At 54.2% G+C, this 547,095-nt stretch overlaps 36 protein-coding genes and 5 long non-coding RNA genes across 87 annotated transcripts in view; 18 read left to right on the top strand and 23 right to left on the bottom strand.

Annotated features, from left to right (window-relative positions):
* Positions 1-3,666: 3,666 nt before the first annotated feature.
* On the bottom strand, positions 3,667-24,055 carry RPRD1B (regulation of nuclear pre-mRNA domain containing 1B). 3 transcript variants are annotated; one of them, XM_068700444.1, is made up of 8 exons: positions 23,743-24,055; positions 22,519-22,648; positions 21,322-21,455; positions 14,669-14,781; positions 12,796-12,922; positions 11,646-11,821; positions 7,393-7,448; positions 5,243-5,380 (listed from the first exon to the last, which is right to left on the bottom strand). In XM_068700444.1, the coding sequence occupies exons 1-7, from the start codon at positions 23,891-23,893 to the stop codon at positions 7,416-7,418; spliced, it is 864 nt and encodes a 287-aa protein (XP_068556545.1). In that variant the 5' UTR covers positions 23,894-24,055; the 3' UTR covers positions 5,243-5,380; positions 7,393-7,415. The 3 variants fall into 3 exon arrangements, with proteins under 3 accessions (XP_068556544.1, XP_068556543.1, XP_068556545.1); XM_068700443.1 differs by lacking the exon at positions 7,393-7,448 and having other exon boundaries at positions 3,667-5,380; positions 14,669-14,775; positions 23,743-24,054; XM_068700442.1 differs by lacking the exon at positions 7,393-7,448 and having other exon boundaries at positions 3,667-5,380; positions 23,743-24,052.
* A 178-nt stretch (positions 24,056-24,233) lies between these two features.
* On the top strand, positions 24,234-37,493 carry TTI1 (TELO2 interacting protein 1). Its single transcript, XM_068700445.1, has 7 exons — positions 24,234-26,658; positions 27,085-27,276; positions 28,103-28,251; positions 29,083-29,223; positions 30,651-30,855; positions 31,597-31,684; positions 35,978-37,493. Exons 1-7 carry the CDS (start codon positions 24,360-24,362, stop codon positions 36,210-36,212), a joined length of 3,309 nt encoding a protein of 1,102 aa, XP_068556546.1. The 5' UTR covers positions 24,234-24,359; the 3' UTR covers positions 36,213-37,493.
* Positions 33,844-40,648, bottom strand: LOC137865396 (uncharacterized). The gene is made up of 3 exons (XR_011101880.1): positions 40,634-40,648; positions 35,516-38,295; positions 33,844-35,090 (listed from the first exon to the last, which is right to left on the bottom strand). It is a non-coding gene; the product is annotated as an uncharacterized lncRNA (long non-coding RNA).
* A 182-nt stretch (positions 40,649-40,830) lies between these two features.
* VSTM2L (V-set and transmembrane domain containing 2 like) lies at positions 40,831-55,987 on the bottom strand. 2 transcript variants are annotated; one of them, XM_068700494.1, is made up of 4 exons: positions 55,708-55,987; positions 46,174-46,343; positions 45,046-45,096; positions 40,831-42,156 (listed from the first exon to the last, which is right to left on the bottom strand). In XM_068700494.1, exons 1-4 carry the CDS (start codon positions 55,814-55,816, stop codon positions 41,845-41,847), a joined length of 642 nt encoding a protein of 213 aa, XP_068556595.1. In that variant the 5' UTR covers positions 55,817-55,987; the 3' UTR covers positions 40,831-41,844. The 2 variants fall into 2 exon arrangements, with proteins under 2 accessions (XP_068556595.1, XP_068556594.1); XM_068700493.1 differs by having other exon boundaries at positions 45,046-45,099; positions 55,708-55,986.
* A 4,138-nt stretch (positions 55,988-60,125) lies between these two features.
* Positions 60,126-63,778, top strand: LOC137865316 (uncharacterized). The gene is made up of 2 exons (XR_011101862.1): positions 60,126-61,163; positions 62,163-63,778. It is a non-coding gene; the product is annotated as an uncharacterized lncRNA (long non-coding RNA).
* CTNNBL1 (catenin beta like 1) lies at positions 63,503-109,523 on the bottom strand. The gene is made up of 16 exons (XM_068700294.1): positions 109,365-109,523; positions 103,514-103,702; positions 101,102-101,208; positions 99,603-99,744; positions 96,352-96,447; positions 94,014-94,107; positions 93,021-93,112; positions 90,036-90,108; positions 89,697-89,755; positions 88,768-88,916; positions 84,171-84,352; positions 76,859-76,956; positions 75,702-75,782; positions 69,760-69,897; positions 69,088-69,160; positions 63,503-63,756 (listed from the first exon to the last, which is right to left on the bottom strand). Exons 1-16 carry the CDS (start codon positions 109,392-109,394, stop codon positions 63,668-63,670), a joined length of 1,692 nt encoding a protein of 563 aa, XP_068556395.1. The 5' UTR covers positions 109,395-109,523; the 3' UTR covers positions 63,503-63,667.
* Positions 109,524-118,994: 9,471 nt separating this feature from the next.
* LOC137865477 (uncharacterized) lies at positions 118,995-122,181 on the bottom strand. The gene is made up of 5 exons (XM_068700573.1): positions 121,743-122,181; positions 121,137-121,277; positions 120,652-120,792; positions 120,166-120,567; positions 118,995-119,109 (listed from the first exon to the last, which is right to left on the bottom strand). The coding sequence occupies exons 1-5, from the start codon at positions 121,996-121,998 to the stop codon at positions 119,093-119,095; spliced, it is 957 nt and encodes a 318-aa protein (XP_068556674.1). The 5' UTR covers positions 121,999-122,181; the 3' UTR covers positions 118,995-119,092.
* Positions 122,182-124,592: 2,411 nt separating this feature from the next.
* Positions 124,593-129,831, top strand: LOC137865479 (WAP four-disulfide core domain protein 2-like). The gene is made up of 4 exons (XM_068700574.1): positions 124,593-127,807; positions 128,055-128,189; positions 129,388-129,540; positions 129,629-129,831. Exons 1-3 carry the CDS (start codon positions 127,612-127,614, stop codon positions 129,537-129,539), a joined length of 483 nt encoding a protein of 160 aa, XP_068556675.1. The 5' UTR covers positions 124,593-127,611; the 3' UTR covers position 129,540; positions 129,629-129,831.
* A 3,971-nt stretch (positions 129,832-133,802) lies between these two features.
* LOC137865512 (uncharacterized) lies at positions 133,803-138,286 on the top strand. Of its 5 annotated transcripts, none has more exons than XM_068700626.1 (11): positions 133,803-133,962; positions 134,645-134,860; positions 135,238-135,387; positions 135,660-135,842; positions 136,019-136,168; positions 136,427-136,570; positions 136,650-136,799; positions 137,018-137,167; positions 137,275-137,427; positions 137,513-137,632; positions 138,155-138,286. In XM_068700626.1, exons 1-11 carry the CDS (start codon positions 133,884-133,886, stop codon positions 138,163-138,165), a joined length of 1,506 nt encoding a protein of 501 aa, XP_068556727.1. In that variant the 5' UTR covers positions 133,803-133,883; the 3' UTR covers positions 138,166-138,286. The 5 variants fall into 5 exon arrangements, with proteins under 5 accessions (XP_068556727.1, XP_068556728.1, XP_068556726.1 ...); XM_068700627.1 differs by lacking the exon at positions 138,155-138,286 and adding an exon at positions 137,854-137,987; XM_068700625.1 differs by having other exon boundaries at positions 137,275-137,632.
* Positions 138,287-138,421: 135 nt separating this feature from the next.
* LOC137865513 (eppin-like) lies at positions 138,422-140,689 on the bottom strand. Its single transcript, XM_068700628.1, has 3 exons — positions 139,950-140,689; positions 139,607-139,780; positions 138,422-139,292 (listed from the first exon to the last, which is right to left on the bottom strand). The coding sequence occupies exons 1-3, from the start codon at positions 140,065-140,067 to the stop codon at positions 139,006-139,008; spliced, it is 579 nt and encodes a 192-aa protein (XP_068556729.1). The 5' UTR covers positions 140,068-140,689; the 3' UTR covers positions 138,422-139,005.
* Positions 140,690-140,881: 192 nt separating this feature from the next.
* LOC137865514 (uncharacterized) lies at positions 140,882-142,897 on the top strand. The gene is made up of 2 exons (XR_011101952.1): positions 140,882-142,509; positions 142,663-142,897. It is a non-coding gene; the product is annotated as an uncharacterized lncRNA (long non-coding RNA).
* Positions 142,898-143,614: 717 nt separating this feature from the next.
* LOC137865563 (uncharacterized) lies at positions 143,615-146,191 on the bottom strand. Its single transcript, XM_068700699.1, has 2 exons — positions 146,053-146,191; positions 143,615-144,514 (listed from the first exon to the last, which is right to left on the bottom strand). The coding sequence occupies exons 1-2, from the start codon at positions 146,123-146,125 to the stop codon at positions 143,766-143,768; spliced, it is 822 nt and encodes a 273-aa protein (XP_068556800.1). The 5' UTR covers positions 146,126-146,191; the 3' UTR covers positions 143,615-143,765.
* A 2,077-nt stretch (positions 146,192-148,268) lies between these two features.
* Positions 148,269-152,477, top strand: DNTTIP1 (deoxynucleotidyltransferase terminal interacting protein 1). 2 transcript variants are annotated; one of them, XM_068700116.1, is made up of 13 exons: positions 148,269-148,428; positions 148,513-148,583; positions 148,704-148,800; positions 148,887-148,985; positions 149,245-149,313; positions 149,624-149,680; positions 149,905-149,966; positions 150,394-150,439; positions 150,900-150,958; positions 151,141-151,201; positions 151,510-151,581; positions 151,795-151,850; positions 152,291-152,477. In XM_068700116.1, the coding sequence occupies exons 1-13, from the start codon at positions 148,342-148,344 to the stop codon at positions 152,433-152,435; spliced, it is 981 nt and encodes a 326-aa protein (XP_068556217.1). In that variant the 5' UTR covers positions 148,269-148,341; the 3' UTR covers positions 152,436-152,477. The 2 variants fall into 2 exon arrangements, with proteins under 2 accessions (XP_068556217.1, XP_068556218.1); XM_068700117.1 differs by lacking the exon at positions 151,510-151,581.
* A 190-nt stretch (positions 152,478-152,667) lies between these two features.
* UBE2C (ubiquitin conjugating enzyme E2 C) lies at positions 152,668-153,927 on the top strand. The gene is made up of 6 exons (XM_068700120.1): positions 152,668-152,840; positions 152,965-152,992; positions 153,064-153,150; positions 153,304-153,508; positions 153,595-153,654; positions 153,746-153,927. The coding sequence occupies exons 1-6, from the start codon at positions 152,740-152,742 to the stop codon at positions 153,802-153,804; spliced, it is 540 nt and encodes a 179-aa protein (XP_068556221.1). The 5' UTR covers positions 152,668-152,739; the 3' UTR covers positions 153,805-153,927.
* A 164-nt stretch (positions 153,928-154,091) lies between these two features.
* On the bottom strand, positions 154,092-155,497 carry LOC137865239 (regulator of G-protein signaling 9-binding protein-like). Its single transcript, XM_068700112.1, has 2 exons — positions 154,690-155,497; positions 154,092-154,601 (listed from the first exon to the last, which is right to left on the bottom strand). Exons 1-2 carry the CDS (start codon positions 155,384-155,386, stop codon positions 154,189-154,191), a joined length of 1,110 nt encoding a protein of 369 aa, XP_068556213.1. The 5' UTR covers positions 155,387-155,497; the 3' UTR covers positions 154,092-154,188.
* Positions 155,498-155,638: 141 nt separating this feature from the next.
* TNNC2 (troponin C2, fast skeletal type) lies at positions 155,639-157,606 on the bottom strand. Its single transcript, XM_068700122.1, has 6 exons — positions 157,462-157,606; positions 156,614-156,665; positions 156,363-156,506; positions 156,172-156,286; positions 155,958-156,094; positions 155,639-155,884 (listed from the first exon to the last, which is right to left on the bottom strand). The coding sequence occupies exons 1-6, from the start codon at positions 157,471-157,473 to the stop codon at positions 155,853-155,855; spliced, it is 492 nt and encodes a 163-aa protein (XP_068556223.1). The 5' UTR covers positions 157,474-157,606; the 3' UTR covers positions 155,639-155,852.
* Positions 157,607-158,695: 1,089 nt separating this feature from the next.
* SNX21 (sorting nexin family member 21) lies at positions 158,696-161,318 on the top strand. Of its 4 annotated transcripts, none has more exons than XM_068700107.1 (3): positions 158,696-159,672; positions 159,746-159,893; positions 160,400-161,069. In XM_068700107.1, the coding sequence occupies exons 1-3, from the start codon at positions 158,727-158,729 to the stop codon at positions 160,926-160,928; spliced, it is 1,623 nt and encodes a 540-aa protein (XP_068556208.1). In that variant the 5' UTR covers positions 158,696-158,726; the 3' UTR covers positions 160,929-161,069. The 4 variants fall into 4 exon arrangements, with proteins under 4 accessions (XP_068556208.1, XP_068556206.1, XP_068556209.1 ...); XM_068700105.1 differs by having other exon boundaries at positions 158,703-159,672; positions 159,746-159,900; positions 160,400-161,318; XM_068700108.1 differs by having other exon boundaries at positions 158,744-159,664; positions 159,696-159,900; positions 160,257-161,069.
* A 401-nt stretch (positions 161,319-161,719) lies between these two features.
* ACOT8 (acyl-CoA thioesterase 8) lies at positions 161,720-164,385 on the bottom strand. The gene is made up of 6 exons (XM_068700118.1): positions 164,226-164,385; positions 163,999-164,135; positions 163,135-163,360; positions 162,735-162,892; positions 162,216-162,407; positions 161,720-162,119 (listed from the first exon to the last, which is right to left on the bottom strand). The coding sequence occupies exons 1-6, from the start codon at positions 164,306-164,308 to the stop codon at positions 162,001-162,003; spliced, it is 915 nt and encodes a 304-aa protein (XP_068556219.1). The 5' UTR covers positions 164,309-164,385; the 3' UTR covers positions 161,720-162,000.
* Positions 164,386-164,531: 146 nt separating this feature from the next.
* LOC137865247 (uncharacterized) lies at positions 164,532-165,765 on the top strand. Its single transcript, XR_011101843.1, has 2 exons — positions 164,532-165,281; positions 165,520-165,765. It is a non-coding gene; the product is annotated as an uncharacterized lncRNA (long non-coding RNA).
* Positions 165,766-166,836: 1,071 nt separating this feature from the next.
* On the bottom strand, positions 166,837-169,961 carry NEURL2 (neuralized E3 ubiquitin protein ligase 2). The gene is made up of 2 exons (XM_068700119.1): positions 168,847-169,961; positions 166,837-167,052 (listed from the first exon to the last, which is right to left on the bottom strand). Exons 1-2 carry the CDS (start codon positions 169,532-169,534, stop codon positions 166,937-166,939), a joined length of 804 nt encoding a protein of 267 aa, XP_068556220.1. The 5' UTR covers positions 169,535-169,961; the 3' UTR covers positions 166,837-166,936.
* A 155-nt stretch (positions 169,962-170,116) lies between these two features.
* On the top strand, positions 170,117-174,401 carry CTSA (cathepsin A). The gene is made up of 15 exons (XM_068700111.1): positions 170,117-170,216; positions 170,355-170,527; positions 170,645-170,756; positions 170,844-170,894; positions 171,180-171,266; positions 171,344-171,499; positions 171,823-171,914; positions 172,224-172,308; positions 172,417-172,508; positions 172,709-172,787; positions 172,939-173,087; positions 173,159-173,234; positions 173,326-173,415; positions 173,543-173,644; positions 173,779-174,401. Exons 2-15 carry the CDS (start codon positions 170,355-170,357, stop codon positions 173,860-173,862), a joined length of 1,428 nt encoding a protein of 475 aa, XP_068556212.1. The 5' UTR covers positions 170,117-170,216; the 3' UTR covers positions 173,863-174,401.
* A 326-nt stretch (positions 174,402-174,727) lies between these two features.
* On the bottom strand, positions 174,728-179,053 carry PLTP (phospholipid transfer protein). 2 transcript variants are annotated; one of them, XM_068700109.1, is made up of 16 exons: positions 178,827-179,053; positions 178,000-178,118; positions 177,760-177,859; positions 177,566-177,694; positions 177,319-177,474; positions 177,083-177,146; positions 176,851-176,914; positions 176,668-176,759; positions 176,378-176,554; positions 176,179-176,238; positions 175,919-176,083; positions 175,715-175,782; positions 175,590-175,632; positions 175,320-175,383; positions 175,171-175,247; positions 174,728-175,062 (listed from the first exon to the last, which is right to left on the bottom strand). In XM_068700109.1, the coding sequence occupies exons 2-16, from the start codon at positions 178,109-178,111 to the stop codon at positions 174,922-174,924; spliced, it is 1,512 nt and encodes a 503-aa protein (XP_068556210.1). In that variant the 5' UTR covers positions 178,112-178,118; positions 178,827-179,053; the 3' UTR covers positions 174,728-174,921. The 2 variants fall into 2 exon arrangements, with proteins under 2 accessions (XP_068556210.1, XP_068556211.1); XM_068700110.1 differs by lacking the exon at positions 178,827-179,053.
* A 1,375-nt stretch (positions 179,054-180,428) lies between these two features.
* Positions 180,429-192,718, top strand: PCIF1 (phosphorylated CTD interacting factor 1). The gene is made up of 17 exons (XM_068700103.1): positions 180,429-180,585; positions 180,865-180,973; positions 183,582-183,720; positions 183,917-184,041; positions 184,500-184,637; positions 185,606-185,736; positions 185,975-186,129; positions 186,369-186,516; positions 186,718-186,801; positions 187,298-187,397; positions 187,595-187,757; positions 188,441-188,613; positions 189,112-189,198; positions 189,703-189,887; positions 190,402-190,495; positions 190,703-190,878; positions 191,717-192,718. The coding sequence occupies exons 3-17, from the start codon at positions 183,597-183,599 to the stop codon at positions 191,946-191,948; spliced, it is 2,115 nt and encodes a 704-aa protein (XP_068556204.1). The 5' UTR covers positions 180,429-180,585; positions 180,865-180,973; positions 183,582-183,596; the 3' UTR covers positions 191,949-192,718.
* Positions 192,719-192,854: 136 nt separating this feature from the next.
* LOC137865241 (E3 ubiquitin-protein ligase RNF182-like) lies at positions 192,855-197,271 on the top strand. The gene is made up of 2 exons (XM_068700115.1): positions 192,855-195,903; positions 196,336-197,271. The coding sequence occupies exon 2, from the start codon at positions 196,359-196,361 to the stop codon at positions 197,088-197,090; it is 732 nt and encodes a 243-aa protein (XP_068556216.1). The 5' UTR covers positions 192,855-195,903; positions 196,336-196,358; the 3' UTR covers positions 197,091-197,271.
* A 2,770-nt stretch (positions 197,272-200,041) lies between these two features.
* Positions 200,042-214,964, bottom strand: ZNF335 (zinc finger protein 335). 8 transcript variants are annotated; one of them, XM_068700088.1, is made up of 35 exons: positions 214,824-214,964; positions 214,136-214,358; positions 213,644-213,917; positions 213,191-213,268; positions 212,628-212,948; positions 212,359-212,493; positions 212,118-212,276; positions 211,747-212,005; positions 211,464-211,641; positions 211,271-211,383; positions 211,047-211,065; positions 210,730-210,846; positions 210,572-210,648; positions 210,293-210,453; positions 209,948-210,177; positions 209,754-209,862; positions 209,575-209,669; positions 209,167-209,447; positions 208,917-209,055; positions 208,456-208,845; positions 208,228-208,370; positions 207,740-207,879; positions 207,107-207,210; positions 206,919-206,996; positions 206,640-206,723; positions 206,392-206,457; positions 206,123-206,204; positions 203,834-205,708; positions 203,181-203,334; positions 202,929-203,088; positions 202,612-202,731; positions 202,437-202,544; positions 200,902-201,533; positions 200,671-200,763; positions 200,042-200,336 (listed from the first exon to the last, which is right to left on the bottom strand). In XM_068700088.1, exons 2-28 carry the CDS (start codon positions 214,334-214,336, stop codon positions 205,590-205,592), a joined length of 4,152 nt encoding a protein of 1,383 aa, XP_068556189.1. In that variant the 5' UTR covers positions 214,337-214,358; positions 214,824-214,964; the 3' UTR covers positions 200,042-200,336; positions 200,671-200,763; positions 200,902-201,533; positions 202,437-202,544; positions 202,612-202,731; positions 202,929-203,088; positions 203,181-203,334; positions 203,834-205,589. The 8 variants fall into 8 exon arrangements, with proteins under 8 accessions (XP_068556189.1, XP_068556188.1, XP_068556187.1 ...); XM_068700087.1 differs by lacking the exon at positions 214,824-214,964 and adding an exon at positions 214,714-214,811; XM_068700086.1 differs by lacking the exon at positions 214,824-214,964 and having other exon boundaries at positions 200,902-201,333; positions 201,447-201,533; positions 214,136-214,555.
* A 9,032-nt stretch (positions 214,965-223,996) lies between these two features.
* On the top strand, positions 223,997-228,397 carry MMP9 (matrix metallopeptidase 9). The gene is made up of 13 exons (XM_068700104.1): positions 223,997-224,205; positions 224,430-224,668; positions 224,987-225,135; positions 225,392-225,520; positions 225,611-225,784; positions 225,861-226,034; positions 226,146-226,319; positions 226,444-226,599; positions 226,715-226,937; positions 227,060-227,199; positions 227,297-227,447; positions 227,540-227,643; positions 227,895-228,397. Exons 1-13 carry the CDS (start codon positions 224,062-224,064, stop codon positions 228,002-228,004), a joined length of 2,067 nt encoding a protein of 688 aa, XP_068556205.1. The 5' UTR covers positions 223,997-224,061; the 3' UTR covers positions 228,005-228,397.
* Positions 228,398-228,900: 503 nt separating this feature from the next.
* SLC12A5 (solute carrier family 12 member 5) lies at positions 228,901-258,617 on the top strand. 2 transcript variants are annotated; one of them, XM_068700095.1, is made up of 27 exons: positions 228,901-229,070; positions 240,998-241,092; positions 241,459-241,590; positions 241,895-242,041; positions 242,467-242,521; positions 243,386-243,516; positions 243,692-243,933; positions 244,004-244,215; positions 245,664-245,831; positions 246,662-246,760; positions 246,952-247,009; positions 247,803-247,977; positions 248,913-249,031; positions 249,378-249,476; positions 249,556-249,675; positions 249,910-250,014; positions 250,099-250,267; positions 251,067-251,262; positions 251,587-251,756; positions 251,845-251,976; positions 252,252-252,359; positions 252,505-252,627; positions 252,712-252,899; positions 253,152-253,166; positions 253,467-253,600; positions 254,047-254,155; positions 254,294-258,617. In XM_068700095.1, exons 1-26 carry the CDS (start codon positions 228,956-228,958, stop codon positions 254,136-254,138), a joined length of 3,399 nt encoding a protein of 1,132 aa, XP_068556196.1. In that variant the 5' UTR covers positions 228,901-228,955; the 3' UTR covers positions 254,139-254,155; positions 254,294-258,617. The 2 variants fall into 2 exon arrangements, with proteins under 2 accessions (XP_068556196.1, XP_068556197.1); XM_068700096.1 differs by lacking the exon at positions 228,901-229,070 and adding an exon at positions 233,777-234,310.
* A 1,372-nt stretch (positions 258,618-259,989) lies between these two features.
* On the bottom strand, positions 259,990-279,182 carry NCOA5 (nuclear receptor coactivator 5). Of its 5 annotated transcripts, XM_068700097.1 has the most exons (10): positions 279,011-279,145; positions 276,266-276,452; positions 275,608-275,715; positions 271,707-271,773; positions 267,910-268,296; positions 267,535-267,650; positions 267,180-267,306; positions 264,655-264,854; positions 262,422-262,745; positions 259,990-261,992 (listed from the first exon to the last, which is right to left on the bottom strand). In XM_068700097.1, the coding sequence occupies exons 2-10, from the start codon at positions 276,426-276,428 to the stop codon at positions 261,343-261,345; spliced, it is 2,142 nt and encodes a 713-aa protein (XP_068556198.1). In that variant the 5' UTR covers positions 276,429-276,452; positions 279,011-279,145; the 3' UTR covers positions 259,990-261,342. The 5 variants fall into 5 exon arrangements, with proteins under 5 accessions (XP_068556198.1, XP_068556199.1, XP_068556200.1 ...); XM_068700098.1 differs by lacking the exon at positions 275,608-275,715; XM_068700099.1 differs by lacking the exons at positions 275,608-275,715; positions 276,266-276,452 and having other exon boundaries at positions 279,011-279,182.
* A 386-nt stretch (positions 279,183-279,568) lies between these two features.
* CD40 (CD40 molecule) lies at positions 279,569-287,701 on the top strand. 2 transcript variants are annotated; one of them, XM_068700114.1, is made up of 9 exons: positions 281,011-281,198; positions 282,845-282,926; positions 283,499-283,624; positions 283,727-283,870; positions 284,091-284,190; positions 285,061-285,122; positions 285,210-285,308; positions 285,702-285,727; positions 285,977-287,701. In XM_068700114.1, the coding sequence occupies exons 1-9, from the start codon at positions 281,151-281,153 to the stop codon at positions 286,127-286,129; spliced, it is 840 nt and encodes a 279-aa protein (XP_068556215.1). In that variant the 5' UTR covers positions 281,011-281,150; the 3' UTR covers positions 286,130-287,701. The 2 variants fall into 2 exon arrangements, 1 of the variants encoding a protein (XP_068556215.1); XR_011101842.1 differs by lacking the exons at positions 283,727-283,870; positions 284,091-284,190; positions 285,061-285,122; ... (1 more) ...; positions 285,702-285,727; positions 285,977-287,701 and having other exon boundaries at positions 279,569-281,198; positions 283,499-283,556.
* A 30,836-nt stretch (positions 287,702-318,537) lies between these two features.
* Positions 318,538-393,923, bottom strand: CDH22 (cadherin 22). 4 transcript variants are annotated; one of them, XM_068700504.1, is made up of 12 exons: positions 393,592-393,921; positions 368,543-369,468; positions 363,150-363,444; positions 354,810-354,929; positions 347,352-347,519; positions 346,130-346,317; positions 345,044-345,297; positions 338,266-338,402; positions 330,760-330,881; positions 330,340-330,457; positions 322,410-322,661; positions 318,538-321,101 (listed from the first exon to the last, which is right to left on the bottom strand). In XM_068700504.1, exons 2-12 carry the CDS (start codon positions 368,765-368,767, stop codon positions 320,563-320,565), a joined length of 2,418 nt encoding a protein of 805 aa, XP_068556605.1. In that variant the 5' UTR covers positions 368,768-369,468; positions 393,592-393,921; the 3' UTR covers positions 318,538-320,562. The 4 variants fall into 4 exon arrangements, with proteins under 4 accessions (XP_068556605.1, XP_068556606.1, XP_068556607.1 ...); XM_068700505.1 differs by lacking the exon at positions 354,810-354,929 and having other exon boundaries at positions 393,592-393,923; XM_068700507.1 differs by lacking the exons at positions 318,538-321,101; positions 322,410-322,661 and adding an exon at positions 329,972-330,255 and having other exon boundaries at positions 393,592-393,922.
* A 3,546-nt stretch (positions 393,924-397,469) lies between these two features.
* LOC137865593 (uncharacterized) lies at positions 397,470-408,598 on the bottom strand. Its single transcript, XR_011102009.1, has 3 exons — positions 402,967-408,598; positions 400,772-402,853; positions 397,470-399,867 (listed from the first exon to the last, which is right to left on the bottom strand). It is a non-coding gene; the product is annotated as an uncharacterized lncRNA (long non-coding RNA).
* Positions 408,599-429,497: 20,899 nt separating this feature from the next.
* On the bottom strand, positions 429,498-436,297 carry SLC35C2 (solute carrier family 35 member C2). Of its 5 annotated transcripts, none has more exons than XM_068700763.1 (9): positions 436,040-436,297; positions 435,809-435,959; positions 432,899-432,962; positions 432,602-432,674; positions 432,253-432,421; positions 431,885-431,968; positions 431,477-431,541; positions 430,546-430,675; positions 429,498-430,399 (listed from the first exon to the last, which is right to left on the bottom strand). In XM_068700763.1, exons 1-9 carry the CDS (start codon positions 436,148-436,150, stop codon positions 430,281-430,283), a joined length of 966 nt encoding a protein of 321 aa, XP_068556864.1. In that variant the 5' UTR covers positions 436,151-436,297; the 3' UTR covers positions 429,498-430,280. The 5 variants fall into 5 exon arrangements, with proteins under 5 accessions (XP_068556864.1, XP_068556862.1, XP_068556865.1 ...); XM_068700761.1 differs by having other exon boundaries at positions 431,366-431,541; XM_068700764.1 differs by lacking the exon at positions 431,885-431,968.
* Positions 436,298-436,385: 88 nt separating this feature from the next.
* ELMO2 (engulfment and cell motility 2) lies at positions 436,386-460,854 on the bottom strand. 9 transcript variants are annotated; one of them, XM_068700751.1, is made up of 25 exons: positions 460,377-460,854; positions 459,640-459,717; positions 458,991-459,146; positions 454,070-454,167; positions 453,356-453,481; positions 453,173-453,213; positions 452,629-452,701; positions 452,260-452,310; positions 451,312-451,493; positions 448,773-448,872; positions 448,394-448,545; positions 445,704-445,782; positions 445,023-445,058; positions 441,978-442,028; positions 441,523-441,645; positions 440,746-440,880; positions 440,257-440,361; positions 440,065-440,173; positions 439,313-439,449; positions 438,820-438,983; positions 438,625-438,737; positions 438,201-438,308; positions 437,776-437,858; positions 437,366-437,443; positions 436,386-436,808 (listed from the first exon to the last, which is right to left on the bottom strand). In XM_068700751.1, exons 5-25 carry the CDS (start codon positions 453,431-453,433, stop codon positions 436,608-436,610), a joined length of 2,199 nt encoding a protein of 732 aa, XP_068556852.1. In that variant the 5' UTR covers positions 453,434-453,481; positions 454,070-454,167; positions 458,991-459,146; positions 459,640-459,717; positions 460,377-460,854; the 3' UTR covers positions 436,386-436,607. The 9 variants fall into 9 exon arrangements, with proteins under 9 accessions (XP_068556852.1, XP_068556854.1, XP_068556858.1 ...); XM_068700753.1 differs by lacking the exon at positions 458,991-459,146; XM_068700757.1 differs by lacking the exon at positions 454,070-454,167.
* Positions 460,855-460,921: 67 nt separating this feature from the next.
* Positions 460,922-463,930, top strand: SNRPB (small nuclear ribonucleoprotein polypeptides B and B1). Its single transcript, XM_068700766.1, has 7 exons — positions 460,922-461,081; positions 461,179-461,330; positions 461,886-461,997; positions 462,254-462,406; positions 462,840-462,978; positions 463,134-463,259; positions 463,500-463,930. Exons 1-7 carry the CDS (start codon positions 461,079-461,081, stop codon positions 463,535-463,537), a joined length of 723 nt encoding a protein of 240 aa, XP_068556867.1. The 5' UTR covers positions 460,922-461,078; the 3' UTR covers positions 463,538-463,930.
* Positions 463,931-464,473: 543 nt separating this feature from the next.
* On the bottom strand, positions 464,474-471,095 carry DDX27 (DEAD-box helicase 27). 2 transcript variants are annotated; one of them, XM_068700749.1, is made up of 21 exons: positions 470,935-471,095; positions 470,645-470,779; positions 470,481-470,540; positions 470,014-470,167; positions 469,589-469,638; positions 469,341-469,427; positions 468,458-468,563; positions 468,189-468,362; positions 467,716-467,866; positions 467,478-467,577; positions 467,224-467,365; positions 466,996-467,149; positions 466,804-466,885; positions 466,553-466,730; positions 466,309-466,415; positions 466,054-466,159; positions 465,859-465,953; positions 465,629-465,755; positions 465,268-465,352; positions 464,982-465,056; positions 464,474-464,725 (listed from the first exon to the last, which is right to left on the bottom strand). In XM_068700749.1, exons 1-21 carry the CDS (start codon positions 471,022-471,024, stop codon positions 464,710-464,712), a joined length of 2,274 nt encoding a protein of 757 aa, XP_068556850.1. In that variant the 5' UTR covers positions 471,025-471,095; the 3' UTR covers positions 464,474-464,709. The 2 variants fall into 2 exon arrangements, with proteins under 2 accessions (XP_068556850.1, XP_068556851.1); XM_068700750.1 differs by lacking the exon at positions 468,189-468,362.
* Positions 471,096-471,178: 83 nt separating this feature from the next.
* ZNFX1 (zinc finger NFX1-type containing 1) lies at positions 471,179-484,041 on the top strand. Of its 3 annotated transcripts, none has more exons than XM_068700595.1 (14): positions 471,179-471,311; positions 471,935-472,027; positions 472,723-474,834; positions 475,358-475,489; positions 475,743-475,891; positions 476,095-476,238; positions 476,655-476,772; positions 476,997-477,241; positions 477,380-477,519; positions 477,844-477,998; positions 478,662-478,807; positions 479,174-479,284; positions 479,990-480,085; positions 481,516-484,041. In XM_068700595.1, exons 2-14 carry the CDS (start codon positions 471,973-471,975, stop codon positions 483,946-483,948), a joined length of 6,036 nt encoding a protein of 2,011 aa, XP_068556696.1. In that variant the 5' UTR covers positions 471,179-471,311; positions 471,935-471,972; the 3' UTR covers positions 483,949-484,041. The 3 variants fall into 3 exon arrangements, with proteins under 3 accessions (XP_068556696.1, XP_068556693.1, XP_068556695.1); XM_068700592.1 differs by having other exon boundaries at positions 471,183-471,292; XM_068700594.1 differs by having other exon boundaries at positions 471,193-471,254.
* Positions 484,042-484,137: 96 nt separating this feature from the next.
* CCNDBP1 (cyclin D1 binding protein 1) lies at positions 484,138-493,077 on the top strand. 2 transcript variants are annotated; one of them, XM_068700601.1, is made up of 11 exons: positions 484,138-484,287; positions 484,407-484,466; positions 485,046-485,125; positions 485,790-485,871; positions 486,308-486,404; positions 489,049-489,122; positions 489,430-489,506; positions 489,945-490,198; positions 491,135-491,195; positions 492,242-492,288; positions 492,677-493,077. In XM_068700601.1, exons 1-11 carry the CDS (start codon positions 484,221-484,223, stop codon positions 492,783-492,785), a joined length of 1,008 nt encoding a protein of 335 aa, XP_068556702.1. In that variant the 5' UTR covers positions 484,138-484,220; the 3' UTR covers positions 492,786-493,077. The 2 variants fall into 2 exon arrangements, with proteins under 2 accessions (XP_068556702.1, XP_068556705.1); XM_068700604.1 differs by lacking the exon at positions 484,407-484,466 and having other exon boundaries at positions 484,169-484,287.
* Positions 493,078-493,225: 148 nt separating this feature from the next.
* LOC137865495 (protein 4.2-like) lies at positions 493,226-503,220 on the bottom strand. Its single transcript, XM_068700596.1, has 13 exons — positions 503,145-503,220; positions 501,152-501,337; positions 500,244-500,474; positions 499,544-499,662; positions 498,772-498,894; positions 498,198-498,375; positions 497,678-497,816; positions 497,205-497,308; positions 496,741-496,983; positions 495,426-495,743; positions 494,932-495,089; positions 494,366-494,499; positions 493,226-493,798 (listed from the first exon to the last, which is right to left on the bottom strand). The coding sequence occupies exons 1-13, from the start codon at positions 503,152-503,154 to the stop codon at positions 493,648-493,650; spliced, it is 2,094 nt and encodes a 697-aa protein (XP_068556697.1). The 5' UTR covers positions 503,155-503,220; the 3' UTR covers positions 493,226-493,647.
* Positions 503,221-509,618: 6,398 nt separating this feature from the next.
* LOC137865679 (protein-glutamine gamma-glutamyltransferase 6-like) lies at positions 509,619-521,737 on the bottom strand (the record flags this gene model as incomplete). Its single annotated transcript, XM_068700941.1, has 12 exons — positions 509,619-509,772; positions 510,591-510,724; positions 511,568-511,725; positions 512,722-513,066; positions 513,740-513,982; positions 515,806-515,909; positions 516,520-516,655; positions 517,465-517,642; positions 518,456-518,584; positions 519,899-520,017; positions 520,492-520,731; positions 521,482-521,737. Coding segments are annotated over 12 exons (2,196 nt in total), but the record flags the coding sequence as incomplete, so codon positions are not given.
* A 5,493-nt stretch (positions 521,738-527,230) lies between these two features.
* LOC137865496 (protein-glutamine gamma-glutamyltransferase 6-like) lies at positions 527,231-544,316 on the bottom strand. Of its 2 annotated transcripts, XM_068700598.1 has the most exons (15): positions 544,186-544,316; positions 543,811-544,010; positions 542,813-542,927; positions 540,630-540,803; positions 540,168-540,407; positions 535,748-535,866; positions 534,984-535,112; positions 534,642-534,822; positions 534,298-534,433; positions 532,301-532,404; positions 531,979-532,221; positions 530,582-530,899; positions 529,752-529,915; positions 528,892-529,016; positions 527,231-527,878 (listed from the first exon to the last, which is right to left on the bottom strand). In XM_068700598.1, exons 3-15 carry the CDS (start codon positions 542,817-542,819, stop codon positions 527,728-527,730), a joined length of 2,091 nt encoding a protein of 696 aa, XP_068556699.1. In that variant the 5' UTR covers positions 542,820-542,927; positions 543,811-544,010; positions 544,186-544,316; the 3' UTR covers positions 527,231-527,727. The 2 variants fall into 2 exon arrangements, with proteins under 2 accessions (XP_068556699.1, XP_068556698.1); XM_068700597.1 differs by having other exon boundaries at positions 543,811-544,311.
* Positions 544,317-546,364: 2,048 nt separating this feature from the next.
* LOC137865497 (protein-glutamine gamma-glutamyltransferase E-like) overlaps positions 546,365-547,095 on the bottom strand; it is a 19,618-nt gene continuing 18,887 nt past the window's right edge. For both annotated transcript variants that reach the window (XM_068700600.1, XM_068700599.1), the window contains exon 13: positions 546,365-546,747. In XM_068700600.1, the coding sequence (XP_068556701.1) occupies positions 546,600-546,747 (148 nt within the window). In that variant the 3' untranslated portion in view covers positions 546,365-546,599. The remainder of the gene's footprint in view (positions 546,748-547,095) is intronic.

The raw sequence follows: 547,095 nt of genomic DNA on the forward strand, positions 1-547,095 counted from the left end.
GCACGGCCTCGATGTTTCGTCTGCTCCGGCATACGCCGAGGAGAGGCTGGGTGTGGTGTCAGCCTTCATTAAGCCTGTCACTTAGCGGTGCTGTGCAAAGCTCCGGCTGAAAATGCAAATAAAGAAACAATTTGCTGCCTGCAGCAGCCGCTTCACATGAAGTGGAAAGAGAGGAAAGGAGCAGGGAACTGGGAACTGCAGCAGCTCTCAACAAGACACAGGAGCGTGTATGTTATAATTTGCACCCCTTTCCTTTCAATCCTCTTTCCACAGATGATCGCTCTTCACAGAATAATCCCTGCAAGAAGCTTTCTTGCTTCTTGAACACCCTCGAGGGGCCCTGAGCTGGCCAACTCACCGTGGCTCAGCCCACGGGCAGGCACAGCGGCTCTCCCCGCAGCACAGAAAATCCCCCAAATGCAGGCCTGCAGGTATGCAGAAGCTCAGACCGTGATTGTTCCATCCCAGATCAGGTGCCACTCATCAGAGCCAGATTCCTTCGCTCCCAGCCATCCATCAAACTGCCTTCTGCATTGTGAAACCACCTCTGGTATTTCCTGCACCGCAAAGCTGGCAATCTGGAACTCTTTACTTGCCGTATTTGAGGAGGAACATTCTAATCCTTCTCTGTGAAGATCTGATTCCATTTTATTCGGCTATTCAGACAAGAACTTGCTTTCTAAGATGATACAAAGATAACATACTCAGTGCTAACACGAATTCGTATATCTTTGTGTTGCAGTGAAACAGCCTCCTGTTCTTCCAGCTTCCCTGTTCTGCTGGATACAGCTCGCTCTCCTTCCTTGTTTATCCAAAAATTGCCAGCTAACGAGCCCCAAGAAATTAGGTGGGTCCCAAACTTGCAGGTGATAGCAAAGTTCAGGTAGGAAGAAAGCAGCTGATGGCTCTGGCACTTCCCCAAAGGCAGGTGGAATTACTGGAAAATGCTTATCCCGGCCCCACTCCTCTTAAGAGGCCGTCAAAACACTCATGTGATGTTTCACTCAAGTGGTTCATGAGGTTTTTATATTTTTTTTTTGATGGCATGAGGTACATTTTATACTTTTTGCATCTAGTCTTAAAGACCAACATCCACAGGCTGCAGAACTGACCAGCGACCATCAGCAGCCAGCCCAAGCGAGGGGCTGGGAGGAGGCTGCAGCCCTGATGCCCGGGGCAGGCAGCGCACGGCTTGGCCCCACGAGGGGACAGGGAGCACACGGTGACAGGCACAGGCACGGCGTGCCTCGCCACCTCTCACCGGCTTTCTTCTGAAGCTATTTCTACAGCTCTGGACAGGCTCTGACCTATAAAACATTGCCTGAGGTATGAGACCTGTTGATACGTACCAACCTTGTGAAGTATTTAGGGCATTTTCTTGGCCTCCAGCTTCCAGAGAACTGCCTGTCTCCGTGATTCTCCCCTTGCAGACACCTGGCAGCAGCACTCACCTTCCTTTTGGTGTCACAGCATTCATTTCTCTCAGCACAGATTGTTGATTTACCCCACGCTGCTGTTCATAACGAGATTAATTTCAACCCTTTAATACACAAGGGTCAAAGCTTGCAGTTATCCCCAGGAGTTGTTTTGGTTGTTTTTAATGCAATCTAAAATTACAACTTCCATTCCCTCTGATGATTGCTTTATTTTTTCACCTCTGTTTCATGTTAGTCTTTCCTTCATCCCCTGAAAACTAAGATGTTGCTTCAGCTGTATTGCAGACAAGCCCAAATCCGAAGATCTTCCCTCACACTCTCTGCAGTCAGTTTTCACAGAAGGCTGGTTTGCAGAGTGGCACGGGCTCTGCCAGCCTTGCTTTGTCCTCATTATAACCTGTCATCCCACAGACTTGAGCATTAGTTAACTAGGATCAAGTTTTCACCTTCTACAGATGTGTAAGCTGCCATTAATTCATTGTACAGAAATGCCTCGTGAGTATGCAGAGTGAAGGGAATACCTCAATGCACTGAAGTAGGGAACTGCATAGAAAGCTGGAAAATAGGCAGATCATTTTGGAGGAATTTGTTTCGGTTCTGGGAAAAAAAAATCTCAAAGGCAGGAAAGGACATCCAGTAACTTGTCAGATTCTAGGTCATCAGAAAACCTACAAAACCCATACAAAAGTTTTTCACTGGAAGGCATTGCATCAGACGCCCTCCTACTCACAGAACGCTGTAGGTCAAACTTCCCGCAAGCTTCTTGCAAAAGTAGCACTAAATATAGCCGCTGTAATGGAGGATTTGTAAATTGCTATGAAAATGTACACAGCTTTACTGACACTCTCCAGGGCATAAGAAACAATTACCAAGTTCGCCCAGAGACTATTGTGTAGCAGTTAATTGCAGCAAAGAACTCATAAGCCCTGCCCTCCCTCCCCACCCCCCCAAAAAAAACTCTAGTAGAATTAATACACAAGATGCAAAGATCCTTGTACACCAAAGCAGAAACACTTTGATTATACAGTGTCAGAAATGCTGCTGTAAAAGCAGCCCTTGATGCTTGCACAGGAAAGCCAGCTTCCTGGCTTCTAGGTTTGGCATCTGTTTGACCATTTCAAGACTAATTATTTACTTGTCCTCCATACAACCTAAATTCATTTACAAAAAAAGCAAACACAAGAAACTAGTCTTCTATATCTTGTGCCCCTCACATCTGAGGTTAGTCCAGGGGAACATTTTATTTTTGTTGCAGAAATGACCTGAGGAAGTTGTACATTGATTTGGTTTATATGCTGTTAGAAAATGCAACTACTCATTTGACAAATTTAAACAATAATCTACAGCTACAAATATTAATAAGGTCTGTTCAGCAGTCACTACCCTCTTTATTGTTAAAAAAACAAAAAAAAAAACAGCAAAACCCAGTGTGCCAGAGCAACACCTGCATCGTGAATAAAAAAAGTAAAACCACTACTATTCAACGACACCCTCTTTATTCAAAAATATATATCTATGAGACATTTCAGAATATACTGCTGTCACAAATAGCAGCCTATATGTCTAAATTCCTAAATCAATTAATATACAGATTTAATCTTTTGTTAAAAAAGGACGCACCTCAGGGAAATCTGTTTTAACCTTGAGAGAATGTTAACCCACTTCACCAGAGGCCCTTTGCCCCAAAAGTAAAACAAATAAAATTAAAAACCATGAGACTTCTTTTAAATTAAGCAAAATAAAACACACACATATATTTGGAAAAAAAAAATCAAAACATTTCAATTAAAAAAGAAAAAAGACATACAACTTTCTCACACGAGATCTGCCCAGAACAACAGCATGAGATGTCAACACATCCACATTTTTTATAACAGCTTTTTTTTTTCTGTCTTATGGATACACATTCAATCCATAGTCAAAACAATAACTGGTTAAAACCACCTCAGGGTAACTCCATGAGTTGATACAGGACAGAAATTAATCTTTTTGTTTGGGTTTGATTTTGGGGGGGGGGGGGGGGGGAGGGGGGTTGTTTTTTGGCAAAAGCAAAAAGAATGTACAGTGCTTCATCTAAATATCGTTTGGACCATAAATGGTTGTATGATCAAACCAATTCATGGAAAAAATAGTTTTGCCACTAGAAAATTTCCTGTAAACTAAAAAGAAAAGAAAAGCACGTTTCTTGGCTGGGCAGTAAGGATGCAAGAAGTTTCTTTAAAAAAAAAAAAAAAAAAAAAAAAAAAAAGGGACAGTGAAGTGTCAGTAAGAAAAAGCACATGAGCTTTTTAACAATTAAATGATCAAAAATGTATGATTTGCTTTAACTGAATGCTGAATAGGCTACTGAATACCCTGTAAAATAAATTAATGCGAACACAGAACAAGATTTGCATTTCTGTAGGTTTCCTCTCATGTCTTTGAGAACAGCAGCTTAAGACTATAGGGAGGCACAAGCACAGCACAGCACTTTGACTAATTTCAGCCTCTGTGTTACGGAGCCTGTGTTGTCAGATCAAGTGTTTCCAGAAACTTAAGGTGTTTTAGAGTGACAGATAAATTTAAGCAAAATTGTTATCCAAATTGGAATGCTTTTCAGTGATCAGAATCCAGCTTGATAGACCTAACACACAAACCGAAATTTAACTACATCCACGGCAGCTAAAACATTAGCTAGCAAATTAATGGAATTAAGAGTATTTTAAATTTTCTTTTCCCCCTAATATTTAAATCAACTCACAATAATCTGTGACACAAAATTAAGTACATCCTAATATCTACATGCATGGACATGGCACATGTGCATGCAGGGTATGTGCATACATGTGGGTCTGTCTTCTATATAAATATTTATAACACATTTAACTTCTGCTCATCAAATAAAATCACTAAAGCTACAGAGAGCAGACAGTGCCTGGCACTGGGATAGCACCAGTTGCAGTCCACCATTCCAAGCTCTCAGGTAAACCAAAGCTTCTGTGACCATTTACGTTTGTATAATGAAGAAGAAAAATGTGGTATAAATCTAAGGTAGCGAGAACAAAATTTACTTCCACTCTTGTTTAGGTAATATCCAGTTCTGCATTGCTCAGCAGAGTATAAATTACGGAGCTCTCTAATTCACAAAGAAAAGCTGTTTATTTTTATTGCCTGTGGTGAGTTTCAATTTATGTTCATGCCAAATAGGAACTATCTTTTATGTCAGGCCTAAAACAGTATGAGGAACTGTAGATTTAAGAAAAAATATTTGTGCTATTGTTCAGTAGATGCCTTCATCTTTCACTGACACGGTACAGTACCTGCATACACACACACACGCACCCCTATGAAGCCCACTAGCCACTCTACTGCTTTCAGATATGAGGTTCAGAAACCCAACTAAAACAGACAAGACATTCAGAAATAATACAATACTTTTACAGAGGAAAATGTTATATGGTCAACATTTCTTTGAAAACTTTCCAGATACATACGTACATGATTCCCATGACTTTTGTGGGGGTAACAAGTGCTAAGAGCAAACAAACTAAAGAGTATGGAAAAATATGAAAAAAAAGTTTGCCTATTACATGGACTATCCCCACTCCCTTCAGAGCTCACAAAAGCTCACTCTTCATCCTCCCCTCAGTGTGAGCCAGTGTACACAGAGAGAGTGTGAGCATGAGCAGCCAAGAGGTTCAAAGCAGGGTCTGCAAGTTCCTTCCTACGGTAGATCTTGGAAGACTGGATTTCAAGCCAACACCAGTCTTCTTACTTTTGCTGGTAATAATGGAAACTGGGGGACATCATTTGTTCTAGTCTGTTGAAAACAGGTCACCAGCAGATGGCAGAGGTGCCAGACCTCCTGTGACATTGGGCAGCAGTGACAGATCTGGAAGGCTCTGGATGTGGGACTTCAGCTCCTTGCGGACCTGGGTTACCCGAGCAAGCTTCTGTTTATATTCCTAAGGAAAAGAAGAGAGAAGAGACCAAAAATTAAAAACAAGTTAATTTACAGTGCTTTTAGCTAAGATTATTTTCTAGGAGAGAATTCTGAGAAAACGTGGCAAGGTACTGGCTTCCTCTGAGCCACTGCTGGCATGGCACACCTGGCATCTGCACCCAAATTCATAACCTGGTATCAGTGGGAGGTCCACAAGCTTTGGCATCCCAGAACCCTTATTCTCAATGAGAAAGCATGTAAAGGCTCAAAAATTTGCACCCTCTGGGGCCTGGTATAATATTTGATAAAACTGTCACTATATAGCTGCTCTATTCTTATGTTCTTCCCTGACAACTGACTTTTGCCCACAGCCAACGGAGGAACACTGACACACCGCCATTCAGATCCATCCCACTGACGAAGGCAGCAGGATGAGGAATACCAGAGGTATTACTACTTTGCTGAAATGCTCCCCCCTCCAACTTGAGGAATTCTGAATATTCAGATAACCAGATATTCCCTTTTCAGTCATTAAATCTAAAACAAATGTTTGTTGCGAAATACGGTCTCTTCTTGCCATCAGACAGAAGACTCACGTTAGCACCCACAATGGCTCTAGCATTAGGCTGGCACGTTAGCAAACAAAGCAATAAGTGTGTGATCACTAAACGTAAATCAGAGAAAGGTATGTGCACACTAGGTTAAAACCAAGCAAAATACACTCAATGTTTTCAGAATTCTACTACAAAGAGAGAAAAGCAGTAAGTTAAAGACCCCTAACGAAACTTGCAATTATTTTTTTCCCACAAATGACATTTGGATTGAACACTCAAACTCCCGTTATACATCCAGTTCTCCTCACTGTTTTTTATAAACAATCTGGACCCAGGACCCAAATGCACACTAAGCAAGTTTGCAGATGATGCTAAATGAGGAGGAGCTGTTGACTCCCTTGAGAGTAGAAAGGCCTTGCAGAGAGATCTTGACAGATTAGAATGCCGGGCAATCACCAGCTGCAGTTCAACCAGAGCAGGTGGTGGATTCTGCACCTGGGACGGGACAGCCCTGGGTCTGTGCTCACACTGGGGAACAAGAGGCTGGAGAGCAGCCCCATGGAAAGGGATTTGGGGCTCCATCGGGCAGCGAGCTGCAGGAGTGGCACCCCGGGACAAAGACAAAGCTGTCGGAGAGTGACAGGACCCGAGGGAACAGCATGGAACTGCGGCAGGGGAGGGTCAGGCGGGTGTTAGGGGAAGGTTCTGCACCCGGAGGTGGTTGGGCACTGAACAAGCTCCCCAGGTCACAGCACCGAGCTGCTGGAGTTCAAGGAGCGTTGGGACAGCACCCAGACCCCGTGTCTGAGTTTGGGTGGTCCTGTGCAGAGCCAGGAGTGGGACCTGGTTTCCTGGCGTGTCTGTTCCAACTCCAGATAATTCTATGGTTCTATGACATTTCTACCCCTTCTCAGAAGCCTCTACAATCTAAAAGAAACCAGGTAACAGTGATCTGTGCTTCATAATGAGAAGATAGAAGAAGAGTTTGGACCCTGAAAATGAAAGAATGTTACCTCGTTAAATTATGTTTAAAGGCAGTTTAAGAACAGGCAAACACGTACTCAAGTTATCTAATACAGAATCTCAATTAAAGATTTAAATTTGTATCATTTTCAACGTTCTGAAATATTTTGAGTTATGTAAGTGTTTGGAATCACAAAACCAGCTGTTTAAATCATTATAAAAACAGTATTACATCATTTCTTCTCAAATGCACCACCTTTTATTTAATTAGGCATGTCATTTGGCAGGGGGCATCCGCAGAATGCAGTAAACAATGAAACTAAGAAAAAAAAGTACATAAAATGTTTCCATAAAGCCAGTTGTAGCATTAACATACTTTATTTCTTAGTTATCTGGCAAAGAGAAGACCGTTTACCAGAGAACAGAATTTCATCTTTGAAGATCAAATAAAACTGGGTGCACATTTAATCAAAATGTCTTTCTGAAGGGTTTACAACTTTAATCCAATCTTTCTAACCTTCTCAGTGATGGAAATTCTCTTCACCTTCTCCCAAATATCAAAGCGAGCAGATCCTGCAGGGTTACAAGCAATGAGTTTACATTCTCTTTGTTTCATTACTTTGAATTAGAATAGTGAGAAGCAAAACTGATTGCAACAACTCAGAATACACCTGGAACGGCTATGTAAATGCATGCTGTAAATTCCCAGCTAGCCCCAGATAAGAATATCCTTTAATGGCCTATTTCAAACTTATGTCCTACCAGAAATACCTTCATACTTTGAACAGTCTTTTGTACGCATGATGACAAAAAATTCAAGTCACCGTGAAAACCACATCTGTGCAATTCTAAGCAATTCTGCCTTACTAGTTGGTTAATGAAGGCATTAACTACTCTACATAAAAGTTTTGGTTAAAGCAGGAAGGCCTAAATCAAGAAAAAAAAAAGCAAACTCACAACAAAGTAGCACCAGCCTCCAATACATTAAACACTGGCTCAGAAAAAGGTCACTATATTCAGGAATGGAAACAATGTTCTAAGGGAGTAATCCAGGAATCAAGATTTCCTAGAAGAGATGAATGCTTGCTGGACAGATCTGATACACAACCCAGACTGTGGTGGAGAGCTGTCTCCTTTGTGCTTAACACTTTCCACCTGCTCTGGTGCTGAAATGTGCTGACAACCGCAGAGCGGCGAAGGAGAGGCTGGGCAGCACCACTGGGCCAGGGGCTGCTGGCGGAGCTGAAGCCCCTGGGGGGCACAGAGCGGGCACAAGGCAGAGAGCTGAAGGCTGGGTGTCAGCCACAGAGCCCAGACACAGCCACTGCCGTCAGGCTGCTGCCCACTGAGGTCCCTCTGCGACATGGAAGAAATGCTACCAGCAAGGCGTTCCCCTGGATCCTGTTACCTGCGCAGGCACAGCAAGGCACGCTCATCTGGATTTGCCATTTGTCATCTTCAGGAGCATGCGTAAGGAGCAGGGACACGCAACCTCCTTTCAGGCTCAGGGGCTTTTCTTTTTCCACAACCCAAGCTGTGGCCAATTCTGCAACACAGACTCTGGAAGCAAGTTTGTCATTAACTGCCTTAGGTGACAGGCTGTGAAACTGCACACTGCAGATTTTGCAGATTTCTGCATGAAGTCCACCTAGCCTATAAACCCCACCCAAAAATGAAGCGCACTTAGAAGAAATCACTGCTTTCTGAGGTCTTAGTTTGTCCTCCATGAGTCTAGCTAATTGCCTTGCTGCATAGTAGGCTTTTATTAAGATTAATGGTATTTGGATGCTATTTGCCTTTTTTAGGCAAAATAATGAGATCTTTGCTGTAAGCAGGACTTTGATACAGAAAAACTGGCACTGTGCCACATGAATGCCTTCACTAATCAACGTTCCCTCTCAGTCTGCTGGATTCTACATACCCACTGTCCAAGTGAATTAGATGCTCAGTCCTTGAAACAAACAAAATCAGAATTAAACACCCCTGAATGAACCTGATGGAAGCGTTTCATTGAAAAGCCACCTCACTAGAACGCTATAAAACTGGCTGATGTCAACATGACAGGAAAAAAAAAAACCACCAGCATTCTCCACGTCAGTTATAACCAACCAAACCTCATAGAATGCAAGTTTTAAAGGGCTTGTCTGCAAAGAGAGGAGACACCACTTTGCCTTGTAAGGAAACCCTACAATCCTAGGGGCAGGAGCAGTCTCAGTCAAAAGAAGGCAGCTGACAAGCATTTACACAAAAATCAAGAGAAGAGAACAGGAAACAAAACATGAATTACCCACAAACTTGCTGATTTCTATCCAAACCCAACCGCACAGAAGTGAAAGATGAGACACATCTGAGGTCTGATCCAGAGCCCAAGGTCCTCAGGCAGAGTTTGGATGCTAGGAAACCGCCTGCCTTCCTCCTCACCCCACGCCCACAGGCATGACTGAGGCTCCCAGCTGGGAGTACAGCTATACCCTGAGTCACTCCTCACCACCTTAATCAGGCAGTGCAGTCCCACGAACTGCAGCACACCACTGTCTGGGTGTTCCTCTGCACACTTGCAGTCGATAGCACCAAAGATTCAGGGAAAGATATCTTGAGAGAGCAAGCCACTCAGTAGGAAGATATTTAAAATTAGAATGTTTAAAATTATTTCCTTAAAAAAATGCTTGGGGTTTTAATACACTCCCTAATTGCTGCAAGAATTTTGATACCTCTATTAAAATGCTTATTAGTGCTACAAAGAAAAATCCAGGCCCTTATCAATTGCGTTTCCATGAGAACATCAAACAAAACTGATAAGTAGATACGGCCTGCCCCATCGGTAACCAACACTTCCTGTTATTTACTAACCCTCCACCACTCAAGAACAACGGAGTGCTTTACTCAGGCAATATCCCTCAGCTAAGGTGTGAGATTTGACACGAATATGAGTTGTGCCTTCATGCTGAATAAATACTGGAGTTGCATTTCCTGCAAATGATTTTAGACTTCTACAGTACTAAGACCACCTTGTTTCAGCAGAATGACAGACTATCTTAACGATTTAATAAAATCATTCTTTAGTTTCCAACATTTTTTCATGTTTTTACTCAGAAGGGTACAAGCAACCCATCCCGTTAGCACCCACAGGGTTATTCCTATCAACAAAGCAGCTTGCTCAGGGAACTGCTAAATTTTCAGGATTCCATTTCTGCCTCTGCCAGAGTTACAGTTTTCAAGTAACAACAGTACCAACTTACCAACAGCACGTTTTCAAAAACAAACAAAAAACAGTTTCAGGTTGTGCACTAGAGAGTTTAACGTTGTACCAAGCCGACTCAAATGTATAGATGGATTGTTTAGGACTTTTGAAAACATTGCTGTGCATTAGGTTGCCATTAGCCTCTAAAAAATAAACAGCACTACGTATCACATTTTCATTTATGTATATAGAAATAAAAAAGTTTCTATTAGCCAGGTGTCCTCCTTTCAGCAAGGAAATAAAACTGACCCAAGATTTCCACTAGTCTTCAGTGAATCTGTGCCAAAAAGTATGTTTTTATGGCATCCTTCTCATCCGTGTCTGAAAGTGCCTTTTAATGTCTCAATCATAAGACAGATGCTACAGTCAAAGAAATTCAAGCTAACCAAGCTAACAGAATTATTAACCATCAACTCTAATTCTGAATACAGCATCAGCACTTGTTTGGCTGATTTGGAAAAAATGTTGCTCTGGAAAAGCAATGTTCACAGTCAGAAGACATTCAGAAACTCCAGTATAACCACACATGACAAAGAATACATTCAAAATGAAGTTTGCCTCGGAACAATGTTGCCTAGCTGTTGGAGAATTAGGTTTGTCATGACAGTAAACAGAACTTGCAATTGCTACACACAGTCTCCTTCCAGAAGACTTTGTCCTCTACAGCAACTCATGTCCCACCCAGCAACAGCTGTTCATAATAATCAGCAGCCGACAGTGTAGAGGAAGCCCTTAATGTGTCGCCAAGGGGCAGTTTAACAGATGGCAGAGTGACATACAACCAAAATCATTAATTAAACTTCCATACTAGTCCCAGGGCGCAGTGCTGAAAGAACTTCCTCTGAGAAAGACCGTTCAGATAAATGTCTGTCAGCTGCAGCCTGTGCACGCTCACTCTAGGGCTTGTAGCTGATGGTCAGCTCCAGCCATTTTTAGTCCCATTTTTAGTTTCATGCCCTCTTTACTCAAGGGAGCTATGGCAGGAAATGCAAGTCATCATCCTTCGGTATCAGCCCAATTTATATTCTACCATTGAAGCTGTAGGTAAAAGTGTGTTAAAGGCTGGGAGAGCTTGCTTAAACTGCATTGCTTTTATCAAGTAGAGGCTAGGAAGGCAGATGAAGAGGATGCAGTCATAAGGAAAAAAAAACAACACACCAACCAAAAAAACAGCTGATTACGGCAAAGATCTTGGCTTCTTGGGAATGGGGGTTTCATTTGGAAATGGGGATTTCATTAAAAAATTAGTAGATCTGAAAGAAAAGCATCGTTAAATGAGCCTATTTTTCTTTATAGGTTTTTAAAGTTCTGGGCCTTCCAAAGTCGATGTGTAGTAAAACATTAATAGTGTGAACATCAGAACCAACGTTTTCTTCAAAGCTTTTACACCACTTTCCTCCCAGTTTTACTCCAAATTGAAACATAACACCTACAATTATCGTCTTTTAGATACACACATGCATTTGGAGTCAACTGGGAGTATCTGGTGAGACAATCGGCTTGCTGGCACTGGTGTCATCAGTACTCACTTCTAGTTTCTTCTCCTTCTCCGTCAACACATCCTTCTGATTCTGCGTGTACTCAATCAGCATGCGTGCCAGCTGGCGCCGGTCCTCCAGCTCTGCTGCCAGCCGGCCATTGTACTCCGCTAGCAACAGGCATGCTTCATCCACAGTCTTCGAAAGACGTTCGGCTGCCTCTTTGTCTACATGAAAAAGTAGTCGGTAATTTAGAGGACAAAGTTTAAAGCCTTCTATCTTTGGAAGAAAGGCCACAATTCACCAACAACGCGCGCATTAAGATTGCATTCAAATACACTTCTGGCTTGATAGGAAAATAAGAGTTCTAATCACAGGGGATATAAAGGAAATGGGCAGGACCAGAAACTCAAGAATGGTGGGTTTCAGACACTGACGCAATCAGGTGTGTCTTTTTCTTACAGAGATGTCAATGGTATGGGGTGGGGAAAAGCTATGAAGTTATTCTCTATAACCAGGTTAATTAAACACTTCAGACTGTACTTCTGGAAATTACATCAGATGGTATGCACATCCTAATTCCCCTTTTCTCTGAATAACTCAGAATGAATCAATACAAGCAAACATATGAATTGCACACCACTCTTCACAGTTGGACACAGTAAGATTATAATATAAAGGACTGAAAAAAGTGACACATCATAATGTGTTCTGAATTAAACTACTTCTAGGAATAGAAGTCAAATCAGTTCAAGATTACTTTTCAAACAAAATTGCAAAACTCAGTTTAAATAAAGACTGACTAAATAAAGACTTATGGGAGTAGTGAGTTTCCTTTTCCATAACAATCAACGAGTATGTGTGCACTAGGATAGTCTGATAACAGTCAAGAATATTTAACAGTCAAGGTGTTCAAAATCAAACACATCCATTTGAGAACTCTGGCCATATTGCCCTTACATTCTTGCAAAATGCTGTTGACATTATCTGAGCACAAAAATCTTGGTACATGCAGGAAAAAAAAATGTAGATAAGCTTAATTTAAAATCCTATGAAGTAAAATCAATATCTATTAATTGGCCAAGAACTACAAAGCAAGGACATAAAAGCAGAAGTTTGCTCCCTGTATACTGTAGTTCTTTAGAAATCAAGGATTGTCTTATGGTTATTCTTTGGACCCATTTCTCTTCCAGTTTCATACCTGTAATTTTCTCCAGTAATGAAACGTCTTGAACTTCCTGAGGCAGGGAAGCAATTTTTTGCCGCACTGTTGCATCTCCTGATGCTGCATTTTCCAAGTCTTGTAGGGCTTTGATCAAATCCTCAGTCTACAAGGCAAGTTAGCTAACATTAAAACCAGGTTAACTGCTCTGCCATTTCCTGTGGATGCAGCCACTCCATGTGAAGTCACCTATTTTTAAAACCAACCACTTTCAGAATATTTTTTTGCAAGTGACTTTTCAACAGGTGCTTCCTTACACGGAGGACATTCACTTAGTTGACAATATTCTAGTGTTTGGTGACTTATGCATAACTGGAGTAGGACCACCTTTTTCAAGAACCTGCAGTGAAAAACCTCTCATTCTACTGAAGTGACCATTCAAGACAAAGCCTAGAAGTACACTACACCACCAGGCCAGTCTGAGGCACAACCACCTGATTTTCGTGTAGCACAAAATGGGGACTTTTTCTGTTAGCCAGTCATCTTTTTACAGAAATGCACCCTGTTGTCAGTTCCCACAGGTGCATTACAACTTGGAAAAAAACAGCTTTGTATCAGTCCAAAGTAAAACTGTGTCAAATGTCTACTGCTACAAGTTTTAGAATTTCGTAACTGGTTACCAACCAGAACTACGGCTACAGTGAAAGATGTCGCTGTTAAAGCACACTTTATGCTGCCCTGGTTTTGCAGAGACATCACTATCCTCTTTTAGCAGAGCTGGGTCATTGGAAGCACACTACAATTAAACTACACTCCACTGTATCCCCTCAATTTCAGTTCTCAAATGTTTTAATGCATTGTCAGCTTAAATGAATACACTCAAAAAATATCCTAGTTTAAAAGAACATGGATGAGGACAGCATTAAGAGCACCTCCCCTGACCCAATACATTTCCTCTATGCTCTGGATTTGTGAGGGGAGACTCCATAAGCAGAAATAAAAAGCACTCCATTTCTTCATTTAACAGAAGGTTTTTGTATTTGGAATGCTTGCCCTGTAAACAACACTGTCGTTTAAACAGCATTTCAGTAGTTAGTTTGAAAAACTAATAAAAACGCTGAAAAAAATCAAATAAATATTTACAGGAGTCTTAGTTTTATCTGAACATTAGGGCCCATTGCCTAATAGTTGCTACTAATTTGCAAACTACTAATGCTTTCCAGCGGTAACAAATACAATGTTTATCATCGAAAGAAACCATAAGCTGTAATGCATCTGGAAGTACAAAACAACAAAAAACTTGCTCATTTCTTTGACAACCATGATTTATTTTTATTTTTCAAAGTTCACAGTCTACCAGATGGATTGTGTAATTTCTTGCATCCTTCTCAAATAGACAATGATTTAACATATGTTCATTTTGCAGCCTTAAATGGTCAGAATAATCCTCTCATTCCTATTATTTCTACACCACTCAGCCTCAAAAAAGTCTTCAAAACTGATTTTCCTAACCAACCTCCATAAAAATCTATCAAAGGTTGAGCTCTGAGCTCTCACCTGGAGAGATATGTTCTACCCACCCCTCACAAAAAAAAAATGTTCTGTATTACAGCTTTGGCTTTGAGAGATTACACTCTGATCTTAGAAATAATTAAAAATAAAGTTTGCTCTTCTAGCAGTCCTTTGAGATTCTTTACTGGTAGCAATATTGAGACCTTAGTTGGGACTACATGAAATCACTCAGAATTGGCAGTTTCAACATGAAAAAAGAATCTGTTCCATGTCACACTGTTGCCTTAACCCCCAACTGAACTTCTCCATTAAACATTTCACTTGTTGGCAGCTCCACCTTGTGGTGGTACCACACAGGAGGTGGCTTTCAGAACTCCCACTCTCCACCCACCCCACATACCAGCAGTGGCCCAGCACTAGGGTCTTGGGGTGAGTAGCTCCCAGGGTAATCGTCATCTTCCTCCTCTTGTATTTGCTGAAAAGTCCGCTTTAAAGACTTCTTCTCCTCTGCAACTGAAGACACACATAAGCAACTCATTTGGATACCAGATCTGCCCACCATAACCATCCCTGCTTCCAACAAAATGTACCAGGTGCTCTGATGATAAGGCTTCTCTAAAGTGAAAGATGACCACAGACGGACTCTAACATTGGCATCATACTCCCAATAATCAAATAAAAAACTGCAAGAAAAGGTTGATTTTGCCCACACGGGTATCTCTGTGCATGCATGTACTCTAACTACAAGGATACAGTCTTTGTATCCGTATGCACTGTACACAGCTTTGTGTCTTCTACAGTGGAAGTAGGGAAGCCAAGGAAATGCCCTAGCTTGTCAGTAAATGGCAGGCCTTCAACGCTGCTCGGATTCCCTGGTTAATACCATGCATGCAGGAAAGGATTTTCTACCAGTAGAAATAAAGCAAGGACCTAGGATACATATGGACAGAAGAATTTCAGGTTGTTTTTTGCATCAAGCATATGCTCACTGTAGTCCCACAATCAACTGAATAGCTGCTGGTTATTCACCCTTTTGCTCTTCCATCAAAACAGACTTCAGAAGAGCTTTGTCAAACTAAAGCTCTGTAGCACGGTGTGACAGCAACAGCAGTTATGGGCTGAGCATGAACCAATCTCCAAGGCAACCTCTAACACTTCAGAAATAAATTCCATAAAGCAAGACAAAGTATGAATGAACCCTGGTATACCATATCTTAGCTTGAAAGAGAAGACAGTTCATTTAATGAGTCAGAAGTCTTAACACAGCCCTTGATCCAGTTACAGAGCCTGCAGAAGACAAACCATTCTCCAGACTTGCCACCACAATTCGTAAGAGTTGGGATAAATTGAAAAAAAGCTGAGGACAGAGTCCTGAGAACATCACTCGAATGGAATCAGATCTCACCAGGATAATCGTGGAGTTAAAGAGAAACAATCTGTATACACTTTGAACCACAGAAAAATCTAAGATCACTTAATTCGACACAAAATCAGTCTGCCTAGATAATAAGGAAGCATAAGGTGTCTTTAATGCCAAATTTTGTGTGCCTTGTCAGGTGGGACACATATCTGAAAAACATTATTTTAATGGAGGGAAAGTCAAAGGAAATCCTGCTCACATGTGAAAAAGGTGAATGACCTTCATGAGACAAATATAAATGCATCCATGAGAGAACGTATTAACTCATTGGAAGGCAAAGAACCACAGAAAACAGTTATCTTCAACCAAAATATTTTTTAATGTACACTAGAGCAAAGCTGCCTAGGCTAGGAAAACCAACAGTCTAACTACTGCATGCATCCAGCTGATGAGGAGTGCTTCGTAACGTGGCCAACAAGCAGCACATCGGATTAACAAGAGAAATGGCCGTTGGACAGAGGTACAGAGCTGGAAGGAAGATGTGCAGGCAGCAAAATGGGCAAACAGAGCGCATGAAGTTCCACAACCCAGTGCCATGTGCCATCAGTGCTTACACACACTTATAAGTGCACTTGTATGCACTTAGCACAGAGTAATTAACCAACAGAAGATAAACACACAGTAACCAATATAGGAACGCATGACCACAGAGAGCACAGAAGAGAAAACATGAATGAGAATTGGGATTCAAATTGCTGAAGAACTGTTCCTGCTGTGCTGCCAGCTGTCCTACCACGAGACACAACTCGATGCTCGCTTATGACTAACAGAGGATCAGGCAGTCTGCTGAATTCCCCGTCTCAATGAGATCCAACGAGTGGGATTGGAAAGGCCTTGCAGCAGAAGGGAGGTGCACGAGCACCTGCACTCCTATGCGCCAGCAGCCAGAGTGCCCAAAAATCAGCCTGGCCCCAAGCATGCTAAGGGCAGCCAAGGGACTCGGCGGCCAGAGGAACAAGGAGCACAGAGCAAGCAGGCAGCTCTGGGGCACGAGTCGAATGAGGCCAACGTGGACTGTGTCACCCTGGCACTGGTAAACATGGGCAGCAGAAGACCTCACTGAAGAATCCTGCGAACACCATCTCTATCTCATAAAAATGAGGGAAAAAAAAAATCTATTTTCAAACTCAAGAGCACACGACAGAAAGGCACCACTGAAATATAATTTACACCGGCATCCTGTTCTAACGCACCCTGCCTGGGTGGCAGTCAAAAGTCTACTAGCCAGAAGTAATTTAACTGCTGCTACACATCTGAAAGAGCCTGTCAAATCCAGCAAGAGAAGAGGAAAGAAACATTAAGAGCATCTAAAACTGATCAGAATTCAGTGGTATGTAACAGCTTTTGAAACAATCAAAACACCCTTGGAGAAGACAGACAGCTTCTTCCAGGAAAATCAAGAGAACACTCCTGACACAAAGAAGATAAAGAAGCCACTGCTGGAGTAGATGTCAGCTCTCCTGCTTCCTTTGGGGTCTTCTTCACAGCTCAGAAACTGAACTGCTCCCTAAAAGCCTTCAAAGAGTGAAGCACCTTTTTTCTCCACAGTAACTGACAAGTGCTGACATAACAGCTCTGCAGTGCAATGCCAGGTTGTTGTTGATCTTGTTGCTGCTATGGTGTCAGGAGCATCCAGAGAGAATCGTACAGGAATTTCTCCACCAACTCATTTTTCAGTCTTCAAACTGTATCTGGTGGCTTGAGAAAGCTTATAGTGTCAAATACTTTAGTGACAAAGTGAGTTTTCCTGTAAGCTGCAAAGGGGGAGATCTTCCCACCTAGGGTCTTCACCGCACTTTCATTTCTTGCCACTACTTTTAGTTGTAAAGAAGCTGCTTTGATTTGACTGCAGGATCAAATTCACGGTAAAGAGGAACTGACTGTGCAATCTGTGTACACGTATTCAAAAGGAGAACTAGGAAGTTGAAACTTTGTTCTAATAAAAACATTAACATTACGTTTGTTTGGGCTTTTTTTTAATCTCAAGGTAATATAAAAGGAACACACTGTCTTTACTCATGAGCACTTGGTTAAGTTCATTTCCTCATTCAAGAAGCAGCCAAACCACCTGTAAGGAACTCCTGATGCAAGCTGTGCATTTCACTGGAGAGAACTACACAAGGGGTTCTAAAAAAAGTCAAGCAGCCCTTAATTTACATGACTTATCCGCCTCAGTTACACCGTGTGACTTTTCTGACAGTGATGCATAGAGCTATGCGGCGAGCTGCATGAGCAGAAAATTGTCTACAGGCAAACGCAGTGACCCCACTACATCAGACACGCTGTTCCTAGAACAGGCAAACCTGTAAGACGGGAGGGCTCTAGGGCTCTACCTCCAAAGTTCTGTAGGTAACTTTACTTCAATTCAGCCCTTCTGCCTTTCAACAGCTTTGTTTGTGTGTTTTGCAGAGCCATCATCCTCAACCTGCATAACCAAAAAAACCCTCCTAAAACTGTAACTAAAACAAAACTTTTGTAGTCTTTAGGTTCTAAATTCCAGGAATTTGGAAACTCAGGCAAGATCCAAGAAACCTTACATGTATATGAAAGACACGCTTTTGGAAAGCAATTTAGGACAGAACGTCAAATACAACTGCAGAAAACAGCAGACCATCACAGAACACCAGAAGATACAAAAGAAACCTAATGGTCCACTATACCTTCCAACTATTCTAACCCATTTTTTTTTCCTTGCAGACATCACTGCTGGCTCCCCTCTGATGTTCCTCTCCATATTTTAGCATGGCTCTTACTTCCTATGCCTGAATTTGCAATACAGGATTAATGAGAAAGCAAATTCAAGCTTGATGAACACGCTCAATTGAAAACAAGATATCAATATTCAGAAAGTTCATCTCCATGTCTATGCACATTTCCTTAAGTAACCTGAAGGACTGCAGAATGGTAGTAAGCTGTACCAATGAAAAATTAAAAACTGGGGAATAAAATGATTAGAAAGAGCCAATACTCTCAGCTCTCCACCTCTCTTAACGGCCAGCTTCATCATTCATTAAATCAATTCTGTTCTGCGGCAGGTATCCAGCAAGTGCCTCCAACTGACACCAGACACACATTTATCTGCTACTACTCAAGCAAGCAGTGGGTTGCACCATCCAAACATGCACCAACAAGCGTTAAGGATGTCTTTCCTCACTGATTCAGGACTCTGCTTTAGTTTGGCAAGTTATAACCCCATGTGTAACTGGTGCTCTGGAAGCAAAGCAGAGCCATCCTCGTCCGAAAACAGCAGCTGGCGACCCAGTCACGTAAGACACTGCAGCATGAAACAAAAACACAGAACTAGCTGCACACGCTTGTTGCCACGCGTCAGGCTGGAGAAGAGAATGCTCCCTCATAACACCAGATACTCTTAAGATGCTTCAAAATTTTAACAGCATAGCCTTGCACCAATCTAAAATTACTAATGCTACATATTTCTAAGCAACATCTCCTTGGACGAACATAAAAAGACGAAGTAAGAAGGGTTTTGGAGGAGTGGTACACCACCATTTTCCACTTTTATGACACACATTATGTCCGTAAAACAAGATGTTATTGTCCATCTCACTCACGTTCACCTGTTTGAAAACAGAATAGAGTAACCACAAAGCCTTTTGCAACACAGGCAGCTGACCACCAGACAAAAAACAGTTCATCGTAGAAAGCCATAAAAATCCCTTATGAAAATAGATCTTACGATTATGAAGCTAACTTGAAAACACGTCAGTCAAAGCAAAGAAAAAGTCAGGAGAACCCCAAGCTTTTAAATTAAGAAAAAATTTGAAGGTTTGTTTTTTTTAAACAATGAATTGACAAGAAGACTGCAATATTCACACTGCTGAGAAGCCTGAGCTGGTCTCTCAAGTAGAACACAGTACATTAATGTCTCCAATTACCCAGACAAAAACCTAAGATCCTTGCCAAGTCTAAGTGTGCACAAAGCAGTTATGCATTTTCATTGTTTCCCCCAAAGTTCCGTTACACTCGGTGTGAGCCTGATTTTGCATAAACAGCTTTAAGTTCTGAAGCTAACAGTGCAGGGCTGACTGATGCCATCAGCCCAGCAGCCGATGACACTGAGCAGCAGCTCATTGCCAACTCACCCGGCGGTCGCAGCTGTGCTTCTTGGACACATATCATGTTATTTAAATAAAAAAAGTGCAATTTACCTAGGTACCTTAATAAATCAAGGGTTTCAAACCCTCACAATCAGTTTAAAAAGAATTCTGGAACCTGAGCTCTGTCCTTCCACAACAACCAGCTGTCTTATGCATTGCACTCAGACAACAGCAAAAAGACACAACTTGACCTACCTCACTCACAGCCCAGGCACGTCCCAGCCCTCCAGAACACGCTGCCCCGCTCCCACCACCAGGACAGCCCCGCTGTCCTGACACCAAAGGGACAACCCCTTCGATCGGGTCAGCCAGTCCTCCCAGCACGTGAGAAGAAGGCAACGCTTTCTGAACGCAATACTTAAATTACATTAAGTTGGCAGGTCTGTGTTGTAAGCTGCTAAAGCACCCATTCAGTAATTTTGCCTCAAGAAACATGCTAAAAAAAAAAAAGACACAACTGCAGACTGAATATGGAGACATACATCTAAGGCTGCATTATTACCAACCTCAGCAGAAGGCTCACACTCATCTTCCTCGTTTTCACCAAGAACAGCCTAGGAGTACTTCACCAATAACTGTCTCACCAAGTACAGTACCCTACGTGGAGCTGAGCGGAGTTTGGTCAAAGCAACAGTCTGATTCTGGCTAACGTGAAGACACTGACACCATCTTTAGCTGCAGAGTAGACAAATACTCTCTTGACCAGAACACTTAGCTTTTAATGACCCTCACCTTCCACAGTTTAGGCACCACGCTGCTGCTCCCTGCTTGCCCTTAGGGTACTACCCATTAAATATCGTCAGTGCTATAGAAGTATGAAAGTATAGTAACCACAAGAAGTTTGCATTGCAGGAGACAGATATGAGAACCTGAATAATAAGGGTATAACCACAATGTTCTAACGATGTTAAATGATGAAAAAATATTACGTTTCCTCCAAATGACTTCAGCTCGTAAAAGAAAGAGACCTGACAAGCTTCTGGGCATATATTCCAGCTTTCATGTATTTTATTATAATTCAGCAAGGGCTTTTTAATAAAACTACGTGAAATTAAAAATTAATATAAGAATGAAAGCACTAACAATATTGAATAAGCCAGTATAATAACCCCGCTGACTACTCTCAGACACTTAGAACAGAACATTAACTCTCAGGGTAGACACAACAGTTCTGCACAACCTACCTACTTCTTTTCACATCAAAAGACAGCCCTGGCGTATTCTGTCTGTCATACGCTTGTACACGTGCAGAGGCAGAAGTTACCTGGTGTTAATTAAGCTTGCTGCCAGTCACCAGCCAACACACCTGCAAGCTGGAACAACGAGCCTGACAAAACCAGGCTTCTCTCAGACAATCCTGAAGGATCTCCATGACCAGCTCTGCCAATAACTCAACTACAGCAGCCCAGAGCTTAACACCTCACTGCTACTCTTTCAGTAAAGCATATACCAATTAAAGAAAAAATAAAAATATAATAAACAGTAAAATACTCAACAAAAACAGTACATGTTTACCTTTAGTTTGGGGGCTATTGGAGTCTTCCATAGAAAGCTTCAGTTGTTGTATGAACTCGCTGCCATACACACTCCTTTCTTGCCAAATGTTAAGCAATCGTTCCAAGGGCTTTTTGCAGCCCTCATCTGCTTCTCTGTTCAAAAATTTAAGAAGTAATTATAGTTCAGCTGAAAAACATACAGAGTATTTTTAAGAGAGCATCTTCCAAGCTAGCATCTGCATCCACCGCAGTGTTTGCAGTATGAGAGATTCTCTCATTGTCCAAGACAAACTGTGTAAAACACACTTGTGACCAGCTTCCCCCTTACTGGAACCAAAGGCAGCCTGAACGTGCCTCACCTTCCCTCCCCAACGTGTGGGCAGAAGTTTTAAAGGAAGAAATTTGCTATCTTTCAGGCCTGCAAGAAGAGTTATAAAACATCTCCAAGTTGGCACGTTTACGATTCAGAGTATTAAACTTTAAACAGTTGTTTCAGTCAGTAACATCCCAATTAAAAGGCAGGTTGTTTGGATCATTAGGCACCTAAATGCACACCAAACGTCAGCCATCCAGAGCAGGGTACCACTACATACACAGAACAGCAAAGTTGTTTAGTTGGGATAATAAGAATTATCATGCTATTTAGAGAACATCTTAACTGATGTTTGACAGGTTAGCTGCGTCCCTGCTTCCCTTTTAGGGATAAAATTCTTCCTTCCCCTAACAAGGAGGCCAGTGATCAGATAACCATTAAAACAAGTCATACAAAAACGAAACTATGCTCGAGCCCAAATACTGAGGAGGATGCTGTGACCTAAAATACCAGCTCTGTTTTAAAGTCTTCTAACAACGGGGCATTCATTCATCGAGGGGCTTCAAAAAACAGATGCAACCATTCAGCTTCACTACCCATGCACAGAGCTGCTAGATCTTTTGGCAACAATTAAAATAAAGTGCACAGAAGTTGCATGCAAAGAATGTCTGCATGTCAATCAGTGCCTCACAGCTTGACAAGTTTCCCCAAAGAGAAATATTACCGCCACACAGCCCTAGGTGCAAAGCAGCCTGAACCTCGTCTCTACTAGAGACAAGGTTTAATCACCCCTGATATTTAAGAACACCCCTGATATTTAAGACAGTTGCATTAAACTTTGCGTAACAAGAATGCAAACCTCTAGAGAAAAAAGCTGAATAAATACGTAACACAACCACATACCTGGCAACGTGAGAAAAAGCATCCACAAGAACAGATTCAAATTCCCTTGTAAATTCAGGACCCTTCCTCTTACTGTTCTGGATGACATCATTTGCTAGATATAGGAAAGTAAGTTTCCTACTTGATTTTGCTGGAAAAAAAAAAAAAGAGATTCCTTTTACTTCTCACTTTTACCTGAAGTCATTAACATGATTTTCAAAGCTGCTTATAGGGTTTTAGCCTAAAAAACAAAGGTCAAAATATTTCCATTTTACTATGGCAGGTCAGAGGTTTTCAAGTAGCTGTTGATCTCTTAACTTCTGCTGCCTTTTTTCCCTAAAAAATTTATAAAATAAAGATGAGCTTAACGCTTTTCGTATGCAACACCTCAACTCCAAAGAAAACTGCAAGAACTAAACTTTAAACACATAAAGATTAAAATGAGCTGTTCTAACCTACCAACAATTACTTTGCTCCAGGGGGGGGGGAAAAAAGGTATAGAATTGCTTAATTCAGAACAAAATGAAATTGCATGAGAACGCTATTGCAGAGACTCAAGTTGTTTTTTCCAGACAGTGCTGTGCAGCTCCACCATCCCGCCTCTCCTCATTCCCTAACTTCCCTCCCTCACCTTCCCCCCACCAGACCCTATTTCCCCACGGGCAGAAGCCCCAGGAGACCCCCTTCTCACACCCTTCTCCAGAGCACAACGGCCAGGAACATGCACACCTGAGAGCAAATACGAGCCCTTAACTCCACAGCAGGCCCCACCGAGACCCTTCAAAAAAGTGACTTAAGTGGCCCCAATTAACAAACGCATGGAAACGAGCCCGACCTGAGCCTCGCACAGCACCGTGAGCAGCTGTAGGCACAGGGTTAACGCTGCCGGCTGCCATGAGCGGTGCCCGGGCTCGTGTCACAGCCCCCCCGGGGAGCCCCCAGCCCTGAGGGGGGGCACGGGGCAAGCCTCGGAGCGCTCCTGGGCGGCACCACCAGCCCTGAGCGCTCCCCACGGACCGCGTTTACTTGGCTTAACCCAGACCTGGTTGACAGAGCTCTCCAGTGGCTAAATAATGTAAATTTAAAGAAAAATGGATCCAAAGGCTGACCCACCACCCAAACACGGGGCTGTTTTACCCGAGGGCACCGCGCAGCCCTCGGGGCAGGCCCCAGCCTCAGCCCCGGTTCCCCTCGCGCTGCCCGGCCGGGCCCAGCCCCGCTCCCCGCTCCCCGCTCCCCGCCCACCTTTGCGGAGCTCCCGGTGCCAGACGGAGACGATGGGCCCGGCGTGCTTGCGGTGGTGGATGAGCCACAGCGACAGCGTCTGCACGCTCTGCTGCGAGTTGCTCAGCTCCGACAGCTTCTTCTCCAGCGCCGACTCGGAGAAGGACGACATGGTGCTGGTGGTGGCGGTGGTGCTGGTGGCGGTGGTGGCGGCGGCGGCCGGCCCCGCGCGGGGCTGCTGGGCCCGGGGGGCGCGACGCGGCCTCACCGAGCCCCTCAGCGCCGCCACAAGATGGCGGCGCGGCCCCTCCCCGCCGGGTCGGAGGGCGCGGGGCTACGGCGCGCCGCGAGGGCAGGGGGGAGAAGCACGGCGCATGCGCGGCCTCTCCGGCTAGCCGCTGAATCCCGCTGACACGCGGCGCATGCGCAGTGCGAGCGGCCGCGACTTTTCTGGCGGCCCTGTGGCCGCAAGGCCCCTTCGGGCGCTTTGTGGCGCTGCGGGCCCGGGGCTTCCCTGCGTCACTTCCGGCAGCGGGAGGCGCCCGGCGGGGCCCGGGGCAGCGGCGGCGGCGGCACCCGCGGGCCTGGGCCTGGGCCTGGGCCTGGACCCGGGGCCTGGCCCCGCTGCCGGCCCCGCCATGGCCGTGTTCGACACCCCCCGCGAGGCCTTCGGCGCCCTGCGGCCCGCCTGCGTGCGGCTGACCCAGGCTCAGACGGCCGAGAACGTGGCGCTGCTGCGGGCCCGGCTGGCGGCGGTGGGCGCGGCGGCGCTGCAGGAGCTGCAGGAGTACGTCCTGTACCCGCTGCGCCTCGCCCTCACCTCCCCGGGGCCCCGCCGGGAGCGGCTGGTGCAGAGCGCGGCGCGGGGCCTGGCCGCCGTGCTGGGAGCCACCCGGCTGCGGGGCCCCGAGCTGCTGAGGGAGCTCCTGGCCGAGCTCTGCGCCTGCCTCGGCACCCCCCCGGCACCGGGACCCGCACCGGGAGCAGGACCCGCCTCGGAGGAGCTGAAGCTGGCCGTGGTGGAGGCGCTGCACGCCCTGATCCATTCGGCTGACGGGGACGTTATCTTGTCACTGTACCAGCCGCCGGCCCTGCACCTCCTGGGCTTCACCGTGTCGCTGCTGCTGGGCCTGGCGGAGCGGGAAAGAGCGAGGCAGCTGAAGATCTCCGCGCTGAAGTGCCTGCAGGCCCTCGTCCTGCGGTGTGAGTGTCAGCAGCACAGGCAGCTCCGTGAGGACGAGGAGCAGCAATGTGGGGATACGTTCGCCTCGTTTCTGCCTGGCGTGGTTCTGGCGCTGTCTCGAGTTATTACTGCGGACATCAAACAAGGGCACGCAACCACCGTGGCTGCCCTCAGAGTGTTCTACCAGGTTGTTGGCTTGGTTATGGCTGATGAGCAGCTAGCCAGGATCCCAGAGAATAAAGAGAAGCCGTCAGGGGAACAAAGTGGAGTATCAAAACTGGTGGTCCACAGAGGACCTGACTGGAGTAAAAATACCGCAGAAAAACTCTCTCTCCTCTTGCATAAAATTGTTGAACGATCTTCAGTTCACTCGCACTGGAAAGTGAGACTGGAGCTGGTGGAACTCGTCCATCACTTAGTGAGGAACTGCAGGCAGTCACTGGTGGACTCCTTCACTCATCTTCTAAAGGCCGTGGTCGGGCTGGTTAACGATGAAAACAGCGAAGTCCAGAGCAGATGTAACGAGGTTCTGCAGCACATTGCGGAGCAGCAGCTGGTAGCACACAACAGGGCTCTTGCTGATGTTCTCTCGGAGAACCTCCATTCCCTCGCCACAGCTCTGCCTCGCCTGATGAACTCTCAGGACGACACGGGCAAGTTTGCCACTCTGAGCTTATTGCTTGGCTACCTGAAGCTGCTGGGCCCCAAAGTTAACATTGTCCTCAACTCCGCATCCCACCTCCACCGGCTGTCCAAAGCGCTGATGCAAGTTCTGGAGCTGGACGTGACGGATGTGAAGATAGTGGAAGACAGGCGCTGGGGCTCTGGGAGCGGGTTCGAGGGCTCCTTGCAGCATGGTGTGCAGAAGGGCAGGTGCCAGAAGAAATATTTCCGCTTCTTCACGGAGGAAAAAGTTTTCCAGCTCCTTCAGCAAGTTTGCCGTGTTCTTGGCTACTATGGAAACCTCTACCTGCTGGTGGATCATTTCCTGGGGCTGTACAGTGAGTCTGCCCTGTACCGAAAGCAGGCTGCGATGGTCCTCAACGAGCTGATTGCAGGAGCTGCTGGCGTGGGGGTGGATGTACTTCAGCAAAGGGAAGTTCCACTGGACGGGGATGATATCAAAGGGGCCATAACGTCCGTTCTTGATGAGTACACAGACCAGGCAAACTGGTACTTAGTCACCAGCATTGATGCGGAAGAAGCCAGCCAGGAGCTCTCTGTGAATCACTCAGGACTTGTTGCCCTCCCAGGGGCTGTGTGTGGCAGCGTTTTGCCACCCCCAGACCCGTGTGTAACGACCCGCACCATGAACAGCAACATCTGGCAGATCTGCATCCAGCTGGAAGGGGTCGGCTGCTTCGCCACAGTCCTCAGGAAAGAATTCCGGTTGCTTCTGCTGTCTGCTCTCTACCCAGTGCTGGAAAAGGCCGGAGACAAGACTCTGCTCATCAGTGAGACGGCGATGGGAACGCTGGTGGACATCTGCGAGGCCTGCAGTTACGACTCCGTGCAGTGTTTGATTAACGAGAACTCTGACTACCTGGTGAATGGGATTTCCCTGAATTTGCGCCACGTGGCACATCGGCCGCACGCGTCCCAGGTGCTGGACACCATGCTGAGGCACTCGGATGCCAGCTTGCTGCCGCTGGTAGAAGACGTCATCCAAGACGTCCTGTCGACGCTAGATCAGTCGTACAATCACCAGGCTTCCACCTTCCTGGGGGTCCTCCACTCGCTCATGGCAGCTCTAGGTACCCGAGCGATGCTTGCTTTGCACAGCTCAGTGTCAGTGTGGCAGAGGGTACAGCAGGATGTCAGCTTGGCCTTGCTTGTGGCCAGTGCTAATGCAAAGCTTGCCAGTAGCATCAGCTCTCCGCAGCCAGGCTGTGTTTGGCCTGCAGAGCTGCAGGGACGTGGCCTGTAGGCTCAGACAGGACGGGTGTGCTCATCCCACACACACCCCATAGAAGCGCTCGGGGCGTTTGGCTGCATCCTTCAGGGCTGTCAGAGGCGTGCACCATCAGGGAGGGCACGGTGATGTGCCAGCTGGTGCCTGCTCTGTAGCTCAATGCCACGAGGCTCAACAGTCGTTCTTCTCCCAAGGAACCCGTGGTAGCTTGCTGACCTGCAGGAAGGGCCCGCGAATGCTCGGTGACATCTCAGTTCCTCTTTTGCAGTCAAGTGGTTCGGGCCGTCCCGCAGCGAGGAGCCCCAACGGAGGCAGGCTGCTGAGAGGCAGAGCGGGACTTTGGGCCAGGTGCAGGCGGCGATAACAGGGCAAGAAGTGGAGCAATTCTTCCTCGACTATGTCAGACAGAAGCAGGTTGCAGAGGGCAACCTTTCTGACTCTGGTGGTGAGGAGGAGGCAGGTCAGTACTGTGCGTGACTGACTGACTGTCTGCAGCTTAGAGGACGGTGACCTGGGAGGCTTCCTTGTGGCGGATGCTGGGGGTAGAACTGGGTTGAAAGACTGACATGCTCACGATAGTCTCAGATCTGCTTTGAGCTGACTGTAGCTCATGTGAGGTGCTGCTTGGTGTTCTTGCTTTGTTCTGTGCTCAGGGGGCAAAAAAAAAAAAAAAGGGGGGGGGGGAAATGTTTGCAGATCGGGGCTTGGTCTAGCTCGAAGCCATAAAACCACTGGGTATTTTCTCTCTCAAGAGGCACGTGGGGTTCAGGACCCAAACTGCCTCTTTCCAGACTCCTACTGCATCTTCCTCAGCCTCTCTTGGGAATCTCTGTACCCTTTTCTCCTGGCTAATAACGCTGCTGCTTCCTTCCTACCTTGCCTTGAAAGGCCCTGCAGGCATTCATACAGGGAACTTTTTAGCCTTTACTGGGCTGTGCCGAAATCCTGACCTTTAAATACCTCATCTCTAAATATCCTGGCTTTTCACTTTCAGTAAAAATCAATGGGAGATAAAGAACTCCGGGGTGAAGAGAGACTGCAAATGTCACACCAATTGCATTGTCCAGTACAGAAAGCAAAACTTCCCCAGTCCCACAATCTGAATCTGCCACTGAACTCACAGAGCTCAGGCATATTTATATCTAATATATCTATTTATATCTAAGCATGCTCAAAAATGCCAAAGGTCTCAACTGGGAATTTGCGGAGCAGTTTTGTGTGCATGTTGTGATCTCCCAGAATCTCCAAGTCCTTTTCATGGCTTCAGTAACAGTTTTGTCTTCCAGATGAGGTTCCCCCTGTTGCTAAACTTGAGCCAAGCAACTCTGACACAGAAGGAGAAACTCCTCTGCCAAGCCATGCTCAGCTGGCCAAAGATGTGATGGGAAGGTGCATCCACTTGCTGTCTGACAGGAGCCTCCGTGTGCGGCTGAAGGTGAGTAACCGCCGGCTTTGAGGGGACAGGTGGTGCCCGTGGAGGGGGCTGGTAGCTCCTCAACGTGTACATGGTGCACGTCGGGCCTCCTGCTGCAGCGAGGGCAGTGCTGCCATATGCCTGATCAGGACAGCCCCGCCAAGTGTTGGCAAGAAGAAGGGAGGCAGCTTCCTGCAGGCAGTGTCAGGAACGGCAGCCAGGCTGATCCTGAGGATGGCTTCACAGTGGGCACCTTTCCTTGGCACACACAGCCATCAGGTCTTGTGCCTCAGCCTGAGGTGAGGGAAGGAGAGGCATCTTCCTCCCATCCTCCTTCCTCACTCAGACTGTAGTGCACAGAGTAACGAACGTTTGAGAAGTGCTGGGCTTATGATAAGCATGGCTAAAAGCCTGTCTCTTTTTTTTTTTTTTTTTTTTTCAAATTATGAAAATCCTTTGAAGGTGTCCTCCTTTTAAACTGCAAAGCAAGACAGAAAATGCAGCAGTGATGCATAACCCAGATTCTCAGCACAGCAGCCCCAGTCCTACAAGGTGATCTTGCTGCTGTGCAACAGGAACAGTGGGGTCCTAGTGCAGAGCCTGCCTGGAAATTGTGTCCTGGCTCCAGCCTGGCCCCATAGCACAGCCGGGTTATGTCCCTGGGATGCTCGGTGCTTTCAGAGCTCCGTGCTCTGTTCAGTTATCCCAGCTCATGCTGAGGTGAAACTGGACCCTCTTGGATCAGATCCCTTCTTTTTCCTTGCTCCATGCTGTGATGCTGGGCCCCCACATGAATGCCTGCTGCTGGCACTGCAGCACTCTGAAAGTCTGTCCTCTGCCCCTCGTACGCAGGTCCTGGACGTGTTGGAGCTCTGTGTAACCGTGCTACATCCTCACAGAAACCATCTGCTTCCCATGGCTCATCGTGTCTGGCCAGCTCTTGTCACCCGGCTGATCAGTGACGACCCTCTGGCAGTGCTGAGAGCCTTCAAGGTACAGAAGTGAGTTTGCCAGCAGCCTTCAAGCTGCTGCTTCGAAGGCAAGCAGCTCAGGCACTGCGGTGGCCAGTGAGAGGAGTGCTGAGTTTGGGGAGTGTTTTTTTTTTTATGTTGTTCAGATCACAGGGTCACCACCCTGCACTGGGTGGGCTTGTACTGCTCTTAACCACGGTGTGTCCACAGATAAAACCTTGACACTGTTCTTGGGGGAAACAGCAGTGTTTGTAGTTACTGCAGGGAAGAGCAAAGTGGTTCTTTTACCACCTAAGCAGCTGACTGTCAGCGGCAGTGCGTAGTACAGCTTGCCCTTGCTGGAGCTCCAGTCTCAGTAACCCCCTTTGGAAGGCTTAGACTGAAGGGAGGGGAACGTTTAGCAATTGAGGCATTGGCAGGGGAGGGGAGAGGTTAAGCAAAGACTTAGCCTCATAATAGCACTTTAAAAGAGTTCCTGGCCATGTCTTCTGACAGCATTCTCGTCCTGAATCACAAGTTAAACAATAAAACGTGATGCCTGAGGTTGACAGCCCCAGAGTTTCACAGGGCTTCCTGTGCTGTGCAGAATGAAATTCATTTTCAAATCCTTCAGTGTGAATAAAAGGAAAGTTTTGATTCCCCAAATTCAAGAAGCCAGGCACTAGAATTTCAGTGTGCCTGCCCTAAAAAGGACAAGATCACTGCATTAAAAACTAAGTACTGGAAAGTTCAAAGGATAATTATAGTTAACATTGCATTTGGGTTTTGTTGTGAGAAGTCCCATGTGAGTGTTACCTTTCTACATCTGAGGACAGTAAATTTAGTGTCAGTATAAGCCAAACACAACATAACCAGTATCTCAGTCCAGCCCACTAAGACCACTTAGTGGAACTTTAGTGAAATTCCAAGAGAGAGCCATGTTCTGGCCACTTGGGTGAGCCCTGTAGATCCCCCCCTTCATTTTCATACCGGTTTAAGGCCATTCTCTCGGCCTGTTTGGATTTTATCCTGGGTGCACACCAATAGTGCTGGGTGCCCCATGCTGTAGTGTATTGGCCTTCCTGTTACATGGCCTGGTACTGATGGGCTGTTGCCACCACACAGGTGATTTATATGTTAACAGCATCTTCCATCAGGCTCCTTCAGCACTTCTAAATAGGCCTTCACAAGTCAGTTGTACTTTTACCGTGCTGAGGAAAGAAAGGCAGTCTCAGGGGGTCAGCAAGGTAAAACAGAAGAGCAAGGAGCAGCTCGGTCAGCCTCGCCATCAAGCATTTGCCTTCTGCTTGCTGTGGGAAGTGGAGGCAGTGAGATCACATCGCTTTCGACTGTAAGAAATTATCAAAGGAGCTGCTTTATCCCCCAGCGTTGCTGAGAACAATATTCTGGAGGAGCCTGCTCACAGACCTGTAGGCACACATCCTCCAGTAACTGATGTTTCTCCCCCAGGTGCTGTGTACCCTGGCTCAAAAGTGTGGGGACTTCTTGAGACAGAGATTCTCCAAAGACGTCCTGCCTAAGCTGACCAGTTCCCTCCTCAGCCAGGCCCCAGCAAGTGCCAGAGCCGGGCCTGTGTACAGCCACACGCTTGCCTTCAAGTTACAGCTGGCTGTGCTGCAGGGACTGGGGTCTCTGTGCGAGAAGCTGGACATGGGTGAGTACCAGGGGAAGTGCAGGCTGGACGAGATCTCTGCCCAAAATGACTTCTCTCTTCATCTTGGCTGACCAGGCCTGTCCTGGTTTCTCATCCTGCTGCTGCCCCATGGGACTGGTTTCCAGATCTTCTCCAGCCTCATCCCACTCAGGCCCTGCTCGGCTTTAATCTGTCCTCTCTCAGAGCTCTGTAAAGAGAGGCTACTCACTCCTTACTCCCCAAGACACAAATGGGGAGAGAGCTTCCCAGTACCGTGCAGAACCTGACTGCTCATCTCATTTGTGCATGAGAAGTGGGTACAAAGTCGAGTGCTTGAGTTGCTGCAGCCAGATCCGTTGGGTCATGCTTTGTTCGTAATTAATGAAAGAACTGGAAACCAGATGAGACTGCTGGCTAAGCTGCCTGGTTCCATGCTGGAGCGTCTCTCTGGATGACCTTTTACATGCAGCATGTCCTGCTCTTCTATGGAATGAAACTCTCTGAAATTCTTCTAGGTTAAATTTCTGGAGCTGACTTTGATGAGGAAGAGGGTTTGCTGGCTAGTTGCTGTTTTCCTCTCTCAAGGCTCTTGATTGCTTTCCTAGCTCTACTGCAAGATTTTCCAGAGGGGAGATCAGTAGAGCTCTGGGTCAGGCGGTTCAAAGGCTCAGAAGCCACTTGCTGCCAATTTAGAGCAGATTCAATTAGGTGGCAGCAGCTGAGTAGGTTACCTCCTACCCTTCTTTTCTGTTCCGTCTGCAGGTGAGAGCGACCTGAATAAAGTGGCAGATGCTTGTCTGATTTACCTCAGTGCCAAGCAACCCATGAAGTTGCAAGAAGCTGCCCAAAGGTAATGTCTTTTAAATGCAGGTCTATCTGGTGTACAAGTACTGTGGGAAGAGGGGGAGAAAGATAACCCCTTTCCTTTTGCCCCTTTCTCATTCCTTCCTCCAGCACATCTGTGTCCTGTAGAACAGGGTCTCTCATAGAGGTTAGCCCTTGCTCTGAGAAGGCTGCAGGAGGTTAAAAGAGCATAAACAGTTCAGGTGAGCATGCATTTGCCCTGTGAGGTGTTGACAGACATACTTGACTAGTTGGTGTTCGAAATCCTGCTCAACATGTTCCTGCTGTCAGGATAAGAGATCGCTGCTGCCATACGTTGTCACCTGGAAACAAGGGCAGACATTTCACCAGACAAAATGAGTCCAGTTACAGAATGCAGAAAATGAATAGGAAAGCCACGCATCTCCGTTTCTGCTGAAGGACAAGGAAGAGCCACTCTCTCCCTGTGGCCCACCGTCCCTCCCTAATGGGAGAGGCAGCCAGCTGTGAGCAGGTTCAGCAGGCACCGCGGATTTCAGAGGGCAGAATGTTAAAAAGGGAAAAGCTGTCAGCTCCCTTTCACCTGAGTGCAGGCCTCCCAGGGGTGTGCGAGGTGTGAGGAGCTTTTGTGTGGCTGGGCAGCAGCTTAAACAGAGGGAGCTCTCAGAAGCTGTAGCTGTACCTTTGTTTGTATTCCTGAGTTGGTGAGAGTCGGTTTATTTTTACCTTAGTGGCTTTTATTGCATCGCTGCAGGCTTCAGCAGCATTTGTTCTGCAAAGGGGTTCTTTGCTGTAGGCTTGCATACCCTTGATAGAATATAACGTGCATCTGTGTAAGCAATGCTGGCGTGGGAAACAGAACACCGGGATTTATCTATTTGGAAACTTAAGCTTTTAAATCATTAACAAAGCAGGCTGAAGAGCTGTGTAATTTCCACCCCCCACACGACGGGTGGGGAGTGAATACGGAATTGGCCCTGCGATGCAGTAGGGTTATTAGAAGGTGTGTTATGAAGCAAGCTCACTGCTGGTGGAGAAAGGGGAGCAAAGCTGTCAGCAAAGACGGGTTTCTGATATATAGATATGTTTTTAAGAGAAAAATGCCATGTTACATTGCTCCCCCCATGCCTTTGAGGCACCATACATGACGTATTTTACTGAGTGGAACAGGGTCTTATGTGATTATCTTTGTTGGCCAGACACATGCATGCATCATGTCTGGCCTGATATTAACCATGCATATGGCAACAATTGCAGTTTTTACAATTTCCCTACAGTCCTTGACACCCTTTTTTTTATTTATTATTATTTTAGTCCTATCTAACCCCTGGTCTTGGAACCAGGCTGGATCAGCGTTAAACATGTCGCAGTCACTTTTACCTACAGTGTGCATGACTGATAGGAGGTTTCAGTTTGGAAAAGTCAAAATTAGTTTGCACTGTAACAGTCAACTAGCAGCAGGATAAGAATCACTTCTCAGCCATGCTTCAGCTTCCTTTCTTAGGCTGCTTAACCTCCAGGTTCCTGTAAGCTCCAGTCCTTTTCTTTGCTCTCCGTGTGTCTGAAAGTGATCCTGCAAACTGACTTAGACTGTCACATGTAGGGCCCTTTGCATTGAGGCAAGGGCAAATTATCAGCCTGCTCCATGAAATTTTCTGCATTTTAAATGCTTCTAAAAGCAGATAGAACAGAACTAATCTTAGCCACAGCCTGAGTGCCAACATACATCACATAACTCAGCTTTATCACTACAGAAATCACACAAAGTAAAAGGATGCTTGGAATCAGCTTGCCATATTGATTTATACTGAGTGGCCTTTGCTCACCTTTTTGGATTCTTACACAACTCACGAGTTGTGACCTGCCAGGAGGAAGGTTGGCTCTTACAAAGTCAGTTATAGCTGCAGTAACTCCCTGCGTTGACTTTGATTTTAAAGTGAAGATTCTCTGGGTATGCAAAGGACCGAGCAGGAATTTTGGGCCAAGGTGCTGGTGTCACAAAAAAGAAAAAAAAAACACAGGGTGTGGAGGGTTGTCTGTCTTCCAGGAATGTTCTCGTGCTCCAGGGAGGCTATTTAATCCCATTTATGGGATCCTGTAGTTTTATTAGGTGAAGCAGTGGGAATAAGTGAATTTGGTAAATGCAGCTTTGTGCAATACTCAAGAGGCAAAAATAGATGATGGGAATAAAAAATGAACCCCAGCATCTCTGAGAAAGAGAAAATGGAACGGGACAGTAGGCTTTACTGTGACTGCTGGTAGTATTCCAGAAGAGAAATATTACCAAAATATTGTTTAAATTTAAAAAATAAAAATGAGGAGTTTGGGAATGCCAGGGAACACTAGATACATCTTTGCTTTTATTGAAAATAAACCAATATACCCCTGGGTAAAGTGACCAGAAACACTTGAGCAGCTAAGGGGTTGTGTTGTAGGGACACAGCCTGGGAACCAAGTTACGGAAATGGTGTTAACTGGAAGTCACATTGTGTAAAACTGAGCTTCTGATCAATTTATTAAGTGGCAACATCTCTGACAAGCTTCTCACGTTAGGGGAAGGAAAAAAAAAACTTTGAAGGAAAAGAGATTAAGAAATTGTCATTGGCCTATGTCAACACTTTACAAATAGCTCTACATTTTTTCCAGTTTGAAGTGACTGTTTTGAAATTTACACTCCTTTTCAATAAATGTTTACAGTCTGTGAAATTTACCATTTGACCTTTCAGTCAGTGTTCTGAATAGGAATGTTTTTTCTAGGATGCAGAAATAATTTCTTCACTTCTTACTGAAGTCTGTGGTGAGCTGTATTTAGTTAAATATCCAACATAGCTGCAGAAGCCAGAAAGAGTTGTCCTTTTGCCAGCCTGTTCACACTGTGCCGTGGCTTTACTTAGAGCTTGGGAAAATACAAGGCACCAGAATAGCCTAACTCTGCTTTGTGCCAGTAGAACAAGTTGTTTAGCACAACTGGAACAAATATGAGCTATTCTGGGATCTTTTTAGATACCAAATTTGATTACACAGCATTAGACCTCTTTTGGTTTGACTGTGTAGCTTATTGGATACTTATTGACAGCTGTCATTTGCAAGCTGGGCTGAGGTACACTAAAACAGCCACCTGCACAAGGCAAAACTCAATAAAATTATATTTAAGTAAAAAAAAAAAAAAAAGCCAAAACAGAAAACAAACCTGGATTAACCCCAGGTTTCTTTGCCATGGAAACAGGTTGCTTAGGAACTGTCCAAGAGTTAGTTTGGAAATGTTAAAGTCAAGTTGCTCTCTAAGCTGCATAGCTCTCCGGGTTAGCGGGAGATAATCACACACCTCAGGCCGTTATGGGCACAAGGGGCCGTGGGGTTCTCCAGCGAGCAGCTAACGTCTCGAGGGTTGCTCTCTCCAGACCGAGATGAGGCTGAAGACCAGGGCGTTTCCGCTGTGAATGTAAGAGTTAAAGCTGTGTATGTGCTATGTATGTGCTGGAAAAGCCAACGCCAGCTGAATGCCATTCCCCATTCCCTTCCCATTCATCTGTCTTGCCCAGGACTATCCCCAGCCCTAAGGAGCGAGGCTGATCCCTGTGCCCATCACAAGCCAGGGGACACCACCAGGGACCTGCTGCTCCCACCACCACGGCCAAACGAGCACCGGGAGAGCGCTGGCAGCTGCCGAGGCTTGGAGAGCAGCACAGAGCTCTCAGCAGGTGGCAGCTCCAGAGCCTGCCCTGGCAAGGCTGCCCATGCTCCTGCTCAGCCTGGCAGCCCCGGGAGGCTGGCACTGGGGGCAGGCCAGTTCTCCCTGCCCAGGCAGCGTAGCTGCAGTATCAGAGAGCTAGGGGAATAGAGAGACCCTTCAGCTCACCTGGGCCTGGCTGTGCACCACAAAGAAGGCATTTTGTGCTGTTGCCAAACACAGCAATCACATTGGAGCATGTTCAGGTTGTATTCCTCTGGAAATGACAGGCAGGCTCTGCAAGCACAAGTCTCACCCACAGAAGATGTGACCCTCTGAGTTTAGCACCCCCTCGCGTGATGCTGAGACCAAAGCCCGGGTCAGTTATTCACCAGCTTTGTATTGAAGCCAATAATGTGCTGTGCAGCATAAGAACTATTTCCTGTCACTCAGTGGTGGATTGAAACCACTGAGCTGTCTCTTGGGCACAGGAACCATCTTAATGACTGTCTAATGAGCCTCCAAATCTATCAATTGTCAGAGGCTGCAGACAATGCCAAAGCTTTGCGTAGCTGCCTATAATGACCCTCTTGGGTGCAAATCAAAAGGCCTTCTCCTTACTCTTTCCTTTCTTCCCCTTGTTTTCTGAAGTGTTTTCCTCCACTTAATGCATGTGGACCCTGACAGCACCTGGCTCCTCCTGAACGAGGTCTGCTGCCCTCAGCTGTACGAGCCTCCCCACACCAGCTTGCAGCCTGTGAAGCTTCGTGGGATGGGGAGGCCACGGAATGAGTTCACTGACAACATCCTGCTCCTGCTGGAGAAGCTGCAGCACCAGGAGAGCAGAGTGCTGCAGGCTGGCACACAAGAGGCATCTCCTGCTTGACAGACCTGCACAGCAGCTGGTGGAGGAAAGAGAACCACCAGGATAGTTCTCACTTACAGAAATCCTGACATTTAGGCCCTGATTAATTCCAGGGAAAACCATTGTGTGGGCTGGGGTACTGGCTGGGACACCTTGCCCTTGGGCAAAAGGTTTTTTTTTTTTTTGTTTTTTGTTTTTTTTTTTTTAAGTGTATCAAAATGAGGTGGGTACCTTACCCTTACCCTGATTCCTTCAGGCTTGTACTTCTCTGCACATGGCGTTGGAGGAAATCCAAGGGTCACAGCACATTTGTTTCTTCCATACAAAGTGTTTTTCCAGAAATTCCTTCCCAGCACTTGCTTGTTGGGTGATGCCCTTTCAGCACCTGACACGCACACTTCTGACTCCCCACACAACTGCAGTGCTCTGTCCAGTTCACACCTGGAAAGTCATCTCCCAGCCTGAAATGAAAGTTCTTCTCTGGCCTTAACCTTCCAGGAGAGGCATTAGTTTTGGGTACATCAGAAATCTTTGTCCGATACTAACTGATACTAAAAACAAGAGTTAAATGCATTTCCAGTAATTCCTCACCAGTATTGCTGACAAGAATGGCATCCCCATATCCCCATAGAAATACCAAGGCTCTTCCCTTACAGTTTGCAAAAACTGGCCAAATGAATTGTGCCACTAATTCTCACTGTTGAGCCGTGAGAGTGTTTTTAAGAAAACAGCCAGCCTTGGTTTAGTTATTTAAGTGATTTAAGAATCTGGGAATAAGCCCAGATTGCAGCTATTCTGTGCAGGCTGTTTCCAGACTTGCCAGATTTTTAACACCCGCCCCAAGGACTAGAAGCGTCTGCCCCTGCCCCAGGACAGCTTACCTGCTGGGTGCCTACCAGGTCAGATGGCGACACTTGGTGTGAGCACCTTGGTGCTGTGCAGCCAGTGGGGGCGCAGATGAATCTGCAAGTCCTGCTTTGCCCCTGCCAAGACTTCCAGAACCACAGCACAGCCTCACCGCTCGCTCACCTGGAAGCTGCACTGGGGCACCCCCCAGCCCCACATCCTTGGGGCTCCTTCCCACGAGGCTGTCTGCAAGTGCTTTGTTTGCTCTCAGACCACGCCGTGCGCTGGATTCGTCAGCCTCACCCAGGGCCAACTGGCTACTTTCAGACAGATGCTTGTGGAAGTTTTATGCTAGTGAAGTGAAAGGATCTTAACAATGAATTTGGAAGCAAGCTGAGAAATATAAAAAAAATAAATTGAATAAAAACAGTGCAATAAACTGATTGTTAAAGGGAACAGGCTGTGTGTGTTTCTGTTGGGGATCCAGAAGGCATCTCAGCTGTTGGGCGCGAGGGGACTGCTGCTGATGCCTGTGCACACCCCTCACTGGAGATGGTTTCCCCTCATCTTCCTGTTCTTATTTAGACTTTATTCCTGGTTGTTTTTCCCAGGAAGACACAGCCTGGTGGCTTCGTTCCAAGTAGGACAAGGCTGCGGTTCAGCTTTCACCCCTTATGCTTTTGAAAATAGATACTCAGTGCTTCACATTGGGCTGCATTTCGTAGGAGCCACTCAGAGCTGATCTGACGGGAAGATGGGAGAAGCAGGCAGGTGAAATATTACCTTTGGTCTCCGAAGCACTCCCGGGGTTGCTGCAGAAATTTCTAGATCGTTGCAGCACTTTATAAAATTCCTCTGTCAGGTGCAGGCGTTGCATCAGCCCGGCATCAGACGAATCAGCAGCACGGCGGTGGCACTCGCTGCTCCTGCCCGAGCCATCTGTTCGGTCTCTCCACCCACTGCTTCTCCCTGCCCTCGCTGTAGCCAGCAGTATGGGGCTGTCACGGGCTTGTCACGGGCTGTGGCTCTTGCCAGAGAGGTACAAGTTAAACATTGCTGTGGGGAACCCGTGCCATTCTGCAGCCCCCAGCCAGCCTGGTGAGGAGCACCCTGCCCATTACCGGCCTTCACCAGCTCGTCTCAGGCTGCAGTTGAATGATCCATCAGCACATGCTTGGCCACATTTGGATTTGTCACCTCTGGGAAGCAGAAGTACCCCAGCCTTGCTGGAGTCACCTCAGCTGAGGCACAAGGCAAGCTGAAAAGAAAAACCAATACCCTTTCTTCGAGCTTTTTTGTAGCATAAAAGCCCGGGCCTCACACCAGCTGCTCCGCATTCCCCTATGGCCACAAGCATGCCAGTTCCCATTCCTGGATATCAGCACCTTCAGATCCTGCCGTTTCCCTCACACAAGTGACCTGGAGCATCTCCGAGTCTCCCCACCAGGCCCACCGCCAGGTGCTGGAGGGACCCAGCTCGGGGACGAGCACCCATGGAGGGGACGCCAGGGGAGGGCTGAGGCTCAGGCCCTGGCTGTGGAAGGGAACGGTCCCACAGCACCGCTGCTGCTCAGGACCCAGCACAGATGACTGCAGGAGCAGAGGGGCAGTGGCACCACAGCTTCCACACACAGCGTCCCAGGAGGTGTTCCTGCTCCTCAGGAAGCCACCACACCTCCTGTGGTGCTCCGAGCCCCCCCCAAGGCAGGCCCTGGGCCCTGCAGCCATCCCCGAGCTCCTCACCCAGTGGGAAACCACTGCTCAAGGCTACCAGAAGGACCGGGCCATCAGCCCCCGATCCCGGGGTCCCACCACCCCGACATCCCTCCCCGACCGTGGGCTGGGTGAGGGAGGCGGCGGCTGCCTTTTCTCGGCAGGATGGCACAACCGGCAGGAGGGCTGCAGCAATGGGGGAGGAACGAGCGAAGTTCTAATTACAAACTTCCCCATGTGGCAGAGCTGGTGGCAGGGGAACAACTGGAAGCGGCTGCATCAATCAGGAAGGGGCCCTCGGGCTGTCATTTCATCCCGGGCTTCCTGCTGGCCCAGTAAAGCAGCTGCCCGGTTCCTGGGCTGGGTACGCTCACAGAGAGCCCACCGAGCTGGGGGGGCCAGGCTGGGCTCACCGCTGCTGCCTCCCCACCCCATGGCCAGAGGCAGGGGCGTCACCCCAAAAGGCAGGGGGCATGTGGTGGGGCCTGGGCTCCATGCTGTCGAGCCGGTTGGGGTGCTGGGTCACCACGCTGTGTGTCCTGGGGCCCGGCCGTGTCCCAGCCATGTCCCATCCTGCCGGCCAGCCTCTGGCACAAGTGGTGGTGCCGAGACCCCCAGCGCTGCCATCCCCAGGCGTCCTGGCCATCCTGCAGGCCGGCAGGGAGAGGGGCTGGCCCGCTCCGCCACACGGCCGCCTGTCACAGCTCTTCCCAGCTTCGTTATCACCCCTGCTTTATTACAGGCAGAGTAAATTGCTTTTGTCTGAAGCAGGATAATGGTCAGAAGAGTGCCTGTGTGGAGATGGCATTTCCACCAGGCTCGGCTCCTCCCCGGCAGTGACTTGCATACTAAGCTCAGCCCGCCTGGCCCTGTCGGACTGAGGGCTGCACGGCTCCAGCAGGGCCAGGGGGGGCACAACAGCACCCATGGGTGGGGGGGGACAGGGCCAGCTCCGTCCCAGCCACCTCCATTGGGAGCAACTGACTGGGAGCAGCTCCGCACCCCGGGGCTGGTGGAGGGGGGGCACAGCCCCGGGCAGGCACGCAGCCCCCCAGGGGCCCGTTCCGCTCCTGCTCCCAACATCTCCCATAAACTCAGCAAAATGAATCTCTTCCAATAAAACCTGTTATTTTTAAAAGCTTGCCTCTAGGTTTTGCAAATTACTACACCAAACAGCAATTTGTTTGCTCGCCATTTGAGGTGATTTGCAGCCTTTCACCCTCCTCAAAGCAGCTCCAGCTCTTCCTTTTCCTCCCCTGTAGACTGTTTTTATTGCGGTGGTGGCTGATTCCTCCCATCCCTTCTCCTCCCACCCCAGAGATACATTTCCCTGACAAGAAGCATCAGAGTGCAACACGAGCACGAGCAGCTCCGTCAGGGAGAGATCTACAGAGCCGCCACTGTTATTGCTTGTGGCAAAGCAGAATTTCCAACAAAAGCCCCCTTTCCCTGGAGCCGGTTAATATTTCTCTCCTGACAAAGTATCCGGTGTATTTATAGGCTCCTGTGCAGTTTCCTCCCGTGTGATCATGGCTCCTGCAAATGAAACCCGCAGCAGGCGGCGAAGGCGAGAGCAGCTCTCGTGGCCGCCCCCGGCCGTGCCCTTCCTCTGCCTCCGGCACTGGCTGACACCAGGCCAGCAGCTTTTGCTTTTGTTACTCTAATGCATGACAAATTGCTTAATATCAGCACACCGAGAGGCAAGCGCAATGGAGCTCCACAGCTCCATAAACCAGAGGAGCCGGGGGATGGCACGGCACAGGAGCTTGCCCGGTGGGCAGCAGGGCTGAGCTGGGCGCTGCCGAAGCCCCGGGAGCTCCTCTCCAACTGATGGGGCAGAGCCTGGCCCCGCTGCACCCACCCCGAGCATGGCCCCCACTCACCAGAGCCACATCCCGCACGCAGCCCAGCACCACCCTGCTGCAGCTCAGCCTCCCTTTAACACCGAGCCCCAGCTGCGTGCCTGATGCTCGGCTCCACCTGGGCGCAGCACGAGGGCAGCCCCAGCTGGGCTCCTTTTTTTTCCCCAAGACAGTGCCAGAACCACCGCCCCCTGCCCCCCCAAGGACAGAGACCCAGGCAGGGTTTGTTAAGGAGCTTTATTAGCTGCAGGGAGCTGGGGGTGCAGGCTGGGGGCGAGGGCAGCAGGGAGCCCCCAGCCCTCTCCCCTCCACGGCCCCCTCCCCAGTGGCAGAACTTGCCCATGGGGGCCGGACTCTGCCACCTGCCCCCGAGCCGGGTGAGGGGCACGGGGCAGTGTGGTGGGAGGGGAGCATGGACAGGAATTGGGGGCACAGGCGGCAGCAGCCCTGGGGATGGAGCAGCGGCAGCCAGGGCTGGCTGTGAGCCCCCGCTTCCCCCGGGAAATGCGGAGGGCAGGGGGCAGCAATGCACGGGGGTGGGCCAGCTCCGGCCCCAGGACTCCCCAAGCCCCACGGCCAACGGCTGAGCATGCCGGGAGCGTGCCGGGAGCGTGCCGGGAACGTGCCGGGAGCGTGCCGGGAGCGTGCCGTGCCGTCCTTCCTCCGCTGAGCTCAGGCCTCGACGTGCTGGGGCAGCTTTGGGACAGGCAGGGGAGGGAGAGGCGCTATATACAGTCCCTAAGAATGGATGCCCTAACTTATAGATGTGCTGTGGGGCTGGAAAAGAGCAACTAAACTGGGCCTCCTACGGGGAAACGGATGGGGTTCGCTCTGCAAAGCACAAGGGGGTGAGTGGAGGATTCCTGCGGGCAGGGACAGAAAGCCGGGGCGCGCAGTGCAGCGGGCGGCAGCAAGCAGCAGGGGGGCTGCCCCACGTGGGGCCAGCGGGGACAGGGACTGCCATGTGTGGGCACACGGCCCTGGCACTGGTCCCAGCCCCGGTGGTGAGCTGGGGGCCCCAGTGTGCCCGTCCTGCTCCCGTGCTCCAGCCCCGGCACCGCCACGCCACGGGGTGGGGGAAGAAACCGTGGTGGCGATGGGAGGAGGGGGCCCGGGGGGCAGCGGGCGATGCGGGGCGGTGGGGCCAGTCTCTGGTAGCGGCACAGGACCCTCGACGGCTCCGCTGAGTCCGGGGGCTGGGGGGCTCCGGCGTCCCCCCCGGCACCGCCTGCCTACAGCACGCAGGAGGCGTCCACCGAGCGCTTCTTCAGCTCCTTCCCGGCTTTGTGGTGGTGGTGGTGGTGGTGCGCGTGGGCCGAGCCTGGCACAGCGGGGTCCGGGAGCGGGGCGCCCCGCAGCTGGGTGTCCTGGGGGTGCCCCAGGCCCCCCGCCTCCTCCACCCGCAGGTACGCCTTCACCTTGTGGTGCCGCGCCTTGCCGTCGCTGGAGTCGATCACCCGGCACTCGTATGTCCCCTCGTCCGCCGGCTTCACCCGGGACAGCCGCAGCTTGTGGGAGATGTTGCTGCCGACCACCTTCACCACCTGCGGCGGAGCAGACGGGGGTCAGGCAGCCCCTGTGCCCCTGGGTGCCCCCGCAGTGCCAGCCCCCACCCGTGCCGTGACGCCGTGTGCTGGGTCCCTCTGGGTGAGCACAGACGGCCGAAGGGGCCCCCCCCAGCCCCAGCCCTCGGTCACAATAGGATGAAATCCCCAGCGTGCGCCCGGGTGAGCGGGGCTCGAAGATCGATGCGGAACCACGCCGGCTAATTAGCTTTTCTACCAAATTGATTCGCTCTCAGTATTTATCACCCAATGAAATTTAAGACTTACTCACTAGCCAGAGCTGCGGCTGCTCTTGGGTTAGGTCAATAAATCAGATTTATAACCCGCCCTGAGGCCCCTGGCTCTGTTCCCTATAATCACACTGGATGGCAAAGGCCATTTTTCTACTTGCCACCGCATTTGTTAGCTGAAGATTTTATGGTGTTTAGAAATTGGGCTGGGAGACGCAACCAAAGAGTCACAAACTCCTGGCTGAGGAGGCGGGGGGGGGGGAGCACCAGGGCAGGAGCAGCAGCACCAGCCCCACGAGGGCACTGGGGTGACAAGGCCGTGGTACAGAGCATGTGAGAGAACCAAGGACGTAATGCGAGAGGACCTTCAAGAAAAACCTTTGTGTTAGTGGAACAAGGAGTCACTGAGAAGTTAATGGCTGGGAAACCTGGAACTAATAAAAGAGCCCCCCCATTCGCTGGCACTGCAGTCGGCCAGCGCAACCAGTGCCCTGGCAGGTCAGCGAGCCTCGTCCTGTGGCTGAATCATAACGGGCTGGGTAATTTTATGGCTGCCTGTAATGTTCCCAGCTCCACCAGCTGTGAGCAGAGCAACACAACCCGTGCTCCACAGCAGGGCCAGGACGGACACACGGCCGCTCCCTGCAGCCCCAGTGAATGACTGGCCAAACATCAGGCTGTTCTGTAAAGGACTGAAAGGGAGAAAAACGACAAAGCCAGGACTGTGTGTTCACTACTGCGCAGCAAACGGCTGCTCCAGCCCCTCAAAATGCCACTGGGGCAGCAGAACCTCGGGCTCTGGAGCTCCACAGCAGGGTGGGCTAGCTTCAAACCCCGCAGGGATGTCCCACGGCACCATCCTGCAGGGCAGCACGTGCTGTCCCATATCTGTTGCTGTGAGGTGAGCTGGTAACGGGCTGTCTGATACCCCACTGAGTATGTTTTGTTGGGTAAAATATGGCCAAGGGGTGCCTAGTGTGATGGTTTCTGCATGGGATCTACATTGTTTTGCATTGTTTTACTACGCTGCTGTTTGTTTTCAGTCAATTGCCTCTTTGTCTGTCGTGTGCATTTTATCAGAACCAGTTGTGGTGTTGTCTTGCCTTTGTTCATTTATCTTCCTTATTCTGTAAACATTTAATAATCAAGGACTTTTAAAATAACCAAAAGAATAGTTTAAATCTCAAGCCTCTCCCTGGTGGCTTGATCTGGAAGCAAACAGCAGAAGCATCACACCCATTGCGCTTCGAAATAAATCATAGCTGCACACGCACATGCATTGATTACATTCCCGCATGTAATTAACTGCCTAATTATGCTGAAAAAATGCGACGGCGGAGTTGAGCAGGAGCCCTGGCCCTGTTCCCCTCCCATGCCCGGACAGGTCATTCTGCCCATGGCTGCTCTGCCCGGGATGTGTGGGGTGGCCAAGCTATGGGGCGGCCCGAAATTCTCACCCGGAGGAGCAGAAGGACCCACGTGGGAGCAGGGCAGCACGTGCGGGAGGACTAAGAGCTGCTCTCCCATGTGGTGCAGACGTTTTTAGCAAAGCTTTCTGCTCCCAACACCTGCTGGGGATGCTCAGGGCAGCGGGCAGCCCCGGCACCCCACGGCACAAGGGGTCGGTGTGCGCAGCTCCACGGCGGGGCCAGATCCAGCCCAGGAGCTGGGCGGCCACCTCGGGTCTGGCTGGAAGATTTTCATTTCAAAAAGGGGCTGAACTACTGCTCCTGGTCGCAATCAGCACTCAGCTGCGCACGAGAGCAAGCCAGAGAATCCCAGGGAGGGATTTTGAAGGCACCTGCTGGGCTTTAGACATTAATTCTGGGAGCGTTACATTGCCCATCATGAGAAAAGTGACAAATGGGGGCTCAAACCTCGGGAAGCAATGAAGAAAATAGATCAAAGGGGATATTGTCTCCCTGGGGAATTCATTACCGGCAATAGAATTTACATGTGCTAATCCCCACAGATGAGAAATGAGAGGCAATGCCCTAAATCACGAAGCTTTTTGGCATTCTACTTGCCCTGGCACTTTCTGTCCTTGCCCTGGGACGAGCACCGGGGCAGAGGGGCTGATGCTGGCCGTGGGGTGCCTGCTGCAGCCACCCCTCCTCGCCCATGGGGCAGGGGCAGAGGGGAACCAGCAGGACACCGGCCACGAGCTCTGTCCCTGTCCCTGCCCCTGCCCCGTGGCGAGGACGGCACCGTGCCACCCAGCCAGGGCAGCCACGGCCGGCGAGGGCGCATGTGCGACAGCAAAGGGGCCGAGAGCATTTATTTTATTTAACTAATTAGTGTCTTCTCATTCTGTTCACATGAGCCTAAATGGCTTTGGAATGCTAATCCGGGGAGTAAATCAGATTATTTTCTCCTGAGTGTAAACCTGCTCCTCGGATGCCTACAGGAATCGCATCCGAAGGACGCCCCAGGACCCAGCCCAGGCTGTGCCAGTGCCCCCAGCACACCGTTCTGGCAGCTTGGCCCTTGCAAAGAGAGAGACAAAACCCCCAAAGAAAGCAGCCCCCGCCCCCCCACCCCCAGCAGGTCTGTGCAATTCTGAGCACCAGCATTCTGGGGAAAAGTTACAGCTGTGCCCTCGATTAAAGTCCTTGCAAGAATCATTATCAAAACTCACGCTTATTTTTGTCGCGTCCTTCCCAGCCTCCTCCTGCTGCGATGCTTTTAGCTGCTGGGAAGAGAGGGATGGGGGAGGGAGACCGGAGAGGGGGAGAAAAAGCATTAGTTGAGCTGGAAGGAGGGAGAAAAGCCATCAGAGCAATTCCCACCTCCGCCAGGAGCCCAGCTTCAAAGGCTGGGCCGGGAAGGGGCCGAGGTGGGCGAACGGCGGCTGCACAGCCCCGAGCGAGGAGGAGGAGGGCGAGGGGTGTCTGGGCAGAACCCGGGCAGATGGAGCCGTGTGGGCAGCACGGGGCAAGCGGGGAGGGCAGGGGTGTGGGGGCACAGGGAGGCCGGGCTGCTCGCCCCCACCACAGCCCAGCTCCAGCAGTGGCCATGAGCCCACCCGAGGCTGGGGCTGGAGCCCTGCCTGCTGCAGCATCACCACTGCGGGGGGGCCTCTCCCCAAAATCCCCCTCCTGCACAGCCCAGCGCCTGCCCCGATCGCCGTGAGTGCTCCCAGGGGAGCCCCGAGCTGGCAGCAGCGAGCAGGGTGCAGGAGTTGGGGTCCCACCACGCTGCCCCCCCCCGCCCCATGCCCGCTGCCCCTGCCCCGTGCCTCTCGATTTATGGTAATGCCGGCAGCAGCTCTGCCAAAGACACAATAATAAAGGCTCATTAAAATACCTAAAGCTGCCTTTCCATTATTTGGCCCTTATCTCTGTGTGAACAGAAAGAGAAATAAAGAGACAGCTGTTTGCCAAGACCGATATACATGGAAATGGGGGAAAACAAGGCGGGTGGGGGATGATGCAGGGACGGATACGACAGAACAAGTTTGTGATGAGATGGGCGAAGGCAGAAGCACAAAGACCACCCCTCTACCCCCCACCCCATGTCAGATCCCCGGGGATGTGCCATCTGGCCCCATGGCTGCTGGGGCAGGACACCAGGACAGCCCTGCCCCGCTCCCACTGCGGAGCACCCTCGGCATGGGGGCTGCACACCCCCTGCAGGAGGTGCCCCGGTGCTGTGCAGACTGGGGAGGCACTGGGGACACCAGTACAGGACACTGGGCAACCCCTGCGGACAGGGTGGGGAAGGGCTGTGGTGCGCAGCGGGAGGGAGAGGCAGGCTGGGGGATTACCTGGCTGGAAGCCCACGTCTGTTTGTCCGTCCAGTCCTTGTGGTTGCGGACGTACCACCACTGGATCTCAAGGGAGTAGGACGGGGAGCCGCTGCCTCGGAAGGAGCACGCCATCTCCACGTCCTCGCCGGCCTGGGCCGTCATGTCGTGCGGGGTCTCGGTGAACAGGGCTGCAGGGGGCACAGCGGGGGGGTGGGTGCCTGCGGGCACGGTGCCACCGAGTGGCGAGGGGACGGCCCCACCAAGCTCCTCGCTGGACCCGTCCCTGCCACGCAGGGGTGGCTGCTGCCATCCCCATCTCCCCCCCCACGAGCAGCCCAGCCCCACAGCACTGCACGAAGCAGCCCAGGGCAGCCCAGGGCAGTGGGAGCCCCCCCGGGTGACCCCATGCCCACGGTGCCCTCCTGCCATGGAGCGGGCGCGGGACCCCACGCGCCTGCAAGAGGTAGTAAATAAATAAAGCGTGAGCGCATCTCCGCTTAAATCAGAGCATAAATGAAAAACAAATCCTTGTTTAATGCGGCCCCCAAACAGTCTCCCACATGCCATATGGTTTGCTTTCCTCTCTCAAAACAAATATTGTTTGGAGATGTAATTAGAATTCTTTTCATCTTCTCTGGAGAGATTATTGTTCCTCTGTAAAGGCGGCCCCAGCGTGCAGGTCACTGGGAAATGTTATTGTCACAATCTGCGGCGCCTCTCACGGCGTCTTCTCCCCGGCACGGCGTGGGGATGGGGGCTGAGCCCCCAGAGCTGGCACAGCTGGACCCGGGGCTGCCAGCCCCCCCACACACTGCCCTGGGATGGCCCTGGTCCTGCTGGAAACGGCTCCGGAGCGGGGCTGGGCGCAAGGAGGACCCAGGCGCCCACGTCCCCAGGATCCCTGTGGGCAAGTGCACGTGGAGGGGGCAGCACCGTGCCCCCACCCAGCCCCAAGCAGGATCTGTCCCTCCCCGTGCCACGTGCTGCCGGTGCTGCCAGCTCCCAGCTGCCGCACGGGTCCCTTGGGTGTGCCCAGAGGGCACCCACCCCTCGGGGAGCGGCGCACAGCTCCCCAGGGCTTCTCACCGAGTCCCGATCCCGCCTGAAAACGAATTATTATCAGCCTAGACAGAAAAGTTAATACCTTTAATATCTCTCCGTCCCCCTGGACGCATGGAAATCCCTTACACTTATCGCTTTCCTTTAATCCATCTTAGCGGGGGAACGGAGGAAAATACACAGCATAAGGGGCTTAACGAGCGTCCCGCTCTCCCAGCTGAATTCCCGGCACTGCTCCCGCTGCCCCCGCTCGCACAGGACCTGGTCCCAGGGGACGCACGGGCGCCGTGCAGGAGGGCCTGCAGGAGGAAGGAGCTGGGGACGCGGTCCCGGGGTCTGGGGTCGCACACAGAGCACGAGTGCCCGGCGCTGGCTGCAGAGCGACACGTGGCACGGCCGGCACGAGGCAAGGAACCCGCCTCGGAACAGAGCCCACCAGGACCAGAGCCCCCCATGGGACCCCTCCCCTGGGCCAGGCCCCACCGCTGGCTGTGGCTGTGCCGTGGTCACCCCATGGTTGTGCCATGGTCACCCCATGGTCACCCCGTGGTTGTGCTGTGGTCACCCCGTGGTCACATCGTCCCTGCACAGTGGTGGCAGAGGCTTTCCCTGACCCCCAGCTATGGCTTTATTTAAACACTGCGCGGCACAGCAAGGAGCTGACCCCACAGGTGCTGCATCCGCCTGACCCCCAGCCCCCTCCCCAGCGCCGGGGTCCCACAGACACCCCCTGACCCCCACGGCAGCCCCAACAGGCACCACGCGCCCTCGTCCCCCCCCTGCATCTCCCCGGCTGCGCATGGAGGCAGCCTGCAGGGCATTAATTGCAGGCTGAGGGGCTGGCTTTGTGCTGGGCGGCCCCAGGTCTGCAGCCCACGGCTGAATTACTCGGAACACAATTAAAATCAGCTCCCACGGACGGGAATTTGGCAGCGAGCGGAGAAAAGGCTTGATGGAATCATGCACCTTCCTTCTTTCAGATTTTAATTGGGAAGCTACGTATTAATTAACTTCAGGGCTCGGCCTCCCCGAAGCGCATCCACACCCAGGTGGGCGCTGCCAGGGCCCCCTGCCCGAGGTGTTTGCCCCCACCCCAGGGCTGCAGCCCCTGCCCCAGGACCCCTCCTGCTGCCACCAGGAGGGGTCGGGGCCCTGCTTTGCCAGGGCAGAGCTGGGCTCCAGCAGGCCCCATGCAGCGGGCAGGCTGGCTGCACCCCTCGGCCAGCCCCGCGTCTCTGCCCTAACCCTAAAAACCCACAGAGCAGAATGGACTGGAGTGGGTTTGGGACCAAAGCTGAGACCGAGCATGGCCCCATCCTCACTGAGTGCCGGGGGTCCCCTGGGTCCTGCAGGGATGTCCCTGGTCCATGAGCAGGAGGAGCACCAGCCGGGGGATGGAGCCTTCCCCCCCCCCCACCCCATGCACCCCATGAGCAGCAGCTGGGGGCTCGCAGCACACAGCTCACAAAGCACCCAGCGACGGCAGCGGGAGCAGAAGCAGGACACAAATAATGTCTGACAGCACGAGGGGAGGTGAGGACACCTCCCCGCACATCCCAGCCCCTCATCCCCCCCTGCAGTGCCACAGCAAAGCCCCGTGAAGCAGGCAGAGCCCACGGGGGTCTCCCATCTCCGGGGACACCCCAGGGGAGCAGAGGTAGCGCTGGGGGCTCAGGCCAGAAAGTCGCAGCCCTGCTTGGGATCAGGCATCTCCTCGGATCCACTGCTCTGGGGGTTTTTGAGCCTCACCATGGGGCCTTCTGATCAGGCAGTGAATTGGCAGCTGGCTCCTGCGCTTCTCAATGGCCTCTGAAAGTGATGAACAGTTTGGGGACCCTCCGAGGCGAGCAGTGACGGGGCTGTCACGGTGGAGCTGGTGGCAGGGAGCGGATGGAGCAGGGTGGCCACGGCGGCACAGAGCCTCCCCCAGCCCGTGCCATGCCCCTGCAAGGAGCAGGGCTCCTGCATCTCAGCACACCCGGTGCCCGAGTGCCCCCACAGAGCACTGTGGCCAAAACCACCCCCTGTGGTGGTGGGGGCACCAAGGGCACCGTGAGGGCAGCGGGGACGCAACTCCGTGGGGCTCGCACCGGCCCCAGCGCTGCCCCCCTGCAGGGGGCCAGGCAGAGGAGCCCCCGGCACCAGGGGGCTGTGCAATGGGGCAGCCCCACACCGAACCCTCCTTCCTTCCCCTTGGCCCCACAGCCCCAGCACGGCAGGGACAAGCAGAGATCTGCTCCACGCACACAGGGCTGTGAGCGCTGCGGCCCCCGCCAGCCCCCTGCCCCCTCCCCAGCCCCCAGCCCCCAGCCCCGTCCCTCTCCCCTCCGCTGGCGCTGGCGCCGCGTCCTCCCAGACAAAGGGAGGGGGACTGCAATGGGCTCACGGCTCCGCGTGGTTTATGGCCTGCTACCTGTCATAAACTGAGAAAATCAGGATCGATAAATCTTCCAGGAAACAAAAATCAGGGGAAATAAAATGAACTCAATGGGGAAACACAGATAAACGGAATTGAAAACGCCTGCTGGGACAGCTTGGTGCTCTCATAAACTGGAGCTATGGCAGCTGCCCGGCTCCCTCCCCACGGGGGCAGGATCCGGCCCCGTGGCCGCCTCCACAGGAGGGGGGGTTGAGGACGGGGCCCCTGCTGCGAGGCCATGACCACATTGGGTGCCTGGAAGCGACCGCGGGACCCTGCGCCCCCCTCACCCTGGTGCTCTCTGCTCCATGGGGACCCCCCAGATGCCCATGGGTTTTGTGGCTTTCCCAGCCCCGGGCACCCACAGCCCACTCCTGGCTTTGGGGCTGGGTGGGGGCTGCCGGGGGACAGAGCCCCCGGGGGCAGTGGGAGCATCGCAGAGATAAGGGAGGACAATGGAGGGAGGGGGGGGAATAACCTGGGGGCACCTGCAGGTTGGCAAGCACTGCAGGAGCCTGCCAGGGTCACTTCGTAACGCCTCGCCGAACACACGGGTGCGGAGCAGGCAGGGGCATCCCTGGGCGAGGGGGGCACGAGCAGAAAGGGAGAAAGACCTGGGGGGAGCAGCTCTGCAGGAGCCAAGGAAAAGGGCAGGGGGGGGGACCAGGAGGCACAGAGACCCCAGGGCCGGTCCCAGCAGCCACCGACACGGCAGGGACCGGGGACAGGAGGGACACACCGCGGTCAGGTCCTGTGGGGACCCGGCTGGGGCAGCCCCGTGGGCATGCAGGAGGGTGATATTTGTGTACACACGCACCCACGGGTGGTTAAATAGGTATCGGGTACCTGCAAATGCGTATTAATTACCTGGTTAGTGCCCTGTGAATGAGTTACCCCCCTGAACCACACAGCCCCCGGCAGCAGGGGAGCAGCAGGGGAGCAGCAGGAGCAGTGGCCCCAGGGGCAGGACGGCTCCAGCGCCCGCTCCCCTCCATGGGGGCCGACCCCCCCCTACCAGCCCCGCACCACTCCCTGCCCACCCCGAGCTCCCAGGGCTCAGCCCACGGGGCTGGGGCCACCCTAAACTCTGCAGGAACCAACTCAGGGGCAAGCGATGAAGATTTGGGGCCAAGGGCTTGAGCAAGAGCTGGGCTGAGGCTGCGGGCAGGGGGGGCACAACCAGCACCAGCAGCCGGCCCCATCCCGCAGCCACCCCCGCTCAGCACCCGAGCCCCCCACCTCTGGGGGTCTGGGCAGCATCGCCCCCAAATCCTGCCATGGCACAGCAGGCGTGGGAGGGAGAAGCAGAGGGAAAGGGGCTGGGGGATGAGGCTGGGGAACCACAGCCCCCAGGGAGGGGAGGATGCGGGAGGTGCGGGGGGCGCGGGACCGGGTGCGGGGGGCGCGGGACCACTGCGAGAGCCGCTGCTGCTGCCCCCGCCCCCTCCCCCAGACTGCCGCTATTGTGTTTTGGGCTGCGATCAAGTGTGGCTTATTCTTTCTCTTCACAAAGCTCCGAGTCATAATTCATGGTTTATTATGGTTCGGTGAGTCAAGACACTCGGAGCACTAATTGCCAGCTCAGCCGCGCTCTCCCGATAATCCTCGCCCCCCACCGCCCCCTCCTCGCGCCCCTGCAGCAGGAGCGCCCTGAGGGGCCAGGACTGGGAGGAACTGGGAGGAAACCGGCCCCAGGCTTGGCCACAGCAACCCTGGGCACTCAGCCCTCCCCAGGGATGCTGCCCGCTGGCACGCCAGTGGCAAACCCCACCCTGAGCCCAGCCGGCTCCCCAGATCCGCTCCAGGGGCTGGCTTTGCCCCATGCCCCATTTGCTGCAGGAGGAGCGGCTGCACAGAGCCAACAGCAGCCCACGGGCACTGCCCGGTCCCCAGGTCACCGCGTCCCTCCTGGCCCACATCGTGTCACTGTCACCGACAGCCACCACGCGGTGCCAGGGGGCCTCCCGACCCCCGCTGCAGGCTGCCTGTGCAGGGGTCACGGGGGACCAGGACGTCCCCGCACGCTGCCCTGCAGGAGGACAGATGCTGCTCCATGCCCTGCTCCATGCCCTGCTCCATGCCCTGCTCCATGCCCTCGCCGCGCCGTGCCCCCAGGGACACCCGGTTTCTGGCTTGTTCTATGCAGATCGGACCGAAAATCGCCCTCCTGTTCCCATCTGCCCATTCAGATCTATGAATGAATCTCCTCCTAATAAGCCCGCGCGCAGGGATGCTGGCCCCTGGTCAAAAACCAGATCACAGAAAAAAAAAACAACAGTGCACAAACAGCGGTGTGATGGCCGGTGACAGCGAGCGCAGGGCCAGCAGCTCCGGCTGCAGCCAGCACGGACGCCCCCCCCCCCTTCCTGCAGACCCCCGGAGCTCCCCCCCAGCCTTGGCTCTGGCTGCAGATCTGAAACCTGCCCCGAGGCTGCAGGGAGAGCAACACCGACCCCCAGCCCGGGGCCAGCTTTCCCCCCCCAAGCACAAAGGACGCAGCCGTGGCTCGGGCGGTTCTGCACCTGCCCCTCTGCCAAGGGAGCTCAGGTTGGAGCCCCACGGACACTGCCTGGGGACAGGGAGGGCTCGTGCTCGTGGGCACAGCAGAGCCATTTCTCTGCCGCTATTTACTGTCATATTAGCAGCAGAATTACCTCAATTTTGCAGCGTAAATTAAAAACAACAAAAAAAATCCAACTAATTTTGTGATTGTGATCAGGCCAGAGCTCACCTTGCCAGGGAGTTTGAATTAACCTTGAAACCTGCGAGTATTTCTAATATTTGACAACCGGGGGCTGGGCTGCAGCCCGCAGCCCCCATTCCTGCAGCACAGGAGGGGCCGACAGCGAGAGCCCCGCTCGCCCCGGCGCTGGGCAAGCGCCGTGTGCAGGCAGGGGACTTTCTGCGCTCGGATTGCTGAGTGGAGTAATGTTTCTCAGACAATTCGCTCCCAAAGGGAATGAGGAGGAGCAGTTATTTGATAGCATAAGTGGCAAAAAAAAAAAAAAAAAAAAAAGGCTTGGCCTGTTACTATGGCTCCCCGAGGGACCCCAGGCGGCGTTTGGCAGCCTGTCCTTCAGACATCACCTGCCTGCGGTGCTCATCTGCCGGGGGGAGATCTCCAGCGGGGCAAGGCACCGGCTGCTGTGCGCTAACTGGGAGCAGGCGGGCAGAGCCGGGCGCAGCTGGAGCCCCAGCCCACGAGGCCTCACGCCCGGCACCCCCAGACACGTGGCAGAGCCACCCGTGTCCCACCGCATGTGGGCAGCCAGGCGGGAGCCAAACCTGAGCCGAGGCAAACGGCCACAGAGAAGGGTGCAGGACACAGCCAGGGCCCTGCACCCATGGGCTGGGGAACAGCGACCGCCCCCAAGCCCTTGTGCCACCAACCGTAACCCCACACAGGCGCTACGGAGAGCACCCAAAGCAGTGCCCAAGGTGGTCCCCAGGTGGGAGAGCCCCAACCCCAGCAGGTGCCGGGAGGGGGCCAAAGCGGAGCCTCCAGCTCCGTGCCCCCACCCCTGCGCCCCGGCCCCGCTGCCCTGCCCACGGCCCCAGCGCTGCTGCCGAACGCACCGGCTGCTCGCTCTGGTGTGCTGCCTCGCTCCCGGGGAGCGTTATGATTAAAATTGGCTGTCACCGTCCTAACGTAATAATTCCCAGTGTCTGGCCCATCGTCTGTCAGCCTTCTTCAAGGGAAAAGAAAGCGCAGACATTTGATGAGGAGAGGTGTCAGAAGTAATTGCGTTGAATGACTGCACGAACAGCAGCAGGAAAAACACAGCGGATGGAGTATTCCCACCAGGAAGCATGAAAAAATCCAGCACAATGCAAAGTGTTTATGAAAGTAATTGATAGAATAATCATTGGTGTGTGAGACAAAGGAGAAGGGCAGCACCCCGGGGAGTCGGGGCACGGCTCCCTCCAGCCTTCAGCCATTCAACTAGCAGCGTTATTGATGGTGAGACGCTCGCACTTGCAAACGATGCGAGGAAGGAGACAGGATCCTCCTCCCCGGCAATGCAAGCTGCTTACCAAGCGGCTCCCTGCCCGCTCCAGGAGCAGACAGGCTGGGAAGGAGGCTGGCGCTTCCCAGCCGGCGCAGGTTTGAAAGCCGATGGCGCCAGCCCAGCGCGCACACACTGTCTGCGCCGGGGTGCATGAATAATTGAAGGAGCCAGCCCGAGGAGAGGAGCGCGGCTCGCGGGGGCGGCGGGGAGCTGCGCTGCTGCCCGCTGCTCTCCTGGGGGCCGTGGGGCTGGCTGCGGGCAGAGCCCTTGCCGTGGGGACGGGGAAAGGACTTTCTTTGACGGAGACTTCCTTTCCCTCCCAGGGCAGCTCTCGCTGCCATGTGAGCTGGAAACGCATCGCTCGTGCTTGCGGGGACGTCGGGTGGAGGAGTCGGCCTCACCCACTGGGCGCAGGTCTCCGTAGCGGCCCCTGATGCCCGCCGAGTGTCCGTTCGGTTCCCTCCCCGCATCTGGGGCCAAGGGAAAGGTAACAGCGAGCGCACCCCCAGCCGGGCCGCACACGGGAGAGGCTCCGTGAGATGGTGGCAGGCAGCTGGGGCGGCTGCAGCAGAGCCCAGCAGGAGCTGCCCGGCCCCGGCAGCCCCGCTCTGCCCGGCCCCATGCAGCCCCTCCGCACCCCGGCCCCGCCGCCAGGGAAAGCTGCACCAGCGAGCAACGCGATGATCAATCTGCAATCTGCTAAACAGCAATTTATACAGGTTTTCAGCACACAGCTTTTATCAAATTGGTATTCACCTACTGAACACAAATGGCTTATTATACATGACCCACTTACTCACTGCTTTTCAGTATCGTTAATAAAGGTTTCTGTTGTGATTAAGTGAGTTGCTGCAGAACTGCTCGTAGTTGAAAGCTGTAATGTGGCTCCAAAGTGCACTTACCCTACCAGAATATTTTTCTCCTTTGCTCCCTTCTTCCTCGCAGCGACCATTTCACTATTTATTCGCCTATTGCTGAATTTCTGAGGGGAGCAGCAGAGGATAATGGAGGCTGTTCGCCCACATCTCCTTCCGGCATGCCGGGCTGGTGGGTCCGGAAATCCTCCTGCCTTTACCCCACCGGTGCAAAGGCAAACGGCAAACCTCCCGCACGGCGCAGGCAGGTGACTGCCGGCCCACGTACCGCACTGCTGCAGGACGCGGCGTCCCCGCAGCCCCGGCACGGCGCAGCCACCGCGGGGCAGGGGCTGCCTGGAGGCTCCTCGGGGCAGGGAGCAGCTCCCGTGCGCCTCCTGCTCCAGAGCCGCGCCGTGGGGCTGGCGGCGACCCCGCAGCGGAGCTCCCGCAGAGAGCCCACGGTCACAGCGCCGGGGCTCGGGTTAAACCCTCCTGTGTCAGCACGGCGGGAGGAAGGCAGGTCCCGGCACCGTCCTCAGAGGTGTCCCCGTCACCTGCTCCGCACCCCGGAGCTGGGGGTGCCCCCGCGCTAGAGCAGACTTCGGGGGCTGCAGGAAGGGGCTCCCCCCGGCCAGAGCCAGCAGCGGAGCCGCTCCTGCTGTGAGGGGCGCACGAGGCCGAGCGGGAGGTGCACGGAGCCGTGCACGAGGATGCACGGAGCTGAGCACAGGGATGTGCACGAGGATGCCCGGGGGTGCGCACTTACCCGGCGCCGTGCGCGGGGCCGCGCCGTGCCGAGCCCCCGGGCTCCGCCGCCCAGCGCCAGGGGCAGGGGCAGGGGCAGGGGCCGGGGCCGCCCCCGGGTGCCGGGGAGCGGAGCAGCGGAGCCCAGCCCCGGCTCGGCCGGGCCGCCCGCAGCTCCCGGCTCCGCGGAGCCGCCGGCGCGACGGAGCGCGACGCGGCGCTGCCCGCGGTGGCGGAGCGCGGCACCGGCGCGGCCCCCGGCCCCCGGCCCCGTCCCGCAGCCCGGGCAGGACCCGCCCCGCCCCGCCACCGGCCCCGGGCCGACACCGCGGGGACCGAGCCCCGGGGACCGGCACCGCCGGGCACCGACCCCGGGAGCGCTCCGTGCCCGCCGGCCCCCCCCACGGGCAGCCGCCACCCGGTGCCCACCACCCGGTGCCCGGTGCCCGCCGCCCGCGCTCACCGCTGCCCGCCGCCGGGGCGTCCCACGGGGGGTGCCGGGAGGCGGCGCCGAGCTGCAGGTAGAGCCCCAGGTAGTGGAAAATCCCCAGGGCCAGCGCCAGGGCCCCCATCTTGCCGCGGGCGCGTCCGTCCCGGGGGCGGCGGCGCCGCCGGGCCGAGCCCTGTCCCCGGGGCTGCGCCGCGGTCCCGGCGCCGCCGCGCTGCGGAGCTCTTCCCTCGCGCGGAGGGCGCCGCGCGGCGAGGCGGTGCCGCGGCTCGCCCGGAGCCTCCCCCGCCCGGCGGAGGGATCCCGGCCCCGCGCACACCCCCAAAGTTTTTTCCCACGCTCCATTCTTAAAGTGCGCGGGGCGGGGCCGGGCCCCACGCGCCCCACGCGCGGCCCCGCGGGGGCTTCCCCGCGCCCCCCCCGCACCCCCCCCACCGCGGGCGGCTCCCGGCACAGAGCAGGAGCGGGGCCCGGCCCGGAGCCCCCCCCCCCGGCACGGAGCTGCCCCCACGCGCTGGGTGGGGGTCGCGTCCCGCAGCCCGGCCTCCCCCCCCCCTCGCGGAGCCGCCCCCGGGTGGGGAATGGGGCCGGGGGCGCAGCCACGCTCCCGGGGTGCCCCCGGCAGCCTCGCCCCCACCAGGCACGACCCCAAACTTCTCAGCCCTGCAGACCTGAGGCCAAACCCCCCCCAACCCGAGCCCACGGGCGCCGCCCCCCGCCTGTGGCAGATCCGATTCAGGCCCAGGCCGGGGGGGCCGCGCCCCCTGCAATGCCCCCCCCTGGGGCAAACAGCACGGAACGCGAGGAGGAGCCCGCAGGCAGCGCCCCTCTGCCTGGGCACGGAGCTGCACCGCCGGCAGGGAGGCAGAGCCGCAGCCCCCCCCCGCACGATGTTATCTGCGCACCGCACGGCCATGGGAGGGGGATTTGCTGTCCAGATAAACAGCCAAAATCAGATTATTTCAGGTGTTTCCTGCCACAAGGAGACAGACGCTGGCTACAAAGAGATTCTTCAAATTGGACCTGAAAACCCCGACGGTTTTTCTTCCCCCTGCCCCCAGCGGGGTTCCTCCAGCAGCGTTTTGCACATCGGGGCCCCGCCAGGCGGGGGCTGCGGGGTCGGCGTGGGCAGAGGTGGGCGCCCCGCGGCGGGGGCTGCGCTGCCGGGGGCTGGCTGCAAATCAATAGTTTTAAAGGAGTTCTACGTGTGCAGCGTTTTCCGCATGTCAAAATCCAACCCACATAAGAGCAGACCAGAGAGCATTGATCTCTGCTCAAGTTCATTACTCCCTCTAGAGTTAAAAGCGGGGGGAAGGAGAGCGCGGTGCTGGATGAGCCGGGGCTGCTGGCACCACGCAGCCGGCGGCTCCGAGGGTCCCAGCTGGTGACACCCCAAGTGCAGGGGCACCAGGGGGCTCGGGGCTTCCCCCCAGAAAAGCTCCAGACAGCCCCTGCCGTGCTGGGAGGGGGCTGCGGCCGATGGCAGGAGGGGCTGGGAGGCCACTTGTCCCCTCCAAGGCCACGTTCAGGGGGAGAGCAGCCAAGCCCCACCGCCAGCCCCATCTCCCTGGGGGGGGTGGGCAGCAGCAGGGTCCCTCAGGCCCAGAGTCGAGTGCAGGAGGACGAAGCAGCAAAGGCCAAGCAGGCAGCAAGTCCCTGCGGGTCAGACAACACAAGCCCAGGGTCCCTGCTCACCTTCCCACCTTCCTTCCCATCAGCAGCCCACTAGGGGACCCCAACAGAACCCTGCCAGGATTCTTCCCTCGTATAATCAAATACATTTAAATCACACCACGAGGAAGCAAGGAGAACATAAATTTCTCTCGGAGCTGGGAACATCTCCAGCTGCAGAGCCGGAATTAAGTTCCATTTCCAGCTGATTTTCTGCCGCCACAGCAGGATGATGAACTGACAATAAGTCTTCTGTGCACTGGCCCAGCAGAAGGAGGAAAGGGGAGAGCCAAGCGTCCTCGCATCTTGTGCACACTTGGAAGATTTCATTTTCCTCCTCAATTTTAATTCATCAGTGAGAAGGACCAGACCAGCTGCTGTCTGCTATTGCAGCCACACAGCCCTGATGAGCCCGAGTGTCTGAAACGGAGAGGAGGGAAGGGCGCTCACAGGCTGAACGAGAGCAGAGCCAGCGGCTCCCCGGCTATCTGGATGCTGGCGCTCGCTGCATGAATCGGTGTTATCTGCATGTCTGCTGTTTCTCTAAAATAGCTCACAACTCCCTTGCAGGGTTCCTGTTCCAGGGGAACACGCCCAGGGACTTGCTCTCAAGGATGAAGCATTCCTTATCTCCATTCATGCCAGGTTTGCTGCCTGCTATTTAATTTTACATACGCCACCCATCCTGCTCGGTGGGCACCTGCAACAGGAGATGCAGTGACCGCTTCCAGAGCAGCGGGGTGCAGACCCACTGGGGAACACGGCTCCTGCACCCCTGGGACAGGCGTGTGTGTTTCCCCTGGCCACGCGTGCTCAGGTTGAAATGAAGCTGCACCTTCTGCTTACAGCATCCAAAATATAACGAATCAGCTGCTGGGGTGCTGGGAGTCACCTCGTGAATTATGCTGAAGTCCAGACTCAGACTCAGAGCTGGCCGAGAGGAAGAGGACAGAGAGGTGCCATTAGTGGGAACTGGGTGGCACCCGATGGGCACTAAGCAAGGCAGGGATCCTGGAGGCAGGGGGCAGCCGCCCCTGCCCCTCGGCACCCTCTCACTTTGCTCCTTGTGCCAGGGGTCCTGCGAGCACCCGGCACGTCCAGGAGAGCTGGGGGTGAAGGCAGGCACAGCCCTGCGGGGGGAATCAAGCCTGGGTGCCAGCGGCTGCCTCGCACCCTGCACTCCGGGGAGCGCAGCGGGCTGCTCGTCTCTCTGACGGGCAGAGTAAATGCCCTGCACACTGAGAGCCAGCTCCGTCCTGATACCTGCTTAGAGACTTGACAATCCCTGTATAAAAGGATTTCCTTCCACAGCTGAAGTTTGACATTCCTGCATTATTAGATTATTTGCAAAGGTCTGCCTGCGCTGCAGGAAAACAATGCTACCAACATCCAAAATTACAACCTGCTCCTCCACAAATCATCCAAGAGGCAATAAGCCAGGGAGACAGCGCGCGTTTGGAGCGGGCAGATGTTAAAAAGGAGCGAGGGGAGGAGGGCAGGGCAGGGCCAGAGCTCGGATGGGCGAGCAGCACTGCAGCGCCTGTAAGCAGCAGCCCCAGGGGGTCAGGGGGGGGCACCCAGGAAGGTGAGGGGGGGGCTGGGGTCCGGTGCTGCCGCTGCCCCCGTGCCCTGCCCCACAGCGGGAGAGCGTCCCCGCAGCACGGAGCCAGCAGCACCAGCACCAAGCAAGGGCTGCGGGGAGTCACAGGTCTCTGCCCAGAGCTGCCCCCACGCTAGGCAGGATTACCCAAAGTATAAAATTCAGGAGAAAATTACTTGGAAAGAATTATTACTTTAGAGAACAATTCATGCTCGTTTCCAGTCCATTAACTCCTTCCTCCTCTGCAAAACCCACCATCAGTTTCCCAATGGAGAGGAGCGCTGTCACAGCTGCCAATCATTTCTGCAATGGTTCCCTGTCCCCAAACCATTGTTTAAAGGACCAAAAAAAAAAAAAAAAAAGTGAAGGGAAAAACAAAACACCCTTTTCCCCTCCTTATTATTGACTGTTATAAGAGAAAAGCAGTTCCTGAAATCCAGGTCTCATAAAAAAAATTTAAAAAATCAATAACTTTAGTGACTTATTTGTGCTGCGGAAGGTTTGTTTCCCAATTCTGACAGTGTCTCTTCCTATTTAGTGTCACCTGGGTCTCTCCACCAGGATGTCAAGAGAGATTCCTCAGCCGTGATTTGCGCTCGTCTCTCCCCGTTTAGAGCGGCTCAGGTGGGAGCGGGGCTGAAGATGGATCCAGCCGCGCCGCGGGGCCCCTGCCAGCTCCTGCTGCCCCCCCCCAGGGAAGCCACGGGCTCTGCAGCTGGGGCTTGGACCCCCCCGGTGCCACCATCAGGGGCTGCAGCCCCATCATGGCCATGGAGCCGGCACCCAGGGGCTCTTCCCAGCCAGCTGCCCCCCGTTGCCTCCTGCTCGCCCACCCCCAGCCCCAGCCCCTGCCCCCTGCCCACGCAGCGCTGGGCGCTCAGCACCCCTCCCGCAGGGGCTGCGGGGATGGGGGGTGCGGAGCTGCTGCCGCAGAGCGCCCACCCTCCCCTTCCATTTGGGCTGCGAGTTTCCTGCCTCCCCATCACCAGAGTGCCTCATCAATCACGTTCCTTCTAATTAACTTCTAATTTACCTCTTTAGTCAAATCTGTTTACAATCAGAGACAAGAAACCCCAGCCCAGCGCCGTGCCATGCGGATCGCTTCCTCCCCCCTCGCGCTCGGCTGCCCCCGCACCGCGACCCCGCATCGCCCAGCGGGGTCCAGCTCAGGGCCCGAGCCCATCCCCAACCAAGCTGCCCACCGCAGCGTCCCTGTGTCAGGGGACCCCAGCAAAACGCAAGCCCCAGTGCCCAGCCCCAGGCCCCAAGGGGGACACGGGGGGCTCCATGCGCCTGCCTGGGGCTCGGAGGTGCAGATGAAGCCGCCTGGTGGGGACACATTTGGGGCCACCTCCTGTCACTGCAGTGGGGACGTGCTCGGGGCCGTCTCCAGCAGCTCAGGGGCTGCTCAGCCTCCCCCCCTCCCTGTAAGCGCATCCAACCCCAAAGCCAACAACCACGATGCTGCCCCCGAACTTCAACCCCTGGTCAAAAATATCAGAAGCTAAGCCAGGGAACAAACCCGACGTTGTACAACCCACCGATAAGAAAACCTGTTATTAGCTCAACCCTTTAATCCTCCCCCAATTCCAATAACCACATTTTTCACAGCTGCTCAGGCTCCCGGGGCCGGTCTTCATACCTCCGAGGCATTTCTGTACCGCTCAACATGGCAGCAAAAATGAGCTGGCCTGCAGCAGCAGCAGCAGCACATTTAGCTGAATAATTATCTTAATTAATAACAGAGGGCCCAGGTGGGCACCCAGCCCATCCGAACACCAAGCCAGAGGACCCGGCTCCTCGCAGCAGGGCTGTGCCCAGGGCACGTGCGTGGCAGCCCCAGCCCCTGCCACTGCCCTGCAGCAGGGGATGGGGGCGAGCTCCCTGCCCCAGGCACTGCGCAGGGGGCACTGCGAGGCTGCCCTGCTTTGCTGGGGGGGTTTTAGGAGATTGGGGGTTTCACACGTCCCGGGCAGGGCGCTGCCTCCAGACCCTGTGGCACGCAGAGATCACCAGGATCCTAACGTGTGTGCAGCGGGGCTCCTGGCTTCTGAAATCCTTAGGAGATTAGGAGGAGAGAATTCATCATCTGTCTTGTAAAAGCCTGACTTGTAATAACAAGCTCTGTGCTAATTCCTCAGCAACATCTGGAACATCCTTATCTATCAGGAGAGAGACACAAAGACTGCGTCGTGCTCAGGTAAGCGCTGGCATTTTGGCTTTTCATAATCCCCTCCAACGTCTCTCCGGCAGCTCAGGGAGAAAAAGAGCTACAGAAAGCACCCTGACAGCGGGCCCGTGCTGCTGGGAGCCGGCTGTGCCAACCCCAGGGAAGGGACAAGGGCACTGCTGGGCCAGCAGGACAGGGCTGCCAGGGCAGGGGGAGCCTCCCCGCACACCCAGCGCCATCGTCTCGGAGCACCAGGGCGCTGCTGAGCCCCTGCACCTGCAGGCAGCTCCCCCGAGGTGCCAAGCGAACCCATCACAGCTCCAGCACCGATCCTTTCAGTGAACTACCCAGAGACTTACAGGCTTTGGGGAAGCACTTTGAAGAGCTCACAAATTACAAAAGGGGGAAAAAAAAAAAACACAATCAAAGAAAAGCTGCCTCCTAAAGCAGGAACATTCATTACAAGCAGCCCAAGCTTCCTCCGGCAGCGCTGCTCCTGGGAAGCTGGCGGCCCAGCCACTGGAGCAGGGAATTATTTTCAGCCCAGTCTCTGTATTTAGTAACTCAGCTACGACATCTAGAATGGAAAATATTAAAGGAAGAGAAATTTACTTCCAGAAAGCAAAACTCCAGCCAGAGCAGTACAAGGGAGGCGTTTTCACTCCTGCCAGAGCCACGGCTGGAGAGCCCCCGGCCGCCGGGAGCAGAGCCCAGCGCTGAGCGTGCACAGCACCAGGACTGCCAGCACCTCACAGTGTGCAGCAGCCGGGCACACACACACACAGCAAACTGGGTGAGGTCACGTTAAAGGTGGCATCTTTAGATTTAAAACAAAAAGCATAACGCAAAACCTTAGCTTGTACTCAAGTAGATTCTATTACTATTTTCAAGAACCTCCCCTACCTCCCCCCTCCAATGTGCTCCCCTGCTTTGCAAAATTGCTTCATGTTCATTAAGTTCCTCCTCCTGTTCTGCCTCAAAACACCTTGTTTGTGTCACCTCCCTTTCTCCTCTGCTTTTCAAATGCAGGTGTGCAGTGGGACAAGGAACTTGCCTGGAGGAAGATCCAACGACCAGCTTTGATCCCAAGTGCACTGCCCGTGGTGTGGAAGGGAAGAAGTCCAAGATTCGTGTAAAGTCAAAAACTAAAAGTGGGGGGGGGGGGGGGGGGGGGAAATGGAGAAGGGGGGTAGGTGGTGAAAATAATTTAAGAAAAGAAATGAGGAATTCAAACAAAGCTTGAAAAAGTGTTTTTGCACGTTCCTTTAGCTGCTGAAACCACGACTTCCACGCCGATCCCCCAAACTGCATTTGATGCCACCCAGGCCAGCAGCGCCTGCTGCAGTCATGATTGAAGGCAGCCTTTAAGCTTCCCTGACAATGCATTTTTCTTGGAGATAAAAAATGAATGCTGCCAGCATGCAAATCTCTCTAAATTAGGCAGGGCCCAGCTTACTGGAGCTGTGATGTTTTGTGATGACAATCATTAACTTTAGCAGAAGAAAAAAGGATGCAGGAAAATCATCTGAGCCACCTCCCGTCCCAGCTGGGAGTCCCTGCTCGGGGAAGCTGTGAGATTCGGCAGGCTGGCATCTGAAATTACACTGCAAGTGCAGAAGGGCAACAGAAAAATGAGCTGTGGCCTGTTTCATTGCGATCAATAAGTCAGCCAGAGGCAAATCACTTGGTCTTTCTGCAGCTTTCTGCACCTGGAAGAGCTGGCATTAGTGGGGCTCTCCCCTTTCTATTGGTGGACTTAGTGCTGCTATAAAAGCCAGACTCCCAGTTCAAGACTCAGAATACTGATTTTCTGCAGAACATGCGCAGCCAAGTCCTGAAGCAGACTGTGAAAAGAAAAGTTGATGGCATTTGGGCGTTTTATTGACCACTTACCTTCCCCACTCATTTTGAGTGGAACCCGGACAGAACCTCCCCGATGTCCCCTTCAGGAGGGGTGAGAGCTGACCAACCTGTGCCAAAACTTGCCTTTGCTTCTGACTCACCCTGGGGAAGATTTAGCAGGAATGGTTAAAGTGGTTGTAGTTCCTGGTTTGTGCTCTGGCAGAGACCAGCAACCCGCTGAAGAACAGCTGAACTGGACACACCCCAACCCAACTCCTCAACCTCCCCACGAAGTGGGCTGCATGTTCTCCTTAGTGCACTGGGCTGGAGTAACATGCTACAGTTGTCTTGAGCTATCTGTGCTTCCTCTTTACCCTGCTCCTAAGCATCATACTGTCATATTGTTTTGTGCTCTGATCACTGCTGTTGGACTTTGGGAAAAAAATTGAAACATCTTTGAGATACCCTACTGCAAGGTAAGCACCTACAGTCACACTCATAGTAGGACTTAAATAACAAACAAAGAATTAAAAAAAAAAGCAAACTATATTTAATATCTCCAAAATCCCATTTAGAATAGTTTCATAGAAACATTGTTTTTATCGTGCAATCAGGGCTGGAAGAGGGCAGCAAAAGAAGAGAGCCAGACGCTGCATCCTCCTAGGGAAATACAGAATTCAGCCGCCAGGTCCTCAGAAATTCTCCAGCAGGTCCATGATCCGCTTCTGCTCACTCTCCCGGAACTCCTGGTTCTTCCCATCCCCGATGTTCTCTGCATACTCTGTGGGAAAGAAAGCAGACAGGCAGAAAAACAGATGTTGAGTAAGACACTAATGACCAATGTCCAACTTCTCTTACAGAGGTACCACAGCAGAATCTAAATCTGTGTCCACTGCCAACAACTGCATGGGAATTTATGTAAGGAGCACTGATGGATTTTTCCCCCCAATCTCCGGGGTTAAAGCTTTGCATAATAAACACCTACTGACCCCTCATTAACATTTTGTAGCAAACAGACTACAGCAAAAACATGCTGCTCTCATCATGAAGCTCCACGAGAAGCAAGCAGACGCTCACCAACGTTACCCTTTCCCCAGGGTCTGACCACGACGAGAGCTGACGGCGTTCTTCCCAACCCCTGCACAGGAGGAGCCCCCTGGCAGCTGTTTAGACTGGAGAGCTGGAGTGCTCACCACTTTCAGACCAAGAAACTCGGAACAGCTCTGGACATCAGTAGCTTTCCAGGTCTCCTCTAACACCATGCATCATCCAGGAAGGTCAGGCAGGAGCCCATACACAGCTGTTACACTTCCCTAACTTTAGGTTTAACGTGTCTGTTTCCCAAGCACCCTGAATTGGGATTTTTGTAAAACTAGTAAAGTGGAGATCATTCCTGAATCTACAAGTGCTTTTAAATCATATGGAAGGAAACACACCAATTAAGAATTCACTACAAAGCAAACTCCCTGTCTTCAACTAGACCCCAATCAAGGTCTTGCTTATCCAAGCACATGGCCAAACACTGCACAGCAGAGATTCCCTCTGCAGCTCTCCTTCCTGACATTCTTTTCAAGCCAGCAGCTCTCATTCCCTTGCAACCCTGCTCCTTCCTGCTAACAGAACCTACATATTCAAAGATGGCTTAAAAAGAAAAACTAAAAAGCAGATTCTGAGCTGCAAAAGCAAGGACCTGAACAAATCTTAGTAAATCAGGAGCAGACTGCTTGGTTAGACACTGCTTTCCAGCCTCCGCCTTCTCTCATTCTTTCCCTTCTTCCTAAACAAACAGAACAGCTTGTATTCAGCATCTGAATAGTAACTTGCTGTAGAAAGTTTGCTTTAATATTTATACGTTCAGCACTGCTACATGCCTCTGAGCTCCATCAAAGCCTTTATTATAAGAGCACTGAAAGGAGTGAGGACAGGGAGAAGTTAGCTGATGTGGGAGTCTCCCCCCATGTGTGTACTCTCTCTCTCTCTCTCCATGTACAAAAAGCAGAATTCTTTGCCAAGGCCTCTGGGAGAAATCCTTTTAATATTTATGAACTGCTACAGTACCTGTAACAAGAGCAGGTGGAAAACACCAAGGTTTGCTGCAAGTCAACCTGTCTGCCTCTCAGTCCTGGAGAAGGGGGACGAGCGCAGGGAATTCTGCCTTCAGAGGGCGGAAAAGCTTCTCCCCCACACGGATCGCAGGCGGTGAGCTCGTGGAGCTGCTCGTTGCAGCTGCTGGAGCACTCGGTGAGCCACCTGCACAGCAGCTAGCTGCAGAAGGGCAGGGCCCCGGGGGCAAAGGGCTGCATGGCAGGGACCGTAACCTGTGTCCTCCTGTGCTGGAGGGGAATCGCAGCGCGGCAGACACAGGGTTATTCCCAGGAGAACAAGCTGCAGAGCCCAGGCGTTTAGCTCAGGTTCTCCTGTCCCCTTCGGGCACTATCAGAGCGCTTTCTGTCGAACAGCCTTGGCCCCCCCGGGGAGCACAGCGAGGAGCAGGCTCTGTCCCCAAACGAGACCTTTCCTGTGCTTTGTCAGACTAAGTGCCTCTGAAACAGATGCAGCCACTGCAACTGCCTTTGTTTATTGCAGCCCAAGGGCAACGCTTTCCTGGCTGCCGCTACATCCTGACAGCTCCGAGGAGCACCCAAGCGAAAGGAAAGGAAAGGAGAGGAGAGGAGAGGAGGGACTCCTCCAGCTGGCTGCCTGCTGGCACAGCCCCGAGGGCCCCGGGGGTGCACCCGGCGGGCAGGGCTCTGCAGGGCTCTGCAGGGTGGCCGCAGGCAGGGGGCTGGTGGCCCGGCCGGGCCATTTGCCCACCAGGCACTGAACCACAGCACAAGCGGTGGAGCTGCCACTAATGCCACTGCCCCTCTATTGTCCCAGTAAGACAGCAAAAACAAGCCACGAGGAATTCCTCTCGTCTTTTGCAAAAGCTCAGCATTTTTCCTCCTAAATATTTAGGTTTCTTAAGACTAAAAACCCCACGACTCCCACGGCAGACTGTTTACTGGGCTACCAACAGTTGGTAATTTGAAAAGACCACATAAAGCCCCCAGAACCAGGTTTAAGAAAAAATCATCCAATGAGATTTTATGTATTTACTTTCTTATTTAAAATTCTACCGCTTCAGTGAGACAGCAAAAATCAAACGTAGGCTCCCTCTGCCAACAGTTAAACAGAGCTTACACGTCTCTGTAGCTACACAAAGGGAAGGGACCTAAGATTGGTTTCTGCTTCATTAGACAAAATACAATGGTTACAGAACAGTAAAAATCAATAGGGAAATATTGAAGCTTGTAATGGATATTGGAAGCCATAAAGCCTGCACATACCGAGGGACCACAAATGCCAAATTTAGCATCGTCCTTAAAACACACTTACCTTCCCTCTGTGATTACACACGCTAACGGGTTTGGGTCGGATTTCGGTGGGTATCCCACCCAGCACCTCCCTGACATGCCCACTACCTGACCTAAGCCCAAGGCTTAACCAGGCCTTGGGTGCCTGTGCCAGGCAAGGAGCCTCAGGGCCACCCAGCACCCACACAGCTCCATGGCCTGCGCCGAGCAGCGCTGCCTGGGGAGGTGTGTGCCTCGCTCCTTCGGCTGGGGGAGACGCAGACCAAACGTCCCCGACGCAGGCACGGCCCCCTGATGGGAGCAGCCTCCCTGCAAAGCGCCCTCCCAGCCAGCACACAGCTCTCAGCTGTGTTCTTCCTAAAAACAAGCCAACCGTCCCACTGCAAGCAACGCCTGATCTGCAAGGAAGAGGAACTGGGGGAGGACTGGTCAGCCTGCAGAAATGCGTTTAATGAGCCTTTGGTTATTCCCTGCCCACTCCTCCCCCCCGAAAGTCCTGCCGTAAGGAAGCAGTCCTGCTTCCGCACTTGCATCAGAAATGATTCTGAGCAACCCCAAGGGATCCATCAGCTGTCAGGTTGCCAGAGAAACATGGAGAATATGTAGGCCATAAAAATCTAACTAAAAAACCAAGCACCTAATTAGTATGCGAAAATAGAAAATAAAAACTGAACAAGAGCAAAACACTGAAAAAAAAAGTAAAAATCAAGCAGCCCTCAACTGTCCTGAGAGCAGCCGGAAGCTGGATTAGGAATGGTTCAGTGCTGAAGGCTCCCAACATCTCAGTCACTCTGAATATAATCTCCTACGCTCCTCATGCCAGGTAATTTCAGAAATCCCCCAGTGGCCTACAGCCTGCAGGCAGGCTTCCAGGGTCCAACACCAAACCAGTACTTCAGACAGGCAATGGAACAGCTCTTCTGGAGAGGCAAATGCTTACCTGCGGTGTAACTTGATAAAAGCTGGTGGATCCACACTGAGGAGATACTGGAACATAAGGGTGTAAGTCCTAACCAAGACTAAATGTCAGCAGCACAGGCTGCAGGTGAGCTCTGTACTAGTCCTACCTGCCAGGAATCTTTTGGTTCCCCGTTCCAGTGCTTCACAAGGGCCCACCAACAAATTCATTTCTGAAGCTATTGACAACCGTGAAGGCACAAGTCCCTAAAACTGACAAGTGTGACAGCCGGAGAAGAGCTGAAAGACAGCCCCAAATACTGTATCCATCACCTGTATTATTAACATGCCATTGAAGGTCTCCTTAGGAAGTGCACGTATCCCTGCTGGGACTCCTGAAATTGCTGTACAATCTGCACTTTCCATAAGCAGCTTGCAAGACATGATAAAGCCATAGAAAAAGTTTCACAATGCAAGTCACTGCCTGTGACAAAAAAATCAGATGAAATTTTAATGCAGCTGCCCTTCAGTTCAGGAAGGGAAGCTCAGTATGTAAATCAACACGCCACGGGAGCGAACATGAGGCGTGCGTGCAGACAAATCTCCCGGGTACCTGGGGCCCAGGTCAGGTGTGGGAATCTGAACATGGTCGCGTGTCACATCCGAAGCTGCAAGTGGGCAGTTTGGAGGCAGGAATTGTTAAGTATCATAATTGAAAGCAGAAAAGGCATCCTATCCAGTCCCACTCCCCTCCCCGTTCATCAGCAGGCATCAGCTTGAACTTGCTGGGGAAGGACAAGGGCCAAAGATCGCCGATAGCCGCAGGTTGTCTCAGTGTCAGAAAATCACTCCTATTTTTTATACCAGCTATCTTTCTCATCTCCTCTCTTTCCTGCATATGTGAAGGGAGAAAAACAACAGGATCTGCAAGGAAAAAAAGGCTGCCTCTACCTCCCACTGCTGAAGGGAAAAAAGAAAAGGCCAGGAGCACATCATTGTTATTCCCTAGGAAAGCAGAAACATCAAAACAACGCAACCCAGAGCCCAGCACCCCAGAGATGCAGCTGACTTTCCTTCCTCTTCAGAAGAGAGAGCTCCTTACTCTTCACCGACAGCAGCACAGCCTCTCAAGAGCAGACACGGCCCCACACAACCCTCTGCTAAAACAGGAGAGGCTTCTCCCGGGGCAGCAGATCAGCGCTGCTCCAGCCACATCTCACAGCTCAGGGGGGCTGAGGGGGGAGTCCTGAGCCCTGTCCTCCCCTTCCCCTGTCCAATGGCTGCTTCTGCTGAAGGACAGCAGGCTCCAGATGAGAGCCACAGCTCAAATAAGCACTGCTCTAATTCAACATAAGCATTCAAAATAACAAGCAGTACTTTAGAACCAGGATTGCAAATCACAACAGCTACGTTTTAAAGCTACAGAGGATACTTTAATGCTATAATCCATATTAATCTGACACTAAGAGCAAGACAAATACACCGTGGATACTAATACGGTGCAGATGGTAAAGTACAGGACCATGTTAATGAAAGATGAGACTCCACTGTTCCTCCCTCTAGCATGCACATACACTTCCCTTAAATATTTACTCTAGTGTTAAAGTCAGCAGCAAGTCCCAGCCAGTCTGCAGCTGATGGTGTTACGTGACAGCAGCCAACAGCGAGCATCCTCACCCCAAGGTGAGGCACAACTCTTATCCCAGCGATTCCAGCCCTGCCCAGACCTCAGAACGTAACTGCTGCATGAGGCTGCTCATGAACTCAAGGAGAATTACATGCAAAGGCTCATCCTACCAAGTGATGACCATGCTGATCCTGGTAAAGAACGAGACGCGCGTAGGAATAGCTGAACTCACCCTTCAGAATATGTCGAACAATTTTAATGGAGCTGCCCCTCATGTTCAGAATCTGATGAACTCTTTGACGAATCTGATCAGGGACAGGAAACAGAAGAAAGTAATCTTCAACAACAGAAAACCATGCACAACTCTACTTTTTGCAACTTTCTTTGAGGTGCAAGCAGAAACCCCAAGTACCACAAAACCCAACTCAGCCTTGCTAGCCCACAGTCCCAGAGCACCCACTTAAAAGCCTTCAGGAAGACGTGGCACAGGTACAAGTCACCACATGAAGTCACAAATGCGTTGGTGACAGCAGAGGAGCAGTATTTTGCTTAGTTCAGGAAAAGTCACCTGCTGCAGCCTGTGCTTTCAAGAGGCCTTCTGAGAGAACATCCTCTTCTGCTGCTCTCAGCAGTGGTACAAATTGGGCCTTTCCATTTCAAGCTGTGACCTTGCTTATGGCAGGCTGTGTGAGCTCAGTGTTAAACGTCAGCTTCTGTACCTACCGTTGCCCTCCCAACTGCTGTAAGTTCACAAAGTTGCATGGACACAAGCACAGTAAGTTTCCTCCCAGAAAAGGAATTACAGAAAGAGAGGATTAAGAGGTAATATCTGCAAGGATTTATTGCCTTGTTTGTATCATGGATGGAAACACAGGTGATCTGCCAACCTTGGATATAGCTTTACCTGGGGAACATTGGCATTACAGATCTCTGCCATGATGTAACAAATGAGCTGTAGAACAAAGAGACCAGCATCCAGGCGACGAAGATAGAATTCATCTTCCATGTCATCATCTATTATCTCTCCGCGACGTACCATGTCCTGTAAAGCAGTGCAAAGAAAAGGGTGTCGAGACTGGCTCTCAAAGTACTTTCCATTAGTAAAGGCAAAACACTGGTGATAATTGTGGTTTCTTAAACGCTTTGCTCCCCCAAGATATGAACATCCATCCATTTCTCACCAAAGAAATACTACTTTTAATAATTCATTTAAATTCACAAAACATTTCAGTCAATTTTGAGCAAGGTTTTGCCGTTGCTGGTTGTGAAGTGTGTCCACCTGCAAATGTAAATATTAATGTAAACATACGAACTGCACTCCTAAACCGAGTGATTACAGCCCGTGAATGTGAAACAAACCAGTGTTTTACTACTTGCAAGTTTTGTCAAAACGGAACAAAACCCATGTTCTCCTACTGGCCATCTGAGGGTGCTGGTAAGCAGTGCAGAACATGACTCCAGCCAGCTCAAAGACCTACCAGGCTTCCAACTCCATCACCAGCTGATGAATGAGAAACCAGGTCTCAAAATTCTGCACAAGTGAAATTTTACCATTCCCAGCCCTGATCTTCCAACAGCGTTTGGCAGGAAGCCTGAGAGGGCCAAGCCTCCAGCTGCAGCACGCTGCCAGGAGAGCTCTGGTTCCTGGGGCAATGGCCGAGGGCTCTCGCTGCTTCTCCAAACACTGCCAGAACTTTCTCAGAACGGTGTTTCACCAGACAGACCCGCCCAAACGGAGCCCAAAGGCAGAATGCAAGAGGCCACTCCACCCTTCTGGTTCGGACAGAGCATTTTGTTCACAGCACTGGCAAGAACAGCCTGGCAAGAAATTCTGATCAGTTTTGTCTGGGGAAAGGCCCACTCCATCCAGAGTGAACCCAGCGTTACTCTTCACGGAGACCAACAGACCAGAGTAACTGATGTCATGCATGACCTTTTGTGTTTTGGGGGTTTGTTTTTTGGTTTTGTTTTTAAATCAAGGAAACAGCTTGTCAGACGCTGCTAGCTTGCTGCAGCTCGGGTTACTCATTATGCAGCAGTGTGGCAGGTGGGCACACACCAGCAGAGCAATATTTTCTCATTAGAGCCATCACCAGCGAGCACGGTACCCATAACGCTCACCGAGCACTTTCTCCACATGCACATGCTCTAAGTGAACACACGCAAGGTGACCAGCACCAAAGCTGATTTAAGCTACCACATTTTCCTGTTTTATCAAGCCAAAGCCTTTCATCTAATTATAGGTGGAGTATTTTAGGCACAAGAAGGAAAACTAATCCTGTACACTTCTCACTGGAGAGTGCAATAAATGCTCACTATACGGAAATCTGATTAAGTGACTTAGAAATGCAGCTGTTTATTGCTGCCTCCCAAAAGTCAGAGAAGAAAGCACATGTAATGAAATATTTTTCCTTTCCTCCTAGGAATCTAGCTTGCCAATGAAAGAACAAGTTTAAAAAGCAATGCCTAATTACCAATGTCATAAGACAACCACATTGGCTACCCTGCAGGGTGCTTTAGCATCAGATCCTTTAGGCTCCAGTATTTGCAAACTGTGATTTACTCCATGCTTCCAAAATCATGGGCACAGGCATGACTGCACAAAGCTTGCGTGCAAGCTCCTGCCAGTAAAAAGAAATCCAATTTTATGCAAGGAGCAACATTCCCCACCTACATCAATGCCAAATTAAATGAATCTGGTCAAATCTGGTCTCTAAAACTAACCATTGCACCTGGCAAGCCAGAGATCGGCAGCTACTCACTGAAATAGCCAAAAACCCCATGAGAAAAAAAGAGAAGTCACTCAATTCTCAAAACTCAGTGCTAAATTCCTGAACAGAAAAATATCAACAGGCAAGGATTTTGAATCACCAGAGCAGGAAACAAAGCCCATTCCTGTTCTGTATTCTGATCCAAGCACGGTGATCACAGGAGCAGGATCCAGGCAACTGTCGCCTTGATTACACAGCGAAGGCAGCAGTTACAACAGCCCCTCTCGGCACAGAAGCGAGATTATTTTGCACCAGTGAATTAAGCAGATACAAATTAGAAGACAAATACAGTCTGAGGTACCTTTTCACAGCCCTTTTTTTTTTTTTTCAAAAAACAAACAAAAAAAAAAAAACAAAAAACCCAAACTTTAAATGCTAATCTGCCTCCCAGTACAGTACCAAGCAGCCACCTTTCCACTTTGTCTCTCTTTCAAAGCTGTCAAGTTGCTAACCTCCAAATGAGCACTCAGATGCCATTTCTAATCTGCCAACAATATGTGCTGAGATGCCCCTTGCTGATGGGAGAAGACAGCAATGAGATGGGCTTCTGTGAAGCTAAAATGAGCTTCTCTCGCACTAATGAGGCAGGACTGACAGGCCTCAAGGTGTCAAGCAAAGACCCAAACCTAGAGATACAACGGATCTGCCGATCTGTGCCAGAGACCACATCTGCTCCACAGCCACCGGACTGGGGCCCAGAAGATTCCCTGCATCCTCCTTCCTTACATCTTATTCACCTCTCCCAGCAAAGCCCAGCGAGGCAGTGCTTCTAGCAGGAAAGTTGGAAGCTCACCCCAGCCTGCTGGCCATTTCCCAGGAAACCTCCCAGCACAGGCAGCCTCAACTCGGCCACACTGAAAAATCCGCACACGCTCCCGTGACCTCCGGTGTGCTCTTTCCACAGGGCACTGACACCTCCCCGGCCACCACCACCTCCTGCTTTCAGCACAGGTCCAGGCAATTTATCTGTCACTCTGACCTGGACTTGAACACTGGGCTAATACCAGCCAGGAGCCGCTAGGAGTTCCACCTCTCCCTTTCAAGGATGGAATCACTTAACTGTAGCACAATTAGCATGTAATTTGTAAGTCATTATAGCGCAAAGTATCTGCTGAGAATATTTTACTGAATAAACCCGTGAGCATCATTTTCCACTGAACTATAAAAATATTAAACCATCCTCGTCTGCTCCTGCCATTTTTAGGGATCGCTGAGGCTATTGCTGCCGCCTATAATTATGCCTCATTTTAGAGGGAGTTGAAAGCCACAGTTTTGCACCTTTTCCTACAGAAAGGATTAAAGAATTTGAGACAGGGACAAGATCCTTACTGGGTTTCATTACCTAAAAACTCTGAGAAGAGTGCTAAGACAGGCACCAGGTGTTAGAGACAAATGCTTACGGACTTTGCTCCTGGGTTTCAGGTAGCAATCAGGGTAATCATGAAGTTATCACCTCTGATCACTTCTGAACAGATCCCACAGCAGCAAATGTCTGGTTAACACTGAGACGAAGGGAGGCTCTCCCTCTGGACCGTACCCTCTTTCATTGTCCAGATTCATGGTGCAGCTTCATAATAATTGTTCTTCTTCAGAAACAGCTGGCTTAAGAAATTCCTCCCTTCCCTTCTGTTCTCAACTATTTCCACGCCTTCACTGCCACAGTCTGAAGGGCTGAGCTATAAACCAGATCACAAAAATAAGCTAAGCTAAAAGAAAAAAAAAAAAAAAAGGAAAAGAACAGCAAGAGCAGGAGCTTCTTATGCCAGCTGCACTACTAAAGATAAAACTTCAGGTATGATACCTTCAATCATTCTTTGTGTAATCATGTTTCCACTTCTTGTAATGCCAGACTTACACCAGGATACTCTGTCCATCAGACTTGAATCTCTCTTTTCAGTATAGGCTGAACGTGTAAAAATTCATCAGGCATCTTTTTTTCCTTTGGGGCAGGGAGAAAGGAAAGGATTCGTATTCCAGATTTTTTTGGGTACCGTGCCCTCCACTGCAAGAGGAAGGTCAAAACCCCCCGGGTGACAAAGCGCAGCTTCTAAAGGACCAAGCGTTCAAACCATCCACTTCAATGATTCATGTGCAACAACTACAAACGTTAAAGCAGCCATAGATCCTGTCAAAGCTAGATAATTCCCTGACCTGACAGGCACAATGATGGCTTTTGCCTACTTCTCCGTGAGGAAACCGCTTGAGCCACTTCAGATCTCAGCAGACCGTTTCCCATTGACCATTTTAGGATGCTAAAAAGCAAAGCAATCAGTAACTCCAGAAGTGTTGAGGCTTGTTCCTTGCTTGGAATGTCGTATTTCATACACTGTGCCCAATGCTCTAACCTGCTGGGAGATACAGCAAGAAGTAGTAGCACGGTGACACGCTTAATATCATCTGTGCTGCCTCGAGATGATCGGGATTGCAAATGGACAAATTTCTAGTCCAGCCCTGTCCAGATTTCTAACCTCCTAATCTTTACTACCAGGCTCGGAACAGCTCTGCTTTGAAAAACCAATGTCCTTCACATGCAAAGTACAAATCTGCTTCTCAGAGGTGACATGAGCAAATCTCAGAGAAATGCTTTGATATTTTCTGTTGAAATATATTGCAGAAGGTCAAAGCACATATGGGATGCTTCTGCCAAATCCTATTATTAGCACTAATAGGAGGAAGAACTGAGATCCGTTTATTCCAGCCATTCCAGCCTACAGAGCACTGCACTGGGGCAAAAGCACACCGGCCTTCTGGAGGCAGGAGGAAAGTCTGAGTTCTTGTGCTTTCTCTTCTCGTTTATCAGTAAACATGAATGGGTTGTAATTAATTAAATTGCTTCTACACAAGCTTCTTCACACTCCAACTCCCTTCACCCCTGCTCTGTTGGCTGTTTGCTACAGGTGTTAATAATATTTAGAGCCAACTTCAAGACCTTTTTGATAAGGGGTAAATACATACACTAGTTCCGCTCATTTCAGGTAAGGGCTCTATACAGAAGCTGCCCATACACCGAGATTTCAGCCAGAAAAATCAGCTCTGCTTTTTGATTTCTAACACCCACACACCAACACCGAAACCTAGAGAATAAATAATTTCTTGTTCTGTTTCGAGGTGGATGAATGGAGCGTGGAGGGATAGCAGGAAAGGGTAAAGGCTGTTTTTCTTCGGGCCACTGTTCATTTGTGAAGCTGCAGCTGTCCATATGGAGTCTGGATGCTGGCAGCAAAAGCAGCTCCATTCATCACTCAGCCTTTTGCCTTTTTGAGCAGCAGCATCACCGCTGAGCTCTGATGCCCCCAAAATGTTTGGCAGCGCCTGGAGAAACAGCCTTGGCAGCAAGGGGACAGCTGTTTGTCGGAGCCCGGCAGGGGGCTGCAGCCCGGGCACGCTGAGCTCACCCGCGTGCAGGGACGGCGGCTGCAGCGATTACTCTCCGTCAGTGCTAATCAATCTCAGCCCCTCTTCAGCGCTGATACAGATAATCTTGTGGGAAGCGGGCCAAGCTCGCTAACAGCTCTGCAAGCTGCTTCCTGACTCCGACAGCTCATTCTCTTTCAAGAAGTCTGTTCCAGCTTCAGTTCCAAGAAAGTACTAGGTGGTACCCATGCTCATGTCATTCGAAACGTTCACTGCTGGTGTGCAGAACGCACACAGACTTGGGCTGCAGCCTCATCTGTCTAATCAAAATAGAAGTTTTCTCATGGGTAATCAGAACTCTACAGACCAGGGCAGGAGGCCTCACACATTACCATGTAATTATCTGCATTTCGCTTCTCTCCATCCACCAAACCAAGCAAAATTTCAGACAAGTAAAAATGAAGGTAACCCGACTGAGGCCCTCTTCGTAGGATTCACTAAGAGATGTCCAGAAGCACTTGCTGTAAATAAGTTCTCATCCCATCTTATCTAAGGTACCAGAAGATGTAGAGTGGGGCAACAAAAGCTGAGGGAGAAGTCAGCACAGGTACGAAGGCTTGGCTCAGAACAGCGACCTGGCTGAGCCAGAAGCTTTGTGCAGATGCCATGCCTGTGCAGAAGCACCACAGACACGGGCTAGTACAACTTCAGCAATACATACATGTTTCTCTCCATCGATCTTCTTATCAGCTGCCTGCATTGCATCCAGATACTTAAAATACAGTTCCATCAGCCTATCAACCTGCAAGGACAGAAGAGAGAGACCTAAGCAAGAGAAAACGAACAATGCCGTCATCTTTAATCCTTCATGTTATGCTGTTTTTCTTCCAGCTGCAGTCTATGCAAAATACCAGGCAGTTCTGTCACTCCCAGGAAGGAATGCATTAGAACGATGGTACAAGTGTTGGACAGATGAGCATGCTCAGTCTGTGAGCATCCGAATGTAATCCCATGTCACAAGATGGTCTCATCAGCTCCAGCTAAAAGGAAGCAGAGACGTGTCCCCAGCCCACTCGTTCTCGTGTTGTGGCTCTCCAGTTCTCCTGGTTTCTTAAATGGACTTTTCTGTGCTGAATGTAGCCAAGCTTCTGCTACATTTAACAGACAGGTCTAATATAGAGTGGAGAGCAGGAGAACCCTGACAACTTAAACCCTTTCTAGTAATGGGAAATTTTATCCAATTCTTAGATCAAGTTATGAAAAACACCTTTAAAACATACTAATGAGAAATACTGGTTCCTCTGTATTTCTCAAGTGGTGGAATTTAAAAATCCCCTGGGAATTATTGGTTTGCAAAAGCTGCTGCTTCTTTTTCACAGCTGTTTGATCTACCCACCACCATGTAAATATTTTGTTAAGAACTTCCCAGACTAAGCACCATTGAAGTGACGCATTGTAGGGGAGGAATGGGGAACGTTGAGTGTGTACTAATCCAACTCCTACAATTTCTGCAAAAGAGCTTCACTAGAACAGACTGGCACCTTTCCATGCTTCCCTGGTCCCGCAGAGCCAGCAATATGTGGTACACGATCAGCCCTCAGCACAAGGCACAACCCAGGACTACCAGCTGTGCGAGAGCACCAGAAAACAAGAGTGCATACGACGGAGGAGGCCAAGCACTAAAGGCACCAGCAGCCCTCCAGTGTGTAGACAACAACAGGAATGAGAGAAGGATGGTGTGAGTGTGCAGGTCCCTACAGACAGGCACAGGAGCTGCTTTTTAGGAACTCAGTAAATGCACGCAGGCACCCTGCCATCATCAAGCGTCCTCTGAGTCCAGCAGCCCAGAGACTGCAGACACACGTTCCGCACACTCACCTTCTCACTGTCATTCTCTGTGAATTTATTCAGCAACCGTGTCCTCTGCTGCCCTCTCAGGTTTCGCAGAAGGGAGGCCAGGATGGAACAGACATGTTCTAGAGAAACAAAATGAAAATTGCACGCTGAGATCAGAAACAGCAGCTTATACTCTCTGTAACATGCCATTAAATTTACTACCACCACTCCGGCACGTAGCTGCCGATAGCAGAACCCAGGTTCCTGCCAGCACCAGCGAGTGCAGGCAGAACAGCAGCAGAAGCAGCAAGCTGTGGCTGCAGGGAGCACAGGCAGCTCCTCTGCCACCACAACCAGGCCAGGGAGGCATCCCCAGACCTCCTGCACTACTCCTGCTACCCTGACCCTGCTTTTTGTCAGTGAACCTGACAAAAAGCAACTTACATAAAGCACAAATTCTGCTTTAGTTCAACTCGCCGTGCTTGCAGGCGCCCCAGCAGCACGCTGCTCTGTGTGGTCTCAAGCAGAGGCCAGCCCCGCGGAGCACCCAGCACACCCAAGTGGAGTTCAGGCTGTTCTGTAACAGGGCCCAAGCTCTCTGCTCCCCGAGGCAAAGGAAACAAACCGATCTTCTCTAAAACTCCCCTTTTACACACGGAGGGTGCAATGTGCTTCCTTAAGCACAAATATTTGGCTTTCCTGGGCTGCGATGAAGTACAGAAGAAAGTGCTTCTCCTTAGGTCATTTCCTCAGGAGGATTCTCCAGTTTTATGTGCATCTTATACAAAATACACCCTTGGTTTTGAAACATTTCTCATCAAGTTCTCCAGTTACAACTCCCACACATTGGCTCCGTTTCGTTTTGCCAGCGAGCAACTTCCCGGGCAGGAGAAGGAACCGAGCACTTCTGGAAACCAGAGGAGTCCAGGAAGGAGCCCAGAGAAGGGCGTCCGCCTGCCTCCTGCCCTCCGGAAGCAGGAAGAGCCACAACCAGCACTCACCTGCACCCCACATCGCTCCTGCACGGGCATAGGAGACGCAGAGCTGTGAACCATTTGCAAAATGAACGCCAACATCAGAAACAATGCAGAGCATCAAGGAGTATACGGCTCTACTAATGAGAAATAAAACCCAGCAGCAAAGCGTGAGGCAATGACAGAAGCACGGGTTTCTCTCCCTTGCCGAATCTTTTGGTGTTGCTTCCTGCCTGCAGGTCTGCGTTAAATATAGACCTTACATTATAGATATTGAAATATATTTTAAATTGTAACTTCTCTCCTTTCCCTCGCTTTAATCTTGATGATTAAGACTGATGAAGAATAATGGACATAAAAATTTCCTCACCTACAGTGACGGGGAGGGGAGAGCAGTGTCAGGATTTTATGTTTTTGAGAGGAAAATACAACGCACGGAGGAAAGGGATCATCCCTGCCATCAAACCATTTAGCGTGCATTTCCACAGTGCTGCCTAGCCCGGAGCCACGAGAAGCCTAGATCAATTGCATCAGCCTACAAGAACAAGTGACATCTACGCGTTCGTATGGATCTGTTGCACTAACAGCCAGCAAACACTTCCACTGAAGGGCTGAAGGCACAGGGGCTGCTTGTCCAAGCCGTGGGTCTGCCCTCCCGGCAGCACAGGTTATCTGCACACTACAGAAGGGCAGCGACAGAAGAGGAGAGACACACGTCCACACGCGCCCACCCCCCCATTTCATTAGCTACTTACAAACGCAGCTTCCTTAGAAACAGATTTCTGCCTGAGGTGGTGTCAATTTTTCATGTACCAAAGAGATTGGGAGAGCTGCTGGCAGGAGGAGCAGGGGAGATAACAGGTTTATCTGGTGGCCGGCACCGCTCGGCTGCTCTGTCATTTCGACAGGCTAACATGGAGGTGAAGGATGGCTCCGGCTCCGGCACTGCATGCTCTTGCTGCAGAGAAACAGTTATTCCACACAAACAGCTCTGAATTAAGTGTCTTCATTAAAAAACACTGCGAGAGCCTCCAAAGTACTTGCTGGCTCCTATTTCCTTAAGTATTAAAAAAAGATATAATGAAGACTTTTTAAAATAAATCCCAACAGATACTCTGCTGTTACAGAAAGAAGGCAGAATCCTGTATTTCACACTGTTTAGCCTTTTTTTTTTTTTTGAAGTGTTTAGAAGTGTTGACAGTATTTATATATATATAAATATAATATATATTTCAATATTCCTGCACTAGGAAATGCATTTCAGCCATTGTTTTTGCTTTGGTGCCCACGTGCAGAAGGTTATTTATTATACTGATAAAATCTTAGAAGCTACTGAGAAATCTAAACAAAGCGATGCAGGTTTTCTAAGAATGAGGTTATTCTTTACACACAGCATCACACAAAGCCCAGAAAACATCTATTTCCTGGTCAAAATGTTCCAAAAACGTTGCGCAGAAATATTCCTCAGCTGACTGATCAGGAAAATGCCTTTTTCTCGATCAGCTTCTTGAAAACTCCCCGGTGTGGTTCCGTGCCGACCCCCAAATCGCAGTTGTGCTGCACACAGCTGGCCCAGTGAGCACTGGCATCCACCTGCAGGAGCCAAAACCAGGGCAAGGCCTGCGGTAAGAGAAGTGCTACGGGAGAAGCGGCTGAGCCCATTTTCAGGGGATTAAACGTCCAGCTGCACTGCAGAAAGGAGAGGCGTTCGCTGGAAACACGTCTGTAGGCACGGGGACCTTGCCACGCTCCCATGGATTGCACTGCTGCTCACCACGCATCTGCAAATTTGTAGGAGTGCATAATCTGCGTGTGCTCTCAGTAGGATCTTCTCTGGAAGGGGATTAGTGGCTGGTGCTGCTCCGAGCCCTCAGAAAGCCAAGCCCGCAGCTCCCTGCTGGGATCTCAGCTAAGGACAGGCCCCGAGCACAGCTCCCAAGGCAGCGCCTCGGCCCCACGGACTCTGTGTTTGGGCAACTTCCAAACAGTCAAACACACAGCACCCAGCCCCAGTCCACAGCACACACACAAACGGAGTCTCTTTGGAGGGGAACAGACAAGGCCAGAGGAAAATGTTGCTGTCCAGCCCCAATTTCTAAGAACTAAACACATTTCTCCTGTAAGCACCACCAAAAAGTCCCGCTCAGCACCACCACCGACTCCTCCACCAGCACTAACTTACCACTGGCAGCCAGCAAACATTACGAACAACGCTTACCAAAAAAAAGTTGCTTTTTTATTAGCAGGCAAGGTCGTCATCTTCCCCCCTCTGCACCAGTTCGGCTGCGTGTAGCCGAACTCTCTGCGGTGCCGTTCTCTTGGTGCAGCGTGCACGCGGCCACCGCCTGCTCTCAGCTCTCAACCCGTGTGTGCTCACCCGTCTGTGCCAGCTCTCCTTACACCAGCAGCACCCCGGGCTCTCAGGAGCCTTTCCCTCTCCAGACAGGCACGAAGACTTCAGAATGCAAGCAGTGTTTAAAACACCCTAATTAGATCGATCTTGACTTCAGCTGCAGCGTGCTGGAATACAGATTAATCTATTCCATGGCTGGCACTGGCAGCTGCAGCAGCAGGAGGTCCTGTCAAATCAAGCCGTAACATTACACTCCTCTGCCTTTACCACCCCCAAAGCTCCCTGTGTTTTTTGGTTTTCACACCCCGTTCGGAGGGATGCCTCCCTCCGCTCCCCAGCGCAGGATCCTGGGGCAGGAGCAGCGCTCGGGGCTGCAGGGCAGCAGCAGTCTCTGGGTGGACAAGATGTGTGACCCTGGTGTTCTGATGACCCCACCAGGATCTCTCTAAGAACCTTCTGTCTTGTGAAGGCCTCCTGAGATAAACTGAGGTTCCTCACTCGAAGCAGAAAAGCACAAGAATAAAGCAGCCGCCTCCTTCCGAAGCTCCCAGCCTGCACGCACTGCGCAGAGGCTGTGGCTCTGGGTGGGTTTGCAGGGAAAAGCTGCAGGAAGAACCTGGAGCACGCCAGGGCCAGCCCCACGCCGCCAACAGCTCTGCCGGGCACAGAGCCACAGCCCGCGGCCAACGCTTGTGCCAACAGTGAGATGGGGGCAGCCCCAGCAGTGAGGAGCTCGGGTCTGTCTGCAGGAGGGTTGCCTGCCCGCCGCGCTGCCCCAAAGGGCCTGGCTTTGCTGGTAATTACACCAAGGGCTGACCTTCGCTTCCAGTTCAGCAGCCCGCTCCTTCCCTGGCCGTCCGAATGCAGCTGAGCAGTTCTGTTCAAGCAGAGCGATGCCTCTGCTAGGCATTCATTTCGGCTGCCCACCAGATGAAAGAACAGCGCCTGCTGGCTGCCAGAAGGTCTCTCAATAAAGACACTCGCTCTCGGGTCATTTGTCTGTGCTGCCTTTTCACTTCTTCATGTCAGGGGAACTTATTTCTGCAGCAAGTATTCATTCCAAGGGGCTTTGCTACCTTTCAGCGCGGGTCACAGAGGAGTAAAATCGTATTTACTAAGAAACAGATTTTGCTGCTGTTGTTTTTTAACGCGTACAGCTGACGAGCTCCAAAGAAGGCTTCCTTTTTGCTGGAGGGTGAACAGGCAAAAAAAAACCCCAGAGATAGGAATTCTCATTTGGAAATTGGCTGAACTAATTCTCAGGTTATCAAATTAAGCATTCCTAAGTAAAACTGACATCTAGGACAAGAGAAGGCATTTAAATGAAGATGAATTGAACAAACATCCTTTTATAGTTCATTAGACTCTCCAAGTGAGCACAACTAGCTGGCAAATGGCTGTACGAGGAGCAGGACACGCAGCCTATCACACCAGTTCTGATGGCTGCACCACAGCCCCGCTAACTCGGGAGGAATTTGTGCCCTCTCCATTTTCAGCTGGCTGAGCCCTTTCAGGAATTTCGGGTTAGTACCCAACACTTTGGTTCGACTGCTGCTGAGGAAGTCCAGGGCTGCAGATCCTGGTACCTTTATGGCCAGCTAAGACACGGCGCTGGGATGGGGGCTTTGGAACACAGCCATCCATACAGCACCAGCTGCATTTCCAGACGTGCAACACAGAAGCATTACTTCAAATCTTGCCCCAGATTTACGCAGTTACCCAGAGCCAGAAGCACTTTTATCCTTGCACTCGCCCGTGCTAAGCACTCACCTCCTTGCTGGCTCTGCCTTCACAGCTTGGCCAGGAGCGTGCCAGGCTGCTCTGCTTGGTAGGGCAGGACCCCCTGTGGGGCGCAGTGCTGCCCACCTCACACCCACCTTGGGCAAACTCCTCGCCACAGCTGGGTCCCTGCCTTCCAACCGCTGCTCTCTACAGGCAGGCGATGTTACACCATCGTTACACCATCGCAGAGACAACCACCACCAAAAGCCTGCTAAAGACCGTTAGAAAAATTTCCCTTTCTTCTTTCTTAATTACGTCATGTACATAGAAGCATAAATACCTGCAGTTTGGATTTAAACCATCCAGAGTTTCCCTAGAGTAAAATGATTTTTCAACACCAGCAGTGTTTGAGATGTGGTTATCCAGCACTGGCATCTTTATGCTAGCTTTAAAAAATAGAAACATGTTACAGAAAAGTTATTTTTTTAATCAAATTTAATTTGGATTATAAATTTTCATAATAAACAAAAGCTCAGCAAGCCACACTGAGGTTTTTTTGGTAGGGTATATATTATTTTCACACATCTGAAACACCACCTTCAAGACAATAAAGGAAGCATCATTTCTGACACGATCTCCAATGTAAAAAGCAACATTACTACAGAATAAAAACAAGGGGAATGTTTTCCTCCCATCATCAGACACAATCCCTAAGCGTCTATCCTGACGCTCTCGACAGCATTACAGCGAGCACAAATTCCTTGGAATTTCTTTTTAATAAATACTGAAGCCTTTGCTACAAAGCTATTGTAGCCAAACCTTTAACGGAATACATTCCTCCGTTTGATGTAGACTTGAAAACTCTCCTAGAAAACGAGCATTGGTCATTTTTCTTCTTTTTCCAACAGTCAGGACACAGGCTGAAGTTTTTATGGGAAACGGTAACAAGAACAGACTGACTACCCGCATCCTTTTTGCTAAGGAGATATGCAGAGGGAAATGTGTCCCCAGGGCCACCCCAGCCCAGAAGGCAACAACTCCCAGTCACGCGAGGCTTGTACAATTTCCTCTAAACCCAGCGGGCACCACCAGTTCTTTCCAGCGTTGCTGTTCAGTAGTGGCTCGCAACATCCAACTGCCAAGCAGCAGTGCCCCCAAGCACAGAGAAATTATTGCATTGCGAGTGGCAAAGTAAAAACATATAGTATGCTGCTTACACGCGACAGGACGACGCCCGTGACAGGCTCCAGGGGAGCCCTGTTACACGTCTCAATTAACTCCCACCGTCGGAAAGCCAGTAACTCACCTGCCCAGTGATGCAAAGCACAGAAAATTGGACCTACTACCACAGCATCTGAGTTTACTTTAATAAAACAGATTTCTGGACTCATGTTAATGTCCTCCATTTCTTCTGAATATTAATGAGATGGAGATATCACATGAAGACCGTTTGCACAGATAGCTCCATTGTGCTGAGGGCAGATTTGCCTTCCCCCCGTCCCCAAAACAGGTCGGAAGCTGACCCTTTGCTGGCTTTTCAAACAGCCAGCTAACCCTCACAGGAGCCAGGACCATGCACGATGCCCTCAAGCATCACATGTGCATGGTCCACGATGCCCACAAGCTCACACCTCTTCAGCTTTTCAACGTATTCATCCCTTATAGAACTGAGATGAGTAATGAACAAGATCTCAAGCATCACTGGCAGTATTTAAAGTTTCTTCCAAGTAGTCAAGTATTAACAAAACGAAAAAGGAAATGGACTAGGCATGGACTGACCCTAGATTCAGTTCAGCATAGGGTCCTGCAATAACACTCCACCACAGATTTCTATTAAAACGGAGTTTTCCAGGGGAGAGGGGAAGAAAATAGAAAAAAACAACTTCAAAAGTGTGCAGTTATTTCTGTAATGCCTGATGTTCATTGAGTCACACTTCAGTGCCCAGAGCCATGAAAACACTGCTTTTGAGGTGACATTTGTAGTTGCCTCATTACTCTTTTCAAAAGAGTTTTGCATCAAAGAGTCAGAGCTTCAAACAACAAACCCTACAGGAGTAAAATAACTTATTAACAGCACATGAAATGGAATCGCCAGGAACTGCTGATACCAAAACAAGCAGGGCAAGTGTGTCATCACCAGCCAGCGCTGCAGCACTGAACGGCAGGCTGCTCTGGGCTTGAAAGCTGCAGGAAGAGCAATGGGAAGGGAAGACCAGCGAGCGCTCCTTGCCTCCTCCCTAGCAGGCACGGACACCTGCCTTCATCCACCTCCTCCACGAGGAGAAGGATCCACGAACAGGCCTACCTTCGTGCTCTTTTTCAGTCGTTCCAACTTTCTTTATTTTCTTGGGCGATTTCATGAAGAGCGGGAAGATGGTCCTCAGGCCAAGGATGTCAACAAATTTGTGACAGTTGTCTGTGCCCTCGGGTCCAATCATGGCATGATCCAGCACCTTCAGGGCACTGCTGCGGGAAATCTTCTTCTCTCTGTGAAGAGAAAGCTGCAACTTAAACTTTTCAGGGACAGAAGGAGCTTTGAACTACACTACTTCAAAGACACAGCATGAAAAGGGAAACTGAAGTGACGAGGGAAGTCACAAAGAGCCTGAGTGCAAGCTCTAAGCAAGATTTTCTTCAAGGAGCCAAAATAATATATTGACAAATACTCTTTTCAAGACCGTGGTTGAAGACAAACTATTAGCTTTGCTATTTCTTATTATTTTTATTTCTTTTTATTTTCCATTTTATTATTTATATATGTGTTTTTATTTCTCAGTTATTAAGGAAGTTCTCAGCTCTTCACCTCCTTACAAACATCAGCACAAAGAGGCAGAGGAGACTGGGTTGGGTACACAAGACAAATACTGTCAGACCAGAAGGATCATGGCTTAGATTTAACAATAATTCACTGTAATACAGGAGTGTGTTTGGTAAGCACAGATTGGAGGTCAGCTGCACTGAAGAAAACCCTTCTCCCAAACGCGTGTTCGGAGGGAGGCAGACAGACCTCAGCTGTTCTGTTCAATGTGTATCAGAGCGCTGACGCTGGTAACTGGGGCTGATAACACACAAGCTAAAAATTCTGTACCTCCCAAACCAGAAACAAAAGAACTTATAAAGTTTTTATAACAAAACACAAAACCTTGACCTGAGGCAGCAGGTGCCGATGTGCTGCACACTGCGGGCCAGGCGGATGCCAGGAGCCCAGCGCAGACCAGCAGAGCCTGCCTGCAGCCTGCGAGCCCACAGCTGCACAGCAACCCCTTCCTTTTCTCTTTGGAAGAGAATTTGTTCTCTAACAGCTATATAACTGTGCACATTTACAAATAAATCCCCACAGAAACAAGCCATGCTCTGCCCCAAGATAGACAGAAGCACAGCCACCCCCCTGCCTCACACAGCCGGCCGCCAGCACATCTCCTCCAGTGCTGCGAGGCCCAAGCTCAGCGAGCTGCAGAAGATGCCTTTCCTTTAGAGACCTAGCTGCCCGAACCCGTAACAACATGCAGACTAAACCAAAGATGTATCAACACGCTAGCCCAAAAGCAATTTCCTTTGCTCAGCACAACCACGGCCGCGCTCAGCACACGCCGGGCAGTGGTTCCGCAGCGGCGCAGCAGCGAGCGCGACCCTGCAGCAAGGAGCGGTGCGAGCAGGAGGCTCAGCACCACCTCCTTCCCTGTAGAGGAAGCTAAAAATAAAGTACTTCTCAGGCTAGACAATATAAGAAATGTTTTCAGGGGAAGTAATTGCATATTGATCAGCATTTAGGAAGGTTGCACAGAGCTGATCTCTGGAATATTCATTGGGTTTAAGTTCAGGCTTTTAGGGATCAATAGCTGCTTGACTGGACTGTCTAGAGTTGATTTTATTTGAAATATTTATTCTGCTGGAGGCCAAGTAGTTTATCTTAGTCTTATCTGGGTTTATTGAAGAAACTTTTAGCTGAACACTAATTCAAAGACAAGCATACGCGAGTATCACCAAACGGAGTGACCTCAGTCTTAATGGAGAACTCCGAATCACAACTTTATTTACTAACCATTGTTTCCTCCTTTTAATACCCTTGTGCCTCATAAAACTCTTCTGGTACATTTATCATTCTAAAAAGAAAGGTGCAAACATTATTTGGACTTCCCACACTAGCATAACACCACCTTTACTTTTCCAAATACTAGCAAAACAAAAAATACAGCGCTTCAAGGAAAGCGCTGCATAAAATGGTTCTGTTTAATTAACCAGAAGATTTAGTAAAGAGATAGTCTAAGTTTCCACGGGGTCATTAGGAACAGCAGGACAAGAAACCATAAAAGGATTTTAATAATCATAAAAAACAAACCCTGACATAGCTGGAGTCAAGCTTTGGGGAACAGCACAGAGTTGTCCATCTTCAAGTCATTTTTTCTATACAGGAGCAAATGTTTTTGTGAGGGCCAGGAAAAGCGACTGAACAGCTTCAGAGCAGAAGGTCACGCTGCCCAAGCAATGCACTTTTCCATGAGCTCCCTTTGCTGCATTTATCTATGTGCATACAGATGCACTTTCGGTTAATAACTGGGAAAGCCACACATCATTTTTCCTATGCAAGAGAGAATGTTCTTGACACATCCCCTGGGAAACCAGTGGCTGCATCCCCTCCAAACCCTAACACAATTTTACAGTGAAAGCAATAAGCTTCCTGTCAGCACTTGCAGGAGAACTGACATTAAAAGCCTGCTCTTCTCTCTTTGGGCTTTATAAGGCAAGCTGCATTTAGGTTACTAAGGCAAGGCTGAGGGCCTGTGTGCTGCAAAGTGCTTCCTGACCTAAAAAAAAAAATTGAATTTAATTCTTTATGACATTGATAAACTTTCTACTGGTGGCTACCAACCTGCTGAACTATCTTATTTTTGATAAAAACAATACATAAAATCCATACGCCCCCACTGCTGCAGAGATGCAAGTCAAATAATTGTATATATCGTTGCTCCCATCCTAATCCCAAACTGACAGCTTCATTCCTGCTGCCACACGCTCTGTCCTTCAGGACTGCTCTTCTCCCAGCCCCCTCTGCTGAAGCTCCATGCTCAATCGCCCACCCAAATTCCCCTCAACACTGAAAGTCCAAGTCCTGTGCACCGCATCCAGCACACGGCCTGCTACAGTCATCGGTGTGAAGAGCATCAGGCACCCCACGCTCATTTCAGACACTGCCACTTCCATCCAGAAACGAGGAGCTCACGCGCGGCAGCAGCATCTTTTGCTGATGGCCACACATCTCAAATCTCAGCAAAACGGGAAGGAGGCTGTTTGCATTACTGTCCGTAGGAATCTCCCGAGCATGCTAAATGTTCAGCTGAAAGATGCTGTGCTTCCCCGCAGCCCTGGGTGTGCCACCATTAAAAGAACAACTTGGCTGGATGCGTTTGGTAGCACTAGATACAGAATCCTATGTTCCCTAAGACAGTACTGGAGATTCAAGCCTGATATCTTTATTCTTGCACAGCTTATCTATCTCGCACGTCAATAAACTTTCAACTTTGCTTATTCGTCCTTTCATCTCCACAGACGATGGTGCAATGATTAACCACCTTCAAAGTAAATACAGAAACCTGCAGATCTCTCCCCCCGGTTTTCAGAGGACACGGACAGGAGAGAAAAATAATCTGTCCTGTTTGTGGGTAAGGAGGTCAATCACGACTGAGTGACGTTTCTATTCGTTGTTGTTTACCATCAAGGTATAAAGATACAAAAGCGTAATGCTCCTGTGCTGTTCTCTAGATACCAGTCAGACTGCACGTCTTACTTGCAATGCCAGCCTGCAGGTACTACGGCTGTGCTGTTCAAGAGCAAGGAGCAAGAAGTTTACTCTGTCCAACTAGGCACTGATCTCTCTAGATCGGATTTGCAGCGTGGGACAATTCAGTTGTTTTTTTTAATAATTAAAAAAAAAAAACACAAAAAAACACACACTCAGGAAGAAATTTTCCAGCTGGGATCCTGATACAGAGAACAGTAAACATTAGCTTTTCCCTCATTTTTGGACTCTATTAAAAACCACAAATGCTAAGTCCCACCCACATGGCACAAGAATTCCAAGTAATTAGTTCTGCAAGGATAGCTTAGCAGCTTAGTTCTCGAGGCAGAGGGAGGCTTCCCCTCTCGTCCTTAGTTTTGGAGCTTTTCTTTAATTAGCTTCAAGAAAACCCAGTGTTCCTATTTGAATAATCCACATTCAGTTATTTATTCAGTTCCCTGCTGCTGCACATTACCCAGCCATGCGCTGCAGGAATACATCATTTCTTGTTGGTGTTTGCTAAGCAGCCACCGCATGCAGCTTAGCACACCAGGGAAAGCAAGACAGAGCCCCACTGTGCCGGGTCCTGAGGAAGTCTCCTCTCAGAAGCTGCAATCCAGTACCCGTCTAGGAAGCAAAAGGGAACACAGCAGAGAAGCCCTGGAGATTCGTGGTGTGACAAAAGATGTCACAAGTAGAAATGCATACTTATGCCTATTTCACAAAAGGAAATTTTGTACTAACATCCACAAAAACTCACAGCTCAGAAGACACAACACAGTGAAACCTGAATGCGAGAACCAAAGGAAAAAAACATTCTCCTTGCGGAGATCCAGAAGTTCTCTCTTACCTTCATAGGGGTCTTTTCAATCCTTAGAGAATTAGTGGCCTGACTTATTGGCGTTATTATATATTGGCCTGACCCTATAATGGGGTTATTACAGTAACACCATTTCTTAGGAAAATGAGAGAAGTGGAGTTTGTATGTCTGAAAACATCAAAGTAGCATGCTGAAAAGAGAAAAACATGCTAGCATATGAATTGTATAAACAGAAAAATACAAACATATTGCTAGAACGTGTGCTGGTAGCTGAAAAGCATGCAAGAAAGTCACAGTTATGAGTACCTAAGCATCAGATTCATCAGCTGTAGGCCCTCGCCTTTCAAGAAACGATCGCGATTGGAGCTGAGCATCAGGCAGGAGCAAAGAGAGTCAAACAGGTTCTCCATCATTTCCTGTTCTTCTGCTGTACTAGGGTTGTGTCGTTTAAACACCTGCAGGACAAAGAACATAAAATTTCCCCCAAATGGAGGGCCCGGTTTGGTCCACACTGTTGCAGAATATGTATGAACGTTTTGCATCACAACCTTCAACACCTGACACGTGGAAGCCTGCAGCCATCAGAGCAGCAATCACACATCACCGATGCATTCTGTCTTGTAGCTGTGCTGCCCTTTTTGCTGTCCTGACCGTATCCCAACAGCTGTGCAGCAGCCTAACGCATGACTAGAAAGACAATGCAGGGCCTCCAAAGGGAAAGGTAAATTCACTGATTACACAATTCACAGAACTATGCGGATAAGCTTGCTACAAGAGAACACCCAGGCGTAATGCACACCTGAATGATCTGCTCTGCAGCACCCTAATGTACGGACGCTGCTATCACCTATTCAAGAAATGTAAGTGAACAAAGAACATTTTACCTTCAGCCAGCTCAATAGCAGAAGCAATACTGCACAGTGCTTGGAGTGGAAAATACTAAAGATGGACAAATTCTAACCTTCTCTCCAACCCTCCACACAAGTATAACAAAATAATTTAACTTTTGTGTACCTCGATGTTAACATCTGTTAAAAAGGGAATAAAATCACTTAGCACAGACAATACATGTGAGTGGAAGTTACTGGGGGCCTATGCCACCACTAAACGTTAAGCATTATCACATTTCGGTATCTGCAGATTCCTAGGACAGCACTACACCCAGGATCTGTTCCACTTGCTCACAACCAGCCTGCGAGTCTCCCGACGGTTGAGGATGTATGTGAATTACTCACAGATAACTGCTGAAGCAGCACATCGATCCCATCCAGCTCCCCGAGCAATTCTCTGTTGTCTAGACGGGAGTGGGGGGAAGGGGGAAAACAGAGAGAAAAATGAAGCTAACTGTCAGATTTTACTGCCATCTAACACTGATACATCAGCAAGCAAAATCAATATGGCTTGACAGAGTACAAAAGCTGCAGAAAAAAAGAGGGTGCATGCGTACAGGAGAGAGCATACACAGGAGAGCGAGCACAGGCAAAGGGGAGCCAAAGGCAAAAGAGTGCAGTCATGATCTGAAACAAGCCTGGGGCCTATCCTAACAGAATATCAATACCAGAGGCACGTCTCACCATCATTATTCTGAAGCAAAATAGCCAGCACCTCACTGCAGTACAGCTTGTTGGCATCAAACGGCATCTTAGCCTGTTGGTAGAAGGAACAAAACAAAGACCCATCAGGGCACTGCTCCGTGTTTCACTGAATCTGAAGAATGCACTGATCAAATCACTGAACATATAAGCTACACTTTAAGCAAAACACAGCAGCAGCAATTCTGCAGTATGACTCAATGACCAAATAATAATTCTTCCTGATTCAGGGGTGAGAGTGTGTACGCGTGTCCACATGCATATGCCAAAAACCAACTCTGCTCCTTTGCGTTATCCTATGTAATTACAATTGCCCAAGTTGACTCAAAAAACCTCACAACAGACTCCAGCTGTCGCCTTCCGAGAAGTTTTCCATGATATTGTATGTAGTATGCATATGCATCGGCTCATCCCTATTCTGAAAGGCCGCACCTGCCACCAAAAATGGAATTTCAGAAAACACAGCACAGTAACATTGAACAGTAGCAAAGTTTGATGAGGACCAAACGCTGCAATTGGCTTTAGCCTGCACAGTCACACAACATTCCTTTCATACATTCCCTCTCAGATAACAGAAACTGGTTTGCAGTTACTATAAAAAAAATAAAAATCTTAAAAATCATCAGTACCTAGCCATTCGTATTCCACTCTTCAAGAAAAAAAAAAAAGTACAAAGTAGTTAAGTGCTGGGCTTACCACATCCTATTTGTCACCCCCATTTTTTCCCTCTAATACACAAGTACCTGCAGCTTGATTGAGCAAACCTGGCTGCGCCAGGCTATGTGTGGGCCAATTATCTCAGCCAGCTACCCAAAGGTCACAGTACACAAGTATCCTGCAACAAAAACATGAAAAGCAGGAAGATCCCAAATGCCACGAGTATTGACTTTAAATAAAGCTTTGCATTGAGAACAATCCCCAAGCACTCTGTAGATGATGGTGTTTATAGCAACCACGTCTCACTGGCATGAAAGGGGGATGTAGGCAGGTGCCTGGTGCTACACAACCCTACCTGCTACCATCACAGCACATACCGACTGCTGTTGTACAAGCGTTAGGAAATAACGTCCTGTTCTTTCAAGGCTGCACAAAACACCAAACCCTGCTTGTGTTTGGAGAAAGGAGCTATTAAGCTTCCCCATCTGAGCTTTCTCAGGCAATTCTGACAGTCAGAATACAATTATGCAACCTGAAATGCAGTCAGAGAACAGAAATTCACACCGTGCCATGTGCCAGATGTCCTCACCAACTCCTAGACAGAAACCTGATTTTAAAAATCATCCTAAAGATGGTCTTCAGCAGCAGAGCACTCTACGCAGATGCTGAGATACCGCTTTAATCCTAAACACATCTGTCAGGGCGAGAGATTCCAGACCAAGTGCTGCCAATAGCAAAAGCTCCTGGGCAAGGATTTTATTAGCGTGCATCTCCCCACCATGACAGCTTGTAAGCAAAAAAAAAAAAGCACTGCCTGATCACACTTCCCCAAACCCAGAGGGAGTTAACACATGCCAGAGCAAAGGCAGCACACACATTCACAAGCCTTTAACATTCATGTTCTGCTGCACCAAGCGGGGCAATCCAAGTTGTGATTATTTTGCTTTCCCAAGTTTCTAAGTCTTTCAGCTGCAAGAGTAATTATAAAGCAGACAGCAGACCTACACTCAGTACATACCTGCCTGGAATGAAATTAACTTCACTTTTTGTATTTAAGCGGAAGGAATATAATTATGTTACTACCTGTAGTGAGAAATTATAGGTTATTTCTGCTAACAAGTATGTGAGGGGCACAGAGGAGTATCTGCATGATTACAAAGCTGTTAGAGTATTTTTGTGACTCAGAGGTCACAGTAACTGTACAGACATTTAAATGTGGAGGTGCTAATGCCTTACTAAACAAGTCAGGAGAAAGAAAGCCCAGGATCCGTTCTCTAAATTTCCTTCACTAGCTCTGTAAGCAAGCTGCACTATCAATTCATTCCCTAGAATATTTTTCCAGGGAATGTTTAGGCATCTTTACACAAAAGACAGAGTTAAACAGTGCAACTCACTGCCACAGCTGCTCAAAATATTAACAAGGAAATGTGCAATCAAAAGGCAATTACATGAGCTCCAAGAAAAAGCCACCACCAGTTAGAGACACCTCTAGAAATCAAAAATGTATTTGAGATGTAGCAAACAAATCCATAAAATACGTAAGCTTCCCTGCTTACTGATCAGCTTTTTACATTCCTGCTGGTTTTAGCCATGGACCAGAAATCCACTCTACAGGAATCATACAAACAGAGAACAGACACGCTCTGCTGTACGAAGCTTACAATATAATGACAAGACACAAGTACATCCATTTAAACTAAAAATGCAGAAAACGCAAGCCCTGAATTCTAACTTGATTTTTGTGCCTAACAGCTTCCCCACCACACACACAAGCGCACGTGCAAACTTGGCTCATTTTAAGCAATGTTTAAAGTTCGCACTAAGTGGCTTACAGAAGGCAGGCACTGGCAGTACTCTGCTGATGCCTGAGCTAGGAATGCTAAGGTAATACAGCTACTCGGGTAGCCAGATCGGTGGTTGTAGCCCACATACTGTTTTGTGCTGCTGTGAAGTCTCTGACACTGCAATAAATGGAAGACCATAGCTCTCGTGGCAGGATCAAGGACATGTTAACAAAGAACTCCCCAGAAACAAACAAAACCCAAAGATGTTCAAGAGGACACATTACAGGTAATTTCCCAGGCAAACACTACAAAAATGAGACAACTTCTGCTCAGGGACACACCACAACACGTAGAGCTCCTTACACATAAAGCCAGCTCTTCCAATTTTGCTAGCTTACAACAAGTTAGATGGAATATACAGCAAGTTAGATGGAATGCTACCTCAAGCACAGCAGCTTCCAGACCAGTGGTTTGTCAGTTTTTATTGTGCTAACTCCCAAACGTTAACAGGAAAAAAAAAGCTCACCTTCAGCCTCTTGAGCAACCACTGCATGAGGCCCTGCTGCGCAGCTTCTGTGCACATCTCTGGTCGGAACTCTGCCATGTTCTCCACGATTGCTGAGAAGAAAGGCACAGAAAGCATGCATTGCCCCCATCCACAGTTCAGCTTGCACCTGTATCAACACAGCTTTGCCAGGTCCTTTCTAGGGCTGCACTGTTCTTGTTAAAGTTGCATCCTATTTGCAACGCTCTGTTTTTTGAATGAGACTTCAGCTGGGGTGTGTGACACTGTCTCACTGTTTTGGGCAGCGTGACACCAGCTCTTGCTGGAAGCAGCCTAGGATACCTGCCATTTAATGAAGTAATAATGCTCACTGCACAAAAAACTAACACAAGATTTTACTGCTGCTGTGCAGGAACAGAAGTCCAAAACTAGTTTCCAGTCTGCCTCATTCTTCCAGTCCCTGGGAAGGACAAAGATTCATAGGGATTACTGTCCCGAATGACTGAAAGGTGGGGATGATGGTCTCAGTGTTAATAAACGAAACACATTGCAAAACAGTTACTGTGCTGTGCAAAGATTGAGGAACAGAGGGGTAATAATGATGTAACTGTATGAAATGCAACTGTTTTACTACCTGAAAGTTAAATATATTGGTAAGAAACAGCACACACAACCGAGCAGAGCTCACAGAGAAGTACACAGAAAATACGTGGTCAGTAGAGCATCCATTCTAGTCCAGTACACAGAATTTCATCTGTGTATGTGCACACTAACATAACGGCTCTGGGAAGAGGCACCTCACCAGTGCTCGTGCAACAAATGCTAGCTGAAGAGGTTAGACTTCACCCTGAGTTACAACTGTGCTTGAATGAATCCTGCACTAGGGTCTCTACCTCAGTGTTGGCAGCTCAAGGGCAGGGCAGGTAAGAAGGAAAGGAGGGGGTGGGATAGCCCTCCCTCCCCACTTCGTACAAGAGGGGCAAAGAAGCGAGAGGCAGTGCAGCAGCCACTTACCTAGCGTGTTGTGGACACCATCAGCTTCCTCCTTCACACTTTCATCCAGGCGCTCTAAATTCTGGACCAGCAACGCTACAACTTGGCCCTCCACCTAAATCACCATGGTCATGGGAGAGAAAAACATGAGAGAAGACTGAAAAAAGGAAAAGAGAGGAAAAAGTGGAGGGAGGAAGGTCTAAAACAAAAAACAATCAATAAGCCCTACTGGAACATCCTGCTAGACATGATTCTGGTCAGGAGACACTAACAACCTTGCTCTAAAATCTCAGAAGTAGCAAAGGATTCACCAAACAAATCTGCCACTATGCTGGTCTTAATTAAACAACTTTTAGGTTTCAGATTGAACAGAAAAACATCTGGAGGAAAAAACAAACCTTGTCGCAGACTTATTTCCCACATCAACCCTGATTGATTTATAATCCCACAGAGTTCTGAAATGCCAGGCACCACAAAGCACCTCACTCCAGCTAGCTCTCAGCTCTGCGAGCAGTTCCACTTTCAACGTCTTACCACTGGCCTGTCTACATGTTTGTTATACCCTCCACCTTAATAGGTACAAAAAGCTGAAGGCACAATGCTCACGCATGCAGATTCAAAGCTTAGGAAAATGAAGGCGCCACGTTGCCTCCAGAGAGCTAACAAAACCCCGACAGCAAAGCAAGAGCAAGAGCAGGAATCTACACGGGCAGCGGAGGTTGCAGCCCTCTCGCCACAAGAAGTCTGCTCTTAAAGCTGGAATTGGACAGAGTCCAGCTTGACTTCAGCTCACCCCCTATTGTGGAGCTAAGCTTGGAAGAGTTGAACAAAATAAGATTTGCAATTCAAAACTCTTAACTAGTTCTGCGCTCAGTGAAGCCAGGGAAAAAAATACAAACCTCAGCTTCTGGGAAAGGCAGCGCAACAATCTTGTCAGATAAGCTCACACATTACACTGACTTTTTTTTAAAGTAATCTAAAAAGCAGATATCCAAACTTGTCTCCCAGGATATGCCAGACTTGTTTCTTCCAGAGAGAACAATAAAACATCTAAAACTTGGCTATTATCAGTGAGTTGGTGACAAGGCAAACAGAGAAAGAACTTCGCTTGATTTACCACAGAAAACATCTTCCCTACCAGTCCTCTCTGCCATTCATTCATCCAGCAAGCCTTCCGTGAAGGCAGAGTAATTAAGAGCAGCCAAGAGGCCAGCTGGAGGAACCGAGCTCCCGGCCACTGTCATTAACCTTTGGAGGTAACAGCGGCTGGACGAGAGGGATTGCAGGAGAAAGCACGGCAGCCAAACAACAGGAAAACAATAATTCTCCCTCGTTCAATTTCAACACAGCAGTTACAGGACAAGACAGCCACAATGTTTCACAAGCGCAGCAATTCACCAACAGAAGCTGCCTGGAGGTAGAACAGACTTTGAGACCTAAGTTCTGCTGGACATCCCTTCTCTGAAGAGTGTTTCTGCTCAGTTTGGCACCCTCCTGCAGCCAAGGAGCAGGAGGCATGCAGCACAAATGCCAAGACACCAGGAACTACACCGACACAGAAGATGAGAGGCACCCAAGGGAGTTAATCAGGTAGAGAGCATTTAAAACCAAGCGACGTATCTGCTGCTGCACATAGATCAGTGTATAGGGTCGCTTCATCTCTGTGGCACAAAGATCATTAAATGTAAACTCTCCACCACCCTTAAAATGCATGAGCTCTGTTACATGAAAACTTCCAAGCTTTCAAAAAAAAAAAAAAGCATAACCTCACTATAGGGACATTCTACGTTTCAAAAACAAATCATCGGGCTTGAAACAGAAGTTACTGGGTCGTAGTACACCGGTCTAAGCAAGAGGTCAGACTGAAGGGTCACACTGGCCCTGCTGTCCTTCATACAACAATCTGAAGTCATAAATTCCCGGGTAAACAGAGATCACCCTTCCCGCAAGAAGGAAGAAAAACACAGATCAAGCCCCAGATTTCAGTAAGAGGCTGTCCAAGTCACAAACATTTCAGTAAAAGCTGCCCAAGTCACTCCATTCTTCCTCCCTGCACAAAAAAATCTCCCAGCCTACACAAGTTTTGAAATAAGAGCGTGTGCCTTCCCCAAACGAAGAGGTCTAACAGCATGCAGCATCCTGCTCCTTACACTCCGGCATTCTGTTCCAAAGGCCTGCTGTGGGCCTCAGTACAGCACTTCAGCTACAACGAGCATACAGCAGAAGCAGCTAACTGCATCACGGCGTTGGCAACATAAATAAGCACAGCTGCAGAAAACAGGGGAGCTCAGAGCATCCAGTGCTGTGCTGTATACGGCAGGTGTTCAGCCAGGAAAATCACGTGGAGCTTACTACTCACCAGAGCATCGATGAGGACTTCAGCTCCTTCTTCACTCTCATGGAGAGTATCTATATCGGTCAGTTCTTGAAGCAAGTCTACCACAGCTATGGAAACATGTGCTGGATGTTAAGGACAACCAGGACAGCAGCAGACACGCAGTAGCAAAAGAGCATTGCTCCTAGGCTAGTGAGCTCCTGACCAGATCCAGAACTGGCAGCTCGTTAGGGCACAGGAACACTGGACCCAAGGGTACAGAGACTACTTCAGCAGTCTTCATCAACACCAGATTCAGGGAATCCTGACAGCTGGGAACGACAGAAACAATCACCACCGTGTGCCTCCTGTGCTAGGCAATTTCACTGTGGCTTGATGACACTTTTAATTTTTAAATCAAAACTTCTATAGTTGGCATAAGTAGGCATCATCTTTCATTGTCAGGATTGAACACAACAAAAGAGAAATGCATTATAATAATCTGATTTGGGTGTTATTCTCTCAGTGATCCCCCTGCTAACCTGACAGCACACGCCTAACGAGGCCAAGGCCACCGCGTGGAGCAGCAGCAATAACCCCCTCCTGCCTGGCCCAATTAAGGCAGCGTGCTCCTCTAACCACGTCCCTCACAGGAGCAGCATCGTTTCTGCCAGCCCAATTTTCACTCATTAACACTGGGCTGCATAACACACGGTTCCCCTGACTGCTACACAGCTCTCTGGTACAACGAGACGTATTCCACCTCATTAGAGCCACTTCCCTATTCTCTCAGACACTCTGATCAATCTTGCCCAATTCCCACCGGGGTAGAACAGGGTATGCAGCTTCCTGCATGTCCTATATAACAACTTTGTGATGAATCTCTTTAAAATTCACAGGCTAACAAACCAGCCTCCCAGCTCTCCTATTTGTGCGTTTGCTCAGGCACACACGGAGCAGTAGGAAAAGGATTTGTATACATCTGTCCTTAGCAGGGTGATAGTTGCAACTTATCTAGTCTCAGGAAAGACTGTCAGAGAGCTGCGTGCTCCAGTCCCAAGTTAACCTATGTACAGCTCTGCTGACGATGTTTATTAGTATGACTGCTGCTTTCATCACACTTTACAGCAATCCTTAACCGAGCCAAAGCTACCTGTACATTTTCAGGACAGGTAGATGTCACTTACAGTTGCAAATGCCATCAGGAACTCAACCAGAAGGGTGTCACGCCGTACTGGGCAGGCAGCCACTCGTGCTTGTATAAAAACATTGTCAGGGGAGCCAGGGCACAAGTTTGGAAGGCAGTGTGGAGCACAACTCAATAAGCAGGTTAAGAGAAAATAACCTGCCTTGCTTTTATGCTGCAAGGAATCAATTATTAAGCAACAAAAGCTGGAGGAACAGGCCAGTAGGAACCTCGTGAAGTAGGACAAATCCAAGCCCTGACTCTGGGATGGAGCAAAGCCATGCACTGGGGCTGTCCATGGGGGTGACAGCTCTGCAGAAAAGAATCTGGAAATTCTGGAGAAGATGAGCCAGCAGCAGCACGCCACTGCAGCAGCAACGGCTAATCGCAGGCTGCACTGCATCCTCATGAACAAAAGCAGCAGGCCAAGAGAAGGACCTTCTCTTACCTGCTGCTTGGCACTCATGGAGCAACATCCTGAATGTTTTGTTCAGCTGTGGGCGCCCCCAGTACAGTACTGGGCTCATTAGAGCACAGGACCCCCTACAATGGTCAGGGGATTAGCATATGACCCACGAGGCAACCGAGGGAATGGGGTTTGTTCAACCCATGTCAGAGATAAGGTAGGATCTAACTGAATCATAAAGGCTACTGCTTCCTATTAGGTGCTACACGGAAGACTGAGCCAGATTTTTCTGATGGTGAGCAGCAAAGAATCAAAGTTATAGCAAAAGAAATTCAAACTAGATTTTCGAAGTCTTCCGAAGAAGCATATCCAGAGATGCAGTGGAATCTCCATCTTTAGAGAGAATTAAAATTCAACTTAACAAGAACCTGATCTAGCTTAAAAGTTGGTCCTGCTAAAAGAGGATTGGGCCAGAAACCTCCTATTGCCCCTTCCAGTTTACATTACTCCACAATTCTACCATGTTTCAAACAGATGTACCCACACCTCAGAGGGCATTCCCATCTAGGGAGCTTCTGTGGAGGCTTCCCATGAGAACATCGGCTGTCCTATGTAATTTAGGAGACAGAAAAACAACTTTGTTTCAAGCTTTCCTGTCTTTAATTAAATCTTGTCAGCGACCACCTTCCATTCACACGCTTTGCGTGAAACTAGCTGAATCTCTGATTCAGCAGGTTGTTTCTACTCTCCCTTGGACACTGTTTTTCTCTTTGCATTAGTTCCTCTAGACACTACATTTAAATCACGTCTGAAGAGCCATTTGCTTAGAGCTCTCCTGAAGAATCTTTTTCAATTTGTTTTAACCAAGTCATTAGAAAACTTGAGCTGTACCAATTTCATTACACATCTAGATGCTTCAATTTAAGTGTTTCTCTTCTCTATACAGGCAGCAGCACAGGGAAGAGACATTACTACAGCCTGTGTCCTGCTTCCTACAGATCTGAAAACACTTCAGCAGCTTTATAAGAACTCAGTTTTCTCCCAAAATTGCAATCCACAGGCCCTAACCTAACAGACAGACAAGTTGCAAACCAAGTTTAAAAAAAAGTTTTGGTGGAAAAACAGACAAGTCCACACCTCCAGCTGTGACTCTAGGACACAACTTCTCTTAAAAAAAGGACGAAGTTGTATTCCTGTGCACTCCAGATACAAATCAGCCCAGCTAGCACAGGCAAAAATCACTTCCTTGTGAATGAGAAATTCAAAGCTAACCTGTTAAAACCGTGCACATAGTTCACAAAAAGCCTGCGGTGTCCAGCAAAAAAATAAGAGTAATGAAACTCTGGTGCCCACGGAACTGGTTACGCATCACAGGCATTTCCCATGTACAAGAGTAAATTGTTAACAACCGTTTACTTGAGAGTGATTTTCATTACAGATCACAGATAAAGAAAGCAGTGGCATTTGCTGTTTTGCATGGACAATATACTACCACATCAAGGTTAAGCTAAATACAAGTTAAAATAGCCAAGCACAAGGATTTTTAAAACTAACGGTGCTTTTTCACTTAAAAAAAGGCACAAACTCGGTGCAGCGGGGGAAAAAAAAAGAGAAAAACACATAGTCTGTGAAAGCAGGATATGAGATGACAGAAAAGTCTGCTGAAAGCCTCTCATGAGAGAGCTGCTGTAACCACTGAAGGATATCTGTGTTGTCGTGTCCAAGCAGCCCGAGAAGAGACTGCACAGCATTCAGCTCCACCAGCAGGTGGTACAGGTCTGGCATCGTCGCGATCACATGCATTTCCTGAATGATGTCATTTAAATCCAATTCCGATTCCATGAACCTGAGGCAAGACAAAAAATAAAAAGCACACGAATTGTGGTCAGCGGACACAGCCCTTCACCGGGGAGAACAACGCCTTCCCCAAGGCCCCAGGTAAGACTGAGTCACCCCAGCTGCACATGGCCCCAGCATCTGATGCTCCATCATCGCATCAAATGACTGAATCCAGGCTTCCTACAAGCAGTTTGTGCCCCACCCTGTCCTACATCCGCCCCTTTAGTTTAATCAGGGAGCAGGATAAACCTTGCTACTATATCATTTACATAGTAAAACGAGAAGATTTGTTCCAATTCTATAAATGAGTTACAGAACCATAGAGATTATAACTACACATAAAGAAAACCTTGCATATGACATAAATACTCCAGCGATGCACCTCCCCTACCTACTCCATACTGACACGTGCGTTGTCTTATTCTTAAGTGAAGACCATAAAAAGAATTTAGACAAAGGAAAGAACACTACACTGGACAAAAAAATACTGGCATTCAAGTGTAGGCAGAAATTCATTTAGCATGAATAACAAAAGAGGCTCGCTGGCAGTGCAGGTGTGGCAAGGAGCATCCTGAAGAGCCTCTGGCTTTCAGAGCCCACCCAGCCGCCTGGCCCACGGCATCAGAGAGCTCCATCAGTACAAACCAGTCCCCTCTGCACACGGAGCGCTGCCTGCACACAGAAGCACCGCACCTTCCCAGCCAAATCAGCACACGAAATGATGACGTGACACCCTGCTTAATTTGGAAAGCAGAACTCACAGCCCCGGGATCAAGCTTTCAGCCCAGCCCCCGGTATCTACCACCTGCCTGCCAGCAAGAAAAAGCAGCACTGCTCAAAGCAGCGTGAAGAAGGAAGCCCCCTGAAAAAGGAGAGACTTGGAGCACGGTCGATGATTCTCTGATGCCAACTGCTAAAAAGACTGGCGTCAGCTTACACTTTTGAAAACAAAGCAACTTATTCAGATACGTAAAATCACAAAACCTTATTTAACGTTTGTACTCCCAAAACAAAACCAGCATAACCTACAATTTTAGGACTGAAATTTCACAGTCTTTCATATTAACAATTAGAGTTTAATAAGCTAAATCTTCTCCCTTTATTGCTATTTATTTTCTTTATGCCACAACTGCAAGTGATTTTTTTAAACCATATACCTGTCTCTACCAGAAGCCTCAATAATGTCATTTTTAATTAACAAAGTTAGTTTCAAATATAATTTATAAGAACAACATGGCAATAACAGCTATTACGTAAGTCATATGGAACTGAAAACATCTGTATTTTCAATAAATTGATTTAGGGCTGAAACGTAAAAGCAAAGGCAACAAATGGTAACACAGAGGGGCCAAGCATGATCTTACTTCTCTGGATTGTCCGGAAACTTGATCCGCAGCTCCTGGTTTTTGTAAGATCGCTTCTCAAAGGTGAGAATCATCTTTTTCACTGAACTCTCATCCAAAGGTTCCTCCTAACAAAATTGAAAGGCAGAAACCAGAGCTTAACACTTGGATGGAAGGAACAATTACCTGGCGTGCTGCAAACGGGAGCGCAGCAGCTGCGGTGGGACCGCAGTCAGGCCCCGATGCTTTGGGTGCAGCGAGAAACAAACCCCAAGCGCTGGCCACCTCGCTGCAGAAAGCTGGCAGAACTCTCACCATCGCTATTCATTTATCGACTCGCTGCAGCTTTGACCTAAGCAAGCTCTGCAGAGCAAACCCTTGTAAATTGGGGTTTAATAAACCAGAGGTTTACCAGGAGGCTTTTCTGCCAGAAGAACCAGAAGAGCTTCCCGACATGTTCTGAATCCAAGTATCAGTGAACAAAAACAGTGTTTTGCTGTGACCTTACGCGGCGCCACCAGTGCCTCGTGAAGCTTTCTGCTTCTGACATATTACAGTAAATTTCCATTAACAGCTTAAGCCCACAGGTAGTTTCCTTTCAGAAGTCCATTGTGCCTTTTCTTTTTGTACGTCTACATTTAACTGTCCGGAATTTATGATCTTTTGTATTTTTCTCACTCGGATAAGCTTTCACTTCTATTTTAAAGTCTTTTTCTAAAGAAAAAAAAAATCAATATTTTACTCTAGTACTTTCTTTTTATTTTGGAAAATCTTCTAAAGCATTTCTCAGCTGGCATTATACATTTACTGTACGTTAGTAGCACACCCTTAGCTACCTCCCTGTTACTTTCTTTCCTGCTTTTAATGTCCTACTTCTAATTAAATATTGCTATCCTGGATTTTCTTGTGTAAGCTCTTCCTTCTTCTCTTTTCAACTATTTTATAACCACTACCACAGAGAATTTCTCAAAACAGAAAACAAACCAGGCCTATTCACACCTTATGCCAAGCTGCGTGCCCTGCTCGCTGTTACATCGAGTTGTTCCTGGTATTAAGGATTCTTTACACAGCGGCTTGAAGCAGCAATCTTCTCTGAGATCAAAAAAGTACCAACTTCTTTAGCAAACTGCATTCCAATAATAACAGCAGTCCATGCAAAGATCATTAAAGACTTCCATCATTATTGGGATTTCCTACTTCCTCACGTTCAGCCTGCCTCAGCACTTCACAGCTCACCTCACCATCCCATTCAAGTAATCAGTGCTACAGCACCCAACACATATTCCTCCTTCAGGGGTATTTCAATCCTCCAAGGGACTGTTGCAGACACTGACATTGCTTCTCTCTATTTTATTTGACTCTTTTTTTTTTTAATATATATCACTGTAACATCTCCATTAGGATCTGCTTTTTAAGCATTCCATGTCACAGTGTCCTACAGATTAGCCTCCTTCCATCAATTTTACTGAAGGAGAATATTCTGATGGCACATGGATTAACGGTGTTCCAAGATAGTAAGCAAGAGATTCGGGTTCCAAAGAAACCTCGGACCCCAGCCCTTCAGATGCCTGGATGGGAGAACTTCACTTGACAAAGACTTGCACACAGCAGGACACCAGAAGACTCTAGCCAGGCAGCAGGACTCTTGGCTGCATCCGTTCATCCTGCAGCTCAAACGCTACAGAAATCCTGCGTTATCTTTCTCAAGTAGCAGCAGCAACTGTAATGGCAATAGCTCACCAGAACAAAAACAAACAAGGGAGATTTTCAGAGATGAACGCTAGCAATGCTGTACGCAAAGGACAGGGATATTTTACAGAGCTACATGATTCTGCAGTGGTGAATACACTTTTTTATTTTTAAATCAAACAGGACACAGGCAGCAGGAAACAAATATCTCCTAGATTTATACCAATCCATGTGTCACATTTATAAAGTGATCTTTTCCCTGGCCCTTGGCAGAAAGGCCAGTGCTGCATTGGATTTCTGTCTCCAAGGCTTGAAATCATTTACCCTTGACAGCTGCTACCCCCCTCCTCTGACCCAAGACCTTTCTCGTGTAGGAGAACGTTTATTTGCTGCTGCAGCATAGCTGGAAAGAAGGGGAGAGGGAGAGAAGCTATGTGGCTAGGGGTACTGATAAAAAATAACGGAGTTAGAAAACTATTTAGAATTTAGAAACTATTTCCTAAATATATAATTTAAAAGGTGAATTGTGTATTCCTAACCTAAAACAGAAAAGAATTGAAAGCTTTTTTTTTTATTATTATTATTATTATCCCCCCCAGTCACCTTCTTTAGACCTTCAGAGGCTATCTGTGAAAGCAAAACCACCTCCTTCAGTTACACATGGCATGCGCCATGGCATGAAGCGGAGGTCACGGCGAAGGGTCACAGCTTCTGCCTATTTCCCGTAGGACTCTAGCGCTTTACCTCCTCCTCTTCCTCTTCCCCATCCCTCTCGATTATCTGAAGAAGCTTCTTCTTCTCATCATCTGTTTCTTCCAGCGCCACGGACTCCTCCTCCCTGTGACGGCCGTGCTCTCGTGCGCTAGCCTGTTTCCGACGTGCTTTGATTTCTTCCTCCTCCTCATCGCGGGGCCTTTTTGTCCCTCGGTTAGGCTGAAGGCAGAGAAACGAGAAATGAGGTGAATGAATACAAGCCTCCTGCGACCCTGACAAACCAGAACAGCAGCACTACCAGAATAATGAGGAAATTCTAACAAGTTATTTGAAACATTTGCTTACACAATGCTTAACTCCGAAAAGTGGAGAGGAAATTAATTTAGCGAGGTGTAACAGCACATGATGAGGTGAATCTCTGCCAGCAGCTACGTCAACATCCTCCCGTGTTTGCTCCATGGACACGATTCGTGGGAAGGTGTCGGCATGGAACAGGTCAGTACCCCACAGACAAGAAGTGGTCAGACTGAACTGCTCAGTGGTGGCACAGGGACAGCCCTAAGGGTCCAGAATCAATCAGCTGAGACAATCTCGTGTTGTACATGCTCAGGCATACGGCAGTGAAAGAGGATTTTTCTCCCCGATAGTACATGAGCTTATGCTGAACTCATGCACGCCTCCTAATTCCCCTTGGCTTTCCCCATCCCCGTGTCTAAGGGTTGCCAACAGTGAATGCAGAATCAGAGCCCGTTGTAACGCACGCAAGTCAGGAGTGTTGTTGCTGCTGCAGTTCTGCAGGGGTTTGGCACCAGATAAAGCAGCGATTTGCTTGGAACAACCTATTATTTTATCCTATAATTTCCACTTAATAGACAAAATTAAACATAATTCCCCAGGGACAAGAAAAAGTCCATTAACTCTAGTCCCATGTTTTAATTCAGCCAAAAGGGGATGAAAGCATTTGAAATAGCAGGAAAAACTTCAAAATCAACAAAATGATTAAATTTGGTCTTGCTCACATTTTTTTGAAGGACAACCAGGCAGGAATAGCAGCATTCTATGCTCTGTAGCTACAGGAAAGGAGAGCTTAATTATTGTTTAACAAGTTTGTGTTAAACACGGAAAACAGAAAGTAAAAACATTCGCGCTTCCTATCAGCCGCTCGAGTTGCCTGGAAGATGATTTCCCGTTTTATTAGCTCTAACACTTGTCGAGCCCATTTCAGCATGCATTGTCTGGCACAAAGAGCCAGCTCCTCTGCTTCAGGGCCCCCTTTGCCTAAAATCACACGAGTCACACCATGTTTGATGACCACAGGGTCTGCTTTCCACTGAGACTGACCCCAAGTCAGGAAGAATCCAAGAGAACCTAAGAACAAAGCGCAGAGGGAACAGGCGAGCCAGACAGCAGACAGAGCACGGCGTGTTCTGGGGGTGTCCCTGCTGTCACCTTTGGGCAAGGTGCCGAACCAGCGCTCCCCAAAGTCGGGCTCACAGAAGCTCAGGGGGCAGTGTACAGCCGGAGCCAGGTGCCTGCTCCCAGCCAGACCTCCCCAAACCTAGCGGTTCTCTGCTTTCTCCCTGCAGCTGCTCTGCTGTTTCCATCACAGACGAGACGCTCCTGACTTAAGCTCTCCTGCAGCGCTCCCGTGCACTCTTAAAGCAGTTACCGAGCTCATAATTCAATAGCTGTGAAGCAGCAGCACGCCTGGAGATCCTTCAAAATGAAAAAGTTATTTGCTTGGAGTGTGGGTTTTTTTTTCCTTAAGCAGATTCCCGTTACTTATCTTCCGGGCACATTAAAATATAATTTCACATAGATCAATTTCGAAACAAATACATCACTGCCAAAACCCAATACTTTAAACCATTCCCAAGCAATTAGCAACCCCATTAAAGGAAAGAAAAAAAGAAAGAGATGCTTCTAAATGACATCATCTAAGGAAAAATCTTCAGTAAACAGCTATTCCTTACTCCGTGCCCTCAGCAGCACACAGGTTTCTGTCCTTCTGCTTCCTGCTCAGTAGCACCCAATTCATTCTGAACTTGCTCTGACAGATTAACATTACAACCACCCACAGAAATTAGCGACCTAAGTCCTGGCATTTACAGGAAGAAACCTTGCAACGTTTGCCTTGGATGTTCCTCATTTAAAGTCTCAGAAAATCATTCCTTGCTCTCATTTCTGAGCATTAAAAAAGAACCAAAAAAAAAAACACAGATAAGATAAGACTGTGACTGCAGTGAAGGCCCACAGGAGCTGGTGGTTCGTCAGACACAAAGCAATGTAGCATGGCCAGGGACTCTATCACCAGAACAAAACCTAAATTAAAACTCCATCATGAAACCAAGCCCATTTCCTCTCAGTACACAAGCCCACAGCAGCAGCAGTTACGTCCTGTCTCCGTCTCAATTATTTTATCCTTTTTTGTATTTATGCGTTGGTGGGGAGAGGGATCTTCCGTAGCACGCCCCAGCAGTCGTTAGGATGCGTTATGGCAGCGCCCAGCACGCAGCCATTAGCGCTGCCGACGGATTGGCAAGAGGCAGTAATTGAATTCCCAGGCAAGCGTTATTAAGGCATTAAGGTTCTTCCTTTTGTTATTGATGTTTTGCTAAACCTTGCTGAGAATATTGCAGCTTCCACCCCGCACGGGTAAAACCAAGAAATCACGGCTCAGTGACACACCGGTGGTCCTGCTCCCGTCACAGGAGAGCTCAGCCACCCGCCGCTGATTTAGGACAAGCATCACACTTCTGCTCCTTGCATTCGTACCCCGCAGGACTGTCAGCAACCACAGCCATCCACAGCTGGGCTCCGACGGGCGCGCGTTGTTAAGCAGTCCCGTTCTTGGTGTCTGAACACATTTAAATAATTTCATAGCTTCGCACACATCTACTTCAGTTTTAGCTTTGTGGCAGAGCAGGGCAAGATAATTGTTTAATAAATAAAAGGAGGGCTTGTGTTACTGCGCTGTGCTAAGGTGCATTTGGCAAGAAGCTGGAATTCATTACGAAGCGCACAAGGAAAGCATTTTTAAATTGCATTATTAGTTAAGCTTAATTTTGTTCTTATTGAATGTAGCCCATCCACAGAAATTTCTTCAGGAGACATTTCCAGTTAAATCTGACTCTGCTCCCACCACACACACACCAAAAAAAAATAGGAAAGGTTTTAAAAAAACAACAACTAATATTCATAAAATGCAATAAATTAAAATCTGTTGATTTGTAAAGAAGAAATCTGTCCCTCCGCTGTCCCCCAGCTGCAGTTGTTCTGGGGATTAAGCGAGGTGTCCCAACCCTCCGTCACAGCTCAGGGTTGGGAGCCCCAGGTGGCAGAGCCCTCGTCCCCACCAGTACGGGGCTCGAGCAGCAGGAACATGAGTGCTCCCCTGGCGGGCTGAGCAGGGGACAAGAATCGTGCCCTAAACCAGTTCAGGGCCCTGCCTCGTCTTCCCCACAGCAGCGATAACGCAGCAGCACCAAGACAAAATGCCCTTGGGAAGGTGGAGGCATTGTTCAGACCCAGCCTTCATCATCAGGAAGCTTCAGAGAAGTCTCACAAAAGGAGCCTCACGTTACTGGGACATCTGTTTTGTAAGTAACCTCGTTACTGCGGAGCTCTGAAATTATTTTTAATGAAATCTGGAATCAATCTTCAGTGATGCAGCTCCTCCTGAGGCCGTGCCTCAGCCAGCTGCAAGCTGCCCAGCAGAGCCACTGCAGAAAACCGCCCGCTAGCTGCCAGTTCAGGGGCCCAAAAACAAGCCCCAAATCTCCAGAGGGACCCTCACAGACTGCTTGATTTTGTTTGCAGCACTTGTGACAAATCCCATCAAGTCTTACTCCTGGTCTCTGCTCCTGGAGCACGGCACCTGCCCGGCCCACTGCCAGCTGCAGGAGCAGCTGGAGGAACAGCCAGGGGCCTTCGGGAGCCCGAGCACACCCCATCACACCTCTGAGGGCAACGGCAACGAGAGCCTGCGCAGGCTGCACCTACATGGTACGGGTTATTCCTGGAGGAGAACTAATCCCTTTCCTCCCCCCAGGCTGTGGGCACACAGCTCCTCGAGGCAGCCTGCCACTGTGAAAAGGCACAAAAGCAAAGCCTGAAGCTTCCTCTCCCCATCCCACATCAGAGCTACCACACCAAAATCAGAACCAAAGCCGTACATAACGGCAAGGAGAGCTGAAATCGTTCCCCTTACTCCCTCCCCAGACAGAAAGGGAGAGGTCTGAAAGCAGCCGGAGCTGGCTTTGTCCCGAGCCACCCGCTGGAATCAGAAACCAGGCCCGGGGATCTGGGCACGGTCTCTCTGGGCAGAGCAGCAGCAGGATTTAACCAGCAGTTTAGGCCATCTGCGAGTGTTTTGCAGCTCCACATAAAGTTTATGGGTTCCTGAGCTTTGCACAAGCTGCCAGGTGCAGGACCCTGCTGCTCTGTAGCTCCTCACCACGGGAGGCTCCTTCCCCGCTCCGACAGCCGCTTGGTGCCAGCCCACGGCACGGTGCCCGAGGTCTCCCGGGGTTGGCACCAGGGCAGAACAGCTTTTTGACCAGGCAAGAGCACAGATTGGGCATTCAGAGGACACAGACTTGAAGCAATACAAGATAAAGGAGGGGTTTGGGTTGCTTTTTGTTGAGGGAAGCCGAGAAGGCCAACTCATTGCAGCAAGAGATCAAACTCAGGCAGCGCCCAGCGCCCAGCCCCTCTGCCAGCCGCTGCCTCCCCGCAGCAAGGACGGATGCAGACGTCCCGAACCCTCATGGCTCTCCAGCTGAGGGGAGAGAACCAGAGCTCGGCTGCAGCTAACCTTAGAACAGACAAAACTGGAGCAGTCAGGAGCTGGCTCATAAGCCCCCAGGCCACTCACTGCGCAGGCGCTGATGAAACCTGTGGTGCCCACCTCCTGCTTCTACCTTTCAGCTCCACAGAAAGGGGTCGCATTATTGCAGGATCAGAGATCCTGACAGACAGATTCGCCTGCCTCCTGTCTCTCCCCCCCCCTTTCACCATTCTGCCTGACTCTGGAAGCCTGAACCCTGCGGCGCCTGACGTCTGACGTTTAACCTGCAGCATTTTCCCCTCTGCTGATGTGAAACGATCTCTGTTCGCTGTCAGGTGGGAGCGCACACAGCCAGGACAACATCTTCAATACTCAGCTGAAACCCACACAATGTTTTGGACAACAGCTCCTGAACAAGCTCAGCAGCAAGAAAAGGCAGCACTGCAGTACCTGGCAGCAGATCTCTACCTGCACCTTCTGCAGGGCACAGCCCCGTGGTGCCACGAGCAGCTCCCCTGGCAGAGGGCTGCACAGGAACCAGCATGACCGAAGCATGACAGCGTGCCTCCCTTCTCAGCAAAGGGAATCCTGCAGGCTTCACATTTGCAGAACAAGAGAAAAACAAGCAGAAACCCAACCTGGAACCTGACTGCAAATTAAAACACCAACAGTTCAACAGAGATTTACCTTTACAGGGCTGAGGTATAAATTGTGCTGCAAAGCAAGTAAGTGACAGCACCATTAACAACAACTCTTCAGTGTTCTTCACCTCAGGTAAAGGAACACGAAAAGCGATTATTCTAATTTCATAATGAAAAGCCCACAGGAAAATCGCGTGTGGAGAGCTGTGAAGGCAGAGCCGAGCTGCGGGCAGCAGGGCCGCGCTGTGCTGCCAGTGCCACGCAGCCAGGCCCGGTGTGAGGGGCCCCGTCCTGAGGCCCAGCCCGCGCCTCCCCCGCCTCAGCCCGGCCCCGTTCCCTCGGCCCCGCCGCTGGGCACCGCGCACAGGCCGGAGCCTGCCCGTACTGAGGGAGCTGCACCCACAGGAGCCCCCGCAGCCCGGTGCCGGTTCCCGGTGCCCGGTGCCGGTACCTGGTAGCTGAGCAGCTCCCCCACGTCCATGGCTCCGGCCGGGCCCCGCCGCCGCCGCCGCCGCCCAACTGTCGCCAAGCCCCGGGGCCGCGCGACACCGCGCCGGAAAGCGAGCGGCGCAGGCGCGCTGCCGAGGTGCCGCTCCGCCGGAAAGCGAGGCGGGAAGGGCGCTGCCGCAAAGCGGCGCCACACTGCCGCAAAGTGGTGCCACACTGCCGCAAAGCGAGCGTGGAGCCACACTGCCGGAAAGCGAGGGCGGTGCCACACTGCCGTAAAGCGGTGCCACACTGCCGCAAAACAGAGCCACACTGTCGCAAAGCGGCGCCCCCCACCCCTAGCACGGGCAGGTCCCGGTGCTGTGCCCCCCGCCCCGGCCCCGCTCCATGTCCCCGCGGTCTCGGTGCGGCTGCCCCGTGCCCGCAGGGCTTAGGGCAGGGCGCGGGGGCTCGGTGCTGCCCGGTACCACAGCCCCGGAGCCGTGTCAGGGCGCCTGGTCCTGCGGGGGGGGCAAACGGCGAAATAAAAACACGAAACCGAGCCCGGGGCCGGGGGGCGGCAGCAGCTGCCCCACAGGCTCCGGGGGTGCGGGCACGGGGCACGGGGACACCCCCCAGAGCCCCAGGACACCCCCCCAGAGCCCCGACCCCTCAGTGAAGCAGCCCCCCCCCAGCCCTAATTCCGAATAAATCCATGTGCCCCCGGTCCCCCGGTGATTAACTAAACACACTGCGGCCCGCCGAAATTGAATTAGTGCTGTGCGCTCAGCCGTTAGGGCCCTCCCCGCACCCTGCATATTAATGAGGGGTTATTAAGAAATGTAAATGATGCCTCAGGGGGCTGGCAGCGCGGGGGGGGGCGCGGGGCGGCGGGGGCTGCCGTGACAAACCATTAGGAAAACAGCCTGATTGAAGCCACTTTTTAATTATGTCAGATCTTGCTCTTTCGTGGGTGCAGCGGTGTTTCCGGATGCTTTTCGGTTTTATTAAAATGAGAAAAAGGGAACAAGTTATAACTGGAATGTTAAATTAGCATTTCCCAAGCAGAAAATCCGCAGCCCTTGAGCAACCCCTGGGTGGTGGCGGTGGGGCCAGGGGCTCTGTGGGGCCGGGGGCTCTGTAGGGCCGGGCCCCTGCCCTGAGGGGGGTCCCGCTGCCCCCGGCTCCGCTCGCAGCACCACGGCCGGGTGTGGGGAGCAGGGACTCGGCCCTCGAGCTTTTGCCCCCCGGCACCGGCTTCATCCAGGCCTGAGCACAGCCCCACCGCAGCCCCCCCCCAGCCGCCGGTTCAGCATCGCTGGCCAGGGAGGAGTGAATGTGATAAAACTCATGCATTTTAACAGGGCCTCGCAAGCGCTCCCCGCGCCGCAGAATAAAAGCTGACAGGTGCAGCTGAGTTAATCAGAGTGGATAATGGAGGGAAAGAAAGAAATCTCACACCAAATTGCTGCAGAAATCATGAGCCTGGGCTCAAAAGTATCCAATTAAATGGGGATGAAGCTTAAAGGGGAAGGCCGCGGGGCTCCGAGCCCGCCGCTGTGCACAGCCGGGAGGAGGCCCCGGGTTTCGGCAGGGGCCGTGTCCCACAGGCAGGGGGGTGTGGGGGGACCACGGCAAAGCTGCCCCCTGCCCCGGGCTGTGCTGCCACAGGAGATGGAGCCTCTCATTTCAGTGAGAGGAACGGTCCCATCCCGGTGCCATTCCTCCAAAAGTCAAAACTGGACCAAAACTTCTTGATTTGGTGCCCATGGGCCCAGCACAGCTGGAGCTGCTGCGGCCCCTGAGGAGCACTAAGCCCATCGCGCCGACGGCTTCGGGAGGGCTGGGCTCTCCGACAAGCTAAAAGATGTGCCTTTAATGTAGTCAAGGCCCATTACTGCGGCCGGTGGAAATCTGCTGGCACTATAGCAGCTTTATCACGGATAAATCAGCCGGCCCGGGATGGTGAGCGCGTACAGGAGTTTGTTAGTATTCAGGTCTCTCCGCACTGATAGCTTCATAACTCCAGACTTGCCTCTTAATTGCACCCGTAAGTGTTGAAATTACTGAAGGGTAAAATGCAAATGGGCTGTAACCTTTCCGGAGCTCACCCCAGCACCACCGCGCGCGGCTCTGTGCCGAAAGGGAGGCGCTTGTGTTTTTTTCCCTTTCTCTTAATTGCCCGTAGAGCTGTGCGAGTCCTTTCCAAGGCCTCGTTACGGGAGAGGAAAAACCCTGCCTGTGGCCGCCAGCAGCTTTCACCCACACAGAGAGAGGAGAGGGGCTGTGGGGGGCTCCTCGCAGCCCCCTCGGGCCGGCCCCACCACGATGGGGCTGGGGCAGCCCCGGGGAGCAGCGGCACACGGAGCCAGGCTGGGAAGCAGCCTTTGCACGTACTCACTGCCCTGTGCCCGCACCACGTCTGGTTTGTAGGATCCGGCTGTGCCTCTCACAGAGAGCCACGGCCCCACCACACACACTGCAGCAAATGGAGAGACCCCGCTGTGCCCGGCGTGCCGGCCTCAGAGCCCGGTGGCACGGTGCGGGCACACAGTGTGGCACAGCACAGCCGGGCACCGTGCCCGTGGGGTGCCGGGCACCGGGCAGAGCATGCCCCAGGCCCAGCAGCACCGCAGGGCGATGTGGATGTGCCGGTGCAGGCGGGAGAAGCCAGCTGTGGAATTGAGGCTAATGAGAAATTCATCAACCTGCGGTTTTGCAGGCGGTGTGGGGGGGAACAGGGCCCAGCTAATTAAGGGGCAGCGACCTGTGAAATCAGGCTGGGGTGTGCGGGGCTGGCCAGCGGGCAGGGGGCCGGGGGCGAGGTGCCGGGGAGGGGTGCTGGGGACGCCGGTACCACGGCCGGGCTGCCTGCCCTGCCCGCGGCTGCTGCCTGCCCACACCGGTGCCGCTCGCTGTCCCGGCACAGCTGGAGCCTGGCGCCGAAGTGGCACCTTATTTATGGCTCTGCTTCCCCGAGTTAAACTCCAGAAAGTGTGACAATCAAAATTAAAGATTTCTCCAGAAAGCCAGCCTGGGGGGAAATCACTGGTGAGGCCGACGGAGATTTCCCAACGGTGACTTTTAAATTAAAGGGGAAAAAAAAATTCTTTAATTTGGCGGCGTGCTTGGGATGCAGCTCACTGGGCACGTTATTATCCAGCTCAGCAAACGCTCCCAGAATTCGCTCACGCTCCAAATTGCCGATCTCTCGGCGAGGCAGCGCCTGCCTGGGCTGCGCCTGCGTGCACCTGGCTGTGCCCCCAGCCCCTCCCGGCTCCCCCCGCAGCACAGCGGCCGAATCTCGCTCCTGCCCAGGGCCAGCCCTGCCCAGGTGCTGCAGCCGAGCCCCAGCCCTGCCCGCGGCCCCTCCTGGCATTTAGTGCTGCAAAATAAAATGGACCGGGGGGGCCACGTGTGGCAGCCTGGTCGGGCATGTGTGCGTCTGCCTGCCCGTGCTCGCTGCTAACAACTGTTAGCCCCTAATGAGGGGCTGGGAGGGAGCAGGGTGCAGACAGACACACTTTCTGTGCCAGCAAAGCACACGGACTCTAACACTGGCTGCAGCTCAGGCACTGGCTGTGCCACGGCCTCCTGCACCCCGTGGTGGGGACGGTGCTGCCCGGGGGCCCCATGACGCTGCCGTGCATGGTTCACCCTCCTGCTGGGGCCAACATGTGCCCTGCATGGACAGATCAGAGGCACCCGCATGCCCGGGACTTGGCCTCCCCACACTGCTCCGCAGCCCTGCAGCACGGTGAGCCCTGCGGCACAGCCAGGCACCGCGGCTCTGCACCACCTCCATGCCACGCCGGGGACGTGCCCCCTCCTGTGTCCCCACAGGGCAGCCCCAGGGCCTCCCCCACGCCCCATCGGCAGGGACACGACCCCTGCAGCCCCTTGCCCGGGGGTGCCAGCAGTTCCCAGGCCGAGGCGGGGGCTCGCAGGGGGCTTCACTGCCGCAGCCCACGCAGCTGCTGCTCCTCCCGGTGCTGGGGGCTCGTGGCACGGGGCCAAACCGGAGCGCAGGGCGTGGGAGCCAAGCCACGAGCACAGAGAAGCCGGCCCGGGCCAGCCAGCCCCGGCACAACACTTCTGCCTTCCCCCCGCCCCTCCGAGATGAAGCAATGAAATTATTTTTCTACTTGAGTAGTTTTCAATTTAGATTAAGAAAAATCTGTGCTCCGTTAGCGACGCTGCAGTAAATCACAAGCGAGCAGCACTCCGCAGCTGACAGCCCGATCGCTTATCGGATGCAAACCTTTTTTCACGTTGACAGGCTCCAAGTGTGACATTGAGCGAGGGCAGTGGCACCCGATGGGGCGATGCCGCGCGGGAGGCGCCCCCCGCACGCACCTCGGCGGCTGTGCTGCAGCCGGCAAAAATGCCCCGGGCATGGGGGCTCCAGCAGCACGGGGCCACCACCACCCCCCAGCGGGGCTCCAGCAGCTTGCTGCAAAACTGCCAGCAGCCAAAAAGAGCAGGGTGGGGGAAACCCAGCGCCAGGCTGTGTTTAGAGACCCCACCTTGGCTCTCCTGGGGTCCCAGCTTGCAGACCTTGGGGTTCCACCTCACCACGTTCCCACCCATCTGTGGGGCAGGGGGCTCAGCCATCACGGGGCAGGGGGGCTCAGCCAAAACGACCACACGCTCACCTGCCCATCACACGGCAGCGACACGGCCGCACTGTGATGGTCCTCATCGCTGGGAGTGGGTCCCCATTGTGGGTCCCCATCGTGGGTCCCCATCCCTGTGCACAGCTCCGCACTGCCGCCAGCCCTGTGCCAGCACCCTGCAGGAGAGTGCCCGGGCTGGCACCATCAAAAGGAGCATTTGACAGCACACAAACCTTTTTTTTTTTCCCCTCTGGTTCTTCCAGCTCGTTTATCGCCTCTGCAGGGCAAGCAGAGCTGTCATTGCCTGAACCTCACTCATCCGTTTAACCTTGGGGGAAGGAACGCATTTGTGCCAGATAACATGCATCAGATGGTGGCACGGGGAGCGCCTGTAGCTGCTGGGCCTGATGGATGGGCTACACGGGCCTCGCCTGACCTGTGCTTGTATGTTATCTGCATTGCTGCAGGAGGCTTTTCATCACGCCGACAGCTCCAGCATCACCTGCCTGGCAGCGGCTCCTCGCCAGGCGCCGGCAGCAGCGGCCAGGAGGGGCCCGGCCACGTGGCTGGGGCCGGCACCGCGGCACCACGGCCCCCACGGGAGGCGGCGAGCTGGAGTGAGGGGCTGAGACGCTGCGGGGCCCGGGGCAGGGCTGGCAGGCTGTGCCTGCACCGTGTGCCCGGCTGCGGCAGGGCTGGAGCAGCCGGCGAGGGACGGCGCTGCCTGACTCCATCTCCATCCCTCCGGGCGAGGACCTGGCTCCTGCCGGGGAGCCCACGCCGCAGGGAGCAGTCACGGCTCTCACCCACGGTGTCGGCAAGCCCCGGCTGTGCTGCTCCGGGGGCCGTGTGCTGTGCCCCACGAGGAGCTGGCTCCAGCACGGCACCGGGGCTGCAGACACTGCCCGAGCAGAGGCGAGCGCAGCTCCCGGTGCCGGAGGCGGTGGAGCAAAGGCTGGGAATAAACGACTGTGTTTATGAAGCCCGTAATGTAGCCAGCAAAATCAGTCACTCAGCACAGCGCCGCCGCGCTAATGGGAGGTTATTTATGGCACTTCCCTGCTGCTGCAGGAGCTCGGCAGCCCCGGCTGCCAGACCTCGCGCCCTGGCTCAGGACCCCCCCCCCCTGCATCCTGCACCCTGCGCTGGAGCTGCCCGGCCTGGGGGGCCCAGGGAGGCGGCGGGAGCTGGGGACAGACGGGGGCTCTGCCACAGCCCCCCCCCGAGCTGGGGCAGCAGCAGGAGCAGCTCCAGACACTCACGGAGGGGCCGTCCAGGGGGGGCACCACCCGTGCCGGGGAGCCTGGAGCCTGAGGCAGCCCTGCCAGGCGGCCGCGGTGATGGGCACGGAGGAGCAGAGGGGCGGGGGGAGAGGCCAAGCTGTGGCACTTGTCCTTTGGGTGACATTTTGCCAATGAGGGGTCCTGTGACAGTGACGGAGAGGGTACGGAGCTGGGCAGCGCAGAGCCCAGTGACAGATTAGTGCTGCCAAGCGCCGACACAGAAGCCATTTGGTGTGGGGAAATGATAGATGCTAACACTAATTTTAAACACAGGCAACCGAATTCCTCCAGACAGTCGCGGCGCTGAGGATTTAGGGCACAGCTGCTGGGTTCAGATAAGGTGTGAAATCAGCCCGGCGTGCAGGGTGTTACTTAATAATGAGCGCCTCGTGATGGATGGGGGTGTCGCAGCGATATAACCTCCGCGTTTGGAGCCTTCCAGATCTCTCGCCATCAATCCCGGGCCCTGCCGTGGGGAGCTGGCCCCACTGGGAAGGCCGGGTGGGCACCAGCCCTGGGGGCACAGCGGGCAGGGCCCCCCCCAGCACCTACAGGTGACCCCACTCTCCACATCCCTGGGGGTGCAGCCCCCCAGCCCCAGCTCTCACCGGTGCCTCCAGCTCCTCACCAGAGCCAGGCACAGAAGCGCTTTGTGCTCTCCCTCCTCGGGCCGGCTGTGCCTCGTCTCAGGACGTGCCCACGGGGATGTCAGCATGGTGAGGGCTGCCATCGCATCACTCACTGCCTGCACTGTGTCCCCCCGCTGTCCCAGGATGGCCCCATCTGGGGCAGGGGGCTCTGAGCCATGCGGGCAGCGTGGGGACACGGCGCCAGCCCCAAATATTTATGGTGAAAGCAATGCTTGAAGTGGCAGGCGCCGTGCTTGTCTGTAGCATTTAATCTCTCTTCTGACCTTATAAAAAAATCTCTTTGTGTTGAGATTTTAAATTCAGTTCTTAAATCACCCACCACAGGCTTCACACTGTATTAATTTCTCCCGGAGCAAACGGGTTTGGTGCCTGCTCTGTTCCAGTGCCACCAGCACCAGAGCGGGGGGGACGCGTGGCGCTTCCAGCCGTGGCAGGAGGAAGGGACGCGCTGGGGACGCCGGGCACAGCTGCGGCTGCAGCCCGCGAGCCTCCAAATGAGCTCGGCAGCACGCTGCCACTGATTTGGAGGTGATTGCTGCAGAGGTGAAGCATGGTCAGCTCGCCTCATTATTGTGCAAATTGCTAGAAATGCAAATCTTCGGGTGCACCTGGGGGAAAATGTATTAATAATATTACTCCTGATTAAGGTCACAGGGCACTTCTTGCTTGTACAGCGAAGCCTGGGCTCCCTTTCCTCTTCTGAATCTAATCGCTGGTTTATTTTTATAGCAGTGACTTTGGAGTCCTTAGGAGATACTTTATATTTGAAAATCCTCTCTTGCAATCACTTGACAAAGCCCAGGCTGAAGCACGGGGCTCCCCTGCTCGCTGCCTCGGGATCCTGCCAGAGGCATCAGCGGGACCCCTGCGGCACGGCCCAGCCTGGGGGGCTCTGGGTGACGCTGCAGGGGGACGGCAGCTCCGCCTGAGCATGGCACAGCTTGGCACAGCTCGGCATGGCGTGGTGTGGCACGGCTCAGCATGGCACGGCTCAGCATGGCTCAGCTCAGAACCACCAAGCACAGCCCCTGGTCACTGCAGGGTCCGAGCCCTGGCACGCAGGGGCCATGGGGCCAGTATGGACCTGGGGCGAGCCTGCGATCTGCTGAGTGTGCACGAGCAGAATGCCAAAGCTCCGCTGATTTATTGCTGAGGAAATGCTTAATTTAGGCAATGTATTTAAAGGAACTAATTAGAATTGTATTAATATTTATGGGCCTTATGGAGAAGCTGATAGTCACTATTTGCGGGTATTAACTGTTATCTTATGCCAGGCAGGACCGTGGTGTTTGGAGGCGACTTTAATTGTGGTGAGGGCAATCAAGATCTCACCCAAAGCCTGTGACAACAGCCAGCCCGGGGCTGCACATCAAAGCCACGTCTGCAGTGATAATGAACGTCCGCTGGAATTAATAACCCTGCCCGCCCGTCCCCCCCAGACACCTCCCTGCACGCGATGGGGCCGGGGACGTTGGGGTCCCGGTCGCCCTCCAGCCCCCAGCGGTGGGGAGGAGCCACCCCCTGGGCTGGGGGCTCAACGGTGGAGCCTCTCCCGCACACCCCGCACGTGTGGATGGAACGAGCACGGTGCCCAGGCTGGACATGGTGCCTCCGGGTCCTGCCGGTGCTCCCGTCCGTCTGTCCTGCAGGCAGAGCCACTGAGCTGGGGGGGGGGCTGGCAAGTGGCCCCCGCAGCCCCCAGCCCGAGCGCCGCCAGCTCCCTGCCCGCAGAGCCGACCTCTCGCTATAGCAAAGTTCACATCAATTTTCCTTCCCCTCATTTGTCTGTAAACCATGAAGAAAAATCACCGCCGTCTGCCCACATCAGGCCGCCGCGGTGATGTATGGCTGTAATAAAAACCCCATTTTGGGAGGCCGCCTTCCCCGCACCGCCAGCCGGCACGCCACGCGTGGCCACACCGCTGGCCGGGACCGCGCCGCGTGGCACGGGGCCAGGGCTGCCGCCAGCCCGCGGGCAGCCAGCCCCCGCCGCAGCCCCCCCTGCCCAGCCCCGGCCCCCGTTATGGATGGCAGCTATTAGAGCTGCTATCGAGCACCGCGCTGCGCAGGCGGCCGGGCAGCCGCTGCCGCCAGCCCCCCTGGAGCCGCACTGAGGGGGGCGCCGAGCGCGGGGCGGCAGCAGGCAGCAGCCCCCCCACAGCCCCCTGGCACCACGCGGGGCTCAATGACAGCGCCGAGATGATTCGGCCCTGGAGACCCAGGAGTTCCCTCCTCATTTTCCTTCCCTGTGCCTTGGAAGCGCAGCGCCAAGTGTGCGGGCTGGGCTCCCTGCGCTGCGCCCGCAGCCTGGGGCTGGCACCGGGACACTGGGAGCTGGCACTGGGACACTGGGGGCTGGCACTGGGACACTGGGAGCTGGCACTGGGACACTGGGGGCTGGCACCAGGACACTGGGAGCTGGCACTGGGATACTGGGGGCTGGCACCAGGACACTGGGAGCTGGCACTGGGACACTGGGGGCTGGCACCAGGACACTGGGAGCTGGCACTGGGACACCAGGAGCTGTCCCCGGGCTACCAGTCCCGTACCAAGGAGCAACCACAGCCCAGGCTGGGGCTGAGCCAAGAGAGAGGAAGCTGGGTAATGAATGGGCACTTCCAGGAGGTTTTCGTCTTTTCCGTTTCGAGTTCCTCACCATCTCTGTGTGCAGAGCTTGCCGGTGGTCAGAGCTGGCGTGGCGTGGGGAGGGCACAGGCCCGGCCGTGTCTGTGTGCTGCGGGGCTGACACAGCACAAGCCCACCCCCTGCACCCCCAAATGCACCTCCCCGACACAATCCCTGTGCCCAGCCCTGGGCATCGCCCCCCCGTTTGGCACCAGCCCCTGGTGTCCGTGAGCAATGCTCGTCCCTCCCACGCCACTCCATGGCCGTGGCCCCCCACCCCAGCAGCTCGCCTGCCTGGAGAGCAGCCTCTGTGCCAGCACAGCACCGCCAGCCCTGCTCTGTGGTGGGCTCGGGGGGCTCAGCCCCCTCCCCACAGCCTCCCCAGGGTGTAGGGGGAGCAGGACGGTGCTGGGGAGCATGAGGACACGTGGTGCCACTGGTGGCCCCTGGACGCAGTGGGAAGGCAAGAGAGAGATGGCAATGATGCTGCAAGCCAGGAGTCCTGGCGGCTTTATTGAGAGGGCAGGGGGCAGGGGCTGACCCCGCTGCAGACCCGGCCGGGCTGTGTGTCCCTCGGGGTCACTCGTTGGTTCTCCCTGGGAAGAAAGGAAGGGCAGTGAGCAGGGCGTGCGGGCAGGGCTGAGGAGCTGTGGGGGCTGCTGCCAGCCCCATGCTGCAGCACAGCTCCCCCCCAGCACCGAGGGCTGCCCCTTCTCCAGCCCCCGGCCCACCAGGGACATGGAGCGGGTGCCCCGAGGAGGCAGCAGCATCTCCTGGTCCCGCTGTTGTGCCACAGCCTCCCCGGAACCCCACGGTGCCAGGGGAAGGGAGCGGCCACGGCTGCCGTTCAACCACCAACAGCCCCAACCGCCCGTGGCTGTGCTAGGAAACAAGTGTCACAACCCAGCGAGCACCCACAGGGTGCTGCCTCCCCCTCCAAGCCCCCCCCGGTGCCCGCCTCGCGCCAGAAGCGTTGGGCACAGAAAGGGGAAGGCAACCTGCAAGGAGCGCGCCTTTTTTCCGCCCCTCCTGTGCAGGCTGAGAGCCGTGGATTGGCTGGTTTAATTTTGATAATCAGGCTGCGAAATTATTATTACTAACAGTATCGCCCAGTTCTCACCAGAGACAAGCCCAGCTCCCAGGACGGGGCTGCGTGCTGATGGAAATCACCCAGCAGAAAGGCACAGGGGTCCCTGAGTGCGCAGCCACTGCCTCCCTGCTGCGGGCAGGGGGGGTCCCACCACGGCACAGCCCGGCTGCAGCAGGCGGGTGGGGGGTGGGAAGGGGCTCGGGGCTGCCCAGCGCCCACAGGCTCGAGGCCGAGACCCCCGGGGAGAGCCAACCCCAGGCACCAGCAGCCCAGAGAGCAGCAGGGCACGGGGAGGGGTGAGTGGCCCCAGGACCACCACGGCACCGGGACCTGTGGGGGTGCTTTCAGTGGGTTCGTGCAGGGCAGCTCTCAGCAGCAGCCGCCTGCACGCTCCGTTGCCCTTCACATCCTTCAGGACTGCTGCTCGGCCCCCACCCACACCTCCCCGGAGCTGGCTGCGCAGCAACACGGCTCCACGCTCCCACCCTGCCACCAGCCCCTGGGCAGGGGCAGCCCAGTCCAGCCCAGTCCAGCCCAGTCCAGCCCAGCGCCCTCCTCTCACCCCGCTGGCAGACCCGCTGGCACTCCCCCAGGGTCTCGAAGTTGTTGGCGTTCCCCCTGCAGCCCCCGTAGAGGAACAGCCGGCACGTCCCCGTGGCAGGGCTGTAGGCGTAACGATAGAAGAGGCCCAAGCACGGGCCGCGCTCCGGGGGCAAGTGGCAGATGTCACTTCGGAGCATGGGGCTGGAGATGAGAGCAGGACACTGGCGGCAGCCCCAGCCCCAGCCCAGCAGGGAGGCAGCGGGGCTGTAGCCCCTCCGTCTGGCCGGGGCCATGCAGCCGAGGCTGCAGCCCGTGAAGCAGCACTTGTCTCTGCCGGGACAGTCGCTGTCGTCGCTGCAGGTGCTGTTGCAAGGGAGTAAGGTGTACCGCAACCTTCTCTTGGGGCAGACTCCTGGTTTGGCTGCGGGGAAGGAGAAAGACTTTTGTGTCCACGGGGTCTGTCCGGGCCACGGACCCCTCCCGCGAGGCTCCTGGCCACCCTTACCTGGCACCGGGCTTGTGCAGTGGACGTGGCAGGCCATGCTGCAGCACTTGCCGTTGCCCTCGCAGTCGCTGTCGCTGCTGCACTGCACCAGGCAGATGCTCATCATGTCGGAGTTCACCCGTGGGCAGAAACCTGCCTTGGCTGGGGGTGCCCGGTGGGGTCAGGGCCCTGCCAGCCCCTCCCCGCCCGCACCCACACCCAGCCCAAGCCAGCCCCAGGTTCTGCAGGCAGGGAGCAGTGGGCACCCCTGGGTCCCCCCACCAGAGGGGCTGAGAGTGGGGGAGATGGGGTGCAGGGGCCGCACACCAGCCCTTGTGGGGGATGCCCCCGCAGGCAGAGCTCGGAGGAGCCCAGACCAGCGCATCCCAGCCCCGTGCCAGGACGGGGTGCAGGGGCTGGCAGCACCCAGCTCACCCCCACCCAGAGAGCAGAGCACGGGCTCCCTCAGGGCCACAGGGGGCTGCAAGGGGACGGGACCCCCTCACCTCCAATGGGCATCCTGCACTCCATTCCACAGCCGTTGCTGCAGCAGAGTTCGCTGCCCGGGCAGTTCTCATTCGTAGAGCAGAAGTTGCCGCACTTGGTGCTGGAGGTCCTCCTGGGCGCAGGGCACTCGCCAAACTTCCCTGGGAGGGTGAGGGGGGGCGGTTACAGCAGGCAGGCAGAGCCCCCAGCCCAGGCACAGCCCCCCAGGCCGGCCCCTGCAGCCAGCAGGTCTCGTGCTGCCCTTGGCACCCTGTGCCCAGCAGCGGTGCGGGTACACGAGGTGATGCAAGGCGCCTGCTGGAAACGCCGCTGCTCTGGGAGCCACTGGAGGTGCTCCAAACCCGCCACCCCCCCGTATTCCAGCACTGCAGCATCTGCCCTACGAACTGGCTTTGGGGTCTAGAGCAGGTTTTCCCCTTGTGCCAGCAGTGGGGACAGCCCGGGCTGGACGCAGTGACCCCAGCTCTGACCCCATGGCCTTGCCCTGAGCGGGGGGCGAGGGGCAGAGGGGCCACACGATGACCGAGTCGTTGGGGTTGGAGAAGACCTCGGGGACCGCCTGCTCCTTGTGGCCATGTCCCCACCGCACGGCCCCGCGGCCTCACCTGCCAGGACGAGCTCCGGGTCCAGCCGGCACTCGGCCGGCGGGGCCAGGAGGGCCACCAGCAGCACCAGCGACAGCAGCGACAGCAGCGACCCCGGCTTCATGGTGCTACCCTCGCAACACCCGCGCCCCGCGGAGCTTTTGTAGAGCCCCGAGCCCTGCCCCGGGCCTTGCGCAACGCGCACCGGGTCCTGCCCCTCCCCGGCACGGGACAGCACCGGGCACGGCACGGACCGGCACGGGACGGCACGGGGCATAGCACGACACGGGATGTGTCACGACACGGGATGTGGGACACGGGGCACGGCCCGGCACGGGCACAGCACGACACGGGACACGGCACGACACGGGATGTGGCACGACACGGGACACGGAACAAGGGACACGGGGCACGGCCGGGCACGGGGCACGGCGCGACACGGGACATGGGACATGGGACATGGACACGGGGCACGCCTCGTCCCAGCCCGGCCCGGGACACAGCCCGTGGCACGGCCCAGCACGGGCGGGCAGAGCCGAGCAGCGCCCCCGCCGCCCCCGCGCCCGCTTTGGCGGAGCAACAGCCTCACCTGGCGGCTGCACAGCGGGGCGCGGGCGAGCAGCACCGGGGCACGGCAATGCACGGCTCGGCACGGCTTGGCACGGGGCAGGGCAGCGGGGGGGGCCCCACGGCCCGGGGGACCCGCAGGAGCCTCCCGGAACCGCGAGCTGCGGGGCTCGGGCACGCTGCGAAGCGCCCCCGGTAGCCGCACGCCCCGGGAACGGCGGCCCCGGCCCCGCAGCCCCCGGAGGCAGCGCGGTGCGGAGCGGGGCTGTGCGCAGGGACGGGGCTGGGGCTGCGCTGCCGGCCGCGGGGTCCTTGCTCCGGGGTCCCTTTGTGCCAGACCCAGTCCCTCCAGCAACGAGCGCATTTGGCTGCTCGGAGCCTGAGGACAGGAATTTCCCAGCAGGGAAATCCGATCGGGAAGCGGTAACCCTCCCGGGAGACAGCAGAGATCGTCTCGGCCCCAGCACAAAGATGCCTCTTTTCAGCTGGGCTGCGAAGAGCCCAGGCAGGGAGCGCTTCCCCCCCACCCCACGCACCTGGTCCCCAACCGAGGCCTCGCTCCCCGTGCCCAGCACCGCTCCCCTGGCACACCTGGGGCAGGGAACAAGCCCCTTCCACCAGAGCCCTGTGCACCTGGCCATAGCCGGGTCCTGCCCCTCTCCATCCACTGCAGCCTCAGGCTGCCCCCCCAGTGCCTCGTTACAGCCTCACCCGCCCAGCTGCGCCCCCAAACCTGCACCCAGCCCTGCAGCCAGAGGTGCCACCTGCAGCCCCGTGCACTGCCATGCTGGGGGCACTGCTCTCGGTGCATGCACCTCGTTTCCCAGCCCCTGTGTGGCTCCTGCTTGCCAAGCCCAGTGAGCCGAGTGCCTCTGCCCACGGACAAGCCCTGCCACCATCAGCAAGAGGAGCCTGGGGGCGGATCGGCCGTGGCACCATGTGCAGCGCCTGGCAGGGACACGAAGATTGCAGGCAGGGACGTGGGGTTCCTGCGTGGGTCTGCGCACCCTCGGCAGCATCTCCCATCAGAGACAGCAGCCGCAGTGCCGCAGGGCCCAGCAGGCACGGAGCACACCTCGTCCTCGGTGCTGCTCACCCTTTGCACGCTTGGCTGCGCCGGGCTCCCTGTAATCTCCCTGCGCCGTTACCCTCGGGCGTCCCCTCCCTGTCGCAGGTGTCTGGAGGCAGCAGTACGCGCCCTGGGGCAGCCCCTGCAGCCGGCATCCGCCTTGGCACCCGCGAGCCTCCCTGCCTGCCCCACTCCTCTCGTCCCCAAGCACGGCCGGGTGAGCGGCAGCCCCGGTGGTGACCCCGCCGCAGCACCCAGCCGTGCTGTCTGCCGGGACGTGGCCCTGCCGCTGCCCGCGCCCAGCCCGCCAGCGTGACGGCACCCAGCTGCCTGTCCCCGCGCAGGAATGGTGCACAGGGTGCATGGCACAGGGTGAGTGGGTGCTCCCAGCCTCGCACGTCACACCGGCTTCCCACGCTGTCCTCCCCCTGGGGCCATGCTCAGCGATGAGGAGCCGGTCACCTGTGGCTCTGCAGGTGGATGCGGCTGGATGGGGGAAAAGGACCGGGTTGGGGCACGCAGGCACTGGTTCTGCAGGGTGGGCACAGCCCGGGGCAGGCCCCCAGCCGCTCTGTCCCAAAACGTCCCTGTGCCGTGCAGCCAGCATGGCCACCACCTCGGGGTGCGTGTCCTACAGTCCCACACCAGGTCCCTGCCCCATCAACTTGTCTCAGCTCTTTCCAGACCTGGGCAACATTTGACATCTGCAGTGATGAGTCCCACAGCTCTAGCAAGGAGACTGCTCTTTGTTGGCTGCCCTCCTGTCCCCTCTGTCACCTCTTCTCCAAGCTGGAGAGCTCCAGCCCCTTCATCCCGGCTTCCCAGGGCCCTGGCTCATGGCCCATGTTTCCCCCCCCAGGGCAGGATGCCTGTTGGGTGCTTGTGTCCCCACCCTGGCTGCAGCCTGGCTGCTGGGGCTGGGATGGGGCCATAGTAAATGATTTCTCAGGTAATAGCACGACGCAGAGCTGCTGCTGCCTCGGGCACAGCTGCAGAACGTGCTGAGAGGTTCAGTACCCAAAGGTTATGTGCGTGGCAGCCCCTCCCCAACCCCACACAGATATAAACCCCTGCTGACCCGCGCCAGCCGTCGGCGTCCTCAGGGAGCACCATGAAAGCCACCAGCATCTTGCTCGTGGGTATCCTTGCCCTGTGCGCGCAGCTGCAGCCGGCTGCCACAGCCACCGAGTACAAGGGTGAGTGCGGGGGTCCTCGGGGTGCCGCAGAGCGGGGCTGGCACAGGCTGGGCTCCCCCGCCAGGCTGAGGGCTGGGTGAGCAGGTAGCACCATCGTGGCGGTGCAGACCCCGCGACAGGCTGGGGCCAGGCACTGCCTGCGGGCTCCGCAGCCCTGAGGGGGCCACCAAGGTCTGTGCCATGCGGGCAGCGCAGGGGCGAGGAGGGCTTGGTGACCGTGGGAGCACCGAGGGAGCCCTCCTGCCCGTGGCTGCACCTCGATGGTGGGACAGGAGGCCCTGGAGGGACAGAGAATTCCCCAGGCATCCCCATGAATGCAGCTGTCCTCCACTAAGGAAGCTCCAGGCCAGAGCCCAGAGGAAGGGGTGTCTGCGTTTCGCCCTGTCCCTCTGTGTTGGTGTGGGGAAGCCAAGCAGCTGCCGTGCAGCCACGCCGTGCCCCTGCCCACCCTGGGGCACCTTGCTTGGTGCAGCAACGCTCCCCTTTAATCGTTCACCGTGCTCCCACAAGGGAGGAGACGGGACCTGGGCACCTTCCCTGCCACCCGCAGAGTGGCTGCGGTCACCCAGGGGCTTGGGCACGGCGTGTGGTGGGGTCTGCACCGAGGGCGCTGCCACCCGCTGCTGTGGGAAACGCCGTGTGCTGGTCGGGGCGCAGGGCTGCTGCCTCTGAGCCCTCTGCCAGGATCCTGCCCGGGACGTGCCTCGGCACAGGGCTCACTGCCAGAGCCTCAGGAGCCCCCTGAACCATCGGGGCTGTCCTCAGCCTCTGTCGAGGAAGCTCCTGGCAGAGCGGGGGCAAGGACGGCAGCATCCCGAATGCGCTGCGTGGGTGGTGGGAGCCAAAGTATTTCTATCTCCCGGAACACGATGCCGACTGCGTGGGCTGGAGCCAGCGCAGCTGCTGGCCCTGCCGCCCAGCCCGGCAGCAGCACGCTCAGCCCCCCCCCAGCTGCTGCTGCTGGCTGCAGGCAGATCCAGCCGGAGCGGGCGCTCCGCAGAGTCCCGCGGGGGTCAAGGTATCGCCTCCAGGCAGCCCTGCAGGCACCTCGCCCTGCTCCCCACGGCTCCCTCCACGGTTTCTTCCTTGTCCCCTGCCACAAGCGCATTTCTGGGCTCCCGCCTGCTCCTGTCCTCCACGGTGGTGGCTGCTGTGCTGCAGTTTGTCTGCTGGCATCTGCACGTTCGCAGCCCTCCAGCTCCACCTCGCTCACCACCAGTACCCGGGAAATCCTGCGCTCCGCAGACTTTACGAGCCAAAGGGAACGATAAGAGCAATTATAGGATCAGCCAACTGAACAGGGTGATAAACCTCAAAGGCAGGCGCTGCTGGCAGCTCCAGCACAGGTGCAGCAGCGTGGATAGCGGTGGGGCCCTGGAGCTGCTGGGTGGGCAGCACTGGACCTGCAGCACCGCACTGCCCCTGCCCGGCCCCGCTGTGCCCAGCCCCAGGAGGGCCTGGAGGGTGCAGGTGATGGACACAGGCTGGTGGCTGTGGCCCTGTCCCTGCTGTGCCCCAGGGCTGCCCCCGCTGCAAGCATCCCGCAGGCAGCGTGGCTCTGGTGTCAGCACCGGCTCCTGTTACTGCATAAACACCCACGCTGGGGAGGGGACCGCAGGCAAACGCAAACAGTTACTGATTTACTGTAGCTCCACACCTTGCCGCATTGTTGACTGTGGGGTTAAATTACTTGGAAACAGACACTGGTCGAGACAAACAGCTCGTGACCTTGCAGCAGGGACCACCTGAGCCCTCACGGCCCTGCGCCTGCACGGGGCTCCAGGATGCTCCAGCCCAGAGCTGGGGCTGCCCGCGGTGCAGATGCGGTGCTGAGGGCACGTCCCTGCAGGAGGACCCCACTCACCCCCCACCCTGTGGAGGAGAGGCTGGGGCTGTGCCCAGGACAGGGCTGGGAGGCTCTGGGTGCCCCCCCGGCAGAGCAGCACAGCCCCGGCCCTGCAGCCAGGCAGCACCGGCACCGTGCAGGGACCTTCACGTCGTACCCGTGACTGAGCCAAACGCGCTGAGCCCAAACTGGAAGCTGTGAGCAAAGGGTCTGAGGGTCCCTGGGGCCCCCAGCACAGTGCCGGACCCCGAGGGAATTAAACCCACTGCTCTTGGAGATGACCATGAAGTGGCTGAGCAGCAAACGCTGATGAGGGCCGGGCAGCCACGCGGGGTGATTTCGATTGCTTGGCTCGCTGGGCCTGCTCAGATAGAGCCTGGCTTGGTGCTGCCCGGCACTGCCAGCCAACAGCCGGCGTGTGGGCTGCAGGAGGTGGGCGGCAGGGGGGCCTGGGGCTGCTCAGCCCCTGCAGCACTGTGCCTGCAGCACCGTGCACATGGGGGGCTCGCTCCCTGCCACCCCCAGCGGTGCTGCCTCCAGGCCAGGCTGACTCCTCGGGGCTGCAGGAGGCCGTGGGCACAGCGGGGAGCTGCAGGACAGGGCTGCATTGGGGTGGGACGGAGCTGCAGGAGGGGCACGAGCGAGCCCCACGTGCCAGGCGCCTTCCCGAGGAGGTGCAGGGCAGCCTGAAGGGCTCTTCAGTCAAGTAGCGAAAAGCTGTGCAAAAACAAGAGGCTGGAGCAGCAGCCAGGGGGGCTGCAGGGGCAGCAGAGCCGCAGCCCCGAGCACGCTGCCAGCTCCCCTGTGCCGCAGGGCAGCCGCAGCCCAGCCGGGGGCTGCACCCGAGCGTGCGGCTGCTGCTGGGGCACTGATGGGAAGGGTCGGAGCGTGGGCACCGCGTGCCCCACGCCTGCTGCCGCTACCAGCACAGCCCGGCCATGTGCCATGGGACCAGCAGCACCCCGGAGTGGGGTCACCACCGCTCAGCACCCCCCAGGACCGGGGCTGGGGGCGGCCGGGGGCTCCCCGTGTGCCGCAGCGGGCGATGCAGCGGTGGCGCTTGGCGGCTGTTCCTGCCGGGCAAGTTTTCGGCCAGACGCCTGCTCTGCTCGAGGCTTCCACTTCCTGGTCGGCAGCCAGGAGCGAGCAGATACCTGATACTTGGGGATTGTGCAACGGCTCGAAGGGGGAGCCTGGCCAGGCCAGTTCCTTATGAGCCACCCGGAAGGCAGTCCCCTCCCGCCTGGCCGGCCCCACCTGGAGAGGAGCTTAAAGCCCAGCGGGGTGGCCCTGCACGCGCAGAGCCGGCTCCCCTGCACCATGCCCAAGGCCAGCAGCGTGCTCGTCCTCGCAGGGCTCCTGGTTCTCTGGGCAGAGCTGCCGCCAGCATCCGCCCAGAATGTCACGAGTGAGTATGAGCGCCCGGCCCGGCCCCGTGCGAGCAGCCGGCATCGCTCCCAGCCCCAGGGCCTTGCTGGAGATGGGGGCCAGGGCCGGAGACCCCAGCCAGCGCCCGGCAGGGCCGTGCTCAGCAGCATCCCTGGCGCCAGCCCAGGGGCTGGAAGCAGCATCTCCCTCCTCCAGCCGGCAGCCCTTGCCCCGCTGCAGGGCCAGCAGCCCGGTGCCCACCCACACCGTGTGCCTTTGCCTTTCAGCGAAAGCCGGCGTGTGCCCGGACCCAGCGACAGAGGAAGCCAACTGCACAGTGGGGTGCCAGTCCGATGGCGACTGCGAGAGCACCCTCAAGTGCTGCCCGGCGGCCTGTGGCACGGCCTGCCTGGAGCCCGACGGTAACGGTCCCCCGCCCCGGCCCCGGGGCTGCTGCAAGCCCTGCTCCCGGCAGCTGACAGCACCGGGGCTCCCGGGGCTTGGCAGCAGCGTGGGGCCTGGGCTCCCGTTGTGTCTGGCTGCAGCACAGCTGCGGGGCCCTGCGGGGTCAGGGTGTGCTCCGGCGGGGCGGCCGCCTGGCACAGCGCACCCCCTGCCCCGGCTGGAGCTGGCCACGCTCGCCCCTTCCTCCTCCCGGCAGCACGGGGGGTTCTGAGCAGCCTCCCCAGGCACTGCTGGGTTGGTGCAGAGGGCAGGGGAGCCTGTGCCCGCTGCCCCTCGCACCCCTCGGGGACTGCTGGCTGCTCAGCCACGTCAGCCCAGGACGTTGCACTATTCCACCTCCCGACCCTCAGCCTGGGGAGCGTCTCCCAGCAGCACCATCCCCAGCCCTGCAGCCACCTGCTGGGGTGCGCTCACCGTGCCCGAGAGCAGCCCGGGCAGACGGACACAGGAGCTGGGGTGTGATAACGATATGATGTGATGTGATGTGATGTGATGTGATGCGATGATGATGTGATGTGATGTGATGTGATGTGATGTGATGTGATGTGATGTGATGTGATGATGATGATGATGATGATGATGATGTGATGCGAGCGCTCGGACATGAACCAGGGGCTGTGGCACCTCCATCGCCTCCTGCAGGGACGGAGCTGGCTGAGCCGTGCCGCAGCACAGGACAGCGCCGTGCGGAGCTGGGAGCCTGCAGCAGGCAGCAGCGGGCAGGGGGCGGCACAGCAGGAGCCCCACACGGGGCAGGCTGCCCGTGGGACACGTGCCCCTGCTGAGGCCATGCACCACAAGAGCCTGGCCGGGGCTCTCTGTGGCAAAAGCAGGGGACAGTGGGGCTGAGGCACCGCCAGGGCCCCGTGCCATGGCTCCATGCTCTGTGCCAGCCGTGCGCCCCTGAGGACAGGGCTGAGCGTGGGGCCCGCCACACCGGGGGGCGACTCTGTGCGTCCCCAGGGGTCCCAGGCTGGCGGCAGCACCAAGGGGCAGAGCTGCGGGCTGGGAGAGCCCTCAGCCCGTGCTGGGGTCCCCCTGCTGCAGGTGCCAGCGGGCAGGGTCGGGGCCGTGCCCGTGGCTCCTGGAGCTGCAGCGCCCAGCCCTGCCCCTGCTGCGGCCGCTGGGTCTCACGCTGCGCCCTTCCCGTTGCAGAGAAGCCCGGCACCTGCCCGCCCGTGAAGCCAGGGATCCCCATGCTGGGGCTCTGCGCTAACCAGTGCAAGACGGACTCCAACTGCCCCGGGAGCCTGAAGTGCTGCAGGAACGGCTGCGGCAAGGTCTCCTGCGTGACTCCCCACTACTGAGGTCAGTCGGGCACCCGCCCAGCCCCGGGGCTCCTGTGGCACGGGACCCGCTCCCCCAGCCCCCTGACAGCCCTCTGCTCCCTTTGCAGGCACAGCCTCCTGCTGCCAGCCCAGCCACAGGGAAGCTGCTGCCCGACGCGATGCCCGCACGTCCAGGCCCCCCGCGCCCTCCTGCCCCCTGGCTGGGCTCCCAGCTCAGAGCCTTCAGCCTCAGCTTCCTCCCTGGGGCCCGGCTCGGGGCGCGCCGCAGCCCCCCGTGCCCTGACCAATAAAGCAGCCTCTCCCTGCTGCACTCGTGGCCGCGTCTCCATCCCGCTGCGCCCCTGGCCAGGCAGCAGCTCCACTGCTCCTGGCCTCATCCTGCCCAAATGTGCCCGAATCAGCACAGCTGCTGCTGGCTCCTGGCAGAGGTGGCCTCTGGAGGGGTCTCAGCAGCCAGTCGCCCACCCCAGGCCAGCACTGTTCCTGCAGCCCAGGGCTCTGGGCCAGCCCAGGCCCCATTTCTCCAAGGGTCCCCAGCCTGTGCCCCTGCCCAGGGCTGCCCCCAGCCCCAGCCCCTCTGACATCCCCCCCGGCTGTTAGCAGACGTGCTCAGACAGGGCCATGAGGTGCAGCGGAGCAGAGCTAATCTCTGCTCTGCGGTGGCTCAGGGAGGTGGGAATGTGTGGCAGGGGGTCCCGGGTGCTGCTGGTGCTCACAATGGCACGAGCATCCCCCAGGCCTGCTCCACGCGCTCCCAGCCCTGCAGCAGGACTCTGCCCATGGCAGGAGCCTGAAGGAGCCACGGACAGGGAACCCCACACGTCCCTGCCCCATCCCTGCCCGACCCTGCCCTTGTGCTGCCCCTGCCCCTGCCCCATCCGCCCCCAGCCTGCTCAGACCTGGTCCCTTCTGCTCCTGCCCAGCTCTCCCATGCACCTCGCAGCTCCCCGCAGGAGCCCTGGCTCCCTGCCCCTCTCACGGCCACCCTGCTCCAGCTCCCAGAGCCAGCAGGAGCTGAGGAGCCCCCAGACCAGCCCAAACGGCCCCCCAGGATCAGGTGGGCACGGCGGGGACAGCAGGCACAGCCTCCCCCAGCTCTCCCATGTCCCGTTCCCACGCTGGGGCTCTGCAGGGAGCAGGGTTTGGGGAGCGCCTCCCACACCCCCCAGCCCGGCTGCTCGCGGGTCACCAGTGACCTGGAAAGGGCGCACGGAGGATGCGCCGGCTGCAGGCCAGGAGCCCGGCACTACCCTGGGATCTCCCCCAGGCCAGGTTGTTCCCACCCGGCGCTCCCACGGGACGGAGCAGCTCGGCCAGCCCCCACCCAGCAGGGTTTAAATCCCGGCTGCCGGGGCGCAGCGGCACAGCTCCCCGCAGCAGCATGATGCCAGGCGCTGGCACCCTGGTGCTGGTGCTCCTGGCCCTGTGCGTGGGGCTTCCCCCGTCCCCAGCCCAGCAGCCCCGAGCAGGGGACCATGGCGCTGCCCCCACTGCCGGCCCCCTGCTGCGCCGTGCCCCGCGGGGCCGCAGGCTGCCAGCCACCCCACCGGCCCCGGGCAAAGCAGGCGAGTGCCCGGCAGCGGGGAGCAGCCCCCCGCGCCCCAGCAGGCTGTACTGCCTCTCCGACCACAGCTGCCCCGGGGCCGAGAAGTGCTGCCGCCGCGGGGACGTCCGCGCCTGCCTCCTCCCTGCCACAGGTACAGCCAGACACGAGGGATGGGGTGCGGGGGGCTGCCGGCCGCAGGAGCCAGTGGGGTGCCCAGGGGACCCCCACTCCCCGGCACGCCGTGCACCGAGCGTCTCCCCCCGCAGAGAGCCCAGGCTACTGCCCCCGTGCCGGCCCCAGCGGGGCGAGCTGTGGGGTGAGCTGCAGCAACGACACCGCCTGCGGCCCTGCAGAGAAGTGCTGCACCCACAGCTGCTGCGCACGCTGCCTGCCCGCACAGCCAGGTGAGGCACCGGCCCCTCGCCCCCCGGGACACCGCGGGCACCCTGCGGGGCAGGGGGATGGATGGTGGCCACCGGAGCCGTCCCTGCCCGAGCCTGGGCTGCAAACCCACGGGTCCACAGCCCCCCATCGCTGTGTGGGGACACAGGGGTGCTGGGGGGGCAGCGGGCTCCAAGCCGCTCCCTGAGCCCCTGCCCCCCTGCAGCCAAACCCGGCCTCTGCCCTCGGAAGCGAGCGCGGCGCGGCACAGCAGCGTGCCCCAGCCGCTGCGCTGACGACAGGGACTGCCCCGGGGACCACAAGTGCTGCTTCTCCGGCTGCGGCCTGGCCTGCACCTCCCCGCACACAGGTACCCCCCCAGACCCTCTGCTAGGTGTGAATGCTCCGTGCACTCCTGTGCACCCCCCTGCAGACCCTGCAGCCCCCTGGTTGTGGGCAGGGGGTGCGCGGCTCCTCCCCAGCACCGCAGCGTACCCAGGCGGTGCCTCTGCCCGGGTACGGCCCTGACCCTCCGTGCCCCCCAGGAGCAGACCCACGGGACAGCAGAGGGCAGGGCTGGCACCGGGCTGGGATGGGGGGCAGGATGGGGGGGCTGGATGGACCCCGAGGCCATGACCCAATCATGGGCATGGCTGGGCACGGTGCTCGGGGCCGCTGTCTTGCAGCAAAGCCCGGTGCGTGCCCCGTGGTGCTGCGGGGCTCCCTGGGGCCCTGCCAGGAGCTGTGTGACACCGACGGAGACTGCCCGGGGGCGAGGAAATGCTGCTCCACCGGCTGCGGACACATCTGCAAAGCGCCCACTGAGGGTAAAGCCGCCAGTGCCGCCGGGGGGGCAAGACCCCGCCACGTCCCCATCCTGTCCCCCTCCACACTGACCCCCTTCCTGCTCCCCTTTCGCCCTCCCGGCGTTCTGGGAGCTGCCCCTCACCCTGCCCCTCCTGGGGGGCGAGGGGCTCACCCCGTTGGGCAGTGCAGCTCCCTCACCCGCTCCCTCTGCGTGCCCCCAGCCCGGCCGGGGCTCTGCCCCCCCGCAGCCGCCGGTGTCGGAGCAGGCGAGTGCCTCACGCTGTGCCTGCAGGACGAGGACTGCCCCCCCAGCCTCAAGTGCTGCCTGCGGGACTGCGGCCGGGCGTGCGTCCCCCCGCTGCAGGGTAAGGCCAGCCCCAAACCCTGCCCGCAGGGGAAGGCACGGTGTGGCCCCAGCAGCCCGGCACCGTGCGGGGGGCCAGGCTGCAGAGATCCAGCCTGGGGGGGCAGAGGGGAGGCAGCGTGCTCCCCCTGCACTGACCGCTGCGTGCGTCCCTTCCAGGCACAGCCTAGCCCTGGCTGGGGAGGGTGTCACCAGGATCTGTCATTTTGGGGCCATTCCCAGCCCGTGCCATCGCGTCTCCGTGACGAGCCCGAGGTGCGAGGCGAAGCCCCACGTCCTGCTCCCGCTGCGCCTGCCCGGCCCGTGCCAGGCGCAGGTGCCCCCGCTCCGCTTGGAAGCACCAAGACCGAATAAAGCAGCTCCTGGCAGCCCGGCTGCGGGCAGTCCCCGTGGTTTGCTGGGGGGACGTGGTGCAGGCAGGGGGTGCAGGCAGGGGGTGCAGGCAGGGGGGTGCAGGCAGGGGGTGCAGGCAGGGGGGTGCAGGCAGGGGGGTGCAGGCAGGTGCCATGCTGGGTGCCCAGCTCCAGCAGCCGCGGGGCAGGGAGAGGCTCCGCTCCCACGTGGGTGCCTCCTGGGCACCCCCACCCCCGGTGACCGTCCCGGCGGGTCCCAGGACACATCGCAGCCGTCCCGGCAGTCAGGGACAGGAGTGCCAGAAACCTGTTGACTCAGATTCCTTGCACCGAGGTTCATTTGCATCCCGGAGTGTGAAACCTGGTTGGAAATGCAGGCAGGGCAGACGAAGCGCCCGGCATGGAGAGGGGCAGGGAGCAGCCCCCACGTGCCGGGGCCCCGCAGGCCCTGCTGCCCCCCTGGTCCCAGCCCAGCCCATCACCCTGACACCTCCCTGGGCTCCCCAGGGCTCCCCTGGCCCCAAGCAGCACTGTGTAGGGAGGCAGAGCCAGGCTGCGGGGCAGCACCGCAGGGGCTGAGCAGGGGCCGAGCCCTGGGGTCTGCCCGCAGCCCCCACCCTCAGGGGGTGAGGGGCAAGGGGGGGCTGCAGGACCCCCGGGCAGGGCTGCGGCAGGACAGGGCACTGCGCCGTGGGGCAACACCCGCACGACCTCAGCCACCCGGGTCCTGTCCCTGTCCTGTCCCTCGGGTCATCCCGACCCCAAAGCGCGGCGCGGCTGGAGATAAGCGTCCCGGCTGGCGGGGCGCCCGGCTTCTGGGAGCCTCCCTCCTCCCCGGGGCAGCCACCCTGCACCCCAGCACCGCGGCCACAGACGTTAAACCCAGCCTGGTGCCAGCGCCCGGCGGCACCATGAGCCCGGGGCTCTGCCTCCTCCTGGGCCTCCTCATCCTCGGGGCAGAGCCGGGCACCGCAGCAGGGCAGGAGGGAGGTGAGTACCCGCGGGCAAACCCAGCAGCAGCCGGGCAGGGGCAGCCCGGGGCTGGCTCCTCGCACCCCGACTCCCCTTGCCCCCTGCCCCCTGGGTCCCTCCTCGCCTCGTGCTGCCGTGAGCCCTCATCCTGACAGCGTGGGGAGGGGGTCCCTGTGCCCAGGTGGCTGCAGAGCCCACCCCACGGCCCCGCTGCCTCGGGGAGCCCTGCAGGTAGCTCGTGGTGGACGCAGCCCCCCCCGGGTGCCCCCGTCCTGCCCTGCGTGGGATGAAGCAGGGGCAGAGCAGCCCAGTGCAGTGCTCTCCTGACGCCTCCTGACATCGGGAGGTTTCCTTTGTTTGTGCCCAGCAGCTGCTGTTTGCAGTGAAACCTCCCAGCAGCGTCTCTGTTTGCAGCCCAAACAGCGCAGCGCTGCCAGGAGCAGCCGAGGGATGTTTGCAAAAACTGCTGCCCCCCAGGCAGCCCCCGCACAACGGGCAGGAGCCCCGCACAGGCGTGGGCAGCCGTGGCCAAGGGCAGGGGCTTTCCCGGCACAGCCAAGGGGAGCGCAGGGTGCCCCGAGCCCGTGGCCGTGCCCCAGCACCCGGCACCCAGCACCCAGGCACGGTGCCCGGCTCCACAGCTGGCCAGGGGGGTCGGCATCACCCGGAACCCCCCCGCTGAGGCTTCCCCTCTCCCCAGCCCACCCCGGTGTCTGCCCCCGGTTCCTGGCCAGCCCCCACCACGTGCGGTGCCCCAACGCCTGCAGCGATGACAGAGGGTGCCCCCCGGAGCAGAAATGCTGCTTCACCGGCTGCGGCCTCGGCTGCGTGATGCCGCTGGGGAGCAGCAGCAGCGACTTCCCCCCCCCCGGGGAGGTGGACTGGAGCCTCAGCCAGGCGGAGGAAACGCACCGAGGTGACAAGGGGGGAGTGCTGGGGGTCCCCGGCCCCATGTGCAGCGTGGGCGGCTCAGAGCCCCTCTGATGGGGGCTGTCCCGTGGGAAGGAGAGGCGGCAGGGGAGGGGGTGCACGTGGCGGTTGGGGTGCTCAGGGATGTCCCTCACCGTCACCTGGAGGGGCCCCACTGCATGGAGCCCATGCAGAGCCTCCCCTGAGCTCGGCTGCCACCCCCTGAGAGGCTGAGCTGCAGCAGCGCCCTTGCAGCCCCCCCCCGGGCTGTGCTCCCCTCCCCAGTCCCCCATGGAGGGGACCCAGCGCCCACCCCGCAGCAGAGCGGGGTTGAGGGGGCTGCAGCCAGCTGGTGCTGCCCCGACACCCCCTGTCCTGCCGCAGGGGAGCCACAGAAGCCGGGGACGTGCCCCCAGGACTTCGGGCACTGCCTCCACCTGGAGCCCCCCCTGTGCACCAACGACTCGCTGTGTCCCGGCTGGCACAAGTGCTGCCCCCATGGGTGCCGGCTCCGCTGCACCCCTCCTGCAGAAGGTACATCCCTGGCACAGCCCCCAGCGTCCTGCTGATGAAGTTTTGGCCCCTTTTGGCCCCCAGCCCCATCCCCATCCCTGTCCCTGCCCCATCCCCGCAGCTCCCCACACCCCGCAGGCAGCCCCCTGCCCATGGCCCCAGCACCAGGAGGGAGCAGCTTGGGGGGGGGGGGGCTGGGATGAGGCACGAGGAGGGGTCCAGGGCACAGCCCGGGGGGGTTCTGGCCCAGGCAGGTTTCCCAGCACTGCCCGGGGGTCCCGGGCATGGCTCAGGGCGCGGTGCCGCAGACACGTGCCACCTCCCCGCCGCACCGGGACCCTGCGGTGGCCGCGAGCTGCGCTTCTTCTACAACGTCACCTCCGGGCGCTGCGGGACGTTCCCCTACGGCGGCTGCGGGGGCAACCCCAACAACTTCGGGACGCGGGCAGCGTGCCACCGGGCGTGCCTGGGACACGGTGAGGGGCTGGGGAGCCCTGGGATGCGTGGGGCACAGCGGGGCTGGGGGCTGCAGGATGGGACAGGGGGGGATGGAGGTGTGTGGCTGGAGAACCCCGGGGCAGGGCAGGGCAGCGGGTTGTGTCCTGCCAGCACCCAGGGGTGCCGAAGCCTCACACCCGCTCTGCTCTGCCAGAGAAACCCAAACCTGGGGAGTGCCCAGCGGGGCTGCCGGGGCTGCCAGGGCCATGCCAGGAGGAGTGCGGAGGTGACAGCGACTGCCCCGGCTCACAGAAGTGCTGCAACAGCAGCTGCGGGAACCAGTGCCTGCCCCCAGCCCCGGCCAGTGAGACGGGATGGGATGGGATGGGATGGGATGGGATGGGATGGGATGGGACGGGACGGGACGGGACGGGACGGGACGGGACGGGACGGGACGGGACGGGATGGGATGGGACGGGACAGGATGGGATGGGATGGGATGGGATGGGATGGGATGGGGATGGGGTGGGGTGGGGTGGGATGGGATGGGACAGGACGGGATGGGATGGGATGGAACGGGACAGGACCCCGTGCCGCTGCCAACCCGTTCTTTGCCCTGCAGGGAAGGCCGGCTTCTGCCCGGCCAGCGCGGGGCTGTTCCCCAGCTATGACTGCAGGGAGTGGTGCCAGCGAGACGCCGACTGCCCCGGCGCGGAGAAGTGCTGCCTGCGCGGCTGTGACTCCGTGTGCCTGCGCCCGGCCCGAGGTTGGAGCCGCCAGGCACCCTGCTGGGCCCCCATCACGGCCCCCAGGCCCCCCCAGCCGCACTGCCCCCTGCCTTGCAGAGAAGCCGGGGATCTGCCCCCTGACGGAGGCGGCACCGTGGACCCAGGCCCCGTGCCAGGCGTCCTGTGCAGAGGACGGGCAGTGCCCGGGGGACGAGAAGTGCTGCAGCAGCCGCCGATGTGGCCGGGTCTGCCTGGCTCCTGAACGAGGTGAGGGGACGGCCACGGGGCCGGGTGCGGGGCCCAGGCTCTGCCCAGCCCCTGCAGCACGCGGGGAGCCTGGGCCCAGCTCCGACCTCTTCAGGGCACGGTGCGCGGGGCTGCGGCCATCAGAGGGGCCCCACGGGGCCGGGACAGCGACATCCAAGCCCGCTCCCCATGGGAGAGCTTCCTGTGGCTCCGCTGCCCCCTTCCCACCTCTCTTTCAGACAAACCCGGCCAGTGCCCAAAGGTGAGGCCACGGCAGGCACCGGAGCCGTGCGCGGAGGAGGACGCCTGTGGCCACGACAGGGACTGTCCCCGGCAGGAGAAATGCTGCTTCGGCGGCTGCGCCATGCGCTGCACACGCCCTGCCAGGGGTAACCGCCAGCAGCCCCCGGCTCCGCACCGGGCACAGGGCACGGAGCAGCAGCGTGAGCAACGCTGGAGCCGGGGGGGCTGCCCTCACCCTGCCCCCCTCCTGCAGAGCACCCCGGGGAGTGCCCCCGGGCTGAGCCGTGCTGGGACCCTCGGCGCAGGCACAGGAGCCAGTGCCTGGACGACAGCGCCTGCCGGCGGGACCAGAAGTGCTGCAGCTCCGGCTGCGCCTGGGTGTGCGTGGCCGTGGCCGTGCCTGGAGGTAGCGGGGAGCATTGTGCCTGCTGGGCAGCGACACACCGGCCCTGCAGCCAGCTGGGGCTGACCGCAGGCGGCTGTGCCCGCAGAGAGCCAGGACGGAGCCCCCGGGCAGTGCGTGCAGGAGTGTGCCACCGACCTGCAGTGCCCCCAGGGACAGAGGTGCACCAGCACCGGCTGCGGCCGTGTCTGCGGGGACGTCCCTGGAGGTGGGTGCTAGCTGGCAGCCCTGGGGGCCGCAGTGCCGTGCCCCACAGATGGGTGCCCCAACATTGAGGGGTGCCCCACGGCAGGCACTCTGCCCTGCAGGGAGGGTGGGAGCGTGCCCCATCCCCAGGGGAGGTGGGACGTGCTGGGACCTGTGCAGCTTCCATGAGGAGTGTCCCTGGGGCCACAAGTGCTGCAGCGAGGGCTGCAGCTGTGTCTGCAGCGGGTTCCTGACAGTGAGGAGGCTGCGGTGCAGGTGCCATCACCAGGAGGCACAGCGGGACATCGGCCCTGGGGGGAGGCAGAAAGGGCCACAGCCCTGGGGGGCCCAGCTCAGTGTCACCATGGGGGCAGCAAGAGCCAGCTCCGGGCAGCAGCGCTCCTTTGGGGCCTGGGGACCCAGAGGGACGTGGAGCAGGAGGGAGCTCTCTTGGCCATGCCCAGACCCCATGGGGCTATGACCCTGGCTGCTGATTCTCACCCCTGCAGCCTCAGGGCTCCCCAAAACACATCCTCCCCTCCAGGTGCTGCGTGATGGGAGAGCAGCAGCTCCGTGGCAGGAAGGTGCCGTTGTTCCGGGACACTGGGTGGCCACAGCCCCAAACTGGCCTGTCCCCTTCTTGCCACTGCCAGCAATAAAGCACGTGCTCACCATCTCCGGCTGCTTCCACGTCTCCGCGTTGCCGGCCTGGCCCGGGGCAGCCCCCAGCACAGCCCCCACATTGCCACAGAGGGGCACGGGCTGGGGCTCTCCCCCCCTGGTGCTGGGGCGCACCCAGGGCAGGGGACACTGTGTGACCCCCTGGGGCCACAGGAGCTCGGTGATGCACCGTGGGCACAGCCCTGCCCGGCCAGCCCCGGAGCTGGGGGCAGCACGGGGACCACCCCGCAGCGAGGTGGGGAGGTTTCTCCACCATTTGCTTGCTGTAGGGCCCAGCCGGGTCACATCTGCAGCTTGAGGGCACAACTGGGAGCGGAAACCAATTTAGATGCAAGCAGGAGCTGTGCTGGGGTAGCTGGGTCCGAGACCTGCGGCAGGAAGGACAAGAGCCAGACCTGCTCATCAAAGGACCTGTCCTTGTATTGACAGCTCCACAGCCCCGGGCGACGGGCTGGGCTCCAGGCAGGACACGATGATGACGACGACGATGACGGTGGCACAGGAGGGGACAGCCAGGCTGCTGCACGCACCACGGCCCTGCCCTCGGGCAGGCAGCTGTCCCCGGGCAGGCCACGGTCCCCAGCACGGCCACCACGGGCAGCAGCACCCGCTGCCACCAGCCCCGCGGGGAACAGCTCCCTGCGGGGATGGGGACGGGGATGGGGACGGGGCCGTGCCCGCAGGCAGCAGGGGCCAGGCGCGGGCGAGGAGGTGCTACCGGGCACCGGGGGCTGAAAGGCGCGGGGTCAGCAGCGGGGCCGGGCCCAGCACCGCCCTGGGGGGCAGCAGCGGCCCCGCAGCCCGGGGGGGGCTCTGCCGGTGCGGCCGGTTCCCGATGTGGGAGCAGGCCTGGAAGCACTCCCGCTTGGTCTCAAAGTTGTTCCTGTTGCCGCCGCAGCCGCCGTAGATGAACTCCTCGCAGCGCTGGCTGGAGGCGTTGTAGAAGAAGCGGATGAAGAGCGCCTTGCAGTTCCCGCAGACGGAGGGCAGGTAGCAGAAATCTGCGTGGTCGCAGGGGCCGAGGTGAGGCGAGGACGGGGACCCCGCCAGGCTCAGCGCTGCCCAGCGGGGCAGGGTCTGCTCTGAGCCCCCAGGAGCCCGGCACAGCGATCTGTGCGGGGGTCTCACCCCACCCGGCACCAATCCCCTCCCAGAGCCAGGTCCGCGCCCACCCTCCCCAGGGATCCGCATCCCCCAACCCGCTCAGGGGCAGCCTTCGGGGAGGGCTGTGTGAGCCCCGCTCACCGGGGAGCCCTTCCCACCCTGCTGGGCTCAGCACCAGCCCCCCGCCCGCCCCGCGCCGCTGAGCCCTCACCGAGCACCGGCTCCTGGCAGGTGTAGCCGCACTTGCTGGGGCAGCACTTGGTGGCACCGGGGCAGTCGGCGTCACCGGCACAGTGGGAGCACGAGGTGTCCTGGCGGCAGGAGCTGCAGTCCTTGTCCAGAAGGTCCTCCACCTCGGGGATGTGGTAGCAGTACCCAGGCTTTTCTGCGGGACACAGCGGCCGGGATGCTGGGGAGGGGCAGGGAGCAGGGGCTGAGCAGCCCCCCGGGACCCCAGCAGGACCCCAATGGCCCCAGCCCCGTGGTCGCCCTGGGCAGCGGGGAGCAGCAGCACCCCGAGCATCCCTGCCCCCGGGACGTGCCCCAGCACTCACCCATCCCCATCGCCGGCTCCGATCTTCCAGGCACACGCGGGGTCGGGCCGGCCCGTGCCATCAGGGGGATGAGGGCCGCGAGGAGGAGGAGGAGGAGGAGGCAGGCTCGCCGCGCCATGGTGCCCTGCGTGGCCGGCTCTGGGCCCCGGCTGCGTCAGGCTGGGATTTAAGGTGTGCCGGCAGGGTGGAGGGAGCAGGGCAGGCGCCCGAGCCCTGCTAATTCCTGCCCTGGGTAACGAGCCGCACCCAGGCAGGGCCCGGCCTCCCCAGCAGCATCCCGGCCGCAGCCCTGGAGCCGGGGGGACCGGTAGGACGGGAAGGCTGCAGCCCGCCGGGCACCCGGCCCCGGGGCGCCAGGGCCAGGCTGGGGACACGCGGTGCCCGCACGCAGCCCCTCGCGGCCCTGGCGCAGCCGTCAGCCGGGGACGGGTCCCTCCGGGCCTCGGGTCCCCTCCTTCTCCCCCGGCCCCACAGCCGGGTGTGGTGCTGGCAGTGGGGTGGCCGCTGCCCAGGGCACCGGGCTCATGGGGCACGGGGCAGGCGGGCCCCCAGCACCCAGCGCACGTGGGCGGGCGTGGGGTGAAACCAGCAAAGTGAGAGAGAAGCAGATTAAGCTCTTCCCATTCAGCAGGAATAATTGTCTTCCTAATTGCTGCTCTAATTACTGTCCCACGGGGAAGCAGAGAGAGAGGAAAGCTCTGCAGGGAGAGGCAGGAAAGTTGGAGCCGGGTGGGGTGCGGAGGGAGGTGCCCCCGACCTGCCCTCACCCCCCCGCAGCTTTTCAGTAACATCCCCCCAGACCCCAGGGACAGAGACCCCCCCACAGCGTCCCAGGCTTCAGACACCAGAGATGTGGCAAAGCCCAAGCGGGGCTGGAGCCCAGCCCAGCCTCACCACGGCCACATCCCGGGGATGGGGGACACGAGTGGGGACGTGCCGGCCCCCACCTTGGTGCTGGCAGGGCTGCAGCTCGGTGCTGCCCTCCCCACGTCTCTCAGCCCCGAGCTGCCCAGGAAATGCCCCGGCTGCACAGAAACCCCCAGCCCCACGCCCAGCAGGGCAGGGTCACGAAGCCAAAATCCACCAGGCTACATTTTTCCTGCTGCTATCTCCCCGCGGTATCTCCTCTACCCAGGTGATGACTGCTCCGGCTGGGATCGTGCTGCACTGCAGCCCCTGGGGGGTGATGGAGCCGGGGCCGAGCAGCGGTGATGCTCGGAGGATCTGGGGCACACGGCGGGGGTCAGCCTGGGGGAGACGGGGGGGAACCACGCAGCCAAAAGCCCGGCACCACGGAGCCGCGTGGAGGGCCCCGTCCTGCCCTGGCCCTGGGGACGCACAGCCTGAGTCACGGGCGGCAGCGCGGGGTGAGCGTGGCCGGACCTCCGCCCCGGCAGCAACAGCGACCGGGCGGCACGGGGAGCACCCAGGAATGCGGCACCTCCCGGGGAGGGCCTGGGGCTGGGGCTGTGCCACCCGGTGGTGCTGGGGCTGTGCCACCTGGTGGTGCTGGGGCTGGGACCGTGCCACCCAGTGGTGCTGGGGCTGGGGCTGTGCCACCCGGTGGTGCTGCCGCTGCCTGGCCCGGGCACGAGGCAGGATGGGGCTGGCAGAGCCGAGGGCAGAGCCCCAGCGCGGCACTTCCCGGACAGCCTCGGTTTTGGGCACGTGGGCACGCACACGGTGAGGGCTGCTCCACCAGGCCGCTCGCAGCCCCACGCTCACTGGGGCCCCAGGGACAGCAGCACCGGGTGGCCGAGCTGTGGCCAGTCCCGGGATCCCATGGACAGGAGCAGGAGGTGAGAGGCAGCTCGGGCACAGAGACGGGGACTCAGGCAAGGACCGGTGCCCAGGCAGAGCCCCTGTCCCCACGCAGCCTCCAGCTCCCTGCCCTGCGCCCCCACTGCCCCACCGAGGTGTGGGGCTGGTGGCCACCGTCCCTCCTGGGCCAGGCTCAGTCCCCAGACACGGATGCAGGCTGTGGGGCTGTGGACCATGTCCGGTCACAGGACGTCCCTCGGGAGCCAGCGATTGTTCCCGGTGGCAGAACAATGCCCGGAGAGCTGCCAGGGCACCACGGGCCGCTCCACACCGCCTGGCCCGGGACCCACCTCCAGCTGCCTCGCAGTGGGGTCCCCCCAGCCCTCGCTGTCCCCCCAGCCCTGTCCTGTCCCCCAGCCACCCTCACGGCTGTACCGGTGCCCGTGGGTGCTGTGGGTGCTGCAGCACGGCTCGGCTCAGCTCGGCACGGCACAGCCCAGCCCCTGGGGCTGCTCAGAGCCCCCTGCCAAGCACCGTGGGCACGCAGCTGCGCCGTGGTCCCAGCTCTGAGCCTCGTCCAGCAGCACCGGCACAGGAGGGAGGGGACGGGGGGGTCACGCTCAGATGGAGCTGGGGCAGGGACGGGGTCACGGGGACCAACCTCTGTCCCGGGGAGGATTTAAAGCCCTGCCTGCACCTCGCAGCAGCCTGGCGCTGCCAGCCCCGTGCGCCATGCGGGTGCTGTCGCTGCTCCTGCTCCTGGGGCTCTGCTGCCTCTGGGCTCGGCTGGTGGCTTCAGGTGAGTGGGGGACAGGACCATGGGGGGTGCCCACGCAGAGGGCCGAGCGCGGCTGTGCCCCCCTGCGTGACCCCAAACCTCACAGACCAGCGGGCTCGGGCCCTCCAGGGCCCCGGCATGCCGCAGGGCTGGGACACTCCTGCCTCTCCCCAGGTTTCACCTAGATCCCACCTGGACCCTCCCTGAGGACCCTGCTTGTGCAGCTGCTTGGCACCGGACAGCCGGACAGACAGACACCTGGACAGCCGGACAGATGGACACAGAGGCATCCTTGGGCTGCAGGACGAGCACCCCCCACCCCCATCCCCTCCCGCCGCGCTCAGCTCAGCACCAGGCACGGCTGTTCCTTTGCCTCTTCCTTGCCAGTAAACCCAGTCCACAATGAGCACTGGTGGCTCCTGCTGTGTCAGTCTCGTTTCTGTTCCCAGAGCCCCCCCTGGAGCAGACGCCCGGCAGGACCCCACTGTGTCCCCACAGAGGACTCGGCCTTGTCCCTGGAGCTTGTCCAGGGCCCCGGGTGGCCCCCGGGGGCACGACCAGCCCCAACCTCTCCCTGGTTCAGCTCTGCTGCTCACCTGGGCTGTGAAATGTCGGGGTGTTTCTGTGTCTGCAGCTGGGAACGGCTCCTCTCACAGCACCAGCAGGCTTCCAGCTGCTGCAGGCAGGACCCCAGAGCCCCCAGGCACCAGGGGCTGTGTTGGAGCCGCACCTGAGCGCCGTGAGCGGTGCTCCCCCAGCTCCTGACCCCGCTGCGAGTCGTGGTCACGGTGCTGCGGGCACAGCGAGGCTCCAAGGGACACACGAGCCCGTGCCCGGGACCTGGCCGAGCCCTGCCAGCACAGCTGCTTTGGGAGGTGCCCTGGGGCCAGGAATCCTCAGGGGGCTGTGGGGACCCCACAGGGGGCTGTCCTGGCCCGGGGAAGCTCTGCTGGTCCCAGACGTGAGCCTGGGCTGTGCTGCCCCCGGGGCTCTGCCTCGGTGTCCGAATCACTGTGAAGAGCCCCAGCGTGGGAGCTCCAGCAGGGCTGGGGCTGCCCCAGGTGGCCGTGCCATGCAGGCACTGTGACAAGGGACAGCTTGAGGTGCTGAGCCAGTGGCCCAAGGGGGGTTTATTAGGAACGAGAAGGTCCTGCCCAAGGCGACGTTGGTGCCCAGGGCCAGCCCTGGCAGAGCAAGGCAGAGGTGGAGGCAGGGGGCAGGGGGCTGCTGCCCCACGCGCCCACCCACCACAGGCACTCCTGGCCCTGCAGCATCGGTCACCAAGCGTCGTCACTGCCGTCACCACCACCGTATTCTTCACCATCATCATCGTCACTGTATCTGTCATCCTCTCTATAGCGATTGCCACCCTCGCCTTCATCTTCATCATCATCGTCATCGTAGTCATCATCATCATCATCGTAGCCATCATCATCCTCACCCTCATGTTCATGCTTCTTTTCCTCTTCCTCCTCCTCATCGTCGTCATCATCATCGTCGTCGCCGTCGTCGCCCTCCTCGCTGTCTCCGTGGTCAGACTCGGGCTTCTCCCCCGCCTCGGGCTTCTCCCCACTCTCCGGCTTCTCCCCAGCCTCCGGTTTCCCTGCCGCCTCTGGTTTCTCTGCCACCACAGCTGTCTCCCCAGCCTCCGGCTTCCCCCCAGCCTCCGGCTTTTCCCTGCTCTCCGTTTTCCCCGCGCTCTGCGTTCCCCCCCCTGCCCCTGGCTTTGACTCAGTCTTTGGCTTTTCCCCAGCCTCCGCCTTCCCCCCGCACGCCGGCTTCTTCCCCGCACTGGGTTTCCTCCCGGTCTCCGGCTTCTCCCGCAGCAGAGGTTTGCTCCCCGGGGTGGGCTTCCCTCCACTCTCAGCTCCAGTCCCCAGCCATGCCCCGCGCGGGGGCTGCTCCGCGCTGCCCCGCTCTGCCCCCGGCTGCAGCCCCCCGGCCGCGGGGCCGGGCTCCTCCCGGTGCAGGGCGTCCTCCGGACACGGCCGAGTCGCGGGGACGGCGGAGGCTGCTCCGGGCACCCCTGGGTGGGAAGAGAACGGGGCCGTCAGCGCCCGGAGAGCCCCCGGGTGCCAGCAGGAGCCACCCGGGCAGCCCCCGAAGGAGGGGTGGAGGAAACGGGAGGGGGGGAGATGCGGACAGCAGCAACACAGAGACACAGAGTGAGGGGGTGAGGTGCTCAGCCAGGGCACGGGCACGTTGCTAAGTGTGCTTCTGAAGCACGGGCACCTTCCTGCTGAGCAGCAACAAGAGAGCCCAGAAACGGAGCTGCAGCGCGCAACTCGCTGCTGCCGTGCATCACCTGGCAGATCTCTAAAACAGGGAACGGGACCAAAGTATTAGGATGAAGGCATCAAAACCACTGGCTTGCTGGAAAAAGGTAAGCTATAGCATGAGCTTTAAAACAGCCTGTAACCAAGGCCAAAAGAAATTCAGGTTTCTAGAGAAAAACGTTCAGAAAACGATGGAGACATTTCTGCAGACGCGTTTCCATTAGAGTGCAATGGCCCCAGCACCTCATCACGGAGCAGCAGCACATCTGGCCCACGCTGAGCCGTTATTGCCTGGTCGTTTAAGCTTTAAAATAAAACAGCCCAAGTGGCAGCAAGCACGGGAGCATTCTGGAAGAAAAGGCTCAGCGGAATTTTAAACACTGCTCTAAAAATCAGCTCACTGTTCACTCAGGAAGAAATGCAATTTTCATTTCTTTGGAAGTTCGCCATTACACCCGAGGGGAAGAGACAAAAAGGAAAAAGAAAAAAGAAAAAAAAAGGAATGAAAAATAATTGTTCTGAGGGAATTTCCCCTTCCAGACGTGTGCTCCCCTCGGGGGGTGGCTGTGACCGTGCCTGCAGCGTGCCACGAGCAGGGAGCGGGCAGCCAAGGTGCAGCCAGCACGCAGGGACATCCCTGTGCTAGCACTTGCCCTGCACAGGCTCTGGCAGCTGCCTGCTTCTGTTCTGATTCAGGAATGCCCAGAGCAAAGCAGTCGTGGCTGCGGCCCCCATGGGTGACAGCCCCCTCAGCCCCTCCCTGCCCAGCCAAGGTCTCGTCTCTCTCCTGCCTCTGGCTTGGTCCAGCCCACGGCAGCCCTGGGCTCTGCCACGGGAGCTGCTTCTGCCCGGCGAGACACGGGGAGCAGCTCCCCAGCAGCGCCGTGGCTGCAGGCTCCATCCCCCATCTGGGCACTCCCCAAAAAAGAGACCCCCGGTGCCAGCAGCCCCCAGCCCCACAGCTGCTGGGGCTGGGCAGCGCCAGGCTGCACCCTCCTGGTGCTCAGCACGGCACCCATCCCGGCCGATGGCACCAGGAGCAGCCTCAGGAGGATGTCAGAGAATGCGAGAGGAGCCTTGGCTGGAGCGCAGCAGGCACCCTGAGCAGCATTTGCCCGGCTTTTAATGCCTGGCAGAACTCAAAGATCCCAAGACGTAAGCAAGGGTTAAACCTCACGAGGGCTGCAAGTCTCAGCAGAAAGCTCTCCTGAACGCCGGGGTTAAAGCAGACACCAACACACACAACTCCCAAGACCCAGGCTGCCTCCTCGGGGCGTGCGGTGCTCACCTGCGGCAGGCGCGGCGCGCAGCGGGGTGCTCAGGGCCAGGAGCCCCAGCAGGAGGCTGCCGCTCACCCACATGCTGCCAGCGCGAGTGCCCGGGTGGCGCCGGGCGGGGATTTAAGGTTCCCCCCCGGGAGAGGCGGCGAGGGCCAAGGAGGCGGCCCCGGGAACCTCCCACGTCCCACGTCCCGTCACAACACCGCTGCTCACCACGGAGACACTCAGGACACCAGCGGCACCCCGGCTGCAGTGCCACGGAGCAGTGGGAGAGGATGCTGGGCAGCACGGCCACGCGCTGCAGGCAGCCCCTGGAGGCTTTACTGCTGCTCGAGGCTGTGAGCCGGCCCTCCCTCGAGGCTCACTTTGGTCCGTTCTTTGTTCTTCGCAGGCGTCTTCCCCTCTGCGGGTGTTTGGGCTGCCAAAAGTGCTTTCCCCCTGGGGCACTTTCCCGGCTCCAGGCAGTGCCCTGGAAGGCGCGAAGCAGCGTCCCATCACCCCGAGGAGCTCAGCGCTCCGTGCACAGACATTTGCACTGTTGGCTTTGTGATTTTTTATGCTTTACAAACAGCTGGAAGAAGTTCTCTTGTCAGGCAGAGCACTGTGCCGCAGCACGGCCAGCTGCAGAAGGTGACGTGCGGGGCAGTGCGGGGGCTGCATGCCTGGAAGTGGGCAGGTGCAGGGCCCGTGCTGCCCAACCTGCGTGGGAGGACGGCTCCCTGCTCTAAGTGCAGGTTTCCTCCTCTCCTTGTGGCCGTGACTCAATTCCCGTGCTATTTCCCCGCAGACTTCCCGTGTCTGCCACGTTCCCGCACTCCGTGCGTCACAGCCCCAGGCCCTACCCAGGCAGGTGCCCCCATTGCTGCAGCCAGCGGTGCTGAGCAGGGCCTTGTGCCGTGCCACCCCTGCGCCCTGCTGCCTCCCACACCACCCCTGGGCACATGGTGCTCTGAGGGACCCCCAGCATGGCCCAGGTGCCGCGGGGAGCCTTGGAAAATCCATCCCCAAAAATCCCCAGGCCCCTTTTGCAGGTCTCGATGCCGTAGCTCCACAGCCAGGTTACACAGAGTGTGCCAGATTTGCCTCCCAAAGCCCCTCCCCAGCCCCCAGAGCACTGGATCAGCCCCTGCACAGCCCCTCAGTGGCTGCAGCTCCCCGGTCTCTGCCTGGCACGCTGCCGGACCCGAGCACCCAGCGGTGGCACCGGCTGCAGCCGGCACTGACACACACCGGCCCCCGAGCACCCCGGATGAGACGTTGCAGGGGCCGGTAATGACAACTCTGCAATTATCTCCATTACTCCTTAGCCACAGATTCCTATCTACTTCCTCCCTACCTCAAATAATGACTAAGGCGCGGGGTGAAACCCGGCCGGTGCGAGCAGCCGGGACTCTCGGTGTGACCCGAGCGGCAGAGCAGCTCCCTGAGGAGGGCTCCCGGGGGCACTGCTTTGACGGGCACCGTCCTTGCTCCTTTACAAATCCACAGCTGCTCATCTACTGCAGGAAAAAAAAAATAATAAAAAAAAGGAACAAAGCACAAACTACCGAGCAAGAGCCAACCTGCTCAGGAAGTACTCGGGAAGAACAGAATCTTCTGTGCATCCCTGATTGTGCAAATAAAGTTGCTCATAACTTGGAGCAACCAGGATTGCACATAAAAAGCCCGATACTGACAAAATGAAGCCGTGGCAGCACGGTGACTGGCACGGCCACACGGCAGGGGCAGTTTGTGCCGCCCGACCTCAGCCAGGTGAAACAGTCTGACCACACGGGCAGGGGGGAGGCCGCAGGCAGGTGCGGGCAGGGGAGGGGCACGGACACGGGTCTGGGGCTGATTCTCTGGAATTGGCAGCACCAAAACACAGCCGGGGCTTCACCAGCCCTGCAGCAGCCCCTGGGCACACGGCGGGAGGGCCGCAATGTTGTGTCTCTGAGTCTCGTTGATTTATCTGATTGATTTTATTTATTTATTTTATTTATTTTATTTATTTTTTTATTTTATTTTATTTATTTAATTGATTTTATTTATTTATTTTATTTTATTTATTTATTTTCTTTCTCTCGGAAGCCCCAACCCACCCTGCTGCCACCACCACGCCCGCCGAGCACTCTGCCTGTCCCGGCAGCAGGCTCAGCCCGGTGGCCCCGCACCCAAGGCCCGGGCCCGGTGGCGGTGGCGGTTCCGGTGCCGTTGCCATGGCAACGCCGCTTCCGCCCGTCGCCGCCCGATGACGTCCCGAGGCGGGGCCGGGGCCTTCCGGGTGCCGCGCGGCCGCGGGCCGGGAGCGGGGCGCGATGGGCGCCGCCCGCGACGCGGAGCAGCAGCCGGGGCCGCCGGGCGAGGAGGGCCCGGGGGAGGCGGAGGAGCAGCCGGGGGGCTCGGTGAGGCGGGCGGGGGGCGCTGGGGCGCGGCGGGGCGGTGGCGGTGGAGGCGGCGGGCGGGCGGCTGACGGCGATGTCCCGCAGAGCCCCTGGAACATCATGATCAAGCACCGGCAGGTGCAGCGGCGCGGCCGGCGCTCGCAGATGACCACCAGGTACGGCACCGGCACCGGGGGACCGGCACCGGGGGGCCAGGAGGGGGCGGCCCGGCCGGGCCCCGCGCCCCCTCCCACTCCGCCCCCCTTTTCCTGACCCCCCCCCCCCTCCGCCCGCAGCTTCACCGACCCGGCCGTGTCCATGGAGCTGCTGCGGGCCGTGCTGCAGCCCAGCATCAACGAGGAGATCCGGGGGGTCTTCAACAAGTACATGAAGGTGAGAGCCGCGGGGGGCTGCGTGCTGCCGGCCCGGCCGGGCCGCTGGGTGCTCACCCCCCCCACCCCTCCTATGCCACCCCCCAGTTCTTCCAGAAGGCCGCTGCCAACGTGCGCGATAACGTCGGGGAGGAGGTGGACCCCGAGCAGCTCATCCAGGAGACGTGCCGGAGCTGCCTGGAGCAGGTGGGCGCAGCGAGCGAGGCAGCACGCTGAGAATGGGGCAGGGGGGGGGCCCTGGGGCGGCCACCCCCGGGGCGTTGGGTTCTGTGGTGGCCACCCTGTGGTGGGCCGGGTGTGAGATCCCCGGCCACAGCCTTGAAACGTCTCCTGGCTGGGACCCTCTGCTCAGAGCGACCTCTGCACGCAGATCGCCTTCACAGGGCAGAGCAGGGGGTGCTGCCGGGTCCCCACAGCCAGGTAACCCCCCCCTCTCCTCCTGCAGGCCAAGCTGCTGTTCTCTGACGGCAAAAAGGTTGTGCCCAGGCTGCCCCACGAGCAGGCAGGACCAAAGGTAAAAGTCGTCGTTCCCAGAGATTCAGTGATGTGTAGGAGCTGGGAGGAGCGCGTGGAGGGGCTGGAACTGCCCCGTTCTCTGCCTGTTCCTTGTCTGTCAGATTAGAGGAGTGGGAGTGGGCTTTAGGTGGGCTGCGCAGCTCTGTCTCAGAAAGCTGCAGAGCAGCAAAGTGGGGCTGTCACCGAGACCTCCCTGCCCAGCAGCTGCGAGGAGCTGAAGCTGGGAGCGTTGGGTGGGGTGGGAGGGGGAGCCCAGAGAGCACCACAGCCCCCAGGCACAGCCCCTGTTATCGCCATTCCTCTTCCAGCGTGCCCGGCAGTTGGATGAAGACTTGAACCGTCGCGGAAGCCCAGTCCCCAAAAAGGTAGGAGAGCTTTCCCCAAGGGACTGTATGTTTGGGAAGGTCGGTGCCTCGCTCCTGGCTGTTCCTCGCTGCATGTGAGCGGCTTCTGTGATGGCTCAGAGGAGCTTGCTCTTGTGGCAGCCAGCGTTAGTGCACACAGTTAAAAGAGCAGCTTCCCAAAGAGGGGACAGAGAAACGAAAGGGTTCTCTCCCCTCGTGCTGATGAGAGACTTTATTCCCTGCAGAGAAAGGGACGGCCTCCGGGACAGAGCCTGTCGAATGATCGCGGGGTCTCGGGCATGGCTGCGTGAGTACGGCCCCGAGCTGCAGGGGGTGTGGGGGAGCCGAGGCCGGCTGAGACAGGGAGCAGGGAAACCCTGCCCGGAGCTCCTGCCCGGCACCACGGGGAGGTGTGGGAGGCGTGAGAGGGCAAGGCTGGGGCTGAGGTACAGCTGCAGGAGGCAGAGGCCTGCCCTGCCGGGAAGCAGTTTGGTCCAGACGGGTGGTTCAGGGGGGGCTGTGAGACGGGTGGGTCACGGGCAGCGGGGGGACCCTGGCAGCGGGGGGGGGGAGAGAGAGATTGTGCAGCAGAGGTGAGGGTCCGGAGGCGGGCACTGCAGGGAGGTGGGAGGGGGTCTGGAAGGGCTGGAACTCAGACCCCTGCTGCTGGGAGCTCGCGGTGTCTTTATTGACCCCCCCAGGACCCACCCTTACTTCGTTTTCCTTCCCCGTAGGTGGAAGCTCAAAGTCTCTGAGCCCGTGAGAAGGGATGGACCAAAGGTACTGGCTGGCCGACGCCGCTGGGCTCACCCTCTCCTCCCCTTCGCTTCCTCCCGCAGAGCCCTGCCTGGTGGCAGCTCAGGACAGGCCCGGGGCTGTGCCCTGCCGGGCCGCTGCAGTGCCGGGAGAGAAGCGAGAAGAGAAGTGCCTGGGAGCCTTTCTTGCCTCCTCCAGACACTGTAGCCCGTAGCTCTGTGCTGTGCTGCAGCTGTTAGCAGACCCAGGCGAGCCGTAGCAGTAGCCAGGAGGATCCCACAAGTGTTTCCCCTGGGGGAAACCGCTTAGATCAGCGCAGGTTGATAGCAGCAGGCTCCCTCCTCTGAGGCAATCCAGAGGTCTGTGGCTCCCTCCCAAGCCGAGGGGCGGTTCTGAGGTTCCCCGTCAGAGCGCCGAGGCTCGTGGAGCACTGGCCGGCACCAGCTTCATTTCTAATGCTGCCCCTTTTCCAATTGCTCTGTAGTGGGATCCATCCCGACTGACTGAAACCACAACCTTTGTGCTGGGATCTCGAGCAAACAAGTAAGGAACGGCCCTGTTGATGGAGGGTGGTGTCTCCAAGGCAGGAGCCCGTAAGACTCCTCCGTCACTTCACTTCTCTGCCTCGGAAGCAGTAGGAAGGGCTGGGGAGGAGAGGAGGTGTCCCCGTGCCGCGCAGCCCCCCTCCGCCCGGCTCTAACGCCCCCCTCGTGTTCCTCTTTCAGAGCTCTCGGGATGGGAGGAACAAGAGGGCGGCTCTACATCAAGCATCCCCACCTCTTTAAGGTCAGGCTCCGCGGCGGGACGCTTCCTCCTCGGGGTTCTCTCGGCAGCTGTCGGTGATGGGAGCCGGGAGCTTTGTCTCGCTCGGCGATTCCTCCACGGCCCCGTCTCGTCTCAGGGCACACCGCCGGGGCACACGGCCACCGCCCGCAGCCAGGGCTCCCTCCGAGGCGAGGCCAGGCAGGGCCGTGCCCCCCTCCGCCAGCCCCCGAGCGCGGGCTGGGCTCCATCCCAGCAAGAGGTGGGGGGTCCGAGCTGGGTGGGGGGGAGCATCGCCCGCGCTCAGCCAGGCCCTCGCTGCTTTATTGCAGTACGCAGCCGACCCGCAGGATAAGCACTGGCTGGCAGAGCAGCAGCACATGAGGGCCACTGGGGGCAAGATGGTGAGTACGGCCCGGCCGCGCGCCGCGGGAGGCCGCCGGCAGGACAGGCACAGGCAGGGGCAGGGGCAGGGGCGCTGCCGGGTGCTCGGCACCCCGGGCACCCCCTGGGTGTGCTGCTGGGGGGTGAGGGGGGTTGGGGGGGGGGGGGGCGCTCCCGGTGCCGCTGCCCCCCCCCTGCCCCGCCGTGCCCAGCGCCCGTCTCGCCCCGCGCAGGCCTACCTGCTGCTGGAGGAGGACATCCGCGACCTGGCTGCCAGCGACGACTACAGGTGAGGGGACCCCCGGCACAGAGCCCCCCCCGGTGCCCACCCCCAGCCCCGTGCCCCCCCGGTGCCCCCTCAGCCCAGTGTCCCCCCCATCCCGGTGTCCCCCCTGGTGTCCCCCCCATCCCGGTGTCCCTCCTGCTGCCCCCTCACCCCGGTGCCCTGTGCCCCCCCCGGTGCCCCCTCACCCTTAAGCCCCCCCCATGCCCGGTGCCCCCCCCCCGGTGTCTTCCCTGGTGCCCGCTCACCCCTGTACCCCCCAGCCCAGTGCCCATCTGGCCCAGTGTCGCCCTCAGCCCGGTGCCCCCCACCAGTGTCCCCCCTTGGCCCGGTGTCCCCCCCAGCCCGGTGCCCACCCCCCTCCCCAGCCTGGTTTCCCCCCCGGTGCCCCCCCGGTGCCCCCCCGGTGCCCCCCCGTTCCCGCTGACCCCGTGCTGTGCCCGCAGGGACTCGGGCGAGCTGCGGCTGGAGGAGCTGAAGCCGTTCGTGCCGCCGCTGTGGATGACGGAGAAGATGCAGAAGTACATGGAGACGCTGCGCGAGGGGGGCGACCCCCCCCCGCCGCCCCCCGACGGCCCCCCCGCGCCCTGAGCCCCCCCCCCCCCCCCAATAAAGCCGCTGCTTCGCACCCGCCTCCTGCGCCTGCCCCTTTAAGAGCTCGCGGGGGCGGGACCTGCGCCGCGCCTCTGCGCCTGCGCCTCGCGGGGAGGGGCGGGGCCTCCCGCCGTCTCCACGGCAACCGCGTCCTCGGCGGGCGCCCATTGGCCGGCGCCGGGGCTGCCGCGCTCCGATTGGTCCGCGCGGGGCCGGTTTGAAACATTCAAACGGGCGCGGGAAGGGGGCGGGGCCGGGCCCGGCACCCAGCGGGGCCGCAGCGGAGCCGCACGGAGCCGCCATGGCCTCGCAGAACGCCGACCCCGCCGCCGCGCACGGAGCCGCCGCCAGGAAAGGGGCCGAGGCCGGGCCCCCGGCTGCGCGCGGCTCGGTGGGGAAGAGGTGAGCCCGGGGCTGCCCGGTAACGGCCCGGTAACGGTAACGGCTCGGTAACGGCCCGCTGCCGGTCGCGGTTGCCCGCCCGGTGCCGGTGCCGCTGTCGGTAACCCGCCCGCTTCCCCCTCAGGCTGCAGCAGGAGCTGATGACGCTGATGGTGAGTGGGGGGCCGGGGCTCGGGGCTCGGGGCCGGTCCCGGTGCCGGTTGCTGACGGCGCTGCCCCGCAGATGTCCGGGGACAAAGGCATCTCCGCCTTCCCCGAGTCCGACAACCTCTTCCGCTGGATCGGCACCATCGACGGCGCGGCCGGCACGGTGAGCGGCAGCCCGGGACCCCCCGGTGCCCCCCCCGGGACCCCCTGGTCCTCCCCCGGTTCCCTCCCATTTTCCCCCGGTTCCCTCCCGGTTCCCCTCTCCCGGTTCCCCTCCCCCGTCCCCCCCCGCCCCCCCGCTAAGTGCCGCCCCCAGGTGTACGAGGAGCTTCGCTACAAGCTGTCTCTGGAGTTCCCCAGCGGGTACCCCTACAACGCGCCCACCGTGCGCTTCCTCACGCCCTGCTACCACCCCAACGTGGACCCGCAGGGCAACATCTGCCTGGACATCCTGAAGGACAAGTGGTCGGCGCTGTACGACGTGCGCACCATCCTGCTGTCCATCCAGAGCCTGCTGGCAGGTGGGGATGGGGCGGGGACGGGACGGGGACCCCGCAACGGGGACCCCCGCAACGGGCACCCCGCTCACCCAGCCCTCGTCCCACAGAGCCCAACATCGAGAGCCCCCTGAACACGCACGCGGCCGAGCTGTGGAAGAACCAAGCGGGTGAGTGCCCCCGGGGGCGGCGGCGCAGCCCCTGGCCCTGCCCTGCTGCCCCCCCCCCCGGCCCTGAGCCCCCAGCCCCCTCTCTCCGCAGCCTTCAAGAAGTACCTGCGGGAGACGTACGCCAAGCAGGCCAAGAGCAAGGAAACCTGACCCCTGCTGCGCCGCCCCCTGTCCCCGTCCCCCCCCCGCCGTTCTGTATCATAGGCTGTTTTTAAGTTAATTTTGGAGTCCGAGCTACGGTTAATGTATAAATAAACGCACGTTTATAACTCGTCCCCCATCTCCCTGAAGGTTTTGCTGCATTCAGAGGTCCTGCGGTGCTGGGCAGCTGTGCTGGGGGTGGGGGCTGCTGTGGGGGGGCTGCCCCGTCCCTGAGGCAGCAGCCCCGCACCCCCCTGTGAGCGTGGCAGGGAGAGGAAGGGACACGGACACCCGTGGGGTCAGGGGGGCTTTATTAACAGTCCCCAGGACAGCTCCTGGGGCGGTGGGGACACACGGGGCTCCATTGTGGGGGGCTGGCCCTGCTGCCCCAGCTCACAGGACCCTGCAGCAGGGCCCTGCACGAGGCCCTGGCCCCTGGGATGTGGGGGCTGCACCCAGCCCCCCCGGCCCTGCCGCCTGCGTGGCCTCCACCGTCCAGAGGGGGATGTTGGCCGTGCTCTCCATCTCCGCCAGCACGGCCCTCACCTGCTCCATCTCCTCCTCCAGGCATGGCGGGGCCGGGGGCTGCTCGGGGCCCCCCCCCCGCCGGCCCCCCAGCCCGGTGCGCAGCAGGGCCGCGCCGCCCCCCTGCAGGGAGAAGAGGCGGCAGAGGCGCTGGGCCTGGCGCAGGTCCTGCAGGAACAGCTCCAGGGCGGAGAGGAAGAGCACCCACAGCCGCTCCAGCTCCCGCCGCTCCTCGGGGCTCGCCGCCTGCCGCAGCCCCGCCAGCAGCGCGCTCCGCAGCCCTGCGGGACGGGGGGCACTGAGGGGGTCCCTGCTCCTCCAGCCGGGGCACCCCCTGTGTGCCCCCCGCCCGCCGTGCGGGTCCCTTACCGGCGCTGAGCTCCCGCGCCTCCGCGCTCCTCCCGCGCCGCTCCTCGCGCAGCCGGGGGCCGTCGGCGCTGCCCCCCAGCTGCAGCACCAGCTGCCGGTGCCCGGCCGCCGCCTTGCAGAGAGCAGCCTGGGCGGCCACGCACGTCCCCACTGCCCCCCGTGCCCCGCACGCAGCCCCTCGTCCCGGTGCCATAGGGGAGGGATCTGGATGCAGCCCGGCTGCGGTGGCCCCTGGCTCTGTGAGGACGTGCTGGGCTCTGCAGCAGGGCCCGGTGTGGGGCCGGTCCCGCTCTCCCCACGGGCACTGGGCACTTCCTGAACCCGGGAGCTCTGCCCTCGCCCCTGGCGCCCCCATGGCTGCGCTCCTCCCCGGCTGCAGAGGCTGTGTGAGGCCGCAGGTCCCCGGGGAGCTCTGGCATGGGCTGGGCTGGCTCGGGCTCCCTGGACGGAGCTGCTCCAGCATCGCCTTAACCCCTGCTGGGGGGGCTGCTGCTGTCCCCCACCTTATTGCCAGGTCCCCACCTCCTTCCCTGCAGGCCCACAGGGCCCCGGGGTGATGCTGCCCCCCCTGCATCCTCCAAGCTCCCACTGGAGCGGGCAGGAGCAGCCCTGCAGGCGCTGCTGGCCGGGACCCCCAGCCTGTGGGAATGGGGCCACGCTCCCCGTCCCGCTGCTGTGGGAAGCGGCCGCTCCGCATGGAAACTCTGAGCTCAGCGCTGGCGCCTGCCCAGCAGCCCGTGGGAACCGCTGCCCCGCGCTGCCCTGCTGCATGAGGGCCTCGTGGTGAGCCAGGCGGCACCGTGTGGCACGGCACGGCGTGGTGTGGGGCATGGCACAGCGTGGTGTGGCACGGTGCATCCCTCCGTGAGGATCCCTGCGCCCCCCTGCCCTGGGGACAGCACCGCAGCACCCTCCCCGTGCAAACCCAGCGTAATCCTGTACCAGCAGCTCAGCCTTTCCCCTTTTAATGAGGCTCAACCATAAACCACATCTGACAGCGTCGAGGAAAAGCTCAGCCGCTGGCCACAGGGCGAGAGCAGGGCCCCGGTGCGGGCAGGGCTCCCGCTGTGTGGGCGGCCGGGGCCAGGCGCTGCGGCGGGGCTGCTCCCCCGGCGGCGGAGCGGGGCTGGGCGCAGCGGCTGGCCCGAGGAATGTCTGGTCCCTTACTGCACGCCCTCCATCATCTTCAGGAACTCTGCAAGAGAGCGGCGCCGTCAGCCCCCGCCGCGCTGCACGCACAGCCCGCTGCAGCCAGGGCCACCGCTCACCATCAAAGTCGATGCGGCCGTCGTTGTTCTTGTCTGAGTCCTTCATCAGGTCTTCTATGTCCTCCTCGGTGACGTGCTCGCCGGTGGCCCTGAGGATCTCGCCCAGCTCCTCGATGTCGATGAAGCCGTCCGCGTTCCTGCGGGAGAGCACGGCCAGGATGGGCCCCGCTCGGCCGCCGCGGGCAGGCACCGCGGGCAGCGCCGCCCCACTCACTTGTCGAAGATGCGGAAGCAGTTGGCCAGCTCCTCCTCGGACTTGCCCTTGGCGTCCTCTTTCATCTGGCGCACCATCATCACCAGGAACTCCTCGAAGTCGATGGTGCCGCTGCCTGCGGGGAGGAAGCGTGGCTCAGGTCAGGGCCCCGGCCCCGGCAGCCACCCCAGCACCCGCCACCCGCCGCTCACCATCCTCGTCCACCTCCTCGATGATGGCATCCAGCTCCTCCTTGGTGGGGTTCTGGCCCAGCATCCTCATCACCGTGCCCAGCTCCTTGGTGCTGATGTCCCCGCCGCCGTCCGCATCAAACATGTCGAAGGCAGCCTTGAACTCTGCGGGGATGGGGGGGGTCGGGGATGGGGCCTCAGGCACCGGGGTGGGCCCTGGCCCTGCGCATCCGCCGGGCCCCAGCCCGCTCCCTGGCGCTGCCCTCGCTCACCAGCGATCATCTCCTCGCTGAGGAAGGCGCGGGCCTCCGCCTGCTGGTCCGTCTGCAAGACAAGGGGCGAAGGGGTCAGCGCCGGCCTCGCACGGCCCTGCCTGGGGGCAGCAGGACCAGGGGCTCTGCAGCGGGGCTCTGCCCAGGGTCAGGTCCTGGACCCCCTGGCCTCCCCATGGAGCCCTCGCACAGCACCGCCCTACGGCATGTGGGATGGAGGTGGGAGTGGGGTGAGAGGTGTGCGTGGTGCTGCCCATGCCCGCGGTGAGCCATGGCCCCAGGCAGCCCCCATGGCTCAGCTGCCGCCCAGCATCCACACAGCCACCCCAAGGGCCGCTCGCTGGGGGTTCCATGACGCAGGGGCCACCGTCCCCCCCGTGCTGCCTTGGCATCCCAGGCACGCAGCACTATTTTTGGGATCTCCTCGGCTCCCCTTTTAGGAAGCAGCGGTCTGCATCCACGGGCACCTGTCGGCCCAGGATCGGGTTTCTCCTGGAGGCGCGGGCGGCGCGGGGCCGCGGCGGTGTCGCATGACCCAGCGCTCAGCTTTCAGCGCCTTCGCACAGCCCGGGTCCGGCCGGGGCTGCTCCAATGTCCCCAGGAACCCGCTCGCTCCCCGGGCAGACAAGTGCCCTCTTCTCCCTGGTGCACGTCCCGCAGGGGCCCTGCGCTGCCCCAATGTCCCCTGCCACCTCCCGCCTTGGCCAGCCCCAGAGCTGCAGCCCATGGCACCGACCTTCCCGCAGGGGTGCCCTGGCACAGCCCCGCATCCCCCGGTGCCCGCGGTGCCCAGCGCCCCCGGCCCAGCTGCAGCTCGCCCCGGCACGCGGCACCACCGAGGTTCTTACCATTGACGCCATCTCTGCTGCTCTCCTGCCCTAGGGTGTCACCACCGCACGCACCAGAAGCCCCCAGAAGCTCCCTGGCTCCCCAATTTGTAGTGTCCCCGTGCCCCCAGCCGTTGGCCCCCCAGCCCGGCAGCCTATCAGCTCCCCGGTGCAAATCCAGCCCCGCTCATTGGCAACGGGCTCATTTTACCTAATTTAGCCAAAGCGTTATTGGCCAAGAGCTGGGGATTAAACGTGGGTCTGAAGCCGGGATAGAAATTCAAGCCCTGTGGGGAGGGACACCGGAGCCTTGGCAGGAACGTGGCTCCGTCCCCTGCTCAGCCCCCCCGCCCCGGGGCAGCTCAGCAAGGAGGGGGTTAAAAATAGCCCCCCAGCGGGGGCATCCCCCCAACACCGGGGCTGGGGCTTCCCCGGTGTGGCCGTGCCGGACCCGGCACCACGGGCACGTCCTGATGGCACCACACGTGCCCCCGCCAAGCCCGCGGCACCGCTGGGGGCAGGCGGCCAGCTCAGGGGCCGGGCTCCGTCCCCTCCCTCGCCCCCCGCAGCACCCCAGCTGCCCACCCCTGCCCAACACCCCCACCCCTGCCCTTCACCCCTGTTTCTGGTGCTGGGCAGGCCCCCTGCAGCCCCCAGCCCCCGATGAGGGTTGGGCCGTGGCAGGGCTGTGCAGCCCCGGGGTGGGCGAGGAGCACCCGGCCCCCACGGTGGGTGCTGGCACTGCTGGCACCCAACTCCCTCATCACAGACGGGGCTGGAAAAGGCAGCGCCGCTTCGTGCCGTCGGCAGGGTGGAAACCTGCCCGGGGCCTCCTCGAAGGCTCCCAGCACAGCCCAGGGCGCGGGCGCCAGTGCCGCAGCCCCTGCCAGGGTCCCGCTGCCAGGGCTAACGGCTCGGGGGACGCGCTGGCCAAGCGGCCCGTGCCCCGTGGGGCTCCAGGAGGGCTCAGGGCAGCGCAGGCAGCACGGCACCAGGCCTGGGGGGCTCCCCGGTGCTGGGGAGGGGCGGGAGGCTGCCGGGATCCCCCCTGCTGCCCACGGGAGCTGAGACCCCCGGTGTGCCCCTCGACATGGGGTACCGGGGGTGGCCCTGGGGCACCCCGGGCCCGCAGCAGAGCCGGGCAGGGTGCGGGGCGCTGGCGCTGGGCGCAGAGCGATGGCAGCAGCTGGGCCGGTTCCTCGATATTAATAGACGTTCCCAAGAAAGTGGCGAGGAGGGAGCAGGAATGGCCCTAAATAAGGCCGGGCGAGCGCCTGACGCCGGCCATGGCTGCAGCCCAGCCGTGGGGGCGCGTGGCGAGCCCGGCCGGGGGCCAAGGGCAGCGGGGCCGGGGCTGCCCGGGGGCTGCTGGGGACACGGCACCGCGGGACGGGGACCCGGGATCGGGGCACGGGGGCACTTGGGGCATGGGGGCACTGCGGTATTTGGGGTGTGAGGGCATCAGGGCATCAGGGTGTGAGGGCACCGGGGCACTGTGGCACCGGGGGTATTTGGGGTACCGGGGAGCTGATCCCCGCTCGGGGCAGTGCAGGGAGCGGGGCCCCGGTGCTGCTCGGGGCCGTTCCGGGCCGTGCCGGCCCCGCCGCGATCCGGGTTCCCGGCGGAGGCGGAGCCGCGCAGGGAGGATCCCGGGACGGGCGGCGGAGCGGCCATCGCTCGGCACCGCCCGGCGCGGCGCGGGGAGGGCGGCGGGGCCCCGGCACCGGCACCGGGGGCACCGGGAGCACCGGGAGGGGGGGGGCCGGGGCCGCACCGCGCCGGGAGCGGGGCTCCGGGCAGGCCGGGGGGGGGGGGGCCGGGGCCGGGTCCCGCCGCCACTCCGGAGCCGCCCCGTGCCCGGTGCCCGTCCCGGCGGGCGGGGGCGGCCGGGGCCCAGCCGTCGTCGCCGTCCCCCGGCCGTGGGCATGGCCGCCCGCATCCTGCACCGCCTGCGGCACGCGCTGGGCGCTGAGGGCGCCAGGGAGGAGCGGGCGCACGACGGCGGCGAGGCCGAGGACTGCCCCGAGAGCTCGGAGCTGGAGGACGACACCGAGGGGCTGTCCACGCGCCTCAGCGGCACCCTGAGCTTCGCCAGCCACGAGGACGAGGACGGCGACGAGGACGAGGACGAGGAGGACGGCGCCGGCGAGGAGCCGGGGGAGCCGCCGGAGCCCACGGGGGAGGCCGTGGGTGCAGAGAACGGAGGCAGGTGCCGGGACGCGGAGCCCCGGGGTGAGGCCGTGTCCCGCGGGCAGGACGGGGCCGGGCGGCCCGGTGCCCCCGCTGAGCCCCTGTCCCCACGCAGAGTGGGACGCGGCGGCGAAGCCCCCCGGCAGCAGCCTGCTGACCCGCCAGCTGCAGGAGCTGTGGAGGAAGTCGCGGAGCAGCCTCGCACCACAGCGGCTGCTCTTCGAGGTCACCAGCGCCAGCGTGGTTAGCGAGCGCTCCTCCAAGTACGTGGTGAGTGCGCCCCGCGCGGGGCCGTGCCGCGGGGCCCCCTGCGGCCGGGCGTCCCGGGGCGGGTGGGCGCTGATTTCTCTCTGTCTCTCCCTGTGCTGCTCTGATGGTGCTGGCGGCTCAGATGAGCCTCAGGTAACTACAGCCGGCTGGGCCTGCTCGCTCTGCTGGGCCAAACCCGGCCCCGGGGCAGGGCGGCGCGGGGCACCGCATCCCCGTCCCTGTCCCTGTCCCTGTCCCTGTCCCTGTCCCTGTCCCGGCGGCTCCTCTGCTGCGTGCACTTGGCTGTGTCCCGGCCCCACCGGGAGGCCGTGTCCCCCTCCACGGCGCCCCCCTGACCCCCGGCTCCCTGCCTGCAGCTCTACACCATCTACCTGATCCGCTCCGGCCAGTTCGACAAGGCGCCCGCCACCATTGCCCGGCGCTACTCGGACTTCGAGCGGCTGAACCGCCGCCTGCGCAGCCGCTTCGGCTGCGACATGGCCGGCATCGCCTTCCCCAGGAAGAGGCTGCGGCGCAACTTCACGGCCGAGACCATCGCCAAGCGCAGCCGAGCCTTCGAGCAGTTCCTGTCCCACCTGCACTCCATCGCCGAGATCCGCCGCTCCCCCGAGTTCCTCGAGTTCTTCTTCCTGCAGGACCTGCGTGCCGCCCAGCGCCTGACCTGCACCGGCATGTACCGCGAGGCCCTGGCCACCTGGGCCAACGCCTGCCGGCTGCAGGAGCGGCTGGGGGTCTGCGGCTCCGGCCGCTTCCTGCTGACGCTGGCCGGGCTGGCCGTGTGCCACCAGGAGCTGGACCAGCTGGGCGAGGCGCACGGCTGCTGCGAGCAGGCGCTGCAGCTGCTGGAGGCCCAGGACAGCCACCCGCTGCTGGGGCCCTTCCTCCAGGCTCACGTCCACCTGGCCTGGAAGGTGGGCAAGGACAAGCGGCGCTCGGAGGCCCGGCTGCAGGGCCTGCAGGAGGCCGGGCTGCCCCTGCAGCAGCAGCCCAGCCTGAAGGAGTGTCTGATCAAGGAGCCTCTCGAGTGAGGCCCCGGCCGGCACCGGGCTCAGGGTCCGTGGGGGCAGCACGGCGGCGGCACCAGGGTGGGAGCCGGGGCAGCGAGGGTGAGGATGGGGCACGGAGGCAGAGCGGTGTCGGCACAACCCACGCGTGGTGGCTGGGAGCGGGGCCAGCCCCTCTGGGAGCTGCCCCTCAAAAATGCACTTTCTGTGTCAGTTCCTCCGGCGCTGGGTGCTCGCTGCCTGCACCACCTGCTGGGGGGCCAGCTGCTCCCTGCAGGGGCTGCCCGAGGTAGATGGGGTTCAGCCGGCACGCACAGGCAGCGCGTTAAAGGGACAGGAAGGCTTCTGGCCAGGAGCTTCCAGTAACACATAATAAAAAGGACTTTATTAAATAAAGTCTTGGTAGGAAAAGGAGCAGGGGTTCCTGCTGTGTCTGCTCAGCTTCACTTCCCCCTCCGGCACTGCACGGGGGCACCCATCGGTGGGAAGCTCTCACGGCTCCCAGGCCAGGAGGTGGGAACGGCCTCGTTCCCTTTCACTGCGGCTGCTGGGGCCCCTCTCCCGCCCAGCCCTGAGGAGGAGGCCGAGGTGCAGCAGCAGGAGCAGCGGCAGCTCATCCATGAGGGTACGGGGAGGTGAGCAGAAGTGAGAAGGGGAAGCCAACGATTGTCACGGTTGCGCTTTCCCCTCCTCTGACCCCATCCGCCGTAGGGCACAGCCGCCCCCAGAGCCCTGACGCTGCCCTGCCACGAGAAGCTCCCTCGGAGTCACGCAGCCACCCAGAGCCAAGGGGACAAACTCCAGGGGACAGCTCGCCCGTTCACGTGATGGCTTTATTTACGTTGGGTGAAGGCTGGCTGAGCTCACGTTACGCGCTGACAGGCGGTGGAAGTGCTGCCCGTGCAGGTCCAGCTCAGCACCGAGGTGCTGGCACCAGCCCTCCGGCAGGCCGGGCTCCTCAGCCCATTCTCTGCTGCTCCCTCCTCTGCTGCCCGGGGTTCCGCCTTCGCCCACGGCCAGTTTGGTGCAGGCTCCTCCGCAGGCCTCAGCCCCGGCACAGGGAGCTTGGTGCCACCGCTGCCGCCGGCGCCCTTGGCTAGAGTTTACTCTGGGTCGGTTTCTGCTCCACCCTGATGACTCCTTCCTGCGCGCAGGTGACAGCCAGGACCCCGTCCCTGCGCCACAGGCGCCCGTGCACCAGCCCTCGGCACCCACCTGCAGGCAGCGCCCGTCAGACCGCGAGCCCTCCGGTCCCCGCCGGGGCAGGGCCGGCCTCGGCCACGCGGTGCCCAGGAAGCGGGCAGGACTCACCCGCCCAGGGGCTCTCGCACTCGTAGAGCATCCAGTGGTCAGCGCGGAAGGGAGCGTGGAACCACATGGAGTGGTCGAGGGACACCATGAACTTGACGTTGTACTGCCGGTGGGGCAGCAAGGCCGTGCCCAGGAAGGCGTAGTCCGAGATGTAGGCGGCCACGCAGCAGTGCGCCTTCATGTCAGCATCTCCTGCAAGGAACCAGCGTGGTGCTGCGGGACAGCCCTGGGCAGGAGCTGTGGCTCTGAGCTCCGTGTCCCCAGGGCCGGCTGTTACCCAACAGAACCAGGCAGCTTTACACCCACTGCCCTCGCCGTGCCCCTGGCTCAATGTGGCAAACGGGCACCGTGTCAGGCTCTGCCCCGTGCTGCTTCAGCCCCGAGATCCCCAGGCTTCCCGCAGCCCTGGGGCACAGCGGGGAGCCGCGACCCCCCCAGCCGTGTCACAAGTGTGCTGTGCAGCCGCAGCCCCAACCCCCGGCTCGTGCAGCAGCAGGAGCCCCCCGGGGCAGTGCCCACCTATGTAGCCGCGGGCTCGCACCCAGAAGAGCTGCTTCGGCTCCTGCTGCTCCGTGGTGAATATATCCGGCGGGTTGACGGGTTTGATGTCAATCGGCACATTTTCTGCTTGGATCTTGTTGAGGCGCCTTCTGTATTTCTCTGCCAAGTTGGGATTCCTTCGGACAACACGGAGAAGTGACCTCAGTGCCCTGCGTCCTGGGAAGGCCCAGGGCAGGGCTGACAGCAGCAAACTCAGCCCAGAGCCCCCCAGAGGGGCAGGAGGGTCCCGGTCCCGTCCCCGTCCCGTGCGTTTGAGAACTCTGCAGGCCGTCACCGCGATCCTCTCCCATCCCCTTCTGCCCCCGCGCCTCCCCAAGGCCCAGCAGCAGGCGCCGCGTGCCCCCAGCACCCCACTCACTGCAGGAACCTGGCGATGAGCTCCTCCTGGGTCAGCAGCTCCTCGGGCGGCGGCACGGCGGGCATGGAGAACTGGTGCTGCAGGGGGCTGTGCTGGGACAGCTGGAAGGACGCCTGGCAGATGAGGATGGGCTGCCCGTGCTGGACGGCCTTCACGGAGCGCACCGAGAAGCTCCTCCCGCTGCGGGTCCGCTCCACCTGGTACAGCACTGGCACCGCGGGGTCCCCTGGCACACACAGCACAGCCCCGGCACCGTGCGGCGGCCGCAGCTCGGGGCACCCCGACCGGCACGGCCCCCCCCGGGCAGCGGCACCGCTTGGGGGGTCTCAGCCCTGGCCCCTCCGGCCCCCCCCGTTCCCACCGGTGCCCCCGTTCCCTCCGACTCCCCCGGTTCCCCCCCAGTGCCCCCCATTCCTCCCGGTGCCCTCCATTCCTCTCGGTCTCCCCGGTTCCCTCGTTCCCCCCCAGCTCCCCCCAGTGCTCCCCGGCCTCCCCGTTCCCCCCCGGCCCCCTCCGGTACCCTCCGTTCCCCCCGTTGCCCCCGGTTCCCCCCAGTGCCCCCCGTTCCTCCCGGTGCCCCCCGTTCCCCCCCACCCCCCCTGGTTCCCTCGTTCCCTCCCGTTACCCTCCAGTGCCCCCCAGCCCCCCCGTTCCCCCGGTGCCCCCCATTTCTCCCCGGTCCCCCCGGTGCCCCCGTTCCTCCCGGTGCCCCCCGTTCCCCCCCATCCCCCCCGCCCCACCCCGGTTCCTTCGTTCCCTCCCGTTCCCCTCCAGTGCCCCCCAGCCCCCCCGTTCCCCCCGTTCCCCCCATTTCTCCCCGGTCCCCCCGGTGTCCCCCCGTTCCCCCCCACCCCCCGTTCCCACCTGCCCTGACGAAGTAGCAGTGCAGGGAGTGCACCTGCTCATCGCGGCTCACGGCGTGCGCGGCCGCCACCAGGGCCTGCCCCACGATCTGCCCCCCGAACAGGCGGCGCGTGGCGGGCACCCAGTGGTGCCGGCCCCTAAGGGGACAGCGGCGGCGCCGTCAGCGGGGGGCGGCGGGGCCGGGGGGGGGCGGCAGGGGGGGAGCGGCCCGGCCCGGCCCCGCGCACCGGAACAGGTCGGTGTCCAGGCGCTCCAGGCTCAGCACGGTGTCGCTGAGCGCTCCCCGCAGGTCCCCGCCCGCCTCCGCCATCCCCGCGGCCACCCGGAACCGGCACGGACGGCGGGGCGGGAGGCACCGCCCACGCGGCGGAGGCGGCGGGTGATTGGTCCGTCGCGCTGTCGGTCGGGGGGAGGGTGGAGGAAAGCGCGGAGCCGGTTGGCCGGCCAGCTGCCAATCCGCAGAGCACGACCGTGATTGGCCAGCCCGCGGGAGGGGGGCGGGACCGAGAGCGGGGGCGGTGCTCGGAGCTCTGCTGAGCGCCTGAGGGGGGCGCTGCCGGCGTCGTGACGTCACGGCGCGCCCGGCGGTGATTGGCGGCTTCCCCGCGAGGGGGCGGGGCGTGCGGGGAGAGGGCCCCCCCGCGGCGGACCCGGTACCGGTGCCGGTTCCGGTTCCGGTTCCGGTTGGGGCCCGGCCGCGGCGCAGGGCGGTTCCGGTTCCGGGGCCCCGCCTGCAGCACGGGGCTGTCCGAGGGGCCCGGGGCCGCCCCCTGCGGGAGCCCCGCGGGGGTTCGGGGCCCGCCCGCGGCTGCAGCTCCCGGGGGCTCCTCCAGGGCCGGCCCCTGAGCGCTCGGTGCTCCCGGGCCCTTGGGGCTGCAGCCGGGCGGGGCTGCGGAACGCCCGGGGGGCAACGAGGGGAGGCAGCGAGGGGCTGACGAGCCCCTCAGGCAGCCCGGGATGGCTGCACCGAGCCGGGGGGGCCCCGCGGCGGCTCAGCGCAGCCGGCAGGCACCGGGCGGGTCCCTGGGGATGCCCACGGGGCGGGCCCAGCCCGGGCTCCTGCTGCCCGGCCCGCACGTCCGGGCTGTGCTGGGCTCGGGGAGAGACGCCTCGCAGCCAGAGGGGCCGGGCAGGCGGCGGCACAAGGCGGCGTCCTTCCCCGCGGCAGGGATCAGCCTGAGGAGCTCCACGAGTCCCTGGCCGGGCCGTAACGGGGAAGGAGCCGCTGACCCGACAGCAGGAAACGCGGCTGGCAGCGAGCCCGGGGTGGCGTGGGGCAGGAGGTGATGGGATAACAGCATGTGATGGAGCTGAGTGATCCGCGGCCAGCGCCCGCAGGTCCCCCAGCACCCAGCTGCGAGTTGTGCAACGCCAATGAACCGGCCCGGGAGCTGCCGTGTCCCTGCGGCCGCCCCTCCCCTGCCAGCGGGGCAGCCGGGCCTCTCCTCGCTGCGCCAGGGTTTCGGACACCTCCTCCTGCCTCTCTAATTTCACCTCTCGTTTAATTTCATTGCCCTGCAGTTAGGTGTGAGCCCGTGTGCCCAGGATCCTGTGGGTGGCAATGTGTGCTGCTGGCAGTGCTGCCCGGGCGGGGAGGTTGTTTGTCTGGCCGTGGCAGCTGCTCTTAATTCCTCCGAAAATGGAACCAAAGTGGAACCCGCCCTCCCTCCCACGGCCGCCTCCGCGCTGGGTGGAAGCAGGGAGCCGCTGGGGGTCACAGCCGTGCAAACAAAACCACGGCGAAGCACAGAGCTTTGAACATGGGGGTGGGGGACGAAAAAACACCAAAAAGAGCACGCGGGGCTGTGCCCAGCCCGAAGCAGCTGCCCTGTGCTGGGGGAGCTCGGTTCCCCCCAGTGCAGCTATCCCGAGGCTGTGGGCACAGTGGGTGGCATCCCGTGGCCGTGGGGTCTGTGTGGCAGTGGGGAGCAGCGGCACGGTGCTGGGGGCTCTCACCCCGTGCTGCCCCCAGCAGCGCCCCACCAACACCTCGGCCTCGGAGCTGGCCCCGTGGAAGTGCCGCGTGGTCGGGGATTTCCTCCCAGTCGAGGTTTTGTAACAGAATCTGATAATATCAAATCTGGCTGTCTAAACATAGCGCCGTGTTTCCTAACACACCTTGCTCCAAGCTCACAGCTGCGTTTCCACCGGGAGGCTCTGCCTGGGAGGCTCTGCCTTCCGCCCTGCCCGCCTTGCGCACCCCCTGCCCTTGGGGATGGCTCCGTGCAGCTCTGGGCAGGCAGCACCAGCTGCAGTCGGGAGCAGCCTGTAAGGTCTGTGCAGGCCCGCAGCCAGAGCCCGTGGTGCGGACTGGGATGGGATTCGGGCCCTGGGCTCCCCCCGGAGCACCCAGCAGCCGGGGCCACAGCGGGCACCAACCTCCCGCCGCGAGCAGCTGCACGGCCACGGTGTGCGCCCGAGGGGCAGCGGCGCTGGGGCTGCTCCCTGCACGTGGGGCAGCGCCCGGCCCTCCCACCCTTCACGGGGAGCACAGGAAATCAGTCATCCCCTTCTCAGCGTAAACATCTTTCCCAAGAGCGAAACTGCGTGGCCGGGACAGGGCCCGGCTGTAATTTACCTCCACGTGAGGCCGGGCAGCAGGGCCGGGCAGGACACCCTGCGGCAGCACCCGCACCTCCCGGGCAGCCCCGTGTGTGCTGCAGGCTCTCACCAGACACAGGACCCCACACTGGGGCCACTGGTGCCGGCCCCCAGCAGTGCTCGGAGCCGCTCAGGGCTCCAGGAGGAGCTGCCCGAGCATACAGCACCCGCACCCCCTGCCCGGCCCCCCCCGGCACCGCTCCCCGTCTGCTGCCCCCTGCACCAGCACTGCTCAGGCCGTGGCTGGAGGCGTTGTGTTTATTGCTCTGCCCCGCGGTGCCCCCGGGCGCAGCCGTACCCGGAGAGGGGGGGGAGGTCCCTGTGGGGCGCGGGCGCCTCACTCGTGTTTGCAGAAGTGCTTCAGCGGCGGGGGCAGGTCCAGGCCGTCGATGGCCAGGCGGTGCACGACGTGCTTCTGGATGACCAGGCGGCACAGCGTCTGCAGCGAGGGCACTGCGAGAGAGCACAAAGAGGCAGGGGCTGGGGCTGCCGTGTGCCGAGAGGGCTATGGGGGGGGGCTCCCCACTGGCCCCGTGGTTTTGGGCAGCATTTGGGGAGTTTGTGTGCCGCAGGGCAGCTCTCGCCCACAGAGCTTCGGGCTGTGCCGGGCGCTCCAGCCAGGGGCAGAGCTGGAGAGCTGCGCAGTTCTGACCCTAATTGCTGCCCGACTCTGGCTGTTTTGCATTTGTTTTCTCTCCGGGCTGCCACGTGGGCCCCGCGAGGCTCGCATGCCCACGCGGTGTTTTCCTTTCATCCCCGTCCCCCGGGTGGGCTGCACGCCTGCCAGACTGCGTGAGCAACTTCTCCGGCAGCCTGCCCGCAGCACGGCTCACATGATGCTCCTGGGCCGCCTGCCTTCCCGCGGGGCTCGGCCCCTGCCCCGCGCTGTGACACGGCCGTTCCTCTTCTGTGAGCTCGCGGCGGCCCCCAGCAGTGTGGGTGGGGGGTGGCCCCCGCTCGCCGACACAGCCCGGAGCTGGCTCCCTGCCTGCGGGTCGTGGTTCCTCACGAGGAGGAGCACAGCCCACAGCGTCACGCTGCCCACGGTGTCACGCTGCCCACGGTGTCACGCTGCCCACGGTGTCACGCTGCCCTCGCTCTCACGTGGCCGCCGGGGCCTCGAGACAGCAGCAGGCAAAGCCAAGCTCTGCTGCGCCGCGCCGGCTCCTGGCCTTGTGCTGCTCTGGGACGTCTGCAGCTCTTATCTTTATCTCTGCGTGCCAGGGCCACGAGGCTGCTGCGCCCTGAGTGCTCGGTGAGAAGCTGCAGCCGCCCTGGGCCCCGGCAGCTCCCTGCCCTCTCCCTGCCCCCTCGCAGTGCTGCACTCCGGCTGCTCCCCTCTGGGTTTCACTTCACTGTCAGCCCCCGAACTGATTTGTAAACCCAGAGGAAGTGTTGCAGCAACAGCAGCTGCCGAAATCTGCGGAGGGCCGGGAGCACGGCCTGCCCAGCTCGGCAGGGAGCTGGGTGCTGGTCACCCCCCGCACCGCCGGGTTCAGCCTTGGGATGGCAGCGGCTGAACTTTGGGCCAGTGGCAGAGGCGCTGGGTGCAGGAGGCCGCCTGCCCCGGGGCTGGTGTCTCGCTGAGCTGTTTCTGGCCTTGTGATGCAGGCAGCCGATTATCTCCCAGTTATATAAAACATTGGGGGTAGGCAGCGTGAGGGCGGCCCAGCCAGGAGCTCGGTTTCCTTCTGGCTCACGTCTCACGTAATTCTGAGCACGTGCTGGCTTTTCCTGCGTGGTGCTAATTAGCACCTGAGTGCTCACAGGAGCCAGTGACCGCGCTGGGCTTCCCCTCCCCACCCTGCCTGGGATGCCTTCGCTGGCACCACCAGGAACGCCCGGACATTGCCCAAGTGCGGGCGGCACCGCAGGCTGGCAGCTCACGTGCCACAGCAGCACGGCCACGGCACCGGCTGCCTCGTGCCTGTGGGACGGGACGGGACAGGACGGGACGGGATGGGATGGGACAGGACGGGACCCTCAGGCTGGCTCTGCCCCAGTGCCACCAGCTCCATGCCCACACATGGGGGAGCTGCTCCCATGCCCCCAGCCCCAGCACGGTGCAGCACAGCCCATGGAAGCTACCCATGAGTGGTCCCCGGGGGTCCCACCTGTGCTCTGCAGGGACCCCAGCCTGCTTCCCTGTGCCCCACGCCCCGTGCCCCGCTCAGACACTGCCCGTGAGGCCACAGGGTAACCACCTCCCCCCCCCCCGTTTCTGTGCCCGCGGGGGCAGATACCCACGGCCGTATTCCACCTGGATCACCCGGACGCTCTTGGTGGAGGCGAAGACGTCGACCACGGCGTAGAGCGGGCGGGCGGCGGGCAGCCCGCGGGCGCTGGGCCCCATGTCCTCGCCGTTGATGACGATGTGCATGTCGGCGGTGCCGTCGGGCCGCGGGGCGTACAGCACCCCGATGCGGCTGCGCCGGGCGGTGGGGGGCAGCGCGTTGGTCCGGTACAGCTCGTCCAGGACGTGGCTGTAGCGGCCGGGCCGGCTGCGCCCCACCAGCTTGTCGCGGGGGATCCGCAGCCGCTCGATCAGCAGCTCGGGCGCCCAGAGCGGGCCCCGCTCCCGCGGCGCCTCCTCGCCGTCCGGCGCCACGCGGTTGTGGCTGCGGGTGATGGCGAACACCCAGGAGTCGCCCAGGCTGACCAGGTCGGGCAGCGAGTACTCGGGCAGCGCGGGCAGGCTCTGCGGGTCGTGGGCCGTCAGCCCCACGCGCAGGTGGCCGCACCAGCCCGGCTCCTTCTCCTCGATCTCCACCAGGAAGATCTCGCCGGGTGCCAGCGGCTCCTGGCTGAAGCAGAGCGCGTTGGCGAAGCTCTCCACGCGCGTGGCGCGGGTGCGGGCGGCGTCCATGCGGACGTTGGCGCCGTGCACGCGGTGGAAGCGGGCGGGGGGGCGCCCCGGGGCCGCGGGCTCCGCCATGGCCCCGCCGCTATTTTTACCCGGCCCGGGCGGCTCCGGGCAGCTGCTGCCGGCCGGGGCCGGGGGGTCCTAGTGCTCGGGGCCGGGGGGGGCGGCGGGGCCAGGGCTGGGACCGGGGCCGGGACCGGGACCGGGGGTGCTCCCCCAACCCACCCCCACCCCCCCACCCCTCCGTGCTCCCCCACTCGTGCCCCGCCGCCCCCGGTGCCGCCTGTCCCGGGGCATGGCCGCACGGCCCCACCGCTGCCCGGGGCGCTGTGGCGGCGGTCCCGGGGCTGCGGCACCACCGGGGTCTGGCACCGGCCCGGGGGGGGGTTGGGCCCGGTCCCGCGGCGCGGAGCCCACGCGTGGGGCTGCCACGGGGGGACCGGGCGGGGCTGTGCATTGCCGTGCCGGGCCGTGTCATGCCGGGCTGTGCCGTGCCGGTGCCGGTGCCGTGCGGGGCCGCCCCGCTCCGTGCCGGTGCCCCCCGCGTCACGCGGCGCCCACGAGCTCGGGACCCGCGCGCGGCGTGGGGGTGGGCGGAGCCGGGCGCGTGGGCGGCGCGCTGATTGGCCTCCGCCAGCCACGCCCCCCTCCGGAGCCCCGCCCCAACTCCCCGTGCACGTGACCGGCGGGGGTCATATGGGCGGCTGTCACGTGCCCGCGGCGCTGCGCCGCCGGGAGCCGCTGCGGGAGCGGGGTCAGCGGGGGGGCACCGGGACCGGGGGGGGCTCCGGGAGCGGGGGGGGGGGCGGCGGGGCCGGGGCATGGGGGGGGGGGCTCCGCGGCCTGGGGGGGCCCCTGTGCGCGCCCCCAGCCGCGTGTCCCCGTCCCGCAGATGCTGCCGGCCGTGCCCGTGCTGTGCGCGCTGCTGGCGCTGGGGCCGGGGCCGGGCCTGGCCGCGCCGCCCGAGCACGAGGTGCGCGCCCTGCCCGGGCTGCCGAAGCAGGCGGCGTTCCGCCACTTCTCGGGACACCTCCGCGCCGGGCCCACCGCCCGCCTGCACTACTGGTACGTGGGGGGGGGGGGGGAGGAACGGGACCCCCCGGTGGACACCCCCCGGGCCGGGCCGGGGCCGTGCGGGGGCTCACGGGGCCTCCCCGGTGCCCTCCCGGGGCTCTCCCGCAGGTTCGTGGAGGCGCAGAGCGACCCCCGCGGCAGCCCCGTGGTGCTGTGGCTGAACGGCGGCCCCGGCTGCAGCTCCATGGAGGGCTTCCTGAAGGAGCACGGCCCCTTCCTGGTCAGTGCTGGTGGTTGGGGGGGGGGGGGGGGGCTCCGGCCCTGCCGTGCCCGCTGACCGGCGGCCCCCGCCGCATCCCCCCCGCAGGTGCAGCCCGACGGGGTCAGCCTGAAGTACAACGAGTACGCCTGGAACAAGGTACGGGCAGGGCACCGGCAGGGAGTGGCCCCGGCTGCTGCTTCCTGCAAGGGGCACGGGCGGCTCCGGGCCAGCCCCTGCCACCCTCCGGCAGGGCTGAGCCTCCTCTGCCCGACCCCCCCTGCTCTGAAACCCGCTCCCAGGGGGGCAGCCCCGCGGCCGCCCAGTACAGCACTGGTGCTGCAGACACAAACACTGCTGTAGATGAATCCCAGCAGCCCTCTGCCCCAGCCCCGGGAGCCAGGAGGGCTTCCCCTGTCCCGCAGCTCCCCGCTGTCCCCGCAGGTTGCCAACATGCTCTACCTGGAGTCCCCGGCTGGCGTTGGCTTCTCGTACTCGGATGACAAGAAGTACGCCACCAACGACACTGAGGCGAGTGCCCCTGGCTGCTGGGAGCCCCCGGCCCTGTGCCTGCCCCTCTGGGCTGTGCTCACCCCCTGTGCCTGCAGGTCGCTCACAACAACTACCTGGCGCTGAAGGAATTCTTCCGCCTCTTCCCCGAGTACTCCAAGAACGACCTCTTCCTCACGGGGGAGAGCTACGGGGGGGTTTACATCCCCACGCTGGCCGAGTGGGTGATGCAGGACCCCAGCCTCAACCTGAAGGTGAGCGGCTCTGCTCTGCGTGGGGCTGGGGGCGGGGGGCTCGGCACGGCCTCGCGGGGCCCGGCCGGCAGCTGCAGCGTGGGGCCCGCTCCAGGGCCTGGCCCCGCCGCCTTTCATCTCCCCTGGGGTGCTGGCAGCGGATGTGTCCCTGCTGCGTGGGACCGGGGCAGCGCTCGGGCACCCGCAACCTTTCCTGTTCCCCACCGTGGAGTAAACAGAGCCACAGCTGGGCCCACATCTGCTTCCTGCCTGCTGCTGGGGCCGCTGTGACCGCCCTGCGGGGAGCCGGGACGCCGCAGAGCTGTTTCCTTCTTGCTTCGCAGGGAATCGCCGTGGGAAACGGCCTCTCCTCCTATGAGATCAATGACAACTCGCTGGTTTACTTCGCCTATTACCACGGCCTGCTGGGAACCCAGTAAGGGCCGGGGGAGCGCTGGCACTGGTGCTGGTTCTGTCCCTGGGAGAGCAGGAGGGGGGCGCAGCGTGGGGCAGGGCCAGCTGGGTGAGCGGTGTGGGGGACAGGCAGGCTCCCTGCCTTCCGAGCAATCTCTGGCCTAGCTTGGGCTGATCCTTGGGCTGTGGGGGTGGCCCCAAGGGCTGTGGCTGTTCGGGGCTCTGTCAGCCCCCAGGGCAGGCAGAGGTCCTGCAGCGTGGCCGTGGCTGCTGGTTGGTGTTGGTGTCAGCTCTGGCAGCTCGCTGCAGGCTCTCTGGTCTCTGCCCGCAGGCTGTGGAAGGACTTACAGACCTTCTGCTGCTCCCAGGGGAAGTGCAACTTCCACGACAACTCCAACCTGAACTGCACGCTCAAGGTGGGGGAGCCAGAGCCCCGGGCGTGCGCCCCTCTCCAGTGCCTGTGAGCGGCTCCTGTCCCTCAAGCATCCTGCTCAGTCCCAAGCCCTTCTTGCGGCTCGTTGCAGATGGAGGAGATGATCCAGATTGTGGAGGAGTCCGGCCTCAACATCTACAACCTCTACGCCCCGTGTGCTGGCGGTGTCCCTGGGAGCATGAGGTGAGAGCGGCCGCAGCAGCGGAGCCGAGTCCTTGGGCACTGGTTTGCAGCGTGCGGGCTCCCTGCCTGCAGGGGGATGTGGTGGGGTGGGCAGGGACCTGCTGGCAGGGCCTCCTCTTCCCTGGGGGGCCCCAGGTTGTTCCCCAGCCCCTCATTGCTCCAGAGCTTTCAGCCTGACTCCATGCTTGGTCTGCCTGCAGGTACGAGGGCGACTACCTCGTCACCCACGACCTGGGAAACTCCTTCATCCGGATGCCGCTGAAGTTCTCCTGGCGGCAGGTGAGCCTGGGGCTGTGACACGGGGCTGTGACATGGGGCTGTGACACCCTCTGCCCGGCCGTGCTGCCTGGGGGCTGAGCGGGCAGAGCAGCCCCTCCGGGGGAGCAGCACGGAGCCGCAGCTGCTGCAGGGCCTCTCCTGCCCCTTCCAGAACCTGTTCCGGATGCCTGTAGCCCGTAAGAAGGTGCGCATGGACCCGCCGTGCACCAACTCCACAGCCCCTACCATGTACCTGAACTCCCCGGAGGTGCGGAAGGCTCTGCACATCCCCCCTGAGGCCCCCGAGTGGCAGGTGTGCAGGTGAGCGAGCTGCGGGCTGGGCTGGGGCCAGGAGGGCGAGGAGCTGCCTGGTGCTGACGCTTCTTCCCCAGCTTCGAGGTGAACCGCAGCTACAAGCGCCTCTACATGCAGATGAATGAGCAGTACCTGAAGCTGCTGGGAGCCATGGTACGTGCTGGGGGGGCAGCTCTGCCCACGGGGCCTCCTGCCTGCCCGGGGCCGCTGCCCTGCGCGGTGCTCAGCTCCTCCTGCTCCGCAGAAATACCGCATCCTGGTGTACAACGGGGACGTCGACATGGCCTGCAACTTCCTGGGGGATGAGTGGTTTGTGGACTCCCTGTGCCAGAAGGTAACCGGGCAGAGCAGGGGCTGAGCCTGGTCACCGGCCCCAGGGAGCTCTGGGCTGCCCAGGGCCCCGGTGCAGCGGGGGGAGCCCCGGGGCTGGGCGCTGACGGTGCTGCTGCCTCCGTCCCCAGGTGCAGGTGGCTCGCCGGCCCTGGCTCTACACTGTAGGAGGCGAGAACCAGATCGGGGGCTTTGTGAAGGAGTTTACCAACATTGCCTTCCTCACCGTCAAGGTAGGGCTGCGAGGAGCTGCTGAGCGGGGGTATGGGGCTGCTGGCCGTGCTGCGGGCAGGCAGCAGGGTGGGGGGGAGCGGCGCTCACTGCCGGGGGGCACTGACACCCCCCTCCTCCTGCCTGTTCCCTGCAGGGAGCCGGCCACATGGTGCCCACGGACCAGCCCCTCGCTGCCTTCACCATGTTCAGCCGCTTCATTAAGAATGAGCCTTTCTAGGAGCTGCCCTGGCTGCGCGTGGTGCTTCCAGCTGCCTGCACGCGCCGGCTGCCTCCTGCATGGCTCGGCCTCGCTGCTGCTTGGCTGTGCCACAGAACCAGTCCCTGGCTGCTGGCAGGACGCGGCTCAGCCTGGCAGGACGGCAGCCGGGGTAGGCGGCGTGGAGGGGGGCTGCCTGCGGGCTGGGGGATGAGGAGTCCCCGGGGCTCCCTCCCTGCTGGGCCCTGCAGCTGCCTCCGCGCTGTGGCTTCCTCTCTCTCCTCCTGTCTGTCCCTGGAGGCAGTCACTTCCCTCTGGGCTGGGAGCAGTCCCTGCCACTTCCCCTCCGCACTGCAGCCTCTGCACGCACGTTGCCCCAGGCGGGCTCTGAGCCAGCTGCTCCCTGCTAAGCACAGTTCAGGTGGGGGCTGCCCCCCAGGGGCTTTCTGCTCCCCTGAACCCACTCTCAGATCTCAGCGAAAGGTGACTTACAGTGAAGACAATCCCCTGCCTGGGGCACGCAGTGCTCTTGGGACCTCACAATAAACTCTCTGAACGAGGTTGTTCTGCTCCTCATTAACCAGCTGCTCCCCCCTCTCTGCTCCCCTTCGCTTTGCTTTCCTTCGCTCTCAGGCATCCTGCTCCTCGCCCAGCATCCAGCAGAGCTGAGTGCTGCTGCGCTCTGTGGGACCTGAGGCTGTGCCCCCTCCTCCTGCAGGGGCACCGGGGCTCCCCAGAACTCGGCCACCCCCAGGAGCAGGGAACACACGGTGGCTCCAGACCCCTCTGGTGCTGTGTTGCCTCCTGGGGGGAGCAGCGCTGCCTCTCTCGGCTCTCCCCCAGGCCTGGCCGTGGGCTCATCCTCCAAGCAGCGAGGCAGCACGGGTTGGCGTTGAGTGGTTTATTAGTGTAACGAGGGGGTGCAGCAGGGGTTCCCAGAGCAGCTGTCTCCGCCTTGCTGCCACCCACCAGGGCGCGGGGGCCCTGTGGGATGTTCTGGTGGTGCTGGGGGGGCCGCTTCCTACCTACAGCCTTCGGGTCCAGCCCGGGATCTGTCCAGCGTGAAGGAGCGAGGGGGAGCTACGGCTGGCGGGGCCCTGCGCTGGGCGCTGCGGGGGGCGAGGTGGGGGCTGCAGGGGTCGCGGGGACGGCGCGGTATTTCTCAATCACTTCCCGCAGCCCCTTCTGGAAGTGGAGATCGGCTCCCACCGTGAGGAATCCCTGCGAAGGGGAAGCCGATCAGCCCGGGGCTGGCTGTGCCTGCACCCCGCCGGGCACGGTGCCGGTGCCTGCCACGGGGTCCGGGCTGTCCCGGTTGCGCTCACGCACCGCGTGGTTGGTGACCACCTCCCTGGTGAAGTCCATGCCCTCCGGCAGCGGGATCTGCACCCCCTTCCTCGTCCTCTCTGCGGGGAGGAGGCGCAGTGAGCAGCGTGCCCCTGCCCCAGCCCAGCTGCTGCGGGCAGGGGGCTGCTTACCATTGATGATGGGCATGATGGTGAGCTGCAGCAGGGTCTTCAGCGGGGCCTGCAGCGAGAACAGCTGCGGGAGAGGAGAGGACAGGAGGGAGGGTGAGCGCCCAGCGGGGGGGCTGCCTGGCAGGACAGGCTGTGCCTGCGCTTCCCAGGGGCTGGGCTGGAAGGGGGGGTCCTGGGCTCCCCTCCCTTCCCCCCCCACTGCTCCCAGCTGTGGCTGGGGGCTGCTCAGGGAGGTTGGACCCCCCCTGGGCTGTCACCAGCTCTGCTCACCGCCAGCGACTCCAGGGCTGACTGCTTGGAGTAGATGCGAAACCTGCAGGAGGGAAAGCTGCCGTGAGCTGGGGCGGAGGGGGCTCGTCCCTGCAGCCCCCCTGGGACCCCAGCGTGGGCCCTACCGCCGCAGGTCCAGCTGCACGCGCAGCGCCTTCCCCTGCAGGAACACCTTGGCGCTCAGCTTCGTTTCCTAGGGAGAGAGACGCGTGGGAGCCCTGCTGCCCCTGGGCACCGCTGTCCCCTTGCTTTGGGACCCGCAGCCCTCCCGGGGGGGCAGTGCTCCTGCCCTGTGTGCCGGGGGCTGTGCTGGGGGGGGCAGCGCTCACCATGGCCATGCTGGAGAGCTGCACAGCGGGGCGGCCCGCGGGCACCAGCGAGATGTTGAGGAAGGCAGAGACGGAGACGGAGGTGCCCGAGGGTTTGATCACGCAGCGGGGGGGGGCCGACACCTGAAGCACCAGGCGCAGGGGCGCATCCACCACAGCAGGGTTCTGGGGAGGCAGCGGGTGAGCCAGGGCACGGCCGTGTCCCCACACACCCAGGGCCCCCCCGTGCCTCGCCTGCCCCAGGGGCGAGCTCCCCTCACCAGCATGAAGATGGTCCCAAAGAAGGTGGCTCTCAGCAAAACCTCCAGGTCCTTGGGCACCTGCAGGGAGCAGAAACCTCTGGATAGGAGCCGTTACTGCTGCCCCCGGCAGAGCTGCTCCCCGGGCAGCACCTCCTGCCTCCTGCTGGGTGCTTCCCCCCTCCCCAGCCCCTGCCCAGCAGTGACCCCCGCTGCGCACCTTCTCCCCCTCGAGCTCTATGGCCAGGACGCCCGCCTGGAAGTAGGCGTGCATGGCCGAGTCGAAGAAGTACTCGGAGAAGGCGACGTAGACCATGCGCTCGGTCTCCTTGATCACCGGCTCCACCGCGTGGTTCTCCAGCTCCTGGCTCTCCCTCCCACGGTAGAAGAACATGCCCTGGGGTGTGAGCAGCAGAGGTTTCTGCAGCCGTAGCGCAGCGAGCCCGGCGCCGTGCTGCACGGGGCAGCTCGGGGGGAGCGGGGGGAGGCAGGGCAGGACGCGGTGCGCACCTTAAAGTCCAGGTCAAGGGTGTCCAGGGAGACGGACGGATCCTGCAGGAGGGAGTAGTCGATCCCAATGTGGTCATCCACGTAGTTCCTCACTGCCAAGAAGAGGCTCTGTCACGGCAAAGCCTGCAGGACACCCCGCGGGGCTGTGCTCGGCTCGCCCCCATCCCGCAGAACAGTGCTCACCTGGCACCGTGTCCAGCAGCGAGTTCAGCAGCACCAGGCTGGCGTGCTCCAGGGACGGGCAGATCTGAAAGGGACGTGGCTGGGGTGAGGGGAACCACGGCGGCGGGGCCAGGGCTCCTGGTCTGGCTGGGGACCGGGGCCCTCCTGCACCTTCCCTGGGGGCAGCCCCTCCTGCTGCGGGACCAGGGGGGCCCCACATCGCCTCCGTGCCCCATCCCCGCTCGATCCCTACCTGCTGGCTGACGAGGAAGCGCATCCCCGTGACAATGAAGGTGCTCAGGAACTCGTAGACCTTCCTGCAGGACACAACAGCTCTGCAGCAGCCTCCAGCCCTGTCCCCCCACCCCTTGTGCCTCAAACAGAGCACGGCCTGGCCGCAGGGGGCTGGCACAGGGTGAGCTGGGCGCGGGCAGAGCCCACCCAGTGCCCGGCAGAGGGACACGGCCGCCATGGGGGGGTCGGGGGTACCTGAGCGTGCCGGAGAAGCCCGCGTGCATCCTGGCGATGGAGGCATTGCACGTCATGTTGGAGATCTTGAGGCGCCCGACCTCGTCCTTGGCCAGCCGCAGCACCGTGTGGATGTGGACGCCATCAGCAGAGGCATTGATGGACCCAATGTCGTAACTGGAAGAGACGGGAGGAGCACGGAGCTCTGAGCAGCTCCAGGTGCCCCCCCGGGGCTGTGGCCCGGCGGGCAGGAGGGGGGGGCACTCACAAGAACCAGTAGAGCAGCTGGCGGCGGAAGCGCAGGCTGATGGAGGCGTTGTTGATGTCGAAGGCGAGGTGCTGCCGCGGCTGGAAGCGCAGCTCGGAGAAGGGCAGCTGCAGGTCCAGCACCTTCACCCTGTGGGGAGGGGGCCGTGAGCCCGGCACGGGGGTCGCCGTGCGGGGGGCGAGGGCGGCACTCACTGGCTGATGTTGTAGTGGAACTGCCCCTCCTGCCCGTGCAGGTCGGACACCGTGATGTTCTCCAGCTCCTGCTCCACGAAGCGCAGCCCCTCCTGCTTCACTGCAACGCGGAGCGAGGCCGGGCTGGCACGGGGGGGCTGCGCCGTGCCCCAGCTCCTCGCCCGCTGCCCCCACCGGGACGGCGCCCACCACCTGCCTCTCACCCAGGCCCCGGGAGCGGGGTCCCAGCCGGCCCCTTACCCAGGTCCAGCCCCTTGGAGGTGATCCGGATCCTGCAGCCGGGGGGGCTGCGCGAGGCTGTGGCCAGGCAGGGCAGGAGGAGGAGGAGGAGGAGGAGGCTGCCGGCAGCCATCTCGCACCTGGAGGCAGAGCAGGGGGGCAGCACGGGCCGGCCCTGGAGGGGTACCGGGGGGAACCGAGCACCCGGGGGGGGATGTGGCTGCTGCCTGCCCTGCCTGTGGCCTGGGGGCAGCCCAGACCCTAGAGCCACCCCAGGGCTGCGCTGCACCCCGCACCCCGAAATCCCAGCGCTGCCCAGGTCCCCCAGGTCCCCATCGCCTCAGTGCCCGCGGGCCAGCAGCCCCCTCCCCGGGGTGCTCCCCCGGCCACCCCCATGCACCCAGGGGCTCGCCCACCCCCAGGGCGTGCTCCAGGCGGCTCCTGCGGTGGCTGCAGCGCCCGGCCCCAAACCACAGGGCGAGGCACGAGCCCCGTGGGTGGTGGGGCAGCGGGGAGCCCAGCACGGCCCGGCCCTGGGGCCTCCCCAGCAGCCACGGGGCAGACCCCGGCCGCCCCCCAGGAGATGTGCTGCTGCCCACAGCCCCGTGGGTGCCGGGCTGGGACGGGACGGGAGCTGGAGCCTCCCCGTCCAGCAGCAGCAGGCAGGGCTGCTGCAGGGCTGTGGGACCGTCCAGGGTTTCCCCACAGCATTTTTGCCTGGTTCTCTGCACGGCAGAGGAGGGCGAGCCCCCTCCTGCTCGGGGTCCGGAGCCTCCATCCTCCCCCGAGGGCCATGCATGGCCGGGGGGGCCCGGCCGACACAAAGCCGGCTGGGTTTGGGTACTTACAGTGACTTGTCCCCGGCTTCCCTGGTGTGGGGAAGCTGAATCACGTGAAGGGAGGGAGGGAGGGAGAGCACCAGTGGCTCCAGGAGTTTCTTTTGAGCTGGCTGAGGTTCCCCTGCCTTTATACAGCCCACCAGCCGCCACCCCTTGTGGGCCTGCAGCGGGGAGGAGACAGCAGGACGGGAGGATGCCGGCCCCACAGCGCGGGTCCCTGCCAGCACCCGCAGCCAGCAGGCGGCTCGGACCCCCCAGGCCTGGGCTGAGCTCCAGGCCCCGCTCCCACCAGGCACACGGCACCCCCGGTGTGCCCCCATCCCGTACGGGCAGCCACCACCAGGTCCCTCAGCATCACTGGGCATCCCGGCCCTGCTTGGCCCCGCGTGGCGAAGCCCCGCACGTGGGGCCTGGCCAGGGCAGCTCAGGGCAGTGCCACCCCCGTCCCATGGGTGCCAGGCTCCTGCCAGCCCCGGTGCTGCCCGGTGGGCTCGGCCCCGGGCCGCAGTGCAAGGCAGGACCCTCGGCCCCGGGCTGGGGGACGCTGCTTTGTGCCCGTCCGTGCTGGGAGCCCAGCGGGGAGGCTGCAGCAGCTGCCAGAGCCTCGGAGCTGCTCCCGGGACACAGCCTGGGGGCTGCGGGGCTTGCTGCTGGCTGCCTGGGGGGCACAGAGGGGGCTCAGCACCGGGAGGGGCACAAAGCAGGACCCCCACAGCCCCCCCGCTGCCCTCCTGACCCAGCAGGCGCTGTCCTTTGGGTGGGGGTGGCCGGGGGGGCTGACACAGCAGCAGCTCCGGGCCCAGGGGGGGCACAGCCTCCTCCTGCCGCACGCCCCGTTGGGTTCCAAGGCACCGGGCTGTGGGCTCCGTGCTCCCGGAGCCCCCCACAGCCCCCCCCCCGGTGTCCCCTTCCCCCTCCTCCCTCCCCCGCAGCCGGGCCGGGGCTGGGGGCCGCGTGTGGCCGGCAGGGCCCCGCCGTGGGCCGGGGGCTGCTGACACAGCACGGCCCTGAACTGCTGCGCCAGCGGGACCGGCACGGGGCAGGGACGGCCCCGGGGAGCGGGGGCAAAGGGCAGCGGGGGGGGCCCGGGGCTGGGAGCTGCGGGGGTGGGGGGGGGGGGGCCGTGTGTCCGTGTGTCTGTGTCTGACTGTCCCTCTGTGTCTGCCCGTGTCCGGGCCGCTCCCGGTGCCCCCTCCCGGCCAGGCGCGGCCCCGCTCAGAGCCCCCGGTGCCGGGGGGGGGTCACGAAGCCCCCGTGGCTCGGTCGGGGCGGCTGCCCCGGGGGGGGGCGGGGCGGGGCAGAGGGGGGGCGGGGGCAGCCCCCGGGGCCTCGCCCTGCGGCCGGGGGGGGGGTTTTGGGGGCTGGGGGGGGGCTGGGGGCGGCCCCGCCACGCGGCGGCCCCGGGAGCGGCCGGGCCCGGCCCAGCGCAGGGCGGGCGCCGCCGCCCCTCAGTAAAGATGGCGCCGGGGCAGGCGGGGCCGCCGCCCCACCGCGCACGCGCCGCCCCCGGCCGCCGGAGCGCGGGCCGCGCGTTGCGCAGGCGCGGTGCGGCGGGGCCGAGGCGCGGGGGGCGCCGTGCGCCTGCGCGGGGCCGCGTCCCGGCGGCGGCGCCTGCGCGGTGCCGAGGGCGGGGCGGCTCCGCGCCTGCGCAGCGGCGGCCCGCGGTCCCGGCGCAAGATGGCGGCGGCGGGGCGGGCGAGGCGGAGGTGGGGCGGCGGCGGCGAGCGCGGCGCTGCGCGGAGCCTGCAGGCCCCGGCCTCACGCCCAGGTGAGCGGCGCGGCCGCGGGGCCGGCGGGGGGCGGGGAGCGGCGGGGGGCGGCGCGGGGCGGGCGGGGCGGGAGGCGCGGGGCCCGCGGCCGCCATCTTAGAGCGCGGCCGATGCCGCCCGGCCCGGCCCGGCCCCTCCCGGCCCCTCCGCTCCGCCCGGTGCGGGGCTCCCGCCGCTGCCGCCGCGCCTGCGCGCCCCGGCGGCCCCCGCCCCGCCCCCGCCCCCTAACGGCGCCCTCCTGTCCCTGTCCCCGTCCCCGTCTCTTTCCGTCTCCGCAGCGGCCCCCGCGGGCCAGGCGCGGGACGCCCCGCTATGAGGATGCGGCCCCGAGGCGCCAGCGGCCAGCACGGAGCGACGGCCCCGCGTCCCGGCAGGCAGCACGGCCCCGTAAGTACCGCCCGGCCTCTGGGGCGCCGCCCGGCCCCGCTCCTCCCGCTCGGCCCCGCGGCTGCTCACCAGGCCCGGCCCCTCAGCGCCTCCGGGGGGCGGCCCCGGGGCTGCGGCAGCGCCTCCTGGCCGGCAGAAGCGGTCCCCCGGTGCCCGGTGCGCTCCCTGCCTCGGCCCTGGGCAGCCGGGCGTGGGGATCGGTGCTGGGGCAGGGAGCAGTGCTGGCGGGAGACGGCAGCCCCCATCCCCTTGGAGCGGGGCTGAGGGAAGGAGCCGCCACGTCCCCGCTGGCTGCCGCCGCTCGCCTTTGTGCTGCTCCCGTCCTGCCTGCAGTCCTGCCCTGCTGCAGTGGATACCAGGAACGGTCCTGTCCGCTGTACGGCTCTGCTCTGTGTTGTCTGCCGCCTGGCTGTGCTCTCTGGCCGTGCTGCTGCTCCTGGGCTGTAAGCTCTCTGGGCAGGGACGGTGCCGTGCTGTGTGAAGCGCTGTGTGCCTCGCTGCGGGGTATAAAAACAATGCCATAACCACCACAGAGTGATTGCCCAGTCCCTCTCACTGCCTAAGACACAACGGTAGCTGCGTAAAAGCAGAGCTGCTCCTGTCAGCATGCTGTCCCTTGGATTTATTCCTTTTCCCAGAGCTTAAGGATGCTTGCATTTAATGCTCATCAACATTGATACAGTGATAAAGCTTCTTGTCCCCTTCCCCTCCTCTGCTTTATCCATAAATGGGAGAAGGCAAACCCAACAAGCCCTGTCTGTCAGCTCTTTTGAGCTATCAGTGGTAAAGAACCACTGGAAGTCGCTGCACGTGGCGTGTGCTGTCCCGTCGGGGAGGATCTCAGTACCCAGCACTGTGTAATTCCTACAGAACGTGCGTGGCTCACGCCGGGAGGTCTGGCCCCATCAGTACGGATCTGTTGTAACGGGCTGTCTGTGATGTGTGAGACACGGTGACGGCTCCGTGTGTCAATAGGTTTTAAGGAGGAGGGGCTAAACACAGTTTAAAAAGTTTGAGACATGTGAAACACACCGCGGGGCTCACGAGGTGCAGCCTGGGCCCCTCGGTCTGTGCTGAGCTGTCCTGCACCCAGTGCCTGGGACGTGGTCTGGGCCTTGTCTCGGGTGGCCGTGCTGCGTGTGGCAGCCAGCTGCAGGGTGCCTGCAGGGTCACGGCAGGGCCGGAGTTCAGGAGGAAGTGTCAGTAAACAAACGTTGTGCAACACCAGAGCTGAGGTGATTAAACGCGATCAGGCACGGGCTGTGTAGCAGGTGCTTTCCCCTGTGGACTTGGACATTGTTATCTCCATAGTTGTGAGCAGAGGCTGCCGCTCCAGGGTTCTGCGACACCCTGCAACACCCTGCACCTTGCCTTGCTTCCCGCTGAGGGCAGGATGGAGACATTGAGGAAGAGGGAAACATCTTCCAAGGATCCTGTTCCTCAGCCCCGCCGTGCATTGCGCTGCTCTCGCTGTCAGTGCTGTAGAGCCTGCCAGCTCCCTGCTGATCGTTGTCAGCTCCTGCTGTTCTGCGCTTCTGGAACGGCTGGTGGGGTTTGTCTGGACGGGATGGGGAGTAGGGATGGGTAACTTCAAAATAATTCAGTGCACAAAGCAGAACTTTTACTTACGGGGTGAAATACAAGGAGGCCTCCTGCTGGTGCTGTTCCTCAGACCCGTTAGAAACACTTAATGCACGACTGTGCTCCTGCAGCCCTGACTGATGTGCAGGTGGCCTCCAAAGGCCGGGATAGAGCTGGGTGACAGCACGGAGCTAGCAGGTATTTGAAGCCTTGTTCCCCGTTTGTTGCCAGCGTGTTTGGGGTTGCCGGAGAGGAGCAGTCTGTAACGACTGCCTCAACAGTGCCACTTCAGAAACTTCCCTGGGGAAAGAGGGGTGAATACGAGAGGAGAAACCTGGCTGTTCTGCAGCTGGGAACATTAAATGATGATGAAGAGAAGCTTTACTGTTTCAACAGAGTTTATTTTGTATAGCTGTTGTTATGCAAATGAGAAAATAGCAAAGGCTGAAATAGCCTGGCTGAGGCCTGACAGTCTGGGGCTGGAACATTGGGAGGAAAATAACTCAGGAGCTCCTCACTCCTGGCCTGTGGTTCTGTGAGCCACCACAGTCATTAGTGAAGCACTGGGGTTGTTTTGTATAGCAGAAGCTTTTTAATTAATGCCTTTTGCTTAAATTACATGCAGTTACCTGTGTGTAAATACTGATTTTAACTGTCTCAAAGGATAACAGAGCAGTATGGATAGCAGTGCTGGCATGGTGGAGGGCAGTAGATGTTCTCAGAAGAGTTTTTTATTTCTTAAGTGTTCAGTCCTGCTGAATGGCATGAAATGCTGCATGTCTAGGAGAGCTCTAGCTGGAAAAGGGGCATTTTCAGTACTGTCCATAAGAGCTCTCTGAGCATCCATGGCTCAGCATCCCTTACAGCTAGCTGTACCCAGTATAGCAGGTACTGCTCAGGGCTCAGTGTTTGCACTGGTTCAAGTCGTGTTATCGTGAGAATGAACTTAGGCTGTTACAGCTGAGTGGGCCAAGTGAATCTGGGCTCTTTCCTGCTGTAACGTGGACTTTTTGTGTATTTTTTCTAGTGTGGTTGCTGAGAAATGGCCAATGAGAATCACGGAAGCCCCGCGGAAGAAGCATCTCTAATGAGTCACTCACCTGGCACTTCCAACCAGAACCAGCCCAGCTCCCCCAAACCGATGCGACTGGTGCAGGACCTCCCAGGTACTGCCTCTGCTTCTGCGAAGGCTGGGCACGCAGTTCTGCAGGGCCTGGTAGCAGGGGAGGGAAGGTGGAACTGGGCTACCGAGAGCGTTAGGAATGGTGCATGTTTCAGAGCATGCTGTGATGGGGACGGGAACGTGAGGAGTGTGGCTGCTCCTCAGGACTGGGCTTGTCCTGACTCCTCCTGTCCTCTCAGATGAGCTGGTGCAGGCTGGCTGGGAGAAGTGCTGGAGCAAACGGGAGAATCGCCCTTACTACTTCAATCGCTTCACCAACCAGTCTCTGTGGGAAATGCCTGTTCTGGGACAGCACGATGTCATTGTAAGTAACCGCGTACCTCAGGAGGTTGTGCCGACACTGGGGTGTTCTGCTGGGATCTGAGATTACCTGGGTGGGAGGGGAGGGCCCTCTTTACCTTCAGAGCTCTTCTCCAAGTCCAGCATCTGACTTGGTTCTGAGGGAACATTCCTCATCCAGGTGCATGCTCTGATAGTGCTGTTGCAGGTGTAGTACACTGCTCAAAGAATGCTCAACCTGGGAGACTTGTGTGGTATTTTCCTCATCCAAGTCTTAAACTAAAAATCAAACCAAATAAACCATGCGGACAGAAGCATAGAAGGGAATTTTTCAGCTTTCTGCGGGTGTATTGGTATCCTTATTTCTGTCCACTTGGGAGCTGGTGGCAGTGAAAAGGGAAGTTAAGAAGTTTTATTGCCTTTGGTACTCTGCAGTGGCAGCTGGTGAACTAATAAGTGCTGTTGTTGTTTGGACACTCTTAGTCAGACCCTCTGGGACTGAACGCGGCTCCTATGCCACTGGAAGGTGGAATGGTAGAGACCTCCCTGGACAGCAAGCAAAGGAAGAGGAGATTCTCTGAGGAGGTTGCCCCGAGCGGCAACAGTGTGAAAAAGCCCAAGGTGGGTCTGGAGTTGTGGGATGGATGTTTAAGGTTGTCCTTCAAACTGAAACCTAGAGGGGCTGGAGCTTGCAGCTGTTGCTTTGAACTGTGCAAGATCAGACCACTGTGGTATAACTCAAGCTGTAACAGTTCATGCTCCAGAATTACAGAGTGACAGAAGTGGAAGCAGACCCAGGTCCTGCTTGTTTGCCATTTCTCTGACAGCCTGAGGTGGAGTGTGGGAGTTGAGAGATACCGTGTTTCTCAGTCAGAACCTGCTAACCTGTATGTCCCTGTTAACTCCCGCTAAGTGCAGGCAGAACGTGCCCTGCCAATTCACTGCTGTTGTGCTTTAACCCGGCTAAACACCACACAGCCTCCCTCTCTGGGATGGGGGAGAAAAACGGGAAAGTGAAGCCTGTGAGTTGAGATAAAGACAGTTTATTAAGACAGGAAAATAAATATAACAATAATAATAACAATAATGATGATAATAGTACTACTACTAATAGTGTGTACAAACAAGTGATGCCCAGTGGAATTGCTCACCACCCGCTGACTGATGCCCAGCCTATTCCCCGAGTGGTCCGGCCCCCCACCCTGGCTAGCTCCCCCCTATATATTGTTCATCATGACCCCAGATGGGATGGAATACCCCTTTGGGCAGTTGGGGTCAGCTGTCCTGGGTCTGTCCTCTCCCAGCTCCTGCTGCACCCCCAGCCTGCCCGCTGGCAGGACAGAGCAAGAAGCTGAGATGTCCTTGGCTTAGTATAAGCACTGCTCTGCAACAATTAAAACATTGGGGTGTTATCAGCACTCTTCTCATCCTAAGCCAAAACATAGCACCCTACCAGCTACTAGGAAGAAAATTAACTCTGTTCTAACTGAAGCCAGGACAACTGGGTATCCTGAGAGGTATTGGGTATGCTGGGACGCTTCCCTTTTGCCTTTCTCTGTGGGGCAGTAATTCATCTTCTACATGCCCAGGTGGATGTTCCGGGGAACCCAGCCGCTCAGCCAGTCCCCATCTCTCCCAGTATTCCAGGAACCTCTGTTTTGAAGGCATGGTGTGTTTCACCTGAAGATAAGCAGCAGGCGGCTCTTCTACGACCAACTGAGTGAGTTGTGTCCATTTGTCTTCTGTTCTTTTCTTGGTAGTAGGCTAGAGACGGCTGATTTTCTAAATGCTTTTGAAGAAGAACCTGAGGGACGTGACAAGTCTCCAGTGTCTTTGCAAGGAATCTTGATAGTTTGATTTCCTGGTTGGTAAAATAGCCCCAGGAAGCATCTTTAGAAGCAATACTTGATAATTAGCCAGTGATCTGACCATCAGGTTGACATTTTTTTCTGCCACAGAGTATACTGGGACCTGGATATTCAGACAAATGCAGTGATTAAGCAGAGGGCACCGTCTGAAGTGCTCTCTCCACACCCCGAGGTGGAGCTGCTTCGATCCCAGCTCATTCTCAAGCTGCGGCAACACTATCGTGAGCTCTGCCAGCAGCGAGAAGGTAAGTTCCTGCTGTGCTCCCCTTATTTGTCTTCTCAGTCCTGCGGTACCTTGGTGTTCTTCCATCTGGTTCGCATCTGTCTGTTTCCTGTGGTCTCCTGTTTTTGTGATGGTTACGTTCTCTTTGATGTTGTTTTAAGGCTGTAAACTCATTAAGCTGACCTCCAGTGTTGATTCTTGTCAGAGCTTCTGGGCATCTCTTCATCATATTGATTTGACCCTTTTTCTATGCTTCTCCAGGGATTGACCCCCCAAGGGAGTCTTTTAACCGCTGGATGTTGGAGAGGAAGGTGGTTGATAAAGGGACAGACCCTCTTTTACCGAGTGACTGCGAGCCAGTAGTGTCGCCTTCCATGTTCAGAGAAATCATGAATGACATTCCCATCAGGTACTGTTGAAAGACAGGACAACTTTCTGAGTTGTTCTTTTCTTGGGCTAGTTCAGTGATTTACCTGCTGCGGATTTCTGCTTTCGTATTTCACTTTCACTGACAAAGTGGTTAAGGTGCTGTTTATATAAAGTTTGGGAACTGGATCGGGTCTTCATGGCAGCCGTGAAACTGATGCGTGTGAATTTATACTTGCCTCAGGCTATCCAGAATCAAGTTCCGGGAGGAAGCCAAGAGACTGCTCTTCAAGTATGCTGAGGCTGCAAAAAGGCTTATTGAATCCAGGTGGGAGTTCCTCTCGCAGTGCTGTCACTTTCAGAAATGGGAAAAAGTTTATAGGAACTTCTAGGAGGAGCTACAGTGTCCCGCCCTATTCTGGATAGGTCATTATCTTACAGAGGAAAAGCAAGGTTAAGAACACATGGAAGAAAAACGGTGGTGGTGGAGGCATCTTTTGCTAGTGATGTTGTCATGAAATCAAACATGGGGAAGCTGTGAATGTATGCAGAGATGAGCCAGAAGCTGTGTGACACTAAATACGGAATGCCTTCTGTCGTTTATTCCTGAGATAATACAGGAGTGCTTGGGCCTCTACTGATAGTAAAGAGAAACAAACTTAGAATGGTATTTTATTACACCACATATATCATGGGAGGGGAGCGACAGGCAAGGGCCCTGAGGACGTGTCAGCAGCTGTGTTCCCCACTGATGGATCACTGTGGTGGTATGGATATATCACCGGGCCCCTCTGGGTTAAATTGCACTTGTCTGTTTTGTGCAGGAGCGCATCACCAGACAGCAGGAAGGTGGTGAAATGGAACGTGGAGGACACCTTCAGCTGGCTGCGACGGGACCATTCTGCTTCGAAGGAGGATTACATGGTCAGTATCCCTCCGGTGCAGCTGAGCGCAGTGAGCCGAGGGACAGATGGGGTGGTCAGGGCCAGGCAAAGGATCTTGAGAAGGCTGCGACTGCCTTCCTCTGGTCTGTGACGTGGAAGTGGCACCGGCACGGTCATTCTGCGTAGCTCCGGAGAGTGAGGAGGTGCCTTGTGCAAGGGGCTCTTCTGGTTATGCAGGACCGCCTGGAGCACTTACGCAAGCAGTGTGGGCCCCACGTGTCTGCTGCAGCAAAGGACTCTGTGGAAGGCATCTGCAGTAAGATTTACTACATATCCCTCGAATACGTCAAGCGCATCCGGGAGAAGCATCTTGCCATCCTCAAAGAGAACAATATATCTGGTACACAGTAAACCTTTTTCCTACTCCTTGGGCCTTGCTTCCTTCATCGCTACCATTCTTTAACCCTCCCTTTTGCCTTTGAGCCTTAGCTCTCCCCAGACACGCTCCTTCCAGACCCCAGTGTCTTTCTTTTGCCGCTTGTTCTTGCTGCCTGTCTTCCCACCTGATTGCGATTCCCTCCAGCTGATCTTTTCCATGAGCTCTTTTTTTTCTGCCAAAGCTGAGGCTAAGTTGCTGTCCAAAATAGTTAACCACAAGGTGGCAGAAAGGCTCCTTTGCCTCCTGGACTTGACAGCCTGGGAATGTTTACTGTTTTTAGAATGAGTTTGGGGCAAACTGAAATAACAGTAATGACAAGGAAATTGTTTTACTCATGCAGAACATGCCTTACGATGCTGGCATGGTTGTGTACAGTCTACAGGTCTCCTGTGTTACAGATGGAGAAATACTGTGACATGGATCCTCTCCATGTTCCAGCAGCATTTGATAGGATTAATTTGGGGAATCAGCTCTGATCTTAGGTGGCTGCCTGCATGCTGTGTGTGAAGGGCCACTGCTGCGTTTTGGGGGGGACTCTGCTCTTTCAGCCTTACTCCTGTCACTACTTGTTTTGAGGTGGAAGGAAGATCTGTTCCAGATGTCCTTGGATTCTAACGGACTGCCTTGATCTTTATTCTCTGTAGCTGAGGTAGAAGCTCCTGAAGTCCAGGACAGGCTTGTGTACTGTTACCCAGTGCGACTGGCCATCCCCTCCCCTCCACTCCCCAGTGTGGAAATGCACATGGAAAACAATGTGGCGTGTGTGCGGTACAAGGGGGAAATGGTGAAAGTGAGCCGCAACTACTTCAGCAAGCTGGTAAGGGCTGGCTGCAGGCCTGCGTGACTGTCGTTGCAAAGCGCTCTTTGGTGAGAGCTTCCATTTCTCCTTTTACTCTGAGTGGAGGGACTGTGCAGCAGGGCAGAGCGCTGACCTGGGGGGGGCTGCCTGATACTGCCCGAGTGGTAGCAGGCACGAGCACAGCTTCCTTCTCCTTCGTCAGGGGCAGCCTTCTGCTGGGAGCACTTAAAAGGCGCTGTGTGTGTGCTCTGGGTGCGTGTAGCAAGAACGGTTGTACTCACAAGAAGGTTGCCCTTGCTGAGAGGCCCTTGCTGATGTGTTGCATTCCTGCATGCTAGGAAATAGCTGGTGGTTCGTTCACGTGGTAAAAGCAGATGTGCTGAAAAACCTTCGTGCAGAGCCCCACCTGCTCCTCTGTACGTCACCGTCTCTCATGCCATGACGTGTCTGTGTGCTGCCTGTCCGACCTTTCTGGTTTTTAACGCTGGTTTTTAACGGCTGGGCTTTCTCTTCCAGTGGCTCCTCTATCGGTACAGTTGCATTGATGACTCTGGCTTTGAAAAGTTTCTGCCCAGGGTTTGGTGCCTTCTCCGTCGATACCAGGTACTGTCTCATCACAGTTGTGTGTCAAAAAGCCCTAGTAATAGTGGGGACTTGGCTGTCATTATTCTGGGAGGTCCACAGCTCTGGGAGCCTGGTACAAAACGGCTCCCGTGGGGGCTGTTGTCTGCCCCCATTGTTTTGAGGTAGGAGTGTAGCCTGGGGAGCAGTTGTGATCTTGAGGGGAGACCTTGGTGGGGATGAAGATAAATCGTTACAAAAAACCTTCAGTAGTTCATGGCATCACCGTGGGGGCTAACTGAAGGTTCGTGGGGAGTCTGTAAAAACTGACAGTTGCTTTGTGGGGCCTGAGTTAGTGAAAGTATCTAAAGAGCGTTCTTGGGTACATGCAGGGGACCTGCACGAATTTGAGAAAGGATGAGGAGGCCCTGCATACCTAGAGGAGTGGGTGCATGGACATGTGGCCCTTGGTCTGTGTTCAGTGAAGGGAACAGAAGGCACAGCAAGTGCAGGCAGGCACTTCTCACCGGGATTTGCTCTCCTCAGATGATGTTTGGTGTGGGTCTGTATGAAGGAACTGGCCTGCAGGGGGCACTGCCCGTGCACGTCTTTGAAGCCCTCCACAAGCTCTTTGGAGTGAGTTTTGAATGCTTTGCCTCGCCTCTGAATTGCTATTTTAAACAGTACTGTTCGGCCTTCTTGGATACAGACGGGTATTTTGGATCCAGGGGGTGAGTCTTACGTTCCATTGCCCTTTGCCGCGTGTCTGTGTGGGTGCGTGTGCGGTGCGATGGCTCCGGACAGGGCTGACAGCTCTGGGAGCTCATGGCTGTAGCAGGCTGAGTGGTGCCTGTGCAGGAAGCTGCGTGCTCTGGGCCTGCTGAAAGGCAGCGAGTGGACCTAGATTGTCCGTGGGGCAGCCAGGAGTGTGCCGCTGGTCTGGTTGGAGGTGTCCCGTCCCCACACGGTGCACTTCGTGAGCCTGTCGGCGCTTGCCCTTATTCTGGTGAAAGGGAGAACTGAGCCCAAAGCAATCAGCTTGAATCAGCAGTCAGCACTCAGCAGCTGCAGCTGGAATATGTCCCCAGCGACAGTTCTGTTATTCACAAGTGGCAGGCCTCATGCTGCTGGGAATTCAGGCCTTCTGAGAGCATGAGTGTCCTTTCTGATGAAATGGCTGCTTGTTAAGGTATGAAAATTAGAATTCTAGCCTCTCTGACAGGGATCTTTGCCTTTTCCCTCTAGCCCGTGCCTGGATTTCTTCCCTATAAGTGGGTCTTTTGAGGCAAATCCTCCATTCTGCGAGGAGCTGATGGATGCCATGGTCTCTCACTTTGAGGTATGTTCACCCATGTTGTTCTGAATGGAGCTGTGCAGTCGTCCTCTGCTCCCTGCTGCTCTTGTACCCTCATAACAGGGCTGTTACTCAGAAGGCAGAGGATTGTGACTGCTGCTGCACTGCTCTGGAAGCAGAAATGTTGCTTTCTTGTAGAAGTCATTAGGCATTTCACTGCTTAACTGGGGTTTTGTTTTCTTGTTGGACTAGAAACTGCTGGAGAGTTCCAGTGAGCCCCTCTCCTTCATTGTCTTCATCCCTGAGTGGAGGGACCCTCCTACACCAGCCCTGACCCGCATGGAGCAGAGCAAGTTCAAGCGGCACCAGCTCATCCTGTCAGCCTTCGATCACGAGTACCGCAGCGGGTCTCAGCACGTCTGCAAAAAGTAGGCTTTCCTCTGGGGTCCTTCTGGGGATGCGTTTCTGATAAGCAGCCTCTTAGGAGAGCCGTGAGACAGAAACAGCCTAGCCCAAGTGGAAATCAGTGCAAAGTAGGGAAGAGGCGAGGAAAAATGCAATGTGTAATCATCCTGGATTTTAAAGAGAGGAGTTCTGGAATCCACAGTGTTGTGGATTTTCGCACACATTTAATGACTGCTGAGGTATTTCACTAACTAAAAAACTCATGAGTGAGGTATTCCTTCGGTCCAGCCTGAACGGTTCATCCCATCTGGTGCTGTGGTGATCGCCTGTGTCCCTCTACCAGCTCTCCACTCTGGTGAGCCACAGCTGAGGAGTCTTTCCTGGGCTCCCACATGCCGTAGTGCCTCGGTCATTCAGCACCGCTCCGAAGGAAGCAGAGGGAGCAGTCAGGATCTTGGCCCTCAGTGGGGAAGTGGCCCTTGGTCTGCTGCTTAAGCAACAAGTTCAAGGCACGGCTGGTTTAAGCAACGAGTGCTTGAATGCCAAGTTTTCTGTATCTGGTCAGGGTTGCTGTGAGATGCATTCTCTCACTGAGTATTTCAGGGACAGCAGTGTCTTGCTGCACCTGCTGGCCAGGGAGCTGCTTGGCTCAGTGCTTCTCTGAAACACAGCGAGCCTCTGCCTTCATTCAGTCTGCTTCCTCCTTTCTCATAACAATGAAGGACAGGGGGAGGAAAAGTTGTCCTAAAAACAACACGCAGGAAGAGGAGAGACAGGTGCCAGGAAAGGTGTTCCCCTTAGTTGTGTGCCTTCTTGGTGGGCCAGGGGGAGGTGCTGAGCGCCTCTTGTCTTTCCTCACAGGGAGGAGATGTACTACAAGGCCGTGCACAACACCGCCGTCCTCTTCCTGCAGAACAGCGCAGGCTTTGCCAAGTGGGAGCCCACGCCGGAGCGGCTGCAGGAGCTCGTTGCGGCCTACAAGCACTCGGGCCGCACCCTCAGCTCCTCGTCCTCGTCGTCCTCGTCCTCCTGCGACAAGGAGCGGGAGCTGGGCCGCGAGCAGAGCGGCAGCCGGGAGCCGAACGCCAACTGAGGTGCAGAGGTGAGAGGCAGCAGGGGAGGCGCCGGCGGCCCCGAGGAGGCTCGCCAGGGCAGGCGGAGAGACTGCTGGCTGCGCAGCACCGGCCCGGGGGACTCTTGCCCGGCGGCTCCACGGCACCGCCTCGCCCTGCGAACTGCACGCTGCCCGCGCCCGGCAGCGCCACGGAGCCCCCGGCCGGGAGAGGAGCTGGGCTGCAGCCACGCCGCGGGGCGAGGGAGCCACGCGTGGGCGGCAGGACGAGCGCCCGAGCACGGAGGGAAGCGAGGAAGGAAGGGGCAGCAGGAGGCCGGCCGGAGGGACGGCCGGAGGGCCGGGCGTGCCACGGAGGGGCCCCGGCGCCGGCAGGAGGAGCGCGGGCAGAGCGCGGGGGCTCCCGCGGCCGGACTGGCCCCAGCGCAGCTCCGTGTCCATAGTGTAAATAGTGTGCGTGGCGCCCGTGCTCCTGGCAGGGCTGCTCCCATCGCCCCCGCGTTTCTTTTCCACGTGTGTGAGTCCCGTGTTCGCCGCCGCTGTGTTACCGTGTAGGAGAGGAGCGCAGGAGAGGAGTTCTTTGGTGTGTAAAGACGTCTTTGCAGCTGTTTTGTAGTCGTTGTGGTTTTTATGCGGAGCCTCCGGGCTGTATTTAACCTCCTTGGGTTTTGTTTTGTAAGGATTAATTTAACACCGCTAACCATTTTATTACTTTTATCGAGAAGAGCAAAGTCTATTTTTGATTTCCGTTTCCTAGTTCTTAGGAACATTAAAACCAGCATACAGCTCTGCCCCGTGTCCGTGGCTTTCCTCGTCTGTCAGCCGTGGGTCTGTGGTCAGCCCCTGCCCTTGCCTCAGTCTCTCTCCGGTTGAATAACGGAAAAATGTTTTGGGTTCTTTTTTTTTTTTTTTTTGCAGAACTCATCCTTTGAATCTCCCTGCCAAACTGATACAATTATAGTACACTAGAAAAACACTGGAAAATGTGTAAGACCCAGAACATTAAGTGTTAGAAGGTACTCTGACTATAAGACACGATTGCTGGTCATGAAAATATGGGTAGCTTTGTCCAAATATTAAGACAACAAATGCCACAATGAGGGGAAGACTACGCTGGGTGTCGTGATGGCACAGAAAGTCTGTAACAGAGATCAGCTCCAGATCCCACAAGCAGAAGGGAGGCAGGTTTTCAAGGACTTGGAAGAACTGGGATGCCATCTTCTCATACCTTTGTCCACCTGGAGGAACGGCAGCAGGACCTGTGCGGTGTAGAGGAGCCTTAGGCCTTGGAGAAGGGGACTGATGGCACGGAGAAGAGGAGAGGCTCTGCCAAAGGCCTGAGTAAAAGCAGCTTAAGGCCACGGTGGCCCGAGGTGGGGAGGCAGGGGGAGGTGGCAGAAGCAGAGGGAGGTGGCACTGGATGGAGACAGCTTTAAAAATTGTTCTCGCCTGAGCCAGCGAGCTAATGGAGACACAGCATAAACACCCGGCCAGAGACGAGCAGCTCTTCAGGACAGATCACCGTCATCAGCCGTTCTCACTGCTGCTCGTGAGATCTGGTGGAAAGGGGCCTCTCGAGGTTTGCTGTGCAGCCATCCCACGTGGGTTCACCACCAGCACTGGGTCAGGTGCTGCGGTTCCAGCAGGCTGCTGAAAGCACCCAAGGACAGGGGTGGTGCAGCCTCTGTGTGACCTGGTCGGGGCTGCCCTGCCCTTGGGTGGTTTTTCTTTCCTAAGGGCCAGCCTGAGTCTCCTAAAAGTCTGCCTGTTACCCTCTTGATTCATTGTCTGCCACTGTGAAGGGTTTGGCTTTGCCTTTTCGGTATCAGCCCTCCAAGAGACCAGCAGCTGCTCATCTCCCTCGGCCTCCTCAGCAGGCAGAAGGAGCCTGGTTCGCTCACAGGAGAATTTCAGGCAGAGCCTGGGGGCTCCTGCGGCGAGGCTGGCCCCAGCAGCTCAAGGCAGTGGCGGTTCTGACCCAGCTGTTCTGGGGCTTGGGAGTTTCACAGCTTTACACCTGGAGGCTCTGCGTTTGTGCAGGCTGTAAGCATCAGTCCTCCCTGCGTGGGTTTGGGCTCCCAGAGGAAAATGGCACTGGGGTGAGCTGTCTCTGCCTGGGGGTGGTGTAGCCCTGAACCCCTGGCACTGCCTTCTCCCATGTAAGCCTCCGCATGGGTCAAACAGCACACGGTTTGTTAAAGCCAAGATGAGGCAGTGCCACGAACGTGGGGTCTGCACCGTGCCCGTGTCCCTCCAGCTGGCAGCAGCAGCCCAGGGCTGGCCCTGCACTCACTGCTCAGCTCAGCCCTGGTGTCCTCAGGGCTCCCCAGGGCGCTTCCAGCTGAGCTCGCTGACCTCCTGTAACGCTGCTCAGGGGCGGTTGGGAACTGCAGCCCAGAAGGAAGCGGCTTGTGAAGCATTTGCCCCTTTCACTCACTGTATTGCCCCAAGGTGAGCTGTTCCTGCCGTGCAGGTGAGCAGTGACACACATTGATGCTGGGAAGTGTCAGCAGCTTCTTCATCCATGCCAGCAGTGCAGAACGAGTCGTTTGTCTTCCTGCCCCAGGTGGTGCCCAATTACATCAGTAAGTATTTAATTGCAAGCGACTTGTGGCCATGGCACCTCACCTTGTGTGGCTTCCTCCAGAACACCTCGTTCTCCCTGACAGAGCAGAAAACGTGGTTCAGAATGGAGCGTCAGGGCTGAGCACTGCTGCTGGCCCCATGGGCTCTGTCTCCTGACCCTTCCCTTTAGCCCCACGAGCCCTCCCTGTGCACCTCTGGCCTCCTGCAGCTGCCTGGGGGTGGCCGGGCTGCAGGGAGCCTGCAGGGTGCTGGGGGAGCCCCCAGCTGCAGGGCTGAGGACGAGCAGCAGGGTGTGGGGCTGACCCTGTCCCGTGGGGCAGCAGCACCAGCTGGGCTGGGCCCCCTGAGCAGCCCTGGTGCCAGGAGGGGGCCCGTTTCCCACCGGGGGAGTCCTGCAGCGCCTGCCACTGCCTGGCACCCAGCAGGCCTGCAGCAAGGGCACAGAGAGCAGGAGCCCGGGGCTGGGCAGAGCCAAGGCCGTGCCCGCAGCTGAGCGGGAGCTGCGGTGACGGATCCAGGCCCCAGCTAGGAAGGGGCAGGAGGCTGGAGCAGGACCAGGGAGGCTGAGCTGGGGATGGTCCTGTTCTCCTGAACCAAAATCTTCCAAACTGTGCCAGACTTTGGCCCCTTGAACCGAACCTGCCCTCGCCAAGCGCTGCTCCCAGCCCCGCACGCTGCTCCCAGCGGTTTGTGCTGAGCAGAGCTGGCGATCCAGCACCGCGGTGTGGGCGGTGATTCCCCGGGCAGCTCCCAGGAGCACAATGAAAAGGCAGAGCCTTGCGTGGAGAAAATAAAATATTTTTCTCTCTAACCAGCCTGGATGGGTCAGCCTGAGCACTGAGGAGGCTGAGAGCAACCACAGCGTGACCGTGACACTGAACAGGCCGGAGCCCCCCGCGGGGCCTGGGCTCGTTCCCAGCTTGCCCCTTGCTGTGTGCTGCAGCCGGTGCCCGGTGTGGCCGGTGGCCGGTGGCTGTCCCCTCCTGGCTGCCGGGGCTGAGCAGGGGTGGCTCAGGGGACCCCCCCCTTAGCAGCAGCTCTCCTGCGGGCTGAGGGTCCCAGGGGCAGCCCCGGCAGGGAAGGAGCCGCGGGGTGCCGGCAGCCGCACGCCCCATTCCTGGTCCTGCTGAGGCCCTGGGGGGCTCGGGGACCCCCTGGCCGGGGGGGGGGGCTCAGCACCAGCCCAGCGCCGGCCCCGCCGAGCATCCTCCTCCCGCTGCTTGTTGCCAGGCCAACGCTGCGGAGGATGCGGGGGGTGCTGGCGGTCCCTGCGCCGCGGCCGCCTCCGCAGCGTGGCGGGCAGCGCGCCCCTCGCCTCTCCATGGGGTGCGCGCCGCCAGCACCCGGCACCCGGCCGCATCCCCCCCGGGAGCCCCGGCACAGGACGCAGGTAGGGGAGGGCACCGGAGCATCCCGGGGGGGTGGGGGGGGCTGAGGGGCAGGGGTCCCTGCGCAGCGTCTGCGGCCAGCCCTGCCCAGGGGATGGGGGGGACCTGTGGGGGAGGGGAGGCCGAGCTGTACAGAGGACCCCGAACCCCACCCCGAACCCCACCCTGCGCTGCGGAGGGGCTCCAGAGGCAGCTCCCAGCCCCCGGCACAGACCCTTCCTCACCGTCTGGATGCGGGGGCTGCAGAGGGGCCGAGCCCCTGCGCAGGCGGCACCAGCTGCGGGGAGAGCTGGGACGAGCCGGCCCCGGGCAGGGGCTGCCGCTGGTGCCCTCGGCTGCAGACCCCAGGGGCCAAGCTGCCCCCGCCCGTGGGTGCGGCAGGGCCTGGGGACCCCCCTCGGCGTGCAGCTCACGGGGCCCCCCTGTCCCCACAGCCCCCGTCCGGCCCCCTGGAGCCATGACCCACGCGGACGGCACGCGGGGCAGCTCCCAGCCGCCGGCGCTGGCGGCCCACGAGCCCGAGTGCCAGATCTGCTACAGCCGCTACGACGCCCGCGCCCGCAGACCCAAACTGCTCCGCTGCGGCCACCGCCTGTGCGCCAGGTGCCTGCGCAAGATGGTGGCTCTGGGGGACGCGTCCCCCCACCGGCTCTGCTGCCCCTTCTGCCGCCGGCACAGCCCGGTGCCCGGCGGGGACGCGCAGTGGCTGCAGGACGACAGCGAGGGGCTGGCGTGCCGTGAGCGGGCCCAGAAGCGGGGCCCCCCCGCGACGCCCGAGGTCCTGCTCTGCCCCAGCGTGCTGGAGCCCCTGGCGGAGCCCTCGCCCAGCTCCGACTGCCTGGTGGTCACCATCCTGGAGGTGCCCGAGGACGTGGTGCCGCCCGAGGGGCTGGGGGGGCTGGACGTGGTCCAGCTCTACGGCCCCAGCAGCCCGGTCACGCTGCCCAGCCGCGGCCCCGCGCCCAAGGGCCGCTCGTGGACGTGGCGAGCAGCCCCCCGCTGCCTGCTGGGCACGCTCTGCCTCCTCTACTGCAGCTCCCTGCCCTTCGGCATCTACCTCCTGCTCACCGAGCACCACAGCCTGGGTGCCGCGCTGGTCAGCCTCCTGCCCGCCTCCCTCCTCCTCTGCATCTCCTACAGCCTCTGCCAGTGCCTGTGCCGCGAGGTTTTTGCCTTCCCCTCGTCCTGACCCTGCGGGGCCGGGCCCTGTGGCCGGGCCAAGGCGGCTCGGGGCACCTTGGGGCACCGTCCCTCGGCACGGCTGCTGCCGCCCCGCAGCTGCCCAGAGCTGGGTGCTGAGCCTAGCAAGGAGCTGAGCCTGGCCCCAGCGGGAGAGGCCGGGCGGCTGCCGTCCCCCTCACAGGGAGGAGATGTACTACAAGGCCGTGCACAACACCGCCGTCCTCTTCCTGCAGAACAGCGCAGGCTTTGCCAAGTGGGAGCCCACGCCGGAGCGGCTGCAGGAGCTCGTCGCGGCCTACAAGCACTCGGGCCGCACCCTCAGCTCCTCGTCCTCGTCGTCCTCGTCCTCCTGCGACAAGGAGCGGGAGCTGGGCCGCGAGCAGAGCGGCAGCCGGGAGCCGAACGCCAACTGAGGTGCAGAGGTGAGAGGCAGCAGGGGAGGCGCCGGCGGCCCCGAGGAGGCTCGCCAGGGCAGGCGGAGAGACTGCTGGCTGCGCAGCACCGGCCCGGGGGACTCTTGCCCGGCGGCTCCACGGCACCGCCTCGCCCTGCGAACTGCACGCTGCCCGCGCCCGGCAGCGCCACGGAGCCCCCGGCCGGGAGAGGAGCTGGGCTGCAGCCACGCCGCGGGGCGAGGGAGCCACGCGTGGGCGGCAGGACGAGCGCCCGAGCACGGAGGGAAGCGAGGAAGGAAGGGGCAGCAGGAGGCCGGCCGGAGGGACGGCCGGAGGGCCGGGCGTGCCACGGAGGGGCCCCGGCGCCGGCAGGAGGAGCGCGGGCAGAGCGCGGGGGCTCCCGCGGCCGGACTGGCCCCAGCGCAGCTCCGTGTCCATAGTGTAAATAGTGTGCGTGGCGCCCGTGCTCCTGGCAGGGCTGCTCCCATCGCCCCCGCGTTTCTTTTCCACGTGTGTGAGTCCCGTGTTCGCCGCCGCTGTGTTACCGTGTAGGAGAGGAGCGCAGGAGAGGAGTTCTTTGGTGTGTAAAGACGTCTTTGCAGCTGTTTTGTAGTCGTTGTGGTTTTTATGCGGAGCCTCCGGGCTGTATTTAACCTCCTTGGGTTTTGTTTTGTAAGGATTAATTTAACACCGCTAACCATTTTATTACTTTTATCGAGAAGAGCAAAGTCTATTTTTGATTTCCGTTTCCCAGTCCTTAGGAACAGTGACAGCCAGCACACAGCCCTGCCCCGTGCCCGTGCCTTGCCAGGGCCTGTGCTCCCCTCTCCCATCTCCCCTCCCCAGCCAGGCCCCCCCAGCCCCACCTGGCCCCCCCCGAGCTGCCCCCAGCTGCCATGGGGCAGGGCCCTGGGCAGCCCCATGGGGTGAGGCTGTCGCAGTGCACAACGGGGCTGTGCTCACCGCTCTCTCCCGCATCCCCTGTGCGCGGCCGCTCCCGTGTGCCCGTTGTGAGGCACAGTGCATCCGCCCCCGCAGCCCCCACCTGAGCCCAGCCCCTCGGTGGTCCCAGGACACCTGGGATGGGGAAGGAAGGCACTGAAGTGCTGGGAGGTGCCAGGGCTCTTCCTCCCCCAGGGGCTGGGGTGCAGGAGGCTCCAGGGGGGCTGCGTGGGGCAGAGGGGCCGGGGCAGGGTCCGAGCTGCATGCACATTCACTGGCACCACACACCCTGCTGCAGCCTGACCCCAGGGGCAGGAGGGACCAAGCCCCCCCCTACTCCTGCCCTGGCAGCGCCGCAGTTCCCCCGCTGTCTCCAGGGCCAGACGCCACCATTGCCGCCACGCTCCAGATTTTGGGTTTCTGCAGCCGCTCGCCCTGCCCAGGCCCCGGCCCCGCAGCGGGGCTGCTCCCACCTCCATCCTGCGTGGGGCCGGGGCTGGAGCCGGGGGGGGTCCCTCTCGGAGCCCCCTCGCCCTCGCTGTCCTCGCCGTCGGAGGTGCTGCGCGCTGCCCAGCCCGCCTTGTTCTCCTTCTTGAGGCGCCGCCGGGCGTTGGCGAACCAGGTGGAGACCTGCGTGAGGCTCATCCGGCTCACCATGGCCAGCATCACCTTCTCGCCCTTGCTGGGGTAGGGGTTCCTGGGGTGCTGGGCCAGCCAGGCCTTCAGCGCCCCGGTGCTCTCCCGCGCCGTGGTCGCCTTCACGCGCCCCGGCTCCAGGGGCAGGGGCTGCCGGCAGCAGGGGGGGCAGAGCCCGGTGCCGGGCAGCAGCCCCGGGGGCACGGTGCAGGCCGGTGGGACCTGGGGGCACAGAGGTGTTGTGGCGGGGGGGCCCACAGAGGTGGGGGTCTCGGGGTGGGGGTTTTGGCCCTTCCCACTCAGGCTGGGGCAGGGCAAGGACCCGTGCATCCCCCCCGCCCCCCCCTGCCCAGCACCGCACACCCCAAGGTGCCGGGGGCAGCAGGGCACGGGGCTGCGGCACCAGCAGGGCGGTGGGGCCCGGCCTCAGCCCCCCACCGGGGAGGGGTCCCCCGGGGGCTGCCGGGCATCACTTACCGAGGGCGCCAGGAGGCTCAGGGGGGGCGGCAGCAGGCTGTAGCCGGCCAGCAGGGGGTAGGGGCAGGGCAGCAGGGCTGGTGGGGGTCCCTGCAGGGCTCCCCACGGCCCCCTGCAGCCCCCCGGCTCTTGGCCTGGGCTCCCCTGTCCCTGAGGAGCTGCCATGCTGCGGGAGCAGAGCCGGGAGCTGCTGCGGGGCGTTTTATATCGGTCTGGGGGCTGCGGTGACGGACAGCTGATTAGGGGGCATTAACGCCCTGGCAGCGCCCGTTAAAGCGGCAGCGCGGATCTGGGGCAGCGGCTGGTGCCCCCCTCACCCCCCGCACCGGCTCCCATGGGGCAGGGGCCGGCACAGCACAGCCACAGAGTGCCCAGCACCCACAGCGGGACCCCCCCCAGCCCTGTGCAGAGCCCCCACGAGCAGGGGCGCTGTGTGGGGCCGTGCTGCCCAGCCCCACGCGTGGCCACGGCCCCAAGGGAAGGGCGCACACAGGGACAGCAGCGGGGACGCGGTGCACACGGAGCTTTACTGCAGAGCCAGGCAGCGCCCGGCCCCGTCTTCAATCCTGGGCCCTGAGCCCCCCACAGCACCGTGGGGCCGGGGCTGTGCTAGCGGGAGAACTTGCGGACGGCCCGGTAGGACGCGGGGGGTGCGAGGAGCTGCGCTGGGGCTCGCTCTTCCTCCGGCTGCGCGAGGTCCTCGGCCGAGCCCCAGCGGCGCCGCGCGGCCCCGCCGGCCTTGGGCAGCAGCAGGCAGCCCAGCCGCCGGTTCCAGCCGCGCTCACCCCGGCCCGAGGGCAGCTCTGGGGCCAAGCCCATCAGCATCAGCAGGATTCCCCCCCCCCCCCCCCCACCGCACCCCCCTGCCCCAGTGCCCCAAACCCCCTTGCATGGCCCCTGGCACAGTGAAGATCCCACACCCCCATCCTGTGGCCCCAACAGCCCTGCCTGTGCCCCCACCACGACCCCGAACACCCCAGCCCGTGTTCCCCCATGCCCCCCCAGCTGTGTGCCCCCCGTGTTCCCAAACACCTCCCCCTGTCCCCCCCCCAACCACAGACCCCCCCACCCCATGCCCCCCATGCCCCCATCTCATCCCACCCCGGGGGGCTCCCCACCAGCCGGGCAGGCTCTTACGGGGGGTGTCGGGGTCCCCGTCCAGCGTCCCCGCGGAGCCCAGGTAGTGCCCGGGCAGGTGCCCGCTGTAGTCCCGCAGGTTCTGCTTGGCCCCTGTGGGACTGATGCCCTGAGACACCGCTCGGGCCAGTCCCAGAGGGCCCCGGGCTGTGGTGACACCGTGACCCTGCTGGGACCTGGGGGGGGCCGAGAGCCCCGGGCGTGGGCTGGGGGCTCAGGCAGGGCGCTCACCGAAGCGCTCGATGAGCAGCTCCACGATCTGGCGATGGCCGTGGAGCGCGGCGATGTGCAGGGGGGTGTAGCCCTGGGGGACACCAGGCCCCGGGGGGGCACGGGGCTGTGCTGTGGCCCCCCAGCACCGCCTACTCCCAGGAGGAGAGACCAAAGCCCCCCACCCCACACCCTCCTGGGGACCTCCTGCTGCTGCCACCACCCTGCCGGGGTCACCCCTTCCCACCGCCCTGGGGACACCCTGGCCCCTTCCCACCCCCCCGTGCCCCCCGTCCTGGCCAGTCCTGCAGCGCGTCCGTCCGTCCAGCCGAGCAATACTCACGCCCTGCCCGGGGAGAGAGCGGCTGTGGGGGCAGAGCCGGGCACCACGCGTGAAGTGCTCGGCCCCCCCGGGCCCAGCAGCGACCGCCGGCCGGGGCCTGTACTCACGTGCTGGATGCGGCACGGCCGGGGCAGGGGAGGAGAGGCACCGTCAGCACCCTCAGCACGGGGGTGCCCCCGCCCCGGGGCCAGCCCCAGCCCGGGACCCCTCGCGCCCCACTCACCGCTCGCATGTTGATGTCGGCCCCAGCACCCACGAGCATCGTGGCCATGTCCTCCTTGCCGTGCTTCGCTGCCCAGTGCAGTGCGGTCTGCGGGGCGGGTGGGGGTGCAGGGCCAGGGGCAGCAGGATGGGGGACATGGGATGGGTGAGGGGGGGGCTCCCCCATCCGCCCCCAGCCTGCTCAGCCCCGCCAGGGCCAGCTTGGGGGCAGCACGAGGCCAGGAAGGACTGGGACTTACAAACTGGTTGTAAGGGGCGGCAGCCACAGTGGAGGGGCCAGCGGTGGGCAGAGGGACATCGGCTGCAGCCACTGAAGGAAACGCACCCTCCCCGCCCGGCCCCATGCCCCCCACCAAGTCCCTGGCTCCCCCCAGTGCCCCATCCCCTCCCCACAGCCCCTGTCCCCTCATACCCCTTCCCTTGTGGACTCTGCCCTCTCCCCACCACGCTGACAGCCCCACAGCCCCTCCTGGCCCCTTAGCACCCCTGGCCCCCGACCCCTCCCTCCCCACAGCACCCCCATCCCATACCCCCATCCCTCCCACGGCCCCATTCCCTCCATGGCCCCTCGTGCCTCCCGACCCCGTCCTCCTGCCCGTGACCTTGTCCCACCACCCCGGCCCCTCCTGCATCTCCCCCATGCCCGCAGCAGCCCCGAGCCCCCACTCACCCCCTGGGCACCACGGCGGCAGCGGCGCAGCACAGCGGGTGGGAGAGGCAGGGGTCAGTGCTGGGGGGCGGCGGGGGGCGGGGTGGGGCAGGATGGGGCACCGCAATGCTGTGCAGCACAACCTGCCCCATCCCGGGGCAGCTGCGGTGCCCCCGGCCACCCATCACCCCCCAACCTTGGGGTCGGGAGCTGGGGGCTCCGGGGCCACGCTGGGAGCCCCGCACTCACCGAGGTGAAGTCCTGCAGGATGGGGGGGGCAGGAGGCCAGGTCAGCCCCGCAGCCCCAGCCCCGCAGCCCAGCTCAGCCCGGCCCTGTGCCACACTCACCTTCTTGGTGGCCAGGGCAGGCTCCTGCTGCAGGAGGTGGCTCAGGACGGGCAGGTCCCCGCCGGCTGCTCCCTGCAGCCATTCCTTCTCCACCGGGTCCAGCTGCAGGAGACCTTCAGCACCGCTCCCCGGGGCCCCCGGCGAGCCCCAGGCCCGGCCCAGCACTCACGGCCACGGGGCTGGCGCCCACGCTGCTGCTCCCATCCTCGGATGCCTCCCGGGCGTCCTGCTCGCCGTCCTCCTCGCCCGGCTCCGGCTGTGGGTCAGGGCAGTGCCAGCCCGCGGGGCTCTGGCCCAGGCACAGCAGGGGCTCGGTGAGGGGCCGCGTGGGCGTCCCCCAGCCCCAGCGTGGCCGTGAGAGCAGGGGGAGCCCCAGGGACAGCCCCAGGGACAGCCCCAGGGACAGCCCCAGGGACAGCCCGGCCACAGCCCTCACAGCCCTGCCCCAGCCCGTGGGGTGCCTGCAGCTCTGCTCCCCCTGCTCACCGCCGCGCTGAAGTCCGTCACCAGGATCTGGGGGGGCGCAGCCCCGAGGGCCTCAGCCCCCGCTGGGGAGCCCTGGCACAGAGCCACCGTGTCCGGCGCTGCCACACTCGGGGGCCGCCCAACCTCAGCGCCGTGTCCCCAGCACTCGGCACGGCTCGGCCTGCGGGGCCGGGCACAGGGTCAGCAGCGAGCAGGGGGCAGCGCAGCCCCAGCCCCGCTGCCCTGGGGCCGCCCTGCGCCCCGCTCCGTCACCCTGCAGCCATCGCCCTGCTCCCTGCAGGGCCCGGGGCCCTCGCTCGGTGCTGGCCGCCCTCACTGCGCTCCCAGCCCCGAGTTAGGAAATGGTTAACGCCGCCTCGGGCCTTGTGCAAGAGGCAACCGCTGGCAGGAGGCCGCAGCTGGAATCCTGTCGGGAGGGACGGGAGGGAAAGGGAAGGGGAAGGGGAAGGGGAAGGAGCCCTGCCGCTGCCCCGGGACCCTTTGTCTGGTTGGGACCCGCAGGCTCCGGGGCCGGGGGGGGGGGGGGAGCGGGGTCCCTGGAGCCCCCCGAGCCGCCCCACTCCTGCTCCGCGCCACCCGCCCAGACGGATTATCCCACAGGTTGTATCCGTCGTTAAATACCGACTAATAACGCTCTCAGGATATTAAATATGTAACAAACCCGCTTAGCGCTGGCTGGGGACGGGAAGGAGAAGGTCACCGGGGCTAATGAGCCCCGCAGCACCCCCGGGCTCCCCGCGGGCCTGCGGTGACACCGGGAGCCACGGGGCCGAGGTGCCCTGAGCCAGCGGCCACCCTGGCCCCGAGCCCCCACTGCACCCCGTGGCCGAGCCCCCCCAGCACCCGCAGCCCCCACGAGCAGGGCCCTGGCGCCCCGGCCCCGTCTGCCCCAGCCCCGTCCCCACCTCGGGCTGTGCCCGTGCTCTCCGGCTGCCCCAGGCACGGCCGCCAGGACGCCTGCGCCGCCGGGAGGGGACAGCAGGGCCGGACAGCCGGGGTGCACGGGGAGCCCGCCGGGCCCCACGCTGCCCCCACAGCCCCGTAACCTTGTCCCCACGGGACTCCGCCAGCCCTGATCAGCACAGCGGCGCTGTGGATCCGCTTTATTAGATAATGGGGCTGTAATCTAGGAAAGCGCCTGTGGATTGCTGCGGTGTTAACCCTGCGTGGCACAGCTGGACGGGGAGGGCCGTGGCTGCCCCCAGACACAGCTGGCGGGCACGGCCAGGCCCCGACCAAGCAACAGCGCTCACAGGTACGGCCGCAGGGGGATGTGAGCACGGCCGGGCACAGCTCCAGGGACAGGGCAGGGCCGTGGCGGGGCACTGCCAGCCCACGGGCTGCTGGCCACCAAGAGCCTGGCTCGGCAGGAGGGACGGCACGCAGTACTGGGGGACGGGGACAGGGGACGAGCATGGAGCAGCGCCGCTGGCAGGGGCAGCAGAGCCCAGGCACTGCAGGGGCTGGGTGTAGTGGGAGCCCCGGTGCTGGGCCAGCGGCCCCCTTCACAGCCCAGCTCTGCCGTCCCTTGCACAGTGGGCACAGGGCTCAGGCAGTGCAGCTCCTGCTGAAGTTGGGTGGTTCCCGGCCTTTTTCCCCTCTGCAGATAATCAGTTTAATGCAAAAGCATAGAACTAAAACTCCGAGATTAGCTGTTATAATCACATGTAAATACTTCCAGACAATCCGCTCAGGGAGGGGCAGCGTTTGTAGTTTGGGACAGAGTTACACGGGATTTAGGCTGTTTACCACTCGATTAATTTCATGACTCCGGCCCCGAGCCCACCCTGGTACCAGCTGCCCAGCTCACTTCCCAGGAGTCAAGGTCACTGCGGTGGGGAGCAGTGATAGCACGGGGCTGCGTCAGGCAGGACCTGCCCCCAGAGCAGCACCAAAGCCGCTCCCTCCCCCCGGCCAAGGCAGGCTCAGACCCCAAAGGAGCAGACACAGGTTCCAATCCCTTTTTATTCATAACATATTCAAAGCTCAAGAACATCAGAATCGAACCCCTCCCATAACCACTAACAAACCAACTCTGCAGCAGAGTCCAACCCTCTTCAGAAGAAAAATAGAACATATTCCAACCCCTGCCTCTTCCTATTTTGGGTTCCTCCAGTCCAAAGCCCTACTGCCGCCTGCCTGCAGGCCGGAGGAGCCAAAGGAGGGAAGGCTGCCCTCGTGCCAGGACCCACGGCCAAGGCTGCCGAGGGGGAGCACCGGGCTGAGGCCGAACACGCCTCACGTCTTGCACCGTACCGCGTGGCTGTGCTCGGCCCCACAGCTCTCCCGGGATCCGCGGGTCCAGCCAGACACTGATTTGAGTTTGGCCCACACAGACATGATTCAGGGAAAGGGATTTCAGACCATCAAGTGCAACAGGCAAAGAGACCGGCTACCCGGGAGCGCTGCCCCTGCTCAGCCCATCCCGGTGCCGTGGCTGCAGCAGTCTCTGCTCGAGGCAGCTCCCTGGGCCAGGGACAATGCGCAGGACCCCGGCTGCACGCAGCAGAGTGGCTGCACACCCCTGCTGGCGTGCACTCAGGCACGTCCCTCGTAGCCCCAAAGCGATAAGGCAACTGCTGGCTGGAGAGGCTCCTGCCTGGTGCCGCTGTCCTGCTCAGCACGGCTGTCCCTGAGCGTCGGCCAGGCCTGTCCCCAGCGTTAATCTGCCAGCGTGATGACATCGTAGTGGATTCCCTGCTGCAGCTGCTGAATCTGCTCGGCTGTGGCCTCCGCGGTGAACACGCCCTGTGCCTGGGCCATGGCAGCATCAGCCACTGCTGCAGAGGAGAGGGGGTCAGCGGCTCCTCGCCCTGTGCCCGAGGGCAGGGCAGGGCAGAGCAGTGCCCGGGGCCCCCTCCACGCTCACCCCCTGCCTCCAGGGAAGGGGCACACACACAAGCCACACCACCCAGCGCAGCACCCTGCCCCCAGAGCAAGGGGGCTGGTATCAGCAAAGGTACCAGCACCTCAGAAACCAACACCAGGGGCTTCCCAGAATTACAGGGACACAGGCAGCAGGACAGCAATCCAGCCCAGCCAACCCCATCCCAGGGCACAGGGGTCCTGCCAGATACAGCGAGAGAGCAACCTCGGGCACCCCCAGCCCCCTGCAGGACTGGCTCCCTAGGAACATGGGGAAAAGAGGAGGGCAAGAGTGAAGCCAGAGGTTGGCCCTGGGACCCTGGTCCTACCTGAGACTGCTGAATGTGCAGCTGCTTCCAGCTGAGCCTGGGTGACCAGCTGCTGCTCAGGTGAGACAGGCATGTACTGGATCTGCAGGGAGGAGAGAAGACAGAGGAGAGTCCAGGACTGCACAGCGTCCCTCCTGGAGTGCTGCCCTGGCCACAGCTGCTGCAGCGAACCACTAACCCTGCACCTTCTATTTCATATCCTTCCCTCTGCAGCTGCATGCTCAGAGCCCATCTCACTGCACCCCATCAGCTCCAGCAACCTGCCTTACCTGTGGCTCCTGGAGGAACTGGCTGCCTTGTTCATACTGAATGTGGGTGATCTGACCGTCCTGTACCTGAGGATGAGAGCTGCAGTAAGGCTGGGCTGGGGATAGCAGGCTTCCCTGCCTCCCAGGGCTGTGACTTGAACACAGCAAGGCACAGAGGGGGGGAAGAGGAGGAGGAGGCCCAGCCTTGTGCACGGGTCCCTCACCAGCCTCATGCACTGTGCCAAGGGAGCAGCCAGCCTGAAGCTTACCTGGATGTGATGTCCCTCTGGGACAACAACGTACTCGTGGGGAAGCAAGTGCTGTACACCATCCTGGGCAATGATGTATTGAACCTGCAAGCACAGGGGTTCAGAACCAAACAGGTCACCACTGCCCACTGCACGCATCACAACAGGGCCGGTTCTTCTCTGGCTTCCGTGCCTTTCCCTCCCCACCCCTCCCCAGGTCTCTCTGCTGTTTCTGTCCCTGCTGCAGCTGCGTGGAACGTCTCAGTTCCGTGTGCTCTGGGACTCGTGCAGCCCCCTCACCTGGTTGTCAGACGTCACTAAGTGCTGCACTGTCTGGCCGTCAGCGGTTGTGATCTCCTGGATGTACGTCGCCTCCTCCTGTCAGGCAGTGAGCCCAGCCTCAGTGCGGGCCGGCCCCCTGCCAGGAGGGAGCCAGACAGCACACGGGCAGCGGCCGGGCAGCGCGGGGCGGTGAGGCCACGACTCACCTGGCTCGTGATGCTCTGCTCCTGAGCCACGATGATGTGCTCCTGCCCCAGAGCCTGCTGCAGCCGCTCGGGAGCCAGCACCGCCTGGCCCGACTGCAGAGCCGCTGGAACGGGGAGAAAGCTGGTGGGACACTGCTGGCCCCTGCCAGAGCCCAGCCCAAGGAGGACAGCACAGGCCCTCGGCTCTGCTCGCTGAGGGCAGAGGCCAAATGAAACTCTCCCAACATGAAGGAACCTAGAAGCCACCATGGGTAAAACCCAGACCTCCACCCCAGACTCTAAGCTCCACTTCCCCGTCCAGCTGTGAGCTGTTGGCAGCACTGCTCGCTGCTACCTGCACGTACCCAGCCCTTCAGAACCACGTGCAGCAAACACCGGGCCCCTCGGCTGGCAGCAGGCACTGCCTGTGCGGGACTGCTCCCAGCACTGCGCCCCTGTGGCTGACCAGAGCACACTGACACTGCCTCTGCACCCACCGGGTCCTGCTGCCACTGGCAACCCCAACCTTCAGCAGGAACCTGCCCCGGACCCGTTCCAGCCCTGCAGAGCCCACAGGCTGGGTGAAGCACCACGCAGGGCTCTGGCTGCAGGAAACCTGCAGGTCACCCTGGTCAGGGCACAGACACATCTTACTCTGCAGGGTGGCCAGCGTGTCCTCGTCACTGTTGAGTATGATGGTCTGCTGGGCAGCAGCCGCAGGTGCCCCTGGCCTCTTCCCCTCCGAGCTGTGCAAACGCTGCATGTGGAACTTGAGGTGCCCGTTACGGTTGAACCTACAGAGAAAGGGAAGCGAGGGGGAGTTTGTCACGGGCAGCGCAGGACCTCTGTGCTGAGAAGAACCTGCCTACAGGTACCACAAACATGTCCAAGGAAATGGCCTGTCTCAGATCCTAAAGCTTTTCCATTGGCCCCCAAGTACCAAACCTCCCTATGCAGAAGTTCCTTGGAGACTAAAGCAGGACCACCTGCAGCAGGATCCCAAAGGGCCGAGCCTCCTCAAACAGGATGCTGGGGGTAAGGTCAGGGCAGCCATCTCTTTGCTAATATCCCACCCATCTCCTCTCAAAACTCAGCTCTCCTGGATCTCTAGAAGCAGCAACAGCCCAGCAGCATTCACCCACCTCTGCCCACAAATCTGGCAGCTAAAGGGCTTCTCGTTGGTGTGCGTTAGCATGTGTCTGCGCAGGTCTTTCTTGTTCTTGGAGGCAAAGCTGCAGTGGGTGCACTTATGTGGCCGGAGGCTGGCGTGCTGGACCATGTGGCTCTGGGGGCAGAGAGAGAAGGGCACGGTCAGGCCCCAGCTCCTCCACACTGCCTGTTCCCAGGGCTGCTCCATCCCGGGTACCTACCCGGACCTCCGGCCAGAGGGCTGCAGTGAACGGACAGTCGGGACACTTGAAGGTGCTGGGCCCAATGTGGGCTCTCTTGTGACTCTCCATTTCTGCTCTCCCTGTGAACATGGCTGTGCAAATCTTGCATGAAAACTTTTTGGCTGTAGAAATCTTGCACGAGAGCTTCTTGGCTGTAGAAACCTTGCACGAGAGCTTCTTGGCCATGCCTTGGAGCGCAGGCCACTTGACCTTTGGGGATGAGCCCTCCTGCCCTTCGGAGGTCGGGGATAAAGCTGAGTCCTTCTGGAGCTGCCTGGTGACACACTGCACCAGGGGCCACTTGACGCTGGCTGCCTGTGCCTCCTGGCCCTCTGCTGGCAAGGGAAAGGCAGCATCTCCACTGAGGGGCTACGAAAGAAACACCAGTCACACCCGCTCACACTGCTGCCCAAAGTGGAGAGAAAGCCCCCCCTCCTCACCTCCATGTGATGGAGCTGGCTCCCTGAGACACCGGGTGACATGATGTAGTGATTGTTATGGTCCTTCAGAGCCTCTGTCATCACAGCTTCGCTCACCACAACTGCACGGGACGTCTCTGCAGGGCTCTCCTCCTCACCGCTGGCAGAGGACAGGGTCAGAGCGGGTCTGCCTCAGCCCCCTCCCCACTTGAGGTCTCCTCATTCGAGGTCAGAGGTGCCTCTGTCTCCCCGCTCCTCCCGTAGAGCTGACCTGTACAGCGTGCCTGGAGCCTGGATCTCCTCACTAATGGGCGTGATGATGCTGTACTCTGTCGTCCCACCAAAGGGGATAGTGATCTGCTGCAGCTCTGAGCCACCCAGGGTCGCCTCCTCATAAGCCTCCTGCACCAAAGTCTCCCCAGGCTCTGCCATGTGCAGCGTCACCAACTTCTGCTGCTGCTCAGAGGAATCCAGCTCTGCCCCTTCCTCCTGTGCCTGTGGCTCACAGGTGGTCTGTACCTCTCCTGAGTCATCTGGCTTCACTACTGCCACCTGCGGGGGAGGACAGCAAGTCAGTTGGAGGAATACAAGGCTCTGCACGATGCTCCTCTGAAGGGCAGTGGAGCTGGGCACTGTGGTGTGCTCTGTAGCAGGCACGGCCTCCCTCAGCCCTCCTCACCTGCAGCGAGCCCGTGGCCAGCTCTCGCTGAGTGCTCATGTTCAGCAGAAGATCCAGGGCAGTCTGTGTGGCAAGTTCTGCCGATCCAGCCACGCCTGGCAGGTCAGAAACAAGAGTGTGGGTCAGGCACAGCGCTCACCCACCTCCTCCTCATCCCCTCCCCTTCCCTGGGAGCTCACCTTGTTCGTAGATGATGGTGGCTCCCTCCAGGGAATCCTGTGAAAGGATGGGTGGCTCTGCTCCAGGCACAGCCTGGACCGCCTGGTAGGTGATGGGGCCAAGAGGGACCTGCAAGAGAGAGAGCAGAGCGCTGCAGCACGGCCGAGGCAGGCGAGGCCCAGGGAGGGAGCCAGGGCACGGCAGCAGCACTCACCGGCGGACTGGCCTCAGGCTCAGCCGGGGCCTGCACCTGGCTGTGCTGCTGCTTCAGCTCCTCGATCTGCTGCAGGGTGAAGAAGGGGCGACGGCGGCAGGGTGGCTCCTCAGGGTGCCTCTGAGCCCACTCCTCAAAGGAGTCAGCGTGGCGGCAGTGCACGTGGAGGCGCAGGTTCTTCTTGTGCTTGGTGGTGAAGTGACAGAACTCACAGGCAAACGGCTTCCCTCCTGTGGGAGGCAGGGCTCAGGAGGGGTCCCCACAGGACAGCAGGAGAGCAGGCACGCTCCCGGCCACATGCTGGAGAAGCAGGGGTGGAGGAGGGCAGGGGGCAGCTTTTCTCACCCGTGTGCTTGACAGCCATGTGAGAGACCAGGAAATCCTCCCGGAAGGTGGAGTACTTGCAGAAGCTGCATTTGTAGGGCTTGTCATTCATGTGCGACAGCTGGTGGTTCAGCAGCACTTTTTTGTCCTCACAGACGTAGTCACAGAACTCACACTTGAACCTGCCAGGACAGCACCGTCTGTCCCACGGGCAGCAGGGCCCTCCTGCCCACCCCCAGAGGGGGAGCGCGCGGCGCTGGCTGTACCAGGGCCCAGCAGCAGCTGGGGCCAGGCTCCTACCTGCGGTTCGCGATGGCCTGGATGTGTGTCAGCAGGTGCATCTTGAAGGTGTAGCGCTTCTTAAAGGACTTCCCGCACTGCGGTGGAAGAAAGCAAAGCAGCGTCTGCCTCCTGCCCAGCCCCACTCGCTGCCAGCCCCCCCAGGCCCACCCTCCCACCTTGTCACACATGTGCGGCTTCTCCGTGCTGTGCGTCTTCATGTGCTGCGTGAGCCTCTTCTGCATGGGGTAGATGCGGTTGCACACGGGGCACGGGAAGGAGTTCAGCTTTGGGGGCTGAGGGAGAGCACAAAGATGAGCTCATGGGGGCCAAGGGGGGGTCATTGACTTCCTTGCCCCTCTCCCCACCACAGGACCTGGGCTGCCTTTCCTCGGCTGATCCAGAAACACTGCCTTCACCGAGGCACCCAGAGTTTGTGGAAGACCCAGACATGCCTCTTCCCACATAACAGTGCCAACGGGGAACTCAAACTCACCGGATCAGCTCTCTTTTTCCTGAAAAAGAAAGAAGAAAATCCCCTCGTCAACCAGATCCCAAGTCTGAGCTCCCTTGTACCTTCAGCACCAAAAGTACCAATTTTGGAAAGGGGCAGAGGTGAGGGGAAAGGGCAGCTGTGGCTGCACCCCCAGAGCAGGAGGAGCAATACTAGCGCCCTTCAGCCAGGCTGCCAGGAGCTCTTTAGGGCTTCACTTCACCTACCTGTCCCGACTGTGCACTGTGGAGTGTCGGATGACGTCCTTCTTGTACACGCTGGTGTAATTGCACTCCTCACACTTGTAGGGCTTGCTGCCTACGTGGTTGAACATGTGCTCCTGCAAGAAGCAGGGAGGGTGCCGTGAGACCCGTGTCTACGAGCCGCCCTCTGTGGCCATGGGAACGGGACAGTGCTCACCTTGAGGGAGGACCAGCGCCGGGAGCGGTAGCTGCACTGAAGACACTTGAAGAGCTGCGGGTTGTTGGCCTCGTGTGAGTTGACGTGGAAACGCAGATCTTCGTGCGTGAGGAAACGGGAGCCACAGATTCGGCAAAGGTAGGGCCTCATCAAGGGCTTGGGTGACTTGTAGTAGTACCTGCGAACACGGGGCTGGGATCAGAGCTGTGGTGGCAAACGAGGGCTGGACCGGCCCTGGGCACAGGCCAGAGGGCCCAGCACTGGCTCGGCACACACCCCTCACCTGCGCCCCATGTACTTGCGGTATTTCTTGCCCAGGAAGCGTCGGGAGGGCCGGCCTCGCCTCCTGGGGACGACGTCTGCCTCCTCGGGGCCAGTGTTGGAGGAAGGGTCCTTGTTCTCTGAGTCAGACTGGCTGATGCTGGGCTCTGCTAGGCTCTCGCTGGTCCCATTCTCCAGGCCAGAGGAACTGGCTGCTTCCGAATTCTGCAGCTCACAGCCGGGTGCGCTTTGGGACGTCACTAAGGGCTCCACCTCCTCTCCTACTCAACAGGACACAGCAAAACTCTGTCACACACCGTCTCCGTGGGCTCCTAGCAGCTTCCACGCCACCCTCTGCTCCGACCCAGCAAGGGGCTGCTGCCTCCCGCTCACCTTCAGGCACATCCTGGGATGCGTCCTCCAGGCGAGGAAACTTGCGGGGTCTCCCCGGGCGCCGCCGCGGCCTCTCCTCACTGGAGGTGGGAACGGTGCGGCTGTACTTGGGCTGTCGGCTGCGGGGCTCATCCTCAGCTGGGTTATAGTCACTGTCCTCTGGAAGCAAATGGCCCCAAACATCAGAGAGAGAAGAGGGAAAAAGCTAAGCTATGTAAGAAATGGCGAGAACGAGTCCTACCTTCGGGGTCATCAATAGCTCCAGCATCCATGATGTCATCTTCCTCTTCTTCCTCTGGGACCTCCTCCTCTGCAGTCTTTGCAGCAGAACCTCCCTTTCGTGGACGTCCTTTCTTCAAAGCCAAAGCTGAACCCACTGCCACAGAAAACAGAAGGAGAAGTCTCTACCTGACCGAGTAACAGCACGGGTCTCTGCGCTCATATTCCCCCTCTTAGTTCTTTCCCCGATAATTTTCCCTCGGCCCTTAGCAGCGGCAGCACTACACACACCTGGCTGGAAGTGCCGCTCCTTCATGTGGTTGATCAGCGTCTTCTTGGAGACACTCTTGTACTGACACATCTTGCACTTGAACTGCTGCACCACCACCACCTCCATCATCTCTTCCAGCGTCTCCATGTCCGGCTGCTCCAGCTCCTCGCCGCCGTCTGCCTCTCGGACCTGGTCTGGCTGCATGCGCAGCTCCAGCGCTTCCGACGGCTCCGAGGGGCCCGGCTGGTCAAGGCACGTGGAGGTCGGACCGTCGGCCACAGCTTCGATTGCCAAGCTGCTGGCCAGAGCAGAGGTGGCCATCTGGGAAACCATGGGGGCACCTGCAACACCAGAACCAGCTCAGCCGCGGAGCAGATCGTGAGCTCAGTAACAGGCTGCTAACAGTCAGCACATCCTTGGTGCCTCTATGGAGGCTGTGTCCTCTCCAGGCCCCAACCCTGCCCCGCATCCCGCTGGGAGCATCCCCCAGCAGCACGCGCTTTCTCAAAAAATACCCCATGGTTTGTTGTTTTCTCTGTTGGCAGAGAAATCCACCACTGGAATACCCCGCGTGCACCCTTACCATCGTCAGGCCCTTGCAGAATGAGGTACTGGGTCGTCTCTGCTCCCCCATCCTCGGCGCTGGTCACAGCTATGCAGCCTGGGGGTGGAAAGGAGAGGAAGGGATGAAAGGATGGCAGCTGCTGGCTGGGGGGCTGCAGAGCTGACACGGCAGGCATCACTCCCGAGTTCAGACAGGAGGAACAGCGCAGGGAGGTCAGCCAGAGGCAACGCTGCCACCCAGCCAGGAGCAACTCAGAAACCTGCCAGCTGCTGAGGCGAGGCGAGGTAAGGGACCCTCGCTGAATGAGGTGTGTACACACACGTTTCCCCTCACCTCCCATGTCTGTTTTCCCAAGGTGTGGCACAGCAGCAGCTCTTCTCACCCTCCCAGCCCCATGGCCCCAACCTGCCTGTGCGCAGGGACAGCTGAGAGATCTGCCGCCAGCGCAAGCAGCTGGGAGCATGCACTCACTCTGGATGATGTCAGGCCCGATCGTGGACTCGATGATTTTGTCTATGGCAGAACCCAGGTCCGAGGAGGTGGACGCGGTGGAGTCCGACACCATGGTGGCCCCATCAGTGATGACGCTGGAGTGGACCAGGACCTGCGGGGACTCTGACACCATGATGGACTGGCTCACAGTGGAGACGCTGGAGACCAAGGTGGACTGGGCAATGGAGGACGAATCCGGCAGGTAAATCCGGGGAATCGCATCTGTGCTGGAGCTGCTCTCAGACACCTCTTCCTGGGCAAGGAGAACAACGAGGCCAGAACGGATCAGCCGAGAGACCTCTGCTGGGGGGGGGCCCTGGGGCATCCCCACGCACCTGGGGCCAAGCCCCGGGACAGCCTCGGGGCAGCTCCTGCCGAGCCCCCGAGCCCCGGGGCTGCCGGGCAGAGCCCCCCCCGCCCAGCCAGGCGGGCACCCGCCCCCTCCCCTCCCCGCCCGCCCCCGCCGCCTACCAGGGCCCCGCCGCTGCTGTCCGAGCTCTGCCCCACGCCGGAGTCGTCGGCCCGGGACAGGAGCCCGGGGGCGGCGGCGGCGTCGCTGCTGTCGGCGGACACGGCCTCCGAGCTGCCGACGCCCAGCCCGCTCTCGGACGGCTCCTCCCGCGCCGCCCGCGGGGCCGCGTCGCTGCTGCTCGGCACCTCGCGCTGCTCCATCGCCCCCGCGCCTAGGCCCGACCTGCGGGGGGAACGGCACCGTCAGCCCCCGGGACCGGCACCGGGACCCCGCCACGGCCCGGCCCGGAGCGGGGGGGGCCAGGCGGTACCGGGGGGGTCCCGGGGGTGCCCCGGGAGTACCGGGGTGGTCCCGGGGGGTCCCGTTCCCCGCGCCCCCGCCCCCGCCGCGCCCCGCGGCCCCGCCGCCATCTTCCCGCCCCCCCCCGCCGCCTCCGCGCGCGCGCACACGGCGGGGCGGCCCCGGGGCGCCGGGCGCCAGGCCCCGGGCGGGGGAGGGGCCGTGGGGGGGGGGGGCCGGGCCCGTCCCGCTCCCGGTGCCGCCGCGGGGCCGCCCCGCCGCCCGCCCGCGCGCTCACCCGGCCCCGGCCGCCGCCGCCGCCGCGGGGCCGCCCCCGCCGGGCCCGGCATCGCGCCGGCCGCCATCCCCCGGCCTCACCGCGCCGCGCCCCGAGCCGGGACTACTTACCGGCCCGCACACGCGCCTCACGCTCGCCGCCGCGGCCCCGCGCCCCTCGGCTCGGCCCGGCCCCGGCCCCGGCCCCGGTCCCGGCCCCGGCCGCCGCGTCCCGGCCCCGCGCGGCGCCGCCCGGCGGCCCGGGGTGGGGGGGGCGCGGCGGGGACTACTTCGTGCGCGGAGGGGGCGCGGAGGCGCCGCGCGGTTCCGAGGCCGTGCGCGGTGACGTCACGAAGCGGCGCCCGGGCCCTGAGCGGCGGCGTCGCGCCGGGTGGCGCCCGTCACGTGACGCGGGGCGGAAGCGGCGGCGCCGGGAGCGGGACCGGGCCTGAGGCGGCGGGGACGGGACCGGGCCTGGGGCGTCCACACGGGCCGGGCCGGGCCCGCTCGGCGGTGTTGTCCCCGTGGAGCCCCCCCGGTCCCCGTGCCCGTCCCGGTGCCGCCCCCGCCCCGTGCCCGCGCTGCCCCGGGCCCCCTGCTCGGTGCGGGCCTGGCCCGGCCGCTCCCCGCCTCCCGCTCCCCGCCGCCGCCACGGGGCCCGCAACGGAGCCTCGCGCTCGGGGACGGGGTCACACATCGCAGGGCGCTGCCGCAAGGGTCGCCCCTGTGGGATTTGTTTAAATTTTATTTTATTTTATTTTATTTTATTTTATTTTATTTTATTTTATTTTATTTTATTTTATTTTATTTTATTTTATTATTTCCCCATGGCACAGCCCTGGTCTGCCCGCTCTGCCCTGCCCTGCACTGTGCCACCCGGCCGCCCCATCCCCCTGTCTCACGGGGCCGTGGGCTCAGCCCCCCGGTGCCGCTGGCTCCGTGTCCCCGCAGGGCGGTGCCCGCAGGCAGCCAGCAGCTCGCTGCCGGCACGAGGCTGGCGGTGGCCGTGTGCCCGCCGCAGCAGGACGGGCGGTGCCTCATCTGGCACGGTGCGAGCAGCCAGCCTGCCCTGCCAGCACCCCCATGGGGCTGTCGGGTGCGTGGTGTGCTGGGTCAGCGCGCTGCACCAACCGCCTGCGACACCTCTGGGCCGGGACGAGGAGGGCCCGGGGTCTGTCCTGTGCCTGAGCCCCTTGCTCCCGTCCGGGCGAGGGGCAGCGCGGGTCCCCCAGCACGGTGCTGCCTGCCCGGGGTGCTGCGTGCTGGTGGAGGAGCCGCCGCTGTGCCATCAGCCTGGCGCGCCTCGACGTCTTCCGGCTCTTTTTCAAGCTAATTAAATACATCCTTGAAAGGTTTATGCCCTCATCTGTCACTGGGCGACAGCGTCGCTGACATTCATCCCCGGGCTGGAGCGAGCGGTGAGATAAGGAGCTGGCTGCACCACGCTGCTGCGGCCGCGCTGCCTGCGAGCAGGGTGCCAAGTCCCTGCGTGCAGCCTGGGGCTGAGGTGGCCACTGTGCCAGAAGCTGAATGAGACCAGGAGATGTTTGGGTTTTTAATTTCTCTATAAAGCCGCCCTGCAAAGCTCTGCAGTTGCTGTGGGGGAAGTGGCTTCCAGCACGAGGAGCCGAGAGGGTGCGGGGGGTGCTGTGCCTGCTGAGCTCTCCAGGAGGAGCCCGGTGCCGTGTTTGTGCCTGCAGGTGCGGGGCAGCCCCCTGTGTCCCGGCACAGCTCCATGCTCCTGCCCAAAGGCGTGGGCTGCAGGGACCCCCACAAAAGTGGCCTCCCAGGTGGGGAAATCAGGCTGGATTTCTGTCCGACCAGCTGCCTCCTCTCTCTGTCCTCAGCTCATTTTTGAGACAGGAGGGGGATTTTCCTGGTGGGTGATGGCTCCAGGGCAGGAAGAGAGAGGCAAAGCAGCCCGAGCCCTGGGAGCCTTGGGGGCTAGTGTGGGCCGTCCTGCTGCAGGCTGCACTGATGGAAGGTGGCTGAAAGCTGCGCTGTTACACAAAGATGCCCGTGTCTGCTGTCGTGGAGCATTGTACCAGTGAGAGCTTTGCTGGGATGGATGGTCTGGCTATTTTTAAAAATGCTGCATGTCCCCGAGGAAGGGTGAGCGGGGCGTTTCCAGATGAGGCACAGCTTAACTCCTGCGTGCTGCTCTGAAAGCGCAGCTCCTCTGCTGTGATGCTCTACTGCCGTGGCTCCTGTGCCTGAATTCATCTGGGGGCTAAAGAAAACGCGTCACAACAAAGAAGCTTTGGGAATGCAGGAACGGGTGTGGCTGCACGCGTGTGCCCGAGCCCCGGCTGGGGAGCGCCAGGTTGGAGGCCCCCCGGGGAGCTGTGTGGGATAACGGGGCCGTGGTACCCCATGGGCTCAGCAGGACTTGGGGCTGATTCCACAGGCTGGCCGTGAGCTGCCCCCAGCCTGCCCTGGGACGTGGGAGCTTCCCTGGCTCCACGCTGCCCAGCTCGGACGAGGCTCCTGGCAGGAGCTGCCACCAGGCAAGGAGGCTCCGTGCTGCTCCAGTCCCGCCAGCGCTCCCACTAACAGCCCCGGGCCGCGCGGCCGTGCCCTGTCCCCGGGCAGGGTTTGCTGTGCTGGCCAGCACCGTGGCTTTGCAGCGCGACCACAGCAGCTTCTCGGTGACCGAATTGCTCGGGTCAGTGTCCCAGAATAGAGGCGGCTTCTGCTGAGCGCTGCGCCCAGGGCAGCGCCTTCCCAGCCTCCTGCAACCCGAGCCTCCCGGCTTCCACCGGCTGTGATTTTGTAGTCAGTGCTGTTCCTCTTGTGTTCCTTTTTCCTTCTAAAGAAAACATCGCCAGCAATGTTTGTGTAGCTGTAGGGCATGAATCCACATCAACCGGGCTCGTATTTATATCCCACCTGCGGAGGGCAGTTGCATCAGCACATTTTGCAAAACGTTGAGCAAAACAGCCCTTGCAGCAGGAAATGGGTTTTTCTTCACACCGGATTGCTTCACCGCTCGGCTCCTTCCCAGCAGCAGCACGGCACACCTGGGGCTGCCCCGGGACGGCTGTGCCTGGGGGGGGGCGGCTCAGCCTCCCCCTGGCATGGTTCTGCTCCTGGCTCCACGTTCCCTGGGGTGCCCCGGGCTTGCAGGGGCCAGCAGGGCCGTGGCTGAGCGACCCAGGCAGGGGGAGCCGCTGGTCCCGGGGCTGGGGGAGCTGACCAAAGCACTGGCACGGGGCCGCCCCTGTCCTGTTGGGGTGCGCTCCGTGGGGCAGCTCTGACCCCACCAGGCCAGAGGAGCTGTCACACAGGGCGCAGCGTGGCTCTGCTGGTGTCCTCCCCATCACTGCTCTGCTCGTGGCTGTGGTGCCCTGCGGTGTGCTCTGTGCCCCGGGCTGGCCCAGTGCTGCCCCTTGGGTTTGGTTTGTGTCCGAGCTGGGTCGGAGCTGCTGCTCCTGCAGGGCTTCGGCACCAGCGGCGGCCGGTCTGGGTGTGCTGGGAGCTGCTGGAAGCCAAACGGCCGCACGCTGCAGCCCTGCCCGGCCCCTCCGCACGGGCCAGAGCTGCTGCTGCTGTTGTTTTCTTTCCCTTCTGGAGCCATCCTGTGGCTTCCTTCCCAGAACCTGAGACCTCGGAGCCACGGTCCAAGGCCGCCGGATCCCACCCTCTCCTCTGCTGCTGATTCATCACTGCTGGTTAGTTAAAAAAGAGGCAATCAGCAAATTACTGAAATATAAGTAAAATAAACAAGGTGGGCAGGAGACGTGTGTGTGTTGCTGGGCCCCGGCGCTGCCTCGCTGCCCCCAGCTCCGCTCAGCCCCTCTGCGGGGGGCTTTGCCGTGCCCCACAGCTCTCTGCCTGGACCTGGGCACGGGGCAGCCCGGTGCTGGGCCCCCCCGGTTGCTCCCCCGCACCCAGCCATGGCGGGGCCTGGTCCCGGGGCTGTGGCAGAGGTCGTGGAGCAGCCCGGGTCCGCTCGGTGCCCACGGCCAGGGCCCTGCAGGGCTCCGCAGCCACCGGCCCCTCTGCCCCTGCCCGCGGTGGCTGTCCTCTGCCCGCCCCCTCCGCGCTCCCGCCTGCCCCAGAGGTTGTGAAAGGCTCCAAGGGTCTCGCGGGCAGCCCCCGGCAGCTCCCCAGCCGCAGGCCCGGCCGTTCCCTGCGCTCCTGGGTGTTGTCCATATGCCTGTGCTGACAGCAGAGCTGGTCGGAGGTAATTTGGCAGCAGCCGTTGGAACAGTTGTCAAATGTTTTACTGAAATCCGGGCATGTTGCATCTACCACTTTTCCTTCTGTCTCTTGGAGTTTACAATTAAATACAGCCAGCTCTGCCCATGTTTCACCTTCCGTAAACCCCCGCTTCTCATCCCCGGAGCCGTTCTGTCGCTGCCAGCCGGCGTTCCTCGCGCCGCATCGTTCCCGTGGTGCGGGCTGGGGCAGGCAGGTCCCCGTCATTGTCACAATTGCTGCCCGGCCCTTTTTAGAAAGCAGCTGCTGTGCCCGTGTCACCGCCAGGAACAAAGCCTGCCACCCGCGCTGACGGCTGGGGGGTGCCAGGGGGGTGCTGGGGGGGGTGCTCCAGCTGGGTGCTGCGCCCTGGGGGCCCCAGGCTGCAGCCCCCTCGGCCCGTCCCACCACAGGAGGAGCTGCTGTGGGGGCTCGGGGCAGAGCACAGCCGGTGCCCGCGGGTGTGCAGCTTCTGCCTGCCCAGGGAGCAGCTCCCAGCCCTGCGGGGGCTCGTTCTGGTGCCACCACATTCCCCCGTGGCAGTTTTGGTGTCCCTGACCCAGCCGGTCCCAGGGGTGGCAGGGGGGCTGCTGGTGGTCTGTGGGCACCCCTCCCAGTGCCACCACAGGTGACAAGATCCCTGCGCTGCCCCGCACAGCCTGCCCCCCCTCACGCCAGCCCAAACCGACCCCGTGCTTTTTGGGACGGGCAGGGAGGTTTGGGTAAAATAAAAGCTCCTCAAAGCCAATGGCAAAAGCTGAACTGGAACGAGGTGCAAGAGATGGGAGCTGCATTTACAGCAAAGCAATGGAGTGATGTCCCTGAAGCTGCCAGGAGCTGCTCGGTGTTGGGAGCTCCTGAGCCCTGTGCTGTGGCCCCAGCCCTGCCCGGAGCTGCCGGGCTTCCCTGCGGGTCTCTGGCTCGGGTCCCCAGCAGACGGGACAGTCGGGGCCGTTCTTCCTCCGGCTCCAACACAAACCCCATGGCAAGGCCTCTGCTGGAGGCTGCCTCCTTTGTTCAGAGCCCCCCTGGATTCCCCACCGCAGGCTCCCCAGCAGGCAGGAGCACGGGGCTGCCTCCGCCCCCACAGCTGGGGACCGCGGGGGTTCCCCCACACCATGACCGTGCCCCCCGGGGTGTGCGGGGCTGGGGGCTGGCTGTGGCAGGGGAGCAGTCAGCGAGTGCAGCAGCACGCCTGCCAAGGCTGGGCGCGAGGGTTTTGCTCCAGGACCCTCTGGGACCCCGACAGAGGCAGAAGGGGGGTTCCCAGGGCGGGAGGGCAGGCAGGCAGGGGGATGTCCCAGCCGGGAGGCTGCACCACGGGGCCACCTGCAGCCGGGGTGGTGGCTCAGGGAATCCGTCATGTGCGGCAGGATGGGTGCTGCCGAGTGGTGACGACACGGCCACGCTGGTTTCAGTGCCCCCAGGGTGGCAGCGAGCCGCCGGCTGACACAGCCTGCGTCACCCCGGCACCGCGCGGCACCGGGAGCAGCACCGGGAGCAGCACCGGGAGCAGCACCGGGAGCAGCTGCCCCACGCCCTGGGGACGGAGCTCGGGGGGGGCCACGGCTCCTGCCCAGGCCAAAGGGCAAAGAATTCACCGGAGGCCGGTGCTGGGGTGGGAGCTCCCCGGGCGAGAGGAGGGACGGGTGGGAGGGGGCCCTGCTGTGACCTGGGCAGGGGCACCCACAGAGCACTGGGGGTGTGCGGGCTGCAGACGCACCGTGCCCGGGGAGCCGGGGGGGGAACACGGGGCAGCCCCAGCACGGTTTGCAGGAAGGGTCCTGGGCCCAGCTGGAGGATGTGCTGCAGCCCACGCGGGGCTGGCGTCGGACGGCAGATCCGGGAAGCGTGTGCAGGAATGTTGTTTCTGTCTGGAGATGCCGAATGAGGGGCAGCGGGGCTTCCAGCTGCTGACGCAGAGCTGCTCCGTGTGCCCTCGCTCTCGTGCCAAGCGCCGTGCCCGGCAGCTGCCCTGCACGCTGCGCTGCCGCTGGCCGGGACGGTGCGAGCCGCGGTGCTCCCCCCGGCCCGGCGCGGTCACAAGATGCTGACTCCTCTGACTCCTCCTGTGCCAGTTCCCCTCGCTGTCGCGCCGCTCGGCCGTGCTCCTGCCCCGCTGCCCACGTGCCAGGAGCGAGTCTGACGCCGCCGACACGCAGGACCTGGCCCTTGCTGCCCCATCCCCGTCACTGCCCCTCCCGGGCCGGTTTCCCATGGCAGGGGTCTCCGTGTGGCACCCGCCTGGGGTAGGGGGTGTCCATGAGTAAGGGCATGCCGAGGGGCTGTGGCTTCCTCTTCCTTCCCCTTTTGATGGCGGCGGTGGTGACAGACAGCCTCGTGGCTCGGGCAGCCGGCTGGGGCAGGGGGCAGCTGCTCGGGGTTTTCCGTGTCGCCCGTCCTTACGAGGGCTCTGGGCGTGGAGGGTGCCACTGCCACGCCACGGGCCGGACACGCTTCCTGGGTGCTCCCGGGGTCCCTTGGCAGACAGATCCTTTCCCACCAGCATCCCCCCTGCTGTGCTGACCGGGCTCACCACCTCCTCCTCCTCCTTGCCCATCAGCAGTGGTGGTGGCCCCAGCCTGCCCCGGTGTCCCTCTGCCTGTGCCTGTGCAGGCCCTGTGCCACCTGCCCCAGCTCCCCGAGCCACCCCACACAGGCTCAGGGCTGTCTGCAGGGCTGTGCATGGCCCTGTGGAGTTCCCCTGCCCAGCTCCCAGGCTCCTGGTGCTCCAAGACACAGGGGTATTTCCTTCCTCTTCTCCCCACAGAGCTCCAGAGAGTCACCAGAAAATCCCCAGGAAGGAGCTGGTATCGGGGCCGTGAGTCAGTGGGAGCGGCCAGGGCAGGGGCAGAGCTGCAGCTGCCCACCCCGCAGCCCCCAGCCCAAGGATGCCCAGTGCCACCCCGGGGCACCCCCCGGATCTCTGGGTCAGGCCGGGCTGCTCGGTGCCCAGAGCCTAGACCCGGGCCCCTCCTGTCATTGCCTGCTCCGTGCCCCTGCTGTGCCCCGAGCTGGGTCTGCCCTGCTCCCACAGCCACGGCATGGCTCAGCCTGCCGAGGGGCCGTGCCGGCGGTGCCATGGCACTGCGCCCAGGCTGGGAGAGCTGGGAGAGTGTGCAGCAGAAACACGGGATGGGAATAACCTGGGAAAGGCCCGGGGATCTGCCACGGCCCCAGGGGACCAGGCTGGGATCCCTGCAGCTGCACCAGGGCGTCCGTGTCGGTTTGCCCCTGTCTGGTCTGTCCCGGGATGCCTCCCCCCGGCAGGGAGCTGGGTGCTGAGCCCGGCAGCCCAGGAGAGGGGAGGGCACGGAGCAGTGCCTGCCTGGCTGGGGGGAGCGGGACCCCACACAGCAGGGCGAGGGGCAGCGGGACGGACCCCGCAGGGGGGCACCTGGCTGCAGGGCCCCTGGCTGCCTGTGCCGGGGGGGGCTGCAGCAGGGGGGCTGTGGCTGAGCGTGTGTCACGCCGGGATGCGGCAGGGGGCTGCCCTGTGGAGCAACTTCCTCGCCCTGTCACTGGGCGTTGCTGTTGCAGGGCTGCAGGATGGAGTGAGGCAACCTGGCGGTTTCTCAGCACCACTTCCGCAGGATGGGGACGGCCGTTCCCCCTGTGCCTGCTGCTCGGCTGTGCCCGGGGAGCCCCCGATGCTTCCAAGGTTCCAGCAGTGCTGAGCACCCGCAGCTCGGCTGCACGCAGCTGGATTGTAAATGGGCTGCGGGACCCCTGGGCTGGGCAGCAGGTGCACGGGGCCCCCTCCATCCCTCCCATGGGTGATGCTCCTTGGGGCGAGCCCCTCTTGGGCCCTGGGGCTGCTCTGCTGCAGGGGCTGCTCTGCTTCATCCCCAGCCTTGCTGAGCTCCAGCATCACTCGCTGCCCTCTGGCCAGGCCAGGAGTGCTTTGTCCAGCTGAGCCAGGCTTGGTACCATGCAGAGGGGAGTGGGCAGCTGTTTGGCTGCATCCCAGGGGTGCTCAGGAGCAGGGATTGCAGGGCACGAGCAGGGATGGGGCTGTCCTCCCACAGCCAGCCCAGCAGGGCAGCCCGGGGCTGTGAGATCCGGGGGGATCCCGTCTGTGCCCTGGGCAGTGTCACCGGGCTGCACCGAGCCGCCCGTCTCCCCAGCTGACGCTGCGCCTTTGTCTCCGCTCTGCCATCTGTTTTCCTCTCACTCCTTGTCCCTGTTTGCTTTCCCCTTCCCCACTCCCGTTCCCACAAGCGTCGGCACTTTGGGAGAAGCAGGAAAACACTGTCCGGTGGCGAGGTTTGTGCTGCCTCGCAGGCGCCGGCTGGGAACCTGAGTCAGCGGCGCCCGGCGGAGCAGTGCCCGGGGGACACGGCGGGTCCATGCGGGCACCAGGCGCAGCACGGAGCGGGCTGGGCACGAGCCCTGTGCCGGGCTGTCCCCTGTGTCCCCTCCCGTGGGGCTGTGCCGGGTGCCTGCTGGTGAGGGGGGTCTGAAGCACCTGTGGGGTGAAGGACCACGGGGAGCCATCCCGGGGCTGTGCTGGGGAGACACGGCCATGGTGGGGTGTGTGGGGACAGGGGCTGCGTCCCGCTGAGGGGCTGCGGTCCCCGGGCACCCTGTGGCTCCTGGTGGGGATCAGGCTCATGGGCAGGTGGGCTGCAGGCACTGGGGCTCTGGGCAGGGTTTTCCTGCTGGCTCTGACCCCATGGGTCTGGCTCTGGCACCATCAGCACTTGGCTGGCTGAGCTCAGTGCTGACCGGTGCAGCAACGTGTCTGTGGGGTCCCCAGCACCCAGCCAGCACCCAGTCTGCAAACTCCTGCTGACCCAGCTCTGACCACAGCCTTGGGGACCCAGGGCACTGCCCTTTGCAGCCGGACACCCCTCTGCAGGCAGCTGGACCAAGCCATACCCCGGCTCAGCCACCCAGCTGCCCGGCCTCGTGCCCATCCTTGCGCCCTGCGTGGTTGCCGGAACCGGCGTGTTTGGTAAACAAGGTGATGAAACGGTTAAAGCAGCAAACGGAGGAGCCTGAGTGTGCGTTTCGTCACCGTGGGAAGGGAGAATGAGTCCTTGGGGCTGAGGGTCTGAGGGTGACTCACTGCCCTCGCCGCAGCATAAATAGGAGCGGGAGCCCGGCGGCTCCCAGCACACGGCAGCAGCACCCGGCACAGCCTCAGCCCTCCTGCCACTGCCGCACCATGGGGCTCGTCCTCCTGGCCCCGCTCGCCCTGGCGCTGCTGGCCCTCTCCTGCCGCGCAGCCCCGCTGCAGCCCAAGCCGCAGGCTGTCGTCACCTTCCCGGGGGAGCTGCTCAGCTCCCTGTCGGACGTGGAGCTGGCGGAGGTGAGGGCAGGGCAGCCCCCGCGGCCCCCTCCCACCACCCCAGTGCCGGGGATGCTGCCGGGGCCGCAGCACGGAGCCGTGAGCTGAGCTCGGAGGCTGTCCCCTCCCTGGGCCCTGGGGGATGCAGGGGCTCAGGTCTGGGCACCCCAGGAGGGTTTGCAATGCTGGGAGCTGTCCCGGAGCCCCCCCGCCTCGCTGAGCCCCTTGGCCCCTTTTTTCCCCAGAGCTACCTGCTGCGGTTTGGCTACACCACGGAGCAGGAGGTGAGGAGGAGCAGCAAGCAGGTGTCCCTGGCCACAGCGCTGCGCAAGATGCAGAAGCAGCTGGGGCTGGAGGAGACGGGGGAGCTGGACAGCAGCACCCTGGAGGCCATGCGAGCCCCTCGCTGTGGGGTCCCCGACGTGGGGGGCTTCCTCACCTTTGAGGGGGACCTCAAATGGGATCACATGGACCTCACGTACCGGTGAGTCTCTGCTCCGGGAGATGGGCGCCACATGGCCACGGGGCAATGGACACGCAGGGGATGGAGACAGGCGCAAGGGCCCTTCCCCTGCTGCCAGCCAGCTGGGGCTTGGCACGGCACAGCCGGCAGCATCTGCTCCCCGATGCCCAGGAGAGCCTCTGAGCCCGGCCCCAGGGCTGCAGCCAGCTGCCCTGCCTGGCTGTGCGGAGCTGCTCCCCCCCCACAGGGCCGGGGCACGTCCCTGCCGTGTGCCCGGGGCAGGGCCCCTCCTGCCACAGTGCCTGGCACCGCGGTGCTGAGCCGCAGCCTTCCCCGCAGGGTGATGAATTACTCCCCCGACCTGGACCGTGCTGTGATAGACGACGCCTTCAAGCGAGCTTTCAAGGTGTGGAGTGACGTGACCCCCCTCACCTTCACCCAGATCTACAGCGGCGAGGCAGACATCATGATCATGTTCGGCAGCCAAGGTGACGTCCCGCGGCTGCTGAGGGTGGCGGGGAGCAGGCACAGCCTGGGGAAGGGCCAGAGGGAGCCGTGCCCTGCGTCTCAGCCACGTCCTCCCTCGGTGCCTGCGTGCGGCTGTGCCTGTGGGGCTCCCCCAGCCCTGCCCCTGCCACCAGGCACCCGCAGGGCTCTGCAGAGCTCTGTGTGTGGGGGGGGCAGCAGGGGGGCTGCCAGCAGGCACACCATGGGGACTGGCTCTGATGGTGCTCGTCCCTGCAGAGCATGGCGATGGGTACCCCTTTGATGGCAAGGACGGGCTCCTGGCCCACGCCTTTCCGCCAGGCAGCGGCATCCAGGGTGATGCCCACTTTGATGACGACGAGTTCTGGACACTGGGAACTGGCTTAGGTAAGGGCAGGGTCTGCTGGCTCTGAAGGGGCTCGGAGGTGCCCGACGTGCCCCAGCCCCGTCCCGCTGAGCGCCTCCTCTCCCGGGCAGTGGTGAAGACTCGCTACGGGAACGCCAACGGGGCCAGCTGCCACTTCCCCTTCGTGTTCGAGGGCCGCTCTTATTCCCGGTGCATCACGGAGGGGCGCACGGACGGGATGCCCTGGTGTGCCACCACCGCCAGCTACGATGCCGACAAGACCTACGGCTTCTGCCCCAGTGAATGTGAGTAGTGGTGGCCGGCAGCCCCTGCACGGCCCTGCGGGGCCTGGGGCCAGGCTCACCCCTGCTCACCCCTCAGTGCTCTACACCAACGGTGGCAACAGCGATGGGGCCCCCTGCGTCTTCCCCTTCATCTTCGACGGCACCTCCTACGACACCTGCACCACGGACGGGCGCTCCGATGGCTACCGCTGGTGCGCGACCACCGCCAACTTCGACCAGGACAAGAAATACGGCTTCTGCCCCAACCGAGGTGCGTGCGGGGTGGGGGCACAGGGGGCCTGTAGGGCTGGCCAGGTCCCAGCTGTGTTGCGGGGCGGGCACCTGAGGGGCCGGGGTCAGCCCCTCCGATGCTGCGTTGCAGACACAGCGGTGATCGGCGGCAACTCCCAAGGGGACCCCTGCGTCTTCCCCTTCACCTTCCTGGGGCAGTCCTACAGCTCCTGCACCAGCCAGGGCCGGCAGGACGGGAAGCTCTGGTGTGCCACCACCAGCAACTACGACACTGACAAGAAGTGGGGCTTCTGCCCGGACAGAGGTACCGGCCCCCTGCCCGTGCCCTCCTGCGCACTGCTCGGCCCCACACCGTGCCTGCTGCTGGCCAAGGGGGCTGCGGGACCACAGGTGTCCCTCTGGGTACTGAGCCCAGTGCTTCCCCTCAGGTTACAGCATCTTCCTGGTGGCTGCCCACGAGTTTGGGCACTCACTGGGAATGGACCACTCCAGCGTGCGCGAGGCGCTGATGTACCCCATGTACAGCTACGTGCAGGACTTCCAGCTGCACCCCGACGATGTGCAGGGCATCCAGTACCTCTACGGTGAGCGGCCCTGCACAGCCAGCACACTGCGGGCAGCCCTGGGGACGTGCTGCTGGGGATGGGGTCCTGCAGCAGATGGGTCCCCGCACCCTCACACTGTCCCCTGCTCCTCCAGGTCGTGGCTCTGGCCCCGAGCCCACCCCCCCAGAGCCTCTGCCCACCGAGGAGCCGCAGCCCCTGCCCACCGAGGCTGGCAGTGCCTCCACCACGGAGGAGGAGGAGACGCTGGAGCCCACAGCTGAGCCCAGCCCTGTGGACCCCAGCCGGGATGCCTGCATGGAGAAGAACTTCGACGCCATCACAGAGATCAACGGGGAGCTGCATTTCTTCAAGGATGGGTGAGCAGCAGAGCTCCTCCCAGGGCAAATGCCAGGGTGATGGGGGCATTTCTGCCAGGGGCTGGGGGCATAGAGGGCTTTGCCTCGTCGGGGTTATCAGGGCAGCCGGCTTTCCCCACCAGGAAATACTGGACCCGCTCGTCCTTCTGGAAATCGGGCATCCAGGGCGCCTTCTCCACCGCAGACACCTGGCCTGGCCTCCCGGCTGTCATTGACGCCGCCTTCCAGGACGTGCTCACCAAGAGGGTTTTCTTCTTTTCTGGTGAGCGCTGCCCCTGCCTCAGTCCTGCTGCCGTGAGCCTCACGAGGTGCTGCCTGAGCGCCCAGGGGCTGACTGACACCCCTGCTCCCTGCCACAGGTCGGCAGTTCTGGGTGTTTTCTGGCAAGAGCATGCTGGGCCCCCGCGGGATCGAGAAGCTGGGCATCGGGAAGGAAGCCAGCCGCATCTCGGGGGCCCTGCAGCGGGGACGTGGCAAAGTGCTGCTGTTCAGCGGGGAGCACTACTGGCGGTGAGTGGCTCCCACCGGTGCCACCAGTTCCCTGCGGCAGCTGGCGCGGGCGGCTCACCGCAGCCCTCGCTGTGGCTTTGCTCTCCCCGCAGGCTGGATGTGAAGATCCAGAGGGTGGATAAGGGTTACCCCCGTGCCACTGACGATTTCTTCACCGGCGTCCCCCTTGATGCGCGCAATGTCTTCCTGTACCAAGGTGAGCAGAGACCCGTCGGGATGGGGGGGCCGTGCTGCCACCCCTGTGCTGCCCAGAGCCTCCCACAGGCTGGGCTCCCCCTCCTCCTCACCTGGGTGCCGGGCAGAGGCTGCATCGCTCCGGGTGCTGGCCCCAGGGCACCTCATGGCTGTGGGGAGCGCCTGGGGTGCCACTCGGGAGGCAGCTAGGACGTGTCCTCGCCCCGGCTGCCTTCCCACTAACCCTCCGCCTCTCCCTTCCTCCTCGCCCAGACAAGTACCACTTCTGCCAGGGCAGCTTCTACTGGAGGATGACCCCGCGCTACCAGGTGGACCGCGTGGGCTACGTCAAGTACGACCTCCTGCAGTGCCCCCAGCACTAGGGGCCAGAGCGGCCGCTCCGGGCACCGTGCTCCCTGCCCAACGCCCCCAGTCCCCGGGCCCCGGCTCGCCCAGCCCGGACCCCTGCGGCCCGGGAGTGCCGGGGGGCGGCCGTGGGGCTGCCCCGGCCGTGCCATAGGGCTCGCAGCCTCCTCGACGGGACGGGGGAAGCGCTCCCGGGCCCCGCGGGGACCCAGCTGGGGAGCGGGACCCGCCGCAGCCGTGCCCAGCGCCCCCGGACTCGCAGTGACTTTGTCTTCGCCTGAGCCAGCAAGGCCGGGCCGGGGGGGGCCGGGGGGGCTCGGTGGGGTCCGTGGGGCTCTGTCCCGCTGCCGGCTCTGCCGGCCGCCACCCGCGCGTTTTTAATAAAGACCTTTATTAAAGGGTCCTTCGGACACGGCCTCACAGCCTCTGTCTGCCGGCGGCGCCGCGAACCCCGGGGTGCGGGGCAGGGGGGGGCCGCCCGCCGGAGGGGGGCTGCGGCCGGGCCCGGGCCTGCCGGGGGCTCCCCGGGGAGGCTGCGCCTCCGCCCCGGCCTCCCGCCGCCCCCGCTCCTCCGGGGCGCTGGGTCACGGCCCCGGCCCGGCCCTCGGAGCCCGGCGGCGCGGGGGCTGCTCGGGGCCGTGCCCGGGCGGGGCGGCCGCAGCACCACGGCTATAATTAGCGGCCGCGGCGCGCAGGGCGGCGGGCAAAACCCGGCGGAGCGCAGCCCCCGTCCCGTCCCGTCCCGTCCCGACCCGTCCCCAGCACCCCCGTGCGGCGGCGGCTGCGGGGCAGCGCGGGGCCAGGCGTGGCGGGGGCGGCCCCAGCCCGTCCCGTCGAGCCGAGCCGAGCCGAGCCGGGCGGGGCGGCGCGGCGGGCGGTGCCGCGGGCACTAGGACCCCGGTCAGCGCCCGGCGGCGGCCGCGCTCCCGCGGCAGCCGGAGCCCGGAGCCACTTGTGGCGGCGGGGCCATGAGCCGGCGCTTCACCGTCACCGCGCTGCCCCCCCAGGGCCCGGCGGCGGCCCGGGGCTCGGCACGGGGGGCGGGGGGCGGCCGCCGGCCCGGCCGCGACGGCAAAGGGAAAGGTGAGCGCGGCGGCGGCGCGGCCCGTGGGGAGGGGGTGCGTGGGGAGGGTCCGTGGGCAGGGTCCGTGGGCAGGGTCTGGCGGGGAGGGGCCGGTGGGGAGGGGTCGGTGGGGAGGGGTCGGTGGGGCAGAGCCGGAGGAGCGGGGGCCGCGCGCGGAGCGGGGGCCGTGGGCAGGGGCCGCGGGGCAGGGGCCGTCGGGGCACCGCGAGCAGAGCCCCGGGCACGGAGGCAGCGCGGCCGGGCCCTGGGGGGCAGCCGGGGCTCGGAGCGGGGCTGCGGGGCCGGGGGCGGCGGGGTCCGGGGCTCGGAGCGCCGCTCGGTAACCGGGGCGGGACCCCTCTCCTCCGGCCTCCCCCCCAGGGGTCTCCCCGGCTCCATCCTCGTGCGGGGGATCCGTGGGGCCGCTTTGGGCGTGAGGGCCAGGCAGTGCCAGGGCGTGCGGCGGGATGGAGCCGGGGCCATGGGCAGCTCGGGGGGGCAGACGCTGCTGGGGCTGGGGGCACAGGCAGCCCGACCACGGGGAGCCCCGGCTGGCTCAGGGGGAAGGGGCGCGGGGCTCGGGCTGGTCGCGAGCACCCCAATGCCCGGGCTGCGGGGTGGGCGCTGGCGCTGTGGCCAGCCTGGCTGCCGCCTCCCCGTGCCCGAGGGACACGGCGTGGGCTGCGCCATGCCCGGAGCTGTCACCAGAGCCGCATCGATCCCAGAAACCTGACCGAGGGCAGCGCGGGGCTGTGACCTTGCGGCCTTGACAAAGGGCACCGGTGGGTGCAGCGAGTGGACGGGCAGGCACTGGGATGCCCCAGCCGGGCGGTGCCCCATGGTGGGCTCCATCCCCTTGTCCTGTGTCCCAGCGGCAGCCCCCACGCGGGGCCGCTTTGTGTCCCGCAGCCTCCCGGGGCGGACGGGCCTGGCTGCAGGAGCAGAGCTGCCGGTGCCGAGCTGGAGCCGTGGCCAGGAGCTGCTGGCTGGCAGCTGCCCCCCCCCCGGGGGCAGGGTGGGCAGAGCGGTGAGCTCGGGGTGGGGATGCGCAGGGGCACAGCGGGGACATGCGGGACCGGTGACCCCCCCAGGGCCTCCCTTGCGTCCTGGCTGGGCTGTGACCTTGCGCCCTCGCAGAGGACACCGAGCGGCCTGGTGCTGCCGGCAGCCGCCCAGGACCGGCCCTGCAGCCCCCTCCCCGGCAGGGGACGGGTGGGCAGGGGGGGCCGGGGCACGGCGCGGGGCTGAGTCCAGCGGTGCCGCCGCCCGGAGCGGGGCTGGGAATGGCCTGGGCAGGTCCTTGGGCACCGCCGGGCCCCTCCTGGCACCAGAGGAGCCGGCGTGGCACGGCCTGGAGACCTCGGCCGGGGGGGTCCGTGCCGGTGGCTGGGGGTGGCTGCGTGGCGGCAGCGGAGGCAGCCCGGGGGGGGCTGTGCGGGGCCGCCCCTCTCCGGCCGCCCCCTTGTGCTGGGGGAGCCCCGACGGGGCGGCCGGGGGCGGGCGCTTTGCTCCCTGCCGTGGTGGCGGCGGCCCCGGTGCTGCCGGGGGGGGGGCCGGGACCCCGCTACCGCCGGGGGGCACCGGGACCGGGGGCGAGGCCGGGCGCGGGTCGCTGCTGGGGGCCGGGGCCGGGGCCGGGGCCGGGGCGTGCGGCTGCGGCCGGCGTCGGCAGCGGGAGCGAGGCCGGGGGAGGCCGGGGGAGGCCGGGGGGTCGCGGTGGGGGCCGGGGGGTCTCGGGGGGGTGTCGGGGGGGCGGTGCGGGGCCGGGGCCGGGGGCGGTGCGGGGCGGGGGGGGGTCTCCCGGCGCGGCGCTGTCCGCCAGGGGCCGCTGCCGGCCCGGACCGGCGGGGCGGGGCGGGGCGGGGGGGGGGACAAATCGCTCAGCCCCGCCCCTCCCGGCCCCGCCCCGGCCCCGCCCCGGCCCCGCCCCGGCCCCGCCCCGCCGCCGTTCCCGAAATAGCCCCGAGCGCGGCCGGGGGCCGCCTCCCCCGCCCGCCCGGTTGCCGTGGCAACCCCGGGATGCGGAGGGCCGGGGGGGGGCTCCCGGGGACCCGCACCCCCCTCGGCCGCGGGGAGCGGGCCGGGGGCGGCCGGGGCTGACGGGGCCGGGACCGGGACCGGGACCGGGACCCTCGCGTTGGGGCCGCCCGTGAGGAAGGCGCCCCCGGGGGTCGGCCACGGGACCGGGCCCCTTCCCCTGCCGCTGGCCCCGGGGCTGCCCCCGCCGTGCGGGCCGTGGGGTGGCAGCGCGGGGCCGAGGGGCGCGGGGGGCGCGGGGGGGGCCGGGTCCGCAGCGGGGCAGCCCCGGAGCGAAGCCCCCCCCCCGGGCCGGCCGTGTCCCGAGGCAGCCGCGCTCCGTGGCAGTCGCCATGGCAACCCGCCGGTGGAGGAGCCTCTCTCGTTGCCATGGAAACCGGCCCCGGTGCCATCGCCGCTCGCTCCCGATGCCGGGGGGGGGGTGGGGGGGGAGCCGTGCCCCGAGCCCCCCGGGCAGGGCGTGGGGGGGCCCCGCCGGTCCCTGTGGCCTCCCAGCCGCGGGGACCCCTCTGCTGGGGACCCCAGGGCGGGTGCCGGGGGTGCAGCAGGGCAGGACCCGGCCCCCCCGGCAGCCCCCCCAGCCCCGTGCGTCCCCACTCCCGGGGCAGCAGAGCCAGCACCGGGAGGGGCCGGGCCTCCCCCTGCCCCACAACACCCCCCCAGTGCCCCAACGTGCAGCCATGGGGTAAGCAGGGCCGTGGGGCGCCCCGTCCCGCTTTGGTGCAGCGGGGCTGGGAGGGCGCTGCTGGGGACATGGGGCGGCCGTGCCACAGGGCCTGGCTGTGGCTGTGCCAGCTCCGGGCCCTTGCTCAGCCCGGGCTCGGTGCGAGGTGGCTGCAGGGGCACGGGAGGGGCGCGGGGCAGCTGCTCTGTGCCAACCCACGGCCCGGCCCCGTGGCCATGTCACGGCTCCTTCCTCCCCGTGCCTCCCCCGGCAGCTTGCTGTAAGTGGGGCACTGATGCCATGCCTGGCCCTGTGCCAGGCGCCTGCGTGTGCCCGGGCGTGGGGGCCACTTGCAGCTGATGGCGGGCCCTGTGCCCGCACAGAGCCACCTGGCGCCCTCCGGCCCCGGCCCCCTGCCCGTGCCCTTGTGCTGCCCCGGCCCTGCTGCCGGCCCCAGTCCCAGTGCCCGGCAGTGCTTGGGCCGCGCCAAGGCTTGTTGGAGCACACAGCGTGGGGGCTGCGGCCAAGGGGGCTGCTGTGGGTCTGGCAGGGGTAGGCTGGGGCCGTGCTGTGGTCGGTCCCGAGCCCCTGGCACGCGCCGTGCGACCACAGGCCCCGTGCGACCACCCTGCCCTGTGCCGTGGGACCCTGCGCACGGGCTGAGCGAGCGCAGCTGACGCTGTAGCCCCCGCACTGCTGGCAAATCCCAGCCCCTGAAATGGAGCCATAATCCAGGGATTAGGAGATTAGTGGTCTTTCACGTGCTTGCTTCCCCCCCCCCCCCATCTGCTTTAGCAGGAAAATCCCTCTTGTGCTGAGCCCACGCACTGCGGCCTCCTGCGCCAAACGGCCACCTCGGTGCTCAGCACCTGCCCTGGGGGCTGGCCTCGTGCAGCCCCCGAGCCTTGCACTGGGGCTCTGCACGCTGCATCCCACCGGCCCCGGGGCTGCCCCGTCCCTGGGCACAGCCCAGCCCAGCCCAGCCCAGTGCTGGCTCCCGCTCAGGCTGAGGGACACGGCGGTGAAGGCAGCGCTGCGGCGGCTGGGCAGGCACGGCCCTGCGCTGCGGGGTCCCGGCAGAACACCACAGGTGGCAGGGCCGGGGCTGGGCAGCCGCTTCCCTCCCCATCAGGTGCTCCTGGGCCGCGGGGAGCCCTGGGGCTGTGCTGGCGTGCACAGAGCTCGGGTGCGTCCTGCTGGGCCGGTGCGCTGGGGGCGCAGCGCTGCTGGAGCCCCCGGTTCCCTGGGGACGCTGGCCCTGGGGTCCCGGCCTCGGCAGCGTGGCAGGGGCTGGGGGCAGCCGGCAGGGCTGGGGAAGGGCCACGGAGCCAACCCCTGCAAGGTGAGGCCTGGGAGCATCCGCGCTGCAGAGCAGCTGGCCCCGTACCAGGAAAAAGTAAACAATTAATTACAGCCGTCAAGAAGTAACTAACGCCAGCGGGCTGTCATGATCTCAGCCCGCTCCCGAGGAGATGCCGGGAGCTGCAGCCAGCTCCGGCTCTGAGATCCTCCTGGATTAAATGGGTGAAAGGAGGGGGGGCTGCGAGCTGATCTGCGGGGTCAGAGCAACGTCCCTGTCTCCAGCCTGAAGCTGTGCTGAGCCCCGTCACCCTGCCCCGTGTCTGTGGCACTGAGGGCCTGAGGGAGGGGGCTGTGTGCAGGTCTGTGCCAGAGCATTCCTGGCATCAGGGATCACTCCCCGCTGCCCTCCCCAGGTGGGCTCGCTCCCAGCCTGCGTCCCTCAGGGTCAGCTTTCCCCGCTCTGCAGCACTGCTGCAGCCCCGGCCAGCCCCCAGCCCTGCTCCTGCCGTGGCCTGGCCGTCCACCCCCCCTTCCCCGGGCGCTGGCACGGCTGTGGGTGCGGGGGGGTCGCTGCGGGCCACTCGTGCTGCAGGGCCGGGAGGGCTCAGCCCTGTGCTGGCATCCCGGGACCCTGCTGGAGCCCCCCAGCTGGGGTCTGCCTGGGGCCAGGATCGCCCTGACCACGGCTCTCGGTGTCCCAGCTCAGACCCCATCGGCACTGGGTGCTGGGGCCCCGGGCAGCCCCCCGTGCCGAGGGAGGGGCGCGGTGGCCGTCCTTGCTGCGCCAGCTGGGGGGGGACCCGCAGCCCCCGCGTGCCCTGGTTCCTCCCCCAGCCCTGGCTGAGCCAGGCAGAGCCCGGGGAGGTGGCTCTGCTACAGCTCCTTCCCCCTCCCTCGCCTCTGCCTGCCACCGCTCCCCTCCCCAAAAACCCGACAGGGGATAATGCCTCCTGAATACATGATGAAGTGAGTAGTCAGGCTGGGCTCCGCCGCTGCTGCTGGGAGTGAGTGAGCGTGTGAGTCTGTGCATTGAGGCAGCTCTGCACTGCAGCCTCCTCCTACATCCAGCCAGAGAGAAAGAGAAAGGCGCGCAGGGAAGGCGGCTTGTGGCAGCGCCAGGCGCCGGCCCCGGGGAGGAAGCGAATCCCCCGCAGCCCCCGCGGCAGGACCGGAGCAGCCCCCAGCGAGGCAGCAGCAGCGGCGCCATGCTCAATAACCTGACGGACTGCGAGGACGGCGACGGGGGGGCAAGTCAAGGTAAGGGGCGGCCCGGGGGCCGGCGGCAGCGGCCGAGAGCGGGGCTGGGGCGGCCGCACCGGGAGCCGCGGGGGTCGGCGGAGCCGCAGCGGCGGGGGCGCTGCTCGGGACCGGGGGGCTCGGGGAGGGGGCGCCGGCCGCGCCGGTGGGCTGTTGGTCGGGGGTCCCACGACGCCGAGGCGGGTGCGGGCGCTGCCCGGCGGCGGGGGCCCCGCGGGGCTGCGGGCGCTGCGGGCGCTCCCGCCCCGGCTCCCGCTGCCGATCGCGGCTGTGGCTCCCCGCGGCGGCGCCCCCGCGCTGAGCCGCCCCCGCCGCCCGCCGCCGCCCGGCCCCGCGCCCGCCGCTGCCGCAGTCCCGGGGAGCGGCGGCGCCGGACCGGGCTCGCCGCGGAGCCTCCTCCCGGGGCCGGGGCCGCTGCCCCCTCCCGGGCGGCCCCCGGCGGCGCTGCCCCGGTCCGCTCGGGACCCCTGCGACGGCCCCGCTCCGGCTGCCGCCCCCAGCCCTCCCCGCTGCCGCCCCCAGCCCTCCCTCCCCGTCCCCCGCTCCCGCTGCCGCCCCCCACCCCTGCCCACCCCCTGCCGCCCCCCCGCTCCGGCTGCCGCCCCCCAGCCCTCCCTCCCGCCGCCCCCGGCCCCGCCGCCCCCGGCCCCGGTGCCCCCCCCCCCCCGCCCGCAGCCCCCGGTGCCGCGCGTGGCCCCGCCGCTGTCCGCGGTGCTGAAGCTCGGTGCGGGGCCGCCCGGCCCGGCCGAGCCCCGCCGCAGCCCCGGCGCAGTGCAGGCGGGCAGGGCCGCCGCGGGAGAGGGGCCGGGGCCGCAGCCCCCCGGGGCCGCCGGGCCCTGGCGTTCGCTGCGCCACCGCCGCGCTTTGGCCCCGGAGCCCCCCGGCCCCCGCCGAGGCCGAGCCGCAGGGAGGGGGGTCCCCGGCCCCGCGGGGTCGTGTCCGACCCCCGGCGCCCCGGCAGCAGGAGCGGTGCCGCAGCCTCCTCTGCGGGGTCTGTGCCAGGCGCAGGAGCCGGCTGCACCCGGGCGAATGCAGCGACGAGCGCGGGGGCCCTGCAGTGCCTCCCTGACCCCCGCTGCCACCCCCCCGGGTCCCCTCGGGGTCCGTGGAAAGCCGCGGCCAGGAGGGCTGCGGGGGGCAGCCAGGTCGGGAGCCTGAGGTGCAAGCCCCCCGCTGCCTGCAGCGGGCTCTGGGCAGAGCAACGCACGATGCTTTTGGCTTGTGTTCTGCCCCACGGCCTGACTCTGTGTAGTTGCTTGTTTATTCATGGCTCCACTCAAGGTCAGGGCTGGCAGGAGCCTTCTGGGGTCACCTTGCCCAGGTGGGGGGAGCCACGCTGACCCACCACCAAACCCTTCCCCGGCCCCGACCCTCTTTGCTGTTTGCAGCACCAGGATCTATGCCGCCCATTACGTCTCCATCGTAGCAATGCTGGGCTGCGTAGAGGCAGGCATCCCTGCCGTGCTGCTCGCAGGCTGCGTTCCTGGGGTCTGGCAGGGAGGCTGGACACAGTGCCACTACAGATGGATCGTGCAGACTGTCCCTGGAGCTGGGCCTGGCGAGCTGCTGCTTGTGGGGCTGCAGATGCAGGGCTGGAGGAGGCTCCATGGGGCTGGGGAGCAGAGGAAGGTGCAGGGGAGAGGCACTGCAGGGCCCCCCCCATGCACCTGTGCCGGGGGCGGTGGGGGTGGAGGATACCCTGTGGCTGCTGTGGGGGGCTGTGACTCTCCTGCACCCTTCCACAGAGCTCCATGCTCAGGGTCTGTCTGGTGAGGATGGTGGACACCCTAGCGGGGGGGTGGCAGAGCTGATGCCTGGCCGGCAGGGACACCCCCACTCTCACAGGCCCTGCAGCAGCTGCTGACCCGCCAGTGAGTCGCCGAGACCAGCAGAGGAGCTGCTGAAGGAGCCCTGGGTCCCCACTTGTGCCCTTTCTGAGAAGAAGGCCACGCAGCAGCCCCTCTGCAGGTCCCTGCTCTGCACAGCCTGAGCGAGCTCTTCATGACAAGGGCTGGAAGGGCTCCAGTGCTGGCAGCCCAGCGAGAGCGGGGCCAGCGGCAGACCCTGGGGAGGGGATGGGGAGCGGGGCAGCGGGCAGGGCTGCTGCCTGCAGTGTCCGGGCCGGCTGCATGCACTGCTCTGCTCCGGGTGAGGAAGGCACACCCTGCTCTGCAGGCACCCGGCTGTCCGGGCAGAGGAGACCCAGGGTGGGGAAGCTTTGCTGTAGCTTCAGTCCATGGCCATTCGTGGCAGGGCTCAGGAGAATCTGGGAAGCTGTTTAAATGCAGCCAGCCAAAGCGCCTGTGCTGGAAATCCTGAGCCTGCAGGGCCGGCTGATCAAAGAGAGGATAATCCCAGGTTTAGGAAGGAAGAGGATAGGTCTGAAGTAGCAGTTGGTCCAATTTGGGTCAGGCAGTGAAAGAATCCAGCCCGAAAGGCTGCTCGGCGTGCTGGCCGGCTGGAAGGGTGACGTGCAGCTGGGGCGGGGGGAGCTGCACACCCCCTGCCCTGCTGCAGCTGGGCCCAGCACCGCCGGGTGCGCTGCCAGTGCCGTGCCAGCTGCCTGCACTGCCACCAGGCAGGGGACACGGGGGTCCCTGTCCTCTCGGGTGATCTCCTATGCTGGTGCCACCGGCAGACACCCTCACATGGGGGAGAAGAGAGCCCCGGGGAGCAAACGGGCTGCAGCCCTGTGCAGAGGTGCCAGCCACTGGCAGGGCCCCTTGGCCTTCCCCACCTGCCTTAGGGCACCCCTAGGCCTGCAGGCCGGTGCCAGGACCAGGGCGCATGTGGCCGGGTCCCCTGGGTGGCCGGAGCATGACAGAACAGTGCTGTGGCCACCCCCGGCCAGGAGCTTCTGCGGAATGGCAGCAGCTGGGGCCGTCAGCTGCGGGACACGTGCGTGCCCATGTGCTTGCCAGCCCGCAGGGTAGCACAGAAGTGACCCCGGGGCTGCTCCTTGCAGACAGCCCTGGGCAGAGTCTCAGGGAGCTGGAGGAGGCTGCTGCCAGCCCCCGCCCGCGAACGCTCTGGCGAAAGTCAAGGTGCCCTGTGCTCCTGGGGGGGGGCAGCCCCACGGCATGGGCACCTTGAGCAGAGCAGGCAGGCGCCGCCCCGCTCCTCCCGGCTCCTGCTCCTGTGGCTGGGGCTGGGGCCTGGCCGGAGCCTCCCGGAGCTGTGCCGAGCACTGGGCTGGAGGTGCCTCCTGCGGAGCCCGGTGCAGGGCCTGGCAGTGCCGCCCGGTGCCTGGCCGGTGCCCAGCCCTGCGGAGGGGCAGTGCGGGAGGAGGCGGCGGCCAGGCCTGGGCTGGGGGTGCCAGCAGCCAGCCGGGGCGGGAGCAGGAACCTGGGCACAGGAGGGAGCGTGGGGCCGGGGCTGCCCCCGCAGCAACCCCCTCGCCCTCTGCTCCCACCCGGCCAGGGGCTGCACCCACAGCTCCCCGGGCAGGGCTCGCCGTGCCCGCTGGCCGTGAGGGAGCCCAGCTGGCCCTTGCAGGGTGCCGCAGGGGGCACAGGCTGGCTTCAGTCCTGGCAGCAGCTCTGGTTAATTAGCCCTGGGGTTTGGCTGCCTGGGCTCCCCCCGCCCCGTTAGCGCTCAGTGACTGCGCCATGTAAAACGATTAGGGAGGATTTGGGATAAGGGACACGATGCTTCCCAACGCAATTTAGGGCTGAGTAAAAAGCCATGAAATAAATTACGGCTGAGGCTCCAGCCCTGCCTGAGCGCTGCCCCATGGGATGGCCGTGGGTGCGCAGGGATGGTGCCATGGCCGCAGGGTTCCCTGCAGGCAGCGGGGCCGGGTTTGGGATGTCCCAGGCATGCAGGGCCAGTGGTAACCCCTGCCGCTAGCAGGATTACGTGATAGCCACGCTGGGGCTGTGGTTCCCTGCCAGCAACCCAGCCGCGAGCCCTTCCAGCCGCCGCAGCAAATTAAAAGGCCGATTCATGTTGAGTGATCCCTGGGGAGGGGGGCGGCTCAACGCCGGGATCGAAGCCTGGCACGGCTCAGCTCTGCTCCGCTGGAGCCGCCAGCCCGCAGCCCGGCCCTGCTGCTGCCCAGTGCTGCTCATCCCCAGGCTGTGCTGGGGCGATGGGGCCACGGCAGGCCCACGGGCACCGGGGTCACCTGGCGGCCCGCGGCCGGGAGCCGTTACCCCTCAGTGCCACGGGCAAGGACCGGTTGCAGCGGTGGCGGTGAGGGACGGGGGCCGTGCCCGGGACAGGCTGCGGTGCCCCTGCCTGGCTGTGCGCAGCCCACAAATCCTCTGACAGCTGCTGGGGAGCGGCTGCACCAGCCCCTCTGCGGCAAAATGGTCTCCAGCAGGAGCGGGGAGAGCATCCGTCACCTGGGACCCCGCCGCTGTGGCACTTAACTCCTTCTAGTCTGCGGGGCCGGGGGGGACAGCCGCGCCCTGGGGACACCGGAGCTGTGCTGTGTGCGCCCCCAGGCCCCCACCTCGTGCCGCCCCGGGGCCTCTCCCAGCGCTGGTCCTCCCGCTGGCACCGCCAGGCGAGGGGCTCCAGTGCCCCGGGCCAGCCCCAGCAGCCCGGCTGGAGCCAGCGTGGGGCCACGGTCCCTCCGGTGCCACCAGGGGCAGCTCTGGGCTGTGGGGGCCGTGGGGCATTGCCCCCCCAGGGGACCCTGGGTGCTGGCAGCAGTGGGTGCGGGGGTGTCAGGAGCCTGGTCCCCAGAGCCTGGGCTCAGGCCCCTGCTCTGGTGTCGCTGGTATCCCGGGCAGGGGCCACAGTGTGGGGGGAGCGTGAGCGAGGTTTTGGGGTGCTGTGGTGGTGCCGGCAGGTCGGGGCAGTGCAGCGGCCTGGGCACCCCCTGGTGCGGCTGGGCTCCGTCACGTGGAGCTGGTCGGTGTCGGTCCCGTGGGGCCGGGGTGGTTTGGGGCCATGGGGCCCGGTCACTGTGCTCGGGGGGTGCCGAGGGTCCGGGCACGGTGTGGGGCGCGGTGTTGGGGTGCCGTGTGGGGCCGGTGTCCGTCCGGCTGTGCCGTTACATAAGAGCGGGAGCCGAGGCGGCCGTGGCTCGCTGTTGCCATGGAAACCAGCACGGTGATGTCGTCGGCTGGGTACCGGGCGGCCAGGCAGGGCCCGTGGGCTCCGCGCTCCCGGGGGGGTCCTGGGGCCTGCCTGGGCTGCCCAGACCCCGGACCACCCCCACCCCGGCTGCCCCCCGCTGCCCCCCTGCAGCCGCCCGGACCCAGCTGTGGGAGCGGGGCTGCGCGGGGCTGCGTGGGGTGGGGGGGCTCGGACGGCCCCCGGCCCTGCACCCTCCGTGCCCCTCGCCTGGGGGTGGGGTCCCCAGGGCCGGCCGGGCAGCACCCCTGTTCGCCTGGCGCTTTTCTCCTGTCTGCTCCCCGGAGCCCGTGGGCTTTGGCAGCGGGGAGCTGGGCGGCCGCCTGTGCACGCGGCTGTTACGTAAGGGGCTCCTCGCTCGGCGCTTTTGGCAAAACCGGCCCAGAAAGGAGCGCGCTGCCCTGTGCTGGCAGCCCCTCCTGCATGGACACCGGGCAGGGGCCGCCCGCAGCCGCTTCCCTCCCTCCTCTATGGTGTGGGGCCGGGAGGGACCCGTGGGAGGACCCCGTGGGCTCCGGCCCTGCCGTGGGCATCCTGCTGTCCCAGCTCCACACCGGAGCATGGGGACCGGTGGGAGCGCGCGGGTCGGCATCACCTGCAGCACCGGCGGCTTCGCCTCCCAGCCGGCCAGGAGCAGTTGCAGGTGATGAATCACGACCGCACACAGGGAAACCAGCTCCACAGATCCCCCAAATGAGTCAACTGTCTGGAGGCAAACGGTCTTCAAAGGGCTGCTCTGCTCTAAACACGTGCGGGTCTGTCCTGGGGCTGCCGTTGGTGGGTGTCTGCGTCGCCGAGCTCTGTCCCCCCGCTGCCAGGCGCTGCTGGGCTCTGTGTTCGATGCCGGCGGAGGGCACAGCTCTTGCCCCGGCCCAGGCACGCCGAGCAGCTCAGTGACCCTGTCCCCACGGCGCAGTACGGGGCAGGCAGCCCCACAGGTGCTGTAACACCAGGCTGCTCCACTGAGCGCTGGCTTCTTTGGCTCAGGGACATTTCCTCGCTCGGCTGCCCCGTGCGCTGCCCCTCCAGCCCCAGCCCCTCTCCCTTCACTGTTCAGTGGCTCTGCCTCGGCTCACAGAAATGCGCCACTCAAACGGCATCCGTGCTAGCTGCCACTTTATTTCCAGCCTGATTTATTTCTGCTGCTCTGCAGCTCTCTGCTGCTTTCTTTGCTATTAAGCCTGACTCTGGGTGTCTTCTGCGCGAGGTCATTAATGCAGCGAGCAGCAGCAGCCCTTCCAGGCAGAGCAGCAGCTCTGCAGGCTCCAGGCGGCTCCCCTGCCCCAGGCAGAGCTGCAGGGGCTGCCCTCGGTGCTGGCCCCACCGGCTGCATCCCCTCCTCACCTTGCAGCCGCGGCACCCAGCTCCTGCGGTGCGTATTGGGGAGTGGGGCCGATGAGTTATTGCCCGTCCTGCAGGAGGGCCGGGCAGCCCGGTTCCCCCTGGATCCACACCAGTCGCTTTGCCCGGCGCTGGCACTGTGTGGATGTGCTCCAGTGAGCCCAGATGGTCAGAGCCATGCAGCTCTGGGGCCGGCAGCTCCTCTGGGGGCCGTGCTGGGACCGGGCACCACCGGCTCACCCCCACGTTCTGTCTTTGTAGGCGATGGCAATCCCAAGGAGAGCAGTCCCTTCATCAACAGCACAGACCTGGAGAAGGGCAAAGAATACGATGGCAAGAACATGGCCCTCTTCGAGGTAGGGCGAGCGGGCAGGGCAGGACCAGATGGATGGGACCTGGGGAGGGGGCTGTGGGGCACCGTGATGCCACAGAGCACCTGGGAAGGGTCCCCCTGCAGCAGGGCAGGCAGCGCCCCCGAGTCCTGGGGCGGGGGTGATGCAGCCCAGCCCTCAGGAGACACCTTGCCCACGGCATGGCTGGCCTGATGGGACCAGCACCGTGCCCCAGGGCAGCGTGTGACCCGCTGCCGGGGGGGGGGGCTGGGTGCCACGGGGATCGCAGCTCCACTGCTGGGGTGCACCGGGTGTGCAGAGCACTGCAGGGCTCTGGGTGCTGTGGGGCCCCGGGTCTGCCATCACCTCTCAGGATGCTGCTCTCTGCAGGAGGAGATGGACACCAGCCCCATGGTCTCGTCCCTGCTGAGCGGGCTGGCCAACTACACCAACCTGCCGCAGGGCAGCCGGGAGCACGAGGAGGCCGAGAACAATGACGGGGGCAAGAAGAAGCCGGTTCAGGTGAGGTGCACGGGGCTGTCGCTGCCCCTTTCTCCTGGCCTCTGCAGTCCTGGGCTGCAGCCCACCCCTGGGATGCCGGGTCCCTTGTCCCCTGCAGGCGCTGCCACCCCAGCGTCCCCCATCACTCCAGTCCCCATAAAGGGCTTTGCAGGAGTAGGCTCCCTTGCTCCCTCGGTGGCTCTTGCCCAGCCATGCGGCGCACAGATGCTCACAGCCACGTTGTCCTGTGCTCCTCTTGCCTGCAGCAGTGTGCATGCATGGGTGCTGCCCGCTGAGCCCTGACCGCTCCCTGCTTCCTCCACAGGCTCCACGGATGGGCACCTTCATGGGCGTCTACCTGCCCTGCCTCCAGAACATCTTTGGGGTCATCCTGTTCCTGCGCCTCACCTGGGTGGTGGGGATCGCCGGCATCATGGAGTCCTTCTGCATGGTCTTCCTCTGCTGCTCCTGCGTGAGTGCTCCCCGCGGCTCCTGCCCCTCGGTCTCATCCCAGGCACTCCCGTTGGGCTGGGGGTGTCTGTGCCCCCCGGCAGCCGGGCTCCCCAGGATGCAGCAAGGAGCAACAGTGCTTGTGCAGCCGGTGCTCCTGCCCCACTTAGCAAGGAGAAGCCGCCCGGCTTCCCAGCGGAATCGGAAGCGGAACGGTGTTGGAATCATGACCCAGATTGCACCTGCAGCGTGGGTGGGATGTGGCAGCAGTGCCCACTGCCCGGGGCCCTGCATGCCCTGTTGCAGCCAGCCGCCCTGCCAGCAAAGCCCCCGTCATCTCTGCCCACAGCCTGCTCCGGGGCCCTGCTCTCCTGTTCCGCTTCCCCCCCCGCTGCCCGAGCGAGGAGGGAGCTGTGCCCGGTGCTGACGCTGTGTTTCCTCCTGCAGACGATGCTGACAGCCATTTCCATGAGTGCGATTGCCACCAACGGCGTGGTGCCAGGTAGAGCAAAGGCCCTGTCTGCGCGTACCCACGGCAAGGGGTTCCGGCTCCCTCGTGGGGTGGGCGTCTGCTGGGTCCCCCAGCCCCAGATGTGCCCAGCCGAGCTCTGGGGCTTCCCCATGCCGCACACCCTCACTGGGCGGCAGCTGTCACTGGTGGCCCCGACCCTCTGCCACCAGCCCCATGTGGGTTCCCCGGGGGGGGAGTGTGGAGCTGGAGCCTCCACCCCGTCCCCAGAGCTGCGAGGTGCAGATGGCAGCGGGAGCCGTCAGACACGGCTCCTCCTCTGCCAGACTGCAGCGGCCGCGGGGGAGCCGCTTCCCCAGCAGAGCCCGGGCGAGCAGCGGGAGGAGGATGGGTGCCGGGGTGCCGGGGTGTGGGGAGCCCTCGTCCAGGAGAGGCGGTGCTCGGGGCTGCTTCCCTGCACGTCTGCTCGGCCCCACAGAGCCAGGAGCAGGCGAGCTGCACAAGCCCTGCTGCTCCACGGGGCTCAGCACGGTGCTGGCAGGGTGTAATTAAAGCTATTTATCATCCTGCTGCCGCGGCGGGGCCATCGATCCCTGCTGCCCAGCTGTAAGGGCTCCTCTGGGAGGATGGAGCAGGGCATGGCCCGTGTCCCTGGGGCTCCAGCGCCTGTGTGGCTTCTCAGGGGACAGGTGTCCCCATGGCTGTCACACCCAGCTGCCGGGCTGCCAAGAACGGCTCTGGCGGTCTGGCTGTGCCAGGGCTCAGGACAGCTGAGCTGCTCCCTGCTGGAACGGTGTCCTGGGGGTTCCCAGGCCCCTTCCTGCCCTCTGGGACCCTGGCTGAGCTGGGACTGCGCATCAGGGTCTGGCTGGGGCCAACCTTCGCTCTCTCCGGCAGCGGGCGGCTCCTATTACATGATCTCTCGCTCCCTGGGACCTGAGTTTGGTGGGGCCGTGGGGCTCTGCTTCTACCTGGGCACCACCTTTGCCGGCGCAATGTACATCCTAGGGACCATTGAAATCCTTCTGGTGAGTGCCACCGTCCTTCCCCCCACACGGTGCTGAGGGTTCGCACCCTGGCAGCGTGGCTCTGCCCTTGCCTGCCCGTGCTGCTGGGCAGTGTGTCCACGTGGGGGGCCAGGGGTGCTCCCCAGGAGCCCTTCGAGGCTCCTTCCCCTGGCAGTGATGCCGTTCTTTCCTTCAGGCCTACATCTTCCCACCCATGGCCATCTTCAAGGCCGAGGATGCCAGCGGGGAGGCGGCGGCAATGCTCAACAACATGCGCGTCTACGGCACCTGCGTCCTGACCTGCATGGCCACCGTGGTGTTCGTGGGTGTCAAGTACGTCAACAAGTTTGCCCTGGTCTTCCTGGGCTGCGTCATCCTCTCCATCCTTGCCATCTATGCCGGTGTCATCAAGTCAGCCTTCGACCCACCGAGCTTCCCGTGAGTATGGCGTCCTGCGGGGCGGCGGGGCCGGGCTGGCGGCCCCCTGCTGAGCACCCAACGCCCCCAGGATCTGCCTGCTGGGGAACAGGACCCTCTCGCGCCACGGATTCGACCTCTGCACCAAGGTGGTGGTGGAGGGCAACGAGACGGTGGGCTCCAAGCTCTGGGAGCTCTTCTGCACCTCCCGCTTTCTCAACGCCACCTGCGATGAGTATTTCACCATGAACAATGTGACCGAGATTGAGGGCATCCCCGGTGCTGCCAGCGGCCTCATCCAGGGTGAGTGCACAGCGGGCAGCGGGTGCGTGGGCAGCTGCCCCTCGGGCATGGAGCAGAAAGCCGGTCCCGGTCTAGGAGGTGTGGGGCAGTGCAGGTGAGCCCTGCCAGGGGGATGCTCTTGCCGTGAGGCGCGGCCATGCCAGCAGTGGGAACGGCTGCACCACAGGACCAAGCCAGGTGCTCTGAGCAGCCAGTGGGAACCCGACAGTTCTGAATGACACTGAAAGGCTGGGGATGAATAAATCCTCCCTTTGTTTTCTCTTCGCCTTTGGAAGGCCTGATACTGACCCGAGGTTTAGTGAGGAGTGATTGCCCCTTGGGGGTACTGCGCTGCTGCTGCTGGAGCACACGCGCTGGGGAGCAGGAGCTGCTCTGCAGCCGGGCCTGGAGGGCGGCCAGGGCACAGAAAAACCTCGTGAATGCGCTGGGAGGAGCCACTTTTGACCTGTTTTTGTGGAGCTGCTGGTGCATTTCCCAGGTGCTCACGCTCCTCAGCTGGGTGCTGGAGGACGATGCTCCTCGCCACGGTCAGGGTGCTGGGCTGTCAGAGCTGCAGCCCTGGGGGGCCGTGGCGCAGTGTATTTGCTGAGCATTCAGGAGGCTGCTGGTGGCCTCTGCTGCTGTAACTGAATTGGGAGGTGCGGGGACAGGCTGTGCCCCGGGCTCTGGGTCCCTCCTTGCAGGGAGAAATGTGCCTTTTGTGTGAGGACATGGGCTGTGGTGGCAGCCGGCAAGGGCTGTGCACAGTGGGGGCTGCTAGACCCGTCTGTAATGGGGGGGGTGGTCAGGGGACATCTCGCTCCTGGGGAGGGATGTGCAGTGCCAGGTGCTTCGGGCTGGTCCTCGCAGACCTGCACAGACCCCACGGGGCAGCCCCAGCGCGATGCTGCCAGCCCCTGCCCAGCCGTGCCCACAGCGCTGGCTGCTTTCTGCTGCTCCAGTTTCTCGCTGCGATCTGTGGCCAAGGCAGCACACGCGGGGACACTAAGCCTGTTACATCAGCCCCACACTCATAATCCCATCAAAAACACTATCAAGTTACTTTGACACGATCCACTTTCCTTAAACCTATGTTGATCAGCATTAATTATATTACCCTCTTAATTATTTGCTACTGGAATCCCATGTCAGCTGCTCCAGTATCTTGCAGGGACACTGCCAGCAGCAGGACATACCTGCTCCGGGCGCCCGTTTGTGCTGCCGGCAGTGTCCCCGTGGCCCCGGTGTTGCTGAAGTCCATGTGAGGCTGGGCACGAGCCATCCCCCACCGGCCGGACACCAGCTGCCCTGGCTGCGGCTGTGCTTGGCGAGGCTGGGCAGGGGACGTGGTGCTGGGCACCCCCGTGCTCTGTCCCTTCTGGGCGTGGGGCTCAGGGACTCAGCCACGTGCACGGGCAGCTCCCCAGCCATGTCCTCACGCTGGCTGTGCCGGTTGTGCCTCCTCACAGAGAACCTCTGGAGCTCCTACCTGACCAAGGGTGTGATCGTGGAGAAGCGGGGGCTGCCCTCCGTGAGCCCCCCCGACACGCCAGTGGACATGGACCAGCCCTACGTCTTCAGCGACATGACCTCCTACTTCACCCTGCTGGTGGGCATCTACTTCCCCTCGGTCACAGGTGGGTGCCGCCGGCTCCCCGCTCGCACGTGCCGCCGTGCCCGCTCCTGCAGAGCCCCACGTGCGCCGCCCGCTGCCGCGGCCCCCGTGCCGGCGCGGGGGTGGATCACAGCCCGTCCTCCCACGCAGCTCCGGAGCCGGGTGCCTCGCTCCGCCGTGCTGACGTACCCTGGCGCCGGTATTTATAGCTCCCGGGGGAGGAGGAGCCCTCCCCTGCCCCAGTCCTGCTGCAGAGCCCGGCGGGACGCCCCGCAGGCTGTCCTGGTGCTGCACTTGCAGGAAGGGCCCAGCAGTGCTGGGGGTCCTGGCACCTGGTGGCCCTGTGACACCGCTCCACGCACGGCCCCTGGAGCACTCCCGCCTGGCGCTCGCTTGCTGGCACGGTGTGATTTTTCATGGATTTGTGTCACATCAATAATGCAGGCTGAGCCACAGGTAGCTGCATCCCCGCTGCGGGATCCTGCGCCACGTGCTGCAGCAGCAGCCTGGCTGTGGGGGCGCGTCCGTGGGGCCGTGCCGGACCCGATGGCACCGGCCTTGGCCCAGCCGTGGCAGGACCCTTTCCCTGCAGCCACTGCCACTAACTCCCCTGCTTGAGCTAATTAAGGGCTAACGAGACAAGTCACATAAATGGGTTTTGTGCCTGATCCTTCAGTGGCCTCAGACCGCAGGTCAGGTGGGAAGGTGCTGGTGGGACGTGGGGAGCCTGCTGCGGGGCAGCCCCGTGCCTGCTCCATGCCCTGGCACACGGCCCAGCGGGCGTCCTGCTGTGCTGCTGGCCTGGCCGCGCGGCGGTGCAGCTCCCACCCCGGCACCTTCCCCTGTCCCCAGGCATCATGGCTGGCTCCAACCGCTCCGGGGACCTGCGGGACGCGCAGAAGTCCATCCCCACAGGCACCATCCTGGCCATCGCCACCACCTCTGCGGTCTGTATCCTTCAGGGCTCGGCAGCGCCGTGGGTGAGGCCCCGCAGGCTGTGGCTGCAAGGCAGAGGCTGCTCTGGGCTGGGGTCTGGCAAGGTAGCTGGGTGCCACTGCCCGTTGTGCTGTGCGGGGCCGGGGACAGGCAGGGTGGGTGTGGGGGGCTCTGCACCTCCCAGGCTCTCCTTGACTGCCCCGCAGACATCAGCTCCGTCGTGCTCTTTGGGGCGTGCATCGAGGGGGTCGTCCTGCGCGACAAGTGAGTGTCCCCGGGCCGTGTGGGGCAGGCGTGGGGTGAGCTGGGAGGGACAGGCTGGGGACAGGGACAGCTGCACGGGGACTTGTCAGGGAGCCACAACTGGGACGACTGGGACAGGCACGGTGGCACTGTGGGTCTGGCGGGGACAGCGTATGCAAAGGGAGGGTGCTGAGGCTGTGTGCTGTTGGGGCAGGCTCTTGGGGGTGCAAACCTTGTAAGAGGCTCTGGGGGCTCCTGTGCCTCTGCCCCCGTGGTTTGCTGCTCACCTGCCGGTCCCTCCTGCCCCGGGCTGCGTGCAGCTCCCTTGTTTGTCAACAGGCAGTGCCTGTATGTAGGGCAGCCCAGCTGGCTGCGTGCCGTGGGTGACACTTCTGGGTCGCCAGCACCAACACAAACTGGATCCGAGCTGCACGCAGCCTTAGTTGGCCTCCTGCTGGCAGAGGGGATGGGAAGCCCCCGTCCCACATCCCCCTGTCCCCCCAGCCACCGGAGAGGAGCTGGGATGGACCCCAGCCACCTGAGCCCGCACTGCCCGAGAGGCAGCAGCCAGGGCAGGGCCCTTCTCCACTCCTGTCCCATCCCCTCCCATCTCATCATCCCATCCCATCCCATCCCATCCCGACCTGTCCTGTCCTGTCCTGTCCTGTCCCCTCTGTCCCTCCCCTCCCCTGCGGTGTCCCATGGTGGCCAGCTGGCCGCGGGAGCTGGCCCTGCACCACCCCAACACTCTCAGGGCAAGGGTGGCTGGGGCTCGGCCAGGGGACGGGGCTGTGAGTGGTGCTGGTCCCTGCAGGTTTGGTGAAGCTGTCAACGGGAACCTGGTGGTCGGCACCCTGGCGTGGCCGTCCCCATGGGTCATTGTCATCGGCTCCTTCTTCTCCACGTGTGGGGCTGGGCTGCAGAGCCTCACCGGAGCCCCGCGCCTCCTGCAAGCCATCTCCAGGGATGGGATCGTGCCGTTCCTCAGGGTAAGCGTCCCCAAACCCCGTGCAGCTGCTGGTCTGCAGCACCCACTGTGGCTGCGGGTCCCCCCAGCGGCACTCCCGGGGCACCGATGGTGCCCAGCAGCCTGCCCGCATCCCATGGGCACCGGTGCTGTGGCAGCCGTGATGGGTTTGGACGCGACATGTCGGTGGGAGGAGTGTGCTGGGAAAGGTCAGGATCCCCCTCCCCCCTGCTGCTGTGCCGCTTAATATTTTATCTGCTCTCTGAAGACGCGTTTTCACAACCTCATCTCTCCAAATCCAAACCGACAGCTCCCCCCAGGGAAGAGCAGGCTAATTTTAACTGTGCTCCTCCACCCTGCCAGCCATGTTCTGAGCTTTCTCACAAGGACTGCAGCCTGCGCCCTCTAATGCGCCCAGACATGCGTCCGCAGCCCCCGCGCCCCCCAGACCCTCCCCTCAGCCGCTGCCCCCTCTCCCCGCGCCCCCGCAGCTGCAGGAGATGCGGCTGCCTGGCGCCTGGCGAGGGTCCCGGGGGCTGGGGCTGCTCTGCAGCCCCTGGGGGCAGGCAGGCCCAGTGGCTCTCGGGAACAGGACTGTGCCCATGCTGCTGGCCCTGTCTCCACTTCCCTGTGGGACCTGCACCAGTTTGTGGAGCCTCCGGTACATGGGGGGGGGTCTGGCCCTGTGGGGCTGTGCCGAGGAGCCTCTGGATGGTGTGTGGGGGCACCCTGCACTGCTGGCCCCTGCTCCCCAGCTCCGTCACTGCCCCAAGAGCAGCTCGGCCAGGGGGTGCATGGCACCGGTACATCCATGGCACAGTGACCCCGGGCCCCTTCCCAAGCTGGAGCTCAGCCTCCACCACCTGTGCTGGGGCCGGGCTGTGTGCTGCGCCCACGGGCTGCACGGTGCCGCCTCTGCCGAGCCCCTAACGCTCTGCTCTCCTGCCCCACTCCCAGGTCTTCGGCCATGGCAAAGCCAACGGGGAGCCCACATGGGCTCTGCTGCTCACCGCCTGCATCTGTGAGATCGGGATCCTGATCGCTTCCCTGGACGAGGTGGCTCCTATCCTGTCCATGTAGGCAGCATGCTCTGTGCGCACACACCTTCAGCAAGGGGGCGGCCGGGCCTCGTGCTCCATGCCCCTGCGGGTCTCCGCACTTGGGGAGGGCTGGGGCAAGCACACGGCCTCCCACAGCCCCTTAACCCCGAAAGAGGCCGCTCTGGGGGTGCACCACATTGGCTCTGGGTGTGGGGCCCCATGCGTCCCAGTGCAGCCGGGGTGAAGCATCTCCCCGTGCCCATGGGCAGGGCCCCGGCTGGCTCCAGCTCCGCGGTGTCGGGGCGTGCAGCAGAGCCTGGCTGCGCCCCGGGTCCAGCCCAGCCTCCCGGTGTGCCAGGCTCAGCCTCTTTCTCTCCCGCAGGTTTTTCCTCATGTGCTACATGTTCGTTAACCTGGCCTGCGCGGTGCAGACGCTGCTGCGGACACCCAACTGGCGGCCACGCTTCCGCTACTACCACTGGTGAGCCGGGTGGGCGGCGGGCACACGGCCGGCCCCAGCCCCACGCTGCGGGGCTCTGACAGCGCGGTGCCCTCTGCAGGACCCTCTCTTTCCTGGGCATGAGCCTGTGCCTGGCGCTGATGTTCATCTGCTCCTGGTACTACGCGCTGGTCGCCATGCTGATCGCCGGCCTCATTTACAAATACATCGAGTACCGCGGGTAAGGGTGGCTCAGGGGCTGGCAGATCCTGGCCAGCGCCACCGGCCCCACAGCAGGGTCCTGCAGCACCCAGGGGTCCTCAGCTGCCCACGACCCACCCGCTCCCCCCGGGATGCTCCGGGTGCTGAGGGGCTCTCGCCTTGCTCCGTTGCTTGCGGGCTCCTGGCACTGCCCAGTGCAGGTGCTGGTGGCCGGAGCCACGAGCATCCCCTGAGGCGCTGCCCTGTGCTGCAGGGCGGAGAAGGAGTGGGGTGACGGGATCCGGGGGCTGTCGCTGAGTGCTGCCCGCTACGCCCTGCTGCGGCTGGAGGAAGGGCCCCCCCACACCAAGAACTGGAGGTGAGGCCGCGGGGTGGAGGGGTGGCGGCGGCGCGGCGCCGGGCAGGGCGGCCGCAGGCGCTGACTGCAGGACCTTCCTTCCAGGCCCCAGCTGCTGGTTCTGGTCCGTGTGGATCAGGAGCAGAACGTGGTGCACCCACAGCTCCTGTCCTTCACTTCACAGCTCAAAGCAGGCAAGGGCCTCACCATTGTGGCCTCTGTGCTGGAAGGGACCTTCCTGGACAACCACCCGCAGGCGCAGAGAGCCGAGGAGGTGAGAGCTCGCCAGTCCCTCCCTGCGCCGACGCCTGCGCTGGGGCTGGTGCCAGCTCCGTGCCATGGCCCCAGGGTCCCTGCAGAGCACCCGGCATTTCCGCCCTGCTATGGGGCTGCACTGGGAAAGCACTGGCACAGAGGGGCAATGGCACCTGTAGGATGCCTGCCCCGCTCCCCGGGACACCTGGCAGCAGCCAGGTGCTGATCCTGGCTCCAGGCTGTCACTGCAGGGCTGGGCACAGCACCAGCGGGGGCTGCTTGCTGCTGTGCTGAGCAGCCCCCCAGCTGTGTCCCCACAGCCCCAGCCCTGTTCACGGCCCTCGTGGCCGCAGCATCGGCTGTGCAGGAAGGGAGCCTCTCACCGCCAGAGCGAGAGCCCCTCCTCCCCCCGCACCTCCGCACCAGCCAGGCGGCACATTAATGAGATTAAGCCCTCAGAAGCAAACAGTTTCTCTCCCATGCAGACATGTTATAATTTCTCTGAGTAAATAACTCTAATTGCTGCTCTGCCGCCCGTCAGAGCCCTGGCACGGGGACACCCTCAGCTCGGCACGGCGCAGAGCCACGCGCCAGCTCTGCTTGCAGACGAGCCTCCTCTGTCCCAGCCCCAAACCGTCCTGCTGTGGGGCACCGCACCCCACAGCCCCCTCCCTACAGCCTGTACCCCACAGCCTGCACCCCACAGCTCGCTCCCCTCCAGCTCCCTCCCCCTGCACCCCCCCGGCCCAAGGGCAGCCCCGGGTGCTGTCTCAGTGCTGGGCCCCCGCGGTCCCTGACGCCGTCTCTCCCGCCGCCAGTCCATCCGCCGCCTGATGGAAGCGGAGAAGGTGAAGGGCTTCTGCCAGGTGGTGATCTCCTCCAACCTGCGGGACGGCATGTCGCACCTCATCCAGTCCAGCGGGCTGGGCGGGCTGCAGCACAACACGGTGCTGGTGGGCTGGCCCCGCAGCTGGCGCCAGAAGGAGGACCACCAGACCTGGAGGAACTTCATCGGTAGGGCTGCGCGGGGCCGCCGGGCTGCCCCGGCCTCCGGGCCCTGTCCCGGCCATCGCTGGGGTGCAGCTGTGAGCAGTCTCAGCTGACGTGGTGCTTTTCCCTTCCCTTCCCTTCCCTTCCCTTCCCTTCCCTTCCCTTCCCTTCCCTTCCCTTCCCTTCCCTTCCCTTCCCTTCCCTTCCCTTCCCTTCCCTTCCCTTCCCTTCCCTTCCCTTCCCTTCCCTTCCCTTCCCTTCCCTTCCCTTCCCTTCCCTTCCCTTCCCTTCCCTTCCCTTCCCTTCCCTTCCCTTCCCTTCCCTTCCCTTCCCTTCCCTCCCTCCCAGAGCTGGTGCGAGAGACCACGGCCGGGCACCTGGCCCTGCTGGTGGCCAAGAACGTTGCCATGTTCCCGGGCAACCAGGAGCGCTTCTCAGAGGGCCACATCGACGTCTGGTGGATTGTCCATGACGGGGGGATGCTCATGCTGCTGCCCTTCCTCCTGCGGCACCACAAGGTAGCTCTGCCCTGCGGATAGGTGGGGGTCTGGGGCCGTCCCCACCGTGCCGTGCCCACACCTCCATCCCGCCCGTCCTTCCCCACAGGTCTGGCGCAAGTGCAAGATGCGTATCTTCACGGTGGCACAGATGGATGACAACAGCATCCAGATGAAGAAGGACCTGACGACATTCCTGTACCACCTGCGCATCACCGCGGAGGTGGAGGTGGTGGAGATGGTGAGTGCTGGGCTGGGGGGGTGCCGTGGCCCAGGGTGCTGCGCCACGGGGACGTGCGGCACCACGGAACTGGGGGCACAGGGGCACAGGGGCACAGGGGCACACAGCATTGTGGTCATGTGCAGAGCTGGGCAGATGGCACAGACTCGTCCAGATGTGCAGCCCGGCAGCACCACAGGGACTCGCAGGCCCATGGGACCACGCAGGGCCAGGGTGGGGAGCAGGGGGTGCTGCTGGCCAAGCCCCACAGGTTCTCCTGCTTCCCCATCCCACAGCATGAGAGCGACATCTCTGCCTACACCTACGAGAAGACGCTGGTGATGGAGCAGCGCTCCCAGATCCTCAAGCAAATGCACCTCACCAAGAACGAGCGGGAGCGGGAGGTGAGGCCGCAGGACAGCCCGGCTGGGAGCTGGCTCCGTGGTGGCTGTGCCCGAGCTCCCCTCGGTCCTGCGGGAGCTCCGGGCTGGGGCCTCCTCTCGAGCCCTCTTCTGCCCTGCTCCCCCCACTGACCCCTGTCCCGCACAGATCCAGAGCATCACGGACGAGTCTCGCGGCTCCATCCGGCGCAAGAACCCAGCCAACACACGCCTGCGTCTGAGTGTCCCCGAGGAGCAGGTGGGCGACGGAGAGGAGAAGCCGGAGGAGGAGGTGAGGCGCCGTGCGAGGGGTCCTGGCCTGGCCGCCAGCACTGGCCCCTGCCCCTTGCCCACCATTCCCTCTGTTCTGCTGCAGGTCCAGCTCATCCACGACAAAAACGCCACCACCTTCTCCAGCAGCTCCCAGTCCCCTGCCGATGAGGCGGAGACAGCCCCTGAGAAGGTGCATCTCACCTGGACCAAGGAGAAGACCGTGGCTGAGAAGAACAAGAGCAAGAGCCCCGTCAGCCCTGAGGGCATCAAGGACTTCTTCAATATGAAGCCGTACGGCCCCACATGCCGCTGCCCCGTCCCCTGTGCACTTTGACCAGGCCCATGGGTGCACCAGGGGCTGGCTGCGCTGGCTCCATCCTTGCTCCGAGCCCCCATGTGCAGAGGGGTGGGCGGGAGGGGGGAGTCGGGGTCCCCACACAAGAGCATCAGGAGGACGGGGTGCTGGGGGACACTGGGGTGCGTGCCTGACACTCATTTTCTCTTCCTTTCTCTCTTTTCCCAACCCCATCGTGATCCTGGCAGGGAGTGGGAGAACCTGTAAGTATGTGGGGTTTTTTGGGGGGTCAGGGTGGGGGAACCGGCAGCTGCTTGTGGGCCCTGTGCACAAGGGCAGCTCCGTGAGCCTGAGCAGGCAGTGCAGGCACACCGAGCGCAGCCCCACAGCTCACAGCCACCGGTGTGGGCTTGGCACCACCAGTGGCCGTGCCAGGCAGGGCTTGCTGTGCCTGCAGCTCGTGCCGCAGCCTGGTCCTGCCCCCCCTGCCTGCCCCGGGCCCCTTGGGGCCCTGCATGTGGCTGCCGTGCCTGGCCCTGTGCCCACGTGTGCCGTCTCCCCAGGAACCAGTCCAACGTGAGGAGGATGCACACAGCTGTGAAGCTCAACGAAGTGATCGTGAAAAAGTCCCAGGACGCCAAGCTGGTCCTGCTGAACATGCCAGGGCCGCCCCGCAACCGGAAAGGGGATGAAAACTGTATCCTTCCTGCTGCCCCAGGGCCGGGGCACAGCGCCTCTCTGCAGGGTGGGGGCCGGGACTGGGACCCCGGTGGGGCCGGGGCTCTTGCACTGCTCTGGTGCTTGAGCCCGGGCGCTCCCACGGCTTCTGCCTCTGCCTGAGCCCGACCGTGTCGATGGCAGCAGCCTGCGTGCCTGGCGGGTGCGCTGTGGCCATGGGGGGCGGCAGGCCCCCAGTGTTGCACCGCACGTGATGTGCCGGCTCATCGCGGGGTGGCTGCCTGCTGCCAGGGGCTCAGGCGTGGTCCCAGCCGCATGAAGCCAGCGCAGGCGTGCGCTCTGGCCCCAGCCCTGGCTCATGCAGGATCCCAGCAGCTCCAGGGTGTAGGTGCCGTGGGCTGGGCTCCCCGGGTGCAGGGCTGTCCCCGTGCTCCCCCTTGGCATTCCTCCTTGACAGCCACGCAGACATGGAGTTTCTGGAGGTGCTGACGGAGCACCTGGACCGAGTGCTTCTGGTGCGTGGTGGGGGCCGGGAAGTCATCACCATCTACTCCTGAAATACCGCGCGAGAGAGGTTTGTCCGCACCCCGAGAGCCCCGCCACCCCCTGCACCGCGCTCCTGGAGGGGAGGAGGGAAGGCCTGATGGCAGCCGGTGCGCAAAAACTTCACCTGGCTTTAGCCGTGCCCCTGACCTCTCCATTCGAACTGCAGCACCAGATCTTCCGGGAGCATCCAGCACCAGAGCAGCTGTTCCTCATTGCAACGTCACAGCACTGCTGTCCTTGTTTATATATAAATATATACAGTGTACCGCGGACTGAGCACCGGAGCCCAGCGCTGCTGCCACCGCCGGCCCCCGCAGGGCCAGCCCCCGCTGCCGGCCCCCACGCTGCTCCTCGCGGCCCCCCCAGCCAGGCAGGAGGGCAGCTGTGCCGAGATGGGCTCCCGGGCCCTGCTGTGCTGCTACCCCCCTGCGGAGCTTGGCTGGATGTGCCTGTGCCCTGTGACTGCCCGATGCCCGACGCTCACACCCTGCCTCTCTGTGGAGGTGCTGGGAGAAGAGAGAGGCCACCAGCATGCTTTCCTCGCCGGATGCTCCTCTCCCCACCTCCGGCAGTGCCCGCTGGCCCCGGGAGGGCCGGGGCCCCTGACTGTGCTGGGCCTGGAGCGCCCCGACCGCTGCCGCCCGTCTGGAGGCCATGGGCCGTGCTCACGGAGAGGCACTCGAGATGGTTTGGAGGGGGCAGAGGGTGGGGGGCAGCCGAGGAGGTCGGGATGCCGGAGAGCAGCAATCCCACTGCAGCATGAGCTCTGGCCTGGGGTGGGTGGCGATGATCCTTGTCCCCCTCCCTGTTGACCCCGGCTCCCTCTGCCCTGGCTCTCGTGCTGCGGTCCCTGCCTGGAGCCACAGTGTCTGCAGTGGAGCAGATGCCCCACGGTGCCCGGCATCAGTCGGAGCCGCTCAGGTCTGCGGGGGTGCCGCCAACCCCAGGCGCCTGTGCCTGCTCGTGGCCTGAGCGCGGAACTGGTGCCACACTGGGGGCTCTGGGGGCTGTTTGGACCCCACACTGGCCAGCCCACCAGTCCCCTATGTCCCGCTGCGTCTGCAGGGCTTCACCCCTAGCCCCTAACCCTGGCCCTAGGCAGGCACAGGTGCTGCCACGGGGCTGTAGGAAACTTGGGATTTGCGGGTAGTTTTTAACATATGCAAAGTCTGCGTGACTGGTCTCAGCCCTGCTGCAGCAGCTCTGGCTGGGCCCTGCAGCAGGGAGGTGGCTGTAGGGGCCCCGTGCCCCCCCGGCACTCGTGGCTGTGCTCCCGCTCCCCAGCACCACGCTGCTGCTGGGGCAGTGCCATGGGCAGACCCCAGAGCCCCTGGAGCCGCTGGCCAGGGTGGCGTGGGCCAGAGCCCGTCCCCTCCTGCCACAGCCCTGCAGCAGGCAGCAGGACGTGGCGGGACGGCGTGGGACGCCCCTCAAACATGTCCTACCGTCGGCAGCAGCTGCAGAGCCACCCCCGTCCCCCACAGCATCTCTCATGCCAGAGAAACTGAGGAGCTTTTAACAAATGTGAACGGTTCCAGGAACCACGCAGGAAGCGGTGCCGGGGGCAGCCATGGCGTGCCGTCATCCGGCCCCGGCCCCATGTACATAGTGTACATAATACAGTACGTGTATTTTTAAAGTGATCATATTTATGTTAATAGAACCAGATGAAGTCTATATATAGAGATCTATATCTATACTGAGAGATGCAGGGCTATGCTAGCACCAGGCTGTGGGGACGGAGGTGTGACAGGCTGCTCCTGCAAGAAAAGGGCGCCCACCCGCCGGCACCGAGCGCCCTGGGGTGGCGGTGAGGGCTGTCGCCTTCCCCAGCCATCAGCAGCCCCTGGGAACGGGCCAGGTCGTGGGTTCATTCTCTTCTTGATTTAGCTTCTTAAAAGTTTCAGGGAAAAGAAATTACAGACTTTTCTGAACTTGTTTCACAGCAGATTTGAGCTTCCACTCAAAGTGCAGCCTGCTAAGAGTTGCCCTCTCCTGGCAGTGCTGGCTGCTTTGTGCCAGCCTGGCCCCGCACAGCAGCGCGATGTCCCCTCCACGCGCGGTGGACAGTGAGGGTGACCCGGCCAGAGCTGAGCCCAGCGCTGGAGCTCTCCTCCTCCTCCTCCTCCTCCTCCTCCTCCTCCTCCTCTTCCTCCCCCTCCAGACAGCCCCGATGCCTCCCCTCGCCCCGCGGCACCGTGCGGCCCGCAGCGTCCCGGCCGGCAGGGAGGAGCGGGTGCTGTGCAGCGTCCCCATGGGTGGCCGGGCAGCAGTTGGCACCTGCTCCATCCCCGCGGCCCTGGCAGCCAGCTCCGTGCTCGCCCACCCGTCCTACGGGCTGGGGCCAGCCGCAGCCCCCAGCTCCAGCCTCCGGGAGGGCAGGAAGCTCCCTCTGCACAGGAGGACGCTGTCCCCTCTTCCTCTGCAGAGCTTCTCTACTCCTCCAGTTCCAGGCCAAAGCTATATGGGGCTGCTTGGATAGAAAGAAGTTTTGATTCGTTTGTGCTCTTTTTTTGGCTTTTGGCTTTTTTTTTCTTTTTTCTTTTTTTTGCTTTAAGAGACTACTTGGACACACTCCCAGACCAAAACCAAGCCCCAGCTGCACATCTGTGCCTGTTTATACCTTGCTCCTACATTTCCATCACTCCCAAAGTGCCTCCCTTCTCTCCAGCAGCCCCGGCCCCAGCCAGGCTTTCTGCCATGGTAGCTCAGCTCGCTGCACAGATGCAGCAGGTTGCATCACAGACTGGTGTGGAAGACAGATAGTGCCAAGAGCCTGGTTCCCTGCTGCCAGGGGAGCCCAGCGTTTACAGAAGAGGAAAGTCAGGCTGAGATGCAGTCTCAGCACAAAGGCTCTGGGCTGATGAGCAGAACAGACACACCGAGCAGTGCTCCTGGTCCTGCCTCTGCCGCTCGCTCAGCGCTTTTACAAGAGCAGGAGGCATCCACAGGTGAAAGGTTCCTTTTGCCTGGGGCAAGGGCAGTCCCATGGGACACAGGCTTTGCCAGGCTCTGCCCCTACACCACCCTGCACAAGCTCGTGTGCTGTTTCCAGCCTCCCCAAAGTATTTGAAGCACTTCTGCAGTACCAGAGGAGGCATGCACACCGACCTGCCCACTCATCTCATGTGCTAGCACCACGCTTGTTTGGCCTGCAACGCTTGCCAACGGCTCTGCCCCTGTGGAAGACGCTGCCCCCCTGCAGTCACCCTCTGGTCACCGCCCGGCTTTGCCCTGCAGCTGCCCCCAGCCCTGCAGGGCCGCCCAGCAGCGAGCGCAGAGGGGTTATGGCAGCAGCAGCCAGTGGCAGGAGCACCAGGGCCAGGCAGAGCTCTTCCTCTGGCTGCACACGCGGGTTTTTGGGGCAGAAATTCTCTGCTGAGCAGCGGGGACGCCAGGCCAGAGCGTGCTGCCCGGCAGGCGGGTTTGCTTCATCGCGTCCCAGCATCCAAACAGGTCCCGCTCCCCCTCTGCCCTGTTTCGTCTTCCCTTGGTGAAGCTGCAGTCCTGGCTCCGCCGGGGAGCCAAAAGGCGAGCTGTTTCCATCCGTCCCACTGAAACGAAGCATTTCCCTTCCTCATCCTCCAGCAAGAACAGGGCGCAGCTCTTGGCACAGCCTGGGCTGCCTCAACCCCCTGCCAGGCAGCTCTCGCTGCGGCAGGCAAGGTGCTGGTTTCCACGGTGAGTTCTCACTTGCCTTTGGTCTGGAGAGGGCCAGTTTTAGCAGACAGCACTGCATGTTAGTTTACAAACCCAGCCCTGCACGTTTGGCCTCTGTGAGTGTTCAGTTTCCCCAAGGAGCATCCTTCTGCTGTTCGCCATGGTGCAGACGATGCCCGCGGCTCCCCGTCGGGCACGGGGCGGTTTCTGCCCCGGGGACCCCGCACCCCCCCGGCTGCCCCAGGCAGCCACGGCACGGGGCCGCAGCGAGGTGCAGGGGGGGTCGGGACCCCCTCTGCAGCAGGACTGAAACCGAGCAGGAGGCCCGGCAGGTCTGAGAGTTGCTGGTTACAACACTTTCTGTGCTACATGTGCAATATATTTGTTATGAATGTTATCACCCAGTCAGTTCATTCAATAATCTTTTAATCACTGTAGCTAGGTGTTCTGCGTCCATTCAAGTGACTTTTATTCGAGTGCAATATTTCAATAGACATGTAGTGACCTAGTATGCTTTGTGTTTTAGAGAATCTGTGTGCAGAGCAATGCAATTAAGTTTAAAACCTTGTAAATAAAACAGGTTGCAAACCAAAAACTAAAAAGAAAAAAAAAAAAAAGTATTAGGCTTGCATTTAATTTCTGTGACTGTTTCAGTATCGTGCGTTAGGCCGCCTCAGTACAGCCCCTGTGTTCTCTGTGCAGGTATTAATGGAGGAGTGGCTCCTCAGCTGTTGAATGCTCCCTGTTAATGCTTTACTGCTTTACCTGTATTCATTTTTCTAGACTCCTGTCTGCACAAAATGCAATAAATGATTTTATTACACCCTTCACTACTTGCACGGGGAGTTTTCACTTGCTTGCAGGGTCTCCACAGCTACTTTGCACTTGGCTGCCCCCATTTCAGTAACAAGGAGCAACCAACAACCGCAGCGTCAGATTGCAGAGGAAGCAAAGCACGAGAGGAGCGGCGTTAGGTGCCAGTTTATGGAATTGTACAATGTCTGGAGTTGGAACAGACCTCCCAGGATCACCAGGTCCCACTCCTGGCTCTGCACAGGACCACCCAAACCCAGACCCCGTGTCTGAGCGCTGTCCCAATGCTCCTTGAACTCCAGCAGCTCGGTGCTGTGACCTGGGGAGCCTGTTCAGTGCCCGACCACCTGTGGGTGCAGAACCTTCCCCTAACACCCGCCTGACCCTTCCATGCTGTTCCCTCGGGTCCTGTCACTCCCTAACAGCGTGATGTCCCTGCCCCACAGTGCACGTGGTGCTCGAGGCAAGGCAAAGCAGAGCAGGACCCTTCCCTGGGGCAGCAGCCGTGCTGTGCCTGCGGCACCTCCTGGCTGCCGGGGTCAGCCCGCTGCCTGACAGAGCCCCCAGATCCCTTCCTGTGGGGCTGCTCTCCAGCCTCATCACCCCATTTGTGGCACCCTGCAGAACCCCACTACTGACTGATGGACGATCTGATGCAACCCCATTTACTGTGACCCTTGGAGCCAGACCCTGTTCACCCCCCATAATAGGTATTTGGCTGTATGCTGGATATTATGTCCAGAAGGATACTGTCAGAGAAAGCAGCAGAACCTATGCTAAATTAAAATAAATAAATAAATAAATCACATCTACAATGTGATTTTGTTCCCATGTTTAAGCTGATGGAAGCCTCTGGGTTGCAGAAGGGGAGAAAGGGAGGAAGAGGAAAGAAAGCAGACAGACACATTCTATTTAATTTCAGGTTGTCTAACAAGGGCAGCACAAAGGGAGGCCGGCGCTAAAATGCACAGGGAGGGGTAGCTTCAGCTTTAAGCGGCAGCTGTTCAATTAACAGCAAGTGCAGCTCCAGCACTGGGCACCCAGTCACTGGGCTGAGGGAGGCCCCCAGCAGCTAGAGCATCTTTTGGGCCTCTCACATTGGCCCCCATCACACAGAGCCCCAACGTGCTGGTCCCTGAACAACCACATGGGCTGATCTGGTCCACAGTGTCCAAGTCCAGTGGGTGACAGTAAGTACCACAGTACTATAAACTGAGACAGACCACGGTACTCTCACAGGAGGGCACGGAAAGCTTTGTTCACTTTCCACTTGGCATGCAGTGCTGGGCAGCGTCTGAAGCAGCTTACCTGGAAGAGGGTAATGGCAAACACAGTGGAATAATGTATTCCAGCAGTAATCAAGCTGTTAGGCATCAAAAATGCAACAAAATGTTTTTCCTGTCTTTTTATTAAAAAGTAATGTCCTTTTGTTAACAGCACAGAAAGAAAAAAAAAAAAAAAAAGCTACAACACAAACCACCTAGGACAAAAACAAAAAAATCTCTGCTCCAAAACGTTGCTTTCTTACTATCTTTCGGTTCTGCAGGAAGCCTACAGACTCCACAAAGACTGTGCAAGGGAGGACAAAATAGAGGAGTTTTGTATTCTGGTATCAAATTATGTTACTGGTTAAAAACACGGTGAAATATCACTGCCCGATTTTCCACTCAACTGTCCACTGCAGCTACCAAAGTGTTGAAAAATGTATAAAATTATAGTATTGCATGTCGGCACTGCCTCTCCACATTAGATGGACAAAACACCAACGAACAGATGAAGTTTCTGAGAGCAGACATTCACCACCTGACAACGGGCTGCAGGTATTTGCAAGACAGGTCCAGCAGCACATCAGCGTGGCTGAGCTGTTGGGCTACAGTAACCAACTGTGAAGAAGCAAGATTATAAGAAAAGGAAATTTATATACCAAATTTAATATATTGAACTTAAAATTGATGACTTGACTTGGGTGTAGGAAAATCAACTGACCACTTGAAATCCCTGCCTCACCCAGAAGCTCTTGTTTCCGATCCACCTCTGTGCTTGGACCAGAACTGCCGTTTTGCATTGCTGGGTGAGGTGAGGAGCACTTGTCAGCCTCACTCCGCCAGGACCGGACAGCCCAGCTACAGAAGCACTGACCGGTACTGTCGTGGCTTACGAAGTTATGGTCAGGCACGTGCTACATGAATTCAGCTGCTAGTGCTACCACTGTACTTTCTCTCTCAGATTTGTTTATGTGGCATTGAAAAAAAAAAAAAATCCAAAGAAAAATAGGGCCCCTTCCAAAAAGATGCATCTCCAGAGGGCTCTGTTCAGTCCCATCTCATTTTCTCAAAACCACTGACCCAAAACTGTGCTAAGACCATTTGGTGAGACCAGACTGCATTGCATGGTGAAGATACACCAGCTAATGGGAGTGAGAAAAAGCAGAAGGACCGTCATTGCAGCAGCTTCTGTGCTTAAACAGAACAATCAATTACCCACAGTGGCTCTCAGCATATTCTGCCACTGAGAAAATAAAATACACTTCTCTGAACACTGCTACACTGCTATCCAGACCGAAGTGAGGAAGGGCAGCACTAGCAATACTCAGCAGCAATGCCACTGGGAGTACACTCTCACCAAAGTGGAGAGGACATGCATATCCAGGGGCATTTGTCCCATGTCAAGAACAGGAGACTTTTTAAACAGCTATAAGTATGGAATGGCAAAGGGAAAGGGAAAGGGCTTGACAGCTCAGCTTTAATAGTGTCGCTGGTAGGAACCCATGGGTTGCTGGGCAGAGGACCCTGCTCGCCCCTGAGCCACTGTTTGGCTCACTAGGTGGGAGAGTGCAGGACCACTCTGGATAAGGGTGTCCAAGGCTTTCTGTACACTAGGGTTGTCAAAGTTGATACCAGACGAGACTGGCCTTTGAGCAGGTACACTGCCAGGGGCAGGGAGGCGATTCTGGTGCTGGCCATAGAGTGCCTGAGCTGGCGGAGGAGCTCCAGGTCTTGGACCTGCATTTCTTGAAGGGCCTTGGAGGGCAGGAAGCTGTGCGCTTGGAGTCTGCAATCTCTGCTGAGCCTGGTTTAAATTTCCAGCACTCATCTGTGCTGATCGGGCCTGACCGCTGGCCATGCTAGCGAAGTTCTGACTCGGTGTGCCACCCGATGTGCCCGCAGAGGTTGCAGAACTGCTGTTTGCTACAGCAGCGGCTGCTGCCCCACTGTTGAAGAGACTGAGGATTTTTGCCTGAAGCTCCTGCTGAGGATTAGCAGAGGACACTGGAACAGAAGGAGCAGGGACCAGAGGCTGTGAACCCTGATGAGCTTGAGCGCTTGGAAGGCTGGACTGACTGCCCAGAGATGACGCTGAAGGTGCTCCCAGAGACTGTCTTGACATGGGTGCTGGGAAACAAAAGAAAGAGAGTTAAAGTTCTCCAAATGCCCTTGAAGAGGCACCTAAAGGAAACTAGTGAGGCAGCTACCAAGAAGACACAAGTCTCAGTGAATACCCACCCCTCTAAACATGAGGGCTGCATGGCTCTGGGGGACCCAAACCACTCAACATAATTGTTGCCCTTTGTGTAGCAGCCAATCAGTTATGGCAGCACTGTGGTTTCCCTGAGAGAATCCAATATAAAAGTTCTGTCACATGAAATATCAGAATAGTCTCAGCACTCCTGAATACACGTCCATCTCCGTAAAATACGTCGCTGTGTGAAAGTGTTACTACACTAGGACCCCTCTGTAATGCCAGTACTGCTGTCCTGTCCCAGCCCGGAGAACCCACTAACCAGACAATCAGTAACGTTGTCTGGGGTTGACACAACTTACCCTGCAGAGAATCAGTGCTTCCCCTAAGTAACCTTTCTTTCCGGTCTCTCAGGTAATTAATTACTTTATCAGTCTCCTCAGCAGTCAGATAGCGATTGTCTGCCAGAAGGTTCAAGAGAGTCTGGATCCCCGGAGGGTGACCCCCTCTGGCCCCCTCCTCCACAGGGGGTGGGCGCTCTCGCTCTTGCAGCACAGCCTCATCTGCCATCTTGGCAGCCTGCCGGGCAATTTCTTCACGCTCCTTCTCCCGTGACTCTGTTTTGTAGCGCTCGTAATTCCTTGCCACCAGCACCATGGCGTCAGCTTGTGGCATGTTGCGGTGTTCTGCACAAGGAAAAGAAACACTGTAAGAAAACCAAAGGCATTAAAAGGAGGTATCTTGTCTCCCTCGCAGCAGCGTATCTCATTCAGCAGGCAGGCACCTCTTAGGAACTGCAAGCATAGATCTGGAGAGCTCTCTAGGCACACAGCAAGAGTTCAATTTCTTAAGCCAAAAGGCTCAAGGCTATCACCCAGCAAGGCCGACCCTTCTTTCCACAGCTGAGGGCTCTGAGAAGCTACCACACCAGTCTTTCTGGCCTCTCATCTGAATAAAAGAGAAAGCAGCTCCCTCTACCTTTCACACAACTTCTCCACGCTCTGAGAGGAGACAGCTCCAGCTGTTCTACTGCTGAACCCTTCGACAGGCCCCAGAATTGCACTCTCTAGGCTGACAGACCTTCCCAGAGCAGGACACTGATGAGAATATTCTTTGGTTTTGTACTGTCAACACCTTAATGTAGTGTGAAGATATGCAGGAGACAGGGAGGAAAGAAGAACAGGCTGAATTTCACACTGCTACTTCTGTTTTAAACTCTGGGACAATAAACAGCAATAAAGTTCTTCCGTGATACATCAAATAATGGTCAGTTTCAACTATTTTATTTACACTTGCCTTTTAAAGTTTTTGAGGTCATTATTTCCACTTCACAAAGCACACACATAAATGTTCCCCAGAAGACAGATTTACGCAGAGAGATTAAAAGAGAAGTCCTTTATCTTCCACAAAAATGCCTAAAGCCCTGGGGTTCACTTCCACATTAAGCTTTACACAAGTTGTGAAAGAGTTCCCTAAAACTAACAGGAATGGAAAGGTGACCGTATGCGGTTCAAGTGCAAAATATTAAATATCTAGAAAGCGCTGTGAATGAGTTAATGACAGGGGCTCTTATCAGATCTGATATGCAGCTAAATCCAGTGAAGAAGAGGAGAAGTTTTGGCAGCAGGATGGATATTAAACCACAGGAGTTAAGAGTTAAAACCAAGGGCAGTAGAAAGGCCACTGAAAGTGTGCTTGAGATGGATTTCTGCAGAAAGTGACAGAATCTCCCCACACCTGGATCAGATGTTAAAAGAAACCAGGCTTCTTCAGTCAGTAAGCAACAAAAAATGGTGAATGTGCATTCAGACGAACCTGACAAAACATTACTTGAGAACATAACAAGGGAGAAAACTGCTGAAAGCTCAACTGCGGTCAAACACCCACTTCTGTAAACAGCACATGAGCAGGCATGATCATAGCAAAAGCCCGACTTTCCAAAATCACCTTCTGACAAAATATTTGTTAATACAAATGTTGCATGCTCACAACAACCAAGTCATACCCTGAGACAGAAAATTATGCAACAAGTATAAATAGTGGTGAAAATATGGGATGTGTCCACTCAATCACTGTATAGTTGTGTCTCCTTACAACTCCCTCCAGTTTCACAGTCAGATCTCTGCCTTGACAGAGTCAGCTATCCCTATTGTCTTTTCCTTAATTCTCATTTGCTTATGAAATCTGTCTTGTGATTTTTCACATTCCAAACACTTCGTCTTTGAGAAAACGGTTAAGTGGTAAACTGAGGTTGGACTGGTATTACTCAGAAACCTATCAAGGCAGTAGTGTCTTTTCTAGAACTGTGGTTCTTCTAGCACTGGGGATCATGACTTTCCCTAAAATGCAGCAGAGATTCTCTCCTGCAGAAATTAGACAGCCTTTTTGGCAAGGGACAAATAAGTTATTATAGAAATTTGTAAATAATGATAGTTACAGGTATCACTTGCCATGAAGTTGCTAGTAACTCCTTATGACATAGCGTGGATGAACATCATCTCGTGTGGAACTGCTCAAGAAAAAATGAACTACACAAAGAACTGCTCTAAAACAGAGCGACCACATAGCTACGCAGCCTACTAAGACCTCAGGTACCTTGTGGGGTGCCAAACATGATGTTAACAGTGCAAGAACGGTGAACTTGATGCTGCTGGGTGATGACGATGGCAAAAGGAGACCCTCCTCTGCTCACATCGTCCAAGGCTTGCGTCAGTGACATCTCGGTGTTGAGGAAGATCAGGTCCACTACCATGCCCAGATCCCGCACCTTCCGCCCCACCGACTCCGCGTACTCCCTAACACAAAGCAAAGCCAGCAGAGTTTTACAAGTCAGTCACATACAGAAACAAACTCTAGCACATTCACCCTCTCCATCTCAGATTCAATTTCCTGATGGCTTACCTCACTTCGTAATGTTTAACAGGACAGTATTAAGGCAATCTCAATATTGTAATGTAAAAGCCTAGATCCCACCCTTATTTTGAACTAAATCAGTCATTTCAGTTTAACTGAGATAGATAATAAATCAAGCCTCAGCTTAGCTGAAAAAGTGTCTGCAAAAGGATTTATACTATTATAAAACTGCTTACATATAAATGCATTTAAATTGAACTCTCGCTAAATGAGGCAATTTATTCCTGAAGAGATCTAACAAGTGTGCAGCACAGCAGCTAACCTCCAGAAGACAGTTAGTTACTCGTGCCATGTTTAGTGTCTTCCAGCGCACCTTATCCTAAGTCACTGTAGCACAGGTCAACGTTTGAACCTGAATATTAATTTTCAGAGAATTAACTATCCATACTTTCCCTTCAGTTGCAAATACATTTTCTCTTGCTCTTTAATTCTATTAGCTGTGATCTGTTCTAGCCCACTATCAACACAGCATCTACGAATCCACTTTTCCTGTATCCACTGCCCTGCAGACTTCCCACAAACAATAGCTCATACAGTTGAGCTGGAAGCTTCCAAACCTTTTATTAAGCTTACAATACTCAGGTCCAAAGCTGCAATACTGGCTGCATATGCACTCTGAGAGCTTTAGTCTGTGCACACTTGCAGCTTGTGAAGGAGGTTCAGATTATCACCTTTGGAGGTGAGCACTGCAAAGGTGACTAAAACTGTTCCTCTGCGCCCAAATGCCTTTTTAAAGTTTTCTAAGTTACACTGATAACATATCTAAGTCCTTCATGAATCATCTTTTAATAGGCCTATAGTAGGTGACAAGTATGCTTCAACATCCAGGATTTACCACGTGCTCCAGGCTCTTAAGGTTTGTGGCTGTTACACACCAAAAAGATTCTCAGGTGTTTGATGAACGTTAAGATGATCCTTCTGCACAAAGCACAGCACAGAATGCTCTGTTGGGTACAATAATTTGTGCTCTGTATCTCCCAAAGACTTTTAGTCACCAAGGGATAAAGAATCTAATATTCCCTTTGGAGATTTGTTCCAATAGGTAATCAGCCCCACTAAAAGTAAACCTCAGTTTCACCATTTCCCTGGTTTCCAACACTGATTTCCTGCTCTGCCTTCTGTCACCAGACCAGGCGAGCAGCAGCTCTCTTTCTGCCTCACAGGTATAGCAAAGTTAAATAAATGCAACTCTTCATCTTTTTTTTTTTTTTTTTTTTTCCCTTTTTCATAGGGATTAGAGAGCTTTAAATTTCCTCTTGACAAACATTTTCCTCAGACCCCAAGCCAGATCTGTGGTCATCTACATCTTTTCTATTCTTCAATGTATGTATTTGTAGAGGTACAGACGTCAGAGTGGTGCCTTCATTACAGCACTGCTCCCCTTACCTAGGCAGAGGCACACCTCCCTGTTCCCAACAGAGGCACTGCCTGTTCTCCAAACCATAGACATACCAGCATTCTTGACTGAAATCCATTTGACTCCTAAAATTGTTTTCAGTCCTTACATTCCAAAAGAAAGTGCATGTTTTTACAGCCATGGCCTACGTTTTTGTTTCCAGGTAAGTGATCTCGCATTTAGCACAGTGAAGAGGCACACTGAGTGGGGACACCTCCGTAAAGGTTCGGACTGCCACATGAGATTTTCCTTGTTACGCATGCTTTTGGTATTGTTCATGACTACTTTCAGCAGTGATTTTATATTTCTTACACACTGCATTGAACGGTATCTGCCTTAGTAATCTAAGTCAGATAACTGCTGACTGAAAGGAGCTGAAGTGGACAAATTTCAGCTCCTTTCAATCTGACACAAGCTCTGAAAGGGACACCCCCATGACTCAACATTGACAATGTCCCTGTGCTATCTGCTGATTAGCACATCTTACTAAGTTCCATATCATTCAACCCCAAAATAACAAGTATTGGCCACTACAATCTGTCGTGACAGTAGGCTGACGTGAAGAGCGTGTAGAAAAAGTTCAGGACAAGGCATGTTGATAGCTGACAAGGGAATACAAGTAAAGCCTAAGATATAATGGTATTTCTACATCTGATGAACCAGTCAGTATTTCCACAGAAGCTGTGGCTTTCTGAGGGCTCTAAAGCCACTCTCAAGGGAATGTGCAAGACAAATATCCCCAAGGCAGGGCTAAGCTTAATTCCATTTTCTTATAGCACACAATAACAACCAGTGGTCATTACTTTCTTACTTTGTCTGTTTGTTCACCACTATCACAGAACAATCCACAGGTCTCTCTGCATCAAAACGTCTCTTGATTTCCTCGTAGTACTGGCGGTAAAGCTCCTCTCGCCGTCGCTCCTCGCGCTTGAGACGGTCTGAAACCAAGCCACAGAAAGACAGAACAAATAATGCTCTTTGGATCTGCTCGGAGCAAAGAGGTGTGTATGGCTGGGCTGTCTCCAAACCAGCCAGCGCCACGGGAGGTAACGCACTGTGGATGGTGCCTGTCCACAGCCATCTACATCCTCCCAGAGGAGGACACAGATCTGCCCGTTTAATAAATACACATCTGACCAATGTTTATTGGTCTCAAAGGCACTAACCTTCTGAATTCACTGGTGCTCTATCAAAATGCTCTTTGTAACGGTCGTAGTACGAGTCGTCCTTCCGCCGGTAGTAGTCTTCAAGGCGAAGGTAGCGGTCGTAAGTCTCATCTCGCCTGCAAGGGTTACAGAAGCAGTAGTTCCCATGCTCCAGCACACCTCAGTCAGTAACTTTCGCCAGTGCATCCCATACAGACCTTCCTCGAGCTCAGTTACTGAAGAACCCAGCTGTTACCCTCAAGACCCAAAGCAGGCACCCAACTGTCCTCAGCTAGAGCAATATCCTTACGTTAAACAACCGGCACCGCTCCGACCACTACAACCAGAGGGGCAGTGCCGTAACATCGTGCTGCCAAACAGCCCCGGGAAAGTTACCTGTACAGAGGGTCCCGAGGGTCTCTCATATCCCGCGGATCCCTCGCATCCCGCGGATCCCTCATGTCCCGTGGATTCCTCATGTCCCGCGGGTCCCTGTATCGATCATACAGCGGCTCCCGGGGGTCACGAAAGTCTCTAACATCACGAGGGTCCCGTAAGTCTCTTGGATCCCTGATATCCCGGGGGTCTCGAAGGTCTCGCAGGTCCCGTGGGTCCCTGTGGTCTCTAGCATCACGCATGTCTCTGGCTCGAATGTCTCGAGCGTCTCTGGAATCTCGTCCGTTTCTACCATCCCTGCCATCTCTGGGATCTCTCCGTGGGCTCCCCCGAAGAGGGGAGCGATCGCGTCTGGTATCTCGGCCATCCCCGTAGGCATATGGCTCTCTGAAAACACCAGGGAAATTCCATTAGACTGCTAACAAGGCAAGTGTGGTTACCCCCAGATCTCTTACCTGAGGTGCCAAAGCGACCCTCCTCTCAGCAGCTGAAGCCTCCCTCCTATCCCATGACAAGAATTGCCCCAAAACACATTTGTCAAAACAAACATATTTGGAGAATCTTCTTAGTTACAACGTTTATTGTAGCCAAGAGTCACAGAAAGCTCCTTACTGGAGCATCACTAAAACTGTAGGGTGCCTGTGGGAGGAGCGAGCAGGCACCTCAGAAACCATCACTGCAAGGCCTCTGACCTCTGATGTCAGCCACGGATCATCAATCAAACGTTAACTTGCACATTCCTTGAGAGAATTCAAGGTGCTGTGGCCTAATACCCACAGATATGGGATAGCTAGGAGCATTCAAGGGACCTATTGAATTCACAAGTCGATGACAGCAGAATAACTGAAATAGGATGCTACTGGCACATGATTAAAAAAAAGAGCTTGTTGAGACCAGAGACACAGTAGGCTCCATGGTGTGGTTGGTTTTGTGCTGTTAGCAGAAAGCTACCGTCGTGTCCTGACAGTGAAGGGACAGTTCCCGTGGAAAGTCAGTCTGATGTTTATGAGGCCCCACATTAAAAGGGTACCAAACCCAACCAGCACTGCACCATCAGCAGGAACAGGATCCTGTCACATCTGAATGATCCAGCTCATTCAGACTTTGTACCACGCTGTCTTCAGAGTCAAGAGAGCAACGTTCCAGTCTTCATCTTTTCCAAAACAGTAGTTTTTTCCAGGTCATATTTTGTTTTCCAAAGAAAACATAACTTTCACTGTAGTCTAAGCCAAACCAAAAAAATCTTGCAAGGAAACTACTGAGCTTCATATGCTTGGAATGTTCTTTCCCCACGATACTGGCAACTATAAGAAAACAATACATTTTTTTTTTTTGCATCTTTTCACCTCTGTCAAGTTTTGTAAATAAAAAATCTTCTATCAGACTAATCTAGTTTATGAAAGATAAGCAAAATTTAATTCTGTTTCCACTACAGTGCATTCACTTTGTAGTCACTCGGAGAGAACAGCAGGAGCAACAAGCCAGATGCACCCAAGTTTCTCTAAGAGGTAGAACAGACAGCAGTGAGAAGCAGAGCCCGTGCATGGACTTTGGTGCCTCGGACACCCAGCTGTTCTGGGGGACACAGAGGATCGCTGGCATTCTCGATTCCAGAGAGAAAACAGATCTTGGGACAAACTACAGTGCTGCCACCCAGGTTATATACAGCCTTCTCCTGTTACAGAAACTGTGCTCACACACACGTGTATACTCCCTCGGTCTCTTGAGCACACAAATCAGCTTTATGGTTGTGATCTGCACAGAACCACAGCCCAGGAGAGATGCACGTTGTCTTCCCCTACCCCTTCCTCCCCCCAGCCTGCAGTGAATGATGGCAGAAGCTCAGGGGAAACTCCTCGTTTGCTATGATGAATACTGAGTACCTGACCTTTCTGTAGCTGTGAGACTATACAGCAAAACAGCCAGATGCAGAGGAATTGTTTTGCAATATGACATTTATTCCAGCTGGGGTGGGGGTGACCAGAACAGGCCACATTATCTGCAGAGACAAATTGATCCGGAAAGAACAACGCACAAGTGCAACACAACTACAGACGTGGCACCGGGCCTCCTCTGCTCTCGCACCTGCGTGACTGCCGCCCAGCAGCAGCGTGAGGGCGCAGCAGCCTCCTGCCTCTGCCTCTCCACCTCTGCGCTCTGTGGTCCGGCTCCTGCAGTGCCAGCTGCCTGCAGCTACTTGGGACTCAGCGCTGCTGCCTGGGCCCGCAGCAGGGCTCAGGACTCCACACCCTGGCATCGGCAGCTGCTGGTCAGGCACTGCGGCACGGTCCAGAGTCCAGCATCTGCTGCCCTGCCCACGACTCAGCACCCACAGCCTCACTGCTGCCTGCGCTGCTGCTTGGGACCTGGTGCCAGCCACACGGGATGGGCACGGTGTCCGCAGCGCCAGCTGAGTCCTGCGCCTGTGGTGGTGGTCCAGTCCCAGGGCTCGTGTGTCTCCAGTGCTCCTTAGGGGCACAGGCTGTTGTGAGCATGCAGGATCACGGATCCCAATGCCCACAGCACTGGTGCCTGCTGCATGTCCCTTGCAATGTGGTCTGAGGCCCAATGGTCGTTGCACTGGTGTCTGCTTCTCATACCTGCAGCATCGTACATCTGCAGTGCCACCAAGGCCAAAGGCGTGGCATCAGTGCCTGCTGCTCATGTGTGCGCAGCACTTTTGGGGTCCCCATGCCAGCACCAAGCACGCCTGGCACTGCCCAGGCCCAAGCCTTGCTGCTTCTGTGACATGAACCCCCAGACATGTGCCTGAAGCATTTCCTGGGCCTGCTGCCTATGCACTGCTCTCTGCAAATGCATTTGGCCCTGTGCAGGATAAATGCAGTATATACAAAGCGCCAAGGATTGCAGATACTCAGATTCTCTGCATTTTGGCAGTAGATGTCTTGCAAGTTGCACTTTTTCCCACTTTTTGATAATTTAACAGGTCAAATTAATAGAACACACCAACCATGTGAGAGTCGATTACTTTCAAGTCCAACGTGTCACCTCCTGTGTGTGCAGAGCCTAACAGTGTAAGTGCAGAAAATGCAGGCCTTACACCACACGGTAACCACAGCACGTCTCGGTGCGCTCCCCAGCGACACCACTGAAAGGAAACGGCAGTCATCTTCCCATGGCAGGACAACCCGTGTCTTCTCCACTTGCTTGTGACTTCACACGCAGAGGGCGTGCAGGAGCTGCACCTGCGGTGCCTGCTGAGGCGTGGGGAGCCAGGAGAAGCAGGCAGACACACACCCCTGGGTGTAACTGCAGAGACTTGTTCCACATACTGAAAATGCAAGTACACATGCAGATGGGGCAGTGCAATACAGATACACGCTGCCTTGTGCTTTGCTAACGTGCATTTTTCCATCTTCATTTCAGGACTGCAGGTTTTTGACATGAGAAGAGGCAAGATCCTGAAGTCCTCTGCACTGAGAACACTACAGCCCCTTGGCAGTATCTCTACATGCCTTGGCTTCTCTGAGACTTGGGTCAGGAACAAACACCCAGCTGATTCTTCCTCACAAGTCTTACAACTTGTGCCACACAGCGTAACACTTAGCTGCAGTAACAGCAGCAAGCACGAGGCTTCCCTCGTGCCTCCTGAGGCGTCAGCGCCAGAAGGGCTCTTACAGGTGGAGCAGTCGCATCCCGATTGTCTCACGTGAGTATCTCCGTTTGACTGGGGAGGTGGCAGTAGGGAAGAGAGACAGACATTTAGCACAGGCAGTGGGCTCATGCCCTAAAAGCCTGCCCTTCCTAGTATAACTCACTGCTTCCAGGTACTTTACCTTCGTGCCGGACTGGACCTTGATGAAGCCTTATTCATATTTCTTCTTTCCGCTGCTTTATTAATATCTGTAAAGAATAATCAACCCATCTGTTCAATGCTATGGAACAAAAAAAAGATCATCAGCACAATTCAAATGAAAGCAACTTAAGCTCAACAACAACCAGATGGTGCAAGAAAATACATTCAGCAGAGAGACATTGTCACTTTGACAATTTTTTTATTAAGTTTAGATAGTACAATGCAATGAAGTTTTCATGGATTTCTCTGACTTCAAAATAGGGTGGACAGCTCAGGAGAAGTTTTAACACTTTATTTCAGGCCTACATCCAGACTCTTCACTCCATAAGAACCTCTTTCTTCTGCAGTCTATGAGCGAGCAGAATGCAACTCATGGACTCTAGGAGAAAAAGCGGAGTCTGAAAACCTCTGAGAAAGGAAGTTGTTGGCCAGCAGTCTTAAATTCACAGCCAGTCTTGTTCAATGGAGCATGCAGCTACCCTTGGTGACAATAATTCAAGGGTTCTCAAATGGCACATGCAACTGCCTTCCAAGGGGCCGCTGCAGCACTGAACTGTGCAGCCTCCACCACGGAGGAAACGGAATGCAGGGAGCCCGAGGCACGAGCTCCTGGTGCAGTCAACAAGGGGCACTCAGGCACTGGGTTGAGATGCAAAGAGGTGCAATAGGTCAGAAATATGAGAACTGGTTGGCTTCTCAGTATCTCCATGAAAAACACTATGAGGTGAAAAACAAAGAAGAGAACTGAAGAAACAGTCTTGTCCTCAACCAGAAAACGTGAAGTTGCCCCAAACTGGTAGGGACCAATACTGTTCTACTGGGGAGAAACAAAGCCTGCTGTAACAGCTGGCTGGAGATGAAATAATGTACTAGAGAGGGGCAAGAACAAACAGAAGTGATTTCAGATGTTTTACTCCGAGAACCTTTTAAGGAAAATTAACAAAACCAAACTTAGGTCCTATCTGCTCCCCAAGAATCTACCAACAATTAAAGTTTTAGTTATTTATATTGGTCACTTGCAGGAGCTTTAGAAGTAGCTAAACATGCCATGTAATGTTCCTTAGGCTGACTTCTACACCTTCTATAACTTCCCAAACCATCCTTCATTACATTCAAAATTAAAATTTGAGGTAAGAATTTAGCTCTAATTGTTGCCCCTGCTGTCAGTCAGTCAAGAAGTATCGTGTTCTCTTCATAGAGGGAGAGGGGCAAGCGCGATCTGAACGTGCCTGAGCGCAGGGTAACAGCATTCACGGGGCTAGAAGCAGCCTCTCCAGAATCAAGTACAGTTGCAGTGTCTGCTATCACAAACTAAATTTGAAGGACATGTATTCCCTACACAGCTTTCCTCATTAAAGATAAAGAAAGCTTTTAAGCATTTGTGGATGTATTAGCAAGACTGAACTCTCACAAAGCCTTTTACCCTCTTATTAGCCAGTATATTTAATACTTACACTGCATAACTGAAGTAACTGTTTTCCTTGCATTTATTTTTTAGCTGAGAACATTTTTCAAGTCAAATGTTATCTTTAAGCAAGACACTATCTGCTTTTTGGGTTTAAGATTTTTATTTTTGCTGTAAGATGCCATTGCAGAAACCTATATTGTGATTTTTGCACTCAATACCATACATTTCTTTCAAATTAAAAAGCATCATTTAAACCTGAACAAATATTTTACTAGGAGACAAAGACACCTTTGACAGGGATCCTTCTCTTGCACAAAATGATTTAATAACATTTTATTTAATGCCAGCAGAATTTACAGATTGCTTGAACATTGACAAAACAACTTCTCAGAAAATGAAAATCTTCTGTTTTGTAGGACTTTGAGATGACAGCGACACTGCAACCATACAGTGCAACCTTCAGAATAAGCACAGGTGGCAAGAGTTTCTTGAATTGCATTCCCATCTCAAGTCAAGCAGCAGAATTGAACTAGAGCTCATCTTTTGGCTCCCATCTATAAGTCTCCAGAGCACAGAAACCAAAGTTCCAATGAATTATTCCAAGTATAACTTATTTTGCTGTTAAATAAAACTATTTATTTCCATTTATTGTCATACCTATACCTACTAGACTACAATCCACTCAAGGAGCCTTTTTCTAGGTCTTGCTCTTCAACTCTTTAACCCTTAGGATTTTTCCTGGGGCTTTTCCAATTTAGCACTATCCTTTCTGAACTGGGCATACCAGAATTGAACACAGTACTCCAGCAGCAAAACCCCACAGGAACTAAAACCTACTTACAAATCTGTTTTGTACAGCTAAGGATGACAAAAACACTCCTGCTAGGTGCAGACCTTCAGATTGGCCTTTCCTGGGAGTTCAGTTCTGCCTGTATCCAGCTTAGGAAGAAGCCCAGGTCACTTCACCATCAGTGACTCAACCTCCATTATATTCCCTCTTTTTAAAAGATGATAGTGTGCTTTCTATACAAGTTTCTTATGAAAACACTGTACGGCAAGGATCCAATTCTTCCAGAACACCACTCAAAACGCTGAGCGATTCCATCTATGTTGCACTGAAATTCATTTTAAACCCACAAAACACTTCGCTGCTTTTATTGTACTAGTTTCTTAATCAAATCAAACATCTTACAGAAGTCTTCTACATCAACACTGCTACTTTTATCCAGAAAACTTGCAGTCCTGTTAGTGTGACAGATTTACTTTGACTGGGATTATTCTTTCACCAGGCACTTGGCAGGACGTGCATGCAATCTACTTGCTGCCAGGGCTGATGCTGGGCTCTGCTCTGCTCAACCTGTTGGCAAGCTCACAGCACTCTGCCAGGGCCCCAGAACTCCACAGTTTTCCAAGAAAAGCAACATTAAAAGCCTAGGGAGGTCCTCATTGCACTGAACCTCACAAATGTTGATTTAATTATTTTGAGAGGTCTAGTTTTGGTAGCTGCTGGCTTTATTTTTTTTAAAGCTTGCTACTGAAATGGAAACTACATAAAAAGCAACATCTTTCAACTCTTCAAAAAGAGAGAGAAGAAAGATTACCTGAAGACTAGGTGGTCTTCTCCAATTAGTTATCACTTCCAAATAATTACCCATTAGCATTTGAGTCAGATGCAGCTGCTACTGTTTAAACTTCTGGACTCTGACAATGCTGGCCATAATTTCTCTTTGTAGCCTTCTGTCCTCCCTATTTGCCACCATCTCCACCTTCAGGCTTGTATTTGGTACTTCTCCATTTTGCTATTTACTGCTCCTTTCACTCCTTTCTAAATCAAAGTTTTTCTTTAAATTAGCACAGGCTTGCTTTGGAAGTATTGTTTTACTTGCACTTAATAGATTATTCTTAGACTTCCCATCGTTCCTTTCTGTTTAAGATTGCTCCCAGCATATTTAGCAGAATTATCTTCATCTTTATGAAAATGGCCTTTTTAAAGCACCTTGTATTTTATGGCTACTTACAGATTGATTTCCCCACGTGCAAGACAATCCAAGTTAAGTTTTCTTATCTAACAGGACACTAGGTTCTGTGGCCAATTCCTCTGAACCTACCAAGATGAAGCCCAGAACTGCTTTACAAATGTTTTTAAAACTAAGCGCGTGAAGTTTCAATCAATGCTTTCCAGGGCTTACGTGCTCAACAGTTCCTTACATGAGGTTATAGATCTGTTCAAACACTAACACAAACATAAGTTCAGAGCAAGACCTAAGTAGCAAGAGAAAACACTCCGGATGAACCACACAGCACTTAGGGCAGGTAACTCAGAAGGAAAATACATACCTGGTCAAAGCGACTTTAGACTAATGCCAGGCAAGTTCCACACAGCGAGTTTTCCAGAAAGCTTTAGAACAAAAGCACCCTTTCTACCAAAACGCATGCTAAGGTCAGTAGAAGAGCAGGGATCAGTTTTCCTTACCTAATCTATACCCTTTATAAAGGCGACCCTTCTCACCGTCCAGAGCGGCCTGGACATCTTCTAGACGGTCATACTGCACGAACCCATAGCCATGGTACATGCTGAGGGCTGGAAAAGTTAACAGCAGGGCAAGACCAGTTACAAGGAAGGGACTGCACGACCCCGCACCCAGGCCACGTCACCCCACCAGATGGAGCAAGCAAAGGGCACTACCCAGAAACAGCTGGGCAAGTTTTGTGGGAAATCTGGGTCTACTGGGATTGAAATGCAGAGCTGAGGAACTCTGAAATGCATTTCTTAGACAGCACCACAAAACAGATCAGCTTCCTTCTGACAAGGCAGTGACTGAAAAACAACCCACAAAGTGACCACGACTTCAGTAAGAGACTACGAAGTCACTTCAAAGAATGGATTTGCTCCATGTCATATCACACTGCAACCCCAAAGATAAAGCATAGCTCGTACACACTAGGGTACAGCTGCATCGAGGGGATTACTTGTTCAGAGAAAATGCAGGCAGAGGAAATTATCATTAAAGGTCACTTATTAGTGAAACATAAGTCACTCCTCTCATCACCATCAAATAGCATTTGACAAGCACGAAAGTTATATTTGACTGAATTCCCAGCCACAAAAAGGCATAAGATAAAATACTAACCCCTGATTTTGCCATATTTTGAAAATATCTCTTCCATTTCTTCACGAGTCATGTGGTCTGTGGGCAAATTGCCGACAAAAAGTCTTCTCTCTAAATCCTGCGGATTGGTGCTGTTAGTGAAGTCGCTCTGTTTGATGCTATTGCTCTTGCGTCCTCGAGCCATTTTGCTTTCGTTCCAAATCCAACTCTTCGCAAAAAAGAGAAATGGCCACGCATATAATTTCAATCCATGACATTAAAATTAAACTGGAACAAGATTAAACTTAACAGCTTTGCGGACTAGAAGCCAACTGGGTCGGTTTGACGCAAGCTTCGCTCCAGAGAAATCTCAATACAAGGGACATGGAAGTCTGGCAAAAACGTACACCGCAGCATTTCGGTTGATCTTCCCACAGAACTGGAATGGAGCAAGCCTAATCTATTTTGCAGATGCGTTTTAATGGTTTAACTCCAAACTAAAATACCAATAAAACCCAGACTGCTGAAACATCTTAACTTTAGCTTTGCAGTACCCCCTGTGTTGTCATACCTAATTCCTCAGTTCATCGGTAAGAAGAATTGAAATTTATGCAATATTTTAATAAGCAGAAGGGAAACACTCATCTCAACATTGCATAACAGGAGCCAAATATTTCTGTATAGGCTTTGAACGTGACATTGCAAAGTATTTTAAAATGTGCTCCAGTGACCACACTGGGATGTCTTTACTAAGCGCGAACCCGTAGCCTCCCCAGCCCCGAAAGCAGCTTCTCATGCACTTCGCTACTCAGCAGCACATCCTTGTCCCCACCGCGATGCCAACTCCCCTGAAGGCGGGTCCACAGCTGGAATTTAAGCACCCAACATAAACGCAGCACCGCTGCGGGAACAGGCAGCAGTGTTCATTACAGTCACCCAAAGAGCTTTAGCACACAAAACAAAATCCTCAAAACACCAGAACAGAACCTATCAACCCAAACAGAACCAGGGAAACTGAGCCAGGATTCGCACTTTCTCTTGTAAAAGTCACCATTAAGTAACACTTCAAAAAAAAGTGAAAAGCACTGAAATTTTCAAAGTTGAAGACTATTTGAAGAATGAAGTTGTCATCCTTCCTAAACATCCAACTACAGAAATACAGGATGGAATTTTCTGATGGTAAGAAGCCCGTAAAGAAAAGCTGGTGAAGTTGAATATATCAACAGAAACTCCTACTGTCCATCAAGAGCTGCCTACAGCCAGCACACCCCCCTACGAGTACGCTGCATTCACTGTAATTTAAAAGCAGCATCTAAATAAACAAGTCAGACACCAAAAAGCACAAAATGATTTCACTAAGGTACTTCTACAACATTTAATTGGCATGAGAAGTAAGTTTACTCCAGGATTTGAGGCATAAAACTGATTTAAGGTCAACCACCTTTATGCTTTTATTATTTGTCTGCTTTTAGGAAACCCTGCTGAGAATGCCTCCCACTCCAATATTTATTTATTTATTTTTTATAATGAACAGAACTGCTAAAACAGGGAGAAAGCAAAAACAAAACAAAACAAAAAAAACAAACACAAACACTCCAAGAACAAAGAAAAAAGTCAGTTCTTATACCTCATTTGCCTCAGTCCTCCTATAAGTTGTTTCCCCTGCTACACACACAGTTTTACCTTCCTCACCTGAAGGACCAAGCCTTGTCCCATTTTGCTGTACACAGCTCTTAGATTTCACTTCTGTTATTACAGCTTGAGTTCTCAGCTGAGGTTGAAAGAACTTTTCAAAATTGTCCCAAAGTGGAGAAGTAGCTCTAAGACACGCAGCAGGCACCCGGGAGGTCAGGGCCATGCCCAGCGCTCAGAGCACTGCCCGGGGCAGGGGCTCAGTGCCCCACCACCACGGCCTCGGGACGTCGCACCCGCGAGCAGCTCCCAACACAGCTGGTGGGTCATTCTGCTCCCATTATGGAAAGCCAGAACAAATTCTTGTTTCTTTTTATTGAGCTTGGGAATGGCAGGGGGTGGCTGTGGGAAGGGGATGCACGACCCTTCTATACAAAAAAAAACACAAAACAAAAACAAACAAACTGTTTCTCCACTTGCAGGTCACTTCCAAAAGGAAGCGATAAATCCCGAGCTCTAACCCACGCTGAGCCAGCAGGAAGCTTTCCCACACGAGCACTGCCTGCCTCTGACCATTTGCCGCCTGCAGATTACGGTCAAGGACCCATCAGCAATGATGAGCCCAGAAGCCCCAAATGTTCCAGACGTCGGCCTGCGATACCGGGCAATGGTAAACGGGGAAACGTCCCCGCTGCGGCTCCTGCTGCAGGCACAACCCAGGAGGCCCCTGCAGCCACCGCAGGCCCCGGGCCTCGCAGGCCCCGCACCGGGCCGGCTCACGGCAGCGGCCGTGCCAACGGGCCCCGGGGGGGTCAATTCAGGCCGCTTTGCTTTAAAACCCGCGGCTCTACCGACAGCGCTGCGGGAGCGGGACGGGGCCGGCTCCGGGCCACGAGGGAGCCCGCGGCGGGTCCCGGGCACGGCAGGAGGGAGGCAGCCACCGGGGCCGGGCCGGAGGGGCTCCGGGCGCCCTCACCCCGCCGCGGAGGGCCCCGAGGAGCCGCGGGCCCCGGGCCCGTCCCCGCCCCGCTCAGCCGGCCCCGTGCGGCGGGTGTGGGTGTGGGTGTGGGGGTGTGGGGGGCACCGCCGCGAGGCCGCCCCCGCCCGCCCCGCGCCCCCCGGCGCTGCGGGGCCGCCGCCCGGCCGCGCACTCACCGCCGCGCCGGGCCCGCGCCGCCTCAGGCCGCCGCCCGCCAGGACAAAGGCGCCAACCGCCGCTGCCGCACGGCGCCGTCGCAAAGCGCGCCCAGGGCCCGGCCGGAAGGGCGCCGCCTCGCGCTTTACGGCACGGGGCCCGCCGCCATCTTCCGCGCGGGGCCCCGCCTCCCGCCCCGCCCCGCCCCGCCCGGCTCCCGGCACGCGCCGCGGCCGCCCCGCGAGGCACGCCGGGAGTTGTAGTCCGGCGGAGCGCGGCCCGGGAGTGCCGCGGGGGGGCGCCGGCAGGGCGGCGGCGGGCACGACCCCCGCCCCGGCCCCGACCCCGGCCCCGTCCCCTCGGGCCGGGCGCGGGGCGACGCCGCGCTGAGGGCTCCCTGCGGGGACCGCCCGCCCCCCTCCGCCGCCCCGCCGGTCCCTGTGGCGAGCGGCAGCGCCCGGCGCCCCGGCCCGGCCGCCTCGGCCCTGCGCCCCCGGCAGCCCCCAGCCCGCCCCGAGGCCTCCCCGGGCCGGAGCGCGGCGCGGCCCGACCCCGGTGCCCCGCGACCCCCCGCGGCCGGGGGCTGCCGCCGGGGCCGTGTCCCCGCCGGCTCGGGCAGGGGGCACCGGGGCCGCCCGCAGCCCGCGGCCTGTCCTGGCGCGCTCAGGGCTTCGCGGGGACTTCCCGGGCGAGCGCTGGGCCCAGAAATCCCCTCCCGCGCCGTTGCCGCTCAGCGTCTGCTCTCAGGGCTCCCCTGGGACCACTCGTGCCCTCAAGCGGATCGCTTTTGGGAAATGACGGCAGGGGGGAATCCAGAGCACGCGGCCCCGCAGCTGTCCCGGCACACAGCCCCCCGCCGGGCGGCAGGAGCCCCGAGGGGCTGCGGGTGGGCAGCGGCACAGCGGGCACCGCTGGCTCACGGGGCACCGGCAACTGCCCGTGGGGAGCAGCGGCACCGGGGCAGCCTGAGCCCTGCTGCACGCGCAGCCGGTGCTGGACGGGCTCCCAGCTGGGGCAGGGGCGACGCGGCCGTGGCTGGGTGGGTGGCACTGCTGCAGGAGGGGACGGGGCAGCAGTGCCGTTGTGTGAGCGGGGTGCAGGGGGATGCTGGAAGCCCCCCTTCCTCCCAGGCACGCACCACAGGCTGGATCCAGGGAAATCTCCCGAGAGCGGAGGAGCCTGGAACTTCCCCGGGGATTGCTCTGGGGACCCCAGGGAAATGCAGCCGAGGCCGCAGGCAGCCAGCGGCACAGCTGGGCCCCGCAGGCCTTCTGCCTCTTCCCCTTTCTGGCTGACGTATTTCTGGGGACTCCGCACAGACGCCAGAGTTTGGGGGAACAGTAAGGGGCTCTCCAGGGCCACTACTCTGAACTGTCTTTCCTTGGGAAAACGAAGTGAAACCTTGAACTTCTGTGTCAGAAATGAGCTAACTGCGGCCAGCACAGACTCCCCTGGCCGTGGCCCACAGCAGAGTCCTGCCCATGGCCTGCACCCCGTCTGCCCAGGAAGGCGCAGGCCAGGCAGCAACTGGAGGCTGGCAGGGAGCTGCCGAGGAGCAGGTTCCCTCCAGCTGCAGCGTGACGCTCGCCTGGAGCCGTGCAGGGACACCGAGCCCCAGCCGCTCCGCCGGGACCCCGGGCAGGGCCGGGTGCCGTGGCGGGGCAGAGCCGCCGGCCGGGCTCCGCTGTTCCGCACCGGCCCGCGGTGCCCCGCGCTGCCCCAGCTGCCCCCGGCCCGCCCCGCCTCGCAGCCCGGGCACCGGGCACGGCCGCCCCGGGACCGCGGGGCTGGAGCCCGTAGGGCCGGGGCCGGGCCCGCAGTGTGGTGCCGGGGGGCTTCCTCCGGGCCCCCGGCCCCGTCCCCGCGGCCGCCCCCGCACGGCGCTGCCCTCGGCCCCGCGCTGCCCACGCTCCGCGGCCCGGGGAAGTCCCCGGGGGCGCGGGGAGCCGGCGGCGGGAGCCCGGTGACTGCAGGATGGGCGGCCCCTGCGGCCCCTTCCTGGGCGGAAACGGGCCGAGGCGTTATTACGGGCTGCCCCGCCGCCCGCGACGGGACGGGACGGGACGGGGCGGCACAGGACGGCGCGGGACGGGACGGGACGGGACGGCACAGCACGGCACAGCACAGCACAGCACGGCTCGGCACGGCTCGGCTCGGGCCATGGGGCGGCGCGGGCTGCTGGGGCTGCTGTGCGCGCTGCTGCTGGCTGTAAGTGCGGCGCCCCGCGGGGCCGGGGAGCGGGGCCGGGGCCGGGGCGGTCGCTGCCGCGGGGCGGGCAGCGGGGCGGGCAGCGGGGTCCCCGCGGTGCCCGGCGGCGGCGGGGCTCTCCGGGGGGCAGCGCCCGGGGCCGTCCGGCCGCTCCGCTCCCCCCTGCGCCGCTCCGGTCCCGCCGATCGCGGCCGGGCCCCGCGGCGGCGCTGCGGCCCCGACGGGAGCGGGCCCGGGGCCATCGCCCAGCCCCGTGCCGGGAAGGCTGCGGGGGAGAGACCCTGGCCGGGCGCCCCGGGCCTGGCTGCCGAGCGCGGAGCTTCGCCGTTCCTCATTCCTGCGGCTGGGAATTCCCCCCGGGGCTCGGCTTTATCCGCGCCTCCCCGCGGCACTTCGCCTCCCCTCGCCCCGCGACCCCCGTCGCCGGTGTCTGGAGCGCGGCCGTGAATTTGGGGAGGGGGAGAGGGCAGGGCAGGCAGGGCAGGGCAGGGCAGGGCAGGGCAGGCAGGGCAGGGCAGGGCAGGCAGGGCAGGCAGGGCAGGGCAGGCAGGTCACCCCGCGGACCGCCCCGGCTCAGCTCCGCTCTGTGCCGGAGGGGCTGGGGCAGAGCTGAGCACCGCTGGGCCGGGGGCTGCAGCCCGGCCGGGGGGCTCCGGGCGCGGGGTCTCGAGGGCTCGGAGCACGGAACGGGCCCCGGGGGGCTGGGCGGTGTGAGCAGGGGCAGGGCCGGGAGCCCGAGCACCTCTTTCAGTTCCCTTTCCTGCCCGAAGTCACAAACGCACGGTGACAGGGGCAGTTCCCGCTGCAGCCTCAGGTTTCCCACACCGGAGCCCCGCTGCCCCCGGCCCCGCTGCCCCTCGGGCAGAGCAGCGCCGTGGCACCAGGGCTGCCCGCGGGACCCCACGGGGGTCTGCAGAGCACGGGGCTGCTGCTGGCCTGGCCCCCAGCCCTCCCTCACTACGAGTCCTCGCAGCCTTCTTGCTCCAGGGCCCTGCTGGGCTTCCCTCCCTGTCCCCGGGCCTGGCAGACTCACCAGGAGCAGCCACTGCCAGAGATGCGCAGTGCTGGGCTCGCGAGGGACAATGCCACGGGTGTCCTCCTGCCTGGCTTGAGATCCGAGCCCCCAGGACAAGGACAGCTCCCTGCTGCCTTCCCACCCTGCCCTGAGCAAGCAGTCCCCCTGCTAGGGGGGACCAAGGGGGGATGGTGGGCGGCTGTGCAGAGCTGACCTGCCTGCCTGGGGCCTGCTGCCCCTCGGGGCTGGTGCATTGGCCTCGGAAGGGGCTAGTGGTGCTCTGCTGGGTTGGGGGTCGCCGTTGATGCTGCTCCCCCTGGGCAGCACTGCAGCGCTGTGGGCAGTGACAGGGGCCCAAGGTGATGTGCAGCCTGGTAGAAAATCTGAGGAAACATGGGGCCACCCTGCCAGAGCTGCTTCCATCCCACTTCAAAGCGAGCACTGGTAGCACCAGGCAGCGCGGGCGGCTCTGCTGCGGTCTGTGGTTAGTGCAGGCATGGGAAGCGTGGTGCAGGGAAGACCTCACCTCGGGGCGTGGGTGAGCACGTGAGGTGGCACGCGCGTGCCAGCAGCCGTGGCTGTGCAGGAGCGTGGCGGAGCAGTGTCATTTCACAAACCTCATCTCTTCCAGTGCTGGGGTCCTGGTGACGCCGTGAGATGCTCTGATAAGCAGTACGAGCACAAGGGCAAGTGCTGCAACCGCTGTCAGCCAGGTACGGAGACGCCTTCCCCTTCCCGGGCCCCTGAGGCGCAGCTGTGCCAGAGCCAACGGCACGGCCACGGCCAGAGCCAGCCCCGCTTGCTGCGAGTGAGCCCCCCCTGCCAGCAGTGCCCACAGGCTCACCTCGCGCTGTCACCTAGTGCTGGAGCAGCTGGGGACCTCGTGGGTGCCCTGAGACCCCCCGCACCTCACCAAGTCTGCAGGGGCTCCCTTGCACAGTCTGAGCTCCTGCAGCCGCAGGATCCCATGGCACAGGCAGCTTGCAGGGACAGCTGCTCCTGCTGGCATGGCCAGATTGGCTCCCAGTCCCTGGCGTGCTGGAGGCAGTGAACGCCTGCCCCACTCTCCTGCTGCAGCCCCCAGCACCTCCTGCCCAGCCCTGTGCTGGCCCCTGCAGCCCTGGCTGCCAGAGCAGCATCCAGCAATTGAACAAATGTGCTGCAGCGGCCCTGGCATCCACAGCCTCCGGCGCTGCTGCATCCTGCTGGCAGAGCTGCTGCATGCAGGGGGAAGGCTCCCTTGCCCCTGCCTCCCAGCACTTACCTGCCCCTACCTCACTTGCAGGGGAAAAGCTGGTCTCTGAATGCAACGCCACAGAAGACTCTGTCTGCGTCCGCTGTGAGAGCGGACACTATCAGCAGAGCTGGACCAAGGAGCGGCACTGCACCCCCCACGACATCTGTGAAGAATGTAAGTGCTCTGTGCTCACGCTGGCCCCAGCATCTGGGGCCATGGGGGCTGGTGTCTGCCTGGGCTCACCTGTCCGGTGCCTCACCTTGCCCCTTTGCCCAGACACTGGCCTCATTGTGAAGACGCAGGGAAACGCAACGCACAACACGGTGTGCCACTGCCGGGCCGGCATGCACTGCTCAGACACCAGCTGCCAGACCTGCGTGGAGAACCAGCCCTGCAAGCAGGGCTTTGGGTTTGTGTCAGGTGAGACCCAGAAGCTCCCGCCCTCCCCCAGGGACCGAGGTACTGCCAGCATCGGCCTCAGGTCCTCCCAAGCACGGGGTGCTTCCCTGGCACAGGGCTCCCAGCAGAGCTTCAGGGGAGCTGTGCTGCTGCTGTGCCCGGTGGCATTGCCACGGGAGAGGCTGCTCGGTGATCCCCACAGCCTGTTACAAAACTTCCTGCAACCTCTGTTCCTTTCCAGCCAAGACCGTGCCTCAGACGTCATCGCCCTGCGAGCCCTGTCCAGAAGGCACCTTCTCCAACGTCTCTTCCAAAACCGAGCCGTGCTACCCCTGGACAAGGTCTGAGTGCTGATCACATCCTATGCCCACCCAGCTGTGCCACATCCCTGTTGGCACATCCCCGGCTGCCAGCCTCTGGGAGGGGACCTGAGGACAAAACACTGGGACAGCCTCTGAGGGACGCAGCATTGGGACGGTGTAGGGCAGGAGCAGGGGGAGCAGAGCTGTGAGCGCAGTGAGGCTGGGGGTGGCGTGGCCCAGTTGGAGGCAGGTGTCCAGGCACTTGTGACCAGCCCTTGGTGCCTGTCCACGCTGCTTCTGCACTGCAGAGCCAGGAACAAGGGCCACGGGGTCCTGCCAGCCCTGCACAGGCTCTGCCTCCCAGCACACTCCTTGGCTGTGGCTACTGGCCGAGGTGCCAGCCCGCCCTGCAGGGGAGCCGGGGTTTGAGGATGCCACGGGCTGGCAGCTCGCCCGTCCGTAGAAAGCTGCTGGAGGGTTCCTTGCACTCCCTGCTAGAAACGTGAGCCTTACTTCCGGACTGAATTAGTCTCGCTTCAGTTGCCAGCCATTGGATTTCACTTTGCTTATATCTGCGGCCAGAAATTACCTCCCCATGGAGCCACTTGTAGCCTGTCATCAAGCCATCTCTGAGCTGCTCTGCAACAGCTGAAGTGCCCAAGCCCCAGGGTTTCTCAGTCAGTGCAGGTCTCAGATCCACGCTCCGTCTGGTTCTGTCCAGGACCCTGGAGCAGGATGGTGCTAGGAGCCTGGCATCCCCGTCCCCCAGCATGGGCCCCAGTGCCGGGTGGGCCCCCAGCCACCGCCCCTGAGCCCAGCAGGGTGACCGCCTGCTGCTTTCCGTGCACCTCCTCGGGGGCTCTGCACACCCAGGCTCCTGCTGAGGTGATGTCTCGTTCTTGCCTGCAGCTGTGAGGAGAAGGGGCTCGTGGTGAAGGAGAAAGGGACAAACACTTCGGATGTGATCTGTGGTAAGTGCCCGGTGCCGCAGGCTGGAGCCGTGTGGAGCAGGGACCTCCTGCATGGCGGCACCCCGCTGATCCCATCTCCCCTGGCAGAGTCGGCCAGGCGCTCCTCGCTGTCCGTGCTGATCCCCATCACGGCCGCGGTCGTCACCTGCCTCGTGGGCATCTGCATCTACTGCCTGGTCCACACAGGTGAGGAGCGGGGACTGGGGCCTCGGAGCCTTGGCCGGAGAGGCTGGGCCAAGGTGGGGGGGATGTCGGCAGCTCTGCTGATTCTGGGGACGGCACCAAAGCGTGGCTGCCCCGAGCCTCGTGTGCTGCCGCTCGGTGGGCACCTGCTGGAGCCCGGCAGTGCCCTGCCCGCAGGCACACCGGTGCTGCCGCAGCCCGAGCCGGGCCAGCTGCCAGAGGACAGGGCCAGAGCTGGGCCCCTCCATGGCACCCGGTCCCTGCGGGCTGGCACCGCGAGCTGCAGGCCCCGCGCTACGGCAGCACGGGCCCGGCTCTGACCCCAGCGCTCAGCGCGGGGCTCGCAGCGTGGGAGCTGCGCCCTGACCGCTGCCTTCTCTTCCTCTTTCCCTGCAGACCTGAGGCGACGCGTGCCGAAGCAGGTGAGGCAGCCCCTGGAGCAGGTCAGGGTCCCTGTGGCAGGGCTGGGGCTGTGCCAGCGGCTGAGCTGCAGAGCAGGGGCTGGGTGTGGGGGGGGCTGTGCTGCGGCTGCCCCGCGGGGATGGACCCCCAGGGACGCAGCTCGAGTGCAGGGCGAGGCCCTGGGGAGGGTGGGAGCGTGGCAGGAGCCTGCGGATGGCTGCAGGGGGGCTGCCACCGCCTGCCCCTGACCCTGCTCTGCGCCCCTGCAGGTCGAGGCCGGGGTGCCCCGGGAGATGGAGCGGCAGGAGCCCAAGGAGGACGGGGAGGACATCTTCCCCGTGCAGGAGACCCTGCTCGGCGGCCAGCCCGTGGCCCAGGAGGACGGCAAGGAGAGCCGCATCTCGGAGCAGGAGGGGCTGTGAGGCCGGGGGGCGCTGACAGGAGCACAGCCGGGGCCGGCGCCCCCTGCTCTGCCCCCTCGGGCCCGGGAGGGAGGGGAAGCCCCCGGCCGCCGGCACACGCGGAGGGGCCGCGGCTCGACCGCCCCGGGAGGGGAACGCAGCGGGCCCGGCCCTGCCGCCGGCCGGGGGGGGCCGGTGCGGGACGGCGGGGGCGCGGCGCTGCCGGGCAGCCCCGGGGGGGGGGCAGCGCCCAGCTCGGGGCCGCGGGCTCCGGGACGGGCGGCGGCCGGGGTGAATAAAGGGCAGCCCCGGACCCACGCGTGTCCGCGACACGGGCTTCTGCGGCCGGGGGGGCGGCGGCGGCCGGGGGGTGCGGAGCCGCCGCGCCGCCAGGAGATGGAGCTGCGCCTCCGCCACCGGCACCGGCACCGGCACCGGGCGGGGCAGCCGGCGGCAGAGCCCCCCCCGCGGGGACGGCGGCTCCCGGCCCGGTTCCCGCAGCCCGGGGGCTCCCAGCCCCGGCCGGCGGCGGGGTCGCGGCCACGGCCCCGCGCCCCCCGCGCCCCCCGGAGCTGGCGCTGCGTTAGGCTGGGGGCCGGTACCCGTGGTTGTTCTCCACCGCTCCGTTGACAAAAAGCCGCTATTTTAACGTTAATTGCTCTGCCGCTGGGCCGGCCCCTGCAGCCCGCCCCGCTGCCGGTACCGGTGCTCCTGCCGGGGGAGGGCAGGGCAGACCGGCAGCATCCCTGCCCGACCCCGCCGGGCCCCCCGCAGCACAGCCGGGCCTGGGCGCCCCCCCCGCGAGGCTGGGGGCAGCGGCTGCAGCCCGCGGCCACCGCCACCTGGCTGCGCAGCGGGGCAGGAGAAGGGCCATAAATCCCAGAGCCAGGAGCAGCTGGAACTCGGAGCAGCTTTTACTGTAAAGGCAGAGGCACGTTATTTAAGGCTCCTCTTAAAACCTAATGTTAGGTTTAATAAGGGAGATAAAAGCATGTCAGCAGCTCTCCCACTCAGGGCTCTGCGCTGCCAGCGGTGCCAGCATCTCCTTGGCAGCAGCCCAGTGAACACCCTGCCCTGGGGACAAAAAAGGGCCCCAGTTCCTGCTGGCACTGCCAGCACAGAGTGCTGCCATCAGACGAGACACGCGCAGAGCCGTCGGCCCCAAACGCACAGCTTTTGGCCCCAACCTTCCCCCCACCTCCCAAAGAACTGTTTCCCCACAGCTGCCCCACAGCAGCCGGCTGGCCCTGGCTCCCTGCCTCCCCCAGGGCTGACCTCTCCCCGCTGGCACGCAGCGTTTGGTGCCTGCTCCTGCATGTCAGACATGTGCCATCTCATTAGTGCGTCTGTCCCCCAAAGTGAGAAGGGAGAGCGCGTGAGACCTAATTGAATGTAACTAATTATTCACTCTGCAAATGCTCTGTTTAAATGGGATTGTGAGGGACAGAATTACTCATTCTGAAAAGGGGAGAGAAAGAGAGAAAGACGGAGAGAAAACAAATAGAGGCGGATGCTGGAGCTGCAGCTCCCTCTCTCCCCAGAATACCAATTACTGGATGAAGTGATTGTATAAATCTTTACCGAGTGAACGAACTGTACTAGTCACTTACTTCTGTCCTCTTATTACGAGGAAGCAATGAAAAATCATCCCATTCTCCAGTCCAGTTAAGGGCCCCCAGTCACTGTCTCTGATGCTCTCTGCAGCTGCAGAGCTCATCCCCAACGCTTTCCAGGACAGCGATGCTACAGACACTGAGACGAGCACTCGGCAGCAGTGCACACCGCTGCTGGACACTGGTGCTCTTGGTGCAATGCCAGCACCCCCACACAGTGCACGGCCGTGGCCACCCCCGTGTGCTGCACCCAGCTGGGTTCTCGTGGGGGATGCAGCGGGCAACAGCTCGGGGTCACGGCCGTGCCAGGGCTGTGGTCACACCAAAGCCATGCTCATGCCAAAGACGATGATGAGGGGCCAGCAGGAGCCAGTCGGTGCCGTGCCTGGACCCGGGGATCCAATTTTCCTGCCCTTCCCTGGGGTGGGTCCGGCCCTGCCAGGCCCCATCCCCTCTCTGCAGGCTCCCAAGGTGCTCAGAAGCAGCTCCATGAACTCAGCGAACCAGGAGAGCGCGGTGATTCCCAACCCCTTCCCACGCAGGAGGCAGCAGAGCACTCCCCAGTGTCTCTGCTCCACAGGCTGGTGAAATGCGCTAATTAGTAGTGATCTCCATCATTTCCCTGACACATCACTGTAATCCCAGATCCCTCACAGAACTTCCTCCAAACACGCCCGTTTCTGTCCCCAGCAGTAGTGCAGGAAAGCCGCTGGGCTCGCCGGCCTCCGGGCCCTGCCCTGCTGCGTGGGCTGGTGGGGAGCAGCCAGCCCCAGCTCCCCGCAGGCAGCACCGGGCCCCCAGCTCGGCCGGGGGTGGGAAACCACTTGAGGAGCTGTGCGGGTGGGCTTCTGCGGGGCAAAACGGCTCTGCAGCGAGGAGACGGCTGCAGGAGCAAAACCTGCCGCCTGTCCTGCCTCGTGCTGGACGGGATTTGATTGCTGCCAGCAGCGAGTTCCCGTGCACTGTGTGGGTGTGAGGGAGCGATAACATCATCATCATCATAACAAATGCAGCTGTGCAGCTCCATTCTGCGCTCATTGGCTTTCTTCAGTTTATCTATAAATAATTGTGGGGACACAATAGACTTTTAAGACTGCCAAAGAGTTTGTCTCCCTCCAGGAACCATATTGCCACAGCGCTGCCACCTTATCTGCTTGTAGAAAGATGAGGGTGGGAAAAATATTTACTGTCGGGGATATTTGTCATCTGCAAATTACCTCTGCCTACAATGCGCAGCGGGGATAGCACTGACAGCGCCGATCTGTATCGCGGGCACGTGAGCGCTGGGGTTCTCTGTGCTGCCCCAGGCCCAGCGGAGCCTCCCCCAGCTCCCAGCAGGGCGGCCAGCACCGGGTGTGCGGCTCCGAGCCCGGCAGCACGCCACAGCAGCACAGAGGGAGGAGGGAAGCAGCAGATGACACCGAGCAGGTACCCAGTGGGGGACCCAACACAGAGCAGCTCCCTGATGGGACGGCCGGGGCACCGTGCTCCTGGGGAGGTGCTCGGAGGCGTGGGAGGTCAGCAGCACCCCCATGGGGACACGCCACGCAGCGAGGGCCCCCTGCCCACAGTGCAGCCCCCGACCCCACCGCCCCCACGGTGCCTGCCAGCCCCTGGCCTGCCGCTGCCACCAGCCCCCCTCGGCCGCCCCCGCCAGCCCCGCTGCCACCAGCACTCTGCCAGTCCCGCAGCCCAGAGGCTTTTGCACAGCACTTATCGCTGCGGTATCCAAGAACTGATCTAATTGATGTGACACCAATTATTCAAGTATCACCAAATGCAGAACTAATGCATCTGTGTGTACAAACCTCCTAGACCCTGGCCATGAAATTATAACTCTGACATGAAAGGAGCCAGCACGGGAGAGCCAGCTCTGGGCCGGCCCTGCCAGGACACTGAGAGCTGCATCGCAGGGGATGCTCGCAGCACAGCCTGTGCTGACTCGCAGCACGGAGGGACTGGGCTGGGGCCCTCGTGGGTCTGACCCTGCTGAGCTGAGCCCAGGCAGCATCAATCAGCGGGGTGCCAGCAGGGCTGCTGCGGCCATGGGGAGAGCCGGCCTGCTGCATGCTCCATGGGGCAGCACGAGAGCCATCTCTGGGCTGCTCCGTGCAGCCCACAGAGCTAGCAAGGCTCTTGGCTCGGACATGGGCTGGTGATGGGAAAGGCCGTTCATTGTGTTTGAGATCTTGCTGTGAAATTAAGCTATGCCTGGACACACAGAGTTTGGCATAGGCAGCAGTTTGTGCTGTGTAAATTGCTTTTTACAATCAATTAAAGAAAAGCGATGTCTGACGGTGGCACACAGAGGTGCTGCTCCTGGGGCTGGCGGAGCAGCTTTCTGTTTCAGCGCCTGGCACACAGCCCAGCAGAGCAGCCCCAGCCTCGAGGCAGCAGCCCCAGCACAGGGAGGCCGCAGGGCTGGGGGGAACCCACACCCAGCCAAAAAGGACGTGGGCTGCTGCCCTCAGCCCCGGGGCAAGGGCAGCCTCATGTGGCTGTGCCCCGCACCCCCTCAGGCGTTGGCACCACTGGATGTGGCCCTCCTGGGGACGGACCCCTGCCCCTCTGTGCCTCCCCCAACCCCCTCGTGGGCCAGGGACCTGCACACCCGGCAGCACACCGTGATCCCAGTATCTCTGTGGGGCAGCAAACGGGACAGCTCCCTCGTGAGCTGGGGGACACAGCGATGCACAGCCAACGTGGCAAAGCTCCGGCTTCCCCAGGCACAATTTGGGCAGCAAGCATGGTGACAGGGGAGGGTGCTGCACTGCCTGGATGGCCAAGGGTTCACCCTGGTTCTGGTTTGCTCAATGTTTTCATTAAGGACCTGGATGATGGAATAGAGAAAGTGCTTATTAAATTTGCAGATGACACAAAGCTGGGAGGGACTACAAGTATCTTGGAGGACAGGATTAGAATTCGAAATGATCTTGACAAATTGGAGAAATGGACTGGAAAAAATAGGATGAAATTCAACAGGGACAAGTGCAAGGTACTACGCCGAGCCGGGAATAATCAGCTGAGCAAACACAGAGCAGGGACAGGGGGCTGGCAGCTGCAGAGCCCAGCGGGCACGAGGCTGTGCCGGTGCTTGGCGGGCAGGGGGCCAGCCCCTGGGAACCCGAGCACAGGCCTGTGGGAGAAGGAACGGGCGGAGGGAGAGCGATGAGCCTCCTCCAGCCATGAGCTCAGACTGACCCCTGGCCCTCGCCCCACACGTACCGGGAGTGGGTCCAAGCAGGGCTCCCCCCCCATGGCTCTGCCACCCCTGGCCTTTGCCTGCTCGCAGCCAGGGCAGGCGCTGCCCGTGGAGATGCCCTGAGCCCACCCAGCCTCGCCTCTCAGTGCCCCGCCGAGGCAGAGCCCAGGGCACTGTCCCCAGCACCAGAGCCCAGCGCAGTGAGGGGTCCGCCTGCAGCCCCCCTGCTGTGCCCCCTGCACCTTCCTGCAGCCCCTGCCATGCCCCGGCACCACGGGCACCAGGAGCGCGGCCGTGGCCGCCCAGCCTGGGCAGCAGCCCCAAGCCCCCGCAGGGCTCCTCCTGCCGCCTTCCCTTCGCTCCAGCAATTAGAGCTCCCGCCAGCACCCTCCCAGCCTGTGCAAACACCGAGACTCATTTAAATAAATTAAGAAGACATAATAAATCAAAGGGAAATGAGGGGCTGTGCCTGGGGGCAGGGGAGTCACTCGAGTTTAATTACATTGGCAAGCCTTTCGCAGCAAAAGCGTGGTGAAAGTCCCGCACGCGGAGAGCGCAGACGTGAGGGAGCGGGTGCAGGCTCTGCGGGGGGGCTGGCAGCATCGCTCCAGAGCCCACACCTGGCCCCACGCAGCGCCGGAGCCAGGCACACGCCGGCAGAGGCAGCCCCAGCTGGCTGCGCCCTGCCAGAGCCCCAGCGCTGGCTGCCAGGCAGCTCACGGGGAGCAGCCCGTGGGGACACGCGGCCACAGAGGGGCTGGAGCTGCCTGCAGAGCCCTGCCTGCCCTCGTGCCCCCTGCCAGGGCTGCAGAACCCGGCTGAGGCCCGGGGAGCTGCACGCTCCTCTGCCAGTGCCCGTGAGATTTACAGCCTGTCCCTCGTTGTTTAAAGACTCTCGTTCGTGGCTGCGGTGGGGACTCCAGAAAGAGCTTTGTGTAGAGGCAGCAAATTTATGAGACTGGCTCTGAGTCCCCAGTCACATCAGGGGCCAATTCGTCTTCCCAGGGCTGAGGATGAAATTAAATTATTGTAAAATAAATCTGTAAAAATGATGAAAAGACCATCACCCGGCAGCAAGGGCGGGGCGCCGCGAACACACGCGCGGCTGTGACGGATGGGGCTCACCGGGTGATAAAGCGACCGGGACCCAGGAGCTCTGGGATTTTTGCTGTAATCTCACTAAAGAGATGTTGTTTACAGGAAAAGGGGTATTTGGGGGAGGAAATTGCATTTCAAGGTTAAAGGAAAAAAATGGAGCGAGTCTCCCAGGGAGCCCACTTACGTACAAGACGGCAGCACAGACAGAGCACAGGGCTGCCAGGTAGCGGGGAGCGAGCAGCCAGCCCAGGGCACAGGCTGCACCGCACACACACACAGGCTGCCCAGCCCTCAGAGCAGCCAGCACTGGGCTGTTCAGCACCCTGCTTTGTGCTGCAATTTGCAGGACAGCAGCTGCTGGGAGGCAGCAGGGCCACCCACCCACTAGGACAGCCCCCAGCAGCCCCCAGCAGCATCCCATGCTCAGGGGCAGCCGGCGCACACCACACTGACTGCACCGCGTGGGGATTTGCACCTTCCCGACTTCAGCCTCATCTTATGAGAAAGATACTGGGGGGATTTTTTTTTATTTTTGCTGGTATGACTGGAAAAAATAATGACTTCATCTTATAGTGTGTCGGCTGGCCATTTAACAATAGGCCATTAGCACAGCTCAGCATGGGGAAGGGATTTATTTAGGACACATGGTTGCAAAGACAACCCAGCACCAGGTGCTTAATAGTGTTTCAGAGGTATCAGAGTGTTGCAATGCTCAGAAAATGCAGCTGTAGGGAGTTCAGAGACTTTATTCTTCATTCCTGTGAAATCCCACAATACCAGCAGAGATTTCTCAGCTCTGCCCTAAGCACAAAAGCACCGTGGAGAAAGCAGCAGCTTTTCGGGGCAGAAGTAACAGCCAGCTCCTGGCCACAGCACATCCCAACCGCCCAGCCCTGGTGATTCTGACCCCAGCCAGCAGCACCGCAGGCACAGCGCAGCCTGGCACCGGCAGCACCCTCACCCTCAGGGGACCTGTGGGCTCTCCTTCAACCACAGCAAATGCCCCCAGCGCTGCCAACTGCAACAGCGGGGAGCTCAGTGCCTGCTTGGCCCTGGCAGAGCTCAGTGCTGCCAGGCAAGACGAGCACCCCCGGGCCCCCTCACTCTCCTCACACCACCCTTGGTGCTTCCTCACCCCAGGCTGAGCTGCAGGGGGGCAGCAGTAAAAGCTGCTCCCCTTTTATCAGCTGTGAGGGAAGTGCTGAGCGCTGCCCTGATAAGCCCCATGTGTACCCGCACCTGGTCAAGGCACAGGAGAACCTCCAGCCAGCTGCCCCTGCTGCTCACAAGCTCCCCAGTGGGGCCCAGTGCCACCCGTATCTTACTCCAGGGCTCCCTGGGGCCAAGCAGCTCCTGGTGCTCCCCAGCCCATAGGGACCAGATCGACAGCAGCGCCCTGGCTGGCAAAGCTGAGCTGGGGATATGCACCTCGCCACCCCACGGGCACGGCCCCTCGTGCAGCAGGGCAGGGAGCCGTGGGGCAGGGAGCCATGGGGCAGGGAGCCGTGGGGCAGGAAGCTGTGGGGCAGCCAGGCTGGGAACAGCGCTGGCATCCATCCTGTGCAGGCTGCGAGGCTGCAGTGTGCTGATGTGGAAGTAAAGAGTTACGGAACGAGCAGACATTCAATAATTCATGGTCACTGAACTGCAACAGGAACAACGACAAATAATAATACAGGAAAATGGGGAAAAACGTGAAATCGTTAGGCCAGTGGTTCAAGCATGAAGAGAGCGTGCCGAGGCAGTGGGGCGGCAGTCACTCTGCGTGTGGATGGAGGGGTCGCTGCCAGCCCCCCCCGTGGCACCCCAGGCCGGGCACCCCAGGGCCAAGGGCCGCAGTGGGGCTGTCGCCCTGCTGCCCCGTGGGGCTCTGCCAGGCACGTCCTGGCCCCAGGCTGCCACGCAGCGCTGCATGCCAGCCTTCAGTGCCCTCCAAGGCTGGTCAGCATGCAGGGAGCTTGTTCACGTCTCCAGGAGGCAGGGAAGGCAGCTCTGCTTTCCCTAATTATAATTAGTGATGCTTACCACGGGAGTTGGCAAACATGGTTTAATTAGAGCAGGCAGGCTCCCTCCGCATGCTGCACCCTCCCCAGGGTCAAGGACAGAGCAGAGCAAGGGAAGCAGGAGCTGGGGGATGCCTGGCGGAGTTTGGCTGCCGGGCTCACGCAAGGCTTGTTCCTTCTCTTCTCCCACAGCTGGGGCCTGGTGGCCTGGCAGGGCTCAGCTCTGCTCGGCCCTGCCCTGCACGCCCACGCAGCCAGCAGGGCTGTCCCCGTGGCCCTGCACAGAGCCTCTCCTCCTGGGGATGGGGACTATACCCATGCACACTGGCTCAGCCTGCGGCCAGCAGACGCTGAGCAAGGAAATTTAATCTACAGCTACAAGAAAGGGCTGTAGAGTCTCGAGATGCATGAGCCTGCTTCTTCTGTCAAGAAGAAAAATAGGAGAGGGGCACAGGGAATTAGACAAAAGCCATGAAGCAGAGTGGGAGGGTGGAAGGGAGTCAGGGAGAGCAGCAGAGGCTGACAGCAGCCCCAGGACAGGAAGGGCAAAAGCTGCAGCTGGGGCAGGGCAAACCCCACATGGGAACAGGGCCGTCCTGCAGCCGCCTCCTTCCCAGCCCATGGGGCCAGCGCAGCCTGTGCCGGGGCTCCTCCACTGCCTCCCCTCTGCCGGCCTTTGTAGGAGCCCTGGCTGTGCCCTGAGTTGCCAGGGCTCTCCCGGCTCCACAGGCAGTGCAGGCAGTGCTCAGGGCAGGCTGTCCCCTCCTGTCCCCTCATCCTGGCTCCACAGAGCTCAGCCTCGCTCTGAGGGGATAGGGCTGGGGATCTGAGGCTGAAGTGCTGAGTGCTGCGGTGCCACTGGGCATGGCAGCCCCTCGCCCTGGGGGCACAGCTGCAGCTGGCCCCATCCCAGTGCCGGCTGGGTGGTGCCGCCGGCTGCAGCATCCCCTGGGCTTGGGAGGGCCAAATGGTGGTGGCCAAATTCCCCTGGTGCCCAAACGCTGTGCAGCACTGGAACCAGCAATGTGCCGCCCGTGCACGTGGGCGATGTCACCAATACCCCGCTGGGCAGGAGCCGGTCCCTGGCAGGCTGCATCTCTGGGCACGGGCAGTGCGACCGCTGCCTGGGCTGTGCCGTGGCTGCCCGCTGCGGGACCACCAGGAGCGGCAGGCAGGGCAGGGTGCCTGGAATGGCTGCGCGGGGAGCAGGGGCTTGCTCAGAGGGCCCTGCAGGTCCCAGGCACCGCGCTGGGCAGCAGGATGACTAATTGCCATTGTCACCAAACCTAATTAGGGAGCTGGCCACAGCCAACTGGAAGTCGTAGGTGTTAACTCTGTCTGGCAGGAGCAGTGCCCCCGTGCCCCACGCAGAGCAGCCCCGGTCTGCCTGGCACTCGGCCCCTCTCCTCGCCTCCTGCACGGCACGCAGACACCTCCCGTCTGCAGGGCCCCTGCTGCCGGACCCCACCAGCATCCCGCGCCCCATGGAGCAGCGCTCCGGCCCCGCATGCAGAGGGGAGGTGTGAGGCTCCTTGCAGGGAAAAGCCGGGGAGAGCCCCTCTGACTGCTGGGCGGCGCGGCTGGACACGAGCACCTGCACCTGCACCCAGCGTGCTGCAGAAGAGGGAGCTGCTCATGCCCAGCCAGGATCAGTGGCTTGGTGACAGGTTTACAAATCACCATTGCTGTGTGAAGAGGGAGCTTGGCTGCCTCGGCATTCATCCCCGCGCTAATTACTGCCTCCCTGAGGAACCCGATCCATCTCGCTGTAATTGACAAAAGGCAATTAAAAAGCAGTTGTGAATAAAGGGGGACATCTCTGGAGGGACTGGCAGGAGAGATTTAGGTGCGCTGCTCCTTGCCACCTTGGCCATGTTCCAGCCCTGCTGCTGGGACTGAGTGCCCTGTCCCGCTCTGTGCCAGCTCCACGGGCGCTGCTGCCGGCGCTTCCCACTCCTGCCTGCTGCAGGACGGCCTCGAGCACCCGCTCCCTGCCCTGAGGGCAGAGCTTCCCTTGGGGAAAGGGCTGGGCTGAGCCAGACTGGGCATATCAGCTGGGCCCTGCACTTCGTGGGGACAAAGCCAGTGTCCCAGCCGTGCCCAGGGCCAAGTGGCACCACTCACCCTGGCTGGGCTCACACCTCTGGGGGAGCCAACACCTCTCATCCAGCCTGCCCACGATGAGTCCCCAGAGAGCCCCAGTGCCCTTCCCTGCCGGGAGCCACAGGGGACACAGGGAGAAGAGGGCAGAGCCACACCGGGAGCAGAGCCACACCTGCTGTGGGAGCACCACGGCCCCTCTACACACAGCACCGCAGAGCACGGCCTTGCAGGAAACAAAGGGCAATCAGCAGTGAGTGGCACGGAGCTGGGCGTGAAGAGCAGCTGATTGAGGAAGAGATGCATCAGATGCCTCTTGTGCAAAGCAATCTCCTGATTGTGGAGAGCAGCAGGTGCGGCGCTGCCAGCTCACCTGCGGAGATACTGACTTTCCTGCCAAGGGTGAAGGAAGGGCAAGGAGAGGGCAGGGGCACGTGGGCATGGGGAGAAGGCCTGATGGACCCTTGTGCGCTGTGCCAGCCGTGCATGGACAGATTGCTGGGGGTGCCAGGCAGCCCTGCAGGAGCACGAGGCCGAGGTGTCCGGCTGGCTGAGCACAGCCTGTGGACAGCGCGCCCTGCACCTTCCCCACGCCGTGCGAGCCCCTGGTGCTGCCAGGGACGTGGCTGCAGGCAGAGGCACAGCGAGGCACAGCAGGGCACAGAGCTGACCCTGGGGCCTGACACTCTCTTGGGGCTGGGTCACGCGAGTGCTGGCCAGAGAGAGGCAAAACCACCCGGGGCAGAGCTGCAGCACCAAAAGCACCGGTGCACAGGGCTCAGCTGGTCCCAGCCCCTCCGCTCGCCCCCTGCGCCCGCAGCAGTGGTGGTGTGCATTGAACCTCCCTGAGCGCATCGCTGGGGATGGAGCACGGGTCCGAGCAGCCCTGCAGGCCCCGTCCCTGCAGGAGGGGATGTCGTGGGGTGTGGGCCTGGCAGGGCCATCCTGCTCGGCACTGGTGGCAGATGGCAGGATGTGCTGATGCTGGGATGTTCTTCACCATCTGTTAGGTCTAATTGACTTCCTGCAGAAGTTCTTAAGAAAAAAATTAAACCAGTTGCAAGAACAAAATTGTTAATTAAAAGGCCTTTTGATTAGATAGACAAATATTTACCAATTATGAATGACCTCATCTACCGTATTTTTTGTCCACACACTCCACAATCAGCAGTTATCTCAACAATTAGCTTCGCTCTGAAGGATCCTCCAAACGATCCTTCCCTTCTGAGCATCCCTGCAGCCCTAGAGCAGGGTGCTCTGGCTTGTGGCACCCTGCTACAGTCCCACAGGAGCCCCAGGCACTGCCCTGTGCCCAAAGCTCCCCATGTCGTGTCCCTGCCCACACCACCGCAACCCAGCTCTGCTGCTGCAGCTCCTCAGGACAGGGTCCTCCTTCAGCTTTGGCCCCCTGGTCCCCAGACAAGCAAATCAGCACCGTGTTGCGTCCAGCTCCAGCAGGGCTCCCAGCCAAAGCAGTTTTGGTGAGAGGCTGAGCACGTGGGTAGGGGCCAAACCAGCGGCAGGGCTCCCCGCTGCTGGCACCAGTCTGTGCTTGGCTTTAGGGCCAGAGCTTTGCTCCTCAGTCAGTCTGCCTTGGGACATCTCCTGCCCTGCTGCTTTTGGGGAGGGCATGCCAAGGGCCACACTGGTGCCCAGGATCCCTCTGCAGCACTCCCAGCCCATGGGGGCAGCAGGGGGGATGCAGCCGATTCCCCCTCTCCTCCACAGCCCAGGGGCAGGGGCTGTGTGCCCACTCGCACATCTGGCCCTTTCAGGCTGACAGCCCTTTGGGGCTGCCCAGGCCCCATTTCTGCTCCCTTCGTGGGCAGCTCATGGGGGTCCCATCTCCTGACCGAGCACTGCCCTGCAGCACCGTGTCCAGTGGGCAGAGGGCTCAGGTCTGGTGCAAAGCAAAGCAGCCCGGCCTCTGCAGAGCCCACACGTCGCGCTGTACCCAGGGATGCTCCTGCAGAGGGAGATGCAGGGTGCAGCACCAGCCAGGCACTCCCAGAGTGGGTTGTCGATTTTAATGTGGTAAGAAATTGATGGATGATTCTGAGTGAGCGAATGTTCAGTGTAAATTACCCATGTTAGGCTCCAATCCGTGGCTAATTCATTAGACACACATTTCTACACAAAAATAAAAGGCCTTCTGCATGCATTGTTCACCAAACGCTCTGAAAGAAAAGATCTGGGGAGGCGAGGCAGGCTGTTGACCCACTCTTGTGGTTAAATCCTAATTCCTAGCATCCCTGCTCCTGTGGGAAGGGCTCCAGCCCCATGTGCCACGCACGCACCGCTGGCCGCTCCCCGCAGCCTGCGCCGGGCTGCCTTGCTGGGGGAGCAGGGCTGGATGCGTCCCCGAGCTGCACAGCGCAGGGTCCGGCCCCGCAGACGCCCAGCCCTGGGCACGCAGCCGGCTGGCAGCCAGAGACCCCGGGCATCAAACCCGGGGGCAGGATGTCTGTGAAGGCCCGTTCCCGTGATCTAGCGCCATTTAGAGTCTTATTAATAGAGTAGGAAAGCTAATTGTGATTAAAGTAATGAAGGTGCTAAACAGAGATAATTCTGCACTGAAGGGCAAAATAGATTTTTAAAAAGTGAATAAAAAGGGAAAAGACAGAGTAGCTGCTCTTTAAAAATACAGAGATCAGTAAGTGAGGATTCACTTTTTTATTAGCACAGGAATCTCAGGGGAGAGATGCGTCTGCATTCCCAGTGCCTGAGACTGAACAGCTCTTAATAAATGGCATGCCATCGATGCTGGGCCTGCCTGCTTTATTACCATGACTACTGCACTCTGCTTTTATAGAAAACTAAATATTGAACAAAGAGCAGGTGCGTGGAGGATCCCAGCCCTCCCAAGCCATCAGTGCCGTCTCCACAGGCAGCCCACAGCCCCCGTGGCTGCGGCAGAGCTGCGTGGGGCATGGAGCTGGCCAAGCCAAGGTGACAAGGTGAGCAGGAGACCCTCCTCCAGGCAGCTGGGAGCGAAGGCCTGGACGGAGCAGAGCTCTGTCTGCCAGCAGCTGCAGGACGAACGAGCTGGGTTGCTGTGCGGGTGGCTGTCCCTCAGGGCACAGAGCGGGGCCGGGAGGGGACAGGGACCTCCTCCTGCCAGTGCCACCTTGCAGGGGACTCAGCGCAGCACCTGAAGCTGATGCCCCCCAGGGAAGGACATGCTGCAGAAGCAGCCGGTGCCAGCCTCCCTGCAGGCCTGGGCTGCTGTTTTTCACCATGCTCAGGGACCTAGAAACTAAGCAAACGTCCCATGGCTCCTTCCCATCATGACTAGTGCATGAGGCAGCAGGGAAGGAGTCTGCACATCAGGACCGCTGGAGGTTACTGCTTTTGTAAATAGATGGCATGCAAGCGCTCGAGGTAAGCATGATGGGAGGAGAGCCCAAGCCTCAGCACCGCTCCTGCCTGTGAAAATACCCTTTTTCTTGTCCTGCATTTGGAGGGCTTCCCAACACCTGACTCTGCCTCGCAGCTCCTGGACCTCAGCTCTCCGGGTGCCCTGGCAGCCTTCTGCTCCCCAGTGCTCTCCCACCCTTGCTGTGCATTTTTATTCACCCCTCTAAATGTTCTAATACTGTAAAAGATCCATCAGAAACCTTCCACTCCAGAGGGATATATATTATCTAAATTTGATAAGACAACTTAATTTCTCTCCGTGTCTGTTACTGGCGATAAAACTGGGAGACTTTTATGACCTGGAGTCCTCTGTAAGATTGTCAGGAACTTATTATACAAGGTATAACTGGATTTCTCTCCACAGATGGCTCGCAGCCATGAGCTGTAACGCAATTCTGCAGCACATTTGGTAGAATAAATGCAAAGAGCTTGTTACAGTGAGTTAGATAAGGGAGACGGGAACACGGCTCTTGCAGGCTAATTCGGAATCTGATCTGCCTTCTCCCTTGCTGTGAAGGACGACTTGGAAAAGTGCTTTTCACGCCAAGGAAGGAGCCAAGCACTTCCCAGAGCCGCCTGGGACCAGTGTGGCAGCCAGCGTGGCACCTGCGGTGGGGCCGGGGCTTGCAGGGCTGCACCAGAGCTGCCCGCCCTGGCGCCCCTCACGCAGCAGCAATTCTGCTGGCAGCCCAGCCCCGGCAGGTGCCTTCCCGTGTGGCGATGAGGGACAGCAGGCCCCTCTCTGAGGCTCCTGCGGCATGCTCATCCTTTATAGTTATCACGCAGCCCATTCTGGCTCTGACCAGATAAAGACTGGTGATTTTTTATTTACTGATTTTTTATTTCAGCATCCTGTGGGCAGGATGCCACAGAGCACACTCATTTATCTCAATTTGCTCCCTCCCACCTCCCTTCCCTAATTTTTCAGCAGAGCCTTGGAGGTGAAAGCCTTATCTATGCGGCTCTCCTGCACTTGGAAAGCAATCTTGGCCTCTCCTTGTAGAGGCCCTGACAGGGCTATTTACTGTCAGAGCAGCGGCCATGCAGGCCGGGGATGCCGCTGGTCCCTGCACAGCCTCGGGCAGCCCCACGCTGCGCCAGCCCCAGCCCCGTGTGGCCGAGGCTCAGGGGGGGCTGCCGGGGCTCCCGCTCACACCACTCCTCACACGAGAGCTGTGCCCCAGCAGCAAAGGCTCCCCGGGCTCAGACTGGGCGATTGCCCTGTGACAGCGCCTTCCCCTCCAGCCCTGTGGGCTGTCTGCCCTTGCTGCAAACCCCGGCGCAGGCAGCCCCGGCCCCGCAGCCCCGCGCCAGCCCCACTCCCGGCTGTGTCCCAGGCCCTGTCCCCTGCTGCTCCTGCCCTCAGCCCCACGGGGACCGCAGCCCTGCCCAGACCGGAGCGTGCAGCACAATGTGGCCACATTAATTCTGGAGAAACACGTTGTTACGTGCATCAGGTTTTGTAATGGAACATGTTTAAAATTCAATAGAAAGAAAGATTAAAAAAGAAGTTTCTTATCTAAAGGAGCCATAGAGTCGGTGAAGAAATTATGAAAGTCTCGTTGTCCAAGGTTAAAGAGTGAGAGCTGAGGCATGAAAAGGCAGGAGATAAGATGAAATGTTTTCTGTTCAAATGAATGGGCTCCACTCTGCTCCGTAATAAATGATCAGTGTCAATATGACAAATTAATTCTGCATTGAGTTCCATTCAGTGTGCAGTGGGCGGGGAGGGGCTGGGTGGAGGGGCCGAGTCCCAGCCGCAGCCTCCCACCAGCCCAATCAGGGCAATGGGGCGAAACAGGGAATTTGCAGCCTGTTGTTCCAGGAGCATCTCCTGCAGGACGGTGCAGACAGCCCCCAGCCAGGAGCTGGGCTCACAGAGCTGCAGAGCATGGGGGGGATCAGCCCCACCACCCCCGAGCTACCCCTGGGGCTGCCGCTGCACCAGGGCTCTGCTCAAGCCCCCCCTGGGGCCAGGCTGTGCTGGCAGAGGGGAGCGGGAACCCCAGGAATGGTGGGGAGCAGCTACCCCAGGGCACCTGCACCAAGTGCTCCTCGTCCCTCCAGGCACTGTGGGGGGGGCAGAGAGAGGGCCCCCAAGGATGAGGGGATGGGGACGACATGTCCTGGGCTGTCAGTTGCAGTTGCCACAGCAGAGCCACGCCAGCACGAGATGCTGCTGGCAAAGCAGCCAGGTGACCCCGCAGAAGAAATTGGACCTTTTAAAAGAGACAGTGATAAATGAAGCTCTGTTCCAGCTCACAAGGCACAGCGGGAAGGGGCAGGGAGCTGCTGCCAGGAGCTGCCCGCTGAAGGTCACGCAGGAGCTGGACGTGGGAACTGTGGCTGTGCCTCCCCAGCCCTGTCCCGCTGCCATCCTGCCCAAGGCCCCTGGGGCAGCCGGCGACACTGCTGGGGGCTCATTTCTTGGTGAGCAGCCGTGAGCCCAGGGATGGGAACAGGCTGCTCCTCGGGGTGACAAGCAGGCTCCCCAGCATGCCAAGCCCAGTGGAGCAGCCGGTATAGCCCCAGTTGCCACTGCGGTGCCCATGCTGGGATCAGCCTCCGGCCAGCCCCAGCCTGCACCATGGAGCTGGGTCAGAGCCACGCTGCACAGACACTGCCATAACGGCACCGTTCTCATCCAGGGAGCTCCTCGGCACAGGGCGCACTCTTGCAGAAGACAAATAGCAGCTGACGCACAGCACGGTTACTCCGTGTTTATCTCCAGCTGCCCGAGGGCAAGAACAGGTGAATTCACAGCAGACTTTGTACGCCTGGAGCTGTGTGCCCAGAGCTGTTGCAGCCCCAAGCAGCCCCCTGCCCCAGCACCAGCTGCAGCCGGGCCAGGCTGGCCGTGGCCAGCGTGCCCTGGAGATATTTCCTGCAGCCCCCAGGGATATACCCACACATCAGGGGCCACATCTGTGCCCTGCGGGCCCCAAGCAGACCGGGTCCCACCGCAGGGCTGAGCTGTGTCCACTGGTGCCGTAGCGCTGGTGGGGCTGGGAAGCCAGGCTTCCCTCAGAGGGGCAGCAGGCAGCCCCATGCTGGCATTATTCATGGTGTGTGTGCTGCAGGGCTGCTCAGGCTGTACACTCAGCACCCAGCTCTGCAGACTGCAGGGCCAGCTCCTGGAAGAGCTAAGAGCCTTCCCCATCTCATTCTGAGAACACTCACACTGGAGCCAGAATGGAAACAGCATCTCAACAGCAGCGATTAAAATAAGAAAATGAGTATAGAAATGATGTTTGTTAAAGGGAAATAGCTAGCATAATCCTCAAAGGATTTTTCCTTTTGACTTAAAAAAAAAAAAATCTAATATCTTCATTTCCATACCTTTTTTAAGCTAATTTGTGGAAAATTAAAATGGTGAGCCCACAAAGGCTGCAGTTTAATTGAATCTTGCATCAGCCCTTGGTGAGCAGTCTCTCTTGGATTCCTTGATTAGTTCCCTCCATTAAATCATTTTTGCATCGTTTAGTTGAGATACTGTCTTCTGGCGGGTCTGGGACTCAGGGACCTGGATAACTCAGTCTCCATCTGAGCAGATGTAAAACGACACGCCATGCTCTGGAGAGCCGTCTGATTTGGACTCCTGTGTCCCTGGGACTCGCTCTGGCACTTGCCCAGTGCTGGAGCCCAGCTCCAGGAGCAGGCACAGCCAGCAGCAGGAGCTTGGCACGTCCCCATGCCCTGGGTACTGGGGAGCAGTGCTACAAGCCCAGGGGTGGCAGCAAGGAGGGAAGCCAGAGCAGAGCTCAGCATCAGACTGCTAAGAGAGGGTGCGGGATGCTGCAGGGACCGCAGCACGACGTCCCGCAGGGGAACCCTTCCCCTCCGCCTGCCTGGCAGTGCCCCACGCACAGACCCCAATATAGCAGCCAAACTTTGCCGCAGGGCACATGGGCAGGAAGCAGCCACAGTGCCGGGAGCCGTGCGAAGTTCACCTGCTGCCTCTCTTGCTGAACAACCCCTCTCTAAGCGCAGATAAATTACACCTACCAGGGACAGCTCATAACTTAGTGGGAAGAGCGTTTACAGCATCCCTGTCCTGCGGCCCATCCACCCCACAGGGACAGAGCCAATAAATCTCTCTGAAGGCAGGCGCGGGCCTTGCAGCCTCCTCGTGAGCTCTGTGTGCACTGGGGCAGCCAGCAGGGCCCCCTTCGGCACACTGCAGCCCCGCAGCATTGCGCAGGGCAGGCTGCCCTCGTGCACTGCCCAACCAACCCTGGCACCTCTCCCTGCCCCGGCCTGCAGCGTGAGAGGTTTCTGATGGCCCTGTCAGGCTATCATGTCCTGTAGATTAAAACAGATTTATATAAAGTCCTTTTCACCCCATTAGATTACTCTGGATTAACCTTGATCTCAGTAATAGATGCTATAAATGTAAGTCCTGCTCAGGGGGATTTTATCCATATGTTCTTGGAAGGCAGAAAGTAGATAAATTCTTAGAGAAGGTCTTACTGAACGATTAGGAAGATTTAACCTCTTCACAGCCAGCAGCACCCTCCCAGGCACAGCAAGCACTGCAGCAACCCCGCACTGGGGCACGTCCTGGCTACTCCTGGGGAACGCTGCAGGGCTGGCACTGCGCACAGCCCTGCCCGCAGGGTGCTGCAGGAGGTGGCACAGCGCATGGCTTTGGTGCTGCCTGGCTCTGCGGCCAAGCCTTGACTTCACACCTGAGGGTCCCACAGCAACTCCTGCCAAGTCCCCCAGGACTGAGGGTGCCCCAGACTGAGGATCACCATCAGGCACCTCAACTCTGATGGGAAGTCCTGCACTGCCTCTCCAGAGCCAAGAGGCTGGCCCTGATTTATAGTCTGCCCTTGATTTATAGTTTGTGGGTTCTGTAAGATCTTCAGGCTTTTTCCTTCAGCAGAAGGGAAAAGCCTGTTGGGCAGAGCAAACCACAGTCGTTTCGATGTTTGATAGCCAAGAAATAGTTAATGCAGTGAGTAATGAAGACAGGGCGAGGAATTTCAAGCAGCTGTAAGTGCACAGGAAGGAGGGAGCTGTTCATCCCCCTGCCACCCCCGGCTGCCCCTGCCCAGCAGATCACAGTTCACAGCAGCCGCACACACCCAGAGCTGCACCCAGAAGGGGTGGCAGCAACAAGAATTAATTCCCCATCCCCTCCTGCTGCTATTAAATTGCTCTGAGTGTGGGCTGGATCCAGAGCCAAGCTCAGCTCTTCCAGGAGAGTTTGGCCAGCAAGCTGCCTTCTGCTTGCTGATCAGAGAAGCACCTAACAGGGGAAGGGGAGTTTGGCACCAGTTTGGGCTGCAGACCTGGCCCTGGTGGAAACTGCTGCGATCACAACAACACAGAAGACGGGCGCAAGCTGTTGACAACAGCAATGAAGGGGAGTCAGCTCTGCAAAGCCAGGCAGTACTGCAGGCAGCCAGGCCATGCTCTGGGTGGTCCACGAACACTTGTCCTCCTCCACAGCCCCACAACAACCCTGGCTGGGCACAAAGCAGAATTTGCACAACACAGATTGTGTCACTGGGCTCTCCTCATCTTGAGGGCAAAGTGGCTGGTGACTGCTCCCCGTAGCAGTCAGCTGGGTCGGCACTGCTGCCAGCAGCTCTTGAAGGAGAATCTCTCTTGACAACCTGCTCCTCTCTGGCCCCAAGCAGCCCTACCGACTTGTGCACAGCATCGCAGTAACGCCAACTCCTGCATAACGCCACTGCCACAGTGAATTTGCCTGACAGGCAGCCAGGTTCCCTGTCCAGAGGCTCCACAGCTGCACCGTGCCGCACCGACCTTCTCCTGGTGCTTGGCACCCCCCAGCACAGCCCACCCGGCCCCCGCTGCCCCAGCCCCCCCCCCCCACTGCTCCTGGCTGGAGCTCTCCTCGGGACGCATCTGGTGCTGCTTGGCTTGGGCATGCCAAATCACTGCACGGAGCCACGAGAGACCCCGACACCCGAAAGGCCTGCCAGGGCGGCTGCCGCTCACAAAGCGGGGCGGGTGCAAGGGCTGGCAGCAGCCAGGGGAAGGGTGGGCTTCCCCCTTGGGCACCCCCCCATCCTCGTGCTCACACAGCTCCGGAGCCACCAGCAGTGGGGAGTGCAGAGAGCCCCAGCCCCGCGCTGCACCATCCCCAGTGGCAGCATCCCCAGACACCACCTCGGGGTGCCAGCATTTGTCCTGCCATGCTCCCCTCCTGGGGGACCGGGAGGTCTTACCAAGACACACAGAAATTCTGCCTGCTGCCATGAGCTGTCACCTCTGATTCTGCTGAATATTTAAAAACTGCCTGAATCTGAAGTGACAAATCCATCATTGACCATCTGCCACTCCGCACGGTCACCCTGCAGCAGTCCCTGACATTTCCAGCTCTGCCCTGACACGAGCCAGTAACTCAGAGATGAAAGGCATCAGCTTCAGCAGCCTGACAGGGCACTGCCTCCCTGCCAGCCCCTGGCCTGCTTAGCATCTCAGGCAGCAGGGACAGCCCGGGCAGGAGAAACCCTCCCTGCCTGGCGCGGGCGGGTGACAGGCAGTTGTCTCCTGCCAACCCGCGGCCCCACACTCACCGCTCAGCGCTCCCACCAGCCTCCCTGCAGCAGCACAACACACGGGATGGAGCTGGCAGGGCACCAGGAGGCACAGCCACCCCCAGCCCAGCCAGGAGCGGCACCCAGGGCACTCCCAGAGGTGGGGCTGCTGCCAGCCCAGCTTCCCCCAGCACATCCCAGTGTGGGCAGCTCCCACTCAGTGCTCAGGAACCTGCTGCGTCCCCTCCGCAGTGCTGAGCACCGGGCCCCACCACTCCATGGACGGGAGGGCCTGGGCAGACACGCGCTTGCCCTCAGAGAACAGCCGGGCTGAAGGCTCCCTCTCTCCCTCCCTCCCTCTCTCCCTCCCACCAGGTGATTGCCGTCCTTTTACTCCTCAGCGCATCAGCTCCTGCAGCCTGCAGACCCACAGCTCCTCCAAGATGACAGCAGAGAAAGGTCTGCTTTGAGACAGGGTCATTCAAAGAAAAAGGAGCCAGAGTTAATTGCCACTCGTCACTTTAGCAGCAAAACGCTTGTGCTCCTCTGCCCAGCTGCAACAGGTCCGGCACAGTGAGCCCACGCTCAGAGCCCCATCTCCCCGGCTTCACAGGGGTGGGGAGGGGGTGCCCTCACAGGAGGTGCTCTCCTCCCCAGCTGCTCCCGTACTGGGTGCAGGACGAGCATTAAAACCTCCAGATTCCCAGTAAGGTTGCTGCATGCCTGGTGTGGGGCTCAGTGACAGCCAGCGGCATTGCTCACTGCAAGTCAGCGACAGTGCAGGCATCCCGGGCCCAGTCCCAGAACCCCAGCAGAGCATTGGGGCTGCCCAGGAGCCCTGCATGGGGCCCATGATGCACGCAGGCAGGTAGCCAGGCTCCTGGGGCTCCAGGAAGGGTTCCCAACGCCTGCTGGTGCCTGCAGACCCCTCCTGGCCGTGCTGCCGCAGAGGCACGGTGCTGCAGCAAGCCCACGGGGCTCTGCACTGCTTCTGCCGGGACCACAGCAGCTTGAGGGGGGGCGGCGGGGGGGGCTGGGTGCCAGGAGACCTCACAGGGGACGCTGGGGGCTGCGGCCCTGTGCCTCCAGCTTGGCTCAGGCCCCGGGCAGAGACAGCAGGGCTGCGGGAGAGCTCCCGCCTGCCGCTCGCTCCATCCTTGTAGCTGGCACAGAGCTGCAATTTACAATCAACCTGCTGTTTGAGCTAATTGTGCTGTAATTGCTGAGCTGTGTTCCCTCCTGTTTCACCAGAGAGCGGCAGTTCTTACGCACCTCTTGCCAAGCCGGTACATCCCGCGGCCGGCCCCTGCGCTCAGCCCACCCGCTCCCACCCCAGCTGCGCCTCCAGGCAGAGGCAGCTCTCCAGCTCTCCTTTCCCTCCCGCTGCCACCTCCGGTGCCTGGAAGCCGCTGCTCGCTCTGCAAACTCCCACTGGAAGCAGCTGCTGGAGTGTGACCAGGCACTGCTGTGCCACGGGGGCACGGGTGAGCAGTTGCCAGGGCACTCCTCCAGGAGACCTCCCTGGGAAGGCATCTTGCCAATGCTTCATTTTGATTAGATAAATTTTGCACAAACGGCAGAGCAGAGCAGACCTTGTCTGAGTTGCAGGGGCCGGCAGGACAGAGCCTGGGGTGCCCGTTGCCCCACAGGAAGGTGATGCCAAGCACTAAGGAGGAGAAATGCCAGGTTATCAATTGTAATTAAAGGACACTGTCACTGCAAGGGCTGGGCTGGCTCCCAGCAGCTCCCTGTCATTCCCCTGTGCTGACTCCACAAAACCTGAACATCCTCCATGCTATTTAAAAATCCCATCTTTAATAACTCAGAGACATCTGAACCCCACAGGACAGGCACCAAGGGTACATCAGACATGACAGGGACAAGTCCAAGGGGAAGCTGGTCCCTGGAGAGCCAAGGCAGATGTCTTGGGGGCTGCAGAAAGCCCCAGCCCTGGGGCAGAGGGGGCAGCCCCAGGCTTGGTGCCCAGGGCTGGGTTGGTGAGTTGGGGGCTGAGCCGGCAGCACTGCTGGCACCACTCGGTCCCATGGGGTTGGGGGCGGGGGGGGCAGCCCCACTCCTCCTGCCGGCACCCCGGAGCGGCAGGGTGTGCAATCAGCGCTAATCAGATAGCAAAATAATTACTGGGCCTCCTGCAGGGAGGTGATGGATGCAGCGTGCCCGGCGGGAGGTTGCGTGGTGGGATGCCCTGGCTGCCCCGGCCGGCTCCAGGCTGGCTCCAGTTTGCCCATGCCCTGTGCCCCAGGCCAGCAGCCGTTCCCTTTAGTGCCTGGCTGCTTCTCCAAAACTGATGTCGTTTATTTAACCAGAAACATTTATAAAGAATGTTAAAAACTCACAGCGACATCTTGATTGCTTCAGTCAAAAGTTACTTTTGAAAGGCCATTTTTCTAAGACTTGCTCTTCCCAAGAGTTTCCTTCCAAGCGCAGTGTTTCCCACGGAGCGTGGGTGCATGGTGCCAGTGGTGCACGTCCTCGCTGTGCCCCTGCTGTCACCGCAGCTCACGGAGCGGCAGCAGGCAGCGTGGCCGGGTGCCAGGGGCACCGCGCTGCATGAGGAGCTGGCAGGCGAGCCCTGCACACGGCGTGGCAGGACATTCACAGCCCGACCTGAGCACGGGCTCGTTCCTTCACACGCCTTTCCACCTGACAGGCTGGAGCCTATGTAAATTCCCACCGTAATTACTCTGAGAGCTATCAAACTATCTAATTTAATTTCTTTGTGAAAATAAATAGCTAAAGTGGCCCTAGGTACATGCATAAATACTTCAGCTTTATGTTGGGCCTGTTATTACTTCTCCCAGCTTGTGTAGTTGTAATGCACGCTTAATAAGTACATATTTATTGCACGTCTCATCCTGGTGGAATTGTGAAGAGTTTTTGCTGAGTAAGCAGGAAAACAGCTTAGTCCGTAATAAAAAAGGGAGGGAGTTAAAAGAAAATATGCTGGGTAATTAATGATCGGGCTTTGAACAGTCATAATTTTTTATTAAGCAACTATGCAAATATGGTGTGTCTGTGTTAGTATTCGAGGACTTTTTCTAACATTTATGGCTGCTATGTAGTAAGACTGTCCCTCTTTTTCTTTATGCTTGTGTGCACAGAGACACAGCGGTGAGCAGCTGTGAGCATTTCCAAGTGTTCGTGCAGGTACCTGGGAGTGTGCGCAGGGAGTCAAGCCACGTGCACACACCCTGACCAGCAGGCGCCCATACAGCTCCCCAGGTCTGCTCAGTGCCCCGACTGCTCTTCATCCTCACCTGCTCTCATCCACCGGCTTTGTCTTTCTGCTGCTTGCTTTGCCTCTCCTATACATTTGTTGTACGCTTCATTAATCCTGATAAATACGTGTATTAGTGCTTGCACAGGGCTGGGAGAAGAAGCTCCAGAGACGCTGCTGGTGCTGAGCCCAGTGTCCTGCTCCTGCTCCCACTGACCAGCGCCAGCAGCTGCCGGTGCCGCAGCCCCCAGGACAAGGTCATGCTGCACACCCGGCACCCGTGGCCGTGGAGGGGGGAGAGCCTGCAGTGCTGGAGCGCGGGCAGGCAGGGAGTGAGGTGGTGGGCCCCTGGGGCTGCTCCTGGAGCCCCATCCTTCCCAAGAGCCTACAGCAGCCCCGCGGAGCAGACTTCCCGTGCAGAGCTGCTCCAAGCTGCTCAATCCCCAAACACCAGCACCACAGCCACACAAGCCAGGGCAGGCAGGTCACAGAAAGCCACTGAGCTGTGGCCAGACCGCAGGGATATCGGTCCTCCGGTCACCAACACCCACTGCACCCCATGCACACCAGGGTCTCATTGGGGCTGGCAATGCTGGAATATGAGGGAGCCCTGAAGACAGCAGGGGCTGCTTCTGAGCAGCACGAGGCGGCTTAGCTCCCTGAATGAGCATCGCTGCTCTGCGGTCAGAAAAGATGGTGAGATGGAGCAGCTTTCGTTGCACTGAGCTGGAGCTTGCTCTCTAGAGAACAGACCTTGAGAACCCTCCCCACAGGAGCGTGTCTTGAACAGCAAGGCAGGGAAAGGCACCGGCTGGTGAGCAGAGCCAGGCTTGCAGGAGCAACAGGGCTGTGGCAAAGCACACAGCCATGCTGGCAAACAGCAGGCTGATCTCCCCATTAGCCCTCGTTAGCACGTGGCTGAAAGACAACAGGAGTTTAAATTAAGAAGACATCACAACAGTCCCAACTGTGTTACCACTGTGTTCAGAAAGAGCCCGACAGCTGCTATTTAATATACCTTCTTGATCTGTCAGGGCATATGCACGCTGTGCAGCACATCTGTGCCTCAGCACACGCATGCTTCTGCATGGCTGCACACCTCCACACGCAGGCATTGCACCCACCCTGCATGTGCCCACTGCTGCGTGGCCATGGGGGGGCAGGGGGGCAGGACAGGGACCCCGCTCAGCCCCGCTGCCCGGACCAGGGCCTGGGGGCAAGGCTGTGGAAGGAGGGTGCTCCTACAGCCCCAAACCGCCTGTGCAGCCAGGGTGTGCCCCCTGCATCCCCCTGCATGTGGCCTCTCCAGCAGTGACACCGGCATCCTGCAGGCACGCTGGCCTGTGCCCGGGGAGCCCTGGGGTGGCGGGGGTGAAGCCTGGCGTAGGCTGGCTGTGCAGCAGGAGGACAGCATCCAGTGTCACTGCCAGATTACTGCCATCGGCACCATGAGAAGGTGATGCTAGAGCTCGGTATTTATACCCCATGTTCCCGGCATGAGGCTTGTTAACGACTCCCACTGACACAGGGCAGCTGGTGACTGTCATGAGAAGGCAGAAAAGAAGCAACTTGCTCGTGGGCACAGAGGGAGCTGGCAACCGTGCAGGGGAGGCGCGGGTGGGCTGATGCTGAGGGTGTGAGCTTGGCCCTCTCGCCAGGGACCAGCTCCTGCTCGTGGGGGTTGAGCAGCTCACTGGTGCCCCATGCTGCTGCTGTGCCTGCAGGCTCATCTGCCTGCCCATGGCCAGTCCCTGCCAGCCTACAGGAGGCTGGATCAGGGATGGTGTCTACCCTTTGCCCTGTGCCAGGACATGCAGAAAGGCTGGGGGTCATCCATGCTGTGAAGGAAAGGGGTGGCAGGACTGTACTGCCTGGGGGTCTGCACAGAAATGGGATGCTCCCACCAACCAGTCTGCGCCTGCTCCACTGCAAGGAGCACAACAGACCCCCAAGCAGTGAAATGGTCCAGCAGTGAAATGGGCATGCTGAGCGCAGGGATGAAGCACCAGACACCCCCTAATTTCAAAAGTGGTAAATGGGAGAAGGAAAGGTCATCTTCCTGCCCCCCTTCAGTGTAGGAACAGAGCGCTGCAGCACAGAGCTTAGTGCAGACCTGCTGCCTCAATTATTTATAGGTACCATGGGTAGAACATGTTTTAATGACATTTGTGCTGGAGCTCAGCAGTGCAGATCTGCACTGAGCCAAAAGGAATATGTCAGAGACTTTACAGATGGTAAAAGCAGCATGTCAATCACAGCAGCAGACTCACCTCGGTCCTCATATCTGCTCCCCTTGCCCTACAGAGAACCGCCCGCAGCCCCTGTGATGGATTGATGGGCAAGCCCACAGACACACAGTCGTAAGTCACTGGGCTTTTTTATGGGTAAATCACAAGTAATAAGCTTTCCCACTAGAATTAGAATGACATCCTGGAAAATTATGTTCTGGTTTTGCAGCAGATGACAGTAAGCAATGGGTTCCTTGGTAGGGGGTGCCCATCCTCCCTTCAGGCAGCTGCAGGGCAGGACCGCAGGGCCCCCTTGGCAGCCCTGCCCTGCTGGGGACACCAGCCCGTCCTCCCTTCCCTCTGTCCGCCTCTCCATCTGCCCTGTGTTGGCCCTCCTCAGCCCCAGGCTGGGGCAGGCCAGAGCTGTTTGTGCGGGCACACACCAGTGGGCTGGGAGAAGCTGGGGAGAACCAGGGGACCAGGAAGTCAAGTGGGAGACCGAGGGTGCGGGACGGCACCGCACCGACCTGCGGCTGGGCCATGCCAGCTCTGCAGGCAGGGCCGTCCTGCACCTAGGCAGCCCCAGCGATGGTTTCTGAGTGCTGCCGTGCTGAGTGTTACCGTTAGAAGCTAGTGCTGTGCTAACCTCTGGGTGTTACCCAGGAATGTTCACCTGCAAAGGCTGGAGGGGGTGAGCCCAGCCTTGTAGTCCTGAACCCACCTTCCCCCCGTGGCTGGGGCTCCGCAGGGCAGGCTCCCAGTGCCTGCCTGGCAGCAGCAGAGGCTGCCGAGCACGCCGCCGGCCACAGCACGCTACAGCACTGCTGGTGCCTTCCCGGAGAGGAAGCCAGGGTACCAAGCTGTGATGCTGCGGCATCTTCAGCCCTGCCGTGCATCCGACAGCAAGCCTTGTTCGGGGATTTAAAGCTAATTGGTCCTAGTCTCTCTTTGCATTTCTGCTTGCAGAATGTCATTTTCTTCAGAAAAAGCTCTTTTGCAATTACTGTGAATTACACATGAAAAGCAAGCGACCACATATTGATTGGAGCACCAGGAAAAGCACCAGAGCCATTTAGAGTAGATTAACTTTTTCTGGAAAATGGTTTCACAGTTATTTAAAGAGATTAATCAGTTCATTTCAGGTCGTTTACCATTGTTTCTATGGCTCAGCATCTCCCCAGCGCACGGCCTGGAATCTCCTCCAACGCAGGAAGAGCTGAGGCCTTCCCGGGCAGAGGGAAGGAGCCCGTGTCCCTGTGGCACGCGCCCAGGGTGCTGCTCGCCTGTCCCCACCGGCAAAGCCCAAGCTGCACCGCGGCAGCCCCGTGTGCGCTCAGGGGACACTTCCTCAGTGAGCGAAAACACGAGCGTGGTGCAGGAGGAGCTGGGGCTGGCCCGGAGAGCAGCGCTCCCAGGACACATCCCTGTAGCAGGCGCTGCCCAGGTGCACGGGACGCCAGCAGAGCCATGGGCAATGTTGCGAGCACCAGTGTGAGGCTCCATCCGCACGGAGCTGGGGCTGCCCCTGCACCGATGCCACACGCGGGCACGGCACCTGCAATGCCCTCGTCTCCCTCCCGCTCGCTGCAGCGGTGGGGGCACAGCCACCCAGCACCCCCGGGCAGGGCAGGCTCCCGCCCTGAAATGTTTCAAAGCATTTTTTTCTTTGTGAAGAAAGTACAGAAGTCAAATGGCTCCTGTGGTGGAATATTTTCCAAATGTCAACACAATCTGTGCTACATTACGGCTAAATGTGATAATCTTAACGCCTGGCTTCTTAATGTCAGTGGCACTGGATTCTGATGGATTGACAGACAGCCAGAATGACATGCAGTCATAGCTGATAAGGGCTCTCTCCAGGGAAATCACAGCTTTTTAAAGATGTTGGCAGCTACTAGCAAGTACCTTTTTTATTTAAAAGGATTACAAGCATTGATTGCACTTCCTGTTTTCTTTTTATCACATTTCTGCACCAAGTGAAGCTTGTGTAGCAAGCCGAGCCTTTCAGACAATTATTCTGGAATAATGAAGGTGTGTCACGTTGGCTGTAATGAGTATTTTCAATGCCTAATTTGCGTGCAATGTGAAGGGATTTCAGCAGCTGCCTGGCTCCTGGCTAAAGGTGAGCAGCTTCTGACCGCAGAGGAAGCTGCTGTGGGCTGACTCAGCCGGGGACAAGTCGGGGTGGATCGCTTCTGTTAGCAGTGCGTGCTTCCCGCAGCAGAAGAGGGATTAAAACCTCTCCAATTACCATGGTTAAAACACTCACCGAGGGGATGCATCCTGATTAGAAATGGCTGGTGCCTGCTCCCCACAGTGAACAGCTGGACTAATCCATGCTCACCTGAGCAGCCCCCTCTATGGCAGAGATGTAGGCAGATGAAAAATATGTCCACAGGAGTACAGTGTGGCTAGACAGGGCAGTGATTATCCCAGCGCCACAAACACTCGCTGTCCCCGGTGAGAGATGAGGGATGTCTAAGAACAAGTGCTTGGCATCCTAACCACAAACAACTGGCAAACGCACCAGCAGGAGAGGTAGGTGGTGGCATGCCAAGCTGCACATCTCAGGAGAGGCAAACGGTGGGGGGCTCAACTCCCACTGCTGCTTTACCCCTCCTTGCCACCCAGAGCCACAACGTGAAGGGCCAGGTGCTGCCCCGCACCCAGCAGCCGTGAGGGCAGGCTGGGCTGAGGTCTGTCCTGCAGCTGAGGCTGTCCAGTTACCGTGCAGTGACCCCTCTTTCTGTTTTGCTGTACTGGTACGATGGCTGCACATCCCGATGGCTGCATCGAATCCTGGATCCAGCTTTGCAAAGCCCGATGTCTTTTCCTGAGAATGTGAAGGATCGCCATTAAATCTGCACTGCTCTGGAAAAGGATCACAAAGCCAGGCAAAAACCCACACCTGAGTGCTTCTCTTGTGCAGGGCCAGGGGTGCACGTGGCTTGGGACGCATCTTTGCAGCTGCAGGGGCGAGATCAGCCCAGCAGGTCCCCACAGGCCAGCGCGGCGTGCTTGCCTTCTGGAGCTCAGCAGTGCTGTTCACGTTCCAGCTCACGTCCTCAGAAAAGCCATTGAAAACCAAGGAACTAATTACCTGCAGGAAGACACATATGAGGACTGCTGGAATGCAGTCTGCTGGGCCAGCTGTATAGCTGCTCTGTCCACTCACTGATCTCCAGTGCTCTTCCTCACAGCGCCTTAGCATCAGGCAGGAGGATTACCTGGAACATCACAGTTTGGGGGGTGGGGGGGCGGGTCTGGACCGCAGCTCCCCTGCACGGAAGCTCAGCACATCCAGGGTTTGGTCTTCCAGGTGCCATGAGGATCCCAGGGTTGCCTGCTGACAAGGCCGGGGACTCACTCCTGGCCTGGTACCTTGAGGGTGATGCTTGCGCTGCAGACCAGGTGCTTGCAGCGAGCGCAGCTTTTCCCCTCAGCTCTGTGGTGCAAGGCAGATCCTCCAGATCCCAGCCCTCTGCGACCCCCAACACGAGCAGCCCATCGCCAGCCCCAGGCCCTGATGCAGGCAGGGTAGGCAGCAGGAGTGCCCCTTCTCAGCAAGAACAGGGGAGGTTTCAGCCCCACTGTGACTGCTCAGGAGCAAGCTTCCAAGGCCAAGGGAAATTTAATGTTGTTTTTCTTTCTGTAACTTCTCTGGCTGTGGCAGCGGCAGCTGTGACAGCTGCCTGGAAACTCATCTCCTGTCCCTGTCGGTGAGCCAGGAGGGGTGTCTGCTGCTGCAACAAGCCCAGGTCGCCTCCAGGATGCTGGAATACTCCTGGGACAGGCTGGCAGGCAGCAGAGCTGCAGCAAGGAGAAAGCACAAAGTGGAGCACCATGGCACAGTGAGAAACCCCTAACAAGTCACAGCTGCTGTCTTTGCACTGAACACAAAGAGCAGAGATGCAAAACTGAGATTATTCTGAGCTGCAAGAATCTGATACCTACCCTAAAGGAAGCTTGAGGTCTTCATAAATGAGAGGATGTGGGGAGCGGTGATTTTAGCTTTGGCAGAGGTGGTTAAAGCAGCCAGCTTGCTGGTGATGGAACAGCTTGGAGGATTTGGGGAAAGGTGATCACTTTCCAGGCAGTGCATTACCAAGGCAAGTAGGAGGCAGAGACTTACATGGCCTTGCTTGCATTCAGTTACCAGAGATGTATTTTTCTCCTGGGGGTGCAGATAACACTGCCTTTTTTCATTTCCCCTTAATGATCCCCACGGATCACATCCATCCTTCGTAAATAACTCCCTGGAGGAGGCTTGGACACCTTGCCTTCTGGAGTTCACCGTGGCACAGAGCAAAGGCATTAAAGGTGATGCTGCTGCAGCATCTCCATGCTGGGGCCGAGAGCGGAGTCGCAGCACCCAGCTGCCATCGTGGTCTGCAAGCACAGGGGCATGAATCTCACAGGACGCATTCAGAACGAGGCCATAGCAAATGCCACCATCCCCACCAGCAGAGCCACAGGTGCAGGAGTGACTCTCAGCCCCCTGCAAGCCTGTAGGGTTCCTGATGGGCTGTTGCTCATTGACAAAAGCATTGGAAAAGAGCTGCTGTGCTCCCACAGAGCAGCTGGATGGAACAGACCTCCTTCCATCAGGCAAAGAAATACCCCAACATGCAGGGGCACAGCACCAGCCAGGTTCCTGACCCATGCAGCAACAGCATGCAGCAGTTGTATCTGCAGGTGCCTTCGTTGCTCCTAGAGGAGCCTGTGCTGCCCAGAACCTGCCAATTCTGAGCACTCGCTGCCCCTCTCCACTCAGACGAGTGGGGGTGTTGTTAATGAGCCAGGAGCCTGAAGCCCTGGACAGACCTAGAAGCGTCTTCAGCCCACAGTCACCAGCAGAGCACACAGCTGCTGGGTCTGAACCAGTCCTGTTGCTGGATGTTGCAGAGCAGGACTGGCTTCTCCTGCAAAGCAAGGAGAAGATCAGCCTGCCCTTGCCCTGCCCTGCAGGAGCCAGGGACAGCTGTGCAACTGCTCAAGAGAGAGAAGTGCCTATAGAAAAAATTCCTCAAAATGGTCTGTGCTGAGGGGGCATTGCACGGAGCTCTTAAAACATCTTCACAGATGCTTCTGCAATCAGAGCTCTCAATAATCCTACTCTTTTGTAGTTAAGGGTCTGGCTCTGGCTGGCAATTTGTTGCTTTGAGCTCTCTCCATTCCTCCACAATATCAAGACACAAATCCTTCTACACGGCCCAGCCTCATCACACTCAATACTAGGCACTTATTACCTCCTTTGTTAGGAATACACTAACTTCAGGCTCTTTCCTCTGCCAGCAGGAGCTCTTAGGAGAACCAAGCCCACCTGATCCCCAGAAAGTCTCACGATAGCTAGACTGCTTGCCGAGGTGCCTGGAGTTGGACAGCAGGATTCAGAGAGCACATCTCCATGCTTGCTGCAGCTGGAACGTGAGAGCTCTTGCTGCTGGGGACCTAGGCTGAAAATCCAGGGCGCAAACACACAGCAACTGTCAATAGCTTTCTGCAAACAGCAGTTGGCCAACGTGCCCAAACTGTCAAAGCACACAGCTGTGAGTGCAGTGCTGACACACTTGCTGTGTGTAGGCAATTAACAATAATGCTTGTAAAAAGGCCTCCTCGACGTTTACAGCTACAGAATCACTCACTGCAACTGTGAAAAGAAAAACGGTGTGTACAGCGAGGTCTGGCAGCATACCTCACGCGTCTGGAAACCCCTCTGGCCTCCAGGCTCCTCCCTTCTGTTATGGCATCCCACTAACTACTGTCATCAAAGGTCACCAGATGCTTTTTCCATACCATTAATTGAATAACCAAGGGAGCAGGATGGGAGTGGAGGCATAGGGATGGTGAAGGATATGGAAGTGCTTAAAGACCTCAGGGATCAATAAGCCTGTTTCTGAGCGAGGACTGCAAGATGCTATTTAAATGACTGTCACTTTATCGAGGAGGTTAAATTCTGCCTGTGTTATCTGCTGACCTACATTGGTGCCACCACAGAGCTGAGCACATGTCCCCCTCTCCCAGTGCTGGCCAGCTGCTGTGTGCTACACCCACAGCTGTGCACCCTGGCGAGGCTTCCTGAGCAGGGAAATTCATGCTTGTGTGCCCTTAACATGTTGCTCATTTCCCAGTCCCTTGCCATCAAGAAAACCACGAGCAATGGATTTATCTGTGGCCAGGATGGAGTGTCATTTATTTACATCATTTCAGTATTAAAACTGGGTTTAATTTCTTTCTTTTTTTTTTTTTTTTCTTCTGCAGCTGATAACTGAACACTGCACTAATACATGCCATTACCAATATGAGAATGGGTCATGGCAACAAAACCTGTTATCGATGCCCAACGGTACTGAAGCTGGGAAGAACATGATCGGGCTCCATGCTTGTCAGTGAGCAGCTGGACACCTATGAGGCTGTCTGTGACTTCAGGAAAACAGCACGAAAGGTTCATGTTTTAAAGAACATTGAAGTACTCTATTGGCTAAGAAAGGATGATGATGAGGATGCATAATCAGACTTTCTTTTGTCATTTAGCACGCAGTTTCCTTCAAGGATGGTGCTAAGAAGCCTGTGCCCAGCTGTGGCCTTCCAGCCCCCAGTGTTGTGTGGCTCCTGGGGGAGCAGAGCAGCAGGTGGGCACCGCAGGCTGCCTGGAGCACACGCCGAGCACCTCAACTAGCTGCTCACAACACAGCCCAGCTTTCTTTTTCTGAAAAGATGGTGGAAGCCAAGTGCATATTGTTTTTTCATCATTTCCTTCAGATTCAGCCAGAAAAAAAACTGATCTTGCTCATGAAGATGCTTTTTCTGATGAGCATTTCAGTGAAAAAGGGGAAGGAGCCAGAGAAGCAGCACCCTGCCCTGGGAACCCTGCCTGGCCCAGCTGCCAGCCCCGGTGTGGAATGTGCCAGCCTAGGCTGTGCCGGCCCCCTGCCCTCTGGGCACGCATTCATGGGACCACGTTAGAATAGCAGCATTATGAAACAAAACAAGACAAGGCAAATAAGACTCAGGCTAGATGACAAGGAAATCATTTATTTCCAGGTCCTTGAAAGACCTTGAAAAAAATAACAAGGGTGAGGAAATCAACCTCCTAATTTTGTTTGGATAGAGAAGACTGTGGCAGCTGCCAGCTCCTCCTGTGGGTGCAGGAGGGCAGGGAGCGCAGGGCAGTGCCCATGGAGCTGCCAGCTCGCTGGGCACCGTGCCCCTCCCGTATTTACATGGGGGATGGAAATTAAAACGCAAGCGTGCGTGCATGCGCAGTGGGGAGGACTGGCTGGTCGGGGAGGGGGAAACCAGTGGGAGGGTGGCTAAACACGTACCCTGTCAGACCCCATCTCCTATGGACAGAGCCCTACTATTGCACAACACTTTTGCTAGAGGAAAGGCCAACTCCAGAGGGACTCCAACACTTCAGCCCAGAGGGAAAACACGTACACATTCCTGAGGAAAGAGAGGGCTTTCTTTTCTCCTGCTCTGGGATCCAGGGCATCACCTTCCATTGGCCCTGCTGCCTCTCCAGCATCATCACAGTGAACCAGTGGCACACCAGGGCGTGGGTGCCTGCAGCCTCTTTGGCAGGGACCAGAGAGACCCTGAGACACAAGCAGCTCCTGGTCCCGGCAGAAAGCCAAGCATGGTGGCAGCGGGGAGGAGCAGCCAGGGGCAGGAGCCATGGCAAAGATGCATCCTGCCTCTCTCCACCATCAGGACTCACCCTGTGGCTAAAGGGCCAACACCAGCAGCCGGGAAGCAAAACAGCATAAAATGAACACGCATGTACATTTACATTTAAGCCTTCTCCAAGGATAGCAAACACCGTCTGTGGCTAAACTAAAAGGACAAACCCAGTGAAAAGCCCAGGATGTGTCAGGCCTTGGGAAACCTTATCGGTTACCTATCAAATACATCACTGATTGTTTTAAACAGGAACAGATAAGGAGCTGCAATACCAGCAGGGCCAAGAAGCACTTTCCTTTAGTAAGGAGGAAGCCCAAGGAACAAAGGCAAATCCCACCTGCCGCCTTCTGACATACCTGTTAAAACCAGAGGTCTCATGCAAAGGAAGCTGTGCCACCCATGGGTGTTTTGCAGGTTTCTTGCAGGGTGCCAGGGCAGGGGCACCTGGGCGCACTGAGGTGTCACAGAGCTGCTGCTCAGCCTGCAGCAACCGGCTCCAGCCATGCCACCACACCTCAGCAGCAGGCAGGAGGACTCTGTCCATCACCGGGGCCTTGGAGCACACCAGCATGCCACAGACAGTGCCCAGTGCGCAGGGTGTGCAAGAGGAAGCCCCTTTGAGTCATCAGCCTTTTAACTACAGGAAAGGTCTAAGAGCTGAGACGCACTGCAGCTGCAGCTTAGCAGAGAAATGTGTTTTGAAGTGAACTCCTGGGCAGCAGTCGCTCTGTTCAGGGTGTGACCACGGAGCTGCAGCCGGCGTGAGCATCCCCAGTGTGGCAGTGTGCAGGTACTGCCTGGGAGCCCATGTGCAGAAGGAAGGAGGACTCCAAAAAGTGAGCAAATGTAAGCAGAAAAAGCAGAACAGAAGTTAAAAGCTTATTTCCCTCTGCAAGGAAAGTTCTTAAAGAAATCAAAGCACTTCAAATGCTCTGACTCAAGTGACAAAAACAATTTAGACAACAAAAGGCTCCCGGTTTGCTCTTCCTACCCTGAACTGGACTCACTGAACGGATCTATTTAAATGATAATTTGTGGGAGAGAAACCCCTCCAATCTCTCTTGAATTAGATTTTTCTCTTTCTTAAATTAATGCGCAGTGCTTTAACAGAGATCAGCATTAAGGAGATTACGATGGCCCCAGCGGCTCACACGGGCACGCCAGCCTGGCCGTGTGGGTGCAACACAGCCTGGACCAGGAGGTGGCTGCGGGAAGCACCCAGCTCAGGCCCACCCCTGCGGCACAGCCCCCCCAGCAGCCACCACCAGCACCCACAGCCCCCCGTGCTTGGACCCTGCCATGGCCAGAGCCCTGGCCCTGGAAGCGCCCGGAGCCTTGCGGGCTTTGGCTGGCACGGCTAGGACTCCTCGCTGTCCTCCTCGCCACGGCGCCCCGCATAGAGCGCTGCCAGCTGCCGGAAACGCGGCCCCCAGGCCCCCAGGTAGGAGAAGTCCTGCTCCGAGCTGCTGGACCAGGTGTTTATCGAGCTCAGGGAGAGCACAGGGGAGTCCGAGCCCTCGAAAGCATAGGTCTGGAACGAGTCGTAGGGTGGCACAGAGAGGTCCTCATCTGCCTGCTCCACCTTCCTGCAGATGTAGTCTCTGAACAAGGAGAAGTCCAGGTCCGGGCTCTGCACCCACTGCGGGAGGACATGGCGCTCGGAGGCTGGGTTTCCGCTCGGGCCCCCCTCTCCCAGCCCCCCGCCCCCGTCACCGCCTTTGATCTCACTGAAGTCATAGAGGCTGCGCAGGGCAGACATGTCGTAGGCCTCCGTGTCCTGCTCACCACCTCCTTCGTCATTGTACTTGATGACATTGTCCCTCATGTCCTCGTCATCCTCGGACGTCAGGTGGCTCTTGTGGTGTCGCTTCAGCGTGAGGATCAGAAGGACCAGCACTGGAGAAGGAAGAAACAGTCAGAGCACATGCAATGGTTTCATACGGTGCCTGGGCACAATGGTGAGGCCCCTGTGGCACAGGGCGCCCCAGCAGCCCAGACCCAGCTGCCACCAGCTCCCAGCAGCCAAGCTCATTAAGTAGCAGCCGTGCTGCGGCACTGGCAGGGAGAGAGTCTGGCCTGGGCTCCAGAGCAGAACAGGAGCTTCCTTTTCCATGCAGCACACCCACTGAGACAGGTGGGACAGATGGCTGAACGCACGGCTGGACAGACAAACGGATTGCTTCTGCTGAAGATGAATAGGAAAGGGGGTGCGTGAACCACAGCAGCAGCCAAATGTTGAGAGGGTGATTGTGGAGCAGATGGCGCAGAGCCTGAGCAACGAGCCACAGATGTGTCCTGGATCATCATCCATTCATCCCATCACCTTTAGAGCATCGATGTGCACTTTATTCATTTGGGCAATTAGGCAGAAATTTGTTTGTGCTGCGTTTGAAAATGAAACCAGTGTAAAGTACACCCTATGGGAAAGGGTTTTCTGAACGGAGACACAGCAGGAGATGGGGAGCACAGACATGCCAAGGAGAGGAGACCTCACTGAGCAAGGCACTGACATCCACAGGAAGCCTGACAGCCCTCAGGAGCCAGCTGCAAGCCAGCACTGATGCTGAAGGGCTTTCAGCAGCAGTGTCCAACTGCACAGTGCTAAACCCGAGGACACTGCAGCACACCTCCCCCCCCTCTCCACAAGCCCCATTCCTTTCCCATGTGCAAACAAGTCCCTGCTTTCTCTGCTCCTTCATGCCGTGTCCTTTCGCTCCAGTACTAGTGCTCATGCTAGTGCTGATAGCACTAGCTGAGCCCCACATGCTGCGGGCACAGATCCTGTCCTGGGCAATGCTCTGGTTTGCATGCACCTCACCTCTATCCTGCCTGCCTGCTCCAGCTCTGACCCTGCCATTCTGTGTTCCAAGTGTGACTGCACGCCTCGTGCCCACCACCCTTGGCCTCTGTGCTGGGACACACACATGCCCCTTTTGCAGCCAGATGCCTGCTGCCAGCACAGCTTGGCAGCCTGCACATGGCTCTTGGCACCCACCCACCCATGGCAAGGGCAGCTGTGCTTTGGCTGCACCCAGAGCGCCACGTGAGGAGCAGGGAAAAAGCTGGAGCCCCCACAACTGCCCTGGCCCCCTGCCCTCCACAATGTGGTGAGCCAGCAACAAGGAGTCAGGGGGCAAAGGGGCCAGGTCGGTGCAGGGTTGCAGGCAGGGTGGCTGAGGGCAGCAGGAGCTGGGCAGCACTCACCGATGAGGATGAGGACACACACCAGCAGTGCGATGAGGGCGCCTGGGCTCAGCGTAGCTGACATGGCGTAGGCCGTGCTATTGCAGGACTGGATGGCCCCGTTGCTGTCACAGCCACAGATGCGGATGGTCAGGGTTCCCGTGCTGCTGAGGGGTGGGGGGCCGCTGTCCACCACCAAAATGGGCAGTAAGTACACATCTTGCTCTTGGCGATTGAAGCCCACTCTCTGCGTGTGCACCGCAGCCGTATTGTCTGCAGGAAAGAAGCAAACGACAGCAAAGTCACTCCCATCACAGAGCAGCAGGACCAGCGTGAGCTCCTCTGTACATGGGACAAGCCCTCAGGATGCTGGTGGGCTGCCACCACACGCTCATCAGTTGTACAGATGCCAGCTCCAGCCACCAACAGCTCAGCCAAGCAGGGAATGGCATGCCCTGGCCTCCTGCTGTCCCCCGACAGGAGCAGAGCCAGCTCTGGCTCCCCACGCCACGGTCCCCTGGCAGCCCTGGTGCCCAGGAGCGTCTGGCTCGGCTCCAGCAAGTGCCCTGTGCTGGCAGAGGACAGCCCGCCTCACCGCCAGCACTGCTGGGGCTTAGCAAACCTGACACAGGAGCAAAAGTGGGGAAGAACAGAGGGGAAGAACCTCTCCGAAAATGCTCCGAGAGTGGCACAGAACAGGAATCAGGGTAAGAGTTGGTCACTGACTTGGAGACCCATCCTGACCCAACCTGGCCCCCTCAGTCTGGAGTGGATGGAGCTCTGCAGAGGGCACTGAGCCTGCAGGAATGGCTGTTGCCCCCAAACCTGAGAGCCATGGGTAAAGAGTCCTGCCTCAATCAGAGCCCAACACCCCCAGGGTCCTTTGTAAAACTTCCAAAAAAGCAGGCAGAGCTTCTTCAAGCCTGCCAGCTCAGCTGGCTGTCCTTGTTTGCTCAAATCCTGCTGCTTCAAGGGCTTAGCTGGCTCAAGTTTCAGTACCACTAACACAGCCACTTCATGGGACCTGCCAGTGCCCCAGGGTCAGAGATGAGCTTGAGCAGCAGCTGCACACAACCTGGAGCATGGAGGCTAAGAAAAGGGACTGAAAATCAGCTCTGGACCTTGCTCATGCGTGCCGCTTGCTGCCAGTCAGCAGCAGAGCAGGGTGGAAGGAAAAGGACTGAATAGCATCTGAACAATTGTGGCCAGATGTCAGAAGTTGCTGCCGACTGGCTGCAGTCTTTATCTAATAAAGCATAGATTGGCCTGGACACAGCAAGGTGCTGCTGTCTACAGACTCTCTCCTCACTGCTCCTGATTTATGCTGGACTGGCCCCTTTCTGTATCAATCAGCAATTCGATTGGAAAAGACAGCTATTTTAATCTTGGCTCTTGGGCCGCCTGCCACCACGGAAATTGCCGTATGGATCGGGCGCTGCACGGGAGCACCGGGGCACGGCAGGGGCAGGATGGGAGCCAAGCGCACAGTGGGTGCCCACCCGGCCGGGGCAGAGGCACTGGGGGGCAGGATGCGGGCAGGTCGCAGCGGCACCGTGCTGAGCTGGGGCAGAGCAGAGCGTGGAGGGCTCAGCTGCCACAGTGCTGCTCCCATCCCTAAGCCTCTGTACTCAGTCCTCCAGGGTTTTCCATGTCCCAGAATATGGCTGTGTTGCTGCAGAGAGCAGAGCCTTTTGCCCCTTCGCTAGGGAGAGTTGGGATTTTAGCATAAAGGAGATAGGAAAACATCATCTCTCTGTGAGCTCATGTGAGAGCGCAGGGTCTGCCTTGAAGAGCTCACCTTCTGACTCAGGAATGGTGTGAACACCAGACAGAAGACCACAGCAGCCAACGTTCAGGGCTGCACTGAATGCCACAAGGCCAGTATTCAAAACCAAATCTCCCTGCACACAGAACTGCGCTGAAGATTTCACTAGAAAAACTCTTCCTTTGGATGCAGTACCTTTTATCCTTCAAGAGAATTTCCTAGGTAACCTCATTCATCCCTGCTCGCAACAGCACACTTCAGGCAGGCAACAACCTCAGCGCATGGACCAGGAGACAGCAATAAGGCAATAACGCATGCAGTGTCAGCACTGTGCCTGCAAGGCTGCAGTACCCAGCACTGGCCCATGCTTCCTAAATCACGCAGGATCCAAGTGCTGCAGCATCACCAGCCTGTGGAGAGGATTACCTACAAGGGGAGCAGAGGCTGCCTATACCCCATGTGCTGCCTGGGTTCCCTGCACACAAGACTGGGACCTCAGCCCCCGCCTGGGCAGCCACCCGGGCTGCAGGACATTGCCACCAGGGCCACAACTCTGGGAGCTGCACACATGGCCCCAGCACAGAGGTGACCTGGCAGAGCTGCCAGGGAGAGCAGGAGAGGCTTCCTGTTACCTACCAAGGATAAATTAGGGGAAAATGAATTGTTATGCTAATCATTTGCACAAAGGTAACAAGATCTCATTTGGTGCCACTCCCTCAGCTTGCTGCAGCGTAGCTGGGAGATATAAATAACATTAACGATGCTATCACAGCAAGAGGCTGGGACTAAACTCCTGTCTAGCCCAGCTAAACGAGCCTTGGGCATCTGGATCCAGTAGAGACACAAAGGCAGGACAGACCAAGCAAGCAAGGATCCGGTCCTCAACCTGCAAAAGTTGGTTTTGCTGGTGCCATCAAGAGCCAAGTAACCAGCCCAAGACTGTGGCCAGATCCCCGTGTGGTCTCCCACCCACCCTCACAGGTCCAAGGGAGCAGCCCCAGCCACTGCTAGGACAGGAGGAAGAAATTTCACGTTCGCACCAAAGGCAGAGCTTACCAAGGCTGGACAGCCAGACCCCCACCTCAGGCCCCAGCAGTGGCCCCCAGGCTCAAAGCCAACTTCAGCCTCCTTTCTGGCTGCTGCCAACCTGCCGTGCCCCTCTCTCCCTGGTGCCCTGGGACCTGCTGTCCCTGTTGGGAGTTTGCACCTGTAACTTACAAGATTCTTGCATTTCCCTTCCAGTCACAGACTGAAGAACAAGACACTCCAGAAAGGCAGCGCAGCTGCCCTGCGATGCAGTCTATTTGACTGTAGAAGTGAGGTAAATTTTGCCTAGATCGGGGAAAAACATACCCTGGAAAACATATCCAAAACAACCTCTTACATAACAATGTATTTTCTCTTGGTACTGCTGTGTCTTCACACGCAGCTGACCCGAGACAGTTGCTGCCAGGACGTGTGTCTTGGCATCCTTCTGTTTGCACCAGCACAGCCTGAGTGCTTGCAGAGTGAAGCCAGACAGGCCCTGGCCCTGCAGCCTCTCTTATCTCTTCCTACATAGCAGCTTTCTGCTAAATCCGGTTCTGGGGTCATAAGGCTGGGGAGCAGTGCTTCCCATAAGGTGGTACTGAAATTTCAGCAGAACTCAATTCACAGCTTTCCTGCACAAATGAGTTTGGACCTCCTCCACACCCGAGTTCTGCTGCCTGATCCAGTTAGGTTGTACTTTGTGACATGGTCACACCGCTCCAAAGGCTGTGCTAGGTTTGCTCTGAGGCCCCAAGCCAAACCAGTTGCTATCCTCACCATCTTGCTACACAAGCTGACATCTTGTATTCCTTGGCAGATTTCCCATGCCAGCCTCTCCATGAACACGCAGTGGTTTTATCCTGTACCACATCATACCACCTCGTGCAGCAGCACCTCTATCTGCTTGAGGAGTGATTCACCGAAGGCAGAAACCAATGTGCGCCGAGTGTGCAGGGACCAGTCAATACCGCTGAGAGAGCAAAGTTTAGGAATACAATATCTCTGTTGGATGCATAACATCACTAGGAATAGTAAAACAATTCCCTCAGACTCCCTCTCTAAAGATGCTCTTGGCAGCTTCAGAAAGAGAGCTCATAAATACTTCTCGTAACTCAGTCTTGATCAGCACCAAGAGAGCAGAAGACAGCAACCTACCTCCAGCCTGGATTCCAACACCTCTGCCCTCTCCCAGGCCCCACTGAGCACCCACCTTCCCCTTCTCTGCCCCTGCTCTGCAGCCCCAGCGCCCGCCAGCTCCAAGTGCAGACGGCTGCTGCCCTGCCTGCAGCCACGCTGCTGACCTGAAGGCCTCCTCAAAGATCTCCTTCCTTCAGCCCCAGGCAATTGCAGCTCTATGAGAAGAATCCATTTTTTCCCTTTTGCGTGTTTCTTCTCCCAAGTTCTTTGGGTGCCAGGCCTTGGCACCCAAAGGCTCACTTGCCTTTGGCTCAGTCCCGACAGATTTCATGCCCTTTTTCACCCCACATCAGATCAGCATCTGTGTTACTCGTGCTGGGAGCAGCATCCCTGCAGGGCTGGAGGAGGCTTTGTCTATCCTGAGGCAATCCTCAAATCCTAACATTTTGCTTTAGATTGAAACACTTTTCAGATCTTCTATCACCCATTACATGCTCTTAATGAGACCTGCAGAGAGTTCAGACATCTGTTTGCCTAGCCCTTGAGCTCTGGAGTCAGTAGCTCCATGTGGCGCTCCATATTATCTACCACCCCTTCCAGGTCGTTGGGCTTAGATGCTTTCTACCATCCCTTCCAACACAATTAGCATTTCTTGGAGAACATGATTTCAGGCTTTAATTGCCTTTGATCCTTCTCTAATCAATTTTTTCAGGCCAGAAAGACCCAGCAAAAGGCAAGTTAGGAGTCACAGGATGGTGAATGCCTTTGGAAAGGCACCAGTTGGCCGTGGGTGAGGTCAGCTTTTCCAGTGCTATCTTCTCCTTTGGGCACTTCATTAGCTGGGCATCTTCCTTCTGGATTGAGTCCACTGTTATCACAAATGACTTTTTATTTCATGTCTGATGAATTAGCAAGTGCTTGAGCACTCCCTGGGACAGACCAAGAAAAATGCCAGTAGGAAATAGCACTGTTTCTAAAAGCCTGACTCCTGCAAACTACTTCAGCTATAATTCAGCTAATGCAAAGCATCCTGCAGGGTGACCTTTTGCTCCTCTATCTCTGACCTGGTGCCAAGGCAGCTCTTGGCAGCCAAGGCAGCTCTGCGTGCTGCTGGGAGCTGATGAGCAGGGCTGCAGGTGTTAACTGCAGGCACATTTGAAGGGCCAGCCCCACTCTGGGCAGCTTCAGCTGCAGTGGGGCCGGACCCAGCATGGTGCAGGTCAGCAGCAGTATCGTGGCTGAACTGTGGCAACATCAGACTGCAGCAGACGTGCTCTGCAACTGCTGCCATACACCTATTTGCTAGCAGGTGCTGTACGAGCTCTTCATCAGCAAGACAGGCTGCCCCATCACCCCAGGCTTTCCCAAAGTCCTCAGAGGCTTCATCCATGCTGCCCACAAGGAGCCCCAGGAGAGCCTGGACAATGAACAGTGCCCTATCCTGCCCTGGCTGGCCCTGGCCCCACACACGCAATAGGGCCGTGCACCATCCACCATCTCACTCCTGCTTTCCCAGTCTCCTGCAAGGGTTGTTAGTGAGGTGCCTGCCTGAGCCGGCAGCACGGCCTGCAGCACCGCGGCCCTCCCGAGGGAGCCCCTCCGCACCGTGGGCCAGCGCGGTGCCTGGAGCCTGGAGCGGGAGGGTGCCTCTGCCCGGGCTCATGCCCTGCCTGATGGCCTGTAACGAGAGTGGTCCCAAGAGGATGCTGGTCGCTGGGGACAAGTTACACTCCTGAGATGGCTTTCTGCTGCCTTGCAGAAGCTGAGGGAAGTAGGTGCAAAGCAAAAAAGAGAAGAAGGATTTAAGCAAGAGCTCAGTGAATCCATCTGTGCTGACATCCATCAGTGTCACTCCTTGGCTGCAAAAGCAATATTTATAAATCACGTTTCAAAACTGGCTACAAATTTGTACAAAGAAACAGATGGGCTGGTGGTAGCAGTTTGTCACCACTGATATTTACATGAAGGAGGAGAGATGAGTAGAAGAGGGGTGAACGCATGAGAGGGAGGAAAGCGGGGGGGGAACAAAGGAGGATGCAGCAACGGAATCAAAGTGGGCAAGGGGCAAAGGTGAGCACTATCAGGACACTCAGTGGACTGGAAAAGTTGAGGCAGGGAGAAATCAAAGGAAGGGAGATGACACTAAAGTAAGCACACAGCCAAAGTGGGGAGCGTCTCCATCTGCACAGGCAGCCACCGCCTCTCGCTGTGGAAGAGAGCATTGCTTGGCAATTGGGAGGGTCTCCAAACACCCTGGGAATAACCCTGCAGCAACAGCATTTGTTTTACCACGAGCAGAAGGCGGGAGGTGATGCCAGCTTTTACTCATTTTATGCAGTGTTGCACCACATGCAAGGTTTGTGGGATCATTTAGCACAGAGGATTACCCCATGCGATGAGCGCGCCTCATCCTACTCAAGAGAGCAGCAGCTCTGGAGGAGACAGCGAGTGAGAGCCTGCGTCCTGCCCCCTCCCAATGAGACCCTCCTGCAGGAGCAGGGGCAACCCCAGTACTTCTGAGTGGCCCTGCTGAGCTCCAGCCCCTCGGCCAGGCCCCTGTCCTGGGCAGGAGCAGCAATCGCTGCAGGTCCCTTCCCAGCTGCAGCGGAGAGCCTGCTCTGAGGCACTGCAGCCCCAGCTTTTGGCAGGGTGTGGGCAGGGACAGGCAACCAGGGTGTAACTGAGAGTGCTCTCACATGTTTTCCTGAGGTCCTTCAGAAACAGCAAAAGAAGTTAATCGCTGGGTGTGGGGGCAAAGTCTTGCAGAGGATTAAAGCTTACGTACATGATAAGAAACAAAGGTCTTGTAAACAGCTGCCCCATGGGGGGGGGGCGGAGGGGCAGAGATCACGGGGGCTTGGATCAGGGACAGCTGCCCTTTTTAGGGCACAAAGTGATGTCACTACTTCTACAATTACATTTCCTTTTTTTTTTTTTTTTTTTTTTTTTGTTGTTGTTGGCTTTTTTTTTTTTCTGCAAGTTCAGTTTGAACTACCCTAACAATGCTGATCAATAGTGAACAAGGAGAAAGCGTTTCAAGGTACTGTAATGTAGTCCGCTGGCTTCCATCTGGGCTGGCCCCTTTGACAAATACATGCACATCTGGCTAAAAAACATTCTAATAACTGCAACAGTCTCTGCTGCTTTTACCACTGCAGTCAGCACCTAAATTCATCAGACACCAGTTAAAAATAGGAAGCAGCTTGATAACTACTTTTCTGGACAGTCATCATACAAACACAGCCTGACCTCGTGCCCCTCAAAGCTGCACAAATAGCCAGGGCCCAGCCTACCAGCCCCGCAGAGCAGCTCGGCGGTTACAGCTGCAGGCTGGGGACACTACTGCAGAGCCAGCTCAGCCCAGAAGTTTGCAGAGCCCCGCTGCACCCAGGGCTCTCAGGCAGGCCCAAGGGGCAGGGCAAGCCTTGGGAAACCTGGTGGGGCTTCACCCTTAGCCCACCTAACAGGAATCTGGCTCTGCTGGTTATATCTCAACTAGCCTCATCAGCCAAGGGCTGGCTACTGCTCAGCCCCGCTGCCTCCAGGACCCATGGGCTGCTCCCGTCTGGGGGCAAGGGGCTGCCTGCCTGCACAGCAGCCCACTGACACCCCACGCTCCAGGCCATGCACTGGAGAAGGATAAATCACAATGCTTAAAACGGAGCGTGTTCACCTGTAAATCCACATCATCTCCTTGCAAGCAGGCAAGTTAGAGATTGCACATCAAGGAAGGGACCAAGAGCCCTGGAAATATCGCAGGCTATCCAGACAGTGTGCTAGGAGCAGCAGAGCTGCTTGCAGCAGAGGAGAAAGCTGGTGGAACCTTCTTGAGGAAATCCAAAGTCAGCTGGCCAGTCCCACAGCTACAGGTGGGCAAGGAGCCGAGAGGGTGCATGAAAGCTCCTGAGTTCCATCAGCACAGCCAGATGGTGACCGCTGGACAGGCGAAGGCGCAGGGCTAAGAGCCACTGTACTGCACAGCCCCGTCCCCTCCGCACAGCCAGCCCAGCCCGCACTTACCCTTAATATCCAGCAGAGAAAAATGGTGGCTGTTGGTGGCTTCAGGTGGCAGCGTGAAGTAGAACCGATGGCCACCCTGAGGCTCATCGCGGTCCACAACACTAATAGTCTGGATCAGCTGTGGGGAGAGAGAGGAGATGAGAGTTGGAACCACTGCTGCAGCCCCTCCCTGGGGCCCGGCTCACAGGGTCCAAACCAGCGGAGCACCATCAGCTCCTGCCGCAGCCAGGGATAGGCCTCTGCCCCTGCGGGCCAGCTTAGTGACAGGACACCAGCAAAGTGGTTCCCAGCATGGCAGCAGCAGCACCCGGAGATGTTCTGGCAGAGGTGAAGGCTGGGCAGGCTGGCGCCGGTCCAGAGCACTGCTGGTACCATGGGACCACTGCTGTTGCTGAAGGAGACCTGGGGGGTGCCCGATACCTGGCCTGGCTTGGCATCCTCACACACAGCAGCTTCATAAGGGGTGGCAAGTTCAGGTGGGTTGTCATTCACGTCCAGGATGCGGATGCGCAGAGAGGCCCTTGACACCTGTGAATGATTATCTGAAACAAAAGAGAAGCAAAGCTTCAGAGGGAAGTGCCATCTGCTGATAGCAGGGAGCAGGCCCTCCGTGGTTTTGCGTGTCCAGAGGCCATGGTGGCCTCTGCAGCTGCTGCCAGCACAGAGGGTTCGGTGACTGCCTCTGCGGGCTGGCTGATCCTGCAGAGCATTGTTCAACCTCACCACCTGCACTTCCCAGTCAATAAGCCCAGTTGCTGGGCTTCGTGTCCAGGACTCCCAAGGAACCACTGTTAGCCCCTTCTGCCCATGGAGAAGCTGAGCAGCCCAGAGCAAGCCCCCGGGGCAGGGGCCAGTCCTGTTGGTGCTGCTGCTCTGGGGCACACAGGGCAGGGAGCTGCGCTCACAGCTCCGCTTGCTGCAGTGCTGCTCCACCCCATGGTTTGTGCCCTATAGGTGTGCTGAGCCCTCTGTAACATTGCAAATCACTCTGGAGGGCCTAATATTTCCTGGAGCTCCTCATGTGTTTCCAGAAATGAAATATCCCTCCATCTCCTTTGTTTTCCCCAGAGGTGGTAACTCCAACAGACCCGATGCCTCTCTCCCTACTCGGACAGGAGCTCTGCTGTCTGTTTGTCTATAAAATTAATGCTGTCCCCAGTGTATTAGGTGGGGGAGGACCCAGGGGAGAGGAGATCTAGTGCTGCTCCATAATTAGCCAGGAACGTGTTCCCCCTCCCAGAGCTGCCTTCACCCTGTTCTCGCGTTATCACTCCCTCTCACCCAGACCAGCTGCTCTGGTGATTAGATGGTTGCTTCGGGGGAGGGAGGCAGAAGTCGTGACTAAAAGCCTGGAACGATGTGTTATTTTAAAAAGTGTGTTGGTGCAGTGAAATAAACTGCAATTGCTTTCAGGAAGAAAGGCAACGGGAGGCAGCAGGGTAAGAAGGGAGTGGATAGTCTGGGGGCAATAGAGGGCAGTGGCCGGTGCCCACTGGGACTGCAGAGGAACAGGAGGAAAAAGGGTTCAATTCCTGCTAGATGCAGGGTGACAACATCTTATCACCCCCTCCACAGCTTGCTCACCCTACCGGAAGATGGGAAACCTTCCCTGCCCCTTGGTGCTGAAGCAACCTGGCACTGCCAAGAAAAAGAGGAAAGAAGGCAGAAAGGAGGAGGATGGCAGGAGGAGGCAGCCTGAGGCCCCCCTTCCTCTTCCCAACTGTGGCGCCCCCAGTGCAGGAACTGATTCTAGGGTCGCTGAATGCCCCTGAGTCCCTTTGGCACAGGGCATGTGGGGCCAGGTCCTGGCTGGGCACTGAGACACAGGGATGAGACTGAGCACAGCAGCTCCCCATCCAGATGCTGTTTCAGCCTCACCAAGAGGGATGCAATCAGTGCAAGGCTGTTCTGAAAATCAGACAGAGCCCTAAATCTGTCTCCTCCCCAGCCCCGCACAGCAGTAGGCAGCACTTCACAGTGGGTGCTGGACCAGGGCCAGCCCTCTGACAGAGACAGAGCTCACAGCCTGCTCCCTGAGTACAGCCCAAAGCAGTCATCCCTTCTGAACATGCCCTGTCATCAAAAAGGTCTCTTTCAGCCCCTTCCACCGTAGTTGAAGCCTGAGGCTCACACTTAGTCCTGGCTGTGTGACAGCATTAAAATTTGACTTCTCCAAGAACATCAAGTTTAGAAGTGTGACCACGGCATCATCGGCAACCCTTCCTGCGATGCATACGTCCGCTCCTTTTATTTCAATTGCATCATGATCTACGTGAAAGCTCCTCAACTGCTTTCTTTATAAACGTCCTTCTTCCTTTGAGTCAGTAACTGAATGTAAGTTTGAGTCAGTACCTGAATGTATGAAAAATATTTAGATACAGTGGATAAAAATATCTCCAAAACGTCTATGAAATCTGTTTTCCGTAACTTGTGAAGCATAAACTGAATTTACAATGGTCAGAATTGTGATTAAGATCGTACATCTGTGATGAAAAGCACATTGCACCCAGCAGTACTGCAAACGTCACATCTGCAAGTCCAAAAGCTCTGACATGTGCTTCCTCCCTGTGAAGCATCCCGCATGCGCAGAAGTGCTCCCACCCCTCCACGTGCTCACATTTACCACTGCCAGGCAGAGCAGCTGATGGGGCAGGCGCTGCCGCTGGCATCAGCCAGGGCTGTCGAAGGGCTCTGGGAAGCAGCAGCTGGCTGTGGAGGCTGTGCCAGGCTGAGTGCGACCGGGGAGGAAAAAAGTCATTTTCCATTGCAGCGTCTCTCCTTGGTATTCCAGCTCAGCTGACTGACATGCAAATTAGTTTAATTATTTCTTCTTCTAAAATAAATTATATTTTGCAGTGGCTGCAATATGTTGTGTCAGGCAAAATTACATTCAATATTTTTAAACTAATTGATGTCAGCCTTGAGAAAACCTGATTGACAGCAGCGAGGAAACTAGGCTGCTACCTAAACGGTTTCCTAAATTAAAATTAAACATGCCGTTTTTCTGCATTTCCTCCAGGAGTTGGAATACTATTAATCTGAAAAGACTGAGGAAAGAGACAGGGAAAACACAGAACAAGGGGGAGATGCTGGAAACAGCAGTGCAGAATGGGAGCTCCAGGTTGATGACTGGCAACTGCCTTTGCCAACATGGGCTGAAATACCTGCAGACACGCTGGAGCCCAGGGACAGAGGTCTGCTGCAGCCCTCCTACACCGCAGCATCTCCACTCTCCTTGCTGCCACAAGCTGCAGCATGTAGGGTCCTGAGTCCACACTGAGGTGGTGCTGGTGGGGAGCACTGTGCATGGACAGGCTCCCCGAGCTGGGTCTCACCAAGATGTTCCCACTGCACAGCCATGCTGAGGCTGAGACTCACACCCTTGATGAGCCCTCAGCTACACCCCCAACTATTATTATTATTTTTAATACAATTAACCTTGAAAGTAACCTGAAGAGGATACTATTTCTGGCTTAAAAACATTGAGATGCAAAGCACCAAGGATTTGCCCTGTGCAGAAGCTCCTGGACAGCCAGCTGACAGAGGGACACCGAGCAGCTCCAGGCAACTCTCTTAACAAACACTGGAAGCTTTGCAGCTGCAGCTGGCTGTGATGAGTAGGGGCTGTGGAGATGCTTAGACATCCCCTCCACAGCAGGAAGGAGGAAGGCCTTGTTTAAGCTGTGCTGGGATCCAGTGCTTGCCTCTCTAGATCTTCACACAAGGTCACACTAAAGCACTTTGCATTTTTACAACCAAACCTCTGCTGTGAACCTCCAACTCTAAGCAGTGCTGAAGCAGCTGTACCATTTGCACTGCTACCTGCACACTCAGCTGTGTAGCCACACTGCACACAGAAAGGTGCTCTGCAGCTTCCTGGGGCCTTAAAGCACTGTTTGAGGAAAGCCCAGCAGACTGAGTCTTGCCGTTTGTGGCTGCGACACTCCCAAGAAACACAACTCACTGCCATGGCATTAGGCATAGCACACAATCCACCCTCTTCTGCGTCAAGACCAAATTGGTACAATACTGAAATCAGAATTTTTACATTAGTAGGGAAGCCATAAGAGCCAGGGGTGGAATTTTAATCCTCACTATCTCAGCAAATTGGCAGAACAAAATGCAGATTAGCAGACTGGGATGGGCCACTCTGCTTTCCTGCACCCGCACAATGGCACAGGGTGGTTTTGTGGATGTCAGCACAGCTGCTGATTGAAAAGCAGAGCATCGATGGCAAAGACACAACAGGGGCATGCCAGGGGTACAGCTCATCGGACGCGGGTGGCCACATCAGAGGCTGGAGCTGAAAATGTGGCTCCAAGCTGCAGGGAAGCAAAGGGGAAGCAGCAGATCAGCCAAGTAACATATAAATGGCTCTCACCTCTCCTGAGTCCTGCCCGGACTCAGCAGCATGAGAGTCATTAAATCGCATCCAAACACAATGCTCTGATTAAAGCCGGTCTCCAGCAGGAAGATTTATCATCTCAATTACCAGCAGTGGACACAGCAGTCAAGGCCTCATCATTTTACATGAGCAAAGAGGAAAACAGGAAGAGAATCACTAATATTAGCCCAAGGAAGGTAAACAGCTTGTGAGTGAGATGAAGATTTATGTCTGGAAAAGCTTGGCCTGGTCCCAGTCCAGATTTACTGAGCAGTCCCCATGTTTCCTGCTGGCTGCACTGTTGCAAGGCCAAATACTCTGCTCATCAGCTGCCTGGCACAGGCAGCTCCTGCTGGGGAGCGCCTGTTCTGGGAGGGGCCCTGCCCTCCCCTGCTCCCCAGCAGCACACAGCCCAGCTACAGCCACAGGCGTGCTAGGAGCCTTCTGCTGCTTTTCTTACTGCTCTTCAGATGCAAATGCAGTCTCTTGAGTTTTCTGCAGGTGGGTCATGCACCCCTAAACACAGTCTCTGGAGCACCTAGTCCTAGGACAGGCTTTCCGAGGTGTGGGGACAGCGCTTGCATGGAGCTGAACAGCCAGCCTGCCTGCAGGAGCATATGCTGTCAGCTGGCGCTCTCTCCATCAGCTGCAGCTCATTAAAACCATTCACAGGGCAGTGCTGCCGGCGGACAGGGAGGTGTGATCCAGGGCACGCCACAGGAATTGCACAGGAACAGCTTCCCACCAGCCCTGAGCAGACCCAGAGCCAGGGTGGTGAGACACCTGGGAGGCTCACTCCATTGTTTCTGCGAGGCTTGCATCTCACTGGGGAAGGAGGAAGGATATTTTACTACTTGCCTCCGATGGAGTTGACACCATCCTGTGGCTGCGGACAGACTCAGCAGCAGACAACCTGCACTTCGGTGAGTGCAGAACTGGGCAGCCCTGCGAGCCCCATGAGATGAAGGCACCAGGCACACCGACAGCAGCACAGAGGCTCCCAGCCACCACTGCCGCCAGTCCAGTGCCACGCCAAGCACAGCGTGACAGCTGCTGCTCGGCCCCACTCCCAAGCCCCTCTGTCACTTTGAAGGCCTTACCTTTACAACTGCCCTTTCTGCCAGAGGATTCAGACATAAATTGTACTCTAAATTCAATATCAGTCATTAATATTTCATGATTACAAAACGTTAAGGATAATGTCACTGGGAGGAATGTCTGGGCAGTTAAAACAGATGAGTCAGAGCCCGCTGATGGGAGAAGTCAGAGCACTGAAGAGTCTCCCCAGCTTTTGAAGCAATGCAGCCTGACAGGCTCTCCTGCCGGAGGGTATCCGCAGCATTTACTGACTTGCTCTGAAATCTTAGATGCTGCGTATAAATATTTTCCTTCTGATTCTTGTCACCTCACATTTCCTCTGGATGCTGAGCTGTGCGGCAGCACCACAAGCCCTCCTCCCTGGCCAGCGCTGGCAGAGCCTCCCCTGCAGAGCCCCGGGGCTGCCCTCCTGCCTGCTGGCTGCATGTGCGCAGCGGGGCACCACGGCCGGGCCCATGGGGCTCACCCAGCCAGCAGGCACAACGCATCAGCACGGGGCAACAGAGCCAGAGAGGTCCCAGCCTGGGGCAGCTGGGGTCTGGCCAAGGGCACTGCCCCTCCTTCCCTAGGGCAGCATGGGCACAACAGTGCCCCAGCCCCGCGTGTGCAGATCCCTGCCAATGCAGCGTTGGCCTTCCTGAAGCCAGAATGATCCAGCAGAAACCAGCCTCTGGGTCCCCATTCAGGCCCCTGATGCAGTTTCTTCAATCTGAATAGCATCTTCCTATTCAAAAACGAGCAAAGAACCAGGAACCCCGTGGGGTCTCTCCAAGCAAAGCCTAGGAAAGCTCATGCACAGAGTCTAACAGGCAGGTCTTGGCAAATATCCACAGGAACGGGGAGGTGTTTCGCAGCCAAAGCAGCTCCCTGGTATCAGCTGCCATGGGGTGGCAGAGCACAGCAGGTCCCAGACAGAGCCGGTGACTTGTGCATCAGAAATGAAGAAAACTGAAGAACATGGCAGTGTTTTCCTGCTTCCCAGCACGGTGCCTGGGATTGAAGCCCATCTCCATCTTAAGACTCAGAAAAAGGAAGAACTCAGAGAAGATGAGCAATCTCTGGGGCCCCGGGGCAATATCCACCATCATGCGGGGGAACCTGCACAGCCTGTGAGCCAATGTTCACACTGTGCAAACATTACAGAGGGCAGCAGGATAGCCAGGGCAGTCTCAACCTCTTCCTACCCACAGTGCAGCACCTGCAGGTAATCAAAGCCTTCCCCTTGCTGCTATTATCTTCTTTTTATTCCTCAAGAGGAGTTTATTCAAAGCTCTTTTGAGCAGCAGGACCCAGGTCTGTTCTTTACTGGAGTAAAGAAGACAAACAGAACTTCTGCTGGAAACGTCCAAGCCAGGCTCTGCCACCCCAGTGTCACACAGGAAAGATCAACCAACAAACCCTGCACAGCCCCTAAGCTGCTCCCTCCCAGCTCTCTCAGCTGGGTGTGCTCAGATTTGGAAGTTAATGCAAATACAGACCCTGGGGTAGCACGGCCATGGGGAAAGGAGATGACTGTCACACGGGAAGGCCAGAAAGGAGCTCATTTCAGAAGAGGACAAGAGAGCTTCCTCTCATCCTCTGCCATGGCGCTTGTCTGGGAGGCCACGGGATGAGGCTGAGTGCTCTGGCTGGGGCTCAAGCAACCTGGCAGCGCCAAACCCAGCAGGCAGCTCTGCTGCTGCCACCCTCATCCCCTTCACCAGCATCCCCCTGCCTTTGTCTCACGAGGTGGGTGCTCCCCGCTCTGCCTGTCACCACACTGAGTATTTATTTCACCAGCTAAAAGCACCTCACTGGGCAGAGCAGAGCATGCAGGAGGGGAGCATCAGAGGCAGGTTCAGAAAACCTCTGGGGGCTCTTCCCAGTTTGCAGCTTTCTAGCCCCCTGTGGGGGTACAAATGCAGGTCTTGGGGCCAAGCAGGAAGGGCACGGGAGGCATCCAGAGCCACATACCTGTCGTGCAGGTACAGCCTGCCACCACCTTTAGCCCCCAGCAGCAGTGAGTGCTGGCAGTCTCCGTTTTGCAAGGCTCCAGCTGAGGGGGCATCCACCTGCAGCATGCAGCTGACCAGGAGGATTTGGTGACATGAACACACATCTCCAAGAGCCCCCTGAGCTGCTCACCAGCTGTGAATGCAGGGAGCAAGCTGCACAGGGATGACTGCCAGAGCTGGTGCATAGCTAACACAAATTTGATTACTGTTCATCAAAGACACTATTCGACCACGATCCCTTATTAATGACTGAGTCAGGAAGAGTATTTTTAGGTTGTCTAGGGAGATGTCAGACTAAGTAATGCTGCGTTTATTTATTTATTTAATTTCAGCGTTAATTAACTGTTGCACCTTGGTCACCTTTGCAGTGAAAATGCCTGTATTTCTCCCTCTGCCCCTGATACAGTCCAGTGCAGACTGTCTGCTCCGCACGGCGCTCCTCCATCTCACCTGCTTCCATCGCGAGGACAGTGATGTTGTGCCACCCTGCTGTCTCCCGGTCCAGGACCTTTCCTGTCACAATGGCACCTGTGTTGGCGTCGATGTCAAAGATCCTCTCTGTGTCTGTGCTGCGGTCGATAGCATACCTGAGACCAGGCAAGAGGGAAAACCATGAACAACTGGATGTGCCACGGCCAACCTCATAGTCAGCCCTGGGGGTACGGGGTGTAATGCAGCAGGCACTGTCACCGCTCTCACTGCTCCTCTGCTGCAGCTGGCTACACGAAGGCCGTGTCTCTGCCAGGCTGCCAGCCCAGAGCGCTCTCATAAAATTAAAGTGTGGCTTTTGGTGTACAAAGTAGAACCAAATGCAGACTGTGGACAAGGGGTAAAACCTGCTCTGATGGGAACCTCGTGTTCAGGATAGAGCAGTACAGAAATCATGGGCTGTAACTCCAGACATGACTTTGGAAAGCTGCTGAGCTGTAGGCTCAGGAGCTTCAGGAAAGGCGTTAACTAAAAGTGAGCCTCTCTCACACACTACCCCCTCCCACAGGACCCAGACGAGAGCACAGCAGCAACAGCAGGTACAAGTGGCAAGGTCCCCTCCAGGCACAGACCGAACCCCTGCAACCAGCGCAAGAACCCCGGCAGCAGAGGGGTGGGCAACAGCCAGTGCCCCTGCAACCAGCGCAGCACATCATCCCCCGCAGCCCCTCAGCCTGCCCTCACTGGGGATGCCTGTTTTTACCAGGGCAGCCTGAAGGGCTCCAACCCAGCAGAGCCCTGCTGCAAGCCGCTCATTCTCCTTTCCTGGGGTTGCTCCAGCACAACCCCCTGAAGCCCCTTGCCATGCCTCCACAGCAGCTCCCTGTGCCCGTGCCTCGGGAGCACTGTTCCTGCCTCTGTCACAGCTCGTGAGAAGGCAAACAGCTAGGCTTCACCCCATGCTTTAGCCGTAACACCATGAGCCTACGCAGCCAGTCCTGGTGGCATGTCCTGCGTTTCCAACCACTGCACACAGAATAAAGCAGGCTAACATTAAATCAGGTGCAATTAGGATGTGTGCTCCTTGAAGGCAGGGACTGAAAGGGAAGCCCAATCCAACCGAGGCCCTTGAGTGCTGCCGTAACACAAATAACCACCACCACTGCGATCAGAATTAGAAGTCCAGAAGGCCTACAAATCACAAACAATTCAGCATAATGTTATTGTGTGCAGCATCTTTCATACAGACTGCATCCCAGAGTGCTTTACAGAATTAAATAATACAAGACAGCAAAGAGTACAAAGGATAAATTACCAGAAGGAGGGCTGTGAATAAATTAAAACCTTCAGTCACATGTCCAACAACAGAAGGAAGATAAACGCAGAGACAAAGCACGCTGAAAAGCTGACGGACAGGGCAGTGCTGAGGGCACGCCAGACAAGCAGAGCAGGACGGGCTGGCACACGCTCAGGACGGTGCGGGCATGCTGCACGGTGGCTGTCCCAAGTCTCTGTGCCTCTCACAGCCCAGCCGTGCTCTGCAGACCCACAGCCCAAGCACCAGCCCTGGGCACGGGGCAGCTGCCCTGCACAGAGCTGTTGGCAGCCCCTGTGCCTTCCCACGCTGGCCAGGAGGGAGCCAGCTGCACGTGGATTGCCTCCCAGGGGCACCTATCATCCACACAGCTGAGCATCGCTACCTGATGGAGGCACCTAAACGGAATACAAATGGCTTTCTGCCTACAGAATGCCTACTGTTATACAGCACCAGATTGCATTCCTTAGCTCCCTCCTTTTCAGACAGATGGGGATGAGAAAGTACAACAGCACTTACTTGTAGTTAAGGGAAAACATTCAAAAATCACTATCTAAATCTCATTGGTGCACATGCACAAACTATCACATCCTGCACCTGTGTGGCTGGCTTCCTCTGTCTTGGCATGTACTGCAGCCTCTCATCCACTCCGCATTCTCCCACTGCAAACGAAAAGGAGAGGTCTGGCTGCTCTGACTGGTACAGATCAGTGCAACATTTTGCTAGAAGAAGGAACAGAAACTGGGATGACAAAACCCAATATCCTTCCAATAGCATAATTCATGTTTGCATAACTGTTTCCATTGTTCTACTGCATCCCTTGACCTCCATCACATCCTCTTCTGTTCTGCTTTTTCCTACTGTCAGAGGTCAGGATGGTACTTCACCTCCATATGCTTCCTTGTGTGTTGGTTAATCCTATGCCTGTTTTGTTCACACTCATATCATTACTGCATAAACAAAGATGTCTTCAAAAGGGGAAAAAAAAAAAAAAAAAAAAAGCTTAACGGGAAAACCCAGTTAGTGAAGGGAGACATAACTGAGCCTGAAAACATCTGGCACTAGCTGCCTGCATTCCATCTGCACAAAGTGTTGTGGAGACTATGGAGCACTATGCTGGCATTGGACGTGGGAACCCAGGGGTGCAAGGATGTCAGTCTACTCCCTACAAAGCCACTCCATAGCCAACTCAGAAATCAGAAAACCTGCTCCACAGCACTCTACATGACCATAGACCTCCCCTTACAAGAGGTTACAGCCAACCCTGTGGAGACCAGGGCTTCCAATGAGAAGGTAACAATTATGCTCATTTTACATCATTTTGTGTAATCTGATCTTTACCAACCAATGTTCTGCTGACCATCACAAGCCTCTCCACCACTAGTAATTCAGCTTCATCTTCACCTGTTCCACCGAAGTGAAACCTGGGAAGTGGCACCAATTAGTCCCTGGTCCTCCGGGTACACAGAAGTAGGATATCTGCTTATTCCTCCTAAAGCCTGCTGCTGTTCCATATCTGGAACTGCAGTCCCCAGCTCTGATTGGGATGCGGACCTTGTAATCCATTTTCCTCTCTTCCTGCTGGCACTGCCTGTTGGTCTGGATGTTACAAGTGACTGTTTAATTTAGACAGCTTTTTTGGTGCTCATCGTTCTCACGAATGCATTTCTCAAGCAGTTTGTTTCAATTCTCCCCCTGAATGCAACAAGGAGCACATTTTATGCCATGTGTTTTGTTAATAGGGAGCTTTTCAAGCACCGTGTGAAAAGCTTTTTGTTATGTTTGTTTTTTCCTCCTCTCCCTTTTGTGTTAAAGCAGGTTGTAGTTCTTGCTGTGCTGTTGGAGTCTATAAAATGCCTATGTCCAACACGTGCCTCTGGATTTGGTGAAAGCCAAACAAGAATATCTCTGAGAACCTTAAATCCCAAGCAGCGTCTTCCCGGTGCTGATAAAGCCTGGAATGCACACAATCAGAGCACAGACTTTCACTGCAGAGAGAAAAACAAAAGGCTTCCACGTAAACAGCCTCACGTATGCAGACAGTCTATCACTGTTTTACCTAATACAATGGCTCAGCTGAGAAACATCACACTACACGCAGGAAATACACAGCCAAAGCCAAAATGCCAACTGGAAACTAAATGCTTTCTAGAAAGAGTGGATCCAGCTTTTGTTAGGCAACAAATAAGGATGGAACAAAATAAAAAGCACCATTCTTGAGAAAGGCATTTTCTGCCTGCCCCGTTGTTTCCATGTTCCCCAGAGGAAGGGGGAAGCCTGTGCCGTGCTGAGCTTCAGCACAGCTCCCTGCTTCACAGCATCACTGCCAGAGGGTGTGCGGCCCTCTCCAAGCAGCCACAAGCTGGGGCCGTCTGGGTGCCCCAGCAATCCTCCTGCCCAGGCAAGCGGCTGCAGCGGGTGCCACATCCACGGGCAGCCGGGACACAGCCCCCCAGAGAGGGGGGAGCAAGCAGTGTCCCTGGGATGGTTCCCACCACAGGGGAGTTGGACACTACTTCAGCCCTCACATCTTCATAACAGGGCACTTCAGGATCCAACCTGGCTCTCCTGGGAGGGATTTGTTCTCGCACCGAGCAGCCACATCTTCATGGGACAAGTGAACTGGCGGGGGGCCGGGAAGTGCCAGGCTGTAGCCTGCCTCCAGCAGCTGCTTCAGGCCAGCCACTGCAGCAGGAGCCACAGAGCCCTCTTTGTGTTCACTTGGGGATGGAATCAAGGAGCCAAGGGCACGTCCTGTCCCATTTGGCTAAAAATACTTCCAAAACCTCGTTATTGGCAGCCTGGTGTCAGCAGGACCTGGAAATGCTGACAGAGCTGATTTTTGCTCAGCTGTCTCTGGTGATCCTTGTTCTTTCTTGCCTCAAGGGGAGAGTGCCCCTCATCATGACAGAAGGTGGTGGCCCTCCTCTCTTCACATGGCAGAACCAACAGAGCAGAGTCCAGCAGACAGCAGCCTCTGCAGAAACACAGCCACGTTTTTGCTCCCACCTCAGGCAGAGGAGGATCAGGAAGTTACAGGGATCCACTGAACTGCAAAGAGTTGAAAGGGTTCATGCCAGCTTCAAGGAGCTGAGGATCAAATGCTGGTCATGCTGTCAGGACCGGTTGCTCTCTAATGTAACAGAGGTGAAGTACAAGTGCTGGCTTCTTGCGACTGTACTCTGAGTAGCACACTTGAAATGTGAGGTGACTTACTGCCGGCTCCTGCTGACGGGCTAGTGTCACATCCTGGCGGGGCACGGCAGGATGCTTGCATTAATGTTTGTGCACCACTTTGAAGCTGTGAGCGGCTGCCTATGTAGCAAAGTATTTTATTAAACTACCTGGCTAGCCAGGGGACAGGAAAGTGGGAAAGATCAAACAGTGCCTTCCTCCTGCATTGGTGCCACACCAGCAGCAACCTGCAGCTCCACGCAGCACGTGTGGGAACAGCAGGGAAGGATCACCCACCCGCGCTACCCAGGCAAGTGCCAAGGGAGCCTCACAGGAGGATGGACTGGCCGCCCCTCGTGCCAGCAGGCACTGCCAGAACAGAGGTGAGTGGAGAGAGGGCCAGGTGGAGACCAACTGCCACAGGGGAGCCAGGGGATGCAGGATGAACTATCTGCCTGGGGACAGCTAGAGGCAGAGGGGCACAGATTCAAGTACATTGCGCCTGACAAGGAAAAACACGTTGCAATTCCCAAGCTGCAGTAGATGCCCAGGGGTCCTGCTGGCCATGCCCTCATGCCTCAGCATGAGTCATTACCTTGCCTGGCACTATGCTTTCTGTAAGACAGAGATGCGTGTAGAGTGAAGTTTGGCCTGTAATGCTCTTGCTCCTACTGAGTACTTGAATCTGCTTCTCTCTGCTCCAAGTCCTCATCACCTTCTGCACAGTGGTAGAAAGCCTCTCTGCTTTCTTTTGTTCTGTCTGCAAACAAGGCAACAAACTCCACGGGGAAACAGCATAAAGAACAAGAGAAAACGAGAAGAAGGATAGTTCTGTCTCCATTGCACTTTTCCTACAATTACAGATCAGAAAGTAAAATGTATGTTCTGTAGCACTGCTAGAAACACTCCAGTGGAAAAGTACAGGCACATGTGTACACACACACAGATACGTAGAAAGACCGCACACATCAGATGAGCACAAGGTAACAGCCATGTGCTCAGGGCAGGCCAAAAAGAAAGAAGAAATCAGACGTAGCCTGAAGGAAAAGGGAACCAATAAGCCAAGGTGCATGTAGGCGCTTTGAGAACGCATCCAACAGATAGCACCAACAGTGCAAGTGTTGCATGCTCACATACACAGTTCATTCTGTGCCAAGGCTCAGTCCCTTACCCCAAAGACAACTTTCAGCACCCAACTTTGACACAATACCATCTGCTAGCTGCCAGGCATCTGTAGATAGCAGTTTTCCATTTGCAGAATCTTCTCTGAGCTTTCTATATATCTTGATCTTGAAGACCTGGAAATGCCCCCCAGCCCACCCTGAACTAACACACTCCCCCCCTGCAGTCAACACAGCACCCCAAGCAGCCATGCAGGGATGCCATCAGTGGGATCGGTACAGTACCCAAGCCCTCTCTTGCTATCCCAAAGCCCCAACATGTCCCAGCTTATCACTGACAGGGACAGGCTCCATACAGAGCTCTCAAATGCAAAGCCACTGCAACTCATTTGAAGTGAGCGGCTGTGCACAAAGTGCCTGCAGCCCCACCATCACCTGGCATGAGAACACACATTTCAAGGAAATTTTCCACATACTGAGGATGTTTTCAGAACACTAGCTTTTCATCCCAACTGCTCATGACTCAGGCCAGTTGGCAGAGCCAGAAGGCTGCTTTGTGCCTTAGGTAATAACAATTTAACAAGGTAACAATCTCTTTAGCCACAAATTAAATGGAAATGGGAAATGTCCTGTGCAGATAAGCTGCTGCCTGGATTATGTCCCCTGCCCAAATATAAACTCCTCTGATCTTTCATCCCCATGCACACACACACACACACACACACACACACAGAACTAAGCTCTAGCTCCGCACTTCCCAAGCCTCACCTCATTTATCATTCTTCATCACTACCTGCCTGTCATTTCTGGTTGCTTGCTTGGCCAGTGTCAGGCAGCGCTGCAGATGCCTCACTGTCAGCAGCAAGGACACGCAAGCATCACCCCGCCACCTTCCCTGACACTCCCCTGACAATTGCAAACCTGTCACTTGCCAGTGACGTGTCTGTCACCTGCAAGATGGCTGTTCTAGCTTGCCTGTACCTGCGTGCAGACTGTCACTCACTGCCAGCCCCGCACATGCACAGTGCTCATCACCCTCACCTGCTCTGCCCCTCCACTTCTCCCATTGCCTCCCCTCCACCCCGGTGATGGCCGTGAGCCCTCCAGCCACAACCATCCCTTGCAGGTAACCCCATGCCTGCTGCTAAAAGGAAAGGAAGAGGATGCAAAGTTTAAGCAGATGCTTTACCGGACAGGGTGGTTCGCTGTATCAGGGTCAAGGGCAGTGACCACCCCCACGACGGAGCCAACTTGTGCATCCTCCTGGACCTCCATCAGATTGGAGGGGGGCCGGAACTCAGGGGGCTCGTCGACATCCAGCACAGACACCCGCACGATGGTTTGGTCCCGGAAGGTGCCCAGGTCCACAAAACGTGGGTCCACGAACTTGTTCAGGGCCTCCACCACGACGGTGTGCACTTTTTTTGATTCATAGTCAAGAGGCTGAGACAACAGGAGAGAATTAGCCACATCCCGATCAAGGAGCCCTTGTCACTGCCCCTTCTTTCACAGGCCTCTGCTCGGCAGACTTTGTGGCAGCGCTGGAGTCTGCTCTCCAGAAAGGGCCCGTGAGCTCTTGCACCCACACTCTGCCCTCCCACAAGCAGCACCCACACCAAGGGGAGCAGGAAGAAGAGGAAACCTCCAGCCTGCTTCCCAGGGACCCCACTGGGTGCCCAGACAAAACCCATCAAGAAGACAGCAGACTGCACGTTGGCAAGTGAATGGTTTTGGATCATTAATCACCCTGTGATTATTTCTACAGAGGCAGGGAGCTGAATGCAGTGGCCTTGGTGAATAATAATTTTTTTCTTGCCTGTAACAAGTATTTGCTGGATTGTTTTTGCTGCTAAAGCAGATAGACTCAAAGTGCTGTTGATCAGGTATGGGAATTAAACAGGCATATTCCTCTTCCCAACAGGTGCTATCAATAACAGCTGTAAGCACTGGTCTCCACTGCCCTGTGCACAGCTTCACCCAAACACTGCTCGCTTCACTGCAGCCCTGGGAGCTGTGCTGTGCCAGGCTCCTGTAGGCAGTACACTGCTGCTCCTTTTCAGCCTTTCCTCCTAGACACAGGTCTGTGCTTTGCCATCCAGGCAGAACAGGTCTCTCCCTGTATCTGCAAGCACAAAAACGCAACTGCTACTTCTACAGCAGCACTCAGAAGAGAATTTATTTCAACTCAAATGCATCAGCAGGAGTCCCCAGATAAAAAGGTCCCCCTAGAGATCCCTGCCCTCCCTCTATCCAGCTAGCTCTCCTTCTCTCTCACCTTCTGTACTGTGATAACAGCCTCTTGGGTATTGCTGTCTGTGGTGACTTTGAACATCTCCACTCCTTCTTCATCCTTCATCTGATACGTCATATCTGTGTTCTCCCCGACGTCAGAGTCCTCTGCCTTTACCCTCCCGATGGCGGTGCCCACAGGGGCAGTTTCAACGATGCTGAATTGATACATCTCTGGAGGAGAGAAAAGCACCAGGTCACAGCTCCTGCCTTTGTGCCCTCTCTACTCGGGTATGCCCATCTGCATGCCTGCTTGGGGCCACAAGGGCTGCCCAAACTCTACCAGTATCTATAGTCCAGAATGCCCTACCACACAAAAACACAAACCCCAGCCAAAAACAAGGCCTGCAGGAAGATAACTGGAGAGCACTAATGTTTTGAAGAGCCAGGTAAAGAAAAGGGTGGTTTCTCAGTTTCTTTCTGGTTGCACTGCCCTGCAATCAGTGTTCTCCAATTCTGTGCAAACTTTGCCATTTCTAATTTCTAGAAGCAGCAGCTAAGAGCTGAGCTTCCTCCAACTGCAGCATTCTTTCTAGTCTGTCAGCCATGTGCTCACACCCTCTGCGGCTGCTGTGCAATGCAGAAATTGCACAACCCACTCTTCGCAGCAGAATCACCAATTCACTCGGGGAGTCCCAGGGGAAGACAAGAACAAGCCACAGGCCATTGGCCATGACTTGGATAACAGGGCTGTCTGGTGACCACACTGCTGCCAGGGTGTCAGGCAGTGTCACGATGCCTCCTGCTCTGGCAGAAGGTGCCAAGCCCTGAGGCAGCAGCCAGGAGGGGTCAGGCCAGCAGCCAATACCCAAGTCCCTGCCCAAGCCCCTGGAAGAAAGCAGCAGGACAGATCAGGCTGCCAGAGTGGCCCAGCACCACCATCTCCTGCAGCGCTGCCCAAAGAGGGGGTCAAGGAGGGATTATTCCTGCTCTCCCTACCACACAGCCCCGCTCTTTCCTGGGGCCTTGGGCAGGCTCAGCCAAGGGAGCTGCCCCTCCATCACACTGTTAGGCAGGGCTGTGTTCAGAACCAGGCACACAGTTCTGCACGCTACAGTGCCTTGGTGCTGCTGCCCCGCACACAGCCCAAGCAGCAGGGCCGGCCCGCCTGCACCCATACGCCAGGCCGTGCCACGAGCCAAACTTCTGTCCCACCACCCACAAGGACTGGGATCAGGTGCTCAGTCCCTACTGCTGTCAGGACTTACTCTGAGGGAAGCGTGGTGGGTTGTCGTTGACATCAGTGACCACGATGGTGACTGTGGTGGATCCGGACAGGCCACCCAACTGTCCGGCCATGTCTGTTGCACGGATCACCACCTCGTACCGGTCCTGCGTCTCACGGTCCAGGTCAGCCACAGCTGTCCGGATCACACCTGGAAGTTGGCAGGACAGCATGAGTGCAGGCACATCACAGAGAAGGGGTTGCTGGAGGATTACCTAGTCCAAGCCCTGTGTCAAAGCAGGGCCAGCTAGATTTCCCAGCCTCTGTTTGTGTGGCAGATTATCGAATACTTCACTAATTTTCATTCCTCTTTTCTGGACTACTCCAGTACGCCCCCGTCTCTCTTGTATTTGGCAGCCCTGGAGGTGACACAGCATTCACATAATCTCACCAGTGCTAGGTAGAAAGAAAGCACACCTCCCCTGACTGCTGGTGATGCTCTTCATAAGGCAGCTCTAGGTGCTGCTGGCTGCCTTTTCCATAAGGACACATTTAGCATCTGCTGCTAAAGACAGCATCTGCTGGGCCCTGGAGCAAGCAAACTCCTTCGCAGCCTTCACAGAGATCACACAAGCAAAAATTGACCAAGGGGAGAAATGTGCTTTGGAGAGAGGACCAAGTACAGGGAATTGTCAGCCAGGCAGAAACAAACTGAACCCACCCTCCTGGCACCTGGCCTCCATGGGCCACCAACCCAATCCCCACAAGTCTCAATGGCCAATTCACAGTTTCCTATCACACAAGGTCCCTGCCTAGCTGCAGTTAATGGGGGCTGTCAGTAGCTCCAACAGGGTTAAACTTCCATTTGGAGGAAGTTTTTGCTTCCCCCCAGGGAGGCCAGGAGCAGGTGAAGGATTGGCAGGGGCCAGAGGTGCTGGGGCCAGATGCAAGGTTTGCAGAAGGCGGCTGTGTAGAAGCCCCAGCTGAGTCATGAAAGCCCTTTGGCACAAATCCGCGGCAGCCCACTTATCCTTATCTGCTCAGACAGGAGCCACAGGAGGACGCGCACAGCTTGGAGCCACAGGAGGAGCAGCTGCTGCAGAGCAAAGCAGCACGGATGGGACAAGGGCGATGAGGGCAGAGCTGGTCCCGTGTCCTCTGCCTGCCTGGCCGGCCTCCATCCCAGTCACTCTCCCCATACTGGTGGCTCTACGCACCGGTCCTGTGGCTGCCAGGACGGGCTGAGGGCAGCAGATGGCTCCTGCCACAGCCCGAGGGGCCGCGTGCTGGTGGCATGCACGCACCCAGGGCACTCACAGTCATCGACTCAATACAGAACAGCAGCACCTGGCTCCACTTCATGTGTGCCCAGTTGCCCATGCATGCCTGGACGACACCTGAACGAAGAATAGGATAGCTGGAGAATCAGGGTCAGGGTATTTCCAAGAGTATGGCTGCACAAAACCCCTCATTTTGAAGTGTCCCTCTAAGTTAAAGAGGCTGAAGATGCTACTGTTACATGCTCTATGTACCAGAGGCCGAGGTCATACTAGAGACCTTAAAGCAAAAAAAAAAAAAAATATATATATATATATGGTATGTTAGTGCTTTTTATGAAATGAGATCTAAAAAAGTCTTTATAGGTCATCATTCATCTGGGCTTGGAGAAGTGACCGGATCAAAATATACAGGAATGTAAAACAGGAAGGAAGGAGTAGTGAAACCCAGAGAATACTGAGAATGGCAGAAGACAACTTCTTTTGTCAGACACGATATTTCATTTACATGGAAACAAAGCACAGAAGAAACATTTTGAGAATGAAAGAAAAAAGTGACTGCCCTTGGGTGGCACCAGGGGCACACATGGGACATGCTGCTAATAACCTTGCATTCATGTACACATTCTAGTCCAACTACCCCAGCAACAACCCATAACAGCCAGAGATCAGCCTAAAATCCCCTCCAGCTCAGTTTCGTAACATTCCTCCAGATTTAGACACTGCTTTAGGTTTTTGTAATTGCTCTCTTCCAGGCTTTCCCATTTAACTATTAGCTTTACCTCCTCTTATTATGAGCCTTGCAAAATCTTCCTTTGCTTTGTTTCACCAACAACCCTGCCTGGCATCAGGGATGATGTGGGATGGGGATGCCCAGCTGTGTCCTATGTAGCCTCCAGTGATGGGGTGCATCCTGGTGGGATTGAGGAACTCCGCCCGTGCCATAAGGACAGCAGAGGTTCACCCAAATCCTCACGGGACTTGCAAGACATTTGCCTCATGCTACAAAGCGAGCGATGGCAGTGCATGGCAGCTGCCCAAGCCACTTGCCTCACCAAAGACTCTCTGGGCAGCCTTCAGCACAACCTGTGCAGGGTGGAGGGGCGTGTTGGGTGCCATCACACAGCTCCCACACAGCAAGCTGCAAGGAGGCAAGACGAGGCCTCAGGGACATACCCTGAGACTTCCATGCATCAGCCCACTGCAGCCAGCAGGCTTTCACAGCTTCCCTGTTCACGTGTCCAGCATGATCTCAACCTCCTGACAAAGGCTGCAGATGGATGGGTCACACCAAGGAGCCACTGGTGCTGTGGCCCAAAGGTAGTCAAACAAACAGTACTGAGCTGGAAGAAAGAAAATATCTTTTTCCTCCTCTGCATGACATTACAGGTGCAGCAGTAGCTGGCAACACTGTTCTGTAGACATTTATCTCTCCTTGCTTTCTGAAACTAGCAATTATTCCAACAATTACCATTGTTAGGATTTATTATAAAGACATCACCACTGCTTTGGATCCTTGCAGCTCCCTGGCTCTTATGGACAGGCAAAATTTCACCCAGCGTCCTCCAGTCCCTCTGTCACATCAGTTCTGTAACTGCCTGGACTGTCACTGCCTTGAGCCCCATGAATCAATGGGAGGCTCTGCCTCACCCACCACCTCTTGGGTACTTCCAGCAACTGCTGGTTCACACCCTGGGGTAATCCTCAGCCCTTCTATTGCTCTTTCAACGAGGTCCACGCTCCTCATCAGCACACCCATCAGAGGCGGCTCAGGGCACTGTCCAGCTCCTGCTAGGGAACATCCCAGCCCCTCTGCAGGGTATAGCGGGTGTTTGCCTTGTGATGTGCCAATGGTCTATACTGGTTGCCCATTTCCTCCTGGGTCTGCTGAGATGCAGCCATTTGGCCAGGAGTCCCACCCTGCCTCACCCAAAGGGGTGAACGCACCTCCAGGCAGGCATCCTGGCAGAACTGCAACCTGCAGTCTGCAAGCAGCAGGGCTGGCCCTACAGAGGTGCCCATTGCCCAGGGGCTGCATGGGACTGGCCTCAGCTGGTCGTGTTTATAGGCTTCTCCTGTCGCTCTGCTAGGAATATAAAGCCGTTATTTCTGGGCAAGCACCATCTCATTGAAATTTAAGCAATTCTGTTAATTAACAGGGTCTGAAGCATTTTATAATGAAAATGATTCATGTCAGCACAATAGTGATGAATTGGGATGAGAGGGAAAAAGCTCATGTATTCACCAAGGCTGTAATGACTTAAGTGAGCTGCTCATAATGATATAGCTCATAATACCCCATGCAAGATAGGAGTAGTGCTCAGGCACTTCCCAGTACACTGCCAAGGTCGCCTGTCCCAGCAGGGAGCAAGTCTGGGCCATTTGGCATGTGCAGAGCACAGCAAATGGTCCCAACCGGCACTGGTCCTTCTAGTGGCACAAGGCAGACAAAATCCTTGTTTTTGCCAGAGGTGCACTGTCAGCAGAAAGCACCTCCTGCCAAGACATGCACTGCTCATCCAGCCCATCCTGGAAAAGTGGGGGAATGATGTAGCTGAATTCCCCTTGCTTCAGGCCTCCGTGAACCCCAGCAGGATTGTCACTGAGAAAGCTGTTCCCCCTAACGTCACACGGGCCACACCAGGCTACTACTAGCCTATCAGGCTGTTTTTATCTTGTGTGCTGTGGTGCCACTTACTGCATGCTAATGGCCTTGGCAAATCAGGGTCTCCAAACCTACTCCACACCAACTCCTTGCATATGGCACCATGAATGCTGGCACAAATACCTACGAGCATCAAACTCACATGGTCTCATCTCCTACAGCCAGATAAGCCATGACCCCCTAGGGACACTACAAAAGAAACAGTAAGAGATGGTGGCAGACCCCCTTTTTCAAAACAGAGACAGAAGAGACAAGGACCAAGAAACTGGAGATTCACCCTCTTTCCAGACAGAAGAACTGCCAAACATCTTCCTTCCCGGACACTGTCAACAAAGCAAGGACAACCTCCATCTCAGACTCATCTCCCTAGTTCTTGTCAGCATCGATTATAGTTGAATAATACAGACATGTAGTGGCACACCCTCGGGTACAAGGCACATGTGGCTTTCTAGCATGATCCAAATTAATCAGTGTAATTAGCCAGCAAGGGGACACTTACAACAGCACACAAAATACCACCAAATCTGCTCAATAGCCGGCACTATTTGGGTGATAAAACCAAAGCAGGACAAAGCACTCAGCAGGTAACTGCCTTACAGGAATCTAATAATCATGGGCTTTACTCTGGTGTGAAATACTTCTAGCTCAGATGTCCACATCCTCAGAGGCCCTCTGAGCAAGGCACCTTCCATCTGAGGGCAGTCTGGACCAGCATGTCTCCTGCCACAGAGTGAAAAGACACATCCCTTGTGAAGTAACACCCTTGGAAGGAGACTCAGGAGGTCTGTGCTTCAACCATGGCTCAGAGCAGGCCACCATCAAAACTGGATCAGATTACTTCACCATTCCGCCACTGCAGGAATGAGAATCATTCCCCAAAGCTTTGCAGACACCAGCACATACCATGCCTCAGTTCCCCCTATTCCAGTGGGGCCGTTTAGTTTCTTGTCTCCCTCCTAAAAGACTCCGAGAGATTACAGGAATTCCGGGCTTACTGAGGGAATTCAGGACTTCACATAATGTTCTCCTCTGGGCATCCAGGCAGTTTTGGTCCTGCCTTCGAAACCCCAGTCAAATCTGAAATATCAGACACATACCAAAGCTAGTAATGTCCAGGAACGGAAGACAACCTAAGCAACCCACACACAATTTGTATTGCATACCTAAGTGTGCAAACCACACTCACACATGCAACACCTACATTATGAAGGACAGCATGAGAAGAGCTGGTTGCACAGATAAGGAAGGAAAAGAAAACCTGAGTTTGAAGGAATCAGAGGCTTATGGGGTGCAAGGGAGCACATACATGTATGGACCTGCAAAAAAAGGTGGAGGAGGTCAAAATCAAAAGGGAAAAACAAATTGCTCTTCCTTATCACATATTATAAGAAATGTAACACTCCATTATTATTTTTTTTAATGGTCATTAATAACAATGGTGACTCCGAGAGTTATGCTGAAGCTATGGATAATTAAATCTTATGATTAGGGCAGAAGCCTGGCCACCCAGAGTGGTTAGGCCAGGATTCCCAAGTGAAGCACTAAAAACATATTCAAGTTCAGAGCAGGAACAGGATGGGGTTTGCTCAGGTGGAAGTTCTATCTCCTAGCTGGTGCCAAAGGCAGACAGGATGAGACATTTGGTTTAGCACAGTCAGTCCTGTCCCTGCTTCCTCCAGCAGTGCAGCCATGCATGCTAGCACTGACAGAAGGGCAGACAGCTTGTACTGCCATGAAGCCACAGGCAGTGCAGGACAGACGGCAACCACATCCCCAGCAGCCAGCAGACAGAGCTGCACAGAGCATTCCTGGAACCCAGGCAAGGCCTCCGTGAGAGGCTTTTCACAGCTTAGACAACATGAAAGAGTCAGTCCCGGTACATACTCAGTGGTCAGGTATTCTGGAAACAGATTTGCTCAAAAGAGGCCGAGGATGCTTCTGCAGACTGTCAGCAGTTTTGCTCTTATGAGGCGCAAGCAAGTAGAATGGTAAATCAACCCACCCAGTGTATGAAACAGCCAGCATACGATACAGCCAGTTTGAGAATTAAGATACAAAAAGTCAAGGAATCAAGAAGCTTGGATTCCTGGAGTGACATTAATTCTCACCACAGTCCCACAGGGCACATTTTAGTTTATGCCTTAATACAGCAGCATTAATGTTGTTGCAGGAAGCTGAGCCTCTGCACGTCCTGGCTTGTGCATTTTGCTCCCAGTGGTCCCTCTTCATTCTAGCAGCCTGATTCTCAGCTTCCACTCGCATAAAACTGTCTCAGACTAGCAGGATCCCACATGCACATGAGTTTTCAGTGTCTAGTCCATTGTTCTATACACACCATTAAAAAGAAAAAGAAGTTCTGTGAGAGAAGAAAGCCCAGGTGCAGCAGCTCCCGGGCTAGCAGCAGGTGCAGCCCTAGCTCATGCACTCTCCTGGCCTCAGACAATAACACTTGCCATCACAGACCCCTGCCTGCTGTCCAGCATGCTTAGGCACTCCTCAGGTTTGAGCAATCCTCCAGCTGCAAACAGGCTCTGGCTATCAGGCCCATACACACCAGATGGATTTCAGGAGATGCTGGGTTTCACACATGCAGAGGCTGAGGCACGTGTACCTTCCTTACACTTCCCTTACGGCAGAGTCTCTCAACAAATTTCACTCTGACTCCTATAAAAATAGCCTTAGAAAATCCCTATTACTAGAGACAGGTCAACACAACAGAGATGTAGCATTTCAGGCAAGGGGCTGATCTCAGCCACAACAGGGTGGGGGGACTTTGCTGTCCAGCTTTCCAACTAGAGCTGCAGCTACTCAGCCTGCTTGTCCTCTGACAATTTTTGATTAAACTGTGGGTACTTTACTGCATGCTTTGTGCCTTAAATACCTCTTATTAGCATTTGAGTGTATTCCCTCCTCAGCAAGCTTGCAAGGCTCCCATTAAGGGTAATGAGAGTCACACTCCTGGGAGGCAAGGAGAATATATACCCCAACATCTCTTGGTTATGGTCTACTCTAACCAGTATGTCAGAGCATCATCTGCTAGGGATTTATTAAAGATGCATTTTACAACAGGCTCTATTATAAGTTATTAAGGAATGGATCAGCTTCCACTGTTCTTTCATTAAATATTAATAGAACATTTATAAACCGATCCTTAAATTAAAGTGTTACCTTTAATCAAAGCCCTGGCGATAACAACGCTGCCTTTGATAAGGCCCCTCCGGTAGTACTTAAACCTTTCATGCAGATTTTACATGCCTACAGGTATACTCTGCTCTGGGCACTGAGCACAGAGAAGCTGTGCCCAGTGCAGGCACAGGCAGGGCACACTGGGCTGACACAGCGCTGCCTGCTGTGGGTGCTGTATGGAGCTGGGCAGCAGCCGGCTGCGCTGGCGATTCTCCCTCTCCAACACGTGCAAACCCCGGTGCATGGGTACCCCAGCACCAACAGCCTTCAGAGAGGTTCAGCCTGGTGGCATATGACTATGCGTGGTGCAATGCAGGACACCTGGCCAAGGTCTCCTGCTGCTCTCAGCTGGGTGTTGCTGGATGCTGCTCACCTGTTTTACTGTCCACAGTAAAGTGTTGCTCGCCCTCCAGCACACTGTAGACTACCCGGGCACTGCTCCCATATGTGGGGTCATCAGCATCAGATGCCATCACCTGCATCACAGAGGTGCCTGCAGCAGGGACAAGAACAAAAACAAAGTCAGGGAGGAGATGAGAAGAGCAGCACAAACCTTGGGGCCAGGGAGCTGGCAGGATAGAAGAGTGGGGGCCAACACTGACCACTCACACATTCTGATGAAAGCAAGCAGAACAGCTGTGTGCAAAGGCAGCACCACCTCCCTCCCAAAGGACTGACATCCAGAAATCTGGACCCTTCTAGAAAGGACCCTTTTGTCCTGCAGAGAAGCAGGAGGGACTGGACCATGGACCACCTCAGGGCTGCTGTCTGGGCAGGATGTGCTCTCCAGATCACTGATCTGAACACCTGGCATACCCAGAAGACATCTCTGCTGGGCCCTCTGGGAAAGAGCTGGGTATGAGAAGTTACCACCACAGCTTCCCCTTTTCTGTCAGTACTGAGCAACACGGTCACCTCCAGCCCACAGAGGAACTTTCTGGCCAGGCCCTGGTCCCCACTGCAGTGCCACATCTCTGCACCAGACAGACCCATGAGGGTCTGCTGAACCAGAACCAGACACTGCACCACATCCTCATGCTCTACATGTAGAAGGGCAGAAGGACCATAAATTGAATAAAAGCCCTTCAAATGTCTGCAATTAAGTTACTGATTTTTCAACCCTGCCTCATTAAACTGGGTACTTCCCTCCAACTGCCCCTGTGATGGCTTTATTTTGACATCATGTTCAATTTGACAAAAGTAGGAACCAGGACCTGAGAATTGGGTCAGAAGCAAAGGAGCTAATGTCTTCAGAGGCAACAAAAGGGAGGAACAAGGAGAAGCTTAATCTTATCTACAGACACCCCTGAGAAAGGAGATGATGTGACCGAAGACCTGAGGGACAGGCTACTCATGTTCCACCTCCAGTACCAGCAGACTGAGCACATCCCTGCCCAGGAATACAAGCACTGGCACCAGTCACCTCTCTGGTGGGTTGAGAGGCAGGATGGGGAGAAGAGCCCTGAGCTGCTCAAAGGAAAGAGCTGCCACAAGCAGCAGGGATGCACATGATCCCCCCAGTACAGTTCACTTCTGATATCCTGGAAAGGGCTTTACTGAAGAAAATAATCAGTTATCATTGCTGCTTTTCATCCTCTCTGGCCATCTTCTCAGAGCTGAAACTCTGCTGATAACACGAGAACCCCCTTAATCAGTCTTCAGCAACAAGCTGCTTTGAGTTGACTTATTTATGCTTTGATGCCTTCAATGAATCTGTGGTGTGTCCATGCCCACCCAGAGGTGGGTTTCATTTCTGTGGTTTAAGCCAGGCCATGAAGATGACAGGCAGGTGGGCTGCTCTCTATTCTCCAGCACCAGCACAGAAGGCTCCTGGCTCAGGGGAGCATCTCTCACTGCTAGGTGCTCCCAAGCACTGCAGCCACAGGGCAGCAGGTTCAGCTTGCCCAGCCTGCAGCACAAGCACTATGTCCGGGACCTGTGCTTTCCACTCCAGCATGAGGGGAAGCCAAGCAGCATGAGAAGCATTGCAGGAAGGCACCCTCAGCTCAGAGGCAGCAGGATCATGGCACGGTGCCCTTGAGCTGAAGCCAGCAGCCCTGAAGGTGATGAAGGTTGTGCTCTTCCCTACCTGCTTACACAGCATCTCATTAACAGACAAGTGATACTGGACAGATAGGTAACATCAACCCCACTTGGCAGACTAGAAGTCAAGGCACAAAGGTGCAATGCAGCCTGCTCAAGGTCACTCACAGGATATCGGGAATCTAAGAGCGTGACTTTCCAGCACCCTCTCTTACCACCACTACCACCCCCTTTTTTCCACTCCTTTCCTTCCCCTTCTCTTCTGAGCTGAAGATCAAAGGTCTGAAGCTCCAGTTTAACCACTAAGGCCTGACCGCTCCCTCCTGAGGGAGCGACCCAAAGAGGACACTGGTTCCCATCCCTGCTCTCCAAGCATAGCACTGCCCACAGCAGGTACAGGGTGTACAACGTATTTAGTTTTATGGCATGTGCCTTAGCCATAAAAGAGGCAACAGAAAAAAATCGAAACATCCATCAAGTACTGCATAACCCACATCCCATAAGCATGAATCCTGAACTCATATCCAGAGAACTAATTAAACATGTAAGATGAGATAAAGACCTCAGTTCCTCTCCTGACCCTCTCATCCCATGGAACCAGAGGAAACCAACAATTTTACATAAAAATTAATGATCTGTATAGCATCTGTCTCCTGCTCTCCTGTTGCAACGATGCAGTCTGGCACAGCAGACCAAGCTGCATTCCCCCAGCAAGGGGCCAAGACCCTCACTTCCGAGAGCTGCCTACAGTGGCGTAGGGACAGACCTCCCCAGGGCACAGCACATGGTCGCTCCAGCCTCCGGTCCCACAGACCTGTCGGGGCCGGTCCCCTTCCCACACCCACCTGGAAACCCACCCAGGACCACAGCCAGCCCAGGCCAGGAAGGGCAGTGCTCAGGACTGTACCACTTCCCAGGTACGGACACACAGCCAGGGTCCAGGCCCAGGTGACAGCTCACCCGTGCTCCTCTCCATGCCACGATCACCTTTCCTGTGCAGATCTTGCCATACAGAATAGAAAGGTCCCTGAGAAGAACACTTTGTCATGCGCATGTCATCCCACATACCCAGGGACTGATGCCAGAGGGCAGCACTCCCATCTGAGGGCCCTGGATGCTCTAAAAGGGGCAACTCCAATTCTATAAACTGTACAATTTACAGCTTTCACCTTGTCCCAGAACATGCAGTGGCTGGTGCAACCCAGAAGCAAGCCAGGAGAACATCATGGAAGAAAATAAACCAGAGTTTAAAAACTACTGGAGCAGAAATGAGCATCTGGCAGTCTCAGGAATGCCCTGATTGGTAGAAAGCCAAGCCTGGCCCGGGGGGATTTGCTGCAGAGCCCTCATCCCTCAGGACAAACCCTGGCTGTGGCACAGTTACTCAAACATACAACAAAGGAAACAGCCTTTGAGGTGTCTCTGGCCTGAGAAACCTGTGGGACAAGGCACCCAGCCATAAGCATGGTGTCATGGGGAGTAAACCAGCACATCAAATACTTGGGGCACAGTTTCCCTGAGGGGCTCAGCCCATGCTGACTGGAGGAGAGGGTATAGCAGGTGCTCAGCGGTGCAGATCAGAGGGCTCAGAGCTTGCACCATGACTGAAGCGAGGTGCTGAAGGGAAAGGGGTGTTCTCACCAAGGACCAGCAGGCAGGGCACTGCCCCACTACCCCCCAGCTCGTACCCACTTGTGGCCCCAGCCACTGCCAGATGCACACAAGTGTTTTGAGCACATTCTGTTAAGAAAAACCCATCAGACTGCCTGCAAGTGTTCTGGCTGCATGTTAAACAAAGTATTTTCTTCTGCTTCCAGTGTGGAGATTAAGCAATTTCTCTTCACAATAATCAGTTTTGCATTCAGCCAGCTTTGTGCTGGAGCCAGGGCTTGACCCCAAGTTTCTGTCTGCACAGCCAAATCATCTCTAATCTTGGTGCTACCCAGAGAAATAAGGAGAGCAAAATGCACCAAGGGAGGAATTCTGTTCCAATGAAAGGATGCACATTTCCTAGCATGTCATCTCCTACAGACTCTGCATGCTCCCCAGACAGCCCAAAAGTGAGCTCTGGGCTACAACACCCACCCTGTACAAGCAGCAGGGATGTCTTGCAGGAGGCAGTGTGTTCTGGATTTGGGCTCATGCCTGTGCACACCAGACAGCTGTTAAGCACGCTCCAGTGAGCTCAGGGAGTCCAGAACTCAGCTAATTTTAGCATATTCTATTACAAGGTGGAGCTCCTGCAATTCCCAGGCAGTTGGCTGGGTCCATTCTACATCCTCTGTAGCTGCAGGTCTTCTCCTTCAAGACCAGATTCTGCTCAACTCAGGCCTTTAGAGTGATCAGCATTAGGGTGTCCAAGGAGAGGCTGAGCCTCAGGTATCAGACACAGCAGCCTGCAAGCTCTCAGCCCATGGTTTCTTCTTGCAGTGACAGGACAGCAATGGGACTGCAACAGGATTTGCAGCTCAGGTCCCATCCCAAAACTGGACTGTAGTTGGCCAATTCCAATGTACACGTGGCAGCAGCCCAGACCAACCAAGTGGTGAACACAGGGGGAGTTAGCAGAAATGCTCGCAGGCAGCACTATGAGCCCCTGCCTTCCTCTGCCCAGGTGAACCCAGTGCATCGCCTCCAGCCACTGCTGTCAGCCCGGAGGCAGGACAGGGCTCTGCTCCCTTGGGGACTGCATGGGGAGAGCCCACAGCCTGACAGGCAGAGCCCTCTCCCCTCCCTGAACAGCCTCCTACAGCACCAGCTCAGACTGCATCCTCTGCACCCTGACAGCAGCATCCGACAGCCACCTCAGCTGGCACTGTGCTGGTCAGTGTCTGTGACAGCCTCTGAGGCAAGGGGCAGAGTCCTGCCACCTGCAGAACAGATGCATACTCTCTTCTGACACCCAGTAACCCCAGAGCAGTGAAGTTTCTGGAGATAAGTCATTTAAAGCTGCTCTTGCAGCTGGTCCTGCCATGTCAAGGGAGCCTAAGTAAGACTGCTGGGTCTGTTTCCATTTTGCATGTGCTTCCTCCAAGTGCAGGAGCTCCAAGCCAGCCTCAGGTCTGTGCTGTGTGTGCAGAAACACCACCTCCTTTTCCAGGAGCATAGCATAGGCTCAGCCTGGCTCCATGGGCTGGGGTTAGCTCCAAATACCACCTCTGCCCTTACACATCCTAAACTCTTGTCTTACCATCCTACCCAACTTACATCTGCCATTTTTTGATCCATGACAGCAATGCTTTCCCATAAGCATCCACTTTTGGCCACTGTCAAGATAAGATCCTGGAATAAAGAGGCCTTCATTCCACCTTGAGTCTTATAGTCTCAAGCAGAAGTTCACAGCGAATCGATGAGTTTATGGAGGAGACCAAATTATGCTGCCCTAGTCCCAGTGCAGAGCACAGGACAGATGTCTTGCAAAGCACTCCCAGCTACAGTTCGAGAGTTTGTGCAATTCTCTCATTATTTATTATTCCCTCTTAGGCAGTGGGAAATCAAATGACTTTCCCTCCCAATTAGTACTCCTTCATTATGCAAATGATGTCCTTTGATCTGTTCCTGCTGTCACAGAGCGGATCTGACCGTATTTGTTTTACTCCTCTTTATGCTCCAGGAAGGTACCCACCTCTGAGAGCTGGGACTGTGCTTCCGCCAAGGAGTGGGAAGCTGCGGTTGATTGCTGCCTCCAGTGAGAGCAAAAACTGCCCACTTGGGCACCCCCTGGTGCCCCCTTGGGCACAAGCTCCAGTGAGGTCTGGAAGACAGGAGCATGACACAAAGAAGGGGGTCACACCCTTCACTTTTCAGGCTGGGCAGAGCAGCAGAGATGAGGAATGAACAGCAGCTCCCTACAAACCTCTGAGCTGAAGCATAGGCCTGCTTCCTGGGTTGGTGCCATCCCGGCAGAAAGCATAGCTGAACCAGGGGCACTGGTGATCTGGGGAAACGGAGCAGAGGCCAGACATGCTTGCCAGCAGGTCCCCAAGCTTTGACCTTGATATAAGTCAACCCAAGCTGTCCTCAAGCTACCCAGACTTCCTGGCGCTGCTCTACCACTGCAGGAGACTGCATTCATCCACATCCAGAAAGGCAGTAAAGGCATGCTCCCCATTCACTCTCCTTAAAATACCCTTCGGGTGTAGTGGAGATTATCTGTCCAGCTCAGGGATAGCAAATGTTACTACCAATACCAACTATAAAAAAAGCCACGATCACAACTGCAGCAAGCCTTGATACCACAAAAGGAGTACTCCCACTGCGGCAAGGAGGCAACTTTACCTCCCCAGCCCTAGGCATCATCCCATGTTTTGCATCTGCACACCTTCCTGAAATTCAAACACCCAGGTCCATGACCAGCCCCATCTCCCACTGTGTCCTGTACCTCATACTCTGCATCAGGGCCACTGCAGGGCAGCACAGCAGCCTCTGAACATTCACAGAACACGCCTGTCCCATCCCTTGTGCCACCTGTTCCTTTGCAAAGCACTGATAAGCTGCAGGAAAAACAGGAGGAAGCTGGGGACTTGTAGCAGCAGCTGCAGCTCTGCATTCGCACCACAGACTGTGCAGCAGCACCATTTAAAGATGCTGTGTGAAGCTCTCCTGCCCTTTTAGCTGGGCCATCTCCAGGGCTAGGCTGCTGCAGAGCAGCCCTTACACTCCCCAGTTTGGCCAAGCTACAAAAAGCTCCAGGGTTGTCACAGGCAGAGAGACAGCAGCCTGGTAAGCAGGTTCTTGGCTCCAGCTCCCCTCTCTGAGCATGAAGCTTGGAAGCACATCCCACGCCGTTCATAGCACTTCTTTTTACTTTTAACTTCTGAGTATTTTAATTTGCAGGAATTGCCTCCTTTCATGTTGTGAAACCGTGTTTCTTTCTCGCTCTGATCTCCAATTTCGCATAGAAACTGTCTCCTTTGATATGTCTTGTTCACATCAGTCTGTGATCAGGCAGCTCCATAATTGTTAGTGATTTTAAAAGAATTGGGATCCTTGTCTAATACTCAGAGTCGAGAATTCCTTCCTTTTTAAAAGTTGTTCAAGCAAAATAGATTAATTTAATTTCTTTCTTCCCTTTGGGAACAGGATGCTTCCTGCTTTGCTGCCCACATGCTGTCTTTCATTTCTCCAGGAGCACATGGCTGTAGTTCAAGGGGTCACCATCTGACTCAGGAGAGGATTTGTGAAGGTAAATGAAAGAGGATGGAGAGCTTGGGATGCCTCATGAGAATATGCTCTCCCATCCACCAACAGCAACCCAGGCAACAGCGGCTCCTGGTGCGGGCAATTCCTGCACTTCTGTAGCTGCTGGAGGCCATGCACCAGCCTCACGATATACTGCACATTAACTGTGGAGGGCCAGAGCTCTGTCCTGAGGCAGTGCTGACCCAAGCAGCATGCCCTGAGCTCAGCTTCCAGGACACCCCCTTGGCCAGGTCTTTCTGCATGCACACAGTAGCACCCAGCAACTCACACAACCTGCCCAGTCCCTTGTGCAGCTCAGCTCTGCTCCCCAGGGGCTCTCCTCTCTGCTGCGTGCTGCCTTCCCACCACCATCACTCTCCTGTCTATCCCTTGCTCGCAATGCTGGGCAACCTGCCTTATCTTTGATGCCAGTCAGTCTTTTGCAGGCTGCCTTTTACCTTGACACAGCCTTCAGAGAACAGTGATTTATAGTTCCCTGCTGAAGCACATGCCTGCACACACCGTCTGCTATGCATTTTGGTTCATCGATGGGGGATAACAACCTGATGAGGGCAGAGAACAGAGTGATATCCTGGGGCTGGGCAGTGTCCCCCCTCCCCCGGCGGTTCTCAGCAGCCTGGGGACCCACTGGTGGGCCAGCACAGGGGCTAAGGGCAGTGGTGCAGCATAGCCTTCCTGTATCCCTCTCAACGCTCAGGAGAGTGCAAAGCTCACTGCCCCTACCAGCGCTGCTGGGGGATGGACTCATGCAGCCTCACAGCATCTGTCCCAGCCTCCTACTGCTCGGCACGCCATCCAGGCTGACGATCAGCAGGCTTAAAGGTACCTGGCAGCAGGGGGAAGGGCAGGCTGGTGGTAGCACAGAGGAAGGCACTCTTCTATCACATCGGGCATGAATTCCCTGATCTCAGCAATGCCTGGCCTCTTGGAGGAAAGCCAGAAATCAGTCAAGAGGGCTCAGCAGCACTGCACAGGGATGCTCAAGGGAAGAGCCAGGCAGCCACGGGGCTCTGGGTGAGCAGCAAAGCTGCACTGTGCAGGAGGAGGGGCTAGGGCACAGGCAGGCAGAGCAGGCGAGAAGACACCCAGGTTAGTCCAAACCACAGGTTGCTGTGGGCCCCTTGGCATGCAAGGGCTCATTGCCATCCCCTGTCCACCGCATCCAGGAGCCAGGGGCTGAGCAAAGGCAGGGCAAAGGCACAGTGGGCAGCCGCCACCTCCCTGATCCATCTCCAGGGCACAGCTTAGGGCTGAGACTGAGCGCACAGCCACAGGCTGGCAATCAGCTCAGAGGATTTATTCACTTGTTTTCCTTAAGCTACGTTATTTATTTGTCCCTCTTGGCTCCTCGGCTCTGGTTTCTGCTGGAATCCATGCTATTTGCAGCCTGTTTTGTGGGGTACAGCAGGCTCAAGGCTTGACAGGGGAGGCACAAGTTTCCCTCCCCCCTGCTGCCCAGGAGACCTACCAACAGGGGACAGCTCAGCCACACTGCCGATGTAGGGCCCCTCCAGGAAGCGTGGCTCGCTGTCGTTGATGTCCTGCACCTTGATGATGAACTCGGACTCTGGCTCCAGCAACTGGTCTGTCTGTCGGTCACGGGCCTGAGCCCGCAGTGTGTAGAAGGTTTTCTGCTCCCGGTCCAGGCGCTCAGTGGCATGGATATCTCCTGTGATCTCATCGATGAGGAAGATGGTCCCGGCACCCTCCCCAGAGATGGTGTACTTGATGGAGCCGTCCCCCTCATCCGAGTCTGAATGGATCTGCCAGGGAAAGAGGGAGAGAGTGGGAGCAGGCTGGGGCCATGCTCATGCCCCACGGGTGTGGAGCCCCTGTGCAAAGTGCCCCCAGACCCTGTGTGACACCCCATCTGCTCGCTTTGCCACCACTGGACTGGAGAACCACACAGAGCACCACGGTGGATGCCCATGCATGTAGTGGTGGGGAAACACACCACAACACCAGTCTTGCCTCTGTCATAAGCTTGGCAGATCACAAATGCTGCCGGTACCCAACCACACCACATGCCAAGTGACACCCCCCCCACCCCCCCCAAACAAGGCTTGGAGATGCTGATAAAGGGAAGGACAACTCAACAATAACCCTCAAAAAAGAGGCTTTCCTGTGGTCAGAGTGAGATTAGCTCTCCCATGCTGCACAGCAGACTGGGGTATAAAGGTAGCTCAGCACCAGCATCAGCCCCCACCTACCCGGCCAGTTGCCCAAAAGCCCACCCTCCTTGCCCACCACTTTGACCACAGCCACACTTGCCATCCAGGCACTGGTGCTGGCAGGGCACCCTGCATGTGAGCATCACACCCAGAGCCAGCCTGGACAAAGCCTGTAGTGAAAAAAGGCAAATCAGGCCTGCATTCAGGATGAAAAACAGACCCTGGGAAAGGTGCTTTTGTAGTCAATCTCTACTTCATTTTCTAATTAAGACAATGTTTGGAATTAGGAAAAGAAAGGGTAAACAGCAGCTCTCCATGGACTGGGAGCTGACTGGAATCCAGGCCAGATGTCCAGAGGTAATTTTATTGGTGGCATTAAACTGAGTTACGAGGTTTTTACAATCCAGCCACTTATGAGAAATCTATTAACAGTAACTGGACAGGCAGAATGCGTCTTGACAGAGAGCAGCACGGGCATTAATTGGGACAATCCATAACAGGACAGGGCCCCCAAAAGGTTTCTTCAGCTGTCTTCATTTGGTACCTGCAATTTCTGCTTAGAATCAGCAAAGTTCCCCACCCCCTTAAAGAGAAAAAAAAAAAAAGAAAAGCTGTCCATTAATCGGCTAATGAAATATGAAAATGTTTATGGGCCATTCAATCTTCCAAACTGCAGTTCTATAATCCACCTTTCAGACATACAGCTCTACCAGCAAGAATTTATACCAGAGCTGCCTTTTTTTTTTTTTTTTTTTACGATGCCTTCATTATATTTGTCTTGTTAGATACAGTTTATATATTTATTTCATGAGCGAGGCACCCACACATCAGACAATCTAATGCATTTTATACAATGTTCTCCTATTACTTCCCATGCTGAAACACCTCCCTATGCTTGCCCAGGATGTGGACCTTTGTTCAGCTAGTGTGTACAGCCATGAGCCCAGCAGTGTCCTGGGACCACTGTGATGATCTGGTCACAGACCTGCCAGGGCAGCAGCTCATCACAGGGATGGTGTGCCCCAGTCTGCAGGAGCATCCAGCCCTGGAGATCCTGCACCAGCCCTCTGGCTGCTGGAGAGCATGCTGCCTCCTCCATGGTATAATCTCCACAACATTCACTCTTACTCCATCAGAGATCAAGCTTTTCGGACAGAAGGTGTGCCTGGTCTCTTCCACATAGGTAACAGAAACCCACATTTTTTCTGCTGAACACCAGCCTCATGATTAATAATTAGGCCAGAGATCAACCACCCAGCACCACCCCGAGCTCTCAGCACATCCTCTTTACATATTTGCTCATTGCTGACTGCTTGGAGCAGACACCAGCATCCCTGTAAACTGGAAAGCAAGGAAGAAAAATGGAGCCTGGGCTCAAGGGGCTGTAGAGATTGATTTACAAGGGAAGATTAGAAGAGCTAAATCTGTGCTGCTTGGCTAAACAACAACTAATGGGGGAGGGCTGGAAAACTGACTACAGGCATCTGGGGGGAGATGCTGCAGAGCGCAGGCCCAGAGCACGTCCCAGGGATGCTCCCTTCTGCCCGGGCTCACAGAGAGCCACACCACCACGCTGCCACCAAGCAGGACAGGCGAGCAAAGCTGGGCAGCCCTGGTATAGCACAGACCCTGAACCTCAGGGGCAGCTGTGCCCGGAATCCCCCCCACCCCCCACCCCCATTCACCTCCTTCTCTGAGAGGGAATTCCTGCCCCCCCCCCCCCCCCCCTTGCCCCTTGGCTCAGCAAATCTGGCAAGGACAAAAGTGCCCACACTTCAGTTTGTTAAACAGGAAATAGTTCCATTAGCCCAAAGGGCTAATCCCAAGAATTTTATGAAGCCATTAATTACTTGCTAATAATTAAAACAAAATTAAATGTGAACAGAGGTGCACATTCCTTATTAAAAGCGATTAAACAGGAAGCACAGATACACAAATAAAAATGACTTTGGGGCTGGAAAAGAAAGAAAATCAAATAAAAACTAGCCCGTAATAAAGGCGCACTCTGTTTGCTCCAACTCATAAAGCCTGAGTTCATCAATTTTCTTTAAATATTAGCAACTTAATTAAATCTCCTTTTTTTCCCCTTTAATCCCCTCCTCTATCTAAAATAGATCTGTCCACATGCAGAAGTTTGTAACTAGTGCTGACCCCATAATTCTATTAACCCCCCCCACACACACACACACAAAGAAATCCACATCAAACTGACAGTAGCCTCAGGGGAAATTACAGTTCAGAAGGATTAACTAGAGAACCCAGATTTTATGGAAACGGCATCGGCCCTTTGAAGAACACGTGGAGGTGTGCAAGAGGCATCCATGGAGGGCAAGCCCCAGCCACGCCACCGGGAGACGCAGTGCCACGTCTGCAAGGCTCCGCGCTCAGCCCTGCTCCTCAGCTGGCTCAGCCAGAGGGCTGGGGGCTCCCAGCCCCAGCCTCCCCAGGCAGGCACCACAGCTTCTCCCAGGTGCAGGAAGAGCCTGGTCCAGGCTGCTTTCAGCCCTGTGGAGCAATATCGACAGGGAATTGGTTTTGGTGCAGCTTGGTTTTTATTCTGAGTGGGGTGGGTGATGCGTTGAATGATGTGAAAGAGACTGTAAAATGGGTTAGTTTTAGGTTCCTGGGTTCATTTTGGAGATGAGGCTGTTGCTAGGCTACCTCTGGAGTTTGACAGGGCCTGATGCTTCGAGTCACCTCCCAGGGGAGCTGTGAATTAACTGTAACTGCATCGAGCGTCCTGGCGGAGGAGTGCGGCTTTCGAGTGTCTGCTGAAATGGACACAAATCACTGCTGAAATTCCACCTGGCCCATAGCCAAGAAGCCCATTTTCAAGCCTCCTCCAGACTCACAACCAGACAGCCAAGGCCATCAGACAGCCCTGCTGCATGAGCTCTTGGGCATTTTCCTTTAGGGAGAGCCCATGTCCCCACAGGAGCAGCTCTCCCCTGGGGCTGGTCCCAGCAGCTAGCTCTGCCTTCATCAGTATAAAAAGGGTGTCCTCCAAACACCCAAGAACCACACGGCAGCCTCTCCACAGCTCCTGGAAAAGGACAAAGCCCAGCAATCCCAAAGTGAATGGCTCACAGAATTATAGGGGTTGGAAGGAATCTCAAGAGATCATCGTGTCCAACCCCCCTGTCAAAGCAGTTCACTAGAGCAGGTTGCCCAGGTAGATGTCCAGACGGGCCTTGAGTATCTCCAGAGAAGGAGACTCCACAACTTTCCTGGGCAGCCTGTCCCAGTGCTCCGTCACCCCCACCGCGAAAAAGTTCTTTCGCATGTTGGTGCAGAACTTCCTGTGCTCTATCTTGTGGCCATTGCCCATTGTCCTGTCCCCACAAACCACTGAAAAGAGGCTGGCCAAATCCCTCTGTCTCCCACACTTAAGATATTTGTAAACATTAGTAAGATCCCCTCTCAGTCTTCTTTTCTCAAGGCTGAACAGACCTAGCTCTCTCAGCCTGACTCCTCCAGCCTCAGGATGCCATGTCCGTAACCAGCATCCCCCTGCCCCAGGAGGTCACTGTAGGCAAGTAGCAAGTTCCCAATGACAGATCCAGTCCTGCCCTGCACAGCGCTGTATTCTGCCAACAAAGGCTGCCTTGGGTTTGCCAGCATGCCCCTCTGCAGGGTGTGTGAGCAACAGCAAGAGTCAGAACAGCATGAAGAGTCACTCCCTGGCAGAGGTGAGGGACAACCGGGTCTTTTCCAGGTGGGGAGACCAGAACGCTCAGTGCCTGCTATCACACCTTCTCACAGCGGAGCAGGATGATTACAAGCCTGAACATTCCCAGCACCTCCCTAGGTAAGGTCATCAGTGCCACCACCTGTGCAAAGTCAAGTGTGAGACCGGCCCCAAGGGCAGCAAGACAGCACAGTGCAGCCCCTGGGCAGTGATAAGGAGCACCCACTCATGGGCCTGATGTGCAGACCCCTGGCAAGTTCTATCACCAGTGCTGGTCCTCGTAGCCCCTCCAAGCCCTGCATATCCGCACCAAGCACCCTCCATACTGCGCTGTGCAGGCCAGCCTGAGATGCATCAATCCTGAAACAACCTCCCTCTGGCCACATGCAGGAGCTGGATTTCCATGCCACAGCTAGAGTGGGACATCTGCTCTGCCAGCCCCAGTCTGCTCAGATGGTTAGCTCAGAAACAGCTGCAGCCTGCAGGTCCAACAGAGCACAGTCCTTCCAGGACCAGCAGGGAGCCTCAGGGAGGAATGAGGAAAAACAAAAACAAAAACGAAACAAAACAAAACAACAACAACAAAAAAAAAAACAGCACATCATCCTCATACTGAAGGGCCTACAGGATGGGGAACTGAACAACTCCAGGAAGACAAGGCTGTGCCTATTGCAGCAACTGCCAGGGCTGGAAGTTCCTGGTGCTCCAGCAGCACTTCAGCCCCCACGCAAGGCATGGAGCAGTGTGAGCAGCTGCCCATTGCACCGGCCCAGGATAGCCTGCATGTCTGCCTTCCCAGAGACAGGGCTGAGCCTTCCCCACTGCCCCCACAACACCCAGCGCCGCACACCCGGAGCTCCTACCAGCCCAGTCCTTAGGGTACTCCCTCTGTGAGCAGCCTTCATGCAGGGCCCCTCACCCCCACCAGGTTCAACCATGCTGCCAGCATGCCCTGCTCTGCACAGGCTTCATCAGCCCCAGGGACACATAGGGTTACCTTACCTTCCCCACGTACAGTGGCTCCGTGCCCGTGTACTCCTCCACCACAAAGAACTGGTTCCAGACCCAGCCACGCTTCACTCGTCCACTGACCAGCAGCGCAGGGTCCCCTGGCTGCCCCAGGCCAGGACCCTCTGCTGCAGTGTGCACAGCCCAGGACCCCAGCTCCTGGATAGCACAGAGCAGCAGCAGCATGGTCCACGAGAAGCCCTGCAGACCCTTTGCCATTGCACTCTAGGAGGCTTTTGGACAGGCAACTGGCATCCTCAGGAGGAAAGTCCACACCAGCAGCATTGGGCTCACCAGTCACTGCAGAGTATCCCCATCCCTGCTGCACGCCACGTCCTGCAGCTGGAGCCCTCCACTGCCAGCGGGCTAGAGTCACATCTGCAACTGCAGGCGTTCCAGACAACCCACTGCTAGCATGAGAACAGTCAATGCTGTTGTCTCACAAGCTGCTCCTGGGTCTCCAGAGAAGAGTCTGGCAGCTGGCATTTGTCCCCAAGGACAGGGCTGCACAGCTCCGAGCTCAGCTGCTGGTGGCCTTTCCAGGGAGCGGGGTCATGTGCAGCTTGCTGCCTGCCCGGCCACAGGCAGGCAGCTCTGCAGCAGTGCATGGGGCACAGCTGCCCAGGACCAGCATCCACAAGGCGCAAGGGACAGCTTTTCCACACAAGGTTTCCCAGAGGAGTTAAGAGGACGAGCTGCTGTGGCCAGCCTCCGCCTGTCCCGTGGTGGCCCGAGAGGTCCAGCCACGCAGGGACCCGTGCTGTGCGCTCCGCTCACGAGCCCATTTGTAATTCCCGTCTTCAGGGGGGCGACATCCCAGCACCTGGTGAAGGGTCCTTGGCCCAGCTGATGCCAGTCGCTTCCATCCTCTGCCGGCTCACACAGGGAGGCGAAGGGCAGCCAGCAGCATCCCCAGGAGCCTGGAAAATGCCAAGGTGTCAGTGCTGGTGTGAGAACGGGGCTCTGTGCCCCTCCACTGCCCCTGCACCCTCAGGTCAGGGCCCTCCCTTTCCCCCTCCCCCCAAAAATAAACAAACAAAAAAACCCTCCCAGGTGCCCCACAGCAGTGCTGTACCATCAGCACCTGGCTGACAGTAAACATTTTTTTAAGAAAGGGATCTGCAGTAAGTTTCAAGCCACACTTGAGGTACTAAGGATAGTGACATGAGACCTGGGGCCAAGCGTAAACTGCATTCGACAAGCAACTAGGAAGAGGGAGCTCAATGAGGAGAGGGGGATAGGTATGCAGCATCCATCTCCCTCTACCAACACCCTGAGGTTCCTGAGATTCCACCAGAGCTCTGCAACACCAGCCACAGCCAGAATTGCTCATGAAGTATGTGCACTTTCACTGCTTTTGCAGAGAATCTCCTGTCATCTCTTACTCTAAATAGTAGAGGGAAAAGAGGAGGGACTATCCTGGACCACGTGCACGAGGCAGTAGGTAGGCATCTGCTCCCTAGAGAAGGGCCGCTAGGCAGCTGCCTGGACCATGCTCTGCACAGCCCCCTGCATGACTCTAAACAGTCCTAGCAGTTCAGAGCAGGGAAAACTAGCAAATAGCCCTTCCTTGCACTTGTCATTCCCCTATTGTGACCACAGCTACAGGGTAAATTCTCAAAGCATCCAACAAGCTGCACCTGTTCTGCATTTCCCTGTCTGGGCACACACTGAGAAGCACAGGGCATTTGACCTGAGGAAGTGCCTGACACCATTCAGCACTGCCTATTAACGGCTCACATGTAGCGTGTCATGCAAAGCGCAGATATATTCACACAAAAGGGCTCACACTCATACTTCACATGCACAGCTAAGAGCACTCATGTACACAGTCACTCCTTTTTGTCCATATTTGTGCCTTGTTTGTGTGGACACGTGCCAGTTCTCCCTCAACACACACATGCTGTATTCTGCGCACACATGCGCATATCTCACACGTGCAAGCCCTGTGTGCTTCAAGCTTCAAGGAGCACAGAGTCTCCAGTGTATTTCTTTGTTAGGAATCATGGCGCAGAAGTACTAACATTCCTTCCCACCCCTCTCTCCTGATGGGCAGTTTCTTATTAAGACATCTTCATACCAACCACATAAGGTTGTTGGCAATGGCAAAGCTCCCACTTGCAGTCAGGCCTCCCCACGCAGGAGCAGTTCTTGCCACTGCTCCAGAAGGGCCAGTTACACTTGCCAATATAGAGGCAAAAATCCCTATAATCAAACATGACAAAATATTTAACATGGCAGACTACATATAGGGGAGTAGGATGGTCTGTATACAGATGGACTGGCTTGTTCCGTCCCACTGTCAGGGTAAAGTCTGTCAGGGTAAAGCAACTGCACCTTTCATGTATCAAACACAGATGCAAAAGTCCCCACTCTAGAGCTGCCCCACCTGCATCAGACTTCAGAGCCGGAGATTCACAATGACAATAACAGGACACATACAAAACTGTTTTATCGTTCTTGCATGGATGTATAGAAGATACATAAAACAAGATACAGAGCATCACTGCCACAAACAGTATCTCTCCAATTTCTCACATCTAGGAAATTTATAGCTATTTTAGAGAGAGTTCCCCAGATAGTGAGAGATGTCAATAAACTGAATAGCACAAGTCGTGCCAGAGCAAGAGCTTCAAGCCAGCATCTAGGGCATACAATAACTTTGGAAAGAAGCCCTTACCCAGCATCTCTGCCCCTGCTACACCACAGTACTTTTGCAGGCAATGCTTCCAGATGTGTCCAAAGTCTCTGTACAAGTACATTGTACCTGAAAAATGCAGATGGCAGAAACAGAACTTAATAGCCCATTTGGCCATGTTCTCAAGGTCTACTACATAATCAGAGCCTTCGGGAGAAGCAGTCACCAGCTGTAGACATCTGCTGCCTGCCATGAGGCCCTCTCCTTGCCATCCAGGCTGCTCCATAAAGCCCTGTCAGAAGCCCTACAGGGCAGCAATGCCAATTGCTACCAGACAGAACAGTTCTGCAATCACTGAAGACCTCCTGAGCCTGTGGCAAACCTGAAGGAAAGCCAGCACAACAGTGAAATGCAGGCATAATTAGTAACATTAGCCTGCAAACAGCACCAACGCTGGCTCAGCGAGGGAGGTAGGAGCAACCCCTGTTCCTCTCACCACGCCATTCCCCACCCAAGCTGCGCAGCCCCCTCCATGACCTGACTACCCGAGCCATATGGAGACTAGGCCTGTATGCATACAGGGATGGCACTGCACAGCCACCGTGCATTTTCTTTCAGCCTCACCAGAGTTACAACACATAAATGGAAGTGACTAAATCCAAAACAGTGTCAATAAACCAGTAAAAGCAGCAATTTGAATGCACACACTAAAGCGAAGCAGAAAAGCGTACGCAAGGGCAAAAGGCGCCGCAGTAGGCGAGCACAGCTCCAGCGGGGCCACTCCCCAGTTGGCAGAGGAGCTGGCCCACAGTTCCCAAGGCAACTTGCTCAGCCCTGTTGCATCTCAGCACTCTGCTGAGCCGCGACTGCCATGGAGAGGAGAGTCCCGCTGAGCGCGCATGGGCTGGGCTGCGGTTGCTGTGGGAACCACAACCTTGTGTTTTGAGTCCCAGCCATTATGCCGCTTGTTACATTTAACAGATTTCTCATCTTACTGCTATGCCTGAGCTAATGTGGTTTGCTAGGGGCTGTCTCACATTGCCAAAGTTCAGCTACATTCAGCTGAACTGTTTGCAGGCTCTTCCTATGGGTGCATCCCAGTCTCTCTCAATGCACCCCCTAAGCGCTTGGGTCCCATATTCTACCCAGCCCAATGCACGCTCCAGATCTTGATACCCAGAGCCACCTAGAAACAGACACAGAGACACATCTTTGGCTAGGCTCAATGTCACAAACTAGATTCACCCATAAATTCTCAGCTTATTTCTCTTCTGTCAAAGCTTCAGGCCACAGCTAGGGTCAGCACTGAGCCACTTCTCAGCATGCACACTTTTCCTTCTGACTGTCACTTCACAGAGCTCTTCCAGAAGCAACATACCCCAGATCTCCAAGCCCTGCTCGTGTATTTGCTGCAGCAGGATTCAAGGTACCCCCACAGCACCACAGAAAGTTCTGAGCACAGGGACCAAGACTAGCACAACATTTATTTCCTCACACTATTCAAGAACATTCACCAACAGCTGGAGGTGCCACTTCTCGCTGCCACACGTGAGCAGCAGAGCCATAAATAACTAAGTGGGAGCTGCTGCAGCCAGACTCAGCCCCCAGCACAGCATCCTGAGCAGACAGCAGCCCACAGCTGCAGGTGCATGGCACGCGTGCACCCGCAAGGCCACACGCCTGGGCTCTTGCTGTGACAGGCAGGCTTTCATGCACGCAGCAAAGAACTAGGCTCTCGCACCACCCTGAGATGCCCTCTCTCCTGCTGCTGCTGCTCTGTCATCCCCGCTTCCCAATTATCAGCACAGCTCCCCCTCTCCTCCCTGCAAGAGCTTGTGCAGTTTGTCGGTGTGTATTTGGCACAGTCGTACTGTACATCATGTTGACAGTAGAAATTACATCCTGAGCTTATGTTTTACACTCTGCACTGTCAGAACTCACCGCAGCCCAGTGATCAGGACAAATTGAATAGCATCCCGTCCGTGTCAATATTTATTTCATTTTACAAATGCAGCCTGATGCAGGGGAAAGAAGGCAGGGGAAGGGGAAGACAGTGGCAGGCAATAGCAGATGAAAGCAGCACTGTCTGATGCATCACAGCCCTGCAGTGTGCTATAACATTGCTCAACACGGCTGCAGTCCCAGAGCTGGGGGAGTGGTGCCACACTAGCCCAGAGCATGCCAATCTGGCCAGGAGCCAGGTAAATGCCCTGGGAGCTCACAGCATTCCCCATGCCTGCAGCCATGTTGAAAGGTCTGACAGACCAGTATCGTTCCTGAGATAAGCCCTTACAATCATCAGAAAACACAGAGTCCAACATCAGCTCTGAAGGATGCAGCAAGGCAGGAGAGCTTTGCATGCCTGGAGGCACTCAGCTTCTCAACGCCCCGTGACAGAGCATCACCTGCCTGTGCCAGTGCCAGACCAGCTTCAGTGGACATGAGGAAGCAATGGCTGCAGAAGGAAGGTGGCTGGTCAGAAACAACAGCTCAGCCCCAGTCCCCTGGAGCACAGACATGGCCTTCAAGGCTCGGTTAGCCGTGGGCTGGACTCACTCAAACATGGCATCAGCGACCCAGATCCAGGCAGCCCACAAACACTGAAGGGGCAGACCAGAGCACTGCAGGGACAGCCTGCAGGACGGCTGGCTGCTGCTTCTAGCACAGGAATGTGGACACCCAACCTCACTGCTGGAGACTGGGAGCCTATGGACTCTTACGCTGCCAACTTCTCCTCACGCTTTGCTCCCCACTGGCTTCCAAAGGGCAGAGCAGGCAATGACAAAGGCATTGGGGAAGAGCTGCAGCATTCCTGTATCCCAGTCTTGATGGTCTGGAGCTAGTACCTCAGCAGTCATGAGGAAGCCACATTGGTCTAGCACTGCTCCATCAGCTTTGGCACCGAGTATGGCTGTCACACAGGGAAAGTGGACAGAAGAGCATGGGAAGACACAAGGAGGAGGCTGGAGATAGACATAGAGCACAAACACAGCCTTGTCAGCAGTTCACAGTGATGCTTCCAGCAGGCAGGACTACAGAACCTTTGCAGACAACCCAGGACAGGAGTCAAAGAGACAAAAGTTCCTGCTAGGCTGCCCAGCAACCAGCCAGATGTGCATCAGCACTGGAGTGGCAAGAAGAGTACAGCTTCACACACTGGCAGCTTCTTTCCCAGGTACACAAGCCCAGCTGGAGACTCTCTCCAAAGAGGGGGGCAGACCTCTAGCACCAAGCAGACCTCTCCATTCTCTGCCCAGCACCTCCTGAATCAAACATGCCTTTACCCAGGAGCTTAGCAGGCCAGCCTGAAGGGCAGCTCTGCCATCTCCTGCACACAGCAACGACGCCAGAGAGCAGGGAGCCCAGCACCACACACGCTCACCAGCTATTTCAGCCACGAGGGAAGAGCTGAGGCCTCCTGCAAGCACAAGCACAACAGCTCTTGGGCCAAACTAGTGCCAGCTCAGAGTCAGCATCCCTGGCCACATGGAGCCCCACCTGCCTCACACCTTGAGCATGGGTGGCATGCCAGTCCAGTCTCAGACAATTCTCCGGGATACGGGACAGCAAAAAGCCTGCAATTACTGTACCAGCAAATTCTTTTCTCATACTGCCTGCAGTGCAGCACACAGCATGTAACTGCGTCTCCTCCTGTTAAACAGGATTCAAATCCACTTAATGCTCCCTTTCCTGGGAAAAGGAATAGGCTGGCTAGTGCACACTTCCACTATCTGATGCACGGAGGCAATACAAGCACAGCAAGGCTGCTACAAAGCTTTAAGATGGTTCATAATCTCCAGGCCTAGGGCTAAGACATGAACTTGGGCTCTCTGGAGCTCACTTTCTCTACTGGATATTGTAAGACAAGATGAGGCATTAAAAAAAAAATAAAACAAAACTTTTATGAACTTCTCTTTAAAACCCAGAGAAGGTGGAGGCAGTCTTGCCAGACATGTGATTCTGTCAACTCCAGAGCAGGCCACATGGACACACATCAAAAATATATACAGGTGTCTGTCATCCCCCACACTGCCTCTGATAATAATGCACCTCGGTACCACAGCCACTGTTGACCACTGCACCATGCCCAAGCACCCATCTATGTGCCCACAGCTCCTTCCTAGCATCCAAGAAGCATTTTAAGAGTATCCCTTTAGGCTGGACAACAGAATAGTCACAGCACACATCAGCTTCAGCCCTAGAGATTTAGAGATATAAAGATTTTCAGCCCTACCAGCTCTGCAGATTTAATACAATATGGACCAACATCACCACCATTCCCTCTGCACCATTACAGCCACGATAAGTGTTTTTGGCTGGAATACATTATTTTGCATCACAAATTCCATAAGTGATATCAACACTAGGGACAGAAAAGGCGCAGAACATCCACTCACATCAAGAGTGGTTATGATCATAGCCACTGCACTGGAAGTTCCTGTTCCATAGCAGATCCCATCAGTGACACAGCACTTAAGGTTCAATACTTTGGTGAAACAAAGCTGGACATCATGTCTGAATAACGTGGTACCAGGGAGAGCAACTGTAGGCTAAACAGGTTGCCACCACTGCAAGCTCTGGAACCCCCCCCATAGCATCCCCTCTGCTGAAATTCATGCACAAGGAACACTCTAATTCGGTGCCCTTTCCATAATCTCAACACATTTACCAATCAAGTAATATAGAAATGGCTGGAGATATTGATCTGGATGGCACTGAGTAAAAATGCTGAAGATAAGTGGCCAAGAGATTCAAAACTGTAACTGTAGAGGCTTTTGAAAGAGGATATTTAAATTACTTTTATTTCTGCTTACACAGCAAAAGGCCTTTGTAACCACAGTTACCAGATAAACTTATCCCATGTGCAGGTCCGGACTGTGCAAAGCAATGTTTGATAGCAAGCTGCCTTTCAGCAAGTCTTCTGTCCTGATCCAGAGCACGTGAAATGGGCAGATAATGATATAATGTCACCCTAGCCACAGCTTTGACTACAGGGAAGAAAGTCCATTATACTAAGTGAAAACTTAGCTGTGCTTGTTCTTGAAGTAAATCTCTTCGCTTCCTCCTTCTGTTTCCTTGGAATTATTCTCCTAGGGGACTTCTTCCTCTGCTTTTCTTCTCAGGTGAACTTGCTCACAGTCCAGGTAAAGCTCTTTTTCCAGAGGAATTTCTACTTACACAATGCTCAGGACTGTATGACTAAACATCCACTTTCTCCCTTCTTTTTAAGTTGCTTTAATTATTGTCCCCTTTGATGCTGCCTTTTGAAATTCCAATAAAATGGTGCAGCAACTGTCAAAGCAGGACCTATTCATGACCTTTTGGCTTCTCATGCTCAGTCACTTTCTGCTATCAGACACACTGGGAGGAACAGTATTTGTTAAATGCTTGCTCTCACGCAAGCAGTCTTTGGGAAAAAAAAAAAAAAAAAGTATTTTCAAAGTTCAGGAGATTTTTTCCTCTACATCTTCTTTGGTCCAAGTTTCAAAGAAATTTTAATTGCAAAGAAAATCTCAAAGTCTGCCTTAGGGAAGAGGGTTTTATAGCCATAACGGTCTCGCTCTGCAGCAATTCTTTTCCAAAACGGAATTTTCATGCCTTGTCTACGTGAATACAATGCTTTTAATTTGCCTTTAAAAACAAACTCAGAGGAGGAGAAAGCAAAGACAACTTCCTGTTGCCCTGACTACATATACAATTCGCTCTGCCCAGGCCTGAGAGAAACCACCTCTAAGCCAAGAATGCAAAGAAGGCATGGAGCAGCTCTGTGTCCAACGTGCCCGCAGCCCAGCTGCCACACTGGGCAGAGCAAGCTGCACCCACCAGTTCCCAAGGGCAAGGAGCCAGCCAGAGCCAGCTCTGACTAACCAGGCAGAGCAGTCAGTCTCCAAAATAAATTGCTGTCCCAGCTGAGCATGCAAAAGCTCTGCCTCTGGCTGCCAAGGAGGCAGGTTGGATGGGAGTAACCATAGTACCAGAGAGTATTGCTGTCCACATCCAGAGCCTAGAAACCGCCTGGCCCCAGGAACGGCAGCCACTGCCCCCAAAGCCCTAGAGCACAGCAGGCGCTCCCTGCGCCAGGTTCAGCACGGGTGCTGCAAGTGCTTGCACTGCCTATCTGTTACACACAGCTCTGCTAACCCCCACCAATCCCCCCACTCCCTGGACCTTCCCACCGCTCCCCTTGGGATCCTGCTTGCTGCAGTCACACACACAACACCTAGCACAGGTTCCAAAGAGAGCAGTCAGGGGCGTTTCCCTCCCACTTCCCAGAGAGGAGTTCTCCCCCATCTCACAAATCCCCAGCCAGCTCCAGCAGCCTCTAACACCAGAGCAACAACTCAGCTCCACCTGCCTCCACATCCCTCTGTCAGTTCAATGCAGTCCTAAAGCCTGAGCATACAGCAGCTCAGGGAGCACCCATCAGCACCAGCATAGCTGGCTGTTGTTAGTATAACACACATGCATTGGCATAGAGCAAAACACATGCAGCGCACACTGCTGCTGCTGCCACCCTGCCAAGCACCGTGTATCTCTGATCCAATGGGAGAGAGAAGGCTGATCCCAAAGGATGATTCAGGGAATCACAGGCCAGGCACTCTTTCCTGTGAACCTGACAAACTGCCTGAAGTACTAACAAAAAAGCAAAACAAAGCACTTGAGCTCTCAGCTATGACAAGGCACAACTACTCTTTGCATAGCAAAGCTGTGTGGCTAGGACCCACTGATTTGCTGCAGAAAGGAAAGGAAACACAAGGTATCTGTTCAGGTTCTCAGAGGCTGGTGGAGCAGAATCACTAGCAGAGGCTGCAGAAGAATCAGTTCTCAAGGGCTGAGTGCAGACAAAACCAAGAGGGTAAACACAAAAACAAACACCCGCTAAAAAAAAAAAAAAAAAAAAAAAAAAAAGACATGTCCCATTGCCACAAGCCCGAATCTGACAAAGATTGAAAGTGAAAAACAAGCAATGAGTTCAATCATGATCTGCCAGAAAATGCCAAGGGGGCCCATGTAGGAAGCAAAATCCATAAAAGACAGGAGATTATACACTAGCCAAGGCTATTGCAAGAAACTTGTGAAGGACAGCAATGAGCCAGGGGACTGGCCAAACAGCAACTGACAGCAAGTGCCAAATTGGCATTGGCATTATCACCCAAGTATAGCTGAAAGAAAGGGAGTACAAGGAGACACCATCCCTAGCTGTGCAAGACAAGGTGACATTGCTGATCCTGCAATGCCTGCCTGTAGCACTGGACATCAACTCAGCCACCACACTTCCTGCACATCCCTTCCCTAGGCATGCCACCAAAGGCAGAAAGGGCATCAGAAATCCTTTGCCTCCACAGACCAAGGAGGAGTGGTGGAAGCTACAGGGAAGACATCTGCAGCCACTGGCAGCATCTCTGTGACAGCTGCTGGAGTGGACTACGTTCCACCATGGGCAGAAAGCTTCAGAGGTCAGCACAGGTCTTTGACTTTAGGATTTGGATCTTAGCCACATCTGAAATTTATCCCTAACAAATGACCTGTACAGAGTCAGAGCTTGCATTCCCATCTTTTATGACCCACTGCACTTCATGAGGATCCAGCCGTGCTCCCATACAGCATGGCAAAGAACAGACACAAACCTCTATTGCCACCACCAGAGCTGATCTCCCAAGCACAGTCCAAAGACATGTAGAAACCACCTTCACTTCCCTCACCTCAGGCGAGAGTGCTTTCTGTCAGCATCGCTACACCCCACTTACTGCCACTTCTTCAGCACCTGTAAGCCAGCAGAAGTGATGAGAAAGTAACAGCGCAAGCACTGGACTGCCTGAAGCAGGGTGAGTGGAATCAAGGCTGACAGCCCAGACAAGTGGGCATCTGGATAGGAGTTAAAGGACAGATTAAAATAAAAGACACAGAATGGAATTCTTAGACTTTGAAAAATGTGGAAGGAATTGGGTTCTTTTAATCAAATGTTTGGCAGATGTATGAATTATTTATCACTCAATACTGTGTGCTTAAATGGAAAATTGAAGATGTTCACAGCTTTCTTGTCTGCAACTTTCTACCTCCCCTGCAAGTCTCCCCAAATTCCTATGGTGAATAACAAGTGGGTATTATTGAGCCAGAAGGGTTCAAAGCAACTTCCTTCAATTTACTGCTTGGGGTCCGAGGTCAGGCTCAGACTCAATACTCTGGTTAAATAAAACTATGGCAGGTACCCATCACTCTTGTGAAGGTCTTGCTGCTCAGCATTCTTCTTCCCTATATATTTTCATGCTTTTGGTAATTTTGTCCCTGAAAAACTCTGTCTTTATGATAGATGTGATCTCTCTTTCTAGTGTGTATGAGACAAGGGAAGTCTCTTCCTTCAGCAGCATGTTGCCCTTTCTAAGATAAGACCATGGTCATCATAGCATCCACATTGAAGTCAGGAAGTCACAGGGAGAGAACAAGGGCAGTGAAAAGCAGAACAAGGCTTGGGGGATTTGCACCACAGGTCTCACACCTGCGCCTTTAACAGTGCTTTCTGACAGTAAAACAGGACAATTAAGTCATACACAGCCTAAATCAGAAGCAGACACTGACGTTCTGTTGCTGGTACCTCCGGCCAAAAGCAGCCTGTGAAGATGCAAGGGACTTCCTCAGCACCTCAGGACACGCTCTGCAGCAGTAAACAGCTGTCAGGAAGGTGGAAGAATGAGAGTAATTAGTCTCTTCAACGCCAATTTCAGCCTGATCTTTCACACTTAAGAAAACTGTTCTAATGCTTCTCTTATTTTCAGAGGAGCTCATTAAATAAGAATTAGAAACAAGATAGTAGAACAGATAAGAAAATTGTTTCTGCAACAATAACTTGCCAAAATCCACTGCTCTGCATCTGCACTCCTCAGCGTCCTGATCTACCAGACCTGCCCCTGGAACTTCCACGCTCGGCTGGGCTGACAGCACCACACCACCATGGGTCACTCCAAACCACGCTGTCATTGCCATCAAACCACCACCACCTGAGCAGTGCTGTCTTGCCTAAACAAAGGCTTTGCTTATATGTTGAAGAGGCAGCTCTAGGCCTAAACTTTTTTTTGCTCTCCAGAAATTAATGAGAAACCACAATGGGGAAAGAGAAGGAACCTTAGTACCACAGAAGTTCAGGAACCTGAAGCTGAGCATTGTTCAGTGTTATACCCCAAACAGGAAGCAAATATGTTTTGTTAAGACACAGCATTGCTCAGAAAAAAACACCGCAGTTAGCAGATAACCCTTGTAGCTGAGTCTAATACATGAGAAGCACATATTAGTTATCAGGACTGGAAAAGTAAATCTGAGAGTTGGCTTCTCCAAGGAGGAGGAGGAGTTCCAGTGGGAACTGAGCCACCACAGTTGCCCACCACAGACCAGCTGGAGCCCTCTGAGATCCTCAGGTTGCACTTCAAGCGGAATCAGGCCAGTAACAAGGTGTTCCCAACAAGGGCCACGAGAGCCTCACAGACTCCAAAGGGGCTCTGAGTTGCCACCCAGGACTCATTCAAAGCAAAGCCCACCTCACCCTCAAAAACACAGCTAGAAGAAATTTGACCCTCTTGTTGGAGACCTACAAGCTGGAGCAAATGGGCCAGGTCTCTAAGTAGGCAATCCTCACAACACACTGCTCACCGGTAAATAAAGGCTTTCTCCAATCTGTGACAGACTAAAAGGTTACTACCTCCGTGTAAGCAACATACAGACAACAGCAATAGGCTAAATTTTGCATTTAATCATTAATGATAGATGTATTATTTACTTGGAATCATTGCTTCATTCTCTTAATTACAACACCACTACCAGCTTCTGAGGATGTGCACCACTTGGAGTAAGACCCTTTCCAGAGTAACATCAGCTGCAGGGTAAGTGCTATTTCACTTCCCCAGGAAAAAGAGGCAAGGTTAGCCAAAGGCTGTTCACTGCCATGCAGATACCACAAGGTCACGTACACTCTGGATGGATGACATTTGGCACTCCTGCATGCTGCCAAATGTTCAGAGGGAGCTAGTAAAACCACCTAGTGGCCCCCAAAAGCTCACTTGCCAGATTTAGAAAAGACTGACCCAGCTCCCTCTTGTATTCCACTCCCCACCCCAGCCCTGCTTGCACCCATAACTCCACTTCTCTGCTGCAAGAAGATGGAAACATCAGGAGGTTATGCCAAATCCATTGGCCAGGTCAGCACTGGCCCAGCACTCACGCAGCCCTAGCATCCCAGAGAAGAGAGAGTGCGTGGGAACCGGCCTGCCCAACACTGCCACAGCCCTGGACTTTTCCTCTCCTCCCTTCCAGGCACACAGACAAAGGCAGAGGTGCCCCAATATCACCACTGCGAAAACAACTGCAGGCAACAAACAGAAATGACAAAAGTCCTTTCCCTGGAGAAACCAGTCCCACAGGCATGAGGCTGAGTCAGGAAGGAAACATGGTCACGCTACAGACACACACACAAAATAAATAAACAAAAAATTCACACTAATGCAAAACCAGAAGCTTTTAGCATCCTGTCCAGTAAAATCAAATTTTTATATCCTTCCATGCCCAATAAATTCTGTTCACAAAGAACAAGGGGAAAAAAAAAAAAAAAAAGGAAATAAAAGCCTTGATAAATGCTGGAAGAGCAGGGAGCTCACACTGACTCCCAGCCCAGCGTAGCTCCTGGATAATCTAGGCAATAGTTTATTTTTCTCTCCCGTATCATTTTCCCAGCTTGATCTCTACTGTCGCAGTATGATGGTTTCACCCCATTAGCCTTGCTTAAAAAAGTGATCCCAGGACTGTGAGTGTTATTGCCCACATAAATCAGGAGGCTTTGAATACGGAGCACCTTTAAATAAACAGCTGATGGAAGTGAAGTTCCGGGATCATTATTAATAGCTTTTCATTTCTGTGTCCGCTGTGCTGTGACATTCTTTCCCAGCAGAAAGCCTCCGCTTCCTATCCCCAGTACATCTGATCCCATGAGTCCTCCAGTCAGAATGAATGACTGTACCTTTTTGTTAATTGCATAGCCCGTTCCACAAACTGAATACTAATATTAACTAGCAAGAGAAGGAGAGTTCACAGAGCGGGAGCAAGAGGACAGTTTGAAGACAGGCACACCAGCCCCACTGCCTTTACCTGCACATAGGGTGAGAACTGCTCAGCCTCTTGCTTCCCCCTAAGCAAGGGAAGATCCCAGTGCTTCCAAAACACACCAGTAAACCCCACAACAGGTCACAAGAGCCCACTCCATTTCCAGATAGTCTGCCTGGGGAGCATGCCCTACCTACACTGGCAGGAACACTAAGGTTCCCCTGCTCCACCACACTTTGCACGTGCCCCTCCAAACAGAATGACACCTTTTGCTCTCCTCATTGCATGCAGCTCCTGGCCAAGGCCAAAGGGACACAGACCCATGGAGAGGCAGCCACTCCAGAACAGCCCTGTCAGCACTTACAGGTACAAAGACTTCACCCTTACAGACCCACCAGTCTTTTTCCACTAGCATGCCTTGTCTAGCGAGGAATCACTCTCCTCCCTCCGCCCTCAGCAGTTAGGGGGCTCTCAGACAGCTGCAGTCAGGTGCACAGCAGCACAGAGCTGAGGGAGTTCTAATTGCCACAGACAGATCTAAGGTCAGCAACAGCAACTGGAGAAAGGCAAATCACCCGCTCCCTTCTCACAGGTTGATGAGCCTGGGATGGACTAGAGACCTCATCAAGAGGTCTTGGCCACCTGCTCTGGAAGCAGCCTGCTTTGCTGTCTGCTGCCAGCACTGGCATACACGCTCCTACTCCAGATTCCTGAAACCTTCAGGCCTAGGACCCATGCAGAGTTACCAATGCCACTACATCAGCAAGTGACATCATGGCCCAGGCCCTGTGGTTCGGAAGGGAGACCAAGTTTCTCATTTGAAGAGTGTTCAGGCTGGCTGAGCCACTTGCCCAAAGAAAGGAGAAGAGTGACGTGCTGTTTCCTGATTTCAGAGTTGTTTCCTAGCTTAAGTCTAAATCATTGATATATCATGATGGACTAGCTGAGCAGAGCCATTACTTCTGAGAAATCAACAGGAATACCTTGGGTTTCTGGTTATGATTCAGCAAAACAGATACAGTACTAGCCTTCCCTCTGCAAGGAACTCTGACAACTTTGTCAGGTGAAAAATAAAATTTGATTCTTCCTACACTCTTTCCAGCATTGTATTTGCAGACTGTAAACCAACATCCAGCAGTCACATAGGACGTTTCTGTAGAGGAAGTATAGTGGGCACCACATATACAAAACAAGACAGCCACAGTGTGTCACTAGAAATGCTGCTTTCCGTCTGCCAGACTTCAGCATCCCATTGAAGTATCAGCTCTTAGCAGAGGCCAAATGTGCAAATTGCAATTGAAAAGGTGAACATTTCTGAAAGCTCAACACATGTGAACACAGCAGATTAGAACAGAATCCACAAGCAGCTTCAGTTTTATGTCACTACCAAACCAACGTTGCAACGAGAAAGGAACAAAATGGAAGCTCTGGGAACAACTGCTCTGCTCAGTACAAGCGATAAAGGGAGATTAATTGGCCAATTCATCAAACAGGCATAAGGGTTCAGTGCTTTAATGTTGAACTCCATCAAACAGGAGACCTGCATCTTCACTTCTGACATTCCAGGATGGACACAGGACACGGCGTGGGGTTTTGCACAGGTCAAATTTCACAATCAAACCCTTTGCCTCTGACAGTCCTGGCAACAGTGAGACTATGGGAATCTGCTCTCTCCAGCACACAGGCTTTGAAGGGTCTTTCCTGATGTGTCTGCACAAAGCAGGGACCTGGAGGCCTTGTATGTAGGTTCTAATGTTATTATTATCAAAAGAAATAAAGAAGGACATGGTGAGGTGAGAAGCAGCAAAGCAGCCCAGGGAACAAAGGGAGAAAGAGAAAGACATTACAGTAGCAATGGGGAAGACAGAAAAGCAAATGGACAAAGTGCATGTGAAAGAATAGAGCCAAGGAGAAATATGCATACACGTGAACAGGCAGGATCGTGTTGGAACACGTGAGTATACATGCGCTCAGGAGGGGGCACAGAAACCCACGTGGGCAGATGCAGTCATTTGCGTTCTGAGTCCTTCAGACCTACTGCACATTAGTAGCCTCGCACCGCTTCAGCAAGGGTCCTCCCCTGGAGCTGGTGGTAGTTTCCCCCTCCCTCCCCCCCATGCATATACAGGACTCCTGTAACCCACATTGCCCCATCCAACACACATCCCAGTAGCCACCCTGTACCAGTGACAGTAAAAATCTTCACAGCCAAAACCAGGAAAAGCTCACCAGGCGTGCCTACGCCCTCCCCAGAGCAGTGACATGCTTGAAAGGGGGAGAACTACCAGCATGCGTGTATGCAGACATTCCTGCTTGCCCACATGCAGACTTGGCTTTCTCTGGCTTTGTTATTCTCACACACTGTGTTTGCATCCTGCTGTCCTTATCATTACATCACAGACCCTTGCTCTCTCTCTCCCCCCTTACTACCTTAGCTGTTTCACTTCCTCCTCCTTCTCCACACTCCTCTTTAGCTTGTTTGATGACAGTCATGGTAGAAATCATGCACAAAGCCCCCAAGCTCCTAGTTTGTGCCTAAACAGGAATAGGGACACACAGAGCCCAGCACCTCCAACACAAGCAGTCAGATGCAAAAGTACTGAAATCCTGAATTGCATTCCCAGCCTCCTCACTGGCAGGGCAGCAAGAGAAGCTGGAAAGTCCTTGACTCTGTGTAAGCACTGCTTTGCAACAACGAAGAGCATCAGTGTGCTATCACCACTGTTTTCATCAAAAACCCAAAACACAGCATCCTTTGAGTCTCCTTTGAGTAAGAAAATTAACTCCATCACAGCCAAAACCATGATACACCCCTACACCAGCCATGCAGCGCTACTCTCCTGCATGCACAGGAGAATAGTAGTCCCCAAACCGCCATCACTCCTAACACAAGGGGAGGTAAGCATCAAACTCTGCAAAAGCTGGCTGAAGTCAACTAGGAGCACTACAACACAGAAAAACGTGTTTGTGTTCTCCTCTCCAAATAACAACCCTGCTCAGGTTGCTGAGCTGGCAGCAGCCTCAGACGGAGTTTTGGGAATCCAAAGCCAGAGTCCAGACAAAAGGCATTCTGCTCCATGGAGGACTTGGGAGCTATACATATCTCCTGCCACCCTTCCCTCCCATCAGATCTCATGGTGAATTGACACCAATATTCACACCTGAACGTGAAGTAGCTGTGATTCAAGAATAAAGCAACTAGTCACAGCTGCCTTGAGCAGCACCGATACTACACTTTCAAGAGGTTCAGGACTGAAACAGATACAAACGCTAGATCTGTCCAGTCCTCAGCTCCCTATGGTGGGGCACACCAAAAACACAAGTCATTTTCCTCATCTTGGTGCATAGAGAGACAGACAGACCTCAAAAACAGAAACATAAAACTTTACAAACTTATCACTTTACCCAACAGATAGTAAAGGAGAAAGAAAAACTATCATTACTTTTTCTAAATATACTTGGAGGGCACCAAATAGGGAAAAAAAAGAAAAAAAAAAGAAGAAAAAAAGATGAGTCTTAGTACCATCCTTTGAGCACTCACAAGGAAAATGCACGTATTGCCTTGTGGAAGCCAGGACGAGGCAGCACACCCCACACCTGCTTAAGCCCAACTCTGCTATGCTTTAAAACAAAGGCCCTCCAGCCTAGTTCTTCACAGTCCCTCCCTCTCATTTCTATTTTGCAGCAGACAGCTTTTAACAACCAGGACAGTGCATTAAACAGAAAGCAGCAGCCATGTCACAGTATGAATTTGCAACTGTTCTTGTACAGTGCTTTGAGCCTCTCAGTCCTGTAGTCAGAGCTTGCATCTGTTGTGGAGCAGCTCAGCACCACCAGCTCATCCAGCTGTAGTCACCTCCCAGTGTAGTACCCACCACCCATATCTGTACTTCACCAAAATGCATGGGCACTCTGGATGAAAAACCAGGTCCAGCTTGAACTGATGGTTCCAGCATTCTTCGCAGTCAGACATGAGTCCCCCCATTCCACGAAAATGTTAACAGCTTTTTGAAATTCCATAAATGCTCACCTGTGGTTACTACCCCACTTGAGAATGGTTCAGTGCTTGCATTTCACTTCACACCTTGATCACTTTGTGGTACCAAGGAAGGAAGCAGCACTGTCTGCCAGCACAGCATCCAGGACTAGGCAGGATTAACCATGATGTCAGACTTCACAACCCCAGATCCAGCTCATAAACTTTTGTCTGCCTTTGCTAAACCCTTGCCAAGTCCTGGGCAAGGCAAAGAAAGGCTTCGTCTACTCCTGCAGGGTCAGCCACAAGTCCCTGGTGGCTCCCAGTTGCAGCCCTAGTGCAGTAGGTGTTTGTGGCTTGCCTACAGCACATCCAGCTGACCCAAGTACCAGCATCAATGCCATCCGTACCTGCCATAAGGGCTGTTTATGCCTTGCACAGCCCCCAGAAACTATGCCAGATCAAACCTGCCCAAAGGTTTACCTGATCCAAACTCAGGTGGCGACACGGAGGGGAGAGATTTGGGGACGGCACGGTCACTTCCCAGCCTCAGCAAACCTAGCTGAGCCATTGTCCAGTGGAGGATCCTGCTCCTAATCTGGTCTCTCGCAGCACCTTTCAAATTAATTCGTTAATTGGTGTGTCAGGCTGTGCATATGAAAGGAGGATGCATGGCTCCCTCTGCCGGCACGCGGCGCCCCAAGCCCTCCCTTCCCCAAAAGCCGAGGAAGCGCCGGCCCGGGCCCCGATCGCCTCCAGCCACGGGCCCGGCAGCGCCTCGGGGGTCCCAGCCGCGGCTCCGGGAAGGCTCCGGCACCCTGCCTTCGGGCTGTGCTACTGGAGCTGGACTTTGTCCTGGAAACAGCGTGCACCAGGGGAACAGCCGAGGAGGGCCCCTGCAAAGGGGTGTTCAGCTGACTTGTAGAAGTTTGAGCAGGGACGGAACTTCCTAAGGGCTCTGCTGATGCTCAGCTATTCCTACCTGCCTGCTATCAAAAGGTTCTGCCATATTTCACAAGTGTGAAGCTGGCCAACCTCTGAGAGTTGGCAACATCTAGCTCCTGAAGGAACCACTAACCTGTATGTCCTTGACTTCCAGACTCCAGCAATGGGAGAGAAGCCCTCTCCCACACACACAGCAGTCACCGATAGCCGTGCGTCTTTCCAAGACCATCACAAGGGGGAAGAGAAAGTATTGTCACACTTCAAAAAAGGAATAGTAAAAATCCAAAAGAATCCAAAGCCAAGGGTAACGCTAGAGTTTGGTTGCTGAGGATGACGGGGTGGTAGTGACCTGTATCAGAATATAAATCTAATTTGCTCACACATGCCCAACTCAAAGCGTGCCTCTCTAAAAAGGACAACAAGGTGCTGAGAGGAGGAGGTGCTCAGTTTAGGAGCCACCTTTAATGACAAGGATTACTGGAGAAACAGTATTTTGGGGATTTCAGATTCCAGGAAGCAGATGCAGCATGAGCAGAGGGAGATAATCCCAGTGTGACAGAGATGCAAGGAAGTAGGACCAGGAAAGGCTGCGCAGCATCCCCAGGCACACAGAAACCACGTGTTGGACCCTGTGAATCCCCATCACAGGGAAACCCCCCCCATAACCATACCCATAGCCAAAAGAAGTGGACAGAACAAGGGCCTGGCCCAGGACTCCCAGCACCTTTTCTGTCCTGTGATGGCTAGGCCATGAGGGTTTCTATGACTCTGGCGCAGCCAAACCCTCAGCTGTCCCTTCCAGACCCTGGCCAATGCGGTGACTCAGTCCCAAAGGAGATGTCTCAGGAGCCTGCTGCCCCCAAACCTGCCAACTGATAGCAAGAGCCTCTGCCCTGCTCACAGCCCACCAGCAACCTGCCAGCAAGCAGGCAGCCAGGGGAATCCAGGCTCTTCTGGGAAGGCAGAAGGGAGGCACTGAGGGGACAGGAGGGAACAGACACAGGATGCTTCTCCCCCACAAAAAAACTAACTGCAGGACTTTGCAGGTGGGCACAGGGACCTCAGAGCTCGCATCAGCTGGGGCCTGCCTGTGCCCAGCTCCTGAAAGCAAAGCCACAAGGAAGGGCAGCAGGGGACAAGAAAGGACTGGGGACAGATAGGGCTCCCACAGAAGCCATGCTGAGCTCCCAGGTGCTGCAGCACAGAGCACCACAGGTCAGGGCTTTCCCTGTTGCCCATCACATAGGGGAAGGGCCACATCCTGTGAGGTGGCAGGTGCAGTTGGCCAGGCAGAATGAGCCTCTCCTGCTGTGCTGAGACCAGGACTGTATCACACATTCCTGCTCTAACTCAGTCTTGCAGTCAAAATCTCAAGGGAATGGTAGTTTTCTAAAGCAGTGTTTAAATCCTATACTTGCTCATGCAGCTGCTATTTCCGAATGTCCCACATCCTCGACTTGCAGGGTATATATACCTTTCCATTTCCATGCACACACCACTGTGTATCTGTGCCCCTTTTTGTGCATGGGCTTCTGCTAAAAGGAGTTTGCTGCTTTTGAGACTCTCTATTTATTGCCCAGGATGTTTCTATGGAGACTCCCATCATTGGCTGCAAAAGGCTTCTGGCCATCAGCAGCTTCAGGTGAGGGCCTCAAGCTTCACATCACCGTCGGTTGTTATTGCTATCAGCTACAGCTAGTTAGGAAAAAATTAACAAAACCTCACCTGATGTAGCAATGGTGAGTGATGTAATGTTGTGAGTAAAGAGGAGTGGTCCTGCATTTGTTTTCCTTCATTGTTCTCTGGAGTACTGTAGCAGGGAAGAGCAGAAAAGAGGGATAGGGGTGTCTGGACAAAAGGGAGCTGGACAAACAGTTCTGCTTTTGTGATTCCTTGAAGTATTTCCTAGTCAGCAAGTTTTGCACAACTGCTGTAGCCTTGGAGCACAGGGCCACTTCACCCTGTACAATGGCTGGCCCTGGCACACTGCTCCCCAAGCCAGGGCCAGCATGTTCTCAGTTCTGTTCAGTGAGCACCTGGCTAAATGCTTCTACAGAGCAGCTGCAGACTTGTGGCTGTTGCTGACAAGCACCAGGCCCAGCATCACCTCCATCGTACCCACAGCTTCCTTCCATTATCAGCCAGTCAGTGCCAGATTCAGCATGGGGGACAGGCAAGGCTGTTCCCCATATGTACAGCAGACCCTGCACACAACAGTTTGACAATAGTGCTAATAGGCACTTTGCCCAGAATATCAGTCCTGCAGTGTGTGAACTAAACCACAGGTCTCTTACAAGTGATCCCAAATTAGAAGGTGAAGTACAGAGTACAGTCAAAACTAAATGAGCTCTACTGGGCTTATTTTCCTCACCTCCTTGCTGGCACTGCCACAGCCAATGTGAGGGGCAAGAACATGAGTAAAAGCAGGGCAGGATTAAGGGGCACAGCATGCAGAGAGAGAGTGAGGACACAAGGGCAGATTTCTCACAGGCAAAAGAAGCAGGGCAGGACTGTGAATCCAGAGAAGTGCTGTCTCTTTCTGAAAAAATGTCATTAGCTTTAAATGAATCCTATAGCCTTCACTCGTGCTTAGTGAGCTATCCTAAAATCGGGCACCCAGGAGAAAGGAGATTCTTTCTGGAAAGCACCTTGATTTTCAGCACTACTAGTAGGTTTAGCAGTAGTGATCCAGTCCAAATCTAGCCCTTGGATTGCAGTGCGGATGGACCAGCTTTGGGCAGGCTGCCTTTCCTGTGCAGCCAGGGCTGAGCTATCCCAGTTTCAGGAGGGAAAATGCAGGGGCCACACTTTAGCAGGGTCTGTCCTCCAATTTTTGTTCAAAGCCTTATAAGATCTCTGGTGAAGACTGCCTGACAGCACCAGGGCTGCCTCTCTCCCCATCTGATACCACTGTGCTCACGCACTACCACAGCAGCTCTCCATACTACCATGAGGCAGAGGGGCACCGGCAGAGCAGGCACTCCAAAACCTGAGGTTTGGAGATAAAAGCCGAGCCCAATCCACTGAGGCACAGGCAGCCTCAGACCAACCTTTGCACTCTGAACAGCCTCCTCATGCTCCCACCTTCCAGTAGTGTCACCTGTCCTGGTTTGACTTACATGCACTTCCACAGTTAAAGAGAGAACCTACACCCTCTGCAGGCATCCCAGCCAGCCGTGTGGGATTGGCAAAGGCAAATATTGCTGAAAAAACATCCAGACATTGCACCACAGAACGCACAAAAAAGCGCCATCCAACAGCCCTTCTCCAACAGGATAACACAGAAGTATCTCCTCTCAACCACAGCAGGAAGGAAGGAAAGAAGGAAGGGAGGGAGGGAGGGAGGGATGGCAACATCCCTCCTTGTCAGTCACCCTTCTCTGTAATGGACATGCCACGGAATAAAGTGGTGGTAGAGACAAAAGTGATCCCGGGAACAGCAAGGTGCTCTACACCATGTCCACCTACTACCTCAGACAAGGAATCTTGTTGGGGCTCACACCCACCAAATTTCTACATGCAAATTTACAAAAAAGCAGATCATTCAAAATGGGCTGTGCCTCAGGACATATGTGGACTTATCTGCAGAGAAGCGTCATTCCTTGTAAACCTAAATACAGTTGCATAACCACATGGTTAAAAGATATTGACACATTCATACATGGTTGTATTCTACATACAAATCCTGCTTAGTGACCTGATGGCAAAAGAAAACAAGCATCACCACACTATTTCTTCTTCAATATGTTTCACTTTAGTCTTCAAATATGGGCTTTCAGAATATAAAAATAATTATTTGAAAATTATGTAATTATATTTCAAAGGAATAATGTCAGATTGAATCCATCTAAAGTTCAGTTTTGTTTCAAAGCTTTTATGAACAATCTAATCCTTCTAATAAAATAAAGTCCATGGGTAGCAAAAGGGATTGCAAACAAACATTCTCCCACTGTCTTTGTAACCAAATTTAGCTACCATGGGCTAGTGCTGAAGAACATGAAAGTAAAAATTGCTAGGAAAAAAGCCTGATACCTTAATATCATTGTAAAAGTGAAAGGAAAAAAAAATCTCATAAAACAGCATACACAAAATATAGAGCAAATTATGCCCCCATTCTGAGGATCCTTACACATGAGCAAGGAACTATGGCTTTTTAGGTGTTACTACATTTTAATTCATGAAAATATCATGCTATTTCATAAAGAGCTAGGAAAAATAGAATTTTACATTATTTTTAACTTAACAAGTCTTTTTTTTTCTTTTTTTTTCTGGAGACCTGATAGCTTCTTTTTAAAAAGAATTTTAAAATTGACCTTGTTTCAGTAGCCACTTGTCTGTTCTAGGTATGAAATCACTGTATCATATCATAAGGTGTCAATGCACCAAAAAGCAAAGTTTTTTTTTTTTTTCTTTTGACAGGAACAAAGCTGGTTCTTTTTTTGCCTATGAAACACAGCACATACCATTTTCTTTCATAAGCCCACCAAGTTCGATGTTTTGTTATTCAGCAATCAGCATTTCACAGAGTCCAAGTCTTACTTACTCTAACCCCCCCACACCTCACTGGAGCAGACAGATGTACGCAATACAGAAGACAGTATAGAATCTGGGCCAGCTTATTCAGATTTTAGTAGACTCTACCCTGTGCTACTCTCAGGGTCCTGTCAACATTTTCAGGGATTTCATCAATGAACGGCAGAACCACCTTTTGGCCTTGAACACAAGTAAACACAGTATCAATACACAAAAACCGTTTCAGACTCTTGTTTCCATTTTCCCCTGCTATGTGATACCCAAAGCCAGAGAAGCAATTTATTCTCAGCCTTTGAAAACTGATGTGCCAGGATCATGATCTCCAACCCTGATAAGTGTTCACTGCACATACTCCTTACCCAGTGCTCATGAAAAAAGGTGGCCAGCATTCACCAGCCTTGTAAGGGAAAACCTAGCAAAGCCTGGTCTCTGAGCTGGGCAAAAGATCTGCCAGTGCAGAGTCTGCAGGCTTCAGCCATTGTCTGAAACTTATGTCCTCTGAAGGGATAGAAACAGGTCCCAAAGTAACAGTCGTCACCCAAGATTTCCTTGGCAGCATGCAAGACTATAGTACCGACTGTTGTTGGAACATATGGTATTTTAACAGCATAGTACTGAGCCAGCAGCAGGGACAGAGGGAAGCACATCTCATTCCTCAAGCCATGCAAACAAGCCCCGGAGAACCAGAGCTTTGGTGGAGCCATTCTTCTTAGCCTTCTCAGGTCCAAAGCCTTCCCTGAGATGCATTGTGCTGTCTTAGGAAGTTATGTCTGAACTCTGAGCCTGCCTCTCCTTGCTGCTATCTACACCATCATCCCTGTAACTGGTATTGTTCATGCATAAAATGAGGTTAGACGAAAATACAGCACAGATTTCCCCAGATTGTACAACTGAATGTTACAGATGTCAGAAATCAAACAAAAGGAGAACGGAGGCATCTACTCCATCTTTCCTTCCCCTGCTGGCACAGAGAGTGACTGTGGGAGCCTGGCTGCCACAGGATGTGCTCCTAGGACGCTCGGCAAGAAGCATTTAGTGCTGACAGCTCTGGGCCTGGGTGAAATGCTGTGGAGGAACAGACGTGGCTGCAGTGCTTGCCCCCAGAAGGCCTGTGCACAACCATTTGGGAACCATTTAAATTAGGAAAGTGCCAGTTTTAGCACAGTTATTTTTAGTTTGTTGTTAGGAAAAAAAAAAAAAAAAAAAAAAAAAAAAAGGGCTCCGGAAAGAGAGGTGTTACCCTGCCTGCTAAAAGGACTTGGGCAGGACTCCTCAAGCATCTCAGCTGCACGTTCACACACATCTCTGAGCAAAGCCTCTGTGGAAACTAGCAGGGAGGGCTCCGTCTCACTAAGAAAAAATGTGGAGATCGTTCTTGGGTAGGAAGGAGCCCAGGGAGGCCGTTTGCAGATACCACCGGTTTAAAAAAAAAAAAAAGAGCCGCAGCGCTTTAAGCTCCCGAGCCCTTTATCGAAAGGTATGCTGAGCCATGCAGCTGACGGAGCTGGTGCCGGAGCCCCGGGTACCACGCGTTAACCACCCCGGCAGGGATGCCCCAGGGCGCGTCAGATGCGCGGCTTCGCCCGCCCTCCGAACCGAAGCCAACGCTGCCGTCCCAGCGCGAGTCCCGGGGCAGCCCCGGGGTGCCGGCGCCGCGCGGCCCGAGGTGGCGGACCCCTGGCCGCAGCCCGCGGTCCCGGGCCTCCGGGGGCAGGGCCGAGCCCGCACTCACCTGCGGGGAGCGCCCGCCGCAGCCCCGCCGAGCGGCACCAAAGTTTGCGGCGCGGCGAGGGACGGGGAAGTTGGGCGCCCCCGCGGTGCCCGCCCCGCCGCCCGCCGAGCCCCGCCGCCCGCGCCCGCTCTTACCTGGGGCGGCGGCCGCGGCGGCCCCCCCGCGCGGGGCGCCCGGCCTCCCGCGGCATCCTGCACGGCGGCGGCGGCGGCGGCGGCGCGTCCCCCCGGCACGGAGCGGCTCCCCGGCAGCCCCGCGCGGAGCGGAGCGCAGCCTCGGCTCCGCGGGCAGCACGGAGCCCCGACCCGCGGCGGCGGCGAGCGGAGCCGGCTGCTGGCACCGGGCGGGCACGGCGCGAGGCGGGGCGCGGGCGGCGGGGTGTGTGGCGGGGGATGCATGTGCGGCGAGAGCCGCCTTCCTCCCCCTCGCCTCCCTCGCTCCTTCCTTCCCTCCTTCCCCGCCAGCCCTGCCCAGCCCAGCCTCTGCTGGAGACTCTGAGAATGCAGCGCCCGGGTCCCCGCCCGGGACCGGCCCCGGGGTCCCGCCCCGAGGACCAGCGCGCTCCTCGCCTCGGGAACCTGCCCCGGCTGCCCCAAAGACCCACCCCCGCCCTCGGGGCCGGCCATTTCCCGGCCCTGGGGACCAGCAGCCTCCCCCCCCTTCCCCCGCTCCCCCCCCCCCACGGGCTGCCTCGACCCTCGGGAGGGCTGGGGGCCGCCGCCCAGACCGCGCGCCCGTGCCCCCACCCTGCGGCTCCGGCAGCCCTGGGACCTTAGCCGCGGGCACCCGCATTGCCTCCGCCGACCCCAGTGCTGTGCCTGCCGGTGGCATCGAGAGTGACTGTGGCCGTCCCCCGGGGCACGGGGCTGACTTTGCCTCCCCGGGCTCCAGCCAGGCCCCACCGCGCTCCAACGCCTGGCAGCGCTTGCGTCTGAGAACACACAAACTCGGTGCACGGGACCATAGCAGTGAACTGGGGCACCAGGGCGTCCAGCAGGTCAGGGTAACCCCAGCCCACACTTCCCCAGTCCTTGAACGAGGCCAGATCCCTATGGCCCAGCGGCAGCTTGGAGGGGTGCTCTGACAGGGGCTCTTCTGGGGATGGAGCTGGCAAATTCCCCCCTGACGTGTACCTGGGCAGCCCTGGCAGCTGGCGTCCTCAGCACCTACCTTACATCTCAGGTGCCCCTTTCAGAGCCCTGCCCAAAGGGTGGCAGGCAGCACCCAGGCTCAGCAGCACTCTGGAGTCATGAGGGGTAAGAATATCTGCACTGCCCAGTGCCTGCAGTGGGAACCCGTGTGCCAGCAGGATCCACAGTGGGGTGCCAAGTTTATAGGCCACTCTGGGCGTTATTAGGACAGGTAGAAAGTGGAAGCAGGTGAAAAGATCAAGGCTGGTGAGACTGCAATATCATTTTTGGACTGATAAATCTGCTCATACAAGTCAGGGTTAAGCCACAATTCAGGCAAACAGCCCCCAGTGGGACTTTTTTCAGTCTCCACTGTCCAGAGCCTCACATCTTATCTGAAGAAAATGCTCTCTTGCTTTCACATGAACTGCTGGTACTAGGCCTTGAAGTTTGGAGCAGCAGAGAATAGAATGCCCTTTTGCTCCATGTGTGCAGTGCCTTAAACAAGGCAGATGAATCCTGTGCTTGGCCAATAGGTGCAAGACACCATGGTAACCCAGCTGCAGTGTCCTACCCACTTACCACCTGGGTACGTATGGTGCTTCCTGCAGAGGCAGGTGATCTGCAGGTCAGGGAGAGGTGGATGGTAAGCAAAAGACAGAGGTTTATAATCACAGAACGAATCCCGGAGTGACTTCTCCTTTGCAGGACCAAGAGATGAGCAGGGCACAGATCCAGCAGCAGGCTCAGGCAGATGTCTTCCAGCCCTCTTGGTCTGGCTGGCACAAAGCTTCCAATCCTCATTCTGTTGCATGATTCCCACCCTCAAAGGCCAATGGGGCCCTAAAAGAAGAGCTAGGAAATGCTCCTTGCCAGACCCTTCAGACAGGGAAACATCTAGAAATGTTCTGAATCCCTGTGTGAGTATGAGAAACCTTCCAGTTGCCAGCATTGCTGCCAAAGCAAATCCCACTTGTGCCTGATGCTCTTACAGGGAAAGAAGCAAAGGCTGGAGTGCAGCTCCTCCACTGGTAGCACTGTCTGCAGACAGAGACCTTGCTCAATGTTGGTGTAGCCCTAGGACAGCTGCTGGGCTCTTGTGTCAGCATTGGCACAGTCACTGGCAACATCCAGATCTTTTCGCTGGGACAGCCCCTCACAGTGCAGCTGCAGCCCAGATGGAGTTCAGCCCACCTAGCAGAAAGCATCCAATTAGCTGGTGTTATACTGGGTGGTGACGGTTCCAGCACTTGTCTACATTTGTGCCCTTTTTCAATCTGCTTTTGCTGAGACCTCTTTGCCCCAGAGCTAGGGAATGTTTGTCTCTACTGCCATCACCCCCCCTCCTGTGTCACGTCTGCTCCATGCCCTCTTGCTGCTGTCCTGCAGGTTGCCGATAAGCCCAGACAGCACTGTAACAAGGCATGCTATGACAGTCATTCTGTAAGAACTGAAGCCAGCAATGCTTCAGAGTATGCTCAGAAGCACAGTGGGGAAGGGGTGACGGAGGATGCAAGGCAGGAGAACGCGGGCCACCCATGACATGATCACTCCCTTTGGGAATGTGGCTCCCCTTATGTATGAACAGTGAACACAGCTCCCACAGCTCTGTCCCACAGCCTCTTGCAAACATCAGCATGTTGCTTTCATGTCATGTCTTGCATTTTCTGTGAGGCATGGATGGATTGGTTATCCTTTGACTTTGCTGGCTTCTCCTTTATCTCCATGGCAATTTAGTCCCCATCTGGCTTCTCCTTTCCTCTTATTCCCATCATTGCTTTATCCCAGCATTCAAATAGCTCTTTTGTATGTCTTAGCTCTCCTGTACCTGCAGCATTCTTCCCTTATTCTGACGTACTCTCCCCATCTCATTGAGCTCCAGGCTCCTTTGCTTTGTTCTCTCCCTATCCTCTCCATTTCTTTCTGTTAGTGACTTGTTCCTTTTCTATCTCCCATGTTGTGATTTGTCTTCTCTGCTCTTTACCTTTCGCTCATCATTTCTCCTTATCTCTTTTTGCTCTTTCCTCTTCTTTTTCCCAGCCTTTGCCCTCCTTCTCCCCCCCCCATGCCTTTTTCTGTAGGAGCTAAAAGTTAAAAGCTTTTCCAACTTGATCCTGAGCAGCGTTCCTTGGTGCTTTCATCTCCACAGCAGATTTGTGAAACTGCTCAGACTGAAAAGCCATGACATGAACTAAAGAAATATCAGGAAAAAAAAAAAAAAGAAAAAAAAAAAACACACAAAAACAAAATCAAATCAAAACAAACAGAAACAAACAAACAAACAAACAAAAACATACAAGGATTCCCAACATAGAACAGAAATTTGCCTTTTCCATTAAAATCTTCCTGGATGACTACCACCGAGGTTCCCTCTTCTGTCCCTGTAAACACAACACAAAAGCAGTTTACTGAAATTTCCTCTTCTTGGCCTCATTCCTCCCTGTTGAGTTTGGTGTTGGGAGGGGCAGAGACAGGGTTACCAAGACCTTCCCATCACTTTCTGCCAAAAAGTGGTAGCCATGACCAACATGTTCTCCCTCCTAGCAGCTCTAACCACATCTGTCATTCCTGCTGTGTCAGCAAATGTTGGCCAGAGGGAAGAGTAGATCTCATCAGGGAAGACGCTCTGGCTATTTATTGTCCAGGTCTGCTCCCTGCTCCTCCTCTACATGAAGATGGCAGAGGCCGAGTGAACGCCCAGCTGATGTGTCACCCAATCCACCCAGCTGCACAGAGAAGTTCTTACTCCTTTCTCATGTGTTCTGTGCAGGGTCCAGAACTGTTTGGGGCAGACAGTGACTTCAGGAAAAATTCAGGGAGCAAGTGCTCTCAAGCCACTGCTCTCTTGGTGCTTGTGTGCAGACTGCTTTGCAGGGTTCATGTTTGAGTGGGGAAGGACAGTCAATCCTACCTGTGACAAGTGGCAGGGAATTCCAAAGTTACCAGTATGGATCTATGCTCTGTCACACAAAACAAGTCAAAATGCTGTCTGCTTACATGGAAATTTGTTGCTGAGAAGCACATGAATTCTGGCTATTCTCACAACCCCATGAGGGATTAATCTTGCTAAATCCTCCTACTTCTTCCCTATTGGAGAAGCAGATTCAGCACAGGACAGGCTCTGTGACTCACCTCTATTTTGGCAGAGCCAGCTCCCATTAATCTAACTCCCTGTCTAATGTCCACATCTGGGTGGCAGGCAATCCATCTCCAGTCCAGCTCTCTGTCCAGGACCCGGCTCCCCTGTCAGTCACAGCCCACCTAACACTGGATGCCCTGCAGAGCTTCTCCCTAGTGGGATGGGGCAGGCTGCAGCCCATTGCACAGGATGACAGCAGGGGACAGAATCTGGGAGGGACATGTCCTTGCTAGGCAAAGCAAAATCAGGCTGTGGTGAGAGCTGGGCTCAGCATCTGCACAGAAGGCCATTTCTCATTCTCAGACCTCACCTAACACCATCTCACAGGAACAAACAGAGATTCAGAAACTCAGTCCCACCAGTCTGGCTCTTCACAGGGTGGAGGATTCAGTCTTCTGCCCTCCAAGTTCAGCCTGAACTTTTTTTGGGTGGTCCTTAGGGGACCCAGGAGTTGGACTCGATGATTCTTGTGGGTCACTTCCAACTAAGGGTGTTCTATGAACATTGGGTGTTAGTACTGGCAGGGAAGGCATTGCTCCCCAGGCTGCAGCTCAAGATGAAGGCCATGAAGTCCCTCTGTTAGATTCCCTGCAGAGGGTCCGTGAGTGCTCACATTTGTTCCTGCTGTGCTTAGCAGCTATCTTCTGCAAAGCACTGCATCGCACTGCCTGTCTCTTGGGGACAGTGATGCCACATTACACACCCAGATTGCCTCCTGCCTTTCCCCAGACACTGCCCTAGTACAGGTTTAGAAGGATTGACTCCACAGGCTGGTTGCTCCCCATGACTAGGGGCCTTTCTGCATACTAGGGAGAGGCCTCTGCACACCCAAAAAGGCACAGGAATCCCGTGACTCCTACTGGAGATGGTGGAAAGAGCTGAAGGCAGCAATTCTGTGTTCACACAGGTTGAGCCTCTCCTTAGCATACCACAGAACATGCCCTACATTTGGCCAGAGCCAACATAACATGGTTGGGATGGACACAGACCAACACTGCCTAGGTCTTCTGGGCACACACTGGCTGGCCAAAGCCCCCAGTCTATTGCCCAGAGCCAGTTCTCATATGCCACTCTACTTCTGCTAGGCAAGTGGCACTGCCTTGCTTAGGCTCATTAGTGCTGCTTCCAGTCTTTTTTTTGGGAGCATTTCTACTGTCCCACACAGTTGAGCACTGTGTCACCAATGCCTGGCAGCTCTCCTCCATCTTTATTCTCCCCAAGTACTGTGTCATTTGCAGACTCCACGGTGTCAGCCTTGTGATTAAATTCCAATGCCTTTATGAATAATTTGTTGCGCAATTATAAAGCAAATATTTAATTGAACTTTATGTAAAATTGCTTCTGCCTCTGAGCACTGAACCACTGGTTTTGGGTAGGGAGTTATGTGACTTCACATCATGCACCAGGAGCCTAGTGAAGAGCCCACAGGCAAATTGGCAGACATCCTCCCCTGCACAGCCCCCGTGGCTGCGTGCAGACGGTTGGCCCGAGCCTCTCCCAGCTGAGCCAGTGGGCAGGAATGTGCAGGGGATGGCTCTGCTCTGGCCCCAGGGACTGCAGCAGGTGCACCAGCCACAAGGCTTCAGCAAAGGTTCCTTCCCTTGGCAGTGTGTCCTTGGGCACAAGCAGGAGAATGTGTCTTCCTCAGCTGAGTTGCAGCAGCAGGAAAAACCACCTGGGGCATGCCCACAGCTGTCAGCTGTTGTGTGACCAGGATGACTTGGAAGAACCCAGCATGAAGTACTTTACTGTAGGAAACATCTCTGTGACAAGCTGGCAGTCAGGTTTCAGAACAAGGATGAGGACAGACACAAAGAGACTTGATTTCCTTCTCTCCAGTCCTTTTCCTTCCAGGCTAAGACTGGATTATGCAGATGGAAAATTTGCACCGCAGCTGACTCTGCAAGGGAGGGAATGCTTTTGCTCAGTAGACACCTCTGAATAACACTGGCCATCGGTCTGAATTTATAATAAGATGTTTGTCACCAGGGTGGCAATCCTGGGAGCGGCTCCTCAGCCCACACTAGGACCAGCGCTCTGCGCAGCAATATTCTCTGTACCATGACATCATCTGCAGGCCTGGCTGGAAAAGTTGGAATGGAAGGGTCTGGACACAGCTCAGACTGGCCATGTCTTTGCCTCTGTGGGGAAAAACATCTATATCAGCAAAACCAACGGAACTGGACAAAATCCTAATTTACTACGGTCTGTAAAAGAAGCTGAAGTGCCTATTTCCAGTGAGGCGAATTTGAAATCGAAAGAGGAAAACGAGTGCATTGAAGATATCAGAAGCTCCTCTCCAAGTGCATATCTGGTGCAGGTAATTGCTAACTGACCTGGAGGGGCTCTTGAAATAGACCTTATGCAGCAGAGTCTGCTGCACAGAGCAACTCCAGGACCAGGGACTGGCATGCACACACGGCACCCCCAACTGAGAGGCTGGTGTGAAAGGACAAGCCATACTGCCGTGGGGGTCTATCAGGGGAACACCCAGGGCCTGGGGCCGGGGACATGTTGTGGAAGAGGACAACAATGGTCCTGTGTAGCCCACCCCTGTAAGTACACCAACCCTAGGCAGTCTGCACAAGTAGAAGGAGGGGACTGGTCAACTGTTTGACACTGGAAACCATTCTTTACAGAGGGGCAGGCCTTTTTACAGCGAGGGAGGAAAGAGGGCTTGGAGCCTGGCTTCAATCCCAGCCTGTAGCGGCTGTGTTGACACACTGGTGAGGGGGATGTGCAGTCTGCTCAGCTGAGCTCAGCAGCTGAGGCAGTGGGTCTGGACCAGGAGGTGGGAGCTTGTCCATGCTCCAGTGTTGAAGGGGGCAGAAACACCCTGTACACTGGTGACAGCGGTGCATGGCATTCGCTTCTATGCACAAACCACAGTCAAAAGTAGCAGTTCCCTGTGTGAGCCCAGGAATATCCCCTTCCCCAATGGCACTTTCTTGCCTCCCAGTTCAGCTTGGGAGTGCCTATGCTCAGCTTGATGACAGTCCCTGTTTGCTTTGCTTTTATGGCTACAGATGAAGCAGCACAACTTACCCTTTGGCTCCCTGCCACATGCTCCCTGCTGCCAGCTCACCCCAGGACCAGGTCCATTAGCTGCTGCCTCTGGCAGCTCCCATTGCTGCACAGCCCTTGTTACTTTTCACTCTTAGGTGTTAAAGGTTCCTTTCAAGACACACCCCTCTCCTTCCTCTGCAATCCAGGCATTTCTTTAATAAATAGCACTTGTGCTGGTTCTGTGACGTCTATTTGGCTTCAAGCTTTCATCTCTGTCACTACTTGTGCCCAGCATGAAGTGCTGTCACTCAGACTATAAAAATTAATGGTTGGAGCAGTTACTTGTATCAGTGACTCAGCATTTGCCCTGTTGGTCCAGTACCAGACTGCAGAATGAAGAAAGCCCAATAGCAAGAGTTTGGACCTTCTAGTGGGCAGGCAGACAACATGACTGAGATGTGATCTGGGGAGGGGGATCCACTGCTGTGGGGTGTGCTCACACAATATCCTTTTGCAGGCAGCACAGGCACTCTATTCCAAGTTGTGCTTGCTCCTGAGATTTACAGCTGGATGCACAGCTCACCACCTGGGTGGAGTAACAGAGTGAAGCCATCCCCTAGATATGCAATATAACTAACCAGAGCAAAGAAAATGGAGGAAAGACGTATGTCTGGGCTACATACAAGGATCCCAGCTAGATGCAAAGCTTAGAACAGGGGTGTCAGGAGCATGATACAGTTTTCTCTTGTCATTCTCCCCCTGGTAAACAGAAATGCATGCATACACACGTTCATACTTGTGCTCTTCCATGACCCTGATACCAGTTGAGAGCAGAGAGAAACAGGGCTCAAAGCAATTGTAATCTTCCCATACAGACAGTAGGAGAACTGTAGTGCAGTCACATGCAGCGAAAGCCAAAATTTGGCTGCAAAAAGCTGTGAAGAGTAAGTAAGTTGGAAAACAGTAGTTGTTTATTTCTGGTACTAGAATGTTTTTTGGACTCACATCCCAGAAAGGCATGGTGATCTGACCGCTTCTGGAATACACTGGTGCTGTAATGGCTGAGTCCAGCACCCTGAGGAATAATGTGGTTGGGAGGGACCAGCAAAGCTCTTCTGCACCACACAGGAAGGGGCCTTTATCCAGTGGCTACATCTAGAAGGTGCAGCATCAGACCCACCTCTGCCCATCCTTCATCAGGTGTAGTTCCCTCTCATTCAAATCCTGTTCAAACCCACTGCCTTTAACAGATGACATCTGTGAGTGCCCAGTCAGCCCATTAGCTTCCATTTTCCCCATGGTAGCCCTTGTTGTACCGAGTTCTCTTTGAACTTATGCTTCTCTTGTGCCATGTATAGTTCTTCGGTTGTCAGTTGCAGGCTTCTTTATGTATTGTGTCATGGTAAGTGTCTACAACTTTCCCAAAGTACAACTGCAGGAATCCCAAAACCTCCCAAAAGACATGGTGCAAGCACATCACGTTGAGCTTTTCTGCTCACGCAATTACCAGGATCCAGAGAATGATCCTAGCTTTCTAAAAATGTTAGTATTTCCAAATTGTGAAATTATGCACATAACCAAATATTCACCTGTTTAGCTGTTGTATGCCTTCCTTTCCTTTTTCCAGGGATAACATCCTACCAACCCACCTAACACTTTGTCTTGAAGCTAACTGTTGGCAGCTCTTGATTGTTTACACCACTTCAGGGTGAAGTCTATCATACCCTTTTACTGGAAGACAGTCCTCCAGAGTCTGCAGAGTCTTTATGAACACACATTCTGAATCACATTTTTCAGGCTTTTACAAGGATATATTTTAAGGCTACATTTCTTGCAGTTTGGGATTTTCCTGGAAATACTCCTACTTTCTGTAGGTGCTCAATATCTGTTACCAGTGACGGCTTCTCCCCTTCAATGGGTCCTCCTCTGGGTGGGCAGAGGAGTTCTCTTGTCCAGAAGGCTTCTGCTGTTGCAGCTTCTGTCATTCATCATATACGTGCCTTTTCTTTCATGCTATATGTAGAATTCCAAAGATTATTCTGTGTTCACAATTCTGTCAGATCCTCAGCTCCATGGTTGTACTGCAGATCCTCAATTCTGTCATATATGGATTGACTTATTCTGCTTGCATGGAAAGGATGGAAAATGTTAAAATGATTCATTGTTTTGTGGGATACACAACCACATTTTGTCATGTTTACATTTTCTCTTACACATTCCTCTCCTCCTCTCACCTTAGGCACAGAGACTGAGGCTTTCACATTAGTGCTTCTTTCATCCACACTAATTGCTATTAAATGGATCTCAAACTGTTTGACAGTTTCTGTTCTCTACTGCATCCCAGCAGGGAAGAGTTTAACGCTGGACCCTGTGATATGCTTGTTAGTTCTTCCAAGAGCTCCTGGAAACCATGAAAGATCATACTTAAATTTTGTGAGCACCACCTTGCAAAAAGATGTGTGTATCAGGAAAAGATTGCCTCCACAGTGGCTGCTACTGAACCACCCTTGACAAAAGTGACTTACCTTTCTGAACAGTAAATTGTAGGAGGTTAAAAATAATTTTTCAGTGTATCTTTCTGTGCCCTGTGCCTTGAGGACAAGAAACAGTTGGCACTGTGCAAATACAGACCACAGAGACCACTGATGGTCTGACACATACCCTGGAACCCAGTGAGGGATGTCTCTTCTGCTTCCTTACCCTGTGAAGTTCAGGGCACACTGGAAGAGTCAAGCAAAGTTCTGCTCTGCACTCAGGAAACATAAACAATGCACCCAAATGTTCTGCATCTCCACCTCTCAGTCCACTGCAAACACTTCCCTCCTCCACCCATGCCTGGAGACAACAACATGATGACTCTGGAGGTATCTCTTTTTGCCCAGCAGCAGCTAGCCACCAAGTCAGTTCTCCAGCTCAAGTCCAGAAGCATAGGAAGATATACCAAATGATCTTCTCAGAGTGAGCAAGAAGCCACTGGCTGGAGTAGCTCCCACTGTGTCATACCACCTGGTTCTGCCATCAGTGCCACAGTGCTAGCAGTTTCCTGGCAGTGAAATAGAGACAGGTGATTCAGGAGTTCCATTTTCAAAAAGCAATGTCTGAGCAGTTCTGCAGTAGGACAGGAAAGCACTGCCTCTTCCCCAAGATAGACTCCCCAAAGCCATTTCCCAGCAGCATGCACCACTTGAGACAAACCTTTACAGTCTCTCTGTGACCACCACCAGCCCTGTCAAAGATCCCCAGGATCCTTTCTGAAATCCAAAGAGGAACTTTGCAGTAGACCTCCTTCTCCCTGTCTTAAAAACACCTTCTGCTTGCAGGGAGCTCTCTGAAGGCCACTTGAGAAGGGTTTGCTGCCAAGCGCGAGTGCCTGTGGATGTGGCTCCCACCATCTTTGTAAGGGAAAAATTTTCATTTTCTGAAGGCCTTTCAGCTTTGGGTTTATGTTCTACTGTAAACATCTTTAAAGCAGGTCAGGTTTGCCCATTGCCTTCTTCACTACACTTCAGAGCTGCCAGGATACACACACTGGTCTGGAATTGAACCCCTCCAGGACCTGGGCTGCCAAGTAGGGTGTTGTGGTTCAGTCCACAGCACTCTCTGGCCTTGCAATATTCTTCCACTGCTGGTTCTGGGGAGCTGCCTCCTTGAAGAACAGCAGCCTGCACAAGCAGTAGGATGAAAACAAGCCTGCTGCTCTGTGGTGGCCTGGCAGCCTTAGGCTCCAGGATCTGGGAAGGCCATTTCTGGGTGCCAAGAAATGTTTGTTCAGTGTGGCTCTGTAGGGTATCCATGAGATTGCCTTTGGAGCAACAGCAGCAGCTTGCACCACAGCCCTTGAACAGGTATGGGGGGGGAGCAGGCTACACATGCCACTTTCTTCCCTGAAACTTCAAATACACCATCAAACCTGAATTATTCACTTGTAATCCCTGGAGCTGGCAATGGCTCAGAGAGGATCCAGTTCAGGTGCTAAGAAGGAAGAAAGAAAGAAAAAAAAAAAAAAAAAAAAGAGAAGAAGCCATTAAATTTAAAAACCTCTGAAAATTATAAGATGTAAAAATAAATTCAGGATGAGAGCCAGGCCAGGCCAGGGAGGCTGGGTGCAAGCATTGCACTGGCAGCTCTCTGAGAGTGAGGGGGTATTACAAAGGTGGGGAAAGCTGGGGCTGAGGAAGGTGCTGGGCTTGGTGGGCCTGGGTGCTCAGCTCTGTCATCTCTTCTAATGCCTTGCAGTCCCTTGCCCTCTATCTGTGGCATGGATGGGGTGAGGAAAGAGCAAGAGACATACTGAGGGAGCAGAGCTGGGCTAAGTGTCCAAACTCTTTGAAATAGCTGAAGAGCTATTCTCAAAGTGGCAGAGTCATGAGACTGCACTTTCCCTTGCCACAGCCAGATTCCTGGCAGTCTCTCCAGAAAATGTGTTGGGGAGGCTGGAGAAAGTCCCCAAAGCCAAGGTGCAGAGCAGCTGTCACTGTGCCAGAAACACCCAGCAGCCTTGTCCTCAGGGACACAATCAAGAAGCCCAGAGCTGCCCTGGCTCCTGCAGCATACTTGGAAAGCTCTTATTTACTGAGATGTAATGCAGTTACAAAGGTAACTGAAAACAGAGAGCAGCTCCTGGAAAGGCGTAAGCTGCAGAGAGTTGGAATGAAAAGCATTTAAAATGTCTTGCTCCACCAGACTGGCTGCCGTTGTGCCCAGCAGCCTCAGCCTGCTCCTGCTGCATGTGCTCCAGCACCCATGAAACAAACTGCACTGGTGAGGGAGAAACACCAATCTCAGGCCTGGAAACACGTCCTGGCACAGCTCGTCAGGATTCAGTTTCCCTCTCCACCTGCTGAGGACAGAGCAAGCGACAGGCACCTGAGGGCACTGCTACTATGCCCTGAGCCATGCAGAAATGCCTGCAGCCAGTGGCACACCTGCAGCCCAGCCTTCCTTCCAGCACAGCAAGCCCAAGCCCCACACCTCTGTCCCAGGTCAGGCAAAGCAAAAGCAAGAGGATCTGGCTTGGACACGGACAACAGGGCTGTGGGCACCTGCTAGCTCAGCCCTTCCCAGAAGCTCTGGGATAGCTTCAAGAGATACAAGAGAAACCTCAGTGTCCTGGTGCAATCACAGTGGCTCCACAGCCACAGAGTTTGAAAACACCCCAGGAAAGGTCTTCAGGGTCTTCAGTCTGGACTCCATTCAGGCAGAGGGGCAGTTATCCCTTCACCGGCTGCAGTGGCACAATGCAAACAGCTGTGGTCCAGACTGGAGAGCCCCCAGCATCATGCCTTCCCTGGACCACCCTTGATGTTCACAGACTTCTGGCTGCATTCTGCTTGCTCTAGAGTGCTACAGGAGTGAGGAGAATAATCAGAGAGCAGCAACACAGACACTGTCCACGTCTGCCAGCAAAGCCTTGATCCCAGGTGTTTCCTGCCCTGGCAGACCTCTCAGAGAGGACTGTGCCTCATAGCAGTTGGGAGAAATTGTGGCCTTGGAATCTCAGCAGCTTTGTGCATCCTCTTGCTCCACCTCTCCATCCCCTCCCCCCAGTGCTCTGAACCCAGATCCAATGTGAGCTTTGTGTTTTCAGCCTCCTGCAACATAAGTCAAGCTGCCTGAGCCGACACAAATCCCAGGACTCCATACCAGCTCCCATCTGCATATCCAAGGCGAGAAGAGAGGCCACAGGCCTCCTGGGGTTGCAACAAGCTGGCTTGGAGGGGTAAGGCTGACTCTGTCACTAACCAGCATCACCTCACAGCCTTTTCTGTACCAAGACTTTACAGACAGCGCATCTGTACCTCCTGCCTCAGGAGCACCTGCGAGCGCTCCCTGGCACCTGCAGGCAGTGTGGCTCATTCCTCAGAAGAGCAGCCAGACGGGAAGGGCTGTGTGAGCCCGATAACAGTTACTGCTTGGCTCCTCTCCCTGGCAGGCCTGCACGGGGCACACAAGTGCCAGCATCTGGGGCTCCAGAAAAAGGGGGGCCAGGTACCCAAGGCCAGCCTGGCATCTTTGTCCTTGAGAGTACCTACCACAGCTCCTCCTGCCAGAACCTCCCCGGGGAGTGCTATGGCCGTGAATGCTCACCACCATGGCGCGAGGGCAGATGGGATGTTCATACTCTCAGGTGCAGTCAGATGCTTTACAGTTGCTGAGCCAGGCTCCCTGTGCCCATGTAAGCACAGAACTGGGTGATGTTGTACAGGGAGAAGCTGGCACCTCACCCCTGCCAAAGCTCAAGGAATTTGTCCCTGTCCCAAGGCAGAGTGAAGGACACAAAATGAGCGAGTGTGGCTGGCTCTGCACCACCCAGGGCAGTATGGCAGCCCAGGGCCAGGCAAGTGCTTTGCTTGCTCTGAGGTGTCAGCAGAAAAGCTGTGGGTACAAGAGGAAAACCAGGTGAGAGAGAAGAGTGGCTTGGCTGTTAATGGCAGCAATGCTGAAACTCACTATTAAACTGTCTGGTAAACTGATTTTTAGTTCTCTTTTCTCTGGAGATAGTTAAAACACAATGACAAGTAAGCTGCCCCACTTTTCTACACAGCAATCAATAACCCATCATCACATCAAACTAGATCATATTAGGCACCTTCACCCAGCACATGGCAATTCCAATTCATTCACCCCCTCAAAGGCATCTCAACAAGCAAAGCAGCTCTGTGCTTCTTCACCTTATGAACCATCAAAGCACCAGAGCTAAGCCAGGGTGCTGAGCAGGTTGTGGCAAGTAAGCAAGTATGGAGGATTTTTCCTGGGTGTGGAATGGAGAGGGAGGCCTAGGAAAGGTCTCCTGCTGCTCAGGAACCTCAGAAAACACAAGTAGCAGGACAAGCAGGAAAGTCACGCACTCAGCTAAAGTATGTGCCTCAGTCAGACTGTTCTTCCTGCTCAAAGCAAGTGACTTGGTTCTGCAGCAGCTCCATGCTGACATCCAGACCCCAGCAGAGCTCACCCGTCTGCTGCTAATGTTTTAACAGCCCCCCACACACCCCGCTTCCTCCCCCGTTACACCCTTATAACCCCATCCTTTGCCAGTTCTTTTTGACTTGAGGGCATGTAGCTCCCAGCACCCCATCCCACCCCAGCTGCTTGGTGATGCAGAGCGAAGCCAGGCAAACAGCTCTTCAAGAACAAAGCCCTTTCCTGAGTGGGCTTGGCTGCCTTGCCTGCGACTAAATATTCAGAGGCACTGTGTGATAGCCCTTTGATCAGCAATTTATCTCTCCATGCCACAAGTTTCCTGGAGCCTGGCATTTCCTCCCCATGCTCAGCCAGGCTCCCAGGAGCCTGGGAGACAGGTGTGAGGAATTAGCTATAGGGACTAATGCTCTGACAAGAACCAGCACCAAAAGCAGAGGACAGAGTGTAATGTTTATTACACTCGAAGCAAAGCAAACATGTGGCCTACTTATGTATCTACAGAGAATTAATTGGGGAGCTCCACAAAGCAGCAGATTATAAATTAGAATCATTTTCACCAACTTCAGCCCATTCATCTTATTTCACACCAGGCCTGTCAGCTCAGCCTGACGCGGCCATATGCAGCCCTGTCCCACAGGCTGCTGCCTGGTGGCAGAGGGGGGCTATCAACAGCCAGTTCCATGGGCACTGCATGCCTAACCCCACAGGAAGCATATAGGATTGAGCTGAAGCACAGGCCTTGAATGGAAAGCAAAGTCAGAGCCTTGAAGACAGCCCTAGAGGTGCTGAGTGCCACCAGCTCTCATCTGCAGGGGTATCCAGAGTATGCTGCTCCAGGAGCTGGCCCCAGGGCCAGCAGAGGCACCACTGCCTGTCCAGAGCTCTTCCATTCGCCTTCACTTGCAGGCAGCCAGCAGAGGCAGCGGTGGGAGTCAGCAGGGCTGTGCATGCACATCCTCATCCTCCCCAGCCTCGTTAGCAACAGCTCTGGTTAGACCAGGCTTTGGTGATACGACGTAACGGGCAACCTCAGGCTAAGGTCAGGTGCAGACCCCCTTTGCACAGCTCAGGGGGCCACTCCTGCGGATATCATCCATGATGTGCCTGATCCCTGCCCAGACCTGGTGGACAGTGCTGTGCCCAATGCACTGGGGGCCTTGGACTCACAGCTCATTGGGGAAACAACTCATTTACAGTCAGGTTTCTGTGCCCAGAGCAGCAGCAGTCAGAAAGTGTCAAAGCAGCTTGTGTCTGAGGCACTCTAGCCCTTTACAGCCCAGGGCCTGGTAAGTGCCCCAGAGGCATTTCAGGGATTCTGGTCTGGGTTCAAAACAACCACTGTCCAAAAACGGCCACTGACCTCCAGATGGTGGGATCTTGCCGGCACATCACAAAGCAGGGAATTAGAATAACTCAGATGTGGCCTATAAATGCTTAGAGATTCCCAAGTGGATAGCACACAAAATATCACAATGATGCTGGGATCATTTCTCTTCAAAAGGTCACTGGCTACCTTGATGGAAGGAGCAGTAAAAGAGCCAGTGGAGTGGGATGGGAAACACCGAAGAGCAAGATCTGTTCCTGAAGGTGCAGTTTGGGGTCTGGCAAGCACAGACCACAGCCACTCCTGCCCTTCACAGTGATCAGAGGTGGACAGAATCAGAATTCTTCCTGACAGTCTCCCTGATTCCAACAATTTTCAGCTCAACAAACACCTGCGGATTTATACTCAGGTCTTTTCCACAAAGCTACCCAAAAGCAGGATGCCTCAGGAGCTAGTGTGCTGCCAAGGGCTTCAGAGATACAGGTAACAGCCTTGCCTCCACTGACATGGCCAGATAAGCTTCTTCCCATGGCAGGGACTCATGTCAACCTGTTTCTAGCAGCTGTAGCAACTTACATTACATATGAGCCACGTGGTTCAGCAAGACCACCAGAGCCTGCACCGTTAAGGGTGTGCTATCAGGACAGAGCCCTCCAGACGCCCCAGACTGGATGTGGCATGCCACATGCACCAGCTCCCCTCCCACTGCGGCACCTAGCTCTGAGCACACGGATGCTCAGCACACAGCCAGGTGAGGAGCACGGGCCACTGTCCGGCCCCAGGCCAGAGCAGCCTCCCACCCTGTAATTGCTGCTCTCCACTTGTCAGCTTCAGCCCCTGCTCCGTGCTTGTCTGACTGGTAATTTGTATCATTAAGTGAGAGTTCGTTCAAACAGCATTACTAATTATTACAGAAATACTATTAGCATTACTAACGCATTCCAAACATTTCTGTTAACGCATCCTGACACCAGTAAAAACAGCACTGGGGCAGAGACTAAGGTGGAGAAGCCAGGCCAAGGCCTGGACTGAGCCCAGCTCAGTTCTGCTAATGCTGAGCAGTGAAATGGCATTGTCTCTGCCCCAGCACTGCTGGCCCTTGTATAGCAACCAGCAAATGTTGGACTGGGACAGATTTGCGTTCCTCTGTGTGCACAAGCACACATATGTGGTAGGGAATCACAAGAACAAGCTACCCAGCAAGGGAATTTCAGGACAAAAGAGAAAACAGAAAGGAGCTGAGGCAGGGGGGTGGGGACAATAAAAAAAAAAAAAAAAAAAAAAAGTAAAGTGGATAAATTATTTACTGCAAGAAACAATTGTGAAGTTACTTACTCTGGCTCTATGCATCCTAAATGGGGTTTGCGGCATTTCTCACATCTCCCTAGTGTGCTGAGTGATTTTTTACAATTGGATGCATGAGACTGGGGTAATCCTATAAAGGACTCCAGAAGATCAGTTTAGTATTGATCATGTGCTGAATTTAAAGGCTTTCCACATCCATCTGCTGCTGCTCTTCAGCTGGGACCTGGGTGCTCACAGGGTGCCTGAACCCCAGAGCTGCACGCTGTGGCGGGGCTGGCGCACAGCAGCATGGCAGGGGCAAGGTGTCATGCTGGAGACCAGGTTATGGGCCAGCAGAGTCACATGGCTGCTCCCCACTGAGCTTTTTGATGAAGTCCCTCCATGGACCAGTCTGCTGTGTTTTTCTCATCACTGTAGACAGCTGGTTGTGGACTGTAGTGGAGTGTAGGGTCATCTAACAGGCACATCAACTGCTACAGACCAACAGAAAAATAGTGATGTGGTATAGAGAACCATTTGCACGGAGTAGGACCTAACAACACCACCCTGTACCTGAGTGACAGCACCTGGCACTATCCCATAGGAGGGGACACTGCAGGACAGCCACAGCACCCATTTCTGTTCAGCAGTCCCTCACCAACTCTCATACAGGTGCTGCTAGGAGCTACTGCCTCCTGCACAGAGCAAACAGTTGGTCCTGGGCACAGACAAAGGGGCTCAGAGCATCTGGTGCATCTCCAGGTGCAGCAGACAGGGACTATAAACTGAACAACCCTTCCCTAGCAAGCAAAGGTCCCTGTGCACTCTTATCTGTCATGACGTGATCTGATTACAGCTGAAGTGCAAAGGGCCCAATCGTTGCCACACTGTGTCAGCAACAGCCTGGAAGAACTTCAACTCTCAGCAGACAAGGTAATGAAAAAATGCACAGAGAGAAACAGATCAGAGGGAGGAACAGACATAGAGCAGGATCTCTGCCCATCTCTTGAGAGCAGCATTTCCTGGTGTTTGCCTTGGACTCTGCAGGTGTTGGGCTGCAAAGGGTGGGTAAGACCGGACTCCAAAGACAACAGCCTGTCAGCAGGATAGTTTCTGTGACATGCTCACACATCTGACAGGAAGAGACAATCCCAGAATTATGGGACTATTAAATATGTTGCATCAGGATGTGATTTTAAAAAAAATAATATACATATTGCAAGCTGTTACGAAGTCATGAAAATTGTGAATCATGATGTCCAAAATGCAACCTGCTTTATGATGCTAAAATAATACCTTATGAAGTGATCGTTTTGCAAAACAAGTTAAATGTATGAGAAATCTACTGATTTCCTGAAAACTGGGATGAACAAGGTAGGAAAAAAACGACTCTTCCAGGTCCATATTTACTCAACAGAAGACCTACAATTCAAATAACTCTTCGAGTAGGTCACTGGCATTCTCACAGAGGTTGAGTGGCTGAAAGCAAGGTTACAACATGAAGAGGCCCTCTTAATCAGCAGAGAGAGCAGAAAGGTATGGTCATGCTTTAAAACAGCAGGAGGTTATTCAAAATTCCCAGACAAAAATTTGAGTCCAAAAATCTGTTTTGCAAAGCTGTCAACTGTGGTGAAGTGGGGCTGAGCTGACACAAAGGTGTCCACAGGTGAAAAAGTGCTGAGAGGCAGCACTCTTGACACAGGGTGCTGTCCGGTGCAGAGCTCCATGCACTGTATCTGACAGGTGCTTAAATGCAAATCTTAAATCCAGGCATTAATGAGGCATCCACTGCTTTTGGTGCTGTTGTTGCTGCTGTTCTCGTTTTGTTTTCAATAGCTGCAGCTAAACATTTAACCTTTACGTTGATGGAATGACCCGAACATATTCTTCCAGCCTTGTCAGCAGTAAGACTGTCTTGCAGCAAGCAAAGAAACGCCTTTCCTTTCAGCCTGGCAAATCAATACACTGTGTGAGACACTCTGCAGGTGTCTCCTGTTCAGAACAGGTGGAACAGTCTCAGAGACAGGACACAAGCAATTGTCCACATTGCCTAGTCTAACAGAGAAGTGGGCACAAAATTCTACATCCTTGGCAAGCAGGTGAAGAGCAGCTCACAATGTGGAAAATACGTAGTTGTTCCAGTGTGGAGGTTGGCTCTAGCAGTTGCTGCCCCAAACATGTGGCTCTGCTTGCAGCTGAGGCACTTACTTTGCATCCTAGGCTTTCAGGTGGCAAAGAAGGAGTTACAGGAAGGAGCAGCAGAGTAATTGTGTGTTAATATGGTCCCATGTTTTTTATTACACTCAGAGTATTAAATTGATAGCCTGCTACCAAAGGCCAGAAGTGCCACCTCTCAACTTGATGAAATCTGTGTAGCCCACGGAAGGGGAAAACTGCAAGATTCATAAAGGTGTCCATAAAATTAACATTTGGATGAGAATGGGAGAACAGAGATCACAAACTGCAGCAGCAGACTGGCAAGTACTTGTCCCCCCTACACTTAGAGATCTTTCAGCCCAGCAGCCACCATTGGCTGGGTGCATTCTCCTGCACTGATGCTCAGCTGGGTGAGGCCTTGGAGCCACCCCACTGACAGGAAGGAGTTGCCAAGAAACTTTATGGAGAATGGGGCATTTTGGCACTGCCATGGGGTTGATGGCTCCAAGAGCAGCTAGAGCTGGTAGGTTTGACTGGGAGGCTCTCCTGCTGAAAAAGCACTGCATAATTGCTCTTTAAACAACAAACACGAACATAAAGCAACAACATATCTCATTCACAAATACACAGGTTTGCTAAACACACCAGTGTGACAGGCTTCCTCTGAGCCTTGCAGCACAGCTGGAGCACTGCTTGGCCAACATTGTCCAAAGAGTAAACACCTGGACGCAGCTGCTCGCTGATCTCCCTCTCCTCAACACAGGTCAGCAAGAGAGAACACCAATGGAGGAAAGAGGGCAGACCGTGGTGAAACACACTTGCCTTGCCAGGGCATGGTCTAGACAGCCTTGCATCAGTGTGTGAGGGAGCACCATAGGCTGCTCTCCCCTCCTCAGGCTTCCAGGAAGCCTGGCCATAGTACAGGCAAGAGCAGGCCACATCCCAGGTCCCCTTGTGAGATTGCTCCCTGGCCCCAGCAGTGGAAACATCTCACCAGAGATTGGCTTAGACCAGACAAGAAAGCTTAGCTTCTCTCTCTACCCTCAGCTTTCTGTGCTGAGCAAGTACAAATACCAGCATGGCACTGGGGAACTGGGGAACACACATGTCCATGCATCATAGTCCAGGGAGCCCAAGATATATACTGCCCTGCCAGGAGCCACAAAGCAAGACCCCAGGCATATCCCATTGCCCCAGAGAGCCCAAGACCCCCTTCACCTATCTCTTGCTGCCCCAGGGCTCCATCTCACCATCCAGGCCCTGAGACCTGTCCCTCAGCACAGCAGAAATGCAGGACACCCAGTTTCCAGGGTACACAGCGAGGTGACATGTCTGCCCACGTCACAGTGCAGGCAGAGTGAGGGGTAGAGTGAGGAAAGTGAGGGGTAGAGTGAGGAAAGGACTGTGGACACTTGAAAGGACTGTGGAACACCTGTTCCTCCTCCACTGCTTGTGGAATCAGGGTCTCAGTACCTCTAAGCCTCCACCCTTCTCCACCCTTCCTCCAGGCAGCAAGGTCTGTACTCTCACGCTGCCACAGGACTGGGGACACCACAAACCTGCTGTGATGCCACAACACTCAGGACCACTTATCCAGACTGGCTGATCCTGAACTGCACAGCACACACTCCTACACGTAGACACCGTGGCAAGTAATAACTGCACGCTCTCAGCCGCATGCCCTGTGTACTCTGCTGCAGGCTCACACACCTGGAACACTGTCTCAACACCCAGTGTAAATGGAGCCATTACTACCACTGCCTGCAGTATGACTGCTTTGCAATTAAAGCAATAAAATGTTTATACAGGAATAAATCTATGTTAATGAGGTGAATCCTGCTACTGCCCTGACAGGCTGTAATGCGAGACTAGGAACTTGCAGACAGTGGCTTTCAAACATGTACTATACCCAGGCAGTACCTAGGTTTGGGAAGGGGAGTGAGGACTCAAAGGGGAACAAGTTCAGGCAGGTAGTTGGTTGTGCACAAAAGCCACCAGATGTTTGATTTCCATCTATTTTCCCCCACAAAGGGATTAGCAGGAGAGATCAGACTATTGTCAGGCTTGCCCGTGTTCGGAAGTTGTTTGAGCTGTTTTCTTCCCTTGGAAGAAGACCGTACCTGGCTCAAAGAATCATGAAGAGCATATGCAATTTGGGCAGCAACACTGCCACAGAATGGGGACATGCTGCATATTGAAAGCCTGTCCAGAGAAGCGGAGAAGTCCTATGCTGAGGCTAGCAGCAGGGGTTATACAGGAGGAAACCCCCATGCAGGCCATCATCCTCACTCTCCTCTGTTCCTCAGAAACACTGCACTAATCCCTGTCGCCTGCCTACACAGGGAACCACGGAGACGCAGAATCCAATTAGCTTGAAATCCTGCTCTGGCTCCCACACAGCATCTCCCTTCTAATAAAGCTGTGGAGCTGCAGAGATAAATGGTGCATTAGGATTCCAGTGGGGTATGGCATGTAAGGATAGCTTTGGAGCTGCAGCACCAGCCCAGGGAATGAGTGAAGTACCAGTGCAACTTTTCCAAGCATCTCTCACTACCTCTTCCTCATACCAGATCTTCCTCACTTGTCCCTCAACTGAACCCAGGTACATGAGGTGAAAGCTGAGGACAGGGGCTAAAGCCAGCAGGTCTCCAGGCTGGTTTACTTACCAAGAGGCTTTCTCAGGGTGAGGGAAACCTCCTGGGGACTGAAGTCTCAAAGTCTCTTGGCTCCAGGAGATGGCCAACGTGGCATGAAGAACAATATCAGGGCCCATCTCCTCAATGCTGCAACCCCCCAGGGCATCCCGGTGTCCAGAGGTCCCCACAGCACCAGCAGGATACAGCTGGTCCTCAGCCAACCTGTCCCTCCTCCACCAGGGGCTGTCTCCGTGGGGCTTGGGAACCACTTCAGGCTGGCTCTTGAGATCAGTCTAAGGCACAAAGCATGTCCCACCCCCACAGAGACAACAGGAAACGGGACTGAAACAGATAATCTGCCCCCGGACAGCCTCTATACCATGGCCAAGCAGGGTCCAAAGAGTAACTGCTGCTAGCCCTGTGCCTGCTCTGCCTGCAGTAACCAGTCTCCCGTGCCTGATGCCTGCTGCACTCACACTCTCCCTTGCACCTGCAATAAATTACCTGCTTTGCATTTTGCGGTAACAACTTAACACTGTTAATTTATTGTGTCCTGTCTTTAACAAACACCATTATCATATCACCACCCAGGATTATGCAAATCCTGAGAAAGGAATTATTTCTCTCCCCAAAGTCACCTTGATTTATCAGTTTTAGCCCAAAATGAAATAGATGCTACTCTAACAGTTGCTAAACGCATGACCACACACAAGGGGCTGTGATAGCCCCAGAGGACAAAATGCACATCCAGGCCAGCTGGGTGACCCTTTGCTTCCACAGGTGACGCAGGAACAGCCCTATGCTTGTCCCTGCCTTGACTGCCCCTGAGCTAGAGCGCAGATGGACCTGCACCCTCACAAACATGGCCCTGGACCAAGAGCAGGGCAAACATCCCCCTTCACAAAATACTCCTGGGAAAAACTCCACAGCTCCACTCCCTGGGACCGTGGGGCAGGTCTGCAGCTGTGCAGAAGCATGTGGGGCTGGAAACAATAAAACTTACCTAAACTGCATTAAGGATTGCTCTATGGCTGCTGCTGGGCTGCCCCCATCCCTGTCCCAGCTTTCCCAGCCACCGTATAAGGTTGAACATGTGTCGTGTAACAGAACTGGTGAGTCCTCCCATGCAAGTGTGGATGCTGCTAGGGATCAATGAACAATCCTCCAATGAACAATGCAACAATCCAACAATGAACTCCAGGAATTAGCTCTTTAATGGGGTCCTCAAATAACAAAATACACTTGTCCCTGATTTCCTTTGCTGCAGAAAAATTGAGGCTCCCCACCCCTCTGATGTGACTAGGCCTGGCTATAGCTGCCCCTGGGCATGTAAGGAAGCACTTTAATGATACAGGTAACATTTTTCCTGTTATTTGTCAGCAATTTAAGTAAGTCCTTCAGCAGAGAGCAAATACCAGTACCCTAATAAGATAGAAGGACTTCAGCTCTTTCTCAGGGCAGACAGCAAGCTCTACAGCCTACTCTTGCAAGAGGAACCCGGCCCTTGGCTAGGGCTTTGCCCTGATAGTCAGCAATTAATTTACATTTACTTTGCTTAGTGCAGAGGGGCTACTCAAAGAGGGCATTTTTGCTTCAGGCTTCATCAACCACAGATGGCAGCTTTGTCAGAGCAGAAAAAAAGAAAAAAGGAAACAAAACCAAAACCAAACAACCCTCACTAATACTTTTGTCCTAGTATTTTTTGTTCGCAAACTCAGTACGTTGTGGCAGACAATGAAACAAGGGTAGCAACCATATCATGGTTGCTGGTTGGTTCACTGAAAAGCCAGCAGCATGCATACGCATAGCACCTCTCATGCTTACAGTTCACACATAACTCTAACACGGGTGGGAAATTCCCCAAAAAAAGCCTGTGCTGTGACAGAGACAAAGATGAGATCAGGCACTGGTAAGCTATGGTCAAATACAGCTCAGGAAATTGGAATTACCCCCAAACCAAACCCTGGAAACAAAAACCTTAAAAAGAAATGCCTAGTGCTATGCCTGGACACTTACAGCCAGCACACCCACATCCCTCGGCTGCAGCCTGCAGTTCTCACAGTGAGAAAACGTCCAATCTGCATTCAGCCTAACCTGCTCCAGGCCAGCGGGGCAATTAACTGCCACACTTCGTGGGGACACCCAAGACCAGCACAGAGCTGCATACAGGCCAGCTAGTACTGTGGGGTGCTTCATAGCACAAACAGACACGCGGCAATGAGGAAATGGTAAGAGCCAACTTGGCCATCCCAATACGTAGCCTGAGTGCCGATGGGAAAGCCATGCCTCCACCTACCACAGCAAAGACCTGGGATTCAGGCTGCTCCTTGTCTCACAGGAAGTCAGTCTCTTTCCTGCTCCAATGTGTTCAACCTGTTTTCTCCCCTGTCTGTTCCAGCTGCTCTCATCTTTCCCGCTGTCCAGCCCCCCCTACACACTGGCTCCTCTTCACTACTGCTCGTTTCCAGTTGTGCCCGATGTCTTCTGATCATTTCAAGCCTCCATTCATGCTGCCCTATGACAGGCTCTGCCAGACCACCAGTCCTTGCAGGGTCAGAAGGAAGCTTAGAAAGAGGGTCTACATCTTCCTGGCTTTTAGAGATCAGAGGATGAATCCTCAGAGATGCAGCCAGTCCTACCTACTTGCCAGCTGTGGCACTCTCTCCCCATACACATGACCCACTCATAGGCAGCCTCTGCTCTGCTGAGCATGGGGACAAGGGAGACCAGAGGCAGGGAAGATGAGCAGAAAGCTACAGCAAAGGAGGGATGCAATAGCAGAGACAGAAACAGGGAAGCCAATTCAATTTTCAGAGGCTGTCCCAACAATTCAGCTCAGAGAGACGATAAGAAACCCATTTCCAGTGATAGGCACCCTAATCCCCAGCCATCCTGGATTTCCATTTCCGAAAGGTGCTGTTTCCAACAGGGAGGCATTTTCCCATCTAAGTTTGCTAGAAGAGACAGGACTGGATTAAATACCAATTTTCCCATCACTATTTAACTCCTTCTGTGCCTTCTCTTGCCACTTGTGCAAGCACTGTGGGTACATGGCAGCAGAACAGCTGCTGCAGTCACCCAGAGCAGACAAACAGAGCTGGGGGCCTCTCACAGTCTTTTCGCAGAGGGCTGCAGCTTGCAGAGTGAGATAAGAGGGCAAAGGGGAAGAACTGAAATGCATTGGCAGTGTGAATTTAGATACAGAATTTTATTGCTCAAGGCAGGACTCTCAGACACAACTGTGGGACAAGAGTCACACAGGAAAGCCTACATCCAGCGTTAAAACCATGAGACAAGCCCGAAGTATTGCACAACTAACTTAAAACTACAATTGCAAGAAAACAAGCACGTGGAGGGAGAAGGACGCAAACCATGTAGTGAAGGCCATGCCCCTCAAATGCCCATCGTGTACCCCACATCTTTTAAGCCTAAACACTGTGGTGCAGATGCAGCCTTTGACTTGAGATTACTGAGAACAGTGAGCACAAGGACAAAAGCTCCACAGATGCAGCAAACAAAATGGTGCATCAGCTGAACAAGGACTAACTGGCATAGCAACGCATGCAGATCTCACTGTCTTCAAGAGAACCATTCACAACACTGGGCAATGGCTGCAGTCTCAAACATGTTGTGTCTTCCCTCATCACTGTATGCTGGAGATGCGCAGGGATAGCCTCCCCCAGGACTGCTGACATGTGTTTCCGACAGTCCTGGATCTTACTAGTAGAAATGGCTAGCTTGCAGGAGCCTTACCTCCACCATGAAGAAGGACTTCTCCGTCACCTGGAAGACACTAGGCTGCTCCATTCTGTAGATGCCAGAACAGTTTTCCCCAAGTTCCTGCAAGCAGTAGCCCCCCGTGCTTCCATCACCCAGACCAGCACTCTTCCTCTGCCATCCTCTCCTGAGACTCTCCACCCATCCTTCTCTCCTGACATTAGGGCTCCTATCCACAATCTGAATCAGTCCCTCATAAGCAGCTGCAGGGCCTGGGGCTCCCAGCCCTGCCTCTGTAGTAGAACCAAATGTCCTGGGCTTGACACCCCACATAGCAGCTCTCTCCCCTCTCCCTGACATCAAGTGCAAAAACATCCCCGCAGTACAGGAATAAAGACTGGATGTTCTGATTCAGCCTCTACAAAACCCTCTTTGACCCATTATGAACTGAACCATGGAAAGGGAAGCCCCAGACAGTTGGTGCCTCGCAACCTAACAAGGCCTCCGGTGCAAGACTTGCCAAAGGGAGCACAGTCACTGTAACGGAGCTCTCCTATCCCTCTGCATGGCTCGACCACCAGTCACCCCTATCCATTCATCATCCGCTAAACAAATGGAAATTGAAGGGCTCATGGCTCTAAAACACAGAAAACAATTCCCATTGCATTTTAAAGGTGTAATTTATTGGATCAGAAATGATGAATGGCAACATAAGGTGGCTGAGCCCAGTGCACAGGGGAGTGCTGATGCAGTGGGAGCCAAAGGAGATGTACAGCTGAGGGGAGATCCTGGGAAAGCTCCCAGGATTGGTGTTGTGTAGGGCTGAAGGAACAACACTATCTACAAGGACCAATTCCCTCTCCCACTTTCACCATTCAATATAAAATTTGTAGTAGAGGCTTCTGTAAGAAGCATCCACACAAGAAAGAGTAAAGATGAGCCCTGTGCAAGCTATGCCTGTTCTCTGTACTCCTGAGATACACACAGCTATGCTTTCCAGGCAGCCCTTGCTGGTGCCTCCGTAGATTCAAGGCACAAGCAAGAAACACCAAAACCACTTCAGCCCTGGGGGAAGAGGAGCACCTGGTGGAAAGACAGAGTAAACATGAGCATTACTGCTCCTCCCGCATGTATCTCCTAGCTCTGGAGAGTTTGAGCTGTATTCAGCAGTAATTTAAACTCTTTAACACAGGTGGCCATTACTTCCTATTAATGCAAGCAGCTCTGATAGATAAAGCAACCACCCTGCCCTGCTAGGTAGAAAAGCGTAAGAGCAAACAAGATGGTAGGGATACCCATGCTACTGTGGGTTTTGTAGGACAGCTCCATGTCCCAGCAAACCCTCTTGCAGTGCTAGACAGAATGAGTTCTTGCACTTACGCCCTCTAGCTGCACAACTCACTGCGTTTCTCACCTTCCTTGTTTTCTGCATCCAGTTTCTCTGCCCTTCCTGGTAAGCTGCCTTTTCTTCCTTTTCTCTGCTTAAAGCTCCCGTTTGCTTTTCTATGGAAGATGTAGCAGCTGGGAAGGTGGCTGATCCACCTTCTCAACTGAAGGTAGCTTATTGATGATGGAAACAATGGTGCATGCAATTCCCAGCAAAAGCTCACTGCTCCTTGTTCTTTTATTCTCCAGCAACTGCCAACCTAGAGGGACAGCATTTTAGGAGAACCTCAGTGGGTATTGACAAGAAGACTGGACCATGTGGGCCAACATCAAATAGAGGGGAAATCAGTCATTCATGGAACCAGGGAGTCTTTTTTGCTCTACACAGAGCACCCTTTGTCCCCTGTTCACACCCTCAATAGGGCAAGTGCTGGTAGCAAGCTCTGAGGTGTGGACAGGGAGCAGTGAGTGGGAGGAGGCTGGCAAGGTTCCCCCTGGATGGTACTGTCAGCCAGTTCTGGAGCCCACATTTCTAAAGGGATTTTGGAAAAAAAAATAAATGTAGGATGTGCAGAAGAATGACAAATGTGATTTGGAGGCTGGAGAAAACACTTGCCAGGGACAGAATGAGAGTTCAGTCTGTTATCTCACCAAAAAGGGAGCCAGAGAGGTGATTTGATTGTAAGCAGTTCATAGAGAGAAAATACTTGGTGTGAAAGAGCTCTTTAACTTTGTGAAGAAAAAGGCTGGAGCCTGTAGTCAAGCAAGTGCAAATAGGAAACGCAGCACTGGGCCACGCTACCAGGGAAGTGCCATCTGCTCTGCCTCCTAGCATACTCTATCCTGTCGTGGAAAATACATCAACTGAGAGATACTGGATTCATTACAGGCAAAACAGGATAATGACATTTCTCACTTTGAGATACACAGGGGCCATAGATATCTGAATAGACACTTTAGGCCTTAAAAATCTATGAAACCAAGGGCACAAACAACAGATGGCACTGTGTAAGGAGACATCCCTGACACCTGCAGAAAACAGGGAGCTTCCTTGCATGATGTCCCCATGTGACTGAACTGAGTAGGGAAAACCCCAGGCATCCCAGGTCTTCAGGCAGCCACTGGTCTCATCTGATACCTGGGGATGGACCCAGGAATGTCAGTGCTTCCTAGTTTGGGCATACCACTGCCCAAACCCACAACTATCCCTATCAGTATTTGTTAGGCCTCATGAAGAATACTGCATCCAGTTTTCCTCCCATGACAAGAAAAGACATGGACAAATTGGAGTGATTTCAATAGACCACCAAAGTACTCAGGCCTTAGAGCACTTGGTCTGTAATTAAAGGCAGAAGGGTCCTGGGCTAATTCAGCCTGGAAAAGAGATGGTTTCAGGGGCACCTCAAAGCAATCTGTCTGTATCAACATGGAAATTACTCAACAAGATGGAACCCAGCTCTTACCAGTGGTGTTTGGTGAAAGGATGAGAGACACTGAGCATAACTTGAGAGAGATTCAAACTTGAGAAAAGGGAAAACCTCTTCCTTATGAGAACAGTCAAGCATTGAGCAGGGGCCATGAGAGGCTCCCACCAGAGAGGTTTTCACGATCCAAGTGGATGAAGGCCTCAGCCACCTTGTCTGATCTCACAGTTGACTCTGCCTGCATGGAGAACTGTTGAGGTCCTTTTCTATCTGAATTATCCTGTGATGTCTAACAACATACAAGGAGAATGGGTCTCTCAACATCCTCTTTGAGTGTCAGCTGCCCGTCACCAGCTACACAATCCCTTCCTAGCACACACGTTTCTGCTCTCCCATACCATGGCATTCAGGACAACTGAACATCTGCTTCCCCAGCCTCATGCTTTCAGAGTCCAGGAAACTCCTGCTTGGCCAAGGCTGATCCATCTCATCTTCTTACACGGAAGAAGAATGCAAAAGCTGCAAGCAATGTGCTATGCAGCGCAGTCTCCAACACCTGGCACCAGCTCCACCTCCTTCTCCCCAGGGAGTTCCACCGGAAACTTTCAACATCTGAAAACAAAGAATCAGCTCCACAGGACAGATGATTCACCAACTTTCAAATGGATTATGTTTACAAGGCAGGTGGGTCTGCATTGTGCAGGATGGTGGAGGAGATACTGAAATGTGACATTAGAAGAATTACTAGGCTGAGACCAGAAGAGTGGCTATTAGCACATTCATGAGGATGGCTCAAATTACTGCAATTACAGGGCTTGGATACATCTTCCTGCTTGTGATTTTCATTAACAATTGTGTGGTCACTTCTGCTACTTTTCACTGGGCAAGCAGCCTCTGCTCCTGGCAAGGTCCAGAAGGAAGGACAGGTACAGGCTGCTCCACCAAGAGACCAAGCTGGCAACACAGGTCCAGCCAGACATAGAGATGTCCTGGCTCCTGACAACAAGAACACCACCTTGGAAAGGGGAGATGAGTACCACGGTTAACTGCCCTGACAAAGAGCACACTCCTCACATCAGGTTTAGCAGCACTGAGCACAGCTGGTTCCTCAGCAGGAAATGCCATCACAAACACTGCTGGACTCCTAAGTCCCAGACACGACTCAGTTTCAGCTACATCAGCTTTCCTGATGCAAAGTAAGACGAACGATTCTGTCCACAAGGCTATTCCCAATCCGTGACTCCCCAGGCAACTGCAGGACACAACCTCTCAGGTTAGCATGGCTCCAGGAAAAGGCACATGCCTTCCCATGCACAGGATGCAGGCTAGAAGCAAATGCTCTTTCAGCATCCTTGGAGTGAAGAGAGTTAAGACTGTGAACATCAAAAACATCATACTCCAGTGATTTTTAAAAAAAAAAAAAAAGAGAGCGCCTCAGTGCAAAAGCAGGGGGGTGGAGGTAGGGGTCAAGGATTTGCCACTACTAAGATCACGAATGTATGGGAGCCCTTTGCAGCCCAGAGTTGGGTGGAAACCAGCCCCCCGTCAGCTGCTCTCCTTTCCCACTGTCATGTTAGTCCTGTATTTTGGAGCCAGCTTGGCTTTCCCACTATGAGACAGAGTTGCTGTGACACTACAGTAAGCTTGATGATGACACCTTGTGTCCTGGTTTCAGTTAGAACAGAGTTAATTTTCTTCCTAGTAACTAGTAGAATGCTATGTTTTAGCTTAGGATGAGAAGAGTGCTGATAACACCCCAATGTTTTAATTGCTGCAGAGCAGTGCTTATACTAAGCCAAGGACGTCTCAGCTTCTTGCTCTGTCCTGCCAACGGGCAGGCTGGGGGTGCAGCAGGAGGTGGGAGGGGACAGACCCAGGACACCTTGTTTTCTGGGCATAGAACTAGGGAGTGCAGAGGGGTTTTCAGGGACACCTCGCCCTCAGGGTGTTTACTATGTTGAAATTTCAGCAGGAAGGCAAGCAGCTGTTCCTCAAATAAAGAGATCTCCCAGGGGAAGGTGGGGGCAAAATCAGCACACATGTAAACACCTGGTCTTACAGGCAAGAACAGAGTTTGTGGAAGGAGTGCAGCACCTCTGAGATCCATTCAGCTTTGCTTCCACTGGTTAATTAGTTCAAACATCAGCAATATTCAACCACAGCCCTCCATTTCCTGTATCTGCCTGCATGTCAAAGTGTGCGTGCACTGGCCTGCACAGAGGCAGGAAAGCCTCCCCAGTAGAAACACATGTGCATGTTCTCCCTCAAGAAGATGTCACTGTATCTGTGTTGCTGTACTTGCCTCTTTTTCTTTTTCTGGCATTTTTGGTGCACGCTAGGGTTTTTTTCCTTAGAGGGGAGAAGGTGGGCAGAGATTCTTTTTCCGTCTCATTCAATTTCAATGCCTACTCAAGAAAGAAGGACATTGTTAACAGACATGCAAGGCTCTTACGACATTGTTGCACTACCCTACACCAGCACACAGCGCCTCCTGAGCTCCCCCCAAAGCTCTGCCACATTCCCATTCACAACCAGCCTGCAGCCCTGCTCCTGAGCGAGACCACATCCAGGTACAGAGTAACTCACCCTGAAGGAAGGGCTACAATTTCAGCAAAAGCAAAGATGAGGTCTGTCAACTTCCTTTATAGACCTATTCTAGCATTTTACCCAAGGAGGTAGCTTCTGTTCCCTCACTAAGTCCCATTGCCTCATCCTGAGGCTACTGGGGAGGAACAAGAGTATTCACAGTGAGAAAGGAGCCTCACACCATGCCCCGGCAGAGCTGTCTAGACAGGAACACTGACATGTTCCTAGAGAATCACAAAGCTCCTGCCCTATCCTTCTTGCCAGTCCCTGCATGGACCCCTGCCAAAGTCTGTGTCCACATTATAACTTTGTTCATTGATCTCCTACACTCACAATGCACTGCTTGTACTAGCCAAGTCTGCAAAATCAGGTACACCTAACTGCAAGCAACGGAGCTTTGCTCTGAGAGCAGAGATGGAGCACCAAGATATGTTCTCAGACTCACAGGTAGTCAAGAGTCCCAGGAAAGAGGCACTCAGGAGAGCACGAGGCACTTCAAACATGGGAGCATCCCTACCAGTTCCACTGTGGGTTTAAAAAGGCTCTTCTGGGGCTCTCCATGCAACCAGTGCTTCCACTTCCCAGAACATCTCTAGCTGAGAGTACTAAAGCAGTCAAGAAGAGGGTGTTCTGCCCAGCACCCTGTGATGTCCAACCAGGAGAGCTAAGAGCCAGCATTGCTGAAGCCTGTCGAAGCTCTGGAGTGCAGGAAAGTCTTGCAGACACAGCAGTCAGAGGTGAAAGAAAAAGCAGAGTGTGATTCCATCCCTAACTTAATACTTTTCTAAATTGCAAGTGCTTCTGGAAGGCTCTGAAGTGCAATGGATAGGCAAAGAGAACTGAAAAAAGACACCTCTGGCCAACAAGACAGCCGTGCCACACCGTTTTGAGTCATTCATTCTTTGTCCACTTCCTATAAGTGCCAATAGTGCTTCCCCATTTTGTTATCTCTTTAACTCCTTTATCCAGAGCCTCAAAATTTATGAGGGAGAACTGGTCTCAGGTCACTGATCCACTCACCACAAATCACAGGATTTGCCCAAACCCACCATCACAGTGCTCCTGCCATTACTGAAAGAGTGACGCAGAACAGATGGACACAGTGGATTTGGGTGAACAAAAGCAAAGCAAACAAATCTGGGACAAAGAACAGCAATGCTGCCACAGGAAGCGTGGGGAGTGAAGGAAAAGGGAAAATACAAGCTGCGCTGCCTCCCTTGCAAAGTTGAGGCTCTCCCCAGAAGCTGTTACAAAAGCAAGATAAACCCACAAACAATAGGATCCACTCATGTTCCTTCTCTGTTTCCCAGGCAACACCAAGCACTCAACAACAGTTTAGAGTGCAAAAGACCCATCTGTTTGGTCAGTTAATGGCAGGCAGACTAAGAGATTTAAGCAGCGGTTCTCAGAACTTGTTGTTTGGTAACCCCATTGAGGCACCTGCAGTACTAACATTTATATTCAACATTACACTGTATTTAAATCCAAATCTCTATGCTGGAACTCTAAAACTCTAGCAAAGAAGGTGTTTTTTCACTGATATTTTACAGATCTACAGCTACCCCTGCACACACAGATGGGAATGCATGACAGCATCACGAAGGTAGATGCACACAGGTCTCAGTGGGAGTATTCCAGGCAAGAGAAAGTAAATTCCAGGACTGCTGCCCAAACACACTGATGTGCAGATGCTAAAAGAAGTCCTAGCTGGACAAAGAGGCCTCAGTAGACACCCCAAAAATGGTCAAGTTGCATGGTTCCAGACCAGACTCTAAGAAGTTCCTCTCCTCAAAGGGCAGGACCATGTCTTTACTATTTAGCTAGGCACACCTATTTAGCATTCCTGCTAGGCATGTGGGTTTGTTGGCATTTTTGTTATGGTCACTTGTGGAATAAGGTCCTGAAGGGCCAACACTGTCCATTCTCACCTCTTATAGGATGCTGGAGCTGGCCAATGAGCCTTCAACCTCACACAGCGTTGACTCGAGGCTAGTACACAGATGGACCTCTGCTTGTCATACAGCTCTTGATATATCTGTTCAAGCAGAACCTTAGGCAATTAACCTCTGTTCTTTAAATCACATGCAAGCTGACTTGAAGACTCTTAGCACAGCCCCCCAAAGCTATCAGGGCTCAAGAAGAAATTATGCCCACTCAGGTGCTGGTGCCTTCTCTATCTGATGAGTTATCACACAATTTTTTTCATGCCTCAAATGAGTTTCAAGCATGCTATTCCAAACAGTGTAATCAAATCAATGTGACATTTCATCTGAATGGTAGGAGTCACTCTAGCATAAAATAGACAAAAAAGAACTTTTAAAGCAGTAGAAAGGCAAATTAAACAAACAAAAAGAATTTTGCCTATTCTGCACACCAGCAGTCATGGCATAGTCAACTCTACCCCAATGAGATTCCTGTCCTGCTGAGAGAACTGCACAGGGAAACATCATTTAAAGACTTCAAAACAGCAGTGCTTTCCCAGAACTAGAGGTAATCTTGTGGATTAGTCTCAGGCAAGAATCCTTGCAGGAGCACCTTCAGCAATTCCCAGACACTCATAGAATGGAAAAACCCTTTCCATCCATCGCACTGCAGACCCAGATAAACAGCAAAAGTATTTCAGCATGAGCTGGATTAAGGCCTCCTTGCCGTGTCACACACTTTTAGAATACGACCTACCATGCATGTCCCTGCACCACAGGATCCCGATAGGTATTTATTAGGCTGAGGAAAAAAATCTTCCTCCAATAAATCCAAAGGAGTAGTTAATAGTTAATTATCATCAAGCAACTCACAAGGGGTTTTTATCTTCCTGGGCAGGAATAGGACAAAGATCCTCTGCCATTCCTACCTGTATACTAGAAGAAACTAGAAAACTAGAATAGGATTATTTCCAGAACAGACAAATGATGCTCAGTCAGTTTCACAAGCAAACTGAACTGACTATCCATACCATATACAGTGACAAAATCATGAAGCAGTAGACACTTTCACATTCCTACTTTTGTGTTTCTCTTACCTTTATCTCCAAAAAGAACAACATTTTACTGAACAAGAAAATAGATCACAGAATCACAGAACTATAGGGGCTGGAAGGGACCTCAAGAGATCATCGTGTCCAACCCCCCTGCCAAAGCAGACTCCCTAGAGCAGGTTGCCCAGGTAGGCGTCCAGACAGGCCGTGAGTATCTCCAGAGAAGGAGACTCCACAACCTCCCTGGGCAGCCTACTCCAGCACCATAGATACCTACCAATCCCCACCAGAAACAAGTGGTGACACAGTGTTGTATCTGTCACCAAAAAGCTGTGTCTAGATAGAAACGCTAAGTGTTGGGACACTAGGTTCTAGGGCATCCCCTTCACCTTAAAGAAGAAACAATACCAGAACCAACAGGCTACAGTGCTTTACAGTTCCCAAGCAGCAGCATTTGCACTATGACATTTCATCTTCCAGTACCATATAAGGTGCAAATCCTCACCTGTGAACAAATTTCTCCTTTACCTTGGATTTACAGGGACCAGAAATCCCAGCCTAAGAGCTGCACAGCAGAAGTCTAAGGTTCAGTTCTAGGAGAGTGAAAAGTGAAATGCAAAGAGCAGTTGCAGCATTGCCAAACAGAGATCACACACAGAAAGAATAACTGCTTCAGATCAAGTACAAGCAGCATTCAGTGCTTCACCAAAAGCGACGGGGCTTACACATATCAGTAGGGCAAACAGGCCGAATCCTGCTGGAAGCATCATGACTCCTAGCTATTGGAAAATTTGGCTAGGAACAAACCAAGCCATTCTTAGCTCCAGACAACATCCTGCTGATGCACAGGATCGCTTGCTATGCCAGCCTGGCTGAGAATTGCTGGTTCAGAAGCTTTACATGAAGTAGTTGCACCACCTGCTGTCTGCTCCAAAAGAAGCTACTAGTGTTCATTAGAAACACAGAATAGTTTGGGTTGGAAGGGACCTTAAAGATCATCTAGTTGCAATCCCTCTGCCATGGGCATGGATGCCACCCACTACATCAGGCTGCTCAGGGCTTCATCCAGCCTGGTCTTGAACACCTCCAGGGATGGGGCATCTGCTACTTCTCTGGGCAACCTGTTCCAGTGCCTCACCACCCTCTGAGTGAAGAATTCCCTCCTAACCTCTAATCTAAATCTCCCTTCTTTTAGTTTAAAACCATTCCCCACTTGTCCTGTCATTATCTGTCAGCAAAAATTTGCTCTCCATCTTTTTTATAAGCCCCCTTTAAGTACTGAAAAGTTGCAATAAGGTCACCCCCAGCCTTCTCTTCTTCAGGCTGAACATCCCCAGCTCTCAGCCCTTCTTCACAGCAGAGGTGCTCCAGCCCTCTGTCATCTTTATGGCCCTCCTTTGAACCCATTCGGACAGATCAGCAAGCATCCTTCATGTGCTGAGGGCCCCAGACCTGGACACAGCAGTCCAGTGGAGGCTCACGAGGGCAGAGTGGGGAGGGACAATCACCTCCCTGGACCTGCTGGCCTCTCCTCTGTTGATGCAGCCTAGGACGCAGTTGGCCTTCTGGGCTGCAAGCGCACACTGCTGGCTCATGCAAAGCTTTTCATCCACTAGAGCAAAAATCAGTATCGGGTAAAGCTTTCTTTAGAACCAGTTCTTTGTGGAACATGCTCTTGATTAAAGTCATCAAGGAAGACTTTGTATCTGGAAACTGGGAAGCAAAATCAACAGAGAGACAGCTCTAGTTGAAGTGATTCAGGTTCTCAGAGTATGAGAAATTCACTTTAATGCCCAGCTCCTCTCAGGAGAAAGACTGCACTGTTAACTCTTTGGGAAGCACTCATGTCATTACCACCCCAGAACTCTAAAAGCTAACATGGAACAAAAACTATAAAGAAATAAAAATTCTGCTGAGCAAAAACAAACAAACAAACCAAAAGCTATCACCAAACCCCACTTTTAGCTAAGCAGAAAGGAAGTAGACACATCTTAAATCCTGCACTATTCCACCTTCCTGGACGAGACTAGAGCTCTAACTGATCCAAACCAATGGGGCAAAGAAGTGACTCTTACAGCAAGACACAATACTAAAAGTGTTCTTAGTGTACAGGGTCTTGTGGACACATGCAGGCAGACAAGTCAGTCTGCTCTCTCAGCTGGCACAAATACAACAGATTGCAGGAAGATCCCCCTAATCCTAAAGGTCAAGGAACCTGTTCATGGGCAAGTATGTGTGTACCTGGCCTCAAAATTAATTGGGCATGCAGTAGCAAGGTAGTGTGGGTCTAAAATGAATTCGAAAGAGAAACAACCTCTGCTTGCTGAAGCACAGGTGTACACTGTACAGACAGAAGGGAATCAGAAAATCAGTTTATTTTAAATTAAAACCAAACTACCAAAACAAATGATCAAAAACACCCACATACTTTCTGATAAGCTTCCTGCTCAAGCTAGATCTCCCTAGCTAGAGAGTAGTCCCCCATGGCTGTATGGCCAGTAGTACTCACGTATCCCTGTTCTTCTTCCACCCAGCATCATTTGGTTATGTTCAATTGGTCCCAAATACCAGCAGACATTTACTTCTTCCCTTATATGCACACATGGAGGTCACTAAGCACAAAGGCTTTTTCTCACTGGGACAAGTCTTGGGATTTATGTGCAATCATCTGCTTCCATGAAGAAAGGAGCTCCCACTTGGCAGAACCATAAAACAAGCATGAGAAGATGTATCTACCTTCTCCATTGAAGCCAAAGCCTAAACACCACTAAAATCATCCTTGAACCATTCAGCCTGCAGTCCAGACATGTCCATGCTCAATCTACAGCTGACAGTCTACCCTCTCCACGTACATCCCTCAGCATTCCCTAGAAAGTCTTCTGTAGCATTTCCCAGTCTCACCACTCCATTCTACTTCCACTTAACTGGGGCTCATCTTCTAAGTTCACTCTCTTGGAAAGGGGTATTGCCTGTTCGCTGTGCAGCATCTACAGATCCACACTGCAGTAGAAGAGCAGGACTCTCACCAGACACTGGCTCTCCTTTGGGAAGTCACTGAGTCTTAGACCTTCCTCCCAGACAGTTGTCAGAGGTCCAGTTAAGAACAGAGAAGCAGCCTTTCTTTATGCTTCGTGTTCACTCAGTGTTGTTGTATGGTTTCAACTTCCTCTTCCTCCTCCCCACGTTCAGCATGGTGCAGCAGCAGCTCCAGGTCAGGGTCAGAGCTTGCCTCTTCATTTAGATTCAGTGCTTTTTCACCTGCATGCAGACAGCCCATTTACTAATAAGCTAACTCACTATAGTACCCATCAGTCCTGTACACTGGCAACGAGCTGGAAACTCGAGCTCAGTGAAACTACAAGGATGCCTACAGAGAAACAGAAAGTCATTTAAAACAGAATCACCTTTGGCATTTATGGCTTTGAGAATGACATGAAGAGAGATTCCTGACAGACAGACAGCAAAACCCAGCCAGTTCAAGAGACTGAGGTGGTCTCCCAGCAAATGTGTGGCGAGGAATAAAACGCAGATTTCCTGTGGAAAGAAAAAAGATGACATGTGGCACAGCAGGACCCAGTGAGATACACATGAGATGTTTTACAGCTCAAGCCTAAATCAAGATGCCAGGCTGCTAATTTCCACCAGCATGTTCTTCCATGTGCAGAAGTTCTAAAAACAGATTCCAGAGACAGAATGACCTGTTAAACTGGAATTGGGGATTTTAAGTCTCCTAACTGCACGGCTTGGCACATGTCACCAATCAGCTCAAAAGTACACGTCCTGGACTCCTCAAAGAAAGGGAGAATGTGCCAAACCAGATTAACAGTTACCTCAAACCACTGGTTTGTCTTTACCCAGGTCTGATGCAAGAGAGTGCCCTTCTTAAATTCTCCTCCCTCCCACATCATCTGTTGCTTACGAAGCCCATATGCTTTAGTTTCTCCCACATCCCACCAAACTTTGGACTTCAATGGTATTTTTATAGAATAGCCATCAGACTGTCAGAGGCAAGGACCAAGGGCTCTGCTACTCTGCTGTCAGAGTAGCAGTGATCAAGGGCCTTCACTGCAGAGACTGCAAGGAAAAGCATTAAGCTCCTGTGCAAGGAGAATAAAAATCATAAGAGATTATATATAAAGCTGTAAAGAAGTTCCCACCACAGGAAGCCCATTAGGGATAACTCAGTACTTGCCTTCTAGTATTAGCACAGGAACCATGCCTTACCTTAAAAATGCCAGCAATGGAAAGGGTGAGGCTAGATGTTCTGGAAACCAAGAGGAACTCAGAAAAGCCTAGACCAAAGGCAAGAATTCCACCCAAGAACAGCTTCCCTACCAGAGAGAGCAGCATTCCTGCTTCATGGAAATGGAAGAGCTTCTCTGATATGGACAAAGGCAGGCCTAGGAACAAGAAAGTGAGTAGCAGAATACCCTTCCCAATACTCAGGACTCCCCACAACAAGATGGGGGTGAGCTGCTCACATTCCAGCATATGGAGAACATGGAGCCAGTTCTTCACAGCCCTTTCTTCCACACGTGTGGCAGGCTACTATTCTTATGCACTCTATAATGTTCTGTCAGCATAAGTTCTATCTTGGTCCTTCTATCTCCAGGTCTCTAACTACTTTGTAAAGTTCACAAGCGTTCACTTATCCACATGAATTTTCTTTAACAACAAACAGCCGAGCACTCTCCCCAACCACTCTCTAAAGCTACCCTTGCTTTCTCTAATTAACTCACGCACCCTCAAACACTGCAAACAGAGGGAAGAGCACCAGGAACATGAGCGGCTGCAGGTGAAACATGATATCAATGGGGTTCTGGAGCCCTGAAAGAGGAGAATCAATAACAGACCAGGTAACAACAAGCCACGGAATAACATAGTTCCTTGAGTTTTTATTACCATATGTAGATGTAAACCTTACTTGAAATGCCCATACCTAGGCTGCTGCAGAGGCCAAGCCGTCTTCATTACCCACCAACAGATGACCCCTATCCCAGGTTTCAAACACTATCCCTTATACAAGTTTTGTTTCTGCAGCAAGTGCTACCATTTCCTTATTCCCCTCCCCATCACCAGCACCATGACCCACTTCTTAACTCTGTACATACCTAGTTCAGCCTTCTGCATAAGTATCTGTGTGAGAGTCCAGCGAACACCACCAAGGAAAGAGGCACAGAGCACCAGCACGAACCCTTGTGTGTTGAACTGTGTGGACTTGTAGGTGAACATAAAGAGCCCCCCAGCGATGAGCAGAACCACCAGCACCAATGCTACCCTCTGGACGAGAGCAAACACAAAATCACTACAGAGATTCCTGAAGATGAACAGTCAGACACCTCTTTTGCATTCATCCACACAATTGCATTCCTCCTCTACTTACACGTATCACGTACATCTACTACCTGTTTCCCCAGGCCTAACATTTTGCTTCCCTAAAGCATTGCATTGGACCCTTACCATTTCCTCCAGCTTGAAGAGCAGTGAAAAAAGCAGGATGAAGAGAATGGCAGAGGATTTGGTCATCGTGTAGCTGTAAGGACCAAAATACATTATCAGTATCCTCTAATACAGTCCTTCCCAATAAAGTACCTTCAAGAACTAGATCACCCACTGATACACAGCTACCAGCTAGGCTATCATATACCCTGCATGCCAACCCCATCAAGCCATATGCCTCTTCAAGAAATTGACCCTGACAAAGCATTTTCCAAGTCACAACAGAGGACTCCCAGGGAAGATGAGATTTGTACTCACAGGGAGACAGTAACATACAGGAAGCTCCAGTTACTCAATCCAATATCCAATGAAGTAGACAAAGCTGAAGAATCAAAGAAAAATCCTGAAATTAATTGTCTTCCACTACATAAAAGAAATCCCTGCTACTTGACCACACAAATAGGAAGGAGAGCAGATCCAGAAAAACAAAAATATTTTCCTCATGTTAACTCTTCAATACCAAAATGGCTCAGATATTCTCAGTTTGTTTCTATCCTGTTCCCTGTGATCCAAATTTGGCCCAGCACCACCCTTATTTAATAAATGCCATACAAAAAAAAAAAAAAACAACACAAAAACAGAAACCCCTTTCCCCCTGCTGTGACTGAAAGCCATCACAGATTTGCACCATTTAGTCTTTTTTGAATGCATCAGAGCATGATAACTGTCAAGTATGAAGGTCACTTCAAGAAACCTGAAGAGGTGAGTCTGGCAACAATCCTGTGTGCACCCTTAATCCTCACAGAATCATAGAATCACTCAGATTGAAAAAGACCTCTAATATCATCTAGTCCAACATTTCACCTAGTACTAAAATCCACCACTAAACAATGCTACTAAGTTCTATATCTACATGTTGCTTGAAGACCACCAGGGCTGGTGATTCAACAGCTTCCCTGGGCAGCCTATTCCAATGCTGCGCGACCCTTTCAGTAAATAAATTTCTCTTAATATCCAACCCAAACCTTCCCTGGTGCAACTTGAGACCACTTCCCCTCATCACTTGGTACCTGGGAGAAGAGCCTGATCCCTACCTCACTATAGCCTCCTTTAAGGTAATTGTATAGTGCAATAAGGTCTTCCCTGAGCCTCTTTTTCTCTAGCTAAACAAACTTGTTGTAATTGTTTTCTAGACTCCACACCAGCTTCACTGCCCTTCTCTGGACACGCTCCATCACCTCAGTGTCTTCCTTGTAGTGAGGGGCCCAAAACGAACACAGAATTCGAGGTGCAGCCTCACCAGAGCTGAGTGTAGAGGGACAATCACTTCCCTAGTCCTGCTGGCCACGTCATTTCTGATACAAGTCTTGTATGCTGTTGGATTTCTTGGCCATCTGAGCAGCCTGCTGGCTTCTATTCAGTTGGTTATTGACCAATTATACCCTAGTCCCTTTCCACCAGGTGGCTTTCCAGCCACTCCTCCCTCAGCCTGTAGCATTGCACAGGGTTATTGTGTCCCAGGTGCAGGAGCCGGCACTTGGCCTTGTTGAACCTCATACAGTTGGCCTCGGCCCACCAGTCCAGCCTATCCAGGCCCCTCTTAAGAGCCTTCCTACCCTTGATCAGATCAACACTCGTGCCTAATTTGGTGTTGTCCACATGCAGCTCACTAGCTTGCTACTACAGAAAAAAGTTTTACTGATCCAGTGGCACGCTATGCTGAAGGTAATATTGCTACAGAAACGTAGAAAAAAAAAATCAAGAAAGCACAGGACACGTTATACAAGGTATTACAAATCTCAGAGATCTTGAACCAGATGATCTGTATGAGACATTACAACTACAACTAAACCAAGATAATAATATACAACCAAGGAATTGCTAACATATCTTTATTCTTGCATAGGAGCTTTGCTTCTCAAGAACTACTACAGCTGCTTTGTGTTATACATAAACTTTTGTATTACAAAGACCAAGTTCTAACTAGAGAAAAGGATTAAATTAATGTAAATGCATGGCTTGATATCAACATTACAGAGAAGAAAACTGTGAGGAGTGGCTCATTCACCAGATGGTCATGCTGCTGTCCAGAAGGATCCTGACAGACTGTAGAGGCAGGCTGACAAAAATCTCATGGAGTTCAACAAGGAGAAGCACAGAGTCCTGCACCTGGGGAGGAACTCCAGGCACCAGGGCACGCTGGGGGTCACCCAGTTGGAAAGCAGCAGAAAAAGACCTGGGGGTCCTGATGGACACCAAGTTGGACATGCGCAGCAATGTGCCCATGCCGCTAAGGAGGCTAAAGGTATTTTTGGCTGCATTAGGCAAAGTATTGTCAACAGGTCAAGAGAGGCGATTCTTCGCCCTCTGCTCAGCTTTGGTGAGGCCACACCTGGAGTGCTGCATCCAGTGATGGGCCCCCAGTACAAGAGCAATGTGGACATACTGCAGATAATCCAATGTAGGGCCACCAAGATTATCAGTGGAGCACCTCTCCTGCGAGGAGAGGCTGAGAGAGCTGGCATCGTTCAGCCTGGAGAAGAGAAGGCTCAGGGGAGATCTCATCAATGCCTATAAATACCTGAAGCGAAGGTGCAAAGAAGATGGAGCCAGGCTCTTTTCAGTGGTGCCCAGTGCCAGGACAAGAGGCAATGGGTGCAAACTGAAAGTAGACAGGAGGCACCATCTAAACAGCAGGAAGCACTTCTGTGCTGTGCGAGAGATGGAGCACCGGTATAGGTTACCCAGAGGTGCTGGAGTCTTCTTCAGAGATGTTCAGAATCCATCTGGACATGATCCTGGAGCAGGGCCACCTGCTCGGGGTTGGAGTAGGTGACCTCCAGAGCTCCCTGACAACCTCCTCTGCTCTGCGATTCTGTGACACAACCTGCGGAGGTGTCTACAACACTCTCACTGTATGTTTGCACGTGCCAGTTGTTCCTTAAGAAAAATACGTTCCGAGTGGCCCGCCTGTGTTCTGACTGGCTTTTCTTGTGACAACAAACCCAGCAGGTCTCTAGGAAAATCTACGCCTGAAGCGCCGTTAAGGAAACGCTCCGGCCGCCAGCAGCAGTGCCCCGGCGGAGCGGCGGCTGCTGCTCCCCGCGGCTTCGCGCCTACCCCCGGGCAGCGGCGCCCTGCCGAACCCCCGGCCCGAGGGGACGCCGCGGCTGCCGAAGCGGCCCGGGCGCCCTCCGCCCCGCCCCGCCCCGCCGCGCCCGGCCGTACCTGCAGGGGCCGCCCGGCGGAGGCAGTCGGCCCAGGAGAGCGTCGCCCGCGGCCGCCCGGAGCGGCAGCGCGCCAGGGCACGGGCCAGCGCCGAGAGCGCGAAGATGAGCAGGAGGTGGAGCAGGGTGGCGAGCAGCGGGAACGGGAAGCTCTGCGGGACCGACAGCTGCCGTCACCGCCGCTGCTGCTGCGGCCGCCGCCGCCCCCCCTACCCCCGCCCCCGCCCCGCACCTTGATGAGCCACTTGTTGTAGAAGGTGATGCCGATGGAGAAGCCGTAGTACAGCAGCACCAGCGCCGCCGCCAGCGCCGCCCGCCCCAGCGCTGCCGCGCCCGCCCCCATGCGCGCCTCCCACCCGCCCGGGGCCCCGCGCCGGCCGTAAAGGGGGGGGGGGGGGGAGAGGGGGGAGAAGCCTCGCGCCGCGGCCGGGCCGCGCCCGGAGGGGAAGCGAGGGCGGCGGTGGCGACGCGGCGGGGGGCGGGGCCCGGGCGGGGCGGGGCCCGTGGCGTCACGGCGCGAGGCCGGGCCGGAGCTCAACGGTCGAGGGCGCGGCGGCGGAAGGAGGGAGGCGCGGGGAGGCAGGGCCGTGCTGCTGGTTATTATTGGGACGCGTACAAAAGGCGCGCGGGCGCGAGGCAGCCGCGCAGCCCGCCCCGCCGCGGGTCGGCGGCTCTGGCGCGGAGGGAAGGGCTGCGGGCCGGGCGGGCAGCGGGGCGCCCTCAGGCGGCTGCGGACGCCTCGGCTCAGGCGCCGCGCGGGGAGCCGCAGCGCCAGGCGCCCGCCGCGGGCGGAGTCCCCGTCAGCCGTAGTGGTACACGAAGTCGTAGCTGCTCGGCTCCTTGGGGATGGGTGGCGGTGCTTCGGGGATCTGGATGTTCTCCAAGTCCAGGAGCCTCAGCTTCATTTCCATGCTCAGCAACGTGTCCAGGTCACTCTTAGTTAGCTCACTGGACATGTCCTTCCCCAGGAGAGCGTTAAGCCCATCGATCCAGATACAGTACTGTAGAGAAGAAGGGTAACTGACACCTCCACGCATAAGCGACACAGGCTCCTGATACAGCTCCAGAATAGGTAACGTAGGAGGGGGTTAATCAAGGGGGCAGGGAAAAAGAGGGGGGTGAGCAGACATGGCCCATGTAAATTAAAAACTGAGAGGTAAGCATGAGCTTATGGCTCCAGCAAGAGGGGCAAGAGTTGTGATCGTGGTGTAACAGCAGAGAAAGCAAATCCATTTTAGGAGTCGGCGTTTTATGGAACAGTAAAGAAGGAACAACTGACCAGAAAGAAAGAACTTATCATCACGCCTTTGAAAAGCAACCAATCCTTCTCAATTTCCTAAAGTAAAGTAGACTTCATTATTTTTTGTTCTATTCCTTCACTCCCCAGGGCAGTGGTCACAGCATCAAGTCTGACAGCATTCAAGTGTTTGGACCACACTTAGAAATACGGTTTGATTTTTGGGTGGTCCTGGGGGGAGCTAGGAGTTGGACTCAATATGTGTTGGTCCCTTCCAACTTGGGAGATTCTATGACACATATTAACTACTGTGCTTCTTACCTCATATTTGTTGGGTGCAATGAAGTTCAAGGTCTCATCAGGATCATATAATATCGAGAAGGCCAATTCTAACACTTCCTGAATGGAAGAGAATTTTTTGCTCATTAACTGAACAAAATATCACAGCACCTTCAACCTGCTAACACAAGAGCAGCTGTCTTGCTGCAGCTCAGCACACTTTCCCATAGTAGTATTTTCAGTCACTGTGGCCTATAGCAAACCCAGACTATGCTCACAGCACCCTGCAATCACAAACTAGAACTAGGAAAAGGCAGAGATATTAGATGGATTTTTGCAAATAATACACCAGGAAAGTTGCAATTTGGAAAACTATCTGCTCCTCTTGCTTACTGCCAGTTTTCATCTCTATAACGTTAGGTATTATGTATAGGCAAAAACGGAACACTTACCTTGTTCTGTTTCAATGCACTTTTCTCCTTCATGTGTGGACAGTCCTTCCCTGTGACAATGGCTTTGATGTCTGCAACTGGAACTAACAATAAAAAAGTAAAACTTGCACAAAGGAAATCATAACCAGGAAGGGACAGAATTTTGTCTTTTCAGCTGTGCATTTTTCCTGGTTTTGTAGTTCATTACTGCAGTTTTCCAAAATATGTTACTCGTAGCACGTCCCTACAGTTGGCTATCATAAGAAATACCAAGCAATTGCCAAGACAAAAAGAGTTTGTGCAAGGATCGAAAACTGATCTTACTGCAGTTAGGAGCTTCAGCCACAGCTTTTCTCTCTCCTTCGAGATGGTACTCAAAACAGCCGCTAGATGGCAGTGCACAGAACAAGACATAGTGGGCTCAGAACATAGTAATTAGGACTTACTTTTTTCCTGCAGTGATTCAAAGGTCACTTCCCCCTGGGCGTTATCTTCCAGATCCCCATAGTGTAACACCTTGTGATTCAGAGCCAGGCGACAATACCAAAATCTTTCTGGAAAACATAGAAAGTAATCTAAACTGAGCAAGATTATTCACACAAGATCTTACAGCCAATATGTTGTTACGGTCTCCCCAACCCAACCCCTCTACTCCAATTCCTCAGCATTACTTCCTGTTCATAAGGGGATAGCTGTATTCTTAGAAATTAACTTCTGTTCCATCCCAAACTATTGTCTGGTACAGGTAATCAGGTAAGACCAGGTAATCAGCTTCCCTTTCCAGCAACATTACTCCCAGGTTAATCCATTAGGTATTATTTGCTTACAGTTCTTCACATGAAGAGATGCAGTAGACATTCATCATCTTACCTTGCCTTCTGCGATTTCCAATTTTTCGGAAACTACTTCCCTCACAGAGCCTGTTCAGGCGCTGTTGTTTTATCAGCTCCAAGATCTCAGGCTGGATTTTCTCTCTGAGCTCCCTGGTGATCAAATATGGAAAACTAAGCAGGAACTAGAGATAACAGCAAGCATAGAAGGCAATTGCTTTTGTTAGGCACTTACACAATAGGTGGTGACTGGAAGTCATCCTGGCTCATCCTCTCAGACTGGCGTAGTCGCAGAATCTCAGAATAGCTTAGGCTGCGCAGTTTGCTCTTGAACTGGTCCAAAGAGTTGGGTTTGGATGGGAGAGCCCGTGTGATCTGTTCCCTCACAACCTGCATAACCTAAAGCGTTTGGTCAAGGTGAAAAGCAAGTCACATTCTTGTTGTTTAACAGCAGCAGAGAACCAGGGCAGAGTTCAGTGTCAAAGAACAGACATAAAATAACCATGGCCAGGAGTGTCAATATATCTGTGGCTTTGAAGATCCAGACGAACAAAGGATGATCTCGGGTCATACCAAATAAAAGTTCGGACAATCCTCCCCCTTACAGCCCACATCAATGCCCTGTCATACCCTTCTCTTTAACCAAATGTATTTGTCACTCAACCAAGGCTGAACAAACACACTGTTCTGCAGAAGATTATACAAAAAACTGCTCTCCTCACTCTGACCTTATTAAAATCTTCTGCTGTCGCCCTCATTTCTTTCCAGGTCTTGTTCAACAGCTGGATGCAGATGGCAAACAGCTCCTCAAATGCACGGTCATGGGTGAAAAACATGGGGTGATAGTCATTCCGGCCTTCATTGGCTTCAGGAATAAACAGAAACCACAACCATGTGAACATACAGCACACAAACTACTAAGAGCATCTAAAATCCACTACAGTGACAAGAAGCCAATGGTGTACAATAGTACTTACTCAAAAGAGATGAAGACAGTTCAGTGCTTTGTCTCCCCATAGAGAGTCCCTGTTGGGAATGGCAACTAGCCCCACACTTCTTCATACAAGCTTCTGTGACTAATGTCCCCCTTTCGGACTAGTCCCCCCAATGACTGCTTGCAGTTTTTACTGTTTTTCCTCTGACAAAATTTCTTCCAGTCGCTAATAGTCTCCAAATACTTTGAGACGGTCTGAGCTACTAAACATAAGTTTATGGTGGTTTCTAGAATGGTTTTTATATAGTGCCCTGCTGAAGCCTTCCACTTCTGTCAGATTTTAAGGAGAACTAGAGTCCACACAACAAAATTTCTTATTTAACTTCAATACTGGTATTATAATGGGGACACTTATAATGCAATTCCAAGCTGCCACTGCCCTAACAAGGCAGAAATGAGACCAATGTATAACTTACAGGCCAGCCTGTAAGTTACCCCAGCAATCCTCAGCCCAGCAACTCAGGAAGATGAGGTAATGTTACTTACGGAGTTCTCCAACTTGCAGAATCTCACAAAGCATCCTGGTAAGCTCAATGGCACTGCGTCCAAAGGGACACTCATGCTTATCTTCTCGACTGCTGTTCTCCAGAACAATCTGCAGAAGGAGGATGCAACAAACAGTGAGCCAGAAGAGTTGCCAAGGTGTTTGTATCTGTATAGAACAGCAGTTTCATTTACCCGGATATAGGTGTCTTGATGAAATTTGGCCAAGTACAGCATGTTATCCAATGCCAGCATCCCTGGAGGAGTCTGAGTAAAATCCATGGCTGGATTGATGTGATTCTGTGAAAAGAGAGTGCAGAAAGAACCCAAAGAAATTAGCCCAAAGAAATGTTGTAAGAACCTTTCTTGAATTAATTTTACAACAACCTGTCCATCAAGCACTCCTTCACATCTATCCAAAAGGTAACCATGGACATTTGCTGACAATGCTATCTGAACTTCCTAGAAGAGAGGCTGATTCTGAGTTCTTCACAGAATGGGTAAGTAGGTATCTTCAGAGGATGTGCCTAACAAGCCCTGACATTCATCCAAATAGCAAGTTCATAATAATCTTCTCTGGGAGTCTGAGTTTAGCTGAGTTTCTAAAACCCAGATAACAGAAGCATGGTGAAGCAAACAGCTCTTTCTGTTTCTTTTTCCCCACCACTCTCTCTAAATGCATACAGTGAATCCCAGCATCTTGTAGTCCTTGGTGTACATTGCTTTGCGTTTTTCTGTTCCGCTGCCAGGGATGGTGTTGCTGTCAGATTCTGCATCAAATGCAATTCTTCTCAGCTCAAATATGATGTCTCTCTGTGCCTGAGGGACAGAAGGGAGGGAAACAGTAACACATAAGCAACCAGTAGGGCACTGTTTTCACATAATGCAGTCCCACCTCTCTCCAGAGCTCATGTAGTGAACACAGAGGTGCCAAAGGTCATTAACATTACATTAAACAAGACATTCCACTTCAAAATGGCAAGTATATTGGATAAAACAAAAAGTTCATTTGCATTTTCTTTTAACTGACCCAAGCTTATGTAAAGGCAATTTCTAGGCATTTCATTTAGGTAACATTAAGGTATTTTTCATTCAAGACTTCTATACATATAAGAACTAAGTAACGGACATTTTAATAAGTGCCTGGCTTCCCTGCATATTGCAAGGCAAAGTATCAGATAAAAGCAAATGCCCTCAATAGAGGCAGAGGAATCAGTTTGACAGCTGGAATCACAGAGATCAAGAAAGGACTACATGGCTTGCAGCAACCACTTATAACTAGAAAAGCCCCATCACATACAGCAGGTTAGTCATGAGCATACCGGAATCTCAAAGACCACAATGTGAGTAGTTTCAAAACTATATGCAAAGTCTATACAAACTCCATAGAGCAAAGCATCTTAGGAATAAGTCCCCTTATAGCTTCTATTCTATCAACTCTTACTCAGCTCTAATAGTGACCTGATCATTGGGATCCATCTTGGTCATCATTCTCTCTTCCAGGAGATTGAAAGTCAGAACCTGTAGCACATACAGCTGATGTGCCATTTCTGTTTTAATTGGGCGGTTTCCTCTGATCACATGCTGCAAAATAAAGGATAGGGTAGGAATGAAAATAATACAGACCGACACTGAGGTGTTAGCTGCAAGCACATGGCAGGTTGCATGTATATCTCTGTACAGGACAATTCAACTGTTTAACTTCCATATTTCATCAGAAGCATAGCGTTAATGCTCTCTAACAGCAGGAAGAAGCATGCTGATTAACTCTCTTTTGAACAAGTGACTCCAATTTCACCTTTGAAAGAGTCACTTTTCTAGAAATGCCCTGAGGGCAGCAGAATTTACACTCTGCACAAGTGACACTTCTATTGAGAAAACATTAGTAAATACTCTGCCATTCTGGACATACTCACGTTCAAGATTATAGACCTCAGGTGCTTCTGGGCAAATGCATTAGCCATTTCCTGTTGGGGATTTAAAGTTGAAACAAAAATGAGTGAAATATAAGAAGTCCACATCATATGGAAAAGAGAAAAAGACTGATACCTATGAATTGGAGACAGCACTGACAAAGTGCTTTCACCACAGATTGTCAATTTAGCATGGGGTCTCACCACAAAGCAAGCATTAAGTTGGGATGCTAGGGTCTTCTTTACTACGGCCCAACTCATGGATGAGCCCACAAACATCATTAATATGAAGGAAGGCTCTAAGGTAACCCAAGAACAGAAGAAAATTTAGCTTAAGACTGGACATCTAATGATACCTCTGCATCAGGACATATGGCTGCAGGGAGTATACTATGGGCTGCCCAGAGAATCTGTGATCTATAAAAGGTTCCTTCAATTAGTGTTTTGCAGCCTTCTATAGCTAGATATTATATTCTATTTCTATACCCAAGAGAACAAGGACTGGAGGACACAGTGTGCAGTTCTCATCTATCTCAAAACCCTCCCACTGAAATTTATATTTCCTTTTGTCTCAGTTCCTAAAGAGCCGTTTAGAAATCAGTTTAAAGACAATGTTCAAAACCACTCCAGCATACAAAAAAAAAAAGGGGTGGGAGGCGTAGTTGAATTTCATGCTTAAAGAAAACCTTCCGGTTACCCATTTATTATATGGCTTCCTTCCCCAGATGAGGAGGGTTTCCCAACCATCAAGTCGTGATGTCAAACATGCAAATATCTGCTGCTAGCTTTCAATTCTGGGACCAATTGCACATGCACTTGCAAAAACCTATGCAGTTGGACTTCCCTTGTGAAGATGCACCTTTTGAAATACCAGCAATCTCATTACACCTGCAAGGTGAGCAGCGCAAGCGCTGATGTCAAGATGGAACGTTATCTTAAGGTTGCTGTTAGAAGCAACATCTTTGGGTAAGAAAAATCTGTTGGGTGATATGTCATCTGGAAGAAGTCCAAAAGAACTGTCAGTTCCAGATCTCTTCACAGTCCCATGCAGCACAGATTGAGAATTGGAAACAGATGTGCAGTCTTACTCAATTCCATTCAATCAGCAGCACATTCTGAGCAACCCAAGACAGTTCCAACTGCTCACATCAACCCTGCTCTTCACAGGTTACATAAGGAGCATGGTTAAAATATGTATATTGACCTCATTCTGAGTCCCTATGATCTTTTTTGCTCCAAGAAGAAAACTTTGAAAAGAAGAGTGCTCTACGCTGACTTACAGTCAAGCCAAAGTGGCTGCCAAGTTAAGTGACACTCATGTTACAACCAAAATGAGTCAGTGCTTGGGTGGAAGATACCTAAGAAGCATCTAAATGAAGTAGGAAGTGATTTCAGATTGCCTTCCAAGTCATTATTTTTAACTATGACTGATAGGAAACATTACTCTAATAGAGTAATACCTGTTGTTAGAACTGTTCATGCATGCAACACAATTCTTACCCTAAAGGAATTAGTTTGCACATGGGACCAAGTAACAGGTGACTGAAGCACAAACAGTGGGAAGGATGAAGACAATTAAATGATTCTGAATAGCATAGTAAGAAGCATGAGGGGACACACAGCCTAACCACTGCCAAAGGATCTATTTTTTAGCAGAGTCCAATAATAACCATTTGCTGCCTGACAGGGTCATGGAAACACAAAATCATTTAGGTTGGAAGGGGCCTATTGAGGTTATCAATTCCAATCCCCTGGTTCAAGAAACGTCAGCTCAAGATCAAGTTGCTCAGAAGAGTGTCTAGTCATGTTTTCAGTATCTCCACTGACAGAGACTACACAACTTCTCTAGGTAATATGTGCTGGTGTTTGACTACCCCCGTATTAAGACTGCTTTCCCTTGTGCTCAGGGGGGAATTTCCCGGGTTTTAAACTTTGACTATTGCCTCTTGTCCCGTCAATAAGCACTAATGAGAAGAGTCAGGCTCCCTCTTCTTTATTCCCTTCCATCTGATATATATACACTTTGGTAAGATCCCCTCAAGCTTTCTCTTCTTCAGGCTGAGCAATGCTAGGTCTATCAGCCTCTATATGAAAGATGCTCTCATCATGTAATAGTCTTCATTGCCCTGTGTTACCATGTGGATTGTGTTCAAGGGAGGAAAATAAAAAGAAAAAAAAAAAGATTCCTTAGAATTTTGTTTGCTATGAAGTTTATTATCTGAGCCAAATTACTAACAGAGGAGTAGTATGCTCTTCCTCATTTTCATGTGTTAAACATATCGATTAATTTTGGATATTATGTAAAGTTTACTGAGGCTATTGTTTCACTCCCGATGGCACTCATCTTTGGCAAAATTAGAGAATTCTCTATGCCACCCAGAAAACCTAAGAAATACACCAGAACTTCAAGATACAGAGGGTCTCAAATCAACCTATTAATGAGAGTGGTGATTCCCTCGGAAATAGTATGAGGCCAAAAAAAAAAAAAAAGCAAACAACAAAAAAAAAAGAAACAACCCAAACTTTCTCTGAGTACAACCCCCATTAAGGAGGTCATAGATTAGGCAGAATTTATGCTCTAGCCCCCAGAAAATTTTGTGACTCCTCTGCAGTATATTTTGTGACTGCTCTTCACAGATAAATATCTACCTTCATGAAGACTTGGGTGGATATGAAACTAACACTAAGGCTAGATTTGTGGGATAGACTCAGGCTTTACGTTTAAAGAGACAGATGTCTACAGAACCATCTCCAGTTTTAAAATTGGTGCATGTGATTAGTCTTATTGTATCAGTTTCCAAAGTAAAAGCAAGCCTTTCATGATCATCTTTAGTATTTTGTGCGCACAAAAGGTCATTCAATTTTCTCTTGCCACTGATTCTTCTTCCCTCTGAGTCCATTCCCAGGTATCCTCCCATTCTTTTCCCTAGGCTCATCCACTATCTGAAGCTTTTATGCATGGTCTCTATGATGCAAGGAGGCGTAACTGGAGAAAAGCTATCATGCCTACAGTTCCACATGACCAGCCCCCAGCCTCGAGTTACTTACAGTGATGGGCAGGTCTAGAGGGTTAAGCAGCTTGTCCTGCTGGCAGAAAGCAAAAAAGGCACAAAGAGAAGCAGACAGGATTTAGCTCAGAGTTGAGTCCAGGAAAAAAAAAAAAAAAAAAGAAGACACAAACAGGGCACTAGAGAAGAAAGGCTTAACACAGAAAAGCTACACAATACAGACATATGCACATCTTGCATGTAGCTGAGATGTCAGGGGTTTCCTCAGAGCAGGTGTTTCATTTCTCACATTTGCCAGCAGGAATAGCCCCATATAACTTAAGTGTTTTTTTGTTTGCTTGTTTGTTTTTGGTTAAGTAAGCACCTAGAACACCAAGGACACTACTCACAGCCTTCCTCTTCCTTCATCTCCCATACAGAATTCAGTTTCTTCAAGAAGTTTCCATGCTGCATAGATTTATTTTATTTTTTTTTTCTGTCTCAAGGCCTTTCAAATCCCTTTCTGAGCATCTCCTAAACAAAGATGTGCAGCCTGAGAACACATTATTAATAGGATAGCATTTTTTACCCCTGTGCTGCTACACTGAAATAGCTGTTTAAGTGCTTGGCAAGGTTTGAGGCCTGCCTTGCCCAGACAATTCAATTTCTGAGGCATAAAGGTAAACCATGAAGTAAGCTAGAAACCATCATTCAGGTTTAATGTCAGTAAGCAGCTACAAACCTGTCTCTTGTCCTCAGGTGCCTTCAGAAAGAGGGCATTAATCAGGGCAATGGCATATGTCTGGATCTCTTGGTTTGAGCTGCAGAAACAGTAATGGGAAGCTCATAAGAAGAGAACATGCAGATAGAAAACTATGGCTTGCTGCTTTACTTTCATGTAAAAACATTTACTGCAGCTCTCTTGCATTTCAGTGGATTCAGGTAATCTACTTTTATGTCATCCAACCTTTCATGAGAACTAAGGAGGCTCAGGGGAGACCTTACTGCTGTCTACAACTACCTGAAAGGAAGTAGTGAGGATGAGTGTTGGCCTCTTCTTGCAGATAACCTGCGAGAGGACTGGAGGAAACGGTCTCAATTTGTGCCAGGGAAGGTTTAGGTTGGAAATTAGGACACATTTCTTCTTAGAAAGAGCAGTCAGACATTGGAACAGGTTGCCCAGGGAGGTGGTGGAGTCACTGTCCCTGGGGGAGTTTAAGGGAAGGTTGGACATGGTGCTTAGGGACATGGTTTACTGGGTGGTGATGGTGGTCGGGGGATGGTTGGACCAGATGATGTTGGAGATCTTTCCCAACCTTAATGATTCTATGATTATAAAATCTGACAAATTGTCAACTGAATGGAATAATTTAGTTGGAAGGGACCTACAAAGATCATCGAGCCCAACTGCCCGACCACTTCAGGGCTAACCAAAAGTTGAAGCATATTATTATGGTCATCATCTAAATACCTCTCGAACACTGACAAGCACAGGGCAAACACCTCGCTAGGAAGCCCGTTCCAGTGTCTGGCCACACTCATAGTACAGATTTTTTTCCCCAATGTCTAGATAGCTCCATTATTCAAAAGACCATGCAAACTGCAGCCCAGCAGATCTCAGTGTCTAGCAACACCGCAGTTAATTTTCTCTGCTGAAATTATCTCTTTAAAACCTAGCTATACTGCAGTCTGTTATATAGCTACAGCTATAAACTTAAGTGAAGCATGTCATTTTTCTCACTGTGTTGATAGAAGCCACTGAACACTTTCATCTCTGCCAATGTAACTGACGTAGAAGCATGCCTCTATTTATGGCATTGCCCTCCAACCTGATGTCATGGGCCCAACCCATGCCATTTTCTTATTGTCACCGAAGAGCCTCTTGAGGTAAAGGTTGCTTAGTCCCGTCCCAAACCACGCACAGCATGTGGTTTCACTTCTAATGTTTTCAGTAAGTTTCTGAGTGCTGATCACACTGTTTTTCACCCCCATCTTGATTCAAGATTCTCGATCAAATTCAGTTTTGTTTTCAGTTTTCTATGACTCCTGGGAGAGTTCTGCAGAACTTCAAGATCTTTTGATTAACACAGATCCAGTACATCACCTAAACAAATACACACACACGTGCTTTTTTATAAAACTTCTAAAGCTAAAACATCTTTTAGCGTAAATACTTATTTTCCCACTTTGGCATTTATCCATGGTATATCTGTGGGTAACAACTATATTTTCTTTTCTACTGTTCCCTCCAAGTCTTCCTCATTCTGATCAATCTGCCATATTTCAAATAAACGTTCTTGCATCATTCTAGGTTTACCCTGGGCCTCCAAGATCTGCAGGTCTCTGAAATGTCACTTCACCTGTTCTACCCTCCTTTCTGGGGCTTGCTTTCACCACACAGTTTGCTTTTTAACATAGCAAAACAATTTTTAAATTAAGTTTTCCTCTTCTAACTCATCCCTTTCAGACTTATTTCCACGCTCCTATTCTTCCAGATTCTATCCTCTGTTAAGTATTCTTCCCTATTCATACCCTTGCCAAACAAGCACTGCAAATTCTGACTCACTCTGCAGCCTCTTTCCACAGTATTTCACACACAGAAACTATCTTCAGCAACTTACTTAAAAATAATACTTCCCTAAGCTTCTGCATCTACTCATCTGCCACCTTCGCCCATGTTTAAACTGTGTCTACTAGAATCAAAGAGTTAATTATCTGTTTTTCATCCCACATATCAAGGAAGAGAACAATGGCTTTTCTTGCTTTCCTCCCTCCTTCTCTTCTCCTCTTTCTAAATCATCTGTTTCTGACCAAGGAATATACAGCTTTTACGGTTGTTTATCTAGTTCAGTTCTACTCTTCCATAAAAAGAGAAACATGCACTCGTAAGCGATCTAAGTAGTTTGTTTTCTCAAACCTTTTGACTTGGAAAATGCAGAAAACTCCATTTGTGAATATAATTAATAACTCTTAATCAAGGAACTGTATTTTAACTAAACTGTAGTGCAAACTATGTGTCAACTGTGGGCATAAAATGCTCATGCATTTGACCTTAGTTAACGAACAGAAAACCTGAAGAAGTTCTCACAAACACTTCGTTCTGCAAGGAATATGCTATTTCAGCTTTATAATTTCTGTTTTAGTAAAACATACTGAGGGGTTTGTTCTAACACCGAACATACCTCTGCTGCTGTTTAGGCAGAATATCTTTAAGACATACTCACAACCTTAAGTGCTTACAGATTACATTTTTCTAGGACCATCTCTTGTTTTTTCCCCATTTTAAACGTTAGAACTCTTCAAATAAGACATCATATCAGTAATACCTTCAAAATAGCACCTTTATGTATTTAAAACATAAAAGGACGTATTTTCAAATTAAGAGATTCATAAAATTGATTTAAATCACAACACTGTTTGGTGGATACTCACACTTGCAGATGAGAAATGAGCTGCCCCACGGTGATCTCTTCTGCTATCTTCTGATACAGAGTCTGACTGTTCAACACCATGCTTTCTAGAATGGCTAGGGATCGTTGGAGTATGGAGACATCTACCATAGGCTGACTCACATACCCTGCAATCTAAAACCAGATGAACCATTAGGTCAACATATGCCCACATCCAGGAAATCTTGTGCTGAATGAGACAAGCTGAGAGAAATATGGTTCAGAAAGCTGGGCTAAAATTGTAAGATTGTACTGGGCTCTCAATCATTACTCAGCCTCTCACAGTCACCATGCAGGTATTGGATGCTTCGTTAAAGCTCAAAATAAAATAGTCTGCACTGACCCCCTTGACCCAAACTTACCTGTTTGATGAAGGTTATTGAAACCATGTCCCAGGAGACAATACCATGGTCCATGAGCTCCAAGAAGGCAGTCAAGGTGAAAGCCAACATTTCACTGTAACTAAGAAAATGAAGAATGCAGTTACAAGCAAGTTAGTAGTTTGGTAGCAAGGAAGAAGCCTGTCCAAGCTGAATAAGTGAAAAACACCACCATCTTTTCCTAATACAATATACTGCAGTTTGTCAGCTTAGGGACCAACAAATTGTTTGCATTTAAGAAGAAAATTTTATTGTTCTGTGTAATTCTATTTTATTTTTTTTCTGTTTACAAGCACAAATTAAAACCAGCAACAATAACTCCCTAGTCCTGCCACCAAAGACACAATCTCCTGGATCAGCACCCAGCCAGTCAAAGGAATAACAGCAGCGATGCAAGAACAGAAGAAAGAATGCTGTGTTTATTCCTGGGCAATACACAGAATCACTACTCAAATTCAACATTTTCATGGGAGAAAAAAAACAATAAACAACAACAACAAAACACAGGATATCCATCATAGGGACAGACAGTTACAAAAAGACCAACTTGAAAAGCGGAAAACTTCTTAAGATGATCAACTGAAAATTTAAACCATCTGTAAATACTATGTTTTTCAACAGTCATCATATTTGAGCTCCAGAGAAAATTATTGCATAAAAAATGCAGAAATCTTTGGAAAGGATAAGCCCTTTACAAATGCACAAAAAACAACTAAAGTGTTTTAACACCAGAGAAAAAAAAAAAAACAAGAAAACATGTCATGCTGTAAACAGTGGAACTTGGCTTCAAACAAAACTAAAGCACAGCACGAATTGTGGAAAATTTAATACAAAACCAGAACAGTGAAGGGAAAAAACGACCATGAGATACGCTGAAAATATTATTTGCTAATAAATCAAAAATAGATGATCAGTAAGTGTAACAGCAATAATTTATCAAGACTTTTAAAGTGCTTCCAATGAGAGAACAACTGGAGTGGAAAAGCCAAGTAAAATTATTTGCATCAGAGTTCAGCATGAATGTGCTTGGAGAAACCTCAAGAACAAGCCATAAAACATGAAAAACAGATGTACAGGAACAGACAATATTCAAAGAATTCCAAAAAGAACTAAGATACACTACTGTCAAACTACAGCAAGGTGTTTGGAGCAGGAGGGCTGCAAGGAGAAGCTGGGGCTGCTGGGGGTGCGACTCAGCCAGTCCCAGGCAGCTGTGTGATGAACGTGACACTAACCAAAGCTATGTCGTCAGCAGCACTGGTAGTGCCTCTCTGGAAACAGATGTCACAAAAGGTATTAAAATAACAACAAAACAAAACAAAACCTACACTGCATGGCAGCTGAGAGGAGAATGAGAAAAATATGAGAGAAATAACTCTGAAGACACCGAGCTCTGTGAAGGAGGGAAAGGAGGTGCTTTAGGCATCAGAGAGCATTCCCCTGTAGCCAATGGAGAAGACCATGCTAATGCTGGTTGTCCCCAGCAGCCCTTGGAAGACCATGACAGGGCAGCTACAAATACTACAGCCCACAGAGGACTGCACACCACAGCAGGTGGAGGATGTGTCCTAAAGGAAGGTGCAGCCCATGGAGAACCTATGCTGGAGCATGCTGCTGGCAGAAACTGTGGCCCATGGGATACCCATGCTGGAGCAGTCTGTTCCCAAAGGACTGCACTCTGAGGAAAAGACCCATGCTGAAGCAGTTCTTGAAGAACTGCAACTCCCAAGTCAAGTCTGTTCTGCCCATGATAGTGATTGGTAACTTGTCTTTCTCTCAACGCACAAGCTTTTTCATCTGATTTTCTCCCCCTGTCCTGTAGGAGAGGGGAGTGAGAGAAGCTTGGTGGGCATCTGGCTGCCAGCCACGGTTAACCTACCACATAGTGAAGCACAGAAGAAGTCAGTAAGACAGGATGAGAACAGGTAAGTTTGACTCTAGACTTCAAAAAAGATTTTTTAGGAGGTGCTTCCATTAACAGCAAGCAAAAACAAAAACAAAACAAAAGCAAACAAAAATAAAATAAAAATACCTGTTAGCAGATGGGGGTTGGTGAAAACAAAGCCCTTTCTTGCATTAATAACTGACTAAAGGACAACAGATAAAAGGGTAGAAATTAAATAGCCAGGTTCCAAAACAATGAAAAGTTACAAACAAATTTCCCAACTAAGAGCCAGTAACAAGTAAACATGAAACTTCCTTCCACATAGTACTACTATAGATGCCAAAAGATGGAAGAAATGCCCAAAGGTTCTTAAGGAGATAAAAATTCTGCTCAGAAAATTCAGAAGTTGGAAACTGTTGAAGATGGCGGAGTTATACTTTCCCTTATACGCATTCCTTAGTCCTTTCCATTTCCTGAGATAAACAAACCTTTGGCCTTTATGTCAATTCTTCTGATGCATTTGCTATGAGGTTAGCTGCCTAATGCCACTTCAGAAAGCAAATTAGCCCCCGACTGAGGCCCTGTTTAATTAACTTAACAGCCCTGCTCCAGAGTCCTGGAATACAGTAAACTTACTGGGACAGAAGCTTGGTCCCACTCTCCACAAGCCGTGTCAGCACTGTAATCCCTTCCATGTTGATAAACTCTGTGGCAAAGGTCACATCTGCTGAAAGTTTAGCCAATTCTTTCATGGCATCCAGTCGAGTGTCCATGCTGTGTGACTGGATCCTCTCCATCAGCTGGCGAGCTGCCCTAGACTGGGAATATATAAGGATAATGCTTGTTACAGACTGTAGACTGAGTCCTGCCAACATCGGCAACATTCTGTGAGAAGACTACAGATGGGCAGAACACAGAGAAAAGCTAGAGATACAAGCCATTGACAGAGTAAGTAGCAGGAATGATCACCAAGTTTAAGATGAAATAAGAAAAGGCTATTCTTGACAACAGTTGCAGACAGCAATAAATAGCATTTACCCTAATGTGTAAAATAGCATGTTTTTGTTCTTCATGAGATGATTGGAAGTGGATACAGAAATCTGGACTGAAACCATTAAAGAAACATATTTTAAAAAATATCTCTCATTCAAAGAGAAACACAAGTTCATTTTAGGTACACACATGACATTCTGTAAGATTTCTCAAACACGAATCAATTATGTCCTCTCAACCATCTCTTGTCAAAGTAACTTCTTCCTGTTCTACCCATTTGCAACTAGTGACAGTTGCCCAAGAAGGTTTAAGAATTTTCTTAGAAGGAAGCTACAGCAAGTAAATAACATAAAATAAACGTATTTTTGGGATTTATTTACAGAAAGACCTATACAAAGGCAGAGCATTCAAAAGAAAGATATGCACCACAACCAGGAAGGAAAACAAGGGTATATGCTTCACTGAGCAGAATGGCCCACAGTAAGGGTAAGCCCCCAACAATTCTGGGAGAAAAAGGAAGAGATGAGAGGCAAGAAGAGCCTACCATAGTAGGACAGCTACTGAGAAAAAGGGATGTGAGGAAGTGTTTACCGGGGAGACTGCCAGCTGTAGGATTGTTCCATTCTTGATGTCACAGCGAGTCTGAAAGAAAACAGAAACTACAGAGAAATGGGAAAAAGCAACATAACTGGATCTACAGTGCAGATTTGCATGCACAAGGGGTTCTTATACCACACAGCCCCGGTGAACATATTGAATTGGACCATTGGGTCCTTGCACCTATAGGCATTCAAAGGGAGAAGTGCAAGGTTCCTCAGCTGAATGACACCATTCAAGTCTGTATTCTGATAGTAGACGCTGCCCCTCCAGGATTAGCGACAGTATTGCTCTGTGATACTAGTCCAGTGCATCTTCCACTTTTGCCTTGAATGTCAGCAAATTGCTTTCTCTCAGACTGACCTGCTCTGTGATGTACAGCTGAGGACCATCAGCATATCGTAAGGTGTAGTATTCAGGGTTTGGCAGTGACCACCTGGAAGAGGAAGGATATGTGAGTTTCTTCTTCCTCTCAATTAGGAACAGCAGCTTGATTGCAGGAGGGTGAAAAAACTTCCAAGCAAAGCCTTAGCACAGGAAACTAAGTCTCCCAAAAGGAAAAGAAAGGATATTACTTTTGGGGAGAAGGGGCTTCAGACTACTCTAAGTCACTTTCTGTGGAATTTCTCAAGATGCCTGCACTTGGGCCAATCTTCAGAGATGCCAAGGCTGGGGGCACACACATACACTCAGAAGTGGAATAAAGATGCAAAGCCTCGGTATTCCAGGAGTACATTTCTTCTGACATACGCCCAGGCCCATTCTGTGGCCAAAACTACAGCAGGCTGCAAGGATAACACTAGCAGCACATTGACAACCATCAGCAGAGACTTTCCACAGTACCCCAGCAAGACTTGTCAGAGGAACAGACTTCCTCCACAAGGGTTCCCAAAGGAACTAGACTTACCCATCACAGACCTCCTTGATGATAGATGCAAGAGGCCTTTTCTAGAAGAGACAGAGAGAGCTCTCAGTAGCCATGTTCCTCTCAATCAGAAAGGAACTATTTCTATGCTTTCCACACTCCAGCATCAAAGTTATACTGCGTGGAAGAAACAGACTCCTCCACCATCTGGTTACTGTGTCTCACCTGATCAATTTCCAGCAGCTGAGCATTAGCACCTGGCCACTCAACAGCTACTTTCACAATGTCTGAAGGTGGTGGCATTGCTCCAGACTCCTGCAGATGCCTTTACAACAGCATACAACTCCACACCTGTTAAGAGAAAAGACAGTGAGAGCTCTCTGATAGTTATTTGAATTGTTACATTGCACCTGACATCAAGTTTCAAAAAGATACAGAAGACCAGCATTATGGTTTGGTGGGCCTCATCAATATGGACAAAACATCCAGTGTACCTGGGACCAAGGCCTCATACTAAAACAGCACATTGTGAAATGTTATGCCTAATGTTATCCCTAGTGAATATTTCTGAGAGCTTGTTAGGGTACTCGTACAAGACAGACTAACTCTCTGATTAGCAAAGCCCTGTCTTCTACCATCTCTCTCTGCACTGCCAGGTCAGCTTTGAGGACAGTAAAGTAATAGCTCCCCAAACTCAGCTACTATCTGTATGTGAGGGAAGGAGCGTACAGACCAGGTAGCCTCCCTCCCATGGGCTGGTGATTATTGATACCCTTATCACATTTCTTAAGATACCTTGATCTACTCAGGAGACTGAAACAGGCTCCTATGCAGAGTAGTGGTAGTTAGCTTTATTCCTTTCCCTTTCTATAACATCGTAATTTCAAAACGCAAGTATTCATTAAAGAAGAAAAGTTAACATTTGCTCTGGAGGTCTACCTTTCACTCCTTTATCTGCCTTAAGAGCTTGCGTTCAGGGTTTGGTTCCAGACAGCTGTCAGACACGCTGGTTTGTGCTTCATCTGGTAGCTAAGAGGCTGTAAAGAAATGTACTTGTTCAGTTCCTTTTTAACCCTCTCCTAGGCAGAGGGAGTTGCCCTACTGTCTCCCACAAAGCCATGGAGAGAAAGTCACATTGGAGAGAGATGACCCTTACCAACAGTTCTCAGGTGCAACAGCTTCATGCTTCCAAACATGAGAACTGACTGGCCGCAGAAGTCCTGTCCTTAAGAACTCTTCCTAAGACTCAATTTCCAGTATATCCAGACAGAGATGATAAGCATCTAAAGTACAATTCCATAGATCCTATGGGAGCTGCTGTTGTGACAACCCAATCCCCCTTTCCCAGAACAGAGGAGAGACGATACAGAGCAGGGACACTGCTTCATGATTAACATATTTGCATGACTTACTCAATCAACTGGGAAAGAGATGCTAAGACAAAGGTAGAACAGCCACCTTTGGAGTTTTCCTGATGCTAGGCAAACAACTTATAGAAGGGAGTGCAGAGGAGAGACCTTTCCATGGATCAGCAGAGACCAAGCTGGCAGATACCTGGCCCAGGAAGCTGGTCTACATGACTGTGCTGGGACACAGCACTTCTAAAAAAATTTTGCTGAGTCTGCCACAGAAGGTGTGTATGCCTAGCCCATGTAGGATGTTAGCCTAGAGATCCACAGATGATCTCAATTAACGAAGCTCACATGCCTCTTCCTTCCCTAGCAGAGACTGGTATAACTCCATGGACAGATATGAAAACTCATGCATGCTAATGTTTCTCTGCCTCCATACACACACAACCCCCTGTGACTATCCTCTCACTCCAGTTCAGGAAACTTCCTAGCCACAGTTTTAAGACAGTGTGCAAGCTGTGTCTTTCCTTTCTCTGTTTCCAAGCCTAGAAAAGGACATTACAGCCTCCTGGTGCAGTCTTCTTAGATGGTCACAACATTACCATCACTCCTACCTGTGGAATTAAGAACGAGGGGTGCAAGTTTAGCATTTTTTTCACAGCACCTCCTGGAAATGCTCAGTGTTACCACTGCAGCTAGCCTTACCCTCAAGTCCCCACTAGATCATAAATACTTGCTTTACAACGAAGGCACTTTCTGGGGAGAGTTATTTTCCTATTAAACCAAGCACTGTTTACCACAAGAAACCCTTCTGAAGGTCTCTGCAGTTCCTGCAGGACACAGGAATCTTGAACTCTAAAACTATCTGGGTCCTCAGCCATCCTATAAAGGAGACTGGAAATGACATGGGCACAGGAACACCATCCTCCACCACTCTTATGACAGCTGAATCTGGTCCACTACCATCCCACCCACTGGAAACTATCTGGCAAACCAAGTTCTAAATTTCATGATATTCTGAAAATGCAGTTTTATCCCTACTCACAGAGATTAATACAGTCTTACTGCTCCTTCCAACTTTCTCCTTTCTTTTTAGCATCAATCCCAAGAGCTGTTTACATTTTCTTACAACCAGAAAATGATTAAAACTAAACACAATTCATGTGGAAAAGTACCTGTCAAGTTGAACCACCCATAATCCACTCAAGTTAGATTCAGCTTTGCCAGTTTTTCAAAATAAAGTCTCCATCCTTTGAGATAAGCAGCACAGGACTAGTTCAGACTAACTTTAAGAAAGAGCTGGCCTTCGAAAAGCAACAGACTCAGTGACCCCATCAGGCTGAAAAGGTAGGCATTAATGACAATAACAGAAAAACGTTTATGATTCTCATCATACAAAATTGCACATTAGAGTCAACCAGTTGCACAAACAACACCTGGTATTTTGCTTCCTAATAATGGAGGGAAGACAACCAAACCATCTACCTCTACAAGATTCTCTCTGGATAAAAAAAATTAACCCTCTTGACAATGGCAGTGTCCCTCAAAGAAGGTACACCAGGTAAAAAACTCTAGCTTGAACAAGTTGAGGTCACACGAAGGAAGACTGCTCAGCTGAGAGCTCAGTTAGATTAGTATTTCAAAGAAGCCTGTGCAGCCCTAGAGGTAGGCTAGTTCACAAACAGGAAGCACTGACTGTATGCTGTCCTTTGTAAACATTGTCTCCAAAGTCTCTCACTCCAGGAGGGAAACATACAAACATTTTACTCTTTGCTAAGAGACATGTTAATGTGCAGCAAACACATTCTCAGGATGCTTCTAACCATAAACTCATACACAGTTGCTGGTACTATTTTCATACCCATTGCAACCAGTAAATTGGACCCAACTCCTTTCTTCTATGCTCATTCTTGAGGCAGATGACCTTCTTTTGTCCAAACTAAATTAAGAATTCAGGGACCGAAAAAGCACTAAGAACCCGGGACCAGAATAGCCCCTTGCCTCATTGAATAAGCAGAACAAAGCCTGTAGGGATCTGCAGAACAGGAATGCCTTGAACCCAGATATATTTAGAAGACTGCAGCACTGATTATTATGGCTAGTATCCACAGTGAGCCTATGCGATACCCATACCACCTATCCTCACTCTGTTCCTAAGTCAATGTCCAATACCTGCTATTTCTGAGGACATAAAAGGTCTCCCAGGCATGCCATACTACAACTGAGGAGTCCCTCCTGATCCTAAAAATATGATTTTCTCTAACATCCAAGTACACTGTAATAAAACCAAGTAGAATCAAGAATGTCTGCTGAAGCAAAAAACTGTAGCATTAGCCATTTTGTCTCAGAAATAAATGGATGAACCTAATAAAAAACTATGAATCAATCTTTCTCACTTCCTTTCCCTTAACCTTCCCTCTCCCCCATATTATTCAAACTTTCATATGACTTTTGCAGCAATAGCTGATGAGTTACACTTGTTTGGGGCTAATTCTTTAAGTCCATTATGACAATTACTAGTATACAAGAAGTAACACAGCTCTGTACAGATTCTCTAGACAAAATACCCAACTTACATGACAGCTCCGGATCTGCAGGACATACAGATTTCTACCAGTGAAGTATAGCAACAGACAGGCAATTCACAAATGATGCGCAATTTCCACTCACTGATCTCCATTCTGGAACTAAAGCCTGAAATGACTTAAACCTGAAGGCCTGAAAAATCATAATCACACACTGTCTTCAATAATCAGAACAGCTTGCAATAACGGAAGAGATAATTACTTCTTCCACAAATGAACTAACTCATGACTAGAAGCCATCTAAACACACGCTTGCAGTCCAGAAGGCTAACTGCATCCAGGGCTGCATCAACAGAGGAGTGGCCAGGAACTCGAGGGTGGTGATTGAGAGCTGGGGCTGTTCAGCCTGGAGAAGAGAAAGCTCAGGGGCAACCTTTATGCATCTTTTCAGTATTTCAAGGGGGCTTATAAAAAAGATGGAGAGCAACTTTTTGCTTGGGCAGATAATGACAGGACAAGGGGGAAAGGTTATAAATTAAAAGAGGGGAGATTTAGATTAGAGGTTAGGAGGAAATCCTTCACTCGGAGGGTGGTGAGGCACTGACACAGGCTGCCCAGAGAAGCTGTGGATGCCCCATCCCTGGAGATGTTCAAGGCCAGGTTGGACAAGGCCCTGAGCAACCTGATCTGGTGGGTGGCACACCCCTACCCATGGGAGGGGGTTGGAACTGGGTGATCTGTAAGGCCCTTTCCAAGCTGAGCCATTCTGTGATTTTATGATTCAGCATTCAGCTTTCAAGGCACTGCAAACGTGAAGAGGCAAGGCTCAAAGATCACCTATTTCTTCCACTATTTACAACTGAATCTGGAACACTCAACTAATATATCCATAATTAATTGGCGTCTGACTAATACCACTTTTCCCTTTAGCCTCTTACAGTACAGTCATAGTCCTTTATTTATACTGCAACTTACATTGCAAGTTGCTACTGAAGACATCCACGTAAGGAATTCAAGTTACAACAATGCCTGTCCCAGAACACAAAGAAATAGTGTTTTATACACCAAAACAAGAATACCCAGATTACTAAACACAGAAGCCTTTACAAATCTTTACAGAATTTATCTATCTTTTCTCTTGTGAAGAACGCAATCATTCAGCAAGAGGAACTGCATATTAAAATAAAAACATCGATGCTCTAAGAAATTCTACACAAAATCTCCTGTTTCACCAGAAGGACTACTACAGAGGCTACCTCGCAGCTCCTACAGACAACACACTCTACCTGCAGCTCCTTCAGTATCCTTGTCACTGAAAACAGAAACCAAACAAGTTTTAATACACTACTCCAAAAAAGTTTTCAGCTGCATACAGACTCAGAAAATAATTTACCATGATATATTAAGACTGTGTGTACCCCTAAGTTCTTCCATTTATAAGCACATACTCATAACTAGAAATCCTTATTCCAAACAACATTCAAGGAACAGCAACCAAAGCGAATAAAACATAGCTTATAGACTATTTCGTTCAACAGCAGTACCATGGAAGAAATACCACAACAGCCTATCAAAGATGAGATGCACACATCAAAATGAATCAGCTAGACAGAACATAGAAAAGTAGGAATTAAAAATCCAAAAAGGTACCAAACACACTTCAGACAGTCAGGTCAAACAAACCCTTGAAGGACCTACACAGATAAGTGGCTCAGCAGTATCTGCTTTCCAGAGGAAAGGAAAGAAAAGAGTAGATTAAAAAAAAGTGTACTTCAGGCCAGTCTCTTACCAGGAGACGGTCTGACAAGAGTGCTTTGAAAGATTTTACTGTATGTCTGCAGACGTGAGAGGTGACAGATGTTAAACATTAGTATAGGTATTCTGCAGTGCCCTAGTGACACATCTGACAAAACAACTGTTCAGAAGCTCTGGGGAAGAAACAGAGGTTGCAATTTTGTGTAATTGTTGTGATCAGTTACTTACTGGTCTCTCACAGCACATTCTTTTCAAAAACAGCATGTAAGCAATTCTCACAGTTTTATACTGGGGGAGAGCAGCCAAGCTGAAATCCATCAAAGATGAATTCACTCTGTTTCTGCAGAGTGAGGTCCTTCATACAAATCAGTGGTGTAGGGGTAGCTGCAAGGCAAGGAGAAGTCAGCAGAGCCACTCATAACACACTATTCAAGAGACTTCTGAGAAGCTGCAAGCTAAAACAAGTGGAGTATTTTAAACAGACTTTCCCTATTCACAAACTCAATCTTTTCATTACAGATAGAGAACAAAGCGCGCTGCACACAGAATAAAAATGAGGAGGATGAAAGAACATTCAATGAAAAAGAAAAGCTGCCTGGTAGAATCCACCAGTTAACCAGTGAATAGCTGCAGCTTCTGAATCCTGTAGATGCAAAAAGACATCCTAGTCAGTTCTCAGCAAGTCTCCAGATGGTGGTACCAACAGGCCAAACGTGAGGTGGAAGTGACATTAGCAGAGTGACCAACTGGACGAGCAAGCAGAGAAGACAGCTTCCTTGACCAAGCAGCAGGAGAGGGCAGCAGACAGCAAAGTCCGACCTGAGGACTACATACAATCTTATAGGTTATTTCAACTAAAAGGCAAAGACAAACGTACTCCACTAGAGAAGCCAATGAACCAGGTGGCTCAGATCCGATGCCTCTGGGGTCTAAAGCTCCCACGGCTGCGCTTTGGCTGTAAAAAAACAAACAAACAAAACACTAAACTAAAGACGGTCTATGACACTAGACCCAGTCTAACGCAGTTGGACACATCTGCTAGGAAACACAGAAACAAATGGTAACAGACAGACGGAAATAACTGCTCTTTTATTATTTTTAATCATGCAAGTGAGCTGCAAGAAGGCTGCAAGGCCAGGCAGCAAAACCCGGATCTTGGGCCTAAGCCCCCTCTCAGGAGCGGACTTTTTCTCCAGATGAGCCGTTGTCCCTTCAGTATTTCGGGCCCGCTCGGCTGCCGGGAACCGCGAGCAGCGCCCTTCTCACGCGGCTTCTCGGCCCGCGGGCTGGAGGCAGCCGGGCGAGCACGAAGGCCCAGTCGCGGCCCCTCCCCGGCCTCACCAAGAGCCAGGGCAGCGCGGCCCCTCGCGCCTCCAGCGCACCGGCCCCTCCGGCGGAGGGCGCGGGGTGGGCCCGGCAGCGCTGCGGCGGCCGCCACCAGGCCGGAACCTCGCGGCGGGGCCGCCGGCTGGAAGGACCGCGGGCGGGCCCCGCAGGGCCGAGAGGAAGCAGCGGCAGCGACCGCGAGCAGCCGCCGCCCCGGGCCAGCTCCCGCTCCCGCTCCCGCTCCGGCCCCGGCCCCGGCCCCCGCCCCCGCCCGCGCCCCGCGCTCACCCGGCCCCGCCGCGGCCGCTGCGCGCTCCGGCCGCCCGGCAGCTCCGGCCGCCCCGCCGAGGCGCTGCAGGCCACTGGCGCCGCCGGCTGTCACTCAGCCGCCTTCACCGCCCATTGGCGGCGCGCCCACTGACGTCACGCGCCCGCAGCGCGCTGCCATGGAGACCGCGGCCGGCCCCGCCCCGCCCCGCCGGGTCCGGCCGCCCCGGCGGTCGCTGCAAGGCCCCGGCGGCCACCGCCCCCGGGCGGGCTGCCCGCGCTACGGGGACCGAGTCGCCCCGGGCCCCTCCGCCCTCCCGGCACCGCGCGGGACAGTTCGCATCGGCTGCTCGGGCCAACGATGCCGGTCCCCGGGACCGGCTCCAGCGGAGCAGCCTCCCCGTGGCCGTGCCGGCCGCAGGGCTGGCAGGGAACGTCCGGGGGGGGGCGCCACGGCCGAGCGCGGCCCCGCCCGCCAGGAGCGGCGCACGCCCCGTCAACGCCCCGCGCCCACCCAGCGGGCGAGGCCCGCCGGCTCCGCCCCCCCGCCGGCGGAAACACGTCCGTCGCCCGGCGGAAGGGGCGGTGCCGGGGACAGCCGCGTGCCGCGGGCGGGCGGAAGTGGCGGCCGGCGCGCGGAGGTGCTTCCGGTAGAGCGGGGGCTGCGTCGGGAGCGAGCGACGGCGACGGCGGCGACGGGGAGGATCACGGAGCGCCGCAGCCATGGTGAGCCGGGCGCTCCGCCGGGCCCGCGCGGCGAGGGGGGCGGCGGGCCTCGGGCCTGGCCCGCCACCGCACTCCGGGTAACGGCGGTCTCTTGCAGACGGTGGGAAAGAGCAGCAAGATGCTGCAGCACATCGACTACCGCATGCGGTGCATCCTGCAGGACGGCCGCGTCTTCATCGGCACCTTCAAGGCCTTCGATAAGCACATGAACCTCATTCTCTGCGACTGCGACGAGTTCCGCAAGATCAAGTGAGCGGCAGCCTTGTACCGGGCGGCGGGGACGGCGAGCGGAGCCCCGGGCGACCCCCTCGAGAGCCCCGTACCGCGCTGCTGTGGCGGGGGCCCGCCGGGCGGGGCCGCTCTGAACGGCGGGGGTCGGCCGCGGCAAGCCTCGGCGTACACACTGCCCTGTGCAAGGCTGGCTTCTCAAAGCCCGCTACCGCTGGGGCCAAACTGGCACCGTTTGGTTCTTACTGTCCTGTTCCAAAGTGCTCGTTTCTGTTTCAGTTCTTCCTAACCAAAACGTACCCTTATGTGATGCTGCTGTAGTCGCTGTTAACAATTAATCATCATGGAAAAGCTCATGGAGAAAATATGTATCTTGTGTTTGGATTTCTCTATGTGTGGGGCGTGTAAAATATAGCTTCTCTGTAGCTTGGGGCACGTAAAAACACGTGGTTTTTTTTTTTTACAGTAGGTTCTCAGCTCTGGAATAGTCAAGTTGTATCTTCAATTGCAAGTTTAAAGAACAATGTGACTTTTTTTTCTTTGTCTTGTAATGTTTTCTTTTTGTTTTCTTCTTAGACCTAAGAATTCAAAGCAGCCAGAGCGGGAAGAGAAACGAGTCCTTGGTCTTGTCCTGCTGCGAGGAGAAAACCTGGTGTCCATGACCGTTGAAGGGCCACCTCCAAAAGATGTAAGGAGAATGAGCATAGATCTAAGGAGAAAAGGAAGATAACTTTGTCTAATTGCAGGAGACTGCTGCTATGCCATTGTCCTAGATTTCTAGATGCTGTTGTGACTCTAGGTTCAGCAAATTTCACTGCAGGAAGTTCTAGACTATTCGCTGCCTCAGGCATTCACTGGACAGAGGAGGGCTGTTGGGATTCCTAAGACCTGAGTATTTTTGCTTTGATATGTTGGTTTTTTTTGGGGGGGGTATCTGTTTTCAGACTGGAATTGCCCGTGTGCCTCTTGCTGGAGCTGCTGGAGGACCTGGAGTTGGGAGAGCAGCAGGGAGGGGAGTACCAGCTGGTGCACCCATGCCCCAGGCTCCAGCAGGGTTAGCTGGCCCTGTCAGAGGAGTGGGAGGACCGTCCCAACAGGTGAGATACTGTGACTTGTTAAAAAAGACTTGTCTAGTATTTTCTGGGGTGGCATTTACTTAGTGCTAATGTGATGGAAAAAAATGGTGGAGTGGAAGAACTGCATGCAATCTTAGCTTCTGGTACCAGCGTGCTTGAGGTTGCTTTGTGTTTTGTTTTGTGGTTTCTTTTTTTGTTTTTTTTTTTTTTAGATCCGCCTAGGAACTCTGTATTTTGTCTGGTAAAAGAAAATGCTTGAAAAGTGCAGCTTCCTGCACAGAATTCAAGTGATGTTAAGGGACTTGTACTATAGGTTTGGGGCATTATTTAAAATGTTGAGGATGAGCAGGGATAATTTTCTGAAGGAATAAGAATGTAAGTTCTGCTTGTTACCTAGTTAAGCATGTAAAGCAGATATTGTGTTTCTTGGCGAACTTCTTTATGTTGTTGACAGGTGATGACACCTCAGGGACGTGGAACAGTTGCAGCTGCTGCAGCAGCAGCCACAGCTAGCATAGCTGGAGCCCCCACTCAGTACACACCAGGGCGTGGAGGTCCTCCTCCTCCCATGAGCAGAGGAGCACCTCCTCCAGGTAGGAATTACTTTGTAGAGTAAGGCAGCAAGAAGTCTTATTATGTGGCTAAATTGGTGATGAAGAGTTGGTATTAAAGAAGATTATTCTGATATCCAGTTGGTGCCTAAATATCCATCAGACTTCATATATACTTGCTCTTCTTCTGGCTTAAGGAATGATGGGACCTCCTCCAGGCATGAGACCACCTATGGGCCCACCAATGGGCATGCCACCTGGCAGAGGAGCTCCAATGGGAATGCCACCACCAGGCATGAGACCACCACCCCCTGGAATGAGAGGTTAGTGGAAACTTAAATGCCTAGAATCTGTATGAAGCTGTAGCATAAATGAAAATCCTTGAAAAACAATGCACTTCAGTGGCTCCCTAGGTCTGCTAGTTGTCAGTACATGTATCCATGTTGAAAGAGGATCCCAAGCTCACATTGGGAATGGGGGAAAAGGTCGTCTCGGTTTCACTTTGCTTTCTCTGTCCTCTTTCAGATTCAAGTTGAATGTTCAACTCTTTTCTTTATTCTCAGGACCCCCTCCACCTGGCATGCGTCCGCCAAGGCCATAAGATACTTTCTAATGTACCTTTAAACTGTGAGAAGACTGGTTAAGGGAATATACTGAGCAGTACCATTTGTTTCACCTTTGCTATGTATTATTTTCTATTTACTGCTTGTAAAGTTTACCCTTTTTAATAAAGTTGGAAAAAAACCTAGAGTTTGTCACTGCTGTGCTGGGCTCTTTCAGGACTGCAACTGTTACCTTTCACTTCTGTAATTTGGTCATACCGAAAGCTCAATTCCTATAGCTAACTAAGCTGTGAACAGTTTTTCTGGCTCACTTAAATCTATGTTGACCTGTGTCCTTCATAGAAATTAAGGCACAATAAATCAATCTAGCAATTGGTATGGCTAGCGGAGCTAAGTAACAATAAAAGTTTAAAATTTCTGCAAAATTAAAAGTTACTAATCAGAATGTGTGGTTTATTCAGTGGAGTGAGTAACAGTGATCTGTTAAGATGCTGGTTTTTAGCCTGCACTAACTCAGGTTGACCTTTATAGAGCCACACTGCTTCTCGTGTGTGTGGGGGAAGCTAGCATAAGCAGACCTGTCATTAATTTCACACTAACATCAAGCACACTATTCTGGCTGCAGTCTTTTCTTGCCTTACAGCTGCTTTCTTTTCAGTCAGAAAGAAGCTGTCTACTTCTCCCAGTTTAAGATGATCCTTTCTTCATGGACTATCCCAGAGATGCTAATTGTTTTCTACCTCTCAGAAAGATGTTTTCAGGAAAACATTTTTCTCAATGTTAGAAATATGTCTGAAAATGATTTGTACGGTTAAGAGCCTATTAAGTAACAGAAATCACAGATGTGTCGAACTAATCAGTAAGTAGTCTCTAGCTTTTACCATAAAGACAGGATAATTTACCTGAAGAGCCTGACAGAAGGAAATAATCTCAAGTTTCTCTGGCTATCTGTAACTGTAAGTAGTAGAGGAAACTTTTTTTAGAAAGAAAACAAATCCATCTTTTATTGGATTGGCTGCTGAAGGTGTTTTTACACAGGCTATTCAACCAGTTATTAATGAACATCTCAAAGCTATTCCAGAACTTGATGAAAATCTATACAATTTTACTGAAGATGCCTTCTCCATAGTACAAGGAACTCCAGGACAAGGAAATTCAGTACAGCTGAAGTATCTAGATTGCCCATGTTATCCATTTAGCAAAACAGTTCTTACTTCCTCTTGTACCTGGAAAAGAAGATTCCAGGAAGTCACATTGCACCAGCTTAACTCTCAATGATAAATAAGGAACAGCACTGGCAATGCTCTCCCACAACAAGACCTAGAAACACGCTCTTAAAAAAGCAGCATCCTTTATTTCTCCCAGCTACAGCCCCTTTGGTAGCAGATTAAGCTGCTGTAGAAGAACCAAACCTTTTAGCAAGGTCCCTTAAATAACTACAGTAAAAGGAAAGCAGGAAAAAAAGTAAAAAGGGCGCTATACCTGGACTTGGATTTGAAGTTTCCTCCTTTCCTACGACAGGCCATACCCAAGCGTTTCCGATCCTCAAATGATGGGCTAGTACAGAGAGTGGGGAAAAAGAGAAAGCAGCAAGAGTCACTGATTTGCATCAGTGGCACAGGTACTTCTTGGAAGACACTCTTCTCAGCTCTGCAAATGATGCAACTATAATTTTCCCCAGTACCAAGCAAAGTATCCCTGAGAAAGTCCAGAGATACAAAAGAACTGTTGAAGTCTAGACTAACACATTGCTGCTAAGACTTATTACCCTGCACGATACTGCTTCAGAGCCTTCCTGCTTGTGTTGGTCAGCTCTTCATCAAATACAGACTGTTTTTTCTTCTGCTTGGGGCCTAGTACAAAGAGATAATAATAGTAAGAATACTGGCAGTAAAGAGAAGACTAGAGCATCATCATTGCTACTGAAGACCAATAACCCTGACCACAATAATTAGCGTGACAATCAGGAAAAGTGATGTCTCCTCTCTGCAAATGTGTTGCCTGGCCAACACCAGTAGCCATTCCTTCTAACTTGGTATTTCCCACTATGCAGATTACTTTACTTCACTCTTATGTAACAAAATAAATGATATAAGGTAGGTCAGCTGTAAAACAAGTATTTTCTCCACCTGTTGGTACTGCTGCTGGTTCCTCTTCGGGCAAGGCTCGGGCTCGCTTTGCTCGCCGATTCCTTTTTGCCAGCCGCTCAGCATACATTTGAGATTTCAAGATTTCAAATTGTGACCTCTCCTCTGGCTGGAAGGTATTAAAATGCAAGTTTACAGTAATGGGAGGTATTGCTGAGGAAAAACACAGTGCAATTCACTCTGGGATCCCACTTACCCATAAATATACTCACCGTCATTTGGCCTTTTCTCTGGGTGTCCTGCATAAATTTCTTCCTCTTTTTTTTGCCTCGTAATGCTAGGTCAAACTCCTGCAGGGCTTTAGCCACTGGAGAGAGAAAAACACGGAATAAAGAACCTCATGAAGTACAGAGCACAGTCCAGTTGCACCTATAGAATTTAACAAGACTAGCAGTGCCATGACTCACACTTTTCTTTCTTCCTCTCCTCACGGGTCTGAAACCAGCTCCGCTCCAAACTCTCATTCGTAGTTTCTTCTTTTCCTACCTCTAACTGCTTCTTTGCCCTATTGATCTGAGACAATTCAGGCAAGAAGTAAGCTCATAGTTATCAAGGAATATGTACGTCTTCCAAGGAAGATACATTTCCCAGCTAAAGTACACTAGGGTAATCTCCTTATACACTACTATCTACTCCAGATTAACATCCTGAAGACACCTTACCTGAGCCTCTGACTGCTGCATCTCACGTTCCTCACGCTCCAAGCACAGTACTGCATACACATCTTTCTCTAGATTCTCAATCCTCTCTCGAAATTTTAGTATGACGTCTGAAAGATATCCAGTGTGAGTAACATCAAAAGCAGCCCACACAAGGTCTGCTTGTTCAGCACCATTTAGTAGCCCTTCTCTGCATAGTGACCTTCCCTGCCTGCTGCTCTCCTTTTTACCTCAGTGAAGTTCATACCTTGGGGGAGAATTCTGGCTTTCACTGGTGTTTTGGCAGACTTCACAATATCCTTCAGCATCTTGCGCTCTTCCTCACCCACAAGTGAAACTGAACGACCAGCCCTGCCTGCTCTTGCTGTTCGACCCACTCGATGAACATAGTGTTTGGTGGTATTAGGCATGGTGAAATTGATTACCTAGAAAATCAAGTGTTAGTAGGGTAACTATATTAAAGGACTCATTAAAAAGATTAACAGCATAAATACTCACTGTTTTTACACCTTCAATGTCAAGTCCACGTGCAGCCACATCTGTAGCTACCAAAATATCAATCTGCTCATCTTTAAAACGCCTGAGCAAAGATAGCAAGTATATCAGCAATGAATACAGAAATTCACTTCTGCCCTAAAACTTCCAACTTCTGATTTTTATCCTGTGATGGCTGGCTAAGCCTGGTAATACCTGAGTGCTTCCAGCCGCTGTGCCTGAGAGAGGTTTCCATGAAGCTCCCCAACCCGTAAACCCATCAACCCAAGCAGGATGTGCATACGGTGAGCTTGCTTCTTTGTCTGGGTGAAAAGCATCACATGATCCGTGAAGGTCCGTGTCAGTAGAGCTGGAAGAAAGTCCTCTCAGCAGCCTGCTTCACAGTTACTTACTGATTCCATCTTTTCCTTCCTCATCACTCACCTGATACAATGGCCTCACGGTCCCCCTCTCGGTTGGGTCTAATCCGGATAAATTCCTGCCTCAGGAAAGGGGCAACATCTGTATTGCTGTTCACAAAAATTCGTGTGGGATTTTTCAGGGAAACTGAAGCCAAATCTTTCACCTACCAAAACAGGTTAATAAAAAGAAGTCCACATACTTTCTGGTAAAGGATTTAACAAAGAACTATCTATTAAACTGTCTGCCTGAATGTGATTCCCAGCAGCCTGTTTTACCTCCTCTGTCATTGTGGCAGAGAAAAGCATTGTTTGGCGGTGGTTGGAGCATAACCTGATTATTTCCTTCATCTGTTCCTCAAAGTACTCATCCAGCATCCTACACAGGAAAAACACATTTATATAGTTCTAGCTAAGAACCATTACATAAGGCAGAGCAACAAAGATTGTCCTACCCTGGGAAACAGAGAGGAGGCAGCCGCCACCCCATTTTTCACTGTTGTTCTGCCTAGTTTACCTGTCTGCCTCATCCAAAATGAGCACCTCTACACTGGTCAGATGGAAGGAGGGGCAGTTGTGGAGATGATCAATTAGTCGTCCAGGAGTTGCAATAAGAATGTCTGGCCCAGAGCGCAGAGCTGCTTCCTGAGTCTTCACATCTAGGCCACCTGAAAGAGAGCAAACATGGGCTGCTGACTTCCTGAGCAGGTTGCAACAAAGTACACATTTCCAAACTGCCTGAGGAATGGGAAACAATGCAGATTAATACCACATTCGCAATTAGAAATGACCCTACCTTTCCATTTTTATTAAAAAGTAAGAAAAAAAAGCATACTACATAGTATTGGAAAGTAAGATTTTAAACTACAAGCACACCTACTAAAAGCATGTCTGCAATAACTCTAAGTATCCAGGTTTAGAACACAGGATTTCCAGTTCTGTATAGTGTTTACAGTGACCTGTGCAATTCACATAAGCAACAATACACACCTACAGCAAGGCAAGTTGTGACGCTGCTGAATTGTGCCAGCTGTTTTGTAACAGAATGCACCTGAATACCCAGTTCTCGTGTTGGCACTAGAACCAACACCCGTGTAACTGGAGCTTGACGAGGTTTGTATATCAGGCGCTCAAGTACAGGCAAAATGAAGGCAGCTGTTTTACCTATAGAAGGAAAATAAGATGAATTATCAAGAATTACCAATTATTGTGAATACTCTGAACTCTCCATGTTCTGTATGCTCTGCTCTAGTCCCTACCTGTCCCAGTGGCAGCACAGGCACAAATATCCTTCCCCAGAAGACCCACAGGGATACACGCTTTCTGAATTGGAGTTGGTTGCTTGAAACCAAGAGCTGTGATTGCCTTCAAAGGAGATAAAGCAGTTAAACACTGTCTCTACTCAGCTCTGTCAAAGCCACACCTGGAGTGCAGTGTCAATTCTAGGACCCCCACTACAAGAGACATGAACATACTGGAAAGAGTTCCAACAAAGGGCCACAAAAAAGGACTGGAGTATCTCATATAAGTAAAGACTGAGAGAGCTGGGGCTGTTCAGCCTGGTTAAGAGTACTCAAGGAGACCTTATCAATGTATCACCCCTGAAGTGAGCATATAAAGAAGACTGAGCCAGACTCTTTCCAGTGGTGCCCACTGACAGGATAAAAAGGCAACAGGAGCAAACTGAAAGACGGGAGGTTCTGCCCAAACACCAGGAAACATTTTTTAACATGGTGGTGGCTGACCGCTGCAACAAGTTGCCCAGAAGAGTTTGTGGAGTCTCCATACTTGGTGATATTTAAAAGTTATCTGGACGTGGTCCTGGGCAACTTGTTCTAGGTGTCCTTGCTTAAGATGAGAGGGTTGGACAAGACAACCTCCACAGGTCCTTTTTGAAGTCAGACATTTTATGATTTTGCTACAAGTCTCACTCAAGACAACATTTACATATATTGCATATCAAAGAATGTGTTCTGTTATTTGGAAAAAAACAACTCCTAAAGGGTTATCACCCCTCCATCTCCAATTTCTTTTTCAGAGAGGCTGCAAAGAGAGAAGGAATTTGATGGTTCTGAGAGGTGGAAGGGAGGCTGTCCAACATTCCTCACAATAACATACGTAGCAACCAAACTAGATAAATACCTTTAGCAAAGGTCGTGAAAGATTCATGTCCTGGAATGACAAGTTATCATCATATTGAGAGGCATCTTCAAAAAAGCTCTCTGCTTCCTAGAAACAGCAACAACAAAACCGCAATGCTATAGACAGCAACACAGCAGGTGACCAAAGGGCTCTGGGATGTTTTATCACCTACAGTTTGTTAACAAAAGTCAAATGCCTCCAGAAATAATACTGGAGAATGATGTAGTGTCATTCTCTCCAACACTTACTGCTTTTCCTCCAGTTTTTCGTCTCTTTCTTTCCTTCACTTTAATTGTGTCTGCAGAGAAAAAGAAACACAACAGGAATTAATAAGCACAGCTAAATACATAATAAGATATAGCGTGTACCCTCACCTTGTACTGCTAATAATACTGCTAATGAGGTATTGATGGAAAAGCCTCAGAAACAAATATAGGCAAGGAGATCTCCTTCCTCAATGATCACTCCAAATAAAATACCACTGCTACCATTCAAAATAAATTTGACCAAAGTCAGAAGGAACATCACAGAGGTCTGCAGACAAAACATCACAACGTAAGAAATTCTTGTCCCCACTCACCAAGACTTCACTGAAGACTAAAGACTTTTCTCCATTGAGTCAACAGTCTGTCACATTCTTACTTCTGACCATCTTTTCATGTACTAGTAGTACCTGCTTTTGTGAGGATAGTTTCATCATCCAATGAATACTGGGACTCCACATCTTCTTCTTCCCTACTGAAATCTTCACTCCCTGTTTTTTTGGATTGATTATCCCCAGCCTCTGCATCATCATCTTTCACTTTTGCTTGTTTAGTTTCTCTTTCCTGTGCCGAAATACAAAGTAGTTTAGAAGAACTTCAATTCTTTGTGAGCTTTTTTTTTGGTTTGTTTGCTTTGTTATGAGCCCGCTCACAGATCCAGGGTTTTGCATAACCTTAACCGTTAACGATTCTACATTCTCATCAGTACACCAATGCATCATGTATAGCTGAACACCTAGCTGAGGTATTAAGCTCCAGCTTGAGCACTGTAACTCTGGTTGCTTTCAGAGCCTCTGCCTCTGAAAAGGACACAGTGTACGACCAAGCTCATACGAGTCTTTACAGTAATAAGCATCACTAGGAGAAAGGCCCTGACCTGGAACTTCCTTTTTTGTCTCACTTTCTCAATCTTCTCGTCCAGCGTCGTGGCTGATCTCTAGACAGGAAAACAAAAGAAAGGAGCTGTAAGAGGAGCCCGGAAGAACACACGACAATGTGACTGCGGGCACTGCAGCCCTGGGACCGGCCGCTGGGCCTCACCTTGCCACGAAGTTGGCGCAGAGCTGACGCCCAGGTACCTTCCCCACCGGCCTCCACCTCGCCGAAGACGAAAGCAGCGCTGAAGTCTCCTCTCGCGGAGGCCCGCCGCCCGGGGCCAAGAGCCACGCGCGGCCCCTACAACAACACCGCTGAGCAACGACCGCGGGAAGCCAGGCCGAAGCGCAGCGGCCCTGCCCCTGCTCTCAGCCCCCTGCGACCCAGCCCGGCCCAATCCAACTCGCCGCGGCCCCGCCCTGCCCCTGCGCCGGCGCAGTCCGGCCAGCGCTCACCTCCTCATCCTCAGAGTCCTCGGACTCGGGGTCCTCGGGCCCCTCATCCCCCTCCGCGATGGTGCCCACCAGGCCCAGGCTCTGCAGCATGGCCGCCACCCCGCCCCCGTTCGCGCAGCGCCGCGTGGTCCTGCAGCAGCGCGTGCGCGGAGCCGGCCCGACCTTGGGGCGGGGCCATGGCTGCCACCGCCCCGCCCCTCGCCGCCCCGCCCCTCGCCGCCCCGCCCCTCGCCGCCCCGCCCCTCGCCGCCCCGCCCCTCGCCGCCCCGCCTCGCGGAAGGGAAAGCGAAAGCGGCGGCGGCGGCCGGGGAGGGCGAGTGGTGCGAGGGGCCCGACGGCATCGGGGCGATTTTTGCCGGTGTTGTGGGGGGCAGGACGTAGGTGCTGTCTGCTGGGGGAAGGGGCTCGGTATCGGGGAACGGGCTCGGTATCGGGGAAGGGGCCGCTGCCCGCTGGGGACGGAGGGGGGGAGCCGGTACGGGGCGGCGGCGGCGGCGGGAGGGCGCTGCCTCGGGGGACGGGGGACGGGGGACGGGGGACGGGGGTCGAGGGACGAGGGACGAGGGACGAGGGACGGGGGTCGGGGGACGGGGGACGGGGGACGGGGGTCGGGGGTCGGGGGACGGGGGACGGGGGTCGGGGGACGGGGGACGGGGGTCGAGGGACGAGGGACGAGGGACGGGGGTCGGGGGACGGGGGACGGGGGTCGGGGGACGAGGGACGGGGGTCGGGGGACGGGGGTCGGGGGACGGGGGTCGGGGGACGGGGGTCGGGGGACGGGGGTCGGGGGACGGGGGACGGGGCGCTGTAAGGGTCTGCCTCGGTGCTGGTGCCCCGCGCCGCCCCTGGGCGTGCTCGGTCCGGGGATGCGGGGCGGGCCCTGCGGGGAACTGGAAAGCGAAACTCGGCGGCGGTGGCGCGGGCGGGGCCGTGGCTCCCCTGGCGTGAGGGGCACCGAGCCGAGCCGCACCGAGCACTGAGCAACGTCCTCGTCCCGCAGAGCCGCGACGCCCCGCAGAGGAGCCAGCGGCCGGAGCGATGGAGGGGGCCGGGCAGGGGCCTGGCCTCCGGCTGCCCCGCGCGGGACGGAGAGGTGAGGGTCGCCCGGCTGCCGCAGAGCTAAGGCTGCGTGTGGGCTGGGGGTGGTGCGGGGGGAAATGCTCCTTCCCTGCCTGCGCGCAGTGCAGCTTCCTCTCGGCTGCACGCTACTGTGTTTACTTAATTATCCAGCCTCTCACTGGAGCCCACAAAGCAACGATGTACTGCAGCGGTCTCTCTGCTAACTGATACTGCTAGTGGTCAGTGCCCTTCGAGCGTTCTGCTGAGCGTGCGAGGAAGGCTACGCAGCCTATGCTTCCTGCTACTGCGACAGGCTGGGTCTTGTGCAGAAGGTTGTGTTTTAACTGTGCGATTTGAAGTCATCTGCTACTGCCTTGGTAGTCATGTCAAAGACAGCTAACTCTCAAGGAAAGCCTGTCCCATGTAGGATATGTCATCATTGGCCTCCCTTAATTCTGCTTTGTGGAAAAGGGTTTATTTTCTCAGTGACTTCCCAGCTTCACAACTGGAGTGGGCTCTAGGTATGGTACTCTTTAGCAGTCATGAAAAGGATTATAAGGGAAATACTGAGGGTCTGGATATAAGTGAAATGCTAGTTTTCTAATGTGGTGCAAGACGCGCAAAATATGCTGACAAGCAGGCCAAAATACTTACACTCTCATGTTGGGAGGCAGGTTAATATGGTCATTATAATTAACAAATGTCTTTTTTTTTTCTTTTTCTTTTAAGGGCATGCAGGTCGCTGGGATACTGGGTTTATACAACAAGGGAGAAACAGAATAAACAATGTGTCAGGCCAGACTCATAAAACAGTAGCTCAGGCAGGGGAAAATCCCCAAGCCAGTAATTATACTCTTCTACTTGGGCAAAGAGAAGAGAGATCTGAATATTTCTTCAGTCAAGGAAGAAGAAACCAAGGTGGACAAACCAACAGTGGAGCCACAGGACATTGGAATGAACAGGAGAATGAGGGGAGAGGAAAGCGGTATCGAGGTGGACAAACACATGAGAGGGCCAGAGGACCCTGGAATGAGCAAGAAAATGAGGGTAGAAGAAGGAGGTATCAAGGTGGACAAGCATATGATAGAGACAGAGGACTCTGGAACGAACAAGATAATGAAGGTAGGGTAAGGAGATATCAAGGTGGACGGGCATGTGAGAGGGCCGGGGGACCCTGGAACATGCAAGAAAATGAGGTTAGGGGAAGGCGCTATCACAGTGGACAAGCACTATCTGGACAAGCCCAGGAAGATGCTAGAGGGCTGAGGAATGGACAGGAAAATGAAGGGAAAGGAAGGAGCATACAACTCAGGAGGAGTATGCACTTCTACCAGAAACCTACCCCAGGTGGTGCTCAGCTCAGTGAGCAGCCTCAGCTCAGTGAGCAGCCTCAGCAAGTCAAAAAGATTGGCTACAAATTCCTAGAAGGTCTCCTACAGAAAGACCCTTCTGAAGTTGTCATCACACTTGCCTCAAGTTCAGGTTTGAAGGAACTTCTTTCCCAAACCGCTATGAAACCCAGTTTCGTTCAGCTCATTTGTCAGGTGCTTCGAAAAGCATGCAGCTCCCGAATGGATAGACAAAGTGTTCAGCAACTTCTTGGAGTGGTGAAGGAGTCCAACTTTCTCAAGATCTGTCTGCCACAGTATGTGTCTGACATGGTAACAGAAGCAGTTCCTGCTGTCCGACATCAGTATCCTGAACATATTGGCAACATCATTTTGCTGCTTCAGGACCTAATCAGTATTTTCCCAGCTAGTTCTGTGCAGAAAATCTCCATTCTCTTAACAGTCTTGCCAGCATCCATAAATGCCTTGCGAGCTTCTGGTGTGGACATCACGGAAGAAACAGAGAAGAACCTAAATAAAGTCCAGATGCTTGTGCAGCACCTGCAAGAGAAGAGACGTGAAGGCACACTGAGGGCTGATAACTATACTCTTATGCAGCCTCAGGCTGACGGTCAAGAAGAAACCTATCGTACAATGACCATTTATCCAACATATAATGAGGTACACCATGATGAGAAACCCTTTCTACGTCCCAATATTGTTTCCGGAAGATATGAGAGCACCAGCATTTATCTTGACACTCATTTCCGGCTTTTGAGGGAAGACTTTGTAAGGCCTTTAAGGGAGGGTATCTCAGAACTTTTGCAGAGCTTTGAGGACAAAGGTTTGAGGAAGAAAAAATTTGATGATATCAGGATCTACTTTGACACGCGGATTATTGCCCCACTCTGCTCCCCAACTGGTGTCGTTTACAAGGTTCAGTTTGACACAAAGCCATTGAAATTTGTGCGATGGCAGAACTCCAGACGTTTGCTATATGGATCCCTGGTCTGCATGTCTAAAGATCACTTTGAAACATGCCTGTTTGCCACTGTTTCTAATCGGGATAGTACAGATCTTGCCAAGGGAATTGTAGAGCTATGTTTTAATGCACAGAGCCAAGCACTGCTGGCAGAGGTTCGTCCCTCAGACTCCTTCCTCATGGTAGAGACAACTGCCTACTTCGAGGCATATCGGCATGTGTTAGAAGGGTTACAGGAAATCCAGGAGGAAGATATCCCGTTCCAGAAGTACATTGTGGAATGTGATGCACAGGTGAAGGAGCCAAAGTACCTTACAGTGGATACTACATACAACTTTGCACCCTTGACAGAAGATCCCTTGGCAGATGAAGAGAGAGCTCCTGATGGTCTGAGAAGGCAAAGTGTCCGTGTTCTAGATCACAGCCAGTGGCCTTCAATGGAAACCTTGGGACTAGATGAGTCCCAGATGGAGGCATTGAGACTTGCACTCACCAAGGAGCTGGCTATTATCCAAGGACCCCCTGGGACTGGTGAGAAACATTTGCTTTAAGTCTCTGTCATTTAAGGAGTTCTCCTTAACTTCCTCATTTAGGGAGATTGTCTCCAGAAAAAGCCAGCTGCCCTGTGTCCAGAGCTTTAGTTCAATTCCTATTTGATGCTTGAGAAGCCCAGTTAGTGTGAGCTGTGGGGAAGAAGGTTAAAATATTCTGAAATACCCATATGAAAATGTTTTCAACTATTTGATGCCACGGTACCTCTTCAACTATTTGATACCATGGTACCTCTTGCTGCGCAACAGCTCTATTAACCTTTTTAGCAGGTTTGAACACTAAGAATGTTCAGCCCTGATTCTCTGCATGAAGAAAGAATTGCTAGACTAATGGTAATTAATTTAAGTGGTACCTGAATTCAGTAAGCACCACTGCTTGTCTTCTACTAGTACATGAGTGTTTTGTGTTAAGCTAGCTTCAGTGGCTTGGGAGAAGCAGTGGCAGGAAGAACCCTGCATACAGGGATGGATTACCCTTTTCTGATTCAGATCTTGTTTTACAGGGAAGACTTACGTGGGTTTGAAGATTGTCCAGGCTCTCTTGACCAACAAGCATGTGTGGCAAACGACTGTCCAGAATTCTCCCATCCTTGTAGTCTGTTACACTAACCATGCGCTGGATCAGTTCTTAGAAGGTGAGAGTATCTAGCAAGTATGATGGAACGGAGGGTAGAAATTATACTGTAACTCTTACTCTGTCCTACCTTTTGTCATGAAGACTTGCCCTTTTGGCTCTTTCTTGTGATTCTAGCCACATATATACATAGTAATAAAACTTCAGACAGACCAGTCCAGTGTGTTGTGTGCAAAGACTGTTCTCCCTACCCTTTATTAGGCTGCACAAAATAGTTAGCCTCTTTAGCACTAATATTTCTTTCTCATTCACAGGAATATACACATTCCAAAAACACGGGATGGTACGTGTTGGGGGGAGAAGTAGCAGTGAGGTCTTGAAGCAATTCACCTTGAGGGAGCTGAGGAAGAAGTGTGAGTTCCGACACAACTTGCCAATGCATCTCCGCAGAGCCTATGTGAATGTATGTATAGAGTTCACTGGAAAAGACTGGGTTACCTGTCCATTGGAGAAGCTAACTAAACTTCTTCCAGATCTGTTCTTTCACATTGTCTTACACTGAAGTCAAACTTTTAATTCTTCTTTGTTCACAGTATCATAACTTTTTTTGTTCTGCTGTTTCTGAACTCTGTTCTTCTGCATATGTCTTCTCTCTATTATGAGCAGATAACCAGTCAGATGAAGCAGGCTGAGGAAGAGCTCCATAAAGGAGCAAAGCACTTAGAGTGCACAACACATGGAGTGCTGCATGAACGTCACTTGGAAGCATGCATTGCCCCCCAGCACTGGGACAGTCTGATGAAGGGTCTGGTAAGAGAGGTTCCCTTCTTATGAGTCAAGCAGTCCCCAAGTATACTTACTGCCCTTTCTGAAAATGTGTCTGGGCTTCCCCCAGATATACTTCCTTTAGCCTCACTCAACCACTGGAAAAGAAAAGGAGTGAATAGCAAGCTGTGCCAAAGTGACAGGAAAACAGAGTTAAATTTTGCTCCTTTAAACTGCAGAGATTTCAAGTGATCTTTGTCAGAGTAAAAATACAAGTGCACAAATGAAAGCCTTAACCTGAAGGAGAGGAGGGATGCTATTTCTAGAGATCTGAGGTTGCCTAGACTTCTTGGCTCTGGAGGTCACTTGGTGGACTTGTCCTAATCGTCTTATGCTTCAGGGCGCTGCTTTGTCATCATCCTAAGACTGATGAGGCTAACTGATTTGACTCTTTATATTAGGATCATGAGGAATTCTACTACAGTGCTGCACAACACTCAGTGATTCTGGAGTGGCTGGGCCTTGGTGTAACTGTTTTTACCCAGAGTGCTGCAGAGGATATAGAGGCTGAGAATCCAGGTAAAAAACAAAAAACAAAAAACAAAAACCATCTTCTGTAGGCATTTGCCTAAGCAGTGTATGCATGCCAGAAAATAGACACTGCTACTGAACAGAGGCTGAAAGATGCATAACGCTGTAAGGCAATGGAAAGATTAACTTTAGTTTCTACACTGTGATCTGCTGCACTGTGATTCTGCTAGAGTGGCTATGACTTGCTGCATGTAATTGGTGACTCTTCATAGGTGGTCAGCAGGAGAGAGAGGAGGAGCAGGAAGGTGAAGCAGAAGAGCTGTTGGAGATTCCAGAGGAGGCTGACCTGATTCAGGCTGATAGAGTGATTGAGGATGAAGAGGCAGCAAAGCCTCAGAAGAGGAAGGAGGAAGAGCACAGGGCTGTTCGTGAGCTAGCCAGTGTGTTGTTGGCTATGAAGCTGGAGAACGAAGAAGAAGGAACAGCCCAGCCACAACAGAAGACTGTGCAGTGGGAGGTAACTGTATACACTAGTATACTGTGTCTCTGCTTGATTGTGTAATAACATGGGCATGCTAATACAGAAAAATCTTTGTGTTTTAACTGCTTATTTTGGGGTGGGGGCCTATTTCCCTCCCTCCCCCCTTCTCTCTAGATAACTGCTACCCAGAGGAAGAAAATGAAACAGAAGATGAGGGTTGAGCTCTGTAAACTGAGTGCAATGACGGAGTTAGAGGCCAAATCTATTCAGGATCTGTGGCAACTAGACCTGAGCTCTCGCTGGAGGCTTTACAGGTGACAAATATGTTTTACAGGGTCTGTCAAGCAAATGTGTCATAAGACTGTTAGAGTTCACAAACTCCTAGCAAGCTGAGGTATTTCTGTCCATACCTGTTCAGTTCATTATCTGAACATGTTTTCCTGTAAGATATTTGCTTTTATCCTGCCTACATTGGCAGGACAATGCTGTCATCTCCACTGTGTGTGTTGGGGACTGAGTAAAGATGCTAGTCATCTCTTGCAGAAAAAGCACGGAAGTTCTGAACTGAACCCACCCAAAACTTCTAGGTCACTGTGCTGCTTCTCTTGCTGTGTGTGGTAACAGCTCTTTCTTCTCAGGCTTTGGCTGCAGACCTATCAGGGGTTTATACGAAGGAGGATTCTTCAGCATGAACAGCAGTACCAGGCAGCAGCAGAAAGGCTAGCAGAACTAAGGCTGCAAGAAGATCTGTGCATTCTCAAGGAGGCTAAAGTTGTGGGGATGACGACTACAGGTGTGCAGCAGTTGGGATGCAAACCAGCATTGCACTGTCTCCATTAGTAATTACCATTTAGTAATGACTAAAAGACCTTATTGTCAAAAGATTAATATTCTGTGCTGCTTGACAGCCTGGGTCAGGCTCCATGTTAGTTTGCAGCCTTCTTCATTTCTGACTCCCTCTGCGAACATGTCTATGACACAAAGTTGTCAGTTGGCTGCACAAGCATTTTCTGCACACTTTTGAGCAACATTATTTTAATAGTAATGCTCCATTTCTTGTGCCTCAGTTAAACACAGTTCATGTCTCTGATATCTCCACATCACTTTTTGGTGAGCAGAGGCAGCATAAGTCTTGTAATATCACCCTTTGGGAAGACAGTTTTGGGTTTTTATGTATGGTGATCGATGTGTTCTGGATGTATTTTATGTCTGAAGAGAGAGTTAGGAAAGGGCTAAGGCAGGTGTGGCATTCTAATCCCCACCTCTCTTTCCTGACTTCTCTGCATATAGAAGTCATCCTTGGAACAGTGCTGTTTTAAAGTCCACATTCCACAAGACTCAGCATTTTGGAATCACGGGAATTTTCTGGAACATACCTTATACCTTCCTAAAAACTCTTATCATACCGCCTGCACGTAACTATACCTGTTAAGACTTATCTTCTCTCCTTTCTCAGGTGCTGCCAAATACCGTCAGATCTTGCAAAAAGTAGAGCCAAGAATTGTAATTGTAGAAGAGGCAGCAGAGGTGCTTGAGGCTCACACTATTACTACTCTTAGTAAAGCTTGCCAGCATCTCATTCTCATTGGAGATCATCAGCAGGTAATATCCATGGCAGATGCCTCTAACTGTTGTGCAAATAAATTAGAATACTTTAACCAAACATGTTTGGCAAACACCAAAACTTACTGCTTCTCAGTTTCCATGGATACCATGGGTCTTGTCTCCTTTGATTATGGAGCAGAGTTACTGGGGGACTTATCTTTTTAGTTTAACTGACACAACTTGACATGCGCTCCAATCCACTTCAGTTATGACAGTACATAACTTTGTTAGTTAGCACTTCTGCAAGAATCCAGTCTCTGGCCTTTCTGTTGAGAAAAGCCCAGCGACAGGAAAAATAGATAAGTGAAATCTTACTAATAGGTAAGAGTGCTGTTAAAATGGACCCAATCCCTTCTCGTTCAGCTGCAGCCTAGTGCTAATGTATATGACCTGGCGAAGAACTTCAATCTGGAAGTGTCTCTATTTGAACGGCTGGTGAAAGTTGATTTCCCCTTTGTCCGGCTGAAATACCAAGTAAGGAACAGCTATAAAATATTTCCTTATTGCATTTGTACTTAGCTTGCTTTAAGTTTATAGTACATCTAAGGCTGCTCTGTGAGCAGAAATATAAAAGCTAAAATAATGTGTTACTTTGTTCCTGAAAGGAATGGTAAGAACTGTCAAACTGTCACAAATGGTATACTGTTGTTCAACTAAGTGTCTTATTCGTCAGTGATGTGACCCACAGCACTGTGGTTCCCACAATTTTTAGTGCAGAGAATGTAACTTATTGTGGCATCCAAAGCTGTTCTAGAACTGTGGAGACAGAATCTTTTTGAGTTGCCTCCTGTTAAATTGTTGCAGCCATATTTGTTGGTGTCTGGAGAAATTAATTCTACCCCCAGAAGTCCTGTATTAAAATTGCCTGGAACAGCTGGTTAGGGGTTAGGGTGAGATGCTGGCTTTTGTTACTAGAATGCTGTTGTTGTTAGATTTGCACTGAAACCAGTATTCTTATTACAACCCTGCAAAATGACTTTATTGAAGGTACTCTGATACCATTTAGCTGTGATTGCTGGTGGTGGTGGCAGCAAGGGTGAGATAGGAGGCACTCTATTCTTGGCTTGTCTTCACCCTTGTCTTGTATTTAGCTATGGTCTATACAGTGGAAAAACAGATTATTGGCAGGGAAATCAGGTGCTCCTTCCTCAAGACTGATGCAGCTGCTTTGTGTTTCAGCACCGCATGCGTCCTGAAATTGCCCAGCTTCTCAGTCCTCATATATACCAGGAACTGGAAAACCATCCCTCTGTCTTGAAGTATGAGAACGTAAAAGTGAGTTTTCGGTAGCGCAAGCACTTTCTCTTGCCCCTGTTACTGGCTAAAATAAGTTACCGTAAAATGTAGTGTTAAAAGATTCCAACTTCTAAATCAAGTTCATCTACTGAAATAGATGAAGGAGATGTGGGATATAGAAATAGGCAAGTAATTTGTAGCTCTTCTGGTATTGCTGATGGCAGACACTGGAAATGGATCCAATATTGATGATTATAAAAGAACAGTGAAATATGGAAGAAGGACCAAAAGAATTGCAGGAGATTGAAACCTAGGAGTAAATCTTAAATGAGACACTTGAGGCATAATTTATGAAACTCCAGTGTAAGACAGGTGACTTCGCTACTGGAATCTTCCTTCCCTGAGTTCTTTGTTTGGGCATTTTACCAATACACAGCATCTGCAAGCAAGATCTATGCAGTATAAAAGTATAAAGCAATCTTTTATCGATTAACATGCATAACAAGCACCTAGAATTTGATGAACTGAAAGCATTAGTATGCTTGCCACACCATAAGACACTTGAAGAGTCTTTGCTGTTGTCAGGTAGGCATCAGTCAGTAGGGTCAGCCTCTGCTTCTTCCTTAATATTATTGTTTTTATCTTTCACTAATTCCCTTTCTTCTGAGTTTTATTTTTCCCCATCCTAATTACGACTTCATATCTTCCCATGTTAGTGCTTTTATTCCATCTTTGAACTATTGTTAATTGTATCACTGTCTATAAGTTTACCTTTCTTATCTTGCATAGCCCTGTTCTGTAGGCTTGTTTCCAATACTGTTGTAACTAGCTTCCTCAGAAGTCTGAGCCAAAGTTACACTGTTCTGCTGTATCAGAGTTAGGCTTTAAGTTCCTGAAATAAGTGACTGGATACCTTTGGAAACATAATTTGATGTGGTTATAGAGAGGATTACAGTAGCTTAGCCTACCTGCATCTTTCATAATGAGAAGACATTACTAGTTATTTTAAAGCATGTTTTTTGCTAGTCAGTTTTAGACATGTGCTAAGCTCTGTGCACTGCTAACTCCCTATGTTTTCTCCACGTGTTCCAAATAAGTTTTTATTCACACCATGAATCCAAAACAGAACTGTGGTGATTTGGGAAATGTTATAAGAACCTAATCTTTTCTTTTCCACAACCTGAAAGCATACTGTAGAAATAACTGAAAAAAGATGGGGAATAAAATGATCCACAAGAACAGATGTCATATTAGGATACTGAAATGTCATTAATAAGCTGAAATATCATTAATAGGTTTAGGTTTTCATAACATTGGTCAGAGGTGACTAAGAAAATTGCCCAAGTATGCAGTAACTACATATTTATTGAGTCATCTTCTTAGTAGATAATCAGGAACATAGAAACAGACCATAGTGACAGAAGCTAGAATTCTGCTTCTGAAATTCTTTCTGTTTCCTCTTGTTTCAGGGAGTCTTATCTAACCTCTTCTTTGTGGAGCATGACTTTCCTGAGCAAGAGATTCAAGAAGGGAAAAGCCATCAGAACCCACATGAGGCTCGGTTTGTGGTGGAACTGTGCAAGTACTTCTTGTGTCAGGATTATCTACCTTCTCAGATCACCATTCTCACTACTTATACTGGGCAGCTTTTCTGTTTGCGCAAGCTCATGCCAGCCAAGACTTTCGCAGGTGTGAAGGTTTATGTAGTGGATAAATACCAGGGAGAGGAGAATGATATTATCCTGCTGTCACTCGTGCGGAGCAACAAAGAGGAGAGAACTGGATTCTTGCAGATCCCTAATCGGATATGTGTAGCGTTATCCAGAGCTAAAAAAGGACTGTATTGTATTGGGAATATGAGAATGCTAGGTAAAGTTCCTCTCTGGAGCAAGATCATTCACACCTTGCGGGAGAAAGGCAACATTGGCCGCTCACTGATCCTTTGCTGTCAAAACCACCCTGAGACCAAGACGCTGGTATCTACAGCAGCAGACTTCAGCAAAGTCCCAGAAGGAGGCTGTAGTCATCCCTGTGAATTTAGGTTGAGTTGTGGCCATGTTTGCACAAGGGCATGTCACCCCTATGACACTCAGCACAAAAAGTATCAGTGTCTGAAGCCTTGTCAAAAGGTGCTTTGTACAAAGGGACATCGCTGCCAACAGTCATGTTATGAGCCATGTGGACCATGTATGGTGATAGTAGAGAAAACAATTTCAAAGTGTGGTCACCTGCAGATGGTGCCATGTTCTTGTCCAGATAGTGAGTTTGTCTGCCAAGAACCTTGCCAGAAAAAGCTGAACTGTGGGCATACATGCAACAGATTCTGTGGCCAGGAATGCACTACACGGTGTCCTGAACTGGTTAAAGTCACACTGCAATGTGGCCACACCCAGAAAGTTAAATGTTGGATCACTGAAGAGATGAAACATGGGAAACCTGTTGAATGTAAAACTAAGTGTTCTGTCACACTGGAGTGTGGTCATGCATGCTCAGGTTCCTGTCATACCTGCTTTGAAGGAAGATTTCATAAGCCATGTAGCAGCCCATGCAAGCGCTTCTTGGTCTGCTCCCACAAGTGTCAGCAGCCTTGTACTGTAGAATGTCCTCCCTGTCAGCTTGACTGTCAGAACCATTGTGTTCACAGCAGGTGTAAAAAGAAATGTGGAGAGCGCTGTTTTCCATGTGTAGAACCATGTGAGTGGCAGTGCCAGCACTATCAGTGTACCAATCTTTGCAGTGAACCATGTAATAGGCCTCGCTGCGATGTACCATGTACTAAGCTGCTGCGATGTGGACATCCTTGTATTGGATTGTGTGGAGAGCCCTGCCCAAATAAGTGCCTTGTTTGTGACCATGAGGAGGTCACTCAGATCTTTTTTGGCTTTGAGGAAGACCCAGATGCTCGATTTGTACAGCTTGAAGACTGCGGCCATGTCTTTGAGTCCCAGGGCCTTGACCATTATATGGATGAAGATGATGATGTCGTCAAGCTGAAGGTATGTCCTGTCTGTCAGACACCAGTCAGAAAGAATTTGAGATATGGTACCATTGTGAAAAGGCGGCTGGATGAGATAGAGAAGGTGAAAGAGAAAATCCAAGGCCCAGCACAGGAAATCGAGTCTAGCAGACAAAGACTACAGGCTGCACTAATAGGGAATGCTGTTCTGCAGAGGAATCTACCCCATAAGTACCTCATGTTGGAAGATAAACTAAAAGCTTCTGATCTTTCTATAAAGAGTATTGGACTAATTGAGAACCAGCTTAACTTCTACAAGCGTGTAGCTGACCTAACTGATTCTATGAGCAAAATTGATGTGAATGAGCGGAAAGGCCTGAAAAAGCGGCTGGATGAAGTCCAGGAGTGGCTGGATATGCCACGCATCAGCTTTACAGGGCAAGAGCTCTCTGACCTGCAAGCTGAGATCCAGAGACTGACTCTTCTACAGAGCCTCTTGTCAAGGTGCAAAAGCGCAAGTGGGATGATCACCACAGCCCTCGCAGCAGAGATTGCCTGTGTACGTGAGATTTTGGAAGGGACAAAAAAGTTCACAGAGGCTGACGAAGCTGCAGTGAAGGCTCAACTGGAGAGGCTCTGCACCGCCTTGCCTGTGTCGGGGCTGGGGATCTCCGAAGCTGAGCGGGTGCAGATTGTCCGTGCCATAGGCTGTCCCCGCGGCCACTGGTTCAAGTGCAGAAACGGGCATATCTATGTGATTGGGGAGTGCGGGGGGGCGATGGAGAGGAGCAGGTGTCCCGAATGCCACGCGGTCATCGGGGGCACAAACCACGCTCTGGACAGCACCAACAGCCTCGCCCCCGAGATGGACGGAGCGACCCACGCAGCCTGGTCCGAGACAGCCAACAACCTGCTCAACTTCGAGGAGCTGCGGCTGCTGCTGTAGCTGCGCGGCCGTCCCCGCTTCTCGCGCGCCCCCGCTCGCGGACACGGCGTCGGCTCTCGGGCCCCCAGTTAATAAAGTGCACGCACGCGGCCCGGCGCTGCCCGCCCGCCTCCTTTGTCCGGGCCGGGAGGGGGCGGCCCCGGCTGCGGGCGGGTTGCCGGGAGGGGGAGGGGGAGGGGGCGGGGCCGCCTTTTCCCCTCTGTTTTCCGGAAGCGGATGTGACGCGCAGCAGCTGCGTAAGGGGCCGCGAGGCGGTGGCTGTTCCCGCAGCCATGGAGGCGCGGGAGGCGCTGCAGGAGCTGCGCGCGGCGCTGCGCGCGGTGCTGGCGCGGGTCAGAGGTGGGGGCCGGGCCGGGGCTGGGCTGGAGCCGGGCCGGAGCCGGCTGGGCTGGGCTGGGCTGGGCTGGGCTGGGCTGGGCTGGCTTTCTGCTGGCTGAGGCCTATGTCTGCCTTTACAGAGGGCGAACCGGGCGAAGGCCGAGAGCCGTTCGAGCCCACGCGCTTCTGGGACGCGCTAGGTACGGGCCGGGGGGTACGGGCCGGGGGGCGGGCTGGTGCTGCGGGTGCCGGGCTGGGGCAGGCGTGGCGCCGGACGGGGCGGGGGCGGGGCTCCGCGGTGCCGGTCTGTGGCAGGGCTCCAAGCTGCAAGAAGGACTCCAGCCGGGGCTTCTGCACTTGCTCTCGGCTCCAGCCGCCGTGTTCGCGTTGCAGAGCGGTAGGCAGCATGGAACAGTTTTCATAGCTATGTTTTTAAAGCTTTTGTTCTCTGTTAAAGCCTTCCAGAACCTTCTGCTGAAGGTGTCCTGGACCAGGAGACTAATGTGATTGTAGATATCAGTACTGGCTAAATAAAAAAAATAGAAATGAACAGATACATAAAACATACAACACGTATGGCATAAATACACCAAGGAAATCTTTGAAGTGGGATTTTAGCTTATGGCTTTTTCATGCTTGGAAAAAAGAAACGGTAATGGAGCAGTAGATGTTAAGGTTAAGTAGAGTCAGAGAAGACATTGCTCGTTTATCTGTTTTGTTCTTTTGTCTTTTACCCAAGATGCTTCCTAATGTCTTGTTCCCACTGTATGCTTTCTAAGGTCAGACATTCAAAGAAACATCACAAGAAGCTACAAAACTTAGTCTGGCATTCTCGAGGTCTCCACTGCCTTCTGCAGAGGTGAGTAAAAGCCCCCTACAGAGAATGAAATTTCAGTGTATGTGACAAGTTTCAGGTATCTCCTGGTTTACTTGACTAAAACAAAGTCTCATTGGGTTCAGCGCAAAAAAAGAACATCTGTGGGAACTATGTGTTTTAGAGAGTTTTTACCAAATTCAATAATTGCCTAGAGAACTAGTTTCAATAACTTAGGGGGACATACCAGATAGACGTATTCTTACACTTTTTTTCTTAAACATCTGCAACTGGTTGCTGACAGAGGCACGATATTGAGCAGTATGGACCTTACTGCTAACAAAGAATGGCAATGTATTTTCTGTTAATTGAGAAAAGTTTAACACGTGGGTGTTTGAAGAAGGAAGAAAAGACCTCCAACTCAGAGTAGTGGTTTAAGCTACTTCTTCCTCTTTTCGCAACCTTTGAACCATGCTACTCATAGTACATACAGTGAGTTTGGAACTCCAGAAAGCTGAGATACTTAATATTAAATATTGTATCTTTGAGTTCTGTATTTGTTTCTCCATTATTATGACCATAACTATGCTTCCCTCCCTTTCCCCCTTTTTTTTTTTTTAAACAAAGTAATGCGGATGGGATTGTTCATGAGACTTTCCTAATAAAGTGTGGCCATGTGATGTTGATACTTTTGCCTACCTGTTTTCAGAATTGTCAGAAGCTGAGCGAAGATGTCCAAAATGCCATTCTTGCAGTTGCCACAGTGTACTACTGGCTCCCCAAGGGCCAAGGTGAGATAGTAACAGCGGGATAGTGCCAATTCTTTCACCGCTATATAAAGAAAACAAATATTTCAAATTGTAGTAGAAGATCAGGCATCTACAGGAAAGCAAGCTAACATGAGCGGAGTCCCGTTGTCAGCTATTCTACAGACTTGCAACGTGGTTACAAGTGAACCACTTGACCATCTAATTCTGCAGATTTCAATCTGTGAATGAGTGATAATGTAGTAAGTGGTATAGTTGTTTGAGCATTCATAGTTATAAAGTGTTGATAGCTTCGTCCAAAGCCCATTTGGAACTGGAGAAGGTATATTGCTTCCTTCAAAAATAGCTGCAACTTTATATTGTGTATCCGCACAAACAGAGCATTCTGCATGTTCATCTGTGTCCGTTTCTGTCAGTGCTCTTTGTGGCAACATTCTTGCTGTTTCTCAATCTCAACCAGGTACTACTCTTCGGAAGATGGTACGAGATGCTACCACTGAAGTAGTGGAAGGAATGATCCAACTCACAGAAACTATTCTCATTTCTCCATTGGAGAGGTAGTAACTTTCCATTAAGAAGAAAGAAAAAGTTACAAATATCTTGTAGGGGGCAGCAAGTGCAGACTTGGAGAAGCACCCTAAGGGAAGTGGGAAGGCAGGAGCTGAGCACTGTTATGAGGCAGGCAAAGGCAGCAGCTTCACCAAGAAGGGCCCATTCCTCCAATATCTGAGTGAGCAGAGTAGTGCTGGTGAGGGTAGACAAATGTAGTTGAGAGTCGAAATCACTGGACAAGTCCATGGCAACAACATCAAGCTGGAAAGTTAGGCCAGAAAAGTCAGGATCAGATTTGGAGAGAGTAACGAGCACCAGACACTGTGTCAGCACCAGTGATTGCCCAGCAAGTCCATTCCAGTGATACAACCTCAGAGTAAAATAAATTTTACCGTGTATAAAGCACGGTGTTTTAATAACTCCTACTGAGTTTAGTTATTAATTGGAACAAAAGTCAGGAGCTCCTTAAAAAGACCTCTGAAGATGGTCTTTTGTAACATCCTTACATTCCTATTGATGCTTTCCATAGAGCACAAGAATTCTGCATCCCCCTCCCCTGTGTCAGAAAGCGAGCAGGGAGGGCAGAAAACTGGGCTGACTGAGCAAGGACCTGTTGGTTAAACTGAAGCACAGGAAGGAAATGCACAGGCAGTGGAAGCAGGGACAGATGGCCAGGGAAGAGTACAGGGATGCTGTTCATACATGCAGGGATGGGATCAGGAAGACCAAGGCACAGGTGGAACTGAGTTTGACAAGGGGATGCAAAAAATAACAAGAAGGGGTTCTGTAGGTACATTGCTCAGAAAAGAAAGGTGAAAGAGAGTGTACCCCCTCCGATGGATGCAAAGGGTGAACTGGTAATGACAGAGAAGGAGAAGGCTGAGGTACTCAACAACTTCCTTGCCTCAGTCTTCACTGCCATTCAGGTTTCCCATGTCTCTCATTTTCCTAAACCGGAAGATGACTGGGGTAGAAAAGTCCCTGTCACTGTAAAAGAAGAGCAGGTTTGAGACCGCCTGATGAAACTGAGCAAATGCAAATTTATTGGGCCCGATGACGTGCATCTCAGGGTCCTGAAGGAACTGGCTGATGGAGTCACCAAGCTACCTACCATCATATTTGAAAAGCCCTGGCAGTCAGGTGAAATCCTTGGTGACTGGAAACAGGGAAACATCATTCCCATTTTAAAAAAGGGTAGAAAGGAAGACCCGGGGAACTACAGACTGGCGAGCCTCACCTCTGTGCCTGGCAAGATAATGGAACAGATCCTCCTGGAGGCAATACTAAGGCACATGAATGCCAAGGAGGTGATCTGGAATAGCGAGCATGCTTCAGCAAGGGCTCTTCGTGCCTGACCAATTTGGTGGCCTTTGATTATGGAGTGACTGCATCAGTCGACAAGGGAAGATTGACCAAAGTCATCTATCTGGACTTGTGTAAGGTCTTTGACATGATCACACATGACATCCCAATCTCCAAATTGGAGGGATATGGATTTGAAGGCTGGACCATTCAGTGGATAAGGAATTAGCTCAATGGCTGCATCCAGAGAGTAATGGCCAATGGTTCTATGTCCAGGTGGAGGCTGGTAACGAGCGGTGTCCCTCAGGGGTCTGTGCTGGGACCAGTATTGTTTAATATCTTTATCAACGACATAGACAGTGGGATTGAGTGCACCCTCAGCAAGTTTGCAGATGACACTAAGCTGAGTGGTGCAGTTGATATAACAGAAGGAAGGAATATCCTCCAAAGGGATATGGACAAGCTTGAGAAGTGGGCCCATGTGAACCGAATGACGTTTAAGTGTAAGGTGCTGCACCTCGGTCTGGGCAATCCCAGACATGAGTACAGACTGAGAAGAATACATTGAGAGCAGCCCTGTAGAGAAAGACTTGGGAGTTCTAGTGGAACTAGAGCTTGACGTGAGCCAGCAGTGTGTGTTTGCAGCCCAGGAGGCAAACTACGTCCTGGGCTGCATCAAAAACAGTGTGACCAGCAGGTTGAGGAAAGTGATTGTCCCCCTCTGCCCTTGTGATTCTTGCAGTGCTGTGAGGACTCTGCCACTTGGAGTACTGCATCCAGGTCTGGGACAGGAAAAAGCGCAGGAAGGATGTTGATCTGTTACAACAGGTCCAGAGGAGGGCCACAAAGATGATCAGAGGGCTGGAGCACCTCTCCTAAGAAGGAATTTCCATGAAGGCGATTGATACCATTTGCATTGGCTGGCAGTTTTTGCCTCTGGAGTGAACGTTGTGTGTCATGCGTGATGACTGTGTGACTCTACAGCTAGTTAGTAAACCACTGTGCTTCAGGGGAGGTATTATGCACCCTCTCTTTAATGATAAATGATTCTGCCTGTAGTCAAAGATCATTAGCCTCTTCTGATTTGTGTAGATTCTGGAAGATTATAATACACCTAAGCACCTTCGGAGGTCTTTGTAAGAGGCTTTGGCTACTTGTTCCAATTAATAACTAGACAGAGTAGGAGTTATTAAAATACCTCTTGCTTTATGCAGACATGAGATACCAGTGACAAGCTGGTTTGCTGACATCTTTCCAGCAGATCCCCTTCTAGTGTGCAGAAAATACAAACAGTATAGCAGGATGGTGCTATTGAACCTAACTTTGAGAGTCTCTGTTTTGTTTCAGCTTGTCTCAGGAACAGCTTATATCAACTGGTGGTGTGTGGGAAGCGTGTGAGCAAGTGTCCAACCTGCCACGAAGTGAGTACTGTATATGCAGAACAATGGAACTAGGATGTGTGATCTTGAAATGTTGATAGTACTTGCGAGGGGCATTTTAGCTAGTAGAATGGAGGCTTACTCATTCTGTAGAACCCTACTGTTCTTTGAAGTGGATAAGCATGGAAGCCAGGTCAAATTCTCTGTATAGCAACAGTGCAGCTCTGAGGTTTGCAAAAAATGTAACCCTGTGATCTCAAGATCTCATGGTTGCAGACCTAAGTGAATGTTGTTGGAAGCTGATTTGAATCAGTGCAGCACTACAGTTGTCTTCCTTTATGTTTTGCAGATAACCAGGCAGCAGTTGTGTCAGCTCTCGCTGCTTGTCTGAGTGTGGTCAAGGATGCTCTGGAGGAGATGGAAAATGTAAGGAAGCTCCTAAGCCTTTGAGGAACCTGCAGTGATAGACTGCAGTGATAGAACACAGAGGTTTTTTTTTAATGTAGAGGCTTTGATGTAAGTTTGTTCTTATATGACCAAAGTTACTGAGTTGAACTTACTGAGTTTTCAAACCTGGGTCTAGTTTATCTTACATGTGGTTTCCATGAAGCCATATTCTGAACTGTGTGGTTTTAGGTTGGTATAAGAATGGGACTATCTGCCACGTTCTTGCTGTTTGCTCTGTTGAATTAGTTTTTCTTAATACAGTCTTATTAAGATTAACAGAATCAAGCAAATGAGATGCTGGTTGAAGAAGGATTCCTCCATATATTATTTGTTTTCTAGATCGTATTTTACCTTTCCTCCTGGGTATTGCTAGAATGGATGTTAGGTTCTGGGTTTTCAGGGCATCTGTATTCTCAGGCTCTGGTGGAAGGGCAAGACCCCTACAGTGATATCACGGAAGATGAAGATCTTGGCTTTCGGGGCAACAGAGATACCTATTGGTCAGAAGCTGACCGGAAACTGCTTAGCTCCTGCATGGGATTAATAAAGGCTTCCAAAGCTTGCCTGAAGAAGGTCTTAAGCGTAGTGAAGGCTTATGGCAAAGCTGAATCTCCAGAGCATATTGCTCAGCTGGATGACCTTGCAGACATTGCTAATGAGATCAGTCCAAGGTAAGTAGGTCTCTCCCCATGCTGCGTTCTGCTCCGGAGCAGTCCCTCTCTTTCTTGAGGTCTAGAAAATGGACTAGAAAAAACATTATGATACTTAATCTGTGACCAGGTGGTGGAAGGGGGTTTGATGGGAAAACTATTATATCATAGGCTATTGAGAGTTGTGCAGGTTAAGAAAGGAGTATGTGCTGCTGCTTGGGGTGGAGCTGTGACTAGAGATAAGGTGGAAGTGCCACACAGACACCTGAGAAGGTGGTGAGAAGTATTCAGTGGGAATAACCAAATGCCTCCTTGTCATGCCCTGCTATTCCTGACTTGCACTGTGGAAGTGGTACCAGCAGGTCAAGGGAGGTGATCCTCCCCCTCTGCTTAGCCCTGTTGAGGCCACACCTGGAGTATTACATCCACAAGAGGGACATAGAACTACTGAAGTGAGTTCAGAGGAGGGCTACAAAGATGATTAGAGGACTGGAGCACCTGTTGTACAAAGACAGGTTGAGAGAATGGCCTGTCTGGCCTGGAAAAGAGAAGACTGAGGGGAGACCTCATTAATTACCTGAGGGGGAGGGTGTTGAGAGGATAGAGACAGCCTTTTTTCAGTTGTGCCCAGCGACAGGATGAGAGGCAATAGACACAAACTGAAGCACAGAAGATTCTGGCTGAATACGAGAGGGCATTTTTACTGGGAGGGTGACAGAGCACTGGAACAGGTTGCCCAGAGAGGTTGTGCAGTTTCCTTCTCTGGAGATATTCAAAACCTGCCTGGATGCCATCCTGTACAATGTGCTCTAGCTGATCCTGCCTGGCAGTGGGGTTGGACTAGATGATCTTCAGAGGTTCCTTCCAACCTCAGCCATTCTGTGGTTCTGTAACTGAGATCTGTGAACTGGGTGATTGGAGGGCTTTCTTTCATTGCACTTCTCTCTTCCATTCTAGTGTTGATGAGTTGGCACTGAGCATGTATCCACCTGTGAACCAGCTGGCCGTGCGACTCAACGTAAGTTTCTACAGCCTGCATGCAGTTCTGCTTGCTTGGCTGTAGGAAAGGAGATGAAATTAAACTAGGGGAAATTAAATTAGGGGAAATACCTTTGACAGGGAGACAAGGGTATTAGTTACTGTCTAAGTAACATACTCTGGGGAACCAAGAGTCCCCTCTAGTTCTCACACACTCGTCTTCTTTTAACTGGAAATGCAGTCCTCATCTTTATTTCGGGGAAATGGCTGTCCACTCTAGTGCTGGCTCTAAACTCTAATCCATAGAGACATCCAGTGACAGTACCTCAGGAAAGTGAAGTGTAAGGCTGCCAATGTGCCTTACATCTACTTTTTTCCTGGGTAATTTAGATTTGCTCAAATAAAATGGTCTAAATTAAATAAATTAAAAATTTTTACAATGAGCATGGTTAAGCACGTTTCAGTTGTTAAGTGAAATAAGCTGCTTAGAGAAGTAATGTCCATTGCTTGCATGAGAAGCAATTTCCATCTTTGGAGATGTTCAAAATTTGGTGGGGCAAGGCTCTGAGCAACTTGACAGAACTATGAGGTTTGCCTTGATTTGAGCAGGAGGTTGTACTTAGGTGACTTCCAGCGGTCCCTTCCAACCTAAATTAATTATATACTTTCTCATATCTGAAATTCTTTATTCTGGTTTCATGCATTTGGCCAGTGGCTTGATTGTTGTTGTTGTTATAATTAATGAAGTGTTGTTTAATATCAAATTGTATTACAGTGAGTCACTTATAACTTTACCCCTTACAATGTTACCAAGTTCTAATAGACTTACCTTTTAAAGAAAAAAAACATACTAATGTATACTTTAAAAAATGATCTGTCTGTATTTTTACCTGTCTCAGTCAGCAACAGGTCAGGCGATACTCCCACCCATGTTAGATGGCTTCCTTTTGCATCAGGATCTGTGGCAATTTAACTTATTTTTGGCCATGTCAGGCATTCTTGCACCTTCCCTTTTTTTCCCCCGATATTGCTGGACCCCCTTTTTCCATGTTTGGTGTACTTTACTTCCATTTTGTTTTTTTCTAGGCTGCTAAACTGGCCTCAGTATTAAAGAAAGTCTTAGAGATTACAAAGTGAGTATGAGATACAATTTATAAGCATGTGTTGCCTGCTATGGAAGTTGATATCTTTTTGCCTCCTGTCAAAGATGACTCATTTCTAGGCAGCAAACGCTGTCATTTTGGAATAATTCTGATGTTATCCAGTTGTAATGGGATAGGAATAGGATGTCAGGAATTAAAGTGGTTACTGCTGAAGATGGACATATATGTGTCAAAGTTTGGAACTAGAGACATGGATGTTGGTTCTTCCTGGCTCAAAGTACTGTGGAGCTATAATGGACCTGTTTTAATTATGTGGTAACTTGGGACTTCACAATATGTATGTGTTGTGTGGGTTTCCGGATACATAAATGTAAAACCCTCAAGGTGGCCTTCCTAATGAATTTCCTCCACTTTGCAGGACAAGCCATGTCTGTCCACCATCAGAGGAAGGCTGGGTGCAGTTTCTGATTGGTGCAGTAGATCACAACATGGACAAAATCAAGAACTTCACGCAGGGTGAACTTTAGCTCTTCTGTGTCCACATGTGTACCTGCTACTGGCCCTGATGTATGCTTTTCCAGTGAATCTGGCCATTCTCCAGCTACAGGGAGAATGATGAGGACAGTGCTCTTAAGAGAGAACTTCAATGCCACCTGGCAAAACTCATAAAAAATCACCCTTTGCAATTGCAGGTGATGTCGTTTTGCTTGGACTCTTGGGATGGTGCAGTGCTGAATCTTACTGTTGTGAATGTGCCCAGTTTTTCAGACATTACAACTGCTGTGGGGTTCAAAGAACAATAAAATGCTGCTAGATTTACGTGGTTAGCTGCATCTGTTTACAGGTGGCAGAGAATATATATACATAGAAGAATAGGGTCTTGCTGCTTTTGCAAGCCAAATGAGCCATTAAAAAAAAATACAATGCTGATATTTTCTGTCTAACCATAGAGAAGAGCAAATTATCTTCCTCTCATCTGTTCCCTAAGAAAGCAATAGAAAATGCTGTCTGCTGCTTTACCAACTTCAAGGATCTGTAGGATATGAGTACATCTCTAGAGAAATACTACATCTATCATCGCTTCAGAGTTCTAAGATATGCTTTTTTTGCCACGGGAAGAATGACTAAGCATTGGTGAGTTGAGTGGATATGCACAAAGAAATACAGCATCTGCTTGAGCATTTGGCCCATGTTTGTCACAGGAAGGTCCAACTTGCAAGATCTGAGAGTGGATATAGTTGCATATGGGAGAGAGTTGAGTTTGTATGAATAATACAAGTCAGACGTAGTTTTAAATAAACTTTTAACATCTATGCTTGCCAAAGGTCAGTCGGAAAGATTGTGACCACTCTTTCAAATAGGACAGCAGGACTTGTTCTAAGCTGGGCATCAGGCAGCTGCAATGTTGATACTTTTGTAGCTCTTCAGGTTCTGGAGTTGAAGGCAGGTAAGATTCACAGTGAGTCTTCTGGGCCCTGCTTCAGTGGGAGTGAACGAGATACGCAGCTGTTGAGTGCTTCCAGGCTGCACAGAACCCAGCCTGAAAGGCAAGAGGGGATTATACAGGAAGCACACCTCTCTGCATTCCTTGTTCATTAGGGCTCAGGAGATGCATTTGGGAGACATGAGTGTGATGCCCCCCAAAAAAAGGGGATGAGGTGGGGTGTAAATAGAAAAAGACTAGCAGTGTCCTAAACTGCCATGATGGAATTGTGATCAGACAGCAATTTGGAGGAACTTATGAGGGTTGAACTCCCCATGAATCATCTACTTTGTCCTAATGCAGCTTTCTGAGAAAAATGTTGCTTTTTCATGTGGAAAAGAGTATGCCTTCTTAGATGACTCTTGGCTAAGTCAATTTTACCTGGCTCTTCAGCAGAGAAGGGGAGGATCAGATGAAAGTTATCTGGCTTTTCTCTTTTTCAGTGAAAATCTTCTGTATCACCCCTAAATAAGGGAGTGCTTGGGGCTTTCAACTGTAGTGGTCTATTCCTGCTTTGTTGCCTGTTTATTCTGGGGGCAGGCATTTCCAGGACAAGGGTTTCTCTAGCTTGTATTGTGTCTGTTTTTGCATTTCCTGTTCTTAGGTTAATCAGTTTGCACTCACCTGTACTTCCTTTGCCTGTAAATGAGCCCTCGCCCTCCTACCACTATCACACACTTCTCCAGGGTTTCAGCGAGAGGGTTCAGGAGGCTAATCTCCACTGAGGCTGGCTGGTACTGTACCATGTGTTCTGGAAACTGTTGAAAGAAGGGAATGAGATGAAACTGTGAGGAAAAAAAAAGAGAAACTTTTATGATTAAAGGGAGAGGTATTTCTTTTTTGCCAGGGGTCCCAGCATGAGCTGCCAGTTGCCAGAAGACTCAAAGTCCAGCTCGCTTTCTTTACTACTACAGTATTCTGTAGTTTCCTTTACAGCCTCTGATTTGCAGGCTGGTGAGTGAGTTAGGAGTCATCTGGATTTCCTTGTCTTTACACATAGATGAGATAGAAGTGGGAGGAGTATTGTGTATGACCGTGCAGCACAGCACTTTTCCCAGACTTATGTCTCAGTGCTTTGAAAGAAGACAGTATGAGGAAAGCCATGGAACGCAGCAAGTGTCTTTCTGCTGCTTGTGACTAGGAAAGCTGTTTTCTCACCACTGCAGTACAGAATGATGAAGCAATCTAACCTTAATAATGAGAGGGGGATCACAAATGCGGATCTCTTCCTGTGCAAAGCATATGTAGGAGTCCTTGTCTCTCAGCATGGCAGTCAGCCGAAGCAGATGGTTCTCTCCCAACTCTTTTATGTACTGTGAGTAAGGCACAGTGGCCTGCAGGGTGTTAGCTGGAATACAGAGTGGTGACATAGAGGTGACAATGCAACTAATATTAAGTTCTTAGACTGCATGCTTCCTAGCAGTGTTTAGCACCCAACACTGTACTAAAAGCTGCAGTATTTAAAAGCTCTAGAGACCCCAACTGAATCTGCAAATTCAGAAATCTGTAGGGTGATCCACCTAACGTGCTGCAGCTTTCCTCTTCTCCCCACCAAAGTGATTTGTTTGAATAGCCTACAGTCAGCTTTCCAGCCAGGCTTTTGCAGACTTAAAGCTAAGTGCATTTTTCCTAAATGAGAGGACAGAATATACTTTTCTGTCCTTGTGTCCGGTAGAATCCTTACCTTCATTGCTCTTGAGGATAAAATGAAACTCTTTCTTCCAAAGTTGGGTAATGGATGTGCCACCATAATGTAGAGACTGGGCCCCAAGTACCAAATGAGTTGCCTTCTCTCCACTGCTGGGGTTAAACACTTCAACAGAAATTGGAACATCTTGTCCCAGTAGCAGAGAACTATTGGACTGGAGTTGGATAAAAAGGTTAACTGGCTCTTCAAGGGCAGTAGAAATGGAGCTGAACTCTGATTTGGTGCTGGTAGTTGTCTCAAGTGTCTTTATTCTTCTGTAGACTTTGTCAAGTATTTTTTTTTCCTGAAGAGAACCTATTACAAAAAAAAGGGGGGGGGAGGTATGAGGAGGAGAGTGCATATTTCAGTGTTATTTCCTGTGTAGTAATTGTAAAGCAGTAAATGCAGAAGGATGGAGTTGAATTGTCCTAACAGTGCTGTAGACAACTATTTCTTAGAGCATAGAGAGACATCTCATTGTGCTCCTGGTTGGAGCAGATTGAGAATTTCATCTGACAGCATGTTGCATGTGCCTGAAAGATTCTACTTTGAAAGAATTCTTTTAGTTTTGGAAATACTTCAGTGCTAACATCTGTCAGAGTAAGAGAACAGTTGCCTCTCTGTAATTGTAGCTATGGTGCAGTACTATCTTGTCCTGTGATACACTGCAGCAAAGAAGACAGCATGCCATAGGCTAAGATGAGATTGTAGAGTTGGGAAACTAGGCAGAATAATAGATTTTAAAGGGAGAGCTTCTATTTGAGGGAGGGATATCATAGAATCATTGAATAGCTTGAGTTGGAAGGGACCCACAAATATCATCAAGTCCAACTCCTGGGTCCCCGGAGGACCACCAAAGAATCAGACCGTGTCTGAGTGTTATCCAAATGCTTTTTGAGCTCCAGCAGGCTCATTCCATAACCACTTCCCTGGGGAGCCTGTGAGGTTTTAGAACATTTGGGAGCACAGCAGTCCTCAGAAAGCTGGAGTCTGAAATGTAAGACGGGTGATGGGAGATGAATGTACAGAGTTTACAGGTAACAGAAGTCAAGAAAGGAAGTCTTCCAGACAGGAGAGTGTCTGGTGGAGAAATGCCTGGCCTTCTGGTGAGCTGGTAATTAAGCAGGATGAAACTTTGGGGTATGACCTGTACTTGGATTCTGTAGACAGCAAGAGTAAGGTGTTCTTGTGCCATTCAGGAAGAAGTAGTGAGAAGTGGATGACCATAATGCTCTGGTATGGCTGTTCAGTCCTGTACTCTTCACTTTTAACACTAGTAGGAAATGTGTTTAGACACTTTTCCACCCTATACCTTCAGGATATTTGTAGTTGTGTGTGATATCCTCACAGCGTTCGCTGCCCACACTCTTGGTGCTGATGTTGTTGCCAGTATACTTTGTGCAAATGCAAGCTGGCTTGAGGATGCCATCTGTTTTGTGTATCCAGATGTGGCACTTGGCATTTATGGCAGCAAAGAAATAGCAGACATCATAATCCACTTCAGTGTCCCCTTCTTTGATGGCTTGAACAGGGGCTGGCCCACAGAAGGATGCGCCTAAAGAGAAAATGCAGCCCAATTAAGAGTTAGATGCTTGACCAACTAGGCCCATGCTTAGAGCTCCATGGGCTGCACGAACTAAAAGAGTTAATGATGATTTAGTGTGTGAAGTCCTCGGGGTGATTTATGCATCCTCCCATTGGAAATTGAAGAAGGAAGGAATATTGCACTGCTTTATTTGCTCCCTTTTTTCCCCGAGTCTGTCTTTGATATCTTACCTTTGCTTTTTTCCTGGCAGGTGGCATCTAGTGCCTGCCATCCACTGTACTCTGGTAGCAAGTCTGTTCGAGCCATCCAGCATTCGTTCCAAACATGGAAGGTCCTGTGAGAGACAACATCATGTGCTTATAACAAGATGCTGAGCCCTGAGGTACAGGAAACTTTTAGCCAAACCACAGCAAATTAACACTCCTTTGAAAGAACTCAGCACACAGGAAGAGACCATGTTTTTTGATGTAAGTGTAGTTTCTCCAGATGGTTTGGGTTATCGTTGTTCATTTGTGGGCCCTAGCAATATAGCACTCTTTACTTTTGGTTCCTGAGGTTTCTCAAGAACAAGTCATGTATACTGCAGCTCAGCTGAGCTCTCTCTTATTTACCTCCCTGCAGCTGTTTACCTTTTCCTCTCAGTTGCTTCCTAGACCCAGGTATTGTCTCAAACTTTAGTTTGGACCCTGCTGTGTTTTCTTACCAGACTCTGGCACTCTTGTCATGTGTAAGCAGCATTCCATTTTCGTCATAATACTCATCCACATTCAGACTGCTGTTCGTGTTGTGAGCCCATGTGAAGCCTGTGACAACCCTGGTGGGAATTCCCAAGCACCTCAGAACTGTGCAGAAGAAAGAGCTGTGGATCAGTTGTGCATCCTGCTGTAAAGGTATCTTTGCCAGTAGATGTAGAGCTGGTTTTGATACTAGGCCCATCAGAATGGCACTGGGCCTGATATCTGGACTTTGCAAGAAGCACTGTCCCTTCAGGAAGTGAACTGTCATAGGTGCATTCAGTGAATGGTGTGTACTAACACTCCTTTAGCCCAAGGCTAGCAGTGCTAAATGTTGATGAGTAAATTTGGAGGATCTGCCTCGCACTTAGAGATTAAAGGTTATGTTACTGGGATCTGTGCTTTCCCAGGAATTCAGTCATATGCTAGAGGTTCTGTGTACCAGGTAAGGCTTTACTCAACCCACAAGTCTTTGAACCACAACCGTACCTGAGCACATGACTGCAGCAAACACCCAGCACTGCCCATAGCGGACAGGTTTGCACTTCAGTGCCACCCACTGCCGGAGGATGGGGCTGCTGCCCAGCCAGTTGGAAGGGGGTGTCCCATCATAGTATTTCCCGGTCCCATATTCTGTCATGATTCCTCTAACCTCATCGCAGTTCATCTTCAGGGAAGGAGGAGAGAAAGATGAATTAAGGAATTACATCTTAGTAGGTAAACCATATCCTGTTTGATGGAACTACTTCCAGGGCAGCTGAAACAAAAAGGATTTTTTGTGCAGAACATGGAGATCATGACTGACCAGAGCAGGTGCAACAGTCTCCCTTGAGATTTATTCAGTAAGTGTGCTGCTACTGCTAAGAAATTCCTGCAGCACTACTTGTCTGCTGCAGGAATGTCAGGAAGGGCTGGAGATAGGTGGGAGATGTTGTTTGGAACAGCCCTGGGCAGTCTTACTGAGTAGTCGGTGGGTTGCTGTAAATTGGGATTAAGTATATACTAGCCTGTCTGCATTCAGACCTTCTCTGCTATGGACTAGGCTGCTGACTACTCTCCTTACCATGGCAGCAACTGTGCGGCAGATGTAAATAGGGTTCTTGCGCTGAGTGTGATCCTTGTCCCGTTGATGGCGTTCACCTATGTCCAGCAGTGTGAAGCAGATGTCCACAATATCCTCCTCAAACTAAAACAAGAACACAACATCTTGAGAAATGTGGCCTTAATGTTTGTTCTCTGGAATCCCTGCAATGGCTTGAAACTGTGCAGATTTGAAGATGGAGCACAACATACTGAAGGCAGAACTGTTGCTTTATTGAAGCGTAGTAAGAAATGCACTGGCATGATACTGCATCCCATGACTGAGGGAAACTCCTGATTTTTTTTCTGGAGCACTCTAGGTCGGCATAGAGGTACTTGTTTAATCTGTTGTCACTAAAGTGGAATAGAATCCAGCTCTCATCACTGGCAGATTAGTCTTGGGCAAATTGGAAAATCTTGTCCTCCCTTTATCTGTAAAACAGACGGTATTATTAAGCTCTGCAAAATGATTTTTTATCTGTTGATGAAAGGAAGAGACAAAGCCCAGACTGATGTGTTTCTTCGTAAAATGACTGGCTGAGAAAGTAGCTAAAATTACATACATTGGATTATGGGACTTCATACATAGGTCTCCGTTCTCCTGTATGTTCATAGAGAAAGACAGTAGGAGCAGAGAACAGACTCTTTCATCGAAGCCACAGCATGGGAATGAATTGTATTCTGTACATACAGGAGATAGACACCCTTCCTCTGCTGGTGGTTGTAAGAGAACACAGACATATTGGACCTCTTACCTGATTGAAGTCCCAGGGCTGTGCCAGGACTGCATTTTCAGTCCCCCAGTAAATGATACCCTCTTGGTTTAGAACGTACTCCTGCCGCTGTGCCTCGTTAGCCAAGAACACTTCATCATCTAGAATGGAGGAAGAAAGCATAAGGAGAAAAGCATTCTTGGTCTTGGATGCCCTTGCATCAGCAGGCTATGCTACACTTAGGCAGTCCCTGGCATTGTACCCTTGGGAAATACCACAGATTCTGAATTGAGCAGGAAAGAATTTCATTGCAATCTCTGCTCAAGTAGAAGAACTTCAGAAAGATCCTACAAAGCTAGGCTATTGTACTAGCTAGCTTTTTTACTCTACTTGTTACTGACTTCTCTGTTCCTAAGGAAGATCCAATGGCATTAATCAAACCGGTTATAATCTTAACTTGTAGGAAATAAATGATTGAACTGCTTTTTCCTTTGCAAGACCACGGTGTTCTGATAACAGTACTTCAGGAACAGGGTAGGAGTGCTGAGGCAGGTTGCTTCAAGCTGTGCTACCTGTACAAACCCCTGCCTCCTTCCTGAAGTGCTGAGAGGAGCAGGGCAGGAGTAGAGGGAAGCACTGGGTAGGGTCAGCCTTAGCCTTTCCAGAGGCAGAGTGTCAGAGCTCAAAACTGTTTTTGTGAAGTGACTGATCTATGACTGCCTTTTTGTTCCTGATTCCTCACCTTGGCACCAGGGATTAAAGAGAAGGATGAAGTTTCCCAGGAGACAGTAAGACTTGGAGGCATGTAAAAGCAGAGCATACTGGCCAATGGGAGCATTGGCAGGCGTGTTCACAGAGATGGTCCAGAAACATGGGTCCTGTTCTTCTAGAGCTGCGCTCCACTGCTTCTGGTCTCCCAGGCGGGAGATAGGAAATTCAACCTGGGTTCCATCTGTTTTGGAAGGATTTGGTCCTGCAGCAAAAGAGATCTGGTTTCCACACATACATTGCCACCCCCTGCAGATTTTATGGACCATGGCTAGATCTGGAGTCATAGCTATCCTTTCATGTGGGACACTTAAGCTTAATGCTTACCTTAATGCTGCTGTCTTAAAGCTTACTGAACCTTCCTAAGGTTAATACTGGACTAAAGCCACCTTGTTTGATAGTGGAACGTGTATTTCACAGAGTGTAGAAAGGAGGAACAGCCAGAATGGTGCAGGCCTGTTGCTCTTGGGATTCAGTGTCTTGTGACAAAAGCCACAGTCAAATAAATTATGGTAGAGCAAGCTGAGAGTGGATGGCGCTGCCCTTCTCAGGGCTCTTGCTGAAAAACACTGTAATAGAAAACATCTGCAAAAGACCAGCTGAGTTTAAATATTCCTAAATCAAAAGTCATGAGTGAGGAGAGATCCCATGAGTACTTTCAAAGAGCAATGAGCTTGCGTTGTGCTGTAATGTGTTTTGGGAAAAAGATTTAGTTTTGACCTTGCAGTCCCAGCAGCAGGAGACTGCTCTGGCTTAGATAAACGGTTTGTTTGCCTCACTTCTAAATGTGGGCACATCTGTCCAGCTATGGAGATGTCTTTTGGCTCTGTTCTTCAGGTGGCTTTTGTACAACTGCTCTACAAGGTATGGTAATCATGGTACCTGTCTGTACTATGAGGAAGGTCCTTTTCAGCTGCTGCAGGTAGTTGTATACTGGAGATGAGAAGCTCACTGTGATAATGAATGGCTGCCCACGCCTCACCATAAGCCTTTTAGTGCTGATTTCTTCTGTGTGGTGGTTATTGTTGTTCATTGTGATCTTGAAATCACATCTTTTGATGCTCAGACCTGTAGCATGAGAGGAAATAGAATGAGCTTGAGGCTGTGAGCTGCCCACACTCTGGCCCTGGGTCCCATCCTGATACAAGCCTGTTTCTCCACTCAGACAGTGCTCCATGCCTTTGAGACTTCCAGTCCAGTAGCTGTAAGGGCCTTCGCTATGAGCTTGGTTGTTCTCTTATCAAGTGGCTAATGAGTAGCTTTTGCTTGTACCTTAACAATGTTAAGTGAACTAAGTGACTATAAAAAAGCTCCTTCTGCCCAGCAATGGACATAGAACAAACCTGATCCTTCAAATGGTACAGTTGTTGTGGTTAGCGCTGAGCATGCAACTGTGACTACAGTTGGAGTCTTATGGTGTGTACTCAAAGCAGCTTTCCTCCATGTGGATATGTGGTTGAAGTTGTGCACAGGAAGGAAGCTGTCACATACCACTTACATTGTGGATGCAAGGTCTTCTAGCAATTACAAAAATTCTAGATATATCTGCTGTGCATCAGAGATCAGCAACTAGTCCCAACTTTCCTGCTGGTGCAAATGCAAGGTGGCTGTGTAGTTTTGGAACTATACTGGATCACAGTAAATAAAATTTACTCTTTGTACCACACTGTAATCTCGCACACAGAGGTATTACAGGAAACAGAAGAATGTCATCTGTCTCATATGCATGCATCATACACATACGTGCCTCTGTCTGGTGCCAGCAAGAAAAAAAAATTGTCACAGTTTCAGTCACCCTGTTCTTATCTAATTTAGTGCGCAGTGGCCTTAGTGTGATCACCTACTTGCACTTTTCTTCTGGTTTTGGTGGTGTTCTTAATCTTTCCAGACTTTCTGTGAAAAATCAGATGGCATCATGATTTCTCTCAGCCTTGGGATAATCCTGACCTCACTTATATATTCAGCTCTCAAATCATCAGTGAGTCCCTTGAATTTGTGAGTTGTAACAGCTGCCCTTTATATGACACATCCAGTCATATACCTCCTCTTTCAGACCCAGGTTTCTCTCTTTGTTCCAGCTAGAAAAGATCCACAGAGCATTCCCCTCCTGTCTAAACCCACTGCTCGCATGCTAAAGACAACTATTTCTCTTTGCAGTTTTCTTTGGTCTGCTTTCTCCTCCTGTTTAATTTGCCTTATCTTCTTCATTGATACCTTGATAACTCCCATTGCTGTTGTCCCGTCTCTGTTGGTTGTGGAAGCCCTGCTGCATTGTTTGCAGTTACTTCTTGCGGTCTGGAGTTCAGGTCCCTTTATGGCTGTTCCATACCTGTGCTGGTGTAAACTTTACAGCACCAACTCAAAGCTTATGTGTTGTCTTCTGTATTGTGAAGATGTCTGTTCTGGCTGGCTTGTAGGCTGTTGAGTTGTATGTGGTGTGGGAGTCTGGGTTCCTCTCTTTCATATAAATTTTCATGGATCTTATTGTCACTTTCTTTAAAGTTGCTTGGAACCTGGACCCTCTTCTTCAAGTGGCTAAAACAGTCATCTCTCTGCTTCAGTTTTGTAGTCTGGACTACATTCCTTTTCCCCACCCCCATGTTAAGGATAACTCTCTTGCTCTTGCTTCCAAACCTTCACAGCTGCTTCTTACTGCTTCTCTCAATCTACTCTTAGTCGTTGATACAAGCTTTTGTTTTCTCTGTTTATGAGAAGTCCGTGTGAATTGACCTCCCTTGGACTTTGTCTCCTGCACTGTAAGAAGCTCCTCTCTTCCTCTAGCCTCATGAACACACTATCTTGAAGAGGGGACAGTTATTTTTCCTGACAGACAATCAGCAAATGTTTGGGATTAACAGAGAGAATTTTCACTTACCTTGGCCCATGTCTGTTTCCCTGGTGCTATGGAAGTCTTCGCTCCTGCTTGCTCTGGTGGGCAATGCCTCTTTCCTTTTTCTTAAAAAAAAAAAAAAAAAAAAAAAAAAAAAAAAAAAAAACTAGTTTGCAAAGTTGTTTGCTCGATTTCTTTACGAGGGGTGGGACGTGATGTTGCCACCTCTCCTTCATCTTATCTTGCTGACCTGCTCTGCAGAAGTCGAAGAGTCTTTTTTATCTCTCAGACCATACTAAAGAGAAGAAGGGATAACTTTTCGTATCTACGGATGAGGTTTAATTCCACACTGGGATGTGAAGCCTTTAGAAACCTCTAGATGGCAGTTTCTTCATAGAGCTGTGCTTTAGGGACCCCAGAGTAGGAAATGCAAATTTTGGCTTGGCCCTAAACACTGTACAGAATGTGCTTCAAATATTACTGTTGAAGAGCTGATCTCCAACTGTGACTATAAGATGCTTAGATACTAAACCCTTCAAGAAGTAAACAAGTTGATACATCCAGAGCCCTTGTTCCTAACTTTAAAATGTGAAAACACTTCAAAATCAGAAAACTTGTTTACAAAAGTAAAAACCTAAAGAGCAGAATTTCTGTAGCATAATGCAGTTTATTCAAAACCATCACACTTTAAGAACGATATGTTGTTTAGTCCAAGACTAAAGTTGCCATAAGATAAAAGGAAGTAATAGAATGGCGTGGGATGAAAGGTACCTTAAAGATCATCTACATCCAACCCCCATGCCATGGACAGGGATGCTACCTGACTAGATCAGGTTATTCTGAGTAGTAAAGATGAGAGAGACAGCTTTGGAAAAGTTGTAGAGGAATATGAAGATACTGAGTGACTAGGCCATAAAATAGCAAGTAGAGATTAGTGTAGATATATGTAAAATAAGAAAAATGAATACAACCCTTATAAATGCACTGATGCATTTGGAGGTAGATGTAGTCATTCTAGAATGACATTTAGATTTGTATTAGATAGCTGATGTAAAATATGGTCCTATGTTCCTGGCATTTTTCTTATTATTTACTTGTTAAACGTTATGCTTCAGGTAAGCTAAAGACAAATTCTCTTAGTAAATTAAGGCTATGCTATAAACATATACATGTAGATTCATTTTCATGGGATTTCTGACTGGTTGAAGTTAGAGAAGGGATCTCTGAAGGTCATCCTGTCCACCCCTCCAATGTGAAGCAGGGCCACCTAGAGCAGGTTGCCCAGGATCATGTTCAGATGGATTTTGAGCACCTCCAAAGTGGGAGAATCCACAACCTCTCTGGGCAACGTGTTCCGTTGCTCAGCCACCCTCACAGTAAAAGTCTTTCCTGATGTTTAGATGGCACCTCCTGTCTTTCAGTTTTCTCTCCGTTGCCTCTTGTCCTGTCACTGGGCACCGCTGAAAAGAGCCTGGCTCTATCTTCTTTATGTGCTCACTCCTACAAATGTTAAGATCTCCTTGAGCCTTCTCTTCACTAGGCTGAGCAGACCTAACTCTCTCAGCCTTTCCTCGTATGTGAGATGCTCCAGTGCCTTCATCATCTTTGTGGCCCTTTGTTGAACTCTCTCCATTGTCCATGTCTCTCTCATGTCCGTGTCTCTCTGGTACTGGGGTTCCAGAACTGGACACAGCACTCCAGGTGTGGCCTTGACAGCGTTGAGTAGAGGCGAAGGATCTCCCAGTCTGCTGGCAGTGCTCTGCCTAATGTAGCCCAGGGAATACCAGTAGCCGCCTTAGCAACAAGGGCATATTGTTAACTACTTCAGTGTTTATTAGTAAGCATCGAGATCACCTCATTTGCAGAAATCAAGAAAGCCTAAATTTAAGCACAATGTGGAGATGTTCCAGAAAAACCTGGGTTTTGGTGGTGGTGGTGGTTGATTGTTTGCACAGTTTTTCTATATCAATTATATATGACTTCAATATGTATTTTGAACTTCTTTTTATAAAGAGCTGAACACTATGTAATTACCGATTCATGGTCTTTAAGTGTACATATGTTGTAAGCCATTGATCATGCTCAAACCTCTGACTTTCTTTGCACAATCAGTGTTTTTAAATGCACCTTTGCAGAAATAATCTCTAATCCAAGAGAGTGGTTTAGATACAAGCTGGTATTTACCCTATCACCACTGCACTGTAGTGGCTGTGTGTACAGATAGTAACATTTCTTTGTCAAAACTGCAACTACAAGTAGTATTTACTAAGTAGGATGCATTGATGAACACGTAGTAAGTACTTCTCTGTTCTCAGTTTACAGTCCCTTTGTGTCTCTCATAACATCAAAAAGGGTCTAAAAAGGAAATCTGTTGAAAGGCATAACACACGAGAGAGACTTCCACAGGCAGTGCTCAAGTGCTCGTACTGGCATTCCATCTAGTGAGAATTTGCAATCTGAAATTGGATACCTAAGATCTGGAGAAGTCCAAACCTATACTTGTTTCTAAAATGCAACAAAAGCATAAGCTTGTACAACTTGCCAGACTGGATCAGAATGGAGGTTCATCCAGTCTAATCTTGTCTCTGACAGTACGCAACACCAGATGCCTCAGAAGAATGTACATGAGCCCCGCCCCAGCAAGCAAAGCATTGTCTTGTAGTAGGTGATTTTCAAGATTAAGTATGTCATGATAAACAAGATTTAATTTCACCCTGAGATTTCTTGTTAATGATAAAAATTCTTTGTAGAAGTTTCCTCCTCTCTACTTTGCAATCTAACATGTCATTAGTGGGAATCAGAAAAACACCAGATGCTATAATCTCAGTTGAGCTGCCTGTTTTATGCTGTTTTGTTTCTGCACGTGATAAGGTTGCTATAACATACTGCATGATGGTGACTGAAAATCACTTTCCAGCTGTGCATTTACTAACCTGAATCTCACTGATTGTTATATTCTCATCTGTTTTGCCTTGTTTGGAACCCTCTGAAGCTCCTCACATTTTTTTGGTCCTGATTTATTTAAATGGCTTTATGTCATGTGCAGATTTTCTAGTCTTTTTTCACTCACTTCTTGCATTGCTTGTTCTGAAGGACTTCATTCAGGTCCAGGCAAGCGTTGTGACAGTTCTGGGTCCACTATATCCCTGAAATGCTCACAGAAATCTAAAGGAAAACTGATCTATAAAATCCTTTGGAAATATTCAGTGTTATTTTCTTTATTGTGCTTAGGGATTCTTCGTGTTTTGAAGGTCCAAACAAGAGTCCATAAAATTCTTTATAATTTTTATTACCTTTAGAAATGGAACTTTAAAATGTTACATTAGCATCTTTAATGACTAGGTCTCTTTCTGAATGTAGTGATTGAAAAGTACGTACAGCTAAGTTTACCTTTCATTGTGTCTACATTTGTACCTATGATGTGGCACATCAATTAATTAGATGTGAATTTTAGTCTTTGCCTTAGAGCAACAAGAAATGCTTATGTTGTTCCTTTTATTTTGTCATTTATATGAACAGCATCCTCCACATTCAGAACACAAGTGTGATAGATACCATATGCTAAAGCATAGAATCATGGAGTGGCTTGGGTTGGAAGGGCCTTAAAGATCATTTAACTTCAACCCCTCTGCCACAGATAGTGACGCCACCCACTAGATCAGGTTGGCCAAGGCCCCATCCAGTCTGGCCTTGAACACCTCCAGGGATGGGACATCCACAAATTCTCTTGACAACCTGTTCCAGTGCCTCACTAACCTTACAGTGAAGAGTTTCCTCCTGTCTAGTCTAAATCTATCCTATTTTAGTTTAAGACTGTTCCCCCTTGTCCTGTCATGATCTACCTGAGTAGAGTCCTTCATCTTTTTTATAAGCCCCCTTTCAGTACTTAAAGTTTGAAATGAGGTATCCCTGAGCCTTCTCTTCTCCAGGCTGAACATCCCAGCTCTCAGCCTTTCTAGCAATGCAGCTTTGGTGAGAGCCAAAGCAGTCAAGTGATTTGAAACTACCAACTTTGGCTCTTTCAGGTTTAAAAAACAAATAATCTGTGAAAGGGTAGTCATTTAACTGACGCTTGAATCAAGGCCCGGGAAACTTAGCAAGGGAACAATTGTGAGGAGAAACATTTACTGTCCTGGAGAACATTCAAAACCAATTCAAAATACGAATGTGTGATTTCAGCAAGTGTTTACTTTTTTTTTTTTTTTGAGTCATCATGTTGGAATGAGGGCTGGGTCAGCCTCTTTTGTATGTTCAGATTAAAAGAGCATATTTATAAGGAAAAATACCGATAATTAGCCATATTTTACTCCACTAGCTCCTATTGACTTCTGACTACGGGCTGTGTAAAGATTGTAGGTTTGGCAAAAGGTCTTTAAATCCTCCCATGGGCACTTAAACATTTTTCTCTGTAATAATTATTAGTTTATTTGAATGGTTGTCTTATGTCTAACACAGGAAGAATGTGTGTTGTACATCACAGGACAGATAAATCTGCATTTTAAAATTGAAACTGAACTGGGTGCAGTTGCTGTGGGCAGTTAATGCTGATACCTGAAATCCCAGTAACCCCAAGCATTGCAAAGTTTGGAACTTTGCACAAGCTTTAGTGCTGATTTTCCTTTGAGCAGCAGGCTTCCTTTACAAACAGTTAATTAGGATGAGGCCATATCAAGCTCCTGTGACAAGCGCGGTCTCAGATAATTTCCTGGCTTGTATTTAAGAAGAAATACTGAAGGACTTTGAATAACTTATAATTTTAGCTGTGTATTGAATGTTATGGCAATCTGTATTATTGCAAGATTGAATGAGATTTTGTGAATGTAATCACTACCTCCAGGCCCTTTCTGAAATGAATGGAGAATTGTATACCCTGACTTTCCAAGATCCTGCAAGACTTAATTGATAGGTGCAAAAGCTACCTATTCCCTCTTCTGTGCCTGGAGAAATTCAAACTCCTCTGTGCATGTGTTTGTGTGTCAGTCTCTCTAAGCTGACTGGTTTCAACACGCTTCAGGAACCTTTGTAAGTATACGTGTGGGTGGCAAAGTATTGTAATTGATGTAATAAAACAGAAGTTGACATGTTTTGAAGATTTTGTTGGCTTCAAATCAAACAAATTTTAATGAGACCTCAGTTTAATCTGTCAGAGTTAGTTTGTGTCTGTGAAACATTTCTGAGGAAGTTGAGATTGCATTCTTGGACAGAGCTAGGTGTTGTCAGGAGGAAAGGGGCAAATTATCTCTTAGGAAAATTCACATCTTTGCTATTCTGGTTTGTTAACTCTGCAAGGAATATATTGACACACTGCTGGGATTTTGGTATGTGTGGCACAATGCCTTTCTAACAGAGGATGATGACCTACTTTAAGAAGCTTTGTGGAAGGAAGATGTGTGACTATTGTGAATTTTCATATATCCTTCTGATTATATTGTCCTGAGCCTCTTTTACCCATCATCTTCCAGAAGTGCTAAGGAAGAAGTATTACACATTATCTCCCTTTGCAGACAGAAAAATCAGTCTTGTTTTATATTTTATTTTTTTGCCGTCTGCCTGTTGATACAAGTGTGAAAGGGAACAGGTCATAAGTCAGCAGGGTGGATACAATGGTTTTGTAAGATACAGACAGAGGTTTGGGTAAAGCATAGTGCAGCAGGTCTAGGCGGTTAACAATCTTGAAGGTAGTGCCAGTACAAAACAAAAATACACGTCACAGGCTGCTTTTTCTCAAATGGTCTCTGACAAGTTCGTCCAATTCTTCAGATAGTACAGTGAGAAGTTTTTGAACTGGAGCAAAGTAAAAACACCCATAATTTCCCCCAGATCCCCCCTGCACTTTAATGGAAGTGCATAATTCCAAAAAAAAATTAGGACCAATCCATTGACTGATTTCCTGTGCTGATTATAGCTTCTGATCACTACTACAGCCTATTACTCCTAGAATAGATTTGAACTAGAAGAGACTACAAAGCCAGAGAGCATCTGAAGTGGTATCTCTACAGACATTTATTTTTTCTTTTCAGGAAATTACTCATGTTTAGACCTAGCAAAGCCTTTGTAAATAATCCAAGACAATTGCTGCAGTTCCTTTATGAAGAGAAAGTTTGATGTCCTTCATTTTGGGCCAGGATGATAGCTCTGCCAGTTTTTCCTGCAATAAATCTTCTAAATTGGCACCTTTTTCTTGCTGTCACTTCCATTGAAAATGCAATGAAACACAGCAGCCAGAGTTACATATAAGTCCTGAAAGCTTTTATCTATGCTTAAGTCAGAAACGTACAGATAGACAATATTTACACCGTTTCTATCAACAAAGCAGCATAGGTATCAGTTTTGGCTTTGTCTGAAACTTGTTTTCTTTGCAAAATTTGGAAAGAATACTGTATTGTAGCTTTTTAAATTTATTTCTTTTCAGATTACATCTCATTGGCCAAGTAATCTGCATTTCTATGTTTCTAGTCATAATAACACTTGAACACTGCACCAGTAGCTAAGACAAAATGAACAGATGTATAGGTTGTATCACTGGACGAGAGTCACATCAAGCATCACAAATCCCTTAATGTCTGAAAAATGGTTGGAAACCAAGTCCACCTGAAGCTGTCTTGTGCCACTCTTGTAGGGAATGATCTCAAACTCAATTGTTGAGGACTCCATGGGGGCCATTTGTGCCACACTGAAAGAGAGAATGTGTTTGTAAGTTCAAGCAGCAGAGAAATGCTTGTCATGTATTCTTCACAGTTCCCAAATGTAAGACAGCATGAAAAGGAAATGTCAGTGTACTTTACTGGTGTGGTTTTATGCTCCACAGATGGACATAGCCTACCATGTTTACAGCCCCCTCAATACTAGACTTGAATTTCATGTGCAGTGTAAGTGAAATCTCAGTAATTAACATCATTATCCACCTTCTCCTATCTGTCTTTTTCTTTTTCCTCTCAGTTTCTTGGTGCTAACTCCGTCAACGTACATATTTTGGAGATTTTAAAAATGTTTCCAAAATAATAACCATAAACGAGATGGGAGAACAATTTCTTATCAGTATGATATCAGTGGATGCATTCAAATATTTCATTATGGTATATGTCCTGGCTGTTTAGTAATTTAGTATTTGATGAAAAAATGATACCATCACTTTTCCTCTCATCCTTCAAAGTTTTTTTTTTGTTTTTTTTTTTCATTTTTCAGACTACAAAAAGTTGTTTTGAAATTTTTGCCCTTTATGTAATCCAGTCACTAACTACAGTAGTCCAACTTATACACGAATTAGAAGCAGGCCATCTCTCCACTCCTGGACCATTCTGTAAATCAAAGTTTGGTAGAAGAGGTACAAAATATTCCAACTAGATACGGAGAGTGCTAGCATGATGATATTTTGTCCAAGCTTACTGCAAACAAAAGTCATGGGTTGACAGAAGCTTTTTAAAAACACAACTTGTATTCTAGATTTCTCACCAAAGTGAATGAGTTATTAGCCAGACATGATTTACATACTTGATTTGGAGCTGTTCTTTGAGCAAGCCACTACCTTCTGCTCTCAGCACACAGTCTGTCACCGTTTCAGACAGTGGGTTGGTAAATGTGACCTGCACATTAGCAGCCTTGTGTACCACTGTTGGACCAATGACCTACAGAGAGAAAACATTCTGCTCAGTCACAGCATTAGTCACACTTCTTTGTCATGGTTTTCTCTTTTCATTTGTATTGCAAACTGCGTATCTTCTTAGGATCTCCTAGATAGGGAGGAGTCAGGGATTAATCCATGTATCCATGTATTTTCAGGCACCAGTGCAGAGCTTGACTCAGCCTTCCAGCATGGCTGAGGAACAACAACCTACTGTAGAATCTACCGTTCAGTCCTTTTTAACTAGGCCAGAGTATGGTGTTACGTATTATGTAGTGTATAATACTTATGAAGAGTGATAACAGAATAAGAATACAAGTATTAACTTGGCAAATATGGCTAACTACTATAGGCAGCTTAGGTGAAATTAGGTTTAGTTAGGCTAAATGGTTTAGGTTTAGGATTAGAAAACATGAGAGGTGTGACGGAGGTGGGTTGTGGCATCTCAGACAATAGAATTAGAATGTGAAATAGCAAATAAATGTATTCATTACCTTATTCTGACTGAGATAACATAGAATTGGCATATCTGGTTATCTTCATAGGTAATAATAGTGTTAATTAACATAATGGAGAAGTCCAGCACCCAAATTGCATTTGTCTGTCATTGAGTGTATGTTTATATACAGAGGTTTAAATCAATAGAAATACAAAACCTTTTTGAACCTTGGTCACTAAATTGAAGTAATTTAATTCAAGTGTCTGTCCTGGAGCAACAAGATCAAATCACCCTAACATATGATTTCATTTTGCATATCCCTTCTCATGAGGAGTAGATGGTGTGAAGGATTCTGGTTGCTTCTTCTCAACATGTCTCTCTAGAAACACAGAGGAGACTAGATTTTACCTTGATGGTGAGAAAAGGATCCTGAAGTAGAATATCCTTCTCCATTAGAAGTGAGTTTCCCTGTCTGACTTCACAGAGAGCGGTCACTAGGATCTTCCTGTCATCCATCAGAGCATTTTTATACTGGGAGTAGGAGATCTTGAATGGAATTTCTTTCACTGGAATGCAAATAGAAGCAGAAATTTCCCCTTTTACTTTCTGTGTCTAAGTACCAAGTATCTTTAATATACCTACATTTTAGGGAGAAACAACAGTATCACCCTGGGACTGTACATTTGTGGATGTTGGAAGCTTGTAGACTGGAATGACGCTCATAGGTGACTTCTACTTACATTCACATCAAGCACTAAATGATCAGGTACAGGTCGGTAGTTGGACAGATCTGAGGATGGATATTTGTGTCAACCCCTGCTGGTGGTTTTCTCATGAATCTGAAGCTGGGAATTTCATGTTCCGTCCTTGCAAAGGAGGCAGAATTGAAAAGATGGCCTGGTTTAAATGCCCTTTCAGATGCAGCTGTTTAGCCCCTTCCTGAAAGAGGGTGCGCATTTGATATGTGTGCCACTGAGGAAGGCAATGGTTCTCAGTACACTGAGAAAAAATCCTCATCTACTGCTGGAGTAGTGAAAAGAATTATATATCTTGGATTGGTTTGGGAGGGTAGTCCCATTCATCTGTACTACAACTCATTTTTCAGTATTGTCCATATAAGAGCAGAGCAAAAGGCCTGCATCTGTGGATAATGTAGCTGTCAGTGCAATTTGTAGTTACTGTCCTACTGCTGCAAAAGAAATACATATATTTCTTCTATTACTTTATCTCTGTACTTTGCCTATGGGGAGCTGGTAGCTGAGTAGTCTCTGGTGTATCTCCTAGTTGTTTCCTCTTCGCAAAAAATGTCACAATGTAGAACTAAAAGTGGCTAATAGAACTAATAGAGTCAGACAAAGGGTCACCCAGGTCAGTATCCTTCTTGACAGTGTCTAAAAGCAAATGCTTAAGACAGGGCAAGTATGTATTTTTCTCTTTTCCCAAATAGCCTTAACCTCCAACCATTTGTAGGTCGTGCACTGCTTGAGCCATTCATGATGTCTGTGATCTGGCCACAAACTAGAGCTATATCTTGTCTTGAGCTGTAATAAAATTAAAATTACCTTCTTCAGATCCAAGTTGAATAGACCTAGACCATTGCAAAATCTCTGTCTTTGGTTTTCTTGTGTAGAGAACAGCTGAAGCACTCAGTTTAACCTTTATGGTCTTGAAATCTGTGATCAAGTTCCTCAGTGACAAGGTAAGGAGGATATCCTGGCCAATTACAGGAGATGCATCCAGGTTCAGCTTCCCTGAGACAGTAGGTTTTCCTGTGGGCACTGTCATATTTTGTCTCCATGCTACTGAAAATCGTCTTCTACGTCTTGTAACTTTGGTTCTTCTTCCAGTGCTGCTCACACCGAGCAGCTTCAGTGCTTTTTTGTATACCTGCCTTTCTTTCAAGGATCCTGCTTTAAAAGATAACATGGTTAAGAGATCTCATACATACTGGACATAGTGCAATCATGCCAAAATTGCTCTCAGTAAATGCAGTTTGGGAAAGCTGAGGAGGGCAAAAATATATGAGAGGAAAAAGTGAAGCCTTACCTAAAGGCTAAATTTGACAAAAAAGCAAATGAATATACCTGGCCACAAAGGCTGGAAAGTAAAACTTGGCCGTTAGCTTTAGCTGGTTGTTCATGGATGCCTGTTAGAATCTGTTAGCAGTAGAAAACTCCTGGGAGATCTCACTTCTCCTGCATAAGCTGGGTCAATTGCCATCTCCTCTGAAAGCAACACTGAAAAAATCCTTCCTTTTGCAGAAACTCTGCCCACATAACTCTCCAGAAAGACTGTTACTGCATGTCATGACAGAAATATTCTCACCACCTGATCAGGACTGCTGGGACAGAATGTTTTGCATGAGTAGCTTTGACTGTGTATTAAATAAATCAGTATTTCATCAAGGGCCATAACATATATATTTAATCACTATCTTCTGACAATGAGTCCTGAGCCATTGAAAATTCACACTTTTTCAAAAGAAGCAAAGAAATTAAGTCAGTGTCCAATCCAACAAAAGCCTAAATCCTTTTAACTTCTGACCATTGATGGCAAAGACACCTGTAACAAAGAATTTACCTTCTGGATATTTGTAATTATCAGTGACATCCACCCGGGAGTTGGTGCCCACTGCTTTGGTGCTGATAAATTTTCCAATCTTCCTAGTATTGGAGTAAATTCTCTCTTTTCTTTTGTTGCTATAGTGAATCCAAGTAACACAGTCAGCATTCACTGCTGCAAACACAAATGAACTGTCATAATCCAGGTTCACATCCCCTTCCTTAATGGCTTTGGTGGAGGCAGGGCCACACTGAAATATGCCTGTATTAAGGAGAGAGAAGTTAAATGACTACTTATTGTGAAAGATCAGGTGCAGTCCACAAATCCTCATGCTGACAGAAAAAGGTAGTCACTCTAAAGACATGTTTGGATAAAGTCCGTTGTTTCTGGGTCTGTACATTATGGTACAATGTGTCCAGAAATTCCACATACATTTTCTAGCAAAAGGTATCAGCACAGAGGAGGCTGTAAGGCTAAAAAGGTGTAGCTAACACTTTCTGTGATGTGTGCTGTGTGAATTCTTCTAATCCTCCAAAGCTTGCAGGGCTGTACGCTAACTTGTCAAATGAAAGGTGAGGAGAGGATGGGAGCTGTGTCTGAAGTACAGTCAGACTTATGAGATGTGAGTCATCATGCCGCATGTGCATTCAGAAGAAACAAGAAGTTAAATTTGGTAATCTGAGGAGTGGGGAATAAGAGGCAGCTTACCTGGCATTTGGAAGGTTTTAAATGGCTAAATGAATTAATCTTTTGATGGGGCTCATCAGATAAGATCAGTAAATTTATATCTGTATTAGCAAATAAAACCAAAGCCAGAGTGTGAGCCCAGGTGGTCATCCACACTGTTTACTTGCTAGCAAGATTCTTAGTAATTTTTTTTTTTTCCCCTTGCTAGTGTTTCCAGTAGGCTGTGCTGTATTTTTGGTTGGTTGGTTGGTATGGGAGGGAGAGTTCAGTGCTGTGAACAAAAGCCATTCTATATCACTTGGTTTCAGAACCAGAGAACAATTTGTGGCCCTTATTATGTAGTTTTGTACTTATATTCTATGTTGTTGCATGTCACAGGAACACCATATGAATTACCTTCCTATCCATTCCAGTGTGTCCTATAAAATATAGGCTAGGGTCATATGGCATATTTTCTTTTCTGTTGTAAAATCCTTGGTTCAACCCTGTTACTCTAAAACCCTGTAAGCTCTGAAATTTTTACTTAGCACCTTACTAGATGGATTTTTAATTCGTTTTGCTGCTAAATCTGTCCAATGCAAGCCAGCAAATATCTAATGCCAGCAGTGTGCTCTTGCAGCAAGGAAGGCAAACAACATCTGTGACCATATGAGGAAGTGCATTGCCTGCAGGTCAAGGAAGGCAGTCCTACCCCTCTAGTGATCTATCGGTGAGACCAATTCTAGAGTGCTGTGTCTAGTTCTGGGTTCCCCAGTACAATAAATACATGGACATAAGGGAGGAAGTCCTGCAAAGGGCCACACAAATGATTAAGGGACGAGAACAGTGACTGTTCAGCCTGAAGAAACTGGGCAGAATCTTGTCGATGTGTTTAAAAATATGGTGGGAAGGTATAAAGATATCAGAATCAGACTCTCCTTAGTGATACCCAGTGAAAGCACAAGGGTGAAAATTGAAACACAGAAGATTCCATTTAAACATAAGAAAAAACCTGTTTTATTATGTGGGTGGTCAAACACTGGAGCGGTTTGCCAGAGAGGTTGTGGAGTCTTCATCCTTAGAAACATTTAAAACCCAACTGGACGTGTTCCTGAGAAACCTGCTATGATTAACTGTGCACAGAGCAGAGTGTTGGAGTAATCGTTCACCAGAAATCCTTTCTAACCTTAGTTATTTTGCATCATTTTATGAATTTGTGTAATATTTGGAGCTAAGGCAAGCAAGGGTGAGATGAATGAACTTAAGCACTTGTTTTTGTGTTGGCAGAGGATCAGAAAAAGTAAGATTTTGAATGCTGGCAGGAATCCGGAGGCTGACAGAAAGGTTATCCTGCAATTCTAGTAGCAATGTTTAGGAGTAACAATATCTACATCTTTTTATATTTACAGCAGTGTTACCTTTGCTTACTTCCTGTGGTGTTGCATCCAAAACCTGCCATCCATCATAAAAGGAGCCAAGATCTCTTCTAATAAACCAGCTTTCATTCCAGACGTGGAAATTCCTGTAAGGGAAGAAGAATAGGAAATCTCAGATTAATACAATTAATTCTGTGTTGAAAGACTTGGTACATTTGTGGTGCAATGCAAGAAATAACCCTAATGGAGTGAATGATAACTCCTCTGTAGAGAGACCAACTGCTGCCTCCTTTCTTGAGTACTTCATTTCCCCTTTTTTCCTGTTTTCTGGGTTGAGATCTCTTAGAAATACTGGGATGTTACATTAAAAAAAAAAAGTTAAAAATATATTTATTGCAGAGTCAATTATTCAGATCTGTGTCACTCTTGTCCAAACAAACAGTTAATCTCTTTCTTTAACTTTCCTTTAGAAAAATTAAAGTTGTCATACAGTAGAGACAAAATTAGAAGTTATATTTTCAAATTGTGTGTTGAATAACAATAGCACCAAATATCTCCACTAGTAATTCTTCAGAATGGTGAAACCAACTACACTTTGCATTTCTGAACGCTCTGTTCTGTTGATTATTTTGGTATGGGGTTTTATATCTTTGGGAGTATGAGGTAGGTTTTCAGGAGTGTAATGAATGTAATTCTACATCTTGCAATTAGAAGAAAATATAATGGAAGAAATATTAAGAAAAAAATAATATTTACCACACACTGTCTTCAGTCAAGTGCAGGGTCTTTCCAGAAATGTCAATGTATTTATCAATACTCAGGTTTATATTCCTATCATGGGCAGAGTTAAAGTTTGTAATAACACGGGTAGGTATTCCCAAGGATCTCAGAACTGCAATATAGAATACCAGAAAAGTTCTGTAAACCTATTTTACAGACATTTAGAAAGTATTCCTCCATTTTTCTTGGTAAAGCAGTCTCCTGTATATGCTTTTAGTGGGGAAAGAAACCCTCAGATACGGTACAAGGATGTCACATAGTCATTGTACACAATTGTTTAGAAGACAGTTCCACGCTCACTTGACACTGTTAGCTGCCGTGTTCTTTTTAAGATTTAAATTCACACATTTATTTTAATCTTTAATTCTTCATCTTGTTCTCTCCCCCATTCTCTCCCTGTATTTCTTTCTCTTCTACCTGCTTCTTTTTCCTCTCTGAGACATCTCTCAATTGCATTGTTTTTCCTTTGTGTTTTCCTCGAAGTGACTCTTGTCTCCGAGTGGAAACTGCTAGGATGAAATGCTTTTCCTCTCTTGCAGCTCCTTTTACAAGCCCTAAGCATTGCAAATCATTTTTGTGTCCATTAGGCTAGACAAAACAGTAGAGAACTGCCAGGAGCCACACTTAAAAGAGCACTGTTTTTCTTTGATTTCTAGGTATGAAATATGAAACCTCATTCGTTTCTAGAGCCCAGCCTGGTAGACAGCTTCCCACCTTATGTGCTGACTGGTAATACTGGGCTGCCATACGACAATCTATGCCTGTATAAAAATGGAAGAAAAAGCCTTCATGCATATGTAGCAGAGGCTCTTCACTCTCTCCATCAAAGCTGCAGCAGCTTCAACAATAACATCACAAAGTTAAAACTACAGAAATTCTAGTAAGCTTTCTTTCTGATAGCATTCTCCCTTTAATGTATACCTGTGCACATTACTCCTGCAAAGACCCAGCATTGGCCATACCGGACGGGTTTGTATCTCCTTCTGTACCATTTTCGAAGAATGGTCACGCTTCCACTCCAGTGCAAGGGGTTGGTTCCTGAACAGTACTTTCCATTCCACTTCCCTTCCACTACTCCCTTTTCATCATTGCTGTTAACCTGAAAAAAAATCCCTCTCATGAGAGAATTACAATATTTACAGTAAAAGGGAGAGAGGGAAACGGACAGAATCATAGAATTTTAATATCCTGCTAATTGTCATATAGTGTCATCTACAGAAAAGAGTAAGTTGTTTTTTAATGATTTTTTTTCTTCGGTATTCCTACTTTCAGTAATTTTGTACATCTAAGTAGAGTTACTTAGTTCATATTGAAATTGAAATTCCCAAAATCAAGTGCTGCCTAAAAGGGTGAAAAAGATCATGTCTGTAAAGGATCAGCCTCAGATAAGGAATGTGAAAAGGCATGTATTATTTATAGAATGAAAAATTTTTAATTTGCCTGGTTATGCATTTGTAGGTGTGTGAAGATAGGGAGTTTTTGTGGAGAGATGTAACTATTTATTGAAGGAAATGCATCCAGGCCTCATTGAACGAACTCCCATGAAGTGAAGAATACTAAATTAACACATTAAATGCAGCCATACCAATACTAGTTTCGCAAAATATTTCATGCTGCTTTTGGTATTTGAAAAACAGAGCATATGATTTCAGAGTGGACATATACTTTCTAAATGAGTGAAAAGATCTAACAGCCTGAAAGGTCTTGGAAACATTCTTCATTCCTTCAGTTATGAGCAAACTTTTGGGAAGAAGGTAAATTAAACTTTTTGGGGCATTTTTTCTTGAGAATAAAACTCTGTTTTACCTCTTTTCTACCTATTTTTGCAGAAAAAAAAAAATACAGCACATTCTATAAAACATTAAGTATTGTGTTTTTTGTTAGTGCAGCTGTAACTAATTGATCACTTTACCATAGCACTAATAACCCTGCTCACATAGATGGGATTGTTTCTGTTGGATACATCAATGGATGGATCTTTGCGGTGGTTCAAGCTTCGATCCAATATAGCCAGAGAAATATCAAGGATATCCTCTTCGAACTGAAATCAAAACAAGCAATAGTATTAAAGGTTAATTTTATAATTAAAACCAAGGATTAATTCCATAGCATTTTTCCTTCTCTAAGCACAATGGGATGATGGTAATATAAGATTTTTCTGTACTGTTAAAGAAAATAGGGACAAGAAGAAACCAAAAGCACTAGAGTAATGACTCTCCATAGTATTTAATAACAGGCATGTTTACAAGCATGATTTGGGACCATAGCAACCAGCATTCATGAAGACATTGCCCAGGTACGGCCTGGTGGCACAGACAAGACCACTTCAGGACTGGCTCGGCAGGCTTCACATCCTCCCGCATGCTGTCATGTCCCAGAAGGTCCCCTCCCCTTCATGGTACAAAAACCTCACTCTGCCTTCACCTTATATCAGATAATCTGAGCAGAGGGGGAAAAAATAATAATAATAAACAATATTAAAAAAAATAAAAATAAAATAAAAAAAATAAATTACTATGCATTAGAGTCACAGAGACACTGTGTTAAGCCCAGAAAAAAAACAGGGTGAAGTGTTATGCAATATGAATGTGGTCAGGCAAGGATGCCACCTGACCTCAGAGACAGAAAGCAAATTTGGCCTTGATTCATTAATTAGTATAAAAGCAGCCACATTGATTAGGAGGGTAAATAGTACTGTCTGTGCAACTGTTGGTGCAGTTTTAAGTCATGAAGCATTCATTAATGGTTTTGACTGGCCTCACAAATTGCGGGATAACTGTGTGACTACAAATGGGCTGTAGTTACGACAATATTCATAGCAGATGCATTTAGAAGGCCAAGGCGATATTTTAGAATTCCAACTTGAGTTGTTTCAATTGAGTATATTTGGGCTATCCTTTCTGTATATTCTGACCCATTATTGGACCAACTATGTAAATATTTAGATGTACCAGCCTTGCAATAACTAGAAGTTACTACTGGAATGGCTTCCTTTGCCCTTCACAGGGGACAAGAAAGAAGTAGAATTTCACCACTTTGTGTAATAAAAAACAAAAACAAAAACACCACACAGACACACACACACACAAAAGCAACCAACTAGCCAATGAGAACAAAACTGACCAAAAACTAAAATTAAAATTGTGCTTTCTTTCTTTTATTTCTTTTATTAGTGTATGCCAGACAGGGGAAATGATCCTAATGCTGCTGCAATGTATCGATAACTGATAAGTGTACTAGCAAGAAAATAAAAAATGAAAGAGAATAATGAACTCTTAGACTATGATATAATGACTCTCTCCCCTCAAGACCCTCATCCACCCACTGGTCTTATTTTCTTGTTTTCTTTGTTTACCTGTCCATAATTCCAAGCTTCTTGCTGAATATATTTTTCCACTCCATGAAATATGATTCCACTATCATTCAGAACATACTCCTGTCGGTCCTTTTCATTAGCCATATAGACATCATCATCTAGAAGCAGAATGAGAAATGGTAGCTGAAAGGATTGCTGTTTTTCTCTAACTGAAAATCTCACTTCAAGGGGACTTCTGGGGAACAGGTGAGGCTATACCCCTGTAATCATTTACAGAGTGCATAAAATTAGCATGAAGTTCCTTTGAGGGGAACAGAGTATACTCCTGTCCCTTTGCAGCTTCCCTGATCACAGTGTGTGTCTTACTAGTAGACAGTGAGTCACAAGTGAATGCAGTATCAGAGGAAAAAATTATAGAATAAATATTTGAAGTAATACCTTCCTCTAATTTCTCACTCAGTGAGCAAGAGGCTGCATTGGAGCACTGAAGAAGGATCAAAAGCAACATCTCCGATGTTGAGGAAAAACATCATAATGCAGCTGTCACTGTCAGGTACATGCTTTATTGCGGCACCCAGATTTCCTGACTGATACAATAAGTTACCTGAAGGACATAAAACATTAAAACATACTTGGACACCAGGGATTGAAGAGTAACACAAAATGGCCCAGGAGCACTGATGAGAACTTGTTCCCAGAATCAATCTGGAGTTTGAGTTTGTATCGTCCAATGACAGCATTGGCAGGGCTGACTATCGTGAAGTTCATGCAGCCATGCTCACTGTGCTCTTGAGTTGCACTCCAGCCACTGGCACCTTCATCAGAAAGGTTAAATATGACCTTGGTCTGCTGTGACTCTGCTGGAGATGGTCCTGCCAGAGGGAACAGGAGACAGCAATTCTGAATGACAGCTGTGTGTGACAAGCCAGGGTCAGTGATGATCTCAATTACTACATTGAAGGATTATGGTTTATCCACCACATGCTCATTCAATGTAAAGTAGCTGCACTCCAATCCATAGAATCACACTATGCAGCCCTCTGTGTTAAATGCATGACCTAATAAAGGCAAGTAGTCCCACAGTCACTTGAGACAAGTGAAGAAGCAAGCCTTGTCCTGAAAACCTGATGGTTGAAAGCTACATAGGCAGGATGCACCACACACTATAATATGTGTTTCACTAGGTTAATAGCTGCCTGGAGAAATTTTTGGAGACAGCTTTTTGGAAGATACAGTTGGGAGTCTTAGCAAATGGGTCATGTGGGCTTTTCCAGGAATAGAACAGGTGCAATAGGGCATCAGGTGAGAAGACAAATATATAATGAAGGCCTTTGAGGGGGGTAGAGCTGTAGAAAGTTTAGGGCTCAAAAGATAGAGACAACTTGCAGTATTGCAGGTATCTCTTTAGGAGTAGAGATATGGTAGGGGTTTTGCTTTGTTTTATTTTTAATGAGGATGGCCCATACCTTTCCAGTAAGTATTACCTTAACTGTCTGTTGCTTTAAGATATAGACTAAGGTTTAAAATGGGGACTCCTAGGCCTAAAATAATAGTGAATCCTGAATGAAAGAACAAGGCTTAATAAACACACAGGAAGCTGTAGTGTTTTGAGCTGGAATTACCTGTGCTTGCAATAAATGTGAAGTTGTCCCAAGGCTGTACTGTTGTTCGGAAGTTTAGGCTGATGGTGAAGGCCTGTCCTCTTCTCAAGATTACTTCTGTGCTGCTGTAATCAGATGTGTGATGTGCTGCTTTATTTAGCTTGGATTGCCAATTGATGTTTGCTATTTTCAGGGCTAGAAAGATGCAAGGCAAGTTAATTGAAAACACTGTTCCTTTAAACGTATACAACTTGTCAGCTTGTCTAATATAATCATTTTGTTATAGCTGGAGTTATATCCTTTTAGGAAAACAGATAAATCCATGCTGTTATTAAAAAAAAAAAAAAAGCAACAATAAACAAGCTAGAAGAACAGCTAAAATATCCCTTCTGCAGGCATCTTTTAGAGACAGAAAAAAAAAAAAAACACCCAGATAATTCATCTTTCATTTAAGAAACAAACAACTGTTGTATTGAAATAAGAATTTTCAGAATCTGAAGACAACGTTCTATTCTATATACTCCTTTTCCATGGGGATCTCTAGTTCCTACAATGCTGTATGGATGTAAAAGGAATATTAAAACTCTCATAAGCAAGTGCATGGGTGATCTTGCAAACAGTGTAGGATAGATGATGAATAGAAGGCTAGTGTTATCATTGTCAAGCTTGCACATTGTTTTGTCATGTGTATTGTATCTCAGTTAATTTATAGACTTGTTGCTTGCAGCTGGATGTTATTTCACGCTCTGTTGGAAAAAAGATAGCCACCAGAACAGATGGTAGGATTAGAAGCTGCATATTCTGAGGCAGTGCTGTGGGCTGCTCAATCATATTGTTATCCACTGTATTGAAAATAGGATACTGAAGCATAGATTACAAAAGCTTTCCACCTTTCTCATTCACTGAATACTAGGAATAATAATAAAAAACACAAACATTAAAAAAAAAAAAAAGTAGATCCTTCTAAGAAGATAATGTGTTCAAGAAGTGCCCTCTCCCCAGTATGATATTCCAGAGGAATTTCACTTGAAATTTTCCTGCTGAGACTAGAATGTGTTAACCCTTTGCAGACTAATGGTGCTGAAATCAATGCTTCTATTTCATTGAACTGAGATACAGAACTTAGTTTAGCACCACCTTGTGTCACTTGGAAAGAAATTCATATTTTACAGCCCAGGAAGCCAATCATATCTTGTCCCGCATCAAAAGAAGCATGGTCCATGGGTCAAGGGAGGTGATTCTTCTTTTCTACTCCACTCTTGTGAGACCCCCACCTGTAGTACTGCATCCAGCTTTAAGGTGTCCAGCATAAGACATGGACCTATTAGAGCAGGGTCCAGAGGAGGGTCATGAAAATGACCAGAGGGCTGGAGCACCTCTCCTACATGCTCAAAGAGGTGGGAGTATTTAGCCCAGAGAAGAAAAGTCTCTGGGGAGACCTTACTGCAACCTTCCAAAACTTGAAGTGGGCATACGAGAAAGATGAAGACCCCTTATCATGGAGCATAATGATAGAACAAGGAGTAATGGTTTAAAACTAAAAGAATGTAGATTTAGTTTAGATATTAGAAAGAAATTCTTTACTGGTGGTGAGGTACTGGAACAGGTTGCCCAGAGAAGTTTTGAAGGTCCCCTCCCTGGATGTGTTCAAGAGCAGGGTTGGGCATTGTGATCTAGTGGAAGGTGTCCCTGGCAATGGCAGGGGGTTGGAACTAGATGACCTTTTAAGGTCCCTTCCAACCCAAACTGTTGTGTGATCTGTAGAAACAGGTAGGGTTCTACTACAGAAATGGGGGGACCCAAATTTTCTGCTATGTTTGCACCAGAGTTATATTCTGTGACGCTTTGATATAGTCATACATATATATATATAATTAAAAATAAATAAATAAAAAATGAATGTACACATGCAGTCCTAAGTCTGTAGTAAGGGCCTGGAGCAAGTTTATTTACCATAGTCTATGAGCACAGATATATCTGAGTATTTTCAGTTAAATGAAGGGGTTTGTCTCTGAAAAAGTCACCTCGAAAAAAAGAATTCCATCGATAGGAATGTAACATTTGAGTCATATAAAATGTCTAGGAAGCTTCTCATTTGCATCACTACTTTATTTTCCTGGTTTAAATATGTTTAATTGAAAAGAACCTACAGCAAACAATAATCCTACCATCAAGTCCTCTAATTTAGGAGTGAATTAGAGCATGTTTCTGAAGAGCACTTAGGCTCAGTGTTTGGAAAGAAGTTAGTCTTGCAAAACTTAAACCTTTTATATCTTACCGCTGTGTATTCTAAACCGTACAAGTTAAATGCCTAGACTCTTCACAGATTATTTGAGAGCAAGGTTTATAAGACTGCTGAACTTGGGACCTATGTAAGCTGTCCAGGATTCATATGCAAGAAAAAGAGGTAGATCTTAGAGATCTACATTATGCAGTGACAAAAAAATGTAGCAAATATACAAAAAATGTAGCATACGTACACTTAATAACAGTTGAGTCATAGTCTTGAGGATACTAGTGGGGCCTAATAAATTTTGGAAGATTTTCAGAGTGGAATGTCATAAATAAAGATAAGGTGTACAGCAGAGTAAGAGATAACACATGAAGAAGGCTTACCTCTAAGAATTTACTGCATTAGTATTTTGGCATGCCTTGAAAAGTTAATGGTTTCAGAGGTATTCCTAGTGAATATGTCCAGGAGATTAGTAATAAATATATATATAAAATAATGGCCTCTATATGTGACAAAATCACTCTAAAACCTAATACTAGTCTTTGTCCATGTATACTTCAAATTTCTACTTATTTTGGTTTTTGTTAGTTTTCAATTTTAATATTCTAATATATTTTTCTGACTCAGTATATTTTTTTTGGAAAAGCATATTTTCAATAATTCTGTCAATGTACAATTGGAAAAACTACTAAAAAAAAAAAGTAGTTTGGGAAAGTGATTATCCTCTAACGTATAGAGTTTGGGAGTATGCTCATAAGCAAGAGCCTGCAGAATTAAGCAACTGAAAATGCAGACCACTACGCACACAAGGTTCTTGTTTGCTAGCTCTGACAGAAAGCTGAAGCTATAACAGAAAAAAAATCCTAAAGACTAAATAGTAGATAGAGTGAGTGTGTGTGTGATATGACAGATCTATCTAACTAGAAAACTTTTCTGTCAGCATGGGAGTGAGTGCAAGTGTAAGGCAATACATAGATACTGGCACTGCACTTCAACCAAGGAACACACAGGCCAACACACCCACTTTGTCGAGGTGAATGTGGGAGTCCAGAGGCCATTGAAAGATCTTTCTGAAGCCATTTGTCAGTTTGGTGTTGGAAAAGGACTAAAGCCTGGGACTTCTGCATAGCAGTTTGATTCTCAAGTCACTAACCAACAAAGTTGCCTACATGGCAGCAAAAGCACTGTATAGAGCAGTTAATTGATATTAAAAAAAATAAAAATAAAAATTCTTATCTATTTTTCTGTTACATGAAAAAAATACATTCAAGACACATCATACCAATAATAATAAGCATAAGTGAATAGCATAACTAATAAATCTGTTCATTTGCCAAAAGAACAATGAGATGTAATTGGGCCTGTTCCCTCAGCAAATGTCACTTATCTGTATTGGAAGAGAGATGTCTGGAGGAATCAAGCTATATTTCTTTCTTCTTTTTTTTTTTTCTTTTTTTTTTTTTTTTTTTTTTTTAACTTACCTGCCATAAGGTTTCTTTCTTCTTTTCCACCCTTTTGTGTAGTTCAGGCTATGGCTAAAAAACTGCAATAACTTTCTGAATCCTCTTCCACCAGCATAGGTAATGAAAGGCTTAGGACTCAGACTCCATTAAATAAGCTAGAGTTTATATAAGCAGGGTGTGACTTGTGGTAGCTAGTTATTGTTGTTTTAGTAATATACTACAAAAGCATCTATTTAGGACTGATTTAATTGCACAATCTTGAATCTAATTATGACTATTTAAAATTGGTGAATCCCTGAGGAAATGTTATAAAGGGTATCCTTGTGTCTTAACTGCTAAGAGAGAAAAAATCCAAATTGGATCAAACAAATAAAAAGTCCTTAAGGAGACTAAAGAAACTTCATTTTGGATAGTGTAGTTTGTGTCAGTTTAGGTTTCTGGAGACTGCAAGAACAGAGGGCAGGTATAGACAAATACCCTATGCATATTCTACAACAAGTGTATATGGGATGTGGAGTAATCAGAATAGATTTGTAATTTGAGTGTTACTATAACTCAGTATCATCATGACTTTGCATGGCATAATCCTTTAAAAAAAAACAAATGAAAAACAGACCTGCCTGAAGATCTTTCACATAACTTCATGTAATTGATTCTTTCTTGAAAGCATACTGAGTTGTGATATTCTCATTAGCTGTTTCTGACATGATTACCTGTAATAGACATTTCTTATATAAGATACAATACATTCCACTGGGAGGGCATGGTTATACAGTCATTTGTGCATCAGGAGGTTCTATTACATACAGAGGAGTGTTTAGTGTCTGCCTTTGCTTTTAATCATTTTTGTTTATAATTTGCATTCATAATATATGTACATAATTTCTCTGTAGCTATTTGGCATGGCATCCTGAGCTGCACCCTGGAGGAAGCTACAGAGTTGTTTTTCAGGTGTAAGCCCTGCCCATTCTAATTACAGACACTCTTCTCCACCCTTCAAGCTCTCTCGTGCTCTCTCCTGCCTCATCTTGTGCCAGGTCTTATCTAGAAAAATTCCCTACCAATTTGTCCTGGCAGGATGTTGCACACCATTCTGAATTTTCATTGGACTGTGACTGAGGAGTAAGGGGGATAGAAGAAAAAAGGGTGATCCCTTATTTTCCTCACCTTAACACTTCTACATTTTATATTTTGTCTCTGTAGCTGTTTCGTGTTTTGTTTCCAATTTCATATAAAGGTTGCATGCAACCAGAAAGGCAAGTTAGTTACCTGCTGCTTAAATTTATTTTAGAAAGGGACTCTAGAGTTTTCTTACAGTTTGTGTAATTTTTTCAGTAAGAATTTTTAGTAGTGTCCAGATGTGTCAGACCCGAAACACCATCGTTTGTCAGACACCAGATATCCATGTCTACCTCCTACCAGCTCTGTGGCTCAGAATTTTGGCATTATTAATTCTGCTTTAAACATTTTATAAGCAAGAGAACAAATTTAAATTCTCAAGCTTGGCAGAGACTTTTCTACACCATTATTGCATCACACTCTAGTTCTAAAGTATGTCTAGATAGTTACTGTGCCCAGTTAGCCATTAGCTTTTACAGCTCTCCCTGGAGAGTCTACATTAGCTGCAGTAATATAGAAGTTCTGAGCCTCTTTGAAAGGGTGCTGTTGGTGACATCTGGTGCCTGGCATTGTTAGGATCAGGAACCCAGAAAAGGGCCATTTGTATGTGAACACTATGACAGAAATGTGAAGTGGGGGCTGTTCGTGAAGATGTTACATTTGGAAGATTTGATGGTAACTGTTCTTCGTTTCTAGCGATCTTACAGTAGAGGGCAAAAAAACATTAGTTAGCTTTTGTTGCTGGGCTTCTATATTAATGTCAGATTCTCCCTGTCTTGTGCGTGGCAATCTGTCACATTACTGATTAGGATATGTATGTATATAGGTTGTCTGCTCTGTTATAGGCCTATTCCTACAGACTAGACAAGTACTGTTTCATGGGTCTGAAAGATTACTTTTTTCAGTCTTTGTAGGCTTTTTTCCCCCCATTCACAAAGGTACAGGTGTCACAAAATAAAGAAATTAAATGATCAATGGGGGAAATGTTCCACTTCTTAAGGTATAAAACTTGTTAAATGCAGGAAAAAGAACTTTCCTCAATTTTCTGATTTCTCATAATATTTTTCATGGAATATACAAGCCATTATAAAATAATACAGTTATTTTAATATTTTTTTTTTTTATTGCTGACAATTAGAATAAGATTACAAAGATTGCATTAATTATCTGATGGAAAAGTCAAAACCTGAAGCTTAACACAATGAGTAGATTTGATAGAATAGTGAAACTATCTCTACAAGGAAGGGGTTTTATTTCTCTGGACAAGAAGACTAAAAAGAAATACAGGTAGAGACTAGATAACTAAGCACTGTAAAAGCAGAAAACTTAATTCTATTGTAACGTAAGAAGTCACTCATTTTTGTGGGAAGTTTCTTGCTGTCATCACTGTCCCTATACAAAGAAGAATATCTTGTCATGTTAATGCTGAAGTAGGAGATTGATTCCATCACATTACATGGGTGCTACTGCAATGGTTACAAAGCCCTTAATATGTGAAAATTTGTCACAAGAGAAGTCTACTTGCAGCTGTAAGGGCCCAGTCCTTCGAGGTGTAAATTCAAAATAAATTCTTGATCTCTCCCTTGGTGCCAGTCGTGCCAGACTGAAAACAAAACAAAAAATAAATTCATTCAGGCTTATATTGTGTTTCACTGAGATTCCCAATAACCAACAGGACTCCAGATCCAACTTTGTTTTCTGAGAATTACTTAAGGTTTTGTGCAGACTAAGAAGTGAGGGAGGACAATACCACAATCATTTCATTTTGAATAGCATGATGGGAGTTAGAAGCACTACAGCATGCTTCCATATTAGAGCTGGATAAAAGTTTGAATCAGAAACTCAGAATAGGAAGACACTGTTAAAGTCAGTTCTCTGCTTGATGCCTGCTTGGCTCATATCCATTTTAGCAATAATATGATTTCTTCTCATGGCCAGGGTCCTTTTTTTGTGTGTCTCCATTCAGCTTAGTTTTTCACTGCAATTATGTTTCCCATATTTTATGGGTTATCATGTCCAAATATTTCCAGAGCCACAGCAAGTCAGGCTGTTTCAAAATAAAACAGGCTTTAGAAAATAATAAGTATGCAATGTTGAGTTAACCCATAAAAAATCAGGGTCTAGAGGGGAAAAAGAAAAGTAACAGAACATCTTGCTGTCATGTCTTGAAAAGGCATAATTTTCTCCTACATTAACGAAATACAGAGCAACTTCTTGTTCAGGCTGAAATCAGAGAAACTGTGACACTGTTCTACTGGTTCGCTCTAGCTCAGACTTACTGTTGTACTATCAAGGTATTGTATATAAAAACAGAAATGCAAAGCCAAGCTGATCTAACATAGAGACAAAAGAATATGACATGCACACATGCTCTCCCAAGAAGAATGTTAACAGTTTTTAGTTCTTGAAGGAGTTCCTGGGTAGGAAAAAAATACGTGACTGAGAAATCATCAATTCTCAGTACATATTTATTTGGTGGTGTTTTTATTTTCATAAATTGTCTTTATTATGGAATATATATATTCAATTTAACCATGATTTTTTTTCTTACTGAGAAACTAACCATGTTATTGGTCATATTAGAAGCACTGAGTAAATGCTGCAGCTTTTACTTACTGTATTTTGACCTGTTGATTCATCACAGTCACTAGTAGTACACAGCGGTTCACTGGTTCAGGGAGGGGATTGGCATATGAGATCTCTAGAGTAGCAGCTTTATTCACTACAACCCGCCGAGGAATCTAAATGACAAAGATACTTTTCTGATCATTCACTCTTTTATGCTTTTCTAGAGTCAGATCTCAGCTGAACTGTAAGCAGAGCATCTCTAATTGAAGGTGAATAAGATATTTGTAGGAGCACTGGAATTTCATGCATGGTAAGCCTTTGCTAATATGTGAAGTTGGATTTGGATTTACTAAATAGAGCTGTCAATCTGCATGCCAAGTGTTCTATATACAATTTCAGTGAAACAAAATACTGACTATACAGACATCTCATTAAACCTGTTTAGGGTTGAAACTGGTTTTCTGGGCACAACATTGATTAAAGTGTTATAACAATATAAACTGTCCCTAATATAAATTAGAGTCCAGGGCTTATGTCTGTGCTTTAGGAGAAGAAGGCAAAATTGTTTAAAGGCAACACAAAGGCTTGTCAACAACTAGAATACAGATGGAATGAAAACAATTTCTGTAAACTCCCAGCGGTGGAACACGTCTGGGAAAGAAGAAAGGTAGCAGCTGTTCTGAAGAACCAGGGGAGATTCCAGCACAGAATCAAAACTGGTTTCTCACGTATACTGCCATTTTGAGAAAACATACTTTCTCCATTTAAGCATCCAGAATTTTAGAGCAACATCTGAAACTACAGTCTAAATTCATGCATTTATCCTCAAATTTTCATCTTAAGTTCTGAGCTCCAAAGACTCTAGTTCTTTCTGTCCATTTAGGACCTCAACGAGAAAATTGTTATACCTTAATGATAATGTTTGTGTCCTCTAAAATGATTGTCTTCTCCACCAGCAGCTTTACCCCATGCATGTGCATGACTTCACACAAAGCAGTAACTTGAATCCTTTTGTCAGTAGTCAGGTATTTTCCATAATAAGAATAAGGGATTTTTAACCGGATATGTTTTCCTGCAATTCAAACATTTAGGAGCCATTACATTCTCAAAGAATGCTAAAGAAGAGAGAGTTAGTGTGAGGCTCTTTGAAATTATAGAAGAGAACAGAAGAAAGAGTGTTCTCTGTGTTTCTTGGGGTGGGGGGCGGGGGGTGTTCTTTGCAGATGGTAGGGATGAAAAAGATCTCTATAGTAGTTTTGGCTAGTTTCCACCTTGGCTGGGCGGAGGAGAGGTGATAGGGTGGGGGTTAGTAACTGTAAATTTTAACTTTTGCCCCTGTTAATTTCTGTTAAACTCTATTATATTAACGTATTGCTTATTGAGTGCCAGAAAACATAAATCAGAGTTCTCTTATTTCTTAAGAGTTCCTATACATGCCATAATGACCACAAACACACGGACATGTGTGCTGCTTCTGTTGCTATAATATAGACGTGGCCTTCTGTGTAAGAACTCATGGACCTTCAGTTCCTGGTTGAACTAGTGAATGTTTTCAAATGGGAGAAAATAATTGTAAAATAGTCAAACAATGCTGCTAAGATAAGATATGGACTAAGTCAATGTACTATGAGGCTGATACAGACATGATGTTGACATTTGTTCTTTCCAGTTGCCTTCAGGTGATTTTTAATGGCTAAGAGGAGGCCTACATAGGCTCCTTGGGGATATCAAAGGTTACCTTGCTTAGAACCGAGATCCACAGATGCGGTTGCCTTCAGGATCTCTGCCACTGCTCTCCTTGTGTATAGGACAGTTGATGCACTCATGTCCACCTTCACAGTCTTGTGGTCAGAAGTTAGGTTATTGAGAATTAAGATAAGGGTAACATCTTTGCCAAACACTGGAGGTTCCGCCAACTTGAACTTCCCAGAGATCCCAGGTTTTCTAACGGTCTCTGAAGATCTTTCACGTGGAGGTTCAGTGTGTCCTTCTGTGATGTTCGATCCAAATATCTTGGCCAGAGCCTTTTTATAAACTCGTCTTTCCTCAGAAGAACCTAGTTGAAGGAGAGAACCAAGTCAGATTCAGGCTTTTTTCTTCCATTGAACTTTTAAAGACTATCAGAATGACACAGGATGTCAACTCTGTACTGCAAGATTTCTTGTTCTTTGGTCAGAATATGGAGTAGTGTGATAAGTGTCACTCTGCTAATCTGATGATAACCAGCCTCTGTATTAAATATGGTTGCACTAAAAGCTTGTGGACTGGAATATTGAAATATGGCCACTGATTCTGATTGGCAAGCCTCAACTCTTATGAAAAGACAGATACCGAGTGTTTAAGGGAAGATAAAATATTCTTGCAAACATGACTAGGCCTTTTTTAAACCTTGCTGCTTTGTTTTCCTAAGTACAGGTGAATGGCAATTATTCCCTTTACTAGTTCTATTTCTAGAATCCAATACAGTGTAGACTGAGTCTACAGGGAGTAGAAACACACAACAGCTGAACAGCTTGTTAGCTGATGGCTGGATGTCATAGCAGAAACTCAAAAGAGCATAGTTTAGTGTATTAGCAAGAGAGGGAAACCAAGTAAATCACCACTCTTGGGAGCAGAGTATAGTGGCATCTTCAAAACGAAACATAAAGTATTGGAACAGACACGGCAGGGAAGAATGAGTCTGAGTATGTGGTCATATGGGAGATGATAGGTGTCTAGTGTTAGGACTAGTTTAAAGCTTTTGATTAGAGGTTTGATTGTTGTCCCAGTCCATCTGCCAGATAAACCAGAAAGCTGCTATTGATCTGTAACTCCCATATTACAGTCCTGTGCACTCTTTGTATGACAGCTTGAGAATTTGTCTGCCTTGGGTACTAAAACATAATTTATAGCCCTGTTTTCTGTATACATTTCATTTTGTAATTTTCTGTGAGAGACTAGAGTATATTTTGTGCTGTGCCTTAGCAAGGAAGCTACCAAGTATACAAAAACATAAATATAATACACACTGTATTAGGAAAGTAGAAAATATTTTCTAAAGGAATTAGAGATGCCCAAGCAAAACAGGCTACCCATCCTAGCTGCCTACCGCCAAGAATTCTGTAGGAGATGAATTGTGATAAACTCTTCCTTTACCTTCTGGGTATTTGTAGTTATAAGTCACATCCACACGGGAATTGCTGCCCACAGCTTTGGTGCTGATAAACCTGCCAATTATTTCAGTATCACAATAAACTCTTTTCTTAGTTCCATCATTGTATACTATCCATCTGTTGCAATCAGCATTCACCTCTGTATATACAAATAATGTGTCATAATCCAAGTCTACATCGCCTTCTTTGATGGCTATGACAGATGCAGGACCACACTGGAATAATCCTATAACATGAAAAAAAGCATCAAACTTCATTAGTCATGCTTAGTTTGGAGAAGCAATATTAAGTCATGATACAGTTACCTTTGCTTTGTTCTTGCGGAGTCGCATCTAAAACTTGCCATCCATTGTATTGTGTTCCTAGGTCTGGGCGAATAAACCAGCTTTCATTCCAGACATGATAGTCCCTGGAGACAAAGAACAGTGTCTAGAAAGCGTGGTAATAATAGAGGCATACAAACTTCCAATTTGAAAGGAGGAGGGAACAGTGTTCTTTAAAGATTCCCTAAAATGTGATACAGGCTGTCCAGAGACAACTCACTGCCTTTCTCAAAGTACAAATTCACTGCTTGCTGTTGAGGTGTAGGCCTCTGTGAGTAAACAAATCAGTAAACAACAAAAACCCACAACAATAACAAACAGAAGTCAACAGCTTGCTTTTGTAATGATATGAAAGATTTAGGCTGTGGATATAGGCAACATTTGGGCATTGGGCTCAGTAACCTTCAAATGTGGGAGTTGCTAAGTTTTAAAAGAAATTTAACAAAGCTATAATAGAATAAAATGGAACATTAACAAAGTACAATAGTGCATCTCTAGTAGTGTGCAGCAGGAAATTTTTAGAAACAAGCTAAGAAGAGTATGTGAATTGAATGACCCCTGCCATGATATGCCCTACTGCTTTCTAGCAGTCAGTTGAGACCACTCGGTTAATGGTTATGAGTCATCTTATTCTCTATGAATCTCTCTTGTTCTGTTTAAAACCTCCTTGAGTTCCACAGGCCAAAGGAAAGGATCACAGAATCACAGAATTTCTAGGTTGGAAGAGACCTCAAGATCATCGAGTCCAACCTCTGACCTAACTCTAACAGTCCCCACTAAACCATATCCCTAAGCTCTACATCTAAACGTCTTTTAAAGACTTCCAGGGATGGTGACTCCACCACCTCCCTGGGCAGCCTGTTCCAGTGCCTAACAACCCTTTCAGTAAAGAAGTTCTTCCTAAGATCCAACCTAAAACTCCCCTGGCGGAACTTAAGCCCATTCCCCCTCGTCCTGTCACCAGGCACGTGGGAGAACAGGCCAACCCCCACCTCACTACAGCCTCCTTTGAGGTACCTGTAGAGAGCGATAAGGTCGCCCCTGAGCCTCCTTTTCTCCAGGATAGCACAAAGGGTTGGTTAATTGTAAGTCACAGGAGGACCCAGAAAAGATGCTTTGTCTGCATTGTTCTGAGGCCAATGCTTTTAAGGAAGTTAAGGAATGGAAAGTTTTCCCATGTTGTTCAGCCACATACACTCAGTGGGGAAAAAAACCAACACACTTCGTGAAAGTAAAATTTTGGCTAAGCACAAAAAGACAGAGTTATGTCATATACCCTTGGGTAAATGGCTGTAGTTAATTCACGTTCTAATTTGAAATTGGGGGGTAAATAAAGTATAAAATGGTATAATATGCAAAAAAAAGTTTCTTTGGCTAATCAAATTTTGTGACTTGAGTCATGATCGTAGATCACTTTACAGTTTACAGCACTGGACTACAATGCCTCAGTAATCAAGTCTGGAGAGTGTTGGGATTGTTCTCTTACAGCTCCCATAAAAGGAAGGTACAGCTAAAGAAGTACTGGAAAATTTCCTGGGGAGGCTCCTATCTCCCTGAGGAGAATGGCAGGCCAATCTGAGAAACACAGGCTTTGGATATGTAATGGAAAAGTTATTGCAGCAGTAAACTAGTTAGGATCATGGAAGGTACATAGCTGCATTATTAGGGACAGTCTGATTAAGGGTAAATAAATCAAAGCCTCTGAAGTTGGTACATTCTCAATGGAAACGTACATTTTTCTTTAAAAAGCTGCAACTAGTCTGAGGTCTGGGGTTGCAAGAAAACTGTTTGTTTGTCTGAAGTAAATGTTACCCAAAATCTGTGCAATATGGTTTCTTTCCAAATGGGTGGCTAGTCGAATACAAACATCTAAATTAATAAATATCCATTCTGTTGCTGTTGTGCTACTAATGCTCATGTTTTTTGATCTCATAAATCCTCTCTCTAACTGTGAGTGAGATGCAAAAACTTAAGTTTACCATGTGGAATCCTTGCTGATGTTAAGACTCTTCCCGGAGCTGTCATAGTATTTATCAATGCTGAGGTTTCTATCCACATCATGGGCAGAGTTAAAATTTGAAACCAAACGAGTTGGAATCCCCAAGCACCTCAAAACTGAAATACAGTAGAAACAAAACAAAAAACTCCAGTGATTACAAATATTTTAGAAACAAAGTTGTTTCTAAATATGTTGTGGTTCTTCAGCATTTGCAGTCTTCAAAACATTATTCCTCTTGTAGAATTAATTGCTTTGTAGTTCTGACAAAACCACAGGTCACGTGTTGCCTCCATTTCACCATAGTCCTTTATTCTCAAAGCTTACCTGTACACATCACACCTGCAAAAACCCAGCACTGGCCATATTGAACAGGTTTGTAGTTGTCCTGACGCCATTTCTGGAGGATTACCACACTGCCATCCCATCTGGATGGATTCTCATGTGAATGGAAACTTCCTTGCCACTTTCCAAGGAGAACTCCATTATCATTATCATTTCCATTGATCTAAAAATAGGCCAATGGACAGAATGGGCAAAATCAGCTGTGTGTAATGCACCATATCTATTTTTTTCAATTACATTGCTCAAGGATCAGGTGGTTAAGTCTCACTGGGGTAGAGACTGCTTTCTGTGTGTAGAGTTTAGACTAAGTTGTCCATTTCTTACCATAGAACTGATTACTCGGCCCACATATTTAGGATCTCCTCTTCGGGATACATCAATGGCTGGGTCCTGACGATAGTACAGACTCAGATCAAGCATGGTGAGACAGATGTTTAGAAGCTGATCTTGAAACTGTGATCAGATAGGAGAAATGTTTAAGAAATAAATAGTTATGCTAACAAAATTAGGGGAGATTCCACTTGATTTCTTTTTTTTTTTTTTTTTTTTTTCCCCAACTATTTCAGCTCAAAAGTGGCAGGAATAGTGAGGCACAAAGATGGTAGTGTGTGGTTGGTTCATGCTGCAATACTGGCTAAAGCTAGGGATAACTAAACAAACCAGAAGTCTGGCATAGTGTCTTTGGCTGTCAGGAAAAAAAATGACCGCAGTAAAACTGAATCTGGCAAGCTTATTCTGTCTGCAGTTATTGGAATTGTATCAATGTTGGTTCTAGCCCATTGTAGCTGCATTAAAAAACAGTGGGTGTCTTGGATCCACGTTAGTATATTTTCAGTCGTACTGTGGATGCTCTGATCACAGATGAGGCCCATGGTACATGTAGAAGTCAGTCCTAGCTGCAGTGCTGTGCTAAGTCATCTCTCAGACCTAAGTCCTACAAGGTGCGCAGTGAGCAAACCACAAATAGAGCCAACCAGGTTTGTCCAGTTTCCGTATACATATGTATACTTATCAAAGAGGCAAACAGCGGTAAGAGAAAATGATATTGGAGATAGAATGCGAGTCCTGATTAATTCCTTACAGCTTACCTGTCCATAGTACCATCCTCTTGCTTCAATGTACTTTGCATTGCCCACAAAGATAATTCCATTTTCATTTAGAACATATTCCTGTCTCTCATTTTCATTAGCCATGTAGACAGCATCACCTGAAAACAAATTTGGACATGCTTTTACACTTAAAGCTGGGAACACTAGTAATCTTGGAAAAAACAAACAAACAAACAACTTTATCTTGACCTAACATGAGGAAGTAGCTTTACTATTTGAAAAACAGTATCTTATTGCTATAACTCCTTAGACATGTACATTTCAGTGAAAATACCTAGTTACTGATGGGGGAAGGGAGGGGTCAGAGGGAGGGAAGGAAATGCATGGTATATTACTGTGACCCTTTCCCCCAATTTTTAGCATAGCCTTTTTATATTATAAAAGTGTTCCTTGTCTTTATGTTGTAGTTTTGTGGAGAAGATAGAGAAATGTCCAAGTTAACTGCTCCAATAAAGCAGTGAGCTACAAGCAGAAGACACATTTGAAAACAATCATACAGATGATAGTGATATTTTACTCTATTTTCTAGTGATGTTAACATTGTTTTAAGAGTCCAAAGCACTATCAGAAATGTTATTAGGATATCCTGCTGAACCATTCAATTTGTTTTCATTGTTGTTCATTGGTTGCCCTAGTCTATGACACAGTATGTAGCTGCTATGAAAGCAGTCTCTTTAGGTTAGACTCCTCTCTTTAGGTTAGCACTATCTATTTAGTGCTATATAAAATCTCCTAATTTAAAAAAAAAAAATCATAAATAAGTTTTCTATTTTACTGAGTCAATTTCTTTGCCTTCTTATAAGGAACTCCCTTCCCTCCCTGCAAGTAAAAATAACGTGCAATTTATTTCACAGAATGATTTAAATTGGGGAAGGGACCTCTGGATGTCATCTGGTTCAACCCCCCCGTTCAAGCAGGGATACCTAGAACAGGTTGTCAAGATGGATTCTAAAAATTTCCAAAGAAGGAGTCTCTAACACCTCTGGGCAACCTATACCGGTGCTCCATCTCTCGCACAGCACAGAAGTGCTTCCTGCTGTTTAGATGGTACCTCCTGTCTACTTTCAGTTTGCACCCATTGCCTCTTGTCCTGGCACTGGGCACCACTGAAAAGAGCCTGGCTCCATCTTCTTTGCACCTTCGCTTCAGGTATTTATAGGCATTGATGAGATCTCCCCTGAGCCTTCTCTTCTCCAGGCTGAACGATGCCAGCTCTCTCAGCCTCTCCTCGCAGGAGAGGTGCTCCACTGATAATCTTGGTGGCCCTACATTGGATTATCTGCAGTATGTCCACATTGCTCTTGTACTGGGGGCCCATCACTGGATGCAGCACTCCAGGTGTGGCCTCACCAAAGCTGAGCAGAGGGCGAAGAATCGCCTCTCTTGACCTGTTGACAATACTTTGCCTAATGCAGCCAAAAATACCTTTAGCCTCCTTAGCGGCATGGGCACATTGCTGCGCATGTCCAACTTGGTGTCCATCAGGACCCCCAGGTCTTTTTCTGCTGCTTTCCAACTGGGTGACCCCCAGCGTGCCCTGGTGCCTGGAGTTCCTCCCCAGGTGCAGGACTCTGTGCTTCTCCTTGTTGAACTCCATGAGATTTTTGTCAGCCTGCCTCTACAGTCTGTCAGGATCCTTCTGGACAGCAGCATGACTATCTGGTGAGTCAGCCACTCCTACCAGTTTTGTGCTCTCTGCAAGTTTACTGAGGGTGTCTTCTACCCCATCATTCAGATCATTAATGAAGTTGTTTAAAAAAAAGATCGGGCCTACTATTGACACCTGGGGTACTCCACTTGTTAGTGGCCTCTAACTACACTTTGCACCACTGACTACTACCTTCTGGATCAGGCAGTTCAGCCAGTTTTCAATCTACCTCACTGTCTGTTCATCCATCCCATACTTCACATACTTCAACTGCTTCTCTATGAGGATCTTATAGGTGATAGTCTAAAGATAGTCTAAAAGACCTTACTGAAGTTCAGGAAGATGACATTCACTACTTCCCCCCCCACCTCACCCCCCATCCATCAGACTAGTGATTTCATTACAGAAGCTTATTGGTTTGGTCATGACTTCCCCTTAGTGAATCCATGCTGACTACTCCTGATGATGATCTTCTCCTTCATGTACCTGGAAATGGTTTCCATGATTAGCTGTTCACTTCTTATTCTAGTAGTTGACTGTACATTCCTTCAATAGCATCAGGATATAATGCATTATCATCAAAGGCTGGCTTGCACGTATCTTAAAGAAGTTGTTTGCTTTTACTAAAGTCTCAAAAGGACATTTAATGCTGAAACATCACTTTTGTTTTATCTACAGGTCTGAAACAAATACTTGAATTGAATTATTAAGCTTATAGGCTTATTACCATTGTAGGAAGATCAGTGTTTTCTGTGTCCAAATTCTGTGCTTACTTCAGATATACAACCTGTGAAATGAATTGCTTTCTGCTTGCTAAACTAAAAATTTTAAAGTAGTTCTTTTATCCAGAAGGTTTTTCTTGCGTTCAGTCATGATAGTAACCCTGCTCTGAACTTGTTATACTTCATAATTCTTGTTCATGAAAGATGAACTGAGAATATTTCAAGTGAGATCACACTACCTCCTTGTGCAATGCCATTAATATTTACATATCAGAGGGACTGTTTCCTCTTACCCAGCTTAATATTGCATTTGCCTTTTTCAGAGCCACTTCACTGGGGTTCTCATCCTTTGATTAAAAAGTACTTTCACGTTACATGTGATTTCCAGCTGGCGAGCCTGTCATTGGAATTCTTACTTCTCCCTGGTCTTTTTTCCTATTATTACACCTTATCCCTTCTCTAGCACTCCAGTCCCTAAGGTCATCCAGTTATTTTTGTGGTGTCCCAGTCTATGAACAATGCCACTTATTGCCAGCATAACAAAGTCAATAATGAAGCTTTTGATGAGTGTGTCCTTTCAGATGGCGCTTAAAGATCCATTAGCAGCTTTTCTCTAACCCAGTGCTTTTCCATTCATCTATAGTCCTGACAGTTTAGTTTTAGGTAGTTCTTTACTGATACTACAGTTTATGAATTAATCCCTGTCTTTTCCAGTCTAGTGACTAAGCTCCCATGTGGAACACTATATACAGACCGTTTCTGCCATTTATCCTTTGAGAACATATTTTTTTCTATATCCTTTCTACTGTGACAATTACTTTATAGTGGTAACATATCCACAAAGTGAATGTGTTCCTGTCTGTCAGGATCAGAGAGCTATTATGCTTCGCAGAAGCTTGTTCAGCCACATCTTACTTTAAGGATGCTCCCTTTTTATTTGGCAGTGGTCATTGTGCTGTCTGATAAATCTGGAGGATTCTTCTGCAAAATCATTAGCTTCAAAATGTAAGGTCATAGCTTCCTTTTTCTCAGTTTTCCTCTAGCAACAGTTTGTCTGGTCTTACAGATAGCACTGTCAAAAACTGACAATTTTAATGTCCCTGCAGTGTGGTTCCTATCAATTTAGAAGTTATGCAACAAATGATTTTTCAGGAGGTTCTACAGAAGTTTTCTTTTTCTTTTTTTCTTCAGGACTGTCCATGCAGATACAGCCTGAGTTTCCTCAATATAATTATTTTCTGTCTTCCAAGACATGCCAAACTAATTAGCAGTTTATTATTTTTTAATCTTGGCTCTTGACATACTTCTTAGTGGACCCTGACTAACATCTGATCACATGAAGAAAACAGCAGATGATGGTGGTAACTTCTCTCTTCTTACATAAGCTGTATAGTCAGTTGGCTGGATAAGAAGTCTTTAACTCCAAAGTGGTATAGTTTAGGGCTAATCTAGGTTTCTTTCTTGTATTTGCAAAATCAGAGTTTAAGAACTTGCATTTCCTATGCAATATGCCAAGGCTGCAGAAATAAAAAATGGGAGTGCTAAGAGATGTCCATTTTTAACCCATGATGAAAGATATGGGAAATACCGATCTTCCTCACACTAGCCCTCTATCAGTTTAGAATGCTAGTTGAGCTATTATCTTTGTAGGTAACATCTACAAAAGCAGACTTGCTTTGATTTAGGTGCAAGTGAAGGACATCACTTGCTCTGCTCTGCTCTGAAATGCTTGCTCTGAAATGTACATGTGCTTATGAAAGTCTCTCAGCCCTCATCTACAGAAAAAGTCATCTGCTCAGTCCTGAAGAAAGAGTCTGATGTTCACCTCTACAGCACATTCCCTTTAATGAAAAAATAAATGGGGGGAAGGGAGGAGGGCTGGTGCATTTTTAATGCAGTTAAAACAGATCCGTGAGCACATGGCTAAGATTGCTGCCCCCAGAGACACAACTTGAGGGACCAAGATTACCATGCAGATAAGAAAGCAAATAATTGAGTTACGTTCAAGAGCTACGGCATCAGTACCTACCTGGGCACCAAGGGTTGAAAAGCAACACAAACTGCCCCAGGAATCTGGAGAAGATCTTGTTCCCTGAGGTTACTTGGAGGATGAGATTGTATCGTCCGATGATGGCATTGGCTGGGCTAGATATTGTAAAAGTAGTGTAGCCAGACTCACTGGATCCTTGGACAGCACTCCAGCCACTTGCACCCACCTCAGAGAGGTTAAACACAGCCTTTGTATGGTGAGATTCTGAGGGGGATGGCCCTGCCAGAAAGAAGGGATGATTGATTTGCGTTATAGAGTGTGGTTTCAGTATTAATCTCACACTCGAAATGAGCACACTTTGGGGGCGGGGAGGGGGTGGAGCAGGGGGAGTATTAGAAATACATGAAGAAAAATCAAATTTCTAAACAGAATAAGGGGAAGCTAAAAGGGATAAACACTTACAGCTCTATGAGAGCATGGAGAAAGCTAAGGGAGTGTTACCTATTTCAGTGACGAAGGCTAGGCTCTCCCCAGGCTGCTTTGGTCTGTTGAAGTACAAAGTAATAGTGAAGGCTTGTCCTCGCCTCACAGTCAACTCAGTGTTAGCATATCTGTCAGTATGGTGTGCACCTGCATTTACTGATGGCTGCCAGCTGATATGTGTTGGTGTCAGATCTGTAAAATAAGAGAAGACATTAAAAAGTAGCCAGTGTGGAAAGAAGCCACTTATTCCAGGTGGAACAATGAGATTGCTAGCAGCAGTTATCTTTTACTGGAAAAAGGATGGATAAAGAGTAGATGGTCAAATAAATTAAGTCTAGTGGTCAATAACAAAACAAACAACAAACACAACTGTGCTTGGGTTTTGTTACTGCCCTGTTATACACCAAGAACTCATTTACTTCATATACAGTATAAGATACTGTTTTATCAGTGGACTGTGATTAAAAAAAAAAAAAGGCACATCAGAGTCATTTCAAAGTTGGCACCAAATAAGGTGGCTAGCAGCCCCTCTACATTTTCAACATATGCATTTTTATAATTCTAGAAATGGCTACTAGGAGGTGTTTTCCTGCTTACATTCTGGTGCCATCTGGCCTACATTAGGGAAGGATACATAGTGAGAGATAGTCTGTCTTTTACATGCGTTGGAGCTTTTGACAAAGAAAGCCATCTGACTAAATATAGCTCCACCCGAAGTTACAGCTGGTCTGCTGGTGTTTCTGTTCTCATAGACCCTGCCCTTATGGCTTAGAGGAATTCTGATGACTTGGTGTGCTTGCAGTTCTCTGATATCGAATGTCTCCCTACATACTGTTATCATGGTCTACAGTCTAAAACCCACAAAGTGGCATTTGTCACCTTAAATGTTGTATTAGCATTTAAGCACGTATGATTCTGCATATAGCCTATATGTTATGCCAAAATAAAAGCAAGTATTTATATGATTCTCCTACCAAGAGTGTTTTCCCTTCTCTTGCTCATGCTCTATTGCCATGCTCCAACTGGTGCAGTTATACTGCCTTTAGAAGCTCTGAGAGGCCCTGTGTTTGTCCTATGAGACTCCACAGAGTACATCTGGGGCATTGTATTGCAAATACCTTGGGGAAGGTTCTACAAAATAATTTTTTAGTGCTAATATCACAGATGCAATGAGCTTTTTTTGGGGGGTGGAGCAGGGGGTGACACCACCATTACCATTTTAAAGGAAACTCAAATGAAAACAACAACAAAAAAATGAGTAGAACAGATGGATTGAGACAGATTAAGGTTTGTGGCACAATGCAGTGTTATGGCAGAGATCTTCAAAGAAGCTTCCAACTCTGTCATATACCATAAAGCACAGCAATGAAATACTAAGTCAGATCTGAAGCAATAAAACTGCATATTAAAATACAGTTTATGTACAACCTTTAAATTAAATTTCAGTCTTTTTCCTTCACTAATCTCCCAAAAAAGTGAAGTGCTATAATTCAAGAAATAAGGATTTTTTTTCTTTTAGTCCAAGATCATATAGAAGTAAAGTGAGTAAGTTCTGATGGGCTGAAAGAGACAATCTTTAGCACTAATATCTTGGACAAACAGGAACTGCATTAGGCTGTTGTTTACCCCACAAAACAACATTTTAAAAACTGATTTGAAAAAGTTTCTTTCATCACTGAATAGAAGATAGAGCTGCTTTCCAATTGCTCAGGTCACCAGTCATTCTTAATTTTGAGCTCTGTTAATACTAAGCAGAGATATTCTTCACTACCATTTTCCGTGAGTATGGTTTCAGTGCTTCTTTGAATCCCATCTATAGGCTCCATGCTCACGGCTCCATTAAGATAGATTGTTTTGTTTTAACAAAATTAGTGTAAAGTACGATGTGTGTGAAATAGCATTTTAAAAATAAAGAGTTTAGCTAGATTTATGTGTGGTGACATTGAAGAAATGGGATTTTTTTCTTCTTCCTTTCCCTCTCCTCCCCCCCCCCAACATCTTGTGCTAATCTTGAAAATTACTTTCAAACAGATCTGATAAAAACAACAAAATACTGGAGATGAAATGCAAGAATAAATTACCATATAAAATTTCCTCTAGATAAGACATCTCTATGCAGATACCTATGGGGCATATATCTTAAAGAAACAGTCCCGAACAAAGAACTTGCTGAAGGGAAGCAAATGACATACAGAACTCACCTGCCATTCCCTCAGCTTATGTGAATTGCATACACCTTCTACTTTGTTCTTCAAGGATGTCCAATTCACGTTAATCATAAAAAGAAAAAAGCCAGCAAGCTTTTTGTGCTGTCAGCTGAAATTCAACAGAAGGAATAGGTACTTAGCACTTGTTATTAATACGTGTAGACTTGTCAAATGAATTGACTAGTTACTATAATATATGTAAATCTAATGCCAATGGTACTGCTCAACGTGGGTGTAATTATGGGAGGAGATACCAAAATTATTTACTCAGAGGAAATGCATTCTCTTGGATTCCAAGACAAGTAGAACTTCCTACAAAGAATAATAGGTGTGCCATGAATAAGTTATCTTCAGGGATGAGGAAACAGGGAGCGTGGTGGGACATATGAACCACATGAAGGAAAAGAGGCATTTCCTGATTACCTAACTTCCAGTTTGGTTCATGTCACTTCTGGTTTTGTTTAACAACTGTGAGTTTTTTTTTTTTTTTTTTGTCTCAAATTAACTCAACCCCTACACTCCTGGAACAAATATCTGTCTACCTGATTTGTTAGCCAGCTCCATATTATCTATTTAAAAAAAATAAAAATAAATCTTAAGAACAAAACAAAAGCAAAACTATGGAGCACAAGTAGCTTCTGTCAGTGCAAACTTTAAGGTCTACTTAAAAAGTGTACAGGTAATAAAGTGACATTTTTGTGGGGATGAATAATTATCTGGTTAAGATTCCACAGTTCCACTGGTTGTTTTAGTACTCAGTAAAGACTTCAACAACAACGAAGTAGTCTGAATTTTACAATTACAAAGGAAATAATAGAATACAGGTAGAACTTGAGCTCTAACAATTGTTCTAAGGCAGATTTAAAAAAAAAAAAAAAAGAAAAAGTCTTCTTACATCTTTTTGTGAATATACCTGTCTCGAAAGAAAAACACTAAATCTTTACGTATTTGACAGTATGGTATCTGCTATGACCTTGTATATCTCCACTTACGTTATAACTCAGAGGTCCTTCCTCTTCTTGGAAGTTTCTGGGATGTTCAGTCTCTTAGAATTTGTTTCAGGAATCTTGAACAGATTTGATTGCTGTACAGATCTGTTTTAGTTGGTCTTCTTCTCTTATCCTTAATTCGTATTCCTTGGAAACCAGAAGAGCCACAAGCCTCTGATGTTACTTGATCTTTACACACAGCCCTAGTGATAAACCACATCGACCAGTTCTTAAGTTCAGTACTTATAGTGATTGCTTCAGACACTGCACATTGCTCCCTCTGGAGCATGACTATTTCCTTTCTTCTTCCTTGCTAGTCATACAAGCAATTAAATCTGAGGCCACTTTTTCTGTCTCAGCAGTAGCCACCTCCTTTACCTCTGCATGACACACCCACAGCAGTGTTCACCAAGCCACCAGAAACTTTCAGAGTGGCCTACATCCCAAATTGACACCTGACGGTTGGCACCTTCACCACACCAAAGCATCAGCAGCTGCTTTTGTAATCCCTTTGGAATGCAGCAGTCGTGGTTCCTATGTAACTAATGACTTAATAGTGTCACAGGTGTTTTTTGTAGCCCAATTCCACCCACCTATAATCCCAAATGGCTCAAAATATTTTATTCCTTCTTTTCCCTAGTTCCATAGCCTTGAAACTTCTGTGCAGTTCTTCAACTTTCCAAGGAAAACATAATTTCATATTTTTCTTGCCTCCTTAATAAGTTGTTGTTCAAGTATTGCAGTGTCATAACCTCAGAGTATCCATATTGCACCTTAAACTTGTAATGTTTCTAGTCTTTACTAGAAAGAGATCAGTATAACTTCCATGGAAATGTTGCAGAATCCTTTCTGTGAGTCTGTATCCCAGTAGGTACGCATTTAATTAGACACATCAACTTTAAGCATGTGTGCACTAACACAGGAGAAGGGTGTTGCCTTTCTTTAATTCACCTAGAGGTCCCATTCACCACATTCTGTCTTTTCTGCTACTGCAAATCACTTGACTTAGCAGAGTCTGGTGGTTTTCACTCATAAAAGGGATGCAAAAAGAAGTCATTAAGAGTATATTGGCATTGTGAGTGTAAGGCTATGCTTGAGCTTGAACTGTCATCATTTGGTCTATGTGATGGGAGCTTTTGCCTCTGGCAAGCCTTGAAGAACATCAGGAGAAAAACTGTGGTTTGCTTGTACAACTTCTCTGTAGTCCATCTCATTACATAGCCTGTATGCCGTCATACTGATGTTATGTGACTGGCACTGGAAGACTAAGTGACTGCAAGTGCCCTCCTAAAGTACTCTTGCAAGCTAAAAGGACACAAGGGGTTTATAGCTAATCTGAGTGATGGCTGCTCGTGTGACAGTGAGCATTTCCTACTGAAAGTCACACGTGCTCTGTGCTGTGGGGTGGAAGTGTGGGCACAGAGCTGGCTCCAGACTCTTGCTGAATGTTTACCAGTCACCTGGCCTTGCAGTCCAAGTACAATAGAGCAGTAGCTTGACTTTCCATTCACTTCATCTACACAGCTCATTTTCAGTCAGATATTGACTTACTGTTATATAATTTTATAATCCATAAACCCAGTCACTCAGGGGCTACATGTAGCTCTAGGTCCTGGAATCCAGCTTTTAGCTTTTGTTCCCACTCAAAGTACTTCTCCACCTGTCAGATAGAGTTGTGTTGAAAGAACATTTGCTATTATACATACTGTTTAGCAATAGGAACTCGAGATGAGGAATTCAATAGTTAAGTTAATTATACAAGTTTTAAATGAAGCCTAAGACACCTTTTATTAAGAACACATCTTTACTACCATTTTTGGGCCTCACAACACCCAAACAAATTTGAAAGTATTCTTTCCCTTACTATTTTTTTTTTTTGTTTGTTTGTTTTTCTCCATGCTTGCAGTCTGTACCCATTTACTGATAAAGGGTTTAAGTAAACTTTACTAAATCTGAATTCTGATAACCTTGATATTATCCGGACCCTGTATTTAAAATATCATTTGCTGATAAGGGATGGCTTCCTGACTCTCAAACTACAATGAAGAGTTTCTAATTTTTCTCTAGGTAAAATATCCCTGGTCTTAAGATTACTCTCCCTTTGATTCCCAAAGAAGAGTATCAGTGAGTGAGGGGAAAAAAATAAAAAATAAAACAACTGAACTGTCAATTATCCCAATTTGTTTATGAAATGGCTCTCAAATTGGACATCATCCTAAATTCACTTTGAATGTTTCTGTCATGTGATTTGCAAAAAGAAGGAGAAAAATAAAAGAACATGTCTAGATAAGTGCTCAAGTTACAGTGACAAGACTTTACAGGAGTGGAAAAAAGAAAAAGAAGAAGACAAAAGTTAAGTAATGTAAATCATGTACCTAATCCTGGCTACTTTCTTGTTCCATGGTTGCAGTGAAGGGGAAGCACCACTTTGCAAGTCCACTGAATAAGGTTTGAATATGTAAAAATGTATTTATGAATGCTTGTGTAGGAACATCTGGAGCCAGAAAGAATGATTTCCAAACATAAACAGATGAAAGTCAAACAAGCAGTCTCTGAATAGAAGGTAAGATATTCTGTTTAATAACATGAACACTCACATCAGTAAATGAAGAATCAACTATTCCAAAGTTTATTTAAAATTACAATGTAAAATTTTAATGATGTAAAGTTGGAAACCCATTATCAGGAAAGCAAGGATTTTGTTATTTTCCTCATGGTTTTCTTATACAAGATTTCTTATGACATTTTGTTCAATTTAGAGAGACACAGACCATTTATAATGCATCTTCCTATTAGTCAATCACATTTACAGTCTTAAAGGCCTTGATATCTGAAAATTTATCACAGGAGAAATTAACAAGTAGATGCTTGGAACCCGTCTCGACAGGAGTAAGTTTAAACTTTGTACTGGACTTCTCACCAGCTTTCAATGGCGGTACACTAGAATTAGGAAACAAAATGAAAAATATCAGCAGAAAATAGGCTTGAATCATGCTTGAATTTCCTCAATAGGCAGCTCCCATTTTACGTAAGCACTCCCATCAGCTCAGTGTAGGATGGTCATGAAACGACTGTAGAGGACTTAACTATTTGATAAATACCTAAATACTCAAGTTCAAGCATTAAGTGTTCTCTCACAAAGCATTGCACAGTGATCCAAATAAGCTCACTTGGGATGAAGGTGGGAGCACACTAATATCATATGAGCTAAAACTTCAAGCAGAACAGGAGGCATAAAAGGCATAATGGAATTATTAAAAAGATCAAGCTAATACCATGATGCATATA

Source organism: Anas acuta, chromosome 16 (genome assembly GCF_963932015.1).
Source record: "Anas acuta chromosome 16, bAnaAcu1.1, whole genome shotgun sequence".
NCBI lineage: Eukaryota > Metazoa > Chordata > Aves > Anseriformes > Anatidae > Anas > Anas acuta.

Coding starts and splice junctions, on each gene's coding strand:
- LOC137865496 (XM_068700598.1), bottom strand. Junction 535,867..540,167: donor TTTCAACCCTTGGTGCCCAG/GTAGGTACTGAT, acceptor ATTTGTTTTCAG/GTGATGCTGTCTACATGGCT. Junction 527,879..528,891: donor AATCAACAGGTCAAAATACA/GTAAGTAAAAGC, acceptor TTTTGTTTTCAG/TCTGGCACGACTGGCACCAA.
- LOC137865495 (XM_068700596.1), bottom strand. Junction 498,895..499,543: donor AGCCCTGGGACTTCAATCAG/GTAAGAGGTCCA, acceptor TTCTTGTTTTAG/TTTGAGGAGGATATTGTGGA. Junction 494,500..494,931: donor ATCCCCCTCTCATTATTAAG/GTTAGATTGCTT, acceptor TTCTTTCAACAG/TTTCCAGAACACATGGTACA.
- SNX21 (XM_068700105.1), top strand. CDS start 158,727: ATGGCTGCAGCCCAGCCGTGGGGGCGCGTGGCGAGCCCGGCCGGGGGC. Junction 159,673..159,745: donor CCGGGACGCGGAGCCCCGGG/GTGAGGCCGTGT, acceptor GTCCCCACGCAG/AGTGGGACGCGGCGGCGAAG. Junction 159,901..160,399: donor AGCGCTCCTCCAAGTACGTG/GTGAGTGCGCCC, acceptor CGCCTTCCCCAG/GAAGAGGCTGCGGCGCAACT.
- RPRD1B (XM_068700442.1), bottom strand. CDS start 23,893: ATGTCGTCCTTCTCCGAGTCGGCGCTGGAGAAGAAGCTGTCGGAGCTG. Junction 22,649..23,742: donor GCACCGGGAGCTCCGCAAAG/GTGGGCGGGGAG, acceptor TTTTTTTTCCAG/CAAAATCAAGTAGGAAACTT. Junction 5,381..11,645: donor AGAAGGAGAAGAAACTAGAA/GTGAGTACTGAT, acceptor TCTTTTCCTTAG/GAATATAAACAGAAGCTTGC.
- SLC12A5 (XM_068700095.1), top strand. CDS start 228,956: ATGAGCCGGCGCTTCACCGTCACCGCGCTGCCCCCCCAGGGCCCGGCG. Junction 242,042..242,466: donor TCTTCCTCTGCTGCTCCTGC/GTGAGTGCTCCC, acceptor TTCCTCCTGCAG/ACGATGCTGACAGCCATTTC. Junction 243,934..244,003: donor TTCGACCCACCGAGCTTCCC/GTGAGTATGGCG, acceptor CAACGCCCCCAG/GATCTGCCTGCTGGGGAACA.
- LOC137865239 (XM_068700112.1), bottom strand. CDS start 155,386: ATGCGGAGCGGCCGCTTCCCACAGCAGCGGGACGGGGAGCGTGGCCCC. Junction 154,602..154,689: donor GGCGCGGGAGCTCAGCGCCG/GTAAGGGACCCG, acceptor CCCGTCCCGCAG/GGCTGCGGAGCGCGCTGCTG.
- CTSA (XM_068700111.1), top strand. CDS start 170,355: ATGCTGCCGGCCGTGCCCGTGCTGTGCGCGCTGCTGGCGCTGGGGCCG. Junction 172,309..172,416: donor ACCTGAACTGCACGCTCAAG/GTGGGGGAGCCA, acceptor GGCTCGTTGCAG/ATGGAGGAGATGATCCAGAT. Junction 173,645..173,778: donor TTGCCTTCCTCACCGTCAAG/GTAGGGCTGCGA, acceptor TGTTCCCTGCAG/GGAGCCGGCCACATGGTGCC.
- LOC137865479 (XM_068700574.1), top strand. CDS start 127,612: ATGAGCCACCCGGAAGGCAGTCCCCTCCCGCCTGGCCGGCCCCACCTG. Junction 127,808..128,054: donor ATCCGCCCAGAATGTCACGA/GTGAGTATGAGC, acceptor TTTGCCTTTCAG/CGAAAGCCGGCGTGTGCCCG. Junction 128,190..129,387: donor GGCCTGCCTGGAGCCCGACG/GTAACGGTCCCC, acceptor TTCCCGTTGCAG/AGAAGCCCGGCACCTGCCCG.
- PLTP (XM_068700109.1), bottom strand. CDS start 178,111: ATGGCTGCCGGCAGCCTCCTCCTCCTCCTCCTCCTCCTGCCCTGCCTG. Junction 175,633..175,714: donor GTGCAGCTGGACCTGCGGCG/GTAGGGCCCACG, acceptor TCCCTCCTGCAG/GTTTCGCATCTACTCCAAGC. Junction 175,063..175,170: donor AGGTGGTCACCAACCACGCG/GTGCGTGAGCGC, acceptor TCCCCTTCGCAG/GGATTCCTCACGGTGGGAGC.
- MMP9 (XM_068700104.1), top strand. CDS start 224,062: ATGGGGCTCGTCCTCCTGGCCCCGCTCGCCCTGGCGCTGCTGGCCCTC. Junction 227,200..227,296: donor GAGGGTTTTCTTCTTTTCTG/GTGAGCGCTGCC, acceptor TCCCTGCCACAG/GTCGGCAGTTCTGGGTGTTT. Junction 227,448..227,539: donor AGCGGGGAGCACTACTGGCG/GTGAGTGGCTCC, acceptor CTCTCCCCGCAG/GCTGGATGTGAAGATCCAGA.
- LOC137865513 (XM_068700628.1), bottom strand. CDS start 140,067: ATGGCGCGGCGAGCCTGCCTCCTCCTCCTCCTCCTCCTCGCGGCCCTC. Junction 139,781..139,949: donor GGAGCCGGCGATGGGGATGG/GTGAGTGCTGGG, acceptor TGTGTCCCGCAG/AAAAGCCTGGGTACTGCTAC. Junction 139,293..139,606: donor CTGCCAGGAGCCGGTGCTCG/GTGAGGGCTCAG, acceptor GCGACCACGCAG/ATTTCTGCTACCTGCCCTCC.
- CTNNBL1 (XM_068700294.1), bottom strand. CDS start 109,394: ATGGACGTGGGGGAGCTGCTCAGCTACCAG. Junction 103,703..109,364: donor GGGAGCTGCTCAGCTACCAG/GTACCGGCACCG, acceptor CTCTGCCTTCAG/CCTAACCGAGGGACAAAAAG. Junction 88,917..89,696: donor TGCTGCTTCAGCAGTTATCT/GTGAGTAATTCA, acceptor TTTGTCCTGCAG/GTGTTTAAACGACACAACCC.
- LOC137865477 (XM_068700573.1), bottom strand. CDS start 121,998: ATGCCCCGTGCCGTCCCGTGCCGGTCCGTGCCGTGCCCGGTGCTGTCC. Junction 121,278..121,742: donor CCCGGAGCTCGTCCTGGCAG/GTGAGGCCGCGG, acceptor TCACCCTCCCAG/GGAAGTTTGGCGAGTGCCCT. Junction 120,793..121,136: donor GTGCAGGATGCCCATTGGAG/GTGAGGGGGTCC, acceptor GGGCACCCCCAG/CCAAGGCAGGTTTCTGCCCA.
- CD40 (XM_068700114.1), top strand. CDS start 281,151: ATGGGGCGGCGCGGGCTGCTGGGGCTGCTGTGCGCGCTGCTGCTGGCT. Junction 282,927..283,498: donor CTGCAACCGCTGTCAGCCAG/GTACGGAGACGC, acceptor CCTCACTTGCAG/GGGAAAAGCTGGTCTCTGAA. Junction 285,728..285,976: donor GGCGACGCGTGCCGAAGCAG/GTGAGGCAGCCC, acceptor GCGCCCCTGCAG/GTCGAGGCCGGGGTGCCCCG.
- LOC137865241 (XM_068700115.1), top strand. CDS start 196,359: ATGACCCACGCGGACGGCACGCGGGGCAGCTCCCAGCCGCCGGCGCTG.
- LOC137865512 (XM_068700622.1), top strand. CDS start 133,884: ATGAGCCCGGGGCTCTGCCTCCTCCTGGGCCTCCTCATCCTCGGGGCA. Junction 134,861..135,237: donor GGCGGAGGAAACGCACCGAG/GTGACAAGGGGG, acceptor GTCCTGCCGCAG/GGGAGCCACAGAAGCCGGGG. Junction 137,633..137,853: donor CTGCGGGGACGTCCCTGGAG/GTGGGTGCTAGC, acceptor CTGTGTCTGCAG/CGGGTTCCTGACAGTGAGGA.
- PCIF1 (XM_068700103.1), top strand. CDS start 183,597: ATGGCCAATGAGAATCACGGAAGCCCCGCGGAAGAAGCATCTCTAATG. Junction 186,130..186,368: donor GCTCTGCCAGCAGCGAGAAG/GTAAGTTCCTGC, acceptor ATGCTTCTCCAG/GGATTGACCCCCCAAGGGAG. Junction 190,879..191,716: donor TCTCAGCACGTCTGCAAAAA/GTAGGCTTTCCT, acceptor CTTTCCTCACAG/GGAGGAGATGTACTACAAGG.
- TNNC2 (XM_068700122.1), bottom strand. Junction 156,287..156,362: donor CGAGGAGGTGGACGAGGATG/GTGAGCGGCGGG, acceptor TCCTCCCCGCAG/GCAGCGGCACCATCGACTTC. Junction 156,095..156,171: donor TGCTTCCGCATCTTCGACAA/GTGAGTGGGGCG, acceptor GCTCTCCCGCAG/GAACGCGGACGGCTTCATCG.
- DDX27 (XM_068700749.1), bottom strand. CDS start 471,024: ATGCTGCAGAGCCTGGGCCTGGTGGGCACCATCGCGGAGGGGGATGAG. Junction 469,639..470,013: donor AACTATCCTCACAAAAGCAG/GTACTACTAGTA, acceptor TTTTCTCTGCAG/ACACAATTAAAGTGAAGGAA. Junction 468,564..469,340: donor TTTCACGACCTTTGCTAAAG/GTATTTATCTAG, acceptor TCTCCTTTGAAG/GCAATCACAGCTCTTGGTTT.
- UBE2C (XM_068700120.1), top strand. CDS start 152,740: ATGGCCTCGCAGAACGCCGACCCCGCCGCCGCGCACGGAGCCGCCGCC. Junction 152,841..152,964: donor CGCGGCTCGGTGGGGAAGAG/GTGAGCCCGGGG, acceptor CTTCCCCCTCAG/GCTGCAGCAGGAGCTGATGA. Junction 153,151..153,303: donor TCGACGGCGCGGCCGGCACG/GTGAGCGGCAGC, acceptor TGCCGCCCCCAG/GTGTACGAGGAGCTTCGCTA.
- NEURL2 (XM_068700119.1), bottom strand. CDS start 169,534: ATGGCGGAGCCCGCGGCCCCGGGGCGCCCCCCCGCCCGCTTCCACCGC. Junction 167,053..168,846: donor GATCCAGGTGGAATACGGCC/GTGGGTATCTGC, acceptor GCTCTCTCGCAG/TGCCCTCGCTGCAGACGCTG.
- CCNDBP1 (XM_068700601.1), top strand. CDS start 484,221: ATGGAGGCGCGGGAGGCGCTGCAGGAGCTGCGCGCGGCGCTGCGCGCG. Junction 485,872..486,307: donor CTGGCTCCCCAAGGGCCAAG/GTGAGATAGTAA, acceptor AATCTCAACCAG/GTACTACTCTTCGGAAGATG. Junction 492,289..492,676: donor AAAGTCTTAGAGATTACAAA/GTGAGTATGAGA, acceptor TCCACTTTGCAG/GACAAGCCATGTCTGTCCAC.
- LOC137865563 (XM_068700699.1), bottom strand. CDS start 146,125: ATGTGGGTGAGCGGCAGCCTCCTGCTGGGGCTCCTGGCCCTGAGCACC. Junction 144,515..146,052: donor GCGCGCCGCGCCTGCCGCAG/GTGAGCACCGCA, acceptor CTTCCCACCCAG/GGGTGCCCGGAGCAGCCTCC.
- ACOT8 (XM_068700118.1), bottom strand. CDS start 164,308: ATGGCGGAGGCGGGCGGGGACCTGCGGGGAGCGCTCAGCGACACCGTG. Junction 163,361..163,998: donor CTGCTACTTCGTCAGGGCAG/GTGGGAACGGGG, acceptor TGTGTGTGCCAG/GGGACCCCGCGGTGCCAGTG. Junction 162,408..162,734: donor GCGAGCCCGCGGCTACATAG/GTGGGCACTGCC, acceptor GGTTCCTTGCAG/GAGATGCTGACATGAAGGCG.
- VSTM2L (XM_068700493.1), bottom strand. CDS start 55,816: ATGGGGGCCCTGGCGCTGGCCCTGGGGATTTTCCACTACCTGGGGCTC. Junction 46,344..55,707: donor CGCCCCGGCGGCGGGCAGCG/GTGAGCGCGGGC, acceptor TGCCCCCTGCAG/CCCTGTTCACCGAGACCCCG. Junction 45,100..46,173: donor AGACGTGGGCTTCCAGCCAG/GTAATCCCCCAG, acceptor CTCTCTTCCCAG/CAGCTAAAAGCATCGCAGCA.
- NCOA5 (XM_068700097.1), bottom strand. CDS start 276,428: ATGGCTCGAGGACGCAAGAGCAATAGCATCAAACAGAGCGACTTCACT. Junction 267,651..267,909: donor CCTCGGGACCCTCTGTACAG/GTAACTTTCCCG, acceptor TAACCCTTGCAG/GCGAGATGAGACTTACGACC. Junction 267,307..267,534: donor AGCACCAGTGAATTCAGAAG/GTTAGTGCCTTT, acceptor GCTTGGTTTCAG/ACCGTCTCAAGCGCGAGGAG.
- SLC35C2 (XM_068700761.1), bottom strand. CDS start 436,150: ATGGGGGCGGGCGCGGCAGCGCTGGGGCGGGCGGCGCTGGCGGCGGCG. Junction 432,675..432,898: donor CTGTATGTTACTGTCTCCCT/GTGAGTACAAAT, acceptor TGGTCCTTACAG/CTACACGATGACCAAATCCT. Junction 432,422..432,601: donor TCTTCAAGCTGGAGGAAATG/GTAAGGGTCCAA, acceptor GCTCTCGTCCAG/AGGGTAGCATTGGTGCTGGT.
- CDH22 (XM_068700504.1), bottom strand. CDS start 368,767: ATGGCAAAGGGTCTGCAGGGCTTCTCGTGGACCATGCTGCTGCTGCTC. Junction 338,403..345,043: donor ACAGCGAACCACCCTGTCCG/GTAAAGCATCTG, acceptor GCCTGGTCTCAG/GTATGCTATCGACCGCAGCA. Junction 322,662..330,339: donor TTCTCTGCTGGATATTAAGG/GTAAGTGCGGGC, acceptor TCTTTCCTGCAG/ACAATACGGCTGCGGTGCAC.
- ZNF335 (XM_068700088.1), bottom strand. CDS start 214,336: ATGGAGCAGCGCGAGGTGCCGAGCAGCAGCGACGCGGCCCCGCGGGCG. Junction 212,006..212,117: donor ATCCCAGGATGTGCCTGAAG/GTGAGCGGGAGG, acceptor CCTGTTGAGTAG/GAGAGGAGGTGGAGCCCTTA. Junction 210,454..210,571: donor CAGGCCATCGCGAACCGCAG/GTAGGAGCCTGG, acceptor CTGTCCTGGCAG/GTTCAAGTGTGAGTTCTGTG.
- DNTTIP1 (XM_068700116.1), top strand. CDS start 148,342: ATGGGCGCCGCCCGCGACGCGGAGCAGCAGCCGGGGCCGCCGGGCGAG. Junction 148,584..148,703: donor CGCTCGCAGATGACCACCAG/GTACGGCACCGG, acceptor CTCCGCCCGCAG/CTTCACCGACCCGGCCGTGT. Junction 151,582..151,794: donor GGGCCACTGGGGGCAAGATG/GTGAGTACGGCC, acceptor CGCCCCGCGCAG/GCCTACCTGCTGCTGGAGGA.
- ELMO2 (XM_068700759.1), bottom strand. CDS start 453,433: ATGCCACCACCTTCAGACATTGTGAAAGTAGCTGTTGAGTGGCCAGGT. Junction 440,174..440,256: donor ATCAAGACACCTATATCCGG/GTAAATGAAACT, acceptor CTCCTTCTGCAG/ATTGTTCTGGAGAACAGCAG. Junction 437,444..437,775: donor GTGCATTGAAACAGAACAAG/GTAAGTGTTCCG, acceptor TCTTCCATTCAG/GAAGTGTTAGAATTGGCCTT.
- ZNFX1 (XM_068700595.1), top strand. CDS start 471,973: ATGGAGGGGGCCGGGCAGGGGCCTGGCCTCCGGCTGCCCCGCGCGGGA. Junction 477,242..477,379: donor AGAAGACTGTGCAGTGGGAG/GTAACTGTATAC, acceptor CCTTCTCTCTAG/ATAACTGCTACCCAGAGGAA. Junction 478,808..479,173: donor TCATTGGAGATCATCAGCAG/GTAATATCCATG, acceptor CTTCTCGTTCAG/CTGCAGCCTAGTGCTAATGT.
- TTI1 (XM_068700445.1), top strand. CDS start 24,360: ATGGCCGTGTTCGACACCCCCCGCGAGGCCTTCGGCGCCCTGCGGCCC. Junction 29,224..30,650: donor CAGTGCTGAGAGCCTTCAAG/GTACAGAAGTGA, acceptor TTTCTCCCCCAG/GTGCTGTGTACCCTGGCTCA. Junction 31,685..35,977: donor TTGCAAGAAGCTGCCCAAAG/GTAATGTCTTTT, acceptor TGTTTTCTGAAG/TGTTTTCCTCCACTTAATGC.
- SNRPB (XM_068700766.1), top strand. Junction 461,998..462,253: donor AAGGGCCACCTCCAAAAGAT/GTAAGGAGAATG, acceptor ATCTGTTTTCAG/ACTGGAATTGCCCGTGTGCC. Junction 462,407..462,839: donor TGGGAGGACCGTCCCAACAG/GTGAGATACTGT, acceptor TGTTGTTGACAG/GTGATGACACCTCAGGGACG.